At 42.3% G+C, this 494,889-nt stretch overlaps 6 protein-coding genes across 27 annotated transcripts; 2 read left to right on the top strand and 4 right to left on the bottom strand.

The window, feature by feature from the left end:
• The first annotated feature begins 15,509 nt into the window (after nucleotides 1–15,509).
• On the top strand, nucleotides 15,510–88,796 carry ABL2 (ABL proto-oncogene 2, non-receptor tyrosine kinase). Of its 3 annotated transcripts, none has more exons than XM_073356516.1 (11): nucleotides 15,510–15,880; nucleotides 71,705–71,875; nucleotides 73,801–74,096; nucleotides 74,769–75,041; nucleotides 76,913–76,997; nucleotides 79,060–79,237; nucleotides 81,995–82,179; nucleotides 82,494–82,646; nucleotides 83,885–83,974; nucleotides 85,543–85,716; nucleotides 86,935–88,796. In XM_073356516.1, the coding sequence occupies exons 1-11, from the start codon at nucleotides 15,706–15,708 to the stop codon at nucleotides 88,632–88,634; spliced, it is 3,480 nt and encodes a 1,159-aa protein (XP_073212617.1). In that variant the 5' UTR covers nucleotides 15,510–15,705; the 3' UTR covers nucleotides 88,635–88,796. The 3 variants fall into 3 exon arrangements, with proteins under 3 accessions (XP_073212617.1, XP_073212619.1, XP_073212618.1); XM_073356518.1 differs by lacking the exon at nucleotides 15,510–15,880 and adding an exon at nucleotides 60,792–61,519; XM_073356517.1 differs by lacking the exon at nucleotides 15,510–15,880 and adding an exon at nucleotides 68,210–68,350.
• LOC140915909 (uncharacterized) lies at nucleotides 50,781–52,552 on the bottom strand. Its single transcript, XM_073356521.1, has 2 exons — nucleotides 51,833–52,552; nucleotides 50,781–51,245 (listed from the first exon to the last, which is right to left on the bottom strand). Exons 1-2 carry the CDS (start codon nucleotides 52,407–52,409, stop codon nucleotides 51,106–51,108), a joined length of 717 nt encoding a protein of 238 aa, XP_073212622.1. The 5' UTR covers nucleotides 52,410–52,552; the 3' UTR covers nucleotides 50,781–51,105.
• On the bottom strand, nucleotides 73,678–102,358 carry TOR3A (torsin family 3 member A). 2 transcript variants are annotated; one of them, XR_012160320.1, is made up of 7 exons: nucleotides 101,627–102,358; nucleotides 100,674–100,787; nucleotides 99,237–99,502; nucleotides 98,511–98,686; nucleotides 96,194–96,318; nucleotides 78,663–78,900; nucleotides 73,678–74,371 (listed from the first exon to the last, which is right to left on the bottom strand). XR_012160320.1 is itself a non-coding variant. In XM_073356519.1 (6 exons), exons 1-6 carry the CDS (start codon nucleotides 102,351–102,353, stop codon nucleotides 94,576–94,578), a joined length of 1,659 nt encoding a protein of 552 aa, XP_073212620.1. In that variant the 5' UTR covers nucleotides 102,354–102,358; the 3' UTR covers nucleotides 93,751–94,575. The 2 variants fall into 2 exon arrangements, 1 of the variants encoding a protein (XP_073212620.1); XM_073356519.1 differs by lacking the exons at nucleotides 73,678–74,371; nucleotides 78,663–78,900 and adding an exon at nucleotides 93,751–94,826.
• A 4,671-nt stretch (nucleotides 102,359–107,029) lies between these two features.
• On the bottom strand, nucleotides 107,030–155,898 carry FAM20B (FAM20B glycosaminoglycan xylosylkinase). Of its 9 annotated transcripts, XM_073356513.1 has the most exons (10): nucleotides 155,760–155,898; nucleotides 146,383–147,547; nucleotides 143,205–143,353; nucleotides 142,029–142,554; nucleotides 134,531–134,617; nucleotides 131,199–131,308; nucleotides 128,067–128,238; nucleotides 123,946–124,137; nucleotides 113,189–113,248; nucleotides 107,030–110,986 (listed from the first exon to the last, which is right to left on the bottom strand). In XM_073356513.1, the coding sequence occupies exons 4-10, from the start codon at nucleotides 142,403–142,405 to the stop codon at nucleotides 110,755–110,757; spliced, it is 1,230 nt and encodes a 409-aa protein (XP_073212614.1). In that variant the 5' UTR covers nucleotides 142,406–142,554; nucleotides 143,205–143,353; nucleotides 146,383–147,547; nucleotides 155,760–155,898; the 3' UTR covers nucleotides 107,030–110,754. The 9 variants fall into 9 exon arrangements, with proteins under 9 accessions (XP_073212614.1, XP_073212609.1, XP_073212610.1 ...); XM_073356508.1 differs by lacking the exon at nucleotides 143,205–143,353; XM_073356509.1 differs by lacking the exon at nucleotides 143,205–143,353 and having other exon boundaries at nucleotides 146,383–147,544.
• A 59,557-nt stretch (nucleotides 155,899–215,455) lies between these two features.
• Nucleotides 215,456–494,474, bottom strand: RALGPS2 (Ral GEF with PH domain and SH3 binding motif 2). Of its 7 annotated transcripts, XM_073356495.1 has the most exons (23): nucleotides 455,191–455,446; nucleotides 454,916–455,071; nucleotides 454,618–454,698; nucleotides 452,919–453,058; nucleotides 438,800–438,907; nucleotides 438,615–438,695; nucleotides 416,119–416,169; nucleotides 391,745–391,828; nucleotides 368,665–368,754; nucleotides 355,237–355,329; nucleotides 340,518–340,644; nucleotides 294,341–294,478; nucleotides 293,770–293,860; nucleotides 291,744–291,811; nucleotides 285,212–285,347; nucleotides 282,287–282,438; nucleotides 258,111–258,165; nucleotides 251,293–251,370; nucleotides 248,844–248,949; nucleotides 234,829–234,921; nucleotides 224,558–224,663; nucleotides 221,750–221,841; nucleotides 215,456–218,355 (listed from the first exon to the last, which is right to left on the bottom strand). In XM_073356495.1, exons 4-23 carry the CDS (start codon nucleotides 452,973–452,975, stop codon nucleotides 218,326–218,328), a joined length of 1,836 nt encoding a protein of 611 aa, XP_073212596.1. In that variant the 5' UTR covers nucleotides 452,976–453,058; nucleotides 454,618–454,698; nucleotides 454,916–455,071; nucleotides 455,191–455,446; the 3' UTR covers nucleotides 215,456–218,325. The 7 variants fall into 7 exon arrangements, with proteins under 7 accessions (XP_073212596.1, XP_073212597.1, XP_073212599.1 ...); XM_073356496.1 differs by lacking the exons at nucleotides 438,615–438,695; nucleotides 455,191–455,446 and adding an exon at nucleotides 494,277–494,474; XM_073356498.1 differs by lacking the exons at nucleotides 251,293–251,370; nucleotides 438,615–438,695; nucleotides 455,191–455,446 and adding an exon at nucleotides 494,277–494,474.
• On the top strand, nucleotides 298,669–327,944 carry ANGPTL1 (angiopoietin like 1). 5 transcript variants are annotated; one of them, XM_073356503.1, is made up of 7 exons: nucleotides 298,718–298,734; nucleotides 298,883–299,057; nucleotides 300,347–300,394; nucleotides 313,887–314,739; nucleotides 324,472–324,665; nucleotides 326,092–326,362; nucleotides 327,415–327,944. In XM_073356503.1, exons 4-7 carry the CDS (start codon nucleotides 313,917–313,919, stop codon nucleotides 327,600–327,602), a joined length of 1,476 nt encoding a protein of 491 aa, XP_073212604.1. In that variant the 5' UTR covers nucleotides 298,718–298,734; nucleotides 298,883–299,057; nucleotides 300,347–300,394; nucleotides 313,887–313,916; the 3' UTR covers nucleotides 327,603–327,944. The 5 variants fall into 5 exon arrangements, with proteins under 5 accessions (XP_073212607.1, XP_073212603.1, XP_073212605.1 ...); XM_073356506.1 differs by lacking the exon at nucleotides 327,415–327,944 and adding an exon at nucleotides 327,113–327,244 and having other exon boundaries at nucleotides 298,669–299,057; XM_073356502.1 differs by having other exon boundaries at nucleotides 298,675–299,057.
• Nucleotides 494,475–494,889: the final 415 nt, after the last annotated feature.

The raw sequence follows: 494,889 nt of genomic DNA, 5'->3' as shown, positions 1-494,889 counted from the left end.
CAGCCATTGGGCATGCTCCAGCACTGAAGGGGCTGCTGTTGGGAAATGTAGTTTGTTTCCATAGCCTCTATATCTTCCTCTTATTGGGGGAGAAATATGTGTCAGCCTGCTTCAGCTTCTCCCTAGCCAGCCCCACTCTCATTCTGTCATTCTCTGCTAGATTCTGCACAGAAAAAAAATTTTTTTTAGGTTTACTGCCCCAAATTGAAGGATAAATTAAACAGCACAAAAACACACTTTATTTAGGCCGCCTGTACTTCCAACTTAGTTATCTCATACTATAAGATGTTTGAAATGAAAACCATAAATACAAATACAAGTTTGTTTTTAGAAAAGATTTTATTATGAACTGCCTCCAAAGATTCTAAGCAGCAGAAACTATTATTTTATAAACTTTCTGATCAACTCCTGCAGTCTAAAGTAGAAAATCAAGAACTACCCCTCAATTCAGCAAACATAAATCTGTCGTTGTATCAAGGTTTAAATCAGGAAAACAATTTGTGCAGAACCACTGAAGTTCAACCTGTATGATGAAACTTTGCTTGAAACCAGCACATCTGCATACCCTGTAGATGAGCTATAAGCCAACAAAGCCAAAGATTTCATAGAAGATGATCTTAATACCAAAAAAAAACCAAACAAACCCCAAAGACCCTGAGATTAACTTGAAAGGAGCAAAATCAAAAGGCCTCTAGATGAGCAGGTCAACAATGAAGCAGGTCAAAGCAAACTGAAATAGGTTTGACGTTCCCGTGCCCATTTGATAAATGCCGCTTTCAACACTCAGTTTTATCATCTGAGCAATTGCATATGCTTGTACAGATTTGTCCTTGCCAGACCACCGAAAGTGATATGCCAAATGAGCAGTTTCCTTTTTTCCTATAAACCACCATTTTTCATCTTCATTTACAGAATGAAAAATGCGCCAAATGAAGATTTGCATGTCAAATGGCTTAGTATAGCCATATCTTTCAGATTATACATCCCGTCACATTTGTTGGTTGTTCGGGATACAGAAACTCAAAAATCAACACAGGTAACAGTGATTGGAAGAATACGTTAAAGTCTGTATCTGTTAATGGGAGAAGCAAACAACATGTGCAGTCACATGTGGCAGCTCTACAGTTTGCGAAGGGTCATAATTTCAATGCAGGTTTGATAGACAAACATCTGAAGGAATTAAGAAACAGCAAGAAGTACCAAAAAATATTGCTTGACAGAGTCAGAACTTTAGCTAATTTACATCTCCCCTAAAGGGCCCCTCTGAAGTGCTAGAGAGCAATAATTGTGGTATTTACTTCAGCATCGGTACACTTCTTGCCAGACATAATACAACTTTTGCCCAAAATATAAGTGACACCAAGAGAATCCAATACTTGAGCAAGACAATTACTGATGAACTTGTAATTCCTTTAGCAGCAGAAACCAGGGGGCTCATACTTAACAGCTGCAAAGAACTTAAATTTTTTACTGTCACAGCAGATGCATGGATATTAACTATATTGATGAAATGGCCATTTTTCTTTGCTTTGTTAATATTGATCATATAGAAAGAAAAGTAGATATAAAAGAACATTTTGTAATCTTTGTGGCAATAAGTGAGGCAGATGCTGCATCTTTATGTGACCATTAATTTATGTTTTATTCTGCAACTAAGGATTAGACCCCAAATACATGTCTCGACAGGAATATTATGGGGCCAGTGTTATGGCCAGAGTTCATGAAGGACTGTAAGCAAAAATGAGAGAATAACTTTCAGGAAAGGGAGACAAAGTGTGTGCCCCATAGATCCATTGTCCAGCACATCAGATGAACCCAGTTTTGGTGCATGCTGCTGAACAGAAGACCAGTCCAGACCTGATGGTTTGTTTCGCAACTTTGCAGGAAACATATACATATTTCAAAGACTAACTGTCAATGGGAAAAACTGATGATTAAATGTAAAAATAATCTTTATCTTCAAACTCTTGCTTGAGAGAGCACAGTTTTGCAAAGGGAAGAGGAACTTGATGACGCACTGCAGGCCCCTGAAAAAGTTGACAGCATTAATACAGCAGATGAATTGTACAGGCTTCTGAAGAATGAGGGACCTTTACATCTAAAGGCACTCTGCAAGACTAGATGGGCAGCTCAAATTAAGGCAATGACAGTACATTTTCAGAGTATAATTGAATGTCTGGAGAAGACTATTGCTGAAACTATCACTGAAAGCAGGAGTAGTGAGGACATATGTTGAGCAAAAAGCAAATTGCCTTTGATGGCTTGGATGTTATACCTCAATTTGTTATGGAGGCACAGGATCTTAGTTATCCTGACTGTGGCCTTTGGAATCCTTCAAAGAAAACTGACCTGTTCTAAATCCTCCAGACATTTGAGAGCACAGCGAATGAGCTCAGTGAACTCAGATCTGAAGAAAAAGAGGAAATTGTAAAAGAATCTCAGAACAGATGGGAAGCAATGGGTTTTGAAAATGTAAACTATTCAAGCCACAGGAAGAGATGTGTATGCCACATGGCTGATAAATTTGCACACAATTCTGTGTTAGAAGCAAAGGATAATCACTGAAGGAAATATTTTGAGGTCTTAGACAATATGATCAGAGAACTAAAATCTCAGTGTGAGGGATTTCAAGAGGTAGCTGCCTATTTGATTTCCTCCATCCCAGGCAAGTTCAAAATATAAACTTTAGAAGAGTCAAAGGGGGAGGTTCTTAAACATTTTGGGGAAAATATTAATATTTTTCTTCAGACTTGGTAAAATAATACATCTTGGAAGACATAATATCATGAACCAAGGACACAGAGGTGTTCATTTTGTCACTTGGAGTCCTGGGCTACTTGAATTTCACAGAATCAAATTCTCTTGATGATATTTTATCAGAAATGGAAATGTTCTGTTGACTTTCTCACCATACCAATTGGAGTGGCTACTACTGAACAGGCAATGAGCACATTAAGACATGTCAAAAACTACATGCATTCGACACTATCACCAACAGCTTGCTCTACTTGCAACTGAGAAAGACAAGACTGCAAGGTTGGAGCTGAACAGCATCATTAGAACAATTTGCCAAGGAAAAGTGTCACTGTGGTATGAGCTTCCAATAATTGGACATATGCATGCCAACACAATTTAGGTGAGCTTCCACTTTTGTTTAGTCCTGTGATTTGTTAAAAAACATTTTACCTTTAGAAAAGTCTAAGGTTATATGACCATTGGGACCCATTAAGCATGTTTTCTGACCATGCTCTAACCCTTAAATCCGCCCCTGACTGTAGTGATCCATAATAATGATATAGAGGTAATTTTGTCTCAATGCATTGGACTGCATTGGGGTGGCATGCCCTTGCACCATCCTGCATTGTGCTACAAAGCACTTGCCCTGTACTTTTTAAAAGCGGCCTGGCATACTGCCACAAATATCTCTCATGCGTTGCTGCTAACATGTAGGTGGAGAACTTCCATCTATACCAGGGGTTGGCAACCTTTCAGAAGTGGTGTGCCGAGTCTTCATTTATTCACTCTAATTTAAGGTTTTGCGTGCCAGTAATACATGTTAACGTTTTTAGAAGATCTCTTTCTATCAGTCTATAATATATAACTAAGCTATTGCTGTATGTAAAGTAAATAAGGTTTTTAAAATGTTTAAGAAGCTTCATTTAAAATTAAATTAAAATGCAGAGCCCCCCAGACCAGTGGCCAGAACCCGGGCAGTGTGAGTGCCACTGAAAATCAGCTTGCATGCCGCCTTTGGCATGCGTGCCATAGGTTGCCTACCCCGATCTGTACAATAAATATCCCTCATCAATCAGTGGGACAGCAAGGATCCAAGGCCCAAGATTTTCAAAATAAGAGCCTAAGTAAGTGGCTTGATTTTTTAAATTAGTATTATCTGTATTCCCATAGCACCTATCAGCCCTAGTCACGGACCAGAATCACATAGTTAGGGCCCTACCAAATTCACGGTCCATTTTGGTCAATTTCACAGTCATGGGATTTTAAAAATAGTAAATTTCATTATTTCAGCTATTTAAATCTGAAATTTCATGGTGTTGTAATTGTAGGGGTCCTGACCCAAAAAGGAGTTGTGGGGGGTTTACAAGGTTATTGGGGGGTTGCAATACTACTACCTTTACTTTTGCACTGCTGCTGGTGATGGTGCTCCCTTCAGAGCTGGGCACCTGGAGAGCGGCAGCTGCTGGCCAGGATCCCAGCTCTGAAGGCAGAGCCGCCGCCAGCAGCAGCGCAGCATTAAGGATGGCGTGGTATGGTATTGCCACCTTTACTTCTGTGCTGCTTCCTGCAGAGCTGGGCCCTCAGTCAGCAGACTCCACTCTCTGGCCTCCCAGCTCTGAAGGCAGGAGCACAGAAGTAAGGGTGGTATGTTATGGTATTGCCACCTTTACTTCTGCACGGCTGCTGGTGGGGCGCTGCCTTCAGAGCTGGGCGCCCAGCCAACAGCTGCCGCTCTCAGGCCGCCCAGCTCTGAAGGCAGCAGTGCAGAAGTAAGGGTGACAATACCACGACCCCCCTGCAACTCCATTTTGGGTCAGAACCCTCACTTTGAGAAACGCTGGTCTCCTCTGTGAAATCTATGTACTACAGGATAAAAGCACACAAAAGGCCAGATTTCCGGGGTGGGGGTGGGAGAGAGATACCAGATTTCACAGTCCATGATGCGTTTTTCATGGCCATGAATTTGGTAGGCCCCTCCCCATTGTGTTAGGCATTGGCCACACACAGAACAAAAAGACATCCCAGCCCCAAAGAGCTTACACTTTAAGTATAAAACAATAAATGACAGGTGGATACAGATAAGCAGGGGAGTACAAGGAAACAATAAGATAATATTGATCAGCAAGTGAGTGAGAAATAAAGACTAATATTAACAGAAAACACCATAGAGTTTGTACAATAAAGCAAAGATTCAGTTGTACAATGGAAATAGACACATTCTTCTGAGTAGAGATGATGCTTTTTATCACACCCTACTGTGTAGACATGCTACTCTGGTGGGAAGGTCTATTATTCATTTCTAGCTGACCTAATTGTGGTCAAATGTCTAACAGACTGAATTATCCTTAGATTGACTCTGTCAAGGGAACAAGTGTTGCACCAACAAGTGTACCTGATCAGTAATTACACGGTGCAAATCAGGTACTAATTCATACTCCTCATAACAGCAGATGCAAAAGCTTGTACTCATTTTCATTTGGTGGCAGCATAATCTTCCAGGGATATAGGCAAATGAATGATATCTCTAATTTCTTTATTAGCATAGCTATCTAAACCCATTTGTGCCTTAAACAGAGGTTTGCAGCCACCTTATCAACAGCTATATTTCAGACAAGAAAGTATTCACCCAAGAAGTCTTGTGGACTGTTTATTACACCTTCCCCAATCTCTTGATCCAAGCCTTAGGCCAGGTTTACACTACAAACTTATGTTGATGCAAGTTATGTAGGCATAAACCACATACTTGGCTCCTTGTGTTGAGAGTGCGCATACTCACCGGGAGTGCTCGTATCAATGCACAGTGCAGTTCACCATAGGAAGGGATCCCTGCGTGCAACCCGCCACTATCCAGCGGACTATCTTCTGGGAAGTTTTGGCAATGCGTGATGGGACTGAAATGAGTTGTGGAGGGGTGAGCTGGAGCGTGGGCTCAACTTCCTAGTGTGCAACTGTCTCCATCCCATTACGCTCTCTGTATCCCATAATTTGAGTGCCTTTTTTCAAAATCCCACAAACCTGTGTCACCCTCTTTACTCTCTGCCATCGCTGACAGAAGCATGGAGCCTGCACATCTCTGCACTATTGTCATGAACATTGTAAGCACAGGGCACATGATCCTGTAGTATTTGCAGAGCTGCAAGAAAAACTGAATCAGTGGGGAACACGACACTTTCTTGGAGGACAAATTGCTGTGGGACATAGCAAGAACCAATTCAAGGTTATTGATGGAGTTCATGGCAAAGCTACAGTTGGTGGAGTGCCGCTTTTGGGCTCAAGAAACGAGCACTGACTGGTGGGATCGCATCCTAGTGCAGGTTTGGAATGACAAGCAGTGGCTGCAGAACTTTTGGATGTGCAAGGCAACATTTCTGGATTTGTGTGCCGAGCTGGCCCCAGCCCTCCAGTTCAGGGCCATCAAAACGAGAGCTGCACTGACAGTGGAGAAATCAATGGCGATTGCACTGTGGAAACATCCACTGCCAGATTGCTACTGATTGGTGAGAAATCAATTTGCAGTTGGGAAATCCACCACATGGGTTCATTGTCATGCAACTCTGCAGAGCCATTAATAGCCTCCTCCTATGCAGGACTGTGACTCTCGGCAATGTGTAGGACATAGTGAATGGATTTGTAGCAATGGGGCTGTCAAATTGTGGTGGAGCTCTAGACAGCACACATATCTTTATTTTGGCACCAGACCACCTTGCCACAAAGTGCATCAACAGAAAGGGGTAGTTTTCTGTGATTATGCAAGGACTGGTATATCACTGGGTACACTTCACTGGCATCAATGTGGGCTGGTCAAGGAAGGTGCATGATGCTTGCATCTTTAAGAACACAGGACTTTTCAGAAAACCGCAAGCAGGGACTTTTTTCCTGACCAGTGGATTACTATAGGGAATGTTGAAATGCCAGTAGGATCCTGGCCAACCCAGCTTACCCCTTGCTTCCTCGCTTCTGAAGACATACACCAGCCATCTCAATTGTTCCTTGGTGCTGTCGGTGCTACCGACTCAGCAAATGCGGAGTGACAGTTGAATGTGCTTTTGGTTGATTAAAGTGATGCTGGCATTGTTTACTCACAAGATTGAACCTCAGTGAGAAAAATATCCCAATGGTTATAGTTGTGTGCTGTGTCCTGCATACTATATGTGAAGCAAAAGGGGAAAACTTCCTGCCAGGGTGGAGGGCAGAGATGAAGCAGCTGTCTGCTGAGTTTGAGCAGCTAGACAAAAGGACTATTAGAAGAGCTCAACAAGAAGCTATATGGCTCAAGGAGGCTTTGAAAGACCATTTTAACAGTGAGCCACAGTAGCGTGTTTTGCTGTACTATGCTCTACCTGGCCCTGCTCTTTTGTGACCTCTTTGGAACTGCGTAGTGATTGCTGTACATGTAGGAATATAACATTGTCAATACATCTATTAATTTTGTTTATGGGTTATCCTATGAGTTGTGTTCCACTGTCAGTATCAAGTAATTGGTAGCAGGTCTGAAAGCAAAGCACTCAGTAGCAGATGCTGCAAAGTAATAAAGATGAGTTAGGTTTTAAATAGTAGGCATTTATTTTGTAACAGAATTCAGTGCAAAAAAAGGAAACTGAAATTTTAAAACAAATATATTTAAAACTTACTAAAATTTAATAAATTAAGAGAACAGGACTTATGAAGGGGAAAGTACATTCATGTCCATTTCAGCTACACCTACACCAACCGTGGCTTTCACGGGTCTGTGTATGTGAAGCTATGGTTTTCTAATGTCTGCTGGGGAGGAGTGGTTGGGGCAGTGCATTGGTCCATGATACCACGTGGAATGTTATGGGTAGTGGTGGTTAGAGAGGTCCCGATATTGAGTTCTTGATGGGCTGCAGAGGGATGTGAACCCAGGACTGTTGAACCTGCCAGTTCACCAGAGTGTGTAGAATCTGTGTTTGCTGCCTGAGAAGCCCCATTACATTCTGGTGCAACTCCCTCTCCTTTTCCTGTGCCTTTCTTTTCTACACTTTTTCCTTCTCCAGGCTCTCTGCAATGTTCATCCTCCAAGTCCTGTGCTTATGGTCCAATGCAGCACTGGCTTGCAGTATCTCATTGAGCATATTGTCACGAGTCCTCTTTTTTCTCCTCATCTGGCTCAAGAGTTCCACGGATGTGGAGGGGGAGACCTTCAAGGACACAATGACAGTTGCTGCAGATAAAACACACAGAGGTACCATTGTCAGTATATTCACCACAGAAAGTGAAACTTAAGATGAAGAACTCACTCCCCTTACTCCCCTAAAGTTTTAAGCACTACCTGCTCATTTGAACTTCTGCTTGACATTGCTTGTGCACAGCCCAGCCATGGTGAGTACAGCATGCCGGGAGTTAGGAAAATGAGGAGGGAATTGCTCACTTGCATGAAACTAATAGCACAGAGCATTGGCACTGAATACTGATACCATTTTCTCCAGTCAGTGGTGATTTTAGCTGGTATCTTAGTCCTGATGGTAACAAAGGCAGAGAGAGCACAGCTATTGCTGGCATCCCAAAGCCACTCAGACACATATGCTGCTAGCCAGTGTACTGCAATGGTGCTTGCCAAAGTTATTGCTGATTGCTGTGGGAAAGTGTCCGACCATGGAGGAAGAAATAAGGCAGCCATCCCTAGAAGCCTTTGGGAGGGGATTGCAGAAGACCTCCATGCAAGTTTCATCAAGATCTCTCAGGAGGATTCAAGGGACATCCCTGGGTACATAAACAATCTCCCCTGCTTAAATCTAGAGGGGACTGAAAAGCACGTAGCAATTCTACCTCTTCAAGCATGAATTCTCAATGGACTGTATTTAATGAAAAGTCAAAAGCTGTGTCCTGCTATTTTGGGGTGCCCTTCCTGTAATGGAAAATTAATGTACAAACTTTCCGAAGTTCCTTCCCTTGCTTTGGGCTTGGCCGTGCTTGACTGGTGGGACTGCAGTGAAGTCAAAAACAGGCCCTGGCTTGCTATGCAGCTGGATCCTCTGGTCCCCCATCCTCTTCCTCCTCACTGTTTACAACAGAGGCCTTTGACTCAGGCTTCTCAGAGGTACAGACGAGGTTGTGTGGAGTGGTGGGGTCTCTGCCAAGCATGTCATACAGCTCATTCTAAAAGCAGCAGATCTGAGGCTTGGCACCAGATTGATTGTTGTCCTCCCTAGCCTTCTGCCGCAGCTACTTGGCTTTCACATGACCCTGCTGCTGGTCCCTGTCTTAACCCTTCTACTGCATCTCCTGAGCAATCTGCTCATAGATGTCCACATGTCTGTGACTGGTTTGGAGCTGTGCCTGCACAGCCTCTTCTCCCCACTGCCTGGGAGATCAGATATCTCTTGTCTACTTCAGGCTGGAGTGCATCTGGAGCGTGTAGCTGGCACGGTCAGCTGGGCATTTGCACTGAATAGTGAAGAACTGCCCGGTGTACTCACCAAGCTGGACAATCAGAAAAAGAAATTTCAGAAATTTGCACTGCTTTACAGGGGAGGGGAATTTCCAGTCTACATGACCTGTGGGCAGTGGAGTTCACAATGGTGATCACATCAGTCAGTGTGGGGCATTATGGGACAGCTCTGGAGGACTGTTATGGCTGACTTACGTAACACAGTGTCTACATGCATGCTGCATCAACCTCTGTACATCAACCTTGGCTCAATGCCACTTGCGGAGGTGGTGTTACTTTGCCAGTGTAATGGGCCCCTGACATCGGTGGAGGCAAATATAAGTGCAGACACATGCACAACTATGTTGACAGAAGGCAACTTACATAGACATAACTTTGTAGTGTAGACCAGAGGCCTTATGGTCTGCAAAACAGTAACAAGTACCATGTTGTCTGGGTCCAATCCAGCCAAACCATTCAGCACAATTAATGTGCTTCTCTTTAAAATGAATATACATATACACAAATTTTCAACAATTTTGTTGTGCCTCAGTTAGGGTTGCTACACATACAATATACATGATAAACACACAGATCTTCTTCAGGTCTGAGAAAGGTACTCCCAGTGTCATAAATTCTTAGAAAAACACAAAACCTATCAGTCAAAAAGGACAAATAGGACTGCCATGGACACATTACAGCCAGGGAACTAATTCAAAATCTTCCTATTAAAAATTTATTAAGAGAAACCAAACAAAATCTATATAGAAGACTCAAAGGACATAAAATCTAACCCTCTACAAAATTTTACATTGATTGACTGCCTATATACAGGTCAAGTCAGGAAATTATACCCTGTTTCAGCCCACTTTAGAACAACACCTCAGTATGGATTTGCTATTAGGCACCTCCATGATGTGATGAAGTTATGTAATGCACTGCAGCTGCCATGGGGGCTGATCACCTTGTGCAAGCTGCTACAGGCACAAATTGTAGTATAATGGATTTGTATCTGAGTGATCCCTTGTACTCAGGTTCTATAGTTTGTAAATGATCTGATGAATGCCCCGCATACCCCTTGTAGCAGGCGTAACTCTCTAGAGCACCAGCTGTGCTTTCCTTTGAAATTTCTCAGGTGGTTCAAGCATCACTTTCACTTCTATAGCACACACAAGTGACTAATCTAGTCTCACACAGCCATTTTTGATTTAGCCCTCAAAAATTATTTTATGTTTATGCCTCAGAAGAAAATTTGTGGCAGACACACTACATTAATACTGAATTGTCAAGTGCCAAACCTGAGAGCATGTTGTTCATTTTTGTAAATGTATTAGAAGAGGAGGGTGTTAAGAGATTCTACATTGGACCCCAATGTCTGGGGACATCTAGTGAACATTAAAGATGGCATGTCTATCATGTTAACACACTGGATCAAGTTTTTCTTTAGTGTAGCATCATTCAAGACAATGGTGTTAAAATAAGGATTTAATTCATCCCTGTGTGCTGTATGCTGTTGCTAACTTGGAAAGCTTCTCCAGAAAGAGTTTATACACATCTACAAAGTTTTCTAATAATTTAGAGGGTGAAACAATTTACATAAATCAATATAGATCTGTAATTTACATACACAGTGAAAGCTTCTCTTTCTCGACATCATAATAGTGTCCAAAGGCCTCAATCAGGATCAGAATCCCATTGCACGAGGCACTGTGCAAACACACAGGTAGACACCATCCCTGCCCAGGGTGACCATTTATGTTAATCTGTTACTGTGTACAGCTTTGATCCATAAATGATATGTGAGCTGGGAAAGGAGGAGAGATTATTCTCAGAATTATTTTTTAATTTGCTGAAGTATTTGCTTTAATTTCTGTTTCATGAGTCAGAAAAAAAAGCTGCCCCATGAAGATACAATACTTGAGTTCAAGAATCCTGATATAGCAACAGATTTATTCTGCAGCATTTCCCATGCACAATGGATACATCAAACAAATAAACAGGCCTGTCAAGGCCAAGGGAGATTAGGATGACATCTAGAGGCTGTTGCATGTACTGTAATATAGAACATCCAAGAATGTTCAGCCAAGAGTATCATTTCATTGGCTTATCATTTTAACTTCACTTTTTGGAACAGAGACTGCATGCAGTGTTTGTGACCAGTTGACCATTGTCAATGTTTGGGAGAAGGGGTTGTGAAATTTATATACCGCAGATGCTTTTAAATTAGTGAATAAGTGCTTCTGGCAATGTCATATTTCTCCTTAAAGTAGCATTGCAATCTCAAAAAGAAAAGGAGTACTTGTGCCTTGGCTTTTTGGCAATTTTCCCCCCTCTTCCAAACTGCTTATGTGACAGAAAACTCATTGGACGACAGAAATTGTCAGGACAGAATTTGTAAGGAGGCCTTGTTTACGGATATTGACAAACCTTTTCAGACAAAGTTAGCTTTATACAAACAACTTATTCCTGATACTACATGAGGCTGGTAACGTTACAGTTGATGATAATAATTAGCATTAATACACATTTTTCCTCTTCAAAGCACTTTGAAAACATTAAGTAATTAATACTCAGACTACTCTGTGGATAAATAATGATTAGGCCCACTTTAAGGATAAGAAGGGATGTGGCCAATGGGCACACAATGATAAAGTGGCAGAAAAAGAATTAGAATTTAGGAGTTCCTTATTCATATTCCCATTCTTGCTCCACTAGACTATTAAGAAGCTAATGAGTCACAGCATATTGCATGGTTTTCAAAGTAGTATTAGATTATATAAAATAGTAAACACTTTGCAAACACATGCAATAGGTTTTTACAGTCTTACCTCACTCCATCTCAGTAAGAGGTCTCATGTGACTGCAGCATACTCCATGCTCAGCACAAGCTAGTTATGCATGGATATCATGGGATGTCATAAGATCTAAGGAATAAAAATTCTGTTTTAAACTAATAATGCTGAATACCCTTCCGAACATCCCCTCCCCTCCCCCCCCCGAATATAAATATTCTCTCAACATTGGCACATTCTTTTAAAATGCTAATAACCTTCCTTTGGAAAGTGCTCTGAGATCTATGGATGAGAGGCACTAGAAAAGCTAAATATTATTGCTACTCATTTGAAAGTGGGGTTCTGCTCTGAAAAGTGACTCTGTAAATGGCATTGCGGAGTTTTAGGTTTATTGACTATCAACAATTCCCATAACAAATGTGTTCAGTTTACAAGTAAAAAAATGTTATTTTTAACTGCCGTCCCTGCAAATCTAAGATCTGAGAATAAGCTTGATTTTTTTTTCACCACATGCACCATCATCAATAAAAGGTTCCGCAGGCCAACATATACCTGGGCTGCCCTATTAACTTTAAATTCTGACCTCTGTTCTATCTGTGCAAACCAATGGGTTGTGCAGGAGTCAGTGACTGGAACTTGGTAAATAGAATCCAACTCATTCAGTTATCTATGTTGTCTCTTAATGGCAAACTGAAGTAAAATATATGTGTGTGAATGTGTATGTGTGTGTATATATATATAAACAACAAGGAGTCTGGTGGCACCTTAAAGACTAACAGATTTATTTGGACATAAGCTTTCATGGGTAAAAACCCCACTTCTTCAGGTGCATTTAGTCTTTAAGGTGCCACCAGACTCCTCGTTTTTGTGGATACACACTAACACAGCTACCCCCTGATACTTGTATATATACAAGTATATATATATACATATACATACATACATATATATATATGTAATTTATCCCTAAAGTCAGCAGATTTGTCTCCAGTACACACACAAAGAGGGCTGATCTGTCGTTAGAAAGTGCTTACAGTCACTTTTTGGAGTACAACCATGTTTAAGAAGGAAGAAGCACTGCAATAACATTTTAGGCAAAGATAAAATGAACTGTCTTGCATCTTCATTGCAAAATTCCTCACTCCCAAATAGGGATGGGCTAAAGTGATTTGAAAGATATTGAAATCTTTCCAATGTAATAGGTTCCAGACTTTTAAGTTATATAGTTTCATTCTGAATTTGTTTGCCAAATAAATCATAGAAACTGTGAATGTTTTTTCCCTCTGTGTATACCAATAAGATTAAGTGAATAGTAATTAACTGTGTCCTAATTTAGTGTAGATAGTTCTATTCAGTTCTACTCAGGTTCTTCTATTGTGCCTATCAACATGGCATCTGGGTACCTTACAGAAGTTTATTAAGTGATGTAACTAGCATCTCTGATATGTAAGTCACTTTTCCTCCCTTCTCAGCTTCCCAGGAGGAAAATTGTGAGAATTATTTTTTTTTAATGTTTTTCATTTCTGTTTTGCTATGTGTTTTTATTACTGAAGGCAAAGTTGAAGAAGTGTGCCTACATTTGGAATGGAAAGTGCTGAAGTTTGAAGTCATTCTTAGGTCCTACAGGAGTTCATTCCACAGTCTTCAACCAGTCTCTAAAAAAGAACTTTCTCCTACATAAATGAGCTTTCCCCTTGTGGTGGACAGCTCCACTGTGCTTGAGGAACAGTTGTCAACCATGGTCTACATCCCAGAGTTTTAAGTGATTTTTAGGTATCCTGGGCCCAGGCCACTGAGCACCATGAAGACATGGATTTGAATCTGACTCAATATTTTATGGGAAACCATTGTAGTGAGCAGAGGACAAGTTTGTTTAATCACCCGTACTTAGGGAACACATTGGCATAGGCACAACCTGGTGATGTGCTGCCCATCCTGCCAGCTTTGGCCAAATGAAAAAATTAAGGGGGGAGCAGCAAAACTGAAAAACAGCAAATTCTTCCAGTGGCCCAGAGTCTTGCAGTAGTCACTCCTTCTCTCTCCTCCCATATTTATTAGTTTCCATACTTCCAAATGCTTACAGTTTGTAGCTGGAACATTAGTTGATATATGTAAAAAGAGAAGGAGTACTTGTGGCACCTTAGAGACTAACAAATACAAGTACTCCTTTTCTTTTTGCGAATACAGACTAACACGGCTGCTTCTCTGAAACTTGATATATGTATGTAACAGCAACTGTAGTTGAAAAAATGTCCATTATATGCCTCCATATAATTCTGTAGTTAACATTAAGATGTCTGTTTTTGTTTTATTAAAGTGATTATTTCAGTTAAGGTGGTCTTGGGGAAATCACATATCATTTCTCATATAATCAGGGTATATATTATTATATATTATTATATATTAATTATTATAATATATTATTATATAATATATATTATTTTATATTATTATATATTATTATGTTATTATTATATATGTTATTATATATTATTATCAGATAATAATAGTTCATTCTCTGCATGACTATTAATGGACAAGCATTTGACCTATCTTTTGATATATTCCTCACCTTCACTGTTTATTCTTTTTACTCAATACCTTAAATGGGAAAAAATTACATTAAAAATGACCAAATATTGGAAGGATATAAAAAAGCAGAAGAAGAGGACCACCTTTGAGAGTCTAAGTGTATTTACGAGTGCTACAACAGCATAGCTGCAGCTATTCCACTGTAGTGTAGACACTTACTACAGTGACTGGAAGCGTTTTTTCCATCACTTCTAATAAATCCGCTTCCTCGAGAGGAGGTAGCTAGGTTGACGGAAGAATTTTTCTGTTGACCTAGCTGCATCTATAGTCGGGGTTAGGTTGACCTAATTACATCGCACAGGGTGTGAAATTTTTCACAGCCCTGAATGATATAGCTAGCTTGACCTACACTTTAGGTGTAGCCCAGCCCTAATATTATGAAATGATCCTATGGCACTCACCCTGATCAGTATTTCAAGTGTCCCAGGCAGAGTTTTACAGAACCGGGGAAGAGCTTGTGTTCAGAAAGAGCACTCTGGAACAGAAGAATAACAGGGTAGTGCAGCGGGGATAGATAGTAGGAGCCATATAGGGAGATAGTGGAGGAGAACATGGAAGGGGTCAAGTGGACAGTGGGGAATAGTCAGGATGATACTGTAGGTGGGTGATGAGGAAGTGGGGGGATGGAAAAAGTGGGGAAGATTAATAGGTGTGGTCTAGGGGCTATCAGGGGATCGAGAGGAGGATGGTAAGGGCAGGTCTGTTACTGGGGCCTCAAGGGGACAGTGAAGGATGGAAAGGAGGGATGGAGGTTGGCAGGGAAGAGATGGGGTGTTCAGGGGGTGGGGGTGGCAGGGAGTGGTTGCTGTGTGATGGCAGCGACGGGGCGGGTGAGCAGGGCGTTGCTGGGTGACGTCAGGGGGGCAGTGGCGTCAGGGGAGGGCGGGGGAGGTTGCTGGGTGATGTCAGAGAGGGAGTGGGGGGTGGAGCCAGGGGGCTGGCGGTGGCAGGACACCCTTGGAGGACCGGAGGTGGGTCTCTGGGAGCCGCTCTGTTCCCTCTCCCACAGCTCTGTGGTTAAGATGGCGGCGGGGGCTGAGGGGGCGAGTCCGTGAGTCCCAGGCCGGAGCGCGGCGGGGCTGGGGGCAGCCCTGTGGGGAGCCGCCGGGCCGCGGGAGCAGGAGGCCGCCTGCCGGGTGGGCAGCGGAGGCGGCATGTGAGTGAGGGCTGGCGGGGGCCCAGGACGGCAGCGCGGGGATGGGCCAGCAGGTGGGCCGCGTCGGGGAGCCGGGAGCCGGGCTCCAGCAGCAGCCGCCGCCGCCTCAGCAGCCCAGGGGAGCGCGGGGGAGCAGCGCGGCCAGGCCCGCGGGCCGCAAGCGGGAGGCGGCTGGGCGCACCGCAGAGAGCGGCTTCAATATCTTCACCCAGCACGGTAAGGAGGGCGGAGGCAGCTGCCGATCACTGGCGAAGGGGGCGCCCCGGGGGGCGGTGGGGCAGGGTCTGCAGTGGGAAATAAGAGCAAGGGGAGCGGGGGTGAAGTAACAGCGACTGCGGAGGGACCGTTGGGGGCAGCCGCGCCCACCCCCTCCCCATCGCTGTCTGCGGGGGCACCAGCCCCGTGCACCCCCTTCCCGATCGCTGCCTGCAGTAGTCTGCTCTGGCGTGTCCCTCTCTTGAGATCTGTGGAGGGAGGGGGCTGGAGCTGCTCCCAGAATGATTTCTGCCAGGGCACGGATGGGGTGTGGGCAGCCCCAAGCATAGGGTCGGGGTGAAGTGCTCACTCAGGGAGAGTGATGTTATGTGGCTGTACAGCCAGATTTCCTGCCTCTGGAAGGGGAGCAATTAAAGGATGCTTCTCTCCTGAAGTGCAACGCCTATAGAGGCTCTTATTGCTACGGAAACTTCTATCTAGCTGAGTAGCTGCTATGCAAGGGGGCAGCGATTTTTGCTGCCTCTTTATTGGTAAGGATGTGTCTTTTGTAGACAAATATGAATGAAAAATTGACACAGAGCTACAAAGGCCCTCTATCTTAGCAAAATGTCTGTGAACATCATTGGGATGGGTCTTACCTTGTCAGACCCTTGTCTGTTTGAGGGGGTAAGTACTGAACATATTTCTGAGCTATTCTTACTTCATTTAACTTCATTTCAATTGCTGACATAGCTTTCTCATTACTAAAAATCTATGGAACAGGATGTTTTTGTTCTTGGCCTAGCTTTAATAGTCAGTATATCTGTCAGCTGACTTAGGTGAAGTCCAAATTTGTCATATTTTTTCACTCTACAGAAATAGAATACTGAATATGAAAGTGAGGTTACAGGAAAAGGTCCTCTTCAAAAAGCCAACAATTTAAAATACTGTATCTTTGTAATTTTCCTGTGCCTTTTTTGGCCCATTAGTGGGGGTACTTCATCCTGTAATACATAGGTCAAGGAAGGTTGAGAAGTATGATAATCAAAGCTGTACACCTTAGCAAAGAGCATGAGGAGCTGAAGTCTAATGTTGGTGCCTTTTGATTATTTCGTTTTTTTAATCTTGAGGACCTGAATCTGCTACTGAGAGCTTTATCGATTTTATTTCAGCTATGGCAGTCATGCTCCAGTGTTCATGTGGCAAAACTGCTTCTGACAGCTTAGCTCTTTCTGTGCCCAATGGAACAAGTATATGCATTAAGATCCTTGACTGCTGGTTACAGGTTTTTTAATGTAAACTCATCCACTATGGCAGCTGACATGCACAGCATTAGTAAATCAATGATACAGGCTTGTGGACATCTACCACCTGACATAGGCAGAGTGTAACCTTCAGTGAAAATTCACTTTCTAAATATACACCCTGTGTTGATGAGATTCTAAACATCCTTTATACTAAACAGCCCATGGACTTTAGGGCATTGTCAACTTAAAAAAAAGAAGAAAAAAGTTACTTCTGTCCAAATGTCTTGTGTGCTACTTGTGTTGCAGGTTGAATCCAAAGTTGCTATAATAGAAAGATTAGAGAGGAAAAAATTCAATGGGACCTTGTATAGTCAGTTTCACTATTTCCTCTGTACAGTCAATTAGTTTTCCTTGTGTGGGTCTTTCACAGAGCATCATAGGAGAGAAAAATTATTAAAAGTAGGAAAATTACTGTAAATCCCCCAAAATGGCTGAGGGGCTCAGGGGCAGGTATAGGTGAAAGTACTTTCTAACTCTTCAGTTTAATGTTGAAATCATAAATCTTTATCTCCACAACAGAGCTGCTATGAAAGCCTGATCAAACAGTCTAAACTATCCCTGTAATGACCAAGTGGCTCTCCTTGGTGTTTTGGTAGCAAAGAAGGATAGCGATAACTGTTTCTGGACTGAGGCAGTGCTGGGAAGAGAAATTATTTTCACAGGAAGTACAATATAGTAGATGGAACCATTTTTGGTTGTTTAAGTGTAATACAATTAAGGTTAATTCACATTCTCTTTACTCCAACTTACTGTAAATGCTCTTTCGTATATTGCAGTAGTACCTAGAGGTCCTAACCAAGTCTGAGGTCCTGTTGTGCTAGGTACAGAACATACAATGGAATAAGAGAGTCTGTGCCCCAGAAAGCTTGTCTGAACTGCCAAAGCTGGGAGAAAGGAAAGGTTTTATTCACATTTTGGGGAACGAAGGCACATAGAGATCCTTCTGCTGTTGCTGAGCTGATTGTCCCCTGCAATTCCTCTGCCCAGCACAAGCTCCTGCTCTCCCAGACCCGCAGGCTGATGTCTCATAGAACTAAGGAGAGAGGGAGCATGAAAGGAAGCCAGCCTCATAGCAGAAGAGCTATAGATTGGCCATTTAGAAAGAGCATTTCTCTGTGCTAGTAGTAACTTAGATTATTAAGACAAAATTACAGCAGCTCAGTTTTTCACTATTTATACTGCTTGCTTTTAACTCTCAGCTTGAACAATGAAAACTAGTCAAGATATTTTCACTGTCATGCTCTTAGTATTTGAAATAGTTTCGTTCCAAGCAGTTCAGGAGGTGTTTTCATAGGATGTGAGACAAATAGAAATCTGACTTTTTAAAGATTTTTTTTTTTTTTTAAGAAGCCTGGATTCCCCCCGTGCAAAAAATCTAAATTTATGCAAGTTACAGCTCTCACCTCTGAATCCCCATGTTGCCACAATAAATGCTTCAGTCCTGTTAGAATTGTCCTCAAGTCCGTTAACACTTCACTAGAACTGATTAGTCCCTTAGAGACAAGAACTCACTCAATGGGGAGAAGTTATTATAGTGAAGTCTATACTATATTATAGTCAAGGCTAAATTCTTATCTTTAAACAGTCACCTCAGTCAGCAGCCAAAGCCCTCTGCAACCTTGGTGCAGTTAGAGAAGCAGGAGCTCACTTCCCTTTTCCAAGGAGGTTCCTCAATCTGCTCTTATTTCCCCTTGGATCCATTGGTTTCTCTTGCTCCCCCCCCCTTCTTCTTTATTCCCTTCACTCTTGCCTCCCTGACACCGTTCTGCTTGCTGACTTGACCTAGCTTTCCATTAATTTCCGTCACTACCTGGACCCAGTTTGCCAGATCTCCACCCTCCCAAGGCTTTTTCTGTTGGTATTGCACTTAGACTCCTTCCTTCTCTCGCCAACTGCCAGGGAGCCTACTGATCGCAGGATTCCATCCTTTCTCTGGTGAGCAGGGCAGTGCTTGTAGCAGTGTTCACTGTATGAATGATAGATCAATGTTCTTATCCCTTCTATGTGCCCAATTATAGTGATTGACCAGCACAGCCAGTCAGAGGCTGAAAATGAAAACCCTCCACCTGCCTCCATTTTTCTTGAAACACCAGCAAATGTGAGGAGATATAGATGATTGGCCAGTCCAATCCCTGGCTTTTCCAAATTCCTCCTCAAGCTCTGCTCAGTAAGTTGCATCCTATGCTGTACTACCAGCAGAGTGCACCTTGCTAAATCTGTGTGTACTCTTGCCAAGTGCAGTTTGGGGTGTCACTGGCATTTTAAGTCCTTGATAAGGAAACATACAGAAGAACAATATTTCTTTCCAAACTCAGAGTAGACTCACTAATCAAGATTTTTAAGTACAAGTGGGATCTGATCAGCAGAGGAAGGAATGTAAAAAACGGTCTTAATATAAACTGATAAAAAGTTTGCAGACAACACAAAAATTGGGGGTCTGGTAGCTAAGGAGGAGGACAGGTCACTGATTCAGAGTGATCTGGATTGCTTAATAAATGGGGCACAAGGAAACCATAAGCATTTTTATACAGCTAAATCTACACATCTAGGAACAGAGAATGTAGGCCACACTTACAGAATGGGGGGAATCTTTCCTGGGAAGCAATGACTCTGAAAATATCTTGGGAGTCTAATGGATAATCAGATGAACAGGAGCTATGGTCAAGAGAGCTATTGAAATCCTGGGATGCATAAACTGGGGAATCTTGAGTAAGAGTCGAGAAGTTATTTTACTTCTAAATTTGGCACTGGTGTGACCACTGCTGGAATACTGTGTCCAGTTTTGGTACCTACAATTCAAGAAGGATGTTGATAAATTGAAGAGGGCTTAGAGAAGAGCCACAAGAATGATTAAAGGATTGGAAAACATGCCTCGTAGTAAGACTCAAAGAACTCAATCAGTTTAGCTTAACAAAGAGAAGGTTAAGGGGTGAGTCTAAGTATCTATGTGGGGAACAAATATTTAATAATGGGCTCTTCAGTCTAGCTGATAAAGGTATAACATGATCCGATGGCTGGAAGTTAAAGTTAATCAAATTCAGACTGGAAGAAAGTCATAAGTTTTTAACAGCGTGTAATGAGCATTGCAACAACTTACTAAGTCATGGTGGAGTCTCCATTGTTGACCATTTTTAAATCAAGACTGGATGTTTGTCTAAACTACATGCGCTAGGAATTATTTTGGGGAAGTTTTATGGCCTGTGTTATATAAGAGGTCAGACTAGATAATCACAGTGGTCCCTTCTACCCCTGGAATCTGTGATTTTTTTTTATTCATCTTGGGCTATGAAAAATGGGGGAACTCTGTTTTCTTATTACATAAGATACTTTGAAATTCAGATTGTCCTTACACATCACTAGGTCTGCTTTGCCCCCCTATGCCCCCATCTGCTCTCTCATTCTAGTTATAGAGGTTCAGTCCCATGGGAGGGAAGGAGAGCAGATGTATCCAGAACTAGTATGGGTGTGAGATAGTTTGGGAATCTGTACAATTAACAAATTGTGTGTGTGATTATGAACTCTGATTATATCTTTATCAAGCTGCAAATTACATTTTGAGTGTGTTGTGGTACAGAGCTGACAATAGAGGGTTTTTAAACTTGGAATGGTCCTCAATTTTAATACAAACATCCTAGACCAGGGTCGGCAACCTTTCAGAAGTGGTGTGCTGAGTCTTCATTTATTCACTCTAATTTAAGGTTTCGCGTGCCAGTAATACATTTTAATGTTTTTAGAAGGTATCTTTCTAAAAGTCTATAATATATAACTAAACTATTATTGTATGTAAAGTAAATAAGGTTTTTAAAATGTTTAAGAAGCTTCATTTAAAATTAAATTAAAATGCAGATCTTATCAGTTTAGGGTGATCCTTGCCCTTGCTTTTCCTTGCTGAGTTTTCCAATGTCTGGCACGTATTTGGATACTTTAAGCTGCACACAGGCTTCTGAGTGATTAGTTGTTAACTGGCTCCAAGAGGGACAGAGGACAGATTTCATGTGTGAAAATACCTGTTCACACAGGTATGTGGCTCCAAATGCTGAAAGCATTGCAAACTCACTTTTCTTCAAACAGTTAAATTTCGCTGGCAGGGACGTCCAGCAGGTCAGAATAGAGGCCCCATGATCTGTCTCGGTAGCTTCAAGAGCACTCTGCAGATCTCCAAACTTTGATGCCCACAATTCTGAGCTTTTTAACTGAATGAGCTGCATTTCGAAATCTTCAACAGCCACCCACTGAAATACAGACAAATCCAAGTCACTTTCATTGAACTTTTCAGGTTTAATTAGAAAAGAAAGCATTGGGCCAAATTGCTGGAAATCTTGAAATCTGTCAGAAAATTCTGATTCCAGTTCTTGAATGTACATTCTAATCTCAATGTCAAATGCAGTGCGCTGTTCCACGTGGTGTGATAATGATGTAAGCAGCAAATCAGGCCTTAAAAATATCTCAGTACAGTGGCACTGGAACAATTTTTAAGGTGGGGATGCTGAGCTGTGACCCCCTTGCCCCTGTCTGCACCCCTTACTGCCCCAGACTGGGGCCAGTTGCAGAGCCCCAGGCCGGTGGCCAGAGCCCCAGGCTGGCAGAAACCCCCCACGGACCAGTGACTGGGACCCAGGGCTGGCAGTGGGCTGAGCGGGGCTGGTGGATGGAACCCCGACTGGCAGGGGGCTGGTGGCCAGCAGTGGAGCCCCCAGGACTGGTGGCCGGGACCCGGAGCCAGCAGTGGGCTGAGCGGGGCTGGCAGCCGGAACCCTAGGCAGCAGGGGACCAGCGGCTAGAACCCCAGGCCAGCAGCGGAGCCCCCGGGACCGGTGGCCAGGACCCAGGCAGTGTGAGTGCTGCCTTTGGCACGTGTGCCATAGGTTGCCTACCCCTGTCCTATACAGACTGGCTCCCAACCAGAAGAACTGGTTTATCTGGGGAGAGAATCCTAGATAACAGTCATTTGGTAGAGCACCGATCACCAGTTGAGGCTGATTCGGAAGTCACCTGATCAAGAGACTAGAAGTTTATAAAAGGACTCACAAGGGAAAGGCTCAGGACAAACACATGAGGTTTGGCAGGAGAGAAGAAGGGAATGGACTGACGATGGCCAGAGGAGGTAGATTGGGGAGAAGGCTACATGTTTCAGAACCCAAGCTATGCACTGCAACAGGAGGATGCTGGATGGCTCCAAAAGACTCTGACCTCAGCACAGAGAATGCTCTGGAATGGTAAGGAAACTGAGGCAGAGAAATGCATATAGAGTTTGTTTTTGACTAGATCTGCATGTCTCATAGTATTAAAGAGCAAAGTCTGTGTCATGTGCTATATCTTATCACCTGCCCCCTTGAAGCCTTATACTTTACCTCTTCAAGAAGAGTTCTGGAAGAGGGTGTGCTAAAGCTACAGGGGGAAATTGAGAAGCCAGTACTAGCCCCAGGGACTGGGCCACATAGTCCAAACTCTCAGTAGGGCGTGCCTGGGGATCCCGTGCCAGGGACGGTGACTGGACTCTGGAGGCTTAGAACACCCAAGGTTTTACTGGCTGGATCTTTTCACAGCAGTCTAGTGAGGGAGCACTAGTCTGGATCTGTGTCAGTGTTTCTGGAGGCAGTTCAAGGACTGGTAGATATGTTTTGTTACATAGAAGGAAGGGGAGGGAACCTTCAGTGTTGTGCACCAGGTGGCCATTTAAGAGACACCCTGATTTCCCCAGGGGTCTCAAGTTATCACCCACTGAGTGCTCTGAGCACAGCAGTGGAGTGTGAGCAGTTAAAAACAAAGGCACCACACTAGCATATCAGCCTGTCTCTGGTGGAGTGAAGCCCAAAGACCTAGACACTTCCGCAGATTTGGCAGCCTTATCTGAACTGGCCCTGCAAGTTGCCTTACTACAAGCATGTAATTGTGGCTGTAAATGCAAGAAATGGATCAGGATTGTTAGTTGCTAGTAGTGTATTGTAAAGTCAAGTTTAAATTGAAGTTTTGTAAATACAGTACAATAATTTACTGAAAAATAAACTTTAGTCTAGTAATTTGAGCATGGAACTAAGAGCCAGAGACTTGAACATTATATTATTGACTCAAACACTGACTCCTTATGTGACCTTTGACAATTGCTTATTCTCTAGTTGGTCTACACTACCAACTTATGTCTATATAAATATGTTGCTCAAGTGTTTGGAAAATCCACACCTGAGTGACAGTTATATCAACCTAACCCCAGTATAGACAGTGCTATGTTGACGGGAGGGCTTCTCCTAGTCGACATAGCTACTTCCTCTCAGAAAGGTGGAGTACTTGCATCGATGGGAGAAGCTCTCCTGTCGGTGGAGGTAGTGCCTTTGCTCAGTGGTACAGCAGCACCGCTGTAAGTGTAGATAAGCCCTTCATTTCTTCATCTGTAAAATAAGGACATTACCTTACTTGGGACATTGTATAGATTGATGTTGGAATGGTTTCTATCTTCGAAGTGACTTACAGAGTATTAAAATAATTTTATTATAGGGAACAAAAAAGAAAGGAATAATGGTCAGTTTCTCTGACCTGGTTGCTCCTACAGTACCTGTTAGTAATAGTGCTGGGTTTGTCCTAGTTCTGATTTCTTTGTTTGTGGACTCTACTACTCTAGGCTTTTGATCCAAAGGGTCATTTCTGTTCCAGGTTTTGTTCTCTGGGAGGAGGAGTTTAGTAACCTTTTATTTTGTGCAGCAAGGTCAAGCAAGATAAGCCTGTACTTTTAAAAATAAAATCATCATTAAAGCTCCCCTAAGGCAGTTGGAGTGCTGTGCAACATGATAAAAACATTCTATCATGGGGGGGGAGGGGGGGAGCATAAAATGGCTTTTTTAAATTCAAACAGCCTGAGGGGGCTGGATACAGAAGAAAGAGGCGGAGGGAAAGAATAGGGGGTCAACTTAATATATGTGGATGTGTGATATAGCTCACACACATTCCTTTTAAAAATCCTATAATTTTCATTCATGCTAATGAAATATAGAGTTTGGGACAGAACTGATTGCCCAGTTTTTCCTGTTGCAAAATGCTCTGTGCTGACGTAATATAGTGACTGGACTCTGGGTGACTGCCTGTGCATTGTATTGAGAAATCTTGTGGGACCATAACATATAAATACCTGTCTAACAACTAATTACCCAAACAATGAAGGAGGATGGATCAGTTAAGTGTCTAAAGGAATGCCTCAATAGGACTTGAAATCATAGGCATGTTCTCTCTAATGCCCCAATTGCCCTATCTAAATTATTTCTGCAATTTCAATTGGATTCAGTATTAGTGTTCACATCGTGTCCTAAATTGTGGTGCACGGCAACATTGCACTATTAAAGAGCTACTGTATTACACTCCAAAAGTGAGGGAAATGATTCTAATTTCAATGGCTTATAAAACTGCTTGGGAGGAAACATACAAAGAATATATCCTGCATTTTATGTAGTATTTCTGGCATATTAATACTTCCTATACAATCTTCTTGTATGCAAAGAAACTGTACCTGAAGAAGCTAAGCATTGAAAGCAATAAGCAAATTACTTCAGAACATTTTAGCCAGAACTTTATGGACTGACCTTCTTAAAACTGAATTTAACCCCCAGCCCCCCCCGTGCCTCCAATTCCTGTGTTCTCCAGATGGAACAGATGGCATGTTACAAATTGTGCTGGCAATATTTTGAGGGTTGCTACTGCTTGCAAGTATAGTAGTTTGTAAAATTTTTCCTAAACAGGTTTTTTGACAGCAGGGACATGGCCAAGTGAATAAATTGGCAGGACACAATTTTGATCAAGCATGTGGTACAGAGAAAGGAGACTGTCACCAGTTATTTTCATCATAGCTTTTTGCCTAGCTGGACTGGCAATTTGCAGAGTTGGTTTCCATCTCCTAGAGAAGCTGTGACAGGATTGTTGTTTTGAGCTCGAGGGAGGCTGTATTGCTAACCTTGATTGCCAGTTTACAGACTGTAGATAACTATATGGATAATTTTAGGATCATGTTTTGATCAGTGACAACTTAGTAGCCTGTTCTGAAAGCTACCTACCTTGGCAACTGTCAAATAGCCTTTCTTTAGAGAGCTGTATGAGAACTAATGTTTGCTGCAGTTAAATCATACTGTCAGACTATACCAATTCATAGACTAAGGCTAGGAGGAATCATGATTATCGAGGCTGACCTGTCAACACAATGTCAAGTTCTGTGGCCTATCTCCAGGGTTCGCTTAATTTGCTGTTGGTCTTAAGATTAATAGATTTGCAACACTGTGGACAGCTAATTAGCTTATTTAGGTCTGAACTCAATGTCAAACAACAAATTACATGAAGCAGGTAAGATGCACTGTTTCTTGAGCATTTGCTATTGTTAAAAGCAAGTGTCAGAAAAGTTAATTATACAAAAGAACCTAACTGTATCTCCCTTCCAGTGACTTGCCTATCAAATTCATTCAGTTTCCATGTCTTTCAAAGAGCTGAGGATTGCTGACCTAATCTGTTCTACGACATACAACAGTATCTATGCTGCTGTTAGCGCTCCCAGCTACTACTTAGCTGCATGCCAACAATTTTATTACGTAATTTGGTATTTACATGTGTAACATGGCTTGGTCCTAGTGTAGATGGCACCTTAAAGATGTGCAAGCAAGGTTGTGGAAGGAGAAAAACCTGTTCCATCTATCACTGTGTTCAGAAAAAGTTTGCTAGTGGAGAAGGTGAGGGGAGTACTTTTTCATAGGAATTTAGAAAAAATAAAGTAAGTCGTGGATAGAAGACGTTTGAGGTCCTTGAACAGAATTCAGAGAACAAAGTAAATTTTGTTTGTTGCTGTGACAGTACAGGTGTGAGCAACATCTGAAACAAGTGTTAACTCAAACCCATATAGTTAGCTATGCTGTACTCTAGTCTGTGTCTGGCTTTGTGGTCATGGTTGTAAAATGCAGGCTTCCGTTTTGGAGGCTAATCTTGTGATGATCTATGCAGGCTATTCTCTGTAGAATATATAGGCAACTGTAAAGCCATTTTTTGGGAGGGGGGTGAGGGGGTGAGAGAACCTGGATTTGTGCAGGAAATGGCCCAACTTGATTATCATGCACATTGTGTAAAGAGTTGTCACTTTGGATGGGCTATCATCAGCAGGAGAGTTAATTTGTGGGGGGGGGGGGGGGGGGGTGGAGGGTGAGAAAACCTGGATTTGTGCTGGAAATGGCCCAACCTGATGATCACTTTAGATAAGCTATTACCAGCAGGACAGTGGGGTGGGAGGAGGTATTGTTTCATATTCTCTGTGTGTATATAAAGTCTGCTGCAGTTTCCACGGTATGCATCCGATGAAGTGAGCTGTAGCTCACGAAAGCTCATGCTCAAATAAATTGGTTAGTCTCTAAGGTGCCACAAGTCCTCCTTTTCTTTTTGCGAATACAGACTAACACGGCTGTTACTCTGAAACCTGTAAAGCCATTGAGGCTTCCTGTTGGTGGCACTGTAAACCACAATAGCAAAGTTTGGTTGTATTATGAGTGTCTGCTTTGGAAACCTCATATGAACATTGTGGCTTTATGAGTAGACATGAGTAATTGTGTTGGAGATAGGTACCTGCAACTACATCTGAAAAATAATTAGATACCCTTAACGGTAATGATAGCTTCCTGTATCAGCTAAACCATCCCAAGTTAATTACAGAATGGCTTTTGAAATTCCTTTATTTTTGTGCTGTTGAGCGAATGGGGAGGTGGAAGCTACAACTCTCATTAAGGATAGATAGCCAGTTTTATCTTAATTTTTTCTTGTTTTGACGTACCATTAAAGAGAGAAGGTTAAAGTCCTCAGGACTCTTACGAAATTACTTTCCTTAAAGGTTGGTGACTATTTTATCCAGAGACTTTATAGCTTTTTTAGAACTATTTTAGTCTTGTAAAGACATTTCTAGAACAATTGTATATACTGAAGTTTAGTTTAATTTTCTATAAAATACCTTTTGTACTTATCTCAAAGTACTTTACAAAACAATCAGATATTGGGGAATGCAATAATTGGAGGTAGAGCTATTGTATTCAGAAATGCACAAGGAGTTAAATTCTCCCTGGAATTGTGCTCTCATTGCTCACATACTTCAGATACTCTCCGGTTGGACAATTCTGCATGTGAAGATATTTACCCCCTTTTCCTTAGTAATTGCTGTTGGTGCATGTGATGCTTTCCAGCAGAACAGAGTGATGCTAAAGCAAACCATTCAGTTTCATGCTGCTGGATATGTACTATGAAGAGAGGCAGTGACACTATTCTCTGCTGATGTTGGGGCATTCTACAGAGGAACTGGGGGAAGAAATTAGAACATTGCTACATTCTCTCTTGAGTGTGTGGGGGTGGTGTATACAAATGTGTTCCCACCGAGAAAATATTGAGCTTGTATGTCTTCCGCTCCACATAGTGCATCCCCACTGTAGTAGATAGAGCGAGAGAGCCTGGACCACTAGACCTGGTGCAAGATTTGAGGCCTGAACCAAAGTCACACCATGTGTTAAAGCAGATGCTTGCAAGTTCATTGTCCAGTAAATGAATGTGGCAAAGTTGTTGATAGTGTACTAGGTGCTAGATATTTACATAAATATATTCCAGTTAGTATAGATACATTTCAGTCTAGTACAAAATAAGATGGTTTGACGATATAACAAACAGGGATGTTTTGTTCAAAATATCAAGAACAAGGGGAGGTAAAAAAACAAATGTAATGAAATACATAAGGTGGTATGTAAGTTGTGTATTCCAGTTGTTTGCATTAGCCTATAAATGTTGGGTACTTCACCATAACCCTTTGTCCAGCCTAGGGGCCAGCAGAAAGTCCCACCGCTGACTGAGCTGAGTCCATTGCAACAAGCATACGTGTTAGTGTAACGGTAGACATTGATCCAGAGAGCTAGTACTTTGCTTCGTTGACAATAAACCTGGCTGAGAGCCTTCACCACCAGACTGTGCCTGTGGTCGTATGAATAACATCTTTATGAATAACATCGAGTCTGCTAAACTAACACGCTGCACTATCTACTCACAGCATTGAAACTCCAAGGACAGAAGCACTGAGCAGCCTAAACAGTGCTACCAGGGCAACAACATTCCCACCTCCAGCACTTAACCACACTGGATAGTACTATAAAGCTTTGCTCAACAAAATATCTGTGCAGAGTTGGGAACAGCACATGAAAAGAACACCCACTAGCACCATCAGAGTGAAACCGATCAGAATTGTGGGGTGGGCAACTATTCAGCTGCTTGTCTCACCACCTTCTTATGTTAGTACCTTGCGCAGCACTTGCAGTTCTGATCAGTCTCTGTTCCCTTTGTGGCTGTGGCAGGTGTGGAGAAGCTGACTGGAGAGAGCAGACTTTGCATTTTGGAGACGCTTGTGGCTCTCCAAACACTTGGAAGATAATTTGAAATTGCAGGAGTTTGGTGTTGAGGTCTCTAACAAGGCAGAGAACAAACATAAGACTTGGAAGGGAGAGGAGCTGTGGGGTAGAGGGAAGGGAACAAAATCAAAATTTTGATATGGCAAAGGAGAAAACTTCCAGTCCTTTCCTACTTAACTCCTGTTTAAAATCCTTTCCATATTTGCTAATTTGAGAAAATGTAGTGAGAAATATTTTAATTATGCACCACCCCACATGAGTGTTAGTGAGGAAAAAAGATCATAGAAATGTAGGGCTGGAAGGGACCTTGAGAGGTCATGAAATCCAGCCCTCTGCACTGAGGCAGAACAAAATAAAAAAAAAAACCCATGCATCTGTACTATCCCTAACAGGTGTTAGTCCAACTTGTTCTTAAAAATCTCCAATGATGGGGATTCCACAACCTCCCTTAGAAGCCTATTTCAGAGTTTAACTACCCTTACAATTAAGTATTTTCCTAATATCTAACCTAGATCTTCCTTGTTGCAGATTAAGTCCATTACTTGTCTTACTTTCAGTGAATGTGGAGAATAATGGAGCACAGTCCTTTTTAGTAATAGCCCTTAACATATTTGAAGACTTACCAGGTTCCCACTCAGTCGTCTTTTCTCAAGACTAATCATACTCAGTTTTTTTTAAACTTCTCTCATAGGTCAGGTTTTCTAAACCTTTTATCATTTTTGTTGATATCCTCTGGACTCCCTCCAGTTTATGTACATGCAAAGTGTGGAACCCAGAGTTGGACACAGTACTCCATCTGAGGCCTCACTAGTGCTAAGTAGAGCAGGACAATTATCTTCCATATCTTACGTAACAACGCTTCTGTTAATACATCCCAGAATATTAGCCTTTTTTGCACATGCATCATATTGTTGATTCATTCTATTTGTAATCCACTATAACTCCCAGAGCCTGCTCAGCTACTTCCCCAAGACTATCTTCCAACTTGGCTTTGCCTACTTCCCATAGCTATGTCCAGTCTAGCACTGTTTGCTCCATGGCTCCCTGCTAGCCTTATGACCTCAGTTCTGCTCCATCTCATGACTGCCCTCAAGTCTGGCATAGCTTATCCCATAATTACCTCAAACCCATACCTGTCCCAAGGCCTGTAGTTTAGCACAGCCTGCCCCCATAGTGCCCCTACTATCCCCCATTAAGTTAGCCTCAACCCTATGCCTGCCCTTATTCTCCGCCACTACAAGTTCAGCTCTGCCCTTTACCGAGACTACACCCACATGGTACACTGAGCAGTTTCTCCCCATTGCATGGGCGCAGCTCCTGCCAGGCTAGTCTGGCAATCTCTCACTTGTTCTTATGATCTTCAAGTGCTGGTAAAGTCAATGTCAGGCTTTATTACTGGCAGTCTTACTGTCTGGTTAAAACAATAATAGAATCTTTGCTTGGAAATATTAACACAGGAAGTTACGCTTTTCTGTAGTTACAGGACTAGATGCACCTCTGTCCCTTTTCTGCTCTAAGGGCTTGTCTACACTTACCGGAGGTTCAGTGCTGCGGCGGTGTCGGGAACGCCTATGGCAGTGAACCCACTTAATAAGTAAAAACTGGCTGTCAATTTAGTGGGTCTAGTGAAGATCCACTAAATCGACTGCTGATCGCTCTCCCCTCAACTCCTGTACTCCACCTGATTGAGAAGAGTAAGCGGAGTTGACGGGAGAGTGTAGTGTGGACCCTGCGGTAAGTAGATCTAAGCTATGTCAATTTGAGTGTAACTCAAGTTCTGTAGCTTAGATAGACTTTTCCCTTTAGTGTAGACAAGACCTCAGTGCACTCCTTCAGGTCACAGGGCTCATGCCTTTACATCTTCTGGCTACAATACCCCTTTTATCCACCCTACTTATTTTCCTTTCAGGAGTCTTGACCAGACAGCCAAATAGTACAAAGAAAGCATATCAGAGAAGATGATTTTAAAACAGTCTGTGTAAATATTTGTCTTACCTAAGGGCCTTCCATGATAACCTGGGCAGGTCTAGCTTCTTCAGGTACTTCCGTGGGTGCCTGTGTCAGTGGTTTTCTGAAATTGCTTCCCCAACAACTGCCAGTCTCTCTCTTGAAAGGAGTTCTTTTTTAAACTGCTATAGTCCTTTTGACCTTGTATTCCTAAGTCTTTTCCTGTCCAGTGTTGTCTCTTAACAACCCTTAAGTGTTCATGCTATTAAACTGGACCAATATATTCATACAGTACACATCTCAACAAGGTCAGCATGCCACATTAGGAGCAGGTCCACACCACAATGTTTTATGCATTTAGGAAAGCATTGTGACAGATTTCAGAGTAACAGCCGGGTTAGTCTGTATTCGCAAAAAGAAAAGGGGTACTTGTGGCACCTTAGAGACTAACCAACGTATTTGAGCATAAGCTTTCGTGAGCTACAGCTCACTTCATTGGATGCATACTGATGAAGTGAGCTGTAGCTCACAAAAGCTTATGCTCAAATACGTTGGTTAGTCTCTAAGGTGCCACAAGTACTCCTTTTCTTTTTAGGAAAGCATTGTTTCCTATAATCCGAGAGTTGTCAGTTCATTGTAACTTTCACTTGGCTAAAACTGTTAATTTTTTTCAAGCTTTGGTCTCTTCAAATTTCAGGATAATTGTAAAAGCTGTTTGAACAAATCAGTAAGAAATTCACTGGTGAGCAAGGGTACCAGCAGCACTGACTTCTGCAAAATTTTCTTTAAAAAAATAAAACCCAAACACACACCACTCTAAGTTCCTAGCCCTTAAATTGTGATAACCTTTCGAACTTGAACAGAGTATAAATCAATGCTGTGACATCTTCCTAGGCTTGCTCCAGAGCCTTTGTTGCTACTAGCAACAAAATTAACAAGACTGTTCAATTTCACTGCTTCTATTGGGAAGCCTGTGGGGAGTCCTGAAACTGACAAGAATTTCAATTTCATGGTGCTCCTTGGGAAAACTATGAACAGCAGCATAGGCAGGGAATAGGTTTTTTTTTTTTTTTTTTTTTTTTTAGTGACTTGTCCAGTAGCTTTGTGGCAGTATTTGATCACTTGAGACATGGAAGACACCTTTTCCTTTAAGGTATGACATGGTGAACATTATGATGTGAAACATTTAATCATCGAATCATGAAAGGTTGCTCTGCTGACTACAAAGTTCTTTTAATCATTCCTAACTAGGATGATGAACATGTGGGGGTGTTTAGAATTTTCTCAAGGCAGAGGTAATAGTAAGGTCTGTGGCTGAGTAAAGGACTACTATTTAGTAGTTCTTGTGAATGTGAAATCCATCCTCTGACCTAATTTATCCACGAACCAAATCAAACAGCTTCTATGTTATCAATACTATTATTTCATAGGAATGCTAATTTGAATGTGTTTGCTTAACTTGTTGTTCTCCTGTCCTAAAAATCAAATACAAACAAAGGAACTGATCTGATTGGAAAGCTTTTATCTGAAGAAAGCCTTTGGAGTGAATGGGAAAACTGCAGATAATTTTATAGCCTCAAACTTTAAAGCACTAATGTTTCACTTTGTGTTTAGCTTTCCTTTTTGTCCATCTCAAAACACTTTTACAGGCATTAAGGCTCACATCATACCTATAAGGGAAGTGTTACCCTTTTTCAGGTTAATAAACCAAGACACACACATTAAGTTCAAAATTTTCCTAAGAGTCCACTACTTTTGCATGTTGTTTTTCTTGGTGTCATCAACATTCAACTTGACATAGATGTCTGATTTTTTTTCAGAGGTGCTTAAGCATTGGGTGGCTAAAGTTGGATGCACAAAGTTAGACACTCAGTTGTTGTTGGCTTCTCAAGGTTACACAGTGAGACTGGCAAAGCAGGAGAAATCTAGGATTCTTGACTCCCACTCCTTTGTTCTAACACTGCATAATCTGTCTGGTCAGCAAACTCCATCCACTTAATATTGTTATGTCAACTCTCTCAAAGTTTTAACATGGTGACTATTGATTATAGTTCAGGTGTAGAAGGTCATTGTACTCTAAATTCTAGTTTTCAGTAAATTGTAGAAAAATTCCTGCACTTTGGCTGATTATTGGAGAAAAGTTTTGAAAATTCAAAAGCCCACCTTCTATCATTTCTTTTCCAGCTTGAGCCTTTGTAGAAGCTAAGCTTGTTTACACAAATTTGCCCAGAAATGAATCAGTTTTAATTTCCACGTATGTTGTTTTGGTGCAGGTCTGTGCAGATACTCTCAAGCCTTTTTACCAGGTTACACATAGTTAAGGCTAAGATTTTATCATGATTATTTTTAGTAAAAGTCACTAACAGGTCACGGGCAATAAATACAAATTCACAGAGCCCGTGACCTGTCCATTACTTTACTAAAAATAACCAGAGAGGGGACAGAGTTAGGTAGGGGGAGGAATGGGGTCCATGGGGGGGAGGGGGCGGAGAGCTCACAGGCCGAGCCCCCCACCATGGTGGGGGACACAGCCTCTTCTATTATTGTTTTAACCAGCCCTTCTAGTGTAGATATACCTAAACACCCAATCTGAAGTAAGTGTCTACACCTAGGTCTGCACCATAAAGGTGTGAATTAAAACTGATGTAATTATTTCAAAGTAAGTTTGTGTGTATTCAAGCCCCAAGTCAATATTTAGTTTTTACCATTTGATATTTGGCACATGCTCTATGAAATCTTTCAAGTAACGTTTTGTGATCGCAGTGCTGCTAAATACCACAGTACTTTACTTGGAGTTCCTGTTTTACAGATAGGGAAACTTTCAGAGCGTGCTGAATATTAGCTGATGTTTGTACAACAGTTGCCTTTTTATAGCAGCTGGCTTGTAGCTGATATGCAGTGAGATAATGCACTAAGGGATTAGCATTTTTCAAGTGTCCTGGCCCAAACAGAAGTGAGCCATAATGGGGGAAATCTTTACAGTGCTTTCTCGGTTGGAAAACTCTCCTTTTTACACTGGAATATGAGTCTGTGTGTGAAACAGTTACTGCATTTTAGGAGTATGGTATAGGTGATCTGTGGTACAGGCAGAGCTGGCTATGTTCTTTGAAATACTGATACAGCAAGAACGGTACAATGCTGTGTACATTTAAAGCGAGACGGTAAGAGGAGCAACTACATACCTTTGCCTAACCTACAAAAACTTCAGCATACCACTAGGGGATGCTACAGTTCTTTAGAATCAGCATCCTACCACTAACCCAGGAACCTATCCTTGCAACAAAGCCCATTGCCAACTCTGTCCACATATCTAGTCAGGGGACACCATCACAGGGCCTAATCACATCAGCCACACTATCAGAGGCTTGTTCACCTACACATCTACCAATGTGATATATATCATCATGTGCCAGCAATGCCCCTCTGCCACGTACATTGGCCAAACTGGACAGTCTCTACTTAAAAGAATAAATGGACACAAATCAGACGTCAAGAATTATAACATTCAAAAACCAGTCGGAGAACACTTCAATCTCTTTGGTCACTCGATTACAGACCTAAAGGTGGCCATTCTTCAACAAAAAAACCTTCAAAAACAGACTCCAACGAGAGACTGCTGAATTGGAATTAATTTGCAAACTGGATACAATTAATTTAGGCTTGAATAAAGACTGGGAGTGGATGGGTCATTACACAAAGGTAAAACTATTTCCCCATGTTTATCCCCCCTCCCCCCCCACCGTTCCTCACACGTTCTTGTCAACTTCTGGAAATGGCCCACCTTGATTATCATTACAAAAGGTTTCACCCTCCCCCTTCCCCCCCCCCCCCCCGTTCTCCTGCTGGTAATAGCTCACTTTACCTGATCACTCTCCTTACAGTGTGTACGGTAACACCCATTGTTTCTTGTTCTCTGTGTATATAAATCTCCCCACTGTATTGCTGTAGCTCACGAAAGCTTATGCTCAAATAAATTTGTTAGTTTCTAAGGTGCCACAAGTACTCCTTTTCTTTTTGTGGATACAGACTAACATGGCTGCTACTCTGAAACCCATCCTACATTAGCATGCTTAAGAGCTTTGTTTTCTGTTTGTAGCAAAAACCTCTGGGCTCTTTTGAGATTAGGATGCTATTTATGAGGAATCCATCCTTGGAAAACAACTCCTACTTAGGAAAGCACAAAGATTCATAGATATTAAGGTCAGAAGGGATCATTATGATCATCTAGTCTGACCTCCTGCACAACACAGGCCACAGAATCTCACCCACCCACTCCTGCAATAAACCTCTCACCTATGTCTGAGCTATTGAAGTCCTCAAATTGTGGTTTAAAGACTTCAAGGAGCAGAGAATCCTCCAGCAAGTGACCCGTGCCCCATGCTACAGAAGAAGGTGAAAAACCTCCAGGGCCTCTTCCAATCTGCCCTGGAGGAAAATTCCTTCCCGACCCCAAATATGGTGATCAGCTGAACCCTGAGCATATGAGATATCTGAATACTAAGTTGGAGGTAGGTATCGTCACTTTAAAAAAAGTGGTGGTAGTGATTCAATAGCTCTCACTCTTTCCTTGGTTCAGTACTGAACCAATGCTCCTATATTGGTGCTATGGTCATTTTGTATCTATTAGGTTCCATCCTACAGAGTACCATGCTTCAATGGTAGGTGAGTGATTTGACCATTGTGAACTACTGGATTCTCACCAGCTTGAGGGTTGTTAAGCAGACAGTTATTAAGATGACTACTTGGCCCTCCACCTAAGCCCCAAATCCCAAAGCTCCAACCTTTGTCTGGTGGCCCAGGATGACCTGACCACTACAGGAAAAAAAAAGGAGAAAATGGACACCAGAGATAATGTAGGAGTGCTTATAGAAGGGGCATATCAGTTTATCATCAACATCCAAATCCTCTAGTCCCATTTCCCCATAATTCTCCAACCTCTCAGGCAAGTCTAAAGTTTCCTAGGGAGATAGGCCCCAGCCTCCCCCAATTCAGTATCTTTACCACCACCACCACCACATCCCTGTGGCATTCTTTCAGCAATCCAGTTGTCTTGGGTGTTGCTTTTTCTCTCCCACTCAAGAGCTGAGTCTTTTATATAGATGTCGGACCCCTCCCATTCCCAGAAGCCTGTGAGAGGGTTAGCTAATTGGAGACACCAGCTTGGGTTTTCTCCCCCCATGTGACAGTTCACACTGTCACACCTATATTATACACACACACACAGTGTTCAGAAACCTTTGGGAGTGAGTGGTGTAAAGCTATATAAATATTAAACTGCTGTTAAACATGCATACTGCACCTGATCATGTCAGGTTTTATTGCTGTAGAATTACCTCTAGATGCTCCAGTGCTCTTTTCTAATCTGCAAAATGGGGATAATACTGACCTAACTCATAGGGGTGTTAAGTATTTTACCTGGTTGTATACAGTGCTTTGAAGATTAAAAGGGCTTTGTAAGTGCTAAATATTGAAGTACTGCCTTTGCCACTGATTCATTCATTTGGTAGGCTAGTATTAAACAAGAAAAATGCATTTCTGCTGTGATTTCTTTTTTTAGACAGTGTTGCAGAGATCACTTGCTGGTAGGGATGTGGCAGCGTGTCTGAGGAGAGATTGGCTTTTATGTTGACTTATTTGACTTGCCTTGAAATGTGCACTCGCAGCACTTTAATAAATTTGTTGAATGTTATCTAATTTAACTTTAGATTCTGCAGGTATAGTCCCACTGTATCATTTGGCAAAATGCCATTTTTTTAGCACCTGACAGCAGAACTTAGTAAAAAACATGAAATGCTCATGCCTCCTTACAGCAAAAATGCTCAATGAAACAATTAGTACTATACTCCCTAAGACAAAACTGACAAAGGAGAAGCTTTCTGTTCTTCAGCACTAATGAGTAAATGACTGCTGTCTCACAGCTGTGCTAAATCAGGACAGAGACTTTCTGCACAAGTACTGTTTATTTTATGTACATTTACATAAGCCTACATAGGTCCACACTACTATAATTGGTCTATACTTAAAATACAGACTTTTGGGATAATTTTTGAGTATAAAAACCTGTTATAATTAAGATTGTGATTGAAAACTCACAATTTAGGAATCTGAGAAATTACACCATAGCTACAGTATCCTAAACATGTCTTTTTGCTCACGTGCTGTTATATAAGTCAGGATTTATTGAAATGGAAGGGGATTGTGCAAAGGCACTCATCAGGCCTCCATTCCCAACATTTTCCCCTTTGATATGCCCATTTGACCAGCATTTACTGTGCACCATTTTTTCCTTTTCTTACAGAAAGAGCAAGAAACAGTGTCACATGTTTTTTCTGTTGCCACAGGGAAATAGTCTACCATGACCTTCATAGCTGTGGGAGCCTTAACAAGTTGCAATTGAGAGAGTCTCTTAAAACATTTATTAGTAGAAAAACAATTTGGGTGCTTTGGAAACAGTTACGCTCTATATTTTATACTGCATAGTGCTTGATTTCTCCAAACTGAAGATGAGTCTATGTGGCATCATTCCTATATTACAGTTTCTGATTCTTCCAACAGCCAGTTAAGTGTATTTTAAATTGTGAGCCAACAGTGCCACTCCATGGGTCGTATTGTGTGAAATGGGGCAACCTGGGGCCCAAGTAAAGGGAGATTGCCTTAATAAGCTCAAGAATTGGTGCTGGGGGTTGCATCATGAACACTGACTCAAGATACTTATTTCCTCTTCTTCTTCAGCTGAATGTGGCACCCTCTCCCCATACTGGGGAAAGAGACTAGTTAGTCGTGCGCTCCAGGAATGTGTATCGTTTCTATGTTGGCCCTCCTTTCTCCATTATGGTTCTTTTGGTATCTTACTCCCTAGCCCTTTGTTCTATTGGGCTCTCTCTTCTATGGACTGCTGTGCTGCCATCTCTTGTGTTGGGTTCCCTCTTTGCCTCCTTAATTCCCATTCTGTATTGCTCCCCTCATTGCAACTAAGTCCTCTCCCTTCCCCCATCTTACCCTTTCTATCCTCAATTGTGTCCATGGCTACTCTGTTTGTGCTTTTCCTCCTCCCAGGAAAAGTAATGAAATGTGAGTAAATACCTCTTTCCATATCTTGTTGGTTTCCATTACCATCATACCAAATTCCTGTTCCTTTGGTTGTTTCTCTAGTCCCAGTGAAACTTACAACATCTATGCCCTAAGTCCTTAGCCACATTAGAAACAGAATGCCAGCTCTAGCTGTAGAAACATATATGTATAATAGGAAATCCAATTTCTGTGGCCAAAGTTGGCATTTTGATTTTGTGGACAATATAGAACTATGGCTTAAATTTTCTTCCAGTAGAATCAAATTTTCTAAATTAAGTGCTGGTTTGCAATAGCTCTAGCTCCTATGTGGTGCTTTTCATTTTTAAGACTCAGCGACTTACAAAAGGAAAGGTAAGAAATATTGTTCTCATTTTACAGATGAGAAAATTGTTACAGTTAAACAAAACAGTTTGCCTAAGTGCATGGAGCAGAGGTGTAGCAGAACTACTAACTCCCAGTCCACTGCCTTATCCATAGGACCACACTTCTTTCTTAAAGCGTGCCAATGGACATTTTTTATCAATTTTGTCCTTTACCCTCTAACAAACATGTTTTGTATTTTATGGTGTTGGAAATGAAAACAAACCTGGTGTCAGGGCAGTTTGGGGATTATTTATGTGAAAAGTACTACTTCAGAGCTGGGTGGATTTGATTTAAATCACTAGTCAGGAAGACTCGATTTAATCGTGGATTTCTACATAAAAGTGCATTCTTGTTGGTTGTTATAACCTTAATACATATTCTTCACAACTATATGTATTCTGGATTTTTTTTCTTCAACAGCAAATGTAATATTTTAACAAAACAAGCATATGAATTTTTGAATTTAAATATTCAAGTTTTTTAAAATCAGGTTTGTTTTTGTTAAAATTGTTTAACTAAAATAGTTAAATGAAATATTTTGAAAAAACACCGAAATTACATCGACTATGTCAGCCAGGTCAACACGAGAAACTTAAAATATTGGCTTCTGCAGCTAATGCAGTTGTCTTCACCTTCATTTTCCTGTTTATTCATAATCTGGAAAAGAAAAACAAGCTTTCCTGCTTTTTCAGGTCCCAAACGATTTCTCAATTTGGAATGAATTAGTTAAAGGAAGAAAATATTCTTTCTACAGCGGCAGAAGAAGTTACTGCTGTTTAAAAGTGAGACTATCACTTCAACAGTCTCTGAATCCAAGTGCTTAAGTGACTTCTACCAGTTCACTGGTGTGACTTTCTTTAAAACATCAGCAAACATATATTTTTTGAATGGTTCACCCTTAGCTCTGAAGTTTATTATAGTTGGCATTATAGAGGGATGATTGCTGGATGTCCACGTCATAGCCAACTCCTCTTCTTCAGCAGTTAAGGTTTGATCCTGGTACTGTGTATTGAGAATATTTTCAAGAAAATGAGCTGGAGATAGTGCTTGTCCCATTCATTTTTTTAATGCTTGTAATTTAACTCTGTCCTTGCATATTTCTCTTTTTGAGATCTCACTCAGTTTCTTCCAAATTTCAACAGCGTCAGCAGTAAAACAGCTATTTCCCTGCATTTTGTTCAAGGCTACAGAAATAGACCTCAGGGTACTCAGCATGTGTTCAACATTTCTCTTAAGACCAGTGTTGAGAACTTTGGCTGTGACAGTGGCATCTATTTTTTCACAATTTTGTTCCCAAACTGTCATCAGATTAGGCCAGTTCTTGATATAGTGCTCAAAACAGTCCACTACTGAGTTCCATCGCACGTATTGTGAGAGAGTTACTTTGGTTTCTCCACTTTTTTCAGAGCAGCTGCTGCAAAGTGGTTGTTACGGAAGTATTTTGCAGTTTCAACAACATTCGCCTTTATTTCTGGAACACTGAAGTCTTTGGCTAGGAGGTGCATCAAATGAGCACTGCAACCATATGTTATTAGCTTGGGACTCTCTTCTAAATAATTTCTTCTAATCTTGGATACATTTGCAGTATTGTCTGTGACCAAGGTGCGTACTAGATATTTGAATTTTTTTTTCACAGTTTGTTATAGCTTTTACTGCTACTTCTTGTAAGTATTCTGCTGTGGTTGCATTTCCTGATGTATCAATTGTTTCTGTAAGGAAGACATTCCCTTCTTCTCTTGTCACACAAGTACATACAACAGTATCAAGACTCAAGTTAATAATTTCACCCTCTAGACATTTTGCACACTGCTCAATTTCTCTTTCATACACTTTATCCAGCAATTTGCCTGCGACATCTGCTCTGTTGGGTGGACTGTATCCTGGTCTTAACGATTGAACCGTGTTAATGAAGTGTGGGTTCTCAATCATTTGGAAAGGAGAGTTTGTTGCATAAACAAACTGGGCACTTCTTCATCAATTACCTCTTTTTGTAATCTGTTGGTTCTTATCACAAACTTCTCTATGGTTGTTTCTGGATGATGGAGATTTTTTTCTTCTTTTTGCTACAGGTGATATACTGTGGCTATGTGACATACATGATGTGACTGAAACACTATCATTGACAGATAACTCTGAAACTATAGAAAATGATGGTGATCTTGAAGGTGGATAGTCTTCAGAATCCTATATGTAGAGGATGGATTCTCCTGAACAAAAGAAGTCAATGTAGTTATTTAATTATTACCATACTTTCATTTAGTATTATTCATTGCATTCACTGACACTCAGTACTACTTTAAAGGTGAAATTGTAAAAGGAAGATCTGTCTATTTCAGCTATTTATTTTTTATCACAACTGTATCTAAAATGATAGTACCATAGAGTAACAACTATTTTTTTGCTCAAACATGAGATTTCAAGAATAGACGGGCAGTCCTTAAGAAAGAAGTATGAAATAAAAAAGTTTACCAACCTGAAGATCCTGCATGTTCAGACATGTTCCTTTCATCAATTTCAATGCAGCTTCCTCCTGAGAAGGAACACTTCTCATGATGTTTCATTCGGGCAACTAGGCCTTGCATTTCTTTTTTGCACTGTTTGCATTTTGCACGCATGCCTGTCTTACCCACAGGTGGAGGAACTTCATTAAAATATTCCCAAACTGGGTCTCTTTTATGGCCTGCTGCTATTATAGGTTTCCCCTTCTAGTGAGAGAATGGTATGGTAGATCTCAAATCAATGAAGGCTACACTCAGAAAGACCTTGAGACTTCTGGAATATGCTGCTCAAACAGTTTCACTTTTGTTTCTACTGCCTGTCCCTCCCTTCTCACATTTATCCCCAGATTTCTTCTCCTTGTCCAGATCTATTCCACCCCCAACAATCTTCTTATTCATTGAACTTTTTAAAACTTTGCACTTTTAGAGAGAGGGAAGGGATTGACTCTGTATACACAAATTTGCAGAGGGACAATAGGGTTGAGGTCTGTTATTTCTCACCTCTCTCTATTTATTTTATTTAAAAACATTTATGCTTTTAACAAGCATATCTCTTGAGACATAAATCCACAGTTTGAGAACTGCAAAACTAAGCATCTCTGATGGTATCTTCTAGGCTGAGCACTGAGTTCTATTGGGTAGACAGAAAGAGTAACCTAAACAGTCTATACAGAAGCCCCTGGAACCCCATAAAATTGGGTCCCTAATCCTTGAACTATTGGAACTTATTTACAAAACTTCTCTTAAACATTACATGAATATATTGTCTCATGCTATAGAATTAGAGTTTATACTCCCTATTCCATGATGAGATAGTTTTAATTAAGATACAGTATAGCTCAAAGATATCTTTAGATAGAGTTTTTTCCCTCAAAAAGCATTTTATCAAAAAAACCCAATTTTTTAAAAAAACAATGTTGATTTTTATCCACCCTGCTTCACAGGGGTGTGGTGAAGATAAAATAGATTGTGAGGTGCACAGATGCTATTGTAATAGTGGCTATGTAAGTACCTAAATTAGAAATATTTTGACTCAGTATTATGCACCATGACTGCATGAGTATCTCTTTACATTTCTTTGCATATAAACTGAAGTTGCAGGTTATTCAGTACTAGTGATGGACAGCCTTGGAGAGTGAAGTCTTTTATCCACAGAACAGGTACAGCATCGTCCCACACACTGCCTCTCCAACATGCTTCAACCCTTACCTGCAGGAACTACTTCTGGGAATGAAGGCAGAGTGAATTACTCTGCCTATATGTAGAGAGTGCAAGCATGAATGTCAGTTATCACAGAGTATCTTGTAATGTGGCTATTTGTCCACTAGGAACTGCCGTGAAGCCGTATTAAAACCACTGGCAATCCCCTTGTATTTTTGTTTGCTACTTGGAAGCAGAAGGGCTAGATGGCTGTCTACTTTCCTTTTTCCTATGGGACCAGGGCTCAGTCCAGATTGAGGTCTTTAGGTTTATGAATGAGTTCTCAGTTTATTCTGAACATGAATTTTCTATGACCGGGATAACTTCTCAGGACTCCTCAGATAATAAATAGGAATAATCTTTCACCTCTAGAGACAGATCTCTCAAGGTTAAGTATGGAGACCATTGTTCAGAGTGAAGTGTTAATAGTAATGCTGCCTGACTCTGTCTTGTCCATAGGAGACTAAAAACTTCACCTATTATGATCAGTCCCTGAACTTTCACAAGCTCACAATCATGCAATGATTTTGGGGGAGAGAAAAATGGCATTTTAAAAGTTGTCCTACATTAAATCTTAAGCCCAGTCTCTGGAAAAACAAACAGGAATGTTTGGTCCTCTTAGCAACATGCCTGAGAAGGCAGCTGTGCTGTTAACATTCATGTCAGCCAGAGTCTCTGTGCTCTCCGCGTGATGATCCCCACCCCAAGTCTTCAGACAAGAACTGATAGAGAGAAATGCTAACAGCTGTTAGATACTGTCCCACTGAGTTTATGAATCTGTTAATGGGGGTAAATGATAAATATCAGTGACTCCTACTTCTTGGACTGGTGCTTGTAGTTTATCAGTCTGTCTGAGGTGGTGATGAGAAGGCAGTACTACCCTAACAAATTAGAAGGAGACATGTAATAAATATTTTTCTTGCCTGTGGGTGTGGAGGTTGAATCTTAGTGCTCATGAGACTGGGGACTTCTACTTCTGTCAAATCAAGACACAGTGAATGTTGATATGTACTGTACAAAGTTTCTTCATTTGCTCTGCCAATGCACTTTAGGTGGTAGTTCATTTTAGGGACATGAACTCCTCCAGCTCTATCAATACCTATATCTCTTGATTTTCCAGTTTTGGCCTTTGCTGGAGCCTAGATTAAGAATCTGACTAAATAATATAGTGGTTCTGTAATACTGGAAAAGTGTCCCCTAGAAGCTAAATTGACCACCAGACCCCAAATGAACATTCTGTCAAAAGGCAGCCCCAGGCTGGGGTGCCCTTTTGCAGTAGGCTGTGGCACAGCACAGCAAGTTTGCCTGCCTCAGGTCTTTCTTAGTCCGGTCATAAAAAGCATAGTCCCTTGCATTGTCCAATACTAAGACCCACTTCTAGGCATAATTCTTGTAAAGGGACAGTAGTTTGTAGAAACCTCATGGTAAAGCCATTCTTCAAATTCCCATAGTACTACTTAACAACAGGGATTTTTCCATGCCCCTCTCCAGCAACACCATTTCCAGGTCACTCACCTATGACTCTAAGAGCACTCATCTCCCAGTTCCTTTCTGCCCTTGTTCCAGGGCCCCTCTCTCCCAGCCACCTGCACTGGTTCTCTGGCTTGGTAAAGACAGCAAGCTAACCCCTCCACTGGTCTCTTAGTTCTCCCCCCTTTTCAGCCTCCCACCGCCAGCTTTCCAGCTCAGGAAGGTCAGCAGACTAGCCCCTCTGCTCTCCTAGGCCTCAACCTTTGTCAGCCTCCTGCTCCTGCAAGTCATCAGGCTAGGCCCTCTGCTGGCTGCCTAGCCAATTCCTCTTTATTCCCAGAGAGGGCCTGTAGAGCTTTCTGCAGCTTCCCTATCTCTCACAGGCAGCTCTCACTTGCCCCTTTCCTTGGTCCTCGAGTCTGTGCTCTCAGGCAGTGCTTACCTGCCATTCTCTTTCAGGCAGCTCTGGCTCTCCAGGTCACTGGCTCTCCTGGTTTCAAACAGCTTTCACCTGCTGGTCTCCTCCCTCTGAGGTTAAAAGGAGTCACTAAGACTCTAATTGGGGTTCCACTGACCAGTCGCAGGAGCACTAGCCTCTTCTCTTCAAGGATCAGTGTTACCATGACACAATCCCTACCCTAATTTAACTTGAAGAATTGACCCACATTTTATATATTTGGCTCAGACTAGGACAGAAAGTCACTTTGTATGTGAAGAACAAAGCCAAGCTTGTTCATAATTCTCCCTAGTTATCTTTATATACTATACCTGTCAATTAATACATTTTAATTGGGTGAGTCAGTTTTGCCTTTAGAGTACACACCTGTACTCGGTTAAATATTGTTGAGTATCATCCTATCATCTCTTTCTCAGTGCTGCATTTTTCTTTTGTTGGCACACTGACTAAAGCAAACCTCATAATGCCAGTGGTCTGAAGTCAGTTGTGGAACAAGGAGGCTCCAATATTGGCATTAGTGATATGTTGCTACACCAGCTGTCACTGTTGAAACCCTTATTTTAGAAGTAAGGGTCTCTTTCAAAGGGAATAAATTGTCACTTTATGCTGAAACCCACTCTTTCTTTTGAGACATAGAGCAGAGGGAGAGGATGGGAAGTAGGAGGAGACAATACAGATCTGCAACTAAATTTTTATCAGGACAGAGCCAACTTGTAATCTAATCATTCTCAAAAAATGAGTTAAATGGTTTCAGATACTACACATCTCCATTGCCAATTTTTGTGGAGATCTCTGTAAATCAGCTTCCAAGTTGCTTTTAATAGCAGCTTCCATAGGATTTTCATACGGCTAGAGTCATGACATGTCTGCAGCAAAATTGCCTTCAACAGCACCCCCTCCTCCCCCGCCCTTTCTTTTCAACATCCTTAGAACTCAAATGTGGCTGAAGTTAGTGACAGATAATTATAAACAGAAGTTTGTGGAGGAGTAGGAGACTTTTCTTTTGTACTGAGACTTTGCTTTCATAGCAGGGATATTCCTTTGCCTTTTACCTGTGGGATGTTTTTTGTTTGTTTTTTTAAAAGATATGTTTTAGTTCAAAAGGAATTATTTTGGGGAAGCTCTATGGCCTGTGTTAGGAGATCAGACTAGATGATTACAATGGTTCCTTCTGGCGTTAAAATCTAGGAACCTTCCTTCACTTTATTTTCTCCACACCCTTATAGTGATTCTATCAGTTGCCACTGTACCACTGCCAGCTTTCTTCCGATTTAAGTATATGTATCACTTTAATGTAGGGATTGATTGGTTAGAAAGAATCCATTGTAAATGAATAGGGGATTTGATGTTGCTATGCAGTACTATGGCTGAATCAGTATGAGTGATGGCTAAAGGGAATGTTTGTGGAGCTGTCATTTAAGCTGAATTAGGGAAAGTCACTTTACACTTAAATAAACAGGTAAAAATGGGTTATTAGGTTTGATTTCCTGCCATAAATCTCTTGCTTCTATGGGCAAAACTGTTAAATTAATCACTTTCTAAAAAATGGGGAGAAATTCTACTGCTGCTAACAATTGTTCCACTGGTTGCTGTGCATCACTTACACCTGATCTCCCTTTGGCGGAAGAAGGGATAGAGTTTGGCTAAATTGCCAAGTTTGAATTTGATGTCAATCGTGAAAGGATATACTAGCCTTGATTAGTCAGTCCTTGTAAGTGTGGTGGTGATTCTCTGTTTAGCTAAATGCCTTTGATCAATATGATTTGTAATTTGCCATATTACTTAACTTTTCCAGACTCCAGATCTTGAAGTTCACATGTTTATTGAAATTACTGTTCACTGGCTCGTCAAAAAGAAAAACACAAAAATGTGCGGTGTTTATACTTTGTTTTTAGAGGTAGGTTTATTGGGAGATATGGTTTAACTCACATTTCCCCCAGGATGTGCTGCTGGAAGGTGCTATCTGAAAGCATTGGGAGGCTATAGGTGCTTAATAACAAAATTTTTATTGCTATGTTGACTTAACAGTATGCTGACATTTAATTTGTAAACAATAGAAACTCTGCACCATTCTGGCAGTGCTGAGGCTCAGTAGGAAGTGCATAGTTATTCTAAAGAAATTTTAAACTGAACTATTTCACAAAGCATTAGCATTAGAGCAACTTTCTGTTATAAGCTAAAGGGTCCATTATATAGAGGCTGTTGTACAACACTGGCGGTCAGAAGTTATAGGTTGTTTCTGGATCTGCCACTGACTTGCTGCATTACCTTGGGCAAGTTGCAGCCTCTGTACCTCAGTTCTTCATTTGTGAAAAGCAGCTAATAATTCTTAGTTATCTCAAGGGAGTATTGTGAAGCTTACAGAGCATTTACAGGGTTGGATAAGGTGCTCTAGAAGTGCAGAGTGTTGTTTAAAATAATGTTCTAGAATGGGGATGGGCAAACCAGGGGCCATTTTAATCCAGTCCTCAAGCTCCCACTGGGGAGCGGGGTCTGGGGCTTGCCCAGCACCAGCCAGGGAGCAGGGTCAGGGGCTACTCCACACAGCTCCCGGAAGCAGTGGCATGGCCCCCTTCCCCCTCCTACGTGTAGGGGGCAGCCAGGGGGCTCCATGCACTGGCCCCACCCCAAGCACTGCCCCCGCAGCTCCCATTGGCTGGGAACCACAGTCAGGGGGGCTGCAGGGGCAATGCCTGTGGACAGGGCAGCGTGTAGAGCCGCCTGGCTACCGCCTGGCTGCCGCCTGGCTTCTATGTAGGAGCCAGAGAAGGGACATGCTGCTGCTTCTGGGAGCCACTTGAGGTAAGCATTGCCCGAAGCCTGCACCTCTGTGCCTCTCCCTGCACCCCTACCCCCTGCGCGAGCCCTGATCCCCCTCCCGCCTTCCAAACCCCTCAATCCCAGCCCTTAGCATGCTTCTGCACCCCCAACCAGAGCCCTCACCCCCTCACACATCCCAACCCCAATTTTGAGGGTATTCATAGATTCATAGATACCAAGGTCAGAAGGGACCAGTATGATCATCTAGTCTGACCCCCTGCACAATGCAGGCCACAGAATCTCACCCACCCACTCCTGCGATAAACCTCTCACCTATGTCTGAGCTACTGAAGTCCTCAAATCGTGGTTTAAAGACTTCAAGGAGCAGAGAATCCTCCAGCAAGTGATCCGTGCCCCATGCTACAGAGGAAGGCGAAAAACCTCCAGGGCCTCTTCCAATCTGCCCTGGAGGAAAATTCCTTCCCGACCCCAAATATGGCGATCAGTTGACCCTGAGCATATGGGCAAGATTCACTAGCCAGATACCCAGGAAAGAATTCTCTGTAGTAACTCAGCTCCCACCCCATCTAACATCCCATCACAGGCCATTGGGCCTATTTACCATGAATATTTAAAGATCAGTTAATTGCCAAAACCATGTTATCCCATCATACCATCTCCTCCATAAACTTATCGAGTTTAATCTTGAAGCCAGATAGGTCTTTTGCCCCCACTGCTTCCCTTGGAAGGCTATTCCAAAACTTCACTCCTTTGATGGTTAGAAACCTTCATCTAATTTCAAGGCTAAACTTCCTGATGACCAGTTTATATCCATTTGTTCTTGTGTCCACATTGGTACTGAGCTTAAATAATTCCTCTCCTTCTCCAGTATTTATTCCTCTGATATATTTATAGAGAGCAATCGTATCTCCCCTCAACCTTCTTTTAGCTAGGCTAAACAAGCCAAGCTCCTTGAGTCTCCTTTCATAAGACAGGTTTTCCATTCCTCGGATCATCCTAGTAGCCCTTCTCTGTACCCGTTCCAGTTTGAATTCTTCCTTCTTAAACATGGGAGACCAGAACTGCACACAGTATTCCAGGTGAGGTCTCACCAGTGCCTTGTATAACGGTACTAAAACCTCCTTATCTTTACTGGAAATATCTTGCCTAATGCATCCCAAGACCACATTAGCTTTTTTCATGGCCATATCACATTGGCGGCTCATAGTCATCCTGTGATCAACCAATACTCCAAGGTCCTTCTCCTCCTCCGTTACTTCTAATTGATGCGTCCCCAGCTTATAACTAAAATTCTTGTTGTTAATCCCTAAATACATGACCTTACACTTCTCACTATTAAATTTCATCCTATTACTATTACTCCAGTTTACAAGGTCATCCAGATCTTCCTGTATGATATCCCAGTCTCTCTCTAAATTAGCAATACCTCCCAGCTTTGTATCATCTGCAAACTTTATTAGCACACTCCCACTTTTTGTGCCAAGGTCAGGAATAAAAAGATTAAACAAGATTGGTCCCAAAACTGATCCCTGAGGAACTCCACAAGTAACCTCCCTCCAGCCTGACAGTTCACCTTTCAGTAGGACCTGCTGTAGTCTCCCTGTTAACCATTTCCTTATCCACCTTTCAATTTTCATATTGATCCCCATCTTATCCAATTTAACTAATAATTCCCCATGTGGCACGGTATCAAACCCCTTACTGAAATCTAGGGGTATGTCTACACTACGGAATAAGGTCGAATTTATAGAAGTTGGTTTTTTAGAAATCGGTTTTATATATTCGAGTGTGTGTGTCCCCACAGAAAATGCTCTAAGTGCATTAAGTGCATTAACTCGGCAGAGTGCTTCCATGGTACCGAGGCTAGAGTCGACTTCTGGAGCGTTGCACTGTGGATAGCTATCCCACAGTTCCTGCAGTCTTCGCTGCCCATTGGAATTCTGGGTTGAGATCCCAATGCCTGATGGGGCTAAAACATTGTCACGGGTGGTTCTGGGTACATATCGTCAGGCCCCCCTTCCCTCCCTCCCTCCGTGAAAGCAAGGGCAGACAATCGTTTCGCGCCTTTTTTTCTGACGCCATACCACGGCAAGCATGGAGCCCGCTCAGGTAACCGTCACCGTATGTCTCCTGGGTGCTGGCAGATGCGGTACAGCATTGCTGCACAGTAGCAGCAACCCCTTGCCTTGTGGCAGCAGACGGTACAGTACGACTGGTAGCCGTCCTCGTCGTGTCCGAGGTGCTCCTGGCCACGTCGGCTGGGAGCGCCTGGGCAGACATGGGCGCAGGGACTAAATTTGGAGTGACTTGACCAGGTCATTCTCTTTAGTCCTGCAGTCAGTCCTATTGAACTATCTTATGGTGAGCAGGCAGGCGATATGGATTGCTAGCAGCCCTACTGCACCATCTTCTGCTGAGCAGCCATGAGATGTGGATGGCATGCAGTCCTTCTGCACCGTCTGCTGCCAGCCAAAGATGTAAAAGATAGATGGAGTGGGTCAAAACAAGAAATAGACCAGATTTGTTTTGTACTCGTTTGCCTCCTCCCCTGTCTAGGGGACTCATTCCTCTAGGTCACACTGCAGTCACTCACAGAGAAGGTGCAGCGAGGTAAATCTAGCCATGTATCAATCAGAGGCCAGGCTAACCTCCTTTTTCCAATAAGAATGATAACTTAGGTGCACCGTTTCTTATTGGAACCCTCCGTGAAGTCCTGCCTGAAATACTCCTTGATGTACAGGCACCCCCTTCGTTGATTTTAGCTCCCTGAAGCCAACCCTGTAAGCCGTGTCGTCAGTCGCCCCTCCCTCCGTCAGAGCAATGGCAGACAATCGTTCCGCGCCTTTTTTCTGTGCGGACGCCATACCAAGGCAAGCATGGAGGCCGCTCAGCTCACTTTGGCAATTAGGAGCACATTAAACACCACACGCATTATCCAGCAGTATATGCAGCACCAGAACCTGGCAAAGCGATACCGGGCGAGGAGGCGACGTCAGCGCGGTCACGTGAGTGATCAGGACATGGACACAGATTTCTCTGAAAGCATGGGCCCTGCCAATGCATGCATCATGGTGCTAATGGGGCAGGTTCATGCTGTGGAACGCCGATTCTGGGCTCGGGAAACAAGCACAGACTGGTGGGACCGCATAGTGTTGCAGGTCTGGGACGATTCCCAGTGGCTGCGAAACTTTCGCATGCGTAAGGGCACTTTCATGGAACTTTGTGACTTGCTTTCCCCTGCCCTGAGGCGCACGAATACCAAGATGAGAGCAGCCCTCACAGTTGAGAAGCGAGTGGCGATAGCCCTGTGGAAGCTTGCAACGCCAGACAGCTACCAGTCAGTTGAGAATCAATTTGGAGTGGGCAAATCTACTGTGGGGGCTGCTGTGATGCAAGTAGCCCACGCAATCAAAGATCTGCTGATATCAAGGGTAGTGACCCTGGGAAATGTGCAGGTCATAGTGGATGGCTTTGCTGCAATGGGATTCCCTAACTGTGGTGGGGCTATAGACGGAACCCATATCCCTATCTTGGCACCGGAGCACCAAGCCGCCGAGTACATAAACCGCAGGGGGTACTTTTCGATAGTGCTGCAAGCTCTGGTGGATCACAAGGGACGTTTCACCAACATCAACGTGGGATGGCCGGGAAAGGTGCATGATGCTCGCATCTTCAGGAACTCTGGTCTGTTTCAAAAGCTGCAGGAAGGGACTTTATTCCCAAACCAGAAAATAACTGTTGGGGATGTTGAAAAGCCTATATGTATCCTTGGGGACCCAGCCTACCCCTTAATGCCATGGCTCATGAAGCCGTACACAGGCAGCCTGGACAGTAGTCAGGAGCTGTTCAACAATAGGCTGAGCAAGTGCAGAATGGTGGTAGAATGTGCATTTGGATGTTTAAAGGCGCGCTGGCGCAGTTTACTGACTCGCTTAGACCTCAGCGAAACCAATATTCCTACTGTTATTACTGCTTGCTGTGTGCTCCACAGTATCTGTGAGAGTAAGGGGGAGACGTTTATGGCGGGGTGGGAGGTTGAGGCAAATTGCCTGGCTGCTGGTTACGCGCAGCCAGACACCAGAGCGGTTAGAAGAGCACAGGAGGGCGCGGTACGCATCAGAGAAGCTTTGAAAACCAGTTTCATGACTGGCCAAGCTACGGTGTGAAAGTTCTGTTTGTTTCTCCTTGATGAAACCCCCCGCCCCTTGGTTCACTCTACTTCCCTGTAAGCTAACCACCCTTCCCTCCTCCCTTCGATCACCGCTTGCAGAGGCAATAAAGTAATTGTTGCTTCACATTCATGCATTCTTTATTCATTCATCACACAAATAGGGGGATGACTACCAAGGTAGCCCAGGAGGGGTGGTGGAGGAAGGAAGGAAAATACCACACAGCACTTTAAAAGTTTACAACCTTAAAATTTATTGAATGCCAGCCTTCTTTTTTTTTGGGTAATCCTCTGTGGTGGAGTGGCTGGTTGGCCGGTGGCCCCCCCACCGCGTGCTTGGGCGTCTGGGTGTGGAGACTATGGAACTTGGGGAGGAGGGTGGTTGGTGACACAGGGGCTGTAGTGGCAGTCTGTGCTCCAGCTGCCTTTGCTGCAGCTCAACCATACACTGGAGCATACTGGTTTGGTCCTCCAGCAGCCTCAGCATTGAATCCTGCCTCCTCTCATCACACTGCCGCCACATTTGAGCTTCAGCCCTGTCTTCAGCCCGCCACCTCTCCTCCCGGTCATTTTGTGCTTTCCTGCACTCTGACATTATTTGCCTCCACGCATTCGTCTGTGCTCTGACAGCATGAGCTCGGAGAACATTTCATCACGAGTGCGTTTTTTTTTCTTTCTAAGCTTCACTAGCCTCTGGGAAGGAGAAGATCCTGTGATCATTGAAACACATGCAGCTGGTGGAGAAAAAAAAGGGACAGCGGTATTTAAAAAGACACATTTTATAAAACAGTGGCTACACTCTTTCACGGTAAACCTTGCTGTTAACATTACATACGCAGCACATGTGCTTTTGTTACAAGGTCGCATTTTGCCGCCCCCCACCGCGTGGCTACCCCCTCAATCCTCCCCCCTCCCTGTGGCTAACAGCGGGGAACATTTCTGTTTAGCCACAGGCAAACAGCCCAGCAGGAATGGGCTCCTCTGAGTGTCCCCTGAAGAAAAGCACTCTATTTCAACCAGGTGACCATGAATTATATCTCACTCTCCTGAGGATAACACAGAGAGATAAAGAAGGGATGTTGTTTGAACGCCAGCAAACATACACTGCAATGCTTTGTTCTACAATGATTCCCGAGTACGTGTTACTGGCCTGGAGTGGTAAAGTGTCCTACCATGAAGGACGCAATAAGGCTGCCTTCCCCAGAAACCTTTTGCAAAGGCTTTGGGAGTACATCCAGGAGAGCCGCGAATGCCAGGGCAAAGTAATCCTTTCACATGCTTGCTTTTAAACCATGTATAGTATTTTAAAAGGTACACTCACCGGAGGTCCCTTCTCCGCCTGCTGGGTCCAGGAGGCAGCCTTGGGTGGGTTCGGGGGGTACTGGCTCCAGGTCCAGGGTGAGAAACAGTTCCTGGCTGTCGGGAAAACCGGTTTCTCCGCTTGCTTGCTGTGAGCTATCTACAACCTCATCATCATCTTCTTCGTCCCCAAAACCTGCTTCCGTATTGCCTCCATCTCCATTGAAGGAGTCAAACAACATGGCTGGGGTAGTGGTGGCTGAACCCCCTAAAATGGCATGCAACACATCATAGAAGCGGCATATTTGGGGCTCTGACCTGGAGCGGCCGTTCGCCTCTCTGGTTTTCTGGTAGGCTTGCCTCAGCTCCTTCAGTTTCACGCGGCACTGCTTCGGGTCCCTGTTATGGCCTCTGTCCTTCATGCCCTGGGAGATTTTGACAAAGGTTTTGGCATTTCGAAAACTGGAACGGAGTTCTGATAGCACGGATTCCTCTCCCCATACAGCGATCAGATCCCATACCTCCCGTTCGGTCCATGCTGGAGCTCTTTTGCGATTCTGGGACTCCATCATGGTCACCTCTGCTGATGAGCTCTGCATGGTCACCTGCAGCTTGCCACGCTGGCCAAACAGGAAATGAGATTCAAAAGTTCGCGGTTCTTTTCCTGTCTACCTGGCCAGTGCATCTGAGTTGAGAGTGCTGTCCAGAGCGGTCACAATGGAGCACTCTGGGATAGCTTCCGGAGGCCAATACCATCGAATTGTGTCCACAGAACCCGAAATTCGAGCCGGCAAGGCCGATTTAAGCACTAATCCACTTGTCAGGGGTGGAGTAAGGAAATCGATTTTAAGAGCCCTTTAAGTCGAAATAAAGGGCTTCATTGTGTGGACGGGTGCAGGTTTACATCGATTTAATGCTGCTAAATTCGACCTAAAGTCCTAGTCTAGACCAGGGCTAGGTAAATTAGATCCACTGTGTTTCCTTTGTCTAAAAAATCTGTTACTTTCCCAAAGAAGGAGATCAGGTTGGGTTGGCACGATCTACTGCTTGTAAAACCATGTTGTATTTTGTCCCATTTACCATTGACCTCAATGTCCTTAACTACTTTCTCCTTCAGAATTTTTTCCAAGACCTTGCATACTACAGATGTCAAACTAACAGGCCTGTAGTTACCCAGATCACTTTTTTTTCCTTTCTTAAAAATAGGAACTACGTTAGCAATTCTCCAATCATACGGTACAACCCCTGAGTTTACAGATTCATTAAAACTTCTTGTTAATGGGCTTGCAATTTCATGTGCCAATTCCTTTAATATTCTTGGATGAAGATTGTCTGGGCCTCCCGATTTAGTCCCATTAAGCTGTTCGAGTTTCTCTTCTACCTCAGATATGGTAATATCTACCTCCATATCCTCATTCCCATTTGTCATGCTACCATTATCCCTAACATCCTCATTAGCCTTATTAAAAACTGAGGCAAAGTATTTGTTTAGATATTGGGCCATGCCTAGATTATCCTTAACCTGCACTCCATCCTCAGTGTTTAGCGGTCCCACTTCTTCTTTCTTTGTTTTCTTCTCATTTATATGGCCATAGAACCTTTTTACTATTGGTTTTAATTCCCTTTGCAAGGTCCAACTCTACTTGACTTTTAGCCTGTCTCACTTTATCCCTACATGTTCTGACCTCAATAAGGTAGCTTTCCTTGCTGATCCCTCCCATCTTCCACTCCCTGTATGCTTTCTGCTGTTTCTTAATCACCTCTCTGAGATGCTTGCTCATCCAGCTTGGTCTACAATTCCTGCCTATGAATTTTTTTCCCTTTCTTGTGATGCAAGCTTCTGCCCGCCATACAATTTCTATTCCCAGATGTGGCCCTCAGGTCAAAAAGTTTGCCCACCTCTGTTCTGGAACCAGGGTTCTCAACTGGGGTTGCAAAAAGATGTTAAGAAGCTTGCAACTTCCTTGCCCTTCCAAAGCTGCTAAATGAGAGAGTGGTCCCAAGGCAGCCCCAGCCTGGAAAAGGTTGAGAACCACTTGTCTAGAACCAATGAGGGGGTGAAAAAGCAGCCTACTTTCCTGAGTCACATCCTTGAGGAGGGCTACAGCTACTGGAAAAAGATAGGACATTTTCCTTGTGGCAGTGGTCTCTATCTATAAAGCCCTAATTCAAGGAAATACAAAATCTTCTCCCACATATAAAAAAAGAACAAAGCTGCTTCTTGAGATAAACAAAATATCACTAGATGATACAACTACCCCAAGCAGAATTTAGTCTCTTAAAATGTAAGACATGTCTTATAAAGCTGTTAAATAGTCAGATGATTCACATAGTGAACTGGAGCCAAAATATATGTCAACACCCACTTAAGATGCTCATCTTGGACAAAACAAATCTGTTTACACAGAGTTTGAAAGGAAGTTAGTGCGTTTGCTAACACAGTGCTAAAGCTTTAGTTGCACAACTAAACAGCTCTTTATATCAAGGAGGAACTTTTGTTCTTGTGAAAAATCTTATTCAATATTCCTGTCATCTTGGAATTCCCAAGTTAAACAGAGCCAGACTGACTTCACTGCATGTACTGAACTCTGGTCCCAAAGGAGGCACTTAGAAGAAGTGTGGCTCATTCTTAAAGGGATACAATGCAGCCCAGTGTAATCCAAGCAGTCAGCTGTCTTGCCAAACCTGTGTAGGCATGCAACAACTGGGAATCTTGTTTTGTGGAAAGCAAGAGAGGGGTGGCAGGGAGGCAAAAACCAACCAGACAATCTTAGAAAAACATTAACAAAATAAAAGGGCTTAATAGCAAAAGCAAATGCTACCTTGCGTTTCAAAACAGTGAGTAAAGTGCTTTCTTAGATATTTCCCTTCTTCCTCTGGAGGGGATTTAGCCTTGACACAACGTTTACAAGTCTAACATGCTTATTATCATATCAATTAATAATTTACAAAACTGTTTCACAGCATGTCAGTCTTCCTGTAGGGATTTTATACTGGCTCTATCTGAAAGATATGTAATATAAAATTTACCTGGGTGATCCTCCAAAGCAGTACACTAACTTGGATGTATCTGCCATACAGATTTACTCCATGTGACCAAAGGAAGCCTTTTCCTTTTAAGGAATGGCATGGCTTAATTTTCTTAGTATTTTCCCTAGAGATCTTGATGAATAGGGTTTGTTCAGATCTATACTTGCCATCAAAGAGCATTCAGAACCAGTTCACATCTCCTGTTGTCAGCAACAAGTGCAATTTGCTAGTTTATACAATGAGAGCAAATCTCCAATTCTTTGGGTATGTCTATACAGCAGTCATAGATTGCAGCTTGTGTAGACATACCCAAGCTAGCCTTAATCTACCTGCTTTCGGGTCCCAAAGCAGTGAAGCTGTGGCAGCAGGCACTTCAATATGGGATGTACAAGCCTGCTCAGAACACTGGGTAATTATCCTTTGACTATCAAATGGTAGACATGGTGGAAATATTAGAGAAACAGGTTGCAAGCATTTTTATCCTTGTGGGGATCCAACTTTGCTCTGAACAGATTTAGATGACTTGGTGATAAAAAGCCTGTGCCTTGAAAGCACTTCTTACTTATTTATATACCGAGTGTCTCTCCATATGCTTTGGGTATCCTTGGCATAACTTAAAAAATCAACAAAATACCACCCAACCATAATGAACCTGCAAGTCAATAAAAATTATAAACACTACCACTGGTAGACAGCTTCGTTGGTTCTAGACCAGTGGTGGGAAAAATGCTTTAAACAAGGCCACATACTTCATGTTGCATGGCTTAGGACACTTTGCTTGTAGTCTCTCTACAGAAAGGCAAAGTCTTTGTCACAGTAAAGTCCACAGAGGCCCATATCACAGCCTAATTTCATTTGAAAACTAACCTTACTGTTACATAGGAAAAAGGAGGAAATGGATTGTTTTACTCGGCAGCAACATTAGACCTCCCAGTGGGAGTTTCAAACTCTCCCTCTTCCTTCCTCCTTCAGAATATATGGAAAATGAGTCATGAGAGGCAGCACACAAAGACAGACATAGTAGTGATGGCGGTTAGCCTGGCCTCCCGTTACAAATAGCTGACACTGCCTTGCCCAATCCTTTTTGGCATCCCAGTCACACCACCACAAACGGTGGCAGCAGGGATAGTGTTTAAACAGCTATGTGCAGAACTACGTGGGCGAAGGTATCTTTAAATAACCAGAAGTGAGTCTTATTCCCTGACTGTGTCAACATGAGTTGTTATTCCATCCTACTGAACCAGAGAAGTGAGCCAAATGTAATTCTGAGTGTTGCAAATATAAGCAATGAAGTGAGATCATTTTCTGCTGCTCAGAGCTATCCCAGTGTACACCAGAATGAAATTGACCCGATTGTCAGTTTTTACTGCTTCCATTCAAAGTTCTGTGAGCAACAGTGAGATTGGCAGGACTCAAGTAATTTTTGTTATGCTGGTGTTTGAGGAAACTATGAGCAGCAGCAGAGGGCAGGCGTGGAAGGATGGGTCCTAAACCCTGATGGGGGGTGGGGCTGGGAAGAAGAGTTGGAAAAGTAATTAATATTGTCCCCATCTCCTTGATTTAGCTAGGAGGTTCAGGGGTGTGAGAGGAACAGATAATGCTGCTTCTTTCTTCCAGTTTCATGTAGAGTCTGGGTTGGGAGGTCTTCAGATTTATCAGGCTGGAAACTGTGGAAAAATAAAGCCTCCAAGCAGGGTTCAGGGTCAACACCTTAGCAGGAAACTTACCTCGTGCTTCTCAGCAAGTAGGTGGGATGGGCGATGTGTTTGGCTAATAGATTTAGTCCTCTGGCTAAAGCAGGGGTGGGCAAATTACGGCCCGTGGGCCGCATTCGGCCTGCGGGACATTTTAAGCCGGCTCGCGAGCCTTACCATGTGGCTCTCCGGCGCTTCAGCCAGGGTACTGGGTTGGGGGCCAGACCACACAGCTCAGCCCCACTCCAGCTCCTACTCACTCCAATGGGAACTGCAGGGGTGGTGCCTGCGGACGGAGCAGTGTGCAGAGCTGCCTGGCCACGCCTCCATGTAGAAGCCAGAGAAGGGACATGCCACTGCTTCCCCCGAGCCTCTCCCCACGCCCCTGCCCTGATCCACCTCCCATCCTCCGAACCCTCGGTCCCAGCCTGGAGCACCCTCGTACACCCCAAACTCCTCGTCCCCAGCTCCACCCCAGAGCCTGCACCCCCTCCTGCACCCCAACCTCAATTTCGTGAGCATTCATGGCCCACCATACAATTTCTATTCCTCGATGTGGCCCTACGGCCAAAAAGTTTACCCACCCCTGGAATAAGGTATAAGCACTTTTATACCAGTATAACTGCATCCATGCTAGAAGGGTTGTACTGCTTTAACAATACTGGTATAGATAAAGCAGCACAACTTTATAGGGTAGAAAAGGCCTGGGTGGATGGACTATTTCAGAATAGAAATAGGATATATAGAGGGACTTCGGAGAAAGAGAAAATGTAGGGCAGGAGGGAAGGGAAAAGGGATAGCAAGAGATGTGGAGATCAGAAGAAGGGGAGAAAAGACAGAAATGATGCAGGAAGAGAGACGCCTGGATTTATTATAGGAAAGAGAAGAGGAGAAAGTGGAGTAAAACCAAGAAAGAAAAGTTCTTATCACAGCAGGAGGAACACAGAAAGGGACATTTCTTACATTATTAGTTAACTTTCTGTTGAATAAACTAAAGCCAAATACAGTATACAATAGAGTATTTAACTGTTCTGTTTTCTTAAACTGCAGATAGTTGACTGTGACGAGCTTAGTAGTATTGATGTAACTTTCATTCTGATTATTAAGCTTAGTGTATTAGTTGGTGTTGTGTAAACAATACTTAAAATTTACACTCTTCTAATAACTGGCATCACAGATGTGGTGAACCATTTCATCTCCAGTTCGGGGGTGAATAGGAAGGGGTTTGTATTGTCCCACTTTGATAAGCTGTTTTACATTTAATATAGCTCTTGTCCTCCAAAGACCTCAAAGTTCTTTACAATCATAGATTGATCCTCTTAACCCCCATATAAAATAGGAATTGTATTAATTTTACAGATAAGTATAAACTGAATTACAAGAAATTTTGTTGCCCAAGGTCACGCAGTGAGTCAGTGGCAGATCCTGGGTATATTGTGGACATGTGCCTTTCGATGAATATAGGAGTTCCCATATGGATTCAGACAAGTGGACAGTCTGTTCCACTATCCTGTCTCTGGAAGGGTCTATATTCTTCAGAGGAGAGTGCAAGAAGCACCACAATCGACAATTATAGAATAATCTGCTCACAGGGTTTCTTCCTTATCCCCATCAGTTAGTGATTATTTTAAGCCATACAGCTTGCCTTTACACTTCTTTGTGGGTGGCAGAAATAAATCCTTGTATTAGTTTTTTGTTGCCTTTCAGTCATGGAATAGTCACATGTTCTTGTTTTATAATAAGATAAATCTGGTATTTGTTTGCCTTCTCTATGCTATTCACTCTTTTGTACACCACTATAATTTCTCCTTTCTAAACAGAAATCTTTCTGTGCCTCTAAATTTTATTGTGCTTCTCTGAATCCTTTCTATTTCTGCTATATCTTTTTGACATAAGGTGACCAGATCTGAACACAGCATTCCAGGTGAGAGTATACCCTTGACTTATATAGTGGTGTCATTCTATTCTCAGCATTGTTTTCTATCATATTCTTTATATCATAAGATGATCTGTCTGCCTTTCTTTTGACCGTTGCTGGTCATTTGAGCAGGTATTTTAATTGAGATGTCCACAATGATGCCAAGGTCTTTTTCTGAATGACTACAGTTAATTTAGAACCCAGCAATGTTCATGGGTATTTCAAGTTATTCCCTCCAGTGTGCATTATCTTGCATTTGTCAATACTGAATTTTCTCTGCATTCATATTTCCCATTAATTTAATGGTTTGTTAGCACCATTTGAGTTTTAGTAAATTAAATAATTTTGTCCTCTGCAAATGTTGGTATCTCGGCATTCATCCTCATTTCCAGCTCCTGAACTATAATTAGCAACACTGGTTCTAGCATAAAGAAAAGGAGTACTTGTGGCACCTTAGAGACTAACAAATTTAGTAAGCGTGTAACCTTCTGGATCCCTGTTGTACCATCCAAAATATTGATGATTTATTCCTACTTTCTAGCTATAAATCAGTTACTGACATATGACAATAATTTACATAAGAGTGGCCATACTGGGTCAGACCAAAGGTCCATCTAGCCCAGTATCCTGTCTTCTGACAGTGGCCAATGCCAGGTGCCCCAGAGAGAATGAACAGAACAGGTAATCATCAAGTGATCCATCCCCTGTTGCCCATTCCCAGCTTCTGGCAAACAGAGACTAGGGACACCGTCCCTGCCCATCCTGGCTAAAAGCCATTGATGGACCTATCCTCCATGAACTTACCTAGTTCTTTTTTTAACCCTGTTATAGTCTTGGCCTTCACAACATCCTCTGGTAAAGAGTTCCACAGACTGACTGTGCGTTGTGTGAAAAAATACTTCCTTTTATTTGTTTTAAACGTGGTACCTATTAATTTCGTTTGGTGACCCCTAGTTCTTGTGTTTTGAGAAGGAGCAAATAACACTTGCTTATTTACTTTCTCCACACCAGTCATGATTATATAGACCTCTACCATATCCCCCCCCTTAGTCATCTTTTTCCAAGTTAAAAAGTCCCAGTCTTATTAATCTCTCCTCATATGGAAGCCGTTCCATACCCCTAATCTTTTTTTTTTTTTTCCTTTTCTGAACCTTTTCGAATTCTAATTTATCTTTTTAGAGATGGGGCGACCACATCTGTGTGCAGGCGTACCATGGATTTATATAGAGGCAATATGATTTTACGTCAGACTTCATGACAACCTAATTAACTTAATAGCCACTAACAAGAGACTTTATCAAAGGCTTGCTGAAAGTACAAATTGTCAACTGTTTCTCCTTTTGTTTAGTTTACATTCTCAGAGTTTTAATAGATTAGAGAGGCATGATTTACTTTGTATAAGTGGTGCTGGCTTGTCCCCATCATATAATTATCATTCTATTTTTAATCATAGTTTCATCCAGTTTTCCTGATATTTGAAAGTGGGCTGACTGATCTGAGATTCTCAGCATCACTTCTATTCAGCAATAGGTAAAACATTTACTGTCCTCGAGCATTTAAATGGCTATACTTTGTTAGCACTTCAGTCACTTCAGGTTCCACCTCAAGTCATTCATGTATCCAGTCCTAGTAATAATTTGTTCTTAAGTTTATCTATTTGTTCCAATACTGCTACTTTTGATACTTCAGTCTCTCGTGGTACCTACTCCTTATTACCTCAAAGAGTAGATCTTGGATTGGCATCTTCAACATTTTTAGGGGTGAAGAGCAAATCCCAACTCATTTAATTTCTTTGCAATTTCCTTGTCCTCCATTGACTCCCTAGTAGGCCTGGTACCAGTGTTAATATTGTAGTACATTTAATTGGCAAAGAAACAGTCCAAAGTTAGCATCTGATTAATTCTCTGTTCACCATCTTTTTTTTTTTTTTGTGATCTCTGTGTAACACTGATTGATTACTTTTAACATGCACAGTAGCAAGTGTAACTTTTTGTACCTGTTTAAGTTCTTTAGTGAAGCTTGCTGGGCTAAGTAGCTGTTTCACCTACAAGCCAGAAAAAAGACCTTCCGTCTGAGCTCATGTAATTTCAATGAGTGCATTGTGTTCCTAAGTGCTGGTTGCAAAGGCATGGTGGGTAAATACTGCTGCCAGCAGATTTGAAAAAAACAAATGCAGTGACATAAGCCTGAAACTGAAAAGCTGTCCAAGTTGAGCTATGAATTCCCCTCTTGGAGGGTGCTATTGATACCTTCAACATTTAGCAGCTGCAGGAATCAGGCTTGTGAATGGAGTCCCTTGTCTGCATCAATTGAGCCAATTAGAAGTGTCTTGGTTTAGCCAACAGGAAATGACACTGCAGCCAGTACCTAAATATAGTGTGTATGCGTGCATATCTGTGATTACATACACACTTTCTTCCACTCAGAAGGTTCTCTCAGAAACTGGAGAAGACAGAGAGACAGAGCTGGCACAACTATAACTCTCAGCATAAAAGAAGACTGAGTTGTTTTGCTGTGAATATCAGATTCACAGTGTGAGTTTTCAAGCTCTAGATGTGAGAACCAGAAAAATTCTTAATATCATTGCCTGGTCTGCTCTCATTTTTATGGGCTGAGGGCAGGAGTATTCACGCTTGAGCTTGTCATTTTTTGGAAAGAAAGGAAAAATTTCAGCTTATTTGCTCTTTCAACATAAAAGCATCCGAAGGAGTGAGGGGCATGAAAGACATCACATTTTAAAAATATTTTTCTTGTGTTTAAACAAAAAAAGTATTATAAAGTCTGTTTTGGTCAAACAAAGAAAATAGCTATACTCTTGAACAACATGTGGCAGCTGGTGCTACATATATGAGTTTTTGGAAACTTTGTTAAAGCCAGTGTTGGTGTTTCTAGTGACTGTATAGACTTGGTAGTTATTGAATATTCATTGTGGTTTGATGGAATTGAGCAGTGAGTCCTGCGCTAATGAGCATCTTGGGATTGCGTTTAAGAGTTAAACTGATGTACTGGAAACTCAGATTGTATCAGCTCACCTGGGGAACTTTGCCCTCGGAATATCCTCAGAAAGGTAAGCAGTATTGCCAAACCCTAACATTATAAAATCATCAGTCACACCTCAAAAAACCATGAGATTTGACTTTAAAAATCATTTTGTTATTATTTCCTTTCTGACTTTTGAGATTTTTAGCTCATATTATCCAGCCTTTCTCTGCAACCCTGAGGGCTAGAAACTTATCTTAAAAACACAACAGAAACAAAAAACTGAGATTCTAATGCACTCATACTATTCCAGGAGTTTGGACTTTAAGAAAAATACCAAACATTACAGGAGTAATGATAAAATCGTGAGTTGGAAAGAATTACTTCAAATCACTGAAATATATGATTTGGAGATCAAATAATTTGGGATATTGTCTGAGGATGTGAATAGCTGCTACTTGACATCCGCAGAACAAACTCACTTTGCCAGGTAGCTATTCTGTTAGCATTGATGCTTCTAGCTCACTTAATCTCAGATGGGTGCACTTTTCAGATATTACTTTTGCAGTAAAATTACAGTCTGTGTCCTCCCCCAAAATTGTTTCCATCTGTCATTCTACATGTTTAATATTTCTGGAAATGTGTATTGGCGCTCTCAACCTTTTCCAGAATTGTAGAAGGTTCATTTGAGACACTTTGAAATAGATTATACAGTTGACAGCCACTTGACTTGTGGTAGTAAGTCTCTCTAAATGACTTTATACCTTGGAATCCTGTGGAAGAGGAGAAATGTGTAGTTCTCACATGCCAAAAGTGATTATTTTTAGCTTCCTCTTTCCTAAGCTCCCTGATATAACTTCAAAGTGATATTCTGCATAAGTTGCCATAATTTAATATTTGAAGATGCACCCTTACCTAGACCTCCTTACTGTTTACACTTACTGGGGATTGATGCTGCTGCAATTGATGCATCGGGGGTTGATTTAGCGGGTCTCATGAAGACCTGGTAAATCGACTGCAGAGTGCTCTCTGGTTGACTCTGGTACTCCACGAGAATGAGAAGAGTAAGGCAAGTTGCCGGGAGAGCGTCTCCCGTAGACGCAGTGCAGTGTAGACACCCAGTAAGTCGACCTAAGCTATGTCGACTTCTGTTACATTGTTCACGTAGCTGGAGTAGCGTAACTTAGGTTGACTTACCCCAGTAGTGTAGACAAGGCCTTAGTGGAATCTGTTCTGCTAATGGGGATGTAGCTGTACTAGATTTCTCATCATAAGTGTGTACACAGTTCCTCAGCTATCTTTCAAGCCTGTGTGTCTGTTCGTATTGCCTCTTTTACCCCAACTTGTCATTGTGTCTGTAGTTTTGCTGCTGCTCGAGTGTGGTGGTAACATAGATTTGCCATTATGGATTTTCTCAGCTCTCATAAAGCAGGTCACTTTTGCAGATATCCAAGATATTTGCTCTTTGGGTTTCACAAAGCTAAAGTACTGAAAGTTGGCTATGTTTGCTGCTCTTTTTCCTCCCACCCAAGAACAACCTTCATTATTGCATATTAATAGGGTCATTTTAGATTTTTTCCCCCACTATGACAAGTTTTTATTACCAATTCTATTAATATTTTTTCCAATAATATTGAGGTTTTTTTCTTCAATCATTTGTATGCCTGATAGCCCTAAAGATATCCCTCCTCTAATTTGTTATTGGGTTAAAGGTGTTGGATGGAACTCCTTGCAGAGTTTAATTGGCTTGAAGGGTAAAGTGAGTGATATGCTTTCTTCTTCTTGGGCTGATCACCTGGTCTCCATAGCATTCCCAGGACACCTCCAACGTGACTTTCCTACATGGTAGTGGACGCACCACTATTAGATTACTAGGTTAACTCTCTAGTATATAAGTGGAAGTCTTTTATGTCACCTTAAAATATATTTTAAAATTGAAATAAACTTCTCTAGGTGCTTTTATTTTAATGATTCACTCCTTTCCTCTCCAGGGTGCTTCAAGGCTACTGGTGTTTTTAGGGAGAAAGATGAAGTCTCTTATACTGTAACAATAAATGAACCATCTCCACTCAGATTATAATATAAGAATTGATCTCCTGGAAAAGAGCAATGGGTCCTCTAATCTGCAGTTGAGCATCTAAAAATGGCAATGCCAAATGTTTCAGTGGAAGGTGCAATGTCTTCATAATATATCTAGTTGTTTGCTAGTGAGCTATAGAGGGTTTTCCTTTCTGACTTCAACTGGTGAACAATTTAAGCCCTAAAACAGAGGTTCTCAAACTGTGGTCAGTGGACCACCACTGGTCCGTGAGCTCCATTCAGGTGGTCTGCGGATAGTTTCCTCTGGGTGCCTGGGCAGTCACACACAAGAGAATGAAGGGCTACCCACCTAATTAGTGGAACTGCAAAGGCATTGCTCCACTAATTAGATGCCTCGACCCTGGAGAAGATGCACATGTAAGGTGAGGTAGTGGCCTTGGGGGGAATAGGAGGTAGGTGGGAGGGGGCAGTAGGCTGAGAAGAGGGGGTGGGGAGAATTTGGGATATGCAGGACTGTGGTGGCCAGAGAAAGAGGTGACAGCTCCAGGGCTGTAGCTGCCGGGGAAGAGATGGCCCTCCTTCCCAGCCTGAGCTCTGTGAGGTCTGTGGTGACACCCCCCCCCGCCCTTTCTAACTCAGCTCGGGGGCTGCCGTGGTGGGGGGAGAGAGGGAGAGACCCCCTCCTTCCCAGCCCCAGCTCGGGGGCTGCCACGGTGGGGGAGAGAGGGCACATCCATTGCATTAGAAAGGTAAGACTACTGATATTAAAATATGAGTTGTGCTTTTATTTGTAAAAGAACAAAAGTTTATTATTGAGTTGGTTTTTTATATAGCTCTTTTATCCAAAGCGCCTTACAATAATAGTTAGCTAACGGTACAAACATCATTTGGAAAGATCACTAAGTGGTCCGCCAGGACCCTTAGCAATTTTCAAGTGGTCCGCGAAAAAAGAAGTTTGAGAACAACTGTCCTAAAACATCCAAATTTGATGATATGTAGTCTCTTTGTATGAGCCTGGTATAAGTTTGGCAACTGGAATGTTGTATTTGGTTCTGGGCACTTGGGGTTCACAAGTTGTTTGGAATTCGGGAAGAAACAAAAAATGATGTGTGCCACAAGGATGATCTATTGTTTCAGAAACATCAAAAGGGGTGCAGAGGCAAGGTAAAGAATACATAAGTCTACAAATGTTTGGAAGGGTATTGACAGAAAGAAGAGAGGAATTCAGTCTAGTGCAACAGTGTACATTTTAGGAGTAATGAGATGAAGAAGCTTAAACCTTCAGTGACAAAAAGGTGTGTGTGTGTTTTTTTTTTTAAGTCAAGATAGCTATTGATGTAAAATCCTAGTGGAGACAAGGACCTGTAGCGTTTACCTTAATGTGGCTGATCAAGGTTAACCCTGTACTCCCGCCTGAGGTTTTTCTCAACTAGCCACACTGAGGTAAACACTACAGGGCCTTGTCTCCACTAGGATTTTACATCAATAGCTATTCAATTTTACATGAGGACAGCCATCTCAGTGTAAAAACAACAACAAAAACCAACTGTTTTGCTTCCCCCACATCCCCAGTCTCTCCACCCCAGCGTCACTCCCCTTGACCTCTTCTCCCCTTCAACATCCCCTGTCCCTTTAGCTGATGCCCTCGTATCTAAACCCACCACATAAATAAATAGTGAAACCGATGTGTTTGCTGCCATCACATTGTTCATTCTTGTGTGTTCCACCTCTTTCTGCACCCTGTGCCTGCCTTAGCTATTTAGATTGTAACTCTTCAGGGCAGGGACTATCCTTTGTGTTTCATGTTTGTACAGTGCTTAGCACAACAGAGTCCCAGTCCATGACTAGGGCACCTAGGCACTATGGTATTACAATTAATTTAACAATAATAGCCAAATGAGGGCAAGGGGAAATATAGGCTATCAGGAAAAACTCTCTCACCAAATTCTTTTAAAGTATGAAATATTTTTCCAATTCAAACAGAGCTCTTTCCCTTTTAGTTTCTTCATATCAAACCTCCCCTTAGATACAACAAAAATAATCCGTGGTAACAGAGTTCATTCACCATTAGGTGTCCCCTTTTAGCCAGGTGTGGCATCACAGTGCTCTGGCTGGGCTAGCTCCCCTGCCAATGGTCGCTCTGGTGCTTTCTCTGCCTGGTAACTCAGCCCTGCAGCCAGGTCATCATCTTTAGCTCACCCTTTCCAACATCCCAGTTGTCCCAACAAAAAGTCCAAAAATGCCTTTAACAGAAAGAAGTCCTCCCACCCTCTGTAGGGTTCCTCCTCAGTCAGTCTTTGGCACAATCTACAGCACCCTTGCTAGGCTTGATGATCCTTTCTAGGGGCTTATACCAAACAGCAAGGTCTGCTCCTTTACATTTGCTGTGGTTTTTCTTGGGCCACTTCTTACCTCTTGTCTCACACTCCACTCTGGGGCTCCCAGGCACTTCCCTGGTTTGTCAGAGTCTCTCCCAGGCATCATTCTGGGATGTATTAGCAGGAGTGTTGTAAGCAGGACACAAGAAATAATTCTTCCACTGTAGTCAGCACTAATAAGGCCTCAACTGGAGTACTGTGTCCAGTTCTGGGCACCACACTTTGGGAAAGATGTGGACAAATTGGAGGAAAGCCAGAGGAGAGCAACAAAAGCGATTAAAGGTCTAGAAAACATGACCTACAAGGAAAGATTGAAAAAAATTGGGTTTATTTATTCTGGAGAAAGCTGAGTCTAACAGTCTTCAAGTACGTAAAAGATTGTTGTAAACAGGAGGGTGACATATTGTTCTCCCTAACCACTGAGGACAGGACAAGATGTAATGGGCTTAAATTGTAGCAAGGGAGGTTTAGGTTAGACATCAGGAAAAATTTCCTAACTGTCAGGGTAGTTAAGCACTGGAACAAATTACCTAGGGAGGTTGTGGAATCTCTGTCGTTGGAGGTTTTTAAGAGCAGGTTAGACAAACACCTGTCAGGGATGGTCTAGATAATATTTAGTTCTGCCTTGAGTGTATGGGACTGGGCTGGAAGACTTCACAAAGTCCCTTTCAGTCCTGTTATTCTATGATTATTGATAATTACTGATTTCCCCTTAGCCCTTCAATCTAGAAAGTTAAATAAAAATCGCAGGCCCATCCACTTCTTTTGCACAGTGGGGGGGAGCAAGACAGGGAGCCAGATTCTGGCAACTAAGATTGCCCAACTGCTGCAGGAAGTGGAAGGATGCACCCCATCAGCAATGACTTCCCATGTCGGACAGAGCCCCCTCCTGGCCTCAGCCCTTTAATGCGGGAGTGGACAGGGCCGCTCTGAAGGACTTGGATCAGGAAGGGACTCTGTTTGGCAGGAGAAGGGGACATGGCTCTATGTGGGTGGTCTCAGCTGCCAGGAATAGGCCCCGGCCCAACTAGTTACCCTACTGCGCAGCTACTGCAACCCCCAATCTGCAGTTGCCCTTCTCTGCAAGCAGAAGCTGACGACACAGAGCCCCAGGGAACAGAGCCTTGTCTTTTTACCCCTGCTAGACTGAGCCTGCACAGGGGAAGCAGGCAGGGCTGCGCTGAAGGGCCAGCAGGGTCAGGATGGGGGCTCTGTCTAACAAGGGCACCAGTGCTCAGTGGCTGCGGCTTTCCACTCCCCTCCTGACTGGCCTTTCAGCGTGGCCCCATCCACTTTCTCTGAACAGTGGTGGAGAGAGATGGGCAGAAGCTGTGTCCTGGCAGCTGAGACCACCCAGCTGCTGCAGGGAGGGAAGACTTCCTCAGCTGCCAGATGGTTAGTAAACCTCCCCCCGCCCACTACCCTTTGGTTGTTTTTTCTTTAACTGATTTTCTCCCTTTTTTTTTTTTTTAGTAAAAATCCACTATTTCCTGGGAAATTTAAAACAAAAACTGAAAAGGAAGGGCCTTAAGTATAGTCAGTTTCAACTCCTTCCCTCCGGCTGGTTAGTTTCTCTCTTGCTGCTGTTAAATCCTTACAAACATCAAAAGGAATGCAGAGAAACCCTTGTAAAAATTACAGGAATTTCAAAAATTCCTTTTTAAAGGCAGCTCTATAAACTGGTTTGTTTATTTAGTCAATTTAAAAATAATCTGTTTGACAGTGGCCCTTTGAAATAACATAAGTGATCTGACTTGGATCTTCATAAACAAAAAATGCAGGTTTACTGTGCTGTTTATACTTTTAGTCTTTTAAAAAGGTATGAGTTAGGACCAGAATGTCAACGTCAGCACATTTTTTATCACTGATTATCAGTTTTTTAGTTTTTGTACATCTTACTCACTCTTTTAATGTTTCTTTAACGTAGTTACTTTTTGATTCCTGGAAATAGCATATGAGCAGTTGCATGTGGTATGGAAAATGACTCAAGCTGGGTGGCCCCTTTACTGATGACATGGTAGAACATTTGGATGAAAGCTAAAAGTTTCCTTGGAGAAAGCATGATTCTTATGGTCTTAATTTGCTAAACCTAATGTAACAAGACTAACTTGCTTGATGCCAGAGGTGTTTCAACTTGTCTGTTCTCCACCTCTTCCTTAAGCTGTCCAGAGCGCTTTGGGAAGCTCCACCCTTATTATACTTCTAGCTATAGTAGCTAGATAGAGCACAGAATGTATTTTCTCAGTAATGACTCCTCTTGCTCCTGGAGTGATGCTTTTCCTATTGGTTCCCAGTCATGTGAGTAATAATCACATGGAATGACTTGTGCTGGGAGTGGAATTCTAAGACTGCTTGTGTCTAGCAGTTCCTTTTGCTTGCTGTCGAGCACAGTATGATCCTGGGAACGGTTCTACTACAGTCAAGCAGTTATGGCAAAGAGGAGAACCTGCTTTGCTGCCTCTGCAATGAAGCCTCTGATACTGGTTTATCTGATTTCACAGGTATGGTGCATGGAAATGCTGCACAGCACCCCTTCATTTCTATGTTGCTATGTACACTGAATAGAGGACTTGAAAGGAAACAAAAGTCTTTCTTCCTTATAGTACAAGATCAGCTATAGGAAATCTGAGGATTTCTGTTTTTGTTACGTTTTTTTTAGAGGATCATTAAAACTTGTCATGTTGAGCAGTTATACAGATTGTATTTCAGAGGAGGAGAGAACTTTAGTGTTTGATCTGATTCTAAAATGTCAGGTTTAGGACTTTCCTTTAACTTTCTTTCTGTTCAGTCTTGTGCTGGGACGAGAAGTAACAGTAGCATGGGAAAAAGGTACCTTGCAAATTGGCTGAACGGGAAAGTGAATGTTCCAGGAAGGGAGTAAATTCTACAGTGGGAACAAAGAACAGGAAGGGGAAAGGGATGGATGAGACACATCCTTTTTCCTTGATCCAAAATGATGTAATTAGTGTGTAAGAGAAGTGATTTTTCTAGACTGTAAATCTTCACTCTGGGAGTACCATAACATTAATTTTAACTTTAAGATGCATCATAAAGTTAAAAGGATCTAGAGTTTAAAAACTAGAGGTTTCTAGTTTGGTGCCCTACCCTGGATCTAAATGTCAGGCTTATAAAGTATTCACTCTACAGGGGTTATGATAATTATACATAAATGTCATTGTTTCCTTGATGAGTTAGACAGTCAACATATGTAAATACAGCTTATTCCATCTAGCAGTTTTTTCTTTTTTCCTGCCCCTTATTCCTCCCGAAAATAAGGCTCCTATGTGCCTAAATCTCTTTTGAAAATGGGGTTAAGTCTCATAAATCCCTCAGGTGCTTTTGAATATTTTACTCCTAATCTCAATGACTGTTGAGAGTTACTCTTCAAACATCAAGCCATTGACTTCAGTTTTGCTTTTTTTGGTATGTAATACTTCTCTTATGAACATGCACAGACCTCCTAAGCATTCAAAAGGAAGTAGTGGTAGTCCCACATCTGCTTTGAATTCCTATTGGTGACTCAGTGTAGTACCACAAATGGTTTAATGTGGGTAGTGTTGCTCAAGGCTATGGAATCAGCAGCAGGTGGCATACCTACTGCCGCCTTTGGTCTGGGTTTTCCCTCTGGTTAAAGTAGCCTCTGCTGAGCTGTGTGTGGGCAGGCTAGTAGATACTGACTGGCTGTGGTGCTTGATTCAGCAGCATTACTAACTGAATTGATATTCTGCTCCTGCTATGAAGTTAACAACTAGATTCAGAGTAACTGATTATACATCTGCTATAGTCATACCTTAGGTATGGGCTGGGTGCTCACTGCATTAGCCACCATGGCTTGAGTTGAAACACTTGCATTTTTTATCTAAAACGATATTTGATTGTAAAAGAAAAGTGTGTGCCCACTTTTTTTTAAATCTCTGACTTTAAAGCAAATGCATAATAGAAACCAGGAAGATATTTGCACCCTGGTTAATGTAATTTGAGGCCAAAGTGCAAATGTCTTTAAAGAGAGTGCAAGCTCTCATCACACACTTGTAGCATTTCTGCTCCTTTAAGGGAGGACAGTCTGGTCGTTAAAGAGCGCTAGGAGTCAGGAGACTTCCTTTGTCTCAGACTTGGTGTGTGACCTTGCCCAAGGCACTGAAAGACTTTGGCTTTGATGGAAGGCACTACAAAAGTGTAAAGAATGTATTATTTAATTACTATTTATTTTTGCTCCATAAGGACAGCTGCTTCAAGGAATTGGTGCTCCTATCTGTTGCCACCAAAACAGTTCAGTGCTAATTATTTGATGTGTATATACACGCCCAGCTATAAGCATACTGGCACTTGTGCTGGGATACTGGCATTTGTGCTATAATTTATCCATTGGGATTTTCTCATGTTGTCTTGTGATACCAGTGTAGTACTTTAGCATTCTCTAAAACCAATTGGTATTGATAAGATGACAGCAATCCATGTACACAAACTGTTGCGCATACCTGCAGTAAAACAGTAGGAATGAAAATATCACTAGCTTAATACCTAGCTGCAGGTTTATTTATTGCTAGGGGAGCTTGTAACTTTGAGCCTGATGAGCTCTGCTGGTGCATGTGATAACTTTTTGGTTAGGCCTGGAATGTAGGTTACTCACCAATCACAAGATCAACAGGTCATGCTGGCAAAGGACATAACTTCTCTGAGACCTCAAATACAGATCTAGTCACTCCAGACACAAGTTTACAGTCTCCCTGAGAAGCAAGTTTGTGATTTCATGATAGTTATAAAATCTGCCAGCATAACCAACAGAGTATGTAACTATTCGTGAGTGCTGCTAAGAAAAACCTTTGATAAATTAACAATCACAACCTGTTCTGTCATGTTTGTTACAGTAGCATGAAAATGTAAAGTGGAAAAACTGAATGGATATCGCAGGAAAATCCTTACGTTTTGGTTTCCTAGCAATGAGTCTTGGCCTCCTCTGAATCCGTGCCAAATGATTGCCTGCTGTTTGGACCATGGCCAGGCCCTTACCTGTTTGTTTCTCACTGGCTTCCCTTTGTCCCCATCCTATATCACAGTTAAGCTCTCTGTCCCTTTTCAAGGCTCTGCGCGGACTAGCTCCTGCTTTTGGGTGTGCCTCTTTTTGCTGCCTCATTCTTCCCATTTTACTCAATTAACTGGCTCCTTCATGCCTTATTCCATCCTGTCTCTGAATTCCTAACACACTATTAAAAAAAAAAATCTAAATTATTGCATTAAATGCTAGTATCAACCGCTCCATCAAGATCAAATGGCAGGTCTCCATCAAGATCAACCGCTTTAGGAAGCTTAAAATGATACAAATGTTCCCAAGCTTGATCTGGGAATATTTGTATCATTTTAAGCTTCCTAAAGCGGTTGATCTTGATGGAGACCTGCCATTTGATGTCAGTATTACTTAATGTCTCTGTCCACTCTTTCCAATTCAGCTTCCCTAAAGAGGAGGGAAAAAATGTGTAAAATGATCATATGAAACATCTATTTCTCATCAATCTTACCCTCACTTCATCTTTAGAAACTTGTATGTTCCTTTCCCTTGTGGAAAAACTTCCAAAAAGTAGGGATGAGTTTGAAGAAGGGCTGATGAAATTCAGTTTCAACATAAATTACTATATATTTTCATATTTGTTTGTAACAACCTCAATATCCTCTGGTCACACAGGCTGTTTTTTATGATGCCTGGATTGATATACAACATCCATTCTTGCAAAATCCATACTTCCTGTTCTATGCAGTGCTCACAATGTTGCAGCAACGCTGTTGTGTGTGCATTGGATTTTGACATTCACAACTGTTATTCGTAGAGTAAATTCCCTCCTCTCGCTTTGTTTGTCCAGAGGCCCTTCACCGCCCCTATGGTTGTGATGTTGAACCCCAGGCACTGAATGAAGCCATCAGGTGGAGCTCTAAGGAGAACCTGCTTGGAACCACTGAGAGCGATCCCAATCTTTTTGTTGCACTTTATGATTTTGTAGCAAGCGGCGACAACACACTCAGTATCACCAAAGGTAAGGCGCGTTGTACCCTTTCAGCATCTTCATGTGGCTCCAGTTTGTTCTTATCAAGGTGTTGAGTCATAGACCTGTGATAGCTGAGATGGTAGTATGTACCTGTCCAGACAGCCCTAAGTTAGAGGGAAAGCATGACTCACATCGACAGTTGTTTCTCTGCCGCTCTACAAGGGGAAGGGTATTTCACACTAAGGCTGTGTCTACACTTAAGCCACTGACAGCAGCACAGTTGCAACACTGCAGTTATCCAACTCCCCGAGAGGCAGTAGATAGAAGAATTCTTCCACTGACCTATCAACTTAGCACTGCCTATGCTGGGGGTTAGGCTGCCACTTAGGGATGTGGATTTTTCACACTCTGAGCAATGTAGCTGGGTGAACCGAACTTTATAGTGTAGTCCTGGCTTAAGATGGCAGAATTAACTTCTCCCTGCAGAACTATAGGTAGCTTCCTTCAGTGCTAAAGCTGTGGGTTTAACAATGAGAAAAGAATATACTAGAATCACTTGTCACTTCATTCCACCAGAGAGAGTGGAAGAAGTGAATGTAGCTGAAGCAGATTATTTCTTTCATGAACTGCTTGCTGATAGATAGATTGGTGCCTTGCTAGCAGGTGTGGGGTTTTGTTTTTTTAACTTGTGTAACAGGGACCCCTACTGGAGAAATAACTCATTGCAGCGATTACTCATTAGTACTCAGTTGATGATCCAAGGAGCATAATTATTACCATCCCAATACTCCAAAAATCACCTATGCCTAACCTTCCCATTGCAGTGTGAGAAGTTTCATAGTTTTTCTTCAGAAATAGTAAACTTTCGGGTTAGGCCTATAGCACTAGTTTTCACTGCTAGTATCACCGCATGTCCTTCAGCCTTAGACAGGACATTGATTGAGTGGCAGTTAGCAGAAGCCTTGGGGGTGCTGGGCATTAGTGACCAAACTAACTATTGGCAGGTGGGACATTGATGCCGCACCTGCTCTGAAACTGTCAGCTTTCAAAACACTAGTTCTTCCCTGATCCTGTCAGCAGCTGCTGATTTGACAAGTATCTCCATCACCACAAAAAACTAATCCCAGCACCACTGCTGTCAACATGCACACAGATATTCTGGGAAAGTTAGCCACACAATTCAGAGAATTGCTCCTGGCCCAGAGGGCAGGTAACTGAACAGCCTGAGGAGCACTGCGTAGTGGTACTGTGATACTAGTACTGAGATCTAGAATCTCATGGGCCTACAGTGGTAATATATGCAGGCTTCTTTGTCTGTCTGTAGTGACCCTTTCAACTTTATCGCCCATATACAGATTTCACTGTCCGCTGCCTCAACTCAATGGAAATCAAAGGCTTCTTTAAATATACCAAGGAACATATCAGCTTGGAGATTTTAGCACTTGTGTCAGTGGATGCCAGAAAAATGTATCTTGCTGTACAACCATTTTTAAAGGGGTTGGTTTTAAGTCATCCAACCTAGAATGGGTCCTCAACCTCTTAGGAAAGCATCAGCTCCCTGCTCCAGAAATCTAAACCAGAGGAAGCACTGGAATTGGTTGACATATGTGGAAATGTGGTTATATGTTAGTAAGTTTTAGCTGAGTATCCAAACTGGAGCAATTAGGGAATAGTGTCTTCGCTGTTCTGCTCCTCAGATTTGGAGGTTGTCAAAACTATTCTCCCCTCCTACTCTGCCCTGGCTCCTAAATCTAGGTTAAAAGCTAACCTGAGTCCACTTTCTGAATTTTACTTTTTATCTACTTAAAAATTACATGGAGCAGCTTGGGAATGTTGTATTAAAGGGTCATTGCCAAAGACTTGTATTCTCTAGCTGCAAAGGCAAGCTTAGTTAACTAGTAGTATGTGCACTCAAAGAAGACTGACCTGATTTCAGCTTGATTCCCCATACCAACTCTTGTCCCCATCCTCAGGTGAGAAGCTACGAGTCCTGGGTTACAACCAGAATGGTGAATGGAGTGAGGTATGTTCTAAGAATGGGCAGGGATGGGTGCCAAGCAACTATATCACACCAGTGAACAGCCTGGAGAAGCATTCCTGGTATCATGGGCCTGTGTCACGCAGTGCAGCAGAGTATCTGCTGAGCAGCCTCATCAATGGCAGCTTCCTGGTTCGTGAAAGCGAGAGCAGCCCGGGGCAGCTGTCCATCTCTCTCCGGTACGAGGGGCGTGTTTACCACTACAGGATCAATACCACCGCAGATGGAAAGGTAAGGCCTGCTCCAAGGAACACAATGGGAAAAGAAAATAGGGGGTGTCTCGATTATTTTGTCCTGTACAAGTGAAGGGTGAAAAAAAGTGTATTGATTTAATTGGAAAGAGGGAACATCTGTCCACACTATATTCCCTAATCCAAGAAATAACACTTTTGTAGAAATCCTCAGAATGCTGTTAATTGTCCTTGTTGAGTGGGTGACTGGAGAGCAGAATAGTGGTGGTTTGATGTAGTTACAGATCTATTTCAGTTGGCCCTGGCAGGAACAGTCTGTATGTGAGAATAAGCAAGACTTTGTTAAACCAACAGTTGTTTGTCTTTGGCACAATTAGGGTGTGGTGTGTCATATCTGGGGGAGATTCCACTGGTCCTAAAGAGGTTGGAGACTGCACTTTACAATAGTTTTGGTTTTAAAATTATGGAAAGCATGGGGGATGTCATCAGACAAGCCAATCACTTCAGCAGCTGTATTTTCCCAACCTGCCTCTTGCTGCAGCTGTAAACCCTATGTATTGGCCTGTTCTATTTCCCTATCAAACTGAGAGCAAATTTATTTATGAATTCCCTTCATATTTATTTGAATGTTTTTACTGTCCTGTCTTCCACCATCACTGAAATATTTCAGATATCTACCTCGTTAAATGGATTCTTGATCCTTTCTCATCAGGTGTATGTGACAGCCGAAAGCCGCTTCAATACATTAGCAGAACTAGTTCACCATCATTCTACAGTGGCAGATGGACTGGTGACAACCTTGCATTACCCAGCACCCAAATGCAATAAGCCCACAGTCTATGGAGTGTCCCCCATCCATGACAAGTGGGAGATGGAACGAACAGATATCACCATGAAGCACAAACTTGGGGGGGGGCAGTATGGTGAAGTGTACGTTGGTGTCTGGAAGAAATACAATCTCACAGTTGCTGTGAAAACACTAAAGGTGGGTTTTAAGACCACTGTGCACTCACTGTTTCATTAGAAGTGTGTGTTTAGGCAACAGAAGAGTGCAGTGTGCTCTTAGTTCTGGAATGTTTTGCACCTGCTAATGCCAAACACATCTGGAAATTGAGTGGGGAAACTCTAACTCCTATGCTGACTATACAGTAGCCTGCAGGGAAGAAAGGTTAGCTACAACAAACTTTAAGCTCTGTGAGGGCTTAAAAGCAATTAGAATTCCCTGGTCAAGTCTGTTCTCCATGGAGACTGAGTGTCTAAGGCAGGGCTATTGTAACAGCCACCTGGAAGAAGAAAATGGGTTATGGATTTTTCTCAGAGAACAAGGGGTAAGGAAAACTTCTCCTTCTCCCCCCCACTCCTGCCTCTGGAAAACTTCAGAACCCTCTCCCCTCTACACACCCTTCATTTAAGTTCCAACATTGTGTAGTCTGATTCTTTAGTGGTTATTGACTTCCATTAACACTCATTTAAAATGCTGGGGGATTGTAAGATTCTAGAAGATCCCAGAAGCAGGCACAACAGAAGCAAGGTTATTGAGTTCAGTATCTGGTTGGGAACCCTGATATGAACAATGAAGGCACTCATGCTGAGAGCAAAGCAGAGCTTTCAGCACTTGTATTAGCACAATTAGTAAAGAGACACAAGCTCCAAACCATATACGAAGATAACATTAACTTTGTAGTACCATCTCTTGTACCATTCCTTGCATATAGTCCCACACACTTCTTTGGGAATCTGGCAATGAGTGACAAAAAACCTGCTCTGTCCTTGGCATGCCAAGCGAATCCAGTGGTCTAGATCAACCAATGATGACCACACACATACCTCCTTACATTGTGGTCTGCCCTGTTATAGGGCTAGAACCTGTCATAAATATTCATTTGAGTGCCCAGCCTCCCTTGTCCGTATTTAACTTCCTCACCCTACGGGTGCCTTTTGTCCTATAGGGTTGTATACCTGTGATTTTAACTTCTTACCATATACATCAATTTGTTGTCAAGGCAAGTTTGTGGTTAAGCATCTGCAACGATCCATTGTAAAATATCCAAACTTACTATTCGTTCAGTGTTCCTGCAGTTACCTGGTATTGTTATGCACAAACCCTCACTCCCCCCCGCCCCCAACAAACAAAAAACATGCTATTCCCAGTTCTGCAAAACTCAGAGTAATTGTCAGGCCATTTTTCTATGTCAGAGGTCATAGGCCTCAAAGCCTTATGGTAACTTATGTCCTGTGTTAAGGGCGTAAGCTAATATCTTAGAGGATACAGGCCTATAGGTTCCTTGTGTTACTGCTAAGTAAAATAAAATGCTAAAGCTAGCACTATGGTCTACAACTGTAGTTGTCATCTTTCCAGGTGAGGACACTTTGGCAGGATTCCCTTGTATAACCAATCAAAACTACTCCTCAGTCAGAAGGACTGCTAATAATTGACCTCAGGCTCTCTTTCCCTCCAGAGACTTGAGCTCCCTAGCCTTTTTAGACTTGATGGACTAAGGAGCAAGAAATCACAAATTAAGCTTGAAGCTCCCAAGTGTCAGTGTAGATCAGTCGCTAGGCTGTTAAAGTTGCTGAACCATACTGCAGATGTCCAGTCAGCTGGGCCAGAGGTTATGGAGTCCTTTGATGTTTTTTGTTCAAAGCCTGAGAAGCAATACCTATGTTGGCCAGTCGGGGGTGGGAAAGAAATGGACATGCTTTTTTGCAAACACTAGTGCATTAATGAAACCAGAAATGAGAAACACATACAAAAGAATTCATCTCCAGTTCCTGTGTTGGAACAGTGCAGTGTTAAAACAGACCTTAAAGTCATTAAGAAGGGTTTGCCTGTTTTGTTTTGTCCCATTTTTCCAGGAAGATACCATGGAAGTGGAGGAGTTCTTGAAAGAAGCTGCTGTGATGAAGGAAATCAAGCACCCAAATCTAGTGCAATTATTAGGTGAGTGAAGGGGTTTGATCTCTCTTTCTGTGCTTACTGTCTTAATTTCTATTGAAACTGAATCTTTGTTTAAAAACAGTGACAGCTGTCATATCACTGACCTGCTTTAGTCTATGCACTATTCTTGCAAAGTTGGGGTCTAGTCTGGGTTTAAGCTAACAGTATGCTCCAAAGTGTACACTTGTGGCAGTGGCATTCAAACTTGGCCTAATTGAAGGCCATTTTGAGAACTTGCCTGGAGCTACGGGACACCCCAAATTTTAATCCAATACTTAATAGAGAACTATGACTTCAATTGACAGAGTCCAGCAGGCAATGTTACCTGGATGCTTGGATCAAACTGCATATTCAGATCTGTCACTTCTTTGGAAGGTGCCTCTATTTAGACAGCATTGGTTTATGCTGTTGTACTCTGAGCTGCATTTGACCTAAGGATGATGTTTAGGCCTGCCTGGGTTTATAGTGTCCTTACCTTTGTGGTATGTGTACTCTTGGGGCACTAGACTGAAGTCCCAGTGCTTTAGCCCTACACGATATGTTTGACAACATACCTACTGAAGTTTGAGTCTTCTGTTCTGTGTGCTCTCTCACTTTAGTGTGTGTGTGTGTGTGTGTATAACAGTTATCACTGCACTGAGGGAGATGATGTCATATCTAAAAGAAAGTATGATAGTGTCTTGTGTGAATGAGACTGTCATTTATAGTCTTTGCCCAGTTACTTATATGAACAGAAAGACATCTATTGATAAAAGCCCCACTGAATAGATTAACTATATCTGTAACTAATAACAATACAAAGCAACCAAATCTCTACTGCTGTGGGAAAGGACTAATATGCATATCACCAAATAAATATTAGTGTGTTGTCCTCTGGGTTCAAATATAACAATTAGATAACTGCAGTGGTGAGGCAAATGAAGAGACAAGTTCATACTGAAGCAACACATGAGTGGAAGAAATATGCAGGCTTTGCAGCTTGGCCATACCCAAGTTCTCTCACTGGAATGTGTATGGTAGGGTGATTACTGCTACATAGTCAGCATAGCTCTTAATTCTGTGGAATAGTGTGGAAAGATTCTCTATAGACATTAGATCCCAAATCTTCGCTAGTGTATAGTCCCATCTGCTGCCGCACCTGGACTGGACTTTGGGAGCCAAGCTGTCCGCTTAGAGTAGGGCAAAAGGAAATAATGCTGGGAATGTGAAGAACTCCAGTAATCTCAATCACTCTGCACCCATTATCAAGTAGACACAGATGATGCCTCCGCCCAGCCCTGTCTGGTAGCTGGAGGAGAGTACAATGTAAAGAGACTTGTGTTCAAGATACACATCAGTGTTTTTGGAGTACCTCTTCTGATGCATCATGTGGGAGTATGCTGTTTGTCAGTGTGAGAGAGCCAGAATGATTAGCCGTAAAAGGGAGCTACAACAGGGGTAGGACCTATTTAAAGAATTGACACTAATATCATGTTTCCCTCTACCACCGATACATGCTTTGCACACAGCTGCAATAAATGTGCAAGTTGTCAAAGGAATGTGTGTGAATGAGTCCTGATCTACAAGCAGGCTGCATGGTATTGATAGTTTACCAAGCTGTCATACATAGGAGTGTTTCACATATTTAAGTGACATTCTAACTTGTAGACCCACCCAGCTGATTCTTACCTGGTAATGACTGGCTCTAGTGGGAATTCTGATGGGCTCTCATGAGTTTGAGGGTGAGGAAAAAGATCAAATTCTTGGGGTTCAAAACATCTCTTCTTCCACTCTGCGACTGCTCTCCTATGCATATTCCATTGGATTATTAGAACTTTGGTGGTAATTACCCCAGATGTAGAGCGGCACTGAATGTGCACTTTGCCTCATGTATCTCGGTTTGTGCTAGGGCACACTGGAGTTGTTCCTGGAAAATCAAACATTCAACTTTGAGTACAACAGATGGGATAGTAGTACATTACTCTGGCAGAAAATGGTGTAAATGGATTTCAGATCCTTCAAGAGTACTGGTAAACTAGGGCTGAGAGAATTACTTAAATGTTAACTTTGTCTCTTTCACGGTCAGGAGTATGCACCCTGGAGCCACCCTTTTACATTGTGACGGAATATATGCCATATGGGAACCTGCTGGACTATCTACGAGAATGCAACCGGGAGGAGGTGAGCGCTGTCGTTCTGCTCTACATGGCCACTCAGATCTCCTCTGCTATGGAGTACTTGGAGAAGAAGAATTTCATCCACAGGTGGGTGACATGCCACCATGCTGTGTCGCAAACCCACATGGTAGTAAAAGAGAATGGGACCTTGCCCTATCGTTAAGAATGATACTTTTTGCAGTTTTTGTGGGCTTGGAAGTGGGATTTCAAGAGAGGTCACCTACAAGCTCTTTGAAGAAAATGGGGAGCCAGGGTCACCTGTTCAAATCTGTTCTAGTTCAGTAATGAAAGGGCCTGTGTGTCATGAGCTGATTTCATCCCATTCCCAGTGGGCATGTATTCATCATCACAATAGCCATTGTTGTTGGCAGTCTTAATAGAGGCCCAACAAAGAATGAACCGTGGACACTGAACTGTCTTGTCTTATTCCTAGTGGTGGTCCCTTTAGTTGGAAGCTTGCATGGTCTTTGCCTGTTCTGTAGAGAGAGACCTTCCTCCTTCGGGCTGATCAGTTTCACACCTCTCAGTTGCTAAATTCACTTAAAAATACTCTATCCTTTTTTAAATGTAGGGGCATAATGACAGCTCAGCAGAAGGGTTAGGCAAAAATACACTTGCTTCCACTCATCCTGGTGTGGATGAGAGCAAATGATTGATACTAGAGGCCCTTTCAGCATCAGTCTCAGGGCTCATCCTTCATGGTAAGAAGTGCAAAAATATTGCACACTTATTTTTATTTAAATGATAATTTTCTTCTGTGCCCAGGCCTTTGAGTAAGCACCTAGTACTATTACTGTTACCCTGTCCTTTGCCCTCATCCCTACAACCTCCCTATTGTTTGATTACCTCTTTAGTTCATCCCTTCATAAATTATATTGCAAACTCTCTGAGACAGGGTCCATGGCCTGTATTGTGCATTGTGCCTTGCACACTTTTGACTGCTTGTCCTCGTGCCTGTCACCTTCAGAGCACCTTCCCATGTCTGGGTGCAGTGTTGCAGGGTATCTTTCAATATAGCACCCCCTGTAGTCATTCTGGTGCCACAACAGTCTGTGATTGTATGGGGCCCAGCCCTCCAGGGTTAACAGAAAAGTCCCAAAGAGAACCCGCAAGTCTAGTGGCTTTTGAGCCCCGTCCTCAACCTTAATCTAGGAGCTGATACTTGGTCTCTTCTCCTTCTGATTCCCATGCCTTCCCTCTTGTTCTGGGAAAGAGGTGGGGAACCTAGGACCACCCTCTTCTCTGGGTTGTGGCCAAGGACAGTTCCTTCAAACCCTCCAACATTTTCCCAGGACTGCTCCTACCTTTTGCACAGCTTGTCAAAATCTTCTCTCAGGTCTCTGGATTCTCCTATCACCGCCTGGAATCATAGGACTGAAAGGGACCTTGAGAAGTCTTCTAGTCCAGTCCCATACACTCAAGGCAGGACTAAGGATTATCTAGACCGTTCCTGACAGGTGTTTGTCTAACCTTCTCTTAAAAATCTCCAATGATGGAGATTCCACAGCCTCCCTAGGCAATTTATTCCAGTGCTTAACCACCCTGGCAAGAAGTTTTTCCTAATGTCTAATGTAAACCACGCTTGTTACAATTTAAGCCCATTGCTTCTTATTCTATCCTCAGAGGTTAACTAGAACAATTTTTCTTCCTCCTCCTCCTAACAATCTTTTATGTACTTGAAAACTCTTCCCATGTCCCCCCTCAGTCTTCTCTTCTCCAGATTAAACAAACCCATTTTTTTCCATCTTCCCTCAGGGGTCATGTTTTCTAGACCTTTAATCATTTTTGTTGCTCTCCTTTGGACTTTCTCCTATTTGTCCACATCTTACCTGAAATACGATGTCCAGAACTGGATACAATATTCCAGTTGAGGCTTATTCAGTACGGAATAGTGGTTCTTCATCACTTCTTCTTTGGCAGCTACAGTGGTATTTCTTGAAGCTGCTCCCTGCTCCTTTCACAGCAGCTAGGCTGTGACAAGTAACTCCTTTGTCTCTTGCCTAGAACTAGTCAGTCTTTCCATCCTCCGAGCAGGATTTTCCTCCTTAGCTCTGTCTCCAGAGTTAGGATAATGCCTCAGGTCTCTTTGACTCAGGTTAGTCAGTCCTACCTTCCTTGAAGCAGGATCTCCCTCTCAGCCCTTGCTCTGTAGCTAGGGTTATCTCCTAGCTTTAGGTTAATCATTATTACCCTCCTTCAAGCAGGAGTAGTGTTGTCATCGCGCCCCCCCCCCCAGCATTTTCCTTGGAGCAGGGGTTGTGACTTAAATCAGCTGCAAGGCTTTTGCCAGTTCCTTTCAGCTGTGTGCCCTTCCTAATTATCCTTCCACTCTGGAGGGTCCAGCAGGCTAGCCTTCTCCCATCAGTGCCTGTCTGCTGGCAGGGAGGAGGCAGCCTTTACATTGTTCCTTCTCCAAACTCCTTCCCAGTTGGATGGGAGAATGGGAAGCCTCGCCCCACCTTCTCTGCAAGGTTTCAAACCCTTGTAGGTACAGGTCCAGATTTCTTCCACAAGCACACTCATTCCCATGACCCTTAGGTTTCTATATGTATCTGCTGGACCCTCCCGAATCCTTAAAGGGTCAGGTAGTGGAGTGGGCAGCTGGCCACTAAGTGCTACTACTCTTGATGGCAGACTACTCTGTCATAGTGCTGTATGATATAATTAATACATTGTAGACCAACTGTGAAATGTAGAATTCTAATTAAAAATAAATTGTGCATGTGGCCCAGAAATTGGTGTGCAAAATAATGTAATGCTCGTACCACACAAGTATTGGGATGAAGAGTTCAGGATGTTTGCACCACAGCATCCCTGTCACTGCATCTCTTCTCACTCACACAGGGATCTAGCGGCTCGAAACTGCTTGGTAGGAGAAAACCACGTGGTAAAGGTGGCTGACTTTGGCTTAAGTCGATTGATGACTGGAGATACCTACACAGCTCATGCTGGAGCCAAGTTTCCTATCAAGTGGACAGCACCTGAGAGCCTGGCCTATAACACCTTCTCAATTAAATCAGATGTGTGGGGTAAGAAGGAAAGAACTCACAATGGTCTAAGCCTTCTTCTATGCCAGCCCAGGTAGTAGGCACCTTTCCTTCCTTAGACTGCTGTCAGAGGGATGAGGAGGATGTGTTCTGATACCAGGCTAGGTCACCACATCAAAACTCAGCAATACTTTTTAGCATGCAAATCTCCCCCTCTGCCTTCCCCCATGGGCTGGCTTGAAAATACCTTCAAAGGAGAGATTGCTTTATGTTACAATACAAACAGCGGTAGCATTCAGACAGTAGAAGAGAAGGGATAAATTTATAATCATGACCTATTTTTCCTCATTTTTCAGCCTTTGGGGTGCTATTATGGGAAATTGCCACCTACGGGATGTCACCATACCCAGGTATTGACCTCTCACAGGTGTACGATCTGCTGGAGAAGGGATATCGGATGGAACAACCAGAGGGGTGCCCTCCAAAAGTTTATGAACTGATGAGGGCATGTGAGTATTTCCTTTCACTTTCAACTTGGAGGCAAAATAGAGTCTGGGGAGGTGGAGGGAATCTATAATAGGCTATGGAGTCTTTTGCTTCTATCTTGCCACTTCAGATCGAGCTGATGCTGGTAGTGTTTTTAAAAACATTCACCATCTGATGGGTGTATTTGATCTGTGTAAAATGAGTGTGATGATCTCAAGCCAGTGCCTGAGGGAGCATGTATCCACTTCAGAAAATCACCATTACTACTGGCACTAGATGGCACCTTTGGAAATGTCAGCAGAGGCCAAGGACTGCATAGCCCCTGAAGGCTGAATTATCCTAACCCTGTGAAGGGGTCAGCTGACCTCTTGTTGCCTCCTTGTAGCTGGGCATGGCATTGCAGCATTCTCTCTTCCCTTGGGTCTGCATCCGCTGGCTGCTCCACTTCTCCAGTGGCCTGCCTCTTCCTATGACTTGGCTCTCCGGGGTAGTCCATAAACAAAAAGCAAGGGGAATTAACATAAACAGAGTTAGCACAAGAGAGAGGGGAACGCCTCCCTCTCAGGGCACATCAGAATCAGGCCCTCCTTTTCCTGAGGGAGGGACCTTCACACAGTTGTTGTCAGGAAAGATCCTGCCTTCCCATGGCCATTTCTGCAGGAGCAGAGAGTTGAAAGTCTGTTCTCTTCCCTGGCCTACCCACAAGTGAGCTGTTCTGCTTCCCTTTTAACTCCTCCTCAAGCCTGTGCATGTCTTGCAGGTGTGGTGGGCCAGGTCTGGCTGAGCCCAGAGCCGCTCCTTAACTCTTTGTTGTCCAGTGTGAGGTTTGTATACCCCATCATAGGCCCCACAGCACAGTTTAAAAAAAAAATCGGTGGTTTACTTCTGAAAGCGTATACTACTGGTGCTATATATACTACTTCTGTGGTTAGATAAGAATTCAGTCTCCAGGACCGAGGGAGCAAACAAGAAAAAACTCACTTTGAATTTAAAAAAAAAAAAAGAAAAATGGAAAAGCTGATGTTGGTGACATGGTGCTTGGTTTAAATCCAGTGACATAATTCCTGACCCATCAACACCACATCATTGCTATATCTTGCATATACTGGGACCTGTTCCACAGCCAGTGAGTGTATCAGTAGGATATTATAGTCTGTCAGGTAGTAGGTTAGAGGCTTTTCTACCTTCCTCAGTGAAAATACTGATTGTCCACTATTCCTGCTTCATACACTGAGACCTTCCCTGCTTTCTCATGCTGCAGGCTGGAAATGGAATCCCCCAGACCGACCATCCTTTGCTGAGACCCATCAAGCCTTTGAAACAATGTTCCATGACTCCAGTATCTCTGAAGGCAAGTACCCTTGCTACTGTATTCGAAATGTTGAGAGTGGAGTTTCACCTCCAAGGCACTGTCTCACTGAGGCAGGCTGATTACAGGCCTACTGGTGCTCACCTTGCTAGAATACTGAGGCCATTTGACTGCATTTGATAGGTTCTTCTCAACATGTGCAAACTTGTGTTCATATTCATTGCAATGGATACACTTCAGAAGTATTTCAGTGCAGGGGAAATTGAAGTAATTCATTCAGGTACAAAGAGGAGAGATTTTTAGAAAGAATAAACTCTTGCTTCCATTGCAGACCTGAGTTTGACTGTCATTCAGGGGACAAGGGAGGAAGGTGGGTGGGTGGGTGTAAAATAGGAAGGGTTTATATTTGTGACTCCAGAAATTGCATGACTACAAATAGAAATTGTTTTCACAGAGTAGTGTCTCTGCTTTAATCTCTGAAGTCAGATTCTCCCAGCGTGCCATTGCCAGCAACAAATGATGCAACAACCTCATGGACGTAGCTAGAAAATAAATATTAATGCTAGTCTGCACTAGAAGTGCTACAGCCGTGCAGCATCGGCAATGGGGCTGCGCCGCTGTAGTGCATCTGGTGAAGCTGCTGTACGGTCTAAGCCAACGGGAGAGAGCTCTCCCACCCGCTTAATTAATCCACCCCAACAAGCAGCAGCAGCAACATCAGTGGGAGAAGCTCTCCCACCGACATAATGCTGTCCACACGGCACTTAGGTCGGTGTCCCTTACGTCACTCAGAGGGGTGGCTTATTCACACCTCTGAGCAAGGTCGGTGTACCTTACGTCACTCGGGGGGGGTGGCTTATTCACACCTCTGAGCAACGTAAGTTATACTGACATAACCTGTAGTGTAGAAAAGCCAGTAGTCTGAAACATAGTACACAGTATTAGTCACAAGAGGGGAGTACCTCAGCACCTCCTAACCAGCTTTGAAACAAAATTTAAAGAAAGTTGATCCATCTTCTTCCTTACCACAGAAAAAATACTGTCTAAAATTCCCCAGTGATGGTTTAAAATAGGGGCAATCAAACTTTTCCCAGACAAGAGGCAGCCTGGCAAGTTGCCAGGAGCTTTAAGGACCTACCTCATATGTATACATTGGAGAAAATAAAAGCTGTCTTCATATTATTTTAATATGGGGTTGCAGCATGCAAAGGTGCAGTGTCCTCAACCTTGAGCCTTGCAGCTGCCTCCTAGGTCAAGAGGAAACCCTGCATTGTGGGACCCCACTAGTCTTTGCAGGCCGCTTCTCCCTATTAAAGGTAGAGGTGGTCACTTTTTAGAACTCCTGGGTTAGCATTTGGGCCATGAGCAGATCTGTCTTAACCTGAAAGTTTAGAATGTGAACTTTTTTTTTGGTTGTTGCTGAATTTAAAAATGTAAACGAGTTACCTTGAGACCATCAGGAAATAACAAATCCTCTGCATATTTGGACTAAGTAGAGCAAAATTACGTTCACAGGCTTAATACGTTGCTCTTCTCACCGGTCCAGTGCCTGTTGTAAAGATGCAGACTCTCGCTCTTTGTTCCAACTGTTCTCCTGGCTTTTCTTACAGAGGTGGCAGAGGAGCTTGGAAGAACAGCCTCCTCCTCATCCATAGTTCCCTACTTGCCCCGGTTACCCATGCTTCCCTCCAAGACTAGGACTCTGAAGAAACAGGCAGAGAACAAGGAGAATATTGAAGGAACACAAGATACTGTGGAGCATTCAGCTTCCAGCTCAGCACCAGGTGTGGGCACAAGGAAAGCATCAATGTGACCAGAACATTGTGGGGCAGATCATCAGCTGGTGTAAATTGTTATAGCTCTATTAAAGTCAAAGGAACTATGGATAGTTTATACCAGCTGAGCATCTGCCCTGTGTATTTTACCAGGATGTTTTGTAGATTTAATAACTTATCAAATATACTCACCTGGATAGGTGGTGGTATTCAGTTTTTACCCTAAACTTGCTGTGCACTGTCAAGTTAAGGTAGGAAAGGAAAAAGTAATACAGCCATGAGCATGTACAGGGCCTGTAAATCTTGGCTGTGTTACTGTTCCTGGAGTAGTGAAGTGGAATGATCAGATTGTGGGAACACTTGATTTCTTGGGAAAGCTGAAGGTGCTGAGAAAAAGGAGGATTCCAATATGGAGAAAAGCAGCATGGCTCTTTTCTTCAGAAGTATGAAACGGTACAGAACAAGTTTGGGGCTTTTTGTCATGGTATGTGTGCAGAAATTGCTTGTTTTATTGCTAAGCAAATGAAGGGATTTCTTGCACCAATTAAAAGCAGGTCTGGTTTGGGCAGGTGCTGTGCAAGCTTTCCTGCCTCATTCTATGACTCAAAAACAGAGTTCAATAACTGTTTCATGTTGTGAAGCAGCCTTTGTGGTGAGGACATATGCCCAGGAACTAGCTACAGAGTTCCTCTGGCTGCTTTCACTTGTGACGTCTGCCTGACTCAAAGCTTGGTGTCATGACATGCTAGGGCATTTAATCAGCTATGCCACGGGGACTGGCTGTAGTCTGTTTTAATTTGGTAAATTCAACTTTTTTTCCTTTTAATTTCACTTTTATTGCTGTATGAAAGAAAAATCTCTTGCTGTGTTTTGTCAGTTTTATATGTGAAGTCCTGTATCAAACAGTAAAATACCAAAACATTTTAAGCAGTTAAGGAAGGAAGAGAGAATAGGCACAGGGAAAGGAAAAGAAATAGCAAGAAAGTAGAAGACAAGAGCAGATTCATCAATTTTCTCCTAGATATTCTGTTAAGTGAATTTCTCGACTTATTTTTGTGTGTTAAATCATTTGCTAAAGAACACCAGATGTGCACAAAATTATATTTTTTTTCAGAAGAGAGCACTGTAGATTTGGAACATCTAAATGTTCCAGGCCTGTTCAACCAACTTGCAGGGTGAGTTAGAGTTTTCATCAATTCTTTATTCACATCTGTTTCTTCTCTCTAGGGTTTATCAGAAGCACACAGCCAACAAGTGGATCTCCAGCACTGCCTCGCAAGCAAAGGGACAAGTCCCCTAGCGGCCTCTTGGAAGATGCCAAAGAGACCACTTTCACCAGGGACAGAAAGGGTGGCTTTTTCAGCTCCTTTATGAAGAAGAGGAATGCCCCCACACCTCCAAAGCGTAGCAGTTCCTTCCGTGAAATGGAGAATCAGCCCCACAAGAAATATGAGCTCACGGGTAACTTTTCATCTGTTGCTTCCTTGCAGCATGTTGATGGATTTTCTTTTACTCCCACCCAGCAGGATGCAAGCCTGGCGCCAGCCAAGTGCTACAGTGGGGGCTTTGCACAGAGGAACTTCTACAATGATGATGGTGGTACCAACAGTGGTGGGAGTGCAAGTACTGGTGGTGGGTGGTCAGGCATCACAGGTTTCTTTACACCACGCCTGATTAAAAAGACACTGGGTTTACGAGCAGGGAAACCTACCGGTGGGGAAGACGCTTCAAAGCCTTTTCCAAGGTCAAACTCTACATCTTCCATGTCTTCGGGGCCTCCAGAGCAGGATAGGATGGCAATGACTCTTCCTAGAAATTGCCAGAGGTCAAAAATCCAGCTGGAAAGGACAGTGTCCACCTCCTCTCAGCCAGAGGAGAGCATAGGTAGATCCACTGACCTGCTTCCCAAAAGGCTTGAAGAAGGCCCTGCTCTGACCAGAGAGAGACCGAAAGCCAAACTCTTGCCAAGAGGTGCCACCGCTCTTCCAGTCAGAACCTCTTCAGGGGATTCAGCTGTTGCAGAGAAGGACTGTCCAGGTCTGGCAACAACAACCCCTAAAAGCAAAGAAAAAAACAGTGGTACACGGCAAGGGGCCCTAGAAGATGGAGAGAGACCAGGATGGTCTTCTCCAGCAAAGGCTGCAGCAATACTTCCAACCACTCATAACCACAAAGTGCCAGTCCTAATCTCACCCACTCTAAAACATACTCCAGCAGACGTGCAGCTTATTGGCACAGACTCTCAGGGTAATAAATTTAAGCTCTTATCTGAGCATCAGGTCACATCTTCCAGCGACAGGGACCGGCCCAGACGGGTAAAACCAAAGTGTGCCCCACCTCCACCGCCAGTGATGAGGCTCCTGCAGCAGCCGCCCGCTTGCTCAGACACAGCAGAAGAGTTGAGCAACACCACAGCAGCACATCATGGACTGGAAACAAGTGAAGGTGGTAAAAAGGCAGTGGTGGCACATGGTGGTGGAAAAGCTGGGAGGCCCATGATGCCTCCCCCTCAAGTGCCTCTGTCGTCATCTTCCACCTCACCAGCGAAAATGGCCAATGGCACGGCAGGTGCTAAAGTGGCATTAAGAAAGACCAAACAGGCAGCTGAGAAAATCTCAGCGGACAAAATCAGCAAAGAGGCGCTGCTGGAGTGTGCAGACCTCCTCTCGAGTGCCATTGCTGAGCCAATGCCAAACAGCCAGCTGGTGGATACAGGGCACCAGCTGTTGGATTATTGCTCAGGCTACGTGGATTGCATCCCACAAACACGCAACAAATTTGCCTTCCGGGAAGCCGTGAGCAAACTGGAACTCAGCCTGCAGGAACTGCAGGTGTCCTCAACAGCTGCTAGTGTGCCCGGAGCAAACCCCGTCCTTAATAACTTATTGTCATGTGTCCAAGAAATCAGTGATGTGGTTCAAAGGTAGCTACTGTCAGTCTGGGTAAAGGAAAAATTACACATGGAGGGGAAACTCTGTTCCTGTATTGATGCTTTCAGAAGGAAAGACTGATACTTGAGTGAGTTTTTGTGAAGTACCTCAGATCACTGAGTTCTCACGTTTACAGTTTCATCTCAAAAATAGGGGGAGGGAGGGAGGGAGGGAGGAGACACTGGAGGAAGGGGGGTGTGTGAGAGATTGAAGCTGAAAGGGCAGAATGTTAAGAATTTTCCCTAATCAGCAAATCTGATCTACTTGTGTCCACAAGTGAGAGAAGTTCCTTGCTCCTGCCTGTAAGAGGCAGGAGAATGGATGGTGGGTTCTTGTTTTGGTAGGGGTGGTTTCCACGTGCTGTCCAGAGTCCTAGAGTGACTGCATGGCCAGTTGGCTATACAGATCTCCCCTTTCTGCACTAATGCATATTTTGGCCTCCAGAGATCACAAGGGAAAAGCAGTAGGGCATGGTTGGTACCTAATGCTGAGAATTCTGAGCCTGAGTGGTCCCAAAGGTGGGGGGAGTCTGTGTGGGGAAAGAGATGTAACGCACTGACGGTGTTCAGAGCTGCTGGAAGTGGATGCACTAGCCCCGGTGGCATACTTCCACAGTACTGTTGCTGCTGTAGTAAGAACTGCAAAATGAGTTAATATATTAAACTAACCCCTTTCCCTCCCACCCACTTCATGCCATTACACATTTATATTTGAAGCATCAGGCATGCTGGGCAGATTTGCCACTGATTACCTGCCCCGCCCACCCCCCACCCCCCCAAAACAAACACACAATCTTCACTTTGGTTGACTCTAACCATTTCTGGTAGTCTAGCATGGGTGCTACCTGACAGTTGGTCACTTGTGAGTAGTTTGAGGCTGTTGCACAACTTACGAGTGTCTGTTGATAAACTGTAGATTGTTTTTAACTTTGGTACAATGTTGGTTCCTTCTTCTGTGTGGTCACCTGGAGATGCACAGTTGGCAAGGCACTTCCTCCTGTCAATGCAGAATTTCACTGCTCTCTACATTCCTTGGTAGCACTGAAAGTGCTGACACTAGTACAGCCATCTTGGGAACCAGCAATATAGCCTTACTGGTCCCACTGTAACAGCCTTCTCAGCGTGTCTGACCCCCAGCGTAGCATTAGCTTTCCACAGCAAGCCCTTCCCTTTCCAAGCCACGAGGCTGAATATATATGTAAGCTATGCCAGATGGTCTCCACAACCTTTTTAAAGAATGCTAGATCTCTGACAGCATTTTGTGCTGTGGAACAGACAGTTCTTCCTACTCTAGCACAGCAGGATGTGATGATGACACAACTGCTTTGTTTTACAGAGCACCAGTGTTTGTGTTGCTATTCATCAGTTCTATAGTGGATTAAAAAGCTGCTGTCTAGTGGGGGTTACAAGGTGACTGGGATCAGTAATTGCCATGGGCCATATCCTGAGCTTCTTACTGTTTTATCCAGCCTCCCATTTAAGCCCTTGGGAGCTTGCCCTGAGTAAGAGCTTCAAAATTGGGCCCAGTGTGTGTGTGGAAAAAGGCCTTGCCTGCTATTTGTGCTGTCACTTAAAAGGAGACCATGTGTGACCAAAGCACTACTGCAGGATGTCTCCAATACAGTATCCCCTGTCTCTCTCTCTAGGGTTATGGCTGCTCTGGCAAGTGGTGGGTTTCACTTTTTCACAAGTGCAAGTGACAGGCTGGTAATCACCACTTTGTTTTAAATGTACAATACACCACTTCCAGAGTCTGCCACAAATGGAGAAGAGTGACTAGAGCATGCTGAGAAACCTCCTCCTTTATTGTGTGTGCGCGCAGCACGCTTTCCAGTACCTAATGCAGGTGGATTTTTGCATGGATGGTCAGTGGAGCTGGAGGATAGAAACAGATCTTTAGCCTATTCCATATTGGTAGCAAATTATAGATGACTGAACACCTGATTTATTTCTCTCTCTAAAATGACATGTCTATACCAAAGGGTCACTCTTCCAATGTGTGTGTTGTGCACAGGGGTTAAAGACTGTGATCAGCTCAGCACAGTTTGTATCAGTAGTGAATTCATTGAGGACAATATTGGATTAAACTAAAAACACCTGAATCACCAATCACACTACCAGTGTTGTCAATTGTTTTGTTTAATAATTGTTATTGTAATATATTTTTGATTGTTTTTCTAATTTAATTCTCACTCTATTGTCTGACTGTGAACTGCAAACAGTGTTAAACTCGATGCAAATAAGGTTTTGCCTGTCGTTCCACAAGTGTTGCCAATTTGCATTTTGTTTTAAATAAAAGTTGCAATATTTTATTGGCAAATAAACTTGAATCCCTGGGGCTTTTATTGGAGTGCTTTTATTCAACTGGCCTGCTTCTAAGCGAAAATCTCTGCAAACATGTAAAAAATAGAAACATTTAAGTGAGCAGGTTTGCAAAGAACCCCAATAGTTTATTAATCCCCCTGAAATGGAATTGTTCCAGCCAGCCGGCAGGGTTGCTGTGTAATTAGGCACAAACCACCCCAGTCCCTGGAAGTGAGTGAGTTGCATAATCACACATGCTTATTTCTCTACAATATGCAAATTCCTTTCAGCCAATCTGAGTGCAAGGATTTGTCTCATCGTTTTTTCCAACTTTTCTGTAACTGAAGTGCTCTCCTGTACTAGTTACTAAAACCTTCCCCCCCCATCTGCTTTTAGCAAGAGGGAGCATCTCAGCTTTTGCCATACTACAGCTGAATCTAAACCACTTACGTTTTCCCCTTTCATGTGAATTTAACCTAGATGAGAAAAACAGGAAGCTTTGATGAAGAGGAGCTGGCTTTCTTTTGGTCTTAATTCATGACCAACTAATGATTTGATGCTTTTATGGGGTTTATTCTTTTGGGTGGTAATTCTTGAAGTCTTGGGTACGCTGAAGTACTAGATACTAAACTAGGAGGAGTGGTAGATATGCTGGAGGGCAGGACTAGGATACAGCGGGATCTAGACAAATTGGAGGATTGGGCCAAAAGAAATCTGAGGTTCAACAAGGATAAGTGCAGGGGCCTGCACTTAGGACAGAAGAACCCAATGCACTGTTACAGACTAGGGACCGAATGGCTAGGCAGCAGTTCTGCGGAAATGGACCTAGGGGTGACAGTGGATGAGAAGCTGGATACGAGTCAGCTGTGTGCCCTTGTTGCCAAGAAAGCCAATGGCATTTTGGGATGTATATTGATCGTTCCCCTCTATTCGACATTGGTGAGGCCTCATCTGGAGTAGTGTGTCCAGTTTTGGGCCCCACACTACAAGAAGGATGTGGATAAACTGGAGAGAGTCCAGCAAAGGGCAACAAAAATGATTAGGGGTCTGGAACACATGAGGGAACTGGGATTGTTTAGTCTGCAAAAGAGAAGAATGAGGGGGGATTTGATAGCTGCTTTCAGCTACCTGAGAGGTGGTTCCAGAGAGGATGGTTCTAGACTATTCTCAGTGGTAGAAGAGGACAGGACAAGGAGTAATGGTCTCAAGTTGCAGTGGGGGAGGTTTAGGTTGGATATTAGGAAAAACTTTTTCAGTAGGAGGGTGGTGAAACACTGGAATGCGTTACCTAGGGAGGTGGTAGAATCTCCTTCCTTAGAAGTTTTTAAGGTCAGGCTTGACAAAGCCCTGGCTGGGATGATTTAATTGGGGATTGGTCCTGCTTTGAGCAGGGGGTTGGACTAGATGCCCTCCTGAGGTCCCTTCCAACCCTGATATTCTATGATTCTATGAAGTGAAATCAAGTAGGGAGATGTATGTGGTCAAGTAGAGTTTGTGCAAGTACTCTTGGTACCCATTTTACAGAAGAAAAAACTGCTGTGACTAACTCTTTCTCTGACACGTGACCACTAAGACACTGGAGGATGATTAGCAGCATTGACCCTTCTATTCCACAGGCCGAAGAGGGGCAGGATTGAAACTTTTAAACTTCTAAAGCCTTAGTTTACAGTTAATTACAAAAGTGTACTGGTGAGGTGTAGCTGGGAAGGACAAGAGAGAGTGCTATTCTGTTTTGACACAGTAACAACCTGAGCAGACCAACTTTCACCATATTTTCCCTTTCTGCTCCAACAGGCTCAATAAATATATATATCACTCACCCAAAAGAAAAACAGTAAGGAACCACGTGGCCCATTTAGCTTCATAGCCATGCATGGTCACTTACCAGTAACTAGAAGCCAGTGTGCCAGGTAGGAATACTAGCTGAAAATCCACTTCAATGGCAATTACACAAAAACTTTTACAGACTTTTTCCAAAGTGAGTGCATAGGTGGACTAACTATTGGTACAGTTTAAGGCATGTGGCCTGCACAGTTATTTGCTGCAGCTTGCCAAGCTCCCTATGCCCCCCCCCGAGTTATTTCCCCTTACCTACCACTCCTCTGCCTATCTGCAGGCACTTCCAGCTTTCCAGGAGGGAGCCATGGCAGGGAGTGGGGGCAGCACGGTGTCAGTGATGTGGCCCTCCTGATGATTTGAGTTTGAGATCCCTGGTTTAAATAGATCAAAGAGCCACATGTACAATGTCCAGGCAACTGTTCTCATGGTGTCCTCCACCTCCTCTTCACTTTTTTGACCTACAGCCCGTGGAGTAAGTGATTGTTATTGACATTTTAGGGCTTTTTCTTTCTTTTTTTTTTTTTAATCATTTGGCAGGTACCCTGACAGCAAACAGTCCTTCTTGTAGTAATACTATCTCTGGCCAAAAGCCAGAATGTGTAACAATAATCAAATGGCAGAGTTCTTCTTCACAGCCACTACTCTCCAACCTCTGCTGAAGACAAGGACAGTCTGCCCCCCTGTCTGCCCCACTCTGGTCCTCTTGATTTATCAGCGCAATCAAGAGGCTGCAATTGGGAGCTCCCTGAATTGAATGCTGAGGAAGCTGGGCATGCGGAGTGTGCACAGCAGGAGCTGCCTCAGTGAGGAGAAGATGCTGGCTCATATCACCAAATGCTATCCATGACAGAATTTCTGGGCTGTACTGGAGACATATTCATAGACTCTCCCTCAGCATTACAGACACACTGGTACCTTGCTGTCTAGCAGGGGACAGGGGGAGGGTTGGCATGTTCTGAAGAGATGTTCACTTTAGACATAAAAAAAAGTTTTTTTAATCTTTATATTAAACAAATTGTCAGGAACCATTTTTCCATACAAGACTCCAAATGAGAGAATGTCACCAAAGAGCAAGTTCAGTGTTATACATCTGGAATGCCCACAGTAGGTGGAGGCTGCAGATGTGAATCTTAGTCCTAGTCTCTATTCAAGCTGTGTGTACCATCATCTGTGCAGGCTCCTGGGCATCCTCTACAATAGCTGGTTAACAACAGTTCCTGGGACACACATTCTCACTCTGCTCCATAGCCAAGTTTAGGTTTTTCTCCATCACTGTCTTACTAACAGCCAGTGCACTGATTTTACTTTGCAGGTGCTGGAAATGATGCATAGGGGGAGAGGCCCAGAGGAGAGGAAGCAAGGAAGTGACTTCTATGACCTCTTCAGACTTTCCAACTGAAGGTACTAAGCAATCCCAAGACCCCCCACACCACAATAAACCAAGGTCCCAGACCAACTCTGCTTGTGTGAAGTAGACCACTATTTGCCAGCCAGAATTCTTCATTTACCAACAGCTAATCATTTCTTCTGCTCTAAGCTAACTGCTAAGAGATGGGCCTTTGAGTGGGCAAGAAAGGTACAGCCAGCCCAGCCTTCTACCAGCTCAAGGCTACACAGGTGCCATACAAGTATGACAATGAGAGTAACCCTTGGAGGCCTCTCTCAAGTTCTGAGGGACTTCAAAAGTTCCCATCACTGTGCAAGTGGGTAAATTTTCAATCTGCTCATGCGAGAGGAGCAAGTCTCTCCGTGCAGCAAGCAGCCATGCTGGTCACTGGTACAGTTCCCCCTCACAGTCAGGGTAGGAAATAGTTGATGCGGTGAGCCACGGATTTACAACCTTGTGCAGAGAAAAGCTTCTCCTCTTTGGGGAGAAATACCATCATCCTGACCACCTCGTCCAGCACCTCCTCAGTGTATGGAAGGCTGCGGGCCAGAAAAGCATCCCGAACACACAGCTTCACATGGTGATTCTCCAGGGGCAGGAATGGCACAAAGTCGTCAATGAGGTTCTCTTCAAGGAGGTGGCCGTGGGCAAAGCCACCATCTGCAATGAAAACCAGAGCAACACGGGCACTCAACGCATAGCTTGTAACAGAACCATGTGTGTCTTCCATGCTCCTAGATCTCCATCAATCTCAGCCAGCACAAATGTTAAAAGAACAGTGCAGTTTGCCTGGAGAAGCTGGTTCAACACTGAAAATATTGTCTGAGAAGGGGCCTTGGCTAATCATTTATCTGGTTCTTCTGCCTTGGAGTTAAGGCGAAACAAAAGGTCCTTCAGTCCTGAAAAAAGGGAGTCTCTGACACTACTCACCCAAACATGCAACAGCGGGGGGGGGGGGGGGGCAGGGGAGAGAGGCACCTTAACACATGCAGAAGCAGCTTGAGGAAGGGGGTGGGTTGGGGAGGTTCTTGGTTTCAATTACACACAGAAATCATGAAACACTCCCCGCGTAGGAAGCCACATTCACTCTTTTGCATGAGAAATTATGTGGCTCCACAGTCCATGTGCCACTCCTGGTCCTGTTGCTGCATGATGATGTCAGAGTTGCATGCCACTACAGAGACCCAAATGGAAAAGTCTGCCAGAAGGAGTGCTGGGGTGGGGTCTGGTACTGCCCCCGCATGTCCTGGTCTCCAGGTAGCTGGGCTCAAGACAGGGCCTCTCTTCACTCTGAGCAGTGGGGTCTGGGTGCTGAGCAGAGCCATCTCCAGCACCATGTCCTGAGTAGGGTGGCTATAGTCACCTTGACTAATGAAGTGCCCACGCAATCGTGAGGCTCTATCTGCCCCATATCTCATCCCGTTTTTTAGGAAATCTGACAGGTATTTATAGATTGCACACATGAGACATACTTTTACCTCTGGGAACATGTCTGAAACCATCTAGTGATACCACCAACAGCAATCAATGATGTTTTAGGGAAGTGGTCAGCACACCCACTCTTAAGACCAGCTAGCCAACAGGGCATGACTTATCAGTAGGGATTTGAGAGTGAAAGGGGAAGAGGATCCTGTGGGCACCTGGTTGGGATATGCCAGCATAGCATGGGCTAAGGCTGAGCTGCGGAGACATTGGTTAAAAGGGAGTGGAGTAGAAGTACCATATAAGTGATAATAGGGGCTGTAGCTCAGATAGAAGAGGCTAAGGCACTGGTCTCTCGCAAGATATCTAGGTTCAAACCCCAGCTTTGCCACCGTGACTGTGAAGCAAGTCACTGACCTACCTCCCCAGGGATGTAGTGAAGATAGATTTGGGGGGGGGGGTGTTCAGTAATCTTTGAGGGACCATGAAAGAGCCAATCAAAACAATGAGTCCCCTGGGTGGAGCTGGCAGGGAGCAGAAAGACATGGGAAGGGGCAGCGGACTGCAGAACTCCAGTGCAGACTTGTATCGATTAGCTCAGTTACCTGTGGACTCAAGCAGCTCCATGCACAGGTGCTGCTCCAAGTATTCCATGGTGATCTCCTCCCTGGCCCGTCCAGCTCGCCAGAAGTCCAGGGTCACCTGGTTGATAATGTTCCCACCAATGTTACTGGGAAGGAAATGGAAGTTAAATGCTTTATCTGGAATAATCCTAATGTTTATTCCTCACAAAATCATACATCACAAACCACTAACAGCACTCAGGTCCAGGCCTCGGAGACGTTGGTAGCATAAGGATTCATGTAGCCCCACGCCAAAGCTCTGCCTTTCCACTGGCCCTAGAGAGGGATTTGCTTTCTCTCCCCTCTGCAAAGAGAACTGAACACTTTTTCACCAGATCAGCTATTTCCATTCCCCAGGCCTGATTCTTAGGGGTAGGCCCCACCCTCCCAGATTATTACACACACTGAACCAAAAGTACAGAACATATTGACTACAGCCCCTTTATCTCCGAGCCCCTTCTGCAGAGAAGCCCGCAGTTGCAGACAAGTTAGCAAAGGGCAGGGAAACTGGCATGAGTCCTGCTAGAAGCAATGGTCCAGACAGCACTTTTTCTTCCACACAAATTGGAGCCGGAAGATCATGAAGGTGGCAGAGAACCCACACTGGGGTCCTTGCCTGACTGACTAGTGCTTTGTAAGGGGAAGGGCAGCTGGAACTCACACATTGGGGCCACTTTTGAAAACGCTTGTTTCTCTAAGCGCACATGTGCATTGAAAGGGGGAAGGCGGGCACTGAACCTTCCAAACCTCAGACAAAATTATCCCAGTCAGAATGGCCTGGAAACGGGAGTTGCACCAGCTAGTGTGGTGTCAGCCCCCCCTCCCCACCTTAAGGTGTGTGTGGGGATGTGTGTGTGTGGGAGGGGTGTGGGGGTGTGTGATGGTCACTTGGCAGAGAGCCCAAGACAAAAGCTGCTTGGGCCCCTCCCAAGCACTTAGCCTGTACAAAGGGGTTAGGAATTGGGGAGGAAGACAGAAAAAAGAGTAGGACTGGTGGACACACTGAAACTCCCCCCTCCCTTCTCCAGGGGGTTCTTGAGCCATCTCTGATGATGGAGGGGACAAACTCGTAGTCAGGATGGGAGTGGGGGGGAAGGAAGAGACTAAAAGTCTTCCTCCCCCACCCCATTGCCCAGCTGTTAGTTCTGAACAACCTACTCCTGCTACCCCAGATCCCCCTCAATTTTTAGTTAACTCTGTCCTGGAAGCTGCAGCTCCCACCTTTCCACTGGAGTCAACAGGAAAGAAACTCCTTCTGCTTCAAAGAGACACAGCCATCCCCATAAGGGGAGGACCCAGTGTGGCAAAGGTTCCAATGACATCTCCAAAAGCAGTCTGGTTTCTAAATGATAGATCTGCAAAGCCAGTGTTTCTGCATGCACAGCCCAGAGGAGAGCCTGCCTTTCCAGATGGCAGCGTCACAGAGGGGCCCTGCTGCCCCCCTTCCCACAGCACTTGGGATCACATGTTGTTCAAGGTTCCCCTCAGCGTGGCAGGGAGAGTGGCCAACAGTACATGACCACAAGCGCAAGGTAGCCCCTCCATCCTTGGGCTAAGTTCTAGTTTCTTCTCCGCAAACAGACTGATCAAGGGTTCGGAGGCCTATTCATGGGGAGGGGGGAGAGTTCTGAAAATGCCAGGCCAGGTCATGAGCGGATAAACCCAGCTGGGATCAGGTGGAGAGAAAAGCCCAGGCCTATAAATATCAGAATCAAGTAGAGCTCATGGGACCTGCCGTACCACAGCAGACTAATGGCCTAGTTTAGTATATCCAGCCTCCGTCAGTGGCCAGCAGCAGATGCTCAAGTGGAAGGTAAACATCTCTCATCACTTCTCTATTAACTGTGCAATGCTTGCCCAGATTTCTGGGCTACACCATCTGAGTGGGGCAACAGTTTGATTCCTAAGATTCCTAAGCTCACTGGCATGGTGCTACTAATACAGCGCCGGATCCAGGGTTCAACTCCTGGGGGTTGCAGACATTCAGCCTCACAGTCAGCAGCACATGGCGGCTAAGGAGCTACGCTGATGGTCTCTGGAGAGACAGTTACATTCAGCCATCATGAGTCATGGCTGAGCAACTGTAGTGAGGGGGCTTTGAGGTCATCACACAAGGAGAATCCAGAGAACTACTTTCCCTTCAATTCCTGTGCCTTCCAAGGGCAGCTCCGTCCCACACCTCAATCTCCCAGATCACGGAACTTTAATATGGGTCATCAAGAATATGGGTCATCAAGAATCCGAAAGCAGATCCTTCCCTGCAAGCCAGCCCCTTCTCCCTAAGGTCCTTGGTAGTCACCTGAGGAAGAGGAAAATGGATCTCCTGTAATCCACCTCATTGATGCTGTCATAGTGATCCACATAGGGTTTGATGGCATCCAGCAGGCCAGAGTGAAGCTTCTCTGTCTCATCGAAGATGAACAATGACTGCTTGCAGAGCTGCACTGTCTCGCTTATCTGCTTCTTCAGCTGAACCTGCATGGCAGTAGGAAAAGAGTGTGAACTGGCAAGTAGAGAAGCCTGTAGGTAGATCACCTGGTGTTCACCACCAGCACTACTGCATCCTTCACACAGACACAGCTACCAAGGAAGACTGAGCTCCCTCACAGCCAGCACCCAACCCACTGCTCCATTCTCTATCATGACTCCCACTGGGAAAGGTTGGGAGCTCCTCTACTGCAAGTGCTCCTGCACCAGTCCCTGCAATGGCCCCAGCAGCTGAGAGCTCACCAACAACTAATCATTACACACCAGTTTTCATACTGGCCTTCTGGGAGGGGCCAGTATTGGAGTGGCATTGGGCTCTCCCACAGCCGGTGGCCCCTGCTAGGAAGGGTTGGAACTTTGTACATTGTTACAGGGCTCCTCCAACAGCCTGTGCTCCTGCTCTATCCTCTATTAACAGCGGTGTCTGAGATAGTTACATATTCAGAAATGGCCCTTTGACTGGATTGAAGAGGCTAGGACTGAGTTACCCATACTACAACCAGCACCATTGTGGCTGGTAACTCTGGAGTTTTCGCACCTTGTACAAGTCCACATATTTGGGATGTGGGAAGTGAAAGAGCGATATAAAGACTTTAACACACTCGCTTTTCAGCCCGTCTCGGTACAAGTGATCAGCGATCATCCGGGCCACAAAGTTTTTCCCAGTGCCAGACCAGCCATGGAACGACAGAGCCAGAGCCTTCTCCGGCTGTGTGGTCTCCAGGAAGCCTTGCATTGCTCTCAGAATGACGTCCTTTGCCAAGTGCTGCCCATGTAGCCTCTTGCTCAAGTCCATCTCTAACCCTGCAGAACGAAAGGAAACACTGATCTTACACCCAAACCTGTCTGCTATCACTTATGGATAGGAACAAGCAGGGAGGACGTTTGGCAGCAATTTTGTTCTGAGTTGAGCCCATCAGAGCATGAGGCATTCTGCCTTGCGTTGCTGGAAGGTATGCCTGTTCAAGGGGTCCCTGTGCCGTGGTATTACAAATGCAGAGCTAGATTGGAAAGCAGCATTTTGAGTGATCTGATCACAGTAGTGGAAATCGGGATTCTTGGGCTCTATTCACAGCTTTGCCATGGACCCAGGCAAGCCACTTATCCTCTCTTTTCCCCCTCTGGAAAATGGGGATAGTATTTACCCATTTCACAGGGTATTTAGTTCATTAACATTTGCAAAAAGGCACTAAGATCCCAAGATGGAAGCCCCTAGAGAAGGACAAAGTATCAATCAATCAGTCACAGTTTGCACTGATTACCGAAGTCCCAGACCCAGTCACACCTTAGGACATTTTCACATGGACTGCATACAGGGCTCAGTATCTACCCTCTAGGTCAGGACCGGGAGAAGGGGATGGGGCTTAGCAGCCCCCTCTGAGCAAGTTCTTATTCCCCCTTCCACGTGCTCTGGCTGTGCAGGAGACTACAGGCAGGAACAGGCAGGGTCTCTGCTCTGGAAAGCACTCTGCATAGTGATGCTAAGATTTTGTCATGGGGTAAAGGAGGGTCTGTGTGTCATGGAATAAAAAATGGTCTGAAATGGAACTGTCTAAACTCACGGAACATTGAGGCAAATTCAGCACCTGGCTAAGAACTGCTACTTCTCTTTAACTTCTTTGTGACCAAAAATTTGATTTAAGAATTAAAACAACCTCACAGAGGTTTGCCCCTAGTTCTAGGAACTGGGAATTAGAGATTTCACTCCAGCTGATAGGGAAACATGCACACACATTCTGCCTCTTTGGTACTTCTCTGGCCTCCATTCCCACTGCATCTGAGCACCTCATAATCTTTAATGTACTTAAGGCCAGGCGATACTGACATCCCCATTATACAGATGAAAAACTGAGGCACAGAGACTTGCCCAAGGTTACACAGGGAGTCATAGCAGAGCAGGGAACTGAACCTGGCTCTCCTAAGTCCCAGACTAGCACCTTAAACTCTGGACCATTCTCTATCTCAAGGGCTTTACCTGTGATGTTGTTGGCTATTCTGCAGTCTCCTGTCTCACAGCACTTTCCAAAGCTGCAGTACCAGCTAGAAAGGATCTCCAGATAATCCTGACCCACCAGAGGCAAGCTCCAACCTAGGAAAGAGGCAGCAGTGAGAAAGAAAATTGTATGGCAGGCTGTCTGCCTCCTGAGGATAAACCTTGCCCTATCAGCCTTGAATTCCCCACAGACCCATGCTAGAGCTCCTATCAACTTATCAACAGCACCAATGTCCATATCCACAGCACAGCAATGGGGGGGGGGGGGAAGGGAACTGACGTGGGTAGACAGGCAGTCACTCAAATGGCACACACACACACATACATCTGGGAAGGACACTCGGTCAAAATGGCGATCCCCATCACACACCCCTATGGTAGGGATTTAGGCCGGGAAATCGTTAATCCTGCTGGAGAGGGGACACCACCCCTCCCCAAGGGATGCCTCTTGGCTTGGATGCAACCCTCTAAGATCCCATACAAATGAATCCAACTTAGCAGCCTGGCTCAGGCGTCCCCACTCTGGTTGTGCTGAGGGGTACAGAAGACAGCAATGAAAACTCACATGTGACTGACAGCTACAGGAATTAAACAGGAAACACACACAAAAGAAGCCTGTCCCTCTATATCTTACATGCACAGCTACCTGGAGACACGGGCATTTGCACAACAGATCACTGCACCTCTTATTAACTGTGGGAACATAACAAGACCCTGGCCCAGATCCTCAGCTGCTGTAAGGGGGTGTGATGGGATGGGACTGATGCCAGCGGAGGGTCCAGGCACGTAGCTCCCCTGCAGCCCCTTCTCTCCCCCGGCATTGACAGAGACATCCCGCTAGCCCAAAGATCGGCCCGTGGCAGGGCGAGGGGCGTGCACTGAACGCCCCACGCGGCCTGCCCGATCTAGGGCAGGGAGACGAGGCAGCTCCTCACCCTGCGACTGCTGGCTGCCCTCTTCCTGCGGCTGCTCGCAGCCCTCCCGCCACAGCCGGCAGGCCAGGTACCGCCAGTACTGCCCGGAGAGGTCGCTCCCGGCCCTGCCCGGCGGCAGCCCCGGCGCGGCGGCGCCCGGCTCCGCTTCCCGAGGCGCCCGGCTCCGCCCCGCAGCGCCGCACAGCAGAGGCCCGAGGCAGCAGAGCAGCAGCGGGAGCCCAGCCCAGCGCGCCATGGCCGGAGGGAGGCGGCGAGCCGGACTCCCCCAGCGCCGGTCACGGCCCGGGCGCGCCCAGCGCTGAGCTCGCTTCCCGCCCCCGGCCATCCGAGCTGCCGGGGGACAGGCCGGGGACGGGGCGGGGCGGGGCCAGCTCGCCCACGGGGCCGAGGGGAGCTCTGGGGACTTGCACGGGCCGCCCCCAGGGAGCGCCCCAGCGGGGACCCGCTGCCACGCGCTTCCGCCAGGCCTCCAGCCGCTGCCCGCCCGCAGCCAGCGCGGCTCGGCCGATTGCACAGGAGCGATCGCATACGCACCGCGGGGCCACCTGCTCTGCAGCCCCGTGCAAGCCGCACTCACAGCCCGCTGGCCCGGGCCCCTCCTGCAAACCCCGGGGCAGCGCGGGAGGGGAACGGCGGCTGGGTAGCCCAAGAGACGGCCAGCCAGCCGGGACAATGCGGGCAGCGGGAGGTATCCCCCGCTGTGCTTCCCTGCTGCTCGGGCTAGCATTGGTTCCCCGCGGGGTGGGGTGAAAAGCTGCCCCCTTTCGCCACAGTGGGGTTCCCAGGGCAACACTAGATCTAAGACAGCCGAGTCCAATTTACCCGGCCCATAGCGCCCCTGCCCAGAAGAGATGCTCTGCAATCTTAGCGCCTACTCCTCGGGGCATCCTAGTAGTTTGCAATAAGATCCTGAGGCTTTAACAGCTGCTTTACAGAATTATAGGGCCAGATCCTGGTAGCAGCTGCGAACATGAATTTTGGGAGGAGGGGGCCCGTTACCTTCATTCTTTCCTAGCTGCATCTGTCCCAGCACATTCAACTGGGATTTAACTGGGAATTGGTCCTGCTTCGAGCAGGGGGTTGGACTAGATGACCTTCTGGGGTCCCTTCCAACCCTGATATTCTATGATTCTAGAGCAGTGGTATACAGTATAATAGACAGACAGCCCACACAACACACCCAATCTTAGCTAGTCCAAGTAGAAAGAGCCCCCATCAAGTAAACCCTCTCTCTGAAGGCTAGCCTGGCCTTTGCTGTTACAGAAAGGAGATTCTAGGATTGCAAATAAAGCAAGACTTTAATATTGGAGAAAAGCAAGGTGTAGTTAGGAATGCAGCCTGGAGCCTGAGTGGGTGAATAGCAACCAATCATTTATAAATCCAAATGCTGCCTGACACAGCTGGCCAAGTGAGAAGTGAGAGACTAGCACCTATATTTAGTGAGGGCCAGGAGAGGACAAGTTCAAGTTCACTTGTTATATTCCAGTCCTTCCCATCATCCACTCCTGCCCCTCCATAGCTTAAAGCCTGAGATGGAATGAATTTTAAGCATATCCAATTGCTCATGGAAAAGTGCAACAGTCAGTTTTTAAATAAGCTCGGCAATTCATTCATTTCAGATGGTTATACACCAGATCAATTCCAAAGCGAGAAAGCCATCCAGTTGAATACAAGGCCATCTAGAGGTTGATACAAATATTACGAACTGTGGTGACAATCTACAAAAATTGTCCTGGGGGTTGGAAAGAAAAACTTCCCCTGTTATATAGGAGATCAGCCTAAAGAAGTATAATTGTCCCTTTGGGCTTTAAAAATGTATGAAACCTTAACACTTCTAACCCTCTGCCTAAAATGATAAGCACTGATTTAAAGCTAACCTACCTATGACTTAGGGCTTTTCTACACACAAAGTTGAACTAGTTTAACTAAAATAGGTTTTAAAACATGTTGGTTTGGTTACACTAGTTCAAAAACCCTGTGTGGACACATTTTAAACTTGGTTTATATCAACTTAATTGGAGTCAGTTCCTTACCAAATTGAGTTAAATCAATATAAGCCATTTTAAAACTAATTTAAGTGTCTGCCTCAACTCAACTACATCACTTTTAAAAACACCCTTAATTAAACTAGTGTAACTGTGAGTCTAGACAAAACCTTAGATTGAGAAACATGTGCATGAGAGGGAAGGAACTCACCAAAAATAACAAACATTCCCAGGACACAGTTTTCAGATTCTAAAGGAAAAGAAAGTTTGCAAATGCAAATTCTGGGGGAAAGAAATAAAATGGTTAACTGACCATCAATACACTGGTTCCGTGGTACCTGGGCAGATCTGATAGGCCACCAGCTCAGGGCATCACAGCAGAATCCAGGCTGCTGCAGAGGGATTGCATTTCACAGGAGCTAAAAGGAAAACAGAATAATGAGTGCTTTCCAGCAACCTGCTGACTGTGTGCCTATTAACCAGGTTAAGAGATGGACCAATATGCTAAATATTGGACAGTACACTCTGGTTTATCTGGCCTGGGGGACATCCAAAACTGTCAGATAACCAGGTGTTCCATATAAACAGAAGGGCTGTTCTGAGCTACAGTTTCACTGCATGTACCCTATGTTAATCACCTGCTAATAGCTTCTCAAGTAGCCTCCATGTGCCAATGGCTTTCTACTTTTAATGCTTAATACTTTAATAATTTTTGGTATTTTAATAAACAAAGGATGTTTTACTCTTTAATAAAGTTATAGTTACAGTGGTTTTAAGTACAATTTTAGTGTCAATTCTATTTGCAGGGCTTAAAGCAAGTTTGTCTTTTTTTTTTTTTAAATAAAACAATGCTGTTAAAATAGCACTAAAATACAATGAACAGAGAGGGACTTGGCCTAGATGTGATCTTACTTCATTTAATTAACAAGAGGTGGAGGCGGGGGGGGGGAAGGGTGGTCGTTCTCAAGGGCGGAGTCTATGAAACAGGTGGGAAAAGAATAGACAACCCCTTGAGAAGAACACAGAAGGAATTATTGCTTTTTCTGCATTTCTTGGACTGAACTTCAATAATCCACTGTAATCTTCAGTAGTTCTTTTGGGGGGAGGAGTGACAGGGGGAGTTTAAAGGATAGATGGCTGCAGGGGTCTAAACCAGTGGTTCTCAACCAGGGGTACACAGAAATCTTCCAGAGGGTACATCAACTCATCTCAATATTTGCCTAGTTTTGCAAGAGGCTACATAAAAAGCACTAGCGAAGTCAACACAAATTAAAAGTTCATACAATGACTTGTTTATATTGCTCTATATACTGTACACTGAAATCTAAGTACAGTATTTATATTCCAAATTATTTATTTTATAATTATATGGTAAAAATGAGAAAGTCAGCGATTGTTCAGTAATAGTGGGCTGTGACACTTTGTATTTTTACGTCTGATTTTGTAAGTAAGTAGTTTTAAAATGGGGTGAAATGTGGGGTACCCAAGACAAATGAGACTCCTGAAAGGGGTATAGTAGTCTGGAAAGGTTGAGAGCCACTAGCCTAAACAATTGAGGGGGGCGGAACTGGTCACCAATTTGGAGATTTTCATCTGTAGATGGTTATTCACATGTAGTCCTGACAAATAACTGGGGCCTGGTCTACACTTTAAAAGTTAGATCAACGTAGCTATGAAAAATTCAGACCCTTGACCCCTATAGTTAAGCCAACCTAACCCCTAGTGTAGATGTGGCTAGTCTGATGGAAGAAATCTAGCTCCCACCATCTGGGGAAGTGGATTACCTACATCGATGGAAAACCCCTTTCTGTTGCTGTAGGAAGGGTCTACACTTTGTTGCTACAGCAGCATAACTGCAGCACTGTAGCTGTGCTACTGTAGTGCTGTAGCGTAGACATGGCCTGAGGATGATAAGCACATGATTGACAACTGAACTCTCAGTTCAAGCCTACTAGACAGATGTTTCCCATCAGGAAAAAAAAAAAAAAAAAAAAGCACCACCAAAAAGTCTGGCTATGTCTGGCTTTGGTACAACTTGTATTTCCTTTAATTTATCAGACACACAAGATGATCTTCTTCAGGTCTGTAAGCTGAAAAGCTGGTGTCTCTCACCAACAAAAGCTGGTCCAATAAAAGATATTCCCTGACCCACCTTGTCTGTCTAATAGCCTGGGACCAATATGGCTACACCACCACTGCATACACTTAATTTATCAACAGCCAGATGGATACAGCTACACAGCAGCAACACAACAAAAAAACTGAAGCAGCAGTTTTCAAAACAGCCTAAAAACTTTTTTAATTTAAGCTTTGCCAAATATTGAAAAATGGAAAAAATTGAGAAAAGATTTACAAAAGAAGTTTAAAGGAAAGGTTATACTTCAATGTAAGGTTTTAATTAGAAAAATCCCTAACAGCTCTTGTAGTTTCTGTGAGTTGCTGAACTGGTGAAAAGCAGCAAGGGTCCTTTCTTTCCCAGAGGTGAGGGGGAGAGAAACAGGCACCTAAAACAGTGGAGATGGATATAAACGGATACTGTTGTTACACGATGCAAAGGAGCAGAAAGAAGTGGGTGTAAAGTTCAAAGTTGTGAAAATTGGCAGCAGAGTCTGAGTTTGTGTTGGTGCATTTTAGTTTATCGAAAGCAGGCGTCCTTGTTTGCAGGCTGACATGGATGTGGCATCACAGGTCAAGTCAAAGGTCCCAAATGCAACCCAGGGTCAACAACTACATTGCATTTGAGAGGGTTCTGATAGGTGCCTGACTCCAGGAATCCCACTGCTGTGGTCCCTGTAGATCTCACAAGTAGAACATGCTTCCTGTGCATTTCCCTCCAGATCTCCATATAACTCTCAAACTTTTAGAATTGTGCATGTCACACTTGTACCTTTGAAAAACTTGATACTGTGGGGTAATCCAGGAAGCTAACTCACGATCTGGCCACACTAAGTCCGAGCCTTGGGGAGACAAGGGATTTTCCTGCCTCTCTCTCTACTTCCTCTCTGAGAAGGGCTTTCAGCCACAATAGGAGTTGCGAGCCAGCCATAAATAGCTGCCAATTTAACGCATGTGTCGCTGACTGCTGTGTGTACTGGTCTACTTATGCAACACAGAACAATTGCTCCTCTCCTGGTGCAGACCCTTGGGGTGCATTTTCTAATGCCAAAACATTTGCATTCGGGAGACCACTTGAACACAGTGCATTCCTTTGATGAGTCCATTGCAGATTCATTTTCTTGGTCATGCCTCTCCTAACCTGAACAGCTATTTTGCAAACACATTCCACCTGGCCCCCTCTTGAAAATGCACTGCCAGCACCCACTATTGAAGAAACTACCACCAAATATAGTAGCACAACACTGAAAGTTTAAGCCATTGTGTGTTGGGAAACCAGAGCAAGAGAGACTTAAACAATCCATCAATGTTTTATTAAAATTTTTATTCACATAATGCTTCTTTATGCAGAGTCTGACCCTGGGGAACACAAATAGAAAGTCAGGATTGAATTTGTTTTCTCTTTGTACTAACAACCTTCATTTGTGCAGCTGCTCCCCGGGGCAATCCTCTGGCAGCTCCAAGACAGGTGTTTGCGTCCAGCTCCAGCTGCCACAGCAAATAAGTTATCATCTTAATAAATTATTATTTTTTGATTGAAGTTTGTTTGGCAAGACACACTCCAGTTCATTACATGCCGACAGAAGAGCAAATTAGAGTGTTTCCTCCACCCTGTTTGCCGACTCAGGCAGGAGATCAACAACGGTGGGCTAATGAAGCTCGACTTAATTAGTTCTTGATTTCTGCACCATGACTATTAATACCCCCAGAATGATTATCTTTGTAACATCTGGGGCCAATCACGTACTGCATGTGCATCTTTAGACTGTGACAACTGGAATAAGAGGGCATCATGAAAATCTCAATGACAAAGCCTAGCATCTCTTACAAATGAGGGATGCCAATTTTTAAAGGTACAAGACAGACCCCACTGGCATAAGGATGTAATTTTTATTTCTACTTTGGGGAAGCCTAGCTTTAGGTAAAAAACGACACAGTGTTTCTCTCTGTTACCCTCATGTCCAGCCCAGAGCAGGCTCTTCCAAACACCTTCACAGGTAACATGTCATAACATCCCTGTATTTCCTGCTTCCACCCTCCTCCAAAGTTGCCTATTCACCCCTTTTCCATTTATTGTTAACCAAGATGCAGTGCTTTAATTCTCTGACAGTCACAGTGTGGGAAAGCAGGCTAGTAAATCTCAACTCACTGCAAGCTCTGGAAGCCAGAGAGAAAGCAAACTGAAAGCTCTTTACACCAATTTCATTTCATGGCAAGATCATAATTTTAAACAAAAACCCACCACCAAATGCAAATGAGCAACTGTAAATAAAATCCCAAACATATTTGACTCTTCCCGCACCATCAAATGTCATGGCCTATGCTTCAAAACAGAGGGGAAGAAGAGACTTGTGAGATCATGCATGCCACACCATTATTCTTCTCTCCTCCTTGAATAAGTTATCTTCAGTTTCATAGTAAATATTTAATGCCAATGCACACCAACAAAGCTTAATTCTGCTACCCTCACTCATTCCAAGTAGTACCTTACTCCATAAGTAGCCCCACTGAAATCAGTAAGACCACCACAGAATACTTGGGATGAATGAGGGTGGCAGAAGAGGGCTCTCAAAGATGGAGAAAAGAGCCAACACTCCCCAGGCACACTCACAATAAGCTAGTTCATGCTGAAGCATTTCTGCTCTGATGGAAGCCAGGAAGAACAATTCACGCATAGTAGGAAAGAACTCACTGACCAAATGAAGTTTGCCTTTGAAGAGCGAATTCAGTGCTTGTGAAACTGGACTGATAGGCACTAGTTTAAAGTCAGGTATACTGCCAACAAGGATTATACAAAATTCTCTCTCAGCTGTCAATGCACTTCAGTCCTTTCCTGTAGCACCTGCTACTATTCCAGTCCTAATGTGCAGCAGGTTTGTGACATGGATGATGGCCCGGAGGGGAACTAGAACAAAACCAGACTCTTTCACTTATGCTCTAATCATGATGTAAGCCCAGCTCCCGTGAGGTGATAAGCGTCATCAGGCATTAGCCTATTATTAGCAGCCTCTACAGTTCCTCAGGACAGGCTGGGTAACACCAATTGCATTTTCAAGGTCATCTCCTCCGCTTATACCTGCTAGACTGGCTATGGCAGCAGGTGCAATAGCTAGAACACTGAGTTACTTTTTATTTCCATTCTACCCCGTTGCGATTTCAGAAGGACTAAACACCTTCAACAGAAAGGACAATCTCCAACTGCCAGCTACACCATGGCAGAGCCAAAGAGATTCTTAAGCCTGCAATCAGAACAGATTTAAACAAAGAAATAAACTTAAATCGTAGGAGGCCAGGGAAGCACAGAAATGGAGATCAACTTGCTGCACTTCGTCTTATATCATCTAAAGTAGTGCGTACAAAAGCATTCCCCCAACCCTGCTATTTCTAGGAGGAAGCTCGAGTAAGATTATTCATCCTTTTGTGTGCCTTATTAGCTACACACATCAAACTGATGCAACGCCAGTAGATGTGGGAGTGTAGTGAAAAAATCCTCTTTTGTTTCTGGAGCCATGGATTTAAATAACCAATTTATCATAAACGATGAGTTTTGTGGCCTCAAGCTAGTCTATAACAGTTTGAAATCTCTGCTAGAGGATGACACAGGACCAACAGAAGAGGAGAGCTACAAATCAAAATTGAGATACATTGACAAATGCCCAGGAACATGTGCATAGCACTCCTCCATCATACCCTCTTATAGACAGCACATATTTTTTTATGAGCATCAAGTTTGCCATGAAAAAATGCCCCTCAAATTAATACAAGGTAGAATTCCAAGACAACCACCAGAGAATCAGTATATCACAGCAGCTGGGAAAAGGAAGGAGGCCAACTGAAGTTGCTCAGTTTAAGAGTTCCACCACAAAAGTCAATGTCTGGTCTTCTACAAAAACACCAGCACCGAGAACTGTGATTGCCATTCAGAGGGTGGGGAGTAAGCCCTTCCATGCCATAGGCAGAGCAGCCAATACTTTCTGTAATCCTTAGGCTCTTTGTTCACAGCTGTTGGCTATCTGTGTAGGTCAGCAAGAAGCCTGTTCCTAGTTTGTATTACATACTCTGCTCACCCCCATTTATAGGGCCTACTGTAAGAAAAATGATCTGGCTAAGTGGAATCTGCTCTGAACAGATTTTATCCTGCTTCTCAGCTATAATACAAAGATAATTTGGTTAATATGGACATAGATTCATGGGGATATCTGCTCTGCTATATTCCCTATGTACAGAAAGTAGTGTTGGTCCATGTACTAATTTCTTGGGGAACAGATATTAATCATCAGCTATTGGATGGATCTTAGTGCTGTAAAAAAAAGCTGGTCGTCATCTCCTCACCTTCCAATTGCATGGATGAATTTTCACTAGCACTTCAGTGATAACATTGAAGCATCATCACATATGAAGCAGATCCCTCTTCCCAGCATCTTATTAACGAGAACACAGCTGAGCAGCAGACACACCATCTCCCACCCCATTGGTGTTCGCAAGGACATTCTACCCCAGCAGGGGGCACTAAATTATTTTATTTACCACTTCCTCTTTTTTTAAAGGAGGCAAAAAAATACCTAACCAGCTCACAGCTGATTATATACAACTCTGAATTGGACTAAAACCTCACAAGAGCATATTAAGAGTGGGTGGCTGGGGAAATAGAAAGGGGAGAGGACTGTAATGTTCCATCTCCATTGTCCCCTCTAGAACCAGCCCACATATTCCTGTGGAATTCCACTCTCTTTTTCATTAACACCAGCAGTTGTGTTTTCCCAGTGCAATGTCCACTGCCAGCAATGGACACACCACGACGGCGAAGCTGCCACTGTGGCTACAGGGCTATCCAAGGGCTCCCAAACTCTCCACCTTCTCTAGCAGCTGTTTGCCAAAGATGAAGACCACCACCATCACTTCCCCTGGCTCAGGAGCTTTTCCATTCATTTCCAGTCCATCCTGGGCATAGCCATTCAGAACCGATTGTGCTGTTTTTCTATCATTTGTTTTTTAAAAAAAGGGAGTTTCATCTGTTTTCCATGAAAGTTACAAATGGGAGAGTGTCATCCTGTCTTCCACCAGTACAATGTCTGGACCAAACTGGTCTGTGCACTGTTTCACTGTAGCCAGGATGCTCAGGAGCCGCTGGTCCATGGCATCCAAGTGAGGGTCGGAGAGCACTGGTGAGATGGGGTCATGAGACATGGCAGTCTTTAAGGCAGACTTCAGCACTCCATTCTTCAGGTAGTTCAGTCTGTTCCAGGTGGAAACTCGGATGCTGGAAAAGAAAGATGAGCACACATCATACTAGTGCACACAGGATTTCTAGTCTAAGGTCCCATCAACACTACCATACAGCTGCCCCATTGAGGAGTCCAGTTACAACATGGTTATGCCTACACAGATGGGAGCAAATTAGAACTGGGTCTCTCTCCCCTCCCAAATATATTGTAACTAATATAATCAAGACCTAAATTGTTGGTAGCAGGTGAAGGGAAAGTGATCTAATATGTTGCGATTCTTCTAAGAATTGCTCCATGAAAACTCCTGAAAGCTGACAGGAAGAGCGGAGCTAGGACAATCTGAAGGCCTCCCAGAGCTGGAGAAGGGAACAGAGAGGTCTGTCTGCTAACCCAAAACAATACTCGTAGGGAGCTCAGCATTACTTCCGTCAGAACTTCATCAATCAATCAATCATGGATGAGAAAAAAGAGTCAGATGATTAACCTTCCCTACCAAGTCAATGTACATAGCAATGTTCTTTCTACTTTGCCATTTAATCTTTTCACACTATCACATTTGAACTGTTTTCTTCTGGGGAATCTCCGGGGAATCCTCCCATCAAAGTTGCCATGTTGTAGCAATTTGCCAGAGCTGATGTCCCGACTCAGGTAGCTCCCTTTGGCGTGCATCATTGTCACAGAGTGTTAGGGGAGGGTGGTGTCACCCATGTAACAGGGTACTCCCTATCCCCAGGGGAAGCTGTGAATTCTGCAGTCAAAATAATTGCAACAGATTTTAGCACATTCACATGGCTACCATAGAACATTCTGTTTACAGGCTTCCCTGCCTAGAGGTGTGAGCTGTCCATGGACCACCTGGGCTCAGTGAGAATGAAGACCAGAAGAGCAGGGAGCTGTTCAATCTTCTGCAAAGATGGAAGGGGAACTGCCTCTGGAAACCTCTCCTTTAGGACTGTGTTTGGAGGAACTTGAAGCAGAGGACACAGACTCCAAAGGAGCCACACAAAACAAGAAAAAGAAAACATTTAAAAAAATTACTGGGGAAAGCTAAGGAAATCTTTAATCATTTTTTTAAAGCGTTTCTATTTACTTATTTCATGCTGTTGTTGAAATTTCAGTTTTCTGCAGACTTTAGTGTGCTACAGAAACCAGAGGTGTTACAAAAGAACATAGGTCAAATGTGCCGTAGTATAGAGGGGGCTGTATTGGCTGTACTTGCAGCCTGAGGAGCTAAGCTTCCATACTCTGCAAAGCTCCTGGTTTCCAGAGACTCTGAAGAATTCAGGAGACAAACTGAATGTTTGAGGGGCAGCTCAAGGAACTCTCAATAGACTGGCCTATTTTAAAAAGTGAAGTGATTTTCATTTCTCCGTTTGCGTTGCCCTGATGTAGCACAGTCATGCAAACTACTGCACCGATTTCCTTTATTTGTTTTTAGTTTGTTTGGGTTTTTTAAGTGCTCATGCAACATATAGCCTATTTGTTAACTGGACATGAAGAGCAGAGCCCACAAAAGCAAAGAAAGGCTTGTCCCCTCAGGTAAGCATGGGGCCACGGAACCCAGAAATCAGATTGCAGGAGACAAAAAAAGAAGAAAGCAGGATGGGGGTGCAAGTCGCAGGGACAAAATGAGGGATTTATAGTGGGACAGTGAACAGAGAATCCCAGACAACGCCCTCTGCTCTAAGGAGTCAATGGATACCCTGAAGAACGTGGATGCACGCACAGACAAGGGACAAGAAAAAGGCCTCACAGACAGAGAACACCCTTCCCTCTACACAGCACAATGACTAGCAGTTCTGAAGGCTCAAGTCCTCCATATAACACAAAGCAAGAACCGCACAGGTGGCAGCAGAGCAAGCTTCCACACACTGCCTTGCAATTGTACCACAGCCCTCAGAAGGGACATCAGGAATGAGGGTGGTTTAGTTGCCATGCCTATCCAATCCTTGGCTTCTGTCAGTGAGAGTTCCAATGGTGATGCAAACATCTGTCCAGCAGGAACTGGCCAGAGACCAGCTCATTTCAGAAAAGCCACTGAACAGCTGCAGATGGAAGCTACTTGTCATTACGGATTAAAGGTAAATTTGAACCAGTGACTTAAAGGTGTTCTGTGTATAACTTGCACGTCTCCAGGCTGTCAGAGGGCATCATTGCTATGAATTTCAGTGTGCTCCTGATTTAGATTTGGCAATTGTGTACAAGTAAACTCAATGGCTTCTCCGTGACTTACTTACATGCAGCACTGATAAAGAGGAGCGAGGATGCTTCTCTCATCCAGGGAGGGGTTTCCAAAACTGAAAAACAAATTAGAAGCAGGTGAGCCAGGTGAACACTCAGTACCCTTTCTGACCTCAGCAGATTCTGTAAGGAATTTGAAATCAATAACCAAACAATTCCATGCTCCAACACCTCAAATCAGTTAAGCTAAAACATTCTCAGCCATGATCAATTAGACATACAACTCCCAACAGTTTCTGTTAATGTACCCAACAAACAGCAGCAGCAGCTTTAGCTTTTATAGCTCTTTACCCTGTCAAGACATCTCCAGGCACTTTAAAAACAAGCTGTGAAGAAATTTAGTGATGTAGCCCACATTGCTGAGCTAAGGGGGAAAACAAATGGGATATCAGTTTAGACAAAGAATGAGAGTATCAGCTCCCTGACATTTCTGGACAGGGAATGAATTGAGGAACCATCTGGTACATACAGATCCCCAAGTTGGCCAACCTCGAGCTGAAGCCCACGGATATAAAATGCTGATCAATTCCAACCCATCTAAACCTGACAATCACCCTTTCAGCTGGAAAACTGTCAAAAGGACTTCATAGTATATTTTAGACTTCATTTAAATAGATGCCAAATAAACTTGCACAAAAGTTATTTTTCAGTCACTTATAAATTTAATTTAACAATTTCTTCACAAACCTAACAGAAAGCCTGCTCTTTAACACAGGCCATTTTCCTGCAAAATCTGGAGCTGCTTTATTCATCTGAGTTGCTAAGCATAAAAAAGCCTTAAAACATCAGAGTATTTTTTCACACTCTAGTAACTCAAAAGACAGCTAAAGGGACTTTACTCAAAATGTCAGAAGAAATTCACTTCTGGGGCTGAGATGCCCCCAGAGGAAATTGTTTCAGAAGGGAATGAGCATGTGAACACAGGTAATTCTAACGAAAGTCCGGACATAACCCATGGCTATCACCATCGCTATCCAGTGACTAATATGTAACTCTCTCCCACTCTAATGCCAGGACATTTTAAAAAGCCACCATTTTTGTAGGATCCACCAAAAGCCATGTGAGAGCAGCAGCAATTAACTAATATTCCTAAAGCGGAATACATTCCTGCTGGCATCATGGAAGGAGTCATTGAAGGGGCTGATGTATAAACAGCAATGAAAATTAAATTGAGCCATGTTTATTTCCGACACATTAGAAATACTCACAGTAAGAGAAAGGAGCAGGAGAACCCAATACTTAAAAGGGAAGAAAGGCCAAGAGTAACAAGTAGGAAATGGTATTTTCAAGGCTTCTAAGGGTCTGTCTAGACGACAAAAAGGGTGCTTTAAAATCAAGTTAGCTACCAATCATGGTAGTTCATTGGTAACTCAACCCCAAGGTTAAGTCTTCACTAGGTTAGGAAGTATTTTTAACCGGTGTTATCTAACATACTAAGACCATAGTGTAGCAAAGTGATTGAACAGTTGGAGCACCTCATTGGGGCTAAGAGCGGTGCTGCACAGTTTCATGCTTTAGTGGTCTCCATTCACCTTGTGACTTATCCCTCCAACTGGGTCATTTATGGTCTCACCCTTTTGAAATAAACCAGCGTTTTCACCCAATAGTCCTGTGATAAATGAAGGAGGGTGTGGGGTAGCTCCCTTTTATGGGCACCCAGCCAGCCAGAAGCTATAAAATCCCTCTTAGTAGCTGTTCTCTAATTACTCTACCTGTAAATCAGGGGTGGCCAACCTGAGCTTGAGAAGGAGCCAGAGTAATAGGTCAGCAGTCCCCGCATTAGCTCCCCCTGCTCCCAGCACCTCCTGCCCACCAGAGCCTCCCTCTCCCTCCCCACACCTCCTGATCAGCTGTTTGGTGGTGTGCAGGAGGCTCTAGGGGGGAGGGAGAGGAGCGAGGGCACGGCAGGCTCAGGGGAAGGGGTGGAGTGGCGGCAGGGCCTGTGGCAGAGCCAGGGGTTGAGCAGTGAGCACCCCCTGGCCCATTGGAAAGTTGGCGCCTGTAGCTCCAGCCCCGGAGTCAGTGCCTAGACAAGGAGCTGCATATTAACTTCTGAAGAGCCGCATGTGGCTCCGTAGCCACAGGTTGGCCACCCCGGCTGTAAAGGGTTAAAAAGTCTCACTGCTATGCATAGGTAAAAGGAATTGAGTGGGCACCTGGCCAAAAGAGCCAATGGGAAGGCTAAAACTTTTTAAAAGTGAAACAAGACTCCCCCCTTTTGTCTGTTTGTGGTTGTTCTCCAGAGAAAGGTAGACAGGGCTGCAAATACGCTGTAAGAAGCTTGGGGCCAGGTATAGAATATTATCGGTATCATAACTAGAAACTACGCATTTGAAACCCCAGATATGTAAGCAGATCAGGAAATGTCTAGGAAGATGCAATTAGGTTTCTCTCTTTTTATTTCTTTATGGCTTGTGGACTCTTCTGTGCTAGCCCCAGATGCTTTTGTTTTGCTTGTAACCTTTAAGCTGGACCTCAAGAAAGTTATTCTTGATACTTAACCCTTGTAGTTTTTTATTTTTTAAATCTAGCAAATGCATAAGTTCCCAAATGTATTTTCTTTTTTTTTTTTTTTTTTTTTAAGAACAGAATTGAATTTGTGTGTCTTAAGAGGTTTGTGCACATGTTCTTTAAATTAGCTGGTTGCAACAGCTGACTTCCTTCCTTCCCCCCACCCCCCCTTCCTCAGCTCTTCCCCAGGCAGGAGTAGTGGCCGTGTGTGAAAGGGCTTGAGGGTACCCCACAGGAAGGAATTCCCAAGTGCACCTTCCTGGGTTCTCAAAGAGGTTTTGCACTTGGGTGGTGGCAGCATCTACCAATCCAAGGTCAGAAAAAAAGCTGTAACCTTAGAAGTTTAATACAAGTTTAATACAACCCCCTAACACAATTTTAAAAGTGTTAAAACAGTCTACTCTAAGGCCTGGTCTACACTATGAGGTGAGGTTGAATTTAGCTGCGTTAGGCCTGGAGTGGCCAGTATTAATTTTTAGAGTCCTTGCAGGCCCCCACCTCTGCAGTCAAAGTGCCAGAGTGGGGAATCAGCCTTAACAAGTCCCTACCAGCTACCACTTAAAAACAAAACAACAACAAACTTTTAATCCCAGTGAAGACAAACCCCAAATGTAGAGTTTCACACCTTTAAAACAAAAGGGAAGTTTTGGTTACATAACCCCCTAACACAATTTTAAAAGTGTTAAAACAGTCTACTCTAAGGCCTGGTCTACACTATGAGGTGAGGTCGAATTTAGCTGCGTTAGGTCGATTTTATAATGAATGCGTCAACACAACCAACCCCATTCCGCCGACCTAAAGGGCTCTTAAAATCTACTGCTGTACTCCTCCTCAATGAAGGGAGTAACGCTAAAATCGACCTTCCTGGGTCCAGTTTGGGGTACTGCAGACATAGTGCTGTGCAATTCAATGGTATTGGCCTCCGGGAGCTATCCCAGAGTGCTCCAATGTGACCCCTCTGGACAGCACTTTCAACTCCGATGCACTAGCCAGGTACACAGGAAAAGCACCGGGAACTTTTGAATTTAATTTCCTGTTTGGTCAGTGTAGCGAGCTCAGCAGAACAGGTGACCATGCAGTCCCAGAATTGCAAACGAGCTCCAGCATGGAGCAAACAGGAGACATTGGATCTGATTGCCGTATGGGGAGAAGAATCTGTGCAGGCAGAACTCCGATTCAGCAGAAGAAATGACGACATATATGCCAAAATTGCATAGGGCATGGTGGACAGAGGCTACACCAGGGACACACAGCAGTGCCGTATGAAAGTTAAGGACCTCAGGCAAGCCTACCAAAAGACAAGGAGGCAAACGGTTGCTCCAGGTCACAGCCCCAGACATGCTGCTTCTATGATCAGCTGCATGCCATTCTATGGGGGGACCCTATCAGTAGCCCACCACTCTGCGTGGACATCTGCAAGGTGGCAGCCTCACGCAGCATGGATGAGGATTTTGTGGATGAGAAAGGAGGAGGAGGAGGAGGAGGAGGTGCAGCAGGCAACCGGAGAATCTGTTCTTCCTGGCAGCCAGGACCTTTTCCTCACCCTAGAGCCAACACCCTCCCAGGGTGTATTGTTCCAGGACCCTGCAGGCACCTCTGGTGAGGGCACATTTGTAACTACACTGCAGGGGTTAAAAGCAATTGTGTTTAATGTTTGATTTGCCCTGAACAATTGGGAGGCATTCGCGGCCAGTACAGCTACTGGAAAAGTCTGTTAACGTGTCTGCGGATGGAGCAGGAATCCTCCAGGTACATCTCCATGAAGCTCCCCTGGAGATGCTCAAAGCCTCTGCAGAAGGTTTCTGGGGAGGGCTGCCTTATTTCATCCTCTATGGTAGGACACTTTACCACACCAAGCAAGTAGCAAGTGTCTGGAATCACTGCAGCAAAAAGCATGGCAGCGCATGGTCCTGGGTTTTGGTCTTTAGCTTTCTGTGTCAGCCTCAGGAGAGTGATATCATTAATGGTCACCTGGTTGAAATAGGGGAATTTCTGTAAGGGACCAATAATCCCATCTGTTTGGTGATCCCCGACACATTAGACCCCAGTCATGCTGGGCTGTTTGAGCCTGGCTAAAAGGGATCAATAGCAACCCGGGGTGGGGGTGGGGGGGAGAGAAGAGGTGTGCTGCACATCCACCCTAAAGCCGCAGCCCCTCCTTTTAAACAGCAACCGCAGCCCCTCCTTTTAAATGGCAAATCCAACAGGTATTGGTTGCTATTGTAAAGAATGGCACTGCAGTTTGAAACCATTCCCACATGTTATGAAGGTGGAAGAAGCCAACCCCACGTACCCTTTGACTTACCATGGCTGCCTGGAAACCAAATTCTGGTGCCCAGCCGTGTGTGATGTGTCACCATACTGGCAGGCGCTCAATATAAAAGGCAAAATGTGTCCTTGTACCTGTGTTGTCTGCTGTGAATTGCTTGATTCACTGTGAAAGAGTCTCCCTTTTGTTCTCAGAAATGTATCTTCTTAAAATCTACTCTCCCTTTTCCCCCCTGCAGCTGCCAATATTTCTATGCTCCCCACATCAACTCCGTCCCTGAGGTTATCGCAGATTAGAAGGTGAAAAAAATGCACTCGCAATGACATGTTTTCTGAACTCATGTAGTCCTTCTGCACTGATAGGGCATGGAAGCATTCAGTGATGGAGGCCAGGATAGCATACAGTGAGCGTGATCGGAACATACAGGAGGCGATGCTGAGGCTAATGGGGGAGCAAACGGACATGAGGAGGCGTCTGGGGGAGCTGCAGGAAAGGCAACTAGAGTACAGACCCCAGCTGCATCCATTGTGTAACCGCCTGCCCTCCTCACCAAGTTCTATATACTCCTCACCCAGATGCCCAAGAACGTGGGGGACAGGGGGGAAGGCCCTGGGCACCCTGCCACTCAACTCCAGGGGATGGCCCAAGCAACAGAAGGCTGTCATTCGAACAGCTCTGATTTGTAACATGGCTACAATAAGCAATGTGGCCTTGTCCTTCCCTCCTCCTCCACCCCACCCCATTGTACATCACGGCTACCTTTTACTAATCAGTGTTGTGAGTGATCTCAAGGCTTTTTTTTTTTTTTAAATAAAGAATGAATAGTTTCAGAACAATAGGGACTTTATTTCCTGTGCCAGCTGTGGTTGAAGCGGGGGGGAGATGGATTGGCTTACAGGAAAGTTCATTCACCAAAGGGGGCGGGTTTGCATCAAGGACAAACACACACAACTGTCACACCATAGCCTAGTCAGTCATGAAATTGTTTTTCAAAGCTTCTCTGATGTGCAACACCCTTGGTGTACTCTTCTAATTGCCCTGGTGTCTGGCTGTTCAAAATTGTCCGCCACGCAATTTGCCTCAACCTCCCACCCCGCCATAAACATCTCCCTCTTACTCTCACAGATATTATGGAGTACACAGCAAGGAGCAATAAGAATGGGAATATTGCTTTCACTGAGGTCTAACCTGTTCAGCAAACAGCGCCAGCGCCCCTTTAAACATCCAAAGGGGCATTCTACCACCATTCTGCACTTGCTCAGCCTATAGTTGAACTGCTCCTTATTGCTGTCCAGGCTGCCTGCGTACAGCTTCATGAGCCATGGAAGCAAGGGGTGGGCTGGGTCCCCAAGGATAACTATTGGCATTTCAACATCCCCAATGGTAATTTTCTGGTCTGGGAAGACAGTCCCTTCTTGCAGCTTTCCGAACAGTCTGGAGTTCCGAAAGACGCAAGCGTCATGCACCTTTCCCGACCATCACATGTTGATGTCGGTGAAACGGCCCTTGTGATCCACCAGTGCTTGCAACACCATTGAGAAGTTCTCCTTACAGTTTATATACTCTTTGGCAAGATGGTCCGATGCCAAGATAGGGATAGGTTTCAGAGTAACAGCCGTGTTAGTCTGTATTCGCAAAAAGAAAAGGAGTACTTGTGGCACCTTATGCATTCCATCTATCGCCCCACCACAATTAGGGAATCCCATTGCAGCAAAGCCATCCACTATGAACTGCACATTTCCCAGAGTCACTACCCTTCTTAGAGGAAGGGTATTGATTTCCCTGGATACTTGGACCACAGCAGCTCCCATGGTAGATTTGCCCACTCCGAATTGATTCCCGACTGACCGGTAGCAGTCAGACATTGCAAGCTTCCACAGGTCTATTGTCACTCGCTTCTCAACTGTCAGAGCAGGTCTCATCTTGGTATTCCTGTGCTTCAGGGCAGGGGAAAGCAACTCACACAGTTCCATGAAAGTGCTTGTTTGCCAGGCCCAGAATCAGTGTTCCACTGTATCAACATGCCCCAATGCTGTCATGATATCCCAATTGCCACATCCCGTGCTTTCAGGAATGTCTGTATCCATGTCCTCCTCACAATCTTCCTCGTGCTGGCGACTCCTAGCTAGGCTCTGCACATACTGCAGGATAATGTGCAAGGTGTTTACAATGCTCACAAAAGCTGCGCGCAGCTAAGCAGGCTCCATGCCTACCGTGCTATGGCATCTGCACAGATACCCCAGGACAAAAGGCACAAAATGATTGTTTGCTGTTGCTTTCAAGGAAGGAGGGAGGGGAGACTGAAGACGTACCCAAAACCAACCGCGACAATGTTAGGCATTGGGAGCTTAACCCAGAATTCCAATGGGCAGCAGGGACTGTGGGATAGCTACCCACAGTGCGGTTAGTGGGGACATGCACGATCGACTGTATAAAATCGCTTACTAAAGATCGATGTCTATAAAATCGACCTAATTTCGTAGTGTAGACGTGCCCCTAAGCCTATACGTATACTACAAGCTAGGAGTGCGATTCCCAGCCCACACAGACATACTTGTGCTAGCTCTCCCCTGCGCTAGAACACTAAAAATAGTCGTGTAGCCAAGGTAGCACAGACAGCAGCCGCATGGGCTAGCCATGCCAAGTATATATGCATGGAATTCAGGCGGTTTTGTACTTAGCACACCCCATGCCACTGCTGCAGCTGCCCATGCTAGCTCAGCTCCACTATTATTTTTAGGACACTAGCTCAGATGAGAGATAGCACAAGTATATCTACGTGAGCTAGGAGTCACACCCCTAGCTCAAAGCATAGATGTAGCCTAAGTGCTAAAGGGTGTTTCCAATCATGTTAACTTGATTTTTAAAAAAGCACATTCTTTCATCCTGTAGATAGATCCTAAAATGAAGAACTCCCTACTATTCAAAAGCAATTAGTGCCCTTAAGGATGAGCTCTTCAATTGATCAGCTCTTCAATTCAATCGGAGGTTTCAGAGTAACAGCCATGTTAGTCTGTATTCGCAAAAAGAAAAGGAGTACTTGTGGCACCTTAGAGACTAACCAATTTATTTGAGCATGAGCTTTCGTGAGCTACTCGCTCACGAAAGCTCATGCTCAAATAAATTGGTTAGTCTCTAAGGTGCCACAAATTCAATTGGAGTTTATGTTAAGGACATAAACTCCACTCACATAGCACCAGTAGAAATCAGTCACAATAGTTTACAAATTTCCATAATTGGGAAACATATCAGGAAAATTTATGTCCATACCAGGTCAGACCAATGATCCATCCAGCCCAGTACTCTGTCTTCCAACAGAAGCCAATGCCAGATATTTCAAAAGAAAAGAACAGGACAATTCACAGGCAGACAGAGGCGCAGGGACACCCAGAGCATGGGGCTGCATTCTGGACTATCTCAACTAATATTCATTGATGGAACCACCCTCCATGAACTTATCTAACTCTTTTTTTAAAACCTGTTACAGTTTCAGCCTTCAAAACATCCCCTGCAACGAGTTCCACAGATTGACTGCATTGTGGGAAGAAGTACTTCCTTATGTTTGTTTTTTAATTTAATCAGGTGACGCCTGTTTCTTGTGTTATGTGAAGGGGTAAATAACACTTCCTAATTCATCACCTATCCCTTTCCTCATGGTTCCTAATACTGTTAGCTTTTTTGACTGCTCAGGCACATTGAGCTGATGTTTTCAGAGATCCATAATGACTCCAAGATCACTTTCTTGAGTGGTAACAGCTAAATTAGACCCCATCATTTTGTATGTATAGTCAGGATTACATTTTCTAGTATGCATTATTTTATATTTATCTACATTGAATTTCATCTCCCGTGTTGCCCTGTCACCCAGTTTTGTGAGATCTCTTTGTAACTCTTTGAAGCCTGTTTTGAACTGAACTATCTTGAGTAATTTTTATCATCTGCAAACTTTGCCACTTTACTGTTTACCCCTTTTTCCAAATTATTTATGAAAACATTGAACAGCACCAGTCCCAGTACAGATCCCTGGGGGACCTCACCATTTCTCTCTCTCCATTCTGAGAACTGACCATTTATTCTTACTCTTTGTTTCCTGTCTTTTAACCAATTACTGACCCATGAGAGGGCTTTCCCTCTTATTCCATGACTGTTTGCTTTTCTTAAGCACCTTTGGTTAGGGACCTCATCAAAGGCTTTCTGAAAGTTCAAGTTCACTATATCTACTGGATCACCCTTGTCCACATGTTTGTTTACCCCTTCAAGAATTCTAATAGATCGGTGAGGCACAATTCCTCTTTACAAAAGCCATGTTGACTCTTCCCCAACAAATTGTGTTCATATATGTGTCTGATAATTCTGCTCTTTACTATAGTTTCAACCAATTTGCCTAGTACTGAATTTAGGCTGACTGGCCTGTAATTGCCAGGATCGCCTCTGAAGCCTTTTTTAAAAATTGGCATCACATTAACTATCCTCCAGTCATCTGGTACAGAAGCTGATTTAAATGATAAGTTACATATCACATTTAGTAGTTCCGCAATTTCATATTTGAGCTCCTTCAGGATTCTTGGGTGAATACCATCTGGTCCTGATGACTTATTACTGTTTAATTTATCAGTTTGTCCCAAAAACCTCCTCTATTGACACCACAATTTGGGACAGTTCCTTAGATGTGTCACCTGAAAAGAACTGTTCAGGTGTGGATATCTCCCTCACATCCTCTGTAGTGAAGACTGTTGCAAAGAATTCATTTAACTTCTCTGCAATAACCTTGTCTTCCTTGAGTGATCCTTTAGCACCTTGATCATCCAGTGGCCCCAGTAACTGTTTGTCAGGCTTCCTGCTTCTGATGTACTTAAATTTTTTTGCTGTTAAGTTTGTGTGTCTTTTGCTAGTTGCTCTTCAAATTCTTTTTTGGCCTGCCTAATAATTATACTTTTACACTTAACTAGCCAGAGTTTATGCTCCTTTCTATTTTTCTCAGTAGGATTTGACTTCCAATTTTTAAAAGATTCCTTTTTGCTTCTAACCACCTCTTCTACTCTGTTTAGCCATGGTGGCTTTTTTTGGTCCTCTTACTATGATGTTTTTAAAACGTTTTCATACAGTTTGCAGGCATTTAACTCGTGACTGTTTGTATTAAATTCTGTTCAACTAGCTTCATCATTTTTTGTGTAGTTCCCCTTTCTGAAGTAAAATGCTACTGTGGTGGGCTTCTTTGGTATTTCCTCCCTCCCCGTCCTCACAAGCATGTTGAATTTAATTACATTTCAGTTGCTATTACCAAGCGGTTCAGCTATATTTACACCTCTTGGATCAGATCCTGTGCTCTACTTAGGACTAAATCAAGAATTGCCTCTTCCCTTGTGGGTTCCAGGACTAGTTGCTCAAGAAGCAGCCATTAATGGCATCTAGAAACGTTATCTCTGCATCCCATCCTGAGGTGATATGTACCCAGTCGATGTGGGGATAATTGAAATAAACCATTATTACTGAGTTTTCTATTTTTTATAGCCTCTCTAATCTTTCTGCGCATTTCACAATCACCATCACCATCCTGGTCAGATGGTTGGTAGTATATTCCTACTGCTTTACTCTTATAATTCAAGCATGGAATTTCAATCCATGAAGATTCTATGGTACTGTTTGATTCATTTATGATTTTTACTATTTTTGACTCTATGCTTTCTTTCATATACAGTGCCACTCCCGCACCAGCATGAACCTACTCTGTCATTCCTATATATTTTGTATCCTGGCATTATTGAGTCCCATTGATTATCACCAGCACAGTACAAATGCCAAGATCTTTGAGAGCCCATATTATTTGAAAGGATTTGCCGTGAGGAATATTGACAGAGTTTTAGCTTGAGCTATTGCAATGGATAACTATGGGAAAGGCCAAGTGGGGATATGGATAACCGCGTGCTGCCTCTCTCATTATCAAGTGGCCACCAGTACTAATATGCTTCCTACCTTTTGGCATTGTCCAGGAGGATAAGCATACTGGCCCCTTCATCATCCTGGAAGCTTTCATAGTGATGTCGGTCAGCATTCCCAATCAAATAATCAAAGATGGCAGTGTCAATGATATCAAGGAGGCGGGGGCCTGAGTCATAAGGTGAGGTCTTCTTCACAGCATCACAGTAGCTCTCGTCATACTCCCACCTGCAGGCAGACAAGGGGAATCAAAGCAATGTCAACCACGATGGCAATCTACTGCAACCCCCATGCACTCCTAAGGACAGACTTGAGCACTTTGCAACAGTTTTAGACAAACATATCAAATAAACTCTGTAAAACTTCAGAGCCTATAAGTCCACTCAGTGCTACTTCCTGTTAAGCCAATCACTTAGACAAAGAAGCTTGTTTACATTTATGGGAAATAATGCTGCCTGCTTCTTATTTACAATGTCACCTGAAAGTGAGAACAGATGTTCACACGGCACTTTTGTAGCAGGCATTACAAGATATTTATGTGTCAGATATGCTAAACATTTGCATGCCCCTTCATGCTTCAGCCACTACTCCAGAGGACATGCTTCCATGCTGATGACACTCATTAAAAAAATAAGGCATTAATTAAATTTGTGACTGAACTCCTTGGGGGGAGAACTGTATGTCTCCTGCTCTGTTTTTTATCTGCATTCTGCCATATATTTCATGTTATAGTAGTCTCGGATGATGACCCAGCACATGTTGTTCATTTTAAGAACACTTTCACTGCAGATTTGACAAAACGCAAAGAAGGTACCAATGAGAGATTTCTAAAGATAGCTACAGCACTCGACCCAAGATTTAAGAATCTGAAGTGCCTTCCAAAATCCAATCAGGATGGGATGTGGAGCATGCTTTTAGACATCTTAAAAGAGCAACACTCCAATGTGGAAAATACAGAACCCAAACCACCAAAAAAGAAAATCAACCTTCTGCTGGTGGCATCTGACTCGTGATGATGAAAATGAACATGCGTTGGTCTGTACTGTTTTGGATCGTTATCGAGCAGAAACCATCATCAGCATGGATGCATGTCCTCTGGGATGCTGGCTGAAGCATGAAGGGACATATGCATCTTTAGCATATCTGGCAACGCCGGCTACAACAGTGTCATACGAACACCTATTCTCACTTTCAGGTGACATTGTAAACAAGAAGCAGACAGCATTATCTCCTGCAAATGTAAACAAACTTGTTTCTTTTCCTAGTTACCAAGCCTTGCAACATGGGCATTAGGTCCACCTCTCCAAAGCCAGGCTCTTGCTAAGTCTTGTCATTTCTTCCTCTTTCTCAAATCCATTCTTCCTCTCCATGCAATCTGCTAACACCCTGATTTATGCCCTACCCATCTGTCATCTTGACTCATAAGTACAACTTCTACAGCACCTTCTATCCATGAATCTCAAAATTCTTCACAAAACATCAACTAAGTCTGAAAACCCCCAAGAAGGTTTGTTTTCCCATTTTACAAAATGGAGAGGTTAACTGACCTGCTCAAAGTCAGAGTGAGTCACCAGCAGAGGCAGAAACAGAATTTAGGGGTTATAACCATTATCAGTGTTGTCTCCCAGAGGACAGGAATAAGTTCTACGCTGGCTCCCTGTATCTCACCTGTCCTCTATCTATCCAAAATACTGTGGGCCAAAGTCTTCCCCTCTCTCTGCTCTAACAGTCCTCAAATCCTTTCACTGGCTTCCTCACTTCTTCCTGCATCAAGCCCAAACTCCATGTCTTCACCTTCAATATTCTGCACAAATCCACAGCTCCAACATCTCATCTTATATTTCTTCCTATGCCCCATGCACACTCTATGTGTTACTCATCCCACTCTCCTAAATGCTCCCCTGCCTCCTCCTCACAGTCTTTAATTCATGTTTTTTATGACAGCTCTTACTCCACTTGGAACAGCTTTCCCTTTCCCCTGCACCATGCCACATTCCTCTTTCTATCCACCATTTGTCAATCAAGTTACCACACTGATCTTTCTCCAGCACCATCTGCTCCTACATTTACTTCTGATAATTTTTATTCTATTGAAGAGTTTGATTGCGACTCTGAAGGTCAGGGATCTTATCTAGTACATGGTAGTACAAGGCTATGTAAATTAATGGCACTAAATTAATAATGTTAAACAGGATTATTCAAGACAGAGCAGAAGCAGCAGCTTTGAGGGGAAAAACTCCTACGCAAATATCTTCCATAATTAGGAGCAGCAGAAAGGACATTACATGCCATATGTAACATATGTATATTTCTTCCCCCACTCCTGAAGACAGGTTTCCAAAGAGTGACAGCAGCAATACAGTTAAGTACATGACAAAAGAGCAATGTTATTTGATCCTATCTGCATGGGCAAGAACAAAGTATTTTATAACATAAGGATTGTCAGGTTAGTCTGGAGCTTGCCTACATAGTGGGGTAATGCGCTTTATGGAAATGTGATTTCTGAAGTGCACTAATGTGTTGTGCATTTATAGTCCACGCAGACCCTGCTGGTATGCTTTAACATAATGCTGTTTGAAATAGTATTATGCTAGAGCACACAAGGGAACCTATAGTGCACACCAGCAGGGTTATAATTAATATACAACACCTTAGTGTGCTTTAAAATCATGCCCTCGTAGTGTGCATTACCCCATCATGCACACAAGCTCTAGCTCTCACTCCAACATGGTAAAACAGAGCATAAATGGGCCCTTTAAGTTGAGGAACAACTTCTTAACAGAAGCAAAATGTTTCCTCTTCTCTTTTCCACAAATACACAGACAAGAAGATTTGTGCCTTGATTAGTTTGGCACATGCTTAAGTGCTGTACATAGACTTTCAGGGTGGCTCTAAACTTACATCAGAATGGCCATCCTGGGTCAGACCAATGGTCCATCTAGCCTAGTATCCTGTCTTCCGACAGTGGCCAGTGCCAGGTGCCCCAGAGAGAATAAACAGAACAGGTAAACATCAAGTGATCCATCCCGTCGCCCATTCCCAGCTTCTGGCAGACAGAGACTAGGGACATCATCCCTGCCCATCCCGGCTAATAGCCATCGATGGACCTATCCTCCATGAATTTATCAAGTTTTTTTTTTTTTTTTTTAACCCTGTTATAGTCTTGGCCTTCACAACATCCTCTGGCAAGGAGTTCCACAGGAAAAAAAAAAAAAAAAGTTCAGATTCTTTCTGTGGATAGCTAGCTAGTTAGAAACTGATGGAAATAGCTGAACCAAAAATCTAGTTCAGCAAACAAGATTTCAGAGACTGAAAACGTTTTTCTGGTCACTTGTCCTGGATCAATGCTTGGAAAAGTTTACTGAGCTTGAAATCATTTGGGCTAGTCCTGCCAAAGTGTTTCTGCCCTAAAGAATTTTTGAGATACCGTGTCTGTCTTATAACTGTCAGGCCCACACTGGTCTCCATCTAACAGTGCTCTTTGGACACGGGTCCAGATCCCTATATGTTGCTGGTATACAAACTAACAAACAACTTTTCAGTTCTAAACTATTTAAGGTGAGATATACTTAGCAAAAAAAATACACAAAAATTTTAATCTTTAAAAAAAATAGGAGAACTTCATCTCTTGCAGGCTGCACAGACTCTCCCTCAAAGACACCGAAACTACTTTGGTATAAAAGCTTTTGACATAGGTCCACAAAAAAAAAACCCCATAAAAATAGAACCAATAAAAACCTATGAAATTAGGTAAAAAGACTACTAACTCAGTGTCAAAGGATTCTGTTGAGCCAAATAGGGGCACAGTATAAAAGGAAAGCCTCAGCAGTGCGAGGTAAGCAGCTGAGATTCCACAGTCAACTCGGGTATGGCTGAAACGCTCACTGACTTGTGTGGCAAGTTACTTTCCAGGGAAGAAGCGGAGGGGAAAAAATTACACTTAACATTCCTGGATGTCCATAGGATTTTTTCCCTCTCCCTCAAATTAACGCTTGTCCCATCAGAGGCCTTCATTAGTAGTTTTGGTTCAAGAAAACTGGCTGAAAGTTCCTTTGTATCTTGTGAATACTGCTCTTTAAACAGCCCAAGTCACAGCTAAGCACTGCAAAGATAGGGGTACTCTAAAACGCTACAGTAGGCCTATCGGGTTCTTATACCTGGCCAATTTGCCTTCACGGTAAGTCCTTCCCCAAGGATGCCGGTGCTTCTGAAGAGGCCAGACATCCGGCAGCCATAGCGTGACTGACCCCTCCATGGTATCTCCATCAGCACAAGCTGGTTCTGTTTCTCGACAATAGTAGCACTTCCCATAGAAACAGGTACTATTACCTTCAAAAACAAAAAAAATATCACAAGAACAGCAGTAAATCTATGGAAACCCAAACAAAAGAGAGGAGCAGCCTGAAGGACCTTCAGAGAGATTTCCAAAAAGAAGTCCTTTCAACAGGCGTTCACTTCATTTTGCCTTCCTCTTGAGGGAAGGAAGAGGAAGCCAAAACTTCTCCATTTGGAACTTCTTTCCAAAAGAAAGAGAGATAACCAACTGGAAATCATTCATCTTTGACAAGATGAAAAGCTCACTTTAAAAGGATCCACTGAATAGACAAGGGAAAACACACACACACACACACACACAAACTACATTAGAAGAACATTATTAAGTTTGTGAAGTCAAGCACTCAGACATTAGAAAATTCAAAAATTTCCTGTGCTCACATTCTCAGGGTCTAACAGACTGCATATGTGGGGTTGGGAAGGAATCATCCTCCAGGTTGCGTTGGCAGTGATCTTGTGGGGTATTTGCCTTCCCCTGCAACGTGACTTCCCCTGGCACGGCTCGCTTGCCAGGATTATCTGGATATACCTCCTTTACATTTTCCCCTGCCATTGCAAAGGACTCAGGCACTGGTTCATCTCTGTCCTTCCTGGTCTCTGCCCTTCCTAGTCTCTGCTTGTAGCACATAATAGCCTGATTTAATTTCAATTGTTGGGTTTAGCATGAGGGGGCTGGTGGCCTATGATATACAGGAGGCCAGAATATATGACCTGGGGGTCCTTTCTGGCCTTAAATTCTGTGACTATGACATTGAACAATGAAGAGAAAACAAAACACTGAATTAGTTGCTCATTAAGTGAGCACTAACATCCAGTGCAGTGAATGAGAGAGGGGTCTAGTGGAAAAAATAGTATTTGATCACATAACTAGATATTATCATATTGTATACGCACAAAGGGATCAAATTAAGGTTCCACAGGCAATCTTAATTCTGGCATTTCGTCACTTTTGAGTGCTTGGCTTTGCAATCTTAATTATGTTATGATTTTGTGTTACATCCTAGGTTTAAAAAAAAGCAAATTGGGGGGGAAAAAGAAAGAAATTCTACCATTCTGACACCTACTTGGATCATCTGCAGGATTGGATCCCTTAAATCTATTGCAAAGACCTCTGCCATTTGAGCAAATGGAGTAGCTGATAGCAGTAATAGGTTGTCATCCTCTATGTAGACTAGTTCTGGGCAGGGTGGTGGATGGGACACTTTGCCAGTGGGTTTCACTGCTTCTGACAGCAGAGAAATGATGAGACTCGGAAATCTTATATTCCATTCCAGGCTCTGGAGAGGATTGTGTTCTAATAGGCAAAGGCTCTTCTGCCTGTCCCTCCCTGCCCCTGCCCTTGCCCCCTCATCTTGACTCCCATTGCTACATCCCTCCAATCTGTCTCACCCTCATCTCCAAGTCCCAGTCTCTTGCCCAGCCAGTCCTAGTTCCTTTGCACCTTCTGGCTCCTCATCCCCAGTTTCCCCTCTCAGCTCCCCATTTAATCTGCTTCTTTTCTCCCAACCTCCAGTCCCCTACCACCTTGTCCCCATCCCCATTTGTTTTCAGTCCCCCACCCTAGCTCCTAATCCAATCTCCCCACACACTGCCCCGACTCTTTGTCCTGACCCACTCCTCTGCACCCCATCACCCTAGGTTTGGCTCTTGTCCCCTTTGCTTTCAAATCAGACAGATTCCCCCTCCATGCTGCTTTGGCATTAGCAAAGGGAGCATTGACACCAAATGAGACACTGGCTCCATGTAACACTCCCAGCCACAGCACAGCCCACAGCTGCAACTAGAGAGAGAGAGAGAGAGAAAGAGAGAGTCCTCCTTCAAGCCCTGGCTGCAGTATGCCTAGCAGGGATGGAATCTTAAAATTTTTAAAAGGCTTATAACTTGGCCAAATTTAGTCAAACGCATATCCCTGACACAAAGGCCACCATGTTTCTAAATTTCAAGTTGCTATTCCACAGAATGGGGGGACAAGAGCTCCCCCCCCTTCTTTTTAAAAAAAAGGTTGCCTGAATTTTTGAACAAAGGCGAAACAACATTTTTTCATTAGCCTCATTTTCTGAAACAGCTGAACCATTTTGACTGAAATTTCAAAAATTCACACAACCTCAGCATAAGGCAGAGACCTGGCATGGTATATTTCAGCCTGAACAGTTGAAGTCTGGCAGAATTATTAGCAACTGAAAATAGAGTCTTATAACTGGAAGTGTCTGACAACCTTAATAATAAGTGCTACCAGCCCTGCCTATCATACATAAATACAATAAATTGTTAACGAACAGTTGTCTCTAAATAAGTTTTCTGACAAAGAAATAATATACTTTATAATCTGACTAAAGTCCTAATGGTTGTAGCACAGGGCATTTTCTGAGGCATAATGACCACTTGGCAGGACTCTGCCCTTGAGCCATTAACCCCTAGAAAATACCCCATCAACATTACTACTATAAACTAAACGTATGAAACTGTTCTGGGACATCTAATGATGGACATCTTATCCCGTTCCATAACCATGTTGCTATGCCAGGCACACTGTTGGTGCTACACACACAACATTTGGTATATTAGCAAGCCACATCATTCCAACCGTCCATTCAGTTTACTCAGAGTAAAATATAATTCCATTTTTTCAATTCAGGTCTATTCCTAAATTCTTCTGACTGCTTCTGACATTAGGGAGAAAATACTTATTCAAACAAATATCTGCAAAAAGGAACATACAAAAATTACAGGTAAACCAAAGTATTTTTTGTAGAAAAATAATTCCCCTCCAGCTTTTCCCCACCAAACAAGGTTATACCAGTGTTAAGATCCCTCCGAAGGGCTGGAAGCAGCTTATCAGGTTCCTATACAGTAGTTGTTATACAGTTATGCCAGTTTCCCACTGCTCTTTTTTTTTTATTATTATTTAACATGCTTATTTTCAATGGGCTGCACAATCCCTAGAACCCACTTACCGAGCATCAGGAAGGTACTCAGCAGCTGCTCTGTTGCAACAGGTTTGATCTCTGTACGCAGATTCACAAACCTGCCAATCACCAGTGGAGCTCGTCGGAAACCCAGAATTCTGTTTCGGGGGGAAGAGGGGTGACAAAGTATGAGAATTTTAACAGGGATAGCAGTTTCAAATCTAAAAACCACATCAGACCTCCAAGCCACTGTGCAAAATCAAAGATGGTTGCCTTACAGCAGGTGCTAAGCTTGGAATCCCATTGGAAATTAATCCTTCACCATTTGTACTTTATCTTCTTTCAAGACTTTCCTTTGGCTAAGGAAGGCTGGATGTACGAGACTCCTTTTATAGCCCATCAGCAATGCTCCTATATTGGTCTGAGTGGTCACTGCACAGCAGCATGAGATACACCTTTTCTTCAAGGGCCAAATACAGTGTCTTCACAGAACTCAGCCCAGGAAATGAGACCTCATACCACAAAATATATGGTCTCTCATGTAGCAGCTCAAAGCAAAAAACACAGGGCCTTGGGCTAGCCACATGGAAAGATAATTTATACTAATTCCCAGAAACGACCCGATAAACTCTATTGTAATTTAAACCCTTACTTTAAGAGAACTGGGTGTCTTTGGAAAACACAAAGACATTCAGAAACACAAGAAAGGTGGGAAAGATAGTTTAGCAGATAAGCACAAGTCTGTCAGTGAGTTCTGTTCCTGTGTCTGTTAGACTTACTGTGTGACCACAGGCAACTTGGGTGTTTAGGGTGGGATTTTCAAAAGTGCCTACATGAGTTTGGAGCACAAGTATCAATACAACTTGCACTCTTAATTCACTTAAGCACGTTTGAAAGACCCACCCTTAACCTTTATACCTCAGTTGTCCCCTCTGTAAAATGGAAATATTTATCTCACAGAGGTACTATGAAGGTTAGTTCTTTAACGTTTGTAAACTGCTTTTAGATCCTCAGACAGAAAGCCCAAAAGAAATGCAAAGTATTATTCAAAATAGGCAAAGAAGAATGTTCGTCTTAACAAATCATGCTGGAGATATACAGGATAGTAAAAGAGTTCAACAGATTTGGATGTGTGCAATTATCCAATTTCTATGAGCAAATGTGATATGTGAAGGGGCACAGAATTAAGACTATTTAAAAGAGGTATCCTTTGAAGTGTCAGCATCAGAGTTAAATATTAGCACCCTATTGTGATGAATGGGAAAGATGCCAGTTCACACCTCACCAGAACTACTGCTTAGGTATAAGACAGCACTACATGGAATCATATTCAAGAGGTCATCTTTCCAACATAACTGCAAGAAACATACTTAAAAAAAAAAAAAAAAGAAGCAAGCTTGCAATTTGCACAATTTGAAGCTGCTGTGGATGCCAGAAAAAAAGTAGTACAAGTGGTCCCGATCCACCCCAGGTGTCAAACTCATGCTCCACAGAGGCCCCTCCCACAGATCTAGGAGCAACAATTTTCAGCTCTGAAATAACTCCCATCAGACCTTCTTAACAGAAGGTAGGCACCTGCTACACAAGTCCTGAAGAGGTTGTAAATTATGAGGAAAAGTAGATCCAAAATCCGATCTCTCACTGGACAGCCTAGAGGAACAAGAACCCAATGGCGTTGGGGCAGTATCCCTTATAGAAACAGAAACTTTACTCTATTTAGTCCAATATAATCCTATTGCCAAACAGTAGAAAAAAGTGTGGCTGAGAAAGGATACCGCTGTGCCCCATGCAGGAAAATAGACCCTACTTTACCTCCCTGATTGTGGAATATGAAAGAAAGCTGGCATAAAGTTCACAGCAAAAATAGTCTGAATATGTATTGCTTTTGTACAATTCAACACAGGAATTGGAGCACAGCAACTGTCATGCCAGATCAGACCTATGGTTCAACGTCCAGTATCCTGTCTCCAACAGAGTCCAGCACCAGACAAGTCAGAGAAAGGTGCAAGAAACCACCCAGTTCCTAGCAGTTCACAATTGGCTTAATATCTCTTCTAAAAGCTATTGTAGTATTAACTATGTAACCAAATCCCTTTCTGAATCTTGCTCAGTTTTTAACCTCAGTGATATCCTCTGGCAATGAATTCCACAGCTGAATTGCATGTTTTGTGAAAACATATTTCCTTTTATCAGTTTTGAATTTGCCTCTTTCAATTTCATTTAATCTCCCTTTGTTATTGTGTTATGAGACAGGAGAACAGAACGTTCTAATCTACCTTCTCTAGATAATTCATTATTTTGTATACTTTTATCATGTCCCCTCTTATTCACCACTTCCTTTCTAAAGTAAGGGATTCCAACATTTTCACTTTTTCCTTCATATGAGTTTTTTTTCCATTCCCCCCAATTATTTTCTGTACCCTTTTCTAAAACCCCATCTAATTGTGTAATAGCCTTTTTGAAATGGAGTGACCAATACTGCAGGCAGTATTCTAGATGAAGCTGCACCACTGATTCATATAATTGAATAGCAATATTTTCCATAGTATTTTCCAACCTTACGTATCCTACCATCGTATTTGTTTTTTTGACTGCAGCTGCACATTGAGCTGAGGTCTTCACATTGAACGGTCCACAATGATTTCCAGGCCCATTTCCCAAATTGATAATTAATTTAGACCCTTCTAAGGTATATGAGTAGTTGATTTTTTCCCTCCAGCGTGAATTGCTCTGCGTGTACCATCAATATACTTCGTTTGTCATCATGTTGCCCATTCACCAACCTTGGTTAGGTCCCTCTGATGTGCTTCACAGTCTTCTGTGGACTTGACTAACCTAAATAACACTATATCATCTGAAAAAATTGCTTTCTCACTGCTCACCCCCCTTCCCAGATCATTGACAAATATACTAAACACAAGACCTAGTACAGAACTTTAAGGCACCCTCATTATGCACTTTTTGCCAAGATGAAAATTGACTATTTATTCTGTCTCTTGGTCAGTTTTTGATCCATGATAATACTTTACCTCTCACCCCAAGACTACTTAGTTTCTTTAGCTGTCTCTCATGAGGAACCTAATTAAAACCCTTTGAAAGTCTATGTAAACTGTGCCCAACTTGTTCTTTTTTATCCATTACTTTGTTGACATGTGCAAAGCATTCTAATAAGTTAGGGTGATACTATTTCCTTTGCAGAAACCTTGCTCATTGGACTCTATCATGTCATCACATTTTACAACATTTTTTGTTCTACTCAATGAGCCGGTTGGAAATCAATGTCTCAGGCACCCTCTCTGAAGTGAGCTGGTGCCAAAAAACAAGACAAAACAAAATAAAAACAAGAGAATAATTAAATAATTAACCCAATAGTTCCATACCTGTCCAAGTGAAAGGCTGCCACCTCCGCATTGTGTCTGTCATATCCAGCATATGGCTCTCCTTCTACTACGTAGTCTCTGGCATATCTGTAAATGCAATGAATAATGGAAAAACAAAATGATTTATGGGGGGATTCTCCTCAGTAAAGTTAAGAGAGTCACATGAGCAAGAATCATTGAAGTGAAATTGGCTCTGGGTCACCTCCAAAATGATTTCTTGTGGGAGAGGAGGAATGAGTTGACTGATATTAAAGAGTGTAAAGATTGGTAGAGAGGTACATAGTGAGAACAGGGCAGTCACACATTGATCTGAATCTCCTGGTAAACTGGGACCAGTCAAACAAAATGAGTTTTAATACAACCAAAATGCACGGTCATACACCTCAGAGCAAAGGATACAAGCCATACCTATAGAATCAGGGACTGTATCCTAGGAAGTAGTGACTCTGAAAAGGATTTAGAAGTCATAGTGGACAAAACTCAACATCAGCTCCTAGATGTAAAAAGTACTAATGCAATCCTTGCATGTATAAACAGACTGAGAGGTGACTTAATTACAGTGAATAAATATCTTCCTAGGGCAAAAATACCAGGAATTAAGAGGCTCTTTAACAGAAAGAGACATAACAAGAATCAGTGGCTGGAAGCTGAAGCCAGACAAATTCACTGTTTTTAAAAATAAAAAAGAAAAGAAAAAAGCCTTCTAATCTGAAGACGATTAACCAATGTAACAAATTACCAAGGAGAGTGGTGGATTCTCCATCTCCTGACGTCTTCAAATCAAGACTGGATGCCTTTCTATAAGATATGCTTTAGTCAAACACAAGTTACCCCCATACTGATCCTAGTAACAGAGTGAAATTTTATGGCACATGATATACTAATGATCTAATAATCCTTAAAATCTGCAGCTAGTTAGTGCAAGTTAGACAATTAATAGCCCTAGGGACTATCCAGAACAGCAGCAGTGTATGTCTGCCACAATATCTGCTAGTGTGCTTTAATCGTGACTCACCTTTTGGGTGGGAGGATAATTTATGACTAAGGGTATGTCTACACTACAGATTTAGGTTGAATTTATAGAAGTCGATTTTTTAGGAAGCGATTGTATACAGTTGATCGTGTGTCCCCACTAAGCGCATTAAGTCGGCGGAGTGAGTCCACAGTACTGTCGCTAGCCTTGACTGTCAGAGCATTGCACTGTGGATAGCTATCCCACAGTTCCTGCCATCTCCACCACCCATTGGAATTCTGGGTTAAGCTCCCAATGCCTGATGGGGCAAAAACATTGTCGTGGGTGGTTTTGGGTACGTCATCAGTCGCCCCTCCCTCCGTGAAAGCAACGGCAGACAATTGTTTCGCATTTTTTTTCCGTGCGGACGCCATACTGCTTTCAACAGACAGTGCAGTAGGACTGCTAACCGTCGTCATCGAACCACCGCTTTCGATGCAACTCTGCACTCCTGGTGCCATGAATCCACCTTCCAGGTCCTCTATATGACCGTCATCATCCACTGCTTCAGCTGCAAATCTGCTCTCCTGCTCATCTCGATAGCGAATTTCTCCATGTTGGCTGTCATGGGCTCCCGCTTCTGCTGCAACTCTGCTCTCATGAATCCACCTCACAGGTCCTCTCGTCATTCTCTATAAATATCTATTCTCGTGGCATCTGTCGTCAGCCACTGCTTCCACTGCAACTCTGTTCTCCTGCAGATGACATACCATGGAAAGCATGGAGCCCACTCAGATCACCGCGGCAGTTATGAGCATTGTAAACACCTCATGCATTATCCTGCAGTATGTTCAGAACCAGAACCTGCAAAGGCAGGCGAGGAGACAACGGCAGCACGGTGACGAGAGTGATGAGGACACGGACACAGACTTCTCTCAAAGTACAGGCCCCGGCAATTTGGACATCTTGGTGGCAATGGGGCAGGCTCATGTGGTGGAACGCCGATTCTGGGCCCGGGAAACAAGCACAGACTGGTGGGACCGCATCGTGTTGTGGGTATAGGACGATTCCCAGTGGCTGCAAAACTTTCGCATGCGTAAGGGCACTTTCATGGAACTTTGCGACTTGCTTTCCCCTGCCCTGAAGTGCAAGAATACCAAGATGAGAGCTGCCCTCACAGTTCACAAGCGAGTAGCGATAGCCCTCCGGAAGCTTGCAAAGCCAGACAGCTACCGGTCAGTCGGGAATCAATTTGGAGTGGGCAAATCTACCGTGGCGGCTGCTGTGATCCAAGTAGCCAACGCAATCACTGAGCTGCTCCTATCAAGGGTAGTGACTCTTGGAAATGTGCAGGTCATAGTGGATGGTTTTGCTGCAATGGGATTCCCTAACTGTGGTGGGGTGACAGACAGAACGCATATCCCTATCTTGGGACCGGACCACCTTGGCAGCCAGTACGTAAACCGCAAGGGGTACTTTTCAGTGGTGCTGCAAGCACTGATGGATCACAAGGGACGTTTCACCGACATCAACGTGGGATGGCCGGGAAAGATACATGACACTCGCATCTTCAGGAACTCTGGTCTGTCTGAACAGCTGCAGCAAGGGACTTACTTTCCAGACCCGAAAATAACCATTGGGGATGTTGAAATGTCTATAGCTATCCTTGGGGACCCAGCCTACCCCTTAATTCCATGGCTCATGGAGCCATACACAGGCACCCTGGACAGTAGTCAGGAGCTGTTCAACTATAGGCTAAGCAAGTGCAGAATGGTGGTAGAATGTGCATTTGGACGTTTAAAAGCACGCTGGGCCGGGCAACAGAATTCAGCTTGCAGGCAGCCATGGTAAGCCAAAGTCTTTTGGCTTCTTTAACCTTCATAACATGTGGGAATGGTTTCAAACAGCAGCGCCCTTATTTCCCATACCAAACACCCGTTGGTGCCCAGCCGTGCATGTGTGATCTCTCACACCAAACCGGCAGGCCCTCAATGTAAGCAGCAAAATGCGACCTTGTACCGAAAGCACATGTACTATGTAATGTTAACAGCTTGGTTCACCGTGAAAGAGTCTACCCATTGTTCTCTAAAAAGTGTCTTTTTAAATACTACTCTCCCTTTTTTCCCCTCCCGCAGCTGCAAATGTTTCAACGCTCCCCCTATCGTCTCCATCCCAGAGGCTAGCGCAGATAAGGCAGCGAAAAAAAACCACACTCGCGATGAAATGTTCTCTGAGCTCATGCAGTCCTCCCGCACTGAAAGAGCTCAGCAAAATGCATGGAGGCAAGTAACGTCAGAGTGCAGGAAAGCACAAAATGAACATTGGGTTGGCCATTTAAAATGGGCTGTCCATTTAAAAGGAGGGGCTGCGGTTTTCAGGTTAACGTGTACTGCAAACCCAACTAACCCTCCCCCACCACACCCAAATCTCTGGGATGATAGCCACTGGGGAGAGGTGAAGCAAACAGCTGGGATCATTTCTTTTCAGCCACAGGCAAACAGCCCAGCAGGAACGGCCACCTCTGAATGTCCCCTGAATAAAATTCCCCTATTTCAACCAGGTAACCATGAATGAGATCACTCTACTAAGGCTAATACAGAGAGATAAAGAATGGATTTTGCTTGAATGCCAGCAACTACCGGGATTATACACTGCCATGCTTTGTTATGCAATGACTACATGCTACTGGCCTGCCGTGGTAAAGTGTCCTACCATGGATGGACAGAATAAGGCTGCCCTCCCCAGAAACCTTTTGCAAAGGTTTTGGGAGTACCTCCAGAAGAGCTTCATTGAGATGTCCTGGAGGATTTCCACTCCATCCCCAGACACTTTAACACTTTTCCAGTAGCTGTACTGGCAGCAAATGCATCCTAAGTCTTTAGGGCAAATTAATCATTAAACCCGCTTGCTTTTAAACCATGTATTATATTTACAAAGGTTCACTCACCAGAGGTGCCTTCTCTGCCTTCAAGGTCCGGGAGCCCGCCTTGGGAGGGCTGGGAAGAGTATTGGATCCAGTGTGGCAGTTCCTGGCTGCCAGGGAGAACGGTTTCATCCTCCTCCTCCTCACCTTCCTTGTCCCCAAATCCTCGTCCCTGTTGCATGAGACTCCCCCTTTGCAGGAGTCCATGCACGGGGTGGGGTAGTGGTAGGGGCACCCCCTAGAATTGCATGCAGCTCATCATAGAAGCGGCATGTCTGGGGCTCTGACCCGGAGCGGCCGTTTGCCTCTTTGGTAGGCTTGCCTTAGCTCCTTAAGTTTCACACAGCACTGCCACGGGTCCCTGTGATAGCCTCTGTCCATCATGCCCTTGGAGATTTTTTCAAATATTTTGGCATTTAGTCTTTTGGAATGGAGTTCTGATAGCACGGATTCATCTCCCCATACAGCAATCAGATCCAGTACCTCCTGTTCGGTCCATGCTGGAGCTCTTTTGTGATTCTGGGACTCCATAGTCACCTCTGCTGATGAGCTCTGCATGGTCACCTGTGCCATGCTGGCCAAACAGGAAATGAAATTCAAAAGTCCCCAAGGCTTTTCCTGTTTAGTGCATCTGAGTTGAGAGTACTGTCCAGAGTGGTCACAATGGAGCACTCTGGGATAGCTCCCGGAGGCTAATATCGTCAAATTGCATCCACACTATCACAAATTCAACCCGGTGATGTCGATTTCAGCGCTAATCCCCTCTTTGGGGAGGAGTACAGAAATCAATTTTAAGAGCCCTTTAAGTCAACAAAAATGGCTTCGTCATGTGGACGGGTGCAGGGTTAAATCGATCTAATGCTGCTAAATTCGACCTAAACTCGTAGTGTAGACCAGGGCTGAGGCTATGATTTAATCATGGGTATTTTTAGTAAGTGTCATGGACAGGTCCCAGGCAAGAAACAAAAAATCGTGGCCTGTGACCTGTCCATTACTTATACCATAAATATCTGATTGAATCTTGAGGGGCGGGGCAAGAAACAGGATGCTCCCAGAGGGGGAGCCTGCAACATCAGTGACTGTGGGGGGAGTCCTGGGGAGCCAGCGGCTGCTTCAGCCACCACTGTGGGGGAGCCCTGGGGCCAGCCGCTGCTCCAGCTGCCCCAGGACCACTGCTGACCTGTGGCTGCTCCCACTGCCCCTGGGACTGCTGCTCAGGCAATCCCAGGAGCCAGCTGCCAGGGGCCACCAGAGTAGCAGCTGGTCCCGGGGCCATTCCAGCAGTGGCTGGTGTGGCTGGCTGCAGGGCCGCCTGAGAAGCTGGATTCAGAGCCACTACAGCAGTCTGCGGGGCCAGCTGCTTGGGTGGCCCTGGGATCAGCTGCACTGGCCGTTGCAGAAGTCACGGAGGTCCCAGGTCACTGAGCCCTACTTATGACCCTGAGGTGAGGTCCAGTCAAATCCTTGCTTTAGAACATAAGAATGGCCATACTACTTCAGACCAATGGTCTATTTAGCTCAGTACTCTGTCTCCCGACTGTGCCCAGTGCCAGGTGCTTCAGAAGGAAAGAACAGAACAGGGCAATTATCAAGTGATCCATCCCCTGTCATACAGTCCCAGCTTCTGGCAGTTAGAGGCTTAGGATACCCAGGGTTGTGTCCCTGATCATCTTGGCTGATAGCCATTGATGGACCTAACTTCCATGAATTTATTTATTTCTTTTTTTTAACCAAGTTACAGTTTTGGCCTTCACAACATCCCCTGGCAACAAGTTCCACAGGTTGACTGTGCCTTGTATGAAGTAGTACTTCCTTATGTTTGTGTTAAACCTGCTACCTATTAATTTCATTGGATGACCCCTGGTTCTTGTGTTACGTGAAGAGGTAAATAACACTTTCCAATTCATTTTCTCCGCACCATTCATGATTTTATAGATGTCTATCATATCCCCCCCCTTAGGTGTCTCTTTTCCAAGCTGTACAGTCCCAGTCTTTTTAATCATATGGAACCCCTAATTATTTTTGTAGCCCTTCTTTGTACCTTTACCAATAGTCATATATCTTTTTTCAGATGGGGTGACCAGAACTGCATGCAGTATTCAAGATGGGGCATACCATGGATTTATATAGTGGCATTAAGATATCTTCTCATCTTTCTATCTTCTCATCTATCCCTTTCCTAATGGTTCATAACATTCTCAAGAGCCAGCGCACCATGCCAGCGGCTCCTCCAGCGTGGTTGTACCGCCCCCAGCCCTACTAACTGCACTAGCAAGACCAGGGACAGCTGCCGGTGAGCATGCTACCCACCCCAGCTGCTCCTGGGAACAACAGCCTACCAGACTGCTGCTTCCACTGCTGCGGTTCCTGGCAGAGCCCTGCAGCTCCGTGGATACCAATTTATAACCGCAGATATAGATTTAGTATCCGCACAGGGCTCTACTTTTTTGACTGCCCACTCAGTCTGCTAACTCTCCAGCAGATCTACTGGATTCAATCAGAAAGATGGTAAATAGAGAACCTGACTACCTGCTCTGAAGCTGAGTGTGGGCAATTGCTTAAAAACTTCCAGAATCCTATGAAAAAGAGGCAGGGATAAACTCCTACATCCTTGCCAAAAATTCCCCTCTGCATCCCCTCTTTTCTCACACGCATTGCATACCACCACAAATTGTCTGGTGTTCCTAAAAACATTCCTGGTTGTACATGTCCTTGATATGTACAACCATTTTGCCGGCCTGCAGACAGACATTCCATTACTGGAATGTAATTTAAGGCTTTGTGAAGTTCTTTATGGCATTCAGTTGTATAAAAAGCACTATAGAAATACAGTAACAAGACATGGTATTTACAATATGCATGCAGTATCCTGTGTAAGCTGCATCACCACCACTTCAATGCAAAAAGTTCATACTATTTCAATATAGTACAGCCCCATGATAGAACTCCAAACCAGTTGTGCAAGTGGCCATTAGAGAAATGTTACTGAAAATTCCAGCAGTCCACCTTTTCCTAAAGGAAAGTTAGTTTAGAAGGCATTACAGGCATACACAAGTCACATAAGCAGCCTTATGGTGGAATGAGAAAATGTTCAATCAAGGCAGAAATGCAATTTCCATATTGACATATACAAGGAAAAACGTAAAACACTACATTCCACAGCTAGCAACACAGCCTTCTAGGCCTAGTTTGAAGATGACCATCAATTTCCACTTCCTGCCCGCCCACCCCCACACCGAGTCTCACTCCCATAAGGCACCCAGATCATGACACCTAGCCTCTCACTGTGGAATGCTACATGAATCCTCTTCAGGTACCTGGCATCTGGCCAGCAAACACTGGTCAGAAGCCAGTGTTCAGAAATGCAAGGTTTGACCAACCTTGTTGATTATGCCTCTGAACTATAGAGAGGTTGGGTTTGGAGGTCAATGCTGAACATCTCAAGTTCAGCTGGCAGACAAGCTGAATATTACCAAATCGCCAGCATGGCTCGATTCCACCTTCTGAATGCTAGACTGCATCATATGCAATATGGACATATATCAGTTCACAAATTAAAGAATCAACAGGGAGGAAAAAACCTAAATAGGGTGTTTTATCCAGTCACTGATAGATATATTTACCTCTTAGGTTTGAAGACCACTTTCTGTCCCCCTTCAAGTATCAGCAAAGCTTTCAGCTGGGTCCCTTTGTAGCCCACATCAGCTTTTATAATTTTCTTGGTAGCCATGGCATGCATAACAGCCCCTAGCTCTGGCGTCTCCTCGGGATACACTTCCCGTGGTACCACCCACTGGGCGGCAATCTCCCAGGGGGACTGCAGCGTATGATCAAGTCGGGGGTCTAGCTCCACACGCAAGCTTGCCATCATGCGGTGAAAGGCCCGCTGGTCCTCCCGGTTGGCAGCTGAAGTGTCCAAGTTGTCAATGAGGAAAACTTTTGTGAAAATGAAAATGACAAGGAGGATGGTGAGCAGTACCACTCGCTGCTTTAGCTTCATGGTGACCTTCAACCCTTCTCCCCTGACCCTCTCTTCCAAGGGCTACAAGAAGTCTATTAGAGATCAGGGTCAAAGGGGGATGTTAATGCATTTCATTCATAATTTTCACTCTTGTGGGTCTATCATCACTGAAGTATCTTCTGGTACCCCTACAAATTAACCAAAAAAAATATATATATAATATATGTATATATATTTAAGTTTCACAGGTACCTATCCTCTGGTACCATCAACTCAAAATCTAGTCATTTTTGCTAAGCATGTTAAAGAGTTCTGCATTTGCACCCCAGCCCCAAATTTTCCTGCTAATTTTTGTGGTTTCTCAATCCCATTTTCCTCTTCTGTAAATACTCTCCCCTGTTGCTGTGTGAACGCCCCACACAAACAAGGGAAATGGACTGATACAGTTAAACAAACGATATACACAAAAGGCTGCCAAATATAGGAAACATTATCTAATTATTGCATTTGTAACAACTAAAATTGGTTGTAACTACAGTAGGAAAAACATTTTGAAAGAATTATTATTTAAGTTGATGGCATCACATTTAAAAGCAGAAAAGTCTTGTTTTTTTTAAAAAAAAAAAAGGGGGTCCTTATAATATCCCCAAGTTCTCTGCACTGCCCCCAAGAAAATCAGAAGTGTGACATCAATTCCAGTATATTAAATCCATCCTTCACAGCAGGTTGCAAAAGTGATAGCCACAAACATCTCCAGAGCAAGCAAATAGAGGAGAGACAAACAACAGACAATCAACAGCCTCACAGACACAAAGGAAGTAAAAAAAAAAAATATCACCTTGTTCTGAAACTTCAGCCCAAGCAACTATGCTGTAGCACATGTGTGTCTTCATATTTAAGACAGATGCAAGACATCTCCCTGTTCAATAAGTCTCTCCTGATAAATCGTTATCAATTAAGGCCCATCTGATGAGCAGTTAATCAAATCTAGTTAAATTAAGTCAAGAAAAGAATATTCCTACATTATTAATTAAACATAACCAGAAAGCAAATGAAAACTGACACGACATCTCCATCACTGTGGGACACTCATGGAGCTGGCAGAGATTGCACATAGGAACGTAAACTATTTTTTTCCAAAATGGCCACAAACTGCACCCTAAGCTGTAGATGCTCACTGCGATGAGCAATAAATGGATGAGTTACTTATTCAAGAAATAAGTAATACACGTGCACTTGCTAAGTTATTTTACCATCAGTTTTACCATCTACAACACAAGGATAGCCAAAGTGCATCCCACTGGCCAAATGCAGATCACAGCCACCCTCATCTTCAGCATGAAAGTTGTGGCCTGCTTGCTCAGATCAAGATGGACTACATTGCATATGAAGATCAGTATGTGACCTGATATATATACCCTGCACTGAAGAGATGAATGTAGCTGCAAATCTACTTTGTTTTAATGAGATAGATATCCTTGGGCTCTTTGCAAGTCACCACTGCTGTCCTCAGGGAGGCACAGTACGAGCATTCCTGCATAAAATCTTAATGTTAGACTAAAACAGTAAGATGGGGGACAGCCTGCTGACCCACTTTTAAACCAGATTACAAAGTTACAGGCAGGGACAAGCAGTTCCACACCCATCAACAGATCTCCATATTTTGAAACTGACTCCTTGTGTAACTGGTTAACAGTTTTAAATGTGCAGCATAAAATATAGTAACTTTAGCCCCATCATTTTCAGTTTGTTTCATTTGTGAGGTGACAGCTCAGTTCAGATTGCTCATTCCTGGTCACACATCTTGCGTCTCAAACACTCTTGATAGCCCCGGTTTGCAGATATTAGTATGTAAACAATGTCATTGTAAAGGCAACTTGCATGCAGCGGACGTGTGAATAACTTATTTAATGTGATTAGTCACTCAACACACCAAATTACATGAAGGGAAAAGGAAGAATTAAAAAGGAGGCCAAATGCCTGAGCTGTTTCAATCTAGCACTACAGGCACCTTATCTATAGAATACTTATCTGATCTGCCAGTTATAAAAAGAACCTCTACTGGTACTGATCGAAAATGAGCCAGGACATTCACATAAGCTAAAATTCCTCCTTCAGTTCTATCTAGGAAGGGCAGAATTTCTCAGAACAGAATGTTTGTGGTATGCAGGTTGGCAATGGGAATCAGCAGTACTGATGGCAAACCTTCACCTGACCAAAAAGGCCATACTCCTGCAAGTGCAGGATACAGGACTTATCTTCACTGCAACAGTTAGCTCAAATTAGTACACTAGAGTTACTCCATGCAAGCTAGTTTGAGTAACCACACTGCAAAACACCACTCAAACTACACATAATGATTAGATTAACAGCTGCTGAGTTATAATCAGTGTTATATCACCAATGCATTACTTCCTAGAGCAGGGGTTCTCAGATTTTTGTCCTGATGACCCCTTTCACACAGCAAGCCTCTGAGTGTGACCCCCCCCACCCACATATTAAAAACACTTTTTGATATATTTAACACCATTATAAATGCTGGAGGCAAAGTGGGGTTTGGGATGGAGGCTGACAGCTTGCAACCCCCTCCCCCCCATGTAATAACCTCGCAACCCCGTGGGGTCCCAACCCCCAGTTTGAGAACCCCTGTCCTAGAGTTTTAGCAGCATTTGAGCTCCAATCACCCCTTGACTTATGGTTAACTAGCTCAAACTTAAAGCACCACTTAACTTGAGCTAGAGATGTGTGTATGTGGATGGGAGTTGGGTTAGGAGCTCAATCTAACATTGCAGTGTAAGACAGCCCCCCCCCCCCGACATTAAACGAGCGGTTCTCAAGCTTTTGTACTGGTGACCCATAGCAAGCCTCTAAGTGCAACCCCCCCTTATAAATTAAAAACACTTTTTTGTATATTTAACACCATTATAAACGCTTGAGGCAAAGCGGAGTTTGGGGTGGAGGTTGACAGCTTGCGACCCCCCCATGTAATAACCTCACTACCCCCAGAGGGGTCCCGACCCCCAGTTTGAGAACCCCTGCATTAAACACTCATCTTGATCTTAACAAAAAGACCAAGCAGATTAACATGAACAGAATTTTATCTTCAACTCACTATATCTTTATTTATTTCTTCATTCATTCACTTTATTTCACTTCATTATTTTAAATGTAACTAGTATAGGAACTTGCTTTCTTTTGTTTCCTTTTTTAAAATATCTCAGAGGTTTATTAGAGTTAACACTGAATCATATAGCCCACTTCAGAACCACTACTATCTACAATGGAAACACTTATTTATGCTTTATTTATCCCAATACTAGACAGATTAAAGCACTAAGTGAAAGAGTCTCACACTGAGTACCTAAAATTTAGGTACCTATATATAAGTGGCCTGATTCTTAGAAATGCTGAGCAACCACAGATTCCTTTGATTTCCAAGGGAGCTGTTGGTGTTAAACACTTCTGAAAAACAGACCACTTATACAGGCACCTACACTGCCCTTCATTGTTATCTCCCTTCCCACCAAGCCTTCTGTGTGTGTTGTTAATTGGTATTTAATAAAAACATACTCTGTGAAAGATAACTATTCTTTGTCTCCTACACATGGTGGTTGCTGCTGGAATTAATACTCAGTGGCAATTCGATCATTTGCCGAGAACAAATCACGGTCAGGAATCTACAAAATTTTAATGAAAAGCAGCAACAAAGCATGGCAGAGTGCTGTAATGACACATTACTGGATCTCATTGTCAAAATGGTACCTCAAAGCCTCCCTGATTTGAACTGCCCCCCACTGTACTCCTCTAATAGCCATAGTATCTGGCTGCTCAAAATCAGCCACCAGGTGCTCAACCCCAGGGAAAACTTTTAACCCCTTAACCTCACAAATATTACGGCGCGCACAGCAGGCTGCTATGACCATGGGAATATTTTCCTCATTTAGGTCCAACCTGCCATAAAGACAGCCTCAGTGTGCTTTAATCTGCCAAAGGCGCATTCTACCATCATTCTGCACCTGCTCAGCCTGTTGTTGAAGCATTCCTTGTGGCTGTCCAGGTTTCCCATGTAAGGATTCATGAGCCACGGGAGTAAGGGGTACACTGGGTCTCCCAGGATCACTATGGGCATTTCAACATCCCCAATTTGAATCTTCTGGTCTGGAAAGAAAGTCCCTGTTTGCAGCTTTCTGTAAAGTCCAGCATTTCTGAAGATGCATGCGTCATGCACCTTCCCGGACCACCCCGTGTTGATAGTGAAACGGCCACAGAGATCCACAAGTGCCTGCAATACCATAGAGAAGCACCCCTTTCTATTGATGTACTCTGTCACAAGATGGTCCAAGGCCAAAATCAGGATATGCATGCCATCTATCGCCCTGCCACAGTTAGGGAATCTCATTGCTGCAAAGCCATCCACTATTTCATGCACATTGCCAAGAGTCACAGTCCTTCGTAGCAGTATGCAATTAATGGCCCTGCACGCTTGCATTAACACAGCCCCAAAGATGGACCTCCTGACTCCAAACTGCTCTGCAACCGACCACTGGCAGTCTGGAGTAGCCAGCTTGCATACAGCAATTGCCACACGCTTCTCCACTGAGAGGGTAGCTCTCATTTTGGTGTCCTTGCGCTGCAGTGTTGAGGTGAGCTCTGCACACGGTTCCAGGAAGGTGGCTTTCATATCTGAAAATTCTGCAGCCACTGCTTGTCAACTCAGACCTGCATAATGATGCAATCCCACCATTCAGTGTTTGTTTCCCGAGCCCAAAAGCGACGATCCTCCGCATCCAGCTGCTCCGTGAATGTCAAAAGTAATCTGGTGTTGTTTCTTTCCAGGGCTCATAGCAGGTTAGGCACCTCTGATTCATGTTCAGATTGGGTGTTCATGATATACTGCATGACGAGCCATAACGTGTTCATAACAGTGACAACAGTAGAGAGCAGTGCAGGATCCATCCTTTCAGAGAGATGGCGGGTGCACAGTAAACAGGGATCGTTGAAAAATGCCTCGAAACGCAGTCGGAAGCCCATGGAAAAATGGATCATGGGATGTTGAGCCCCTACCATGATACACTGTGACCCATTCCGCCTTCCCACACCACCTGGCTGCAGAAGGTGGTGAGTTGCACAGTGCACTGCTCTCTCTGTCGATGCTAGAGTACCAACTGTGGACGTGCTCTGCTGAAAGAAGGAGCATTGTGAAAACATGTACAAGCAATGTAATTATACTGGGTTTTAATCACTGGCATAACTTTTGTCCACAAAACCCTTAGTGTAGACAAGGCCTGAGAAAGTCCTTTCACTCAATGTTCTTATCATAGAATATCAGGGTTGGAAGGGATCTCAGGAGGTCATCTAGTCCAATCCCCTGCTCAAAGCAGGGCCAATCCCCAATTTTTGCCCCAGATCCCTAAATGGCCCCCTCAAGGATTCTCCAGCAACCTTGCTGATTAAACAAAAGGCACAGTCCAAGAGTTTTATTACCTAAGTAAACTCCATGTACACACCCCAAGAAGAAAAGAATCACCCTTCTCCCATGTTACCACATCGACATGTCCCAGAAAAAACAAATCAACATTTGAAAATAAAAACAATGCCAGGTTTTTAATATTGCTGTTGTTGCTTTTCACTAAGTTCCCACAGATAATTCCTTATGGATTTCAACTCTGATTGTAGACAGTTCTGTATTATTTGCAAACACCAAGCCTTCCTGTCCCATGCCCACATTACAGCACTTTTAAAACACCAAAGCACATTCATTATGCACACAAACATCTCAACTAAAGCATTCCCATCCACTTATTAAATAAAAACATATCACAATACTTTCCTGCCAGACTGGAAGGTTATTCATGCTATAGCCAAACAGCAGCTAAACCATTCCCTTCCCCAAACTGGCACTCTCAGTGGCGGCAACACACCATAATCAGCTCTCTACTACTTGTGGAGGAAATGGAATCCATTTATATTCTTAAGACTTGAGGTCCTGCAACAGCCAACCAACCACCTCTAAGCAAACCCAGCACCACTTTCCAAAAGCAAAAACAAACAGCAGGCATAGCACAAAAGCAAAAGGGTGTATACTCTGGCACCTGAGAAATTGGAAAATAACTGTACTTGGAGGCCAATGCCATTACAGGGACAGAATCAAAATTATCTATTAAGGTGCCTGTCACAATATTGTCTGGACATAATTTACAAGACTTTGACTTGGTCATTAAGATTTTCAGATAAGAGGAACATTAAGACAGAACAAGAGAGGCCTCCTTAGTCAGATCTGGACCCAGAATTTCATAGCTCAGTGACATGAAATAAGCCTGGGAATAAATGCATCTTACAATTTTCTGAATGTACTCAAGTGCATGCTTAAATGGACTTTTGTCTCCTCTGAAAAACGTAAGAGCTGTCATACTCATTCAGACCATGTTTCAGAGTAGCAGCCGTGTTAGTTGGCATTCACAAAAAGAAAAGGAGTACTTGTGGCACCTTAGAGACTAACACATTTATTTGAGAATAAGCTTTCATGAGCTACAGCTCACTTCATTGGATGCATGCAGTGAAAAATACAGAAGGGAGATTTATATACATAGAGAACGACCTTTTGTAGTGATAATCAAGGTGGGCCATTTCCAGCAGTTGACAAGAATGTCTGAGGAACAGTGGGGGGTGGAAAATATTGGGAAATAGTTTTACTTTGTGTAATGAAACATCCACTCCCAGTCTCTATTCAAGCCTAATGTAATGGTGTCCAGTTTGCAAATTAATTCCAATTCAGCAGTCTCTCGCTGGAATCTGTTTTTGAAGTCTTTTTGTTGAAGAATTGCAACTTTTAGGTCTGTAATCAAGTGACCAGAGAGATTGAAGTGTTCTCCAACTGGTTTTTGAATGTTATAATTCTTGACGTCTGATTTGTGTCCATTTATTCTTTTACGTAGAGACTGTCCAGTTTGATCAATGTACATGGCAGAGGGGCATTGCTGGCACATGATGGCATATCATATTGGTAGATGTGCAGGTGAACAAGCCTCTGATAGTGTGGCTGATGTGATTAGGCCCTATTCAGGGGACACCATCATAGGGCCTAATCACATCAGCCACAATATCCTGAGCATGGGGTTGTGTCCCTGACCATCTTGGCTAACAGCCATAGATGGACCTAACCCCTATGAATGTATCCAGTTCTTTTTCAAACCCAGTTATGCTTCCAGCCATCCGAAATACTACAACACTACTAAATATTCATAGTTTCTTGTGTAAGAATATCCTATGAACAGGACTGTAAGGTTCATCATAGTAAATATGGGGAAATTTGCTGAACAAAGTTTCCAGTGCAATTTATTTCAGCCTTGAGAGACCAATTTCTACTGGCATCCCCCCATTCCATTCTGGCAGATTCCTTGGTAGCTTACCCTCTCGTCCCCTACATAGATCTTGTCAGCATAGAATTGTTTTATTCACATACTCCCAAAAACATTATATTAGAATTCGCAGACACTCTTACCACCTCTCTTTCATTACTTGGTGATTGTTCTGTACTACCCTTGTGATCTAGTGCTTAAGGCTTCCTGTGAATTTACTGGTCTATTGCGGTGTCTCCCTTAGTCTGTAGCAACCTCCACCATACAGCCCTGCAGGCAGTTCTCGGAGGCTGGGCCTATCCTAGAATTTTTTCCTGAAGAAACACCTTCCATTGTACCTCCACCAGTGGCAGCAGCAGCGAGAGGTTGAGGAGAGACAAGGTACTGGTTGGTCACCAGCATTTTAACACTATGGCGTGGAAACCGGACATGAAGATAAAAATGTCAGTAACCACCAGCATTCTTTTAAAGACACCAAAACTCCCCCTACTGCTACTACTGGTGGAGCTATAAGCAAAGGGGTAATTTAAGGAGCCTAGTGTATAAAAGGTCTTAAACTGATAAAAAAGGACATGTATTTCCTTCTAGGTTTGGTGTCGATGCTAAGAACAAGTTTATTCAGCTGACAAATAAAAAGATGCATTAAAAACTCAAACTGAGATCTGAAAATCTATCTGCAATCTTAAATAATAATAGGCCCAATCCTGCCAGATGATGAGCCCACCCTATCTCCGCTGGCCTCAACAGAAGCTGAAAGTAGTTAGCACCTCTACAGAACCAGAAACACAGATTCTGGGATCAGATCTTAGCTGCCAATTTTGTTGACAACGTGCAAGACAGTACAAAATCTATCTGGCTCTCCTGGGACTTTGGTTTGCAAGTGGAAATAAATCTTGTTTTCTCTCTGACTTGTACCAGCCAAGGGTCTGGCCTGCAATGTTGAGCCAGGCTCACATTTTTATTTTATTTTTTTTCTCCTCTAACAGGAGCCTGAGTCCATGCTTCTTATGACAGCCATATTAACACATATGCTCAATGGTAAAACTTGCTTCATTTTTTTCACCATTTGACAATGTCATTTGCTGAATCACAGGTTTTACCTCCAAGCTTCCCCATAACCATAACGGCTGTTCGAAGTGGAACCAACTTACTGAAAAGGCAAAATTTTCCAATTACATACAATTACATAAGGTGGGGAGGTTTTTGTCTGTTTGTTTTGAGGGGTTTATTTTAGATCTAACTGCAAAGGCCCTGTAGAATGGAAATAAGGTAAAACATCAGAAAATTATTTGCTTTTGTTGTAAGATACACAGCAAAAGGTCTTGAGTGATCACCCATAAGACTGGAAAAGTCAGCCAAATACGGACTGAACGGCACTGAATGCTTACGATATGCATCTGAGGAAGTGAGCTGTAGCTCACGAAAGCTTATGCTCTAATAAATTGGTTAGTCTCTAAGGTGCCACAAGTCCTCCTTTTCTTTTTACTGAATGCTTAGAGATCGTTTTAAGTAAAACGATCACTTAAGGCAGTTTTCCTGTTCATAGATACCAAGGTCAGAAGGGACCATTATGATCATCTAGTCCGACCTCCTGCACAACGCAGGCCACAGAACCTCACCCACCCACTCCTGTGAAAAACCTCTCACCTATGTCTGAGCTCTTGAAGTCCTCAAATCGTGGTTTAAAGACTTCAAGGAGCAGAGAATCCTCCAGCAAGTGACCCGCGGCCCATGCTACAAAGGGAAAGCAAAAAACCTCCAGGGCCTCTTCCAATCTGCCCTGGAGGAAAATTCCTTCCCGACTCCAAATATGGCAATCAGCTAAACCCTGAGCATATGGGCAAGATTCATCAGCCAGATACTACAGAAAATTCTTTCCTGGGCAACTCAGATTCCACCCCATCTAATATCCCATCACAGGCCATTGGGCCTATTTACCATGAATATTTAAATACCAAAACCATGTTATCCCATCATACCATCTCCTCCATAAACTTATCGAGTTTAATCTTAAAGCAAGATAGATCTTTTGCCCCCACTGCTTCCCTTGGAAGGCTGTTCCAAAACTTCACTCCTCTGATGGTTAGAAACCTTCATCTAATTTCAAGTCTAAACTTCCCGATGACCAGTTCGTATCCATTTGTTCTTGTGTCCACCCTGGTACTGAGCTTAAATAATTCCTCTCCCTCTCCAGTATTTATCCCTCTGATATATTTATAGAGAGCAATCATATCTCCCTTCAACCTTCTTTTAGTTAGGCTAAACAAGCCAAGCTCCTTGAGTCTCCTTTCATAAGACAGGTTTTCCATTCCTCGGATCATCCTAGTAACCCTTCTCTGTACCTGTTCCAGTTTGAATTCATCCTTCTTAAACATGGGAGACCAGAACTGCACACAGTATTCCAGATGAGATCTCACCAGTGCCTTGTATAACGGTACTAAGATCTCCTTATCTCTACTGGAAATACCTCGCCTGATGCATCCCAAGACCGCATTAGCTTTTTTCACAGCCATATCACATTGGTGGCTCAGTCATCCTATGCTCAACCAATACTCAAAGTCCTTCTCCTCCTCCGTTACTTCTAATTGATGTGTCCCCAGCTTATAACTAAAATTCTTGTTATTAATCCCTAAATGTATAACCTTACACTTCTCACTATTAAATTTCATCCTATTACTATTACTCCAGTTTACAAGGTCATCCAAATCTTCCTGTATGATTTCCTGGTCCTTCTCTAAATTGGCAATACCTCCCAGCTTTGAATCATCCACAAACTTTATTAGCACACTCCCACTTTTTGTGCCGAGGTCAGGAATAAAAAGATTAAATAAGATTGGTCCCAAAACCGATCCTTGAGGAACTCCACTAGTAACCTCCCTCCAACCTGACAAAAGTTCACCTTTCAGTAGGACCCACTGTAGTTTCCCTATTAACCAATTCCTTATCCACCTTTCAATTTTCATATTGATCCCTATCTTTTCCAATTTAACTAATAATTCCCCATGTGGCACAGTATCAAACTCCTTACTGAAATCTAGGTAAATGAGATCCACTGCGTTTCCTTTGTCTAAAAAATCTGTTACTTTCCCAAAGAAGGAGATCACGTTGGTTTGGCACGATCTACCTTTTGTAAAACCATATTGTATTTTGTCCCATTTACCATTGACTTCAATGTCCTTAACTACTTTCTCCTTCTAAATTTTTTCCAAGACCTTGCACACTACAGAAGTCAAACTAACAGGCCTGTAGTTACCCGCATCACTTTTTTTTCCTTTCTTAAAAATAGGAACTATGTTAGCAATTCTGCAATCATACGGTACAACCCCTGAGTTTACAGATTCATTAAAAATTGTTGTTGTTGGAGGGGTCTCAAGGTTTTACGGTACTGCTAGGTAGGCTATGAGGTCTAATGACAGTATAACAACACTAACCTTCACTGTAGTGTATTAGAGTTTGAGACCTGAGTCAGAAGTGGCTGGAGTACAAGACAGCACTCAAACAATCCCTTTTTACTGAAGATTAGAGAGCTGGGGGGGACCTTTGTCCAGTACCCTTCAGCCCATAACTATTTTACATTTGGGGACAATGTATACCTTCAAATCAGCAGCACTGCTTTGGGTACCCACATGGCCCCACAGTATGCCAACATTTTTATGGCCGACTTAGAACAGTGCTTTCTTAGCTCTCGTCCCCAATGCCCCTAATCTACTTGCACTACATTGACGACATCATCATCATCATCTGGACCCATGGAAAAGAAGCCCTTGAGGAATTCCACCATGATTTCAGCAATTTCCATCCCACCATCAACCTCAGCCTGGTCCAGTCCACACAAGAGATCCACTTCCTGGACACTACAGTGCTAATAAGCGATGGTCACATAAACACCACCCTCTACCGGAAACCTACTGACCGCTATGCCTACCTACATGCCTCCAACTTTCATCCAGATCACACCACACGATCCATTGTCTATAGCCAAGCTCTACAATACAACCGCATTTGCTCCAACCCCTCAGACAGAGGCAAACACCTACAAGATCTCTATCGGGCGCTCTTACAACTACAATACCCACCTGCTGAAGTGAAGAAACAGACTGACACAGCCAGAAGAGTACCCAGAAATTACCTACTACAGGAGAGGCCCAACAAAGAAAATAACAGAACGCCACTAGCCATCACCTTGAACCCCCAATTAAAACCTCTCCAATGTATCATCAAGGATCTACAACCTATCCTGAAGGACGACGCATCATTCTCACAGATCTTGGGAGACAGGCCAGTCCTTGCCTACAGACAGCCCCCCAACCTGAAGCAAATACTCACCAGCAACCACACAACAGAACCACTAACCCAGGAACCTACCCTTGCAACAAAGCCCATTGCCAACTCTGTCCACATATCTATTCAGGGGACACCATCATAGGGCCTAATCACATCAGCCACACCATCAGAGGTTCGTTCACCTGCACATCTACCAATGTGATCTATGCCATCATGTGCCAGCAATGCCCCTCTACCATGTACATTAGCCAAACTGGACAGTCTCTAGATGAAAGAATAAATGGACACAAATCAGACGTCAAGAATTATAACATTCAAAAACCAGTTGGAGAACACTTCAATCTCTCTGGTCACTCGATTACAGACCTAAAAGTTGCAATTCTTCAACAAAAAAACCTTCAGAAACAGACTCCAGCGAGAGACTGCTGAATTGGAATTAATTTGCAAACTAGACACCATTACATTAGGCTTGAATAAAGACTGGGAGTGGATGTGTCATTACACAAAGTAAAACTATTCCCCCATGTTTATTCTCCCTCCCCCACTGTTCTTCAGACGTTCTTGGCAACTGCTGGAAATGACCCACCTTGATTATCACTACAAAAGGTTTTTCTTCTCTCCTGCTGGTAATAGCTCACCTTACCTGATCACTCTTGCTACAGTGTGTATGGTAACACCCATTGTTTCATGTTCTCTGTGTATACAAAATCTCCCCGCTGTATTTTCCACTGCATGCATCCGATGAAGTGAGCTGTAGCTCACGAAAATTTATTCGCAAATAAATTCGTTAGTCTCTAAGGTACCACAGGTACTCCTTTTCTTTTTGCAGATACAGACTAACACGGCTGTTACTGTGAAACCAACAATTATAGTGTACTGTCTAATGGTTAGAGCAAAGAACTTTGAGTCAGGACTCCCGCTTTCCATTTGTGGCTGCCGCCAACTGGCGGTGTGACCTTGGACAAGCCATTCTGTGCCTCAGTTTCCCCATCTACAAAAGGGGATAATATTTTTCGAATTGCTAGGACATGCGAGTATAGCTTTAATTGTCGCCTGTAAAGTGCTTTGAAATGCAAAAACGAAAAGGATCACAGAAGCCTCAAGTATTATTCAGATACCTTTCAAAGTCAAGTGGAGGAGAATTCTTGGGGGACCTCTCACAAGAGCAAGATCTTCTTATCTGAATGATCAGCTATGCTTGGGAAAGGCTCACAACCAACGCAGGGAAAACTGCATTAAAGACCCGTCTCTACCACAGGCAGCTACTGTAAAGCCTCTCAAGGTTTCCAATGCAACTTACTTCCACCCTTGCAGACCCACCTCTGGTGGGTGACTGATCCCCTCAGAGGGGGCCACTCTCCCTATCGCCCAACAGAGCAGGGTGGCTACAGACGGGACGCCACACGGCCCCCGCGAAGCGGGGAGTCCTCCAGAAGAGACCCCGATGCCCCCCAGGGCTCGCTATCCGCCCTCCACAGGCGCCCCGGCACCGCACGGGGGGGTCGCTGCTGCTCTCCTACTGGACCCGGGCGCCCCCTCCCCGTATGCACGGGGCCCGTCCCCACCGAGCCACGCAGGCAGCTCTGCCCAGCGCAGCGGAGGGCCGCAGCCGCAGCCCTCCGAGGCCCCCAGGCCAAAGGGGTCGAGCGCGGCGGGCCTGCCCCTGCCGACCCCACTCACCTGCCCCGGGGCCGCCAGCGAGAGGCCAGCGCGCCGCTCCCCGGAAGGCTCCGCCCGCGCCCCGCACTCACCCCGGCCGGCGCCCGCGCGCCATCCCCGGCCGGCGCTGCCAATGCCAACAGCGCCACGAGCTGTCTAACATGGTGGCGTCCGGCGCCCCAACCAATGAGGCCGCCTCATCCGCCGCCACCGACCAATGAGGCCGCACCTCTCCCTGCTCCCTCACCGAAAGGCCCGGAGGGGCTCCCGAATAGGGCAGCTCTTTTAACACGCCAGCCAATGGGACCGGCTCCTTGACTTCCACCCCCGCCCACAATATTTCCCTGACAGCCAATAGGATCGTGCCTAATTTAACTCCCTCCACCCCAGCCAGGGCGTCTGTGTAAGCCCCACCCAATTAACCCTTCCCTGAGTGAGACCTGGGACCAGCCAGCAGCCACTGAGGGGCGCTGCCCAAATTGGGGGGGCGGCTAATGCCTGCTGCTGGGGAGGGGTAGCAAAAAGTATCTAGGGCCCTCCCCTACAGATTAGGGCCGGGGTTCTCAAACCGGGGGTCAGAAGCCCTCAGGGGGTCATGAGGTGTCAACCTCCACCCCAACCCCCCATTGAATCATAAAATATCAGGGTTGGAAGGGACCTCAGGAGGTCATCTAGTCCAACCCATTGCTCAAAGCAGGACCAATCCCCAATTTTTGCCCCAAATGGCCCCCTCAAGGAGTGAACTCAGAGCCCTGGGTTTAGCAGGCCAATGCTCAAACCACTGAGTTATCCCTCCCCCCTCCACCGACCTCCAGCATTTATCATAGTGTTAAATATATAAAAAAATGTTTTTAATGTATAAAGGGGGTTCGCACTCAGAGGCTTGTTTGTAATAATGGCTGGGCAAGGAGACAGGAGATAAGGAAGGAGGAAGATTGAGACAGAGTAGAAGGGGTGATACTAGGATTCGCTGGGCAGGGAGACAGATGGGGATGAGAAGGCAGAGGAAAGGAGACACACTGACTATGTAGGGAGAATGGGATTGAGTTGAGGAGCGAGGGGTGGGGAAGAGATTGGACTAGGACAAGGAAAAGTTGGAAGGGCCAGGCAGGGGGAAATAGGCAGAAGACTTTGTGCCCACTGGAGCACACGCCCCTCCAAAGTCTGGAATAGAACCCAAGATTCCTGAGCCTTATTCCTCTGCTGTCAGCAAATAGCTGTGAAACCAGCTGGCTGTGCGTCTCATCCCCCTCTAGTGCTGGTCCCCACAGAGGATGAGGATGACAACCTATTACTGTTATCAGTTACTCTGTTAACTCATGTCATAAGTAACTGGTGATCTAAAGGTTCCAATCCTGCAGATTATCCATGTAGGTGTCAATATGAGGCCACATGATGGAATTTGTTTTTTTCAGTTTGCTTTTTTAGAAACCTAAGAAATTACACACACAAAAATGTTAAAAGATCATTAAGGATGCAAAGTCAACCACCCAAGTTAAGAAATGCCAGAAATAATAAGCAACATAGAAAACCCCATAGAAATTAATAATTCTGTCTTCTAAGCAGGGTTTGAATAGTGTGTAGTAAATAAGGCCTGGAGCCACCCATTCAACAACCAGGAGAAAGCAAAATATTGAATAGTTGCTCTTTTAGTGAGCACCATCCATCCTGTGCCCTGAATAAGGCCAGGGTCATATAGAAAAAAACAGTATGTGATCCTGTAATAACCGCATTATAATGCATATACACAAGGTTAATGAATTAAAGTTGCACAGGCAACTTTAATTTTGGCATTTCCTAACATCTGAGTCCCTGACTTTGCAGCATTAATAATGTTATTGTGTGGGTGAAGGTGTGGAATTGGAGGGTGAGGATGTTTATGTTATAAAAGGGAGTGCATGGTCCTGCAGTTAAACAGACAGACAGAAACAGGAGAGCTGGATTCTATTCTTTGTTCTTCCACCACCATTTACCCTTTCTGTACCTCAGTTTCCTCTTCTGTAAAATGGAAATGAATTATCCTCACCACACAAAGCTGTTACTTGGCTTATAGATCAACTGTAGAAAGCTATCAATGAGATTCTGCTAACTGAGGGCAGAGGAGGTTAAATGGGTCCTATTCTTCCTCCTGAGCCCTCCAGACCCAGAACTGTGTAGAAAACATCCCATTTGGGTCACTAAGACCCAGGTGGCATTCCACTTCCCCCAGCCGTGATATCGACCTTTAGGAAAGAAACTGCAGGGAGGAGGCAGAGACTGAAGCCGTAATAAACATTATTATTATTAATAATATAATAAGATTAGTACCCTTACCACTGGTTCTGATCCACTTCCATTTTCAGCTTTGAGATTCTTTGATGGATGGTGCTGCAGAGTGGCAAAACTATCATTTTTATTAGTTTCAGAGTTATGTGCCTCATAATACTGTACAACATGAGAACAGACCACATTGAGTGACTCTGTACATCCTTCAAAATCTTTAATGCCTTACTCAAGCATAGGCTACAAATGTTGACTGAAAGTGTGAGGTATTATTTTACTAGTAACATTTTGAAACAACCAACGAAAGCCCTAATAAAATTTGTTTATAGAAAAGTTACACACTAGAATCAACAATCAAGGTAGTTCTTACCCTTCCCCCCGACAGCTTCTTTCCTTTAAGAAAACTATACTTTTTAAAATGTTTTGTAAAGTCGCATTTCCTTGTTGTTACTTGTACTATAGGTTGTGAATCATCCTAACAGTTTTAAATAAAATGTCTGCAAAATAGATTTATTTTTATTTTATTTTTTAAGAAACATGCCCTCGCCTCCCAGTCCACCTGCTTCGTTTAGTAACAGTGCCCTTTCCACTTAATCTGCTCTGCTTCCCTTTACAGCATACATGGCCTGACCATTCTTTCCATGCTGGTCTCCCCTTTCCCAATCTGCTTGTTTCTTCTTTTTCATTTTAGTACCAGTATTCAGGCAGAAATGCTTCCCCCTAGCACTACTGCAGCTGTGGGGCAGTCCAAATTTAACCCTTCCCATCCTCGTGTCTGTCAGCATGCAGCCCTGCTTTAACACTTTTTTTCCCAAATCACTGCTGAGAGCACTGACAGATGTGAAAAACAAGCTTTTCAATATCACAACATGCAGAATTATTAAGTGTCTCAGTCATCTTAACCTCACTCCAAGAATATGGAACATAATATTTAATTATTCTAGTTGTTGACACTGTAACTTTTAGAATATGACAACAAGATCTATGAAAATATAAGAGGATGGAAACAGGATTTCATCTTTTTCTTAATGGGTTTTTTAAATACTTAGCTCTTACTGTATATAAGAGTCTGTATAGTTCCTCTGGGAGACCTTGAATAGATGATGTGATTTTATGGTATTCTAATGACTAGTTAGTGGAACTATTCTTTCAACCCCATATATGGATTCCTGAGATAAAGAAATCCTATAAAAAACAAACGCTAAGATATTCAGAGGTATTTGGTTTCCTGTGAAAAGCAAATGCACAGCCCTAGAAGATATCTATCTATCTAGCCCTCCAAAAATATGTTTTCTATAGTTAATGATCAGCCAGGAAATACAGCTCTGAATGCTCAGGAGCATGCTAGATTAACATATAAATATAATACTCCTGCAAGTAGTGATATATACTTATACTATTTTTCATGTTTGTAATAGGTGTTCACCAGTCAATAAAAATATGTTCAAATTCCAACTTAATCCAGCAGCAGTCTCTGGAGCACTGTCTATGAATAATAATACCTATTTCTTATATATCACTTTTCATCAGAAGTTCTCAAAGCACTTTACAAAGGAGGCCAGTATCATTAACCCCATTTTACAGATGGGAAAGTGACTTGCCCAAGATCACCCAGCAGGCCAATGGCAGAGCTGGAAATAGAACCTAGGTCTCCTGAGTCCCAGTGCTCTGTCCACTAGGCCACACTACCTTTACACTGTTGCAGTGCCAGGCTCTCCCAGCAGGAGTCACTCATGAATGGTGTAGAAATATTTTCTATGCGATACTGCCCCAGTCTTTCCCAGAAGATATTATGGCAAGGAATGTTGGAGCACTATGGTGGACTTCTCATAGCTATTGTGGTCAACAGAGAGAATCGCTTTAGTCTACATAAGTTCAAGCTACTCATTCCCTCACCTTGAAGACTCTACATAACTTTGTCCCCATCTCCTTTTACATCTCTCTGCTTCATTTACTCTGCCCAAGTTTGTCTCCTAACAACTGCTTTCTTTGTCTCCTCAACAACTTGCTTGACATTCTTCCTTCCTTTAAAAAAATAAATAAATAAATAAAATCCTGAGGATGCATCTTTACAGAGAAGCTTTTGTGCTACAAGACCATGCCCACATCACACACTTGTTCTGTTGTCTTTTGCTTTGTACTGTACTCACTGATTCCTTTAGACTGTAGGTGATTAGGGGCCAGGATTTTCTCCAAATCGCCCTGTCTCCTTGATGAGAACTGAGCAGATCTGGAGATGGGGGCACAGGAGGTGGGAATGCCCAGTCCAAGGTACCTAGATATTATGGTAATGAGTGCAATATAAGAACCTACATAGATAGATTCTGCCCTTCTGCTGACCTTGCACAACTCAGGGGGCCCTCTGAGGAATGAGATTTGTGGTTGGGACAAGAAGGGGGTGGAATGCTACTCAATCACATTAGTTTTTCTCCAACTAGGTTAGGCAGTTTCCTCCTCTGTGCTCTGAAACACCCTGAGGGAGCATTCTGGGGTTAGCCACTGGGCAAGGGGATTCTTTGGCAAAACACAGCTCCTACAGAAGCCGTGTTATCAGGGAGCTGGAAGAGAGTCCAGAGGTATGGGACTTCCACACAGATCACCTCGGCTCCAATGATGCCTTCAGGAGCCACGTTTTAGTGGTTGAACTCCTTGGCCATTTCTCAAGGAAGACATCCCCCACTACAAGGCCCATCCGGGGAATCTGTGGAATTTCCCATCCTCTACATGGACATGGCATGCTCTACATACATGATGGCCTGTCCATCTGTTATTTGTTTGACACATTGTATGGCATCATGAACCTTTACAATATTATTATAGAAGCACTGACTGTGACTCCATAGAGATTTTTCTTTACAAGCCCCATTTGCAACCTGCCTGTAACTTATGTCTGCAGCAATCAATTTGTTTGCAAATTGGCATGTTTGAAATAGATGAGGAATAGAATTTTTCTAGAGACATTTTTAAAGTTTAGGAGTAAAGGCTTAAACCTTCCTGTGTTTGAAAAGTATTCCTTGTGATTCATGATTTATTGATCCATGTGTTTCATCCCAGCAAGTATGTCACAAACATTTTCACACACACAAGCAGAGGCTATTATTCCTATAAATTGTTACTGATAGGAAAAAATATTACAACTTCATTGTTATGGACTGGATCCCTGTCAGCTGCCTAGTGATTAAAGATTTAAATATCCCACAATTAAAGTTTTCATTACCAAGCAATTAGATGGTAACATTTTAAGTGGTAGGCAATCAGCTGCCTTCCAGAACTGCTAGGAGCGGGGATGGCTGAGCTGGTTCATGGAGGATCACTGAGCTAGGAATGGAGGATGTAAAGTGGATCCGGTAGAGGTGGAGGCTCTGAGTTCTGATGTTCAGTCACCTTTGGCAGTTTGCAGACTTATTAAGGTCCAAGTGAGCGCAGCTCCATTCCTGCAGACCTTACAGCAGGAAGAGGGTAGAGTTGGGATAGGGCACAGAGGGAGCCAAGGAAAAGAGCTAGTGAAAGTGGAGTTGGCCAGGGAGTCTGGACTAGTATTGGTCCAGGAAATAAGGACTATCTAGGGAACCAAGAATGAAGACACTCAGGAGGTGCGGAGTTGGGGCTGACTCGAGAGCACAACCAGAGAACCAGTAAAATAATTATATCAGCTCCAGTAAAATCTCTGCATACCTAGAAGAGAAAACTTTCAATCAACACATAGGCTGTTGCCAGATGCTGTACAGATCTTCTCACTTGAAGCAGTGGGATAAACATGGTAATATAATAAATCAGATGTTTACAGGAAACAAGAGAAATTCCAAAGTAAAAAACTCCCCTCCGTTACAGTTAAGATTGCTAAGTACAGTTCTGTGAAAAACCCCACAAACATTGAAAAAATGGAAATTACAAACTAAGGTTATAAAAACAATTCTGACAATGCTGACCCCAAGCTTTACACACAGTTAACACACAGAGACTATTAAACTGGAACATTCTCAATGATCAGCAACCAAAAGGAAACAAAACATTTAGTTGAGCACACTTCACCGCTTGGGGAGAGGATGAGTGTGAGAATGAACAACACGTGACAGATGTCAGTTACATTACTTTATGCACAACTGGAAGGCATTCAGACACAATGGTGATAGAGTGGTATAAGAACCTGCATGGAATAAAATAAAGCAAGCTGACTTTTCCCCACAACACAACTCTCGTGATGACTACGAAGTGGCAAATGGCTCTTCAGTCTCTAGTCAACAAGGCCAGACTCTTGACAGCGCACTCAGTCAATAGGATGAAACCTTGGACGTGGACAACAGTTAAGCCAGACATACTGTTATATCAATAAAATAAAAACCAGCAGGATCCTATTAAAGGGGATAAGACAAAATGCCACATTTATTGTGAATACAAGAAGAATCATAGTAGGCAGTCAGTTATAGCTATAACATTTCATTCAGTTTCACATTCATTCACACATTCGTTCATACACACACACAGGTTCTGCAGCTGCTGTATAGTTACCAGTCCTGAATGTAGCTTGAGTTCGTGGCTTGGGTTCGTGGCGGCTAACTGGCCAGGAAAGCCGGGCACAAGGAAGAGCTGGGTCTCTGTTGGGCATGGACCAATGCCCTTCCATGTTGGCAGCGGAATGTTACCCTTCAAAGTCTTCCATCTCACCCATCCTTTTTGTAGGCTTTAGTTTGAATCCAGAGTCTATAGATCTTGCTGTGTCATGCTGCCTCTGGGTCCGGTGTGATTGATCACCCGTCAATTGCAGACATGACTTTCAGCCTAGGACCTGGCTTTGATGTTTCTTCAATTGTACTTTTGTTCTTTTCTTTTGAGGGTGGACTCCTCTTACTTTGTCAGGGCTGCTGTCTGCATCTTCAGCTATTGGGTGTTTACATTTTATTTCATCAGGACAGGCTGGGGCTGGAGGTTGATTCCATCATCCATACATACCTCATTCACACATCTAAACTAATAAGATGACAGGAGGGTTTTGCAAAAATGAAGGTTACAGCAAGCTTTTACAAAATGAAGTGAGCATTTTAAAATGGAGTTTGGGACAAGTTAAAATGGAGTTTGAGTTATAATATGGACATGTGTAAGGAATGGCAAACAGTGAACAGAAGTTACAATGTAGACAAGTATAATGAATGACAAACAGTGAGCAGAAGTTACAATGTTGAAACAGTAAGTTTCAGCGATTTAAGCACCAATTGGATTGAAAGTGAAACTCAATTAGCCAGTTATTGGGGTAACTGGTTTTATGAATGAATGTTGTTTCATTCATAAACTTTGCTTATGAAGTTATATTAATAAAGTGAACAATTAAAAACAATTTCATTGATCAGTTCTACAATAGCACCAGAGGATCTTGGTGAGCAGATCTCCAGAGTGGATGCTGGACTAAACACAGTACACAGTAGGGAGGAAAGCCTCCCATTGCCTACCTACTCTCTACAGGTCTGTCTGTACAAAACCCAGACACACATGCATCCTTTCCTCTCTTCTCTCATTTCTTTGTTGTAAAAAGAAAAGTTTTCTAATTAACTGACTCACCACAGGACTTCAACCATCAGCTAACAAAAAGAGCCACCAAAGCGGCAGGAAAAAACCCCAAGAGAGAATGAAGAAAGCATCAGAGTGACTGAACGAGCTCTGAGCTTGTTGCAGCTGGAATTGTTCATAAGGAACTGAAGGGCAAACATGAGACCACTCCTCCTTTTATACCCACCCACCGAACCCTGCCCCAGAGGAAGGGACAAGGAGAGAGGATTGTTCCTAATAGACACTGCTTTCTAAAATATTCCAGAAACTCATGGAGATATATATTGAACCCACAAGTAGGAAAACACAAAGGTCACCTTCTAACTAAAATAATACTACCACCTAGTTTTTATATAGCACTTTTCATCAATAGCTCTTAAAGTGCTTCACACCCTGTAGGCTCCAATCCTGCAAAAAGTCACACCAGTGCTCATAGGAACAATTGACACCAAGGTCAACACACAAATATCATGCAGAGGCTATGAAAAGGAAACTAGTCTCAAAGATGAGCATCCAGTCTCTAATTCTGCCCTGAACAAATCGCTCACAATTATTACAGAGTGTCAGTGAATCAAATACTACTTCCTTCATGGCTTTCTCTCAAAGCAGTATATAAGAACTTTAATAACTTGCTCTTATACATAGTGAAATTAAAAAAGTTTGACCTTTCATACAATACAATATGCAATTCAGGAAAATCAAGGACAATTTAACAATCCAAGACTGCCTAAATATAATCTTCAGGTTTCTCTATAAAAAGAAAAGGAGTACTTGTGGCACCTTAGAGACTAACCAATTTATTTGAGCATAAGCTTTTGTGAGTTACAGCTCACTTCATCGGATGCATACTGTGGAAAGTGTGGAAGATCTTTTTATATACACACAAAGCATGAAAAAATACCTCCTCCCACCCCACTCTCCTGCTGGTAATAGCTTATCTAAAGTGATCACTTTCCTTACAATGAGTATGATAATCAAGTTGGGCCATTTCCAGCACAAATCCAGGTTTTCTCACCCCACCCCCCACACACACTCCCAGCTACCTTCGAGACACCACTGACTTCCTGAGGAAACTACAATCCATCGGTGATCTTCCTGATAACACCATCCTGGCCACTATGGATGTAGAAGCCCTCTACACCAACATTCCACACAAAGATGGACTACAAGCTGTCAAGAACACTATCCCCGATAATGTCACGGCTAACCTGATGGCTGAACTTTGTGACTTTGTCCTTACCCATAACTATTTTACATTTGGGGACAATGTATACCTTCAGATCAGCGGCACTGCTATGGGTACCCGCATGGCCCCACAGTATGCCAACATTTTTATGGCTGACTTAGAACAACACTTCCTCAGTTCTCGTCCCCTAATGCCCCTACTCTACTTGTGCTATATTGATGACATCTTCATCATCTGGACCCATGGAAAAGAAGCCCTTGAGGAATTCCACCTTAATTTCAACAATTTCCATCCCACCATCAACCTCAGCCTGGTCCAGTCCACACAAGAGATCCACTTCCTGGACACTACAGTGCTAATAAACGATGGTCACATAAACACCACCCTATACCGGAAACCTACTGACCTCTATTCCTACCTACGTGCCTCCAGCTTTCACCCTGACCACACCACACGATCCATCATCTACAGCCAAGCTCTGCAGTACAACCGCATTTGCTCCAACCCCTCAGACAGAGACAAACACCTACAAGATCTCTATCAAGCATTCTTACAACCACAACACCCAACTGCGGAAGTGAAGAAACAGATTGATAGAGCCAGAAGAGTTCCCAGAAGTCACCTACTACAGGACAGGCCTAACAAAGAAAATAACAGAACGCCACTAGCCGTCACCTTTAGTTCACCCCAACTAAAACCCCTCCAACGCATTATTAAGGATCTACAACCTATCCTGAAGGATGACCCAACACTCTCACAAATCTTGGGAGACAGGCCAGTCCTTGCCTACAGACAGCCCCCCAACCTGAAGCAAATACTCACCAGCAACCACATACCACACAACAGAACCACTAACCCAGGAACCTATCCTTGCAACAAAGCCCGTTGCCAACTGTGCCCACATATCTATTCAGGGGACACCATCACATCAGCCACACTATCAGAGGCTCATTCACCTGCACATCCACCAATGTGATCTATGCCATCATGTGCCAGCAATGCTCCTCTGCCATGTACATTGGTCAAACTGGAGAGTCTCTACGTAAAAGAATAAATGGACACAAATCAGATGTCAAGAATTATAACATTCATAAACCAGTCGGAGAACACTTCAATCTCCCTGGTCATGTGATTACAGACATGAAAGTTGTGATATTACAACAAAAATACTTCAAATCCAGACTCCAGCGAGAAACTGTTGAATTGGAATTCATTTGCAAATTGGATACAATTAACTTAGGCTTGAATAGAGACTGGGAGTGGCTAAGTCATTATGCAAGGTAACCTATTTCGCCTTGTTTTTTCCTACCCCCCAACCCCCTCCCAGACATTCTTGTTAAACCCTGAATTTGTGCTGGAAATGGCCCATCTTGATTATCATACACATTGTAAGGAGAGTGGTCACTTTAGATAAACTATTACCAGCAGGAGAGTGGGTTTGTGTGTGTGTTGGGGCGGGGGGGGGGGGTGAGAAAACCTGGATTTGTGCTGGAAATGGCCCACCTTGATTATCATATTCATTGTAAGGAGAGTGATCACTTTAGATAAGCTATTACCAGCAGGAGAGTGGGGTGGGAGGAGGTATTTTTTCATGCTTTGTGTGTATATAAAAAGATCTTCCACACTTTCCACAGTATGCATCCGACAAAGTGAGCTGTAGCTCACGAAAGCTTATGCTCAAATAAATTGGTTAGTCTCTAAGGTGCCAAAAGTACTCCTTTTCTTTTTGCGAATACAGACTAACACGGCTGCTACTCTGAAACAGGTTTCTCTATAGCATTCATCAGTGTAGTATATAAACATGTAACAATCTTTTCTTACTGAGAAAAATGATCTCATGTATTACTACTGCGATAAATATTGCTAGAGACAAAGCTCCTGTGAGAACATAGACTATACATGACCCATACCAGTTCATAAAAATCCACCCACTACATTAAAGCAGGAGCTATTCATGTCAGAATGAAGCGTAGAACTTTATGCTTCACAAGAAACTATACACACATTACTCAAATAGACAATGTTAAAAAGGTATACAAGGGCCCAGTCCAACTCTCAGTAAAGTCAAAGGAAAGACAACCATTAGTTTCAGTGGATGCCTGGATTGGGCTCTAAAATAGAAAAACAAATCCAGAGTCAGAGTTGAGGTCACTTGCTTGCAGGTCACTGAATTTGTTTCTGTTTAATGGTGGGAGTAAGACCAGGGCATTAAAGCTGGTGTCAGAATTATTTATACAACTTTAGATTGTAGTTTCCATAGTTTAGCATTTGAGGCTTTTGCCCTCTCTTTTACAGATGTGTTTAATGGTTCATCTTTTCTTGAATTACCCTTAACTACAAATCAAAATTTTTTATTTGCATTATATAAATAAGAACCAGTGCAAATAGCCTGCCTCTCCACTCTCAGCAGAGTGCTTTTAAAAGAATGTCAAAGAAGGCCTCTTCAAGTTGGCCAGTTCAGCCAGAGCAAAAACAAACTCATGGAGCTAACATGATTAACATATTTTAAATGTATTCTTGTTTTGCAGCATGGAAGTGAGAAATAACCCTACACATTTGTTTAAAAAGCACTTTCAAAATGTTTTCCACTGTTGCATTGATTTCAAATCTGGTCAAGGAAACATCAATTGTTAAAACGGATAATTGTTGATTTTCTTAAGATAAAATCTGGTGATGAAAGCCGCATGCATAATTATTTAAAAGGAGTTTAATGTCTCATGTAGGCTGGGAAAACAGACTGAAGGAAGATGTCTGTCTTATACAGACTGGTAAGCTCCATGGAGCAGAGACACTGTCTTCTGCTACACATAGAACAGCACCAAGCACAATGAAAAAACCGTTGCTCACCTTTTGTAACGGTTGTTCTTCGAGATGTGTTGCTTATATCTATTCCAGTTAGGTGTGCGCACGTGCTGTGTGCATGGCTGTCGGAAACTTTTCCCTAGCAGCTACCATCGGGCTGGCTGTGGAGCCCCCTGGAGTGGTGCCGGTATGGCGCTCTCTCTCCCTCTCTATATATGACCCTGACGGCCTGACCCCCCTTCAATTCCTTCCTGCCAGCTACTCTGATAGAGAAGATGATGTGTGTGTGTGTGGGGAGGGGGGCCGGGAGGGAGGAATGGAATAGATATAAGCAACACATCTCAAAGAGCAACAGTTCAAAAGGGGAGTAACCATTTTTTCTTCTTCGAGTGCTTGCTCATATCAATTCCAGTTAGGTGATTCCCAAGCCTTACCTAGGAGGTGGGGTCAGAGTCAAGATATTGCCGACCCAAGTACCGCTCTGCCAAAGGCCGCATCGTTCCTAGACTGGTGGATGATGGCGTAGTGCGACGTGAAAGTATGCACAGTCAACCACGTAGCAGCCCTGCAGATTTCCTGGAGAGGTACTTGGGCTAGAAAGGCTGCCGACAAGGCATGTGTCCTCATGTGATGGCAGGCGGAGGAAACTTTGCCATGTCATAACAGGTGCGGATACAAGCTGTGATCCAGGAGGAGATCTGCTGGGAAGAGACTGGCAATCCCTTCATCTGCTCTGCTACAGCAATGAACAACTCAGTTGTCTTTCAGAATGGCTTTGTGTGCTCAATATAGAAAGCGAGCGCTCTCCTAACATCTAGTGAGTGCAGCTGTTGTTTTTGAGGGCTGTTGTGTGGCTTTGGATAAAAGACTGGCAGAAAGATGTCCTGTCTAATATGGAAGTGGGACACCACCTTGGGAAGGAAAGCTGGATGAAGTCTAAGTTGTACCTTGTCTTTATGAAAAATCGTGTACGGGGGCTCAGAGGTGAAGGCCCGCATCTTAGACATGCACGGTGCTGAGGTGATAGCCATCAGAAAAGCTACTTTCCAAGAGAGCTAGAGGAGTGAACAAGAAGCTAAAGGCTCAAAGGGAGGGCCCATGAGGCGGGAGAGGACTAGGTTAAGGTCCCAGGCCGGGATGCGGGGCTTCATCGGGGGATTTATCTTCTCCAGGCCTTTCAGGAAACATCCCACAATGGAGTGAGCGAACACTGAAAGCCCAGAATCATCTGGGTGAAAGGCTGAGATGGCTGCGATGTGGACCTTGAGGAAACCAAATACCAGACGCTGGTCCTTTACGTACAGACGATAGTCCAGGATACAAGTAATGGGAGCCTGGAGTGGGAGCACCTGCCTTTGGGCGCACCAGCTGGAGAACCTCTTCCATTTTGCCCTGAATGTGGCCCTACTAGACGGCTTGTGGCTTTCCAGAAGTACCTGCCTCAACGGATCTGAACAGGCAAGCTCCGCCTGATTCGGCCACAGGTTCTCCAGGCTGTGAGGTGGAGAAACTGAAGGTCTGGGTGAAGGAGGTGACCACGGTCCTGTGTAATGAGGTCGGGAGTAAGAGGTTACCGTATTGGTGACCAGACCGAAAAGTCCATGAGGGTGGGGTACCAGCACTGGTGAGGCCAGGCTGGGGCCACCAAAATGATGTCTGCCTTGTCCCTGCGGATTTTGAGAAGCACTTTGTGGATCAGCGGGAATGGCGGGAAGGAGTCTAGCAAGCTGCCCGGACCATGGAATCATGAACACATCTGCGACCGAGCCTGGGCTGTGGCTTCTGAAGGAGCAAAATGTTGGGCACTTCCTGTTGGCCTGTGTGGCGAACAGGTCAATCTGGGGAAACCCCCAAATGCAGAAGACGGAGTGGATGGCATCCTGGCAAATTGACCACTCGTGTGTGAGGAAACATCTGCTCAGACTGTCCGCCAGCCCATTCTGAATGCCTGGCAGGTATGAAGCCTGGAGAAGGATGGAGGGCTTCCTGACAGAGAGGAGACGAGCAGGCTCCGTCTTGGTTGTTTATATAAAACAAAGCTGTGGTGTTGTCCATCAATACTGCTATACAGTGGCCCTGTAAGCGAGTCAGAAAAGCTTGGCAGGGGAGGCAGATCACCCTGAGTTCTTTGACGTGGATACGTAGAGCCAGTTTCTCTACTTGCCACAGGGCCTGAGTTGTCAGGTTCCTAGGTGCTCTCCCCAGCCCAACGTGGACACGTCTGTGCCTAAGGTCAAGGTAGGCTGGGGTGGGTGAAAAGGAACTCCAGCGGCTGCCGTGCAGGGATTCAGCTACCACTGTAGGGAATTGAGGCTGTGATGAGGCATGGTCAGCACTGTGTCCAGACTGTCGTGGCCTGGGCGATCCACAGATGCGGGCCACACTTGCAACAGTCCGAGTCGCAGCCTGGTATGTTGAACCACATATGTGCAGGATGCCATATGGCCTAACAGCCTGAGAAACTGCCTCACCGTGGTGGTAGGGAAGCTGTAAAAGTTGCTGATTATCTGCAAGAGAGCCAGGTGACACGTCTCTGGCAGGAACGCTCTCGCTTGAGTCGCATCCAGAACAGCTCCGACGAACTCTATCCTTTGAGTCGGGGTGAGCACTGATTTGCTGACATTAAGTATGATACCTAATTGGTCGAACGTGTCTCTGACTAATTGCACCTGCAATTTTACCTGCTGATGGGAGCATCCCCGGAGGAGCCAGTTGTCCAGGTAAGGGTAGACATGCACATGGTGGCGGCAGAAAAAGCCTGCTACAATCGCCATGCACTTGGTGAAGACACAAGGTGCTGTGCACAGCTGGAATGGGAGGGCTGTGAACTGGTAATGCACCTTGTTCACCACCAAGCGGAGGAACAGTCTGTGATCTGGAGTGATAGATATGTGAAAATAACCGTCCTTCATATCGAGGGCGGTGTACTAGTCTCCCGGGTCTAGGGAAGGGATGATTGTGCTTAGGGAGACCATGCGGAACTACAAGCTGACTATGAACTTGTTGAGTTCCCACAGGTCCAGAATGGGCCTGAGGACCCCCTTCGCTTTGGGGACGAGGAAGTATCGGAAGTAGAAACCCTTGCCTTTGAGTTCCTGAGGGACCTTCTCCACTGCCCCTAGGGCGAGGAGAGCCTGGACCTCCTGGACGAGAAGTTGCTCACGAGAGGGATCACTGAAGAGGGACAGGCAAGGGGGATGGGAGGGTGGGGAAGAGCAGAATTGGATAGCATATCCCACCTCTACTGTGCAGAGCACCCATCGGTCCAATGTAATAAGGGACCATGCATGGTAGAAGCGGGATAGACGGTTCGGGAAAGGAGGGGAGGCAACCGGATTATGGACTGGTATTCCGTCCTCATGGGTACCTTCAAAAGGGATGCTTAGGGCTCGAAGGGGGTTTGGATTGCTATTTGCCCTGCCTGGATGGAGGACACAATGGTTTTTATTGATTGTCTCTACTTCTCTTACGAGAGAAGTCCTGTCTGGGCCTAGGGGGAAAACACTGCTGCTGGGTGGCCTGCAGCTGAAAGGGCTTCCTTTGGGTTGCCAGAGTGTACATGCCAAGGGACTTTATTGTGTTCCGGGAGTCCTTTAGGCCATGCAGTCTGGAATTCATTTGCTCAGCAAATAGACCCTGCCCATCAAAGGGAAGGTCCTGTAGGCTCTGCTGGACCTCCGGGGGAAGACCAGAGGACTGGAGCCAAGCATTGCACCTCATTGCAATCCCCGATGCCAGAGTACGTGCCACAGAGTCTGCAGCATCAAGGGAGCCTTGGAGGGCGGTCCGGGCGACAGTTTTACCCTCCTCAGCGATGGCCCCCAACTCCGCTTGTTACTTGGAGAGAAGTAGCTACTTAAATTTCAGGATCGAGGACCATGAGTTGTAATTGTATCTACTCAGAACTGTGAGTTGGTTTGCGATCCTGAGAGAGAGGCCCCCTGTGGAATAAATTTTCCTTCCAAACAAATCAAGCCATTTAGCCTCCCTTGATTTGGGTGCGAGGACCTGCTGACCTTGCCTCTCTTTTTCATTCACCGCCTCCACCACAAGAGAACATGGGGGAGGATGGGTGAAGAGATACTCATATCCCTTAGCGGGAACAAAGTATGTATGTTCAGCCGCCTTGGCCGTAGTGGGGACGGAGGGAGGTGTTTGCCAAATGGTGTTGGCATTGGACTGGATAGTTTTTATGATGGGTAAGGCTATCCTAGAGGGGCCCTCTGGTGCCAGGATGTCCACCATTGAGTCCTCCTGTTCAACCTCTTCCTCCACCTGGAGATTCCTATTCAGGGCTACTCGTCGGAGAAGTTCCTGCAGGGCCCTATAATCCATGGGGATTTAATTGGGGATTGGTCCTGCTTTGAGCAGGGGGTTGGACTAGATGATCTCCTGAGGTCCCTTCCAACCCTGGTATTCTATGATTCTATGGGTGGTGGCCCAGGTGTTGAGGTGCTAGCCACCGCCTCATCAGGGGATGAGGAGGAGGAAGCCACCAGTAGGACCGGTTCCGTGGTGGCCTCTTGATCTTTAGGGTCTGGGTCCTCACGGGCACCAGGTGTAGCCTCGGCAGGCAAATGTGGTGCTGGGTCCGGGTTTTGTGGAAGGTCCTGCGGTGGGCGGCTGAGAGTTTCCTCTGGGAGGTGAGAGCCCGAACAGGGGGATGGTAGAATACCAGGAGGGGCGCCTTGGGACTGATGGTACACCCCAGGGGTCCAAAATTGCCATTGGGGCAGCCATTGGGGTGCCGAAGCATCCTGCTTCAGATGCCCCCAATGCCCTGCCTGAGCAGAGGGAGGGCGACCTTGAGCAGGACAGCCAAGGGGGAGCAGTGCGAGACTGCACCAAAGAAACAACCTCCTCCAATGGGCAGGATGTGTGCCGTGAAGCATAGCGGTGCCGTGATGTCGACTGGTGGCGCGATTCAGGGCGGTGCTGCTTCGGGGATCAATGGCGGGGTGTGGAGTGGTGCTGCGAAGTAGAGTGGTGCTGAGATCAAGGACGGTGCCGAGGTGGGGAGAGGTGCCGTGATGTGGACCAGTGCCGTGAGCGGTGCCTCGAGCAGGAGCAGTGCCGCAATGTAGAGTGGTGCTGTGGTGTGGAGCGGTGCCGGTCCGTTGAACGATGCCTGGAAGGTGAGCAGCGTGCAGGCTGAGGCCGGTGCTGAGAATGGTGCCGCGAGGTCACAGAGTGGGACCTGGACCTTGAGCGGCACGATTCATCCACTGATGACCACCTCAAACGGGAGCAGCTCTGAGGCTCGGGGCTATGGGACCAGTGCTGCGAGTCAGACCGGTGCTGTGAGTCAGACTGGCGTGGGGCATAGGCGTAGTGCCGGGACTCAGAGCGGCGTGGAGATTCAGGTCAGGGGGTGGTAGATGGACCCAACATGGCATGAGTACCAGGCTTGTTATCCCAAGGGGAGTCTCTGACACGCTTCAAACCAAATGCACTGCTTCAGGTAGAACAAACAAACAAATTTATTAACTACAAAGATAGATTTTAAGTGATTGTAAGTCAAAGCACAACAAGTCAGATTTGGTCAAATGAAATAAAAGCAAAACGCATTCTAAGCTGATCTTAACACTTTCAATGCCCTTACAAATTTAGATGCTTCTCACCACAAGCTGGCTGGTTGCCCTTCAGCCAGCCTCTCCCCTTTGATCAGTGCTTCAGTCGCTTGGTGGTGAGGTCTGTAGATGGAGGTGGAAGAGAGGAAGAGCATGGCAAACGTCTCTCCCTTTTATGATGTCCTTTCTTCCCTCTTGGCTTTGCCTCCCCCCCTTCAGAGTCAAGTGAGCATTACCTCATCATAGTCCCAAACCGACCAAAGGAACAGGGGTGACTCACTCAAGAGTCCAACAGATCCTTTGTTACTGCCTAGGCCAGTGTCCTTTGTTCCTGTGAGGCTGGTCTGGGTTTGTCCCATACATGCCCTGATGAGGTGTGAACAGCCCCTCTGCTCTTGGAGAGTGTTTGCCTGGGCTTGTTTTAAGCCATAAGGACACATTTTCAGCCTCATAACTATATACATGAAATTACAACCTATAACATACTATAACAATGCTCAGTGCATCACAAGCCTTCCAAAGACACCCGACATGACAAACTTTGCATTGGATACCACGCAATCATTTTATAAGGATGAAAATGGGAGTGTAGGCTGTTCCCCCCAAGGTACAGAGCATCACAATCTCCCAGTGTATTGTGATAATAATGCAACTCTTTAGACCCACGTAAAAAAAAATGGCAGATTATTTTTCTCGCAACTGGCAGATCCATAAAAAAACGGTCAGGCCGGTCAAATACCAGCCAGATGGTAACCCTACCTACAAGGGTAAGCAGGCCCATAGTCTCTTGGGCACTGAGGAACCTCAGAGTGACACTCAAGCTCTCCTGCAATGATGCTAACGTCCCCCACTGAAAGTCCCTGTACTGAAGCCTGAGATAGTATAACCAGGGAAAGCTGCCTGCTGAGGCAAATTGAGAGGGAAGACAGACGGACTAGGTATTGCCAAGGACACTTATCACCCTTAAATACGGTGAGAGCATTGCATCACAATTGGGCTGGCAGTGACAAATGCCACAAAGACAACAAAGGCTCAGCCTTGAGGAAATTAAGGCATTGATCTTCAGAGCTGAGTTGGTTGACATCTCCCTCAATGTCAAACTCTCCAGTCCCTTGACAATGGAGTTATTTCAAATGGGCCCTAAAAGCTCTCTCTCTCTGATTAAATTTCAGGTAGCCCTCCACTTCACTTATGGATCCAAAGGGTGAAAGCAATGCACAGATTGAACAACAGACATAGCACATTCCCCTTGCCCAGGCATCTGAGGCACCAAACATGATCACCCGTGATGGAGATATGCATGACAAGCCACGCTTGAAGGAGGTCTCCTGACTGTCACATTGAACCTGAGGGAGGAGAAAGGAAAAACAGCACAATGGATCCAAATCCTGACAATCTGACTATGAGACTGAACAGGAGCAATCCAATGGGGGCTAAGTCCCAAACAATTCCCACAATGGTGCAGAGAGAGAGAGAGAGAGAAGCTGAACAAAGGGGCCAAACCCCCAATAAAACCCACAACAGTGTGGAACTAACTACAATTATTTGTAGACACAATAAACCTAACTAAATGATCTCTAGCACCCTAATAGGGCAAGGCAGTTGAAGGACAGTAGCAGTGCCACTAAAGCATCCTGTCCTTTTTACTCCCACAGTGATTGGATTCTTAGAAGGGCCTGAGTGGTTGTTGGGGCCATCAGGCTTTTTTTTCCAAAACAAAACATCAGGTTCCAGCATGTGGCTTTTGGGAGGATGTGTGCCTACTCCCATCAGGCACTGCTATTCTATCTGCAAGCAGCACTACATTCTACTATCCTCCGACTGTGACCAAAAAATGTGATGGACTTCTCCTCAAAATATCTCAAACATTCTCAAAAGCACAATTTTTTCACTTTTTTTATTGCCCCATAACAATTTTGGGTCTTAAACCCATACATTTTATTTACAGATCATACCCCATGCTGACTGGGTATGGACAGTGGAAGTTTTGGGTCCAGAGGTACAAACACAGCTCATAACTTCCAATTAACCTCCAAAAAGCATTCAGTAGTTCAAAACTTAGAATTTGCTGGTCTCACAATCAAAACTTGTGAACAAGAACTGATCCATTATCTCCAGTTATTACAGCTGACACATGTTCTGTGCAAACAGTCAAACAAAAGGTATCAGGTTTGGGTCACATATGCCTATTATTGGGATATACAGGACAATGTACATCCATCCAGCTTTGTGAAGGGCTGACACATCAGGGTGGCATACCATAGAAAGAGGCACATTTCAAAACACTGATCAAGAACTGTCCTTTTCTTATAACTGGACACTTTCTCCCTGCCCCCTTTCGCTTTCAGGTATTTATATTATACATTATATTTGTACTGAATTTTTTTGTATAAATTGATTGTTTATTTTTATTGGATTGCAATATTAATTTGTAGAAAGTAGAAATTTAAATAAAATGTAAGCAATTGGGATGTGAAGGAATCCACCAGTAATATCAAGCCAAAAGACATAATCAAGAGAACAAACAATTGTCAGCATGATCTGTGGAATCTCTCTCCCTAAGTGTCCACAGGGTGTCAGTGTTATTTCATGCTATTCCATCTTATGCTGGAATCAGGCAAACTCTGTTCAGACTAGTTCTCCCCAAAACTATTCTTAACCTTTCACCTAATTATCTCAGAGAGCTGCTCCCTTCACCACAAACTTCTCTCCTTTTCCAAGTCAGCAACAGTTCAGTGTGATTAAAACAGACTTCTAAAAATGGGGGACACACACACACTTGGTAGAGTAGGAAAAGCAACTGGAAGATATGGGAAAGATTTCAGAAATGTGACATTTACCACTCATGTTTGCAGTTTGGGAATGTGGTTGGATTCCCAATTCTTGTTGGATGATCAGCTTTCAGCACTGGTCACGATGGCTCTCTTTGGTCTGGTCTACACTACAGAGTTAGGTCGAAGGAAGCTGTGTTAAGTCAACCTGTTAATATATGTGTCTACACTACTGGGTCCTTTATGTTGACCAAAGTCGCCACTGATGTCAACTTCTGTAATCTATCTCTGGAAGAGGCTTAGTTCAATTTTCATGGGCCGACTGCGAGGTAGTGCAGACGCAGTGTTGTATAATTCAACTTAATTGGCCTCCAGCTGGTGTCCCACAATGCTCATCTGTGACCGCTCTGGAGATCACTCTCAACTCTGCTGCACTGCAGCCTGGCACACAGGAAACAGCCCGTCCCCTGCTAAAGCCCTGGGAACTTTTGAATTCCCATTTCCTGTTTGATCAGCACTGGGAGCATGCCAGCTTGAGCACAGCTGGTCATGGAGACTACACGCCCCAAACGTGCTCCAGCCCGGTCTGCACAGGAGGTGGTGGATCTCATCGCTGTGTGGGGAGAAGAGGCTGTGAAAGCAGAACTCCGATCCAGCAAAGAAACCCTGACATTGATGCAAAAATCGCTCAAGGAATGGGGGAGAAGGGCTACACGAGGGACACACAGCAGTGCCATTGAAAATAAAAACTTCGTCAAGCATACTACAAGGCAAGGGAGGCAAACAGTTATTCTGGTGCTGAACCCCACACATGCTGGTTCTACAACGAGCTGCATGCAATTCTCGGGGGTGACCCTACCAGCACCCCCACAAACAACGTGGACACCTCACAGGTGTGTGAGTCTAGGGACAACAAGGAGGATTATATGGTGGATGAAGAAGAGGAGGATAATGGGAGACAGGAGAGCAGTGGATCTATTCTCCCTGAGAGCCAGGAAATATTTTTAACCCTGGAGCTCTGTGGGTCGCAGGACATCACGGTGGCTGACCATGATGCCGGGGAAGGCACCTCTGGTGAGTATGCAGTTAAAATGAAAATCCAGTTAAACTTTAGCAGGCACATACATTCGGTGGTATTGCATGTTTACTGTGAAGAAAAAGTGAAGTGCTGTGGTCCTCTGCTTACAAGAGGCCACTCCAGCTATACAGAGGGTGGCCCCCAGAAAAGACTGTTTATGTGGACTGGGATAGCCCTGGAATCCTCCATGGATCTCTCTAGGAAACTTTCTTGGAGTCTTCTGCAATCCTTTGCAGAAGGTTTCCAGGCAGAGCAGTCTTATTTCTTCCACCATGGTAGGACACTTTCCTGAATTAATTCTGCTGGCGTCATTGAGGTACACAGCATAGCAGCAAAAGGACTGGGTCTATAGCCAGAGGCTTGCAGAATCTCTTTCCTTTCCGTCTCTGCTACCCTCAGGAGATGGATATCACATAGGGTTGCCTAGGGGAAATGGGGGAAGTTCTCATTAAAAGTGCTTTTACACTGAAAAAAAGGGCATATAGACCCCCCACCCCACCCCACCCCACCCCCACCTTCCAGATGGCCAAACCACGCAGCAGCTAATGTGCCTTTACTGTGCTCGTCATGGGTCGGCAAGTAGTTTAAAGTGTCTGATAGGGGACTGGGGCCTCATATGAGAGATTCTGCAATTTGGAAGTGAAAACATTCCCCCCTGCCCCATTCGTAAACAGCTTCCCGTGATGCTGTGGGGAAGGGTCATTGTTCAGCTAGCTACTTGTGCTCCCAACATGGGCCTACCATAAACTTCATTAAAAGTTTGGTCACCCATAACCCAGGGGGGCCTACTCCCCATGGCTGGAGCAGCAAAATGGCACAGTGAACGGTTACGGATTCTGATTATGTTATGGCTTGCACCTAGTGTAATAAGGTGGTTTTTTTTTTTTTTTTTTTTTATGAAAACAGCCTTGCTATGGAAGCATTTATTCATGTACAATGGCTCCTTTATTTTTTCCCCTGACTGACAGCTGGAAATGTGTGTGACGGGTTGGATCACAGAAACCCCCTTGGGGCTGCCAACTGATGTGCCAAGACTACTTCTGCCCCTGTTTTCCCTGCCAGCTTCGGACTTCAGAATCCTGCCTGGCTGTGCCAGACACACTTGCTGGCTACAAACACAGACCCAGGTCTGAACCATGTTCCACAAACTGTAGGCTTAACTGAAGGCAGCTTAAGAAGTGTTCCTGTCTCTAACACTCAGATGCCCAGCTCCCAATGGGGTCCAAACCCCAAATAAATCCATTTTACCCTCTATAAAGCTTAAGCAGGGTAAGCTCATAAATTGTTCACCCTCTATAACACTGATAGAGAGATATGCACAACTGTTTGTATACTACTTGTATTATGGTACAAGATTAAGGACTCATTGTGTTACACTTACTAATACATAGTAAGAGGGAGTCCCTGTCACAAAGAGTTTACAATCTAAACCAGGGGTGTGCGAACAGACATTTTAATCCAGCCCTTGAGCTCCTGCTGGGGAGTGGGGTCTGGGGCTTGCCCTGCTCCACATGTGCCATGGCTCTGCACAGCTCCCAGAAGCAGCAGATGTCCCCTCTCCAGCTCCTATGTGTAGGGGCAGCCAGGGGGCTCCGCACGCTGCCCCCGCCCCAAGTGCTGCCCCCACAGCTCCCAGTAGCCGGCAACCATGGCCAATGGGAGCTACAGGGACAGTGCCTGTGGACGGGGCAGTACCTCCGCGTAGGAGCCGGAGGGGGGACATGCAGCTGCTTCTGAGAGCTGCTAGAGGTAAGCGCCGCTCAGAGCTTGCACCCCTGATGCCCTCTAATGCCCCAAACCCCTGCCCCAGCCCGATCCCCCTCCCACCCTCTGAACCCCTTGGTACTACCCTCCTGCACCCCCAGGTGGAGCCCTCACCCCCTGCAGCACCCCAACCCCCAATTTCATGAGGATTCATGGCCCGCCATACAATTTCCATACCCAGGATGTGGCCCTTGGGCCAAAAAGTTTGCCCACCCCTGCTCTAAACTGATAAGACAGGCAAAGGGTGGGAGAGGAAATAGAGGCATATATAGGCAAAGTAACTTGCCCAAGGATACACATAGTCAGTGGCTGAGCTGGGAGAATAGCACTAAGGTCTTCTAACTTCCCGTCCAGAGCTCTACCTGTTGGGCCATGACAGAAAGGGAATAGTGACTAGGACCATGTTCTTTAGCATTTTACAAAGCACCATAGCAACTGTTATTGTTAATAATCATGTTTGTTAAGGTAGTACCTAAGGGCCAACCAAGAATGGGACCCTGTTGTACTATGCATTTTGCAAACAGTAGACCGTCCCTGCCCTAAAGAGTTAACAGTTGTATTTGATTCTGGAAGTTCTCCACAGGATGACAACAACATTGCAGCAGCTCCCAGGAACATAATGCCGTGTCAGCTGTGCGTGTGGGTATGTCTACGTTGCGATTAAACACCCCTGGGGCTGGCTGGTGTCAGCTGACTCTGGCTTGTGGGGTTTAGGCTGCGGGACTGTAAAATTGTGTTGTAGATGCTTGGGCTGGAGCCTGTACTCTGGGACCCTCCCCATGCACGGGCTCCTAGCATCTGGGCTCCAAACCAAGCCTGAACAGCTACCCCGTAGTTCTACAGCCCCGCAGTCTGAGTCCCGTGAGGCCAAGTCAGCTGACACAGACCAGCCGCGAGTGTTTAATTGCAGTGCAGACATAGTCCTGGTGCGGGAACTGAACCCACAAAATTCCAGCCCAACTGCAGGAGTGCTGCCAATTGAGCAACAACAGCACTTCACTCTTATGTGAAGTATTTGGCAGATGGGGAGAGACTCCCCTGAGAAGCTGCAACTGTTCTCAACTGCCACCCACCAGATTCCGTCTTTTACTGGGAAAGGACGAATGACTTCATTTCTTTTACCTCCCCCTTCCCCATTTTCTTTGCCCCAAACAGGCAGATACAGCTTTGCAAGAGAATTAATTATAGCTGGAAGCTAAAATAGGAAAATAAAATTAAAAATACTAAACCACAAGGCTTCTTCTATTGCTTTTTCCTCTGCAGAGTTGAGGATGGATGAGGTGACCTGGGAAAACTGGCAGATGGAAAACCCATTACATATGTGAGGTTTGGAAAAAAGGCAAAAGGAACAATATGAGAGTTGTAAATTTCAAGTTTGGGGGGTAAAAATATATTGCCTAGCAACAAGAAACCAAACAGGAAACAAGTCGCCCCATGAGAGAGATGCTTTAGAATCCCTCCCTACCCAAGGTGAAGACTGCATTACCAGAGACCTGAGCAGCTGCTATTCTCCCTGCTAAAATTATAGCACAGTTGAGAGAGAGAGAGATTGATTTAATCTCTCTCTTTTGCATTTACACACACATCTGTGTTCATCTTCTTCTGTGAGAGAGAACGTGAGCACACGCACGCACACTGTACATGCACAAGGGGAACAGAATCTGTTGTGCACCCAAATGAATTCAACTACGAAAAGATGCCTCATGATAGACTTAAATCTCTTCCAGCGTCAGCTCTACTGGGGCATAGAATCATTGCCTCCATATGCTTGACCCTTACTACATGGTCCAGTGCATTTTTATACCATTTCATAAATCCTTTTTTAATACCTATGGCTTATCAAAGCATGGATGGCTCTACTCTGATTTGAGGGGGGAACTAGTCCAAATCTTATAGGAGCAAATGCTAAACACGCTCCTCAATACTTCCACAATGGAAAGACAGTAACAGAGAGGAAGGGGAGAACAGAATTTCAAATGGCACTTAAAGGGATATTGTCAGCTATGGGAAGTAAGAAAGCACCATCCTTTGACAGTTTCTTCCTTCCTCTTGTTATTTAATATCTGATTCATTCTAACACTAGAAATGCAAAGAAATGTAATCAAGCCAGCGCACGACTTGAGACCTCTGCAGTAACAAAGAGAACTCATGCACCATCAAACAAAAACTTGCAACAAACAAAACTTTCCTTTTAAAAATAATTTCCCCTGAAAAGCTTGAAAACCACACTTCTTCCCCAGCTATTTTTCTCTCAGCAAAGGGTCAATCAGCTGTCAAGTAATTCCTTGGGTAACTACATCCTGGCCCATCAGGATATGTGGAGTCAGTTCAATCTTGTGTGTGATGCATTGGCTGAGTGTCTCTCCTTCCTGAGGGAGTTGTGCTGGGGGGTATTGTGGATTAAGCCAGAATTTCCCTTGTTCAGTTTTTCCCCTTGTAGCTAAAGGGACACTTTTAGGTTCACATTTTTGCTTTTGTAAAAAGCAAGATTTACAAAAGCTAAAATTAACTGAAATGTTCCTGTGAAGGTTAAAACCGCTGGTCGTATAGAATTATTCTTCTGTAGCACTTGTAACCAAAACACTGCAGCATTGTCCTACTGCCCAAGAGTCAGAAAGTGAACTTGATTAGAAACAGACTAAAAACTAAGACAAAGGAGCAAACCTACTTCCACCATGGAGTGGAAATACCAAGAATGACCAAACAGCTTTTAGTTCTTCCTTTTTAATCTTCCTTCTCCCCAACCTCTCCCCCTTTCCCCCCCCCTTTTTAATTAGCAAAATTGAAACCAGAAGAATGAGGTATAAGAGGGGAAAAGGAGAAAAACCTGAAGATTTAAATGAGCTGATAAAAATTTGGAAAAAAAAGAAAAGAAAAAATCCATATAGAGAAGAAATCATTACTTCTTAAACCTGCAGAACAAAACATTCAAATTTTCTGAAATTCCTTTAACGTTTTTCAACCAGCTCTAGTTAAGACAGAAGATGCCTCCAAAAGGGAAGGTTTTTTTTGTCATTGTATGGTGTGTGTGTGTGGTTTTTTAAAATAAAATATGGAGAAATAGACTGACAAGGAGTTAGTTGCACACCATTGGGATTGCTACAGCAAATGCTTGGTGCCTTCTACTGATCTAGGGGTGTTGTCAGTGCATCTGTTATGACAAATCTCAAAGAGCAGGTTTCAAAGGTAATGGGACTCTTCCTTTATTAAGCTTCTTAACAATCCTGCTTTATAGGTAACACATACAAGAAAAGCAGAAATTAACCTAGCTGTATTTGCTGCCTTCCTTGTTTGTGCACCAGCCTAAAATGTTAGGTTAAAGCAACCTTTGGGAATAGCAGTTTGTGAATACCCTGACATGTGGCCAAAATATTCATCTAGCAGAAGACCACACAGAGAGATTTCAATTAGGCTGGTTTAGTTTTGGCTGAGGTAGAAGGGGAGAATGCAAGCCAGTTTATAGTAGAAAGCTAGTTACCATTGTAAACGTGACTAACAAGGACAAATACATCGGTTTGTCTCCTTATTTTGCTTTTTGAGAGACATGGAGCAGGCCTAAGAAAAGGGCTTTATTTATCTCTCTTTCTACTTAATTTTCTTACCTTAGAGATATCAGAGATACCAAGGCTTTTCTCTTCCCTACTTTTGCAAAAAGTTTTCCTTTGAAGACCCAGAAAAGTGGATTGACATTTTTCTAAGACCTGAATCAATGGCCAGGTTGTTGAACCTTATACAGCTAGAAGAAAGCTCTGTTAGTTAAATAGGGTTCACAAAAACAAAATAAAAAAGCTTAAGAGTTTTAAACAGTTAAAATAAAAATAATTGCCTCTCTCAACTGCTCAGCTTTCACTTCCTTGACATGTGATAGAACACTACTAGTTTTCCAGTCCCCCACAGATTGTGTGTGCAGAAGTGAATTTCAGGAAAAAAATCCACACCAGTTCCACTGTTGCATCAACTGCACTGGTGGGATACCTAGTATATTCAAGGTCCCAGTGGCTTCCAGCATTTTATTTCCTCATTGCAGCTGCTAAATCTTTATCGATATGATGAGAAAGATGCCAGAAGGTGACAGTCTTTTGTCTTCACTAGGGCTCCCACTGGTACATCTGGCAGGAGAGTTTTGCTAAAATTCCCTAGAGCAGACAGGGCCCTACAATCTTCCAAGGAAGAAAAAGGCAGTCAAAACCTGACTATTTTATGGGGAAAAAAACAAACAAAAAAAAACACCCAAGAATTTCTCCCCCCCCCCAACAATATTTAGGTCTTCATTTGACATCAAGGAGAAAAAAATAAAGCACAAACCCATTCCCTCCACCCCTTTGCCAGTCCCTTTTAATGATCAGGAAGCTACTCTTTCCATAATATCCTCCCTCATCCAACCAAGCATTGAGAGATTGGCCTGTGATAGCACTGCCATGGAATCCTGCTCTCACTTTTCTGGTACAGAAGGCAGCATAGAAGGCATGGACAGAGAAGAGATCCTGACTGTACTGGGTAGCTTCTTGTAACCAGGAAGCCAATTTGAAGACAGGAAAATATATACATTTGGGACCAAATTCAACCCCCTGTCAATGAGGTGACACTAGGGATGAATTTGACTCTTGGAGTTCAATTAAACTAAAATATTCCCAAGAGTTTCTCTACACTATTGAGTGAAAACACACTGCTAAGAACTGCACTCGAGCTAAACTGCACTAGTGTGGAAACTGAAATCCCATCAGATATTCAGAAGTATCAGCTTCTCCAAATGTAAAATGGCACTGCTGCTCTTGGATGGCGAAAAAGACTAAGCAGCCAGGGGACCAAGCGAACTTGTAAAGTCTGGGAAGGCTCCCCTTCTTGGTGCTGCTGAACCCCTCTGGATTCGACACACACTCCAAGCAGAGTCGTCAGATGGAGTAGGGGAGGGGAGGGAGACTAGGAGGAGAGATATTAGGATGTGCTTCTCTAAGATTTCTGACTGCTCTTCTTCTAAGTGCAGCAGTTTTCAACCTGTGGTTCCCAGACCTCTGGGGGTCCACAGACTATGTCAAAGATTTCCAACGGGGCCTGCGCCTCCATTCGACATTTTTTAGGGGTCAGCAAATGAAAAAAGGTTGAAAACCATTGTCCTGGTGAAAAGTTACTTTCCGCTAGATGTGAGAGTCTTCATCTGCCTTTTTGGATATATGCTGCCCTTTGAGTTTAATCATTTCTGCTGGAGGTTTTGCTTACACAGAAACAGCAGGATAGTTTGGCAGGAGTTAAAAAAAATATCTACCTCCTCATGCACTTTAAACACATACAAAGCTACTACAGTAATGGTTGTATACATCCCAAAAGCTGGACTGATTTGGACCCACAGCAGAAAATGCTGAATGTGGTAGTATTTTATTTATTTATTTATTTAAATATGGCATGAGGACATAATATTCAGAGGGGAGCCTTGCATAACACTGAAATTTTCCCTTCGCATGCTTTGCCCATTGCCAGCTATTCAAAGTGTTCATCTAGCCCTCAACATCCTCTTGCCCCTCTTCCAGGGATGGGGAAGAGACCAGAGACTCCAGGTATGTCTGTCCACTTAATTTGGTGGTAAATGAATGGGATTCTCACTGCCACCAGCTCTTCTCATGAAGGTGGTGGTTGCTTTCCCACAGTTGGCTATGAGAAATGGAGAAGGGCAGCGGATAGACTGATGAGCAGGCAAGTGGCTTCAGAAGAGCCATCAAAGGCTTTCCCTGTTCCCCAGCATTAGCAGGAGCTTCCTGAAAGGGGGGAGGGAAATTTGACGCTTGTCCCATCTTTGTTAGTCTTCTACTCTCCCTTTAATGCACCTTGTTTCTTCCACAGGGAAAATAGACAGGGGCAAGGCCTGACATCTCCCTGTAGGAGCAGTGACTTTTGTGGGGTCCCTGGACTCAAGAGAGCCAAAGCTCCACTGCGGTAGAATTTATGATCATTGGTAAAGGACAGCTCAAGAGGTGCTTTATTACTTGCAATAAGAGACTACCAAAGAAGCCAGATGCTACTATGCTAGCTGCTTAGCTTTGTTTCTTTAATTCTTGTGAGCAGGAATCTTAGCTAATGCTATGTTTTTCTTTCCCCTCCCAATCACCTATCCTCCATCTTGTGGCCTCCATGGCTGCGTTAACTTCGATGCACTATATGCTGGTGAATCATTCCACAGATGCTAAAGAAACTCCAGCTGTTACCAAATGTAGTAGCCTGGCTGCTGACAAACATGAGTGAACAGGAACAGAATAACTATACCTAGGTCTTACATAGCACTTTTCATCAACTGATCTCAAAGCATTTTACAGAAGCAGTATCATTATCCTCATTTCCCCCAGAGGGAAAACTGAGGCACAGGGAGGTGAAGTGACTTGTCCAAGATCACCCAGCAGATCAGTGACAGAGCTGGGGATAGAACTCAGATCTCCTGAGTCTGAGTCCAGTGCTATTATCCTCTACACCAGTGTTTCTCAACCTTTTTGATACCAGGGACCAGCTTACTGCCTTCCTAACTGTGTCAGGGAGAGCTCAGGGAGCGATGCCAGTTCATGGACTGTTCATTGAGAAACACTGCTCTACACCACACTGCCTCCTATCACTATACTAGCTACACACCAACTAGAAGATGGAGCCTAGGCTCCTGGTCTTGAATGTTAAAGTTAAATGGTGTGGAGCCAAGCTTTCTCAGTAACACCCTCCCTGGATCCAGACATTGAAGGTGTTGGGTATAAGACTAATAGGAGCCGGAAACAGAACCTTTCCACTGGCCAGCCCACAGCTATGAAACTTCCCTATACAAGAGTTGAGAATGATCACAAACCCATTACCCATTTTCCTCCACTCTTTGACCTAGATGCTTACCATGTCAGATTCATCACTTCTGCATGCATGAAGGGTGTCCAGTGTCTTTGTCTAAAGCCAGCTCTGCAAGCCTGTAATCAACAGGGGCAGAAAATCCTTCCACTCAGACTTTGACTGTTTTTTGAACCATGACATCAAAGGATAAACAGCTTTTCCTCCAGTAAGTATATACATTTTATGATGCATTAAGCATTATGTGATTAGTGGTCATGTCTTTGTTTCCTGGCTTTTCCTGTGTGAAGAATGGAGTCAGATAACCAGTCAATAAGCATATGGAAAGTATACATATTTATAATATTCTTACCCCTTTACACTCTGTCAAGCACTGGTAAATAAAGAATTCAGTCCCAACTTGTGCTGTAAATGCCACTCACAAAAAGAAAAGGAGTACTTGTGGCACCTTAGAGACTAACCAATTTATTTGAGCATAAGCTTTCGTGAGCTACAGCTCACTTCATCGGATGCATACTGTGGAAAGTGTAGAAGATGGTCACCTTCTCAAGGGCAACCTGATTTGCCCACTTACTTCAGAAACATGTTCAGTTAAATATCCAGTGTTGCTCATTTGAACTGAGGGAACAAAAAGAGTGCCAAGGAAAGGTCAGTTGTGTTTTATAGCTTTTACAGCATCAAAATGCCCTAGGAGATAGATTGTCTGCCAGTGTAATTTAAACAAAAAACAGGGAGGGGGGGTGTAGGCTGTTAATCTGAGCTGGAGGGTAGAGAAGCAAATAAACTTCTATTAATCTTCTAGGACTTGTCCGTACAGATGTTTCATTCTTTGTAACACTATTTTAGGTTTAATCCAGCTGTTGTAAATAAAGCTGTAATGTTCCTTTAAAAGAAAGCATCATCTACTCTGCCCACTGCAATGGTTTTAAAAGTTCACAGGGACAGAAGCATCCACCTTTCACACAAAGGACAAAATCCATCCTGGCAGTACAGACAGCAAACCTGCAGCAGGCAACAAGAGAGCACAGCAGAAGTTGGCTCTCTCTATGCTGGCTCCCCTCCTAACTGCAACGAGGCCATGCAAAAGGGTCTCAAAGAGGAAGCTTGAGTCTCGTGTTATGCATGCACTATTCTGAACTGACTACATCTGCAGTCGCTCCTTCTTTTTCCCCACTTATATTATTCCAGTTTGTGTATGTGACTTGTTAGTGTCAGGAGTGAACTTCTTCAATTGACCTTGAAGTCTAGCCAGCCCAGCCCCCAAGCAGATTAATGAGGTTAGCTGGGTTGCAGTCAGATCACCTGATTGGCTGAAGGGAATGAGCAGGCCTGCTATTGAGCTCACCAGCAGGTTGCCAGTTGCTCAGTGTTTATGCCCACAGCTGCAATTACTCCTGTACCTGCCTCATGCGGAGCCTTGCTTCAGCTTTATTCCTGTCCTGCTACAGTCCTTTCCAGGCCTACTTCCCTACTTGCTGCTGACTCTGGCCTTAATTCCTGACCCCGACCCTGTCTCCAACCCCTGGTTCGACTCCGGCTTCAACCACTAGACCCGTCTATGACCCAGTTGTGACAGTTTGAGCTACCTGAAAGAACTTGTTTTATCTGCTAGGATAGACTCCATTAAAGCCAGCATCTGCTTGGCAGAGCTAGTGGGCACCTTGCAGAATTTATAGACATGGTCAATGCCCTGCAGGTGCAGAATGCTGCCCTACAAGCACAGGCCATGCCACCTGTGACCCAGACCTACTGATAGTTAACGATACCCTTGCCTGATAAGTTCTATGGTGACAGGAAAGTTCCATGGGTTTCTAAACCAGGCGTCATCTCCCGTTTTTACTGTGCCCGCAGATGTTTCCACCTACAAGACCAAGGTGGGGCTTGTCAGCTTGGTGACCGCAGGGGCATTGGCATGGGCCTCTCCACACCTTGGAAAGCCTAGCCCCCTCTTAAATCGGATTGAAGAATTTGTCCAAGCCATGTCAGTGATTTTTGTCAACTCAAACCAAACGTGCACAGTAGAGGCCACACTTCAGACCCTAATGCATGGACACCAGTTGGCTGCTAACTACACTGCTAACTTCCAGCGCCTAGAGGTGGTCATAGAATGGAACCAGGCACTCAGTGCCATTCTTTTCAGCATGGGTCTTTTTATGATGACATTAAGGATAAGCAGGCTTGGATACAGCCTCAGACCAGCCTGAACACTTTTATTGATCTGGCCATGAAAATTGACAACTACCTATCTGAACGCCACCAAGAAAGGAGGCGGACATTCCGAGCCAGGCTGGTTTTGATGGCCCTGTCATGGGGTGCTCTACTCACTGCTAGGATGGCGCTTCCTCCTGGCTGTTCTGGGGATTAGCCTCATGAGGTCAAAGTCCTTTCCTGTGGTTGCAAGCCATCTCTCCATCTCTCTCTGTGTGTCTGCAGTCCATCTCTCGCTCCACGAGCTGCTGCTGCCTCTTCACGACTTGGCCCTCCAGCCAGGTCACTATACAAGTTTTCCCCTTCCAGGATATCAAAGACTTTCTTTAGCAACCTTACACAGTCTTCCCATTCACTGACCCATGGGACCACGTACTCAGGGGTTGGCGGGGTACCCAGGTACCTCCGGGTTCTGGATCAGGGACCCTCTAGTCAGCAGCCAATGTCGCTTCCCTTCTAGACCTTACTGCCTTTCCCTGAGCTGTTTCCTTATCATCTGGCATTCCCTCACAGAACTCTGGGAGTAACTGTAGGCTATTTGCCTTTCTCGCCCCAAACACTCCGCCCTTCTCCCAGGGAGTGACTGCTGCCTATTTCCGAGCAGCCCCCTCTTCTTCCAATTTCCTGTCTTTATACTTCCAGTCCAGCTCTTTACTCCCCAGCTGGGCTCCCTCCCTGAGCCAGGGGATTGCTTTGCCACCTGATTCCTCTCAGCTGTGGCCTGTCATGTTAATTAGCCCCCTTCTCAATCTACATTAACCCCTTCATAACTAGTGTGGGGTGAATACCAATCAGAGGCCCCAACCAACCAATCTCCTGTGTCCACAGTGCAGCCTGAATCCCTACAGGTTGATGGGCTCCAGAACTGCCTCTCCAAAGGGAATAAGACTCAACACTAGGTGGGCAGTCTCTGTCTGTATTATGAACAACCTGGGCATTTTATGTTGTCCTGCCCGCTGAAGACCTGAAGACATCTTGACTGGGAGACTCCCCAGCCGTGATAGAGGGATACAAGCTGGGTCAGTTTTCCTCCCCTCATTTTAGCATGCAGAGCCTGCACCTGTCCACAGGGACTCCTGAGGCATCCATCCAGCAGCCAGCACCCCTCCAGCTTCTGCTTTATTTGTGGCACCCTTCCACACAGAAGTTCAATCTAGATGCACTGGTTGATTCTGGCACCTCTAGTAACTTTATGAATTTGAAGTTTGCTTGGGTACATAGGATCCTGACATAGTACAAGGCCATTCCTGATCTTGTGGAATTTATTGACTGGTCCCTGTCCTCTCATTAGGCCTGGTCACATGAGATTCTGCACCCTTGGAAGTCACAACCCTTCAGGATAATTGCAAAACCCTGCAGTTTGGCCTGGATCACGCTCTGCATTTCCCAGTCATTCTTGACATCTCCTAGCTCACTAAGCAGGAGCTGCATGTTTGGTTGGGGCAGGCACAGGCTGTTTTTTGCTCGCCATTTTGATGACAGTCTTGTCTCACTGAACCCAGTTCCATGCCACAGCCCATCCATGGTTTAAACCTGAGGAACACCAGCACCCCCACCTCCTGAAACCTGGAACAAATAGGAACAGGTCAGCAGAACCTTCAGCAGAACCTTCATCAGCACCTATAGCTCTCTCAGTAGCAGGGGATCTGGCAGATATATTCAAGAAGAAGGAGGCCAATATACTACTGCCATCGTCACTACAATTGCCCCATTGACCTCCAGCCAGAAAATGAGGTTCCTTTTGGATGCATCTATTCCCTCAGAGCCTGAGCTTCCAGCGCTCTGAGAATAACTTGGAGAGAATCTGTAAACCACACATCCATGTCCCTGTAGGGAGCCCTGATTTTTATTGTGGCCAAAAAAGATGGCTCCCTGCATCCTTGTGTAAACTATTAAGACTTGAATAAGGTAACCATCTGGAATATATACACTCTACCACTTATCAGTGAACTCTTCAAGAGACTTTGCTCTGCTAAGATCTTTACCAAGCTTGACCTTCGTGGAGCTTATAACCTGGTCTGTATTTGGGAAGAGGATGAATGGAAGATGCCTTCCACATCTGATGTTTATACTGTGAATACTTAGTAATGCCTTTTGGATTGTGCAATGCCTTGGTATTGTTCCAACATTTCATCATTGATACCTGTAGAGACAAATTGGATGGGTTCATCGTGATCAATAATATTCTCATCCTCCCCAAGAACCAGGTCCTCCACAAACACCACATGCACCGTGCCTTGGAAATACACCACCAGAACCACCTTTATGCTAAGTTGGAGAAGTGTGAATTTGACCTGAGCACAATCGAGTTCTGGAATACATCATTTTGCCCAAAGGGCTGACTATGGATCCACATAAGCTAGCTGACATTTTTGAATGGGCAGCTCTGAGGGACATGCAAGGGGTACAACAATTCCTCAGTTTTGCCAACTTTCACCAGCATTTTATCAATGCGTTTTTCTGCCTGGGAACCCTTATGACAGCTCTCTGGAAAAGCGTCTGATTTGTCTGGTCTCCTAAGGCTCAATCCACCTTTGACCAACTAAAGAGAGCTTTCTCCACGGGTCCCATCCTTATCTATCCAGACCCCATCAAGCTATTAACAGTGGAGGCCAATGTATCATATTTCATCATCGGAACCATACTGTTGCAACAAAAGGGCCCATGTAATCAGTTCCAGTCATATGCCTTTTATTTGTGAAAGTTAACCCTAGCAGAAGGGAACTATGACATTTGGGATAAATTGCTACTGGAGATCAAGGCAGCCTTAGAAAGTGGTGTCACCTCCTGGAAAGAGCCTAGTTCTTAGTTCAGGTCCTCATTGACCACAAGAACTTGAAATCTCTTGCACGGCCCAAAACTTAAATCAGCATCAGATCCTCTCGTCATGATTCTTCACCTGATTAGCATTTGTTATGACTTACCTCCTGGTGCTAGAAGCAGAAAGGCAGATGTCTTGTCCTGCAAGGATAAGTACGTTGAACCCTGCACAGAACCTCCTTCAACAGTTCTTAACCCATCCAGTTTTCTCAGTGGAACTGTGGACAAGAGCCTAATGTCCATCATTCAGTTCCTGCTGCCTCATGATCCATTCACTACTCAGATCTACCAGGCCTAGTACAATGAAGATACCCAGCCTGCTTCAGGTTTCCACTTACAGAATAGGATCCTCTGTCATGGGGAATGTGTTTATATCCCTGATGAGCCACCTCAACTCCAAGACCTGAAACTGCCATGAGATGCTGCTCACCGGTCACTTTGGGGAAACTAAAACATGGAGCTTGGTTTCATAGAGCTTCTGTTAGTCAGGTATGCATTATGTAAGCTCTTGAGACCTTTGTTCCTGAACCAAGAACGCATACATGAAACTACTTGACCTCCTCCAACCCAACTGCCAACCCCATCCCAGCCCTGGTCCACCATGTTTCTGGACTTCATTGTGAATTTGCCTTGTTCCCACAGGTAATGCTGGTTGCAATCTCTCTTTTGACCAAGGTGGCACATTTTGTTCCATCCTTCGCAGTCCCTACCAGCTTAGAGACAGCTTGCCTCTTCTTAGAGCATTACTTCCAGCTCCACAAACTTCCAACTGGCATTATCTGAAACTGAAGTCCATAATTTATTGCCTGCTTCTGGGCATGAATTTTTAAGCTCCTAGATGCAGTACACTTCTTACCTCATTGGCATAGACCAAAGGAACTGACAGAACAGGTAAATCAGATCATGGAGCAATACCCTCTGTTGCTTCTTAAATTATCAGCAGATCTGGTCACACAACTGCACCATATACAATGGGCACTCACAGAACAGCTGGAAACAATCAGAGAGACCTACAAGTGCTATGCGAATCAGGGACCTCTAACCTTAATATGGGGGACAGGGTCTGAGTTCAACCAGAAACTTCCAGTCAACCCGACCATCAGCCAAGTTAGACCATCAATACATAGGTTCATTCAAGATCGAGGAGCAAATCAACAATGGTGACGTTCAAACAGTGGCTTCTGGAGTCAATGAAAACCTACCTGGTAGTCTATGTCTCCCTCCTAAAACCCATTTCCCAGTCAGTCCAACTTGCCAGACCTATATCAGTCCAAGGATAAGAGGAACACTTACTCCGACAGATTCTCCATGCAAGCGAGGGGTTAGCTTTGATACCTAGTGATTTGGGAAGGCTATGGTCCTGACCACCAGTCACGGGAGGCAGCAGAGTGTGTTTATGCATCACATCTACCTACTGAGCTCATCCCTAGAAGCCTGGGAAAAGGGCCCATAGAAAGTGCCCTGGGAGTATGTGCGTGTGTGTGTGGGGGTACTGTCAGGAGTGAGCATCTTCATCCGAATGTAAGGACTAGCCAGCCCAACCTCCAGGCAGATTAGTGACCTCATATGGGTTGTGGTAGGACAGGCTGATTGGCCAGCCCACCTGATTGGTTGAAGAGAGCCAGCAGGTCTGTCTTTAAGCTCATTAGCAGTAATTACTCCTGTGCCTGTCTTGTTCTTGTCCTGTTCCAGTCTGCTCCAGTCCTGCTTGCTCCTGACTCTGGCTCCGACCCAGGTTCTGATTTCTGGCCAGCTTCAACCCCTAGCTTTGGCTCCCAACTCTGGCTCTAACCCCTGCTCCTGGCTGTGGCTCAGGCTCAGACCCTGGATCTGGGTCCCGGCTCCTGTTCCGACCCCTGGCTCTAGCTCCTGGCTCCCAGATCTGGTTCCTGGCTACCGGCTCCATCCAGCAGGCCTGACTGTCCATGCTCCAGTTGTGGCAGAGCCAGAATGTAGGTGTTAAATTATTGCTGTTTTTGCAGTGTGCATCCACACCTGTTTTGAAGGCCAGAATATGAATTTCCAGAATTTAACCCATAAATTACACTTTGCATTCCAAATTAAATAAATTCCATCCTCACCATAAATCCTCCATGTTTCTGCAAATCCTTTTTCATCTTCTCCGGGGATTAAATTTGTTTAGAATGATTGTTCAATTCTGTATGCAGACTGCTATATAAAGCACTATTTGAACTCCAGAAAATAACCACCTTGATTTTTCAATTCTGCACTTATATGCACCAATCAGTTTTGTATTCTACCCTTTGTATTTTTTATTTTCTGCATCCTTTTCCTGGTCTTCCACCATCTTAAGTAGTTACTGCAATCCCTACTGAGACTGTTTACAAGGAGTGCCTACATTTTCTTATGTAATACAATATGAACAAGAAATAGAGGGTAAGATACTGAAGCCAAATGTAAATCAGACTTCAGATTGATAATAAACCAACCCTATCGTGTAAGATCCAGCAACAAATACTAATTCAAAACACCAAATAATTTATCCTTATTCTTAGAGAGAGAGCCCTAAATTCAAACAACAGTCTCAGTGCATATGGAAAAGCTGTCAACGCTCCCTACTTAAATGATCTCATATGCTCTGGGAAAAAAAAAAAAGACTTTACCATGCTAATGGAACATACAGAGGTATAAAAGGATTGGCTTTAATTTAAATATTTTAGTGAGATTGGTCTAAGTATAGATTTAATATTCGTTTTGCTGTAGTTTGTGTAACTTAAAGTAACTGCCAGAGAAAAATAATCCTCTGGGAGCACCAACTTTTGTTCTCTGCTCTATTGTAATACTGACCATAAATTGTATTTGTTTCACTAATAAAAAACTTATGCCAAAAATTATACATTGTATCTGAGAAGTTAAAAATGGATTTGGACGGAAGAGTTAATGTTTTAAGGTAGTTAAAATATTTTTTTCAACATCACTGTAAAAAAAAAAAAACAAACAAACCAGTTTTTGCCTGTTACTAAATTCCTTTTTGGTTACATAGCCATTGTTCGAATAAAAAGGGAAAGGGGCTATTAGAGTGCCAATGCGAGAAAAAACAGGAGGAGACATGGACCTTAATTAACAAGAGGACATTGATCACTGTGCAATTATACATAGAAAAATCTGTGTGTAACCTGATCTGCTGAGCATGCTATTGAGCACTTATCCTCACTGAACTCAGTTTGGTGCCCAACTGGATACACTGGACTATATCTGCAATTTGTGTAAACTGTCATGGCTCAATTAAAATCAATGAAACTATGACAATTTACCTCAGCTAAGAATCTGGCTGGCTAAGTTCCTGATTTCTAACTTGAAATAAGAAATGTGACATTCATTACAACATCTTTCTTCTTACGACATCACACTTTAAACAAACTTGGAAACAGCCTATGAAATATGTATTCATAGAATCATAGAATATCAGGGTTGGAAGGGACCTAGTCCAACCCCCTGCCCAAAGCAGGGCCAATCCCCAACTAAATCATCCCAGCCAGGGCTTTGTCAAGCCTGACCTTAAAAAGTCTAAGGAAGGAGATTCCACTACCTCTCTAGGTAACCCATTCTAGTGCTTCGCCACCCTCCTAGTGAGAAAGTTTTTCCTAATATCCAACCTAAACCTCCCCCACTGCAACTTGAGACCATTACTCCATTACATTGCTACACTCATCTTACAGGTGGAAAAGGCAGAAATATTAAAGTTAAAATTTTCAAAAGTGACTACTAATTTTGGACGTCTCCTTTTTTCAGCTCTAAACTTGATACACATGGGCCTGATTTCCAGATGTGCTATGCACCCAGTCCTCCCACTGAAATCAACAGGGTCCGTGGGTTCTCAGTATCTGTGACAATCAGGTCCCATAAAGTGTCAAGTTGGGCACCCAAAAATTCAGGGAAGCAAAAAATCAATTGCCACTATTGAAAATTTGGGCTTAAGTGAGTTGCTTAAGGTCACACTGTGAGTCAGTGGCAGAACATGAAAAATGCAAGAATGAATATTACTGGCAGGTAACAGGAAATTTTTCAAAGAGATTCCACTGGGCAAACCTCACTGGGCAAACCTCACTGGGCAAATACAGATACCTACAGTAAGAACTTGCTGAAGCACAGAAATGTTAGAAAAGCAAGCTGACAACATTTGACACAAAAATCAAATCTGAGAGTCTTCTTTCAGTATTCCTCACTCAAGGTCTCAGCTTCTGTTCCCGGAAGGCAAAGCCTCATACATTTCACCAGTTTCATTTGCAAACATGGGATAGTACTGGCACTGTTGTGCTTTTTATTTGAATCTATGGGATTTATTTCCAGTTTTCTCTGTTTAAACTTGGGGACCAACTCATACAGTTGGGTTGTGCCAGGCTAACACATCCTGCTGCACACCTGCAGGTAGTTCACACTCTGCACACAGCTCTGGAATCTCTCTCCCTAGCCCTCTCTGTATAAATCAAGCAGCAGGGAAGCTTGGAAACATGACGAATACGTTGGCTGGAATATCTCCTGCTTTAAAGACGGAAGGAGGAAAGGGGATGGAGGAGTGGGGGGATACTAAACTAACCAGGCCTTGGATGGAAAGGCAGCTGAAATTTAGTGTGCTTGGAAGCCAGCCTTAGCTGTTCAGACAAGGATCTGCCAGGGAACTCCCCTGTGGGGGCACTGCTCACTGTCCAATGCTTAAATGCCCAGAGAAAGTATCAGAATCCACGAAGAATATTAGATTTCTCCAAGAAATGTTGAAAAAACAAAACAAAACCTTCAATGTTAATACAAAACAGAAGGGGTTTCAGTGGAAATTCCAAGTGGGACTCTGCTCAAACTTGCTGAGTTTAAGGCTGGATCTGCCTGGCATCCCTTCATCAAGGTGAACCACAGGGGACTGCCAGGTCCTGCACTCAGAGACCATCAGGATGCACTCGCAACCAGACAATCCCATCTAAGAACTTTACAACTCTGACTTGCACTTGATAGGCTGAGTGGCTGGATCTATTCTGAATTCTCACAACAGAAGGGGCAGCCAGGAGAGAAGCTTTCTCTGGGGAAGGAGCCCCACAGAGCCCCACAAACCCGGGTGTGCGTGTGTCCACTTGTACTCCATTGATCCCAATGGTGCAAGCCACATTTGAAATTTGCCACCACTGCTGATCCCAGATATAGTGTTAAAGAAAGTAGTTTTGCCACCTCTTACAAAATACAGGGCTAGTGGCCAGGTTTTGTCAGTTTTATTCCTATGCATATTTAAAGGGAAATTCCCATTGGCCATTTGAGGGAAAAGAACGTCCAGGCTTATGTATTTCCAAGTTTCATTCATTCTGGGGGGATGAAGGGGAAAGCCAAAAAGCCTCTTCATCTTCCATACAGCATGACTGCCTGAAATATCTCCATCAAATGTTGGCTGCAGCTCATTATATAAGCTCAGTGGTACTGATGATTCAGTAGAGATGTTTCTTGTTTTGTAATCAGTACAGAACCAACACCTTGGTGTGATGATAGGGAAACTGTGCAACTGGAAGTATCGCCTTTCAGAGGAAATGTAATCAGAGGTCCTGACCAATCTGCGATAATTAAAAATCCCACATGGTTGGGGTAAATGCCATGGTAACCTAGCCAAACTCTAAGTGGGCAGTTATATTCTGCTGACAACTACCTCCTGAAATTTTACTGGATAAGGTACTCTTTTCAGTTGCATCTCCTGAATTATGGTGTAACATTGCAAGCAGCTGGCCATGTTTCATCTCAGAAATGGCTGCAATTCAGTGGTTGTTGGAAGCAATCTCTCTATTGGTATAGAATTTGTACAATTCGTACAGCGTCTGGGATCCTCTTTGGAAGAAAGACATTATATCAATGCAAGATCGGCATCAGTATCACTGCAGCGATACATACTGCAAAACTGTTAGGAAAGAATTCAGCATTACCAAAACATTATTTAAAATGTAACTCATATTTAATAAAGAGGTGTATACTCTCCCATGCTATTGAAAGATGGGGCAAATTCTGCTCTCACTTGCCTGGGTGTGGAGGGTTCCACATACAAGGAGCAGGGTTTCAGAAGGATATCCAGGTGAGCAACTCCTGTGAAATGCAAAGGGCCTCTTTAGAGGTGGCCTGGGATGGGTAGAGTATAAGTGATGTATCTGGTTTGATTAATCCAATAGCCATTGCTCCTACATCAAGCTAGGGCACAGAAACCGCAGAAGACTACCCAAGGCCGGAGAGTAGACTAGTGGTTAGGCACAGATTTGCTGCTAGGGGGCCTGGTGAGGGGGCCAGAATATTCCTGTGTGCTAGGAAGAGGATTTGCCCTTTCGTATGCACACACGGAACAATGGGCATATTCAAGAGGGAGGGAGGGGTGTATTTTTCAAATAAAAAAATAAATTTGAAACGCCCTTTGTGCACTGGGTTAAAACACCTACTAGAGTAGGCCTCTAACAGTAGTCAGTCCACGTATATTCCAAGCTCTAGCAGCATATGTTGAAAAATTTATGGGATAAAAAAACCAAAGAATTTCCCACCCCCCCACAAAACTGTCTGGAATAGCAATTTCCTTCTAAGGCAGAAACAGATCACTGAGACAAACTTATTCACAGGGATTTCCTGTCATGAAGCCACTCTAATACAAACATTTTTTATTAGGAAAAAATAAAACTCACAGTGACATCAGTAGAAAAATGTTTTTAGAACAAGTTATTTCCATTGAAAACAGATTATGACAGCTTGGGAGTTTTAATGGAAAGGAAAGTCTGCTGACACTATCAAAGTACTGTTAAACCAGTTGAGAATTTTGTTATTTTATTTTTTGGAAAACAAAATACATTTGAAATAGATACACACTGTCAAGACATTTGGGGATCCAATTTCAGCTTCCATATGTGCTGTTAATAGAACCCTTAAAGTCCAAAATTCAACTGACTTTTAAAATTGTGTTTCAACTATAAATGTGCTTGCTACAGCTTTTCCTCCTTAAGCTAATCTTTTTAGAATTGATTAAAAGAACATCTTCCTTTCCCCTAACCTGCAAATACATTAGGTTCCACACAAAATATCAGAATGTATACTGTTTTTCTTATTTCTCTTCTAATAGTTAGAGCAGAGAATGGGGAATCAGAACTCTTGGATTCTGTTCCTGGCTGAGCCAATGACTTACTGTGTGACCTTGGACAAGTCACTTAAGTGGAATTTGATTTTTAGAGAGCCTGAGCACCCACATTTTAAATTGAAGTCAATAGAGACTGCTGCACTTCAACACCTCTGAAATTCAGTTCACTTATTTAGCGGCCTAAATAATAGTCTAAATGCTAATTTTAGGCACCTAAATTTGAAAATTTTGACCTCAGTCTTAAAGACTTAAATTTCAATATAAGGCACAAAAAATTCTGAAGACAACTTTGGACTAAATTCTGTCCTCTATTTCAATCATGGAACCTAGGTGACTTCAATGAAGTTGTACAATTGTAACCAAGGGCAAATCTGACCCTTTGCATTTACGTTAATTCTCTTATAAAGAAAAAATCAGATACTGTTTACAGTATCCACATGGCCCCACAGTACCCGCATGGCCCCACAGTATGCCAACATTTTTATGGTTGACTTAGAACAGTGCTTTCTCAGCTCTCGTCTCCTAAACACCTACAAGATCTCTATCGGGCATTCTTACAACTACAATACCCACCTGCTGAAGTGAAGAAACAGATTGACAGAGGTAAATATATTACATCTTAGAAACTTTGGAAGAATTTTTTGTACTACTACTACTACTAATTATTAACCTTGTTTATTACAGTAGTGCCTAAGGACCAACTAAGAATAGGGCCCCATTTTGCTAGGCACTGTACATACACAGTAGTAGATGGTCCCTGCTCCAGACAGCTTATAATTTAAATAGACAGGGCAAACACAAGGTTGGGGGAAGAGGTATAACACACAAGCAGAGTGAATAATGGGTTATGTTAGTGCATTTTTTGGAGGGAGGGGTAGGTAGGAGCGGATCAGCTAAATGGAAAGAAAGGGAAGAAGAGAGTAGGAGGGGCAGATGTGGAGTGGGGCTGAGGTGAAGAGACTATGAAGGAGGGCAAGGGGGAGATAGAGGGAGGGAATTGGAGCAAACAGCCGATCAGCACATCACAAAGTCCAGTTAAAACTATGGAAAGCTCTGAATGCCCACAGATCCCTGCTTTGGCTGCCTTTGTTCCTACCATTTGGAATCTCTGGCTGGCTCCTCTCTGCAGTCCCTCTGCGCCCCTCCCTCAAGGCCACATGGCACAGGGGAGGGGAGACACCATTTGGGTTCTATTGTACCCAGTATGTGCAGAGGGTCTCCTTGCACAGTTCTGTGTCCAGGGAGTGCTGGGAAAGGGTGGTCCTGGCAAGGCTCCATATGCATATGCACTGCAGTGGGAAAGCAGATAGAAAAAAGTTGTTTACTTTACATATAACATTAAAAACAACTATCAAGCACCAAATGATGTTTCATGGACCAAACGGGGATCCAAAGGCCTTGTGCCGCAAGCTATTAATATGTTTTCATTATAGAAAATGATATATTTACAGTTTAGATGAGCAGATTTTTAAAATTTTTCTTAAGACTAATTGTTTGGGAGAAAGGTCAGGGGGAGGGCGGTTGGTCAAGAAATTTGTGGCCTCTCTTTGCTGTACCTGGTCCTAAGATTCAGGCGAGGCCCCTTAGTTTCTTCCCTTCCTATCCATGGGTAGCAGGTGGAGCCCCGACTTCAGGGAGGCTAGTCCCTTGCCCCCCCCAACTGCGGCCAGAGCCCTGAGCCCCCCCGGCCCCCCACCCTCCACTCCCGTGGCAAGAGAAGCCCTGGGCCAGCTGGAACCCCAAGCCTCCTGCTGCCAGTGGAGCCCTGGGCTGGCCCCAGCCACCTGACCGACTGACCCGAGACAGAGCCTTCCCTGACCTATTATACCCGCTGCCTATGTCCCTATCTGTTATAAGGGCACAATTTAAACCATTTTTGACCCCTCCCTTTTATATGAAACAATGGCATGGAGGATGAAGAGTTATTCTCTCTTAGATTCACAATAATGCTGCTCCATGAAGAATCTGTGGAGGGGTTATAGAAACAGATGGCCAGCTCACTCACACATACAATTGAAGCTTGTCACCTTCACCATCTTCAGGAAGTAGATCCTGATTGATGTGCAATTGGAAAATATTCAGGTCAATAAACTTGGCTAGACTCTAGCCATTTTTTGGGTGCCTTTGTACAAGAAAGGAATACTCTAGCTGCTCGAGTATTCCTTTTTTGTACAAAGGCACCCAAAAAAATGGTTACTAACTTTTCTGTAAGTGTTGTTCTTTGAGATACGTTGTTCATGTCCATTGCACAGGTGCTGGAGGTTTTCCCCGCAGTGGTATTTGTCAGGCTGGCTCGATCACCCTTTGGTGCCACATGCTCATGTGCTAGTATAAGGGGCCCGGCCAGCCCCACGCTTTCTTAGGTCCTTTTTGCTGGCTAACTCTGACAGAAGGGCAGGCTATGGAATAGATATGAGCAAAACATCTTGAACAACAGTAACGGAAGATTAGTAACTTTTTTTCTTCCTTGAGTACTTGCTCATTTCCATTCCATGATAGGTGACTCCCAAGCAGTACCTGAGGTGGGCTTGGAGTGCATGGACATGCAAATTGAAACACTGCTCTACCAAACTTGGTGTCATTCCTAGCCTGCTGGGGATGGCACAGTGGAAGGAGAAAGTACATACTGATGACCAGGTCACTGCCCTGCAGATGTCTTGGATCGAGACCTGAGCCAGAAACGCCGCTGATAAAGCCTGAGTTCTCATCAAACGGGCTGTCAAGATGGTAGCTGGCGCTGCGGGAAGAACACTGCACCGATGTCGAGGTACTTGATGCCAAGTCCGACTGGTTTGGCTCTGAAGCCGGTCTGAGTGCAGCTTCCACCAGGATGGCCCTTAGGCTAGCCTCCCGGTCCCTTTTTTCTTATGAGGCTTGAACTTGTGACAGATCTGGCGAGGCTCTTGCATGTGGGCTTCCCCCAGACTCTTCAGACAGCTGGACTGTGGGTAGCTCACTGGCATGAGCTTGCCTCAGGAGGCACAGAGTTTGAAACCTGGAGATTGGGGCATGCCCGGCCCCAAGGGTGGAGGATGCCCCTCTAGGCTAAATGAGGGGGGTCTAACTATGTACACTACTACTAAAGAATAAAATAGAAGGTAACTAAACTTGAGAAAGAAAGGAGGGAATAAACAAACGCACTGATTGAACACCTTGCCGAGACAAAAGAAGTTGTACCAGTGACCTTCATAGGCAGTAAGAAGGAACTGAGAGGGTGTGGGGCCAGCTTGGTGCCTTATACCAGCACATGATCATGCGGCACCAGAGGGCAATAGAGCTGGCATGTTGGATACCACTGGGGGAAAATTTCTGGTGACTGTGCACATGGCGAGCAAGCATTTGAAGAAGAAGTTACTCACCTTGTGCAGTAACGATGGTTCTTTGAGATGCGTGTCCCTGTGGGTACTCCACTCTAGGTGTCGGTGCATCTCTGCACCGGAGATCGGCGATTTCTCACAGCAGTACTGGGTTGGGGGGGACACAGGAGTCGTCTTGTGCAGCCATTGGCACCTCCTGTAGCACATGCACCCCCGACTGTCCCCTTCGTTCCTTCTCTACTGCAGAGCTCCGCTGCGTGAACTCCAAAGTAGAGGGGAGGAGGGTGGGTGGTGAAGCACCCACAGGGACACACATTTTGAAGAACCATAGTTACTGCACAAGGTGAGTAACAACTTCTTCTTCTTTGAGTGGTGTCCCTGTAGGTGCTCCACTCTAGGTGCTTGTAGAGCAGTACCCCACCAGGGTTGGTAGGGGTTCGGAGTTATGGATAAGTGTGTGATGAGAGCGCTGTGAGGCCAACAATAAGAGTCTGAGACAAGGCCTTGGTGATAGCGTAATGCTTTGCAAGAGTGTGCTCTGATGTCCAGGTTGCAGCTCTACAAATATCTATTAAGAGGACATTGTTCAAGAATGCAATCGATGTCACCATGCTTCATGCTGAGTGGGATCCAATGCCCACCGGGGGTTCTTTGTGATGTAGGTGGTAGCAAGTTTGAATACAGGTAGAGACCCATTTGGAGAGTTTCTGGGTCAATATTGTAAAGGCCTTGGAGCGCTCTGCTGTAGAGACGAATAGTCTTGGTGACTTGCGAAATGGTTTAGTTCTGTCCAGTAGAAGGCTACAGCCCGTCTGACATCTAGCATGTGCAACGTTGCTTCTCAAGAGTCCTTATGTGGCTTAGGATAGAAGGCAAGTAAGTGTATGGTTTGGTTAATATGAAAATTTGTAACCACTTTGGGCAAGAATTTTGGTTGATGGTGTAAAATGATTTTGTCTTTGGTAAATACAGTGGTTCAGCCAACAATGCTCCTATTTCACTGACACATCTTGCAAACGTGACTGCCATTAGGAATACAACCTTCATTGACATATGTAGGAGTGAGCAGGTTGGTAGAGGTTCGAAGGGTGGTCTTGTGGAGACATTTGAGCACAAGACTGAAATCCCATGGTGGTGCAGGTTGGCGTACTTCTGGGTACATGTTCTGTATACCTGCTAGAAAGCGCCATGTAATCGGGTGAGCGAATATTGAAGCCCCTTCTATCTGTTCGTGGAGGGCTGTGATGGCAGCCAGGTGTACTTTAACAGAACTTATGGCTAACCCCGTTTCCTTCAGTTCTAATAGGTAGCCTCAATCTATGATCCTAGACACCTTGGTTGCATCCAGCTGTTACATCAGAGGGAGAATCTTCTCCACATGTGGCGGTAAGTATTTCTACATGAGTTAAGCGTTCCACGGGGTGAGGAAGGCATCCCCTAAGGATCCCGGTGCCAGGCCTGCCCTGGAGCAAAACAGTGGACATCTGTGATTTGTGGCTGAGGCAAAAAGGTCAATTACCGGGTGACCCCATTTTTGGAATATCGTGCTGAGAACACTGTCATGGCTCGCTTCCTGACAGTTTTGGAACTCAGAGCCTTATCAGAGCACAGGGATCTCGATTTATGAGACTCCCCGGAAGATGTCTTTTGCGGAGGTTGGAGGGATTTCTTCAGCAGAAGCATTTCCAAGTCAAGATCCCTGTCATGTCTTGCCCTTGTTGTTAAGTTGGTGCAATGTATGCATTTCTGGAAGATATGAGTTTCTCCCAGACAGTGAATGCAGGATGTATGGCCATCAGAGACTGGCATTGGTTGGCATGGCATGGAGTCACACTTTTTAAATCCCGTTGAGCCCGGCACGACTGCAGTTAAGCCTCTCCCCCCTCTCGATAGATGAGGGTGGGAGTTAATTGTAACGGTAAACTGTAGAAACTATTCCCAAACGAGGAATTAAGCAGAGAAAAAGTCTCTTTCTTTTTGAAGAAAAACCTCTAAAAGGAACTAACGAAACTCTGTATAGACTAAGACTAATTAAACTATGTAACTAAGTAGACTAATAAGTTCCTATGTAACTTGTAACTTTTGTTTTTCCTTCCAGAAAATAGCAAGGAGAGCACTGCTATGGAGCTCCGTCTGCAGCTGAGGACGGTTGAGAAGGAACTGAGGGGACAGTTGGTGGAGTGCGCGCTACAGGAGGTGCCAACGGCTGCACGGGACAACTCCTGCGCACCCCCTTCCCCCGACCCAGTTCTGCTGTGAGAAATCTCCGATCTCCAGTGCAGGGACGCACTGACACCTAGAGTGGAGCACCCACAGGGACACCACTTGAAGAAGAACTGCAAGCTCTTCCATACAAGACAAACCCTGTACCTTGAAATCAATGGGGCTCCACTCTAATGCAGAGATTTGCCCTCATGGTGCTCATAGCAGACAAGTTCCTATGTCAGTAGATGTGCTCCTGGAAGTTCTTGCACAGTGTATAAGGCTTTGTCTACACTAGCACTTCGTCAGTAAAACTTTTGTTGGTCAAAGGAGTGAAAAAAAAACCCACCCCTTCTGACTGACATAAGTTTCACCAACAAAAACGCTATGTTGGTGTGGACAGCGCCATGCCATTGGGAGACGCTTGCCCACCTATGTAGCTACTGCCGCTCATTGGGGGTGGTTTAATTACGCTGACGGGAGAGCTCTCTCCCATCAGCATACAGTGGCTACACAGGAGACCTTACAGTGGCGCAGTTGCAGTGGTACAGCTGTGCTGCTGTAAGGTCTTTAGCGTAGACATAGCCTGCGAGAGACAGAAGATTGATCCACAGACTGGTTTCATGCAGCTCTTCACCAACAGCTCATGGAGATTAAGAACTTGATAGGAATATATTGCCAGAGGCTTAAGCACCTGCTTTCCCACATTCTGAACTGATAACCAGCAAGTTATTTGACAGCTCCTGTACAGTTAAGGGCAAATGGAAGAACAACAAAACAAAGAATTTGATTTAATCGAGACATTGTTTAGTAAATGTTTACTGGATACCATAGTAGCATGCATGCTATGGCCGTGTATAATGGGTAGCAGATATTCTCAGCTAACCAAATGATTAGTGTATTTATCCTCAAATATTTCTGTTATTCAAGACACAGCAAAACCTAAAAGCCCAGTAGTAAGCTATACACTTTTACCTGTTGTATGCATTGTGTAAAGTGCTTTGAAATCCTTAGAAAAAAAGGTACAATGTAAGTGCAATGTATAATATTCTTATATGGACTATACTTTAAAATAACTAAAGTATCTGATATACAGACATATGTGGAAGGATATAAAATAAGATTTAAGGCATTATATCGAAGTCCAAAATATAAATCTATAGCTGATGTGGAAAGTAACTTTAAGCCCCATATGATTCTAATTTTTCTTCTCTTTACTGCACAATATCATTCATTTTCTGAAAAACAGAATCTTTCCCAGTGTGAACTAAAAAACACCAAAAAAGAATGAAAAAAAAGAGGTCATTTTCGACTTATAAGCAAAAAAATTTCATACAAAGAGCTTTGGGCTTAAATTGGTCTCCATTTATGGTCAGGAAGAAATGCTTCCATCACCATAGATTTCTGCACAGTAAGCCAGATGCATTAAGGGAGATTCACCTTCCTCTGTGACATGGGGTAGAAAGCTGCTGTTGGAAGCATGAGACTGGAGTAAGTACAAAGCTGTCTGAGCATTCTGAGATGGTAAGTTCTTATATTCTAACTGGTACCTTTGTTGGGGGTCTCAAACAGGATAAGGATTGAATGAGAAAGAAGCCGGAACCACCACTGGAGACGGTCCTTGCAGATCAATGCTGAGATGCATTGGTGGGGATGTATGAGGACACTTGCTCTTTTCCTGTACATATTCTGTAGGTAAACTGCAGGTGTCTAGGATAGACAGTGACACTTTTCATCAGTGCTAGAATTAACTTACATTAATAAAACTCCATTCCCAAGAGGATAAGCTCCCTTCCCCACTGGCTTTTGAAGTTCAATTCTCACCATTCTGTGGAAGAAATGGCAAATTCATAAAATATACACATTTATAAAAAGGGAAGAATTCCTATACATGGATGAAGGCTAGATCTTTTTGAAAGGACCAAGATTATTATAAAGCCATTCAGTAGCTAACTGGTGTCACTGTCTTTAAAGAGTGAAGTACCCTTTGCTATGAAGAGGCGAAAACTGACACCACTTGGGCTGTTTCTTGCGCTGTCAAGTAACTGCAATGTGACAGCTGATGGGTAAGAGCAAGGTTAAATCATAGAATATCAGGGTTTGAAGGAGCCTCAGGAGGTCATCTAGTCCAACCCCCTGCTCAAAGCAGGACCAATCCCCAATTTTCCCCCCAGATCCCTAAATGGGCTCCCTCAAGGATTGAACTCTCAACCCTGGGTCTAGCAGGCTAATGCTCAAACCACTGAGCTATCCCTCCCCCCAGGGATTAAATGGTGTGGTTTGCTTTTTTCTTCCAAATGCACAACTAACATGTGGAACTCACTGCCAGAGGATATCAGCAAGGCCGAGAGGTTAGTAGAATTCAAAAAGAGATTAGACATTTGTATGGTTAGTGAGAACACGCACAATTACATAAGACTTTAAAAAGAAGCAATATAAACCCTCATTCTTTAGGGCATAAGACAACCAGTAAGTGTCAGGATTTAGGAAGAAACTTTCCTTATGAGCAAGTCATTCTACAATTGTCCACCATGGGGTATCCAACACCTTCCTTTGAAACTTCTGGTATTGGCCACTATCAGACCAGATACTAGATTAGATGAGCCTTTGGTCTGATATGGAAGGGCAAGTTCCATGTTCCTATGAGCTTTTTATGATTACTGTGGAGAAACAGCCTCATTAGTCCTGTCTACACTGAATACCTTGGACATTTACAGTTCAGGTCCAAGCACCTGGGCTGCTTGTAAAATATTTCATGTCCACATTCAAAAGCAATTGTAATCATTCACAAATGTTCTACGGACCAGTTAAACTGATCTAGCTGTCAGCAAGCTTTATAATTCTGCCGGCACTTGTTTAGTGGGCCTTGTTTCAGCACTAAAAGACAGGAAGTGCTGGTTGTGCAATTGAAGTAGTTCAAATGGTTGCCCTACAGAATCCTACAATGATATTCATGCCATCTTGCAAATTCTTCCCCAAACTACTGCTTTGGGATAAGTTCTACAACAGGTGGAGGGAGTGCTGTGCATGGGCATGTTGAATCAGTTCATACTTAACCAGGAGGATTAGTGTCCACACCTCTTCAGGAGCAAAGGGTTATGGTAAATGCTTAGCTGTACTATTTGATCTTGAAACAGTTTCAGCTCCCTGTGATTCTGCATAATGTGTACAGAGATAAAGCTGACCATTAACTATCAGTTAGTTAAAGATAATCATTTAGAACTGTGTAGTATTTTTTCCACTTGGAGAAAAAACTCGTAATTCATAGATTCCAAGGCCAGAAGGGACCATTGTGATCAACTACTCTGACCGGCTGTACAACACAGACAATAGAACTTCCTCAAAATAATCCCTAGAGCACATTTTAGAAAAATGTCCTATCTTGATTTAAACAGGTCAGTGATGGAGAATCCACCATGACCCTTGGTAAATTGTTCCAATGGTTAATTACTCTCACAGTTAAAAAATTATGCCTTATTTCCTGTCTGAATTTGTTTAACTTCAACTAGACTCAATTTGTGTACCTCAATACAGAAGAAACTGACAGGCGGCACTTTGCTGCCAGCTGAATTTTTATATGAGATACTTTTCTCTTAAAGGGTGACCAACAAAAGAGTGTTTCTGCCTTTTTGTTTTTAATTATGCATAAAGAAAGTTTTGGTTTTTTTACACAAAGTACACACACTTTTTTTTTCCTTTGCAGATCACCTTTGAACAAGACCTTTTTGAAAAAACCTGAAATTTATGGAAAGTTACATTATTTTACACATTGCAGCACACTGTAACAGTCAGTCACAAACTTAAGTTATATGTTTAATTATGTGGTATACAGTAAGGGCTTGTCTTCACTACTGTGCTACGTTGACGGGAAAGCACTCTCCTGTTCATGTAATTACTCTCCACCTCAATGAGGCGTGGAAGCTGTGTTGGTGGGACAGTGTCCCCCACTGATATAGTGCAATGTAGACACTGCTTTAACTCTATATAACTTATGTCGCTCAGGGGTGTAAAAAACCCACCTCTCCGGAGCATTGCAAGTTACATCGACTTAAGCAGTAGAGTAAACAAGCCCTATGTATGCTCATACAAGATCAGTTTAGCAAAGCAGCAGCTAGCAGTCTCTGTAAACTAGCTCAGGCAGCAAAGTGGAAGACAAATTTTGTTCTGGATTTCATTTCCAAGTCCCAAGGTAGACAAGAAATTGGGCATTCAAAAGGGACACTTGTGTAATGTCCAGGTGGAAAGATACATAGTGTTATAATATATAAATATACCGGTAGTATTAAGGGGTATTGAAATAATATTGTTCAGTTTAAATGAAAATAGTAATACAACTTAAATTGACATTAACATGAATAAGTCAAAATGAAGTTTAAATAAAATTCCCCTCAAATTCCATCTGCCTTAAACTCCATTTATTAAGAGCAGTATGAAACTACTGGTCACTTACCAATCAGAAGCACAAACTCTTTCATACTTCTGTGCACAGTTTTTCTTTTGTTTATAAAATAGGTGCCTAGTCAACGTTTTAGGCATATATATTTTCACTTAAAGGGACACCATCTGCTTAAAGATCATATGTCTGAATTTATTTTTTACCTAATATTCTTACATGTAACACCTAAGATGACTATACACAAGAGAAAAAAATGTCTTCAGGCTTGTTAAGCTCATGCATTTGACAACACTTTACTGTGGTGCTGGTTTCACTGTTTCTCCTGTACACAGTCAGCTTGTCTGTTTCTCCTATAGTTTATGCCGGTCCTTCACACAGCAACAAGGAAGCATAGAATTTTAAACAGGAAAGTATGCAAAAACAAAACATTAGTCCACCACATAATTTATGTTTCACAGGAAAAGCATTTAGTTGATGGATTCACTATGATATGTATGAAACAACATCACAGCATGGTTTCTAGTCATACTAGACCTGTAGGCTTCCAAAGCAAGATATTGGAAGAGGCACGATATATGCCCTTCCCCCATTAAGAGTCCTCCATGTGTAAAATGTGATCGTGGTTCTCCTACTGTCTGATTTTACCTCTCCACTGAGACTTTCTGCTGTAACAAGCAGTCCTCTGGATGAGGAAATTACCTTTGGAGCTCTATTAAGACGTTCAATAATTTGTGAAAATGGTTGCAATGTACTCAAACCCCAGTCAACTGTGTCATACAATCAGGAAGGATGTAATAGTCCATGGTACAAAAATACAGTCCTGAAGATAAGAAGGATGAGGACAGAGGAGCCATGAAGAGATCAGTGACAATACACACAAGGAGCAGAAACCAGACTTTGAAAGAAGTTACTCATCTTGTGTAGTAATGATGGTTCTTCGTGATGTGCAACTCTAGGGTGCTCCACTGTAGTTGTACTTGCGTCCCTGTGCTGCTGATCAGAGAACTTCGGTTGCAGTGTCCATTAGGCCCGCACATGCGCTGTCTCCCATTGTTCTGCGCCATGAGGCTAGTCAGTGTGGGTGGGCTAACCTTCTCTACTACAAAAACTTCAAAGTAGAGAGGAGGAGGGTGGGTTTGCAGAGCACCCATAGGGATGCACATCTCAAAAAGCCATCATTACTGCACAAGGTAATTAATAGTCCTCCTTCAAGAGGTATCCCTATGGGTGCTCCACTGTAGGTGACTCCTGAGCAGTGCCCCTTCTGGAGGGCCGGGACTTTGTAGTCAGGTCAGTTACACATGAGAGCATTGCAGAGCTGAAGATGGCATCAGCAGCACAGTCCCAAGTGATCACATAGTGTTCTGCAAAAGTGTGGACTGACATTCATGTCGCTACTCTACAGATCTCTGAGATAGGGACATTCTTGAAGAAGACAACAGATGAGGAGATCGAACTTGTGGAGTGTGTATGAACAGAGCCTGGAGGGGTCATGTTGCGAACTTGGTAACACTATCTGATGCAATTTGAGACTCATTTGGAGGGCCTTTGAGCTGATACTGCTGAGCCCTTGGATCTTTCCTAAATGGAGAGGTAAAGCTTAGGAGACTTCCTGAACACCTTTGTCCTGTCCAGATAGGAGGTCAGAGCTATTCTGACATCTAGGGTATGTAATATAACCTCCCTGTTGTCTTGGTGAAGCTTGGGGTAAAAGATTGAAAGGTGAATCAATTGATTCATATGGAATGGGGAGGTTACCCTAGGAATGAATTTTGGATATGGCCTGAGCATAACCTCCGGAAAAAATAGAGAGAGCTCTGGCCTGTAATGAGTTATGGTTGGCACCTATGAATGCCAGGTGTTTCACTGAAACGAGGGTTGACTTCTGGGCATTGATCTGTAGGTCCAGTTTGCAAGATCTCTTGGAGAAATCTGGCTCTGAGAAGAAAATTACCCAGGTACGGGTAAATCGTGATCCCTTGCGGATACAAGAGAACAACCATCACTGAGAGAACCTGGGAAAATACTCTCAGGGCCGATGATAGTCCGAAGGGGAGCACTGTGTATTGGTAGTGGTCCTATCCCACAGTGAACCTGAGAAATTGTCTGAGAGTCAGTAGGATTGAGATACGAAAATAGGCGTCCTACAAGTTGAGGGCCGAAAACCAGTCTCCCTGCTCCAAAGCTGGAATGATCATTGATAAGGTGATCATCTTGAACTTTTGAGCCTTAAACTTGTTGAGAGCTCTGAGGTCTAGTATGGGTTTCCAATCTTCCTTCCTTTTGGGTATTAGGAAGTAACAAGAGTAGAATCCTTTGCCTGATAGATGTTGAGGTACCGGTTCTATGGCTCCTAACTGGAGGAGATGATTTATCTGCTGTCATAGTGAATTCTCATGAGAAGGGTTCCTGAAGTGGGACAGGGAAGGGTGTTGTGGAGGTTGTAGGGAGATAAAATGGATGAACTACCCAGTTTGAACGATCTCTCGGACCCATCAGTCTGATGTTATGCATTCCCAGGCATTGCAGAACGCTGCCAATCAGTGGCCAAATGGGTGTAGAGCAATGATCGGCTGTATCAGTTGAGGGAGAGTAGTCTAATGGCACCTCGACCCACACATCAGAACTTTTGTTTGGACACAGAGGGCTGGAATGAAGAAGATTGCAGGCCAGATAGTTTGTGCTTGGGAAATTTGCCTCTCTCTTTTTGCGGCTCATAGTGGCATTGAGCCAGATATTGGGATATGTGTGGTCTATGCTAGGATTGGAGACTGACCAGCTTTTTTGTCCTGCCCAGCAACCAGAGAATGGCCCTGGAGTCAACAGTCTTTGCTGCATCTTCAAAAGGGAGGTCTTCAACCGTAGACTGTACCTCCTTTGGGAAGCCTGACAGATGGAGCCAAGATGCCCATTGTATCACACTGCTGTGGAGGTGGACCTAGCTGCTGTATCGAGGGCAGACTGCAGTGATGTCTTTGCCACTACTGGCCCTCCTTAAATTGGTCATGATGTGACTCCAGCATCCATTCAATAAAGTCATTCAATTTTGAATAGTTCATATAGTCACATTTTGCCATGAGGTCCTGATGGTTGGCGATACAGATTTGAACGTAGCTGAGCAGTACGCCTTCCTTCCGAAAAGGTTCAGGTGCTTCCCATCCCTATCATAGGGAGTGGCCCTCAATTAGTGTTGTCGGCCACAGGAGTTGACAGCACCCACCACAATAGAATTGGGTGGTGGCTGGGAGAAGAGAAACTCAGAGTCCTTGGTGGGGACATAGTATTTTTTGTCTGCCCACTTGCAGGTAAGGTGCTACCGATGCTGGGGTTTGCAATACAGTTCTTGCCGGATCTAAGATGGCTTCATTAATAAGGAGGGTGATTTTTGAGGAGGAAGAATAGAGGATATCAAGGAGTTGATGGTGTGTCCTTGAGTTCTTCCAGTGGTATCTGAAGAATGTCTCAATCTCTCTTTGCCAACTCCTGGAAGAGACAAAAGGCGTCTGCCAGAGTTGATGGGGAAGGCATGATGGCTTTATACGGGGAGCAGGAGGATATGGTCCTCAGTGTCACTTCTTCCTTGGCATTGCCCTCCTGTTCCTGTATGATGTCTTGTGGAGCCTCCAAAGCTCTGGATGCTGTGTCTGAGGGGTTGTGTCTTGATAATTTTTCACAGTATTGAACACTTACAACAGTCTTAAAAGTTCCATAATTTGGAAATAATTAAGAATAAAGTCTGCTCTGCCCTTTTTATTTTTTAATGCATCCGTATTAGAAGCAAATAGTTCCATCAAGGAAACAGGTTCATAACCTGGCAAACAATAATCCACATCATTTCACACCAAGAGCTGCATAGGTCCTGTTCCAATGCGATGTAACACACAGTGACAAGGCACAGAACGTTGACATGCCATGCCAAGGGCTAATACAAAAGTACTTTGTACATTACCAACATTCTCTCCACATGCTCCGTTTTTACCTTTTTATTTCTTATTTTACCTTTTTATTTCTTTATTTCTTTTTATTTTTTATTTCTATTTATATCCGTTTCTTATTAAAGTAATAGGAATAAAGCATGCTAACTAATGGCTGTGTTTGCAATGGATTTCATTTCTCACATCTTTAAAGGAAAAATGTAAAGGCAAAGGAGCATAGGAAGATGGAGAAATTAAGAGGAAAATCTGATAAAAACAGACACCACATGTAAGGAAATACCATGGTGGGAAAGCATCTGCTCACTGGCAGCTAATAGAAGGAGCTGTAAAAATTAATAAAATAAAAATTCTTTTCAGTTAATTGCCTTTCCTTGTTTACTGATTTCTTTTTCGCGTTTATTTGCAGTGGTACAATATTTTCATGCTGTTCTTCAAAGGTCCATTAAAAAGAGCTTATAATAAATAAATTCCAGCTGATCCCAGGCATCAACGTATTCAGAAAGAACCAAATTCTGTGCTCGAGAGTGGTTGCAGTATCAATATGATTATGAAAAATAAACTAATAGCTCACACAAATCCACATTTTAAATCATTTATTTCAGTAGGAAAGATTTCTGAAATCCGTACTTAAAGTCATTTTAAACTAGCTTATGCAAACACACAATTTCACACACGCCCACACTAAAGTATTTAAAAAAATAATAGAAGAAAAAAGGCTAGAGGACAGCCTAACTGCACGTCACTCAGAGGTCATAGTGCAATTACTATCACTATAGCATCTCAAGTCAACATGGAAGAATAACATTAAAAATGGCTTGTGTTTACCATATAAACAATCTTTGTTTTTCTTCCCTGGATTATTATAGGTTGTATGATTTCCCCAGTCTCTGCACTACTACAATAGGGCTTGAATTGGTGTATTTATCTGTCTCCAAGGAGTCAAAGGCTCTGTAAACAGGTGAACCCTAAAGAGCCTTTCTTTCCCTATTTAACTGGTCAACTTTTACTCCTTTTGGACCATATTTCAGAGCAGTTCTGGAATGGCAAGAGCTTTGCTGAGGAATTGGAGGCCTCAATCCTTTCAGGTAAATTTGATATTAATCAAGTGTACAGAAGAAACTGAATGTTTATGTTGCTCCTGGCTGTTTGCTAATTGCTGGAGCTTTTTCTCAATCATGGCCTGATCTGCAGACGCCTCCATCTTATTGTGGTACTTTTTTATAGTAATAGTCCTTGAGAAAAATCCTCAACTCTGTTCTGGAACATGCATGGCTAGACTCAAAACTCTGCTTTCTTCACCTTGGGCTAATCCTTTCAACTGTAACTGAAGAACCCTTTAAGGTTGATCATGTCTGTGCTAGGTTATGCTTTTCCTTTCAAACATCTGAAGTTAAAAACACTGCAGTGTAGAAATGCTCTGTTTTCTACCATAATGTCTTAGAGGAAAATGAATATTCTATTGTATGTGGTTTTCCTTGCTTTAAAAAACTCAACCTGTGAAAGTTTATTAATTAATTTCTCCCTCCAAAGCTATGTGTTTCAAAGCTTAATGTTTCAAAGCTCACAAATCTCTTGTAGGGAAACGTAGTTAATCATATACATTTATTGTAATGAATGTTTTCACTAGATGGTATGACACCAGAAATAGAACCACCCCTGCACAAATGAGTTTAAAGTGTGTCAAGAAAAGACACAATATACAGTTGGTCTGTTTTTTTGTTTTTTTAAAGTTTCTCCTTGATATTTATTCTAAATTAACAAAAAGGTTGCTAAGTATAGTCCTTTCACATTTGTACAGTATAGTGTTTCAAAAGAATAAAAAGGAAGAGAGAATCCTCATTTTTAGCTAGGGGAGCTAAAGTTCACAAACCCTAGAAATTACTCGGAATGCCCCCTGACCCTTATTTATTCTTGTTGCTTTTTTCAGTTATGCTTGACATTCCAAATTTTTCATATTTTAAAGAAAAATAGTTACAAGATGGTTTAGATAGTTCTGATAAAAGCTGCAGACAAATCTGTCAATGGCTGCTTCTGCTAAAAAAAAAATATTACAAAACTTAGAAAAACAGCGTAGTAATTTAAATTGTATCTATCTTAGACAGACCAAAATTGACTAATTCCTTCTGCTAGAAAAGTAAAAATGGTGGGAAAGAGGGTACACACTACAGAAATCAGGGAAAGTAATTTGGTCCAGTGGTTGCTATTGTATTTTCAGCTCTAGAACAACAGAACTGGACTTCAAACTGACAATAAGGCACTGACCAGTCTCTCTCAGATCCAAGCGTCTGCCTCCCCACAAAAGTTTGGATGATGACCAGAAAGAAGTTCAGTTGTACCCATTGAAGAAGTTCAGCATTCATTTATACAGATTCCTTCAATTACAACTCTCCCAAACACCAAATCTGTTTACTTTAGACACAAGCCATTTTTAGGGAAAGGAAAAGGAAAAAAAGAAAGGGTCGGTATTTAAATAACAACGCTTTTAAAAGTTGACCTCGTAGCAAGAATAAAACAACTCATTGGTGTGATTTAGTACCAATTCTAGTGTTCTGAAGCTTAGAGCAGGCAGTGTACTAAGATGGCTGTGAAAAGATTAGGACTACTACTACTTGTGAATGAAAATACCAGAGGAGGAGAATGAAGAAAAATGCCACTGCAGGAGCCAGAAAAACACCACCACTCAATTTTCCTTTTATCAAAAGGGACCCAACCGCCTACAGTGCCTTAAGCAGCACAAAGCTACATTTATTTCTGTTGGAAGGGAAAGCATCTTCCAGTTGACAACCTTGTTATGTTTCTCATTAACAGCGGAACATTACGTTCTTCTAAAAATTTAATTGCAAATAAGTGCACTTAAAATGTGGCAAGGAAACTAGCATTAAACTACTTCGTTAACGTCAATCAACAAAAATAAGCTGATGTAACTGTGTTGTATTCTTTTGTGTTTCCTTGATAGTTTGTTGCTTATATGTTTTCATTTTCAGTAGTAAATATACTGCTAGCAGCAATAACATTGCTGCAAATTCTTTTATAACACATCTGAGTTCTGAGAGGAAAAGTTAACAAATAGTCAATTCCCCAAAAGGACCACATGAGAGAGTGCAGAATTGAGGAAGTGAATATCGCCCTGAAGATTTTCAGCATAGCGAGCTTTTTCCTTTTCAGATCTTACAGGAGTGGTATCTGCTTTTTAGAATCTTTAAAAAGTTCATTGTAGGAGAGGTTAAAAGTTGGGTATTAAAAACATGTGGCACATACTTAACTCAAATGCACATTGAATCAGAGTAACTTGGGCAATGTTTCAATGGCATTTTCCACAAGAAATGGTTTGTAAAATGAAGCACATGCCTAGATTAACTCAAACTGTATGGATCCCATTTTGTAAAATCAATTGTGACTAATATTAGCTCTTTAAGAACACTGAAATGGAAGGCATATGATTAAATGGGGCTGAAGTTATGAAGAAACAGCATTAAGTTAGAAAGCTAACATTAAGTTAGCATTTAGTACTTCAATTTACGCTAGCCAGAGATGTATTAGAAGTGCACTACATTTAATATCACCACAACTAATTCTCTAAACTGGGTCGACTCTCTGTTGGTGTTTAAACTGAAAATCTTGTAGGAAGCTGAACTGTGAAAAAAGTGGCTTTGTAGATACCAGTCAGCAGATGATCAACATTTACATATAATCCAGCCAGGAAGATCTACTCTTAACTATTTTTGTCCACATTCCTGTAATAACGGATCTTTTGTTCTACAAGACATCTCAAGAGACCACTTTCAACTAAAGATATAAATACAACAAAATAAAGTTATGAATGTTAGCTGCAAAATTTCAACGGTTACTGAAAGTAAAAATGAAAAAAAAACATTGCAAGATAAACCAAAGACAAACACAATCAACTGGCTGACATTCTGGACAGTGCATCCTTACCTGTCTATATCTGGCTGCTGTACTGTTTTCCCAGTACTACTTTAAATATTTTGTTTAACTACTATTTTTTACAAAGAGGTGGATTACTGTGCTCTTCATAGGTGATTTGAATTGTCATTTTATTTAAGCTTTCTGTGACAGGTTTCCTCTCAGAAGAGGGAAAAAAAAACAACTTTTCCCTAATAATCTTCCAATTCAAAAGATGTAAAGTCTTAGTGTTTATGTGACAATCTGAAGGATTACTGGAATTAATACGGGATAAAACAGAACTAGATATTGAACTTCTGGTACTAACCATCTAAAAATGTTTTCATTAATCAGTTTCTCTTATTACTCTTGCTAAACATTTTAGGATGCTTCTTTTTTCAACAGATCTCACATGAAAAATGAGATATTTGAGTCTAGAAAAATGATATATGATGTCTAAATAGGCAGAGCACAGCTACAGGCAATGGTTCATCTAATGATGACTGTTGAGAAGGGCTCAGCACTGCTTTGCCCATCTTACTCTATGTACCATAAAAACAGAAGAAAAGACAGCTGAATAAATGCAAAGAACAAAAACAACATCTTCTGCCCCGACTCGGTCTTTAGCAAAGCTGTGTGATGTCAGGCTGTGGCTCCCAATTTCATGTTTCCTCTCACTAACGTAAGAATAGATATAGTTAACCTGCATCTAAATTAGCTTATTAAAAAAATTCAAAATCCACAGGGTTACCATACACAATGCTTAAAAAAAGTACATACATTTTGTTAAAAACACTTTTGAGAAGAAACACACACTAAGTAATTTTAAAAATGCAAAACAAAAACTAAAGCTGTGCAAAGTCTATTACAGTAATACTGTTGGCTATGAAGATGTTGTCTCTGCTAGACACCCAACATGGGTTAAGTGATGTGTGAACTGAAAAGTGATTCGTCATGAGCAACCTCCTTTCAGGATATACTACTTCAGGATCAGAACTGATTATTCACTCTCCACAGAAAAAGATATACAAAGGGACACCAAATCAAAACTTACTTCTAGCTTTGCTGTAAGTGTGACGCAGAAGTGTGCATCTACTATATCCTCTTTATACTAAAAACAGATTTCACAGAGTAACATTTGAAAATGCCCCAACTTTCTACTTCTCTCTTTCCCCAGGAATGGATCTCTCTTTATGCTAGTTTGTTCTCTCAACAGGAACAGCAATCTTCCTCCTCTGCCTCATCAGTCACAAACTAACTATTTCTGTTAAGAAAATGTGATATTGATTCTTGGAACTTTAACGTGTGAAATTCTATCCCCTTACCCTGATTTAGTAAATGAAGTGTACATTACCAAACAAATTACCACCTCTGGAAACTTTTTTTTCTTTTTCTTTTTTTAAAAAAAATTATCAAGAGAACTCATTACCTGAGACTACTGGATAGTTTTAGAAAGTCTAGGGGTGCAACTGTAAGCTTATTTACTGCTTTTGAATTATAATGTCAGTGGAATATCTACCATTTTTTCAAGAAGTTTTCCTGGACACTATTGGAATTTCTTCCATATTTATAAAGATCAATGTTCTGAATGTTAAATAGGGCTTTGTGTAAAGAGACTACAATTAGGTAACTTAAAAGAACCCAAAATAAGGCATGAATGAAAATCTAATGCATAGAACACAGCAAATTTGTCCTCCTGTTTGGGATTTTAAATTTTTTGAGTAAGTACATTTAGTGACAAAGAATTACTCATATAGAGGGAAAAGGTTTTGATTATCAAGTCCACCCTATTTTTCTTTCCTAGATTAAACTTCTCTAGGAATTGCAAATATAGTTCAAGCTCCTAAATCTTGAATTATACAGATAATTACAACCAATTATTTCAAAATGAAAATATGGAAATTCTGACATTGTGTCTCAAACACTGTAAAAAAGAAGTCTTATAAAACTGATACTATGAAGCATCTTACCCTGAGAGAGGGTCTTCTGCTATTCCCTACCTTTAACTGTAACTAGGGGAATATCCCTCCAGAGAAAAACACCTCTGTGAGCTATATCCAGTGTCTGTTGTGTAGTGGAACCATCACATGGAGGAAAGTAACCAGTGTAGAAACACAATGGAAAGGAAACACTCAGTTCTGACCTGATGACACCTCACAGCTCCCACTTAAAAAAACCAAAACAGACTATTATTCAACCAGGAATAAGACAAGCATGTATCATGATCCTGCTTAGAAGAAAAAGTGTTCTGTACAAACACTCAGCCTTTGTGCCACTGGCAGGAAGTAAGGTTCCTATACAGTACTAAGGTTACCAAGTTTAGTACTTAAAAAAACCCAAGCAAAAAAACCCAAACAAACAAAAACCACTGCATTTGTTACAGGTCTCATACTCTAGGTCTGACAGAATTAATGATGCTCCAGATCAAGTGAGCCTGAGAGAAGACCCAATTGAAGGCTGCTAGTATATCTAAACAACAGCCCTAGAATGTGTAAGTACCGCTATATCCCCAGTCTAAACCCAGCTGTTGATGCAACCCTTAAGAAATATGTTTATACGCTTTTTAAAGAATACCTAAAAAGGTGGTTTTCCCCCCAAAAATTAGTATAAAGTTAAAAGAAATGCAAATTAGCTACAACCTATTTAACCCAAGCACAGCACCGCCATAAGTTTCACACACACTATTTGGTGTTTCATGTTGGTTTTCCTTTCACTCTTTAAGGCAGTGGTTTCCACAGGTCAGTTCAGAAAATATTAAGAAGCATGGTCCATAGCAGTTCATGTTGCAACTCCATTTTTCACTGAGGGAAATCCATTCCCCAAACTGTTAGTGCTTTGTTGTTCAGTACTCCAGCGTTTAGAGATTGAGCCTTTAGGTTCTGTTCTGGCACAGAAATAAATTTATAGCTGGCATGCTTTCTTCAGGACATCATGCTCAAATTATGAGACAAACAGTTCATCAAATTGTTCTCTTTCATGTTTTGAATTAGCTTTTCACTCAAAAGACATCAAGTTGGCAGGAACCTAAAACAAAAACACGAGTAACAGCTGATTTTTATTTTGAGAATTGGCTTTTCATGTTTCATCTTTTCAGAACCCACCCTTTGCAAGTTTAAAAAATGTTCAGTTTACCTCTCCCCTCTACAAAAAAGAAGTAAATACAACCTGTTAAGCAGCACTAGAGTAACTACAACTATAGGAAACACATATACAGAGAAGGCAGACACTAGATTGCAGTGTTCTTCATCATTCTTTAATGTCTAGAAAATGGGAAGTGCTGACGACACTGCTCCTATAAAGGAAGAGGAAATGCTAGCATACTCCAGGAGCAGATCTAGAACAATCAGCTTTTTTATGTGAGGAAGTCATATTTTGCCAGCACTTTTAGAGAGCTGACATTCCTCATCTGCACTGTGGCTGAGGAATAAATCTTATTCCCCAAGAGATCTGCATCTAGAAGCTTCAGCATAGTGAGATCTCACTGGAGTGTCTGGAGTGTCAATCTGGAGTGTCAATCTGAGAGCCCAGGGTCAGACAAGTAAAAATATTCAAAACCTTTTTCAGTGACTTGATATAGAGGTATAGTTTGTCTAGTTTAGAGTCGGAAGAATGAATCTGGGGATAACCAAAGGTTGTGTGTCAGTTTCATGGTACCCTTGCTTAAAAGGGATCTCCACAAATCTGAGGTAGTTGGTCTACAGAATAATGAAGACCCTGGGAGCTTTCTTGGGATGAGACTAAGTCCTACGTTTAAGCTCTCTGCAAGGGGTCACAATAACTCCAGGAAAGGAAATCAGTTCACAAAGAGCTCATAGATTCATCTGGAAAAGGTGAGATTCGAGGTGTTGTTTCAAGGTCACTAGCCATCTCAAATTCACCCTCTTCCATTACTGACCCCTCAAAATGAGTGTGTTTACACAGCAAAAAGTTAGAACAGGCCTCCCACCACTGACAGTGCCAAACTTTAATACTGCACTTGGTTTACTGGGCCTGAAAAGCCTATTTCCTAAGTAAGTGTTTGAGGTGGCCATCCTGATATTTGTATGGTGAATAGACAAGACACGGTAGACTGAACACCTGTCGGTGTTGTGACCTTTTCCCAGGCACCAGAAACACTGAATAAGAGTGTCAAAAAGACATCAGTGCATTATATGTAGCTTATGGCTTAAAGCTAAGTTTTCATCAGTGTGCCCCCCAGCTTAGGTAGGCAGACTTGTGCTAGCTCAATTTGAGCTACCACACTAAAAATAGTGGCACTGGCAGAGGCATGGGCTAGCCACCCAAGCTCAGACTCAGGTGCTTCTTTATGCTTTGTAGAAATATAAGTAAGCAACACAAAATTTGATTAAATGTTATGTTGTGTAGCCAATACCTAACAAAATGACAGCAGGGCTGTCAACTGATTAAAAAAATTAACTGGGTGATTAATCGCACTGTTAAATAATAATAGAATACCATTTATTTAAATATTTTTGGATGTTTTCTACATTTTCAAATATATTGGTCTCAATTAAAACACAGAATACTAAGTGGACAGCACTCACTTTATATTTATTTTTGATAAGTATTTGCACTGAAAAGAAGAAAAAGTACTGTAGTGCAACCTCTTTATCATGAAAGTTGAACTTACAAATGTAAAATTGTGTAAAAAACCCCTACATTCAAAATAAAATAATGTAAAATTTTAGAGACTGCAAGTCCACTCAGTTCTACTTCTTGTTCAGCCAATCGCTCAGACAAACAAGTCTATTTATATTTGCAGGAGATAATGCTGCCCGCTTCTTTTTTACGTCTCCTGAAAGCGAGCACAGGCGTTCTCATGACACTGTTGTAGCTAGCGTCGCAAGGTATTTACGTGCCAGTTGTGCTAAAGATTCATATGTCCCTTCATGCTTTAATCGTCATTCCAGGGGGCATGTGTCCATACTGATGACTGGTTCTGCTCAATAACAATTCAAAGCGGCACGGACCGATGCATGTTCATTTTCATTATCTGAGTCAGATGCCACCAGCAGAAGGTTGATTTTCTTTTTTGGTGGTTTGGGTTCTGTGGTTTCCGCATTGGAGTGTTGCTCTTTAAAGACTTCTGAAAGCATACTCCTTGTCTCTCAGATTTTGGAAGGCACTTCAGATTCTTAAACCTTGGGTCGAGTGCTGTAGCTATCTTTAGAAATCTCACATTGGTGCCTTCTTTGCGTTTTGGCAAATCTGCAGTGAAAGTGTTCTTAAAATGAACATGTGCTGGGTCATCATTTGAGACTGCTATTACATGAAATATATGGTAGAATGCACGTAAAACAGAGCAGGGGCATACAATTCTCCCCCAAGGAGTTCAGTCACAAATTTAACTAACACATTTTTTTAAGAGGCGTCATCAGCATGGAAGCATTTCCTCTGGAATGGTGGCCGAAGAAGGAAGGGGCATACGAATGTTTAGCATATCTGGGATGCAAATACCTTTCAATGCTGGCTACAAAAGTGCCATACAAATGCCTGTTCTCACTTTCTGGTGACACTGTAAATAAGAGGAGGGCAGGATTATCTCCTGTAAATGTAAACAAACTTGTTTATCTTAGTGATTGGCTGAACAAGAAGTAGGACTGAGTAGACTTGTGGGCTCTGAAGTTTTACACTGTTTTGTTTTTGAGTGCAATTATATAACAAAAAAAAAATCTACATTTGTAAGTTGCACTTTCACAACAAAGAGATCGCACTACAGTACTTGTATGAGGTGCATTGAAAAATACTATTTTTGTTTATAATTTTTACAGTGCAAATATTTGTAATAAAAAAATATACACACACTTTGATTTCAATTACAACACAGAATACAATATATATGAAAATTTAGAAAAACATCCAAAATAGTTAATACATTTCAATTGGTTTCTATTGTTTAACAGTGCGATTAAAATTGTGATTATTTGCGATTAATTTTTTTAATCACGATTAATTTTTTTGAGTTAAACTGCGTGAGTTAACTGTGAAAATCGACAGCCCTAAATGACACTACACAGAATTTTGCAGTACTGATTCTAAACACTACTACAGCTTACAATAGTGATACTACCAGTAAAGTGTTTTGGATTATTATTTTATAATAGTCTAGTATGTAGCTTTAAAAAAAATAAAGATATGCAAGGGTATATTATGCATAAAACCCTGTCAATGTGTTAGAAGTATTAAGATATCCCTTAGCCCTCCAAATTGCTCAGTTGCTTCATTTGATCCTTATAAAGGCTTAAATCTTTGTTTGTGAACACAATCTTTATGTTACCTCCAAGTCGTGTGTATTGGTAGGAGTACCTTGTTTTGCATAAAAACTGACCAACTAGTACTCAGTTTTCTTTCAGAGCTAGTTACCAATGCCAAGTTCCAATCAGCGGTTCTCAGTTCCTTTTCACAGTATAGTTCTCACCTGTTGTCTGTTGCTTTGACAGGCAGCGCTCAGATGTTTGAACCACAGCATTGCATTCATTCTGTTACCAGCTTGAAACTTGTATGAATTTCCTAAAATGACAGAGGCAGGAAAAAAAATTGATTAAAAAAAATCAGACACAAACAAATACAGTGCAGTACTGTACTTCAATTCTACCGAAGTTCAAACAAATACATGAAATAAATAAATAAAACAAAAAATAAAACATTATCGAACAGTGAAAAGACAGAATTCTATTAATATAACTTTAGACCTTGGGTGGTGTGGTTGCAATTTAAACAACATCATTTGACTTCATACAACAGATGTGCTATATTCGGACAGAAGTTCATAGCCTCCAAACCAATTAAGATCAGTGTCAATAAAAAACAAAAGAAAACAAAAACAAATCCCCCCAAGACCCCTCCCTTCCCTGATCCTACAAAATTATTTAGAACGTTGTGACCAAAGTACTTTTTGTCCATGGTACCTGTGACAGACGGGGCAATTTCCTGGACAAACCTTACTGAATTAAGTTTAAGTATCTTAGGTGTCCATTACATTAAAAATGCAAATGTTTATGTATTACTGTGAGATTGTTTTTAACATTTCTAGGGGGGAGACATGACTAATGTAAACCGGAGAGGCATTATGAGCTTCAAAGGACTATTTGAAACAATGAACTTTTAAAGTTAAGTGGGTTTCCCAAGAAACCTCTAGGGACAAGTATATGCAAAGGTAACTCCTCTGATTATGCAGCCTTTTGAAGCTACTAACTGAGAAGAGACCCACTGTCCACAAATGAGCTATTCCCAGTTCAAAGATACTGGCTGTATAAAGGGGCGACTAAACTTTTCACGACTGTGATTGTTCTGAGCTAACAGCTGTTACAAACTTGTGACCATAGAAAAACCTGCTGGTGAGGTCTGAAGAACTGTTCACCTGCCAGCGCCCTTCACAGTATTGGGGTGATTGCTGGTAAGCTCATTAACATGTGTACACATTCTTTTATTGTTTTTAATATGTACTCTATACTGCTTTTACCTTAAAAAAAAGATGTGCTTTCTTAGAAGGAGCTATGTGGTAACTTAACTGCACAATTACACTGTTTATAGCTTCTGAGAAGAAGACAATACAGGCCTGTTGAAGAAGTCTGATTTGCTGTGGAATTCAGCGTAGGCAGGGAACTATGCTGCCTGGAAACACCTCAGTCAGGAAGAAGAAAGACATGTCTCTGCCCAAGAGAGGTGACGGCTGGGGAGCTGGAAGCCTAAGAGTGGTGCACTTGCTGGTCCCTGGAGGGGGAAATATGGGTGCACTTGCCCTGAACTGTGAAAGCCCCTCTTTCCAAATTGCTTAATAATTTATTTTTTAAATGTTGCCAAGAAAACCAGAGTGAAGTGCAGGAGAGCACCCTGGGGTGCAGACTGGAAAAGTTACCTATGAAAATACTTGTGAGCTTTCCAAAAAGTGACAACATATTTTAGACTAACTTTTCCAGTTCTGAATTTTATACATGGATTACTTGACTTCAGACAGCCTAAGGAAAAATATTATAAAAGTGTTCGGTTTGATGTAAAGTTGACAAGGGGTATAATTCATACACTGTGGTGCTGTCCTTCGGTTCACCTCTTACAGGAGATGCATTTGCAATATTTTTCATATAAAGATTAAAATGAACTTCCTTGATTCTATCAGGTCATATTTACTTGGGGAAGATATTAATTTTCAATTACGCAAATCATGTTCAAATATTCATATAAATCAGCATATTCAAATGTTCATTCAAAATTAACCGCAGTTGTAGAGATACTATAAAGGAGTCAAAGATATTAATCCTTCAATCTTATTGTATAGATGTCAACAAGAAAAAAACCTAACAAGTCACTGGAAAACGTCAGATATGTTAGAATATGTTATCAAAACAGCTTTTAATGCCCTTTCTGCATATTTTGAACTCCTATGGAGAGTTAATAGTCTCTCCATAGTTAAGGCTGATGCTGGATTTTTATTAGAAGCCCAGTTTATGAGATGGCTTTCATTTTTAATATTTTCCTCGTTGTTTGTTAGCTCATTATATCTCCAAAACTGCTTGATCTAGTAACACCAAACTTGTGCTGGTGAGGAATAGTGCAGGGGTTTTTAATCTTTTTCTTTCTGAGGCCCCCCAACATGCTATAAAAACTCCATGGCCCACCTGTGCCACAACAACTAGTTTTCTGCATATAAAAGCCAGGGCTGGCATTAGGGAGTAGCAAGCAAGGCAATTGCCTGAGGCCGCATGCCTCCTTCAATTGCCAGGAGGCCCCGTGAAGCTAAGTTGCTCAGGCTTCATCTTCGGCCCCGGGTTCCAGCCCCATGAAGTGAGACTTCGGCTTTCTGCCCTGGGCCCCAGCGAGTCTAACACTGGTCCTGGTTGGCGGACCCTCTGAAATCTCGTGGTCCCCCGGGGGCCTAGGACCCCTGGTTGAGAACCACTGGAATAGTGTATCTGAATAGCCTCTTTTTGTTTTAGTTAGGTGAATGGTGTGGACTGGATGTTGAACTATTAGAGGTAAATGCAGTTTCACGTACATAATGTCTGCATGATCCAAGCATGATTTACAAACATGCATCAGGCAAAGCTGCTGCAAAACTCCTAAGTTAGGAAAGTAGGAGTTAGGAGCTGCAGTCCTATGGAGTTCCTATATTTGGCTTAAGCTCTGAGATTTAATATCCCTTCCGAAGTTTTTGTTATTAATTATGAGCACGCTTGAATCTGAAAAAAAAGATCTTTATGCATATCACCATTCTCCTGATGTTACTCACCCTTCTCAGAATCAGTCAGCAAGAAGAGATCAGGATGTTCTGGGTCATCAGCCATCATCACCATCCATCCTACCACAGACACATTTTTACTTGGTGTAGATTTGAACTGAAAAACACAGAGTATGTATTCATGTTAAGCAAGAGGGTTCAGCCAGAATGACAGCATCACATACTACAAGAATATGGAAATAAAGAGCCAATTCTGCTTTCCACTAACCTGACATAAATACAAAATAATGCTATTCTGGATCACCATAAAGGAATAATAGGAAACAACACAGGCACAAAGTTGTGTAGTCATAAACATATATATTGTCCAGTTTGACAAGACTCAGTATTTTCAGCACCATGATACTGGTATATGTGTGTATATTTATTTTCACACCCACCCACCCACACAATATAGGATGTCTAGGGCCCTACCAAATTCACAGCCATGAAAAACATATCATGAACCATGATATCTGGTCTCCCTCCATGAAATCTGGTCTTGTGTGTGCTTTTACCCTATACTATACTGATTTCACTGGGAGACCAGCATTTCTCAAACTGGGGGTCCTGACCCAAAAAGGTATTGCAAGGTTATTTTAGGGGGGTCATGGTATTGCCATCTTTACTTCTGCACTGCCTTCAAAGCAGGGCAGCTGGAGAGCAGCAGCTGTTGGCTGGGTGCTCAGCTCTGAAGGCAGCACCATGCCAACAGCAGTACAGAAGTAAGGGTGGCAATACCATACCATGCCACCCCTACTTCTACGTCGTTGCCTTCAGAGCTGGGTGGCTGAAGAGTGGCGGCGGCTGATTGAAGGCCCAGCTCTGCAGGCTGCAGCTCTACCTTCAGAGCTGGGTTCCTGACCAGAAGCCACCACTCTCCAGATGCCCAGCTCTGAAGGCACTGCTGATGCCAGTAGCAACACAGAAGTAAGGGTAGCAGTAATGCAACCCTCCCTACAATAACCTTGTGACTCCCCCCACACATCCACAATTCCTTTTTGGGTCAGGACCCCTACAATTACAACACCGAGAGATTTCAGATTTAAACAGCTGAAATCATGAAATTTACGATTTTAAAAATCTTATGACTCTGAAATTGACCAAAATGGACCATGAATTTGGTAGGGTCTTAGCAATGTTACAAAGGCTTTTATCTGCATGAGTTTGTGACGGATGCGTTACTGACAAGTGACAAACCCATTACTCAGTTACACAGATTATACCAAATAAACCTTTATACTATACCACATCATTTCGTATTCTGTTTATGCTATGTATATTACAGAAAAAACTATTTTACAAATATTGCAGTTAAAAGTTATATTGAGACTTTCACATCCCTTTTTTCTCTGCAAAGCCAGAGCCTTAGCTATTCTCAGTTCAACTGTATAGGTCTCCAAATGAACCATAAAAATCTTTAAAAATTACTGAAAATATCTTTTTTATACCTAAAAATTAAACAACGTAACTGCCAGATCAAGAAACAAATGCTTGGGAAGATTGAAACCCCTCTTTTTCATAAGGATGAAACTCTTGCATCTATATCCCTTTGGAGTCATGAGATACCAGGTTAAATTTTTGATATTTTTATGTCTAGAAAAGCTGTTACTGGTCCAGGACTAAATCATATCTATCCTGGGTGTCAGGTCTGAGTTACTTGGGATCGGGGGCAATTTTGTGGAAATTCTATTTTTTGGTTGGGAAGTTGGATAGTGTGATATATGTGAAGAAAAACATTTACCATTGGCTAATTTTTTTTTTTTGTTTTTTGTTTTTTTTTGTTAAAGACAGTTATTTGCAGAGGGTTGAAATAGCAAAATAAGTACTGGGTGAGGTAAATGAGTAGGCAGAGAACAGAGTAGGTGGTCAAAAGTGCATGATAAATACTTACCACAAAAATATCAACATATCACATATGTTGATATTCTTGTGACAAGCTGTAGAACTGTTTGATAATATGGGGTATACTTTAAGATCATTTTTAGAAGTTTTAGAACTGTATTAATACTGTTTTTCCTTTCTCTCTTCTGTACAGCTGGTCTCAAGATACTAACAAAATCTGGCTTATCAAGGCTGAGATATGAAAATTAGCTCCTATAAGATAAAAAGTAACATTTCTAAAATTAGATTTTTTGGGGGGCAAAACATGGCATGAATAAAATACATAATAGTGCAAAGTGGTATGAAGACTCATTAGGACCTATATAACTCACTTGTAGCACTGCCATTTGTAAATAGCAAGAACAATCCAAACTCATGCCAATAAAATATTTATACCACCACACTCCACCATTGTACATGTGATATACAAACCCACAAATAAATACTTTTTTGGGTGAGCACTGCTAGGATTATTCCACTTCTTTCCCCACTCCCACCCATCTGCAATGCTGCTATCCTCCTTCTGGGTCAAGGTAGCTTTCCGGCAATGATGATGCTTTCCTAACCATTACTCTAAAGGCTTGTGACCAAAACTTGGATTGTGTGTCCAGAACACTCATTTCTGGAATTTGATAGGAAGACATTACACATCTGAACACATACCTTCATAATATAATAATTATATCATCTTCTTTTCTGAATGTATGCCATTGGATTGGTGAAGGAGTCCTTTCCAAGAACAGAAATTAACAGGAAAGAAATTTCATTTTCTTTATCAAGGACCTATCCATCAAATGGGCTATAGCAAGCAGTGAAAAAGATAAGCAAGACCTCATGTGATGGAAAAAGGGTATCCATGAGTGAGAAAAACAATACATGGACTTTACAGAGATGACTCATGGGTTAAAAAGTAAAACATATCATGCTTTCACTATGGCCTGCTGAAGGCACCATTATCCGATGAACATAATATTGACACTATATTTAGCAATCTGCATCCTCAAATCTCTCCATAATAGCTAAGTGCTATATAAGGGTGTGTGTGTAAAGCAGGGGTGGGCAAACTACGGCCCAGGGGCCGAATCCAGCCCTTCAGACGTTTTAAGCCAGCCCTTGAACTCCTGTTGGGGAACGGGGTCCGGGTCTTGTCCCGCTCCACATGTGCCATGGCAGCAGCATGTCCCCCTTCTGGCTCCTATGCGTGGTGCAGCCAGGGGGCTCCATACGCTGCCCCCGCAGCTCCCATTGGCTGGCAACTGTGGCCAATGGGACTGCAGGGGCACTGCCTGCGGACGGGGCAGCACATAGAGCCATCTGGCTGTGCCTCCGCGTAGGAGCCGGAGGAGGGACATGCTGCTGCTTCTGGGAGCTGCTTGAGGTAAGTGCCACCTGGAGCCTGCACCCCTGACCTCCTCCAGCACCCCAACCCTGATCCCCCTCCCATCCTCTGAACCCCTCAGTTCCACCTTCCTACCCCAGAGCCTGCACCCCCAGTTGGAGCCCGCACCCCAACCCTCTGCCCCAGACCAGAGCCCCCTCCTGCACCCTGAACTCCTAATTTCTGGCTCCACCCCAGAGCCCACATACCCAGACAGAGCCAGCACCCCAACCCCCAATTTTGTGAGCATTCATGGCCCGCCATACAATTTCCATACCCAGATGTGGCTCTCAGGCCAAAAAGTTTGTCTACCCCTGGTGTAAAGCATTATCATATCATTTTTACATATGCAGAGAGGTTCAAAAGGGTTACCCAATGTCATTCTGAATCAATGACAGACCCAGGAATAGACCCAGATCTCCATATTGACAGACTGGTGCCCTATTCACTGAACTATGCTAATGCAGCTTCTAATGTTTTGAGAAAACGTGGATAGATGACCAACTCACTCTTTTACCAATCTTTGTTATATATAAATACAGTGCCTGTAATTACTGAATTTACAGTGTAATTAACACTGTGATGATGCTTTTTGCTGCCACTGCATTGCTTTCTGACCATCTCGAGAATGACTGGCTGACTTTGGTGCTTTTTTCTTGTTGCAAAGAGATCTATCAAACCTGAAATACCTCTCAGTTTACGATCCATTTACACTGGTGGATTTGTATTCTGTTTACTTAGTCCCCCACAGCAGTGAGCTCTTCACTGATGCGTTAGAATCTTCACTAACAAAGTTTGCTGTGCCAGTCTGAAGATGAGTGCTTCACTAAATAGTTTTGTGTTCCCTGTCTCTCTCTGATTTTCATGTATGACACTAGAGTTACACTGTCTGGTATGACATGCTGAACACTCTATAGTCAGCCATTCAAGGAAATGTATACATAGTCTCTCTGAGGGACACAATCTTGAATGGATTTATGAGCCACACAAAACTTCGACACTAACGGGTTAGCACCTGTAATCATCCTGTCTGGTATTTAAAGATGTGTCTCTTCCATGACGTGTCTGGTAGGACATGGACTATCTTTGAAGCTTTTTTTCTTGTGTCAGTTTCTCAAAATTAGACTCTCTAATTTCCTCCTATATACCTTGGCCCATGGGATCATTTCAGGGACTGAAACTATGGAGTATAGAATTTACATCAGGGATTTTATTAAGTTTGCTTCATCTGGCATACTTGGAAGATCGGTTCCCTTAACTTGCAAATTTATCTTTGAAGAGGAATACCAGCAGTGACATGGAGTACTGACTGTTAGTCCTACTATATGACTCATCCATTGTGTTCGAATCAAGAAGCTTTCCTGGATTGACAAGAAAGGAGCGCTTCTGTAATAGCCAAGCATTCTCCCAGTGGCTGAATGTACTTCCGAGAGCTACGCAGGTCTTACTAGAATATCATCCATGCAAGAGAGCGCCTCCAGCCTGAGAACAATGATCACCTAGCCTTTTAGTATATTGATAAATGGTCTTAGGGCTGTGCTTAGCTTGGAGAGGAAGATCTGGATGGACAATGGATGCCTTGAAAGTGAAACCTCAGAAAGACTCTGGGGCTGCATGGGATAACACATAAGCATGTCCAGTGTACTATGTAATTATTGTAGCTGCTGGAGGGCAGTATGGCAGCCAAAGTCTCCATATAGAACCTTACCTGAAACATTTTATGAATTTGTTCACATGCCTGAAGTCAAGTATGACTTAATTTCTTGCCGTTTTTCTTTGGCTGTAATGGCCATCTCACTATAGCCCTTGTCCGTGGAAGATGTGCCAGAGCTATTATCTTATCATGGATGCTCATTTGGTGGGTGCAGGTTAGGAGACATTGGGCAGATGAGCTTGAATTTGTATATCACCTCTGAGCTCTAGAATCCACTTACCCACTTACAGACAATTTTCACTACTACGGTAACAACTGAAGCCTGTTAATTACCTTACGTATGCAATGCTCGTTACCTGGGTAGCATTTGTTAGTAGGCATGGCATGTAACTGTTATTTGCTGGATTTTGCACTGAACAAAGGAATAATTAGTTCCATCCTGGTATCTACCATCTCTCCCTCCTTTAGACTAATATCTGCTTCTTGAGTACATGTTGGCAGATTTCCTCTGCCTTTGACTGATGACATGAAAAGAGGGCCTGGTTTGTAGAATCTTGCCTCTCTCTTTTTTTTTGTCTGCTTCTGGAATGGAAGGGACTTCTTCCTCTTTGTTTGGTTATGCCATGAGTCTATGAAGTCTCTCTCCAAAAAGTTCAACTTGGAAGAGAAAAGGAGTTGGTTATTCTGCCCATCTGTCTTCCATGCCCTCAGTCACAGCTTTGTGCATGAAGCTATATTTGAGGCAACAGAATTTTCCAAGAATTTACCACCATTTGTCATGAAATTACTAGCCTGGAATATACTACATAGCCCAGACTTGACTTTGAGTCTGGTTGACCTTTCCACATTGCTGGCCCATGCAACAATGGCCATATGAAAGGAAGTTACAGAGCTAGATGTTTGTGTGGCTGATGAAGATGTCTGGAAGATTTTATCTCAATTACTGGTCTGGACTTTGAGAAAAAATCCATTGTATAAGAGATTTCTGTGTCTTGAGGGATGTAATTGCATCTTTGACAGATGAGGCATCGATTTTTTTCCTCCTTTACAAGTTATAGAACAGTAAAACTATGTTTGATGGAGCTGCTGCTCTCAACTGGGAGTTTCCTACTCAGCCATAATTTTATCCATATATGTTTATGCATGATAGCATATAAGCATGAATGATTCTTTGTCACTGGAGGGAAAACATTTGCCAAGGTATCTGAAGTTCAATTTGGGCTGTGGAACTTTTGCCCTAGAGGAAAAAGAGGACAACGTGTCCACTTCTAAAACTATTTTGTCTTTTCCTTTGGGCAAGGAGAATCTGCCTTGGGCTTGTAGACTGTTCTTGCCTTTCTCCCTTATGTGAGGATGAAAACCCTAGTAGATGTTCAACCCCTAACGGGCTCATCTTTCAAGTGCTTGGTTTAGCAAATCCCACTGAAAAGGGTATTTTAGAAAGATGAGAGCCATCTGCTCTTACCACCTCCTTTTTGTGACTAGCTCGGATTGTTTGCCAGTATCAAGTCTCTCCTTTTATCTCGCTGTGTGTACTTTGCATATCTGAGAGGCAGGATGTGTACAACCATACTCTTTTACCAGCTCTGGGTCAGAGACAGATAAGCCCTCCTGGGCCACTGCTTAAGTTGCTCAAAACAAATATTTGCCTCCTCATAGGGCCTCAGGGGTTTTCCCCTTGTGGTTGGAAAATTTGGCTCTGCTTGAAATTGATCTTTGGAAGCTCTTTGATGGTGCGCCACTTGGGGGAAACTGAGCTAAGGAGGGCTAAGGATGGGAGGAAGCAGAGAGCTGAGAAAAAGAAAAAAGGCAGAACAGCAAAAAGCACCAAAGTAGTAAAAATAGATAATGTGAGAGACACAGCACAGGGATTTGTGTCAGTGTGTACACACCACTTCCAGAAAAAAAGGGGGAAAGGGCTACAGAAGCTTCCATGTAGGAGAGAGAAATACCCGCTCCACAACTCAGGAGGAAAGAACTGACATCTGGCCTCACGGGTGAAGCCATCCTTTAAAAAAAGAAAGCAGCATTTGAGGCTATGGGAGAGGACTTTGCTTCCAGAGTGGAACATACTCCGGCTGGACCCCAGGCCAAGAGGACCACCATGAATAGTGCCTAAGACAGAATTCCAATGTCTTCTGGAAAACAAAATTAGTTGTTTGTGAATTAACCCTTCCAGAGGGTTTGGAATAAAAAACCCTGTTTAATATCTCACTGTGTAAACCTTTAAGTTAGCTGAATGTTGGGGCAACTAGAGACTTGCCAGCCATGCCCAAAAATTAAAAATAAAGGCTACTGATTACTTCAGCAAGAGTTCAAAGTACAATTGGTGCTTCTCTGCCCACAAGGGAACTTCTGGAGGTTTCCCCAAAGGATGAGACCCATGACATCCTCTGCCCTTGCAGCTCTGTACAACTGTCTCCACATTAATGTAAAGCACTTTTAACATGCAAAGAGCTAAGTACCATATTACTATTTACATTTTTCATATCAGACATGTATATGCCTTAAAAAAAAAAAAAGATCCCTCTCTCATGACCAGTTCACATCCATCCCCTTCCAACTATAAATAACCTTATCACCTCATAGTTTCAAGTACTCTCTCTACAATAAAAAGTAACCTGTTTTGCTCCCCTCAGTTGCCTGTTACCTCTCACACCTCTCATCCTCCCAATACAGACTATGGATTTCATCTTATACTAGCAGATATGAGGGAACATTATATGGTAGCTTTGACTAAGTTTGAATAACTGATGTTTGTATTCTATATATTAATAGCTGCAAGACAATAAGTTGGTGTTCATCTTCTGAAAAGGACAAAGTTCAAACTTTTAACAAATTCATTTCACATGCACCACCTAACCTGTGGAACAGAAGATATACCAATTCATGCATCAGCTACCTTCTAAACACAAATGAAATTCACACAGCTGCAGACCATCTCCAATTTACCCTCAGATAGTTAAACTTCATTCCTGAATCGCAACTAAACAAGCATGAGCTGTAACAGGCTCCCTGACAGCCCACAATCAGATACTCAGAACCTAAGGGGCAGGCTGAGGGCTACACTATTCTGTTTCACAATAACCCTGCAATATAGGAGGTGCAAAGCTGCACCACCACATGGGAGCATCAGAAGGCACTACACTAATAAGGTCATCAGCAGGACAGATAAAATGACAAAGTGTTGATATATCTCCATTAAAAGTGAAATTAATAGTTTTTCCTCCCTTTAAAGTTACTGATACAGTTTCAGTCTTATCTCCAGTTTAAAGATTCTGATCTGGGAATTATATATTTACCTTTGGAGAAGTATTATTATATGTCCATTTAATGTATACTACTTATCCTCAATAAGAATATTATGCTAAATTAAGATAAAAGATTGCTCTCCTTATAGTGTGATATTCATTATTGTATTTTTACTCTGAAATAAATTGTTAATCAACAAGCCATCTATAAATAGAAGTGAAACTTTTTTTTATTTAGAAACAGAATATAATAGCTAGCTATGTAACTCCCCTAGGTTTCCACTGCCAAGAGCTACTCGGATTTTTTTCCCCAACAACATTTTTATTAAATCTGTTTTAAAATTACTTGTTGAGAAGTATATGCATGTTACAGGTATTATAGTAAAACCCTTTCTCATTCATATTAGTGTCCTAGGGAAGTACTATTTCCCCCTTTCTGAGTTATCACTTGATATTTTAAAATGGAGAAAACACCAGAAAAAAGAGATTTATAGAATGATGATTCTGTTCTTGAAAAAATACATTATTTGGAATAAAGCCTAAAGGCATCGAGTCAGCAACAGGAGCACAAAACATGACATACTTGCAGAAAGGAGGCTTTTTCAATTCTCAGTGTCTCCAGAAAGACAAGCAATAAATCCTTGATGATATAATGCCAGCAACAAATTATTTTCTTGATTTTTTTTTAATATAATCATTTGTACAATCTTGTTTCTTTCCTGCTACTTCTACTCTTAGTGAGGCAGATTTGACTATAAGTTTTTTATTAATATCACACACAAATCTGTCCAAAAATGCACTTCACTAGTTTCAAACTAGGTAGTAACAATTGACAGATTAGATTAAGCAGGACCATTGCTCTCAACTAAGCAAACAGAATGCCAATTTAAATGGGGAGAAAAAATAATGAAGTTATGCAAACCTTTTTAGTGCACTAAGCTACTATCATTATACTACTTTAGATAATATAATATTGGGTTTCCCTATTAAATTAACTAGTGTAAATAAATTTGGAAAATACCCAGCTTGTTATATAAATGACAAAGACAATTTTTAGTGGATTCTTTTTACAAAAAGTAGAGCAGAACTCTCAGAGATCCAAGATCTTGCTTTTGCCCTCTGCATGTGAGAAATAGGAAAAGAACATCTTTTACCACAGATAAACAAGCTAGTCCAGGATTCTGGAGCACAACTTCTCATTTTCTAAAATTATACAGCTTTATACAAAGGTAATGACCTAATGTACAGTGACATCTGACAAAATTCACATGGCTAATGAAGACTTGAAACACTGGATAGAGCTACTGCCTAGAACTGATAGTCACAGTATAGGCTCTACATAGACAACATCAGGGGTTCCCAATTTTCTTCCATCTCTTGACAGATGCATTCACTCCCCCCTTTCATGACTACACAGACCACCCTTCTCCCCTTCCAGTGGTTATGGCATAACATTCCTGGGGCAACTACAGCAATTGCTTACATAAAAGAATAGTAATAAGGAAGTATTTAATGTAATTTTAGCTTCTTTCAATGTGATTTAGCAGCTGGAAACAAGACAGGGAGCCAACATCATGTGACAATCCAGCTCTCTGAATACCACCAAGAAGTGCAGTACAGCCACTGGTGGTCCACAGAACACAATTTGGGAATTACTGGATTAGACAGAATAGGCAGGAAGAGTAATCCACAAAAACTGGAGTTTAACACATTCTCCAGTTCTTTATACATTTACATATTTATATTTGCCATCGTTTGCTTGGGTGCTGGGAAGGGGCAGTGATATATTCTAATCAGATATTGTAGGAAGGTATGGTCTATAGGTGAAAACGCAAGATGACCATTAGCAATTGCTTTCTTTCTGGGTCTTCTCTAATGTGTCTAATATACAATTTCACTGAGCCCAAATGACACATGCAAAACAGATGTTCCCTGTATAGCCTATTAAAGTGCCTACTTCTATTAAGTTGTATCCATAGAGATGACACAGACTGCCCGAAGGACAGGATAGTGCTCAATTGCAGGTCCTGGATTATTCTGTTAGTGTGTGTATCAGGAGAGTGCATTTACTTTTAAATTTTGGCAGCAGTGTAGGGAGATGCACTATAATACATACATGTTTTCTCTCTGTAGCCTTCAGAGACTTTGCAGTATAGTAAAAAAGCTGGGTTCCACATAGTGCTGCCCAGTATTTTGTCCAAGATGCTACCTACAGAGAAAGAGAGAGAACAGATTAATAAAACAAAATACTGTTGTTAAAAATGCATGTATGTTTACCTCATCATCCCACAAATTTCCCTAGAACAGCAACTGCCCAGGACCTAGCCCAGCCAAAAAGAGCTGCCTTTTCACTGATGCTATTTCTAGTTCATAGAATCATAGAATATCAGGGTTGGAAGGGACCTCAGGAGGTCATCTAGTCCAACCCCCTGCCCAGAGCAGGACCAATCCCCAACTAAATCATCCCAGCCAGGGCTTTGTCAAGCCTGACCTTAAAAATATCTAAGGAAGGAGATTCCACCACCTCCCTAGGTAACGCATTCCAGTGTTTCACCACCCTCCCAGTGAAAAAGTTTTTCCTAATATCCAACCTAAACCTCCCCCACTGCAACCTGAGACCATTACTCCTTGTTCTGTCATCAGCTACCACTGAGAACAGTCTAGATCCAGTCTTAATCTAGTTAGATTAAGAATACATAGGAACACAGTATGAATCAAGAAACTAGTGCACAGAGGTCTTGATCACTCCTCTATGATCCAGGCATCAAACAAGGTAATATTTATTTCCTCTACTTTACCAAGAGTTTTCATTCAATACGGCACTGACTTTGGGTACAGAAATACCTTTTCTTTTTAATGATATACTTGCCATCAAGGGAAATCAAGAATTAGAACACTGACTTCTTTGGAAATTACTGATTTATCACAACATATTTGTAGCAACACAACTATTAAGACCCATTTTAGCTGCTGTCATTTCAGTACTCATCCTCCATCTACCAGGGTAGAAAAAACAGTTACCTACCTTTCGTAACTGTTGTTCTTTGAGATGTGTTACTCATGTCCATTCCACTCTAGGTGTATGTGTGCAGTTGTCAGAGATTTTTGCCTTAGCGGTATCAGCAGGGTCGGCATTGGTGCCCTCTGGAGTGCCAAGCTCATGCGTTGGTATATTAGGCACCATCAGCCCTACGCCCTCTCAGTTCCTTCTTGTCAACCACTCAAATAGAGGGGCAGGAAGACAGGTAATGGAATGGACAAGAGCAACACATCTCAAAGAAAGGTAGGTAACCATTTTTTCCAGAGTGCTTGCTCATGTTGATTCTATTCTACGCAACTCACAAGCGGTATTCCTGAAAGTGGGCTCGGAGTTCATGGTTATGTGGCGTGCAACACTGCTCTACTGAAGCCAGCATCATCTCAGGCCTGCTGGGTAAGTGTGTAATGAGACGTGTAGATGGATGACCAGGTAGCGGCCCTGCAGATATCTTGAATAGGCAGTTGGGCCAGAAAGGCCAACGACAAGGCTTGTGCCCTAGTCGAGTGGGCGGTTACACCCAGATCTTTCACCAGATCATAGGAACTTTCACCAGATCATAGCAGAAACGGACGCAGGCAGTGATTCAGGATGAAATTCTCTGGGCAGAACCTGGAAGACCTTTCATCCTATCCACCATCATGACAAACTACTGTGACTTACAGAACGGCTTGGTCCTTTCAATGTAAAATGCCAGGGCTCTCTTGATGTCCAGAGTCTGCAATTTGCGCTCCTCTTCCGACTTATGAGGTTTTGGAAAGAAGATGGGTAAGTATACGTCCTGACCCATACGAAACTGAGAAACTACTTTGGACAGGAAAGCTGGGTGCAGTCGTAGCTGGACCTTGTCCTTGTAGAACACCATATAGGGCAGCTCCGAGGCAAGTGCCCTAATCTCAAAGACCATGCAGGCAGACATTATTGCCACCAAGAAAGAAACCTTCCAGGAGAGTAGAAGAAGGGAGCAGGAAGCCAAAGGCTCGAAGGGAAAACCCATGAGTCATGACAGCATGAGATTCAGGTCCCAAGGAGGGACCAGGTCACAGACATGGGGATAGAGCTGCTCCAGACCTTTCAAAAACCAGATTGTCATGTCGTGAGTGAAGACTGACCTACTCTGTAATGGAGGGTGGAAGGCCAAAATAGCAGCCAAATGGACCTTAACTGATGAAAGAGAGAGGCCCTGGATCTTGATATGCAGAAGGTAGTCCAAGATCGACTGCAGTGAGGCCTGTTCGGGCCGGACACCCCAGTCTGAGGTCCAGCACATGAACCTTTTCCATTTGGCCAGGTAAGTAGCCCTGGTGGAGCATTTTCTGCTATCCAACAGGACCTGCTGGACATGGCTGAACACTCCTATTCTTCAGCATGCAACCATGCAGCAGCCAGGCTGTCAGACACAGTGCTGCCAAGTTTGGGTGTAGAAGACTGCCATGGTTCTGGGATAGCAGATCTGGCCAGAGGCAGCTGCAGTGGGGCGGTCACCGAACCAGTGCTGGCGAGGCCAAGCCAAGCCAGGACAATCAGGATAACCTTCCCCATGTCTTGTTTGATCTTCATGAGGACTTTGAACTAGGGATACCGTGGGAAGGCATACATCACAGCCCCCGACCATGGGAGCATAAAGGCATCTGACAGAGAGGCCCTGTCCAGTCCCCGTATTGAGTAGGGCATGTGGCACTTCCCGTTCTGACGGGATACGAACAAGTCCACCTGGGGAGTTCCCCACCTCTGGAAGGTCACACTGACCATCTCTGAATGGAGCGACCACTTGTGGTGAGAAGAGATAGTCCTGCTGAGGCGATCAGCTACCATGTTCCTGGCCCCAGGAAGGTGTGCGGCCACCAAATGAATGGTATGCTGCACACAGAAGTCCCAAAGATATAGAGCTTCTTGGCAGAGGGATGATGACCTCGCTCCACTCTGCCTGTTGATGTAAAACATCGCAGCAGTATTGTCCATCAGGACCTGTATCATCCTGCCCTCCAGGTGGGGCAGAAAAGCTGGCAGGTTAAGTGAACTGCTTTGAATTCCCTGCCGTTTATGTGGAGGCACAGGTCATCCTGAAACCAGCAGCCTTGTGTGCTGAGCTCGCCCAGGTGGGCCCCCCAGCCCAGGTCCGAAGCATCAGAGACCAGGGTCAGCTATGGAGATGGGGCTGCGAAGGAGACTCCCTCCAGCACTAAGTCGGGGTCCAACCACCAATCCAGGGATGACCAAATATGATCTGGCACCCTGACCACTCTGTCTAGATCAGTGGTCTCCAACAATTTTATGCCCAAGATCACTTTTTGAATTTAAGGGCAATTTAGGATCTACTCCGCACCTTCCCTGAGGCCCTGCCCCTTCCCCAAAGCCCCACCTCACTCACTCCATCCCGCCTCCCCCATCACTTGCTCTCCCCCACCCTTACTCACTTTCACCAGGCTGGGGTAGGGGTTGGAGTTCGGGAGAGGGTGTGGGCTCTGGGTTGGGGCTGAGGGGTTTGCAGTGTGTGTCTATGGGGGTGGCAGCATGTGGCTCCACGCACTGCCCTTCTCTGCAAGCACTGCAATGGGAGCTGCGGGGGCAGTGCTTGCAGGCAGGAGCAGCACGTGAAGGGAGACCCCTGCCCCACTCCCCACCTCTAGGGCTGCACTGGCCGCTTCTGGAAGTAGTGTGGGGCCGGGTCAGACAGCCCCGCTGGAGATCGCGATCGACTGTGAGATCCTCTAGGATCGAGACTGAGCAGTTAGTGACCACTGGTCTAGATCATGTCTGTTGAGGATGTAAACCAATGTCAACCATGCTTGCAGTGGCTGGAGATGGAGCTGGGTACGATGGACCACATACGTACACGCCGCCATGTGGCCTAACAACTGCAAGCAGATGCAAGTTAACATGAGAAATTAAGTCCAACATGGCTTGGAAATGGGTGTCTGGAAGGAAAGCTCTCGCTCGCATAGAGTTGAGGACCGCCCCATGAACTCTATCCATTGCACCAGTCTTAGGGTTGATTTCTATTCGCTTATCAAGAGGCCCAGGTCATGGCAGGTGGAACGTATCAGATCAAGGCTCCTTTGCACCTGCTCCCAAGATTCTGCCCTTGATGAGCCAATTGTTGAGAAACAGATAGACCTGGACGCCTCGACGCCTCAGGTAAGTGGTCACTGGTGCCATGCATTTTGTGAACACTTGCGGGGCTAGCGAGAGACCAAAGGGCAGCGCTCTGAATTGGAAATGGTGCTGGCCCACCGTACTGCGGAGGAATCGCCTGTGCCCTTGGAAAATGGAGATATGAAAATAAGCATTCTTCAAGTCAAGGGCAACATACCAGTCTCCCGGATCCAGGGAGGGGATGATGGAGGCTAGGGAGACCATGCGAAACTTCAACTTCTTGAGAGACTTGTTGAAGTGCTGCAGGTCCAGAATGGATCTTATGCCTCCTTTTGCTTTCGGGATTAGGAAATAACAGGAGAAGAACGCTTTTCCTCTCATTTCCCAAGGGACCTCCTCCACTGTTCCCATTTGCAGGAGGTTCTCAACCTCTTGAACGAGGAGTTGCTCATGAAAACGGTCCCTGAAGAGGGATGGGGAATGGGGGTGAGAAAGGGGGCAGCTGAGAATTGAAGGGTGTAGCCCAGGGATATAATTTCAAGCACCCAGCGGTCCGAAGTCACCTGTGGTAGGGTGTTGGTGGTTGAGGAAAGAATGAGGCAGATCCAGGAAGCTGACTGGGGTATCGCTTTTGAGTGCACCCTCAAAATGAGCAATTCTGGCTCCCCAAGATATTTCGCCAGGCTGGGCTGCACAGGTGAGCAGGAGGTGGAAGGCGGTGACAACAAAAACTCATGTTTCTGTCCCTTCTCCTTGCAGATCTCTGCCGAGACTGCCAAGACCTTGGAGGCAGGGGTGGCTGGCGAACTGCTTCCTTGCCAACTCCAGCATATACAGACCCAGCAAGAGTAGGGTTGCCCAAGTGTCTTTCAGTCCATGCAGCCTCGCATCCACTCGTTCTGCAAAGAGTCCATTCCCATCAAACAGGAGGTCCTGGATAGAGGACTGCATCTCCTGGGACAGGCCTGTGGTCTGAAGCCAGGAACCGTGCCTCATGACCACTGCCGATGCGACCATCCTGGCAGCCGAATCAGCTGCGTCCCAGGCCATTTGGAGGGAGCATCTAGCCACTGCTATACCTTCCTCAATTAGGGCCCTGAATTCTTAGGCCAAGTCCTGGGGCAGGGAATTCTTGAACTTACAGAGGGAATCCCATAAGTTTAAGTTATATCTCCCCAAAAGAGCCTGGTGGTTTGTTACCCTGAACTGAAGGCTGGCCGTTAAATAAATTTTTCTTCCAAAAAGGTCCAGCCTCTTGGCTTCTTTATTTTTGGGAGTAGAACTGGTTTGCCCATCTGTCTTTCTCGTTGGCAGCAGAGATGATCAGCGACCCCAAAGGTGGGTGGGTATACACGTATTCAAACCCTTTAACTGCGATGAAATACTTCTTTTCAGCCCTCTTGGAAGTGGGCGGGATGGAAAACGGGGTTTGCCAGAGGGCTTTAGTTATTTTTAAGACCCCATCGTGCACCGGTAGCGCGACACATGAGTGGGTTGATGCCAAAAGCACAGTAAACAACGTGTCCAACTGTTCCATCATATCCTCCACCTCCAGGCCCAAGTTCGGGGCCATCCTTCGAAGCAGGGCCTGGTGGCTCTTTAAAATCATTCAGTGGGCTGGCAGAAGAGAGCCCCGAAACACCCTCATCTGGAGATGGGGAGGGCCTAGGACATCATCTCCTGTGGGGGAAGGGGCATTAGGAGTGGGCATTCACCTCCTGGCATCCAATTCTGCTTCACACACTGAGCCCGGTGCTGCCAGTGCTGTCGATTGCTTTTCCAAAGCAGCAATCGATGAGCGGTGTTAAAAGGGCATTGGCATAACCAGCATGCCCCAAGCATTCCAGTAGAGCCACTGTGCTGGCCACTGGTCCTGCTGCCAGGAAGGCATCGCGGAGGTCGACAAGACCTCAGGTGCCCACTCATGCCGGTGCTGCCTCGGAGCGGGGCTCAACTCCCTTTCAGAGCCCTTCAGTGACCATGGTGCTCTCGATGCCAGAGTTTGACGGCTAAATGTCACCGTAAGTGAACGGTGCCTTGAGTAGGCAGATTGGTGCTGGGAGTGAGGAAACTCGTACCGCATCAGAGATAATTCCTGTGGTCCTGTGATGGGGATCTATGCCATGGAGACTGCTGGTGGGAGGACAATCAGTGCTGGCCATACTGTGACTGACATCTCCCTTTGGACGAGCCGGGTCAGGTAGGTGGAGACTGTTGAGTGCAGTGCCGGCAACTAGGACGTCTAACTGGCAACCTGGACTGTGGAGACAGAGTGCTGCCTCAGCTTTGGGGACCAGCATGTTCGCTTGCCCCCTGGAGGGGCAGGAGGTTTATGGCTGGCTTGCCCTCATAGGGAGCCTTTGCCAGGTCCAGCCTTGTGCATAGTGCCAGTGGTGCTGGGAGATCCTTTGCTCTCTGGATGCCGGTAGGAGGTCCTGGGAAGACAACAGCCCTGCCATGAGTGAGGGTCCCCTACTACTCTTGGGAGTTGGTGGTGGATCTCTGGGGAGGCTAGGGCGTCCGACCAGGGAGGCACTCCCAAGTAGCTCCGGGGTGAACGGGCAGCCTGAACTGGATCCTTTACCTGATGCCTGTTGGCCTTTATTGCTTGGTTTATTGCTGGGGAGTCGTGTTTTTTCAGTTTCTTCTTGGGCACTGGCGAAGGGGAGCATTGCTGGGCAGAGCCCGGTGTCGGGGGTGCACTATACACGAGGCCGAAGTGCTGGGAGTAGAGTCTGGCTGGGAGTGCTCTGATGCCGGGCGGAGAGCAACCTCCGTGAGGAGGGCCCTCAAATGGATGTCATGCTCCTTTTGTGCTCTTGGACCAAAGTTCTTACAGATGCAACGCTTGTCCTTCACATGTGATTCCCCCAAGCACTTTAGGCAGCTGATGAGGTGAGCCTGGCTGTTTAAAAAAGCCGGCGCTCCGCGAACCAGCTGAGCGGCGGGGAACCAGCTGAGCAGCGGGGGACAGGAGAGCAGCAAACAGCAGGAGTTTGCCTGGGATCTGTGTTGGTGAGTATCTGGGTATCTGAGTGTGTGTGCTTGGTGAGAGGATCGGAGTGTTTGCAGTGAGGGCAGCTTGAAAGTTTAAACAAGTGCTTGATTGGTTGGCTGAAAAGGGCGGGAGTTGGGAGTGTTTTGTTTCAGGTGAGCCTGGCTATTTAAAAAAGCCGGTGCTCCGCGAACCAGCTGAGCGGCAGGGAACCAGCTGAGCAGCGGACAGCAGAGCAGCAAACAGCAGGAGTTTGCCTGGGAGTTCACCTGGAGTGAGCCCACTGAGGCTTACACCCTAACGACTTCTCTGAGTAATTACTGCCTCTCCTGAGGAAGCTCATAGTAGGAAGGTAATATGGATGGGGAGTGTTCAACTGTTGTGACCTGCACTGGATGTGCCATGTTTGTCTTTCTTCCAGAGGACAGAAGCGACTTTGTGTGTACAAAGTGCAAGCTGGTCTCCATATTGGAAGAGAAGGTTCAAGGTCTGGAGCAACAGGTATCGACCCTGCGTTGCATAAGAGAAACTGAAGATTTCCTGAAGATTTCCTGGACAGACGTCAGGATATGCTTCTACAGGCACAAGGTTCTGAAGATTCAGAGCAGGCTGCGCAGCGTGGACAGGAGAACAGTGAAGAAATCTGGCAACATGTGACCTCCAGAAGAAGAAGGGGGAACGTCCATGTACCAGCAACACAGATACAGGTAAGTAACCGTTTTCATGTTCTCTCCACAGGTACTATTGCGGGTAGTGGCCCAGATGATACATCTGGGGGAAGGGAGCAGAAGGGGACTCCACCAGCTGAAAGGCATGAGATGCACTGGCCAAAGGTTGGGGGTTCCACGACCACCACTCCCAAGAGAAGGAGGCGGGTGGTGGTGGTCGGGGACTCTCTCCTCAGGGGGACTGAGTCATCTATCTGCCGCCCTGACCGGGAAAACAGAGAAGTCTGCTGCTTGCCAGGGGCTAAGATTCGCGATGTGACGGAGAGTCTGCCGAGACTCATCAAGCCCTCGGACCGCTACCCCTTCCTGCTTTTCCACGTAGGCACCAATGATACTGCCAAGAATGACCTTGAGCAGATCACTGCAGACTACGTGGCTCTGGGAAGGAGAATAAAGGAGTATGAGGCGCAAGTGGTGTTCTCGTCCATCCTCCCCGTGGAAGGAAAAGGCCGGGGTAGGGATCGTCGAATCGTGGAAGTCAATGAATGGCTACGCAGGTGGTGTCAGAGAGAAGGCTTTGGATTCTTCGACCATGGGATGGTGTTCCAAGAAGAAGGAGTGCTAGGCAGAGACGGGCTCCACTTAACGAAGAGAGGAAAGAGCATCTTCGCGAGCAGGCTGGCTAACCTAGTGAGGAGGGCTTTAAACTAGGTTCACCGGGGGAAGGAGACCAAAGCCCTGAGGTAAGTGGGGAAGCGGGATACCGGGAGGAAGCACGAGCAGGAGCGTGTGAGAGGGGAGGGCTCCTGCCTCATACTGAGAACAAGGGGCGATCAGCGGGTTATCTCAAGTGCCTATATACAAATGCACAAAGCCTGGGAAACAAGCAGGGAGAACTGGAGGTCCTGGCGAAGTCAGGAAATTATGATGTGATTGGAATAACGGAGACTTGGTGGGATAACTCGCATGACTGGAGTACTGTCATGGATGGGTATAAACGGTTCAGGAAGGACAGGGAGGCCAGAAAAGGGGAGGGAGTTGCACTGTATGTAAGGAGCAGTATGACTGCTCAGAGCTCAAGTATGAAACTGCAGAAAAACCTGAGTCTCTGGATTAAGTTTAGAAGACTGAGCAACAAGGGTGATGTCATGGTGGGAGTCTGCTATAGACCACCGGACCACGGGGAAGAAGTGGACGAGGCTTTCTTCCGCAAGTCGCAGAAGCTACTAGATCACTCGCCCTGGTTCTCATGGGCGACTTCAATCATCCTGATATCTGCTGGGAGAGCAATACAGCGGTGCACAGACAATCCAGGAAGTTTTTGGTGCAAGTGCTGGAGGAACCAACTAGGGGCAGAGCTCTTCTTGACCTGCTGCTCACAAACCGGGAAGAATTAGTAGGGGAATCAAAAGTGAATGGGAACCTGGGAGGCAGTGACCATGAGATGGTCGAGTTCAGGATCCTGACACAAGGAAGAAAGGAAAGCAGCAGAATACGGACCCTGGACTTCAGAAAAGCAGACTTTGACTCCCTCAGGGAACTGATGGGCAGGATCCCCTGGGAGAATAACATGAGGGGGAAAGGAGTCCAGGAGAGCTGGGTGTATTTTAAAGAATCCTTATTGAGGTTACAGGGACAAACCATCCCGATGTGTAGAAAGAATAGTAAATATGGCAGGCGACCAGTTTGGCTTAACAGTGAAATCCTTGCTGATCTTAAACACAAAAAAGAGGCTTACAAGAAGTGAAAGATTGGACAAATGACCAGGGATGAGTATATAAATATTGCTCAGGCATGTAGGAATGAAATCAGGAAGGCTAAATCACACCTGGAGTTGCAGCTAGCGAGGGATGTTAAGAGTAACAAGAAGGGTTTCTTCAGGTATGTTGGCAATAAGAAGAAAGCCAAGGAAAGTGTGGGCCCCTTACTAAATGAGGGAGGCAACCTAGTGACAGAGGATATGGAAAAAGCTAATGTACTCAATGCTTTTTTTGCCTCTGTCTTCACGAACAAGGTCAGCTCCCAGACTACTGCACTGGGCAGCACAGCATGGGGAGGAGGTGGCCAGCCCTCTGTGAAGGAGGAAGTGGTTCGGGACTATTTAGAAAAACTGGACATGCACAAGTCCATGGGGCCGGATGCGTTGCATCCGAGAGTGCTAAAGGAATTGGCGGATGTGATTGCAGAGCCATTGGCCATTATCTTTGAAAACTCATGGAGATCGGGAGAAGTCCCAGAAGATTGGAAAAAGGTTAAATGTAGTGCCCATCTTTAAAAAAGGGAAGAAGGATGCTCCTGGGAACTACAGGCCGGTCAGCCTCACCTCAGTCCCCGGAAAAATCATGGAGCAGGTCCTCTAAGAATCAATTCTGAAGCACTTAGAGGAGAGGAAAGTGATCAGGAACAGTCAGCATGGATTCACCAAGGGCAAGTCATGCCTGACTAATCTAATTGCCTTCTACGATGAGATAACTGGTTCTGTGGATGAAGGGAAAGCAGTGGACGTGTTATTCCTCGACTTTAGCAAAGCTTTTGACACGGTCTCCCACAGTATTCTTGTCAGCAAGTTAAAGAAGTATGGGCTGGATGGATGCACTACAAGGTGGGTAGAAAGTTGGTTAGATTGTAGGGCTCAATGGGGAGTGATCAATGGCTCCATGTCTAGTTGGCAGCCAGTATCTAGCGGAGTGCCCCAAAGGTCGGTCCTGGGGCCAGTTTTGTTCAATATCTTCATAAACGATCTGGAGGATGGTGTGGATTGCACTCTCAGCAAGTTTGCAGATGACACTAAACTGGGAGGAGTGGTAGATATGCTGGAGGGTAGGGATAGGATACAGAGGGACCTAGCAAATTGGAGGATTGGTCCAAAAGAAATCTGATGAGGTTCAACAAGGACAAGTGCAGAGTCCTGCACTTCGGATGGAAGAATCCAATGCACTGCTACAGACTAGGGACCGAATGGCTAGGCAGCAGTTCTGCAGAGAAGGACCTAGGGGTGACAGTGGATGAGAAGCTGGATATGAGTTGACAGTGTGCCCTTGTTGCCAAGAAGGCCAATGGCATTTTGGGGTGTATAAGTAGGGGCATTGCCAGCAGATCGAGGGATGTGATCGTTCCCCTCTATTCGACATTGGTGAGGCCTCATCTGGAGTACTGTGTCCAGTTTTGGGACTCACACTACAAGAAGGATGTGGAAAAATTGGAGAGAGTCCAGCGAAGGGCAACAAAAATGATTAGGGGACTGGAACAAATGACTTATGAGGAGAGGCTGAGGGAACTGGGATTGTTTAGTCTACAGAAGAGAAGAATGATGGGGGACTTGATAGCTGCTTTTAACTACCTGAAAGGTGGATCCAAAGAGGATGGATCTAGACTATCCTCACTGATAGCAGATGACAGGACAAGGAGTAATGGTCTCAAGTTGCAGTGGGGGAGGTTTAGGTTGGATATTAGGAAAAACTTTTTCACTAGGAGGGTGGTGAAACACTGGAATGTGTTGCCTAGGGAGGTGGTGGAATCCCCTTCCTTAGGGGTTTTTAAGGTCAGGCTTGACAAAGCCCTGGCTGGGATGATTTAGTTGGGATTGGTCCTGCTCTGGGCAGGGGGTTGGACTAGATGGCCTCCAGAGGTCCCTTCCAACTCTGTTATTCTATGATTCTATGTGGGGGTCACTAACAGGCATAGGCCTGTTACAGGCAGAACAGGGCTTAAAACCCGGAAAGCTTAAAACCCCACTGGGACTCCAGCTTACTAACTACACTACTTTACTACTACTTACTAACTAACTACTGTAAACAAACTATTTACAAGACACCAAAGTTTGAAGGAAGGAGAGAACCGGTAACCAACTTGCTAGGCAAGGAGAAAAAGTCGCACCGACCAACTGTCACGGGCGGTAAGAAGCAACTGAGAGGGCATAGGGCTGGCAGTGCCTTATATTCTGACACATGAGTGCTGCACTCCACAGCTGACCCTACAGATACCTCTAAGGCAAAATTCTCTGACGACGGTGCACATGGGCACATGCACACACCTAGAATGGAACTGACATGAGCAAGCACTTGAAGAAAAACATGCTTTCTGCTCCAAAGTCACCATTAATCAGGTGATGCTTATATAGTGGTATAATTGTCTTCCTCTCACTGGATACTGAGTCTATCACAATGTGACCATCTCTATAAGCTAGTGTAGTGGAAACTACAACATTGCTTCTAACCCACAGTCAGCAAGCCAACTGAGCTACAATAATAGGTATTTGTGATGGCTTATAAAAAGCTACAACGATTATTTTTGATGTGCTGCCCTTTGTCAGCAAATTGTCAGTTGAAATTACCATGTTTAAATAAAAAGAAATTTCCAAACCAGCTGCTGATAGAAGCAATATTAACAAAAAGCAGTATTATTTACTGTATGATATCAGCATTGTAATTAAAGGACAGAGTTGCTTTTCTTCAAGATGATTTAAAAAAGTGCTGCAAACATTTACTCTAATTTGTATACATTCATACTATATTTTAATGATTAATAATACATGAGTCTTTTTTTAAATGGTCAGTTAACTTATTTCTCTAAATTTACTATGTGCCAGAATATTGTAATATATGAAATATTTCAGCAGAATCACTGTATTTGTTGACAAATCCCAGCAGTTTTAAAAGATCCATTATGATGCTCTGCACACACTCGTTAACATCAATAGATTTAGCAAACAAGGACATTTTCGTATTTTTAAAATATAAAATGAATTAACTTTATTTGCTCTGAGTTTAAGTATTTACATTACAATATCATTTGCAATACTTTTGATTAGTTGAACACATGCATAAATTACTATATTAGAACAAGGACATTTAAGATAGACTGGGCTTGCAAATAAATGAGAAGTATAGAAATAGATATGATGTTCGTGTTTGTGATATCCAAGAAATCACCTTTATAGACAAATATGTCAAAATACAGAAATAGTCTATAAGGGACAGATTCTCAGCTGGTATACTTTGGGATAGCTCCCTCAGTCAATGGAACTATGCCAATTTACATCATTAAAGATCTAGCAATAAATGAGTGGGAATAATGACATTTTGTACTCCAGGTTGCTTGTTCACTCTTTGGATCAGTTCAACAGTTAGGGAGGGAAAGGGAAACAAATGGTTAGCACTTCCACACTCTAGTTGGATATGAATGGCAGCAAAACTGACATTCTAGTTACTAAAAGGAAATAAAAAGACATCTTCCAACAACAGAACACTTTTTGGGAGTCGAAGTTTGAAAAACCTACTTGGTTTAAGGAGAAAAATATGTAGGTCTAAAAATGTAAATAAAATCCAAGGAATTTTGTGGTGTAAATCTACAATCATCTGATAGATACATTACTTCTAGAGAAATATTTATTTGCTAAATCAAGAAAAATTAAGGCCCTAGATCTTGCAGTTTTATCTGCACAGACTGGCACTTGAATCAATGGCACAAACATAAGGGTCCATCCACATGGATTCAACTGAAGCATGGGTGCCAACCTTATCATGCAGTATTCCAAGTGCTTTGGCTTGGGGGAGTCTGGAAGTTATAAATATAATTATTACATACATAAATATCATTAACAGAGTGTTACCATTATAGTTTAAAGCAAAGAAGTTCAGAGAAGGATGCCATTTCCTCCTTAATATATCCAGTTTTATTTAATTCAGGCATTGTAGAGGTGTCTCAACAATGTATGAAGCTATAGACTGTGTATGCAAGGAAGAGGCAATAAAACTGTACAGGCTGTAAATGTGAATTTTCCTGTGTCTATAGACTTATATCAACACTAATATTTTAACAATATTTCTGTTTAATTTCAGTAGTTTCCAGGCTCTTGTCCTCTAAAGGCATTTGATTTTTTTTCTTTTAGTGGTGGATATGGATAGATACCAAGTTATACTATGGTAAATTAAATGCATTTATAAAGTTATGGAGTTTATGCAAATGCAAAAATGTTAACAATTTAGGATTAATGAAATACTTTTGAAAGAACACAGAAGATCAACTTCTGTAACAGTAATTCCTTGATTTAGACAGATCACATGAATTCCAAAAAATCAAATCTAGGAGCAGGAGCCTTTGTAAGTGGCAAATATATAAGGTACCTAATACTGAAGTCTTCACTCACTTTTTAGTCAGTTCCTACCTGATCATAATTCCTACTGATTTTAGCAAGAGTTCTGTTTCAGCGAGGACTGAGTAAAAAGTGAGCAAAGACTTCCGGATTTTAACCAAGTAGCTTTGTTCTGTTTTAAAGATATCATTTTAAAATAAAGGAAAAGGAAAAATGGTTTAGCATATATTTGAAGTCTTACTGTAGGCTTTTTGCCTTCCTTCAATAGAGTCTTCCTCCTGAGAACACCTTGAATAGTAACTGCTCCTGGATACAAATGAACAGCCAAATCTTCAGATTCTGCAGAACTACAAGAAGCATGTGAGAAAATAGCATGAAAAATTTATAAAATATCCTTTTCCCAAAGCAGTACTCCAATCATTACCCAAACATAATATGAACATCTGTACTTTAATTTAGAAATGCTGACATTTTATTTATTAGACTTCATCATGGAAACAAGACTTTGGTGGCTATGAGGGATTGCTCTTGTGGAATTTACAGTCAGAAGCAGAAGTAAATGATCACTCAGGCTATGGCTACATTAGAGAGCTTATAATGGCGCAGCTACATCAGTATTGCCGCGCCACTCTAAGTTCTAGTGTAGCTGCTCTAAACTGACAGGAGAGCACTCTCCCATCAATTTAATTAATCCACCCCCAATGAGCAGCGGTAGCTATACTGATCGGAGAAACTCTCCTGCTGACATAGTGCTGTCCACACCAACTCTTAGTTCAGTGTAACTTACGTCACTGAGGGGTGGTGGCTTATTCACACCCCTGAGTGACATAAGTGGTAGTCACAATAAGAAAAGGAGTACTTGTGGCACCTTAGAGACTAACAAATTTATTTGAGCATAAGCTTTTGTGAGCTACAACTCACTTCATCGGATGCTGTAGCTCACGAAAGCTTACGTTCAAATAAATTTGTTAGTCTCTAAGATGCCACAAGTACTCCTTTTCTTTTTGCAGATACAGGCTAACACGGCTGCTACTCTGAAATAAGTGGTAGTGTAAACATAACCCGTGACTCAGACTTTACAGAGAGAAGGGACCAACATGATAATCTAGTCTGCCTCCTGCATATTGCAGGCCACAGACCATCACCCACCCACTGCTGTAATAGACCCCTAACCACTAGCTGAGTTAATGAAGTTCTTAAATTATGATTTAAAGACTTCAAGTTACAGAGAATCCACCACTTATACTAGTTTAAACCTGTAAGTGACCCTTCCCCATGCTACAGAGGAACAACAAACTAATGAGGCCAGAAGGTGATTCATGATTTTAAAAAGCACTTCCCAAAGCTTAGGATACAGTTATATTTCAACTATAACTAATTCTAATTGGTAAATGGTCATAGATTTGTCATTACCCCCTGAACAAGCAATGCTGTATCACTGTTGCAATTTTTTATTAGAATCTTTTCCTAAGTCCTAGTGGGAAAAACTGGATTTTTTATTAGAATCATCTGAGTCAGTCAAATTACAAAAAATAAAATTAAAAATCCACAGCAAAAGCTCAATAAAACATGCATAATTTAATTATAAGGTATTTGAGAGCAGTAAAGGAACATCAATAATAGAGAGCAGAAAACCTGGCCCACAGAAGTAAATTGTGGGTGTTTTAATGCAGTTGATGTGCTATTAATTCCCTATCAATCTATATGGTGCCCAAAAAGAATATGCCAAAAACAGATACCTGGTATTGGAAAAGGAAACCAAACTTTATGAAAAGTGAGCAACTGACTGGCTTACAAATTATTTTAAAACAGGAAAGATTCTTATTTTCACAACAGGGATTATTTCAGTTTATATCAACCAGTTTACATAATTAAATTGGTGTATGCATCAGCTCTCTAGAAATATGCTGAGAAACTACAAATTTCTGACATGTCTGTTGAAGTAAACCAGAATTAATCCATTAACCCATCAACACATTTATGCATATACAAAACAACTCAGAAATCTGGCAAACATTTTCACTACAGCTACTAATTGACAGTGATACACTGACAAATTTGGACACTGATATGAATGTGAATTTAACTCAATTACACGTAACACTCCCTACTCATTAATACATAGGAGTTATTCTCTTCTCTTTTACAACTACATTACCACACCGCTGCAGACAGAGTTGTAATTTAATTAGACAATGAAAAGCTGAGTGAGCATGCAGTTTTATATATAATGCTATTTAAAATGAGTCTGGCCACACGGAGGGCCAATTTTAACTCATGACTTGCAATTTAACCAAGTCAGCCATTTTGTTCAATGAAGAATTAACACAGAAAACATCTTGGACGCAGTTTTGAGCACAAGAAGTACGCTTTGTTGCCAACATGGTTTCTACCACCACCCACATAGTGTTACACTGTTAAAAAGCTACCTATAGTAAAGCACCTTTAAGTCTTGATGTAGAGATACAATATTTAGAAACTGGATAGGCAGAACAGAATGAACCAGAGTCTGTATGATGAAACAGATCAAATCACAGAAGAGAAAATTTCTGTTTTAAGGATCACTACCTTAATTTTGCCTTGAAAGTTAGAAAGATCAGAAATGTCGGAGGACACCCACTTAATTATCAAGCCAGTCACCAACACCAGAGGAAAAATCTGTGACCCCTGGGTGCAGGGGATTATTGTACCTGCTGGCCTTCATGTGGCCTCGATAGCCATTTCGTGCCACTCTTGTCACCGGACCGAGAGAATGGTATAATCTGTTCCTGTTGGATTCCATTATAAATTGTATATATTACATATACTTTTATCCACACAAGCAGCATAATTTGCTAGAACAGTGTAATAAAGTCTCTCTTGTGCCACATAACTACCACTCCTACAATAAGCAGTAGTGGATGATTTCATTAGGAAAAAACATGCAGTGGTAGATGTCAAAATCTACATTTCTTATCTGAACAGATGTTCTTGATGTCACTGCTCATAGCACTGGGGTATTTTTATTGTCATCTCAATTAATGGGTTTTGAGACCAGAAAAGCTTCTTTTAAACTCACAAAATAAAAATGAAAATACTATAAGGAACTAGGTTGCAAACTGCTGCCTTTAATGCTGACTACAGATACTGCTACATACTCTGTGACAAGAAGCAAAGGGCAATAAGGCCCCTAAACTTAGATATAGGCACACAAGCAACCATAGTTAGAGGAATACAAAGACTTCTTAACTAAATCCTGAGTATAGGCACAATTTCCAAAGCAACCACTGAAGCCAACAACTTACAAAGAAAATCACATACAGTCTGCTATGAGACAATATCTATTTAATATGCTATGCATTAAAACAGATACTTCACTTGGATACACCTTTATTGGCTGGGGAAAGTCAACAAAGCAAAATCTTGTTAGTGAACGATATTTGTGGCTTAATATATTATGGTTCCAAGGTCAAATGCAAATTATTTAAACTCTAAGAGACAGCAAACCTGTAATCTCAATGCTTCAGTTTAAGGGAGTATAAACGTTACTTAGGAAGTTTTAAGTTTTGGAGCCCTTCACTACTACTTTCAGTACTGCTACCCAATTCCAGCACTTGGTTTCTACACTTATCTTTTGAATATTATTCTGTGCCTGAGTCAAAGCTGGTTATATAGGGCCAGACCCTTAGCTAGTGTAAATTGTTGTAACTCCACTGAAGTCAATGGTGATATGTTGATTAATTAATAGCAGTACTGAAGAAAACAGTAATATCAAAAAGGTTAAACAAAATGCAAAGTTTACATTCCCTTACCAACTCAAATAATTTCATATGCTGTAATAAGAATCCTCGCCATAGATGTACTATAAGTATAAATTTCCACCCTATTCTCCCTCCCAAGGAAACTGTGTTCTAAATAATTAATCTCTGCCCTTCAGCAACACAGGTATCTTTCAATTTGCAAAATTTGATAAGGTCAGGTTTTTTTTTTAATTTCTAAAAACCCGTAATGATTTAGACAGCTAAACTTATGTTTACAATTTTTAAAAATTAAATATAACTGTTACATCAACAACATATATAGATCAGAGGTTTTGACTTGCATCCATCTTCCATGTAAATGATGGAAATAAGCTTTGCTCTAATCTTTGAATTTGTCTTTGCATAACAAGGAATCTATCAGTCTGGATAAAAACTATATTAGGAAAATTGCCCACCAGCACTTGAGATGACAGACCATTGGTCTATCTACATGCTGAGGTACGACCTCCTAGAGGAGGGAACACACTTGACAAAATTTTGCTGACAATATAATTGAGGGGAAATGGTGATTAGATCTGGTTTATATCTTAGCCAAAACTGAACAGAATTTCAAGAGACACACAAAAAGGCACTTCTCTAGCCTGAAGGCTTTCTCCCTGATGAACTTCAAAAGCCTGCTTCAAACAAAAGGAGTGTTAGAGCTTTAAAAAAGTCACAAGAACTTTTTATAATGGAAAGCCTTAGGCAACCTAAATATAACTGTCACTACGAGGCAGAGAAAATCCAGACTGATCTATTCCCTGCCATAAAACAACAAATTGTAGGTAAGGATAAAATTGTTTCATTTTCATACACAAGTAATCCATCAGTCTGGAAATGGAATATTAGGAATTAGAAAGCAGTCAGAAACTCAGAAGAGGGAGGGACAGAAAGTCAAACAGAGATCAAGGGACGATGGCAATCTGCAAGATACTACAACCAAAGCCAGCAGCTGAAGATGATGAGACATTCAAACGTGTTTTATAAATGAGTGAAAAGATGCCAGGCCGTCATTTTGCAGCGTTTCTCATAAGAAGCTGTATTTCCCTCTATCCATCAAATAGAAAGAGATTTTATAGAATTAGTTCAAACTAAATAGAGGAGTTTCACCTGCTCATCTATACACTTCTACAAGTCCTGCTCAGACTTATTGAAAGATTGTGGCTTTTGATCTTGCTCTGCCTAAGTAGAATAACATCTTGGCAGACATCCAGATGATGCCACTTTATTTCATTAGGATGGGAACGATTGGGGGAAATAAAGGGAGTGAAATATACCAATTTAAATGGTAAGGACAAACAACCTTGAGTAAAAATCCTAGATGATGTTGTCTTGAGAACCAATTTACCAGGAAAAAAAGAAAAAGTTATTCATGACAAGGCATTGAATTCACTGGCCCTCCTTGAAGAAGTAATGACAACAACGAAGGCAACTGACAAGAAAAGACAACAAAGTCATAGCCATTGGTTCAAAGGGCTATTGCATCAATTGTCTCTGTACTAAGTTGATCTCCCAGCTGGTTGCAGGAGCTTTAATTGAGAGATGTAATTCTGACCATGTTTTAGTTACTTCTGAGGGCATTCTGTGCCAAAAAATTAAAAATTCTGCACCAAAAATAAAAATTCTGTGCACAATATTTTAAAATTCTGCAAATTTTATTTGTCAAATAAATGTGGAGGCTCCAGCATGGCACTGGGGAGCACAGGCCACTGGCTGCACAGAGTTGGGAGATCACTGTCCAGCCCCCACATTCCCCCAGACATGGACTCAGCGGTGAGGCTGCACTCAACCATGACACAGTGCAAGGTCCAGACCTGCCCCAGAAACACCCCAGGGCCCTGCCCCTCCATGCCAGGTACACCAGGTGTGGGCAGGCAGGCTCAGCAAGGCAGGATACAAGTGTGGAAGGGCTTAGTTTGGGGGGACAGGTGTGGGTTGAGAGGATCATGTGTGGGGCAATTTGCATGTGGGCAGCTCACTGGAGGATCTGGATGCTCAGGGGCTTGTGTGTGTGTGTGGGGGGCGGTTCTGGGTGCAATGGTAATGGGACTCTGCAGGGAGTCCAGGTGAATGTAGTTGGGACTCAGTGGGGGTGTGTGCATCTGACTGTGGTGGGGAATAGAGCTCAGCAGGGAGGTTTGGGTGGGGCAGGGAGGCTTAGTGAGGGGGGTCCAGATGCTGAGATAGTGGGGCGGGGATCCAGGTGCAGATGGTTGGGGCTCAGTGGGGTGGAGATCCGGGTGCAGATGGCTTGTCAGGGTAGTCCAGGTGTAGGGGAAGTGGAGCTCATGGGGGGGCGGGTTTGAGTGCAGAGGGGTGAGGCTCGGTGAGAGAGTGGGTATGAGGGGGTCTGGATGCATGGGAGTTGGGCAGATGGGGGAGCGCTCCCTGTACAGGAATCCTTGCCCCTGCAGCTGAGGAGTGATGGGCGCAGGAAATGAGGGGAGGGAGTTTGCAGAGCTTCCTGCAGCTGTGGGAGAAATCTGGGGGTGGATCTGACCCAGCCCCGGATGCCGTGCAGGGGAAGAGGAAGTCCCATCCTTCACAGCCCAGCTGGGACTAGCAACTGAGCCTGGAGCAGGGTAGGAGCCACCAGCCAGGTCTCCCCCAGTCCCGCCCCTGCAGGAGGGTTATACTGCTGGGGAGGGTTGCATGACCGCTTGTGTCTTCCTTTTGTTTCCCTGTCAGAAAGTCATTTTTCTGTAGGGGAGCAAAGAAATCTGCGGGGGACGTAAATTCTGTGCATGTGCAGTGGCACAGAATTCCCCCAGGAGTAATTTAGTGAATCAAGGGACAAGAGGGTAAAAACTAACTGTTTTCCTCACAAATAAGTGGAGGGCTCTTACTGCAGTTACAAGTAAGATACCAAGGAAATTCCAAAAGTACCTAAGGTAGTTAAGCATCTAACACCCTTAGGCTAGTTTTAGTGAATCTACTAAGTAAGTAGCTAAGACAGCTTTTGACTGACATTGATTCTGAAGTGAGAACATGTTCAACGTACAAACCTTTCAAAACACAGCAGATCCTTTCTGGACTGCAAGAGGATCTTGACAAACTGATCCAGATCCCAAAGTTTTTAAAGCTCACTATTAAGTTCCAGACTGCCAGTTTGAACTTCTGAGCCTTGAAAACATATTAAACATTGCATTACCAAGTCTCTGCAAATAGGTAACCTCCACAGAGGACATTTTTCAGGAGAAACAGCATTTGATAAGCAAATAAGGAAGAGGACTCAGGCTCCATCCCTTTTGAATTTTCTGGTTACCTAAGCCAGGAAAGGAAAAAGAACGGGTGTACATAAGATAGTATGTCCACTTTAATTAGAATAACATATCTTCCATATCCTGCTCTCCCAATGCCTCAGATAGAAAAAATACAATTTCTTGTTGCTTGACGCAAATTCATTAATCTGCTGACTCCCCACACTCTGGAAGATAAACTGAAGGACACCGGCTTTCAGTTCCCTTTCCCTGGCTCTGAACCAGGATGGAGGTGGTAGTCATGAAGGGCATTTGGTGAGTCATGGTTTTGCTAATGGCTAGCAATTCCAACTAATTGATGCTTCTCCTTTGTTCACAAAGGGACCTTTTTCCTTAACAAGAATGGAACTCTGCTGTACAACTTTCTAACTCTTCAGGCAGGCACCACAGCGACCTTTAATTTTAGGCATTTCAGTCAAAGCATCCCACGTCAAGTTCCTAGCTTTGCTCCACCATTTTAGTGATTGAAAGACATAAGCCATACCTATGAAGGTCTCATACATATTCCCAGTGTTCATAAAGAATCTAAGCCCCTTTCCTGGGATGGGACAAGAGAAAATGTCCTCAAAAAGAGGTTACATCAAATAGAGTCCAAAAAAGCTCACTGCTTGGTCAGGACAGAGGGAAGCATCAAAAGGATGTGGAATTTGGTGATGAATGCAGAATGAAAAATTCTGTGAGGTAGCCATGATGCTCAGTGTGCAAACCCATTTGTCCTGGATAGTTCCAGCCCAGACCTGCAGCAAACTTTTCAACTTGCCCTCAATTGGGGAGAGAGTCTGATCCATCCAATTCTCATTATTTATTGGGAGAGGGACTGGAGATAATCTGCTTTCTTCTGGATTCTTGAGATAAGGGCCATGAGAAGTAGTCTTTTCCTTTGGAGACAAGAAAGGATTAGTTCTGATGTTTTGCTAGAATCTAAGTTTTTTGCCCTTGAGGAAGAAATTTTTGTCTTCCTTGGGCCAGAGGAAGCTTACTCAGATCCATGACTTCTTTCACCACTGTATCTAAGGCTTTCCTATATGATTTTTGGGGATCAAAGGGAATTTGAATCAAATGGACACTCAATATGATACCCACATCTCAGGACCCTACTCAAATGCACTTCCTGGCAAGAGTGGAGCACAGTAGGAAGAGCAGAAAGAAAACCTTGTGATATCACAAGCTGCATCACATATAGGAATTGATTATATGCAAGTTCCAGATCCTCTTCTTTCTGACTTTGTTCTGTTTAAATATCAATATAGATGAGTTGAGCACTTCAGGGAATCTCTAAATGATGCTGTATGCTATAGGTGCATGTAGGGTAGCCCAGGAGTAGTCTGCTTCTCTGAAGAGACTGTTCTAGCCTCTCATCCACTGGATGCTTAGGGACTCCTTCCATGGAAATAACAGATTTTATAGGAAGAGATGGTATTGAAGAGTACACCTTTGGTACAAAGCACAACTTAAATCTCTCTCCATAAGGAACTTTGTAAAATCTGAACTGCTTTTACAAGACAGAGGCAGACTACTGGGAAGGGATACAGTTCCTGGCTATAAACAAAGTCCTTAGGCCAAAATTTCTATCCATGTCTCCATGCATACATGTGGGCATGGTTACCCCAGTCAGTTTCCAGATTGATGGGTTCCCTGAATATGAGAGAGAGAGAGAGAAAGAGAGAGAGAGAATTATAATCCATGTTACCAGCAGACTGTTGGGTGAATAGGTAGTGGGCTCAGTACACTTTATTCATGGTTCAACTTAATAGCTTGCAGGAAAACATTAGGTTTCCAATTTTTACTATTTTCAACTGTAACTATTTAACACCTCATCTCACTCTTGAATACTTGGGGGGTTGGATTACAGTGGTCAATGACACCTGGATAGTGTTCATATACTATGGTAATGAGCATGATATAAAAGTCTACATTACATAGGATAGGCAGTGATAGCTGGGATTGCTTCAGAATTTTCCCAAGTTGCAGACAGAGGAGTAATCAGGAGCTGGAGGGGGGAATAGGAGAGAGCAGGCAGCAGAGGAAGGAGCAGCCAGAGCAGCAGGACTTTGGTGGGAATGCAGGGAAACAGGAATACAAGAGATACATAGAGGAGGTCTCAGGGCTAGTGAAGATGTTGAAACAGGAAAGGCACACAATGATGCCAGTATTCATGAAAAGTAAATCTGTCAGGGGTTTGGTGGTGGTCCAGTTAATTCAGGAGACAAAGTTGAGCAACAAGCCAGTAATGTGACAAAGCTCTCTGTTAGCTGATAACCAGAAGGTGCTGCCCCCTAAGCTGGCTTGACAAGAACCAAAGGGTACACTGTACTCTAGAAGCAATGGCTGTTACTCAGTTTATTATATAATTGACTCCTACATACCACTAACATTACACTTCATTTGCAAGGAGTTGAGTGATAGGTTTAACTAGTGAGGTCTGAATGGAGTTGGAGATATAGGTTTAGATGTAGCAGTTTTTCTTACCTTTCAAATGCTGGCCACGAAGTCTCTTCACTAAGTTCTGAACCATCACTGCTACCTAAAACCAGAAGGCATAATACTTTGAAACCAACTATTTTATTCCTCAGTTTGTACCATCTGTAGTCTTATTGTCCCAACTGTGACATTTTTTTCCTTATAATTTCTATGAGAGAGATTAGGCAGAAATAAATCTATAACAAACGCTACATAGAAGGTGCTCACTTTAGGAATGACTTAAGAGTTATGGATAAAAAATGTAGGAGATATGGATTTGGAAGAAGACTGGTTCTAGATATCTGCAATATCCAAAGGCTAAAGGGGAGAAGTGTTCTCAAAATTATTGCAACAGTCCCAAATTTTCATCTGTCTATTTCATGCCCAACCTGATGAGCATTTAAAAAGACTTGCTTCTTTAGGTGCCATCACAACACAAAATGTGGTAATTCACTGTCATGATGAACAGATGCAGCTTCACATACAGCAAACACATACAGGAGTAGACTGGAACTTAGTCCACTAGCTCCACACTAATTTCTCTGAAAGTCTCCAATATCTTAAAAGCCAACGCTGATTCAGAAACCCTTAATTAACTTTAAGTTAACTGAATTTAACCCAGAGCCGGCACTATGCATAAGCAGACTAAGCAATTGCTTAGGGTCCCAAGTAGCTCCCTATTAGGGGCTCCCTATTAATTATTAGTATGTGTTCTGTGTGATGGGGAGGAAATATTCCTGCTTAGGGCCCCCATTGGGCTAGCACCAGCAATGATTTAACTGATATGCTTATTAAAATCATAGAAATATAGGGCTGGAAGGGACCTGAACAAGTCATCTAGTTTATTCCCTACCCCAGGGGTGAGCAAAGTTTTTGGCTACATCGTGGCTGCAAAACTGAATGGAGGGCCGGGTAACCTGGCCCCCGCCCCCATCTGCCTCCTCCCACTTCCTGCCTCCTGACTCTCCCCCTCAGAACTCCCGACCCATCCAACCCCTCTGCTCCTTGTCCCCTGACCGCCCCGCTCCTGGGACTCCACCCCCATCAAGCCCCTGTAAAGACTAATATATAAATGCGAACATATGGAGGTGTTGTTGGCAGCTCCACAGTACTGAGATCTGCAGTGACAATGGTGACTAAATCCCATAGTCAAGTCTGAAAATTAGGTATATAATCAGAAAATTTATGCCAGTTTCTCCTACGGTTAATTTTCTGGTTATCACTTCTGGAATCTGAAGTCATTTCAAATGACCTCCTTTTGAAATGTGAACCTACTCAATTTTTTTTTTCAGATCCCTTTAACTTACAAATTGCTTGGCCTTAACAGCTGAAACTTTAAGTATATGTACAAATTCAGTATAAAAAGGAGTTGGCATAATTACTCCACCTTCGCGAGAGGCGGAAGCTTTGTCGGCAAGACAGCATTCCCACTGACATAGCGTCAGTGTGGACAGCTTAGGTCACTGTAACTTGCATCACTCGTGGTGGGGTGCGGGGATCTTTTTCATACTCCTGAGTGACGCAAGCTAGATTGATTTACGCAGTAGTGTAGACCTGCCCTTAGTTGACTGGGCCTAAAGAACTTACCTTGTCAACCAAGATTTCAGGGGGCTCTCCCACTCTTCACAGGCCCAGGCAATGCTCATGACGTATGAGCACCCTTGGCTTTCTTTTTAAGCTCACTAACTAAGTAACTAACAACAAAAATAATTCCCAAAAATGCAGAAAAACAAGAACTGATGATGAGGGAAGTATCTAGGGCACTGAGTGAATTCAAGTTTGTGTGCACCTTCAGCAGACAAAAGGGACACTTCCTTTCATACATTCGGAATTCTGAACAAGCAGAGAGGGAGTAAAGGTCACAACAGTTATTGCTCTCTAGAATTTTTTGGAAGCACATGGCACAAGAACCTTGATATCACAAGCGGGAATATGCAGAAGCCACCACAAAGTAGTAATAAATATTGTCCTTAAATATTTGATAGCAAGGGTCATAGAATAGGCATATAAATTATAATATTTCCTTACCTTAAAGTTCAGGAGGATTTTTAATAATAAAAATTGGAATTAAAAAAAAAAATCAGCCGATATGTGGAGGGAGCACATTGTATCATTCTTCAAGAATCCCCTTAGGACAGCAGTGCCCAAACTACGGCCCACCAGAGCATTTCATAAGGTCAGTGGCCTGCTTCAACACAATATACTAATGGCTGTTTCATTATCGTTTTGTCGTCATGTTTACATCATTTTAGTTTACAAAAGTGTGCAAAGAGACAATACTGTACATAGAAACAAACTATCTAAATACATATGAAACAAGCTGAACTTAAAATAAGTCAACAGGGGTGACTTTAAATCTTATTAAAATATGTAAAATCTGTTTGGCCAACACAAGGTTGGGCAGCACTGCTCTAGGAGATTGAGCATTAAAATCCACAGGACTCCGAAGAACTGTATGCAGTCCTTCAGGGCCGGAAGGGATGGGTGACACAAAACACAGGGCTCTTGAGGGAGGAAAGAATAAAAGAAGAGGGAGAAGAGTGTACAGGTTTCCAAGAGGGGTTTGGACAACCCTGTTGTTACCCATTTTCTCACTCTCACTATTTTTGTTTCCAGTGGGAGAACAATTTTTTTAAAAGCTTTTTTAAATGTTGTTTTGCCTACCTACTGAACACAATTCAGTGCTTTAAAGATGCAAAGAGCTATATTATTGCTATTATGTCACATATACACAATGCAGAATCTTAAAAAGAACACATGAAATAAACGGATTCACAAAATAAGACTATATCTGGGGTAGAAAATATATTACTAAAGATTTCCTTGTGGCTCCCTAATGCTTGTCCTTTAAAGCATTGTACATTTATGCAGCTGAGTGGAAGGAAACAGAAGTCTACTTAGCTTGGTGTATTTGCCAAAGGACACTGGATTGTGAGCTTGTTTCTTCTTATTTTGTTTCCCCACCAAACTTCCCTCCTTTGGGTATTTCTAACTTTTATTCTGCATCTTTTCCTCTTCTGTTTGATATGTTTCATTGCAATTTCTCTATTTGGGGTGGTGTCGTCATGTACTTTGTATAATTTAAGCTGAATTTTTAATTACAGCTTAAAACAGGTCTTTCCAGGCCCAATTGTAGGAGATATAAAAAGTGTTTTAAAATACCATGTGTCTAATTCAGAGGCAAGTATAACTTTGATGGGAATCTAAATTTGTGCCTTTTACACTTGATTTTGGGCCCCTGAGTGTATAAGTCACATCAATAGAGTCCTTTAGTGGACTGGCATCTCCCAAAGTCCATTGTCAGTTAAGTGTTTCTTGATTGGGCACTTATTCTGAATAGTCCTTTAGCTGACCAAATGCTTAGAATCAAAAACACTGAGATACAAGTACATAGCCTAACCCTAACCCGTTCCTTCTCCACTGCAGAGTAAAGTAATAAAACTCCAAAGCAGAAGTGAGGAGGGAGGGTAGTGGAGCACCCACACGGGGACACATCTTGAAGAACCTCTGTTACCGCAAAGGTGAGTAATGTTCTCTTCTTCTTTGAGTGATGTCCCTGTGGGTGCTCCACTTTAGGTGACTTCAGAGCAAGTGCCCACCACTGGAAGGAAGGCGCTTCAGAGTGGAAGTCATAGCAGATGAAAGTACAGTAGGTCTGAATATGGGCTGGATGTATGCACTACAAGGTGCGTAGAAAGTTGGCTAGATTGTCGGGCTCAACGGGTAGTGATCAATGGCTCCATGTCTAGTTGGCAGCCGGTGTCTAGCGGAGTGCCCCAAAGGTCTGTCCTGGGGCCGGTTTTGTTCAATATCTTCATTAATGATCTGGAGGATGGTGTGGATTGCACCCTCAGCAAGTTTGCAGATGACACTAAACTGGGAGGAGTGGTAGATACGCTGGAAGGTAGGGATAGGATACAGAGGGACCTAGACAAATTGAAGGATTGGGCCAAAAGAAATCTGATGAGGTTCAACAAGGACAAGTGCAGAGTCCTGCACTTCGGACGGAAGAATCCAATGCACTGCTACAAACTAGGGACCGAATGGCTAGGCAGCAGTTCTGCAGAGAAGGACCTAGGGGTGACAGTGGACGAGAAGCTGGATATGAGTCAACAGTGTGCCCTTGTTGCCAAGAAGGCAAATGGCATTTTGGGTGTATAAGTAGGGGCACTGCCAGCAGATCGAGGGATGTGATCGTTCCCCTCTATTCGACATTGGTGAGGCCTCATCTGGAGTACTGTGTCCAGTTTTGGGACTCACACTACAAGAAGGATGCGGAAAAATTGGAGAGAGTCCAGCGAAGGGCAACAAAAATGATTAGGGGACTGGAACACATGACTTATGAGGAGAGGCTGAGGGAACTGGGGATGTTTAGTCTACGGAAGAGAAGAATGAGGGGGGATTTGATAGCTGCTTTTAACTATCTGAAAGGTAGATCCAAAGAGGATGGATCTAGACTATTCTCAGTGGTAGAAGAGGACAGGACAAGGAGTAATGGTCTCAAGTTGCAGTGGGGGAGATTTAGGTTGCAGATTAGGAAAAACTTTTTCACTAGGAGGGTGGTGAAACACTGGAATGCATTACCTAGGGAGGTGGTGGAATCCTCTTCCTTAGAAGTTTTTAAGGTCAGGCTTGACAAAGCCCTGGCTGGGATGATTTAGTTGGGATTGGTCCTGCTCTGGGCAGGGGGTTGGACTAGATGGCCTCCAGAGGTCCCTTCCAACTCTGTTATTCTATGATTCTATGAATAGAGTATCAGAAGATGCATGTTGTTGCAAAGCATAATATTGGGTAAATGTGTGTGGAGAGGCTCAGGTTGTGGCCCTACAGATTTCAATGATGGGAATATTATTAAGAAATGCTATGGAGGCTGATAGGCCTCTGGTAGAACGCGTGCAGATCCTCATGCAGATTGTTGTTCATGCTGGAGGTAGCACAGTTTTATGCAGTCTGATATTCATTTGGATAGACGCTGTTTGGAAATGGCGTTACCGTTTGATCATTCAGTGATTGAAACAAACAGTTTTGGAGATCTGCGGAAAGATTTTGTTCCATCAATGTAGAAGGTGATAGCCCTGCGAACATCCAGGGTGTGTAATCTGGACTGTCATTTGTCCACATGTGGTTTAGGAAAAAATGTCTGTAAGTGTATTGGTTGGTTGAGGTGAAAGGATGAGACAACTTTAGATAGGAACTTGGGATGTGATCTGAGAGCTACTTTATCTTTGCAAAAGATTGTGTAAGGAGGGTAAGCCATGAGAGCTGACAGTTCTCCAACCCTTCTGGCGAATGTAGTGGCCACTAGGAATGCAACCTTCATGGAAAGATGTAGGGGGGAGCTTGTAGCATGGGATCAAAGGGAGGGCCAGTGAGGGCATGGAGGACTAAGTTGAGGTCCCATGCTGCAGTGGAATTCCAAATATCCAGGTAGGAATTGGATAGGCCCTTAAGAAAACGTTTAGTGAACAGATGCATAAAAGTAGAGAATCCATGTACTTTATGATGGAACGCTGTGATGGCTGATAGATGGATACGAATGGAACTCATGGAAATGGCAGTCAGTTTGAGTTCCAGGAAGTAGTCTAGAATTAGAGATAAAGGGGCTGAGAGAGGTTCCGTCTGTTTGTGTCAGCACCATGAGTCAATTTGCCTCCACTTATGTATGTATGTGAGTCTGGTAGTTGTCCTACAACTGTTCAAAAGATGTTTTGTACATCTGCAGAACATGTCATTTCAGAGTCTAAAAGTCATGCAGCAACCACACTTTGAGATGGAGTCATTTGGGATCTGGATAGATGACGCGATCTGCGTCTTGTGATAGTAGCCAAGGTAGAAGCGACAGTGTGCGTGGTGGGCAAACAGCCATGTGGAGGAGGTAAGGGTACCATGTTTGTCGTGACCTTGTGGGAGCTATTAGGATCACTCTGGATCTGTCTCATTTGATCTTGTGAAGCACGTGGCTAGGAGGGGGGTGGGAGGGAAGGCGTATAGTAAGAGAGCATTCCATTTGATGAGAAAGGCATTGCCCAGATAGCATGGAGCAGAACTGGGGGCATTTGGTGTTTTGCACAGTTGCAAAAAGATCCATAGTTGGAAAACCCCACCCCACGTTCGGAAAATGTCTAGGAGTACTGGCGTGTTCAGCTCCTACTCATGGTCCTGGTAAAACTTCCTGCTTAGGGTATCTGTCATTGTGTTCAAGCAGCCAGGAAGGTATGAAGCCATAATACATTGTGCTTGATGCACCAGTGCCAAAGCACATGGCTTCCACACAGCGGGAGTGTGATCGCACTCCCCCTTATCTGTTAAGTAGAACATACAAGCTACATTGCCCGTGAGAATCTGTACCATCTTGTCTCTGATTAGCGGTAGGAAGTGGGAACAAGTGTTTCGAACTGCCTGCAGTTCTAGTAGGTTTATATGGAGATAAAACACTGTTGTGGACCATCGACCCAGTATAGAGTGTGGTTGCAGATGTGCTCCCCATCCTAGAAGGGAAGCATCCGTGGTAATGGTGATCGACGGTGGATTCGGTAGGAAGGGCACCCCTCTGTAGACGTTTTCTGGGTTGGTCCACCACAAAAGAGAACCTTTGACTGTCTCTAGCATGGTGAGCTTGTTTATACTGTGCTTGTGTGGGACATAATTTGTTTGGAGCCAGGCTTGTAGGCACTGCACATGTAATCTTGTGTGTCAGACAACAAAGGTTGTGCTAGCCATGTGGCCTAGAATTTGTAGGCAAGTTCTGGCAGACACTTACGGGCTGTTTTGTACTGTAAAGATCAAATTGGTTAGAGTCAGAAATTGTTTTGTTGGTAAGTGAGGCTGTTGCCTCTAGGGAGTTGAGGTCCACTGCCATAAAATTCCAGGTGTTGAACTGGTGTTAGAGTGGATTTTTTGCATGTTTATCTGAAGGCCTAACTTGGTGATCAGGGTTATTGTGTGTTCGGTGGATTTAGGGCTACCTGTCTTGTTAGTGCTTTCAATAGACAGTTGTCCAGGTAGGGAAAAATCATGATTCCCTCTCTGCGTAGACAGGCAGCTACCACGGCAAGTACACCGGACCATCGCTAGAACTCAGGATTTGGGATCCATGTACGGTACAGCGTTAACACGGGGACCTCGTTATAGCAGCAACTGCATTAAAATGAATTGCAAGTAAAGTAATTAAATTTAGGATCCATGGCCGCGACCGCGTTATATGCAAATTCGCGCTATATAGAAGTGCGTTCTAGCGAGGGTCCGGTATGCCTTTGAGAATACTCGAGGCGCAGTGGAAAGGCCAAAGGGTAGCACTTTGTATTGGAAATGGTCCTGTCCTATTGCAAATCGTATGAATTTTCAATGTGAGGTATAGATGGATATATGAAAATATGCATCCTGGAGATTGAGGTCTGAGAACCAGTCCCCTCTCTTTCTAACACTGGGATAATGGTGCTCAGCGTGATTATTTTGAATCGCTGTGTTTTCACAAATTTGTTGAGTCGCCATAGGTCGAGGATAGGCCTCCAACCTCCTGGTTTTTTCTGTGTGAGCAAAAAGTGGAAATAGAACCCCTTCCCTCTATACTCAGATGGTACGCATTCTACTCCTCCCAGAGACATGAGGTGGGCTACCTCTTCTTGCAGTAGATGCTCAGGAGAGGGGTCCCTGAAGAGAGACATGGAAGAGGGGTGGGTAGACTGTTTGGAGGTAAGGGGAATGGAGTAACCAGTTTTGATAATTTCTAATAACCATCTGTCATAAATATAAAGGGAAAGGTAAACACCTTTAAATCCCTCCTGGCCAGAGGAAAAACCCTTTCACCTGTAAAGGGTTAAGAAGCTAAAGATAACCTCGCTGGCACCTGACCAAAATGACCAATGAGGAGACAAGATACTTTCAAAGCTTGGGGGGGAGGAGGGGGGACAAAGGGTTCTCTCAGTCTGTGTGTTGCTTTTGCTGGGACCAGAGCAGGAATGCAGGTCAGAACTCCTGTTAAGAGTAAATAAGCAATCTAGTTAGATATGCATTAGATTCTGTTTTGTTTAAATAGCTGATAAAATAAGTTGTGCTGAATGGACTGTATATTCCTGTTTTTGTATCTTTTTGTAAGTTAAGGTTTTGCCTAGAGAGATTCTCTAAGTTTTGAATCTGATTACCCTGTAAGGTATTTACCATCCTGATTTCACAGAGGTGATTCTTTCACTTTTTCTTTAATTAAAATTCTTCTTTTAAGAACCTGATTGCTTTTTCCTTGTTCTTAAGATCCAAGGGTTTGGGTCTGGGTTCACCTATGCAAATTGGTGAGGATTTTTATCAAGCCCTCCCCAGGAAAGGGGATGTAGGGCTTGGAGGGATCTTGGGGGAAAGACATTGCCAAGTGGGCTCTTTCCCTGTTATTTTTGTTAGACGCTTGGTGGTGGCAGCAATAAGTTCCAGGGACAAAAGGTAAAATAGTTTGTACCTTGGGGAAGTTTTAATCTAAGCTGGTAAAATAAGCTTAGAGGGTTTTTCATGCAGGTCCCCACATCTGTACCCTAGAGTTCAGAGTGGGGAAGGAACCTTGACACCATCTGTTTGATGTAATACTCTGCCAGATTAGGTAAAATGGGTTCAGGCCATCTCTAAAGGTCTTGAAAGGTGTAGATGGTTCCAGTGTTGAAAGAGATGGAATTCGACCAAGGCCTCAAATTTGTCGTCTGGCAGTTGATGGTTACAAAATAGTATTCAAAGGAACAGGTTGCAGTTTCCTCAAGGTTTTTTGCTTCCGACCCTGCTGGTCGTAGTATCTATTGCGGTGTGCATAAGGGGTGGGGAGATTGGACTCATTTAGGGACTTGATAACTGCCCTGTCGTCTTGTGTCTTTTGATCTTAGGTGTGTGGATGTCCAGAGATTGCAATGTTGCCACTGAGTCCTTAAGAGTGTGTAACAACCCGTCAGTTTTGTCCATGAAAAGTTTGGATCCCTCAAATGGTAAGTCCTCCACATCAACTGTTCCAGCTTTGGGAATCCAGATAGATGGAACCAGAAGGCTCATCTCATGACAACTGCAGTTGCTATGGATCTCGCAGCTGAATCTGCTGAATCAAGGCAGCTTGTAACGCTGTTCTGGTTATGACTTGACCTTTTGTGAAGAGCCAGAATTTAGCACAGAGTGGAAAGAAAATGAAGTAAGAGTGGATACAGCTGTAGGTAGGAGGAAGGGCAGTGTAGATACAAGTCTAATAGGTTATACTGGTAGTAAAATAACCGTGCCTAATAGGGTACAGAATGTGAGTGAGGCCAAACAGCAAAAATTAAGATGTTTGTACACTAATGCAAGGAGCCTAGGTAACAAAATGGAGGAACTAGAGTTACTGGTGCAGGAAGTGAAACCAGATATTATAGGTATAACAGAGACCTGGTGGAATAGTAGTCATGACTGGGCTACAGGTATTGAAGGGTATGTGCTGTTTAGGAAAGACCGAAATAAAGGTAAAGGTGGTGGAGTAGCACTGTATATCAATGATGAGATAGAATGTAAAGAAATAAGAAGCGATGAAATGGATATGACTGAGTCTGTCTGGGCAACAATTAAATTGGGGAAGAAAACTATTAGAGCCTCCCCTGGGATAGTGCTTGGGGTGTGCTATAGACGGCCGGGATCTAATTTGGATATGGATAGAGCCCTTTTTAATGTTTTTAATAAAGTAAATACTAATGGAAACTGTGTGATCATGGGAGACTTTAACTTCCCAGATATAGACTGGAGGACGAGTGCTAGTAATAATAATAGGGCTCAGATTTTCCTAGATGCGATAGCTGATGGATTCCTTCAGCAAGTAGTTGCTGAACCGACTAGAGGGGATGCCATTTTAGATTTGGTCTTGGTGAGTAATGAGGACCTCATAGAGGAAATGGTTGTAGGGGATAATCTTGGCTCAAGTGATCATGAGCTAATTCAGTTCAAATTGAATGGAAGGATTAACAAAAATAAATCTGCAACTAGGGTTTTTGATTTCAAAAGGGCTGACTTTCAAAAATTAAGGAAATTAGTTAGGGAAGTGGATTGGACTGAAGAATTTATGGGTTTAAAGGTAGAGGAGGCCTGGGATTATTTTAAATTAAAGCTGCAGAAGCTATCGGAAGCCTGCATCCCAAGAAAGGGGAAAAAATTCATAGGCAGGAGTTGTAGACCAAGCTGGATGAGCAAGCATCTTACAGAGGTAATTAAGAAAAAGCAGAAAGCATACAGGGAGTGGAAGAAGGGAGGGATCAGTAAGGAAAGCTACCTTATTGAGGTCAGAATATGTAGGGATAAAGTGAGACAGGCTAAAAGTCAAGTAGAGTTGGACCTTGCAAAGGGAATTAAAACCAATAGTAAAAGGTTCTATAGTCATATAAATAGGAAGAAAACAAAGAAAGAAGAAGTGGGACCGCTAAAAACTGCGGATGGAGTGGAGGTCAAGGATAATCTAGGCATGGCCCAATATCTAAACAAATACTTTGCCTCAGTCTTTAATAAGACTAAAGAGGATCTTAGGGATAATGGTAGCATGATAAATGGGAATGAGGATATGGAGGTAGACATCACCATATCTGAGGTAGAAGCGAAACTCAAACAGCTTAATGGGACTAAATCGGGGGGCCCAGATAATCTTCATCCAAGAATATTAAAAGAATTGGCACAAGAAATTGCAAGCCCATTAGCAAGAATTTTTAATGAATCTGTAAACTCAGGGGTTGTACCGTATGATTGGAGAATTGCTAACATAGTTCCTATTTTTAAGAAAGGGAAAAAAAGTGATCCAAGTAATTATAGGCCTGTTAGTTTGACATCTGTAGTATGCAAGGTCTTGGAAAAAATTTTGAAGGAGAAGGTAGTTAAGGACATTGAAGTCAATGGTAAATGGGACAAAATACAACATGGTTTTACAAAAGGTAGATCGTGCCAAACCAACCTGATCTCCTTCTTTGAGAGAGTAACAGATTTTTTAGATAAAGGAAACGCAGTGGATCTAATTTACTTAGATTTTAGTAAGGCGTTTGATACTGTGCCACATGGGGAATTATTAGTTAAATTGGATAAGATGGGCATCAATAGGAAAATTGAAAGGTGGATAGGGAATTGGTTAAAGGGGAGACTACAACGGGTCCTACTGAAAGGTGAACTGTCAAGTTGGAGGGAGATTACCAGTGGAGTTCCTCAAGGATCAGTTTTGGGACCAATCTTATTTAATCTTTTTATTACTGACCTGGGCACAAAAAGTGGGAGTGTGCTAATAAAGTTTGCAGATGATACAAAGCTGGGAGGTATTGCTAATTTAGAGAAGGACAGGGATACCCTACAGGAGGATCTGGATGACCTTGTAAACTGGAGTAATAGTAATAGGATGAAATTTAATAGTGAGAAGTGTAAGGTCATGCATTTAGGGATTAATAACAAGAATTTTAGTTATAAGCTAGGGACGCATCAACTAGAAGTAACGGAGGAGGAAAAGGACCTTGGAGTATTGGTTGATCATAGGATGACTATGAGCTGCCAATGTGATATGGCTGTGAAAAAAGCTAATGTCGTCTTGGGATGCATCAGGAGAGGTATTTCCAGTAGGGATAAGGAGGTTTTAGTACCGTTATATAAGGCACTGGTGAGACCTCACCTGGAATACTGTGTGCAGTTCTGGTCTCCCATGTTTAAGAAGGATGAATTCAAACTGGAACAGGTACAGAGAAGGGCTACTAGGATGATCCGAGGAATGGAAAACTTGTCTTATGAAAGGAGACTCAGGGAGCTTGGCTTGTTTAGCCTAACTAAAAGAAGGTTGAGGGGAGATATGATTGCTCTCTATAAATATATCAGAGGGATAAATACCAGAGAGGGAGAGGAATTATTTAAACTCAGTACCAATGTGGACACAAGAACAAATGGATATAAACTGGCCACTAGGAAATTTAGATTAGAAATTAGACGAAGGTTTCTAACCATCAGAGGAGTGAAGTTTTGGAATAGCCTTCCGAGGGAAGTAGTGGGGGCAAAAGATCTATCTTGCTTTAAGATTAAACTCGATAAGTTTATGGAGGAGATGGTATGATGGGATAACATGGTTTTGGTAATTAAATATTCATGGTAAATAGGCCCAATGGCCTGTGATGGGTTTTTAGATGGGGTAAGATCCAAGTTACCGGGGAAAGAATTTTCTGTAGTATCTGGCTGATGAATCTTGCCCATATGCTCAGGGTTTAGCTGATTGCCATATTTGGGGTCGGGAAGGAATTTTCCTCCAGGGCAGATTGGAAGGCCCTGGAGGTTTTTCGCCTTCCTCTGTAGCATGGGGCACGGGTCACTTGCTGGAGGATTCTCTGCTCCTTGAGGTCTTCAAACTACAATTTGAGGACTTCAATAGCACAGATATAGGTGTGAGGTCTTTTTTAGGAGTGGTGGGTGAAATTCTGTGGCCTGCATTGTGCAGGAGGTCAGACTAGATGATCATAATGGTCCCTTCTGACCTAAATATCTATGAATCTATGAGTGATTTGTAGTGTTCTTATCTATCATCTGGAATTAAGGCAGTAAATTCAGAGAGACTTGCATAGTTGTTGTGGTCATACTTTGCCAATAAGGCCTCATAGTTGGCAATTCTCAATTGTAAGTATGACGTTATTGACATGAACTGTGACCGTATAGATCATTGTTGCAACCAAGGTCCTACAGTTGCACCAAATCTTGTACAAAGGAGATCAAGTAAGGTGTCTATGGAAAGGTTGTAATTTGCCAGTTATGATTATGTTGTCTGTATGTGTGTATCATTTTTGTATTTGAAGTTATGAATATTGGTTATGTACTTGTATCTTGATGTGCTTGATTCTAAGCAGCATCAGTGAAGCATTTGGTCAGCTTCTTGACAAAGGACTATTCTCAGTAAGTGCCCAATCAAGAAACAAAACAAAGTCCCAATGGATTTTGGGAGACGCCAATCCGCATCTGAGCTTTCCTGGGAATGTTCAAACTAACATGTAAACAATGGCGTTGGCCTGCAAAAAGCTGAATCGTTCATGGACATGTGACTTGCTCACGTGGCTACAAACTCCATCTTGTTGCTGTGATTTTGCACAGAAGAATGAAGGGGTTTCCACCCACAAGAGAGAGAATATAAAAGACCCTGGAAGCCCCTACACTTTGTCTTCAGCTGGCTCAAGAGATGGCCTCTCCACCCCCAAAGAGATGCCTGAAAGAAACTGAAACAAAGGACAGCAACTATGGGGGTGTGAGTGATTGCTGGACCCAGGCCATAAACTACTACGTTGGTCTGAAAAGGATTGGGACCAGACTAGGAAGAAGTCCAGTCTGTGAAAGAAGCTTATTGGGACATCTCTGAGGGTCAGATTTACCTGTATTCAGTTTCCTACTGTAGTAGGCTTAGACTTGCATGTTTTGTTTTATTTTGCTTGGTAACTTACTTTGTTCCGTCTGTTATTACTTGGAACCACTTAAATCATACTTTTTATACTTAATAAAATCACTGGTGCTTATTAATTAACCCAGAGTAAGTAATTAATACCTGGGGGAGCAAACAGCTGTGCATCTTTATCAGTGTTACAGAGCGTGGACAATTTATGAGTTTACCCTGTGTAAGCTTTATACAGAGTAAAACGGATTTATTTGGGGTTTAGGCTCCCAGAAAGACTGAATACTGGGTGCTGGGAAAGTCCCTGTTAACTGAGAAGCCCCTGGGCTAAGTGAATCTTAGTTACTATGTACTGCAGGGGGGCGTAGCCCAACCTCTTGGTCTATGCTGTAGCTGACTGGAGTGTCTAACTCAGCAAGATGGGAGAGGAGAGAAGCCTTCTCTGGCAGGGGGGGTTTGCTCTCAATGGTATCCCGGCACATCTAGTGACAGTTTTGAGGGAGTTTATATGACCAAACCCATCAGAGTAAGGTTGCAGCAGACTATGCTTTGTGGCTGAAAAGATTCCAGTTTTTGTCATTTGGAGTGTTTCTGTAGCACTGTTGCCTACCCCATTCATTGACTGCGTCAATCACCAATGAATTCAGTGTCGGATGCGAAAAAAGGGAATTCAGAGCCATATGCAGTATGTAGTATTTTTTATCAGACCTATTACAGGTAGGTGGAATTGTTGCAGGAGTTTGCCAGAGCAACTTCACAGGGTCCATAATCACATCATTCATGGGAAGGGCGATTTTAGATGAAGTTGATGGGTGCAGTATGTCAACTAGTTTGTGTTGCGATTCCTGGACTTCTTCCAGTGGCAACCCTCTTGTAGAGGTCTTGAAATTGTTTAAAATCATCACCTGTGGTGGGAGGTGGGGACATAATAGTGTCATCTGGTGAGGATGAGGCACGGACTTCAGGTGGATTGTCTGGATCAGAGAATTCCTCCTCCTCCACTTGAACTCCCTGATCAGAGGTGCTGGGTGGGCCTTGTGGCATCAATAAAGGTGCATGACATATGTCAGCTGTGGAAAGGCCAACAGGTATGCCCCGCTGTTGTTGTGGATATGTAGCCCACGGGTTCCAAAAAGGCCACTGTGGATGGAAGGGCATAGTGGGCATCCAGGGCTGCCTGTACCAGGGCTGGTTGGGAAGGTATGTTGAGTAGCTTGTGCACTTAGGGGTGTGCATGGTAGGAGCAGCCACGGGGGAGGAATGTGGTGGAGACTGCCCCTCATCCTCATCTCCATCCTCATCATCACTGAAGAACTGTGGAGCAGAGGTGGAGAACTGAGTTGACTAAGTGCTGCAGGTACCAAGGTATCATTGGTGCGCCAAGGATGGGAAACTCCGGTACTGACAAAACAGAGAGGTTCCTGTGGCGGAGGAATTGCTGCGACGTGTCTGGTATCAGTACCGTTTGTGTGGTAGGAAACGGTACCGCATGCTGGAAATTGCTTGTCGGCACCAGTGTGTGACTAGAGTGCGCGATGGTCACAGTAGGTGGCAGCATTAGCATCAGAGTTAATGAAGTGCTTGGTACCGATTCCCTTTTCATGGCTGACGGTACCACTGCATGGAGTTTTGTTTCCCCTTGGTACCTGTGACCAAGCTCGGCTGCTTGGGAGATTTCAGTTTCTTGGTACCGATGGTGCCGAAGGGGCCCACTGTTTTGGCCGTTGACACAGCCGGTGCAGTTGGTACCAGCAGCGTTTGCTCTTGAGCAGAGCACCTTTTCTTGGCCAATTCCAAAGTTGGGGACATGGTACCCTGTTGTTTTGCTGCCTTCTTGGTGGGTTGATCAGGAGCTCATGCAGTGGAGGAAGGGCCCTTATAAGAGGCTGCCAATGGTGATTTCTGGCCGGGTGAGGTGCATACCGCAGGCTCAGATGCTTGTTGGAGAGACTTCTCCATGAGGAGAAGTTTCAGTTGGACATCTCTTGCCTTTCTGGTGCGAGCTTTCAGATTGTGACAATGCGAGCACTTCTGCGGTATATGTGCCTCTCCGAGACACCAGACACACAGCGTGTCCATCTGAAAGAGGTATAGAAAACCTGCAGGTAGGCAAGCGTTTGAATCCAGCGGAGCCAGGCATGGCCCTCAGGCAGCATACTCTCCCCATAAAAAATAAAAGGAAGGAAGATCAACAACCACGTTGTTGTGGTAGAAAAGGAAACCTACAGCCCTAAGAAGAAAATTTAAAATAACATTTCTGAGAGAGAGATAAAATAGGAAGGCTAACTATTCTGAGAACTAAAACTAAGCTATTCCTAAGCTGCGAGGTACTGCTAAGTGCTCCGACTCCAGCCAAAGGCGGTAGAGAAGGAACTGAGGTGGGGTTGGTCGCATAGCGCCAGTTAACTGCCTGAAGCGGTGCGAGACGGAGACCATGCATGTGCAACCCAACCAGGCACTGCTACCTTAAATCTCTGACTACGGGCACAGGGCGCACCGAGACCTAAAGTGGAGTACCCACAGGGACATCACTCAAAGAAGAATCAATGGGTCTCCACACAATCACAAAAGTTTTCCCACACTGTTCTGGTTGCAGGATCAGGGTCTTCGAACTTACATTCTTTGGGGAAGAAACTGTCTCTTCCTATGTGTTTACACACTGCCCAGCACACTAAGGCTACAATTTGACTGGGGTATCTGGGCCCTGCAATAATTCAAATAAAGTGATCAGAACATATTAATTTCAGTTCCTGTAACTGACTGCTTTAAAAGCCAATCTGAAGTAAAGAACAGCCGAACCATTTAATTAACAGTTAAAAAGATGAGTGAGCACATCTCCCAAATAAAACCAAACCATTCAAAACAAAAAGCATAATAGGAAAAGAACATGTTTCAGTTAGGGAACTTGGATACCCAAATGTTTGACTTTATCCTAGCATAAGTGCTCCTTAATTAAAAAGAAAATAAAAATTTTGAATAATTTATTTGAACCCTTGGGTAAAGCCTTTTGCAATTAAAGAATAAGGCACTTGGTATTTTCACGGTTTCAAACAGAGCTGTCATTGTGACCACATACACCCCTATATTCACACTGTACACACCATTGTAATATAACCTTTGTACAAAATATGCTTTGTGGGCAGTGTTGCCTCTAATTTTTCCCACCCATGTGCGGAATGAATCTTATGATGTGCACCAGTGTGGAGGTGATGTGTGATACATCACCTCCTCAGTGGTGCACATCACAAAATTCATGAGGCGGGGGTGGGGCAGAGGGGGTTCAGAGAGTGGGAGGGGACTCCATCTGAGGGTGTGAGCTCTGGGGTGGGGCCGGTGATGAGGGGTTTAGGGTACAGGCTGCCCCAGGGCTACCGTGGAGAGAGAGAGGACTCCCCCCAGCTCTCTCCCCCTGCAGCAGCACCAGGGCTGGGGGGAGGAGGGGTGCCTCTCCCCACTGTGGCAGGTCTGGGGCTGGGGCCACGGGATAGGCACCTCTCCCAGGGCCACGGCAGGTCCAGTCCAGGGCTGGGTTGGGGCCACGAGAGACCCGCCTCTCCCATGGCCGCAGCTGTCCGGGCTGGGGCGGAGGAGGGGGCACCTCTCCCCTGGCCGTGGCAGGTCCATGCCGGGGCTGGGCTGGAGCCTGGACTGGGGGAGAGGAATCTCTCCCCACTGCAGCCCTGAGCGTCTGCACGGTGCTTAATAGGTTGCTGCGCAGCTTAGAGGGAACTTAGTTTGTGCGGTATCATTTCAAAACTAACAACTTGCTGGTCAATAACATCATGGTGAAATATATGTAGAAACATTATATGTAAAGTTATAAATATAAGCTGAAATTAGGCCTGAAATGTGTTTTCCGGACAAGTCTGGGTAAACCAGTTTCTCAAAGACAAAGGACAAGCTGACACCTCTAGCCAGGTATCATCCAAGTGGACGGGAAATCACCTATCAAGTGGCCATTCTTTAGCAAGGAAGGGGAACAGGAACAAACAGCATGGAACCTCTTTCACCACCAGACTCCCTGTCTCCATCCTCATAGAGCGAATAAATTTTATCTTGGGGTAACTCTCAGGAAAATGCATTTCAAAGGGTGACTGAGCTATAAAATTGAGGGGCAAAAACACCCCAAGTGATCTTTCCCTATCCATCTCTTGCTCTTTCATCTAAGAAGATAAAAAAACAGCCTTTGGACTTTTGCAGCAGATACTGGCCTGACAATTTGGTCAGCAATGTTACTAGGAACATGTGGTAAGGAACTTCACCTTGAACCAAATCTTAATTTGTTAAATCTTAGTACTAGGAAGCATTTATCATTCTCTCTCTTGTAACGATTTCTGACATTAATGACATACTTTTGTTCACTTACAACCTATCTCCTTATAGTTAAATAAACTTGTTTTATTCTTTAATCAAAACTAATTCAGTGTTATGAACTGTGCGGGTAACTCCATTTAAGATAGCAAACTGTTGTATACTGATCCCCTTAGAGGGGCAATGGACTTAAAGGAATACTCTAAGGAATACCTGCAAGGCCTTGAGTAATGGCTATGTGCACAGAAAAGGAGTTTGCTCGCACACACAGTATTCTCTGCATATGCCCCGAAAATACTGTTTGATATAGAGCTTTCTTTCCATTAATGCCTTTGAATTCTATTTATTTTTCAAATCACATTAATCCCTATATGTTTTGGCTTTAAAAAAAAAATTCTACAAGAAAAGGAGTGTTAAAAGCAAGTCCAATTTAGAACTCTAATGTTTAATGGTGGCTTTACTAAGCTGGTAACCTTGTTTCTCTCTACTTCTTTCCTTATTTTTACATTGATTTAATTTCATAACAGCAGTAAGCACATCTTTACTGTGACGGCTACATTATTTGAGTGACTGAAGTCCTTTATTCTTAGAGTCATATGCCTGGTGACACCTATTAATGTAAGTCACTCAGAAATGAATATACCCTGTTGTATCTTTATACTTAAATTTTAATGCATTAACCTACTTCTTAAAAACACTTTTTGGTGAGGACTTCGCAGCCAGACAGTGCTTTAAAACAGTGTTTCTCAACGTTTTTGATACCAGGGACTGGCATACTGCCTTCCTAACCTGTCCAGGAGATCTCAGGGACCTGACTGGTCGTTAAGAAACACTGCTTTCAAAGATTTACAAATTCCTCAACATCATGTGTATTTAATTTTTTTTTGCATTCCAGCAGTTTCCCCTTTTTCAGATAATTGAAAATTTTTATCTGATCTTCTGCTTTAGATTTAACTGCAAGTTTCTGAAAATAAAAATAATCCTTGCTATAACATTATTGTTGCAAAGGCTAAATGAATTTTGGGGGATTGTGTAAGTAATTTAAAAAAATTGAGAAACTGTCCTATTAATAGCAAAAAAGTTTGTTTTTTTTAAAATATGATTCACAGTTTAAGAGAGAAGCAGGCCTTGGGTCATCGGTGGCTGGAATAGTTTGGTGCCTACATCTATTCATTTTTAAAAATTTCCTTCCCCTGCTTTTTTTCCTTTTCTTTCTACAATGTATAAAGACTGTCTAAAAGGGGTTTTCCCCTCTTTTTTTCTGTATTATAAATTCAGGTTTTGTTTACCTGTATTTTCTGGAACAATCTATGGATAACTGGACAACCAGTAGGATCATGACACCACAAGTACCAAGGAAGTGAAACTTGACTAACTGAGAAGGGATTTTTAATCACCATACCTATAACTGCTGTGTGTGTTTGTTAACATCTATATACCTCAAACACTTGAACAAACATGAAAAATGTCTTTATGAAAGATTCAGTTTACAACCCCTTCAATTAATACATGAGAAAGCTTCTACTCTAGTTGTCTAGTTCTCCAAAGAGATCTCCAAAACACAAAGGAAGAAACAAGAGTATTCCCACAGTATTCTTGTCAGCAAGTTAAAGAAGTATGGGCTGGATGAATGCACTATAAGGTGGGTAGAAAGTTGGCTAGATTGTCGGGCTCAACGGGTAGTGATCAATGGCTCCATGTCTAGTTGGCAGCCGGTGTCAAGTGGAGTGCCCCAGGGGTCGGTCCTGGGGCCGGTTTTGTTCAATATCTTCATTAATGATCTGGAGGATGGTGTGGATTGCACTCTCAGCAAATTTGCGGATGATACTAAACTGGGAGGAGTGGTAGATATGCTGGAGGGTAGGGATAGGATACAGAGGGACCTAGACAAATTGGAGGATTGGGCCAAAAGAAATCTGATGAGGTTCAATAAGGATAAGTGCAGGGTCCTGCACTTAGGACGGAAGAACCCAATGCACAGCTACAGACTAGGGACCGAATGACTAGGCAGCAGTTCTGCGGAAAAGGACCTAGGGGTGACAGTGGACGAGAAGATGGATATGAGTTAGCAGTGTGCCCTTGTTGCCAAGAAGGCCAATGGCATTTTGGGATGTATAAGTAGGGGCATAGCGAGCAGATCGAGGGACGTGATCGTCCCCCTCTATTCGACATTGATGAGGCCTCATCTGGAGTACTGTGTCCAGTTTTGGGCCCCACACTACAAGAAGGATGTGGATAAATTGGAGAGAGTCCAGCGAAGGGCAACAAAAATGATTAGGGGTCTGGAACACATGACTTATGAGGAGAGGCTGAGGGAACTCGGATTGTTTAGTCTGCAGAAGAGAAGAATGAGGGGGGATTTGATAGCTGCTTTCAACTACCTGAGAGGTGGTTCCAGAGAGGATGGTTCTAGACTATTCTCAGTGGTAGAAGAGGACAGGACAAGGAGTAATGGTCTCAAGTTGCAGTGGGGGAGGTTTAGGTTGGATATTAGGAAAAACTTTTTCACTAGGAGGGTGGTGAAACACTGGAATGCGTTACCTAGGGAGGTGGTAGAATCTCCTTCCTTAGAAGTTTTTAAGGTCAGGCTTGACAAAGCCCTGGCTGGGATGATTTAATTGGGGATTGGTCCTGCTTTGAGCAGGGGGTTGGACTAGATGACCTCCTGAGGTCCCTTCCAACCCTGATATTCTATGATTCTACGACTTTGTATACCTTATATATCTAAAATAAGCCATTTAAATTTTTTTAAACAAACCTATTTTATACATCCTAAAGCAGTAAGGGCACAAAACCCAACCTTCCCTCCACTGGACATCACCTTAAAATGTTGATTTTTAAACTTCTTGAGCAAAACACTCTAACAAAAACACAACCTCCCTCTCCCTCGCTCAAAAAAATAAAATGCCCCAAAACCGAAAAAAAAGCATAAACAGGAAATATTTATCTCAGATCCGCACTCCTTTGCACCCTGCTTAAAAGGAGCTCAGCTACAAAACTGAAACTCACTTTAACTTATTAAACTTTATATAGCTATCCAAGTTTTCTTTAAATACCCTAAATATACCATTTGACTCTATCAACTCAACAGGAAACCCACTTCACCCATTCAATACTTTCTGTAAAATACCACTGTCTTAAATTCTTCTCAATATTTGTTCTTTCCAATGACCTCAAATGGATCCTTCTGGCAAAATTTTATAACTATTTTTACCTAGTTCAAATACTTCATCTGAAAAATCTTTAAACATCCTTGTGTCTATCCAACATACTGTGCTTGATACTAGTCAACATCCCATTAGCTTTCTTTATTGCTAATAACTCCTAGGCTGAGAATTTAAATTTGACTTGTGCAGGCTTTTAAAAGAAATGGGCTTCTATACTTATTTGCTTTGTAATTGAGAAAGAAGGCCTGAAAGGGTTTTTTCTTTTATTTTTTTTAACTGTAGAAATATTAGGAATGGCAAGTTTGGTGTTCGCTGATTTGCTGGATAATGTCAGAGATCTCAGGGTTGTTTACTGTGAGCTTTAATACCTTGACTGAAAGTGTGAGGGTGCTGAATCTTTAATATAGGCTTTCTAAAGCCAAATGTTCATCACATAAGTGGGTATTAATAAAAACAAATATGCAAACAAACACCTAACAGTTTAAAAAAGTATTCAGACTAAAAATGTTCCCCTTTTTTGAATCCTGTGATATCATTTTTCTAGTGCTCCTATCACCATAGACAATCTCTAGCCTAAACGGAACCTGAATTTTTAACCTAAAACACAAGTGGAAAGAGATCCTTTTCTTAGGAAAAACATTTCAGCCTTCTTTATACATCATGAAGAAAAAAAGGACAAACCCAATTTTTCTTTGAAGATCCTCTTTAATTGTTGGGCAGATCCTCAGTTGCTGTAAACTTGAACAACTCTGTTGAAGTTAGGGAGGGAGCCAATTTATCCCCACTGAGTCTGTTATTAAATCAGACCTTTTCCCTACAATATTTTAAATAATTCAGGGCTACTTAAATTTTACTTCTCTTGCGCACTGTATATACTCAAGGGCATCATTTTACGAAGACTTACCTTGTGTCAAATTCATAATTTATGTAACTCCATTGACTAACAACAGCCATAAAATTGGTCCATCATATTTCATATTCTACTTAAGTTTATAAAACAGCTATATCACTATGTTCTAACACCACCTATTCTGGTATCTGTACATTTTAATGCATATATTTGACAGCTTTGTCAAAATCATTAATAAAAGTGCACCAGTCCCAATGCAAGTATCCTATAGGATAACAACCTAAAAATGAAACTTGTGTATTCACAGGCCTCAGTTATTTCCTCAATGTATGCCTTTGCCATAAGCTCAGTTAACTTATATGTAGCTTTATGCAATACCAAGCATGAGACCCAGGTTTAGGAGAAAAAAAAGTCATTTATTTTTATGTTCAGAGGTGACTTTTTATCTTTCTGTTCCTAGGCCCCAAATTTGATTTTCCAATGCAGGCTGATTGTGACTTAGAAGGATTCCAAACACCTGAAGAGTGTACTCCACGGGGCCACATCACACAGCAGTTCTGTGCAGTTCTCTCCTACTGGATATGGTGCCAAAAATAGAAACCAATGTACGTACTGTAACCAATCTACACACACCACTTATTTATAAAAATATAATCTCATTTGGAATCCAAGTATTTCAGGAGTGGGAATTAATAGGAAAATTCATAAAAATGTTGATGCTATGATACGTATTTTTATTTCAACTCAAACCTTAAAGAGAAGCTTTCTTGAATTAGTTCAGTTGAAGTTAAATATCTTTCTTTGACCCTGTATCATTACAGCTTCTGCCACCATAAGGATAAGGACTGGAGTTATACTTGAGAAACTGGAACACACTGGAGCAAAGACTGTTGTCTTTGTTTAAGGCAGGAATATACAGACACTAAAGATTCTAAAATTTTTATCACTTTCCTCCAGGATGAAAGGTCAGAGGAATTAGTCTGAAATTAGAAGTGGATTTGGGCCCAAAAGAATTTCTGCAAGACTGGATGGACTACAAACATATTATAGTATTGTTTGAATTTTAATGGACAAAAACTCCGTTTCTTATTGACTGGTTGAACCATTTGGATTTCATACTCAGGCATAGACTCCCAGGGGTACACACCTAGGACTTCACCTCTAAAAAACCCCTGCAAAACACACCAGTGACCACCCACTATAGTAAATGCATGAGTGGGCAAGTGGACCAAACAGACAAATATAATAGAAGTCACATGGGGGAAAGGAGCAGAAAGACAGAGGAAAGTGAAAATTTTAAACTGCCCTTCTCAAAATGCGCCAGCTCCCTTTCAGCAGCAACAGAAGTGCCGGTGACTTTTAATACAACCTTTATTTTATAAGTTAAATTGAGAATTACATAGCTAAAGCCCCATCCTGAGAGATGCTGAACAACTGCAGAAGTCAACGAAGGTTAGCTGACTATAGATGCTGGGACATAAAATGCTACTTAAAAGGGTAGCCTGGCTCCTGGATGATAGGAGGAGGGAAAAAGAGTCTAAGGATTAGTCTTCACTACAGTGCTACATCAGCGCAGCTGCATTGGTGCTAGTGTGGACAGCGCTTAGGTCGATGTAACTTGCGTGACTCAGGGGGGTGGCTTTTTCACACACCTGCGAGACGTAAGTTGCATTGACTTAAGCGGTAGTGTAGACAAGCCCTAAATGATGCAGGAAAGTTTAGAAACAAAAATTGGTAGAAAAGTTTAGCAAGCACCTGTCCCCTATTATTTTCAATATATTTATTGTTTTTAAACTTTTTCTATCACCACATATCCTACTAGGAGCTATTTCTCCCAGTACAAGGATAAAGCTCAAACTCCCTTAACCACCAAAATTGTTTTCAAAACCTGGAGTTCAAAATAATGAGCAATACTCTATTAAGCTATAAAAGACACACAATTAACAGACTAGTTTCTCATGTAGTTTAATGGGTGAAGCCCGCACCTGAAACTTGCATCAATAATTTACTAAGTGCACACTCAATGTGTGCTTATCTGAAACATCTGAAGATTACCACCTTTTCCAGTAAGACTTTTACTAGATAGAGGTTTTTTTTTTTACCACTTAAATTTGTGTTGTTAATTCAGTATCACATTTTAAATAACGATCAGTGCCAGCGGGCAGAAAGTTTTAATTTGGCATGATTTGAACAAAGGATTTGCTTTGAAAAATATCTGGAAAGAAAGTAGTAAAACAATTATTTGGATGTATCATTGAATAGGTTTAAAAACAATCATCTAATAATGACCTGTCAGCTGTAGTTCAGGTCATGCCATTTATTCTGCCACTTTTCACACACAGTCCCTCCGCCCCCACTGCACATTCCTACCTACCTTTGTTCTAAAACGCTATCACGATTTTATAATAGTCCTGCTGGTACACACCTTCGAGTCAACTGTACTAAAACACATTTTGACTAGCACAGCTAAATTTTAAAAATGTCTCACCTATTGAAATTCCACTAGAAAGGGTGGAGCTCTCTGCTTGCCCTCTGGATGGGGCATGAGGTTCCATGACACTGTCGTCCAATAGGTGCCTTGGTCCTGCGTTGGGGAATGTTGCACTTTTAAACTCTGCTGTATTCATTTTGTGTATGAAACTGGAACAAATGAGGATATAAATATTCTTAATGCATTTCAACAGCCACAGCTTCAAGGTATTAAAGAATAATACGTAGTTTGCTGTGCACCGCTTGATAATTTAATGGGCTCACTGACAGAGCACTAGCAGTATAACTCGCATGGGTTATTAATAGCAAAATTGCACAATGCCCCTGAGGGCAGAGGGATGACTGGTCCTTGAAATAACATTTATCTGAATGAAAATGATGGTGCTTTAATTTAATTACAAGAACTTTGAAAATTAACTGTATTTTATATGCTAGGGACAAAATGAGTTCACGTTAGCCTCATACTTGCACAGATAAATGTCATGTTTTTATTGTAGTTTATAAAGCTTTCACATGAAAGAGATGAATTAGAGAATAATCTCTAGAACGTGCTCCTTGAGATGACAAGGGAACTGAGGAGAAACTGACATAGTTTTTGGGTATACTTTCAAAAGAAGGGTAAGGAGGGTTGCTCAGCCATGGAACAGATTTAATTATACCTTAGAAGGAAGTTGACTATCTGCCTCAGCAAAAGGTAAGTGGCATGTGAGATATAAAGCTGCTCTAGAAGTTTTTCTGCTGCGTTTTTAAGAGTAGTCAATAAGAACAAATAAAAACTCCATGATTTTTATTGGACTTTCAATATCTTTTTTAAAAAAAAATGCTTCATGAAGAAGGAAGAATGAATGTGCTTCTCTAAAAGAATGATGTAAGCAGGCCCAAAGGCCAAAGTGTCAATGATGTAATCGGACCATATCTAGCTCAGAGTGGAGCAGAAGGGGGTAATCACACATTGGAAAGTCAAAACTCAATAGGTATCTTGGTGGAAAATGCCTCTATTTAAAAAAATAATCAAAATGTTTTAATTACAGAGACTGACTAGAGACTATAGCACAGGGTACACCGGGAAACAGAAGTCAAAGCTGAGAAACTTTATGTTGACATGGGACAAATGTTACTGATTAATGGGCTGCAGTGCCAGAGGAGCTCCTTTATGAACAACAGTCAATCACAGCTCATCGGAGCACTGGGGAGAACAAAGCAACACCAGTTGATTCTGACAGCTAGAACTTCTGAGTTCCTGCCAGCTCTTCCCACAGATGCAAGAGCCAGTGTGTAGGAATACACTGAGATTGGTATTCTCACTGTAGCATAAAATTCCTTACCTGTATAACTATTGTTCTCTAAAAGTAACATTCTATACAGCTCCATATTTTAAGTTCATGTGGAATTCAGAACTGCCTAAGGATACAGAAAAGTATATATCCTGTCCCATACAACTCTAAACAGAAGTCTTGAGCTATAATGGGTACATGAACTCAGAGTAGCTACCTTCTCATTATAAGCCTCTGTTAGAACTACTGCCATGAATCTCAGAAACTAACAGGACAAATCTCAACTCTTCAAGAACTATGAATACACAAAAGGAGCGTTAGAAGAAAAAATGAAATTAGTAGTTTATCATTTCTCTGTAGGTAAACATTGTTATTGCTAGAGACTACTGAGCTAGAAGAAGTTCTGAAACCAGCCAATCATTTGGGATAAATTTCCAGTGCAGTGAATGGAGATTTGACACTTGACTCAAATTGCCATTAATGGGAGTCTTGGAGATACAGTCCTGTGTACCAGTATTTGGTAAAGTGTATATATAATAAATTCTATGTGGTTCCTTTAGAGTTCTGTTAGGACAGAACAAATCTGAGAATGGCTTTAACACAACTTTTAATCAACAAAGTGTGTTAATTAATAAAGTGTGTTTGTCTGTCAGATTTTCATACAATGCTTATTACCTTGGTATCTAGGTGCTGGACAAAATCAAGGAGCACAAAAGTCCAAAACAAAAGGAGTTTTTCTCCCTCAATTCTTTTGGGATAGAGGGGACTTCATTGCATGTATAGGAAGTTTTTCTTCCTTAAACAGCAATTGTAGGAGTTAAATTTCATGCAAGCAAGTTTACAGAAAGAAATAATTCAATGTCTCAGACACAATTGGAGATAATTAGTTCATCTTGAAACAATAAAAGCTGGATGCACTTTGTTATGGCCTCAGTTCCTTTCAGGCGTAATTTATGGAAGACATCAGGGAAAGGAGAGAATATTAATTAGAAGGATAACTGATTAAAAAGGAACGAAATACCACTTGCTTAAAAACTATTAAAAATCTAATACTTTAAGTACCATACTAAATGAGCAACCTTATGAGACAGAATTATTTTAGCTTCACATAGAGAAAGGTGCTCTGGTTCTGAGAGATCATATTGTACTTGGCAGATTTGGAATCTCATGGGATCTGCTCTTGCAAATTCAAAAAGTAAACGAAACCCAAATTGCTGCAGGTAACAAGATTCAATCCATGCAAGCTCTTAAATCACATAAGTATCAGGACCTTTTTTATTTTTTACTTAAAAAGCAATTTTATATTAAGTGTGCAATGAGGAAATCAAGGTCAGGTACTCTAACTGAGGAAGATCTGGTTCATTGTGTCCTGAGTCAGGTTCACTCATAGAAGGCGAGCTGTAAGGAACACAACTTTTCAGAGGCAAGCAGTAAGACATCATAATGCAAGTTAAAAAAAAAACTGATTAACGAATAGACAAACGCTGTTTCTTGCATATATTCCTTCCAGAATAGGAGTTGTGTTTTGTGGTCTTTATGTAGGAACATTGCTAATTAAATATTTCACTTTTTAAAGCAAAAGCTTTTGTTGTCAGAAGACAGTCCAATATGTACATGCTCAAACTCTTAAAAGTAAATAAAATGCTGACTTGTATCCCAAGCTGTGACATTTCCTATGCCCATGTGGTATCAGGTTCCTAGGTGATGGGGGAGTTGGTGGTAGCAATGCTCCTTCAGCTGCAACACTTTTCCGTGCACTTTGTGGAGATGCTCCCACTTCAGAGCCTGTGAGCAAAGGAAAAATAGGAAATTCCAACTGAGCATAAGAAATACCAATGTGACTACTTCAAATGCTATTAATCAGCCCTCCAAAAATATACAAGGTTCATATTTTTCCAAAAGTTGTATAAGATTCCTACTGAGAATGTCTATTGTATTTTTTTGAAAATAAATATAAAATACTGCAGGATCTTGCTAAAGTACAAAATTAAAATTCAGTTTAAGAGGAGCTAATAATTATTGTTAAAAAAGCAATAAGAATATAAACATCTGAGTCTTTTTAAAAGTCAAACTGTTATACTATACATTCCCATTAGACAAGTAATGCGTCTTTTGGCATACTCTAGTACAAAGGAAGCATCTAAAAGGAAAAGGTTTATTTTTATCTTAACCTTTTCATCTTTATAACATAGTTTTATCATTAAGTAGTTATTCCTCCTAACATCATTGTGAAATAAAAGGGCTTTTTCTCCATGTCACAGAGAGGGAAGCAACCATACATTTTATTGACAGGTTTCAGAGTAACAGACGTCTTAGTCTGTATTTGCAAAAAGAAAAGGAGTACTTGTGGCAGAGACTAGCCAATTTATTGGAGAGACTAGCCAATTTAGAGACTTAGAGACTAGCCAATTTATTTGAGCATAAGCTTTCGTGAGCTACAGCTCACTTCATCGGATGCATATGCATCTGATGAAGTGAGCTGTAGCTCACGAAAGCTTATGCTCAAATAAATTGGCTAGTCTCTAAGGTGCCACAAGTACTCCTTTTCTTTATACGTTTTATTATTCCATGTCATTTAAAAATATGATGTATTCTTATTAAAATAATAAATATGCTAAAGAACCTGGAGCATTACAAAGGCAAAGCAGAGCCAGGCTGAGTCCGTTGGGAATGGGGAGGCTGGCTGGAAAGGAATCGATGGGTATGTCTACACTGCAGGTAAAAACCTGCACCTGGCTCATGCCAGCTTCCTTGGGCTTACAGGGCTTGAGCTACAGGGCTGTTTGATTGAGGTATAGATGTTCAGGCCCGGGCCTGGGGCCCTCCCACCTTGCAGGGTCCTACAGCCAGGGCTGCAGCCCAAGCCTGAATGTCTGTACAACTCCTTAGCTCAAGCCCCGTGAGCCTCAGTCAACTGGTACAAGCCAGCTGCAGGTTTTTAATTGCAGTGTAAACACACTGTATAGCACATTTACAGATCTTTTGCTCTTTAGATAGTTATTTTAAAACCACAAATAAAACAGGAGAAGCAGATTCAACTTTAGCTTAATAGGCAGCCTTACCGGTTTTGGATGCAATGGTCCCCAATCTGATTTCTTGATAGATAAGATTCCTTACAAAATATTAACTTTGCTATTCCATTGCACAAAGATCAGGAAATTCAGATTCAAGATTCCAGCCACCACCTTAATTCTGTTCCTTTGCTTGTACGCACTAAAATAGTGTCTTTAAGGAAACTGTGGAAGAGCGTGTCAACTGGGATTGAGATGGAAATAGAAGACAGATTTGTTGAAAAATCTCTGGGTAAGGATAAAAGGGGTTAAAAACCAAGGGTGATATCATGGTAGGGGTCTACTACAGACCACCTAAGCAGGAAGAAGAGGTGGATGAGGCTTTTTTTAAGCAACTAAGAAAATCATCCGAAGCTTAGGACTTGGTGGTGATGGGGGACTTCAACTGCCTAGACATCTGTTAGGAATACAACACAGCAGGGCAGAGATTATCCAACAAGTTCTTGGAATGTATTGGAGACAGTTTTTTTTTATTTCAGAAGGTGGAGAAATCTACTGGGGAGCAGCTGTTCTAGATTTGATTTTGACAAATAGGGAGGAGCTGGATAAGAATTTGAAAGTGGAAGGCAGCTTAGGTGAATGTGATCATGAAATGGTAGAGTTCATGATTCTAAGGAATAGTAGGAGAGAAAACAGCACAATAAAGATCATGGATTTCAAGAAGGCAGATTTTAGCAAACTCGGGGAGTTGGTAGGAAGATCCCATGGGAAGCAAGTCTAAGGGGAAAAACAGTTCAAGAGAGCTCCCAGTTTTATACAGCACATGAAAAGATGGAGTTGCTTTACCAAGTGGGGGGTCTACTATAAGGTGGGTGCATAACTGGTTGGAAAAACATTTCCAGAGAGTAGTTATCACTGGTTCACAGTAAAGCTGGAAGGGCATATTGAGTGGGGTCCTGCAGGGATCAGTTCTGGGCCCAGTTCTGTTCAATATCTTCATCGATGACTTAGATAATGGCATAGAGAGTACACTTATAAAGTTTGCAGACAATACCAAGCTGGGAGGGTTGCAAGTGCTTTTGAGGATAGGATTAAAATTCTAGATGATCTGGACAAACTGGAGAAATGGTCAGAAGTAAATAGGATGAAATTCAGTAAGGACAAATGTAAATTACTCCACTTAGGAAGGAACAATCAGTTGCACATATACAAAATGGGAAATGACTGCCTCGGAAGGAGTATTGCAGAAAGGGATCTGGGGTCACAGTTCGGGCCCTGCCAAATTTACGGCTGTGAAAAATGTGTCATGAACCGTGAAATCTGGTCTTTTGTGTACTTTTACCCTATACTATACAGATTTCACAGGGAAGATCAGCGTTTCTCAAACTGGGGGTCCCGACCCAAAAGAGGGTTGTGCGGGGGGGGGGTGGTGGTGTCACAAGGTTATTGTAGGGGGATCACGGTATAGCACAGAAGCATGGGTGGCAGTCTTCAGAGCTTGATGACTGGAGAGCGGTGGCTGCTCCCTACCAGAAACAGCACAGAAGTAAGGGTGGCAATACCATAACATGCCCTCCTTCTGCACTGCTGCCTTCAGAGTTGGGTCAGGACCCCTACAGTGACAACACCATGAAATTTCAGATTTAAAAATCTGAAATCATGACATTTATTATTTTTAAAATCCTATGACTGTGAAATTGACCAAAGTGGACTGTGAATGTGGTAGGGCCCTAGTCATAGTGGATCACAAGCTAAATATGAGCCAACAACATAACACTATTGCCAAACACACACAAAAACCAACACAAAAAACAACTCAATTTAATTCCAGGATGTATGAGCAGGAGTGTTGTAACAGGACATGAGAAGTAATTCTTCTGCATTGATATGGCCTCAACTGGAGTACTGTGTTGTTATGAGCACCACATTTCAGGAAAGATCTGGACAAACTGGAAAAAGTCTTGAGAAGAGCAACAAAAATGATTAAAGGTCTAGAAAACATGACTTACGAGGGAAGACTGGAAAAACTGGGTTTATTTAGTATGGAGAAGAGAAGACTGGGGTGGGGACATGATAATAGTTTTCAAGTATAAAAAAGATTGTTACAAGGAGAAGGGAGAAAAATTGTTTTCCTTAACCTCTGAGGATAGGACAAGAAGCAACAGGCTTAAACTGCAGCAAGGATGGTTTAGGTTGGACATTAGGAAAAACTTCCTTATTCTCAGGGTAGTTAAACATTGGAATAAATTGCCTAGGGAGGTTGTGGACTCTCCATAATTGGAGATTTTTAAGAGCAGGTTAGAAAAACTTCTGTCAGGGATGGTCTAGATAATATTTAGTCCTGCCATGAGTGCAGGGGACCAGACTAGATGACCTCTCAAGGTCTCTTGTAACCGTAGACACACATATGCTAGTAATTATCTTGGAGAACTCATGGAGGATACGTGAGGTCCCAGAGGACTGAGAAGGGCAAACCTAGTATCTATCTTTAAAATGGGAAACAAAGAGGATCGAGGGGACTATACACTAGACAGCTTAACTTTGATACCTGGAAAGATACTGGAACAAACTAATCAGTTTGTAGGCACCTATAGGATAACAGGATTGTATGCAACAGCCAGCACGGATTTGTCAAGAACAAATCATGCCAAGCCAACCTGATTTCCTTCTTTGACAGGGTATTGGCCTACTGGATAGTGGAAAAAATGTAGACATGATATATCTTGATTTTAGTAAGGCTTTTGAGAAAGTCCCACATGACATTCTTGTACGCAAATTAGGAAAATGTGGTGTAGATGAAATTACTACAAGGTAGATCCAAAACTGGTTGAAAGGCTGTATTGAGAGAGTGGTTATCAATGGTTTGCTGCCAAATTGGGAGGATGTATCTAGTGGGGTCTGGCAGGGGTCAATCCTGGGTCTGGTATCATTTCATATTTTCATTAATTGTTTAGATAATGGAGTGGAGAGTATCCTTCTAAAATTTTTGGACGACACCAGCTGGGAGGGGTTGCAAGAGCATCAAAATGACCATGACAAATTACTGAATATCATCAACATGATGATATTCAATAAAGTGCAATCTACTACACTCAGGAAGAAAAAAACAAATGCACAACTACAAAATGGGCAATAATTGGTTAGGCAGTAGTACTGCTGAAAAGGATTTGGGGATTATAGTGGATCATAACGAGTCAACAATGTGATACAGCTGGAAAAAAGGCTTACATTGTTCAGGCGTGTATTAACAGGAGTGTTGTAAATAAGACATGGGAGGTAATTGTCCTTCTCTACTTGGCACTGGAGAGGCCTCAGCTGTGTCCAGTTCTGAGTGCCACATTTTAGGAAAGATATGGACTAACTGAAGAGTCCAGAGGAGAGCTACAAAAATGATAAAACGTTTAGAAACCCTGGCCTCTGAGGAAAGGTTTTTAAAAAAAAGGGCATATTTAGTCTTGAGAAAAGACGAGTGAGTGGAAACTTGATAAGACTTCAAATATGTTAAGGGCTGTTATAAAGACGGTGGTGATAAATTGTTTTCTATGTCCACTAAACACAGGACAAGATGTAATGGGTTTAATCTGGAGATTTAGATTAGCTACCAAGGGAGATGTAGATTAGATATCATGAAAATCTTTCTAACTACAGACCAGTCAATCACACACCTCATTTGGAACTGGAATAATCAGGCAGCAGAAATTACCAAAAAAAACAAATGCAGTACAGTACTGTGTTAAATGTAAATGACTAAAAAAAACTAGGGAAAGTAGCATTTTTCTTCTGCATAGTAAAGTTTCAAAGCTGTATTAAGTCAATGTTCAGTGTAAACTTTTGAAAGAACAACCATAACGTTTAGTTCAGTTACGAACATTTCAGAGTTAAGAACAAGCTCCATTCCCAAAGTGTTCGTAACTCTGAGGTTCTACTGTATAAGGATAGCTAAGTACTGGAATACGCTACCAAGTGAGGTTGTGGAATCCCTGTCATTGAAGATCTTTAAGAACAGGTTAAATAAACACCTGTCAGAGTCAGTATAGGTATACTTGGTCCTGCTTCAGTGCAGGAGGCTGGATTAGATGCTTTCTCAAGGTCCCTTCTAGCCCTACATTTCTATGATTTTAAGATTCTATGTACCATAGCATTTTCTCTTACTAAATACCCTGAAGCTAAATTTTAATAACCATTTTCCTGTAAAAAATTGTAATGTTGAAAAGGTTTAAAAATAAGCTAACTGTGCATTATTTCAGAGAGTAAATTGGCTCACAGGCCCTGACCTGTGGTTACACCAGTTCCTTACATAGCCTGAATCTTTCGCTAGTTAACCAGATGTCTTCTTTAATAGCATTTCTTTTATTATATATTAGGAGCAGTTCCTTAACATATTAAAAATGTTTATTTTAAAAAAATAATTGTATTTTCAGTCTGAGTAGATTTTCAGACCCACCCAAGTGAATTAAGAGCACAAGTCCCATTGAAAATAATTTGAACCTGTGCTCCTAAGGGTATGTCTACACTACTCACTGGATTGGTGGGCAGAGATCGATCCAGCGGGTGTCGATTTATCATGTCTAATCTAGACGCGATAAATCAACCCCCAAGCACCCTCCCGTCGACCCCTGTACTCCACCGCTGTGAGAGGTGCAGGCGGAGTCGACGGGGGAGCGGCAGCAGTCGACTCACCGGAGTGAAGACACTGTGGTGAGTAGGTCTAAGTATGTCACCTTCAGCTACGTTATTCAGGTAGCTGAAGTTGCATAACTTAGATCGATCCCTCCCAGGACTAAGTCACACAGACTCTTGAGAATCCCACCATAAAACATTTTTAAATGTACATCTTATATGCTGCAAATCAAACAAGACACACCCCTTTGACAGAAAGAAAGAAAAGGCATTTAAGAGGAAAACAGCAAATATGAAGCTATTTAGTGTGACATGACAGACAAATATTTAAATTTAAAGTTAATTTTCATATTTAAACCAAGGAACTGACTCAGTTTCCTATGACAACAAGAGTCTACTTACAGAAAAAATTTAGAATTTTTATGACAAATACATTTTGTAAATCTTTTATTACACTTCACTTTTAGGAAAATATTTTTTGCACTAGTAACTCAAAGGCAGTAGAGAATGGATTTCAAATTTTGATGTCTTCTGGTAAGTAAGCACTTACCTACTAAATCTTCTCTGGAAGCAGCAGAACGAGGGGTGCTGGTTCCTGGCTCTATCTTTAATGAAAGCCTGCATTAAAAAAGGAATAGAAGTTAAAGTGTTAATTTATCAGAAACCTGAAGTCTTTTAATGTAAAGCTTTCAAAGCTAAAATATTTTCTGGCTTATGCTGCAAGAAATTTTGCTACCACAAGTGTAAGAAAGGCTATGCACATACGAGGAATTTCAGATATGCATAGCAATCAAAAGGAGGCAACAACCAACCCACTTTTTTTCTTTTACTTATCCCAATTTCATATTTATTGTACTTGATGTTCTGCTTTCTACAGCAGTGATGGAAATAAAAAGGCATGTGCAGGAGTCCCAGTAGGCAAAACCATTTGTTATTCCCTGTTTTAATTTGTTCTGAAACCCCTATAAGTTTTAACCAATAAGAATAGAAGAATGGCCAGACTGGGTCAGATCAATGATCTGTCTAGCCCAGTACCCTGGCCTTCTGCCAGTGGCCAGTGCTAGATGCTTCAGAGGGAGTGAACAGAAGACAACAAATTAATTTAATAATTTATACCATATTGTTAACATTTTACTAGTTCAATATAGCTTCATGAAAAAGGAAACTGTTTAAGTACTTTTTCTTCTGAGATTTATTTTTAAGTAACTATCTGACCCTTTGTTACCCTTTTTTTTTTATTAAAGTTTCTGACCCTTCACCTGTCAGAGAAAAGGGGTAGTTTTCCGTCGAAAAGAAAGAAAATGCTACAAGATTTAAGTATCAGTTGGTTTTCTCAAAGTAGTATGGCCTTCTCCTTTCACCTTGAAGAGACTACGGTTATCATCTCCACAATTTTCTCAGTATACAAAGGTATATGCACTGCTAAAATCATATTCCTCATTCAGTCAAACCACATGACTCCACTGACTTTGCCTAGTCCATAAAATGAACATAGGAATTGCTACTTTGGATCAATTCACTGTATCTTCTAGTCCAATATCTAATCTCTGACTGTTGTCAGAGCCAGATGGCTCACAAGAAGGTGCAAGAATCTCTAATGAACACTTATAGAATAGCTTCCTTATGTGGAATTTTCTTTCTAGCTACCACCAATGGTTGGCTTATGCCCTGAAGCATGAGGATTTATATCCCTTATAATCTTTAACCTCTCTCATAAACCTATGGATGTTCTATAGTTACTTAGATACATGTAGTTCTTTTTAGAATTCTGCTAAGGTCTTGGAATCAATTATATCTTGTGGTAAATGAGTTACACAGGTTAATTAAGTGTTGTATAAAATGTAATTTCCTTTTATCAAATGTAAATGTATTTCTTTCCATTCTATTGGATACCCCTTAGTTCTTACATGAAAAAGTGTAAATAGGAGTGCCTAGTTTACCTTCTCTATACCATTCATTACTTTGTATATCTATTACCTTATATCTCCTCTCCAAACAGTTTCATCTTTCCACTCTCTCCTCATATGCAAGTCTCTCCTTGCCTCTTATTTTCATTGTCTACTTCTGTATCCCCTCTATTATGCTTAAAGGATTTTCCAAATGAAAATCCATATTTCACTCTGCAATTTTAATTCTATTGTTACAACACCTAAAATTTTTACAGCAGAGTAAAGATACTATACTGTATTTTTTCCAACTTTAATGTTTAATTTTCTTAAATATCTATGCCTCAAACAATAACAGAAAATAAAATGTTTAAAGGAAAAATTTAAGTCACGAGTACTATTGGTTATTTTCTAACTCTAGTTTCTTCTCAGTCTCCTTACAGTAAAGGAAGAGAGACTTATGAAAATAACAGGTTTCAGAGTAGCAGCCGTGTTAGTCTGTATTCGCAAAAAGAAAAGGAGTACTTGTGGCACCTTAGAGACTTTTTATGGAAATAAGAGTGGCAGCCTTGAAGTTGGATTTATTTACCTAAATGAAAGCAGGCTCTCTTGCCTGCTCATTATTGTATTCAAGGTTTCTGTTACATAAAACTCACTTTTTTAAAAGGAAATGTAGAATTTCATACTTACTTGTAATTGTCATCTTCCACAAACTTTTGTAGCTCTTCTATGTATTGAACTGAGTTCAAGTATTTTTGTACATGAGGCAACAGAGGAATATCTAGAGAAGAGGCACTATATCAGTTATCACTATGTCATTCATTGTTAGACACAGGGTTTTTCTTGAAAACATCTGTATACAAACAGATATTTCTCTTGCTGTCTTTAGTTGGGGCCATAAAATACAATGATCCCTCACCACTGTTTAGCAGTTTTTTGTTCCCCTCATCCATAACCATGCCTGGGCTAACCTCCCCTGCACCCAAGGAAGGGCAGATTTGAACATCTTCACAGCATGTATTTTGAAAACACAGAAGAGATAAGTAGAGGATGCGTAAGTCTCATTCTATCTCTGCCTGCTGACAGGAGAGGATAACCCAACAATTCCAGAACTTGGTTTTAATAGGATTTATGGTTTTAGATGGGAATGGTACATTAATTGGTTAAGACTTATTAAATAACAGCACAGTAGAAGATGAACATTTTTATTTAATCAGTTGCCCTCAGTAATATTGCAAAAGAAATAAATGAGCTAGATTACCATATTCACAGGACTGCTGAAAATCTGAAATTATTCTAAGTATGTTGTTCATTAAATTTGATCTCTGCTCGCTTTCCAGAATGCTCCCTGTAGATGGGTATGCGGAGTCAATATATGTCAAGTCCGAGAGATAAATACCTGAATGAATAAGATTAGAGTGAGTATTTCCTTTATTTATATGTTTTAAATTTAAAAGAAAAAGCAATTATTGAATTTGAATGTACTTCTGCTCACACTTACTAAGGATCCACTGTGGCATTTAATCTTTGTCTTGCTCCAGGGGCAAAGGAGAAAAAGCCCTATGCCTGCAAGAGCTCTTTGCTGGTTTGTGCCTCAAGAAGGCACAAATAATATTGCTTGGAACTGCTGTGCCACCCCTTGGACGATTCAGTAAGTTCTCCCCTTCATCTCTTGTCCAGTGGTTTTGCCTTACTCCTTTCTCAGCCCTATTTGCAGTGAACAGCTCCAGCAACAGTACTAGCCCACTTAAATCTTTGTGCTTTTTGAGTATAAGGACTTGCATTCTCTTCACAGGGGCCAGGCACAATGGAAGGTTGGAAGCTTTCCTTGTGTATTATACAGGGACCAGGCACAATCTGACCTTTAGTCTTTGACAGAGGAAGCATATAACATTTCAGAATCTGCAAAGTAAGTATCAAACTATGTGCAACTATGCCAGGTCTCATTTCTAAGCTTCTGTCATCCCAATAATTAATCATCATTCACTTGACAAGCCTGTAGTGGTATTCAACACAGAATGTTCAAAAACATGAACTTTGTTAAACATTTTCAATGTGATAAAATTTAATAAGGTGTAAGTTTTTAACAGGGGAGGTTAACTAACCATTGGAACATTTTACCAAAGGTTGTGGAGATTCTTCATCATCAGCATTTATGAAACCAAGATTGGAAGATTGTTTTTCTAAAAGATATAATCTAGTTCAAACAGGAATTATTTGGAGGAAGTTCTATGCCTGTTATATATAGTTATCAGACTAGATGATTACCTTCTGCCCTTAGAATCTATGAATATTTAATTCCTCCAACTCAGCTGTGTTGAAACAGACCAACAGAAAAATCTCCCTTTCTCTGCCAGCAAAAAGAAAAGAAAAACTTCTCAAACTGCAGGAACTGGGAAAGTGTTTGCTAGGCAAAGAGTATACTCAAATTGAAATCTGATTAGGACACTTGGATTAACACCCTCTCCCCATAGGTGATGGAACTAGGGCTGATTGGGGTGGGGGGGGAAGAGGGGGTTTGCCACATCCCCGGGCTTGAAGTGGTTTCCATCATATACAGGGTCCACATTTTGCTTCAATGGCTCTCAGCACCCCCACTATACAAACTGTTTCAGCACCCCTGCCACTTCCCCACACTTTGTAAAAGCTCTATAGGATCTTTAATGATGATGAGTGTTTAGTGCCTTAATTCCAAGTCTCATCTTTAAAGCTTCCATCTTCTTCCTTCACCACTGGCAACTTCATTATTCTCTGTCCCAAATGCTCACAACTCTGGAGTTAAAGCAAGCAGGATTTAACAGCAGCATAAATGTGTGGGAAGAAGGAGGGGAAAAAAAAGCAGTAAAAGACGACATCAAAGTCCATGTATTCCTCTCCATTTCCATTAGCCTTGTCCCAGCCCTGACCATTTATTGACACAACAAATGCAACACTACTCCTTCTCACCAACATGACTCTTGCATCACATTTCCTTTAATTCCCTTGCATGTTGGAAGAGGGGCCCTCACTATCTACAAATAAGGTGGGTGAAGAATGGACTGTAAGGAGTGGAAAAAAGGCTATTGAATTTCATCTTCATCACAAGACTGGCTGAGTTATCAGTGCAAAGCCTCATGTTTTGTGTGGGGATGGGTGAATTTCATTCTAAATATATACATGCCCCAATATAGCCACACCATTTTAAAATTCATTTTACTAATAGCTTACTGGTTACACAAGATTTCAAAAGTGCTGAAAAGATGGAACCCTGAGTTTTTCTCTATCAGGGATAGATATAATATCAAACATCTGTCTAGGGTAAGGGCATGATGGTTATGCATGGGGTTTTATCCCCTTGACATTTGCCATTATTTTTTATTCATGATTTAACAGCAGGCTGCTATTTATCATAACTATCCCTAATGCCTTTTTCCACTAAAAACCAGTAAGCAAAACTGTGCACAACTATGGGAAAAAGGAAAGTCTTTATTTCTGGTAAATTTGAGGACATTTCTCTCAAATTTCCTCATTTTGGATTCTGCAGTAGCAAATGCTTTTGTTTCAGCTGCTCTTCTACCACACTGGTTGCATAGATCTCTTCTCTTGACTTGAACTTTATGTCTTCTATTTACCACTTCTACATCTACTGTTGTTTCAGCATCTGGTAAGAGTTTCTCATGGTCTGCACATTTCACTGTAGGGATGCTCTCACATACTTTCACCCCTCCCCCCACCCAGGAGATATCTGTATCATAAGAAAATTTGACTGCTTTGCCTATATTCTGCTCACTAATCCATCTTTACTGTGACTATGCTAACACTGTAAACTTCTGAGCAGCTCGATGCTGCTACCACTTAAAAACAACCTGTTACAGAAATGATTTTGTTTCGTCCCCCAAGATACAGTCTGAAGTGCAGGACAGGCAATATCCCAATATAACAGACCCTGCAGGGTGAGAAAAACTTCATAGATTACCCTTGGAATGGGGAAAATCTCAGTTTCCTACTGAGACAAAGCACTCGCTTCTAGCCCTGGAAGGTCTCAATACATCCAACCTTAAATTCAATACTTTGTACAAAAAAATTGCTATTTTAGGTAATACTTATGGGACTTCTAAAATTAGTTATATGTTTCTTTTCTCTGAGACCTGTATAATTAGGGTCAGAGGAACCCAAAAATGTTTGGCTTTACAGGTGGAAGAACATTAAAAAAACACACTTAGTTGGAGCAGTGATTGTGTTTGTACAGCTCCTAACACAGCGGAGCTCTCAGTCCTGAGTGGGGCTTCTGGGCATTGCTCCAATATTAATATACAAACAGAATCTGCATGCACACAGAAGCAAGTTAAAAGCCAATTGGCTGAAAGGTGACAAAAAAGTTCATAGAAAGTTATTAAATAGAATCTGACATTGAGTTTAATTTTATTTTCATCTAATTTTTAATTCAGGATTTTGTATTCTGCTAATATTAGAATATTCATTTATTAAAAGGATAAATTAATAACTGTCAGAAATTATTATTTAATATTTATATTGTGATGATACCTAAAGGCTTTAACCATGTTGGGTCTCATTGTGCTAGGCAGTGTCCAGGGATAGTTAATGAAAGTCCCTGCCCTGAACAGTGTACTATCTAAAATAGAAAGAAGGGTGAATAATGTTTACTGGTTCAAAGAACAGAGATCCATAAGGAACAAAAGTGTAGTATTGGTTATGAGTTTATGGATTAGTGAACAGATTATTTCTGGAAGGAGATATCTAAATTATTTCTTGTTTAAAGTTAAGTGACAGCCTTTTTATCTTTAGCACAATTAAGAATACCTTTCTAGAGAACTCCTCTGCAAAATACAAGATCCTTGGACCTATTTATCAAATCTAAAACAATTTTAAAAGAAAAAACAAACCATAGAATTTAATTAATTTGTCATTTCTGAAGAAACTGACAACTGCACTAAACAAAACCCCAAACTGAATAGACTCCTGTACACAAACTGTCAAGTGACAGAATTAAAAGCTGACAACGGTATCCTTCATTTCTTAAAAGTATGTAATCCATGTGGCTTCTACTTCTTTTAATACTAATCAGATGGTTTCAAATATTCTAATACCTACTCAACACCAAACATAGCTTTAACATTTTCCACATGTTTCAGAGTCTTTGTGAGTGTAACAACAGCTAAAACTGTTTCTTATTAAGTGAACTTCAAGAATTGAATGTGACATTCTGCTCAACATTCTTCTAGACTATAAATGGTTCATTTTTCCTGTTGTACCCAGTCAGTCTGCCTCTTTTATTCCTGGGAACACAAGTTGAGTTCATCAGTCTGAAAGAATCTTTCTTCGAAATGAAGCCCAGTACTGTAACAACTTGAAAGGCATCTTTAGGCTGTGAAATAAAATATTAGTTTTGTAATTGCCTGCTGAACTCTTGCACAGACTGTTTCCATATAGTGCCCTCCCTCTAACCAGCAAACAATCTTTCCTTGTCCATAGCTCTTCAGCCTCCCCCTGCCCTTTCATAAAGGCTATGATAGGAAATCCTAAGGAGTTTTGTTTGCTCTTCAGTGAGTTCACAGTGACATCAGAAGTGGGCTGAACAGCTAAGTCTAGTGCGTGTTTAAGAAAAGGAAAACTGTCCAAGCGTACTGTATATGGAATCTGGGTCAGCTGTAGCTGGTTAGTGCATTTCTGCATGTGACAGTAAGACACAGCAGCTTCAAACACACTACTAGCCCTTTTTCTGGAATAGAATACACTGGAACTTCAGTTATGTTTCTTAGACAGATTTAGTTAGCTTGATTTTTTTTTTCTATTAAATCTGCAGGAAGACGATCAATTCCTTAATACAGTTTGGATCTAACAGGACAAGAAAAAACGTTTTCACTAGAACTACAAATTAACAAACAAAAACACTGGTAACACAAAGAAGAAAAAACAAGTTGACTTCTGGATTTTTAATCTACTGTAGAAGCCAAAAGAAGCAGCAAAATTTGTTTTTGGTAAGTTTTCTATTTAACCTTAATTGCAAATCCACAGGTAAATTATTTGCAAGCAAGTCTACATGTGGATGGGTGTGTGTGTGTGTGTGTGTGTGTGTGTGTGTAATTCTGCATGAGACTGATAAATTTATGTATACAATACTATCCTAAAGAGTTATCTGACAACTCTCAAACATTAAACTAATTTCTGTAGCATCTGATAATAATCATTAAAAAACTCTATGACGCTGGAACAGTTTAACATAGAGGAAAATCATAACAGCATGAACCAGTTCATTTGTTTTGAGTTGTTCTGAAATACTTTCTGGTCAAATTTTTATTCTACTGCATCTGCAAATTTTATTTTAGGTTAGCTTAATGACTTAGTGCACATATATGGTTATAGAAAATCAGCAGATATACTAAATAATTTTCTTTATGCTATGTAGTTAGTGTATCTTGAACATAATGGGTAACACCCTGGCCCCATCGAAGTTAATGGCAAAGTTCCCATTGACTTCAATAAAGCCAGGATTTCACGCAACTTCACAGAGTGTACTGGTAGCTAGCACTACTAGAGCTAGAAAATGGATATCCAAGTAAAACCATTTTAAAAGAAAACAGACCAGCATAATCAACAACTCAAACAGTTATTAGTACACATCAATCCAACTAATATGTTCTATTAGGGGAATTTCTATCTAAGACTACTATTTGCATTTTCTCTATTAACAAACAATTATTCCAGCTGTACAAACAAACATGAATATTAGCCATATATGGGTTCAAAACAACATTAAACCTGTTACTTGCCCGACAATCAAGCTGTTTAATTCCAAATTCTTGAAGCCAAATACTCATATTTTCCTTTCCTTTAAAAGCTTTAACTATGTATAATAAAGGATAGCTGTATGTACATTTGGCTAGTGGTCTGTTCCCAATGCATCCACAAAACTACAGGACTAAAATTTAAGAGAATGAAAGTTAATTACTGAATGACTGGTTAAATTGCAAAGCCCCTGAAGTGTTTCATAAATAATATTGTGAATCCTAGTTTACAACTGCATTTATGCTAAATGGAGAAGCACTTAAGGTTTTTATATTTGAAAAATCAAAATGGTTAAACTTGAAATCTAGTTATTAGGACTGAAGAAAAAAGCAGAATTAAAAAATATCAACAGTTTAAACAAAGTGTACACTTTTCATCTCTCCCTATGCATTTTTCAAGATGGATAAATAGATAAACATATTAAACCATCTAGAACAATGGAAAAGATATAAAGTAACTATTTGTATTTACCAATCCTCAGGAATCACCTGCAGATTAAGAGACCCCAGAGAAAAAGCTAAAGGGAAATGTAAGTGTGGCAAAAAAAGTTTTTGGATAAAAATAACTATGGCATAAAACAAAAGTCTTAGACGTTCTTGAAACCTGTTCAAATTCTTTAAAAGGTAAATGACTACTTTTTCTAACACTCCTCTGGCTCCCGTTATAATACGCTAGGGGGTGTAACCAAGAAAGCAGAATGTCATTGGAATATTTACACTGTGTGTTTTTGAAAGTAGTCTTTACTACTGACACACTTAGTTACTTAAGGTCTTTACTGCACACATTTTAAAACAGTTCCTAAAATCTCTCAACTTCTGAGTCAATAATTCTAGAGTAATATAAAGCTCTATATAAAGCAATATAAATATGTTTTTGGACCCTAAGCTCTAGTATTTTGCTCTGAAGTGTTTATTTTAAATAATCAGTAGAATATCAGTATTTATAGTCAGAATATTTTCGACCTTTTGGAACTTGTCACTTCTGCCAAAAGTTACATAACTGTTACCAAGTTTACTCAGACAGCAAAAACTGGTTTTAATTTGCTGTTCCTCAGACGTGCTGTTATTAATCTGGTCTGTGAGAGGTATATACTGATTAATGAACTAAAAGTTCTTAGAGCTTACCTACTGCCAAGTGCAAAATGTTTTCAATATCAGTTCTGCAGGGAATTTCTAAACATGCGCAATGCTCACCAGTCTAGTATTTCTGCTTGTTAAAAAGTTACATGGAGGTAAAGTAGTTGCAAGCAAAACTTCTGTAGTTGCAAGCAAAACTCCAGGAACACAGTGACTTTTGAATATGAATAGCTTACAAAACAAAACAAAAAAACCCTGAGGATTTCATTGATGTTTTTGCTAAATTGTCATAATATATGGCATTATAATCTTTAAAATCCTCCTCTGCAGAGAGATTTTCTTTCAATTGTCAAGTTTCCCTGCTGAAAAAAAATTCTTTATTTTAAAAAACACCTGAAGATTTTAGCCTATTTTGAAAATAGCCTTCTGTTTGTCCTAAGGAGTATTTTGAGTAGAAATGCTAAACATAATTCTGTTGTGCCACTATAGTGATCTGACACACAAAATACAAGATTGTATTATTACTGCATTCTAGTGAACACAAATTTAAGTAATCCAGTTATATAGTCCAAAGCAGAGGCACTTGCTGAACAGCAGCTTGCCTACATGGGGAAATTTACCAGTAGAACTATACAAATATAATTATACCAGTATAACCGCCCGTGTAGACACAGTTATTCCAGGATAAGAGAGTTTTTTCTGGTTTAGTTTGTGTCATTTCGAAAGCAACATAAAATAAGCCCTCTTATTCTGGAATAAGTATGTCCACATGGAGAATTATACCAGGATGGTTCTATGGGTAAATTTCCCCACATAGACATTCCCTAAGAGACTTTTCACTTCTTTTAACAAGGACAAAGCTGTTCACATGTGTATAACAATAAGATGAAACACTCATAATGTGGACAAATAATTTGCTTTGTTATGAAGCTGTGCTTCTTTTTCTTCTACTGTGCGTGTTCATAAAGTATGTGCACATGTGTGCACTTACGACTAACTTCCTCTTATTATTTAAAATGTGTCTACTATTTAAGACTGCATCTTGTTTTAAATGTGAACTCTAAAGAAAGTAAAGAAATGCACTGATAATATGTTTTCCACTCAAACATGAAGGACAAAAACCTGTCCTCAGATATGCATATTAAATTTCCATCAGTTTCAATAGCAGTAGCCTATGCATATCTGAGGGCAGAATCTGGTCCTAAAAAGTAGTATGAATTAGCAAAATCAATCATCCCTACTAAGGAAATAAAATCTTTAGATCTTTAAAGTCTATCCTGAGACACAAAATACAAGATGTAATTAAAATATACAAAGTAATTAGAGAGGATAAAAGAACAGGACTAATTTCATGCAATTGAAAGACCACTGTAAACCTTAAATCAACAAAACTTGGAAAATATGTAGTCTGTTAGACAGATCACATTTAGCGAAATGACTTAACCAATGTACATTACAGTTTCTTCCATGGTTTCATAATTCTAGTATGCTCAGTATGAAAACCACATCAGCTCAAATCAGAACAAATAGCTTTCTTTGTACACAATTCAAATATACTGATTACAAAATTATACTCTCCACACCTACTACACTGTGCATACCTCTGCCTGCACTGATGTATTTAAAAGATATGCAGTATTTGTTTGGGTAACATGTCATAACCAGGGAGAAACCAATGCTACACTGCAAATGAGAAACTGGGTTGGGTTTGGATTTGTTTTTTTTTAAGTTGGTAACAAAGAACATTATTCCTAATTAAATAGCAGCTTTGTAATAAATAAACCAGAAGAGGAATTTTGAAATAAAAATAATTAAAAGTGAATTGAAATGCTTTGTTCTGCATTTCCTTTTAAAATTGAGTCTGAGAAATGTAATGGTATTCTAACTCAAGCTCTATTCACAGTACCTGAATTTTTCTGCTAAAACGCTCAACAATATAACACAGTGCAAGAGCCCTGTGTGGCTCGAAAGCTTGTCTCTCTCACCAACACAAGATGGTCCAATAAAAGATATTACCTCACCCACAATATGATAGCTAATATTGAGACAAATAACATTTTATTTGCTTGTCTGCAGACTCAGCAAGACACTACTACACTAGTTTACATTCAGTACATTTTCTTCACAGTCATAAGGGTTCAAAAATTTTTTTAAAAAAAATCATAGTAAATACTCTACAGACTGTGACAGGAACACCAGAAAAGCGCCAGGTGAGTATACCACCAACTTCCAGTACTTCCTGGCCTCTTGTTTGAGATCTTTAATCTCTGGCAGGATACCTGGGCACAGTGAAACATTACAAATAAATGCATTTTAAATCAGAGGTGTTTGCAATCTCTTACTCTTCGCTTACTTGTCAAGACCTGAGTTCAAGCCCTTGGAGTTCTATATTTCCCTTAGAGTTGCAGGCATTTCTAGACCTGGATATGAAATTCATATAATTGATCTGCTTAAAAAGTCTATTTTTTCCCTATAACAGTTAATGACACCACATAAATTCTTCAATCTTTGACTGACCAGTACAAAAACCCTTTCATTTTATATCTTATTTTTAAAACGTATGTGTCATTTTTAGGTCATATTTTATTATCAATTTTGGATTTTTAAAGTTTTTAAAACACAGATGTTTGAAAACATTTCAGTTTATCTTTAAATAAAACCATCTGATCTGTTTATTCAAGCAAGAGATGAAGGCTACTTAGGAACATAACGTAAGAATGCCCATACTGCAACAGACAAATGGTCCACCTAAGCCCAGCATCCTGTCTTGTGACAGTGGCCACTGCCAGATGTTTCAGAGGGAATGAACAGAACAGGGCAACTATTGAGTAATCAATAGTAATCTGACTGCCAGATGCTGGGACTGGACCACAGGGGATGAGACACCCCTTACATGGGTACTTATGGGTATTGAATTGCTTGGGGTGTTTAATGGTAGAACATTCTCCAAGCAGTGCCTGTTAGAACGAATGTGCATCCCCTCCTAACCCTCTTCTCACCATTTCCAAATGATCTGAGGGTGAAGATATATAATGGGGCGCTGCACCCACTACTGCCTCAGTTCCTTCCACCACTAAGCCAGTAGAACCACAATAGGACTCTGAGAAGAAGTATGAATATGCATAGTCATCTTGCAGAACTCAAGTTACAAATAAATAACCTTCATTTCTTCAAGCGGCTCTGCATATTTCTACTAATTTGTAGTTTGACAAGTAGTGCTGAAAGCTCGGGAGGTGGAACCAGAGAACCAATTAAATAATAACCGAGGCAACGCTTTGCCAAATTTGGCATCACCTTTCAAAGCTACATTGAGAGCACGAATGTATGTACTGATTTCCAAGTAGCAAGCCTGCAAATTTCTCCAATAGGAACATGTTTAACACAAACAAGAAATGCTGCTACAGCTCTAGTAGAATGAGACCCTACAACAACAGGCACAGGAATTTCTGCTAACTTGTAACATTCAATGATGCATTGTTTAACCCATCTGGAAATAGTCTCATCAGATATCAGAGTGGTAGCCGTGTTAGTCTGATCAGAGTGACCCATATGATTCTTGACAGAACAAACAAAAACAATCTGGATGATTTCCTAAAACTCTTAGTTCTATTTAAATATTATGCAAGAACCCTTCTAGAATCTAAAGCAGGTAACACGGATTCCCCTTTATTAGCATATGTATTTGGGAAAAATACTGGTAAATTAGTTTTTTGATTAATATGAAATCATTTTCAGTAAAAATGTGGGATCAGGTCTAAGAACCACCTTAACTTTATGCAAAATCGTAAATGGCTGGTCAATCATTAGGCATGCAATTTGCTCACCCTTCTGGCTGATGAATAATGAATAGTTTTAATAGATAAATAAACGAATGAATACCCCAACTAAGGGTTCAAAAAGGGATTTCATGTTAGATAACCCTTTCATAAACCATTTACCTATACTATGCATAAAAAGCAATCTACCATCAACAGAAATATGGTTAAGCCGAGGTAGCTGCCAGGTGAATTTTAAAGAACAACTGGATAACTCTTCAGATTTTAAGTCCATTAAATACTCCAAAATACAGGGAATGAAAGCTGGACTAGAGACTCATATTTCCCTGCATCCAAACAACAAATCTAGACTGTTTAAAAAGTAACACTTGCTAGCAGACACTTTTCTAGAACTGAGCAGTACGTTCTGCATCAATGAAGAACGGGGCTGTTCAAGATTAGTCAAAGTCTGATAGCCAAATTAAGAGGCTGAGGATCCAAGAGCTTGGCTACACTTACATTTTATAGCACTCTAACTTGCTAGTTTAGGGTTGTGAAAAATCACGAGCCCTCCCCCCACCCCCCCCAGCATGTCAGAGCGCTTTAAAGCACCAGTGTAAACAGACTCCAAGCGCTCGGAGCTAATCCCCTTGTGGAGATGGATTACCAGGAGTACTGGGAGAGCTCTCTCCCAGCACTCGCTCAAGACCATACTCGCACTTCAAAGAGCTGTCACGGGAGTGCTCCTGCAGCAGCACTTTGAAGTTTCCAGTGTAGCAATGACCCAAATAAAGGAATTGGCCTTGTTGCTGAAACAAGATATCTGGAAACAGAGTGCATGCAAACCCTGTCTGACAGCTGAAGCACATCACTGCTGGCTTGGTCAATCAGCATAATTCATGCTGCCCTGACCTGACAAATCATCTTTGCTGCTTTCTGAATTACTGGAAAGGGGCAGGGGAAAGTACAGAGAAGGCCACATCCCCTAATGCAGAAAGCAGACATGTGAGGTGGAATGACTGTCCCTTCCTGCCTTTAAACAGAGGAGAGAACAGTTTTGGCTGAACCTTGTAGCAAGCTGGTCTACGTAGGGGCAACACCATCTGGAGAAAATGTCTTGCACTATTTGGACCTTTAGGGACCACTTGTGCATCTGAGAAGTGTCCCTGCTGAGACTATCTACCACCACGTTGCCCTACCTTGCTAAATACAGGGCCACCAGATAGACCAGTCTCATAATTTGACTGCTTTGGCACATAACTGGAAGGAGTGAGCACCTCCTTGTTTGTTAGGCGTAGCACATTGCAGTTGCATTGTCCATCACTGAACTGAACAACCTTCCCCTCTATATTAGGAAGGAAATATTTGAGAGTCAAATCAAAGGGGCTATTCACTCCAACACATTTATAACCAAGCTGGTTTCCTGAAAAGTCCTGTATATTCAAATTGTAAGGTGACCTAAATGTGCTCCCCATCTGTTGTTTAAAGATCTGAAGTTATGGTGACTACTGGTGAAGGGGTATTGAAGAGATTATCTCTGAGAACATTTGATCTGTCCATCCACCTCCTCAACAAATTTAGAACATCTTGAGGCATGGTGACAAAAATCTGAAGTCTGTCTAGATTGTGTTTCTAGGCTTGAGATATCCAATACTGCATCAGCCTCATTCTGGGATCAGCAAACAGAATTACATAAGTGGTAGTAGCCATGCCATCCAACCAATGAGACCCAGGCAGATCACTTTCTGGGTTTGACAAGTTCATATTTCCAAAACAGACTGCACTATTTTCAGAAAACTGTCCTCTGGGAGAAAAGCTTTCCCTACTACCAAGTCCAACACAGAAGCTATTAAAAGAATTCTCTGGGTTGGACAGAGATTCAATTTTTTGATATGCAGAAGCAGACTTAGATCTAAAAGGAGGGAGGTTATAAAACTGATGTAAAGAAACAGATCCTTGCATGCAGCAGCCTTCAGCAACCAATCATCCAAATACGGGAAAACAAAAATACTGTGTATCCTCAGATGTGTTGCTACGAGAGTAAGGCACTTAGCAAAGATTCTTGGCACTGTGGACAGGCCAAAGAGGAGGACTTATTGGAAATACCATTGTGCTACTATGAAATGAAGATATTTTTGATAACTATTGGACAGAAATATGAAAATATACAGCCTTTAAATTGAGAGTTGAGAACCAATCCATAATTGCAGGTGAGGATATAATGGAGGCTGAGTTAACATAAGTAGTCAAAAATTCTAAATGTGTCTGTTCAATTTTCTTAAATCTAAAATTGGATGGAAACACCCCCCTTTCTTATCTACCGGGAAGTACCTTGCATAAAAACCCTGACCCTAGAAATGTTTGGGTATCTTCTTGACAGTTCCTATCAGGAGCAACTTTTGTACTTCCAAAAGTAGAATAGCCCTGTGAGTAGTTTCCCTGAAAAGGGTAGGAGAAGGGGGTAATTTTTCTGAACTGAATGACACAGCCCTTCTCTATAATTTCTAAGACCCACTTGTCCTATGCAATAAAAGTCTCCATTTGTTGATGAATTGGAATAGTCTGTCTCCAAATAAAGGAAAGGATAGATGCTTGCTCATTGGTCCATTGGACTCTCAATCCTCAATCAAAACCAACACCTGGCATTCAATGAAGACAGAGAAGAGGGAGCAGGTTGTTTCATCATACGTCTGGATCTTCAGACCTCTTTTTTATGCTGACTCTGGGATGAAGATGTAGCTTGCTGATAGTACTGCTGACATCTGTGACTTGAGGCAAAATAAGAAGGAAGGTAAAACAGTCTGATAGCAAAAAGAAGGCATAGAAGGATTCCTTCTAACATAGGAACAAAGACCCAGAGACTGTGCAGTGGATCTAGTTTCCTTCAATTTTTCCAACAGTTCAGTTGTTTTGTTGAGGAAAAGACCATCTCCTTCAAAGGGGAGATCTTCCACTTTAATTCTTGTGTTAGCAGCAAGGGAAGAAGAATGCAGCCAAGCATGTGCCTCAAGGTAACTGCGGATGCCAATGCTCCGGCGGAAGAGTGCAAAGCATCAAACAAAGCCCTGAGACCATGCTTTGCCACATTGTTCTGCTGTGAAAACAGCATTCATGTGCCTTCTTTTATCATCTTGGACAAACACAGCCATCTTTTCTCATGGACAGAACCAATAATGGGTCATCACTGCCTGATAACTAGCCATCCTAATACTGAGAGAAGATACAGGAAAACAAATCTCCCCAAGTGCATCAATCTTCTTTCTCCATCAGCGGGAGTGGAGTGGGCTTGGCTGAACCTAAGCCTCTTAATTGGCAGCAGCCACCACCAGCATGTTAAGCACAGGATATGTATGGAACTAAGAAAACCCCTCATGGGGTATCTGATACACTTCATCCACTTTTTTGGAAAGAGAATGGCAAAAAGCAGGTGGTGTTCAAACAGTCTTAGCAGGCTGTGAAGGACCAACCAGAATTGATAGTGATGGCCTATTTCTTGAGGTAGCCCCAAGAATGTTGAATACCATATGGGAGATTTACTCCACAGACACCAAAAGCGGGCTTAATGTGGCTACCATCTGATCCATCAGGTCACAGAACTGTAAAATGAGTTCAGAAGGGGAAGAAGCAGAAGCCACACCCACATGTTCATCAGGTGATAAACTGAGGTCAAAGTCAGTATCCATTTGTTCCTGTTCAAAAAGAGGAGCTCTCTTCTCATCTTCCTCTTCAGATCGTGTATTAGGAACAACTTTCTGAGATGCAGACAGTCCCAGTGCAATCAGATCCAGAGATTCCTAAGCTATCGGATCCTTATCAGATGAAACTTGGTCTCCCAATCCATAAGAAGAATGATTCAAAAATTCCTTTGGTGGAACACAATAGTGCTGTGGAGTCCAGGACTGCCAGTCTCTGCAACAGGAAACATACCTTTAGGAGGAGCAACAAAGGAGTCGGGGAACCCTTGCTGAGTAAACATGAACTGGGATGAATCAGATCTCTTAATTCTTCCTCTAAATAAGGATCCGATTTTGGATCCACTGTGGACTGCACCAGCTACAGTGTCAGACCTGGAACATGAAGAAAAATAAAAGGTGAGAAAAAGATATTCCTTGATGACTCTGTAGGAGTCTCAGGATGTGGCAGCATAGATGGATTAAGAGGAAAAACTAAATCCCCTCTGCTCTTCTCTTCATGAGAAATGGAAACAGATCGCGGAGCTGATGAAACCTGTCTCTTCCTTATCAACTGCCCCTCAGTCAGATCAGAGAAATATTCAGACATGTAATGGTGCCACCACAGTAAAAGACCTCTTTGGATCAGAGGATGGTCCCTGAACAGGAGCGGAGGACAGTGCCAATCCCATAAACCTGGAGAGTACCAGATCTGGAGAAATACTAAGCTCCACATCTCTGGTCCTCAAAGCTAAACCCAGAACCAACTTGGATTTCAGAGTTAGAACCGCAAAGGCCACGGAGTCAGATGGATCCTATAAGGCTGATGTATCGAGTCTGACACTGCTAACAGTGGCTGTCTTCTCCCTCACATTCTTCCGTGGAATCACTACAGTTGGAGCCGATGACATGGCCCTAAGATCCTTAGCAGGCAGATGGTCTATTTCCACCAACAGTGCCTTTGAAGCCTTGACAGCTTTAACAGAAGGATCCAGAGCCAGAACCAATGAAGATCAGAATGATCTGAAACCTTTAGGAAGCTTAGTCTTGCTAGAGGAAGCCACAGAAGCAGAAACTGGCCTCAGGATTTTGGATTGAACAATCATTCAAAACAAGGTTTAGCAGCTAGAACTTGCTTAAGTAGAAGCACCTGCAGTTCACTGTGCATCTCTGGATGTGAAAGTCCTGCAAATGAACACCCAGAAGAAAGGCCTTCGCCCAGACACGTCAGGCACCTAAAGTGGTCATCCTACACCAGGAAGACAGCTGTGTATGAAGCACATCTCTTAAACCCCTGGTTTCTTGTTTGGTTCCACCATTAGACAGAAGAAAGCCTACCAACTATACTAAACTGCTTACACTTATCATTATACTTAAACTAAACTACACATTAACAACAACTAAAAACTACCAAAAGCACTATCAAGAAATAAAATTCCCAGATCCAGACAGATTAATCAGTTCACTTCTGTCTGGTGCAGAAGTCGGAAAGAACTGAGAAGATAGAGGGTACAGCGTCCTCTGATATAGCCCCATCCTCAGAATGTTCAGAAAGGCTGAGGGGAGCGGTAAGGAGGGGGCGCACATGCACTCTAATGGGCACTGCTTGGAAAAGGTTCTACCATTTGGTGAGTGAATATGCAGAGCCACATGAAGAACAACTCTTTATTACAACCTTATTAGGAACCCCAGCTGTGTCGGTCATCAACATCTGTGTTCAACTGCTGAATACCACACACATAGGGGAGCCAAAGTTTTCACAGTTGGAAGCTTCTGTGACAGCACACAAGTTAACAACGAAGTCTGTGTCTCAGAAGGAACTCATCTTTGCAATGTCTATAGGCACATCTTAGTTTCAGATCAGCTGAAGGTTGAAATTATTTGTTTATTTTGGAATTCTAAGACACAGTTTGAGCAACTGTTGTTTTGGTTATTCTATTTTAGACCATTTAATTCCTCTTATGGTCAGACAGAATGTCTATGGCCCCAATTCTAAAAACACTTAGGTATGTTTGTAACTTTACTCATATGATGATTAATGTATATGTGTTTACAGGATAGAGACCTATATATGTAATTAGTTCATTAAAAGAATGTACGAAAGTGGACTACAGCAGAATATTTGAATGGACTAGGTGCTCTATTACAGTACATTTGCTTTTAAGAAATTATATTACTTGTATTTCAGAGAAAAAACTACAGCATACCAATTTTATTTCCATTTTTTCAATAATTTTAAAACGGTTACTTAGGTTGTGTCTTTGTGACAGTTATCGTGTGTTCCATAATATTCATATTTTAAAAAATATTTACAAGACTATTTTTGAAATGTCTATGTGAAAACAAAGGACCAGAACATTGTTTTTTTTAATCAAGTTCATATTTTTAAGGTCTTCTTCACCCCAGTTATAAAAAATCTTTTAAAAGGGAGTTAGGAGAGCCAGGTTGGGATTACAAATTTAGTTTGATTAGTTCAATTGGTCCAGGGTCTGTTGAGAAGTACAGTATATTACAGAAAATGACTGTCCTCTCATATTTTTACCATGATTCACCTGAAAGTTTACCTCGAACTTCCAACACTAAGCATTGCACAATTGGCTAAATACATTACACATGTGGGGGAGGGGATTACCTTCATATAGATTAGACTACACAGATGAGTAATTTAGTGTAGCATAATAACGCCTATCTTTGACTTTCTGTCCTTTCCACTAGGACTATCCCATAACTTGTCCTGAAATACAGCATGACAAAAATCGTTGCTGTTGTCTACTGACTTCACAGACAGTGTACCTTTAGCAGTTATTTATATATTTAACAAAACATCCACACAAGTTCTGCTTCTGGAAAAAGTATTTAAAATGGTATATTTTCCCTCTAAATGTTTTGTTATTGAAAATCATTTGTTACTGTGTACAAATTGTGAAATATACAGGAATATAAACATTTTCTTTATTTCAATTAAATGTTAATTACAATTGTCTTTTAACAGTGGCAATTTGTTTGAAACACAACATTTAGCTCCGGCAGTCTAGTAATCCAATTAAAAAAAAAAGAGACTAGAAATATATGCCATAATACTTTCTTGCTGGTTAAAACAGAAGACCCGTGTAAATATTCAACATTCTGGTTAAACACTGAAGGTCCTGATTGTTAAATCAATATAAAAATGTGAAATTTGCAAAATCAATTACTCACAAATTAGAAAATACCAGAATTAAGATGACTAATGGCAACCTGAATTCTGACACCTTGTTCAAATATATTGTGACCTTTTAATTATATGACCACATATTATATTTTCCTGCATAAGTCAACAGTTTTTGAAACCAGACCTTCAGATACAGAGCACAGATCTCTACAACTTAAGCCAAAAGAGTAACTGACAGCAGAAACAGACATCCTGTATATGGACCAGATCATAGAGGGGAACCTGACAATTTACCAGTAGTTTACACAACTATTTGCTAGACAGCAACAGAACGTTGGGAATCAAGATTCCTGGGTTTAATTCCAGGCTGTGGGTGGGACATGTGGTCTACTGACTAGAGTAGTGGTTACGAACAGGACAACCAAAGATTTGGCATTTTTAATTTGAAATGAAGTGTGTTTAAGTGAATGATATTTCGGTCTGTCAGCTTAGAGATCTGGTTTCTCTTTCCACAATTACCAGAAGTGATTTTGTGCAACATCTCATTTACCACCCCAATCTGTAAAATCAGGTGGAGTGGAGGAAGTTATACTTGTCTGTCTTTCCCCTTCCCTACTAAAACAGGACTATCAAGAATTTTGTACATTTTGCCATCCTAATACCAGTGAGTTACATAGGTAAGACAAGAACTTGTGGCCACCTGAATCCAAGCCCAGTGCACCTTCCTTTAGGCTAAAGGCCAAAGATAATGATAAAAAATAGTTAATTTATTCTGGGTCTGAATACCACTCACTATTTTATAACCTCAAATACCAAAACAAAAAGAAATAGGAAAATGTAATCAATAGTCCTCAGATTTTTCAATGCTTTCTTAATTCCCTCCATAACAATTTAAGCAAACACATTATTTTAATGTGTCATATGTTTAAAAGAGTGTAACGTAGTTATAGCTGATAAAGCATGTTTGACATTTTTACAGATTGGGGGTTGCTTGTTTACAAGTTATCTGGAATAATGGCAAACTTATCATAAAGATGTCAGGGAAAAGGACAGCTTATTAAAGACTTTTAAAAAAATGATTGGTAATAAAAATCCCTTAATACTCTTTAGGACACTAAAAGCATGCATAACTTTAACAAATACTCGTATTGCTTCTTCACTTCTACCAGAATGCAGTCCATTCACCAGCTTGTGTGTTTTGTGAAAGGTAAATATTTACCTACTGAAGAAAATATAATTTGAAGTACAGAACAATTTGTGGGAAGTGGTTCCCCCCCCTTTTATCACACTTCATACAACCACGATTTGTAGTTTTGCGGTGTGTTTGTTTTACTATACCTCAGAGCAGAAATCAAAATTTAGGAGAAAAAGTCCCAAAAGGCAAACATGCTTTGCTAATGAACTGTTTCAGCAGAACTGTCATTAAAATGATGGTCTTGTCCACAAGGTGCAGTAATGTGCACGAGAGGGGTGTGAATTCTTAAGTGAACCAACATGTTGCACACTAACATGCCCATGTAGACCCTGCTGGCAGGCACTCAACATTCCCTAGTGTATAGTGGTCAATATTAAACATCAAATGATCCCAGACACTAAATTCTAAATATTTAGTTTCACGAAAACAAAGATCATCACTCACTTGTTTTCATTCATAGATGAAAAAAGATAATCACATTTTCATCAGGTCAGGGCATATGATCTCACAGCTAACCCTATCATTACCTTTTCTTACAGACCAAATTTACTTGAATACATTTTTTTAAAAGTAAAATTATGACAACCATGTTAGGGAGATCTCCAAAGCCACTAGTTGTAAATCTAGCTGTAGACATAACTATAAAAATATGTAGAACTAAGGCTAATATTATGCAAATTACAAAAATCGTTTCAACCTCAGATTTTCTGGAAAGCCCAAATCAGGGTTTGTTTATTTTTTTGGCTACAAAAGTATTTTACAATATTTCCCTTTTTATTTTAATATTTATAAACGTATGTAGCCAGGCTTATGACCAAAGAACTACTGTGTTATCTGAATACATTGGAGCTTGTTTTCTGAAAATGTATTCATTCAAATTAAAGCTAAAATATGTCTACTGCTTGAAATCTTTCAGGTCTTGATGCTTCACCAAAGAAAGGAGGCAAGTTGTTCAATGCAGTGTAATTCTAAATAAATAAGTAATTTTGTGAAAATTAAATATGGTAAGAAAATCTCAGTTTGGCCAGCATCTACGGCAGATAAGTTTCAATTGCATTTGTGTCATAAGTAAAAATTAGTGCTCTTCCATGATATGTTGCTTGATATAAAGTAAGGCCTTAAAACTAGATTCTGATTAATTATTAACTTGCTTTCTATTTATCCAATGATTAGTCTTCTGAAAGCCATCACATTCATCTCAAAATGAAGATCTCTACATGGACTTTGGGTGTGCTATTATTCCTACTACTGTCTACAGGACACTGCACAGAAAAGTCTAAACTCAGTAAATTATCGAAGAGGTACCCTCGTTCAACAGATGGTGGAGAGGAAGGAAAAAAATGTGGTTATACTTTCTTGGTTCCTGAACAAAAAATTACAGGGCCAATTTGTGTAAACACCAAAGGACTAGGAGCAGATAACAGAAAAGATGAAATCACAAGGATGGACATAGAGAACCTGAAGGAAGTATTGTCCAAGCAGAAACGCGAGATTGATATCTTGCAGCTTGTGGTGGATGTGGATGGAAACATTGTGAATGAGGTAAAACTGCTGAGAAAAGAAAGTCGCAACATGAACTCCCGAGTCACTCAGCTCTACATGCAGCTCTTGCATGAGATAATCCGAAAGCGCGATAATTCACTTGAGCTTTCCCAACTGGAAAATAAAATCCTCAATGTTACAACAGAAATGTTGAAAATGACAACACGATACAGGGAGCTTGAAATAAAATATGCAGCACTAACAGATCTTGTAAATAATCAGTCTGTGATTATCTCTTTATTGGAAGAGCAGTGCTTGCAGATACTGTCACGACAGGACACCGACAGATCTCCTCCTCTTGTTCAGGTGGTGCCACAGCACATTCCTAACAGCCAGCACTATACTCCCAGCCTTTTGGGAGGTAATGAGATACAGAGGGACCCAAGTTATCCTAGAGACAGAGACATAAGGCCACCACCTGATCCAGCTACTTCTCCTACAAAAAGTCCTTTCAGGATACCACCGCTAACTTTAATCAATGAAGGTGAGTTGATTAACATTATGTCCAAAATAAAGAGAATGTCATGTAAATAAATAGGCAACCCACTTACAATGCTTGCTTACAACTAGAGTGGAATGAATAATTCAAAATGAATAATTTATTCAGCAAATTCAGCCTCTTCTGATGATAAATAGGTTGATAGCAGCTGTAGATTTTCTCAAATTTATTTGTCAAATAATTTCTATGACTAATTCTTGACCTGTAGATAACATGAGAACTTTGCTGCAAGTATTTAATATTTGAAATTCAAGCTGTGTAGGTAAGTCTCACTGATTACAGGTTGTAGAGAACTACTTTTACTTCCAGACTGGATGAGCATAACTTGGAAACAAAATTTGATTTCTGCAAACACTGTCTGATATTTACTTATTACTTTTTCTATGAACTTTATTGTCCCACAAGTTACATTAGAATTTTGTGAACAGCAAAGAAAAGAGATAAACTTCCCGGTAGTAAATGCAGCTAGCAATGTTTGCTGTACTCACCAGTTCTACTTACACTCATTATGCATTATCGCACTGTTGTGTTTCCAGCCTTAATGAATTCTTAACACTCGGCAGATTTTGACTTTATGATAACAGGACAATCTGATGTCACAATGATCCTCTAAACAACTTTTTATTCTTTAGGCTGAGAATCTCAAAGGAGCCTAGGATAGTAAGACAACCAACTCCCACAAAAATTGAAGTTAGGTGCCTAATTCATTTAGGCTCTTTTAAAAATCCCAACTATAGATATTTAAAATGAAAAACAACATTTTTTCCAGCATGGGAAAGATAATATTGCATTTGTTTTCTTTATGAAAATATCATGAACGCACATTGAGGAGATTCACCAAATGTTTTCAGTTCACTGTCCTACTTCATCCAATTATATAGATTCACAAAGTATTAAAAACAAAACCAGTGACAATGAAAGAAAAATGCATTTCATCTGGAGGTTACTGGAACTCCATCATGATTCCTAAAGGTCTTATTAATAGGGTAGATTTGATTTAAATCAAATTAAATCATGATTTAAATCACTAGTCAGGAAGATTCGATTTAATCATGGTTTTCTACATAAAAGTGCCTTCTTGTCGGTTGTTATAACCTTAATACATATTCTTCACAAATCAAGAGATAGATGTAGGTTTCATTTTTAGAAGGTACACACTCTACATTTTTAAACAGTGATTTATTCTGAAAACTTTTCAGATTAGTTTTACAGCTATATAAGAAAATGAATGACTGTTTGGTTATTTCATTTACCAAAGGTAATTGAAGCAGATATTTATGAAGTCATTGGGAGGTGAACGATCTCCAATTCAACAGGTTAATCATTAATATTTGGAGGATTTTCTTCCCATGCTGTATTAGGAGGAGAACATCACCAGACAGACAGTTAAATTGTTTTATTTAACTAAAACAACAACTTTAAGTATTCTGGATTTTCTTCTTCAACAGCAAACAGATAATATTTTAACAAAACAAGCACATGTCCCTTGCTTCTCACATTTATCTCCAGACTTCTTCTCCTTGTCCAGATCTATTCTGCTCCCAATAATCTTCTATTCATTGAACTTTTTTAAACTTTGCTCTTTTAGAGATAGGTAAGGGATTGACTCTGTGTACTCAAATTTGCAGAGGGACAATAGGGTTGAGGTCTTAGTTCTCACCTCTATATATTATTTATTTTAAAAGATTTTTGCTGTTAACAAGCAAGTTACCTCTGGAGAGACAAATCCACAGTTTGAGAACTGCAAAACTAAGTGCCCCGATGGTATCTTCTAGACTGAGCACTGAGTCCCATTGGGTATATAGAAAGATTAACCTAAATAATCTATACAGAAGCCTGTGGAAACCCATAAGATTGGGTTCCTAATCCATGAACGATTGGAACTCATTTACAAAACTTTTCTTAAACATTACATGAACATATTGTCTCATACTATAGAATTAGAATTTATAACCCCTATTCTATGATGAGATACCTTTGAGCTATAATGTATCTATCTTTAGATAGGCTTGGTCCTTAAAAATCCAATTTAAATAAAAAAATCATTGATTTTTATCCATCCTGGTTATTAAAAAAAAATCCATAGAATTATTTCCAACTGCATCACAAACTGTCATAATTTATTCTGCTCAATCCTGAAAGTTTGGATTAACTTTTTTTTTAATCCATGCTTTCCAAGTAACCGTCTTTTTTCTTGCCTTTTATGAGCTTATATAGCAAAAATGCTCTGAACTGGGTTTTAGACTCAGCTGGATATTCAACTGTGTTCCTGAGGGTGAAAACACACATTTATTGTGGCTATTCAACATACACTACAACCAACCTGCTGTTGATAAAAAGAGGGACTATATAGCTTGGGATTTGGGGAAAAGTTAGCCCACACAGTACAAATGAAATGCCAGATGTCATGAGAATTTAGATCACCTGTAAGTGACAGAAAGGAAACAGAGCTAATATAAAAAAAGCTATGTTAATGGCTAGTCAGACAGCAACAGCAGAAGTCTCTTAAAAAAACCAAAACCAACTTTTAAACAAAACTACATGGGGATTTATTGTTTCCCCAGATACTCATTCTCTCAGTTTTATAATTATAAACAGATAGGTGTGTACATATGAGGAAAAGCAACAGCACAAACAAATGTTTTCTGTAAAACGTTTATCAAAAAGTCTCCTCTTTCCTCTACACATTTCTGGAAACTAAGTTAAAGAAATCTTAGTCAATTTATTCTAACATTAATGGACTCATTTGCTGTGTGTTTTCTTTAAATACTGAGGTCTGTGAATTTTAAGAATGTGCATCCTGTACAGAGGTGGGAGAAAAAGGATTAAGTAGTTCCAAAGCTGGTAAAATGAAGATAATTAAAAGTTAAAATAAAAACCAGTATACAATAAATTACAAAGCTATTCCTAGTTCTCTCTCTGTTTCCTGTAATTAAGGTACCAACGTGTGATAAAGCAGTGCAGAAGAGAAAAGGGCTGTAAAATAATAGGAAAAGTGAAAAACAACAAGAGGGGGATGTTAGTGTAGAAGATTATGCAGAAAATTTACAAATGGAGACTGCCAAATAAGACTAACAAAACCCAATAAGGTTGTCCTCATCAGATAAATGTTGTTAAAAAGAAGAAAAGATTGTATAATGAAAGGTAAAACTGTCTTCTGGATATGTTATAGCATATTTTTCTCTCATTATATTTGAATCAACTGTTCTTCTCAAGTACTAATGAGTCACAGTCAAGCTACAATTGCAGGAAATAGTTTACATAAAACAGGTATTAGTATCTTTAATTGTGGGTTGGAAGGAAAATACATAGCACACTTGGAAAACTACTTTTTACACCGAGGTAAAAATATTAGAGAAATCAACCCAACGGAAGACAAGTTCCTAAAGGGGAAAAAAATGTTTTCTATACAAATGCAAGATGCATATGTAAACAGAAAATTATGAATTCAGATAAACTAATTAAATAAACCTCAGTTGTATACTCAATTCCTAACACAAAAATAAGAAGCAATTTAAGCTTCATTCAAGAATCCTTCGAAGTCAATGGGAGCAGGTCAGGCACTCAGGTGCCAATTAAGCAATATACTTAATGTTTAATTTTAAACTTCAGTGCAGCCACTTTCATTCTTAAGATGGGAACATGCTTAAGTAACTTTCTGAATCTGAGCCTCAGTGCACAAGCTGGACTGCACAGCAAGTAAGGAAATCATGCAACAGTTAATTTTAAGTATCTTACTAACGGTAGGAGGAAAGCTGCATGCAGGACAATTAATTTAAAATAAAAAAATACAGCTGTTCTGCATGGCAATTAAACTGAATATTTATATTTGCAACTACTTTATCAAAACAAATTATTAATACATTTGGTCCTAGTTCGTAACTTCGTCTGTGTACGAGGACCCTTATGCCTGTGCAAAACAAACTACTTATTTTAAGTACTTAAGTTCTCTTATTTCCTTATTTTAAGTACTTAGTTTAAAAAATATTTTCTCTGTAGAAATTAAAGTTATTGTTGGTTGAAAGTAATTAAAACCTACCACACGTGTGTGAACTATAATCTTCAACTGCTCATAACCAATCAAAACCAATTTTCAGTGGAATGTCAAAAGCATCTTTCCTCCTTAAGAACAGTCTCTCTGCCCAATTTCAACAGTCTATTCCCAAGTTTTGGAGTCAGTGCTGCTTTATTAAAAGTCTCAACACACACACAGATTCTAAGACCAGAAGGGACCATTGTGATCATCTAGCCTGACCTCCTGTACAGCACAGGCCATAGAATTCCCCCAAAATAATTCCTAGAGCATATCTTTTAGACAAACATCCACTCTTGATTTAAAAATTGTGAGCGATGGAGAATCCATTATGACCCTTGGTAAATTGTTCCAGTGATTAATTACTCTCGCTGTTAAAAATGTATGCCTTATTTCCAGTTGTTTACTTTTTTTAAAAGGGTATGAAATGTTTCCCCCTACTGTTCTGCTACTCAGAAATGGTTGAATCATTTTTGTTCAAACTCCACATACCCCCAAAACAAAAAACAACCAACTAACCAAAAAGCTCAGCTTCAGTTAGAGACCAGACTTGGAAAATAACAGCCGAAAAGGTGAAAAATTGAGAAAGTTATGAGCAAATGATAAATGTATTTAGTATGGAAATGTGTAGGCACTTTAACTATAGTTGTCACTATTCACACAAGCGATAATACCTCTTAAAATAATAAGAAGGAAAGTATAATTTTCATCTGTACTTCAGTGTTTCATATAAGATAAGTGAACATTAACGGCCTCACACACATCTTTGTTCTATAATCATGTTTCTTAGCTATTTAGTTTTTATTTCTTTCATTTTTCGATTCTCCTTTAATGTCTCCAAAATACTTATGAAAGACATCCAAGTACAAATTGCAGTTGCTCAGGAATAACAAAGTCTCTGGACAATCTACATTAGGTTATCTGCATTTTTTCTACTCAAATCAGGCATCAGTTTTGTTTTTTTTTAAGTTATAGTCCATCCTAAGAAAACAGTAATATCCCATCATCGTTTTCCTTTTTCACCATCTAACACATGTCAAAGTGTAATGCCCTAGAGATCAACCATCAGATTTGCTAAATCATTATATACTTAGGATGCAATTTTTGGTATTGTAATAGTAAAAATTCAGGACATGATCTCAAAAAGTGAAAATTACCAGCAGCACCCAAGCAAACAAAGACGACATGGGCCCTATGCTCCTCTCAAGATCTTAAATGCATGTTGTTAAGTGCTAAAAGATTAGGTGTAGTTTTGTGAAATATTTCTGCTCTCCTTTGTTCTCACGTATTTAACAAAATTCCAAAGTTATGGTCTCTGTTCATGTTAATATTTCATTCTTAAAAACCAAAAGCTGTTAAAGAAATTATGTCTTTGGCTTTCAAGAGGAAATAGTAAACCTTTCTTTCTGGCTATGACATCAATGATAATAAGAATAGGTAATTAGAACTTAGTTAATTTTGTTGATGTGGAAACCAGAAAAGAATTCCACTCTAATTTCTGTATTCGGGTCTTCAATAATAATGACAGTAAGTAGTATTAAAACTTGGTTTTTCAGTAAACAGCTATGACTATGAGACACAAGGGGCCATACCATGTTCTCACTCACACCAGCATCTAACTTCGTAACTGGACAGAATTTGATGGAGAGAGAAAAATCTGTCGAAGAAGGAAGATATAATTTATGTTCAGGCACTACTGTTATCACAACTAGACTTCAAGGATGACCATACAGATGAAGTCCTAATAGGGACACTGTACATTTGATATGTTATTCCTTTCATTAGCATAAAAACAACACCCCTTTACTTCAACACAGTGCAAACTATTTTATCAAGTCACAAATCTCAGTATTTCCAGTAAAAAGAAAAGGGGTACTTGTGGCACCTTATTTTCAGTGAACAACTACAAAAAAAGGATCATAGTTCCTATGCCATCATATATCAAAGGATTTATTTGTCCCAAGAAAGTGATGTAAGATAGTTAATCAAAGCTAAAGGATTTGTTGGATTTATTCACTCCTTCATTCTAGAACATAACTTTGAAACCTCTTCTACCACTTCAACATTTTACATCAGCAGTGTCTACAATTCTAAGGATCAAAATTTAGACAAATTGCATCCTGTGAGACTAACGCCAACTGAATTTTAGCAATGGTCAAAAGCTACTATGTAAACAGACTATTGTGACCTTGCATTGCTTAGCAGCAAGTCAAATAGCTCTACCGTTTGCTTTGGTCTCTAATGGTCCTGGAAATAAGAGTCCTAGATTCCTTTCCTCTGCACAGAACGTAGTATTTCAGCAACTGTTCTCAATATTTCAATCTACATTATAAAGCTTTGCTATTTTTCATGTTTTCACATCTTTTATAAATCAATAAGTTGTTTTAGAACATTTATTATGGAGCCACACTGGGTTTTTTTTTTTTTTTTTAGAGTAACTGCCGTGTCAGTCTGTATTCGCAAAAAGAAAAGGAGTACTTGTGGCACCTCAGAGACTAAACAATTTATTTGAGCATAAGCTTTCGTGAGCTACAGAAGTGAGCTGTAGTTCACGAAAGCTTATGCTCAAATAAATTGGTTAGTCTCTGAGGTGCCACAAGTACTGTTTTTTTAACACAGCATCAAATTGTGCTAGGCCGTTTACAGAAAGCTCCCCATGCCCCAGGGAACTTTTACTCCAACTGGACACTTTCAGACAAAATACAAAAGAATGGAGAAAATTAGAACAGGCAAGGGAAGGTAATACAGAGCAAACAAAATGATGCAAAGGTGGCAGATATGGTCAAAGCAACAAGCAAGGGAAATGATTTTGGCAGCAGCATTTTGAATACACTGGATGGGATGAAGTGGGTGTTGAGAAGGTAAGCAAAGAAAGCTACAGTACTCAAAATGGGAGATTATCAAGGCATGGCCAAAGGCTGGAAGTAATGACTTAAAGGTAGGGACAGCTTTGGATATGTTGGGAAGGAAGTAGCAATAATTTTGTTTCTATTACAGTTTCTGTTATTAACCCTATTTTTCACCCATCCAGCTTTCCAAAACTCATTTTTAAATTTCTCATGAGTAATAAAACTGGAAAGGGAGAATTTGAGGAAGTTTCAAGAAAATCCTAAACAAGCCATCTTTCAGATATTGGAATTAACACTTCTCTGATACGTAAGCACCATTTTTTGTTCAAAAACCAATCCAGTCTTTACACTTCAAAATCTAGTTTAGTTACCTAGGTCGCTGAGAATTCTGATAGACCCAGTTTTATAAACATGGGTCTTCAAATTTTAAAGTATATATTCCTTAACTTTAAAGTGTCATTAGCTAGACAGATTGTTGCCATGTGCCTTGCAAACTTCTTAATGTTGCCAGTATACTGGCAGTGTTTCTGACTAGTAAAAATATGGATTATCAGCAGCTAGAAGTGCTGCTGATATACCAATGGGGCTGTTTAATGGCACAAGTCCTTTACTGTGCTACGACCAGGTGACTATATGCACCACTAGCTTGGACAAAAGGTCTAGTCAGTTGCAAACATTGATAGTACACCAACACAATTTATAAAAATCATGAATCAATTCCCGCAGCACTTCTTGTAGTTGTTAGTGCCATCAACATTTGCCAAAGGGTTCAGTCAGGATTGCCACCTATGTTCCAGTGGTGTTTCTAAGCACTCTGAGCTGTTACCAGGTTATTATTCTTTTCAACTCCTCTAAACCCTTAAGTCATGATTTAAGATAGTAACAAGTATAACTGGATAAGCTTTTAATAACCAGGACTCCTAAAATGCATGACTGGAGAATTACAGGCCCCAATGACTTGCTAATAAAGAATGAAATCTCTGAGAGACCTGTAATAAATAAGTCATGGTTCCATTTGCCCAGAACTTCAAGCTGCATGGTGATTCAAGCTCGATATCAACTTTTAACAGCTATGGACTAGTTCTATAGATATCCTAGTTGATTATAGGTTTCCACAGCTAATATCAGACTACTACTCACAAGTCTTTAAAGAAACTGATAAAGAACCTCCATTAAGATGAAGTTAAGGGTGAAAATGGTTTTCACTAAGCAAGAACATTAAAGGGATACCACAACAAACTTCAGTGTGTTTCCTTCCAGACTGCCCTCATATATGGAATATTCGCCCTGAATTTAGCAGGTGCATTACCAAAGGTCAGAAATTGCACATCCATCTTTTTGTTCCAAAATAGAGCAGAGATCAAATTAAGATTGTTGTATCTAGTCCATCATCTTAGTAATTGAAGAGCACTGGAAAAAAAAATCCCACCTCTTAAAGTATTTTTTTTAAAAGATAATCACTATATTACTATTTGCTTAAATTGTTAATTGGGCAGGCTAGGTTTATTGTTTCAAATCAGTATCAGAATAGTAACCCAATAATGGTTACTCTAGATGTAGCATGAGCTTATATGGAGACAACTGATCAATTTATTAATATGTTTATATTATACTATAAACACAACAAAATAGTAATCAAACACTTTAAACAGAATGTTAACTTTTATTTGGACTTATTAAGTATACTGATTTTTCAAATCAGTTGCATTTAAGGGATTCATCATGAGCTAGCCATTATCAGAACATATCCAGTTCTTCATTATGAAAAAAGCTGACTAGAAGATGGTCTAAAACCAGTCCAAAAATCAATATAAATAGTGATGTTGTAAAACAGCATTAATTTTTTTTTGTGGGGGAAGGGATTAGTGGAGGTAGAAATTATAGCTGGATTTGTAATCTTTTAAGAGGGACACACCAACATAAGAAGGCTTTCCAAAATGTAAGCTGACAGTGTTTCCTACTGAACGCTCATACATCATCTTTCAGAAGTGGAGAGTATGTTTTGTAAATATAGTACTCAGAGCCTAAAAGAGAACTTTGAAGAGCTACAGTCAACAGCTGCATTTCTACGTAACTGTAGATTTGAAACTCAACAAATGAACACTATTATCTGCTCAAAAATATCTGGTCCACTGCTTGCATGCTATCCTGGCTAACAGCCATGCACACATATTATAACTGTCAAGAAATGGAAGTATAAAAATCATTGGATTTATAAAGGTTCCTGTCAGAGGGTTTGCAGAATTTGATAAAAGTTTTCTAATTAAATGCTAGTTCTGCTGCATTCTAGTTTACCTTTTACTTTATGACCACTTCAAATGTATACATTATAGGGAAGAAGTAAGCCAGTATCTGACGTTTGGTAAGGCTATACAAGCTAAAGTAGTTATGAAATGCAAGTTGCATTATTTGCTTATCTAATATCAGGGTGTAATTTGTGATACACAATAAAGAAAAAAGTTACCAAAACAACAGGTGTAGAGAGTCAAAAAATGCACTACCTGTTTAGCAAAATAGTTATCTATTTGTAAGGTTGGTGGGGGAAAATAGGCAAAATGTATAAAATTAACCAAATAAACTGGAAAGGATGTTTTGCAATGTTTACAATGGAAGTTTTAAATTTGCAGTTAAAATTAGAAAGTACGTACTTTCTAGCAGGAAACAGCAAGAATAAAATGGGATCTCAGATATTTACCACCTCTAAGTTAAAGTCTTACATTGCAATACAAAGTCTTCTTGTACATACACTATTAACTACATGTTATATGTAACTTGTGTCCCGCATGCACATTTTTAAAAAATAAGCTTAAGCTTAAGGCAGTTCTTTTCAAACAGGTCCTTTCAAAGACTGTCAACAAGCCAAAGAAGCTGGGCATTCCAACAGTGGGATTTATATGATCAAACCAGAAAACAGCAATGAACCAGTACAGTTATGGTGTGAGAACAGCCTGGACCCTGGAGGCTGGGCAGTTATTCAGAAAAGGACAGATGGATCTGTCAATTTCTTCAGGAATTGGGACAGTTATAAGGTAAGTTTTAGAATTCAGAAAAGTAACAGCTTCATTTTGGTGGGGACAGTAACCACTAGAATCTGCTATCAGTATTCACAAGATGCTATTTTTCAATGCATTTCTTCTCCACTGCAGTTAATTTTGCTACAAGATTAACACTTGAAAAAGAATCAGAAGTAAAATAGTTACCTAAGAACTAAGAATGAGCAAAAACTGAAGAGGTGAAAAAAACAAGAAAAGTAAAAGCTAAGAAGGAGTTAAGCCACAAAGACTAATGTACAGACTTGCCTGTGAACTGGCATTATCATATATGGCTGGTTATATGTTATACATTTTACCTTTTAAATGTGCAAAGGAAGTGAATTAAGGCTACTATAAGAAGTTTAACTTTTGAATTTCTTGGAATCTGACTGTTAAAGCTGTATCCTTGATGACAAAATAAACTTTTACTTTATCCCCTCTTTTATAAAAGGAAAAAGGAGATTAAAATAATAAAGCACAAAACCAGACTTTTTACACACAATCTAAATAAAATATTTACCTTCAATAGCCTCAAAGAGTGTAACTCTGAATATTTCAGTATCAAGTGAAAGTTTTGTATTGGGTGTACACAATTGGTTTTTCAATTGCTTAACTTTTTTGGGAAAACTGGCCCACAAACTAGCTCTCACTTAGAGTGTTTTATGGAGAAAAAGAATTTGTAATCCTACTAAACACCACATAATTAAAAGAAAAACAATGAGTATTTTATTTACAACTCCAAACACTTTAGACATTGATAGTAAAATGGATATTTTCTTAGGGAAAGGAAACAATGCCTTGCAAATATTAGCAAAAAGGTATCATACCAGCAGTCTGTGATTCAAGACCAATAGCCTTACTGAATTTACTAGAACTGAAATCTAGAGTACACAGATGGATTGGTATTTCATTATATATGTAATCAGTCTACCTTGTAAAAGATACAAAAAAGTTATGCATCTTGAGAATTGGCTTACTCATCTATAATTATCTTTTGTGCCTCAAAGTACTTCATGCAATGGGTTAGTCATATGGTCTTAATGGACAACATTTGTTGTGCCACAGAAAATATTGTTCCAGTATTCAAAAAGCACATTGTGGAAATCAAAGGTGCAAAGGATCAGATTCTGACATCTTCACTCATGCTGAGTAATACATTACACTGCCAGTAGTCCCACTGATATCAGTGAGACAACTCATGGAGTGTAGTACTACTTAGATTGAATAAAGGTGACAGAAATTGGCCCAAAGGAACTAATTGAAAGGGTGGCGCAGAAGTTTAAAAGCTTAACAGTTTTTAGTTTAGATACACATATTCTACTGGGATATACTGCTACTACTACTACTACTGATAAATGTCTTCATTCAATAGATTCAGAAAAACTAGTAGATTTAACCTCATATTCTGGTTTTCTTTGTACAGAAAGGATTTGGAAATGTTGATGGAGAGTACTGGCTGGGACTAGAAAATATTTACATGCTTACCAATCAGGACAATTATAGGCTATTGATTGAACTAGAAGACTGGAGTAATAAGAAAGTCTATGCAGAATACAGCAGTTTTCGCCTGGAGCCTGAAAGTGAATTCTATAGGCTGCGTCTGGGAACTTACCAGGGAAATGCAGGGGACTCCATGATATGGCACAATGGAAAACAATTTACAACACTGGACAGAGATAGAGATACATACACAGGTAAGGGAATTTTAATGATGTTATACATATGAAAAAGCTGTTCAATGCAACAGATTCCATTGGTAGTGCCACCTTTTGCATATATAACTGTTTCGAGAAATAATACAGAAGACAGAAACTCAGATCAAACACTTCATGCTCCAGAATAATTTAAAGATTCTTATCAAGATGGATTAACTGAGTCATTGTCTATAAGAAAAATTTATCTGCAGAGATTTGTACATGTGCTTAGCTTGAATTACTTAGTAGTCCCACTGATGGGACCATATACAGGTGAATAAAATTAAGTAGATGAATAAGTCTTCGTAGGATCAGGGCCTTGGATGTTACTTGTATCTATAGTAAGTACAACATTTTCTGACAAAATATTATTCTTTTTGATGATGCCCCTTTAATGATAAAAAGCTCTAATATAAAATTGTTGGTTGCTTAAAAACTGAAAATGACCCACAGAAAAACATACCGTGTTATGGCACCAATCATTGTCCAGTTTTGGCCCTCAACGTAGGTAGGATCTTAAAAATAATGATAACTTAAAACAATTGCTGTTATCATTGTTACTTTTAAAACTTCGGAGAAGACTGACCACCATCTCCCTTCATAAGGTAAACTTCACCACAAATCACTGAAATTGAAACTTAAGGCACAAGTCATGTTGCTCCCGCAAAAGTACTTCAGAATAGTTTACAGCAGATATTCTTAACGATTGCTTACATAGGAAAGTAATAAAGTATTTAATATGTTTTTTAGTTTCTTTCATTATAATTAAGCAGCTGAAATCAAAGAGCAGAGCCAGCACCATGTGACCAGCCAGCTCTCCTCAGATTACCAGCAATCTTCTGTGAACTGCAGTTTGTAGTTGCAACGGAGTTTAGAGAACTGTAAGTGGAAGGAGAAGTGATTCATCTCATCACAAATGGGAGGCAAAGTGGCTTGCAAGACAAGCACTATGTTAATATGTAGGACATAGATTCAAAAAGTTTGAGAATCCATGGTCTATTATTTCCCCTCTGAAGTGCTGAGGTTTCACTTATTTTATTCTCTCCCAACAGGAAATTGTGCCCATTTTCACAAAGGAGGCTGGTGGTACAATGCTTGCGCACATTCTAACCTTAATGGAGTGTGGTACAGAGGAGGCCATTACAGAAGCAAATATCAGGATGGGATTTTTTGGGCTGAGTACAGAGGAGGTTCATATTCCCTGAAAGCAGTTCAGATGATGATCAGACCCATTGACTGAAAAAACCCCTCCCCCATACCTCACCATCTCAAGTGATCAAATATAAAACTTTTCAGTGCTTGAGCTCCAGGAAAAAAAAAAAGTTACATTTAAACTCTTATTTTGCACAATTTAGTTCTCCAAAGTGCTACAAGTGTTTTGGGTTTGTTTGTTTTTTTAAACTTTCTCACTGTGATACAATATGTATTAAATATACAGCTTCTAATAATTCACAAAACACACAAGATGGTTAAACATTTGCAATAAATATTGATCTTCATTAAAGCCCTATACATTTTACATTAATTGCAGCCATTAAAATGATTAAAATAGTTCTTAGATTACAGTACAAGTTTCTCCAGATCAGTTCAACCTTTAAATGTAAAAATGTGAAACTATTTGTCTTATTTTAATGTGAAAATGAATTCATTTTCAGTTATTTAATAGTTTTTTAAAAACTGATTATAAGATTACTTTCAATGTATATCTGATCTTACATTGTTTTAACATTTACATACACAATGAGTTTGCACCCTAAAATGGTAGACAGAAAATTGGAGAGAAACTCTAGTTTTGCCAGCAGAAATATATTTTGTTGCAAATAAACGATAAAGTTTTTTCCACATGAAGTTGTGAATTCAACATAAAATAGTTGCTAATAATGTAGCCTGTTTCTTACAGGACATGTGTATCCTGCTTCCCATCAAAGCGTTTAGGAGAAATGTTTTCTTAGCACAATAAAAACAAAATACAATTCTAACAACACAAACACTCTTATAAATGCATGAGTAAATTCCACAGTGCTCATATCTTTTCTATTTGTCTTTGTATTGAACACATGTGGCATGCAGGCCGTGCTATCTATGGTATGCATGCTACTGAATAGGAAAATCATTCTTGATCACTTGAAAACTCGAAGATAATCAGCAAAATAGGTAAAAACTTTAAAAAATGTTTTACTAGAATATATGAAATACACATTTTCTCAACCTTTTGCAAATTGTGACCCAACTGGCATTTTGAAATAATTGCAATCTAATCTCAGCTTCCAAGAAGGCATTAAAATTCAATTTTTTTTTCATTTTTATTAGTTCATGACTTGAACAGAATTCAGCATGTTATAACATGTTGACACTACATAGTAAATTCAGAAAATATGATGCAGTTAAAGAAATTAATGTTAATTACTATATTAATTTATTTCTAAACTTCGTATAAATGCAGCCTGGGGACATTTGTGCTTGCCTAGATGAGGAAAGATGTAGGTCAACTTCAAAAGCAAGGAAAGAGTGGTATTTCTAAGGCAAATTTGGGTTGACACTCTTGTGGCTCAGATATAAATGGATGGAAGGGACTTTTACTACTTCACTCATACTTTCCAGGTACTGATTAGGTACACAAGAAACCCAGCATAGAGTAAAGAGTTTCTTGGTTTCATAGACTCAAGTTGACTTTGTCAAGTATTAACAAAGAACAGTCCCACCTATAGCACTATTTACTAGTTTGCTCAACAAAATGATTCAAAATCCAATTCTTAAGTTAATCAGTCTCAAATGTTAATAGTCACAAAACTGCACGGACCTGAAGTTGTGAGCTGATGACTTTTTAAAATGGTAACATTTTACAATATAAAATATTCAGAATCATGTGAATATCTCAAATCTGTCATTTTGAACACTATAAGAACAGAGTTTGTTTAGTTGGAGAAATACCATTTAAAGATTAGAAAGCGTTTTCAGAGTAAACAAGCCTACACCACAACTTAGTAAGAGATCTGTGAAAATCCCATCTCCAAACCTATAAAAGATTATACTAGAGAGAAGTTCTGCCTCAGTACAGGCAGAGCAGCTTACTCTGTAATACCTAGTAAGGATGAGAGTTGTAGACTAAATTGCATCCTTGCATATCTGCTGTAAAGACACATTGTACCTCCACCTAACTGTCTAGCTGAATGTCCTAAGGGACGAAGTATATCCTGGGGCATTAAAAGGAACAGAAGTTCACATTCTCAACCACTTAGACAAAATCATTCTAGGATAGGTGCTATGTATAACACTATTGTGGCTGGCACGCCAATAGCTGGTTCTTTCAATTAAAGCTACATTCGGACTCAATCAATCAATACACTACAGGTCTGAAACACAATCTTTGTAGATCAGGGGTCAGCAACCTTTCAGAAGTGGTGTGCCGAGTCTTCATTTATTCACTTTAATTTAAGGTTTTGCCCGCCAGTAATACATTTTAATGTTTTTTAGAAGGTCTCTCTCTATAGGTCTATATATTATATAACTAAACTATTGTCATATGTAAAGTAAATAAGGTTTTCAAAAGGTTTAAGAAGCTTCATTTAAAATTAAATTAAAATGCTGGTCGTATGCTGCTGGCCTGCTCAGCCCGCTGCCAGCCTGGGGTTCCGTTCACCTAGGCTGGCAGCAGACTGAGTGGGGCCTGCGGCCGGGACCCAGCAGGCAGCAACATGCCATTAAAAATCGGCATGCGTGCCATAGGCTGCCGACCCCTGTTGTAGATTAATGTATGATTAGCCAGTGGTGGCTTTTGTAAATATTTTATTTTTATTCATTTCATGTTTAGTATCAATGCATAGGTAAATTGAAAAGTTACTGTCTATAATATAGCCAATTGCTTAACTACACTTGTCGTTTGATATTAAAAATGTTTGAGACACCAAACAGTGAAGCATAGCCAAGTTTATCAACTGAAGACAATGCAGTTCAACGCAGAAAGAAAAGAATTATTACTTCACAGAATCCTTCAGGGAAGCTTGTTTCTCACAGCATGAAATTCACCTTACACAGAAGAGGTGCTCACAATATACTCCCCCCTTCCAACCCTACCTAATATTTATATCATGGTTGTTTACTAAGTAAAAGCACTCTGTACATCACCTAAGACTAAGCACCAACTAGTTTTTTATCTTGTATTTCCTGGCACCATGACTTCTTTCTCAGTTTTGGATACTTCATTTCAAATCAGGTTCCTGTGAAAGTACCTTGCAACTTGTACTAGGACAGAGAACAAACGTATCTTATCTTTGACATGTTTCATATTTTCCAGTGCCAAAGCTGACTTCAGCTTTGCAGGTACTGTGGCTATATATCTTGACATTAGTGAATGGATGGCGACAGGATTGTGGGAAAGACATAATTCAGTTAATATAACTGCCCACGTGTTGGAAAAAACACAATATTAAGGCGGTGTGCACTATGCCTAACATATATGTATGGACTAACAAAGTGCATGTAAACCAAACCCAACTTGTTTAATGAAGTGCTTTAGACATCTTCGGTTCATGAGAATAAACCGAAAGGAAAAACAAAATATATGGCTACAAATATTGAAGGCTGGCATATCGTTTGCTTGAAAAATACAAAGTAACATCAGCTAACACATTTATGTAACATTTATTCAGTCGGAAACAATGGGATTTAATGACCATTCCTCTTTGAACAAACAGCATTCCCCTAAAACAAATGTTTCCTTTTAAAAAAAACCCACCTGTGTTAATAAAAGAGAGAGGGCGCCATGGTAATCACAAAATGAAGTTCTTCTCCATCTGTTACTAACTGCAATTTCATGGGAAATATCAGTAAGTCCAAACAAGAACTCAAAATTCTGCTCTCAGAAATAAGATTTTTTTTTCAAACTGTGGCTGCTGTCACAGTACTTTTGGAATGTGCATTTCCCCACGCCCTGTATCAAAATATTTCCTGTGAAATGACACTTCACCCTGAATGGTCCCTTAGAATATGTGCTAACTACTTATGCAAAACCATCTGTTTGAGCTTTTATATAGCTGTGACACTCTTAGTACCTTTCCCAAACCTGAAGTGCTCTGCATAGCTCCAAAGTTTGCCTCTCCCACCATCAGAAGTTGGTCCAATAAAAGATATTACCTCATCCACCTCATCTCTCCATTTCCCTTTTGTCATTCAAAACTAGGTTCAGTATGTCACTTTCTCTGTCAGGCTTTTACTGTCGGATTCCATTGGACTTTAAGCAGTCTTCAGCTTTCCTTTTTTACCACTACCCCACTGTCACCTCAGAGTTCATTTCAATATTTCATTAGGAAAACTTAGAGAATCTGCATTATCTAAATTACAGTTACATTTCTAATTAAGGCAGTTATTTTACAGCTGCACTAATCTAGACTTCATTCAATATAATCTGACTTTCTAAGAAAATTAAGTAAATTTTATTGTAATTGCCAAAAACAATGCAGCAGTTTCTGAGAAAAGAGGTGAGTGAAAATTACGTTTTGCCCATCTTTAAAGCTTCTAGTGACCTTTTCTTTGAGACGCTGTGGTGTCCCCATGCTTTGGAGCAGGGACTGCTTCCTTGAAAGCTGGATGGAGAGTCGACTTTTTGACATTCAAAAGTAGCCCCATGTCTGAAAAAAGGTGGTTGTATAGGCAATGTGGTTTAACAGATTATCATGAACAGCACCTTTCAATAGCCAATCGTCCAAATATGGATAAACAAAAATGCTCTGCTTTCTCAAATGAGCTGCTACCACAAAGAGGCACTTTGCAAATACTCTTGATGCCATGGACAAGCCAAATGGCGACATCTTGTATTGGAAATGGCATCCCGCCACCACAAAACAAAAGGTACTTCTGATGACTGCATCTGATGAAAACATGAAAATATGTGTCCTTTTAAATCAAGGTTTCAGAGGAACAGCCGTGTTAGTCTGTATTCGCAAAAAGAAAAGGAGGACTTGTGGCACCTTAGAGACTAACCAATTTATTTGAGCATGAGCTTTCGTGAGCTACAGCTCACTTCATCAGAACTGATGAAGTGAGCTGTAGCTCACGAAAGCTCATGCTCAAATAAATTGGTTAGTCTCTAAGGTGCCACAAGTCCTCCTTTTCTTTTAAATCAAGTGTCACAAACCAACCCATAGTTGAAAATGAAGGGTTTATGGAGGCCAGAATCAATATAAAGAACTGAAACGTTCAAATGTATTAAATCTAAAATCAGATGATGAACCCATCCACCCCCAATATCTTGAATAAAAAGCCTAACCCCTCAGATGTTGATGTGATAGCTCTTTGACAGCCCCTATCAGAAGCACTTCTCAAAGTAGAATAGTCTAATGAGAAGGTTTCCTGAAAACAGACAGGTAGGAGGAATTGAAAGGGGCAGTTTCTCAAACTGAATGGCATAGCACTTTTCTATATATTTCTAGGATCCGTAATAAGCCTCCATTTGTGGATACCATGGACTAGTCTGTCTCCAAACAAAGGAAGGGAAGGGTCCTTGCTGACTAGTTCTCGACTCTCAATCCTCACATCAAATCCGATACCTACTGTTCAATGAAAACGAGAGGGAGGAAGCAGCTGGTTTAGATTTAGGCCTCGATTTAAAAAGACTACTTCTTGTATTCGCTCTACAAATACCTACCTTGCTGGTGTTGTTGCTAATGTCTTTGACTTAATGAGAAGTAAGTTGAGGAAGATTGTGGCTAATATTGTTTCTGATAACGAAAACGAGGAGGAGATGTCCTCCTAGTAGAAGAAATCAAGCCCGAAGAGTGAGCTGTTGATCTTGTCTCCTTCAGGTTTTCTAGCAACTCATCCATCTTTTCAGTGAAAAGACCTCCCATTCAAAAGGGAAATCTTCAACCTTAATTCTAGTATCCAGAGCCAGAGAAGAGAAGTGCAGCCAAGCATGTGTCTCCTCAGAGTAACTAAAGAAGCAAATCCTCTGGTGGAAGAGTCCAAGACAAAACAAATCTCTGAGGGCATCCTTTGCCACATTTTAACCCTCCATTAGCATAGCATTTCACAATCTCCTTTTGTCATGTGTTAAATCCTGCACAAACAATGCCATCTTTTCCTACAAGTGGAACTGATAGCAGGCCATAACTGCTTGATAATTTGCTACCCTAATAACAAGAGAGGAAGAGGAAAACACCTATCTCTTTCCTTTCTCTATCAGCAGAAGTGGAACCATATCTCAACCTGCGACTGGCAGCAAGCACCACGAGCAAAATATGAACAAGGTGTATGTTAAAATATAAAAACCCCTTCAAAGGTATCTGATATTTATCAGCCTTATTGAAAATAGGCTGGCAAGAAGCAGGAGTGGACCAAACAGTCTTAGCAGAGTACAGCAGACCATCGAGAATCGGTAATGACATCCTACTCTAGGAGGTAGCCCCAAGAATGTCAAACACTGGATGGGTTTCCTCCAGTTACTGAAGGTATGTTCAACATGGATGCCATGCAATCCATCAGGTCATGGAATTGCAGAGCATCCCCAGAGAGGAAGAGGCAGAAGCCACTCTCACATGCTCATCTGATGACAAATCAGGATCATAATCTGTGTCAGTATGCTCTTGTTCAAAAAGAGGAGCCATTGCCTCATCTTCTTCATCACTGTCTGGGATGCAAATGGCACCAGTGGAACCAATACGAGGATTTCTCCACTGCTGAATCCTTTAAAGATGAAACATCACCTTTCCAGTTCATAAGGAGGACAACTGAAAAATTCCTGTGGTGGCACCCAATAAGATCATGGAGCCCAGGACTACTAGTCACCCCAAAAACTGGGAATTGGGAACATACCATAGGAGAAAGAGCAAAGAAAGCATGAACCAGGAGGAAACAAATCTCTCTATTCTATCCTCCTCTAAACACAGATCCGGCCTCAGATCCATGACAGAGCACACTGGAGAAGGAACAGACCCCAGGTGTGGAGAGAAATGAACAAGAGAAAAAAATTATTTCTGGAGACCTTGTAGGTGTCTTAAGAGGAGGAGGTGGTAAAAAAGGATCAAAAGAAAGACTCATAATCCCCTGTTTTCCTCTTAGATGAAGATGCTGTCAACCTCTGAACAGAAGAATCCCTGTCTCTTCCCCAAGACCTTCTAACTTTCAATTCAAGGAATGCTTGGAAGCCAGTAAAAATCTTTTGTGGATCTGAAGATGGACCCGGGACCTGAGGTTGAAGCCACAGATCTTGATAGTGCATGACGACCTAATGAAATATTCAAATTTAGTCTTTAGTCCTCAAATCAGAACCTGGAAAAGTAGAGACCCTATCAGAACTGGACAGATCCAATAAATTTCACTTGCGGTATCTGGCACTGCTAACAATGTCCGATTCCTTCCTTGCTTCTACTCTGAAATTGACACAGCTGGAGTCAACAATATGACTCTTGGTTCTGCAGCAGGCAGCCTGACTTTCCCCATCATTGGTGCCTTCAAAGTCCTGACCACTCGAGCAACAGGATCCCAAGCCAGACCGAATGAAGGTTCCAATTTCCTGGAATCTTTTAAGCTGCTTTGACTCGCTGGAGAAAGTCACAGGAGCAGAGAGACTGGCCTCCTTAGAACTTGGATCCAACAAATGCCAAAAACTAGAAGGTTTAGCTTCAAGAGCCTCCTTAAGGTTAAGCACCTGCAATCTTTGCCTCTCCTTGTGAACTCTGGGCACGAAAGTCCACCAGATGGAACATCGAGAAGGAGAGTGGCTCTCTGCCAAGTACTTCAGGCATCTAAGACAGTTATCCAACACTGGGACACGAAGCACATCAGTTGAATACCGGCTTCTTCTTTTTCTTCAGTTCCACCATAACCCAGAACTGACTACTAACTTAACTAAGTATACTTATCACTGAACTATAACTATACTAAACAATTACAAAGACACCAAGAAATGGAGAAAACTCCCAGACTGAGCGGATCAGAGCAGTTCACTTCCACCTGGCACAACAATTGGAAGGAACTGAGTTAGTAGAAGCCACTGTACATTCTTTCCCTCAGCATATTCAGAGATGCTGAGGGTAGAAACATGAGGGGCATCCAAACACAGACACTGCTTAGAGAGGATTCTACCATTAGGGACCAAAAGGCGGTGCAGTATCCATAAAAGGGACTATGCAGAGCCACTCAAAGAACTGTGCTTTAAATATATTAGTCGGGTTCTTTGCATATTAACCTGATTCTGAATAAGTAATGTACAATATACTATGTTAATGTTTTATTGCAACTTTGCCTTAATAAAAAGTTTAAAAAATCCCCCCAAAACAGTAACTGCTGTATAATGTTATACACACTCAAACCCCCCAGCTCCTAGGTGTTTCAAATTGTGCATTCAAAATTAGTGGATACTTTTGACCTTAATCTCTTAATCTCTATCCCTCCATTCCCCATCTATATAATGGGGATAATATCAACTCATCTTATAGGGGTGTTATGAAAATACAATTCACTGTTTTTGACGCATTCAGATACTATAGTAATGAGCGCCATAAGAAAACCCATGAGGAAATTAACAATTCTGTTTCCAGAGTAGAGTTTGAATAGCATGCAGTAAATAAAGCATAGGGCCTCACAATGTACAAGGAGAAACATTATTGAACAGTAGCTCATTAAGTGAGCATCGTTCATCCAGTGCACTGAATGAAACAGTATCCTTTAGAAAAAAACCCTGATCATGTAATTAAAGACTGCCATGCATACAAACAAGGGAGCTAGTTAAGGTTGCACAGGCAACCTTAATTCTGACATTTCTTAACTTCTGAGTGCTTGACATTGCAACCTTAATACTGTTCTTTTAATGTACTTTTTTGTATGCAATACATACACCCACACACACATTAAATACACATATATACACACACACAAATTATTTCCCCAAGGGAAGACTTACAAGACTGCAAAAATCACATCTCAAGGGAAACCATAAGCAGTGCACTTGAAGATTTGCTCAATTTACTGACTTCAATTTTTGCCTGACTAAAGGTATTTTTCTGCATAATTGTCTTTCCCAGAGTAACATCCTCAGTAGTATAAATTGTATTGCCTCCCCATTAGGGAAATGAAATAGGCATGCCTACAAGAATTATACATGGAGAATATTTATCACGTTCCATACCCCTATGCAGCACACTATTCTATTTTTCTCTCTCTCCTACAGAATGAGTGTTGTCAAAGTGCCAAATCCCCAACACAACACTTAAGATTGTTCTGTAATTTATGACAAGAACAAATAAAATTTTTTAATGATTTTCAGATTTAGAGCAGTAATTCACAATTTTTTCCTTATGATTTGCCAGACTAGTACTCACCAGACAAATGTTTATACCTTTACTCTGAAAACCTCTTCTTCCCCCCTCCCCCAGCTCCAACAGCTTAGCACAACTGATCTCACCTTCAGTGAAACACAAATATAAAAGACTTTCAAGGAGTAGTAAATTTTAGGTCAAGAAAACATCTTTTATTTCTAGCAGTATGACCCACTTGTTTTATTGTGAAGTCGGCAGCACAACTATAAGAAGGCCTTTGTCAGAATTTCCATTATAAACCTTTTTCAGAAAGGTTATATTTTGCTTAGAATAAAATAAACATGACTTATCCATTCTCAGTTTGCGTTGACAATTTAAATTGGCCATATAAGATATGTCTTCACTACAGAATTAACTTGGGTGATTGGCATCTAGGTTTGAGCACCCAGGTTAGCCTAGCCTGGGTATGAATGGCCACACTGAAAAGCCACATTTGAGTTACTGAGAGCACATTGGTGCTCCACTCACCTGTATGTCACTAGGAATTCTGGGGGCAAATCTGATGGTTCTTAGTACCTCACTAAGTGGAGATGGTCGGATTCCTTCCCAGTGAACTGTGGATGAATGTGCCTGACCTTCTTGGCTCAGGGGGAATTATGAGAAGGAACTGGAGGACTAACACCACGAGCGATTTAGCCTTCATGCTCACTTGTGCTTTAGCCTATAACCACAGATGTACCAGCAAGCCCCAAGAGAAAGCAACAAATTCAGGATAGAGGTTTGTGTGTCTGTATGAGACAGTTTAGGGACAACATGCAAATAAGAGCCCAAGTTAACTCTGCAGTGAAGATACACCCATACTAATTTTGGAGACAAAACTGAACTCCTTTTAAACTTCTGAGACAACACCACAGTCATCCTCTTTTTGTGTCCTTACCAATCCCACTATCAGCAGGGTCCTTCATGACCAGTGCCAATGCAACTCTTTGTCTGTTAGCAGCAGGGATCTCAGACAGCATGTGGCAATCAACCTGCCTTGTAAGTCCAGAAAAGTTACCTTTATAAAGCAATGCCATTCTCCCAGTTCCTGGAGTGTGATATCCAAAGTTGCTTTCCAAACTAAGTTTGTCATGCCATGGCAGAGCCATTAAACCAGTTAATCTTTTAACAGCATTTTATATGTAATTTAACACAGAAGCAATACTCTTTCTGTATACGTTTTACATACCAAACAGAAAACAAACAAAAAACCTTTAATAGATTATAGCCAACAAGTGGAAAATCAGAAAAATTAGCAAATTGCTCTTGTATTGAATATTCTTCTACTCATTTCAGTAAAAATCCCTAGTTAACAAACTTTAGAGAGAATATTCTTATAAATTCTGAACAGGTCTTACAACAAGTTACATTTTTCATTGCAAGAAGAGATTAACTGAATTGAACAGTTAAGCTTCCAAGACAGTTCCAGATTTACTAAGATTACTGTTCCAAACCATTTTCATTTGCTTTTCCAGCCATTTATCCGTAAGAAGTTAAGTTACATTAGAGAAAGCACCCCAGAAAAGTATATCTAATTCACTATTCCTCTGGAGAATTAAAATGGAAGCATACGACATTCTTGTCACTAATAACAACTAGTACTGTATAAAGCCAGATGATAGACTAGTTTTTAAACTACAGCTGGTCCCAGCAAGAAGCATTACAGACATCAACTAAACCCATTTTTAATTTCTAAGCAGAAAGAAAATACACATTAGACTTTAATAAATTGACATGTTATGTCCAAAGACTTACTCTACAGCAGAATTTGGACAAAATGTTGTTTATGTGTCTAAAGGGAGATGTTTGCACTGGCACAAACTTCAAATAAAAGGAAGAACAATCATACAGTTTTCCAGTATTTTTCTGTTTTCCCTTGCCAATTTTGCATATATTTGTATTTTGTACACTTAAGGAAGCAATAGAAAAATCCAAATCAGCTAGATAGAGAAAAATAGATATTTTACTTCTAAAACATTAGCTAACAAAAAGACTTTAAGCAAGAAGCAGAGAAGCCCAGGATACCTGGGATACTGAAAGCAGCCTGGCCTATCTCGTAAATTGTTTTTGCTTGGTCTGACATCATCTCATAAACCCATAACAGATAAAAGCTAATGCTAAAAAACCTTTGAATAGCTGGAAGTTGGAGCTTTCCAACACTCTAAAGAAAACATTTTCTCATCTTGGAGGTTTGGAAGAAGTCAAATCTTAAAATTCCATTCTAATTATGTTTTATGATTAGGTTCAGTTCTGATCTGATTGCAAGGATTACAAATCTAATTAATCAATCTCGTATGCCATATATCTGAATACCTGAAAATCTGTTTTTAAAGTACATGAAACATTAATCTCTCTATACAGGAGTTCATGAGCAGAGTCACTGCTAAAATCAAGCTGGAATTGCCAAAGAGGTAGAAAGTAGGTTCAATAAACTGATTCTAAAGAGTGGGTATCATTGAACTAAGTATTTCCCCTTCCCCACTGTTCTTTTTGATTGAGTGAAAGTCATATGAAAGGAACATCAGCTGCTTCAGTATTTCACAAGAGTAAGCAGAGCTGAGGGGGACAACTTATAAGGCCAAAAAACCTGAGACACAGCTGACATTTAGAAGATTAAATTATAGAACCAAATTGCTAATTCAGAATCACACTTAAAAAAAATTCCTCAGAAAACCTCTTCAGTGCAAAGGTCTGGTTAACTCTGCCTGCTGCTGTTGAAGCAGAACACAGTGGGAGTTGCAGGGGGCTGAGTATTCCCTTGTTATCTGTCTGACAGGACTGATTCTTTACCCCCCATAAAATACAGAGGCAGAAGTATCTATCATGCCAGAAATGTGGATGTTAGCACAATAAAGGATTTCTAATCCCCACGTCCAAGAGGACTTAAAATAGCCCAAATAAGTGAGGAAGAGAAAATAGCATATTTAGGGTTGGGGGGGAGGGGGGAGATCATCAATTCTAGTCAACTGTAGTGGGCCACTGGAGCTCATCTTGATGTAGATAAAGGAATAACTGATGTCTTCCACACAATGCATATTACGTGGGATGGACTAATGTGATCTGCCTGATGTTTCTGGGAGAGGGAAACAGTCAGACAAGCATTTCTTTAACATTTGTATAATTACTGAAGTTTTATACAATTAACATTCAACAACAAAAATATCAAAAATACATGGGTAGGCACTAATCCTGATTTAAAGCTGCTCTTTAGAATCAAGTAATTCCAAAAAGCTGGTGAAAATATTTGATCATCATAGCAATAAAAACTATATACAGTAAGCAAATATATAAATAAATCAGTAAAGATTTCTTGGAAACATAGGAAAATTATTCATGATAAATCTCTATAAATCACCCATTTTATTTTTTTTATATTTTGTAGCACCAATTTAATATCCTAGTCACTTCAGTGTAATCAAAGTGACAATATATGCAATAGAAATCAGATTCTACAACATTTAAAACAGATTCCAGAAGTTATGCTGACTCTGAAATTAGTGACGGATATCTTTTCATTATTAAATCTATAGTCAAATGTTTAGTTCTTGGAAAGAACAGTCTCAAACTGCTTCTTCACGAGTCAACCATTAAATCTACACAACATCTCCAAGAAAACTGATACTCTATGCAAAAATCTTAGGAGCACTTGAAAGGTTTAATGGGAATTTTTCTTCTTAAGTAAAAAAGTTATTTCTTACTATATACAAAACATTTACAGCCAACCAAGTGGTTCTACATTCTTTGTAAAAGCACTAAAAAAACTCTCAAATACAGCTTAAAAGATGGCGTTTAGTTTTTCTGCAAGTCACTGTGCAAGTACTATTACCTTAATACTGCACACCAAAGTTATTAAGCTTACCTACCTAAGTAAGGAATACAAGGAGTCATCTTCAAGCTGTTAATATAGTCTCTAAGTCGTTTGTAATTATCTTCTTTACTCATAACATACTCCAATTTTTCAAAAGTAGTTTTGTCTTTTCGGCTCAATAACTAGAAAAGAAAGACAAAGATAGAAGGGTTGCAGTTCATTTAGGGTTGAGATGAATTTTGCACTTAAAGCAGGATTCAGCCAGTTTGTTATATATGAAGAATACTGAGTATCATCCCAAAAATTACAGCTCTTACTCTTCAAGTATAGAATACATTTTCTGAGAATTTACAAGAAAATGGGTTAATTTATGAGTTAAAATTAATTTTTAAATGGATTCTTTAAGAAATTTAGCACCTATCAAACCATTTTTTTTGGTCTTGAATTACCTTAATAATGAAATAATGCAGACTATTAAAACTTCTGTAACAGTTAAAATTCAATGAAATCTCATGCACTAGTTACATTTTTTTAAAGGATTAATTTTTTTTTTACTGTTATTCTCCATTATTGAAAGTTTATTCTTCAGCAGGTACGCACCAATAATGTTCTAATACAAAGAATTCCATGAAGATCTATCGTCTTTCAAAAGGGTCACTATCTTCCATTGCTCTCAATAGGAGTGAAGCTAAAAGTCTCATTAGCATAAAATGTCCATTCCTCCCATCGCTCCCAATGGGAGTGAAGCCAAGTTGATTGCAGGAAATATGGTTGCCCTAACACCATAGGTCCGTAACAAAGCCCTATTTCACAACCATGCCGTTTTGGTTGAGCTATTGATATTCTTATGGTTTCTTTATCTTGAAACTTCATGACCTGTAAACTCTGAACTTTTCCAATAAGTTTATTTTCAAGTGAAAGAAATAAGAGCATTAAAATCTAACGAAAATTTTAAAATTAAACTATAATTCTTTAAAATCAATCAATGTATAGCCTGATGCAAACATACTGGCATTCACATACAAAAATTCTGTTTAGTAAGAGAAAGATGCAATAGGGGCTTGATCTGCCTTCTCCACAGAAAAGTACAATGGTTTGAGCACAAACCACCTTGTATATTGTTCTGTCAGCAAAAAGGCAGTTTTATTGGATCTTTTTGCCACAGGATCATCAGTTATAACACCAAACTTAAAAAAACAAAAACAAAACTATTTTTGCTGTAAATCCATACTGTGCTCAACAGAATTAACTATAGCTGAGTAATCTGTGTGAGGAATGATGTTAAATTAGAAAATACTACACTCAAGAGAGAACTTTAACAGAACTACCACTGAGTGGCCACATTAATGGTTTTATTTCATTTTGGGGCCAAAATTTAAGGAAATGTAGAAAAATGTTTAGATTGACCATTTTGGCAGGAGACTAGGTGTTCCTAGTCTCTCAACCAAAGTTTTAGCTATATGTGAAGATGTACAGTAATTAGTAGTTAAAAGAATGTAATGAGGAGATATCTTAGGTGTGTAGGTACATAACCTTGAGATTTTACACTGCCACTACAACCAAAATCTACCTGGGTTTCCATGACAATGATGGACCAAATCTATGAGCTTCTGCAAAAATATAATTGCATTTATTTTACACCTTTGCCTTTCTTACCTATATTTTCTGCCCACTAACCCTCACTAGGATGCAGCAAATATTACATCAGCTTTCAGAGAGATGCCATTTTTAAAGGGAGAGAATTGTCATCCAGAAAATTGTGTTCCTTGAAGTTCTGGCCCTGAGCCCATCTATGAAACAGTTGTGTCTTACATCTACTATGACATGTTGCTAGGTAAGGGCTCTTGCAGATTTCCAGGAAAAGATTCAGAGCTGAGGACAGCCATGAGGATAATGGCTTCTTGGGAACTCATGTAATAGTTTCAACATCTCTGCAGAGAGGAGACACTGTGGCAGAGCATAGAGGGAAAAGCAGTCTCTGAGGTAGCTGGAGTTTAAGTCTAGACAATTTAGATGCCATGATCATAGCCATGTCTTTGAAATACTTCATTTTTCAAACCAGCATCATCTCCATATTTAGTTGGAGGTCCCACCATTTGAGTTAGCAGCACCTCATGCTCAGTAACACTGAAGACTTCTGTAGATCTTAAATATATTGGGCTACTGTTAGAGCTCAAAGTATTAGCAAGGATGTCTGATTTTTCCACTATTATCAGGCTCCAACATTTGGGACATGAAGTTTACCTTTTAGGTTTGTCTTCTCAAAATGGGTATTTGCTGCATAATTAGTCTAGACGAATTCATGTCTTTTCACCATGTGCAAGGACCTTTGTTTCCAGTTTATATTTTTTCTAAAGTTTCCAGGAAATGTATCAGTATTTATTTCAAAAATTAAAAAAAGGGTGAAAAATCAGTGCAAAAATTTACCTGGAAAACTGTGAGGTTAACATCAGCGTTAATATTGGGGGACAGAACAACAGGGGGGAAAAGCAACAAATAGAAAAAAACTGTTTATGAAACAAACTATTGGTGATTTGTGCAGTTATGCTTGACATACGGGGCTTCATCAGGGTGAATTCCAAAACTCCAGGATAGCAAAGGCTTGCAGCAGTTTTTTCAATACTCTCAGATCGCAAAATCATCATCTTTCCTGTCTCAGAGGTGGGATACTGGGGCTAGGAGCCAAGAGAGAGCAGGTCCTAGTTCCTGAGACACAGTCCCACCCACCAGCAGCACGGGTGCTGCCACTATCCTCCCCGTCACAACATGTCCACCTCCACTTATCTTCCTGGGACTGCACAGGAATCAGTGACCTGTTCCCAGCTGGGGGGCAAGAGGGTTCTCTGTCTTGTTGGTGAAGCAAACAGAGCTCTGTGCCTTGGGGGTCCTTTCCATGGAATGTCACATCCCTGAGCTCAACTTCTCACAGGTGTTATCACGGGGGTGGGGGAAGAGGATGCCCAGAGGGGAGATGGTGTGCCTGATATAGCGACAGCAAGCAGGTGCTGGGGGATGACTGTTCCTAGTTATTGTTCAGAACTGCTAGTATTTTAAGGAGTTTTGTGGGGAAAAGGAGACATAAGTAATGTTGCATGGGGAGATCCCCAGAATCTATAAGGAGAGTCCCCATTCTACTATTTTAAGACCCCATATGTTTGAAGAAATACCAGCACACATGAAGAAAAAAATTACTTACCTTACAGTAACTTGTTCTTTGAGTAATTGTGCACATATACATTCCACTGTAGGTGACACATCAGCAGTTCCCTTACAGGACCAGGAACTTTGGCTCATCCAAACAGAGACTAACACCCGATTTGCCAAAGTTGGCTTCATCATGAGAGGGATGAGTGATGGCATAAAGAGTGGAAAGTACATGCAGATGACCACATGTACAATATGCATGCATATTAGTTATTGGAACATTGCTCAGGAAAGCTGATGAGGTTGAGTAAGTTGCTATTCTTAATGGAAAAGAGACTTTAGCAAGATTATAAAAAAATTTTGTACAGACAGAAACAAAATGTGAGATGCATTGAGATGACACTGATTGACCTTTAATTATTTCAGTATAGTTTACAAAGATTCTGGGGGAAACACCTAACATTACAATGGCCATACTGGGTCAGACCAAAGGTCCATCAAGCCCAGCATCCTGTCCTCTCACAGTGGCCAATGGCAGGTGCCCCAAAGGGAATGAACAGACAGGTTATCATCAAGTGATCCATGTCTTGTCACCCAACCCCAGCTTCTTGCAAACAGGGCTAGGGACACCATTCCTGCCCATCCTGGCTAATAGCCATTGATGAACCTATCTTCCCTGAATCTATCTAGCTCCCTTTTGAACCCTGTTATAGTGTTGGCCTTCACAAAACCCTCTGGCACGGAATTCCAGAGGTTGACAGTGCATTGCATGAAAAAATACTTTCTTGTGTTTGTTTTAAACCTGCTACCTATTAATTTCATTTGGTGGACCCTTGTTCTTATATTATGAGAAGGAGTAAATAACACTTGCTTATTTACTTTCTCTATACCACTCATGATTTTATAGACCTCCATCATATCCCCCCTTAGTCGCCTCTTTTCCAAGCTGAAAAGTCCCAGTCTTATTCATCTTTCCTCATACGGAAGCCAATCTATACCCCTAGTCATTTTTGTTGCCCTTTTCTGAACCTTTTCCAATTCCAAAATATCATTTTTCAGATGGGGCAACCACATCTGCATGCAGTATTCAAGGTGTGGGCGTACCATGGATTTATATAGAGGCAATATGATATTTGCTTAAGAGCCTTTGGTGAGGGACCTTGTCAAAGACTTTCTGAAAATCTAAATTCACTATATCCACTGGATCGCCTTTGTCCGCATGCTTGTTGACCCCCTCAAAGAATTCTAGTAGATTGGTGAGGCATGATTTCCCTTTACAAAAAACATGTTGACTATTTCCCAACAAATTATGTTCATCTATGTGTCCGATAGTTTCAACCAATTTGCCCAGTGCTGAAATGAGGCTTACTGGCCTGTAGTTGCCAAGGTCACCTCTAGAGCCCTTTTTAAAAATTGGAATCACATTGGCTATGCTCCAGTCATTTGGTATATTTGGTACATGTGGTACCTGAAGGATCTAGCATGATCCAAGTAAAATGCAATGGGCTCTATGAACATCCAAAGTATGGAGTGCTTTTTCATCCTCAGATAAATGGGGGTTTGGGTGAAAAAAAACACCAAAAATTAAACATTTGGCTTAGATGGAAGGCTGAGGTTGCCCTAGACATAAACTTGGATATAGCTTAATGGATATCTTCTCCTTATGAAAGACTGTGAAAGAAGGATCAGCCAAGCAAGGCTGAAGTTCTGAAACCTCCTTGCAGATTTTCTACCAAAAACAGAGTCTTCATTGACAATGAAGGTAATGAAGTTGTAGTCATAGGTTCTCAATCAGGGGCCATCAATTTGGAGAGAACTAGATTTAAATACCAGACACATACAGAAGCAGACAAGGGAGGGTAAATGTTGATTAGGCCTTTCAAAAACCAAGAAATGAGGGGATGAAAGAAGATGGAAAACACATCTACTGATGGATATAATGCAGAAATAATTTTGTGATAGTTCACCTAGCCTCTATTTGAAAGGCCTGATGATTTCAGGTGCAGAAGATAGTCCAGCACATGTGTAACCTCTGTGAGATGGGGCAATAAACTGTGGGATTGTACCCAAGTGGAAAATCTCTTTCCATTTAACGGCATACCTGGCTCCAGTGGATTCCTTTCTGCTGCTCACCAAGACGGTTTGAACCTCCTGGAAACAATTTCTTCTGAGTGTTCACACAGTAAAGTGGAAAGATTTGAGGTTTGGATGTAGAGATTTGCCCTGGTGCTCAGTTAGAAAATCTGTGACTAGTACTAGAGTTATCGGTGAGTGGACAGACAGTCGATATAGATCCATGAACCAATACTGGCTTGGCCATGCTGGTTCAATAAGGATTAACAACGCTCTTGCTTGTTTCAGTTTCCTCAGTACTCTTGGAATTAGAGGAACTGGAAGGAATGCAGGTGGGGGTGTCCAGACCAGAGAAGAAAACCATCTATAATGGAACTTGGGCTGAGGCCCGCTCTGGAGCAAAACCTCATGCATTTGCTGTTGAGGTTGATCACTAGCAAGTCTATTTATAGATACCTCCAGCAGTGGAAAATCTGAAGAAGGAAGTCTTTCTTGATTGACCACTCATGTTGGACTATGAAAACCCTGCTGAGGAAATCTGCTAGCATGTTTCTTACTCCCAGAAGGTGAAAGGCTTTCAGGGAAACATTGTGAAGGATTCACAAATTCCATAGGAGGACAGCCTCCTTGCACAGTTGGGAGATTTGTGCTCCTCTCTGCTTGTTAAAAAACAACAACAACCACCACGGCAGTGGTGTTGTCTGTGAGAACTTGCACCATTGGTTCTCAACGGTGGGTATAAATATCTCACAGGCCTGATGAATAGCTCAGAGCTCCAACATGTTTATGTGGAAGAAAACCTCCTGAGGTAACCAAGAAGCTTGCACCTGAAATTGACTGAGATGCATCTACCAATGGCTACGGGGGCCCATCTGTTACCAGAGTAACAGTTGGTTCTCAAGACAGAAATGCAACTCTTCTACATACATTTTATGGATCCAGCTGTCAATTCAGGTACGCAAATCCGCATGTCCAGAGGATTTCTGGGTGATATACCAAATCAAGTCAGGTCTGCAGACAGCGAAAGTGAACTCTGCCACACTAAGTTACATATATGTATGAGATCATGTGACCCAGGAGCTGAAGGCAGGCAGGCACTGTTCTTCTTGTCCTGGACTTGAGGCTGTTGGAAAGGGTGGTTACAGATTGATATTGATAACACTCCCTTGGGAAATCAGCTATGGCTGTTCTGGCATCATGGTCTGCTTCTATGACTTATGAGTTGAGTGGGTTTTTAATCGTGACTTCTCCAAATTTAGTTTCAGCCCTAAATGGAGGAACATTTGTCTGATGAGTAGGACATTGCTCTGGACCCAGTCGCTTGACAGTGTACGAACGAGCCAATTTCCTTATCTGGATAATGCATTTGGTGAAGAACTTTGGGGCTGAAGAGAGACTGAAGTCCCTTGATAGTGCACGAACTAGGCAATTATCCAGATAATAAGTTCTTCACCTTTTGTAACTGTTGTTCTTCAAGATGTGTTGTTTATGTCCATTCCAATCAGGTGTGTGCACGCACGTACGTGCACATTGGCCGGAAGATTTTTCCCTTAGCAGCATCCGTCGCGTTGGCCTGGGCGCCCCCTGGAGTCATGCCCACATGGCGCCTAACATATAGCCCTGCTGACCCGCCACCCATTCTGTCATAAACATTCAGCTAAGGGTAGCATAAAATCCCTCCTTTACCTGTAAAGGGTTAAGAAGCTCAGATAACCTGGTTGGCACCTTACCAAAACGACCAATAAGGGGAGAAGATACTTTCAAATGTGTGTTGAAGGCTTTTGTTTTGTCTCTTTGTGTGTGTTCTCTCTGAGACAAAGAGAGAGACCAAGCAAGTAATCTAGCTCCTATTGAATGATACATCTAACTTACAGAAATAATAAGTAATAGCAAGGAAATGTGTTAGAGTATCTTTTGTTTTAGCTTGTGAATTTTCCCTGTGCTAAGAGGGAGATTTATCCCTGTTTTTTGTAACTTTAAAGCTTTGCCTAGAGGGGAATCCTCTGTATTTTGAACCTTATTACCCTGTAAAATTACCTTCCATACTGATTTTACAGAGGTGTTTCTTTTACTTTTTTTTTCTTTATAATGAAGTTCTGTTTTTTTAAAGAATCTGATCGGTTTTTAGTGTCCTAAAAACCAAGAGTCTGGTCTGTGTTCACCTGGTTTACCTATTTGGTTGGTAGATTATTCTCAAGCCTCCCCAGGAAAGGGGGTAAAAGGATTTGGGGGGATATTTTAGGGAAACGGGAACTCCAAGTGGCCGTTTTTCCTGAATCTTTGTCTAACTCACTTGGTGGTGGCAGCAGTCCAAGGACAAGGAAGGATTTGTACCTTGGGGAAGTTTTTAGAAATAAGCTGGTAGAAATAAGCTTAGGGGGGTCTTTCATGCAGGTCCCCACATCTATACCCTAGAGTTCAGAGTAAGAAGGGAACTTTGACATCTTCAGTTCCTTCTTGCCAGCTACTTCGACAGAGAGGTAGAAGGGTGGGTATTGGAATGAACATGAGCACCACATCTCAAAGAACAGTTACGAAAGGTGAGTAACCGTTTTTTCTTCTTCGAGTGCTTGTTCATGTTGATTCCAATCAGGTGACTCCCAAGCAAATTTAGGAGGTGGGGTTGGAGCTGTCCACTGATTGGTGTACTGCTCTACCAAAGGCCTCCTCGTCTCTGGCCTGCCTAGTAATCGCACAGTGCGCGGCAAAAGTGTGCACCGATGACCATGTCGCTGCCTTGCAGATTTCCTGGGGGTGGGGGGTGGGGTGGGGGGGGGACTTGAGCCAGGAAAGCTGTTGAAGAAGCTTGCACCCCTGTACAGTGCGCCGTTATCGGGGGCGCTGGGATCCCTGCTAGACTGTAGTACTCTGTAATGCAGGCCACAATCCATGATGAAATGTGCTGTGTTGAAACAGGCTGACCCTTCATCCTGTCCGCCACTGCGACAAAGAGCTGTACTGACTTCCTGAATAGTTTTGTCCTCTCAATTTAAAAGGCCAGCACTCTGCAGACATCGAGAGTGTGGAGCCTCTGCTCCCTGCAACTTGCATGAAGTTTGGGGTAGAAAACTGGGAGGAAAATGTTCTGGTTGATGTGGAACTGCGACACAACCTTCAGGAGGAAGGCTGGATAGGGCCTGAGCTGAACCTTGTCCTTAAAAAAATACAGAGTAGGGAGGCTCCGACGTTAGAACCCTGAGCTCAGACACCCTCCAGACTGAAGTTATCACAATCAGGAACGCGACCTTGCAGGAAATGTAGAGCAGGGAGCATGATGCTAAAGGCTCAAAGGGATGCCCCATGAGCCTAGAGGACCAAGTTAAGGTCCCAAGCAGAAACCAGTTGGCGGACTGTCGAGGCTCTTCAGGAACAGGCTGACCATGGGGTTAGCGAAAATCGAGCAGCCTTGTACCCCCGGATGGAAAGCCGAGATGGCAACCAGGTGCACTCTTATAGAAGACAAGGAGAGACCTTCCTGCTTCAAGTGGAAAAGATAATCCAAAATCTGGGGCACTGAGGCTAGCGCCGCAGGCAAGTCACGCTGAGCTGACCAGATTGAAAATCTCTTCCACTTGGCCAGATATGTGGCTCTAGTGGAGGGTTTCCAACTGCCGAGAAGAACCTGTCTGACTTGTTCTGAACAGGAGAGCGTGAACCGATTCAGCCATGGAGCCTCCATGCTGTGAGATGGAGCGACTGCAGGTTCAGGTGCTGGAGACGCCCATGATCCTGAGTAAGAAGGTCCGGGAAGAGCGGCAAGGTAATTGGGGCTCCCACTGAAATGTTTAGAAGACTGTCGGGGCCAGGCGGGTACTATGAGAATGACCCGAGCTTGTTGTAAGATTTGCTGTGAGTTCCACCTGAAAACACTTAAAGAAAGGGAACAGGGGTTTGTTTTTTTTTAAATCATTCCTCTCCAGTCCCTTTTCTTCATAGAATGCAGAGAGTGGGTGATAGATAAGTCTATGGTCAGACATGTGTGGTCGGTATGTTCCCTTTTTGAAGGGGTTTATACTGAAGCCAACCACCTGCAACAATCTGGCCTATTGTCCTTGTAGTTGAAGCAGACAAAGTTTCTCTGCCACTAAGGTGAAAATGACCAATAGAACCTTGTAAAGGGCCATTCCAGTATCATGCATGTTGGTGGCAAAGACAGTTATGTGAACAAAGACAACAGTGGACATGAGTACCTGTAGTGCAGTAGGGAAGGATTTAGAGCCTCACTTCAGAGTGTTTTCAGTCCTGCAACCCATGAATTCTTTCAGAATGCTTGTTCAGTCCACTTTAATTAGGATTTCCCTATGCTGAGAATGGTCTTGTTGAGATGTAAAAAGGAAGAGTTGATTTTAAAAGGCGACAAGTGTTTGGTGACAATGGGTTTGCTTACTGAGCCCATTAATTTTTAAAGGGGACTCTGTTTATGACTCTGTTTTCTCCTCTGGATAGTGAAGAATGAGTCCACTATTCTGTCCAGGAATCTGGAATAGGTAAGGCAGAGGAATTGCATCTGTGTCTCATTTTCAGTTCTGTTTGTATAAACTGAGAAGCTCAATCTGCCAATTTTAAATGTGAGTGCACAAGATCTACTTCATCCCCAATAGCTTCATTCAGGAAGAGATGACTAGTCATAAGATTCAAAATGTTTCAAGAGGGAGTGGGAAATGTCAGCTTCTTCAGTTGAAGATTTTGGGGATTGATTGCATTGCATGACCTACTCCCCAGGTGACAATGCTGAGTTGGCTCCTCCTATTTTTAAGACGACTTTCCTTCCCCCTTATATGTTGAGAACCAGAGGGAAATGTTACTTCCAAAAGAATTTACACAAACTGGATTTCAAGAGAGAAAGATATTTGACGAGGTCTGCAGCATGCACCTCCAGGGGTTACCATGCAACCTGAATTTGAAAAGGCTTATTTAGGGTGATGGAGTGCATGGCTGAGCTCACCTCAGGAAAGTCTGAGGTGTTAAAAACACTTTTCCAGAAATAGAAGAAGAATCAGTTCTCCATGAAAATCAAAGATTTTTCAAAAATTGGATTACCTGAGATTTCAATAGTCAGAGGAAGGGCTGAGCTGGCTTTAATTTGAGCATCCCCTGATGGAGGGCTGAGACACACCCTTGTGATGTGGATGGTGATCCTGGCAGAGAGTGCAAAATGGAACGGGCAATGGCCTTATGGTTAACCAAGTGGGGGAATTGAAGGGAGGGAATTACAAATAAATGGGAGGTTTGGGGGTTCTCTCCCAGAGCACCTTGAAACGCCAATTGAAATTTTCTGAATTTTTGACTATTTTAAGACATTCTGAAACAAAAAATATTATACAAAAAATAAGGATCTGCATGGTGTTTACTTGGAATTCTGAACAAGCCTAACTTGCCCAAGGCGAATTATATTCAGCTGATTACTGAAGCTTATACAATCTACAGGGTCATGAATAGTGTGTGTTAACTGAAAAATACAACATTTCACAATGCCTCCTGGCTTGCAGGAATACAGCAATTCTGGTAGCATATGAGAAAGTTCTGTCCACCAATATGCCCTCGCCAAAAACTGTAAGCCACCATTTTACAAGTCAACTCATGTGTATGCCTTAGACACAGAAGTATTTCAACAGCTGATTAAACCTTACCATGTTTGAATACATTGCAAAGGATAAAGCCCATCTGTATGGCTATTCAGGCATACAATTTATGGCAAAATCAGACAATATTTTTCTTGGCTCTGTGGTAGCAATTACAATAGCAAAAAAGCTATTCCCAAAATTGTGCTGACCAATGAAACTTGTACAGAAAGATCTTACTTTCTATCATAGCCAAATATAGTGTAGCAGAGGGAAAAAAATGGTCAAACAAAAAGAACTTCATTCTCAAAATATGATATTAAAAAACGAGACATGCAAATATACTGTTCAGTACATTTAATACGATGAAATATATTTGGAAAAACACTGAAAAAAGGTCAAGTTTAGTTATCAGTGACAGAAACAAGTACATTATTTATGGAATCTGAGCAAGTAATTTTTGGACATTTATTCTCTATAGCTAAAAAAAAGTCCAATATGATTCCTTGTGTGATTAAAATACAATTCTCTTTGGCCTTCATAATATTCCAACAACTAATACAAAATAGCATTTGGCCAAATTAGGAACCACTGTATTTAAAAAGAAAAGGAGTACTTGTGGCACCTTAGAGACTAACCAATTTATTTGAGCATAAGCTTTTGTGAGCTACAGCTCACTTCATCGGATGCATACTGTGGAAAGTGTAGAATATCTTTTATACACACAAAGCATGAAAAAATACCTCCCCCACCCCACTCTCCTGCTGGCAATAGCTTATCTAAAGTGACCACTCTCCTTACAATGTGTATGATAATCAAGGTGGGCCATTTCCAGCACAAATCCAGGGTTTAACAAGAACGTCTGGGGGTGGGGGGGGGGATAGGAAAAAACAAGGGGAAATAGGTTACCTTGCATAATGACTTAGCCACTCCCAGTCTCTATTCAAGCCTAAGTTAATTGTATCCAATTTGCAAATGAATTCCAATTCAACAGTTCTCAATGGAGTCTGGATTTGAAGTTTTTTTGTTGTAATATCGCAACTTTCATGTCTGTAATCACGTGACCAGAGAGATTGAAGTGTTCTCTGACTGGTTTATGAATGTTATAATTCTTGACATCTGATTTGTGTCCATTTATTCTTTTACGTAGAGACTGTCCAGTTTGACCAATGTACGTGGCAGAGGGGCATTGCTGGCACATGATGGCATATATCACATTGGTGGATGTGTAGGTGAACGAGCCTCTGATAGTGTGGCTGATGTGATTAGGCCCTGTGATGGTGTCCCCTGAATAGATATGTGGGCACAGCTGGCAACGGGCTTTGTTGCAAGGATAGGTTCCTGGGTTAGTGGTTCTGTTGTGTGGTATGTGGTTGCTGGGGGGGTATTCGCTTCAGGTTGGGGGGCTGTCTGTAGGCACGGACTGGCCTGTCTCCCAAGATTTGTGAGTGTGTTGGGTCATCCTTTGGGATAGGTTGTAGATCCTTAATAATGCGTTGGAGGGGTTTTAGTTGGGGGCTGAAGGTGACGGCTAGTGGCATTCTGTTATTTTCTTTGTTAGGCCTGTCCTGTAGTAGGAGAGTTCTGGGAACTCTTCTGGCTCTATCAATCTGTTTCTTCGCTTCCGCAGGTGGGTACTGTAGTTGTAAGAATGCTTGATAGAGCTCTTGTAGGTGTTTGTCTCTGTCTGAGGGGTTGGAGCAAATGCGGTTGTATCGCAGAGCTTGGCTGTAGACGATGGATCGTGTGGTGTGGTCAGAGTGAAAGCTGGAGGCATGTAGGTAGGAACAGCAGTCAGCAGGTTTCCGGTATAGGGTGGTGTTTATGTGACCATCGTTTATTAGCACTATAGTGTCCAGGAAGTGGATCTCTTGTGTGGACTGGACCAGGCTGAGGTTGATGGTGGGATGGAAACTGTTGAAATCAAGGTGGAATTCCTCAAGGGCTTCTTTTCCATGGGTCCAGATGATGAAGATGTCATCAATATAGCACAAGTAGAGTAGGGGCATTAGGGGACGAGAACTGAGGAAGCGTTGTTCTAAGTCAGCCATAAAAATGTTGGCATACTGTGGGGCCATGCGGGTACCCATAGCAGTGCCGCTGATCTGAAGGTATACATTGTCCCCAAATGTAAAATAGTTATGGGTAAGGACAAAGTCACAAAGTTCAGCCACCAGGTTAGCCGTGACATTATCGGGGATAGTGTTCTTGACGGCTTGTAGTCCACCTTTGTGTGGAATTTGGTGTAGAGGGCTTCTACATCCATAGTGGCCAGGATGGTGTTTTCAGGAAGATCACCGATGGATTGTAGTTTCCTCAGGAAGTCAGTGGTGTCTCGAAGGTAGCTGGGAGTGCTGGTAGTGTAGGGCCTGAGGAGGGAGTCTACATAGCCAGACAATCCTGCTGTCAGGGTGCCAATGCCTGAGATGATGGGGCGCCCAGGATTTCCAGGTTTATGGATCTTAGGTAGTAGATAGAATATCCCAGGTCGGGGTTCCAGGGGTGTGTCTGTGCGGATTTGATCTTGTGCTTTTTCAGGGAGTTTCTTGAGCAAATGCTGTAATCTCTTTTGGTAACTCTCAGTGGAATCAGAGGGTAATGGCTTGTAGAAAGTGGTGTTGGAGAGCTGCCGAGCAGCCTCTTGTTCATATTCCAACCTATTCATGATGAAAACAGCACCTCCTTTGTCAGCCTTTTTGATTATGATGTCAGAATGGTTTCTGAGGCTGTGGATGGCACTGTGTTCCACACAGCTGAGGTTATGGGGAAAGTGATGTTGCTTTTCCACAATTTCAGCCCGTGCACGTCGGCAGAAGCACTCTATGTAGAAGTTCAGTCTGCTGTTTCGACCTTCAGGAGGAGTCCACCTAGAATCCTTCTTTTTGTAGTGTTGGTAGGGAGGTCTCTGTGGAATGACTTAGCCACTCCCAGTCTCTATTCAAGCCTAAGTTAATTTTATCCAATTTGCAAATGAATTGCAATTCCACCAATGTGATATATGCCATCATGTGCCAGCAATGCCCCTCTGCCATGTACATTGGTCAAACTGGACAGTCTCTACGTAAAAGAATAAATGAACACAAATCAGATGTCAAGAATTATAACATTCATAAACCAGTCAGAGAACACTTCAATCTCTCTGGTCATGCGATTACAGACATGGAAGTTGCAATTCTTCAACAAAAAAACTTGAAATCCAGACTCCAGCGAGAACTGTTGAATTGGAATTCATTTGCAAATTGGATACAATTAATTTAGGCTTGAATAGAGACTGGGAGTGGCTGGGAGTCATTATGCAAGGTAACCTATTTCCCCTTGTTTTTTCCTAACACCCCCCTCCCCCCGACGTTCTTGTTAAACCCTGGATTTGTGCTGGAAATGGCCCACCTTGATTATCATACACATTGTAAGGAGAGTGGTCACTTTAGATAAGTTATTACCAGCAGGAGAGTGGGCTTGTGGGGGGGGGGGGGGTGAGAAAACCTGGATTTGTGCTGGAAATGGCCCACCTTGATTATCATACACATTGTAAGGAGAGTGATCACTTTAGATAAGCTATTGCCAGCAGGAGAGTGGGGTGGAGGGAGGTATTTTTTCATGCTTTGTGTGTATAAAAGATCTTCTACACTTTCCACTGAATGCATCCGATGAAGTGAGCTGTAGCTCACGAAAGCTTATGCTCAAATAAATTGGTTAGTCTAAGGTGCCACAAGTACTCCTTTTCTTTTTGCGAATACAGACTAACACGGCTGTTACTCTGAAACTGTATTTAAAGGAATCTGCAGGAAACAATTTTTCAAAGGAAAATATTTCAATGTCAAAATTGAAAAAGACTCAAGTGGAGAATGGAGACTTACATTACTAGAAACACACTGTATGCGGTATAATTGCATTCAAGAGTATCTTTAATAATAATTGGATCCTTGAAGCAAGCTACAACAGGTTATAATAAATCTATTTTTCAAGAAGAAATAAACAAAATTACAAATTACTTACCGCCCAAGTTTTAGTCAGCCTGAAGATGGGGGCACTTTGCAATCCAGACACCACTGCCATAAGGGCATGCAGGTTATTCAGCTCATAAAGTTTCTGTAGATGAAAACACATACAACTGAAAAAGTACTCCAACTGCAGTAAAGTGATGGATATACAGTTGTTAAAAATACTGATAAAACATTTTAAGATTACACAGAAGGCAAGTTAAGCTCATACATTAAAAACAAACCATATTATATAACACTGTAAAAATGGTATCCTAATTAAATCTTTACAGTGTATAACTGGTGAATCCTTGAGTGATTGTAGCTATTATCTTTAGGGGACTGAGTTTCATGGAAACTTTATTCTTTGTGATTCTGCACAGATAACCATATGTGAACCTCACTCACTACACATTAACAGAATAGTTAAGATTTTTTTTAATCCCCATCCTTTCATTTTTAATTAAAAAAGCAAAAGCCATACCACAGTGATTTGTACAAATATTTATCAAGCATATACAGTAAATCTCACTATGACTAGAGAATAGGTTTTTTTGGTCTTTATAGTCCTTATTAGATTTGGTTTTGTTTTATTTTTAGTTCTCTACTTCTATTACATTCAGGATATATGAATGTCTTACATCACCCTATACATTCTTACACCATCCTATATATTCCAATAAATGATAAACATACTGACAAATTAACTGTCTTCCCTACATTGCAAAATTAGTGAATTCAAACCGTGTAGAGTTGAAACACTATTAGGAATACTTCACATCTTTTGTTCTCCAAGCATTACATGGAGAAGTGCAGAATAAGCTGAAGTTTGATTTTAAAGTGCAATAGCTATTTCACACTAGCTCCCAATGTGGACATACCTATTGTGCATTAAAATACCTTTGTGCAGTTTAGTTTAATCCACTTCCAAAATTGATGAAGTTAAACTGCACAAAGGCATTCTTAGTGTGGAATAAGTGTGTCCACATGGGAAAATAGTGAGGAATAGCTATTCAGCAATACCTTTTCCCCCACGAAGACAAACCTTTAGAAATATTTCACATCTTTTGGTCTCAATGTCAAAAGAACAATTTCACTCTCAATACTTAGGGCTTGTCTACACGGGGACACTCAGAAAAATTAATCTTAACTAACTAAAGGTGTGAATTTACAGTGGACTAGTTAAACTGCATTAAACCCCCATGGGGACAGTCAATCAGAATTAAAGTGGCCTTAATTCAGTTTATCTCAATTCAGTGAATTAAGCTAACCCAAATTAAGGCCACTTTAATTCTAAATAAGAACACTCATATGGGGGTTTGTTCCTGTATAGCTAATCCACTTTAAATTGACACCTTTAGTTAACTTAGACTAATTTTTCTGAGATCCCAGGGTGGACAAACCCTTAATTTTTATCACCCCACAATGCTTGATTTTAAAAAAATTCTTAGGCCAACACTGGTACCTAACCCCATAAGGGTGCACAATGCAATGAGGAGGGAAGAAAGAACAGAGGGACTCTCCATACCTTATGCTCCATACAGACAGCCCCATGCTTATAATTTGGTATCATAAGAGTACTTGCCTCTGCTAAGAGGAGGGGGCAAGACCCCGTGCTGCCCACCTTGCATGGAAGCCAGCAAGCTGGCCTGGTGCAAAGGGATTTAACTGGGAATTGGTCCTGCTTCGAGCAGGGGGTTGGACTAGATGACCTTCTGGGGTCCCTTCCAACCCTGATATTCTATGGTTCTATGGAAACAGATGCTCTATCATTTGCTCACCCTAGAGCTCTGTAAGGCATCATGACTACTTTAGGGACAACTGTAGCTCCTGCTGTGGTGGTGCTCTTCCACACTGACCCAACACATGATTCGTACCTTAAAGTCATTAAAGAGCACTTAAAGCAAAAACCACACACACACACACACTTCAATATTATCTGAACGTTCAGTAATGCAATTAAAATTATATTCGCATTTATGTAAATGAAAGTATGAGTTACGTAGTATGTGATTAGTTGAAATTCACTTGTTTGTTCTATTATAAAGATTCCTGATTTTCCCCATGTTATGTATTCCTAGCACTATCCCATAAAGAAAACCACTCCCATCCAAAATTGCACATGTAATGCTAATTACGTTTTTATTGCCATTAAGCACAAATCATTTTAAAACCAAAAATAAAAATATATATGCAACAAAAATATTTGTCTGTTGCAAACTAGAGAGTTTAAACACCATAAGACACTAAGTAGTTTCTGAAGTGGGTCATCCAGACAGATTCTAAAGTACTTTACAAGATTATGTTTATATATAATGAGAATCCTTCTTCCACCACTGAGATGCAGCTTTCTCTTGGGTAAAACTCAATAACTGATAGTCCATACAAGCACTATGCAAACAGCTTTAGAAGAAGAGAATAATACAATATCTAACTGAAATTAGAAGGAATGTAAGGTAAGCAGGAAGTAACAGTGAATACTAATATTTGGCTATGATTAACATCCTTACCCTTAATAAATGTGGCCAGCACAAACACCACTACTCTTGCAAAAACTTCCACAGGTGTTTAGCCACAAGTGTTAATTCTTTAAAACTGTAATTTTATGTCTCATTAGAAAGATAAATACCTCCAACAGTACTTTGTCCCAATATTCAGCAGCATGCTGAAGCATTGGTTAAAGTGCTAACTAATGGGGTAGAGTGTCACCTGCTGAAATACTGCTTCTTGCAGGACTCTAAGCTTACCTTAAAGGTCTCCCACCCAAATATTAATCAAGCCCGATTCTTCTTAGCTAATGAGATCATAGCCAAAAGTAGTATGGATTCTGGAAAAACAAAACTACGTAAGAAACATAACCCTTTATCCATAAGAGGTGTGATCTAAAAAACTAGACTGCAAAACAGACATTTTGGAAATTATTTGCAGTTTTGTTGTAGCCTTGTTGGTACCACGACAGAGACAAAAGGTTGGTGAAGTAATATCTTTTATTGGACCAACTTCTGTTGGTGAAAGACAAGCTTTTGAGATACACAAAGTTATTCTTCAGGTCTGGGAAAGGTACTAAATGTCACAGCTAAATACAAGATAGAACAGATTAAACAAGAACATTCTGAAAACAAAAACCAAAAAACCCCCAATCATCCTATCAGATGATCAGAATCAAATACACATTAAAAATGCTGCTATGAAAGGATGCTGCTGTGCTGTCAATATTCCTTTGGTGGCAAAATCCCCAAATAAAACTTCTATATTACAATAATCGCCAAATAAAACTTCTGTATTACAATGAATAAATGTTATTCTGCTCTGAAGTGCCAGGAGTCCTGGTTTATGTGGACTGGAGTCAAACTTTTGTTTAAATTTTCCTCTGAAATTATTGATCCCAAAAGATATAATGACGATATAACAGGATAAAACTTATGTAAATATTGGATAGCTCCAACTTGGGACTGGGAGTTTTGGTATTTGGATCTTCTGGAATTAACTTTGATAATACTTTCAGGCTAGGATTTTCAAAGGAGCCTAAAGGAGTTAGGTGCCCAGTCCCCATCAAAATTGAAATAGTAGCTTAACCCCCTTAGGCTCCTTTGAAAATTCTAGCCTCAGTTCTTCAGGACCTTTTGATTCCAAGAGAGTCAGGTCAACAGGCCTTGAGTCTAGCACTTAACATTATGACACTTTTTAAATTTCACGCATAGCCTACTCGGAAGAGGTTCATCAGATCCTGCTAGAGATCTCCAAGGCTTGTACAAGATAAAGTTACTTTCTGAAATGGAAGAACGGTGTAGCTCCTGAGCCAGCCAAACTGATTAAGTCTCAAGAACTCCAGGGTGACTGACTACAGCTGAAGTTCTCCTCAGTTTTTTCAACTCACTATTCCCCAGTACAGGGACATTTAGCAAAGATTTTCAAAAGCACAAATGGCAGCTGGTGCTTACTTGTCTTCTGTGCCTTTGTAAAAATCACTCTTAGTCATTGCATATGACACATTGAAGAAATTCAGAAACCTCTTTCAGCTTGCTGTTGAGCCTCCATCTTTGAGACACAGAACATGGTGCTCACAACCTAACTGACCACCACGCTAAAGTCTTCCAGAATATTCTCCAAACCATTTTTCCTGGAGACAGTGTTTCTGATGGCAAACAGTTAAGGAACAAAAGATAGTGAGCTAAGATGGCAAAAAGAAAAGGAGTACTAGTGCACCTTAGAGACTAACCAATTTATTTGAGCAAAAAGAAAAGGAGTACCAGTGGCACCTTAGAGACTAACCAATTTATTTGAGCATAAGCTTTCATGATCTACTGCTGTACTCACTACTCACGAAAGCTTATGCTCAAATAGATTGGTTAGTCTCTAAGGTGCCACTAGTACTCCTTTTCTTTTTGCGAATACAGACTAACACGGCTGATACTCTGAAACCACATTATGTGATGGTTCATAAGGACAAACTGGCAATGTGTCCGCACCCTAACATTCCCCTAAAAGTAGTCTGAGTTTCATCTAAATAGTTAATTTGCCAGTATCTTCATGTAAATTGCACTTCCTAGCAGGAGAGGATAGGTTCATAGATTCCAAGGCCAGAAGAGACTATTGTGACCATCTAGTCTGACCTCCTGTATGCTATAGGCCATAGGACTTCCCCAAAAATGTATACTCCTCCCCGATGAGGGGAGTACCGCTAAAATCGACCTTCCTGGGTCAAATTTGGGGTACTGTAGATGCAACGCTGTGCAATTCGATGGTATTGGCCTCCGGGAGCTATCCCAGAGTGCTTCAATGTGACCGTTCTGGACAGGACTTTCAACTCCGATGCACTAGCCAGGTACACAGGAAAATGCACTGGGAACTTCTGAATTTCATTTCCTGTTTGGTCAGCATGGGCTGCTCAGCAGAACAGGTGACCATGCAGTCCCAGAATTGCAAACGAGCTCCAGCATGGAGCAAACGGGAGACACTGGATCTGATTGCTGTACGGGGAGAAGAATCTGTACAGGCAGAACTCTGATCCAGCAGAAGAAATGCGGATATAAATATGCCAAAATCACACAGGGCATGGTGGACAGAGGCTACACCAGGGACACACAGCAGCGCCGCATGAAAATTAAGGAGCTCAGGCAAGCCTACCAAAAGGCAAAGAAAGCAAATGGTCGCTCCGGGTCAGAGCCCCAAACAAGCCGCTTCTATGATCAGCTGTATACCATTCTAGGGAGGGGGCCCCACCACTACCCCACCACTGTCCATGGACACCTGCAAGGTGGCAGCTTCATGCAACATGGAGGAAGATTTTATGAATGAGGAAGAGGAGGAGGAGGAGGAGTATGTGCAGCAGGCAACCAGAAAAATCTGTTCTCCCCGGAAGCTAGGACCTTTTCCTCACCCTGGACCCAACATCCTCCCAGGGTGTATTGTTCCAGGACCCTGCAGGCACCTCTGGTGAGGGCACATTTGTAACTACACTGCAGGGGTTAAAAGCAATTGTGTTTAATGTTTGATTTGCCCTGAACAATTGGGATGCATTCGCGGCCAGTACAGCTACTGGAAAAATCTGTTAACGTGTCTGGGGATGGAGCGGGAATCCTCCAGGGACATCTCCATGAAGCTCTCCTGGAGGTACTCTGAAAGCCTTTGCAGAAGGTTTCTGGGAAGGGCTGCCTTATTTTGTCCTCCATGGTAGGACACTTTACCACGCCAAGCCAGTAGCAAGTAGTCTGGAATCACTGCAGCACAAAGCATGGCAGCAAATGTCCTGGGATTCGGTCGCATTCATGCAACATTTGGTCTTTATCTTTCTGTGTCAGCCTCAGGAGAGTGATATCATTCGTGGTCACTTGGTTGAAATAGGGGAATTTTTGTAGGCAACAGTAATCCCCTATTTGGTGATCCCCAGCACATTAGACCCCGGTCATGCGGGGCTGTTTGCACTTGGCTAAAAGGGATCATCCCAGAGAATAGCACTTGGCTAAAAGGGATCATCCCGGAGAATAGCCACGCGGGGGGGGGGGGGTGCGGAAGAGGTGTGTGTGCTGCACATCCACCCCAAAACTGCAGCCCCTCCTTTTAAATGGCAACCGCAGCCCCTCTTTTTAAACGGCAAACCCAACAGGCCTTGGTTGCTATAGGAAAGGGGGGTGCTGCAGTTTGAAACCATTCCCATGTTATGAATGCAGAAGAAGCCAACCCCGCGTACCCTTTGGCTTATCATGGCTGCCTGGAAACTGAATTATGCTGCCCAGCCGCGTGTGATGCGTCACCATACTGGCAGCTCAATATAAAAGGCAAAAATACTACCTTGTACCTAAAACACATAGAATCATAGATATTAGGTCAGAAGAGACCACTGTGATTGTCTAAGTCTGACCTCCTGCACAATGCAGACTACAGAATCTCACCCACCCACTCCTGTAACAAACGCCTAACCTTGTCTGAGCTATTGAAGTCCTCAAATCATGGTTTAAAGACTTTGAGGTGCAGAGAATCCTCCAACTAGTGACCTGTGCCCCACGCTGCAGAGGAAGGTGAAAAAACCCCAGGGCCTCTGCCAATCTCCCCTGGAGGAAAATTTCTTCCCGACCCCAAATATGGCGATCAGCTAGACCCTGAGCATGTGGGCAAGACTCACCAGCCAGACACCCAGGAAAGAATTCTCTGTAGTAACTCAGATCCCACCCCATCTAGCATCCCATCACAGGCCACTGGGCATATCTACCGCTAATAGTTGAAGATCAATTAATTGCCAAAATTAGGCTATCCCTTCCATAAACTTATCAAGCTTAGTCTTGAAGCCAGATATGTCTTTTGCCCCCACTACTTCCCTTGGAAGGCTGTTCCAGAACTTCACTCCTCTGATGGTTAGAAACCTTTGTCTAATTTCAAGTCTAAACTTCCTGATGGCCAGTTTATATGTTCTCGTGTACACATTGGTACTGAGCTTAAATAGTTCTTCTCCCTCCGTGGTATTTATCCCTCTAATATATTTATATCTCCTCTCAGCCTTCTTTTGGTTAGGCTAAACAAGCCAAGCTCTTTGAGACTCCTTTCATAAGACAGGTTTTCCATTTCTCGGATCACTCTAGTAGTTTTTCTCTGTACCTGTTCCAGTTTGAATTCACCTTTCTTAAACGTGGGAGACCAGAACTGCACACAATATTCCAGATGAGGTCTCACCAGTGCCTTGTATAATGGTACTAACACCTCCTTATCTCTACTGGAAATACCTCGCCTGATACATCTCAAGATGGCATTAGCTTTTTTCACAGCCATTTCACATTGGCAGCTCATAGTCATCTTGTGATCAACCAACATTCCGAGGTCCTTCTCTTCCTCTGTTACTTCCAAGTGATGTGTCCCCAGTTTATAACAAGAATTTTTGTTATTAATCCCTAAATGCATGACCTTGCACTTTTCACTATTAAATTTCATCCTATTACTATTACTCCAGTTTACAAGGTCATCCAGATCTTCCTGTATGATATCCAATCCCTCTCTGTATTGGCAATACCTCCCAGCTTTGTGTCATCTGCGAACTTTATTAGCACATTACCGCTTTTTGTGTCAAGGTCAGTAATAAAAAGATTAAATAAGATTGGTCCCAAAATCGATCCCTGAGGAACTTCACTAGTAACCTCGTTCCAGCCTGACAGTTCACCTTTCAGTGTGACCCACTGTAGTCTCCCCTTTAACCAGTTCTTTATCCACCTTTCAATTTTCTTTTCCAATTTAGCTAGTAATTCCCCATGTGGAACCATATCAAATGCCTTACTGAAATAGAGGTAAATTAGATCCACTGCATTTCCTTTTTCTAACAAATCTTACCTTCTCAAAGGAGGAGATCAGGTTGCTTTGACACGATCTACCTTTTGTAAAACCATGTTGTATTTTGTCCCAATTACTATTGACCTCAATGTCCTTAACTACTTTCTCCTTTAAATTTTTTTCCAAGACCTTGCATACTACAGATGTCAAACTGACAGGCTTGTAGTTACCCGGATCACTTTTTTTCCCTTTCTTAAAAATAGGAACGACCTTAGCAATTCTCCAGTCATACAGTACATCCCCTGGATTTACAGATTCATTAAAAAATTTTTGCTAATGAGCTTGCAATTTCATGTGCCAGTTCCTTTAATATTCTTGGATGAAGATTATCTGGGCCCCCTATTTAGTCCCATTAAGCTGTTCAGGTTTGGCTTCTACCTCAAATGTGGTAATATCTACCTTCATATCCTCATTCCCATTTGTTGTCCTACCATTATCCCTTAGATCCTTATCAGCCTCATTAAAGACTAAGGCAAAGTATTTGTTTAGATATTGGGCCATGCCTAGATTACCCTTAACCTCCACTCCATCCTCAGTGTTTAGCGGTCCCAATTCTTTCTTTGTTTTCTTCTTATTTATAAGGCTATAGAACCTTTTACTATTGGTTTTAATTCCCTTTGCAAGGTCCAACTCTACATGGCTTTTGGCCTTTCTCACTTTAACCCTACATATTCTGACCTCAATAAAGTAGCTTTCCTTGCTAATCCCTCCCATCTTCCACTCCTTGTAGGCCTTCTGCTTTTTCTTAATCACCTCTCTCAGATGCTTGCTCATCCAGCTTGGTCTACAACTCCTGCCTATGAAATTTTTCCCCTTCCCATGTGCTGTTTGATGTGAATTGCTTGATTCACTGTGAGAGAGTCTCCCTTTTGTTCTCAGAAATGTATCTTCTTAAATTCTACTCTCCCTCCCCCCCACCCCCCCTGCAGCTGCAAATGTTTCTATGATCCCAGTCCCTGAGGTTATCGCAGATTAGAAGGCGAAAAAAAAAGTGCTCATGATGACATGTTTTCAGAGCTCATGCAGTCCTCCCGCACTGATAGGGCACAGCTGAATGCGTGGTGGCAGAGGCCAGGAAAGCATACAGTGAGCGTGATTGGAACACGCAGGAGGAGATCCTGAAGCTAATGGGGGAAGCAAACGGACATGATGAGATGCCTGGTGGAGCTGCAGGAAAGGCAACTAGAGTACAGACCCCCACTGCATCCATTGTGTAACCGCCTGCCCTCCTCACCAAGTTCCATATCCTCCTCACCCAGATGCCCAAGAATGTTGGGGAGGAGGGGGAGGAATGGGAAGCACTGCTCCAGGCACCCAGCCACTCAATTCCAGCAGATGGCCCAAGCAAGAGAAGGCTGCCATTCAAACAGCTTTGATTTGTAGTGTGGCTACAATAAGCAATGTGGTCTTGTCCTTCCCTCCTCCCGCACCCCACCTGAGCTACCTTTTACTAGTTGGCATTGTCAGTGATCTCAAGTTTTTTTTAATAAATAAAGAATAAATGGATTCAGAACAATAGGGACTTTATTTCCTGTGCCAGCTGTGGTCGAAGGGGAGTGGCTTACAGGGAAGTACATTCACCAAAGGGAGCGGCTTTGCATGAAGGACAAACACACACAACTGTCACACTGTAGCCTGGTCAGTCATGAAACTGTTTTTCAAAGCCTCTCTGATGCGCTGCGCGCCTCGGTGTGCTCTTCTAATTGTCCTGGTGTCTGGTGTTCAAAGTTGGCCACCAGGTGATTTGCCTCAAACCTTCCACCCTGCTACCCACAATGCACCACTCCATGAGTCAATGCTAGCCACGGTATTGAAGATGCACTCCACCAACCTAATGCGCTTAGTGGGGACACGCATGATCGACTGTATAAAATCGCTTACTAAAGATCAATTTCTATTAAATCGACCTAATTTCACAGTGTAGACATGCCCTAAATCTATCCTAGTCAATCCACACAGCAAAATCTCTTGTCCTGGTTCTCATCTTGATTACTACAATATCTTTTTCTCTGGCCTTGATAAATGTAATTTTGCCTCCCTCATATCCACTCAGAATCTTGCTGCAAAGATCATTCTCCTAGCCCACTGCTTTGATCATGGTAACTCTCTCTTTGCATCCCTCCACAAGCTCCGCCTTCTCTATTGCATTAAATATGAACTGCTAGTTCTCACTTCTAAGGCCCTCTCCACCCTACATACCATCTCCCATTCACTGTTGAAGCATCAGCTCCTCCCTCTGACCAGGCAACTATGTCAGTGTCCGTCACCCACTTGTTAGATTTTCAAATTAGCATCATTGTGCTTTCTCCCATGCTACCCCTCATGCTTGGGAGGAGCTCTCCATAAATCATCTGCAAAGCTACCTTGTTTTCCTCCTTCGAATCCTCTTAAAAACAACTCTCCTTTGTTATGATGCCAACAAAAAAGCTTGACAATGGTTATATCACTGGCATGCTGAGGCCACTGCCCTTCATGCTGACCAATACGGTCTCACTGTTTCCTTCCACTCCTCCATCCATATGCATCCACCTGTTGTTACTGTCTTAGACGTAGATTATAAACACTTTAGGGGCAGGGACTGTCCTTTCATTCTGTTTGTGTAGTCCCTAGCACAATAGGGTCCTGGTGCAGGAGTACTGCTACGGTAATGTAAATAATGAATAACCATGATGGAAAATCGTTTCTGGATTATAATTAGTACTCACTGGTCTAATGTAGTTTCCACTTCATGTCACAGAACATTAAGAGAAACAATCCTCAAATAGGAACCAGGGTGGAGGTTCTTTTCTACAGGAAATAAGGCTCCCAGGCATCCCATCAAAATTGCTGATTTGATGCCGATAGGGCCACAGACTCAGCAGCTACAGGTGGAGCATTTTTCTCTCTCTAGTGTTGGCTTTTCTGCATGCCTGAAGTAAGGAGGATTTTCAGAGGACCTCAGTTTAAACTGATAAGATGCAAAACTAAACCTTAAAAGTCTTGTTTCTGGTGTATGTATCTGATATAGCCTCACTTGAAAACATTTGACTCCTCAAGCTCATGAACTGCCTTGAACAGCCAGTTAAGGGCTTCAAGCTTGCATTTTAAAAGGGAAGAGTAATCTGTGCAGACAGAAACAAACTATTATTGACTATGTACGTAAATTTTCTCAACATCTCTGAAAGAAGCTTCCATGTGTCTCAAACTCTGCAAGTGCAAAATGGACAACTTTTGAAAAATAGAACAGTTTAGATAATGTGGGATTAGTGTTATCCTATATTCTCCATAACCTCAGTTTCATTAAATTTGTGATGAAAACAATTTACAATTAAAGATAATACCAAATGTACAAAGAATAGAAATGAATTTGGGTCTAAACAGAAGAAAAGTTAGGTAATACAGAAGCATCTTGTGTTCACAAGTTCAGAAAGCACATTCTAGTTCCAGGGATGAAGTCAGACACTAATTAGAATTCCTGTGTTATGAAAGTACAAGATAGAAAACATATTAGCAGAATCTGTGTTTTGATGTTTCCTTTAACATATCAGTAATCAAACTATATTATATGAGGTGAATAAGTGTGATGGTTAGAACTTAGTTATATTTCCTTGCAATGAGGAAGTATCAACAACACAAGGTTCTTCCTGATTTGAGTGGAGAAATCTGCAGAGTTTTCCAGGGATTAGAATATAATTTGAGTCACTTCACAACCAACAACAGGGAATTGCGTGTTAATAAAAAATGCTGGAGTTATGAACTATTGGCAGGCAGATAAAGTAAATATTTTCCACAAAGCTGACAACGGCACATTACATGCCTGATAATAGAAGATGCAGCAGACATTTCAGAGAGGGAGATCTTGGCAGAATATTGCATACAGTATTTCAGGCTTCATGTCAGTGGCTGTAGTACAACAATGAACTGAACATAAGTGGCAGTTCAATTATGGTATTTACAAGTGCTAACAGAAAAGCCTTACTTCCACAACATGGGCAAGATTCTCTGAAGACAGAACAGGGTATAAATTGAATCCCTCCTAGCTAATGAGGTCCCTTTTACCACCCACCCAAGCAAATTCATTTACAGGAAGGTCAGGTGGAGTTTCCACCATTGCCCTCCCTTAGGGATTTCGGTCAGAAAAGAGAAGCTTTAATTACCCGATGGGAAATATATAGGAGTGCTGCAGCCAAATCAGCTTCAAGTTGGTGCTGAATCTGTGCACAACTAACATCCACTGACCAGGTCCTTTTCTCAATCAGCCATTCCAAACTTCTGTACTATACTGATCTCCTGCCATAACCTCCCCAAGTCCTGGTTGACCTTTGGGGACCTTTGCCTAGTTCTATGCCAGTTTCTCCAGATGTAAACAGGGGAGCGATTCTAGCCATATACTTCTGTTGAACAGTGCAGTCGGGAACAGAACAAAATAATCTTTATAATGTTACTATTTTTTAATAAAATTTCAGTTAAAATAGATCCTAGAGGTTTTATTCCTTTTCTTTCTCCTAATTTTATTTTTCAGGGCAAAATTTAAGGCATTAAATAGTGATGAAGACTATATAAGGACCTGAGTAGAAAAGGCATGCCCAAACCCACTTGCACACAACTCTGACAAGTTTTAACTGACATAACCTACATCACTTCAACCCGAGTAACACTGTTAAGAGACATACCCAGGGTTCGAATTCTAAACAAGTAGAATTCTAAAACCCTGTCCCCTCTGATTTTTTTCAGATGAGGTCTAAGATCCATGGGGAAAAATGAGGGAACTTAATGATTGGGATAGCTTCCATCATCCAGATATTATAGCGATAGGTGCTATAGAAAACCATGAAGCAGGGGGACAGGGAAGAGTAATAGCAGATCTTCTATCTTGCCCTCAAAACACTTCATAGTACTTTGTAGGGAGCTGTCTAGAGCCTCGCAGGGAACTCAACCCCATGCAGAGGTTGCACTCTCCTAGAAGCCTCCCCAGACTCTTGCACAGTGGAAGAGTATTCACACAAATAACAACGGGAGTTGTACATGGATGATTAGTTAATGTACTGGAACAAGCAACATTAATATGAGAAAAGGGAAACATGGCTAGTGGCTGCTTGATCTACTACACCTTTACTCAAAAAATTATTTTTGAAATTATATTACACCCAAAAGAAAGTATTTCTTACCAGACAGATTGATATTAGCCATAACATTACTACTAGAAGAAAAGAGGTCTCAGGCCCTTTCCTTCCCAGCAGCAAAAATAAACAATGTATTTTAAAGAACAGCAGCCAGAGCAAAGAAATATATTCAGAGCCTGCAAATAGCAACAGGAGCTTAATACAGATTATCCAACAAAACGGGTAATAAATTATACTGATAGAAAAATAAAATTAGTAAACACTATTTGAAATACAGCATCTGAGAGCATTTTCTTAAACCAAGTTAATTTTTCTTTAGGCATATAACTCCAGTTCTGGAGCTTTGGTCTGTCACCCTTTCTTCTGATTTTGTCACACTAATGAGGCCAAACAGTACCACATGTTAACAGAGACCACTGCAGCCAAATGGAGTGTTAAACAAATATTTATCCACATGCATTTTTGAAAGGGTGAACTCGCATATAAAAGTTACAACATAGCAAGTCCCAAAACAAATAAATTCTTACCTTAGCAGTTTTAATATAGTGGCTCAAAACTTCAGCTCTTATTTTTAAAGTTTGTGCATGAAGAATCTCTCTAACGACCCAGAAGCTTACCTGAAAAAGAAAATTCACCTACTTTTAAAACACATAAAAAGGCAGTTAAAGCAAGTATTTTTCATATATGAAGTGAAAAAATTAAATACATTAAAAACTACATCAAACCAAATATCTTTGCAGCAACTTTATAAGTTAGGAAATGCAAAAGTTAACATTGCTATAAAAATCTTAACTGACCCAAACTGCACGTAATACTTATTAAATAAATTAACTTAAAAGCCTTAAGAAAAGGAGTACTTGTGGCACCTTAGAGATTAACCAATTTATTTGAGCATAAGCTTTCATGAGCTACAGTTCACTTCATCGGATGCATACTGTGGAAAATACAGAAGTTTGTTTGTTTTTATACACACAAATCATGAAAAAATGGGTCTTTATCACTACAAAAGGTTTTCTCTCTCCCCACCCCACTCTCCTGCTGGTAATAGCTCATGTAAAGTGATCACTCTCCTTACAATGTGTATGATAATCGAAGTGGGCCATTTCCAGCACAAATCCAGGTTTTCTCCACCCCCACACACTCCCCAAACCCCACTCTCCTGTTGGTAATAGCTTATCTAAAGTGATCACTCTCCTTACAATCTGTATGATAATCAAGGTGGGCTATTTCCAGCACAAATCCAGGGTTTAACAAGAACGTCTGAGGAAGGGGGGGAAGGGGAAGGCGTTAGGAAAACAAGGGGAAATAGGTTACCTTGCATAATGACTTAGCCACTCCCAGTCTCTATTCAAGCCTTAGTTAATTGACCATCGTTTATTAGCACTGTATACCTTCAAATCAGTGGCACTGCTATGGGTAACCACATGGTCCCACAGTATGCCAACATTTTTATGGCTGACTTAGAACAACGCTTCCTCAGCTCTCGTCCGCTAACGCCCCTAAACTACTTGCGCTATACTGATGACATCATCATCATCTGGACCCATGGAAAAGAAGCTCTTGAGGAATTCTACCATGATTTCAACAATTTACCATGATTTCAACAATTTCCATCCCACCATCAACCTCAGCCTGGACCAGTCCACACAAGAGATCCACTTTCTGGACATTACAGTGCTAATAAACGATGGTCACATAAACACCACCCTATACCGGAAACCTACTGACCTCTATTCCTACCTACATGCCTCCAGCTTTCAACCTGACCACACCACACGATCCATCGTCTACAGCCAAGCTCTGCGATACAACCGCATTTGCTCCAACCCCTCAGACAGAGACAAACACCTACAAGGGCTCTATCAAGCATTCTTGCAACTACAATACCCACCTGCGGAAGTGAAGAAACAGACTGATAGAGCCAGAAGAGTTCCCAGAAGTCTCCTACTACAGGACAGGCCTAACAAAGAAAATAACAGAATGCCACTAGCCGTCACCTTCAGCCCCCAACTAAAACCCCTCCAACGCATTATTAAGGATCTACAACCTATCCTAAAGGATGACCCAACACTCTCACAAATCTTGGGAGACAGGCCAGTCCTTGCCTACAGACAGCCCCCCAACCTGAAGCAAATACTCACCAGCAACCACATACCACACAACAGAACCACTAACCCAGGAACCTATCCTTGCAACAAAGCCCGTTGCCAGCTGTGCCCACATATCTATTCAGGGGACACCATCACAGGGCCTAATCACATCAGCCACACTATCAGAGGCTCGTTCACCTGCACATCCACCAATGTGATATATGCCATCACGTGCCAGCAATGCCCCTCTGCCATGTACATTGGTCAAACTGGACAGTCTCTACGTAAAAGAATAAATGGACACAAATCAGATGTCAAGAATTATAACATTCATAAACCAGTCGGAGAACACTTCAATCTCCCTTGTCACGCGATTACAGACATGAAAGTTGCGATATTACAACAGAAAAACTTCAAATCCAGACTCTAGTGAGAGACTGCTGAATTGGAATTCATTTGCAAATTGGAAACAATCAACTTAGGCTTGAATAGAGACTGGGAGTGACTAAGTTATTATGCAAGGTAACCTATTTCCCTTGTTTTCCTAACCCCCCCCCCATTCCTCAGACATTCTTGTTAAACCCTGGATTTGTGCTGGAAATGGCCCACCTTGATTATCATACACATTGTAAGGACAGTGATCACTTTACATGAGCTATTACCACCACGAGAGTGGGGTGGGGGGAGAGAAAACCTTTTGTAGTGATAAAGACCCATTTTTTCATAATTTGTGTGTATAAAAACAAACATCTTCTGTATTTTCCACAGTATGCATCCGATGAAGTGAGCTGTAGCTCACGAAAGCTTATGCTCAAATAAATTGGTTAGTCTCTAAGGTGCCACAAGTACTCCATTTCTTTTTGCGAATACAGACTAACATGGCTGTTACTTTAAAAGCCTTAATAACTCAAAACATTTCTCTGAATGCAAAATGTGACTATATTAATATTGCTTTAAGATCCTTGACTTTTGAATTTCCTGACTTTAATATTTGAACCTTAAGTTGTATTAATGTAGACATTTGAATTTAATTACATTTTAAAAAATGATAGCTATCCTACAATATGAAGTTTAGAATTATATTCTGTAAAGCTCTATAAACTGCAAGACCTACAACAGCTACACAAAAATTCTGCTTATGAAGTTATGAAATTGTGTTTTTCTGTGATGACACAGAATTTAAACTACACTATTCTGAAGTTAGAGAGAAAATATCATTTTGATAGTGATTAAATTCATAGTTTTATAGTACGAAATTATATAACGCCACAGTACTTTAGGCAATAACATAATTTAAAACTTGCAGTAAAAAAAAAAGTGCGTTGCATGCATACACAGATTTCTAATTCCTATTTTCTCATTTGAAAGTTGTTCCTAAACCCTTTCCTCCTCCCTCCCAAAAGCTAGCCTTGACTCAGATTTCTTCACTGAAAGCTAACCACGTATGAAGGTAAGCTTTAAAGTTCTGCTGTTTGAGGTATGTAGAAAGCCTATTTTTAAAATGGGGAAAGTATTTTTCCCCAAATCACCCATCTCAAAAACAACTGAATATGTTGTGTGTAAACTTCCCAAAAACATTTACTTTTGAACTGAGACCTGGCTTGAGTTAAGTTTCAGCTCCACTGAAATCAATAGCAAAACTCCCACACTCTTAAATGGGGCCAGGATTTCATTCCTAGAGTGGAAAGTTTCAGTTCCAAGGCAAAAAGAAAATCTATGACAGTTATGAATGGCCACAAATGGATACAATAAAAGTTGAACTGCAACCTTAATTACAAGTTTACATCACTACAAGGCTATATGGTCTGATTTTCAAAGGTTCTGAGCACTAGGAGCTTACATTAACTTCAATGGGATTTGATTTCAGCACTTCTGAAAATCTGACCATAATATTTAAACTAAATCACAGCCTAAAGTAGGAAGGCCTTGCTATACTTTAGAGTCCACAGTTTGATGCCTTATCATTGCTGATGTTTACAAGTAATTTATACTATACGATTTCCTTGTTAAAGTCTTAGAAGATTCACAAATGAGATATTTTTAATATACTGCAGTAGAACTTCAGAGTTATGAACACCAGTTACGAACTGACCGATCAACCACACACCTCGTTTGGAACTGGAGGGGCACAATCGGGCATCAGCAGAGACACACACAAAAAAAGCAAATACAGTACAGTACTGTGTTAAAAGTAAACTACTAAAAAAAATAAAGGGAAAGCAAAATTTTTCCTCTGAATAGTAAAGTTTCAAAGCTGTATTAAGTCAATGTTCAGCTGTAAACATTTGAAAGAACAATCATAACATTTTGTTCAGTTACAAACATTTCAGAGTTATGAACAACCTCCATTCCCAAAGTGTTCATAACTCTGAGATTCTACTGTAGTATGACTGGTTTCAGAGTAGCAGCCGTGTTAGTCTGTATTCGCAAAAACAAAAGGAGTACTTGTACACCTTAGAGACTAACAAATTTATTTGAGCATAAGCTTTCGTGAGCTACAGCATCCGATAAAGTGAGCTGTAGCTCACGAAATATCTTAAATAAATTTGTTAGTCTCTAAGGTGCACAAGTACTCCTTTTCTTTTTGTAGTATGAACTATATGGCAGGGATGGGCAAACTTTTTGGCCCTAGGGCCACATCTGGGTATAGAAATTGTATGGTGGGCCACGAATGCTCACGAAACTGGGGTTGGGGTGCAGGAGGGGATGAGGGCTCTGGCTGGGGGTGCAGGCGATGAGGGGTATGGGGTGTAGGAGGGTGCTCGAGGCTGGAACCTAGGGGTTCAGAGGGTGGGAGGGGGATCAGGGCTGGGGCAAGGGGTTGTGGTGTGGGAGGGTAGCTCAGGGGTGCGGGCTACGGGCAGCGCTTACCTCAAGCCACAGTTCCTGGCCAATGGGAGCTGCGGGGGGCAGCGCTTGGGGTAGGGGCAGCTTGCAGAGCAGAGCCCCCTGGCTGCCCCTATGCATCGGAGCCGGAGGAGGGAGATGCTGCTGCTTCCAGGAGCCATGTGGAGCAGCCCTCGACCCTGCTCCCTGGCTCGAGTGCTGGAGCAGGGCAAGCCCCAGACCTTGCTCCCCAGAGATAGCTCAAGGGCTGGATTAAATAACTGGTGGGCCGGATGCAGCCCGCAGTTTGTCCACCCCTGTGATATGGTATGAAGTCTATAGCTAATGTGCAACACTCTTTTTTAAAGTGTGGTGCTACCAAATACAACATATCTAAAACTGCATTAACATTTCAAGCTTTCACTTTAAATATTTTAAAATTAAAATAGAATTGACAAAGTTTTTATATCAAAAAATAAAAATACTTTCTATTTATGACGAATTAGCAAGCGAACACTGATGTACCTTATCTTGCAACTTTTACTTTGTTACACTGTTAAAAATGCTGAAAAAAGATCAAGGTTTAGCAGGATGTAATGCAACTGCTGTTTACAGAGTTCGAAAAAATAAACACTATAAATAGAAGCATTGTATGCTACATTACTCTTCCCATCCCCAAACTTGTACTGCTTCTTCGACTTCTGAAACATAAATTATTTCTTGCAGACTCTGGCTGGATATATAACCAGACACTATCCCTGTGTCTACTTCCAATAAAAAAAAAAACTTGTTTATCCTATCTAACCTCACACTGTGCAGTTTTACAGTTCCATATTTGTTTATACAGAACAGTACCAGGAGAGAGTCAAGTCCCTAAAGTACTGTATTCTTGTTGAAGTCACAGAGATTTGGTTAGAACTAAAAGCACTATCATGAAGCAAAACAGCTCTTTGACATCAGTCTGGCATCAAATGAAGGTTCAGAATTAGACATGTATATTCCAAATACTTCAAAACTGTCTAATACCTACTTCGGACAAAATCCTAGGTTCTTTACTCAGTGTTTACTCAGTCCTTACTGAAGTCAATGGGAAATTGTCTGAATGAAAACTGACTGAGGACGTTAGGATTTGTTCTAATCTGTTTATCTAAGGTTGTGCCAGGCAGAGGAGCATTACATACGGAGCTCAGTTTTCACTAATTTTTAAGTAAACTGGTTACTGATAATTGGAGGTGGGAAACCCAGCAGCGGTTTCAAACCATCCCAGGAGCTGTTTGAAACTCTGCCAGATTCAAGCCAGTCCCCCAGGTGAGTGCAGATAAACTTGCTGCTGAAGGGGAAGGGAGCTCATTAAGCGCATACATGCAATTTATAATAATTTTTTTGCCTTTCGTTACCCAAAACCTCATCTTCCTACCTACATCCCCTTCTACCATCATTCCCCATTTTAAAATGGTGCCCATCTCATCCATGGATTTACAGAACAAAGGCATTGACTTTTGATTCTTACTTTAGTAGTATAACGTCAGAAAATAAAACAGAATAAGTTCAAAGAAATTAGTATGGCAGTCTTATTACACAGTCCACATCAGATTAGCATCAGAAAGTAGACTCAGTGTCCACTTTTCAATTCTTTGGTTTACTGGGCTAGGCAGGGGGTCATGCAGCGTAGTTTGTTTATCTGAATAAGGGCATCCCTTTTATCCTCTTGAGAGATCTTGAAGCCTTCATGGAGATATACCTAGAAATCTTTGAAAGGATTGCAGAGTGTCAGCCTTGTTTCTTCCCCTGTGACAGGAGACTTTGATTAGCTCTATTGCAGTAAACAGGCCAGCAGCAAATGGGCCCAGGAAGCTTTGGCACACCAGCAGCAGCTGGGTTCTCTGCACCTGTGACAATCAGGGTCCAAACACCCCAAGGGGAGAGTTTGAACCCCAAAGAATAAGCAGCTGAATCAATAGATTATATATGACTTTATTATATTATAAAAGGCGAATAAGACTTTTTTTATGAAAGCTTGTAATGTACTAAGCTTAATGGTCATTAGGAGATATGTATGAAGAGTGTGGTTATGAATGTATGTATTAGCGTACACAGAAAACCGTGCTCACAATTTGTGGTGCAGTCAGGCAAAGAGGGGCTGCCTCCCCAACCAGACAATACTAGCTAAAAGCACCTAGAAAAATTGTACAACCCAGGAAAAGACATCCTGGCTAAAGTTTACCTACCCTGAATATCCATGCCAGGGGGTGTGGTGAGGAAGACCTTTTAAAAAAAGGAGGCTTGAAATTGAGGTCTTCTTCCAGATAGAGAGCTGCGGGGATATAAAAATTTGGATCCGCGTCCACGATAAATAACTAGTATTTGACCCAAGATCTGCACCCCACTTTCATATGTATCCGCATCTGCTCATGCACCAGCTCACTGTACCTTTCAGGAGGAGCATCAATGTGCATGCATCAATACTGTATAAGAAAGCTATATGGCTTCATAAATGCACACACTTGCTATGTTATTATTTTAAACATCTTATTGTACAACAGGCATCAGAACAAATATATTATTTTTGTATGTAAAATGCAAATAAACATCTCAAGTCAATAATACTCAAAATCACAAACTGAACTATAAAATAAAAAAGTTGGGCGGCTGTTTAGCTTGTGACTTATACCACCCCTGAATTGCGGGACTTCGTCTTAGATGTCTCTCTCGGAACAGTTGATTTTCTTTGAAATATTACTGTATAAAAACATTAAATCATCCACAGTTCCTGGCTAAAGTGAAGTATGATTCTCATTAACTGTGTAACCAGAGACTGAGATGGCTCTCTTGGACACTGGATGCAGGGATGGAATGCACAAACTGTGCAACCCAACTAAAAAAAGAGGAAAATTGTGGAAAAAAAAGAGGAAAATCAGGGTGACATACTTTGACACTTCATCATCATTTCCATGCTCGTTATTCGAATCCTCAAACTCTGTATGTGACAATTTTGTCTCCTTTGGTGATGGAGTCTGTGTAGCTGACAAAAGCAGCGTAAGATTCATTGCAGCAATATTTTTCCTCATGCAATGAGACAAGCTACTTAGCCCTGGTCTACACTAGGACTTTAGGTCGAATTTAGCAACGTTAAATCGATTTAAACCTGCACCCGTCCACACAGTCGATTTATTTCGACTTAAAGGGCTCTTAAAATCGATTTCCTTACTCCACCCCTGACAAGTGGATTAGCGCTTAAATCGACGTTCCCAGCTCGAATTTGGGGTACTGTGGACACAATTCGATGGTATTGGCCTCCGGGAGCTATCCCAGAGTGCTCCATTGTGACCGCTCTGGACAGCACTCTCAACTCAGATGCACTGGCCAGGTAGACAGGAAAAGAACCGCGAACTTTTAAATCTCATTTCCTGTTTGGCCAGCGTGGCAAGCTGCAGGTGACCATGCAGAGCTCATCAGCACAGGTGACCATGATGGAGTCCCAGAATCGCAAAAGAGCTCCAGCATGGACCGAACGGGAGGTACGGGATCTGATCGCTGTTTGGGGAGAGGAATCCGTGCTATCAGAACTCCGTTCCAGTTTTCGAAATGCCAAAACCTTTGTCAAAATCTCCCAGGGCATGAAGGACAGAGGCCATAACAGGGACCCGAAGCAGTGCCGCGTGAAACTGAAGGAGCTGAGGCAAGCCTACCAGAAAACCAGAGAGGCGAACAGCCGCTCTGGGTCAGAGCCCCAAACATGCCGCTTCTATGATGAGCTGCATGCCATTTTAGGGGGTTCAGCCACCACTACCCCAACCGTGTTGTTTGACTCCTTCAATGGAGATGGAGGCAATACGGAAGCAGGTTTTGGGGACGAAGAAGATGATGATGAGGAGGAGGAGGTTGTAGATAGCTCACAGCAAGCAAGCGGAGAAACCGGTTTTCCCGACAGCCAGGAACTGTTTCTCACCCTAGACCTGGAGCCAGTACCCCCCAAACCCACCCAAGGCTGCCTCCTGGACCCAGCAGGCGGAGAAGGGACCTCTGGTGAGTGTACCTTTTAAAATACTATACATGGTATAAAAGCAAGCATGTGAAAGGATTACTTTGCCCTGGCATTCGCGGTTCTCCTAGATGTACTCCTAAAGCTTTTGCAAAAGGTTTCTGGGGAGGGCAGCCTTATTGTGTCCTTAATGGTAGGACACTTTACCACTCCAGGCCAGTAACACATACTCGGGAATCATTGTAGAACAAAGCATTGCAGTGTATGTTTGCTGGCATTCAAACAACATCCGTTCTTTATCTCTCTGTGTTATCCTCAGGAGAGTGAGATATAATTCATGGTCATCTGGTTGAAATAGAGTGCTTTTCTTCAGGGGACACTCAGAGGAGCCCATTCCTGCTGGGCTGTTTGCCTGTGGCTAAACAGAAATGTTCCCCGCTGTTAGCCACAGGGAGGGGGGAGGGCCGAGGGGGTAGCCACGCGGTGGGGGGAGGCAAAATGCGACCTTGTAACGAAAGCACATGTGCTATGTATGTAATGTTAACAGCAAGGATTACCCTGAAAGAGCGTAGCCACTGTTTTATAAAATGTGTCTTTTTAAATACCGCTGTCCCTTTTTTTTCTCCACCAGCTGCATGTGTTTCAATGATCACAGGATCTTCTCCTTCCCAGAGGCTAGTGAAGCTTAGAAAGAAAAATAAATGCACTCACGATGAAATGTTCTCCGAGCTCATGCTGTCCTCCCACACTGACAGAGCACAGACGAATGCGTGGAGGCAAATAATGTCAGAGTGCAGGAAAGCACAAAATGACCGGGAGGAGAGGTGGTCGGCTGAAGAGAAGGCTGAAGCTCAAATGTGGCGGCAGCATGATGAGAGGAAGCAGGATTCAATGCTGAGGCTGCTGGAGGTCCAAACCAGTATGCTCCAGTGTATGGTTGAGCTGCAGCAAAGGCAGCTGGAGCACAGACTGCCACTGCAGCCCTGAGTAACCAACCGCCCTCCTCCCCAAGTTCCATAGCCTCCACACCCAGACACCCAAGAATGCGGTGGGGGGGCCTCCGGCCAACCAGCCACCCCACCACAGAGGATTGCCCCAAAAAAAGAAGGCTGTCATTCAATAAATTTTAAAGTTGTAAACTTTTAAAGTGCTGTGCTTAAAGTGCTGTGTGGCATTTTCCTTCCCTCCTCCACCACCCCTCCTGGGCTACCTTGGTAGTCATTCCCCTATTTGTGTGATGAATGAATAAAGAATGCATGAATGTGAAGCAACAATGACTTTATTGCCTCTGCAAGCGGTGATTGACGGGAGGAGGGGCGGGTGGTTAGCTTACAGGGAAGTAGAGTGAACCAAGGGGCGGGGGGTTTCATCAAGGAGAAACAAACAGAACTTTCACACCGTAGCTTGGCCAGTCATGAAACTGGTTTTCAAAGCTTCTCTGATGCGTACCGCGCCCTCCTGTGCTCTTCTAACTGCCCTGGTGTCTGGCTGCGCATAACCAGCAGCCAGGCGATTTGCCTCAACCTCCCACCCCGCCATAAACGTCTCCCCCTTACTCTCAGATATTGTGGAGCACACAGCAAGCAGTAATAACAGTGGGAATATTGGTTTCGCTGAGGTCTAACCGAGTCAGTAAACTGCGCCAGCGCGCCTTTAAACGTCCCAATGCACATTCTACCACCATTCTGCACTTGCTCAGCCTGTAGTTGAACAGCTCCTGACTACTGTCCAGGCTGCCTGTGTACGGCTTCATGAGCCATGGCATTAAGGGGGAGGCTGGGTCCCCAAGGATACATATAGGCATTTCAACATCCCCAACAGTTATTTTCTGGTCTGGGAATAAAGTCCCTTCCTGCAGCTTTTGAAACAGACCAGAGTTCCTGAAGATGCGAGCGTCATGTACCTTTCCCGGCCATCCCACGTTGATGTTGGTGAAACGTCCCTTGTGATCCACCAGAGCTTGCAGCACTCTTGAAAAGTACTTTTTGCGGTTTATGTCCTCGTCGGCTTGGTGCTCCGGTGCCAAGATAGGGATATGGGTTCTATCTATGGCCCCACCACAGTTAGGGAATCCCATTGCAGCAAAGCCATCCACTATGACCTGCACATTTCCCAGGGTCACTACCCTTGATATCTGCAGATCTTTGATTGCGTGGGCTACTTGCATCACAGCAGCCCCAACAGTAGATTTGCCCACTCCAAATTGATTCCCAATTGACCGGTAGCTGTCTGGCGTTGCAAGCTTCCACAGGGCTATCGCCACTCGCTTCTCAACTGTGAGGGCTGCTCTCATCTTGGTATTCATGCGCCTCAGGGCAGAGGAAAGCAAGTCACAAAGTTCCATGAAAGTGCCCTTACGCATGCGAAAGTTTCGCAGCCACCGGAAATCGTCCCAGACCTGCAACACTATGCGGTCCCACCAGTCTGTGCTTGTTTCCCGAGCCCAGAATCGGCGTTCCACAGCATGAACCTGCCCCATTAGCACCATGATGCATGCATTGGCAGGGCCCATGCTTTCAGAGAAATCTGTGTCCATGTCCTGATCACTCACGTGACCGCGCTGACGTCGCCTCCTCGCCCGGTATCGCTTTGCCAGGCTCCGGTGCTGCATATACTGCTGGATAATGCGTGTGGTGTTTAATGTGCTCCTTATTGCCAAAGAGAGCTGAGCGGCCTCCATGCTTGCCTTGGTATGGCGTCCGCACAGAAAAAAGGCGCGGAACGATTGTCTGCCGTTGGTCTGACGGAGGGAGGGGCGACTGACGACACGGCTTACAGGGTTGGCTTCAAGGAGCTAAAATCAACAAAGGGGGTGGCTTTACATCAAGGAGTATTTCGCAGGACTTCACGGAGGGTTCCAATAGGAAATGGTGCACCTAAGTTATTGTTCTTATTGGAACAAGGAGGTTAGCCTGGCCTAACAAGGAGGTTAGCCTAATCAATACTCCTTGATTGATTCATGGCTAGATTTACCTCGCTGCACCTTCTCTGTGAGTGATTGCAGCGTGACCTAGAGGAATGAGTCCCCTAGACAGGGGAGGGGGGGGAGCAAATGAGTACAAAACAAATCTGGTCTATTTCTTGTTTTGATCCACTCCATCTATCTTTTACATCTTTGGCTGGCAGCAGACGGTGCAGAAGGACTGCATGCCATCCTCATCTCTTGCCTGCCTGGCAGAAGATGGTACAGTACGACTGCTAGCAATCCTCATCTCTTGCCTGCCTGGCAGAAGATGGTACAGTACGACTGCTAGCAATCCTCATCTCTTGCCTGCCTGGCAGAAGATGGTACAGTACGACTGCTAGCAATCCGTATCGCCTGCCTGCTCACCATAAGACGGTTCAATAGGACTGACTGCAGAACTAAAGAGAATGACCTGGTCAAGTCACTCCAAATTTAGTCCCTGCACCCATGTCTGTCCAGGCGCTCCCAGCCGACGTGGCCAGGAGCACCTCGGACATGACGATGACGGCTACCAGTCGTACTGTACCGTCTGCTGCCACAAGGCAAGGGGTTGCTGCTACTGTGTAGCAATGCCGTACCGCGTCTGCCAGCACCCAGGAGACATAGGGTGACGGTTACCTGAGCGGGCTCCATGCTTGCCGTGGTATGGCGTCTGCACAGGTAACTCAGGAAAAAAGGCGCGAAAGGATTGTCTGCCCTTGCTTTCACGGAGGGAGGGAGGGAACGGGGGCCTGACGATATGTCCCCAGAACCACCCGCGACAATGTTTTAGCCCCATCAGGCATTGGGATCTCAACCCAGAATTCCAATGGGCAGCAGAGACTGCGGGAACTGTGGGATAGCTACCCACAGTGCAATGGTCCGGAAGTCGACTCTAGCCTCGGTACTGTGGAAGCACTCCGCCGAGTTAATGCACTTAATAGCACTTAGAGCATTTTCTGTGGGGACACACACACTTGAATATATAAAACCGATTTCTAAAAAACCGACTTCTATAAATTCGACCTTATTCCATAGTGTAGACATACCCTTAGTTTCTTGATAATCTTCCTGTGTCTCTTCAGTGAAAACAATTCATCCCCTACGTTCGCGGGTGCAGGAAAACTGCTACTCTGTGCATAGGCCTGATTTCAAACTTTTCAATGAGACACTGCAAAGCTTTGACTTAGTCTATCTTCATTAAGGTAGAAGGATGGAGATGCTTTTTCAGCCTTTTGTACCAAATGGGCACTAAGTGGAGACTGGGCTGCGATGACTGCTCTCGTGCATCTGACGCTTCTTCTTAAGGAACTCTATTAAGATGCTCAAGGTATTGTGATCAATGCTACCAATGAGCTGAGTATCCCCATTTTCTGTCAAAATTGCATATATATTCTGTCCCACTGCTCCTTGATGTCTTAAACATGAGTAGTTTGCTGCTCCATCGCGTTGCTACATTTCCTTTCAGAGATCTTTACAACCCGCTTTAAAGTAATGAGATTTCAGCTTTGTTTGTTAGCACTTTAATTTTGTTGTCTGTTTCTTTATTGTGTGCAAAATTCTATTTTGGAAAATGAGTATCTCTATTGGTTTACACCAAGCAGTACAGAATTCATATGGGTGGATTATTGCCTCCTGCTGTTTAATCTCCATACTCACAGGAAACATTACTTCATAAAAGCATCAGTCATACTACTGCAGCAGACTGTTAAAACGGTCTTTTAAGGCCTCCCTCAACTGTATTGTTCCATGGTTGGCTCAAATTCAGCCGCTAGTCTGTCCACTTCACCCCTCCAGCCTCATGGTAGCTCTCCCCCTCTTCACCTGACAGATATCATGCAGTACACAACATGCAAATATCCCTTTGGTATAGCTGATCACTGAGATCCAAGCTAGTGAATAAACAGCACTAGTGTCCCTTCTAACCTACCAGAAGCATATTCTCAGCAGCCACTCTGCATCTGCTGGGCCAGAAGATGGATCTTTCTTTGGTGCTATCCAGGTGGCCAGTGTAAGGCTTCCTGAGCCAGTGAAACAAGGGGTAGGCTGAGTTCCCCAGAATCACTATTGGCATTTCAACATCCTCAAGGGTAATCCGTTGGTCTGGGAAGAACATCCCTCCTTACAGCTCTTTGAGAAGTCATGTGTTCTTAAAGATGAGAGCATCATGTACTTTCACCAACCATCCCACAAGTATTACTGAAATGCCCCCAGTGAACCACTAGAACGTCCATAACCACGGAAAAGTATCTCTTCCCGTTGATGTACTCAGTGGCAAGATGGGCTGGTGTCAGAATAGGATATGCATACTATCACCCCACAGCAGTTTGAGCAACCTCCATTGTTGCAAACTCAGCCACTATTTCCTGTATGTTACCCAGTCACAGTCCTGTGCAGAAGTAGACACTTAAATGATCGCAACTGGAAAATCCACAATGGGGTCATTCATTTATCCAGCTCTAACCTGATTGCCCACTGACCAATAGCAATCCAGCGCTGCACATTTCCAGAGTGTGACCGCCACTTGCTTCTCCACTATGAGTGCAGTTCTCCCTACAGTGCCCCTGAGCTGGGGGTCTGGGTCAAGCTTAGCGCACAGATCCAAAATATGGCTTTTCACATCCACAAGTTCTGCAGTCACTGCTTGCCATCCCAAACCTGCATTATAAGGCGATCCCAACAATCAGTCCTTGTTTCTTGGGCCCAGAAGCAGCAATCCACCAAATTGCACTGCTATATGAAAGTCAGCGTCAGCCTGACAATTTTTGTAGCATCAGTTGCCTCCGGCCACTGCACTTGAACATCTCTGCATCTTCCTTATTGCAATCCTGGTTGTAGCAATATTCATTCAAGTTCTTCAAATACAGGAGGATAATGCATCCTGTGTTTGCATCTCTCAGGATTTGTGATGAGCTGTGCAGGGTCCATGCTTCTGCTAGAAAGATGGTGGATATCAAAAAGAAGTGCACAGGACTGTGGGAGTTGTAAAAAGTGACAAGAAAATTATGGGCTGTGGAAAGCCTTATAAAATGGAGAAAGTGGCATGGTGGGAATTTGATCCCTATCTCCCTGACAACCTGGGCGAACCAATGGTATTCCACAAAGCATTGAGAAAATGTCCCACAAGACACTGATCTAGACAGCAGGAAGGGGTACACTGCAATACCTACTTGTATTGCTCTGCATTTTATATCAATGCATGCAACTGGGGTGAGTATGCTCAGAACCAGCACAAGCACCCAAATGTGCTTGCACCTGAGTGATAAATAAAAATTGGTGGGGTGACCGGTTTCCCCCGGGGTGCCACATGGAACTGTGGTACCACTGAATCCACCTGACCCACCAGCCTGGGCTCCCTTTACACTGTATTCCTGAGGCCAGCCAGCCAAGCCCTCCCTCAGGCATCAGACTGCACTTAACCAGCACACATACAGGTAGGGGCACACGCAGCTACAGCTTTACACACACATGCTGAGATCAGCTAAGGAACTGAGCAGTATTCAAGTGTACACCCCCCCCTCTGGAGTGCAAACCCAAAATTATACAGTCTTGTGCTGCACAGAGAACTGCACAGCATAAGTTCATTTACACTTTAACCTCAGGTGTCCTCGTCCTCTTGCAAGGGTTTACAGTCACTTCTGTGATGATGACTCTCAGATAGTCTTCAATCCAGAACTATTATCCATGAATCTCCCCTCACACTCCTTCATCCCTCTTGGGAGTGATCGCTCAGTGGTTTGAGCTTTGGCCTGCTAAACCCAGGGTTGTGAGTTCAATACTCGAAGGGGCCATTTATGGATATGGGGCAAAAATTGGGGATTGGTCCTGCTTTGAGCAGGGGGTTGGACTAGATGACCTTCTGAGGTCCCTTCCAACCCTGATAGTCTATGATTCTATGATTGCTTGTTGTCTCATCTTCAGTTCATTGAGGCCAAAGCCAAGCTCCTAACTTTTCCTCACTAATAGTCTGTTTAAAAAAGAATCCTCATTGTCATGTAGGCCTTCAAACCACAGACTTTTCTCTTCCTCTCCTTCTTTCCCCATATTACAGATGTGACCAATTCCTGTGAATTTTCACACTATTTAAAATATCCTCCCTTGGCTATGCAAAAGGGTGAACTGCCTGTCCATGCAAGGGGTTTGAACATTTAGCATGCTTCACCCTAACTCCCAATCTAAAATGTCATTCCCAACATGATCTCATTCTGACTACACTGCCCATATCCTTGAATACCTCTATTTCCAGTACATTGCTTACCACATTGATCTCATTTTCAAGATTCTCCATCACACAGCCTGACCTATATTTCTCCTACTCCTTCTGCTACACCACTGAATCCAATCCTTGATGCTCCTTTGTTTTCTTCTCATTCTCCTGTTGCTGTATCCTATTTCATGCTGCCCCTTATGCCTGGAATACCCTTCTAAACCCAGTTAACCAAGCCAACAACAACTCCTCATTAAGGTCTATTCTAAAAATGTTCTTTTGCTGAGTTGCCTATGATGGGTTCTCAAACATTTTCGTAGTGTGTAGACTGTATGTTGATAGTGTATCTCATGAAACACCTCACTATTTATTTGTGCTCACATACGATTCCTTTGTCAATGTGTTGCTTTCTAGGCAAGTGAGGCCTTTATAAAGTGTGTTTTAATTCACTGGCTACTGTAAAGAAATGAATTTCAGGAAGGGAATTTTCTGCCCTTTTATTCTGTTCATTTCCTTTGATGTGTGTACGCATGCACGTGTTGGTCTACATACAAATAGAAGGAAATGCAAGGAATGAGAAGTAACACCTACCAAGCCAGGGTACTTATTATTTTTGAGGGTTCAAATTTGCTAGCTGTTTACCAGAAACCACTTACCCTAAGCCTAACCCCGCCCCCCCCCCCAAAAAAAAACAACAACTGGTGCTCCTGACTCAAAAAACTTAACAAAATTCAAACATAACGAACAAGAATCATGAGGGTTAGATATGAAGGGGAGACACAGCATAAGGATTACAATAATAAATTTATGTGGTTACTGTGACATATGCAGAATTTCTATATAATCTAAGACGACTGAGATGTAATAATTTTATGAACTCTGTATATGACCTGGTCAGTAAAGTTATCGTAAATTGGGTTATAAAAGACTTTTCTGTAGGAGCATAACAGGGGCCTGTGGGGAAAAAACAAGCAGGGAAGCAACCTTTGAACAAATACTTGTGGGACAATTAAAGACAATGGAGGAAACTATTAGCTTTGAGGAGGATTCTATGTCCTGTCTCTACCAAAGTAATACAGCTGATCTTCCAGTGCTGCAAATGAAGAGATCAAAAGTTTTCTTCATGCACACAAGTATATGGCTTTATTAATCTGTGGGTTCATGGCTGTGTAGCTTGTTATTTCTGTTAATTCCCTCTCTGTAACCGCATCCTTAGTAGAATGGTTGGAATAATTTATGGTCTTCTCCAGGAGATTTCCTATTGTCCTGTCATGTTTCCTCTTCTACCAGGCTCTTATTATTTCCATTACACCAAACATCTTAATTTGTGATTCATAGTGGTTATATGCTTCATCAAGCTTAATTATCTGCATTCCACAGCAGAATCTAGCACCATTGTTTGCAGGGAACTATTATCCTTTGCTGAAAAGACTAGCCATATTCAGGAAGGCTTCTCAGGAAACAGATCTCACTGACCTACAAAGTCCAATGTGCTGTCTTTGTTCTTTGAGTTTAGCCCTTTACACATCATGGTCTTTTAGATGTACTGAAGGACACATGACCCACTATCTGTAAATCAGATATTTGCCCTTCCTGGGTGGTAAAGGAGAGTAATTGGGCCCTGCAACAGGGTGGTTGAGAGGCTGCCAGGGGTTTTTGTTGTATTTGCTTTCTTCTCCCACTCGGACACCACATGTCAAAGGCCCTGAACAGGCAGATTGGCTTATAACACTTATGCTGTAGTCAGATAAAGGTTAAAATTCCTTTAATGAATCTTCTCTTCCCTAACTTGAGGGGTAGGGGTTACGGCGGGGGTGAGGGAAGGTCCAGAACAACCAAACACCAAACAAACACCAAACAAAATGCATCTCTGGGGGGTGTCAGCATTAGTACTTGGAACAGGCAAGTGCCAGACAACCTACTGGCTCACTTCCATCTTTTTACTGATTCTATTCCCCTCTTTAGCATCCCATTTTATACTATTTCCTGTTGCTGCAGCAGTTACTGGTCTTGATGATGATGCCTTGTTTCCAGAGATGTGTATTTTGGCTATAATTCCCAGACCTATAAACTAACCCCCGAGGAAGAAGATTAAAAATTAACAAAAATCCAGACAGCCTCTTAAGGTGCTTGGTCACCCTGTTAGAGGATTACTTCTGACTGAGCTTACCGATGCAGTATCTAAAGAAGGCGTCTTCCCCTCACCTTAAAAAACCACCGGACCTCTCACTTGTGGGGACACTCTAGGCTTAGTTCAGTTTCTTGGCCTACTCAACATCTACTTGCAGCTACTAGAAGAGATGATAGGGCTAACATGGGGTGAGTGAGTGGAGTGTTTGTGTGGAAGGACAGCAGAGAATAGGGGAAGGAAGCTGTGACTGGAGGATAAGCAGCATGGGGGGGAAGGAACGACAAGTGACCCACTTCCTCCTTTCATGGCAGTTCTAGCTCCATCTCCTCTAAACCCCACCCTACATCAGACCCCATTCAACAGAGAATAGCTCCCATCTGGCTCTCGCATCATTGAACTGGTATAGTCTTTTTGAGGAGCTGTGTCATCCTAACTCAGCTAGGCTAAAATTAAATAATCTATACAATTACTGCCTTTCTCCTAGTTTGTCTTTATCGGGTATAATGTATCTCGTTACAATTTCAGTGTAAATTCAAAGGTTAGAGAAAGTTTGTGATCAATTGTGACACATTGTACCCAAAAGCAACACACTACCACCCCCATATTTACCATGGTGATATAATTATGAAGTGTTTGTAGAAAATATGCCTTGTGAGGTATCATTTTAAAAGTCTTAATCTGTTAAACATTAATATCCTGTTGGATTGTATGTGCTATCGTATATGAAGTTACGTATGTTGTGAGGATGGGAACACCCACAACCAGCCTTTTACGTACAACAATGAAGATGCCAGACAGCACTGATGGCTCATTAAAGGGAATACACATACCCACAAGGATTACCTCAGGAACAGAGATAGCACGTGCACAATGGAAGCTGTTTGACTCACATCACAGCAAAAGATCTTTCCAGCAAGCGGGAAGAAAATATGAAAGGGGGAATTGACATTTGTTCTCACTCCCCCCACAACTCGACACCTGAAAACACGTTTGGAGAACAAAGACTGAACTGTGGAGGTGGTCCCAGGCTGAAGGGATTTCTAGCCTGTGTGTGGAAGATCTGTGACCTGCTTGTATTGTCTATCAGGGTGAGTTTCAAATCCTGTCCAGCCTATAGAACTCAGAATGCTTTCTTATTTTTATTTCTTCGGTAATCAACTTTGATCTGTGTGCTATTATTTATAATCACTTAAAATCTACCTTTCTGTAGTTAATAAATCTGTTTTATATTTTTTACCTAAAACAGTGTGTTGCTTGAAGTGTAAAGAAAAATCTGCTCAGGCACAGGGGCTGGTGCATTGTCCTCTCCGCATTGAGGGAGGGGTGGACTGGGTAATGAATTTACACTGATCAGGCTTCTGATCAAGGCAAGATGGTACAGCTCTGGAGTCCTAGACTGGGGTGGCACTGGCTGGAGTCTCTCTATTGTTGGTTCATGGATGGCTCGTAAAAGCATTCACGTAACTCAGCTGGGTGTGTCCATGCCTGTGAATGTTTGTGGGAGTGCAAGTCCTGGAGGGGTTTGCAGTTTGTCACATTATCAGAGTGTGAGAGGGAGCCCTGGTTGGTAAGATAGAGGGCTCAGCTGTACCCCAGTTCCAGGTTGCCCCAAGCCTTCAAAAGGAAGTCATGGCCAGCTTTCATATTTTGGCAGGGAAGGGAGTATTAAATCACTTACAGATGCTTTTCAGCAGTATTGGTCTGCTGATAGTATTTTGGAAGCAACAATGATTATGTGCAGTAGACTGAAATTCATCAGAGAACTTTACACTATGTTTACACTGCAAAGTTTGGTCAACAAAAGTTAAGTTGACATAGAGCTGCCTGTGCACGCCCCCGTATCCTTCATAGAGATATTGTTATGATATGAGTATGGCATGATTATGATGTATTTTGTGCAACATAAGACATGTGAGATCACTGGAAAGGTTGTGATTTACTAAATATGATTATCCTATTTGTATGCATGTATCATTTCTATATCTGAAGTTAGGAATATTACAAGTGGGTTTACACCAGGGGAACACCCACCAGACAGAATGCAATCAGTCTAGATGGCTCACTGTGAGAAAGAGCCATTAGAGAGAGCAATAGGTCTTTGAAGATGCTAATCTCCCACCTTCTTGGGTTCCTGGGGACGCTGCAAACAGCCTCCGAGTCATGGCTGCTATGGCCCAACAGAGACATGTGACCAAGTCATCTGGTACTGGAATCCATCTTAGAATATCAGCGTTTTTCCACTGACCGGGGGTGGGGATCAAACTTGGAAACAAAGGATTCTCACCATATGCAAAAACTATTTAAGGCAGGGGAGTCACATAAGCATGATATCAGAGTGACATCATCGTGGTTTATTCTTCACTAACTCCCAGACCAAGAAATAAGGCTGCTGGAAACACCTGAGAAATAGAGACTGAGCTGAGAGGGGTCGTGAGAAGAAGGGCTGAGCCCAGGATAGAGGTTGTTTGGGATAGGTGAAAGGAATAGCTGGAGTTTTAAGCTGCAAGCAAGTCTCTGCAATCTGCCTAAAACATCATTTAGAGTGAGAATTTGCTATTTGTAACCAATTTCTTTAGTATATTAATCTTAAATTGTGTTTTGTTTTATTTGTGGGTAATCCCTTATAATCACTTAAAATCTATATTTTGTAGTTAATAAACTTGTTTTTGTTTTGTCTAAAACCCAGTTCATGGAATTCATAATGGGGGGGGGGCGCGGAGGAGACAAAAAGCTGTTGCATATTTTTCTCCACATCGAGGGAGGGAGTGAATTTAATGAACCCTGAGAGACTCCAACAGAGGGGAGAATTACTGCATCTGATATACAGAAGTATGGCATTATTAAAAAAAGTTACATAATAATAGAGTTCCAAGGGGTCCAGAGATATAGCTATTTAAAGTAGGGCTGTCGATTATTCACAGTTAACTCACATGATTAACTCAAAAAAATTAATCAAGATTAATAGCAGCTTTAATTGCACTGTTAAATAACAGAATAGCAATTGAAATTTAGTAAATACTTTGGATGTTTTTCTACATTTTTGTATATATTGTATTGTGTGTTGTAATTGAAATCAAAGTGTGTATTATTTTTTATTACAAATATTTGCACTGTTAAAATGATAAACAAAAGTATTTTTCAATTCACATCATACAAGTACTGTAGTGCAATCTCTGTCGTGAAAGTGCAACTTACAAATGTAGATTTTTGTTGTTGTTATATAACTGCACTCAAAAACCAAACAATGTAAAACTTCAGAGCCTACATGTCCACTCAGTCCTACTTCTTGTTCAGCTAATTGCTAAGACAAACAAGTTTGTTACATTTACAGGAGATATTGCTACCTGCTTCTTATTTACAATGTCATCAGAAAGTGAGAACAGACATTTGCATGGCACTTTTGTAGCGGGCATTGCAAGGTATTTATGTGCCAGATACGCTAATGCCCCTTCATGCTTTGGCCACCATTCCAGAGGACATGCTTCCATGCTGATGACACTCATTAAAAAATAATGCGTAAATTAAATTTGTGACTGAACTCCTTGGGGAGAGAATTTTATGTCTCCTGTTCTGTTTTACTCACACTTTGCCATATATTTCATGTTATAGCAATCTTGGATGATGACCCAGCACATGCTGTTCATTTTAAAAACACTTTCACTGAGGGTTTCACAAAACGCAAAGAAGGTACCAATGTGAGATTTCTAAAGATAGCTAAAGCACTTGACCCAAGGTTTAAGAATCTGAAGTGCCGTCCAAAATCTGAGAGGGACGAGGTGTGAAGCTTGCTTTCAGAAGTCTTAAAAGAACAACACTCTGATTTGGAAACTACAGAACCCGAACCACCAAAAAAGAAAATCAACCTTCTGCTGGTGGCATCAGACTCAGATGATGAATATGAACATGCGTCGGTCTGCACTGTTTTGGATAGTTATTGAGCAGAACCAGTCATCAGCATGTCCCCTGGAACGGTGGTTGAAGCATGAAGAAACATATGAATCTTTAGTGAATCTTGCACGTAAATATCTTGCGACGCTGGCTACAACAGTGTCATGCGAACGCCTGTTGTCACTTTCAGGTGACATTGTAAACAAGAAGAGGGCAGCATTATCTCCTGCAAAGGTAAACAAACTTGTTTGTGTGTGCAATTGGCTGAACAAGAAGTAGGACTAAGTGGACTTGCAGGCTCTAAAATTTTACATTGTTTTATTTTTGAATGTAGGTATTTTTGTACATTTGTGATTTCAACTTTCATGATAAAAAGGTTGTGCTATAGTACTTGTATTAGGTGAACTGAAAAATACTATTTCTTTTGTTTTTTTACAATGCAAATACTTGTAACCAAAAATAAATGCAAAGTGCACATTGTACACTTAGTATTCTGTGCTGTAATTGAAATCAATACATTTGAAAACGTAGAAAACATCTAAAAATATTTAAATAAATGGTATTCTATTGTTTAAACAGTGTGATTAATTGCACGATTAATCATGATTTTTTTTTAAATCGTCTGACGGTCCTAATTTCAAGTAATTGTTCAGACAACTAAATTATTTAACATGATATCAGGGACTTACATAAAAAGTTGCATTTTCAAATAAAAACTGAATAAAGAAGACAAACTGACTTTCATAAGCTTGAGCAAATGGAGACATTTTGGCTGAGACAAGGTGGATGAGGTAATATGTTTCACTGGACCAACTTCTGTTAGTGAAAGACAAGTTTTTTGAGCTACACAGAGCTCTTCTTCAGGTCAGTCTGGCTGATAAATTATGTCGAACAGGAGACTCACTGGCAATTCAGTTTAGCACAATCAGACAGGCTGTTTGCGATTTGTAACAAGCTTTAGCCAACTGCATTTAGTGGTCAGATTTCCACTGCCTTTCATAATTTGGGATTAACAGCGGTATATAACCATCTATCTACATTTTCAACAGTCTTCTCAGAAGCACAGTAAAAATGTAACCATTCTGATGGAATTCAACACCACGTTTTTTGGGACAAGAACTGCTACACAAATCAAAGACAGTAAATATTCCTATAAATGGGAAAATGTTTCTATTGCATCAGGAACCCATTTTACATTAAACCCTTCATCCAGACCACCTTATGAAAGGAAATGTACAGCAAACATCTGTGGGAAAACCTACTTAATATCTTTTCCTTATCTTATTCATCAAAATTTGTTATTTAACAAAAAAGCTTAATAGAAACAAGCAGGACTAAAAAGCAAATGTGAATTATTGCAAGGTTGACTTGCTCTACAGTAATCACACTGTTGCACCTAAGCAAGCCGTTTACATCACAGGCATGTCAATCCCCAAATATTTGGCAGTGAATGACAAAAATATATAGATTAAACATTCCACTTGGATGATTTTTAACACTGATACATACAATCATGTTGCCATTATTATAATAACTCACATGGTTGAATCTTCTTGTGAAGGCAACTGCATTTGGTGCAGAACTGTACTTCTCTTTCTTATTCCACCCACAACTTGACAATTCCTGGAATATGAGGATGACAATTAGTTTATAATATTTATAGTTTATTGAATGCCATCAGCACACTCAGCATGTTCGGTACAAAACAAAGACAGACATGGTTATATACATTTCAAGGTACTCAAATCTTCATTTTCTTTATTTTGGCAATGAAATGCAAAAATGCACTGAGATAACAAATATGCAGAGTTAAACTTTTTCCAGACTGCTTTGGTATGTTTGCATCTATTGGGTTGGATGCAAATAAGACATAGAAAACAATGAGGTTTTTTTCATGTAGGTAAATACTATTACTAAATTTTCAAAAACTGATTTTAGGGTTTGATCTTGGTTGAATTCAGGGTTTGGGGTATTTTTTTTTTTGTTTTCTTGTGTTTTGAAATGGATAAAATAACACAATAGCAATTTGGTGGGTTTCAGACTGAAATTTCTATTTTTAGATTTACATGCAGCCTGGAAGAGCATAGAGGGATGACATGTTTAGAGTTTTTGTTTAAGGTAATTTCTTCAAGATGTTTATTGAAAGAAAAAAATCTAAGAGATATGCATCAACAGTTGCATCTTATATACATAATCCAGTATGTTTCATTAAATTGTACACTAAATTTTTTTAAAAAATGTTTACAAACAAAACTGCAAGGGCCATCATCTCCTCCGGTGGCTGCAGTGGCAGGAATTAGAATGGCCCCTTTGTTGTGTTAGTTGTTTATCCACAATACCCAGTCTTATTTAAGAGACTGCTTGACAGCCAGCATTGAAAATGTGAATCACTGGCCTTGTAATTAGCCCAGAATGTCATGTCATCAAACAGCCTAGGTAACATGGCAGCAAGTCATGAGAGAAAAACAGGTGATTTCTCATTGAAACCTAAAAATAGATCCCCTAATAATTCATTTACTTCTGAATTTTAACAAATTATTTCTAATTTCTAGTATCTGAAAATCTTTTTTTCAGATCTAATTATGATTCCTTCCCTAATACCTTCCCCCCAACTACCATGAGGATTTTATATGGAAAATGCTGCTCTCCATTGCTATTTATCTACAATTAATTCTAAAGGAGCAGATCTGGTTAAAATGTCTTCCTTCCAAATTGTATAGGTACATGTACCAACAACAATTATACACTTGCCTCGTCTACATCAGACAGCATACACACAGCACATAACATCTACTGCACATAAAGTAATGCAAAATCCTAAACAGTATGGGTCAGATTTTCAGTATGCACAGTTTTGCATGTGCTTAATCATTTATCTATATGCATAAATCGTGGGTTAAGTGCATGCAACAGAGTTTGTTTGCATGAATACCGAATACTTGTATTTTGACAATCTGGCCCATAGTGCCACTAGAGTGCCAATTATTAAATGGCCAAATAGCAAAGTAACTTCATTTGTTTCAATTTATTACTGTCTCTCTCAAGCCCTTAAAATTGTGTAACTGTTTAAATACCACAGACACAGCAACTTATCAAAATCAAGCACTACTCCATGCTTCCAGTTGGTTTCCACTTTATTGGTGCAACAAAATTAACACACAACTATTGTATTCAACACATATGGTGCTTAATCACAATCACACTGCGAAGGCCTCCTCAGCCCCACAAATCCCCAGTAACCCCCTCCCATCCCAGGAAGCACCTCACATGACTAACAGACATGGGTACATTAGAGAGGCAGAAGGTCTCAAATAGTCAAGACCTAAACCATTTTAGGGCTTCAAATATAAGAACACACATTCTTAAATTTCATATCAATATGATATACAATACACTGTATACGGTTAACATAGTACCAACAAGAAACCACAAGTATTTCCAAAGTGGATCTTTGAGATTACAGACTTTAATTTGTCAGACTGGTTGCTAAGAGATATGTGATGCCTTTGGAAGTATAAATGATTACTCCCAGCTGTAGAATTGAGTGGAAAGTAGGAGGCTTTTCTAATTATTGATGAAAAATCCTTGTTCCTGCAGTGTTCTGAACGCTCTCTCTGTGGTTCTCATTCATATGCCAAATGAGCAAGTGATCCTGGAATGCATTACATTCACATTCTACGGAGCAAAGTTTGGTAATGAGTGACTGGTCAAAATATAGGGCCTCTAATGATAATATGAGTGAGAGACGGCAAATCTTGAGACACATCCATGCACCCAACTGGAATGAGAAAATCACTTTTGGTAAGTACTCAGTGTGAAAGTCGCCATTTGGAATCCCCTGTACTTGAGGATCTTTGATGTCCAACAAGGGCCTGATCACTCCAGACCTTTTCTGTATAGTAAAAAAGAGATGGAAATAACTTTGGATAACCTTCCTGCCTCTTTGTCTTTCAGTGGGAGCAGTCCTCTAAACCATGTTAGATATATTCAAGCAAAATAGATGGCCAGACAGAAGAGATTCACCTGTGGCTTAATTATTCCTACACAATGAGATTTCTATTTTCCTGTCCTCTTTCTCAGTGGGGAAGGGGAAGAATCTTTCAATGGGCATGACCATTTATTTTGCCTCAGCAGTCACAGCCACATCCCTGGTATCTGCACCAAACAGTAGGTAGGGTTTTTTTGTCCTGGAATTTATATTTCATGAGATGTCTATTAAGGCACTTCTCTTTCAATGGCTATTTTCATTCTGAACCGATCAGTTCCTCAACAATTGCACTGATGGGAAATAAGTTTCAGTTTTTGAGCTGGAGGGAAAATATTTCCCCTATAAAGAGACTGAATTTCTGCTTGATTTATTCTGGAGGTACAACTAAGATCAGTGTCTCCTTACAGCGGTTTTAAAATATTCATGAGGAAATAGGCTGTTCTCTGAGGGAATCTGATTCTTCAGAGTCAGATTCTAACAAATCTCCTTCCTTGAGTGATGTAGAATCTGAGGTGTCATATTGAAGATGGCTATACTGCCTTCTTTGTATTTTTCTTGTAGCATTTTGATTAGTCAACCCTGTTAATTAATTCTGTGAGAATGGGTGCAGAGAATCAACCCCAGCTATGTTTATTTTATTTTTTTACTTTGAAGGAGATTTTGGCAGTTATAAGGGAGTCACTTGAAGTTCTCTGGGATGACTGCCACTAGGCTGTGTGGGCTTAGGAACTGGGGAGACTGCAGAAGGAAAGAAGCCAGCCTAATTCACCAATGCCATCACTGTTCACCAAAGGGAGGGGACCACAGAAGTAAAATAAAAAAGGGGAGAAAAATGTGTGGGTATTTCTTCAAGGAAAAAAAATTAAATTTAAAGGGAAAGCCTGCCAGGCTGCCCTGCAGAGACAGACACACACCAGGCAATAATATGGTGGATAAGCCCTTTTCTCACCTAACTTGTCCTGAACAAAACATTAGATACCTCCAGTAAAATCAGTGGAGCGGACCAGGATTCATAAGCAGTGAATCAAAAGATATGAACCAAGCAAAGGAATAGTGCTGATTTACTCCACTAAGTTGTAGGTGAAATGGAGTGGCCACCTTTTTTTTTTTTAATCTCTAAAAAGCTCCTATATTTATTGAAAGTGAATTCTGAGTTACACTTTTGATGTTTGATGTGACAACAATTTAGGTAACACAAAAACCAAGGTCTTGAGGGTGACACTGGTAATTTCAGGTGACTGTTCGAAGTTTAGACTCTTGCACTGACAGCTTTCATAAGAGTAATGTAATGTGAATGCTATTTCTATTTTATCCATCACTTATTTTTATTGTTCTGCAAATGTGCAAAAACAACAACAAAAAGGTTCAAAGCTCAGCAAGGAAGTCTATTTGGCATGATGCTTTATAACTCACAATACAATAAGGTGAATAAATTGAAGGAAAAGAAGTGTAGAGCAACAAAACACTTTATGCAGTATACATCATGACACACTAAGCATCTTGCTTGGAAGTTATTAGTTTATGTGACCCACCAAAAGTATTTTTGTGAATGTAGCTCAGTCTCTTGAGAACCTCAGCTCTTATTTTCTCTCAAATTGAGTTACTCACAGAACAGTAGTTTTTAAAAGTCCCAGCAGGAGCAAACATTTTTTCTACAGCAAAGAGCAACACTTAATGTGGAAACTACAGAACCCGAACCACCAAAAAAGAAAATCAACCTTCTGCTGGTGGCATCTGACTCAGATGATGAAAATGAACATGCAGTGATCTGTATGGCTTTGAATTGTTATCGAGCAGAACCAGTCACCAGCATGGACACATGTCCCCTGGAATGGGGATTGAAGTATGAAAGGACATATGAATCTTTAGCACATCTGGCGTGTAAATATCTTGCGACGCTGGCTACAATAGTGCCATGAGAACGCCTATTCTCACTTTCTGGTGACATTGTAAACAAGAAGAGGGCAGCATTATCTCCTGCAAATGTAAACAAAGTTGTTTGTCTGAGCAACTGGCTGAACAAGAAGTAGGACTGAGTGGACTTGCAGGCGCTAACATTTTACATTGTTTTATTTTTGAATGCAGTTTATTTGTTGTAACCCTGACTTCAGTACCGGGAAAAATGGTTTAAACTATAGTAAAGAACAAAATTGTCAGACACGTAGATGAACATAATTTGTTGGAGAACAGTCAACATGTTTTTTGTAAAGGGAAATCATGCCTCACAAATCTACTAGAATTCTTTGAGGGGGTCAACAAGCATGTGGACAAGGGGGATCCAGTGGATTTAGTGTATTTAGATTTTCAGAAAGCCTTTGACAAGGTCCCTCACCAAAGGTTCTTAAGCAAAGTAAGCAGTCATGGGATAAGAGGGAAGGTACTCTCATGGATTGTTAACCGGTTAAAAGATAAGAAACAAAGGGTAGGAATAAATGGTCAGTTTTCAGAATGGAGAGAGGTAAAGAGTGGTGTCCCCCAGGGGTCTGTTCTGGGCCCAGTCCTATTTAACATTCATAAATAATCTGGAAAAGGGGGTAAACAGTGAGGTGGCAAAATCTGCAGAGGATACAAAACTAGTCAAGATACTTGAGAGACTGCAAAGAGCTCCAGAAGGATCTCTCAAAATGGATGACTGGGTAACAAAATGGCAGATGAAATTCAATGTCAATACATGAAAATAACACACATTGGAAAACCTAATCACAACGGTATGTACAAAATGATGGAGTCTGAATTAGCTGTTACCACTCAAGAAAGAGATCTTGGAGTTATTGTGGATAGTTCTCTGAAAACATCCACTCAATATGCAGCAGCAGTCAAAAAAGCTAACAGAATGTTAGGAACCATTAGGAAAAGTATAGATAAAAGAGTAAATATCATAATGCCACTATATAAATCCATTGTACACCCACATCTTGAATACTCCATGCAGTTCTGGTTGCTCCATCTCAAAAGAGATATATTAGAACTGGAAAACTTACAGAGAAGGGCAACAAAAATGATTCAGGGTATGGGACAGCTTCCATATGAGGAGAAATTACAAAGACTGGGACTTTTCAGCTTGGACTAAGGGGGGATATGACAGAGGTCTATAAATCATGACTGGTGTGGAGAAAGTAAATAAGGAAATGTTATTTACTTCTTCTCATAACACAAGAACAGGGGCCACCAAATGAAATTAATAGGCAGCAGGTTCAAAACAAACAAAAGGATGTGTTTTTTCATACAACACACAGTCAACCTGTGGAACTCCTTGCCCGAGGATGTTGTGAAGGCCAAGACTATAACAGGGTTCAAAAAAGAACTAGATAAATTCATGGAGAATAAGTCCATCAATGGTTATTAGCCAGGATAGGCAGGGATGTTGTCCCTAGTCTGTTTGCCAGAAGCTGGGAATGGGTGACAGGGGATGGCTCACTTGATGATTACCTGTTCTGTTCATTCCCTCTGGGCCACCTGGCATTGGCCACTGTCGGAAGACAGGATACTGGGCTAGATGGACCTTTGGTCTGACCCAGTATGGCCATTCTTATGTACATTTGTAACTTTCACAATAAAGAGATTGCACTACAGTACTTGTCTTAGGTGATGTCAAGGTTCCTTCCCCACTCTGAACTCTAGGGTACAGATGTGGGGACCTGCATGAAAGACCCCATCAGCTTATTTTTACCAGCTTAGGTAAAAGCTGCCACCACCAAAGTGTTACACAAAGAACAGGGGAAGTGCCCACTTGGAAACATCTCCTCCCAAAAACATCCCCCCAAGCACTACACCCCCTTTCCTGGGGAAGGCTTGATAAAAATCCTCACCAATTTGCATAGGTGAACACAGATCCAAACCCTTGGATCTTAAGAACAATGAAAAAATCAGGTTCTTAAAAGAAAAATTTTAATTAAAGGAAAAGGAAAGGAATCACCTCTGTAAAATCAGGATGGTAAATACCTTACAGGGTAATCAGATTCAAAACATAGAGAATCCCTCTAGGCAAAACCTTAAGTTACAAAAGACACAAAAACAAGAATATACATTCCATTCAGCACAGCTTATTTTATCAGCTTTTTAAATAAAACAGAATCTAACGCATATCTAACTAGATTGCTTATTAACTCTTTACGGGAGTTCTGACCTGCATTCCTGCTCTGGTCCCGGCAAGAGCATCACACAGAGACTTTGTTTCCCCCCCACTCCAGCTTTGAAAGTATCTTGTCTCCTCATTGGTCATTTTGGTCAGGTGCCAGCGAGGTTATCTTAGCTTCTTAAGACTTTACAGGTGAAAGGGTTTTTCCTCTGGCCAGGAGGGATTTAAAGGTGTTTACCCTTCCCTTTATATTTATGGCAGGTGAACTGAAAAATACTATTTCTTTTGATTTTTAAAATCAAAAGTGCAAATATTCTTAATCAAAAATAAATATAAAGTGAACACTGTACACTTTATATTCTTTGTTGCAACTGAAATCAATACATTTGAAAATGTAGAAAACATACAAAAATTATTTAAATAAATGGTGTTCTATTATTGTTTAACAGTGCAATTAATTACTTGACATCCCTAATTTATTTAATTTCCATTATAAAGACAGAAAAGATAATGCTAGCTGACGCTATATGAAGTATTACTGAAGACTTAGGCAAGCCCACAGCACTTCAGCAAATAAAGCCTAACATTTATTGTACACATAAAAGCAAAATTTTAATAACTTAAAACTTCATTTTGGTGTTTTTTATTCAAACTTATAAGTTCTATTCCTCAGTGAGAAACAGTCATATGCCATGCTGGAAGTATTATAAAATTCAGCCTTTTTGGCTATGCATGCTGTCACGGAGTCCCCGGGCGATGCTCTGGAACTGCTCCCTACAAAGCCAGTCAGGACTCTGGGGAAGTCTCCTTTCTGTGAGCAGTCTGTCTTCAGGACACACAGCTCACACAGCTTCCACCTTCCTGGGTCTGACCTCGGAGCATTCAGCATCCTCTGCCCCTCCGTGCGTGTTCCACAGCGAGTCCGCCCAGGCGGGGTCCTGGAGAAGCCAGAGGGTCCTGCACCCCAACTTCGCAGTCAGATGAGACTCTCAGCCAGCCAGTAAAACAGAAGGTTTATTAGACGACAGGGACATGGTCTAAAACAGAGCTTATAGGTGCAGAGAACAAGACCCCTCAGCCGGGTCCATTTTGGGGGGCAGTGAGCCAGACAACCACATCTGCACTTCACTCCATGTCCCCAGCCAGTCCCCAACTGAAACTCTCTCCAGCCCCTCCTCCTCTGGGCTTTGTCCCTTTCACGGGCCAGGAGGGCACCTGATTCCTTTGTTCTCCAACCCCTTTAGCTCTCACCTTGCAGGGGGGAAGGGCCAGGCCATCAGCTGCCAGGAAACAGGGTGTTGGCCATTCTCTGCGTCCAGACCCCTGCACACACCTGCCCTCTCGGGCTCTGCAACAATCATACACCCTTATCCCACCACCTAGATACTTAAGAACTGTATAGGGGAAACTGAGGCACCCCCACAATATTCAGAGGAAACATTAAGAACAGTCCTGCTGCGTCACACATGCTTATAAAGCAAAAAAAAATTGCCCCCTATTCTAACACTATATTTTTCCCCTCAAACTTAAGTCTCCTTTGGCCTATGGGTCAGCATGGAAAGTTTCAGTTAAAGGGGAGAAAAAGAACAAATCTGAGAAAACATGAGGGAAAACAAGTGTTTATAACAGAAGTTGTACTGCAACCTTAGTTTTTGCTACTACAAAATAGATTTTTAGTATATCTGGATGTAGTTTGAAAGAAGCAAGTATACTCGATAGCTACCCATTTATGTAGGGTTTTTTTGTTTTGTTTTTAATTGTTAAATATTTAAGGATAAATCCTGGCTCCACTGAAAGCAATAGCAAAACTCCCAATGACAATGCATTATATGACTAATTACAATCAAGCATAGTATAAATTATCATTTGGTGACCCGAGACCGAAAACCTTGAAGAATAAAATGTACAACTGGTGATACTGGCAATGGTAAAGTAAGCTCTCCTGTGTAGCCATAGCCTAAGCAGGGTGTATAAAAATCAATGATTTAAAAACAAAATTTCTTTTTATTTAAATCTGATTTTTTTTTATAAAAAGTTTTGAGGAAAAAACCTATCTAAAGATAAAGATACATTATAGCTCAAAGATATCTCATCATGGAATAGGGAGTATAAATTCTAATTCTATATTATGAGACAATATATTCATGTAATGTTTTAGAAAAGTTTTGCAAATGAGTTCCAATAGTTCAAGGATTATGGACCCAACCTTATGGAGTTCCAGGGGCTTCTGTATAGATTTAGGTTAATTTTTCTATCTACCCAATGGGACTCAGAGGTGCTTAGTTTTGCAGTTCTCAAACTGTGGATTTGTGTCTCCAGAGATAACATGTTTGTTAACAGCAAAAAATGCTTTAAAAGATAATTATTATATAGAGGTGAGAAATAACAGACCTCAACCCTATTGTCCCTCTGCAAATTTGTGTACACAGAGTCAACCCCTACCTCTCTCTAAAAATGCAAAGTTTCAAAAAGTTCAATGAATAGAAGATTGTTGGGGGCGGAATAGATCTGGACAAGGAGAAGAAGTCTGGAGATAAATGTAAGAAGGGAGGGAAAGGCAGTAGAAACAAAAGTGAAACTGTTTGAGCAGCACATTCCTGAAGTCTTGAGGTCTTTCTGAGTGTAGCCCTCACTGATTTGAGATCTACCATACCATTCTCTCACTAGAAGGGAAAACCTATAATGGCAGCAGGCCGTAAGAGAGACCCAGTTTGGGAATAAGAACCATTCAAGAAATATATGTTTGCTGATGAGATTTTAAAAAAACAAAAAAAACAAACTCACACCAGTGAACTGGTGGAAGTCACTTAAGCACTTGGATTCAGAGACCGTTGAAGTGATAATCTCACTTTTAACAGGAGTAGCTCCTTCTGCCAGTGTAGAAAGACTATTTTCTTCCTTTGGACTAATTCATTCCAAACTGAGAAATTGTTTTGGACCTGAAAAGCAGGAAAGCTTATTTTTCTTTTCCAGATTATGAAGAAACAGGAAAATGAAGGTAAAGACAACTGAGTTAGTTGCAGAAGCCAATATTTTAAGTTTCTCATGTTGACCTGGCTAATATATATATAAAAAAATAAATCAACTATATTTCATTTAACTATTTTAGTTAAGAACAATTTTAACAAAAACAAACCTGATTTTAAAAAAACTTAAATGTTTAACTAAATTCAAAAATTGATATGCTTCTTTTGTTAAAATATTATGTTTGCTGTTGAAGAAAAAAATCCAGAATACATAACGTTGTTGTTTTAGTTAAATAAAACAATTTAAATGTCTGTCTGGTGATGTTCTCCTCCTAATACAGCATGGCAAGAAAATCCTCCAAATATTAATGATTAACCTATTGAATTGGAGATAGTTCACCTCCCAATGACTTCATAAATATATGCTTCATTTACCTTTGGTAAATGAAATAACCAAACCATTCACTTTCTGATATAGCTGTAAAACTAATCCTGAAAAGCTTTCAAAATAAATCACTGTTTAAAAATGTAGAGTGTGTACCTTCTAAAAATGAAACCTACATCTATCTCTTGATTTGTGAAGAATATGTATTAAGGTTATAACAACCGACAAGAAGGCACTTTTATGCAGAAATCCATGATTAAATCGAGTCTTCCTGACTAGTGATTTAAATAAAATCCACCCTGAGCCTAAGTACGATTAATAAAAGTGGGCAAGCCACCAAGTATATTTTGAACATCTTATATTTTCCTTATTTTAAATACTGCCTATTTACAAGGACGTATTTCCTAGGCTTATTCATCTGGTCTACAGTAATGGTCTTTCTATATTAGCATAAAAGCAACATTCACCTACCTATAATTAAAGCTATTCTTACAGTTTCTATATTAACCTTTTTTTAACCTGTGTATTGCTCAGCCATAAATTTGCTTTGAGGCATTTTTGTGTTTGTGTTTAAACACACAACATTAATTTCCCATACCACAAGCATTGCAACACCCAGATACAAGGTGAATTAAGGACAGAATCAGACCCTTCACACAAAATTTCTTTTCTTTTCATAGTTTCACTACCTTTTCCCTTTTTAAAAAAATAGAACAATTAATTAAAAGTTAATTATTTCCTCAAAGCTTAAAAGATAAAAAGACTGCTAATTGAGTAAATTCTAAATTATATAGATATCCAGTACAATTGCAGAGGTAAGAATTAAAGCACTACTTTTTCCTGATTTTAAAAATAATATCTTAGAACAGGGGTTGGCAACCTTTCAGAAGTGGTGTGCTGAGTCTTCATTTATTTACTCTAATTTAAGGTTTCGCGTGCCAGTAATACATGTTAACGTTTTTAGAAGGTCTCTTTCTGTAAGTCTATAATATATAACTAAACTATTGTTGTATGTAAAAGTAAATAAGGTTTTTAAAATGTTTAAGAAGCTTCCTTTAAAATTAAATTAAAATGCAGAGCCCCCTGGACCGGTGGCAAGGACCCGGACAGTGTGAGTGCCATAGGTTGCCTACCCCATCTTAGAAGAACAGAAAAATACGTTTTTATAGGAATATTTTGACTAATTTGCCAGTTGAAGAGACTTAGCCTTTAACTTCAGGACTATAATCCACACAAGAGTTGCATATCATTCATATAACTGCATGTCTGATGATATGGCATTTCGTATATAATCAATGAATACATTTTTCCTGCCACAATAAAATTCAAACTGTAAACTATTTATGAAGATTAATATCGTAGGGCAGTACCACTCTAACGTTGCCTAATATTTGTTTTCATATGATTTTAAACAACTGATCTCACACCGAGCCATTTATTCAGATGCAAAGTATAAATTTCAAAAGGATTAAAGAAACAAAAATCACAGAAACTAAACAGAAAACCAATCACTATGGTCCCCATTAAAATATTTAAAGTTCTGCCTTTTCCAAGCAACATGACTTCAAGCACTCAAGTTATTACCTTTACTAAAAGTAGACAGTATCATGGCATTATAAATCAATTGCAAAGGCAATATTGCAAAGATTTTAAATCAGAACTCCTGTAAATAGCTTTCCCCCCCATCTCTAATTATTATTACTGTAGGTCATCTAGAACATTCCCATGACGACACAGACTCACTTCCTAAGTGTGTATTTAGTGTTCTGTTCAGTCTATGTTTTTAAGGTCAGAATCCATGAGCCTTTTACCATTTCCCTTTGAAAACTTGTCCACAGCCTAAAAATTTTGCAGTGTAAGGAAATCCTCCTGACATTTAGCCTAAAAAAAATTTCCTGAAATTTATCCTATTATTCCTTGTTATATTATTTTTTTTCACCCTATCTAAATCATCCCTATACTTGATATTTTGACATGCATAAAATATATCACATGGAAGCTGCATTCACTTGAACACAGACTGTATTTAGTGTTCAAAAAGGTCTAACAACTTTGGCAGAGAAGGTTTCAAGACTTGGAGAGGGCACCTAAACAGATGGGAGAGGAATCCTAGCCAAATGGAAAAATGAAGGCCAAGGGGGCCCAGAGGGAGGTGAGATGAAGACAGGGCAAGGCTTGTTTGTTTTCGACACTGGTATATTTGAAGTCTGAAGAAGACGTGCCAAATGAGTAGAGTGGTGGATGAGACGCATGCCTGGAGGATAAGATAGGAACAAAGAAGATCAGCTGGGGAATGATGTCAAGGGAGCAGTTTGAAGGAATAGCTAATGGGAGCAGAAGAAAGACTTCCAAGTCCAAGAAAGGTGAGAGAGAGGAGAAGAGTCAGGGTTAATGAAAAAACATCATTTTACATACATTAAGAATCAAACGGTGCCACATTTTTAAGTGTGTACCTCAGACTTGCATGGGCAGTACCAGCATGGAGTCTCAGCAATTTGCAATCTGACTGAATCAGGTTTATACTTGAAAAAAAATTCTTCTTGGAAGCATTCCAGACCAGCCTTTGTAGCTGACTTAAGAAGTCTTCTTGGAATGCCTCAAGGAGGATCAAAGGCATTACCCAAATCTTTTTAAGGGCACAGAATGACATCTGATCATTAAGGGCACGTCTACAGTGGCAAAGTTACAGTGCTGGCAGTTATAGCACTGCTCAGCGAGCGCAGAAGGAAAACTGCTGTTGTGTGTTCACTCTGACAGCTGCCTGTGCAATAGTGTGTTCACACTTGCAGCTGTATTCGGAGCGGTGCACTGTGGGCAGCTATCCTACAGAGATAGCTTCTTCCTCTTCTGCCGCTAAGAGTTGTAGGAAGGTGGAGGGGATCATGGGGCATCCTGGGTCCTGTCCCAATGCCCCGTGATGCATTGCTTCGCATTCCAGCAATCCCTGTGCTTCTGTCCGTATTTGGCATCATCTTTCAACTGTTTGTGTACTGCACATCCTGCTTCTTCGGTCTGCAGGAATGGATCCCAAACTGTTGACCAGTATGCTGCTCGCTCTGACCAACACGTCACGAGTGGCAGTGGAGTTATTCCTTAAACTGCAAATGCAAGAGTTGTTCAACGTGGATCTCGCCACATGAAGTAGCTACAACACGAGATTGCTTGGGGCATTCACAGAGGTGCTCACCATAGCGAAAGACCGCTTTTCGGCTCAGGAAACAAGCACTGAGTGGTGAGATCACATCGTCCTGCACGTCTGGGATGACGAGCAGTGGCTGCAGAACTTTTGCATGAGGAAAGCCACATTCATGGGACTGTGTGATGAGCTTGCACCAGCACTATGGCACAAGGACACGAGAATGAGAGCTGCCCTGTCGCTGGAGAAGCGCACGGCAATTGCACTGTGGAAGCTGGCTACTCCAGACTGCTACCGATCAGTTGCTAACCAGTTCGGCGTGGGAAAGTTGACCATTGGACTCATGTTGATGCAAGCGTGCAGGGCCATTAATCGCATCCTGCTCCGAAAGACCGTGACTCTGAGCAGTGTGTGTGACATTGTGGATGGCTTTGCACAAATGGGCTTCCTTAACTGCAGAGGGGCGATAGATGGCATGCACATTCCAATTCTGGCACCAGACCACCTAGCCACAGAGTACATTAATCGCAAGGGGTATTTCTCAATGGTTCTCCAGGCACTTGTGGATCACCATGGGCATTTCATGGACATTAATGCAGGCTGGTCCGGAGAGGTGCATGATGCACACATCTTTCAGAACACTGGCCTGTTTTTAAAAGCTGCAAGCAGGGACTTTCTTCCCAGACTGAGGGCAGGGCAGTAGAGTTCAAACCAATAATCAGAGAGGTGAGAACAGGCATTGTGGGACACCTCCCGGAGGCCAATCACAGTGCTGTAATCGCCACGGTGCCTAAGCACAGAAAGCTCTACGCCTCTCGTTGGGGTAGTTTTTTTAGAGCACAACAACTGTGTAGTTTCTGGACAGTATGTGGCTTGGCAGTGTGTACACCTCAGGAGTTACTACGCAGAAATCTGCTTTACTGCATAGCAACTTGCAAGTGTAGACAGGACCAAGTCTCAATGCTCCCCTCCCTACCTCTATGTGATAGGTGAGCCTAGACAGATAATACGTGTGGCAGTGTCAACCTCGTATCTGTCATATGAAGAAGACTTGAGGAGCGTAAATTCCCTTCCTTCCTCTTTTGAATACATACCTGTTAAAACAAACAAAAAAGCGACACCATAAACCAGGGGTGGCGAACCAGTGGCTCCAGGCGCCAACTTTCCAATATGCCAGGGGGTGCCCATTGCTCAACCCCTGGTTCTGCCACAGGCCCTGACCCCACTCCACCCCTTCCCACCCCCTCCCCTGAGTTTGCTGTGCCCTTGCTCCTCCCCTTCCCCGCCCCCAGAGCCTCCTGCATGCCACAAAACAGCTGATCAGGAGGTGGGGGAGGGAGAGGGAGGCATTGATCGGCAGGGCTGCCGGTGCGGGGGAACTGATGGGGTACTGCTGACATATTACTGTGGCTCTTTGGCAATGTACTTTGGTAAATTCTGGCTCCTGCTCAGGTTGGCCACCCCTGCCATAAACGGTAACAGGAAATACAATGAATGAACACTGGAAAAGATCTAGCAAAGACTGCAAGGTGTCAAGAAAAAAGAACCAAAGCCAATGCGGCACACAGGTAAAAGGAGCAGAGGCAAAAAGTTTTGGAAAATAACTGGAATGTGGGAATTGAAAAGAGACATGTAGGGCTAGAGACAGAATGTAGTAACACTAGAAACACAGTCGCCATCTGTGGATAAAGAGGATTGGGCTTGAATTCTGGAGATACAGTATTTATAGCCTGTGGATAGTGGCATGTGATACTTGATGGCAGAAGTGTTCCTATTACTGCCCTGAAAGGTCAAAATTCTAGACCTCAGATATTCACAAGCCTTGCAATAAAAAACTCAAATCCAGGAAACACTCCTGGGTGAAATGACAGGTTTCATTGGCAATTCTTCAACCAAAAAAACTTCAAAAACAGACTCCAATGAGAGACTGCTGATTTGGAATTAATTTGCGAACTGGATACAATTAACTTAGGCTTGAATAAAGACTGGGAGTGGATGGGTCATTAAACAAAGTAAAACTATTTCCCCATGTTTATTCCCCCCCTACTGTCCTCACATGTTCTTGTCAACTGCTGGAAATGGCCCACCTTGATTATCACTACAAAAGGTCCTCCCCGCTGGTAATAGCTCACCTTACCTGATTACTCTTCTTACAGTGTGCATGGTAACACAAATTGTTTCATGTTCTCTGGGCATATAAATCTCCCCACTGTATTTTCCACGGTATGCATCCGATGAAGTGAGCTGTAGCTCACAAAAGCTCATGCTCAAATCAATTTGTTAGTCTCCAAGGTGCTACAAGTACTCCTTTTCTTTTTTCTGGGTGAAATGGTGGTTTTCATGAACAACAATTTTTCATTGTTCATTATCTTGCAATGGGTACTTGGAAATCTACATGTTTATCCACCTTTCTTAGAACATTAATTCCAGTGTGCATATTTAGATGTCTAGTCCAGGATTTGTACGGTTCTGTCCCATTAGAGTATGTTTTACTTCATCAATAGTGGCAGATGTGATTGACTAGTTTTCCCCCTGAAATTAGGCAGTTTTCATTTAAGCATATTCCATTCAAGTCTATTTATATAATGTTTATCTAACAACTGTGGCTTAATGAGTTTTGACAGAGGAACTGTGGTCAGACAGTCATTTATATTTCCAAGGAGGACTGTGTGCTGCTATTTGTGCTATATGAAGACAGAATTTTGAGAAGGCGTCAAAAGGAGTGGTCCTAACCCTCAGACCAACTGTAAGGTGTGATCTGCCTCAAAGTTCTCCAAGAACAGGAAATATCCATCAGAGTTTGGTGGACATGAAGAGGACAAAGATATACAGCTTTAAACAGCCAAATGCAAAACATGAATTGATGCAAATGCTGTAATATCATGAAAAATGTCCCTTATAAGGGGTTACAATCTCCAGCATGACAGAAAACTTCATAAAATTCAATAAATTGGTAATGTATGTCTTATTTACCTGGAAAGTGAGAAAAAAATTGAGAATCATGGATATAAAATTGTGTCCTATGACTGGCTTGTGATGGTTTGAAAGGACATCTCAAAACAGTAAGTATCTTGTGCATCAAAAGTTGGAACCAGAACAGTCCTGTTCTGTTCAAGTACTGGTCTCACTGAATACCTACAAACTGAGTTAAAATAAAAAAGGGAGGATCCCATTTTATCAATTCCACTCACATTAGTAGACCTATCCAAAGCAGTCAGAGGCCAAATATCCAGTTATGGTGCATCAAACACATAATTCCAACTCAAATAGCACTAAATCTTCATTCTAAAAGGCACCAGCGTACTTCAATATCTGTAGAAAAGGATCACAATTTTTGTCAAATGTCAATACATGCTAGTCATGTGGAAATCTCCCAGCACTGGAGTAGGGAACCTGATTCAGCGTTGAAATAAACCAAGTTGTCTGGAGAATCTACAGCCCAGACTACATTAAGAAATGAAACCATTACAGAAAATGTTTTTAAGCAAGATGTCCTTCTGAATGGATAGCAAAAACTGTTTAAATGAGGGTTGGGGTGTGAGGCCAGGAATGAGGGGTTCAGGGTATAGGAGGGAGCTCTGGGCTGGGGTGCAGGCCCTGAGGTGGGGCTGGGGATGAGGGGTTTGGGGTGCAAGAAGGGGCTCTAGGCTTGGGGGGGGGGTCAGGGCTGGGGCAGGGGATTGGGGCGTGGGCTTAGCTCAGGTGGCTCCTGGTCAGCAGTGCAGCAGGGGTGAAGAGGCAGGCTTCCTGCCCGTCCTGGCACTGCGGACCACGCTGTGCCCTGGAAGCGGCCAGCAGCAGGTCTGGCTCCTAGGCAGAGGCATGCAAGTGGTTCTCACCCGCAGGCACTGCCCCCCCCCAGCTCCCATTGGCCAGAGTGCGGAGCCGGTGCTCGGGGCAGCACATGGAGCCCCGTGCCCCGACCTAGGAGCCAGACCTGCTACTGGCCACTTCTGGGGCACAGCACAGTGCTGGAACAGGTAGGGACTAGCCTGCCTCAGCCAGGCAGCACCGTGGATGGCACTTTTAATGGCCTGGTCAGAGGTGCTGGCCAGAGCCGCTGCAACCCAGTCCCTTCCATTCCGCTACCCAGTTCTGGGTCGCGACCCATGGTTTGACAACCACTACTATAGAGAGTAAAAAGCACTAAAGAGGAAAGTACTCAGCCATGTGTTTATTCAAGAAAAGAAAAGTAGGATTGACTCTGGGAATTCTACCTTCTATTGTTATCCAAGCAATGAAAATCCAGATTGATTGCTTTCATAAGAGTGAAATTTTCTGCAACAGCTGTATGTTCATACATTAGCTCAATTCCCTCCACCCCTTAAGGAAAGGAAAATTACTTATTAGCAGATATATAATAATTCCATCTATTCAAACTTTCTCAGGGCAGGTCTACACTATCACTTAAGTTGATCTAGTTTACATCACTGAGGGGTGTGAAAAAGACACCACCCTGAGTGACGCAAGTTATAGTGACCTAATCACTGTCCACACTGGCACTCGGTCTGCAGGAGATGGCGTAATAGTTGTGGAAGCGGAGTAATTATGCCGACAGGAGAGCACTCTCCCGTTGGCAAAGAGCATCTTCACCAGACACGCTACATTGCAGCGGATGTAGCGCTTCTAGTGTAGACCCGTCCTCAGTATTTTACTCACTTGCAAAGACATCTTGCAAATAAAAGTCGTAAGAGACTGATCTTTATAAACAGAGATCATGAGGAACAGTCATTCCCACCCATTGGTACACATACAAGTCAGGCTCGGAAAGGGTACCTACATCAGTAAGAGGTGATCCAAATTACTGAATCCCAACCCGAGCTGATCTTGCTGGCTACACTGGATAGGAGGGGAAAGGCACGACACTGGAGGCTCAGATAGGGAATAATTGGGCACCCACTCTTCTGGCCTATGGGTGCCATGGCCAAGAGCAGAATTTAATTAGCTTTTGATTGGACTTGGTTGCAAACAGTGTTTACATATGAAATCACTTACATGCAATCTAATCAATGGCGTGCTAGTCTTGATCCTTTATTCCTGCATTTAGCTTGCAAGTGAACCTGAATGCTGGTCTTGCCATAGAAGTATATGGCTCTGAAGAAAAGAGACAGGTGTTTCAGGTAAAAAAATCTGATCTCTGTTTAAGCTCTTACTTTTTATTCCATTTTGGCACTTGAGTTAAGTCATAATGGTTTTGTTGTCACTCTCCTAATGGATATCTGCAATTTGCATGGTGACCCTTGGAAGAAAGCTGGTTATTACATTCCCCACACCTCCAGAAGTTTGATTCCTGAGGCTGCCACTTGCCCTGTGCCATGCAAGGTTACATGAGTTTCCAACCTGATGATAGTTATTTGAATTGCCCAAGGTTTGTCCTTAAAGAGATGAGACTACCACTGAAGAGACAGGCTAATATCTAGGATTTTCAATAAGGATATATATTCTAAGTCTGTTACCACCAGTGCCTGATTAGAAAGTTCTGAAGGGGAAAGAGGTGGAGTACTGCCCCAAAAATCATTTCCACAAACTACCATCATGTCAACTATCTGCAAATTGAGAAGGGCATGAATTTTGTTGAATTTCTCCTTAAGCACTAGCATAAGACTTAGATTGGTTCAGAGATCTCAGATTTAAGAATTCCTGAGATGGGTCAAAAAGTTCTGCTGCTTCACTTTGAATCCATGATGTGCCAGGAATTGGATGGTTTAGTGACTGTGGAGAGATGTCAAGCCATTTAACTGCACCTTCATCAGCAGATGGTTCAAGTGGCAGTATGTGCGGCTGTGCTGGTCTCAAGTTGGCTACCCGGACCATCATCAACTTTTTGAACACGTGCACTGAGAGGTTGAAGATAGAGATGTCCAGAACTGGACAAAGATCTTTTTACTGATGCAAAGAACCTGAAGTAGAAAACAGAGCCTCTCTCTTTTCTGGGACTGGGATTATTGTTCCAATAGAAGAAAATTAGCTACATGCTTTTAAAAACACTTGTCTTTTTTAAGTGGTCTTCAGGGAGGGGAGAAGAAAAATGTAAAGGAGGTGGATCTTGAGAATCCACAGGTATGCCTTGTCTGAGAAGTTCAAGAGCCCACCTGTTGAAACTAGAGTCTTCTTCACAAAAGAAGGTGCACCTGAACCAGTACTGCTTGTCTGATTAAGAGCACCCCCTCTGGCGTTGGGGGGTGAATTTTTTTGCAAAAGTGAATCAAAGAGATTGGAGGTTTTCACAGGAGTGAGAGTTGCAAAAAAATGACCTGAAACTCCATTACGAGTCTCAACAATATATGGTAGAGTAATTTTATTCAGATATTAGGAAACCTCGGGGCTTTTTCTGGCAACTGTTGAAGAGTTTCACCTTATCAAAGGTGCTTAAATCTAGCTTCTATCTGGATATGGTGTCTGCATCTAAAGCCTAAAACACATTCTTCAAGTCAGTGTTTTGCAAAGAAAAGTTGTAGCAAAGAATGATGTGACAGCACAGGAGGCATCAGAAGATATCTAGTGTTACCTTGATAGAAGTTAGCTTTTCTTATCTTCCTCTTTTGAAACATATAGGACCTCTGTCTCCGAGGGAGAAGGTGATACACAGTGTTGTGCTAGCCAAAGTCAAACACTCTGAAGTGGCTGGGGAACTGCACTACTGTTTATAACCTCCTTTCCAAATGTTTGATGTCATGAGGGGCTTATAGTGCAGTCCAAACAAAAAAATACTTCATTATAAGGTTCCTGAAGTTCATAAGCACCAGATAGCCACATCTCACAAACAGGAATACTCAGAATCAGCTGAGGGATGAAACTAATGTTCTGTAATACATTCCACCCAAAAAGAAGGGACTAAAGGTGGAAGGTGGAAGAAGGTTAAGATATTTTGGGTTTTTTCACTTTGACTACTTATTGTCAAGAAAAAAGTTAAGTATTTAATAGGAGAAACAGACACACACACACACACACCCCGCCATACCACCACTACCCAGGTCCTTGGAGGAGATGCTTGAGAGTGATATGCCTTCTACACATCTATCCAAGAGCTTAAAATTTTCTTAATAATTTAGAAAAGTACACACTCAAATGGTTGTAAGAATATATCTGCTTCTAGGAGAAAAATGTTGACATGAGCCAGCCCTCAAAAGTTACCTCTTCTAAAACTTTTTATGTTTCACTGTCGACTACATAACTATGGTAAATATTTGAATATCGACAGGAAGAATTAGCTCTGAGATATACATTTACAATGCTATAGATCTAGGCAAAAGGCTCTAGATGTGTTTAAGTATGTTGGTTGAGTTTCTCCACTGATTTCGATGCCAGAGTTTCTCCACTGATTTCGATGCCACCACAAAAAATTACCATAAAAATGTAGATATTCAGCTCTGGATTTTGTCAGATAATTAAGCTTATGTAAGAGAAATCAAATTCTGGTGTCACAAACAGCAAGCATTTAGAACTTAATTAAAAATATTTCTAAAGAATATTCAGAAATTTAGATTTAATCTGTGCTAAGAAAAACAAAATGATTAAATGAGAAGAGCAACAAAAATTATTAAATGTCTAAAAATATGACTTATGAGGGAAGATTAGACAAAACAAACCCAATTTTTTCGAAGAGAAGAGACGACTGAGAAGGGACATGATAACAGATTTCAAGTACATAAAAGGTTGTTAGAAGGAGGAGGGAGAAAAGCTGTTCTTCTTAACCTCTGAGGATAGGACAAGAAGCAATGGGCTTAAATTGCAGAAACGACAGTTCAGGTTGGACATTAGGAAAAAATTCCTGTCAGGGTAGTCAAGCACTGGAATAAATTGCCTGAGGAGGCTGTGAACACTGCATCATTGAATATTTTTAAGAGCAGGTTAGACAAACACCTGTCAGGGATGATCTAGAGAATACTTAGTCCTGCCCTGAGTACAGGGGACTGGACTAGGTGAGAGAACCTGGATTTGTGCAGGAAATGGCCCACCTTGATTATCATACACATTGTGAAGAGAGTGGTCACTTTGGATGGGCTATTACCAGCAGGAGAGTGAGTTTGTGGGGGGGGGGGGCGCAGAGGGTGAGAAAACCTGGATTTGTGCTGGAAATGGCCCAACTTGATGATCACTTTAGATAAACTATTACCAGCAGGACAGTGGGGTGGGAGGAAGTATTGTTTCATGGTCTCTGTGTGTATATATAATGTCTTCTGCAGTTTCCACGGTATGCATCCGATGAAGTGAGCTGTAGCTCACGAAAGCTCATGCTCAAATAAATTGGTTAGTCTCTAAGGTGCCACAAGTACTCCTTTTCTTTTTGCGAATACAGACTAACACGGCTGTTTCTCTGAAACTTAGTCACAGGTATTCTGAGTAAAAGTCTTGGACAGGTCACAGGCAATAAACAAAAATTAACAGCCCATGACCTGTCTATTACTTTTAATCACAGGTATTTTTAGTATAACTTGGGGGGAGGGCAGAGCTGAGGGGATGTCTGGGGGGGCCACAGCTGGGGGTCAGCAGCACCAGCTGCCAGGGGCCACGGACCGCAACTGCTCTGGCCGGCCACCTGGGGATCACCGCCTGGGGCCAGTGGACTGCAGCAGCTCTGCCCAGCCCCCAGGCCGGGCATGGCAGCCTGGTGGGCCATAGCAGCTCCGGACGGCCATCCGCAGTAATCCTGTGGACCTCAGCTGCTGCGGCTGGGGACCACTGCCCGAGGCCACGGCTGCTCTGGTTGGCTGCCTGGGAACTGTTGCCTGGGGCCACTGGAGCAGCAGTGGATGTGGCTGTCCCCTGGATTGCTCCAGCAACAGCTGGTGTGGCTGTCCTTGGGGCCAGCTGCTTGGGCAGCCCTGGTGTCAGCCACACTGGACACTGCAAAAGACACGGAGGTCGCGGAAAGTCATGGAATCCATGACTTCTGCAACCTCCGTGACAGACACTGAGCTCTATAGATGACCTCTTGAGGTCCCTTCCAGTCCTACAATTCTATGATTCTAAGGACTTGTCTACACAGTCCATGGCAGCCTAGTGCAGGGTATATTCACTCTCTAGCTTGCCACAAACTGTTAGTGTAGACAAACTGTAAGAAAAACTAAAATACGTTTAAAAATTAGGGCTGTCGATTAATTGCAGTTAACTCACGCAATTAACTCAAAAAAAATTAATCGTGATTTAAAAAATTTATCTCGACTAATCAGTTTTAATCGCACTGTTAAACAGAATACCAACTGAAATTTATTAAATATTTTGGATGTTTTTCTACATTTTCATATATATTGTATTCTGTGTTGTATATAGTGTATATTGTGTATATATAATATAATAAGTGTATATTGATTACAAATATTTGCACTGTAAAAATGATAAAAAGAAACAGAATTTTTCAATTCACCTCATACATGTACTGTAGTGCAATCTCTTTATCATGAAAGTGCAACTTACAAATGTAGATTTTTTATTTGTTACATAACTGCACTCAAAAACAAAACAATGTAAAACTTCAGAGCCTGCAAGTCCACTCAGTCTTACTTCTTGTTCAGCCAACCGCTAAGACAAACAAGTTTGTATACATTTACGGGAGATAATGCTGCTCGCTTCTTATTTACAATGTCACCTGAAAGTGAGAACAGGCATTCGCATGGTATTTTTGTAGCCGGAATTGCAAGGTATTTATATGCCAGATATGCTAAACATTTGTATGCCCCTTCATGCTTTGGCCACCCTTCCAGAGGACATGCTTCCATGCTGATGATGCTCGTTAAAAAAAATGCTTTAATTACATTTGTGACTGAACTCCTTGGGGGAGAATTGTTGCCTCCTGCTCTGTTTTACCAGCAGTCTGCCATATATTTCACGTTATAGCAGATAGTCTCGGATGACCCAAGTTCATGTTCATTTTAAAAACACTTTCACTGCAGATTTGACAAAACGCAAAAAAGGTACCAATGTGAGAAAGGGGGGCTTGTGTCATGGCCACACAGGGTGGGTAGGGAGTTGCAGGGTGAGCCTGCTCCGCAGAAATGGCTCCTACCACTCCTGTCCCCAGTGATGCCTGAGCTCGGCTCCCTGCTCCAGGCACTGCGATTTGGCCCCTGGTGTGTGAGGTTACAGCACTGCTCAGCCCCCACTTCAACCAGGACAGGGGATTTTGTGAGTCAAAGCATAACAGTCCCACAAAACCTAGGACTGTTGGAACTGTGCATTCAGCTGTAACTGCAATTAATCTAGTGTAAATCAACCACAGTTCCCACAGACAGAAATGAAACATACCATTAATCAGAAAATAAGCCAAATTAGATAAAGTGGACCAGAAGTTAGGTCAAGTTAAAAGAAGACAAGTTAAGTGATGGAGTAACTGCGTGAGACAGCACTGGCACAATGCATCAACAGCTGAAAATAGTACCAACAATGGACCAAGCTACATTAAATGCAGACCTAAACATCTAACACGAGAATGGCCAGTGGCAGAATTCTATTGACTACTCAGATAGTCTTAGACATAAAAGCTCCTGATGATCCCATGCTGCATCTGTAGTGGAAATGGTAACATCACTCAGTCTCTTCCCATCACCTTTTTTTGGGTCACATCCCAGTTGGTCCAGGCAGACCTCCTTCAGCACCACAGAGTGGGTTTATGGGAGAGAGAAAGAGATTCACCATATGGAAGGCATCCCATTATTCTACACTTCTATCAGGCAGGGCAGAACAATACTATAATCCTCACTGTTTAGGTGCTTTGGGTAGAAAAAAGAATGACACACTCAACTGCTGATGTATGTTTTTGGGTACTACTAATACTTGTATCTACTATTTCCTTTTCATCACCTACTTCATTTACATTCAGGTGTATGGGTATTCTATGTAAATCAGAGAACTAGCAGTAAGACAGGCAATGTAGCTCATTTGTTATATGGAAAATTAAAACAGACACTGAAAAGTCAAACGGGCCTATCAGTATACAGTCAATGTACAAAAAGCGTATTATGATCATATTTATTGTCATTTAGGTCCAAAGACAATATACCACCAATATAACAAATGTGTCTTTCAACTAGTAAGAAAAGTTGGAACTTTTAAAGTATTATAATATATATTCAACCACAGATGTTTAACATTCAGAAACACTACAAAAGAAACATTCAGACAGACACTTTCTTTTATCATTACTTGACTGTGTTTAAATTCCAGCAGTTTTCCCCAAACACACCATTATTAGATCCAGATAACCTCATGATGTTTTAAAGCCATCTGCTTCAAAGAAATGGAAACTCAGGATAATTGAGCAGACATATTCTCCAGTTCCAGAATTTATGTTTGTTGGTTGACATCACAAGATCTTGACCCTTTTCATTTAAAATTGAAAACAAAACCCATGAACTACTCACCTCCGGCTGAATAGCTTTAAATACTGGGACATCCATTAGTGTTATCTGACCCTGAAATACAAAGTCATACATTACATTCAAAATTAATTTTCTGTCCATTTAAAATCCTACATGGTTCTAAGGTGCCAACTGTACTTGTTTTAGTCTGTTGTATTTTGTTGTTTCACTATAATCATGCTGGAAATATCAGATATTATGAATCTGTTACCAACAAGCATCTTTGCTATTACCATTAAGACATGCTGCATATCCAAAGTATAAAGCTATGGTCAGTATTTCACATTTATTCAAATAAACAAAATCCTATCTACAAGCAAGTAGGCTATTCTTATGAACCAAATCCTGCATTTGTTTATTTGAGTTATGATTTAAAACATATAAGCTATCAGGTCAAACAGAGAAAGACTTCTAAAAATCGCCAAGAAAACACTTTCAATTCCTCACAAACTCAGTTTCTCTCAATGCTCCAAACAGCTTTCTCTTATCATTATATGTATATCTTTTGAAACATTTTTGCATCTCATTAATCAATCGTGTCATTTCTCATGTTTGTTGCATGTGAATCACAAAGCTGAGTTCCCCTGTCCCAAGGACACAGGAGACAAAGGTCCATTTTTCCTGTCTCTAAGTTCTTATATGGCATCCCTCATCACAGTATCGGTTTATATGCCAAAAATTAACAAACAAAAGAACTGTCTTCCTTCCCACCAGCTAGAATTAACAAACAGTGGTTTGCTTTTTTGTTTGTGTTTTTAGCAAAGGTGATGAAAGGAGCTGTATTTCTGTGTGAGAAGAACTACTGACAGAGATGCATTTTGTATTTAGTTTTCAACATTGAATTCCATGGTAATTTCTGATCTCTTTTCAGGCAGTGAGTTTCATATTGTCTTTGTCTTATTCCCTTGAAAATGCCATCTCTTGTGCTCAAGAAGAAGAGCTCTGCATGGCTCAGAAGCTTGTCTCTCTCACCAACAGAAGTAGATCCAATAAAAAAAAAAAAACATTACCTCGTCCTCCTTTTCTCTATAATATCCTGGGACTGACACGGCATATCCCCAGTGTGTGAATCTCTGTTGCAAGTTCTGTAACCAGTGGACTGACCACAATCTCCTTGCCTGCCACAGAAGGAGGTGGGCATTTTTGCAACCATGGCTATTTTGGCATCCAACAGAATTGAGCGTAAAAGAACTCCAAGGCTGCGGACAACTTGACAATCTCAGAGCAGATGCCATCAACAGTGGTAACATTATAGAAGCAAGAAGTCCTTTGAGGTACTTCCCTTTTACAAACAGTACCATCTCACTCTTGTCTGGGCTTAGCTGCTCTTACTCCAAATACTGATTTTGGGTAAGCACTGGGAGTTCATCTGATCATGTTTATTATAAAATTTAAAATACCATTTTTTAAAAATTATGATTTGATTTTTAAGAGAGCTTTATGGGCATAAGTGTGAGACTAAACTCCAGTTACACTGATTTTTACATGAAACTACGGATGACACACACACATGCACATACATGTGTTTGGATACTTTTTTTTTTTTTTTGCACGTCAACAATAAATCAACTACAGACTTTTCAAACCAAGAGTCCCAGTTCTACTTTTTTTAAACTCAAGTTTCCCTGTATTATTGATACACTACTATGCAGCTAGTTGGACAACAGTTTTTCAGCCAATTTTAGTCTGTCCTTTATCAGTGCATCAACACCAGAAAGTACCTAAGATCATTTTTAAAGTTACTATAAAATAATTATTCATTCCCAAGCTGCCTTCTTAACAGATTGTATTCACAGATTTTAACTACCAACCAAGTAGTAAGAATATTTCTGTCTCTTTATGCCAGCAGAAGTTAAACTGTACGCTGAATTCTAACACTACACTTTTAAACTAGCTACTAAGGGACATCAGACAGACCTAGCCTCACAAGTTAATTTAAGAGGCAACGAATAATAGAACACAAAGTTGTGAATTTCAGTTAGTTATTATTCCATACCCACAAGAGGAAAGGCAATTCTTGATTTAGTCCTAAGTGGAGCGCAGGATCTGGTCCAAGAGGTGAATATAGTAACAATGACCACTTGGTAACAATGACCATAATATAATTACATTTGAGATCTCTGTGGCGGAGAAAAATCCACAGCAGCCCAACATGGCAGCATTTAATTTCAGAAAGGGGAACTACACAAAAATGAGGAAATTAGTTAAACAAACATTAAAAGGTACAGTGAGAAAAGTGAAATCCCTGCAAGCTGCATGGAAACTTTTTTAAGACACCATAATAGAGGCTCAACTTAAATGTATACCCCAAATTAAAAAACCTAGTAAGAGAACCAAAAATGTGCCACCATGGCTAAACAAAGTAAAAGAAGCAGTCAGAGGCAAACAGGCATCCTTTAAAAAGTGGAAGTCAAATCCTACAGAGGATAATTCAAACGAGCATAAACTCTGGCAAAAGAAGTTTAAAAATATAATTAACAACAGTTAGCCCAAGACTCAAAAAGTAATAGCAAAAACAATGGTAAGTACTTCAGATGCAGAAAGACTGCTTAACAACCAGTATCGGGCAAACTGGTTGAAACTATAGTAAAGAACAAAACTGTCAGACTCGTAGCGGAACATGATTCGTTGGGGAAGAGTCAACATGGTTTATGTAAAGGGAAATCATGCCTCACTAATCTACTAGAATTCTTTGAGGAGAGGGGGGATCAACAAGCATGTGCACAAGGGGGATCCAGTGGATATAGTGTACTTAAGATTTTCAGAAAGCCTTTGACAAGGTCACTCACCAAAGGCTCTTAAACCAAAGTAAGCTGTCATAGGGTAAGAGGGAAAGTCCTCTCATGAATCAGTAACTAGTTAAAAAAATAGGAAACAAACGGTCAGTTATCAGAATGGAGAGAGGTAAATAGTGGTGTCCCCAAGAGGTCTGTACTGGGACCAGTACTATTCAACATATTTATAAATGATCTGGAAAAAGGGGTAAACAGTGAGGTGGCAAAATTTGCAGATGATACAAAACCACTCAAGATAGTTAAGTCCCAGGCAGACTGCGAAGAGCTACAAAAGGATCTCTCAAAACTGGGTGACTGGGCAACAAAATGGCAGATGAAATTCAATGTTGATAAATGCAAAGTAATGCACATTGGAAAAGATAATCCCAACTATACATATAAAATGATGGGGTCTAAATTAGGTGTTACTACTTAAGAAAGAGACCTTGGAGTCATCGTGAATAGCTCTCTGAAAACATCCACTCAATGTGCAGTGGCAGTCAAACAAGCTAACAGAATGTTGGGAATCATGAAGAAAGGGATAAGATAATAAGACAGAAAATATTGTATTGCCTCTACATAAATCCATCATATGCCCACATCTTGAATACTGCATGCAGATATAGTTCCCCCATCTCAAAAAAAATAAACTGGAATTGGAAAAGGTCCAGAAAAGGACAACAAAAATGATTAGGGGTATGAATGGCTTCTGTATGAGGAGAGATTAATAAGATTGGGACTTTTCAGCTTGGAAAAAAGAAACTAAGGGGGAATATGATAGAGGTCTATAAAATAATGACTGGTGTGGAAAAAGTAAATAAGCAAGTGTTATTTACTCCTTCTCATAACACAAGAACTAAGAGTCACTAAATTAAATTAATAGGCAGCAGATTTAAAACAAACAAAAGGAAGTATTTCTTCACACAATGCACAGTCAACCTGTGGAACTCTTTGCCAGAGGATGTTGTGAAGGCCAAGACTATAACAGGGTTCAAAAAAGAACTAGATAAATTCATGAAGGACAGGTCCATCAATAGTGATCAATGGCTCCATGTTTAATTGGCAGCCGGTATCAAGTGGTGTACCCCAAAGGTTGGTCCTGGGGCTGGTTTTATTCAATATCTTCATTAATGATCTGGAGACTGGCGTGGATTGCACCCTCAGCAAGTTTGCAGATGACACTAAACTAGGAGGAGTGATAGCTACACTGGAAGGTAGGGACAGGATACAGAGGGACCTAGACAAATTTAGAGGATTGGGCCAAAAGAAATCTGATGCGGTTCAACAAGGACAAGTGTGGAGTCCTGCACTTAGAACAGAAGAATGCAATGCTACAGACTAGGGACCGAGTGGCTAGGCAGCAGTTCTGCAGAAAAGGACCTAGGGGTTACAGTGGACAAGAAGCTGGATATGAGTCAACAATGTGCCCTTGTTGGCATTTTGGGCTGTATAAGTAGGAGCATTGTCAGCAGATTGAGGGACATGATCATTTCCCTCTATTCAGCATTGGTGAGGCCACATCTGGAGTACTGCATCCAGTTTTGCCCTCCACTACAGAAATGATGTGAACAAATTGGAGAGACTCCAGCTGAGGGCAACTAAAATGATTAGGGGTCTGGAACACATGATTTATGAGGAGAGGCTGAGGAACCGGGATTATTTAGTCTGCGGAAGAGAAGAATGAAGGGGGATTTGACAAATGCTTTCAACTACCTGAAGGGGGGGGTTCCAAAGAGGATGGATCTAGACTGTTCTCAGTGGTACCAGATGACAGAACAAGGAGTAATGGTCATAACTTGCAGTGGGGTAGGTTTAGGTTGGATATTAGGACAAACTTTTTCACTAGGAGGGTGGTGAAGCACTGGAATGGGTTACCTAGGGAGGTGGTGGAATCTCCTTCCTTAGAGGTTTTTAAGACAGGCTTGACAAAGCCCTGGCTGGGATGATTTAGTGGGGGACTGGTCCTGCTTTGAGCAGGGGGTTGGACTAGATGACCTCCTGAGGTCCCTTCTAACCCTAATATTCTATGATTCTATGGCTCTTAGCCAGGATTGGCAGAGATGGTGTCACTAGCCTCTGTTTGCCAGAAGCTGGGAATGGACGACAGGGGATGGATCACTCGATGATTATCTGTTCTGTTCATTCCCTCTGGGGCACTTGGCATTGGCCATTGCACTAATATTAGGGGGTTTTTGCATTTGACTGCCCATTTCTTAGGGAGAAAATATCCATCTCCATCAGTTCTGTCCAGCTTGAGCAGTGGGTATATGCTAAGTAACTCTCACCCCAGCCTGGAGCCTTTCCCCTGCAAAGTTTACAATCTCTGTTAGAGCCCCATGAACCTGCAAAAGTAGTCCACAACCCAAAGGCATCCCAGTACTGAATTTACAAGTTCCTTGATATGGAACCATTTGGCTTGCGGAACTTACAATCTCATTTGCAACTTTGTAATAAATATATCTTTAAAATGTGTTAAACAAAAAGAATCCTAACACACACAAGCAAAACTGCAGATTTCACACATTTAAAACTAATGAACTATTTTTCCCCACAAAACCTGGCTTGCTTTTTAAGTCTCAATGATATGTACATAACAAGCCAAACTGAAGTGTCTCATTTGAGCTGATTAAGTTAGAGGACAACACTTCAGCTCAGAATACGCGAGAAATGTATTTTATGATGCTTACTTTATGAACCAATTTTGCTCAAGTTTCTTTTAAAACCAAGCAAGGAAAGATTCAGCCCAAATGGAATATGAGGAAGTTAAATTAAAAACTATGCCTATTAATTTGATTTTGGTAGTGCAAACCCAAAGTAAAATTTCTTTCCCATGTCCTTAGCACTTGCAAATCCGTGGATGAAGATTTTGGTGCTTTCTGGCCAACTCCATCTTCTCTGGGTGGCTTAGTTTTTTTGATACTTCAAGCAGAGTTCTGAAATGCTCATCTTGACTTGAATTGTTCAAATGAAACAAGTTTCCCCACAATCATTTTTCTTTATCAACAGTTAGCGTCCCTCAAGAAAAAATGTACAAGTTCACTACAACTGTAAATTTGCAGTATCTCTTTGCTCTGTCCTCTGGGCAGGTCTTTGTGAATAAGTATTTTGACTACAAAAAATTAACAATATGGGGAAATTCATTCTTCTATATTCCAGAAACTGAGTATGTCTAGCAATCTTATACATTAAATTAAAGAATGTCTCCATAGCCTAGAATGAAAAAGAGAAAGGACAGATAAAACAGATTCTAGAAAGATTTCAGAAGATCAACCAACCTACAGCAGAGACAGCCAAAGAGAAATATATTTGGTTATGCATTTTAGGTAATAGTTCTAGAACGTGTCAGGGAGAAGCATTACTTTCTATGAGAGAATGCTGGCTTTCTTGGATCCCGAAAAACTGAAGAATCCTTCAAGAGGAATGTTCGTCTTTCAAGGAATTTACGTAATCTGTGAAGTTAGCATCTGGAAAGGCAAACAATCTTGTGGTTAAGGCACTGTATTGGGAGTTGGGAAATCTGGGTTCAACTCCCAACTCTGCCACAGTGTTCTTTATTGGGCAAGATGTTGCAGTACTTCAGCTCCCCGTCTACGCAGTGATAAGAGTACGTTAACTCACATGGGTGTGGAGGAGATAAATTCATTTGTATTTTTGAGGTGTTCAGATACTACAATGATTTCCACCACAGAGTTTTCCCTCTGTGTGTGGAGGGGGCGGGGTGGGAGTACTCTCTCTCAGTATCAATTCTCAGACAGCCTAAAGCAGAAAATTTACAGCCAGTAGGATCAGGACCAACATATTCAGTTTCCTCCTCAAGGACTGCAGGGTCCTTCTACAATTTAGAATTTGTTTATTGGGGATTTTCCTGGACAGCTTTAGGAAAAAATGCTAGTAAGAGGGGCCACATCATTCAGTTTAAACATCTTCCAGAGCTCAGGCTCTGTAGGCATATGATACTCCTCAAGGACGACTGTAGTGGTGTTGGGACTATATGCTTCTGGGTGCAGAGCTGCTAAACTGCAATCAGTTGCATAGTGTAGGTAGTGTTCTTTTCTTCCATGGCGGAGACATGCCTTGGGTTTAAGGTACAGGAACTCTACCAAATGTTTATCTGTAAAGGTGGCTGAAGAAGACTAGATCCTTTTTTACTGTGTGATGAAGGCAGCCGAAAATATCCTACTTGGTCAAATATTTCTATTTCAGATTAGTTCAACTGCTTGCAGGAAAAGCAGATTTATTCCAGAATAGTGAAAAGCAGCATAGCTGCAGATTTTATATAATTTCTGTCCTTGCTGGTAAACCTCTCAGCCGGTTTTGAACAGAAATTTAAGGAACTGTTGTGTGCTGTCTTTGAGGCAGAGAAGTATCTGAGCTCCACAGACAGGGCAGTCTGCCAGAAAGAACTATAGCATTTCAGTTTCCAATTGACTTTGCTACCTGCTATGCGAGGTCAAGAAGAAGAACTTAACTGTTAGGAATCTGTCTCTGAGATGCAGAATATGGTTTTAGAATGGATGGACTAAAATTGCTGGCTATAATGCAAAATGAAAGTCTAGATTTTGGTTACAGATGAATATTCACAACACTATTTCCTTGGGATGTTGTAAATTCTGAAAGCAGTGCTTTGTAATTTGTTTCATAACTATGTTTATCATCACGAGTATTCATGGCTTCCATCTTTGCCAAATGTTTGTCACTAGACAACATTAAGACATTAGGATAAAGTAACAGCAAGGCTTCTGTTAAACATAGCATCAGTTATGTTTGTATCCTAATGCCCAAAAGCTCCTCTCTGGGGATTGTGCTTGTTTGCTCACCAATTTTATTCCAAAGCTTTTGTCATAATATAATTCCATTCTCTATAATAGACGGATGCCTCCTGTTGCTCATGTTTGGAAATTCCATAGTCTTACTAGTTTTGGTAAAACAAAACTTGGTGAAACACAAGTCTATTTCAGAAATGCTAAGAAAAGGTAAAATGTTTTCCCCCCATTCATACTCTAGGGGCCCAATTCCCCACTATATTTGATCTGCTCTCAGATATAGCAGAGACTGGCAGCTGCCATGCACTGGTTGCAGCTCTCTGACCCATGGTCACTCAGTCCCACTGGAAGTTGGAGCAGCAGGCTGGCTACTCCAACTATCTCCACTGGCTCAAGCTGCACAAGGAAGCTTACACCAATGGAGGGGCACCAGAATAGAATGAACCCCATCACAGGAAGCGTATGGAAATCGTACGGCCCAAAAGAGTTGCAACTGCCATTTTCTCTTTGGTCTCAGGTCCTAAGGATATTGGTCAATAGCCCTCTAAAAGATCTAGGACCTTTGTTTTGTCAGGGCCATACAGCATCTAATCCAGCACAAAACAGAACACTAGCATATCTGGTTTTGGTACTAGATCAAATGGACTGCACCACTTTGAGACTCTTACCATGCTTAAACCCAATGCTCTCCAACTTTTGTTTTGCTGCCCCCCACATTCTATATGGTATACAGAATGTACACTGCTAACATGATTTCATCAGGATCCAAAGATCAGCAAGATTAGACTTTCCAGTTGTGGTGGTGAAGACACTTATCAAATTCATCTCTTTACATCATCTGTGCATTGGAGACATTTTCCCCTAAGAGCACAAGAGTATGGTCTTCACCTGGTAGCTGGAGACATTACTACCTCCTGTTCGGTACAGTAACTCCTCACATAAAGTCGTCCCAGTTAACAATGTTTTATTGTTATGTTGCTGATCAATTAGAGAACATGTTTGTTTAAAACTGCGCAATGTTCACTTATACTGTTGTTTGGCAGCCGCCTGCTTTGTCCACTGCTTGCAGAAAGAGCAGCCCGTTGGAGCTAGCTGCTGGGGGCTTGGAATCAGGGTGGACCAGCAGCCCACCGATCAGTTCCCCACTCCCCTACGTTCCCTATGCAGCAGCCGCCCAGCAGGATATCAACTGCTGGGCAGTTCAGCTGTCCCTCTGCCCAATGCTGTGTGCTGCTCCTGCCCTCTGCCTTGGAGCTGCTCCCAGGAGCCTCCTGCTTGCAGTGCAAGGAGGGAGGGAGGAAGAGGGGTGCTAATGTCAGGGTGCACTCCTCCCCCCCACTTCTTTACCCCATCTGGCGATCACCACAGAACAGGTGGGAGACATGACAGGGCAGGATGGAGGGAGCTTGCTGGCAGCAGCTGCTGTCTCAATTTGCTGATCTACTTAAAAAGGCAGTGTACTTAAGAGTGGGGTCAGTGTATTTAAAGAGACAATGCATCTCTCTCTCTCTCTCTCACACACACACAAACACACACACACACAGTGTGTCTCTCTCTGCCATGCTGTCTTCCCTCCCTCCATTCGTGCTGCCTTGTAGAGTGTGAGGCTACATTAACAACGTGTTAACCCTTGAGGGTTCAGCCCAGTACTCCATCATTTAGCAGTAAGACATTCCCTGGGAAATATCCCACCCTCTGACTTCACCACCTCAACCAAGCTTCACAATCATCATTGCTGTGTACAGTATTAAATTGTTTAAAACTTGTGCTCTGTGTGTTTGTGTGTGTGTGATAAATATATATATATATATATGAAATATAAATATATATAAAATATAGTCTTTTGTCTGGCAAAAAAAATTTCCCTGGAACCTAACCCCCACAATTGGATTCACTTAACATCATTTCACTTAAAGTAGCATTTTTCAGGAACATAACTACAATGTTAAGCGAGGAGTTACTGTAGGCTCAACACTATTTTCCTATTCCTCTGAGGTTTTAATAGATGTACATTGTAACTTGCCTTTTCTTTCTGCACCGAAAGTATTTCATAGTCCACATCCCACACCTGGCTCACTACTTCAAAAATGTCCTGCCACTTGGCAAGTAATTTGTTGCCTATGACTGGTAATTGCAACAGGACTTAGCCTCTTCACTCTCCAAGCTTGCTGTAGTAGTCTCTACTACAGGTGTATAGGAAGTATCAAACTGGAAACATGAAAAATCAGGTATTTTATCATATAGCATGTCTTAGTATACTGATTGGTATTCTCTGCCTAAGTCTTCTCTGGGACCCGGTTTTATGTTCAGAGGTATTTACTGAGTTCATTTTATTGTCTTCATCAGTTCTGGCACTGATTGAACCAGGGGTGTTATAAATCTCAACAGGTCTTCTTGCATACGGTATCATTCTGCCCGTTTGTCATTAACATCAGTGTGCCCAGTTGAAAATTTTTTAGCTATTGCTTCATCATATAGCCTTCCTGTAATAATATGGGAAGCAGATAGGATAAATGGAAACCCAAATGGAACTGGACAATTAAAAGAAGAGAAATAAAACAAAGTACTAAGAGAGCCGAGGATGGGTTTCCCTACAAGAATAAAAATAAGGGTTTGTTTTTGAGGGTTTTTTTGTGAATTTATCCGTTTTCCCATCTCGGCAAGAATAGGCAGACTAGGATAACACCAGAAGAGAAGTTACATCCAGTTAATGCCTCCACCAGTAAGCAGATATGCCACCTCCTGGTCACTCAGTTAACAGTATAGAATTTCAGCTATGGAGTACTTCAAGCCTATTCACACAAACATGAACCCTAAAGTGAATATTTATCTCACTAGAAAAAAAATGATTTTTTTGCATATTCAAACCTTGTTGGCAAAAAGGAAAGTCATTTGCTGGAGAACGTAAACTGGACTACAACTGCAGAACAGTTAACCTCAATTTAGAAGCTCTAACAAAAGCTCCATTTAACAAAATGAACATCTGTCCAGTTTGGGGAATAATTTGAGTAACGGAAAAAGACTGTAATAAGAATTTTTATGCAATGTTAAGATTCTGTCTCAATAGGTAACATATTAAAACCTTAATGCAAATTAATGGTTTCTCTTACTAGAGCTGACTTGGTGGCTTTGAAGTGCCGTGAAATATAGAACAGGGCAAAAGAATACGTTTGTATCTCACTCACTAATGGTGATCTAAAATCTGCGGATGGGCTAAATCAACATACCTCATTGCTGCTCAACATCATCCTCTACTGGCTGAACAGGAGTTAGTCAATGGAGCTCCGTCAAGCCTTGCCAGCTATCCTGAATATGTAAGTGTAATGACAATTCATGTTCCAGATTCCAAAACGAAACCATCATTTCCTTCATATAGAGGTATCACAGGTTAGGGAAGGCACTATGGTATTGTATGTAGCTGGGCTTGGAATGCCAAACAGCAGCGTGTATACGATTGAGAAAAATACAGCACTGAGGGACATGCTTCTTAAAAAATATTTTGCTGAGAGTTTTTTTTTTTAAATTCAAAGAGACTTTTCTAAGGTGTTCATCAACCTAGTCTCTGAATGCCTCACAAACAAATGAATTTATCTTCACAACACACCTATGAAGTAAACGGTAAATTAATTCCCTGTAATTCAGTTTCTGTAAAGCTATCTATCGTGCAGAATTCTCAACTCCTGGGTCTTAGCTCAAGGGTAACAGTTCTCCCTGAGCCATTAAGATTTAATAATCCATCACATGCCACCTACTGCTAAATACAGATATTTCCCCCTCCAAATGTTCTAGTTATTTTGATTGCACAGGAAGTGATGCTTCCGTGATGACAGCCCATGCAAAATCATCATCAAAAATACCTCCAAGAAAAAATGAAAGCTAGGCACAAGAATGAAGATCATTCTAAAAGATAATCTCCAAATACTATGGGGAGCTAGGGAGGCCAGTGAGATTCCAGGAATAAAATAAAATATTGAGAAGCAGTATTGTAAATAGTTTACCTTTTTCTAAAGATTATCTGGGAATGATTCTTACTCCTGAAGAGTAAAAAAAAGTCAATAAACCTGCACCTGCAACAATCAAGACCAATGTGTTGAAAGATTTTTTTTTCTAATTCATAAATACAAAAGAGGAGCAAGGTTCCTCTTAAACATCCAACAGTGCACAAAACATTCAAGTCTACAGGAGACAACAATTAACATATACACTTCCAGTAAAGTAAATAAAGCAGCCAAGTGAAAAAAAGGGACATCTGGAAAAATGAAGTGGATGGGAGAATTTGGTTTCTCCTTACCTTGGAAACAAGCTCTGGAACAGAGAGAGCCACATACAAGATTCCCTCGAGGCTAATTTTCAAACAATAATGCTTTGCACATGTGTATTATACAGATATCTCCAATGAAAACATCTGAAGAGACATTGGTGGCAACCTTACCCAAGATAAATTAACCTTGATATAGCCTTCCATCTGCCAACCCAGTCAGGCCAAAGCAATAAGATACCAGATTCATTTATATACAGTCCTTTTGGTCACAGTATTGCCCAGAAAATTGGTGTAAAAATACCCGCAAAGTTGGGTTATTCCTGGCGGAATTCTGTGCATCTGCAGACACGCAGAATTAATCTCTCACATAATTTTGTATTTTCCCAGCATAAAAAACATTTTGCCTAAGAAGTGCTGCAGTTCTGCCTTTTGCCCACCAGTGGGTGATGTGGTGCCAGAACAGCCAGCTGCATTCAAGAACTGCAGCACTTCTTCGGCAAAATGTTTTTTATACAGGAAAATTCAAAATTCTATGCCCACTGCTGCAGAATTCCCCTATGAGTAGAGTTCATCACAGCACCCTGCCTGCAGAGCCAGGTTAGGACAGAGTGGGGCACACAGGGCTGGGATTCAGAATGGCTAGTGGGGGGGACAGACTGGAGCATGGGCTCAGGAGCTAATGGGGTGATAGTGCTGAGCCTGGGGAGGAGGACTGCAGAGACACAAGGAGAATGAGGAGTGTGTGGAGAGTGGCAGACCTGCCTGACTGAATGGGAGAGGCTTGGGGTCAGCCAGGGTCCGCATGGGGTAGGCTTCCCAACACTTAACAATTCCACTCCCAAAAGGAAAACCTCCTACCGCCACCCAACATCCTCCAGGTTCACTCTCAGGGTCCTTCCCTCTCCCTCAGCTCTTCCATTACCCTTACCTCCCCTAAGCCTTTGCACTGCTTCTAAGAGATGCAGGAAATACAGCTCTGTACTGAAATTTAAATGAATGACAAAAAGTTCTGTATTAATATGCCTCATAAGGAATCTATTTGTCAAAAAAAATAGCAGATTTTTTTTTTCTAAGTCTGTATTGTTACAGATATACTTGGTAACAGATATTTTGAAATAAATTACCAAAATAATTGTAACTAGCATGATTATATTGTGTTATTTTGACAAATAAAATATGCAGAATTTTGCAGAATTTTCAAATATTGTGTGCATAATTTTTAATTTTTTGGCACTGTATTCTCCCAGGAGTATAGGGTGGACTTTTTAAATGGGCTTTACAGACCATTCCATATAAAATACCAATGACCTTAACATTCAGTATATGGAGAAGGACCTCACCAGGACAGGGATGTGGGCACGGGAACAATGCTAACAGAAGAATAGGCTTTGAGTTGAACAAGAAGGTGAAGCTTCAGAGTGTTCCTAAACCTCATTCATCCTGCAACCTGAGGTCATTGTCATGAGAAAAATATCTTCCATGTAAGAAATGTAAGATCACAAGAGCAACATGGGTTCAACAGAAGTTTTTGTCAGCTTTGATGAAAGTGCCCCTATTACAGAAGAGACTTTTTAACTTATGGTAACTGAGTGGTTAAAAATACAAAGCTGTGTGAATGTAATTGCAGAGACAAGTCAAACTGACTAATTCATGACAAGTCAAAATACCTGGCACATGTTCCTTGATGGAATTAATCTTAACGATAATCAAGCAGTTTTTGTATGATGTAGGTAAAGGGGTCCTTGTTGGTTTGTTTGCCCCACACCACAAACCTATTATTCTCAGCATTCTTCTCAGGTTCCTTCCAAGACATCCAACACCAGAGTACCTGCTTAGAGTCACCCGAGCTACAGAACTCTGCTTTTCTATCAGGAACCCGGATGTTAGGCTTAGCCCATATGCAAACAGAAATAGAGGTTTACTCACCTGTACCCACAGTGCGAGATGGATTCTACACATTCATACCCCAAGGAACACTTCATAGAAGTGTCATTGGAACGCTTTCACATGCTCCTTCCTGCTCCTCCTCCTCATTATTCCCAAATGTTCTGAGGGTGAGCCTATAGAAGGGAGTGTCTCGATAAGTTCCTTCCACAATCTCATCAGGTCTGCAACTGTAATAAGGACTCTGAGGATGAGGGGAATGTAAAGGTATGTCTACAGTATGAAATTAGATTGAATTTATAGAAGTCGATTTTTTAGAAAGCGATTTTATACAGTCGATTGTGTGTGTCCCCACACTAATGCACTAAACGCATTAAGTTGGCGGAGTGCGTCCACAGTACCGTGGCTACTTTCTGAGTGTTGCACTGTGGATAGCTATCCCACAGTTCCCGCAGTCTCCGCCGCCCATTGGAATTCTGGGTTAAGCTCCCAATGCCTGATGGGGCAAAAACATTGTTGCGGGTGGTTTTGGGTTCGTCATCAGTCGCCCCTCCCTCCGTGAAAGCAACGCCTTTTTTCCGTGCGGGCGCCATACTGCTTTCAGCAGACGGTGCAGTAGGACTGCTAACTGTCATCATTGAACCACCACTTCCGCTGCCACTCTGCTCTCCTGATGCTATGAATCCACCTCGCAGGTCCTCTATATGACAGTCATCATCCACCACTTCCGCTGGCACTCTGCTCTCCTGGTGGTTTCAGGGCCACTTCCACCGCAACTCTGCTCAGCTGCTCTTGTCTCACCATAACACGGCAAGTGTGCAGCCCGCTCAGCTGTTGTGTCCTGGCAGAAGACAGGTCTGCAAAACAGGTCATCCAACCACCGCTTCCCCTGCAACTCTGCTCTCCTGCAGACGCCATACCACGGAAAGCATGGAGCCTGCTCAGATCACTGCGGCAGTTATGAGCACTGTAAACACCTCGCACATTATCATGCGGCATGTGCAGAACCAGAACCTGCAAAAGCAGGCGAGGAGGCGATGGCAGCACGGTGATGAGAGTGATGAGGACATGGACACAGACTTCTCTCAAAGCACGGGCCCTGGCAATTTGAGCATCCTGGTGGCAATGGGGCAAGCTCATGCTGTGGAACGCCAATTCTGGGCCTGTGAAACAAGCACAGACTGGTGGGACCGCATAGTGTTGCGGGTCTGGGATGATTCTCAGTGGCTGCGAAACTTTCGCATGCGTAAGAGTACTTTCATGGAACTTTGTGACTTGCTTTCCCCTGCCCTGAAGCGCAAGAATACCAAGATGACAGCAGCCCTCACAGTTCACAAGTGAGTGGCAATAACCCTCTGGAAGCCTGCAAATGCCAGACAGCTACCGGTCAGTCGGGAATCAATTTGGAGTGGGCAAATCTACTGTGGGGGCTGCTGTGATCCAAGTAGCCAACGCAATCACTGAGCTGCTGCTATCAAGGGTAGTGACTCTGGGAAATGTGCAGGTCATAGTGGATGGCTTTGCTGCAATGGGATTCCCTAACTGTGGTGGGGCAATAGATGGAACGCATATCCCTATCTTGGGACAGGACCACCAAGGCAGCCAGTACATAAACTGAAAGGGGTACTTTTCAATGGTGCTGCAAGCACTGGTGGATCACAAGGGATGTTTCACCAACATCAGTGTGGGATGGCTGGGAAAGGTACATGATGCTCGCATCTTCAGGAACTCTGGTCTGTCTGAACAGCTGCAGCAAAGGACTTACTTTCCAGACCAGAAAATAATCACTGGGGATGTTGAAATGCCTATAGTTATCCTTGGGGACCCAGCCTACCCCTTAATGCCATGGCTCACGAAGCCATACACAGGCAGCCTGGACAGTAGCCAGGAGCTGTTCAACTATAGGCTGAGCAAGTGTAGAATAGGGGTAGAATGTGCACTTGGACGTTTAAAAGCTCACTGGTGCAGTTTACTGACTCGGTTAGACCACAGCGAAACCAACATTCCCATTGTTATTACTGCTTGCTGTGTGCTCCACAGTATCTGTGAGAGTAAGGGGGAGACGTTTATGGCAGGGTGGGAAGTTGAGGCAAATCACCTGGTTTACACGGATTACGCGCAGCCAGACACCAGGGCGATCAGAAGAGCACAGCAGAGCGCGCTGCGCATCAGAGAAGCTTTGAAAACCAGTTTCATGACTGGCCAGGCTATGGTTTGACAGTTCTGTTTGTTTCTCCTTGATGAAAACCTGCCCCCTTGGTTCATTCTACTTCCCTGTAAGCCAACCGCCCTCCCCTCCCCCCTTCCATCACCGCTTGCAGAGGCAATGAAGTCACTGTTGTTTCAAATTCATGCATTCTTTATTATTCTTTTATTCATCACACAAATAGGGGGATAACTGCCAAGGTAGCCCGGGAGGGGTGGGGGAGGAGGAGGGAAGGACAAGGCCACACTGCACTTCAAAACTTATTGAATGCCGGCCTTCTGTTGCTTGGGCAGTCCTCTGGGGTGGAGTGGTTGGGTGCCAGAGGACCCCCCTCCCCCACGTTCTTCGGCATCTGGGTGAGACGGCTATGGAACTTGGGGATGAGGGCGGTTGGTTACACAGGGGCTGCAGTGGCGGTCTGTGCCTTTCCCGCACCTCAACCATATGCCAGAGCATATCAGTTTGATCCTCCAGTAGCCTCAGTATTGCATCCTGCCTCCTCTCATCATGCTGCTGCCACCTTTCCTCTTGATCCCGCCACCTCTCCTGTTGCTCCTGCCATCTATCCTCTCGCGCGTCCCTCCTGTCCTCACGTTCATTTTGTGCTTTCCTGCCATTGTCTGCCTCCACACATTCTGCTGGGCTCTTTCAGTTTGGGTGGACAGCATGAGCTCAGAGCACATTTCATCATGAGTGCATTTTTTTCACCTTCTTATCTGTGTTAGCCTCTGGGACAGAGATGCTAGTCACAGCGTTGAAACATTTGCAGCTGCGGGAGGAAAAAAAGGGAGATTAAAATTGAAAAAGACACACTAGCCATTTAAAAAGAGGGGCTGATGTTTTCGGGTTAATGTGCAGCACAAACCCAACTAACCCCCCCACACCCAATTCTCTGGGCTGACTGCTTCACCCCTCCCCCCCACCGCATGGCTAACAGCGGGGATGCTTTCTTTTCAGCCACAGGCAAACAGCCCGGCAGGAACGGCCACCTCTGAATGTCCCCTGAATAAAATTCCCCTATTTCAACCAGGTGACCAAGAATGATATTCTTCTGAGGACAACACAGAGATAAAGAATGGATGTTGCTTCAATGACAGCAAACACTGGGACCACATGCTGCCATGCTTTCTTATGCAATGATTCCAGACTACATGCTACTGGCCTGCCATGGTAAAGTGTTCTACCATGGAGGAAGCAATAAGGCTGCCCTCCCCAGAAACCTTTTGCAAAGGCTTTGGGAGTACCTCCAGGACAGCTTCATTGAGATGTCCCTGGAGGATTTCCACTCCCTCCCCAGACACGTTAATAGACTTTTCCAGTAGCTGTACTGGCCGCAAATGCATCCCAAGTCTTCAGGGCAAAGTAATCATTAAACATGCTTGCTTTTAAACCGTGTATTATATTTACAAAGGTACACTCACCAGAGCTGCCTTCTCCGCCTTCAAGGTCCGGGAGCCTGGGTTGGGAGGGTACTGTCTCCAGGGTGATAAAGAGTTCCTGGCTGTCGAGGAGAACGGTTTCTCCGCTTGCCTGGTGTGCACTATCATCTTCCTCACCCCAAAATCCTCATCCCTGTTGCATGAGACTCCCTTGCAGGAGTCCACGTACAGGTGTGGGGTAGTTGTAGGGGCACCCCCTAGAATTGCATGCAGCTTATCATAGAAGCGGCATGTCTGGGGCTCTGACCCCGAGCAGGCGTTTGCCTCTTGGGTTTTTTGGTAGGCTTGCCTAAGCTCCTTAAGTTTCACACAGCACTGCTGTGGGTCCCTGTGATAGCCTCTGTCCTTCATGCCCTTGGGAGATATTTTCAAATATTTTGGCATTCTGTCTTTTGGAACAGAGTTCTGATAGCACGGATTACGTCTCCCCATACAGCCATCAGATCCAGTACCTCCTGTTCCGTCCACGCTGGAGCTCTTTTGCGATTCTGGGACTCCATGGTCACCTCTGCTGATGAGATCTGCACAGTCACCTGTGCTGATCAGCTTGCCACTCTGGCCAAGCAGGAAATGAAATTCAAAAGTTCATGGGGCTTTTCCTGTGTACCTGGCCAGTGCATCCGAGTTGAGAGTGCTGTCCAGAATTGGCACAATGGAGCACTGTGGGATAGCTCCCAGAGGCCAATACTGTCAAATTGCGTACACACTAACCCAAATTCGATCCGGCGATGTCGATTTCAGCGCTAATCCCCTCGTCGGGAGGAGTACAGAAATCAATTTTAAGAGCCCATTAAGTCGACAACAATGGCTTCGTTGTGTGGATGGGTGCAGGGTTAAATCCATCTAACTACTAAATTCAACCTAAACTCGTAGTGTAGACCAGGGCTAAGAGTGAGTAAGTAATGTCTGCTGCTGCTTCAAGTGGCCTCTACACATTCCCAGGGTAGAGGTAGTCTGATAACCAGAACTATGACACAGAATTCTAATTCAACTGTGACTGAAAAACTGCTCTATCAAATTGTGCATTGGACATGGATGCTAAAATTAAAGAAATAATATTTAGTGGATTTGTGTATCAAGCTCCAAGTTACAATTCAGCAGATTTCAGAGACATTTAAAGCATGACAAAGAGGCTGACTTAGTCCTAGTGGAGCACTCCTTAACCCCCACAGGAAGAGGAACAGTCTAGCTTGTGGTCTCTTCAATACATAACCCTAACCCATCTGGAGAAGCATTGAGGAAAAAAAATAGCCTGACCCTTACAACTCCCTAAACGATATGAAGAGCTGTGAGGATCTTCTACAGCCTTTTTAAAAAATAATATGACAATGCTCTTTTAGAGTAATGTGTAGAGTCTCTATTCATCCAAGTACACATGAAAGCTGGGAAAGAATATTGGTAGAGAAACTGAGGGAAGTTAGTTACTGCTTTGGGCAGGAATATAGGACATGGACGAAGGATCATTTTGTCTTTGTGGAAAACTGTAAATGGTGCATTCACCACCAAAGCCTGCAGTTCACTTACTCTTCTGGGAAAACGTATTGCTATGATGAATACTATTTAATAGATTAAGAGAGAGCACTCACTAATAGTCCTCACTCAATTCATAAAACCAACCTTTGAACCTATCAGGGGTTCTCACAACAAATTTTTTGGCAACCAACTCTTGCTGGTGGCTGCTCTGACAATTTTTCCTAAAATACTTAATTAACTTTAGGAAAAACAAATATGCACATATACATACCCAAAACATTGTAATTTATTTATGTAGGATTTTTTTTTTTTTGCATACAATAATAAAAATGTACGGTTTCTATTCTTTACTGGACCTAAATAGAACAGAAACACAAATAAGGTGCTTTGCACATTCTTGTCTTTTTTTTATTGTTTCTTTTGCTTTTTTGGTTGTTTTGTTTAAGACTTGCTAGCTACTAAATCTGCTGTGAAATGTGGTATTAACAAACGTACAAATATCAGTTTTCCAAGCAAACTTACTTAGCCTTGACAAGCCCAGGGACAGAGAGGTAGGTACGGACTGAGCGCGGGCCAGGGGCGATAGGACCCTGGGGGGTGAGCTCAGGGCCAGAACCAACCACCACGCAGCTGGAGAACAGAGCCAGAAGTCCCATGGCTGGAGCCTGCCACCCACCATCCCAGGACTGAAGCCTGACCTCACCACCCCCAGGAAGGTGGAGAACTGACTGGCTGCCTGCTCCTCCAGCTTGTGTATCTTCAGAGGGGAAACACTACCCCACACCAATACCAAGACTTCAAAGAGCGTATGGAGGTACCGTGCACAGTTTCTTAGTGCATAAGATTATATCCACAGAAAATCTGACACTCTTGAATATCCTGTTAGACTACAAGACAGATAACACAATAAAAACATTGCCATTCCTCCTGGACATAGTTCTACTATGGTTTGAAACCACTAAAGTCATTACTTCCTTCTTCAAAAACATATCTGAAAGACAGGTATGAAGCATTAAAAACCCCACCAGACAGTCAGTGAGACTGATAAAAGATCCTCCCAATGCTGAGAACACCAAGTAGCCTCAATATGTTAAGAAACCTGAAATCCCCAAAATCAATATACTGGACTACCCCAAATCACACACTGGAGAAAAATACCGTGCTTCGCTACCGGGACAGACATTGAAGTCTCAACAACCAAACCAAACACAAAACACACATCGAAATAGGGTCTGGCATATCAAAGCAGAAACTGACATGACAGGGTAGGAACCAGAGCACTGCGAAAAAATACCAAAGCCTCCTCCCTCAAAAAAAAAAGGACTGAAGCACTGCAGAATATGTTGGAGCATTCAAGGCAATCTTCTCAAAAGGAATTTAGGCATTTGTACTAGATAAACAGATCTCAGTTCCTTAGCATAAGAGTGGAAAAGTATGGATAAGTGTTATAAGGATACATGACCATCTCTAGAAGAACTGAAGTAATGTAAATGCACAGTCTAACAGGGAGTTCCTGCATCAGCTATAGATCAAGAAGGAACTAACTGAAGCATTAGGAGAAAAGACTATAATAAAGAGGACATCCAGCTTACACTCTACACCAGTGGTTTTCAAACTCCAGGTCGCGACCCAGTACTGGGCGCGGAATGTAGGGCAGTTCTGATCAGCACCGCCGACTGGGTCGTTAAAAGTCCCATCAGTGGTGCTGCCTGGCTAAGGCAGGCTAGTCCCTACCTGTTCTGACAGCACACTGCCCCCCGAAAGCAGCCAGCAGCAGGTCCAGTTCCTAGGCAGGGGGGCCACGGGGCTCCACACGCTGCCCTTGCCCCAAGCACCAACTCTGCACTCCCACTGGGCGTGAACCAGCCAATGGGAGCTAAGCGGGTTGCCTGCGGGCAAGAGCTGCACACCTCCATCTAGGAGCTGGACCTGCTGCTGGCCACTTCCAGGGTGCAGCGTAGTCCGCGGTGCCAGGACAAGCAGGAAGCCTACCTTAGCACCCCCGGCTGCACCGCTGACTGAGAGCTGCCAGAGGTAAATCCATGCCCCAATCCCCTACCCCAGCCCTCAGCCCCCCACCCGTCCCAAACCCACAGCCCCTTCCTGCACCTCAAACCCCTCACCCCCAGCTCTACCCCAGAGCCTGCATCCCCAGCCCAGAGCCCTGACCCTCTCCCACACCCCAACCCCCTGCCACAGCCCTGAGTCCCAAAACCCGGAGCCCCCTCCTGCACCCCAAACTCCTCATCCCCGGCCCCACCCCGCAGCTCTCACCCCTGCATCCCTACCTTCTGCTCCAGCCTGAGGCCCTCCCACACCCCAAACCCCTCATCCCCAGCTCTGCTGCATCTTGGGCATCAACAATTTTCCTCAACTGGGTCGCAAGAAAAAAAAAAAGTTTGAAAACCACTGCTCTGCACCACTACTGCTGCCCTTAAAGGTCACCAATCCTCATGACCTAAGGGAATTCTACCAGTTTCACACTGAGGAGCTAAAACCTGGAGCTAATCCTGCTCAAATGATATTATTACTCAAGTATTATAAATCATGTTTTACAGATGAGAAACTGAGGCAAAGTAAAGGTGACTTGCCCACGGGCAACAAAAATGATTAGGACTATTGAACAGCTTCCATATAAGGAGAGATTAAAAAGACTGGGACTGTTCAATTTAGGAAAGATGACTAAAGGCAGTTCTACTCTGCCACTTAAATCAATCTAAATTGCATCACTCAGGGGTGTGAAAAGGACACCCTGCTGTGTGATGCAACCTAAGCGCTGTCCACACTAGTACTACATCAGCAGTAGACACTCTCCCATCGGCGCAAAGCATCTTCACCAGATGTGCTACAGCAGCACAGCTGCACCGATGTAGTGCTTCCAGTGTAGACTGGCCCTAAGGGAGGATATGACAAGGGGTCTATTAAATATGAATGGTACAGAGACAGTTAATAGGGAGTGTTATTTACACCTTCACATAACACAAGAACTAGGGGTCACCTGATGAAATTAATACGCAGCAGGTTTAAAATAAACAAAAGGAAATATTTCTTCAAACAACGGACAATCAACTTGTGTAACTCATTGCCATAGCATGATGTTAAGGCCAAAAATGTAACTGGATTAAAAAAAAAAAAGAACTAGATAAATTCATGGAGGATAGGTCCATCAATGACTATTAGCCAAGATGGTCAGGGACACAACCCCATACCCCAGGTGTCCTACACCTCCAATTGCCAGAAGGTGGGACCGGACCACTCAACATTGCCCCTTTTCTGTTCATTCTCTCTGAAGCAGCTGGTATTGGCCACCGTCAGAAGACAGGAAACTGGTTTATATGGACCATTGGTCGGATCCAGTATGGCCATTCTTATGTTCTTAACACAATACAGATCTCGAGTCCAATTCTTTAAATCATAAAACCACCTTTCCGTAACATACCAGGGTACAATCCAGACTAATGAGCAGCTGTCACCCCTGCCCTGCAACTTTGGGTGCCTTACAATGCATTGCTGAAGGAATTCCTACTTGGGCTGCTCACAAACAACCTTCCAGCATGCAAGCCACAACCTGAGCGTGTGTGTGTGTAACTGCAACCTGCCAGCTACAGTTGGATTACTTTCAGGCTCTCATCAGCTTTGGTTATACTGCAGGGTGACCCCAACACACTCCCAGTCTTAGATTTTCCAGCAGAAACTTACGTCCTGTACTGTCCAGCCTGGGGCCTGGAGGAAGCTGGAGCCTGTGACCAAAGGAACCACAGAGGGCCTCTTTTTGAAGCCCTGTGGGTGGGAGGTGGGGAGAAATAGGGTTGTTAAGAGCGGAAAAGAAACAGCGCCAAAAGTATAAGTATTCCCACAAAAAGATAAACTTGTTGATTGCTTACAGCATATTCTTCTGGTGTAACCTTGAGAACGTCGAATACCACTGCATCAAAGCTTTTCTTCAGTTCAGCAGAACCTTTGTCACTTAAGGATTCAGAGCTGCTACTCTTCTGTCAAAAATAAATAAAAAAAGAACATAGATACAGCTCTCTTTTCAAAACAAGAAGAAAAGGTTTATTTTCAAGTGTCTCTTTGTTCCAAGAAACATTTTTATACTGCAGATTACCCTTGTATATGTAGCATATTAGGGCCTGACTGAAACCCCATTGAAACCAGAGAACATCAGTTGACTTCAGTGGGCTCCAGATGGAGCCTCACAATGCACAACATTTACACAGAGAGAACTGACGTTTAATCTTCCTTACTCAAGGCAAAAACTGATTTCTACTAGTCTTAGATTTAAAAAATCACTGCAAAGGGTGAATAGATACAAAGACTGCTCAGGAAAGAGCTAACATTGAAATAAACTGGTAGTTGCAGGTAAGGACAGAGATGATATAATGTCAGCTATCCTACCTCCTTTCTTAAGCGCTAAAATCACTGCAATTACAAAATAAATTTGATTTTTGTTTGGCTATTTAGACCTTTTGAAGTGATTGGGTTAGCAGACAACATGAAAGTAATAATTAATAAGACTGTAAATCAGTTTCTCTCAAATTTGAAAGGATACCAGAACTCCAAAAATTACTTACAATAACGGTTCTTTATATCAGATACGCAAACTATCCTAGTGGATGGAAACTGAAATGTTTCTCTCCTTTCCCTTCCTCAGCCCTCCCATTCCTTTATCTTTCTGGCTTTCTGCCTTTTTCTCCCATTCTCTCCTGATTTTTTTTTTTTTGGGGGGGGGGGGGGGAGAGAATGTCAGTAAAATATAGATAAAAAAAAAAAGATATACAAACTGGAAATGTAGTAGGGCAAACAAGCAACCTTAGATCTGCCCAGTAACACTCCTTAAAAAAAAACAAAAACATTAGGATTAAACCTTGGTGTTTGTGGTCTTAGATTAAACAAATTTTTCAACATCAGGTTTTTTTCCTACCGCCTGATGCCATATTTTACATTTTTACACTGAATCTTAACTGAATTTCCTGAATTTATAACACTTAGCTTGAGAATAATTACAATATCCCTGTCATTTTATCCTAAATACTGATTTGTACTCTCAATTTTAACTCCATTTTAATATAGTTTGTCTGGAATTCTTCTTGGGCTGTTGATTTTTTAAAAAAAAAAATCATAACACTAAACAAAAGTCTCAAAGAGCTCTTACCACATATTTCTAGTGACTTGAAAATATGAAAAATCATCCTTTTAACTTCTATGGCTAGATTCACTGGTACACTCTAGCTGTTTTATGCCACTCTGGAGCAGTGCAAAGCAGCCAGCTTCATTTTTACCCTCCTCCCTGTCTTCCAAATTGCTCCTTCCAGCCCCCTGCGCACACACAGTTCCTTCCCTCTGTCTCTCTGTTGAGTAGATTTGGTGCAACAAGTGGCTTTAGAGAAAAAATATTTAGGATTAATGATAATTTTTGCCACTGTTTTTCATAATTAAGTTTATCTATGAGAGGCTAGTGCATAAAATCTCCTTCAACAGAAACTCACAAAAAATTGCCCTTGGTAAAATAGCCACTATCTTACATTTGCAATGAGAGTGAAGCCAACCAAGCTTCCTCAGGGAAGATGATGGAGCATTATGCTGTCAAGGGGCAGACACTCAGGACTTTTCTCTACAATAGATACTTCCCTCCCAACACCCATTGCTGTGTGGATGCCATTATACTGGTATAGAAATGTTCATACTAGTATAGCTTATTCCAGTTCAGGAACCAAAATAAACTATACCAGTATAACTACACCCATGCTAGGGTTTGTACCAGTATAACTATATTAGTAAAAATCAACTCTTAATCAACACAGGTTTACAGATAACTTCTAGGGGAGACCAGACCACTTTTCAGTGAACAGATGCCTCTCTCAAAATGACCACTGAGGGCAGCTGAGGTTTCAGTCCAAAACAGAACAGAGGGAGATGGCAGCCATTTTGTAAAGGGCAGTTTTTTGTGGAACTCTACAAAAGAAATTTGTTCTTCATCTCTACTGAAGAAGAAACTTTCAATTATGATTAATACAGTGAAAAAAAACCTATGAATACCAAAAACAATCTACAAATAACGTGGCTTATGCACAAGATTTCAGTAAATTTTAACTATGACACATTTGAAGAGCCTATTATTCCATTACTGAGATCATGAAAGAACAAAAGACCAGACAATGAGTGCTAAGTATTTCAAAGATCGTAACTTAATTTTTCACAGAATATTAATTTTAACTCAAACTAATGCATTTGCTTGCAAAATTCTCAGAAAACTCATTCTATACTCCCAGGGTAGTCAATTGGCATACTTCGAGCCAAATTCAAACTAGAAAATGTTTCTGAACAGACCCTGAAATCTTTTTATTTACTCATCATTATTGTTAGGGAGGTTTCATTATTATTTTCTTCTCTGGAGTCTGGACCCTGACTATACCTTGTCCAAGAAATTTGGACCTTAACAAAAAATAATTGACTACTCCCTGCTATACTCAAACAGCAACTTTGGGGAGGATACATTGTATTTTTCATACACAGCTATGAGGATGAATCCCTGCTTTATGTGTAAAACTCAGCTCAGCCTTAACTATCGGAAGCACAACTGGCGTCTCCATAATTATTTGACAATGTCCAAGTGTGATAGGCACTTCACAGAAGAAACAATAACATGGGCACTCTGACAACACTGCAACCTAAATTTAAATGTGACATAAGAAGGGGAGTCATTGGGTGAAGCACTAACACCCAGCTGCTTTTTGCCCCACTCCTCCTTTCCTTCCCTCCCTATAACTGGAAGGGTATTAACTGACCACCTGAGCTTGACTGGTCCCTTGAAACATCTGTTAACTACTTATGCTAAACAAGCTGTTCAAATATTTTATTTAGCAGAGACATTGAGGGCTTGTCTACTTTACAAAATTAGGTCAATTTAAGTTAGATGACCTACAGCCACCACAGAAATTAAATCAGGGGCTGGTGTCCACACTAGCTTCCTTCTGCTGGTGCTCCGCATCCTCACCAGGACTGTTTGCATCGATTATAGTACGGTATTGTGGGGCACTGACAACAGCTTGGGGCTCACAGCTGGAGTCCCCCTGCCCCAGAACTGACAGGCAGAGAAAAGTGAAATAGTAGCTGTGAAACTGACAAGAATGTCAATTTCACAGCTGGTAGGCTCCCTGCTGTGAAATTGAGTCTGGTGCTGGTGGGAAGAGGGGGAGAAGCTCCCATTGTGAGCCCCATGCCGGGCAGACAGCTCGAGCCACAGGCACCGGGTGGGGTGGGGGGTGTGCAGCTGTAAGCCCAACAACTGGTTGACAGCTCGGACTGTCAGGGCAGGGGCAGAGCTTCAGCTGTCAGCCCCACAGGAGGCTGACAGTCAGAAGATGTAAGTAACCGCAGTGTCCACATGGACACTGTGTTGCCCTAACTACATCGACCTAAGCACTATGCCTCTCAGGGAGGTGGAGTTAAGTCAATGTAGTGGATGACTTATATCGGCAAGAGCACCACTGTGGTGTAGACACTGACAGAGTTAGGTCAATGTAAGCTGCCTTATGTCAACCTAACTCTATAGTGCAGACTGGGCCTGAGTTAGTTTTCCAGATCTAAAGAAAAGTTCAGGGTAAGCTTGAAAGCTTGTCCCTCTCACCAACAGAAACTGGTCCAGTAAAAGATATTACCTTCTCTGCCATGGAACCAGTTGTAAAGAACTATGAAGCAGAGGGGAGGAGGGTGAGTATTGGATCACCCATAGGGGGACACATCTTGAAAAACCACAATTATTGCACAGGGTCAGTAACCTTCCCTTCTTCGAGTAGGGACTATGGGTGCTCCACTCTAGGTGACTATCGAGCAGTACCCTCTACAGAGGGATGCGGCTTTGGAGTTGAGTCTAGGATCGAAGATAGGCCAATAGAGCCAAATATGGCATCAGAAGCTCAGGCACAAGTGATAGCACAGTGTTCAGCAATCAAAGGAATGGATGTCCAAGTCATGGCTCTACATATTTCTGCAATGGGAAAGTACTTAAGAAAAGGCTATTAAAGAAGAGTGAGTAAATACTCTAGGGAAGCTGAAGATCATGAGATTGATAGCAGTAGGCAATGCAGCCAGATATCCACCTAGAGAGTCTTTGCTTGGAAGGCAGAGATCCCTTAGTTCTCTGCAATGGAGAGAAATAATCAGAGATTTCCTACAGGGGTTAGTCCTGTCTAAATCAGGAGGGCATTAGACTTTTACATCAAGTGTATGTAATGTAGCATCTCTTTTACACAAACCAGTGTGACTTAGGGAAGAAAACTGGAAGGTGAATAGGTTGACATGTGGAAGCCCAAAGACACCGTTGGCAGGAACTTGGGATATAGTCACTGCGTTAACCTTATTCTTAAAGGTGACTGTGAAGGGGGTGGGGGAGAGAGGAGAGGGATGCTATCAGACACCCTACCTCACCCACTCTTCAAGTAGTACTAATGGCTACTACAAATGCAGATTTCATAAACAGGTATAAAAGGAAGCAGGCGGCCATAGGTTCAAAGGGAGGCCTCGTAAGACATATGAGTACCAAGTTGAGATCTCATGCCAACGTACGGCATCTGACTTGTGGGAAGAGGTTATCCAGTCCCTTGAGAAACCTCCTTGTTGTAGGATGAGCAAAGACAGAAAAACCTTCTACTGTATGATGGAAACCTGTAATTGCTGCCAAATGCACTTTTACAGAGTTTAAAGATAATCCTGTCTTTTACCTCTACGATGTAATCTAGGACAAATGATAACAGAGGATGTAGGTGAAAGATGCTTTAAGTCACACCAGAGTTTGAATCTCATCCACTTTTGTGTATGTGTGTCACAAGTCAATTGTTTCCTGCTGTGTAACAGCACTCTCTACACCCTCAGAACGGACTGTTTCTAACCCTGCAAACAGTCTATCAGTCATGCCTTGAGCTTGAGAACCCCGAGTTTGAGGTGATGGATTTGACCAGCATCCTGACAGAGGAGATGAGGGATGGTCCAGAGAGTGATTGGTTGACAAACAATGAGTTGAGTGTTAGGAAACGTTGTTTATCTCAGCGTACACCTGAACTACGAGAACGGCTTTGGCTTTGTTTATCTTGAACAGTAGCTTGGATATCAGGGGAATCGGGAGAAATGCACACGGAAGGCTTGGAGTCCGACGAAAGAGAAAGGCTTCTGCCAGGGAGTTGTGACACAGACCGCCTCTCAAACAGGACTGGGAGCACTTCTTGTTCCTGGCTGTGGCGAGCAGGTCCATCTGTGGGATGTCCCAATATTGAAATATGTGGTGGAATATAGTGAGATCTAACTTCCCACTTTTGATCTTATGAGGGTATCCGCTGTGATGTTTTGTACACCCAAAAGGTAAGCTGCAAAGTTGTTGATCTGCACCAATTCTAAAGACTTGCTGCTTTGGCACAGAGGGAAGGCAATCTCGCTCTCCCCTGACTGTTTGTGTAAAATATGCATGACATGTTGCCCATCATGATCTTTATGTATGTACACTATCAGCAAGAAGAAATGGATACAGGCATTTCTGACTGCTTTGAGTTCCAGCAACTTGATGTGCAGGGTGGACTTGAGAGGAGACACCTTCCTTGAACAGCGTGAACATATAGGTGAGCTCCCCATCCCAGTAGGGATGTATCCATTGTTACTACTGATGTTGGAGATGGTTGAGCAAAGACAACCCCTGCACAAACACTGTGAGGGTTATTCCACCAGTCAAGCGATTTTTTATTTATTTAAATATTTATTTTAAACACACTACCGAAGGCATGGAGAGTAGTTTGTTTAAACTGTATTTGCTTGGTGAATACACAGTTTGAGCCACCCTTGGAGGCAGTACATGTAAAGCCTTGCATAATTTATTACTACGGTGCCCAGGTACCATATGTCCCAAAAGCTGGAGACAATTTCTGGCTCGGACTGCAGTGACTAAGTTGGCTAGGGTTATGAACCTGTGCAAAGGGAGAAATGCTTTGGACATTACTGCATTGAGGTAAGCTCTATGAACTCCAAACCTTACACCAGGGTTAAGGTGGATTTTTGGATGTTTAATTGTAGTCCCAGTCTGAGAAATAGGTCTAAGGCCCTCTGAGTGACTGTTGAAGATTCGCTGAATGACCACCCTTTCAGCAGGCAATTGTCAAGGTATGGGAAAATCAGAATTCCTTGTGCGCCAAGATGAGCAGCTACCATAAAAGGAACTTTTGAGAACACACGAAGGGCATGCAAAAGACCAAACAGAAGCACCCTGTATTCCAAGTGCTCTTGACCCAGAGTGAAATGTAGGACCCTTCTGTGGGAATGATGTATCGCTATTTGGAAATAAGTGTCTTGAAGGTTGAGGGCCAAGAGCCAGTCCCCTTGGGTCCAATGATGGAATTTATTGTTGCAAGAGATACCATTTTGAACTGCTGAATCTTTACGAATTTGTTGACTAATCTTGGATCTAGATTAGGTCTCCAACTCCCATTCTTTTTTGGAACAAGGAAGTACCTGGAATAAATACTTTCTTCTGTGTTGCATGGTAACTGGTTCTACAGCACCCAGATTCGGGAAAGAGTAAATTTCCTGTTGCAAAAGGTGCTCATAAGAGGGGTCCCTGAAGAGGGTCAGGGAAGAAGATTGGGATGGGGGGAGGGAAGTGAATAGAGTATCCTGTTGAAATGATCTCCCAACGCCCACTTGTCCATAGTGATATGTTCCCAGTTCTGATGGAAATGAGGAAGATGGTCACTGAAGCGAGGGAAACATGCAGACTGTTACAGCAGATAAGAATGGGGATGGTAACTCAGCACCTCGACCAACCCATCAAAACTGGTGTTTCGAAGTGGTAGGTTGTAAGGGCAATGCCTGAAAAGTAACTGGTCTCTTCTTCTGGAATCGTCTCTTATGCTGTGGTTTGTAATGTCTCTGGGAGGTGGGAAACTGTATGGAATGAGATCTCTATGCTATCTGGAACTTACTGAACTTTCTTTTTTGTGCAGGGGTGTAAATTCCCAGACAGTGCACCCTGGCTCTAGAGTTTAAGATATGCACGAATTCATCAGTTTTTTCCACAAACAACTCTGATCCATCAAATGGAAAGCCCTCAACTATATTTTGGACTTCCCTCGGAAAACCTGAGCGATGAACCCAGGAGACCCTCCTTATGACTACCAACATAGAGATACAAAGAGTGACAGTATTAGCAAGGCCTGTGGAGATGGTCTTGCGAGCAGTTGGCACTCTGCAATGATTGCCTGGACTTGCTCCCTCTAGTCTGTTGGAAGATGATCAATAAAGGCATTCAACTTTGAATAGATGACATGGCTTTATTTCACCATGAAGGCTTGATAACTGGCGATCCTAAATAGTAAGGTAGCTAATGAGTATGACTTACAGCCAAATAAATCAAGATGCTTTAAGTCTTTATCGTATGGAGTCGATTCAACATGGTGCTATCTGCCACGTTCATTCACAGTATCAACCACAATGAAAAAAAAGAACAGGAGTACTTGTGGCACCTTAGAGACTAAAATTTATTAGAGCATAAGCTTTCGTGGGCTACAGCCCACTTCATCGGATGCACAGAATGGAACATATAGTAAGAAGATTTTATATATATATATATATATATATATATATATATATATATATATATATATATATACACACATACACATATACACACACACACATACACACACACACAAACGAGGAAGTTGCCATACAAACTATAAGAGGGTAACTAATTAAGATGAGCTATTATCAGCAGGAGAAAAAAAAAACTTTTGTAGTGATCATCAAGATGGCCCATTTACACAGTTGACAAGAAGGTGTGACATGGGGAAATAGATTCAATATGTGTAATGACCCAGCCACTCCAAGTCTCTATTCAAACCCAAGTTATTGGTATCTAGTTTGCATACTAATTCAAGCTCAGCAGTTCTTGTTGGAGTCTGTTTTTGAAGGTTTTTTGTTGAAGAATTGCCACTTTTAGGTCTGTAATCAAGTGACCAAAGAGATTGAAGTGTTCTCCTACCGGTTTTTGAACGTTATGATTCCCAATATCAGATTTGTGTCCGGTTTGCCCAATGTACATGGCAGAGGGGCACTGCTAGCACATGATGGCATATACCACATTGGTAGATGTGCAGGTGAACCAGCCCCTGATAGCGTGGCTAATGTGATTAGGTCCTATGAGGGTGTCTCTTGAATAAATATATGGACAGAGTTGGCATCGGGCTTTGTTGTAAGGATAGGTTCCTGGGTTAGTGTTTTTGTTGTGTGGTTGCTGGAGAGTATTTGCTTCTGGTTGGGGGGCCGTCTGTAAGCAAGGAATGGCCTGTCTTCCAAGATCTGTGAAAGTGAGGGATCATTTTTCAGGATAGGTTGTAAATCTTTGATGATGCGCTGGAGGGGTTTTAGTTGGGGGCTGAAGGTGACAGCTAGTGGCACTCTGTTATTTTCTTTGTTGGACCTGTCCTGTAGTAGGTGACTTCTGGGTATTCTTCTGGCTCTGTCAATCTGTTTCTTCACTTCAGCAGGTGGGTATTGTAGTTTTAAGAATGCTTGATCGAGATCTTGTAGATGTTTGTCTCTGTCTGAGGGACTGGAGTAAATACGGTTGTACCTTAGAGCTTGGCTGTAGACAATGTAGACAATTGGGGGAGGGATAGCTCAGTGGTTTGAGCATTGGCCTGCTAAACCCAGGGTTGTGAGTTCATTCCTTGAGGGGGCCATTTAGGGATCTGGGGCAAAAATTGGGGATTGGTCCTGCTTTGTGCAGGGAGTTGGACTAGATGACCTCCTGAGGTCCCTTCCAACCCTGATATTCTATGATTCTAATGGATCGTGTGGTGTCCTGGATGGAAGCTGGAGGCATGTAGCTAAGTATAGTGGTCAGTAGGTTTCCGGTATAGGGTGGTGTTTATGCGACCATCGCTTATTAGCACTGTAGTGTCCAGGAAATGGACCACTTGTGTGGATTGGTCTAGGCTGAGGTTGATGGTGGGATGGAAATTGTTGAAATCATGGTGGAATTCCTCAAGGGCTTCTTTTCCATAGGTCCAGATGATGAAGATGTCATCAATTTAGCGCAAGTAGAGTAGGAGCATTAGGGGACGGGAGCTGAGGAAAACACACACACTTATCTCAGGCTTGTAATCAGAATGGCTGTTGGTGCAGGCACCTTAGTTGGCGCCGATGTCCGATTAATGTGCAACACTCTCAGATGACTTAGACACCCTGTCTTTGGAGGAGTGATGCATCCCTTCTTTACTGGACAATGTCTCTTCAGGCTTGGAGCAGGGTTGGGGCTCTTTTTGGTCATGCCCTCATGGTGTGGCACCAACGCTAGCACCAATGATGACATCAGTTCCAGAGTTCTTGGTGTTGAGGCTAGTGCCAAGTTTAAGGAGCTGATGTTGGCATTGTCAGCTCCAGTGATTGCGTTGTAGCAACACATGCCAAAAGTAGTCTGTGTCAACTGATGGCATCTTACAAGAAGTGGAAGATTGGACAAATAACCAGGGAGGAGTATTAAAATATTGTTCAAGCATGCAGGTGTGAAATCAGGAAGGCCAAATCACACTTGGACTTGCAGCAAGAGATGTTAAGAGTAAGAAGAAGGGTTTCTTCAGGTATGTTATCAACAAGAAGAAAGTCAAGGAAAATGTGGGCCCCTTATTGAATGAGGGAGGCAACCTAGTGAGAGAGGATATGGAAAAAGCTAATACACTCAATGCTTTTTTTGCCTCTGTCTTCACAAACAAGGACAGCTCCCAGACTACTGCACTGGGCAGCACAGCATGGGGAGAAGATGACCAGCCCTCCATGGGGAAAGAAGTGGTTCGGGACTATTTAGAAAAGCTGGACGAGCACAAGTCCATTGGGCCCGATGCACTGCATCCGAGAGTGCTAAAGGAGTTGGCGGATGTGACTGCAGAGCCATTGGCCATTGTCTTTGAAAACTCATGGGGATCGGGGGAAGCCCCGGAAAAAGGCTAATGTAGCGCCCATCTTTAAAAAAGGGAAGAAGGAGGATCCAGGGAACTAGAGGCCAGTCAGCCTCATCTCAAACCCTGGAAAAATCATGGAGCAGGTCCTCAAGGAATCAATTCTGAAGCACTTAGAGGAAAGTGATCAGGAACAGTCAGCATGGATTCACCAAGGGCAAGTCATGCCTGACTAATCTAATTGCCTTCTATGATGAGATAACTGGTTCTGTGGATGAAGGGAAAGCAGTGGACGTGTTATTCCTTGACTTTAGCAAAGCTTTTGACACGGTCTCCCACAGTATTCTTGCCAGCATGTTAAAGTAGTATGGGCTGGATGAATGGACTATAGGGTGGATAGAAAGCTGGCTAGATTGTCGGGCTCAATGGGTAGTGATCAATGGCTCCATGTCTAGTTGGCAGCCAGTATCAAGTGGAGTGCCCCAAGGGTTGATCCTGGGGCTGGTTTTGTTCAATATCTTCATTAATGATCTGGAGGATGGCATGAATTGCACGCACTGCAAGTTTGCAGATGACACTCAACTGGGAGGAGAGGTAGATACGCTGGAGGGTAGGGATAGGATACAGAGGACCTAGACAAATTAGAGGATTGGGCCAAAAGAAATCTGATGAGGTTCAACAAGGACAAGTGCAGAGTCCTGCACTTAGGATGGAAGACTCCCATGCACCACTACAGACTAGGGACCAAATGGCTAGGCAGCAGCTCTGCAGAAAAGGACCTACGCGTTACAGTGGACGAGAAGCTGGATATGAATCAACAGTGTGCCCTTTTTGCCAAGAAGGCCAATGGCATTTTGGGCTGTATAAGTAGGGGCATTGCCAGCAGATCGAGGGACGTGATCGTTACCCTCTATTCGACACTGGTGAGGCCTCATCTGGAGTACTGTGTCCAGTTTTGGGACTCACACTACAAGAAGGATGTGGAAAAATTGGAAAGCGCCTAGCGGAGGGCAACAAAAATGATTAGGGGACTGGAACACATGACTTATGAGGAGAGGCTGAGGGAACTGGGATTGTTTAGTCTGCAGAAGAGAAGAATGAGGGGGATCTGATAGCTGCTTTCAACTACCTGAAAGGGGGTTCCAAAGAGGATGGATCTAAACTGTTCTCAGTGGTAGCAGATGACAGAACAAGGAGTAATGGTCTCAAGTTGCAGTGGGGGAGATTTAGGTTGGATATTAGGAAAAACTTTTTCACGAGGAGGGTGGTGAAGCACTGGAATGGGTTACCTAGGGAGGTGGTGGAATCTCCTTCCTTAGAGGTTTTTAAGATCCGGCTTGACAAAGCCCTGGCTGAGATGATTTAGTTGGGGACTGGTCCTACTTTGAGCAGGGGGTTGGACTAGATGACCTCTTGAAGTCCCTTCCAACCTGGATATTCTATGATTCTATGATGATTCTTTCCTGCCTTTGTAGGGCCACAGGGCCCCAGAGCATGCTCAAGGGAACCCTAGCCAACAATGACCCTTTCAGCTGATTTTTTTGGAGGGGGCCATCTCCTCTGGATCTGAAGAGACACACGGTTTGCCCAAGCAGTTACAGCTTCAGCGGCATGACCCTTGACTTGAGAGCATTCAAGAAGGATATGCATATTAACCCATTTCGGGGATGTTACTCTCCCCCAGATGGGCTTAGTCAGTGGCTATTTTATTGACCAAGGGGATGAATCTGTTGCAGGTCAGGCAGTGTTTAATATATTACCTAGTTCTTATACAGCACTTCTCATCAGTAGACCTCAAAGCACTTTCTAATCTATAAAGTTTTTATTCTCACAACATCCCTGTGAGGTAGGGAAGTATTATTATCCCCATGCTACAGATAGGGAACTAAGGCAGACTGGCCAAGTGACTTGCCCAAGGTCACACAGGAAGTCTCTGGTGGAGCAGAGACTTGAACGCAGGTCTTCCAAGTCTGAAGCTAATCACTAAACCACCCTTGCTCTTTAAACTCTAAGGATTTAAACATCATAGCAGTCAGGACAAGGCCCCTCACCCGCTGTACGGGGTGAGTCTCTTTTTTGCAGAATTGTGCAAATTAAAGAAATTAGGGGACAAGGAGGGCAAAGATAAATTCTCTTTGGCAAACTAGTCAAGAAAAGGAAGAGAGTTTGAAGCTCAGCAGAAGTAGCGGGTCAGACACTCACTGAGTCCCATCTCACTGACATGGAAGTAAGAGGAAACTGAAGTAGTGTTACAGTCACTCCACCCTTTATGCCCTTACACAAGAGAATGAGGAGGCACTGAGCAAATGATTAGCCTCAACAAACACTGCTATTCAAAAAAAAAATCCAATCTCATGTGCTTTAGACACATGTACACCAGCAGTGGAATCTATACTGACACATACTTGAAGTGTTTACTCCAAACCTTTGTGACAGCTTCTGACAGTAACACTCACATCCATGACAAGTACTGTCCTTGATCAGCCAGTCATCCAGACAGAGCTAAACATGAAAACCAGCAATGTGAAGACACATCACACACTGTGCCAAAAGTAGTACACACAAAGACACCAATAAGAATGGGGAGTGATGTTCTTCTAGAATTCTGAGCTTTGTGCAGTCAGTCACCTTGCTATAGAAGTAGATATGTTCTCAACACACCCTCCCTCCCCGCACACTTTGCCAGTTGGAATTTCACCAATTCCATTCCAGTTTTAAGTTTTCCTGATATTATGGTACCTAAAATCATACTTCAGGGAAGGACTGAATTGGAAAAATTTTATAAGACAGATCCTGGAGGCCCTCTAAACTACATTAAGGATTCATGAATCCACCACACTGACCCTAACTTCCCTTATATGTTATAGGGAGATGGGGTCCAAATAAAGCTCTTTGATAACATCACCATATCTTCTTGGTCCTCCTGTTCCTAGAAAGGACCAAGACTCATTGAATGAGAAGCCTAAAAAAAAAAGTGGGCGATTTCTGGATGGAAGTCAATCTCTAGTTCTCAGTGGAAGCACATGGGGTGTGTTATCTCTACTCATATAACATCTATCTCTGAGGAAATATATTTATGGAGAACCTTATGATTCATCCTGATCATCCAGGAAGCAAGGGACATTTGTCTTGTCACCATCACATCCTAAGGTCTCCTGAAGATAAAAACAGGGTACTGAATAAGATATAACAAGCCCCTACCCTTAAACCAGAACCCACTACAAAGGTAGGAGCCCATTTCCCAAGCACATAGCTCAGCAGCGTGAATGTCCTATGGCTTATCCATGAAAAGTACTTCATGTGTCTTTCTAACTGCTGTTAAATGAGAAAGGGCAATCAAGTAACCCACCATAGGGTCTGCTGTATGTGCAACATACAGCCTATAAGCAAAGGACCGAAGAAACAAGAGTCTATTTGAAGGCTCTGGAAAGGCCAGGGTGGGGGCACCAAGAGGACTGAGACAAGCAACAGGAAGAGAGATGCTCCACTATAAGCAAGACTACAGTGTGTGCTTTAGAGAGGCTCTAACACTCCACCTGTGGCACCCAGGCAGTGTGACAAAGCTTTGGAGAAGACAGCTGATATGAGGAGCTTCATCAACAAAAGCGTGCCAAAGCCTCATCCATTTACTGAGCTTGAAATTATTTTCAAAAGTTAAGTATAAAATAAAAATTGGAACTGCGTAAGGGTTTTCAGTAAGACTCCTTTTACACACCAGGCACAGTTTGATAGAATAAACAGACACAACAAGAGCCGAAAAGCTTCTACCACATCCATAGAAACTGAGGAGGGGCACTTATTGCCTATGATAAATCCACACAGGCTGATTCATGCTCCTGGCTGGTAAGCATTCTAAAAACTCAAAATTTTGAACTAAATTAAATATGAATTGTCAAATGTCAGAGACAATCCACAGAATAAGACCCTGCTGCACAATGTATCTTTGTAGAAAGAAAAAAAGTCACTGTTTCAATTTGGGGAGGAGGGGGCAGTTTGTAACCCTATACATTTTATGGATTTAAATATCTGACCAACTAATAAGGGGCTGTAGGCTTGTAGTCCTTACCTCTGAAGCAGTAGCGACAATATTAACATTGCTCGACTGCCCGTTCGTTAGCTCCATACTGCCCACACCATTGATCTTCTGCCCTACATTTACACCAGCAGGGTAATCACTTCATTTCCAAGGCAACAGAGTAATCATTCCTACAAGAAAATGAAAAGAAGTCAGAAATTGTATTCTTATAATAATGCTGCTTGTTGTTTTCATTTCTGCACCGAAAAACTGTTTGGTAACAAAAAATATTTTGAGACAGTCGAAGCAATAAAATTATTTATTTCTATATGAATGCTACTGATACAGTAAAGCAGGGGTGGTCAACCTGTGGCTCCGGAGCCACATGCAGCTCTTCAGAAGTTAATATGCGGCTCCTTGTATAGGAGTCGACTCCAGGGCTAGAGCTACAGGCGCCAACTTTCCAGTGAGCCGGGGCGGTGCTCACTACTCAACCCCTGGCTCTGCCACAGGCCCTCCCCCACTCCACCCCTTCCTGCCCTCTCCCCTGAGCCTGCTATGCCCTCGCTCCTCCCCCCCCCCCCCCGGAGCCTCCTGCATGCCACGAAACAGCTGATTGGGAGGTGCGGGGAGAGAGGAGGCGGCACTGATCAGCAGGGCTGCCAGTGGGCGGGAGACACTGGGAGCGGGGGGCTGCTGACATATTATTGTGGCTCTTTGGCAATGTACATTGGTAAATTCTCACTCCTTCTCCAGCTCAGGTTGGCCACCCCTGCAATAAAGGTTTGTTTTGTTTTCAATTTCATGAAATATTAGTGCTCCCTAGTGTTGAGAAACAGATCCTATCTTAGCTTTTATTGGTATCTACATTTGTATTTAATCAGAGTACTGATTAATTACATTTCCTGAATTTGCTATTTATGAATTATAACTTTAAAATATAAAAGTCAAGTCAGAAATGTGTCAGGGCTACACTTAACTGGAAAACAGACAGTTTAACGTAACTATAAACAATCCAATAAGACTTTCAACGTTTAATATTAAAACTGCAATAAAAGGCCACAAGAAAGACACAAAATAAAGTTAATCCATTCCATGGAATTTTTTCCAAAAACACAATAGTAAACATGTATAGATGAGTTTTAAATTACTTGCAGTAATCTTCATTAGTACATCTGACAAATATGTAATCCTAAAGAGCAAGAAACTGCAAGAACTAAAATTTAAATAATTCAACATGCCCAGGAGTAATCTGATAATTAAAAAGTCATTGCAGGAAAGAAAAAAAAATGAGGAGGATTTGCAACACAAGCCCACATCCTGAGGCTTTCAAGATCTCTCTGCTCTCAACCAACCCTTGCCCGATCTATGCTAAGCTGGTCCACTGATACAATTTAGAGCAGCCATGCTACTGCAAGTAGTTTAGACAGCAACAACCTATCAATAGTGGTTACATGCCAACTCTGTTCACACATTATCAGTTGCACAAAAGCAATCAATGATGTACTTGGATGGTCTCAACTCTGTCCAGTATAAACCCAATCACAGTAGCTACAATCCAAAGAGCAATAATGAGGGACAAAATATATGTTTAATAAACATTTTATCAGCTTTTACAAAAAACATTAAATACAAAAAAAATGTTTAGCTTAAATATATTCTTGTTTAGTTTTCCCCTCCAGAGGGTTTACAGGGGAAAAAAAAAAAAAAGAAAAAAAGAAAAATTAAGCAGCCATTATACATATATAACCTGTGAATGTGCTTGTTTTACTACTTGTTGGCACAATAATCCAGTAGCTGCTTTGATGCACCTCTCCCACGTTCCTGAATTCTGAAAAGGAAAACAGAGGGGCATTATCACAGGTTTCAGAGTAGCAGCCGCGTTAGTCTGTATCCGCAAAAAGAACAGGAGTGCTTGTGGCAATTTGTTAGTCTCTAAGGTGCCACAAGTACTCCTGTTCTTTTTTTAGAGGGGCACTAGTGAAGATATACAGTCAGGCAATTCCCCAATCCTCATGTCCCCAGATTAATCTCAGCTCTCAAATTACCTCCTCATGGTACTCCAGCACCCGGTGATTTCCCCACTTCCATCGCCTGAAGACTGGTACATCCCATGGACCCCACTGCATCAGATGAGATGCAAGACAGAAGTGTCCAGGAGCAAGTCTTCACTCTGGACATGAACCACTCCTGTTCTCTGAATCCTAGAGGGAACCATGAGAGAAGAAAACTATTAGCTCAGCTTCAAAAACCCCACTCACAACAAAACAGAAAAATAAAATGCAACTTAAAAATGAATTACAGTAATAAACAAGTTCCTTACCTCCTTGACCACCACCATTCAAAAGTAGCAGTACTCAAAGTTGACGCTGACCTCAGACCAAGAGTTAATCAGCAGGAGGTGATAGCTTTCTGCCATAGTGTCTGCACGCAGTCATGCAAGGAAGCAGCCCCTGTCTCTCACAATGCATGCATGGATCCACCAGAAGGACAGGACTATTTAAAGCAGCAAGTGGAATGAACCAAACACAAACAGTCGCACACATGTTTCAGGGAGCTGTGACTGCAACTGTCAGCTAAGGGCTTTCCATTGAAAAATGTGTGTTTCCCCTCAAACAATGTCAGCGATCATTTGTCTTTTTTAAAAAGTTATGAGAGACAGCAAATACAATACTACAATCAGGTATCGGGGGTAGCCGTGTTAGTCTGTATCCACAAAAACGACAAGGAGTCCGGTGGAACCTTAAAGACTAAGATTTATTTGGGCAGTATATAATGTCTACATCTGTAATTTTCACTCCATGCATCTGAAGAAGTGGTTTTTTACCCACAAAAACTTATGCCCAAATAAATCTGTTAGTCTTTAAGGTGCCACCAGATTCCTTGGTGTTTTTGTGAATACTATAATCAGATAGCTTTTCTGCACAAATTTTCTATGCATGACCTTTGTCCACAAAAATTTGCTTCTAAAAAGCCTCTCATTTTTTCAGGATCACCCACCAGCCTATTTGATTTCTATGTACCTTCTGTTTTGTGATTCTTTGTGAAGGGGTTACGTTAAAAAAAAATGTATTTTATTTTACTGCCTTAGCTATTATTTTTTAATTAAATCAGAACAGACTGAAACCATGATGTAGTATCTTCTTCTCTCATTCATTTTATCTTCCATATAAGCGCTAGAGAAATAAAACTAATTAAAAACATTCAGTGAACCTTGCTGAGCTCTCATCTACACTACAAACTTGTGTCAGTATAACTACGTCACTAAGGGGTGTGGAAAATTCACACCCCTGAGCGACACAGTCATAGTGACCTAACCCCCAGCATAGACACCGCTGTGTTAAAGGGTGGGCTTCTCCTGTCAACACAGCTGCCACCTCTTGGGGAGGTGGAGTACCTATGCCGATGGGAGAAGCGCTCCTATTGGCATGGATAGTGTCTTCACTAACCAGTGCCACTGCACTGGTGCCGCTGTAAGCATAGACAAACTCTGAGTTTATTATAGCGGATTGTCAGGCCTGCTATAGCTAAGGGCAAGACCAGCTTTCTGTTTAAAACTCAGCTCTTCTACATGCTCCGGCACGGTTACTCAGATTGCCTTGAAATGTGGTGTGCCTCATATGGGCACAGGGTACAGTTAAGGAGCCACATTTGAGGTATTTTGACTGAGGGGTTCCCAAGATATAGCAATCTGAAAAAACAGTTCTCTTAAGGCTGACATATTGTCCTTTTTTTGCCCAGACTTGGCTATCAAACCAGTGCTCCGATCCTGTAACAAGGGTCTCAGTCGCTCAAGAGTTACCCCCAACTAGGGTCTGCCCACTGCCCCTTTAGGGGAGCAAAATTCAGAACGGTATTCACCAAAGAATTTAGCTTTCATTTCAGGCGCGTGCCTAATGGTCACAAGGTACACAGAGCATGCAAGCATGCATGAACAGAGGAGCAAGAGCCCATATTTGGGGGACCGTGACCCTCTGAAGGGGTCTGTGCCAGTCTCTCCCTTCTCTACACGTGAGCGGACATCTGGGGTTCAAGCTCTGTGGTCCTGCCGCTTGGGATGGGGAGCTGAGAATAGACATGCTAGGAGCATGTACCAAGAACACACTGCTGAGACTGGAGCAAGGAGGTGAGAACAGGTATGATTTATACATATCACAGGTTTTTCAAACACTGGGGAAGGGGGATGGGAACACCCATTGAGATGAATGGAGCAGTTCATATGTCTGAGAGCTATTGTTTCAGGCTGTTCTCATCTCTACAGGGTGCTCTCATTAGCCCAGAACATCATATTGAGTTGAATGGCCCACTTCACCCCTCTTAGAGCTTCCTGTATTTCAGGATTATCCTGTGCTGGGAATCAGGATATAGCAAAGCAGTTGCTGATGATTAATTTCATACAATATTAAAGCAGAGAGCTAGCTCTACTACAGTGGAGGCTGACAAGACTTTTCTATTTAAAGAACAATTATTCTAAGTGTTCTAGAATAGTGGGGGCATGGAACAGCATTAGTGATCCAAATCATAGACCAGAGGAAAGAACAGCAGACTGGAATTTATGTCTACACTTTGGACTTTACAGTAGTACAGCTGCACTGTACTGCTGTAAACTCTCCTGTGTAGCTGCTGTATGCTAGCGGGAGAGCTCTCTAGCTGGCATAATTAAAGCACCCCCAATGAGCAGCAGTAGCTATATTGGCAGAAGAGCATCTCCTGCGGATATAGCACTGTCCCCACCAGTGCTTTTGTCAGTGAAGGGCTACCTAAACTCTGCATTATTGAAGGTTGTTTTTTTGGGGTCACTAAATACTTTTAAGTGTGACTAGACTATTATTTAAAAAAATTAACTCTTAAGCTATGCCTACACTAGGGTTTCTTCAGTAAAACTTGTGTCAGTCAGGGGTGTGAATAAACCACACTCCTGACTGACATAAGTTGCACCAACAGAAGCACCAGTGTGGACAGCGCTATGTCAGCAGGAGATGCTCTCCCGTTGACACAACTATTGCCACTCATTGGGGGTGGTTTAAATTATACCAGTGCGAGAGCTCTCTCCCCTAGGGGCATAGAGAGTCTACACAGGAGACCTTGCAGTAGCTCAGCTGCAGTGGTACAGCTGTGCCGCTGTAAGGTTTCTAGTGTAGACATAGCCAGAATCTGGGAGGTCTTTGGAAATGAGTTTTGTCTTATTTTGCAAGCTCATGAACTGGAGAAGGATTTACCACCAGCTGCCCCATGGTGGATAAAAAAAGTTGATCTTTAAAAGAGAGAGAATTGGACTTCTATTAGAACCTGATTTTAAAAAAATATATAAACCTGGATGTAATTATAAATAGGTTTGTTTTTATTAAAGTGACAATTTATGTTAAAGTCTACATTTATTATGCCCTATTAAAATCATTTAAATTAAGAAAATTTAAAAAAAATAATATTAAGCAGTACATTTGCTGCAAAGTTTTAAAGAAACTTGTATCACTGAACTCGTGAAAGTCATTGGCAAACACTTGGAACCAGGCATTGTTGGAATGCTAAACCAGCATTTGCAGAAGAGACTGCTGCTATCAGATGCAGACATTTTCTTTATTTCAGTTTATTCAACTAGTTCAGCTCACAGACTAGTTCATTCAAAGATAAGAGACCAATCGTGAGTTGAAAAAGCAAGAAAAAAAAATAGCTACTAATCTTCCAAAGCTGTTGTTTGAGATGTGTTGCACATGTCCATACCACCCGGTGTTTGTGCACTCCACACTCAGTCACTGGAAAATTCTCCCTCAGTGTTATCCATCAGTCTGGCTCAAACACCCTCTGCCATTGCACATCACTGCATGCCACTATAAAGGGTCCAACTTCCCCAAAACCTGCCCTCCCCCTTTCCTTTTTGCCATACAACTCCAACCTAGAGGGGTAGGAAAGTGGGTTGTGGAATGGACATGTGCTACAGATCTTGAAAAACAACAATCATGGAAGGTTAGTAACCGTTTTATCCTCTTTGAGCGATTGCACATGTCCATTCCACTCTTGGTGGCTCACAAGCTACGAAGCAGAAGTCATGGGAATCTATGTACACGCATAGCTCATCCAAACTTAAAAGAGACTCCAGAATGGGGATGTGAAGCTGGGACTTATAGTTACCACTTTACAAGTGTCCTAGATAGGGACTTGCGCAAGAAACACTGACAAGGCTCATTGCGATGTTGTGGAATGCCATGTTACTTTGCTCCGTGTGGAAATGCCAGCCAGCTAACAACATACACAAATACAGGAGGCTATTCATAATGAAATTCTCTCTGATGATACTGGGAGAGCCTTCATCCTGTTTGTGATGGCCATGAACAGTTGGGTTGACAAATGGAATTGTTTAGTCCTACCTATGTAGAACACTGTCATAAAAATAAAGGGAAGGGTAACCACCTGTCTGTTTACAGTGCTATAAAATCCCTCCTGGCCAGAGGCAAAACCCTTTCACCTGTAAAAGCTTAAGAAGCTAAGATAACCTCGCTGGCACCTGACCAAAATGACCAATGAGGGGACAAGATACTTTCAAATCTGGACGGGGGGGGAACAAAGGGTCTGTATGTCTGTGCAATGCTTTTGCTGGGAACAGATCAGGAATGCAGTCTCAGAAACTTTGTTAAGTTAGTAAGTAATCTAGCTAGAAATGCATTAGATTTCCTTTTGTTAAATGGCTGGTAAAATAAGCTGTGCTGAGTGGAATGTATATTCCTGTTTTTGTGTCTTTTTGTAACTTAAGGTTTTGCCTAGAGAGATTCTCTATATTTTGAGTTGGATTGTCCTGTAAGGTATTTACCATCCTGATTTTACAGAGGTGATTCTCTTACCTTTTCTTTAATTAAAATTCTTCTTTTAAGAACCTGACTGATTTTTCATTGTTCTTAAGATCCAAGGGTTTGGGTCTGTGTTCACCTGTACAAATTGGTGAGGATTTTTATCAAGCCTTCCCCAGGAAAAGAGGTGTATGGGGGCTTGGGGGGATATTTTGGGGGAAGACGTCTCCAAGTGGGCTCTTTCCCTGTTTTTTGTTTAACACGCTTTGTGGTGGCAGCATAGGGTTCAAGGACAAGGCAAAGTTTGTACTTTGGGGAAGTTTTTAACCTAAGCTGGTAAGAATAAGCTTAGGGGGTCTTTCATGCAGGTCCCCACATCTGTACCCTAGAGTTCAGAGTGGGGAAGGAACCTTGACAAACACCCAAGGTCCTCTAATATCTAGCATGCACAGGTGTTGCTCCTCTCTATTGGCATTGGGTTTTGGGTAAAACATATGTAAGTAAATTGACTGGCTAACATGAAAATTAGATACCACTTTAGTGAGAAATCTTAGATAGGGCGTAGATACACTTTGTCCTTGAAGAAAATTTTATAAGGAGGTTCAGATGCCAAAGCACACAGTTCAGCCACACTCCTGGCTGAAGTGATTGCTACTAAAAAAGCCAACTTCCAGTAATACATGTAGTAAGTAGCACACTGCTAAAGTCTCAAATGGAAGTATCATAAACTTTGACAAAATTAAAGTTCAAGTGCTGCAGGGAACCAGTTTCCTTATCTGAGGATACAACTTTTCCAGGACTTTAAAAAAATCTGATTGCGATATTGTTGGAACATGTAGAACAGTTGTTCACATGAAGATGGAAAGCTAATGTTGCTGCCAAGTGGACCTAGATAGAACTAATCGCCAACCCTTGATGTTTTAGGTGCAATAGATAGTCCAGGCTATGCTGGATTGAGGAAACCTCGAACTGATGCGATAAGATGAAAAAATGCTTCCATTTCAAAATTTAAGTATTCCTGGTGAAAGGCTACCTATTATTTAACAAGACATGGTGAACTTGCTCCAAGCTGTTAAATGAAGTGCCCACAGGTTCGGATGGGACAGCCAACCATGATCCTGCAAAATTATTTCTGGGTCCAACAGAAGTGAAATCAGAGCCTCCACCGACAGATTCAGGAGACTGGAGAACCAGTGCTGCCGGGGCCAGGCTGGGGCTATTCGTATAACCCGGGCAGGTCTCATTTTATGGTTAGCAACAACTCAGAGTAGCAGTGGACTTTGAGGAAAAGCATAGCAGAGCTTGTTCAACCAGGATAGTAGGAAAGTGTCTGTGATGGAACCAGGACTGCGACCTTGTACGGAACAAAACTGGTGGCATTTCCCATTGGCTTTGGTTGTGAATGGGTCTATTGGAGGATTCCCCCACTGATGGAAAACAGCCCTGGCTACATCCAGGTGGAGAGATCACTCATGGCGACTCGAACAATCTGCAAGCTTGTTTTGCACCTCTGGAAGGCAAGAGACTTTGAGACTGATTACATCGGCAATGAAAAAATTCCATTACCGAATTGCCTCATAACAAAGCACAAAAGACTGGGCTCCTCACTGCCCAATGAGAGAATATTGCCACTGTGTCATCTGTGAGAACAAACAGGCTTCTTCCCTTTACCTAAGATAGAAAAGCCTGACAGGCTAGGTGGACAGCCCTTAACTCCCTGACATTAATATGCAGAAACAGGTCCCATGAGGACCATGAACCTTGAGTCTGGAGTGGACCCAGATGAGCTCTCACCTCCAGACAGACATATCCATCACTAATGTCAGGAAACTACTAACTATGGTATGTAAACCATTTAAATCAGCTTCTGCACCAGATGATTGGAGGATAACTAATGTGACACTGATTTTAAGAAAAAGGTTCCAAAGGTGATCCTGGCAATTACAGGCCAGTAGGCCTAACTTCAGTATCTGGCAAATTGGTTGAAACTGTATTTAAAAAATAAAAAATAAAGATTTATCAGACACATAGATGAACACAATTTGCTGGGGAAGAGTCAACATGGCTTTTGTAATGGGAAATCATGCCTCACAAATCTATTAAAATTCTTTGAGGTCAACAAACATGGGTAAGGGGAACACAGTGGATATAGTGTAAAGCCCCAGGCATCACTGAACACTTACAAATGCATAGCTGGAAGCCACGTCAATTCACTTGTGTATTAGTACATGTCAAAAGTGATTGTTTAAATGTACAACAATGTATTCAGTTTTTATGAAGTTTAAACACCAGTGGTGTGCTGCATGCATTGTTTTCACTTATCTGCATGCTGTTATAATGTAATAGCTAACATTTACATTGTGTATACTCCTGTAACTAAATAATCCATCAAATGAGAAAGAAGCCTTGTGCAATGCAAAAGAAGAACTATCAGAAAAGTGCTAATTTCAAAGCAAATGGTCACTGTGTGGGATGATCGAAGATCAAAGGTTCTAAATGCATTTCTCACTCTCCATCATAAAAAAAAAAAAGAGCCCACATGGGTAGTGATCCTGTCAGCCTTTTTTCTGAGAGAAGCTTTAAGTATTTACACAAGGAAAAAAATCTTTATCTCTGAACTGTTTGGATTTTAACGTGGCAGAATAACTGAAAGAGAAGACAGAGATCCCCAGAGTTATCCTGGGTAGCCCTGAGAGACACTTGGACAACTACATCTCTGCTACCATTTGGAATTATAGACAGACTCACCTGTACACATATTTTATCTGATTTAAACTCTCAATAACTCATTTCTTTTCCCCAGCTAATAAACCTTTAGTTAATTTATTACAGAATTGGCTACCAGTATTTTCTTTGCTCTGAAATCTAGGATGCAAATAGACCTGGGTGAGTGAATGGTCTCTTGAGACAGAGTGTAAGGGACCATCATCACATAGTGCAGCTTGCCTGGGTTGCAAAATAGACTCGAGTGTCTAATGGGACTATCTGCAGTATTTTAGGAGTTCACACTTGTTACTGGCTTGGTGAAATCTAAATACAGAAAATACCACAAGTTTGGAGTGTCTGCCCTGCTTTTTTGAAGTAGGCACTCACAGGTCATGAGCTACTCCATACAGCATGACATACATTCATAAACGATCTGATAAAAGGGGTAAACGGTAAGGCAGCAAAATTTGCAGACAATAAAAAATTAAGACAGATAAGTCCAAAGCAGACTGCAAAGAGTTAGAAAGGGATCTTACAAAACTGGGTGACTGGGCAACAAAATGGCAGATGACATTCGGTACTGATAAATGCAAGTAACATATACTGGAAAGCCATCACAACTATACATACAAAATGATGGGGCAGTTGCTACCACTCAAGAAAGATCTTGGAGTCATTGTGGATAATTCTCTGAAAATATCCATGCAATGTGCAGCAGCAGCAAAATAAATAAATAAATAAAGCTAACAGAACAATGGGAACCATTAGGAAAGGGATAGATAATACAATAAAATATCATAATGCTGCTATATAAAAATCCATGGTATGCGCACACCTTGAATCCTGAATGCAGTTCTGGTAACCCCCTCTCAAAGATATATTAGAAATGGAAAAGGTACAGAGAAGAGCAACAAAAGAGATTAAGAACATGTAACAGCTTCCATATGAGGATAAATTAAAAAGACTGACTGTTCTGCTTGGAAAAAGAGATGACTTAGGGGGATATGAGAAACCATGAATGGTGTGGAGAAACTGAATAAGGAAGTGTTATTTACCCCTTCACATAAACCAAGAACCAGGGGTCACCCAATGAAATTAACAGGCCACAGGTTTAACACACACACACACACACACACACACGTAAATACTTCTTCACACACCACACAGTCAGTCTGTGCAACTCGTTGCCAAGGCCAAAAGTATAACTGGGTTCAAAAAAGAAACTAGGTAGGTTTATGGAGGATAGGTCCACCAATAGCTATGAGTCAAGATGACCAGGGATGCAACCCCATGTTCTGGGCGTCCCTAAGCCTCTGACTGCAAGATGACGGGCTGGATCAGTTGAGAATTGCCCTGTGCTGTTCATTCCCTTTGAAGCATCTGGCATTGACCACTGTGAAAAGACTGGTTACTGGGCTAGACAGACCACTACTCTGACCCAGTATAGCCATTCTTATATTCTTATGAAGGTTGAGAGCAAACAGAATGCCTGCCTATACACTGAATGGGTCTGTCCACCTATCTAGAGAAGTGAATACGCAAGAGGGCTTGTTCAGTACAGAACTCAAATAGTGATGACCTGGAGAATAAACAGGAGGCTAGCCAACTTGAAAGAAATCTGAGATGTACTCTGGCATGCCAGACTACGTATGTGTATGTGGCCATTTGTCCCAAGAGCCTCATGCAGTTTCGAGCTCTTGTGACTGGGTGGGCCTGGAGATCTACAGCAAGAACTCAAATTGTTTGGGACCTTGTGTCCAGAAGTAAAGCTCTGGCTTGAGTAGAGTCCAGGACTGCTCCTATAAACTCTATCCTCTGAACTGGACGTAGGGTAGATTTTTTTCTAAGTTGACTGGATGATAGACAAACTGGACAGTACCTGAGCCCTGGACCAACCTCTGACCAGCCAGTCATCCAAATAAGGGTAAATTTGCACCTGTAGCATCCTCAGGAAAGCTGCTATTTACTGTTATACGTTTTGTGAAAACCTGAGGAGATGCTGACAGGCCAAATGGCAGCACGGTGAACTGGCAATAAACATGCTTCATTATGAATCTGAGATACTTTGTGACCTTGATAAAGTGCCTACTTTCATGTGGTGATTTAAGTCGAGAGTAGCATACCAGTCTTCAGGGATCGAATAACGGAAGCCAGGGTGATGATGCAACACTTTATGTGATATCTGCTTAGCTGGCATAAGTATAAATTGGTCTGAGACCTCCTTTTGCTTTCAGGATTAGGAAATAATGGAAACAGAATCCCCTCCCGTCTGTGATACTGAAGAACCTCCTCTATGGTTTCTATCTGAAGGAAAGAATAAACCTGGAAAAGGAGATCCTCATGAGAATGGTCCCTGAAGAGGGGAGGGAGTATGGAAGGGAGGAGGAGAAACAAATTGGAGGGTATATCCCACTTCCACTGTGCTTAAGACCCATCAGTCTGAAGTAATCCAGGAACAAGCACTGAGGAAGTGGCACAGACTGTGAACAGAGGGAGATGGATTCTGGCATCCTGGAAACTGGTACAGCGTCCTCGATCAACCCATCAAATCACCTGTTTAGCAATCCCTGGGTATCTAGATGGAGCAAGCATTCACATAGAAGCAGGAGGAGGAGATGGCTGTGTCCATAACCCCTACTTTTCTTTCTTTGTGGATCCTGGCAAGGAAGAGGGGCAGAGTACCAATGGGTCTGCTGTGGGTGAAAGTGTGTTTCCTGGATGGGGTAGGAGTATATAATCCCAAAAAGTTTAAAGTTGCCTTAGAATCCTTCAACCCATGGAGTTTAGAAGCTGTTCACCCTCAAAGGGCAAGTCAAATTGTTTGCTGAACCTCATGCAGAAGCCCTGAGGACTGAAGCCAAGAGCTCCTGCACATAGAAATCGCAGAAGTCATGGTCCTAGCAGCTGAGTCCTCCACATCTGGTCCAGCCTGCAGCCAAGTTCTCGCTACCCATTTCCCCTCATCAGCTAAAGCGAAGAACTCCTGCCTAGTGTCCTCCAGCAACATGTCCTTAAACTTGAGCAAGGAGTCCCAAATGTTACAATCATAACACTCAAAAGAGTTTGTTGGTTCGCAATCCTGAGTTGCAATGAATAAACTTTTCTATCAAATTAATTTTTTAGAATCCTTTGATTTGGGGGTTGCCACCTGTTGGCCTTGTTATTTCTTTTCACTGGCTACTGGCACCATCAAAAAACGCAGGGTGAAACAGGAATATAGATAGTCAAACCCCGGGGTATAGACAGCTAGTGACTCCTCCATTTGGGGAGGCTGGGCAAGCCCAGACCGTGGCCCGCCCTGAGGCTCACTCCCACTCGGCCTCCTCCCCCTTGCCTGCCCTCCAGCCTGCCACTCACCATCCCCATGTGCCTGTTCGCTCCCTCCACTGAGGCCCCCATGAGGGCAGAGCGGGAAAAGAAGAGGCAGAGGGAGGGTGGGGCCTCAGGCAGGAGGAGGATGAGTGGGAGAGGGCTTTGGGGCAGAGCACAGCTAGGGCACCCTTTTGGTAGCAGCATGCTCAAAAGGCGGCAGGACAGCTATTGGGGAAGCTTAGCATCCTCTGGCCTCTTATACCCACTGCCCATGCCTGGGAGGGAACATAATATTTACATTCAGAACTTTTTGAGATGGGACGAAGGGACAAAGAAGTCTACCAGAGCGACTTATTAGTAAGATGATTTTGCAGCCCATTCAGTAAGGCATCCCAGTGGCAGCCAAAATATCAGAAAGATGATGGGAGGACTCCTTAACCTCCTCCCCCTGTATCTCCAAACCTGAGGCAACCCTCTCTAATAGCTCTTGGTGAGCTCTATAATAATTGGGAGGGAGTGAGGTGCCTCTGAAGGGAGGAGGATGTCAGCAGAGGGTTGAGGCTGCCAATCTTCCACTAGCTGTCCAACAGACTTCTCCTGAACCACGTTTTTCTGCTTGCACCGGGCTCAATAGCAGATTTGAGAAAAGGCAGCTCCTGGCGAGTAGATTCTCCATGCCTCTCTGATGACCCAGAGAAGGAATGCTTTGAGTAAGACCTAGAAACCAGGGGAAATCCCCAGGTGTTTTAAAAGGACCACTGAACTGGTCCTGGCCACATGCCCAATCCCATTCCAGCCAGAGGATCCCAAAGCAACCCAGAGTAATAACACTTAGGTGAGGAGTAGCATAACCAGCTCCAAGGCAAGGAAACATTGGAGCCAATCTCCGATTCAGGAGAGAATGAATCACCCTCTGCTGACCAAGGGGATGTGGAACGCTATGCTTCAAAGCAGCACACTGGAAACCCTATATTCACCACTGTCATATAATTATGATATGTTTTGTACAAAGTATGCCTTGTGAGGTATCATTTTAAAAGGTGATCTGTTGAACATTAATATCCTGTTGGATTGTATGTGCTATCACTGTATGGGAAGTTATGAAATTTTCCTATGTGTGTGTTACTGAAATATGTTGTAAGGTTGGGAACACCCACAACCAGCCTTTCAGGTGCAATAACGGAGGAGCCTGACTGCTGATGGCCCATTACAGGAATCCACATACCCAAGGACCATCCCAAGAACCATATACAATGGAGACTTCTCAGAGATAGCACACAGACAATGGAGACTGCTTGACCCAAGCACAAGCATAGATGTTTCCAGCAAGCTGGAAGAAACTATAAAAGAGGGGAAGTGACATCATCACTGGGCCTCTCCTCCTCCCCTCCACCCAACTCAACACCTGGAAACACATCTGGAGAACGAAGACTGAGCTGGGGAGGTGATCCCAGGCTGGAAAGGAGAATCCCAGCTTGTATTAAGGAACTATACCATCAGGGCAAGACACTGCTTGATTCAAATCTTGTCTAGTTTATAGAACTCAGATTGCGATTTTTCTTTTATTTCTTCGGTAACCAACTTTGATCTGTACACTTATTACTTATAATTATTTAAAATCTTTCTGTAGTTAATAAATCTGTTTTATATTTTACCTTAAACAGTGTTTTGGTTGAAGTGCTTGGGGAATCTGCTCAGTGTAAAAAAGCTCACGCATGTGCTCTCCACATTGAGGGTGGACTGGGTAATAAACTTACACTGGTCAGGATTCTGACCAAGGCAGGACAATACAGCTCTGTGGTCCTATGCTGGGGAAATTGGCTGGAGCCTCTCTATTGTTAGTTCATGAGCGGCTAGGGGAAGCATTCATGTAACTTGGCTGGGTGTGTCCGTGCCTGTGGATGGCTGTGTAAGTGCAGTACCTGTAGAGGTTTGCAGCTTGTAACAGCATCTCAATGAGAGAGCTACCGGTACCCCATTTCCAGGTTGCACCCAGTCAGAGTGAAGGCTGCTGCCGACGGTACCTGAGATCAGTGCCAACCTGGGAAAGAGTATAGTGCAGCCAAAATTGCAGGCTTCCCCTTTGACAGTGCAGATGGGTGTGAAGTCTGAAGTACAGGAGGTTGTCGCGGTACCGAGTACTGCACCAACACTGGACCCTGTGATGGAATGCACTCCTATATTCACACACTGTTGTAATAATTCTTGTACAAGGTATGCCTTGTGAGGTATGTGAAAACTCAACTTGCTGATCAGTAATATCACAGTATAATGTGTGTAGATGCATTATGCGTAAAGTTAAAAGTTTCCCCGCATAGGATGTTAAAAATATATGTTCAGACTCACATAGCACCAAACTATTCAAACACACCTGTCTACAACAAAGGAATGTATGCTTGTCTTAATTTGCATTTAAGCAGTGAACAAAGTCATTAAGGAGAAAGGACAAAACAAAGGAAGCTCACTCAGGTGAAAAAACCCTGCAGGAAACATCCTTTCACACAGACTTTTTGTCTTCTGGTTCTCAGCTGGAAATGCTTTTCAAGAGGGGGACTAAAACTATAAAAAGGAGGAACAAGCACCTCAGAGACCTCATCTTTCTCCCTGTCTCTCTCATGCTTTGCACTTAAGAAGACAAAAGAAGTAGCCATTAGACTCTGAGGGAGGGGCACTGACCTGAAAGTGGGTCAGTAATATTGCTAGAAGTATGTGGTGAGAAACTTCACTTTGACTCTAATGTAGTTTTTAATTGGGCACTAGAAAGAGTTTTATCTTTATTTTTCTTGTAACCATATCTTTATGCCTTATTACTTGTGCTCAAAATCTCTCTTTGTCATTATTAAACTTGCTTTATTGTTTTATCTAATCCAGTGCGTTTAAATTGAAGTGTCTGGGTAACTCCATTTAAGGTGGCAAGCTGTTGTATATTATTCCCTTATAGGAATAATGGAGTTAACATATTTGCACTGTCCAAGAGAGGGCTGGGGCAATACAAAACATACATTTCTGGGAGGAAATCTGGGACTGGGAAAGTGTCATCCTGAAGTATAACCCAGACTGGTGAGAGCCATAATGTGATGGGCAGCTGCCATTACACATCTAGGAGTGACCTGCATGATGAAGGTTGTTTGTGAGAGGTCCAGGTTCAGAGACACAATAGTAAGGCACTACAAGGCACCCTAGGTTGCAAGGCAAGGGTGACACCACCCCCATTAGTCTGGATTGCACCCTGGTATGTCAGAGCTCCTCTTACTGCCGGTATCAGAAGCATGGTCTGCTGCACTGCCAGGGATAACATTACTGATAGGCTCAGCAGCTCTCTTGCTGCTGCCAATGACTCCAGCATGGTCAGTACCAAGATGGTCTCAGGTCATGTGGTACCACAAATGTAGAAGACACCCTGTGATGAAGCTGAGAAATCTCACACCAGCATGAAAAGGGTTAAAAAGAGAGCCTATGGGCCCAGCTAGCTCCATACCGCATCTTCATCTATAGGCCCAGCTAGCTCCACACAGCATCTGCAGCCAGTGCCTGGCCTGAAGGAGGAAGAAAAGGAGAGAATCTGGCTCAGTTTAGGGCTGACTAGCAAAGAGGCAGGAGATAGCTCTGTCTTTCTACATGAGGGGAGCATCACTACAAGCCGGACAGCCAGGGAAGTAAGGGACCAGAAGTCAGGTGTGCTAACCGCTAGGCCACCCAGCCCTTGAAACACCCTATCACTCACCCCTTCAGGGCCCAGACTCAACAGTGCCAGTTTCAGCGCTACCAGAGAAAAGGAATACTTGAATTTTTGCTGCACTCTACTTTTAATCCCAAGCTTATGGAGGATCAGTGGCAGCAACCAACCTGTCTAGAGGTCTTATGCCTCTTCTTAGGCACCGGGGAAGGCGAGCAGTGTCGGGTCTCAGGCAGCATAGGAGGCATACGCCTAACCAATGTCAAAGCACTCAGCCAAAGTGCCAAGTCAGGATAGCTAGGCTCTGACAGAGGTCTCAAGGCCACCCTGACAGAGGTTTACTAGTTCTAAAATCCTGATATGCATGGTGCCCAGAAACAATCAGTTCAATTCACTAACCACAGATAATACTTCATTTGTTTAATAATTGAGTTAGTTTTAAATGCAAAACATGTTTTGTTAAACTTTATGTATCCAGCATTAGGTAGTTTTATTTAACTAATAAAAAAAAATGCTGTTTTTGTGCACTTTTAATTGCATTTTTTAACTTCTATCCAAATAGAGCTTTACACAAATCGCAAGTAAAAAATTAATCTAGTAAATAAATGCATCATTCACAATTTCCTAATAAACATGTAAAAATTAAGAAGCTGAATAAATGTGAGTTAAGCTACATAACTGCCTAAACAAATGTGTATAGATACAGTATATCCTCCTTGTTTGCAAAAAGAAGCAAATTTATTGTAAAGGGATATTCAGTTGCAAACCAAAATGGTACCAGTCAACAAACAAATCTTTCATTAGGAAAACAGTTAAAAAGTACAAATGCAAAACAAGATATTAAAAAAAAAGTCAGTGATTTAAATCAAAGTTTTCTGCTCTCTGATTTAAATTCATGATTTAAATCAATTCACCCTGTGCTGCCACTCCTTCAGGAAGGGAAACCAGTCCCTGGAGAGACTGACAAAGATAGGAGGCAATGGGCATATTTGTTTGCATAGGCAAGATGATGAAAAGAAGGGGAGGACAACAAATAGGGTATGTTTATAAACTGGACTGGGACATGCTACAGCTCCACTTCAGAACTTCCCCACCATTAGTGGTCCTTCCCTATGTGTCTTAAATGCAATCGATTATAAAACAGACAAACCACAAATTTAACACTCACAAACCAGAACAAGAGATGAGGTAAAGAACAATGTTTATATTATATATAAAATTCTGCACAACCACCATCTGTCCTCTGGATGGGTTGTGATGAGTCTCTCTAGAGACAAGAAGTTAGTGCATCTTTAGGCATTTAAACTTGTGGTGGGGAGTGTGGCATGTGTGTCAGGTGAGGCACAGTTGACAAAGGATGTGCAAACTATGAATAACCCATACCCTAGTCTTTAATGCATATGGCAGAGGCTATGAATGGATCCTTGAAGAGGAGTGGCATATTTATATTTAGATAGGAAAGTCAACAATTACTTTTCATCAGTTTGTAAATAGAGATTTCTCTCTAAATTGGGAGTAATCTAACAGAATCAATCATCCTGTGCCAGATTATTCCCTCTAATGTTTGGAGGGAGGAAGGGAGAAGGAAGAGATTTTTGTGCCAAAAACTTCCAAATGGAATCCCTTGAAGTGGGTGCAGGCTTTGCAGTGTTTCTTTGTCATGTGTTTATGCCTTGTATAGTAGCTAGCTCACATGCAAGGACTTTCCTTCGCTTCCATACAGGGCATAAACACATGACCAGAGATCCACCCTATTTTCACCACTGAAGAATTCTGCATCCACAACAAGTCACACGATGAACCAAGGGAAAAGAAAAACACTGCAAACCAACACAAGATTATTTATCAGGGCATTGGATTAGAGTGAGCCATTAATCTACCAGATTTAGTCCAAGTTCTCTAATTTTTAAAGAGGTACTTATTTCAATGTGTAATTTCAATCATTACACTGAACTCTGACATCACACAGTGAAAAATGAAGGACTAGAACAGAACTGAAAATGAAAAAGGACAAAAAGCACAAGAGAAATAACAAAAAACAGGAGGGATTTTCCAAGTAGCTGGTGGTAAACAATTCTTCTAAGAGATGGCAATGTTCTTTTCCATTTGGCAAAAGAGTTTATTGCCATGTTTCCAACAGAGTTGGCAATTTTGTTTATTTCCTTATATTTGCATCACAATCATTCATGACAACACATCTGTGGTAATAATATAAGATGTGTTAGTTTGTGTTCCTTCAGCGGACTCTAAACACAGCTTTGCCTTAGTCATATAATGAAAATAGCTATTGGTGTTTTATTATTTAATGGTGAAAGAATGTTGGAGATAGATATTTAAGGGAATTCTTTCCCCAAACACATCACTCTTAAATGGGCAGTGTGCAAAAGTGATAAAGACAAGAGACTGGAGGTGAAGCGTGAAGTTTTATTCTTTTTCTGCCACCAATCTAAGTATTCAACTACAACGGCCTCCAGTTTCCTCTTTTTGTCTGTGTATTCTTTTTTCATTTCTGTCAATCTCACCCCATCCTGAATTTCTGCCCCTTTGCTCATCAAGGGTCCTCCAAAAACAAAACAAAACCCCACCCCATTTTTCCTACCTATTTAACTTTCTCCTCCTATCAAAGGCTCTTACCACAGTGTTAAGACTGTTTCCAGAGCTTACCAAGCCCTGGTCTACACTAGGACTTTAGGTCGAATTTAGCAACGTTAAATCGATTTAAACCTGCACCCGTCCACACAGTCGATTTATTTCGACTTAAAGGGCTCTTAAAATCGATTTCCTTACTCCACCCCTGACAAGTGGATTAGCGCTTAAATCGACGTTCCCAGCTCGAATTTGGGGTACTGTGGACACAATTCGATGGTATTGGCCTCCGGGAGCTATCCCAGAGTGCTCCATTCTGACCGCTCTGGACAGCACTCTCAACTCAGATGCACTGGCCAGGTAGACAGGAAAAGAACCGCGAACTTTTAAATCTCATTTCCTGTTTGGCCAGCGTGGCAAGCTGCAGGTGACCATGCAGAGCTCATCAGCACAGGTGACCATGATGGAGTCCCAGAATCGCAAAAGAGCTCCAGCATGGACCGAACGGGAGGTACGGGATCTGATCGCTGTTTGGGGAGAGGAATCCGTGCTATCAGAACTCCGTTCCAGTTTTCGAAATGCCAAAACCTTTGTCAAAATCTCCCAGGGCATGAAGGACAGAGGCCATAACAGGGACCCGAAGCAGTGCCGCGTGAAACTGAAGGAGCTGAGGCAAGCCTACCAGAAAACCAGAGAGGCGAACAGCCGCTCTGGGTCAGAGCCCCAAACATGCCGCTTCTATGATGAGCTGCATGCCATTTTAGGGGGTTCAGCCACCACTACCCCAGCCGTGTTGTTTGACTCCTTCAATGGAGATGGAGGCAATACGGAAGCAGGTTTTGGGGACGAAGAAGATGAGGAGGAGGAGGAGGGACCTCTGGTGAGTGTACCTTTTAAAATGCTATACATGGTTTAAAAGCAAGCATGTGAAAGGATTACTTTGCCCTGGCATTTGCGGTTCTCCTAGATGTAGTCCTAAAGCCTTTGCAAAAGGTTTCTGGGGAGGGCAGCCTTATTTCGTCCTTCATGGTAGGACACTTTTATCACTCCAGGCCAGTAACACATACTCGGGAATCACTGTAGAACAAAGCATTGCAGTGTATGTTTGCTGGCATTCAACCAAAATCCGTTCTTTATCTCTCTGTGTTATCCTCAGGACAGTGAGATATAATTCATGGTCACCTGGTTGAAATAGGGTGCTTTTCTTCAGGGACACTCAGTATAGCCCATTCCTGCTGGGCTGTTTGCCTGTGGCTGAACAGAACTGTTCCCCGCTGTTAGCCACAGGGAGGGGGGAAGGTTGAGGGGGTAGTCACGCGGTGGGAGGAGGCAAAATGCGACCTTGTAACGAAAGCACATGTGCTATGTATGTAATGTTAACAGCAAGGTTTACCCTGAAAGACTGTAGCGACTGTTTTATAAAATGTGTCTTTTTAAATACCGCTGTCCCTTTTTTTTTCTCCACCAGCTGCATGTGTTTCAATGATCACAGGATCTTCTCCTTCCCAGAGGCTAGTGAAGCTTAGAAAGAAAAAAAAATGCACTCGCGATGAAATGTTCTCCGAGCTCATGCTGTCCTCCTACACTGACAGAGCACAGACGAATGCGTGGAGGCAAATAATGTCAGAGTGCAGGAAAGCACAAAATGACCGGGAGGAGAGGTGGAGGGCTGAAGAGAGTAAGTGGCGGGCTGAAGAGAGTAAGTGGCGGGCTGAAGACAGGGCTGAAGCTCAAATGTGGCGGCAGCGTGATGAGAGGAGGCAGGATTCAATGCTAAGGCTGCTGCAGGACCAAACCAGAATGCTCCAGTGTATGGTTGAGCTGCAGCAAAGGCAGCTGGAGCACAGACTGCCACTGCTGCCCCTCTGTAACCAACCGCCCTCCTCCCCAAGTTCCATAGCCTCCACACCCAGACGCCCAAGAACACGGTGGGGGGGCCTCCGGCCAACCAGCCACTCCACAACAGAGGATTGCCCAAAAAAAAGAAGGCTGTCATTCAATAAATTTTAAGGTTGTAAACTTTTAAAGTGCTGTGCTTAAAGTGCTGTGTGGCATTTTCCTTCCCTCCTCCACCACCCCTCCTGGGATACCTTGGTAGTCATCTCCCTATTTGTGTGATGAATGAATAACAAATGCATGACTGTGAAGCAGCAATGACTTTATTGCCTCTGCGAGCGGTGATTAAAGGGAGGAGGGGAGGGTGGTTAGCTTACAGGGAAGTAGAGTGAACCAAGGGGCGGGGGGTTTCATCAAGGAGAAACAAACAGAACTTTCACACTGTAGCCTGGCCAGTCATGAAACTGGTTTTCAAAGCTTCTCTGATGCGTACCGCGCCCTCCTGAGCTCTTCTAACCGCCCTGGTGTCTGGCTGCACGTAACCAGCAGCTAGGCGATTTGCCTCAACCTCCCACCCCGCCATAAACGTCTCCCCCTTACTCTCACAGATATTGTGGAGCACACAGCAAGCAGTAATAACAGTGGGAATATTGGTTTCGCTGAGGTCTAAGCGAGTCAGTAAACTGCGCCAGCGCGCCTTTAAACGTCCAAATGCACATTCTACCACCATTCTGCACTTGCTCAGCCTGTAGTTGAACAGCTCCTGACCACTGTCCAGGCTGCCTGTGTACGGCTTCATGAGCCATGGCATTAAGGGGGAGGCTGGGTCCCCAAGGATACATATAGGCATTTCAACATCCCCAACAGTTATTTTCTGGTCTGGGAATAAAGTCCCTTCCTGCAGCTTTTGAAACAGACCAGAGTTCCTGAAGATGCGAGCATCATGCACCTTTCCCGGCCATCCCACGTTGATGTTGGTGAAACGTCCCTTGTGATCCACCAGAGCTTGCAGCACTATCGAAAAGTACCCCTTGCGGTTTATGTACTCGCCGGCTTGGTGCTCTGGTGCCAAGATAGGGATATGGGTTCCGTCTATAGCCCCACCACAGTTAGGGAATCCCATTGCAGCAAAGCCATCCACTATGACCTGCACATTTCCCAGGGTCACTACCCTTGATATCAGCAGATCTTTGATTGCGTGAGCTACTTGCATCACAGCAGCCCCCACAGTAGATTTGCCCACTCCAAATTGATTCCCAACTGACCGGTAGCTGTCTGGCGTTGCAAGCTTCCACAGGGCTATCGCCACTCGCTTCTCAACTGTGAGGGCTGCTCTCATCCTGGTATTCATGCGCTTCAGGGCAGGGGAAAGCAAGTCACAAAGTTCCATGAAAGTGCCCTTACGCATGCGAAAGTTTCGCAGCCACTGGGAATCGTCCCAGACCTGCAACACTATGCGGTCCCACCAGTCTGTGCTTGTTTCCCGAGCCCAGAATCGGCGTTCCACAGCATGAACCTGCCCCATTAGCACCATGATGCATGCATTGGCAGGGCCCATGCTTTCAGAGAAATCTGTGTCCATGTCCTGATCACTCACGGGACCGCGCTGACGTCGCCTCCTCGCCCGGTATCGCGTTGCCATGTTCTGGTGCTGCATATACTGCTGGATAATGCGTGTGGTGGTTGATGTGCTCCTAATTGCCAAAATGAGCTCAGCGGCCTCCATGCTTGCCTTGGTATGGCGTCCGCACAGAAAAAAGGCGCGGAACGATTGTCTGCCGTTGCTCTGACGGAGGGAGGGGCGACTGACGACACGGCTTACAGGGTTGGCTTCAGGGAGCTAAAATCAACAAAGGGTGTGCCTGTACATCAAGGAGTATTTCAGGCAGGACTGCACGGAGGGTTCCAATAAGAAATGGTGCACCAAAGTTATCGTTGTTATTGGAACAAGGAGGTTAGCCTGGCCTCTCATTGATACATGGCTAGATTAACCTCGCTGCGCCTTCTCTGTGACTGACTGCAGTGTGATCTAGACAGGGGAGGAGGAAAATGAGTACAAAACAAATCTGGTCTATTTCTTGTTCTGACCCACTCCATCTATCCTTTACATCTTTGGCTGGCAGCAGACAAAAAAGGCGCGAAATGATTGTCTGCCCTTGCTTTCACGGGGGGAGGGAGGGTGGGAACGGGTTCCTGACGATATGTACCCAGAACCACCCGCGACAATGTTTTAGCCCCATCAGGCATTGGGATATTAACCCAGAATTCCAATGGGCAGCGGAGACTGCGGGAACTGTGGGATAGCTACCCACAGTGCAACACTCCGGAAGTCGACGCTTGCCTCGGTACCGTGGAAGCGCTCCGCCGAGTTAATGCACTTAGAGCATTTTCTGTGGGGACACACACACTCGAATATATAAAACCGATTTCAAAAAAACCGACTTCTATAAATTCGACCTAATTTTGTAGTGTAGACATACCCCAAGATTGCTATTTCAGTCTGCCACAGAAAATCTCTACACACAAGAAGCGTAGCCCTTCACCGCATCAACTGGTTGTGTTCATTTTGGCCTAGAAAATGAACTCAAGCATACTGGCACCAGACCACCAGATCAACACATCACCACTGATTAGTTTGCCTCATTCCTTTCTACTCATCTTTTCCCTCAGCAACCTCTTCTCCTGCAATTGGTCTCTTCTGCTTCCTGCCCCTTTTTTCCTTCTGAGCACCTCAATCATTCTGCGGCTGATAAACATAGTGCTTCCATATAGGGGGAAAAAACAGTGTGCGCAGGAACAGCACAGTTACAATCCTCTGCTGTGAAGGAGCTCTCAGTGATTTAAATACCACAAAAGGGCATGTGGGAACAATTAAGATTCCTATTACACTACCTCAAATTTGACCTCAATATTTAGTATCCAGAGTCTACTGGTTTAGTTTAGTAGAAACTTTATATACCCCAAAAATATTAATCCAAGTTACTTGTGCCTTAAAGTATTCACAAGGAAAATTAAGGCTACCTGCCTCCTGGCAAACGGGACTGCTTTCCGGAGGAGTATTCTGGTGAAGGATGATATCCTCTGCCTTTGTTGAAGCCATTCAGGTACTAGCTTCAGGTATGGTGCTGGTATTCTTGATTACCTCAGCATCTCCCTGGAATCCTTGAGAGAACAGAGCACTTCCTCCATTCAGATACGAGCTCCATTCCCTTGAAAGTAAGTTATCTATTGTTGCCAGAAATATTTTAGTAAGTGACTAATTCACTCACAGAAAAGTTTGCCCTAACAGCAGATTTCAAGAAGATATTGTATAGCATCCACAGAAAGCAAGTTGAAAATTGCAAGTATCCACATCAGAAAGTTAATTTTAAGAGTTATGTTTATTTTCTCTAGGAACAGAAAAAAATACACATACATACAATATTCATGCCTATGTTGCCAACTCACAATTTTATCAAGTATTTCAGAATTTTTTTCTTAAAGCTTCAGCTCCTAGCTACTTGAGATTCTCAGTTTTCATTAAAAATAACTTTTTAGTCCTCTCAGTTGTGGAGAAAGTCTTGAAAACACAAACCCGAAAGGATCAAAAGCCAGAGAGCAAATAAAAAGAACCCAAAATTATATAACTTTTAAGCTAACCTAACAGTTTTGGGGAGTCATGATTTTTGACTGTGTGGATTTGGCAATACTGCCAATCAAAGCAGCCCAAATTCTGAATGTCATATACTCAAACTGCTCACCAACAAGCTGCAGACCAGAAATTTGCAGAAATCGTTTGACAAGTAATTTCGAACATATTCAAGAAAAAACTGTGATCCATTAGGTAATCTATAAACAGAAATAAGAGGCAAATTTTACATCTTCATAGCTCCTGAAACTACAAAGGATAAAAACAGATCTCTTTGGAACATTTGGCGTTGTCTCAAACAAGCAGAGCCACTTGGGGAAACCCGCATCATAAGAATGGTGAACAAGTCATATACATGTTTAAAAACCATTCTTTTTTCTTCATCTTATATTATCCACAAATGAGTCAACTCTTATCTGCTAGATGTACAGCTGAGGGAAAGACCTGGTCTAATATACTTCACTCTCTACAGACAGCAGCAGCAGGCGGCTGCTTTATCTCTAAGGATCTGCACAACCTTTCTTTTTACCACCAGGAGAAATACCTCAAGTGTTAGTCAAATTGTCTGAATATTGGTGTGGAGTATGAATACATGGGCTTCTACAGGTCTTCAGCCCTTAGATGACCTAAAAGAGATCCCAAGCCACGCACCAAATGCAGAAGTTCCTTGCAGTGGGAGTCATGGGAATAAAAGTTTTGGCTCTTCTCAGGAGCCCTGACCTAGTGACTATACTCCCATCTTCCTCCCCCTCCCAGCACAATTCCTGTCTCCATCTTACACAATCCCTTGTAAACTGGCCACTCAACAAAGCACAATATCGCTCAGGATTAGCCAGTTTCCTAAGGGTTATAGTAAACAGCTTCATGTTCAAACAGATGGGCTGGCAAAATGGGGGGCTGTTTTTGGTTGTGTTTTTTTATTTTGTTTTGTTTTTTAAAGAGGGTTGATTTGGCCATGTTTGGCCATCTTTAGACAGTAAAAGATTATTACTATCTCTACGAAGCGTGGCTCTCAAAAAATGGGTTATTTTCCACAAATAGATGTTTTTATTAGGTGATGGACAGTAGCTATCAACTGTTCCTGACTTTGTTCCTGTTGCACTTTCAGGATAAAGAGATTGCATTACAGTACTTATATGAGGTGAACTGAAAAATACTATTTCTTTTATCATTTTTACAGTGCAAATATTTGTAATCAAAAACAATAACAAAGTCAGCACTGTATACTTTGTATTCTGTGTTGTAACTGAAGCCAATATATTTGAAAATACAGAAAAACATCCAAAAATATTTAGTACATTGCAACTGGGATTCTATTGTTCAGTGTGATTGAAACTGCGATTAATCATGATTAATTTTTTTAATCATGTTTTTTTAAAGTTAATCGCATGACTTAACGGTGATTAATCGACAGCCCTAATTGGAATACAACTATTTTACTTACATTTCAGTATATAGAGCAGTATAAACACTTAGTCTGTATGAAATTTAGTACTGACTTCGCTAATGCTTTTTGTGTAGCTTGTTGTAAAACTAGGCAAATATCTAGACGAGTTGATGTACTCCCTGGAAGACCTCTGCGTATCCGCAGGGGTACATGTACCCCTGTTGAGAACCACTGGTCTAGAACTCCACTGTACTGTGCTATGTCAATCTCTGAAATTGTCACTACTGTAAAAAGATAAAATAGACTGCATGACTACTCCACTATATCCTCCAAGGGAAAATTGATGTGTAGGCAGTGGGGATGAAACCCATCTCCTATTGGCTACAAGTAGAGATATCTACAGCATCTCCGGGGAGTAAGGCAAGTCCGCCCTCTTCTTTCATTCCCGCAAAAAGGGAAAGGGAAAGAGACCAGTAATCTTACATGCCTTCTAATTCCATTCCTGTCCATTTCCTTTTTGACTAAAGACTATAGCTTTAGGGAGAGACTGGGAAAGCCAGAGTCTGTAAAACTGTAGAAATCGGACAGGAGAAAAAAAAAAAGAAAAATAAAATACCAGCTGGCTCAGAGAGCAAATGCAATATATAAAACTCTTAAATAAGAAGTCATTTTAGTTGTATATACAACCCTCAGCCTTTGAACATACTCAGCAATTTTTTTACGACTTCCCTGAGACATATTTGTAATTTTATGATTGTATACAATAGGTTAGAGAGAGACAAATCAGTTGCATCAAAAATATGAATCATCCCAAACTCTGTTCACTTTCAGTCTTACCCTGATTAGTTATACAATTCCAAGGCGGCCAAATATATCTCCTAGTATCACACATCCAAACAATTGTTACATGGCAGTGATACCTATTCAAGGTTGGCCAATTCACGGATTCCATCCCATGGTGGATTTCTCATTCTATAAGCAGTGTCACTTTTCCTTACAATTGCACTTGGCGGAAAGTTTTTAGCATAAATAGCATGATTTAATAATTTTCATACCTAGAATAAAAATCTCAAAACTGAGGTATAAAAAACGGTTACTAACTTTCTGTAACTGTTGTTCTTCGAGATGTGTTGCTCATCTCCATTCCGTGTTAGGTGTGTACCCACCATGTGTGCTGTTGCCAGAGAGATTCCCACCCAGTGGTATCTGTAGGGGCCAGCTCTAGTGCCCTCATGCTGGTAGAAGAGGCATTGCCAGCCCCGCACCATTCCAGTTTCTTTTTGCCATCAACTCTGACAGCATGGTAGGAGGACAGGCCATGGAATTGACATAAGCACCAAATCTCAAAGAACAACAGTTATAGAAGGTTAGTAACCATTTTTCTTCAAGCGCTTGCTCATGTCCATTCTATGTTAGGTAACTCACAAGCAGTGCCCTTGGAGGTGGGCTAGGAGATCACAGGCATGCAGATTGCAACACAGCTCTCCTGAACATTGTCTTGAGCGTGTTTGGTGATAGCATAGTGGAACACAAAGGTGTGGATCGACGACCATGTTGCTTCCTTGCAGATATCCTGGATCAGTAACTACAAAGAACGCTGCTGAGGATGCTTGCACTCTTGCAGAATGGGTTTTCACGATGACCGGAGGCAGGACCTTTGCCTGTCCATAGCAAGCCTAGATGTAATCCAGGACAAGATCCTCTGGGACAACACCGAAAGCCCTTTCATTCTATCCGCTGCAGTGACAAAAAGCTGTTTCAACTTTCAGATGGGTTTAGTCCTGTCAATATAGAAGGCCAGGGCCCTTCTAACATCTGAAGAATGCAAATGCCTTTCCTCATTCATGCTGTGAAGCTTCAGGAAGACAGGCAGAAAGAGCAGCTTGGCTCCAAGGCTGGTTTAAGTGCAGTTCCATTAACAGGGCCTTCAAACGAATATCCCTGTCTTTTTGGGTGTGAGGCCTGAAGCCCCAGCAGATTTTACACCTGTCCTTGATATGACCTTCCCCAAGGCACTTTAGGCAGCTCGAATGAGGGTCGCTCACTGGCATGGGCTTATCACAGGCAGATCACAATTCGAATCCCAGGAACCAGAGCATGCCCTGTCCCTGCGATGGAGTCCTCTGAGGGGACTGTTATCTAACTCTGCTAACTATACATGACTAACACTAACTATGTACAAAAAACAGTCAAATTCAACGACTAGAGAAGGCTTGCAAACACACGGGAGAGAAAGTCGTTCCAGCAACCGTCACAGGCAGTAAGAAAGAACTGGAAAGGCATTGGGCCAGCAGCATCCCTTACACCGGTGCATGGGGGTGGGACTCCAGGGATCACTAGAGCCAGCCCTGTGGATACCACTGGGGGGAAAAAAAATCTCTGGAAACAGTGCATAAGGCTTGTGCACACCTAACATGGAATGAACACGAGCAAGCACTCGAAGAAGAAGAATGTTTAGGATTGACTAATACTTCAACATTACCAAAACAGGTTAAACAATGGGCCACTCAACACACCATATGTTGTTACTCTTGATATTTTATATTCAGACTCTAATGCAATCTGGGACACTTTTGTTGAATTAATTTGAGTCTTAAATCCTAAACAGAAGATGTAACCTCAATATATATTTTGCTCCACACATCCATGGCTATTTCCAAAATTTTCTCCCTAGAGTCTTGTCTACTCTGGATTTCAAAGTTACATAAGTTAGCCACACTGTGTTTCATTCGACACATAGGAGCATTTTTTGTTGCGTTTACCTGAGATGCATCATCATCATATTTTTTCAATTCATATTTAAATACCACCACAGAAATGTAGAATAGCAATTGTGAATTATTTGGGTTTCTTCCTTTCCCTCTCCAGATCACTCGATTCACCTTTTTGATAACGCACAAGATAAGTTCTGTTGTACTTGTGATTGTACCATAAATATAAGTGAAAAAATCAGTTATACACATCCTATTTCTACAAACTGAAGTCTCATATGCATTAATTACTACATACAATTGCAGTTTCCCGTGGAAAGAGTACTTGCAAATTAGTTTTTATTTTGAAATATTAATTAGGTTCCTCAAAGAAAACTTCAAATATCATGACAGCTCCAAGAAAAAGGCAAATTTGACTCTCAAAAACATTAATAAAATACGAGTAAAACACAAGTTGTAACATATAATGCAATTTGAGCTGCATGCATAAGTTATTCACACAGAGTCAAGTTTCATAAATGCACCGTTGGCATTTTGTTTTAAAAAACAAGCAGAAGAAACTACAAGCAATTAGACATTCAAGAGAGAACAATCTGCAAGCACACTTTCTAAAGAAGATTGGTAACTTTGGTAACAGCACAGACTTTCCTCAAAGGCATAAGACTGTACTCTTGCTTTATACGTCTAAAATGCTTAATTATCCAGCCTTTTAATAACCCTGACAGAATATACCTTCTCTTTACAACTGAACTTACATCCATTTCATATCTGATATTCACTTCACAATTATAGTCAGAAGACTGAGCAGAAACAAGGAGAGTACCGACTTGCCATTTAGATTTGTTTTAGATTAGTTTTGCTCTCCTTCACGAGCTCCCTCACATTGTAAAATGCCAACCAGGGTAGTATCTAGGCACAAGAAGAGCAATTCAAGGGCATAAGAAAATCCCAAACAGGAATACTGCACAGGTTGCTCTTATTTCAGGCAGGTCTACACTACAGGACTAAGTCAACCTAAGTTACGCAACTCCAGCTATGTGAAAAATGTAGCTAGAGTTGACGTACCTTAGGTTGACTTATTGTGGTGTTTACATCGTGCTGGGTCAACGAGAGAAACTTTCCCATCAACTTACCTTATGCTTCTAGTTCCAGTGGAGTACCGGAGTCAACGGGAGAGCGATCGGCGGTCAATTTAGCTAATTTACCATGTGTCAATCCCCTGGTAAGTGGAGACAAGCCCTTAGAAGGTGAGCATTTCTTTTTCCTTTTGTATTTGTAAAAACTATGTGGACAAAAGTGACTGACTGAGATTCATGGGGACAACCAAGGCCTTATCTACATTAGAAACAGTTTGTTACTTATACCAGCAAACCACACCCCCATCTCCGGCATGGGGGTGGGGGGAAGATGGCTCATACCAACTCTTTTCCCAGTATAGCTTACACCAGTTCCTCAAATGAAATAAATTATACTGGCAAACAGATTTTTTTTCTATGAGTTTATGCTGGTATAAAACACTCCTAACCAATATTATTACACCAGCTAAAAGACCTACTACACATATAGCCGAAACCCGCTTTTGACTTTGTCCGAAGTGCTGACAATTACAATAAAATTCATCCATTTCACATATATTCCTTAGTGTGAATGTACAGTAACTCCTCACTTAACGTTGTAGTTATGTTCCTGAAAAATGCTACTTTAAGCGAAACAATGTTAAGCGAATCCAATTTCCCCATAAGAATTAATGTAAAGGAGAGGGAGGGGTTAGGTTCCAGGGAAATTTTTTTCACCAGACAAAAAAGATTTTATATATATCCCACCGTCTGACTTCACCACCTCAACCAAGCTTCACAATCATCATTGCTGTGTACAGTATTAAACTGTTTAAAACTTATACTGTCTCTTTTTGTGTGTGTGTGTGTGTGTGTGCGCGCGTATACACACAGAGTATAAGTTTTAAACAAATAATTTAACACTGTACACAGCAATGATGATTGCGAAGCTTGGTTGAAGTGGTGAAGTCAGATGGTGGGATATTTCCCAGGGAATGCCTTATGCTAAAATGATGAACTAGAACAGCTGAGCCCTCAAGGGTTAACACACAGTTGTTAACGTAGCCTCACACTCTACAAGGCACCATAAATGGAGGGAGGGAAGGGAGCATGGCAGAGAAACAGACACACACACACCCTATGTGTGAAAAAGATGCGCATGGCCCCTTTAAGTACACTGCCTTTTTAAGTAGATCAGCAAGTTCAGACAGCCCCTGCTGCCAGCACACTCCCACTGTCCTGAGCCCTATCCTGTGTCTCCCCTGTGTCCCCCACCCCCAGCCCTGCTCTATGGAAATGGGGTAAGTAGGGGCAGGAGCAGGGAGGAGGGGACATTTAGCCCCCCTCTTCTCACCCCCGCATAGCAAGCATAAGGCTCCCGGGAGCAGCTCCAAGGCAGAGGGCAGGAGCAGCACATGGAAGTAGGGGGAAAGACAGCTGAACTGCCCAGCAATTGATAGCTTGCTGGGCAGCTGCGGCACAGGGAACTTAGAGGAGCGGGGAGCTGATAGGGGGGCTGCTGGTCCACCCTGATTCCAAGCCCCCACCAGCTAGCTCCAACGGGCTGCTCTTTCTGCAAGCAGTGGACAAAGCAGGCAGCTGCCAAACAACGTTGTAAGGGAGCGCTGTGCAACTTTAAACAAGCATGTTCTCTAACTGATCAGCAACGTAACAATGAAACAACGTTAACTGGGACGACTTTAAGTGAGGAGTTACTGTAGCTGAATAAAGATGTCTTACAGCTTATTCCCCTTCCCACATGGGAATATCTATACAAATATAAATCACCTTTATATTGGTATAACTGCATTCACAAGAGCATTATGTTGCTTTAACTATTCTGGTATACATTTTATTTATTTAGATTTAAAATACTAAAGACATCTACCCCTGGCTCTAGGAGCCTTAATTATAAAATAAATGCATTTAAATTAAATATCATCATCACTGAAATCAATTCTCCAGGAACTCAGCTGGCCAGCCAGTCATCATCTAGGAAGCATACCCTCAGCCTTTTCCAAAGACCCTATCAAACAAGCATCTTTAGTAGCAAGCCCAGAAAGTCCCCAAATTCAGGCCAAGAAGGGGGAGCAAGTTTCAGAGACAGAGCCCTCATAGGAGAATGCTCTAACAGCCAGCCCCTTTCTCTCATAAGAAGGAGGATCCAATTTGAGAACCCATGCTAACCAAAGCTGTAGCAATACGGCATAGGGAGCCAGGCAGTCTCAGATGACAACACATTAAACTCCATCTGGAGCTAAATGGGCAACCAGTGCAGATCCCAGAGCACTGGTGTCATGTGCTCCCAGTGAAATGACCCACTCAATAAGTGAGCCATTGTGTTCTACACAAACTTCAGTTTCCAAATGGTTTTAAGATGTAGTCCCCATGCAGACCGCATTGCAGTAGTCTAATATTAGAGGTGACAAAAGCATAGATAATAGTAGGAAGCATCACATCTCAAAGGAAAGATCACAACTTCCTGGCCAGATGCAGTGAAAAGCTGACTGGGTCAGCTGTAATATGACTGTCAAACAACGACAACTGGGGGTCTAAAAATCACCCCTCAGTCGCAAACACTATTAACTAATGGCAGATGTGCTCCTTATCACAGAGGCTGATAATATACCTTCAGCATCTCTGCCAGTTGCTTACTCCAACCCATCCCCATCTCAGTCTTATCTGAGTGGGGCCTCTGCCAGCTTACTCTCACCCATGCTCCAATCTCAATTAGACACTGACTGAGGAGCTGAATTGCATCATCCCAGACAGATGAGAGAGAAGCCTACCGTTGGGTGTCATCAACACACTGAAAAAGCTTAACCCCATATCTCATTTTAATCCTCCTAATGGCACCATACACACATTGAACAAGAGGGGTGAAAAATGGTACCTTGCAGCACCCCACACATGACAGCTCTTCAAGAAGAGGGGCAATTGCCCACAACTACCCATTGAGATCTGTCCAAGAGGAAAGAAAACAAACTCACTGAAGAGCAGTCCCATCCACCCCATACAGGTTCACAGGTGAGTCAGCATCACCTTAACATATCAAAGGTAGTTGATAGTCTTTCATCTATTGTCAGGAGATGGACCAATGCAATGTCTGTGCAACAGGCAGGACTATATCAGACTGAGAAGAGTCAAAGAGATAAATGACATCTAGGTACCATGGGAGTTGTTCCACCACAACCTTACCTATGTGACAAAGTAACAGGCAATCTGCCCCCTTCTAATCATAATATATTTCTATACCAATCCAAAGTAGTCTTCCTCTCTTCATAATTTACCAAATTTATTTTACTGTGTCTAATGAGCTATAAAAACATAATGGGCATTTTATTTAGTAATTAAAGTACACTTTCAAAAACAGATTTACATAGAAAGTTTGGCATTCTCTGCTCTACATCTTATTTATTACAACCTTACAAAAATACCCAAGTTGTTGTCAGTTATTAATCATGTGTGCTAGAGAAGCGTGATGAATTTCATCTGAATACATTACTGATACTCCTACTTAAGTTTACCCTTATATTTTTAACTTTTGTATCAAAATTCAAATTACAAGAGGCAGTAAATGGGCAAGAAGTTCAACTGAAACTTTACCCTAATTTAAGAATAAAAATTTTAAATATTTTTAATCATATTCATTTTTCACAGTGACATTTCTCATTTGAAGCACCTTATTAAACTTAACTTTAGAACATCTGGTAAATGGCAAGCAAGCATGTCACTGGCAACTACTAAGTGGGGAATAACCATTCCTTATATGAGTATAGTTATACCAAGAGCTTTTACCAAATAATCTCTTTACTGCATAATGGATCTAAATCATAACAGTCCCTGTGACATATTCTCCTTATAACTTAATTTATTAATTTCACTGGACAGGCATCATAAGAAAAGTAATGTGTTTAAACAAAATTAATGTCCTCTTTGTGATAAGAATACTTATTACACAAATAAGAGTGAGATCCCACATCCACACACACTCCCAGCTGACGTAATCATACTGAGCTTTCAAGCACTGCTTGGGACACTGATCTTAGAATATCCTGCCTTAACCCACCATGTTTCTCAATTCCATAACTTTTCTTCGGGATCTGATAAGCACTGCATGGATTAAATCAACTGGAAGGAAATGTAGACCATACGCTCAGTTGCATCTGAGGAGAGGAACGGGAGTGTAGAAGTAGGGAAATATGAGGACCACCATTCAGTGCATGTATTGTTTTGTATTGAAGCCTAATGTCTGCAGGAGTAAATGCTCTACTTCTTCAATCCACTAACATACAAAGGCTTCCTAACACAAAGGGCTCACACAAAGTATTTCACATCATCTTTTTTTTCATTCCACTAGCTACAACAAAGATTCATGTATTTTTCTGAAAATCCTAATAAAATACTGTATATTTGTTTTCTTTGCTTGAAAACTGACCTATTCATGGGATTATTATAGAAACTATTAAGTGATTCCCAAATTTAATTTGACTTCCCCCCCACCCCACCCACAATATATAAGGGCATCAGATACTTAAAAATTTCAGAACATCCACTTTAAATCTCTTCCTTTGTAAAGGTATGTTTAATTTCCTTCAGGTTTTTCAAAAAGGTTCTTCTTCTTTACCCTGACAGTTAATCTTAAAATTCTGAAAACAAAGATGTTTTGAGGATCTTTTTTCTTATAAGTTAAATGAAAAGCAAAAAGATTAGCCTTCTGATGACAGCCCTGTTGCAAATAGAACTATGGATAAAATATTGGTCTCTCCCTAACAACATCTCCACCAGAACCAACACATTACATTTGTCTGATTCTGCATTTGGGACACAAACCTTGCATGTATGAAGAGGAGACTTCTACGTCAGCAATTATTGCTGCTGTTAGAGGAGTCTAAAATTTTTATTTATACAACTTAGTTTGTACACTTTCCAAATAGTTTCAGGAGGCATTTTTAAGTATCGTCTCAAAAATTACTTGCTCATTTTCTTTTACAACACTTTTCAGAGTAGCAGCCGTGTTAGTCTGTATTCGCAAAAAGAAAAGGAGTACTTGTGGCACCTTAGAGACTAACCAATTTATTTGAGCATAAGCTTTCGTGAGCTACAGCTCACTTCACAATGAAGTAAGCTGTAGTTCACGAAAGCTTATGCTCAAATAAATTGGTTAGTCTCTAAGGTGCCACAAGTACTCCTTTTCTTTTTACAACACTGTCAAATACAGGACTGTAAAAGACTCTCAAAACAGAAACATGTCATGATGTGTTTGTAAAGAAATATAGTGCATACATGCCTTAGTTCACACAAAAGCCAAATAATTAGATTACACCACCCAACCCTAAAGCAAAGTTTTCAATTCAAATGAAAGCAGGAATTCAATTGGCTCAGTAGGTACAAAAATCCATCAAGGACCAAATCCTGGTCATACTGAAGTCAGTGGCAAAATTCTCGAACTTCAGCGGGACACAGATTTGGTCTCAACCAATTCTTAAAAAAAACAAAAAAAACAAACACAATTTGCAGGGTTGGTAATTTCACGAGAAAAACTAGTTTAGGACAGGGCACTGGTAAATACCTGTTTCAGCCAGGAAAAATAAAATTATTATTAGACAATAGTAATGAAAATTACTGAAAAATACTTAATTTGATAATAGTTTTGCAGTAATATAGTCTGTTTAATCTTAATTAAAGGAAATAAAACCAGAAATTGCCTCATCCTAAAGCTCTATGCCATTGCCTCAGCTATCTCAAATAGAAACTGAAACTTCTGAAATCTGGGAATTCCCCTTCTTTGTTTTGGGGAAATAATGGTTTTAGATAGAGATGCATCAGGTATCAATTCCAAATACTGATGAAAGATCTGAAGTATGTCAAGAGAAATGTTTAACTATAAAAAAAAAATCTTAGAGATCTTAAAGTTCTAAAACTTAATTTTAATAAAGACAAAAATAAAATTTAAAAGAACAACAGGTTACTTACTGGTAACTGATATTCTTTGAGAGTTGCCTCTGTGTATTCCCACTTGGGGGTTGGCACCCATTGGCATCAAGCTCTTGGAATCCCTAGCAAAGCAAAGGAGTACTTGTGGCACCTTAGAGACTAACAAATTTATTAGAGCATAAGCATTCGTGAGCTACAGCTCACTTCATCGGATGCATGCAGTGGAAAATATAGTGGGGAGATTTTATATACACAGAGAACATGAAACAATGGATGTTACCATACACCCTGTAAAAAGAGTGATCAGGAAAGGTGAGCTATTACCAACAGGAGAGCGGAGGCGGGGGAAAGAAGGAGACACAACCTTTTGTAGTGATAACCAAGGTGGGCCATTTCCAGCAGTTGACAAGAACAGCAGGAGGGAAAATAAACAAGGGGAAATAGTTTTACTTTGTGTAATGACCCATCCACTCCCAGTCTTTATTCAAGCCTAAGTTAATTGGATCCAGTTTGCAAATTAACTCCAATTCAGCAGTCTCTCCTTGGAGTCTGTTTTTGAAGTTTTTTTTTGTTGAAGAATTGCCATTTTTAGGTCTGTAATCGAGTGACCAAAGAGATTAAAGTGTTCTCCGACTACTTTTTGAATGTTATCAATCTTGACGTCTGATTTGTGTCCATTTATTCTTTTATGTAGAGACTGTCCAGTTTGGCCAATGTACATGGCAGAGGAGCATTGCTGGCACATGAGGGCATAGATCACATTGGCAGATGTGCAGGTGAACGAGCCTCTCATACTGTGGCTGATGTGATTAGGCCCTATGATGGTGTCCCCTGATGACTAGATATGTGGACACAGTTGACAACGGTCTTTGTTGCAAGGATAGGTTCCTGGGTTAGTGTTTTTGTTGTGTGGTGTGTGGCTGCTGGGGAGTATTTGCTTCAGGTTCAGGAGCTGTCTGTAAGCAAGGACTTGCCTGTCTCCCAAGATCTGTGGGAGTGATGGGTCATCCTTCAGGATAGGGTGCAGATTCTTGATGATGCAATGGAGAGGTTTTAGTTGGGGGCTGAAGGTGATGACTAGTGGCGTTCTGTTATTTTCTTTGTTGGGCCTGTCCTGTAGTAAGTAACTTCTGGGTACTCTTCTGGCTCTTGTCAATCTGTTTCTTCACTTCAGCAGGTGAGTACTGTAGTTGTAAGAATGCTTGATAGAGATCTTGTAGGTGTTTTGTCTGTCTGAGGGGTTGGAGCAAATGCGGTTGTATCGTAGAGCTTGGCTGTAGACAATGCGGTCACCACCACCCCCACCGGCTCTCCTGCTGGTAATAGCTCACTTTTCCTGATCACTCTTGTTACAGTCTGTATGGTAACACCCATTATTTCATGTTCTCTATGTAAGTAAAATCTCCCTACTATATTTTCCACTGTGTGCATCCAATGAAGTGAGCTGTAGCTCACGAACGCTTATGCTCTAATAAATTTGTTAGTCTCTAAGGTGCCACAAGTACTCCTTTTCTTTTTACGGATACAGACTAACAAGGCTGTTACTCTGAAACCTAGCAAAGTAGTGTTCTTTGGGACTTCATGATCACCCTCTATTGACATCAGCATTCAACATCTGAGCGTATATAAGAGTATGGCCACCAAACACCTGAGTTCCTTCTTATGGAGCCAAATTATGTTAAGAACCCCAAGATAGAGGGAAAGTCTGAATGCACAGAGACAACTCTCATACAACAGTTACCAAAAAATAGCTTCTCCTTTTATGAGGGCCTCGGTGTACAGTATTCTGACTTGTGGAAGAATGGCAAGCACCACCACCTACAACAGACAACGGATTGAGGAGTTCTTTAGGTAAACAAATACCGAACTACTGCTTGCTGAAATCTAGAATCAGAGTGGGAAGCAAGATCTAACAGAGTATTTAGGGAGGATGTGAACTGAATTCCTTGTGGCTGCTCAACATCTCTCTCCTATAGGTATTTGTCTCAGACATGCTACCCAGGTAACAGCAGCTCTGCAGTATTTGAGGGCTTGTCTACATTTGTAACACTACAGTGGCACTGCAGCACCACTGTACTGCTTCAGTGTAGACACTACCTATGCCGATGGGAGGGGTTCTCCTATTAGCATAGGTAATCCATCTCCACAAGAGGCAGTAGCTAGGTCAACAGATGAATTCTAAATCTTCTCATTCTGATTCTTCCATTGACCTAGTACTGTCTACACCAGGGATTGTCAGCTTAACTACAAAGCTGAGGAATGTGGATTTTTCACACCCCTGAGAAACATAGCTGGGTCAACCTAACTTTTTAGTGTGGACCTATCCTCAGTGTGCAATGAGACTTCATCCCCGTTGGGAAGGAAACTTGAACCTTAGAACTGCAAAAACCTCTGAGTGGAAATACCCTATCTTTTACAGTTCTCCCCAATGACACAAATGTTAAGATTTATACAAGGTCTTAGTCTTTTCTAAGTAAAAGCAAAGTTCTCTTCACATGAGAGAGAGTTTCCTAACCTCCTTCTCAGAGAAAGAAAAGAAAGTGAGGTAAGTAGAGGGCTAAAAAATGCGAAAGTGTATATTTCTATGATTTTCAGATAAATGCAACATTTTTCCATAGATATTGCAAATCTTCAAAACCAAGGGCAGTACTTCTGAAAAGACAAAGAAATACCAACTCAGGAGCTACAATTTATCCACTAGACCCTGATGCTACAATCTGATCTAAACAAGCAGCTTCTTGCACCAGCGTGGAGCCCCATTAAATTAAACAGATACTCCTGGGGGAATTCTGCACCACTGCATGCATACAGAATTCATGTCCCCTGCAGAATTTTTTTTGCTTTCCAGAGGAAAGATGACTTCTGACGGGGAAGAAAAGGAAGCTGCAAGAGTGGTCACGTGCTCCTCCCCAGCAGCGCGGGCACGTCAGTTCTGGCACCCGGAGCAGCCAGCAGAGACATCAATTATCCCCCCATCCCAGGGGGGGGAGGGGCAGGACTGGGTGGACATGGGAAGACATCAGTCACCACTGGGAGGGGGAGGGGGCAGGCAGAGCATGCATGCCAGTGACAGAGGCTCTGTCTCTCTCGCCCGCTATTGCAGCATGCCTGACGTGGTGGGGCAAGGCTTCAGGGTGTTTCTGAGGAGGCAGTCATGGGGCACAGCAGAATGTAGCAATCTGCTTGCTTAGTGAATTGCCCCAGGAGTATAAAATGGGTGCACAAGTTTTAAGGTTCCTTTAATTGCTGGAGTGGTGTAAAGGAGCCTTTTGTAAATAACTATATAGCCTTATAAATGCTTATGGTGCTTTAGTGATTAGAACTGGTCTAAATTTGATAGGAAGTTTTTTCAGCCCCCAATGTGACCCGTGAACTGTTTACTACTGGCCTTTCTGGACATGGTCAGTAGCCAATAGAAATTGAGAGTTTGATGCCCCAGCCCTCACTTGCTCTTTCAGTTGCCTATGGTGTAATACTGATGTTATGGCTACATATACTTGTTGACTAACAACTAGAAATAAAGGGTAAAACCTAGCTACATTACTATTCAACAAAAGGGGCGTGGAGATTTCCTCCAATGCTCCTCACTCCCATTCTCCATCCATTGTATTGTAATTTAAATAACTTATCAAAATAATTGAAACTAGCATGATTATATTACATTATTTTTACAAATAAATTATGCAGAATTTAAAATATTGTGTGCAGAACTTTAATTTTTTGGCACAGAATTCCCCCAGGAGTAAATGAAACTCTACATAGGACTTATGGTCTGCATATAGACCCTATGACATAATCAGGGTCCAAGTCAGTACAGTTTGTGTTGAAGTGGTGGTGTACATGAAAGTCCTACTATTTTTAAGGGTTCTAAAGCTTGTAGCAAAAATTTAACATAGTTCAAAACAACATGAGGGGAGAAGAATTTTTTTAATTTTACCATTTGTTTCCTTATGATGAGTTTACAACACTGTGTAGAGTAAAAAATAGAGGCACAGTTACAACTGGTATGATGGTAATACCTTACATTAATGGACTGAAAAATGTGCCAATTTTATTTAAAAAATTAAAACATAGAACTGATACAGATAAGATAGTTACAGCTAGAAAGAATTTAAAACTTTTCATAAAAAAGTTAACTCCATTAAAATAGTTCCCTATGGCAACTGCCAATCTTGAAATGAACCGAGTAAACAGTAAAACTGGAAGAGTTTATGAATTCTCTATTACCCGGATATTGGTTTTTCACACTTTATTTCCTCTTCAATTGGAATCCAGTGTCTTATCTGCCTCTCTTCCATCTATATTATCAGAGTTTTCCCTTCCCCCTACCATCCCAAACAAAGTAACAGCTGTGCTAAATTGCCTCCTCTGAGAATGCAGCTCTCTGAATATACTGGACTGCCTGTGTGAAACAGTAACTGAAGTAGTCTCCAACTGCACATTTAAGAGTAAATGGTTGTCTGTCACTAGTCTGCCTGAGACAGTTGCATCTAATTCTTTGCTTAGCCTACACATCCCTCCCAGAACCACCATGCCCAAAAAGGACTAGTGTCTATGACCCAACACCTATTTCTGTTCTACTACAGTGGTTTCCAGCAGCACCAGGAGTGCTGAATTTCAGGATTCTGGCACCCAAACTTTCCCTCTTCCTTATAAAAGTCTCCATGATAGTGCAGCACTGCAAACCCACCTCAACCCATCCTAATTCGAAGTGTGCATGCTATAATCCATCTTGGGACCCAAGCTGCTCCATAACCTCATCTCATGATCGCACAGACCCATTCAAACCCTGGGTGCTTTAACTCACCAACTGGGCTCAGTTACCCTGTACCCACACCTCACAACTGATGCATTCAAACCACAAAATCTCTAATTCTCTTAAAACACAGATTGACCATTCCATACTGCTGTCAATGAGCAAACGCTTCATTCAAACCATGGACGCTCTTACTCACACTTGGTTTGAGCTATTCTGTATCCCCATCTAGCGATCACACACACGGAACGATTCGGAACACCCTGGCACATTAACCTGGCCAAAGCTCAGGCCCTTTCAAACTGCGCGTCCTCTAGTCTGGCATGGGGGGCAGGCCAAGGCAGCCCACCTTCCGAACACGTGCGTTTTAATCCATGTTCCCTATTCCCATCTAGCAGGGAGCCAGCCTCACCCTCTCCAACCCATCCTAGGGCTTGGACCGCTTCACATACCCCTCTTGCCATCGCGCAGCCCCATTCAAACGGCGGGTGAGCTGGCTGAGTCGGGGACGCTCCATACGCCCACCTCACAAGCGCTCAGCCCCATCCCACCCCAGGAGACGGTCAGTCCCCCCGACCTATTCACACACGGGCGGGGAATTGGGGGCTCCAGCCCCACTCACACAGCGCACGCCGTAACTACCCCCGTTTAGTTACGCCGTAACTACCCCCGTTTCACCCTCCGCGCGCCCCATGCCAGCACGGCCCAGGGCCGGAGTCCAACCCCCCCCCGCCCAGGCGTGTCTCTGGGGTGAGGGGAAACCACACGCGTGGGGGTGGGTGGAGGGCGGTGTCAGTGGGCCCGGGTTGAGGGATCCGGACCCTCCCCGGATCTGGGAGGGGACCGTGCGCCTCCAATCCCTGCCCGGCAACCCTGCGGCCCGGAATCCAAGCGGAGGCTTATTCTCCTTCTAGGGCTGCAGAGAGCGCAGGAGCTAGACAATACCCAGCCGCAACTCCCCGGAGAGGCGGCAGCGGCCCGGCGGCCTCCCTCACCTCGGAGCAGTGTGTGCGGCGGGGGTGACTCCCCTGGCTTACCTGCGGAGGACACGGAGCGGGGAAGAAACCACTCGGTCCGCCAGGCGGGCTCCCGCGCTCGGGGCCGCCGCTGCAGCTCACCCGCTCTGGATTACTGTCATTCAGTAGCGGCTACCTGACCCGAGGTCGGGGGGAGGGAACAACAGGCACCACCACAAACAGAGGAGGAAGGCAGAAAACGCATGCGCATAAGTTCCTCTCTCCAGACGAGGTGGGGAATGAGCCCATCCGCGCAGGCGCTGGGTGATGAACGGCGGCGCGCGTCCGCCCGCCTACGATTGGAGCGTCTGTGGCGCAAGTGACTGCGCGCGCGCCCGGCCCGACAGACACAACGATCGTAACGGCCCAACAGCCGCTGGCCGTGGGAGCAGCTCGCGCTCAGCTACTGGGGTAGAGGGTTAGAGGCGCGCGCACGCTCCTGCTGCGGCCGGTCGCCGCAGAGAACAAGGAAGGAGCCTCGCTGGTGATTGTTTCCCCATCGCTCGCGTTCAGTGGGGCTGACTCCAGTCCACCCTACATTAAAATGGCCCTGGAACATCTCGAAGGGCCGTCCCTGGATGCTACCCCAGACTGCTTTTAGGGCCCTTTTTCACCCGCGTCCCTTGGGGAGCCT

This window comes from Lepidochelys kempii, chromosome 8 (genome assembly GCF_965140265.1).
Source record: "Lepidochelys kempii isolate rLepKem1 chromosome 8, rLepKem1.hap2, whole genome shotgun sequence".
NCBI lineage: Eukaryota > Metazoa > Chordata > Testudines > Cheloniidae > Lepidochelys > Lepidochelys kempii.
Note: the sequence above shows the minus strand (reverse complement) of the source record. Positions and strands in the feature narration are given on the sequence as shown.

Excerpts from the sequence above, each read along its gene's own strand:
- ABL2 (XM_073356516.1), top strand. The coding sequence starts at position 15,706 with ATGGGCCAGCAGGTGGGCCGCGTCGGGGAGCCGGGAGCCGGGCTCCAG. Across the intron at positions 15,881-71,704 it reads CAATATCTTCACCCAGCACG|AGGCCCTTCACCGCCCCTAT; the intron begins GTAAGGAGGGCG and ends TTGTTTGTCCAG. Across the intron at positions 82,180-82,493 it reads AATTAAATCAGATGTGTGGG|CCTTTGGGGTGCTATTATGG; the intron begins GTAAGAAGGAAA and ends CTCATTTTTCAG.
- LOC140915909 (XM_073356521.1), bottom strand. The coding sequence starts at position 52,409 with ATGCAGAGCTCATCAGCAGAGGTGACCATGATGGAGTCCCAGAATCGC. Across the intron at positions 51,246-51,832 it reads AGGCGGAGAAGGGACCTCCG|CTGCATGTGTTTCAATGATC; the intron begins GTGAGTGTACCT and ends TTTCTCCACCAG.
- TOR3A (XM_073356519.1), bottom strand. The coding sequence starts at position 102,353 with ATGCTAGCCCGAGCAGCAGGGAAGCACAGCGGGGGATACCTCCCGCTG. Across the intron at positions 98,687-99,236 it reads AATATGTGGACTTGTACAAG|GTTCAGCTGAAGAAGCAGAT; the intron begins GTGCGAAAACTC and ends ACTGCCATGCAG. Across the intron at positions 94,827-96,193 it reads GGAGCTGCTTGAGTCCACAG|ATGGTGGCTTTGCCCACGGC; the intron begins GTAACTGAGCTA and ends TTTTCATTGCAG.
- FAM20B (XM_073356513.1), bottom strand. The coding sequence starts at position 142,405 with ATGAAGCTAAAGCAGCGAGTGGTACTGCTCACCATCCTCCTTGTCATT. Across the intron at positions 134,618-142,028 it reads GTGGTCTTCAAACCTAAGAG|ATATGCCAGAGACTACGTAG; the intron begins GTAAATATATCT and ends TTGCATTTACAG. Across the intron at positions 128,239-131,198 it reads GAGTACCTTCCTGATGCTCG|GTAATAGTACCTGTTTCTAT; the intron begins GTAAGTGGGTTC and ends TTGTTTTTGAAG.
- ANGPTL1 (XM_073356504.1), top strand. The coding sequence starts at position 313,917 with ATGAAGATCTCTACATGGACTTTGGGTGTGCTATTATTCCTACTACTG. Across the intron at positions 324,666-326,091 it reads GGAATTGGGACAGTTATAAG|AAAGGATTTGGAAATGTTGA; the intron begins GTAAGTTTTAGA and ends TTCTTTGTACAG. Across the intron at positions 326,363-327,414 it reads AGATAGAGATACATACACAG|GAAATTGTGCCCATTTTCAC; the intron begins GTAAGGGAATTT and ends CTCTCCCAACAG.
- RALGPS2 (XM_073356495.1), bottom strand. The coding sequence starts at position 452,975 with ATGGAGCTAACGAACGGGCAGTCGAGCAATGTTAATATTGTCGCTACT. Across the intron at positions 416,170-438,614 it reads CAGGCTGGACAGTACAGGAC|GGTCAGATAACACTAATGGA; the intron begins GTAAGTTTCTGC and ends TTTGTATTTCAG. Across the intron at positions 285,348-291,743 it reads TTCCAGAGAAGATTTAGTAG|GCTCTGAAGTGGGAGCATCT; the intron begins GTAAGTGCTTAC and ends CTTTGCTCACAG.